This window comes from Scatophagus argus, chromosome 4, assembly GCF_020382885.2.
Source record: "Scatophagus argus isolate fScaArg1 chromosome 4, fScaArg1.pri, whole genome shotgun sequence".
Classification (NCBI taxonomy): Eukaryota; Metazoa; Chordata; class Actinopteri; family Scatophagidae; genus Scatophagus; species Scatophagus argus.
This window is the reverse complement of record NC_058496.1, coordinates 4,783,244-5,279,973: the sequence shown is the minus strand read 5'-3', so window position 1 is coordinate 5,279,973 and position 496,730 is coordinate 4,783,244. Positions and strand designations below refer to the sequence as shown.

General features: G+C 42.1%; 14 protein-coding genes and 1 long non-coding RNA gene across 35 annotated transcripts; 9 read left to right on the top strand and 6 right to left on the bottom strand.

Moving 5' to 3' along the window:
* Window positions 1-10,448: 10,448 nt before the first annotated feature.
* Window positions 10,449-18,771, bottom strand: nr2f1a (nuclear receptor subfamily 2, group F, member 1a). 2 transcript variants are annotated; one of them, XM_046387047.1, is made up of 3 exons: window positions 17,577-18,771; window positions 15,657-16,181; window positions 10,449-11,671 (listed from the first exon to the last, which is right to left on the bottom strand). In XM_046387047.1, exons 1-3 carry the CDS (start codon window positions 18,007-18,009, stop codon window positions 11,397-11,399), a joined length of 1,233 nt encoding a protein of 410 aa, XP_046243003.1. In that variant the 5' UTR covers window positions 18,010-18,771; the 3' UTR covers window positions 10,449-11,396. The 2 variants fall into 2 exon arrangements, with proteins under 2 accessions (XP_046243003.1, XP_046243002.1); XM_046387046.1 differs by having other exon boundaries at window positions 15,657-16,184; window positions 17,577-18,767.
* An 18,212-nt stretch (window positions 18,772-36,983) lies between these two features.
* Window positions 36,984-323,515, bottom strand: LOC124058128 (RCC1 domain-containing protein RUG3, mitochondrial-like). Of its 5 annotated transcripts, none has more exons than XM_046387041.1 (15): window positions 323,376-323,515; window positions 322,525-322,703; window positions 320,526-320,709; window positions 280,723-280,765; window positions 278,717-278,951; window positions 252,823-252,935; window positions 219,162-219,286; window positions 217,512-217,655; window positions 54,927-54,964; window positions 49,870-49,990; window positions 47,133-47,245; window positions 46,451-46,499; window positions 42,124-42,233; window positions 38,640-39,083; window positions 36,984-38,121 (listed from the first exon to the last, which is right to left on the bottom strand). In XM_046387041.1, the coding sequence occupies exons 3-15, from the start codon at window positions 320,686-320,688 to the stop codon at window positions 37,759-37,761; spliced, it is 2,061 nt and encodes a 686-aa protein (XP_046242997.1). In that variant the 5' UTR covers window positions 320,689-320,709; window positions 322,525-322,703; window positions 323,376-323,515; the 3' UTR covers window positions 36,984-37,758. The 5 variants fall into 5 exon arrangements, with proteins under 5 accessions (XP_046242997.1, XP_046242999.1, XP_046242998.1 ...); XM_046387043.1 differs by having other exon boundaries at window positions 47,133-47,242; XM_046387042.1 differs by lacking the exon at window positions 323,376-323,515 and adding an exon at window positions 323,270-323,331.
* LOC124058129 lies at window positions 274,597-277,745 on the bottom strand. The gene is made up of 2 exons (XR_006843217.1): window positions 277,093-277,745; window positions 274,597-276,719 (listed from the first exon to the last, which is right to left on the bottom strand). It is a non-coding gene; the product is annotated as an uncharacterized LOC124058129 (long non-coding RNA).
* Window positions 323,516-324,309: 794 nt separating the features above from the next.
* On the top strand, window positions 324,310-329,538 carry LOC124058125 (arrestin domain-containing protein 3-like). Of its 3 annotated transcripts, none has more exons than XM_046387036.1 (7): window positions 324,310-324,737; window positions 325,163-325,220; window positions 325,379-325,526; window positions 327,370-327,466; window positions 327,854-328,110; window positions 328,306-328,402; window positions 328,472-329,538. In XM_046387036.1, exons 1-7 carry the CDS (start codon window positions 324,482-324,484, stop codon window positions 328,999-329,001), a joined length of 1,443 nt encoding a protein of 480 aa, XP_046242992.1. In that variant the 5' UTR covers window positions 324,310-324,481; the 3' UTR covers window positions 329,002-329,538. The 3 variants fall into 3 exon arrangements, with proteins under 3 accessions (XP_046242992.1, XP_046242994.1, XP_046242991.1); XM_046387038.1 differs by having other exon boundaries at window positions 328,306-328,435; window positions 328,505-329,538; XM_046387035.1 differs by having other exon boundaries at window positions 324,311-324,737; window positions 328,306-329,538.
* Window positions 329,539-329,895: 357 nt separating this feature from the next.
* LOC124058127 (arrestin domain-containing protein 3-like) lies at window positions 329,896-333,806 on the top strand. The gene is made up of 6 exons (XM_046387040.1): window positions 329,896-330,265; window positions 330,480-330,537; window positions 330,628-330,775; window positions 332,106-332,202; window positions 332,379-332,635; window positions 332,834-333,806. The coding sequence occupies exons 1-6, from the start codon at window positions 330,019-330,021 to the stop codon at window positions 333,263-333,265; spliced, it is 1,239 nt and encodes a 412-aa protein (XP_046242996.1). The 5' UTR covers window positions 329,896-330,018; the 3' UTR covers window positions 333,266-333,806.
* Window positions 333,807-334,011: 205 nt separating this feature from the next.
* On the top strand, window positions 334,012-338,936 carry LOC124058126 (arrestin domain-containing protein 3-like). Its single transcript, XM_046387039.1, has 6 exons — window positions 334,012-334,914; window positions 335,473-335,530; window positions 335,665-335,812; window positions 336,330-336,426; window positions 336,660-336,916; window positions 337,721-338,936. Exons 1-6 carry the CDS (start codon window positions 334,659-334,661, stop codon window positions 338,153-338,155), a joined length of 1,251 nt encoding a protein of 416 aa, XP_046242995.1. The 5' UTR covers window positions 334,012-334,658; the 3' UTR covers window positions 338,156-338,936.
* Window positions 338,937-340,227: 1,291 nt separating this feature from the next.
* On the top strand, window positions 340,228-345,798 carry LOC124058123 (arrestin domain-containing protein 3-like). Its single transcript, XM_046387032.1, has 6 exons — window positions 340,228-340,550; window positions 341,119-341,176; window positions 341,271-341,418; window positions 342,688-342,784; window positions 343,779-344,032; window positions 344,850-345,798. Exons 1-6 carry the CDS (start codon window positions 340,298-340,300, stop codon window positions 345,276-345,278), a joined length of 1,239 nt encoding a protein of 412 aa, XP_046242988.1. The 5' UTR covers window positions 340,228-340,297; the 3' UTR covers window positions 345,279-345,798.
* A 198-nt stretch (window positions 345,799-345,996) lies between these two features.
* On the top strand, window positions 345,997-351,443 carry si:dkey-245n4.2. 2 transcript variants are annotated; one of them, XM_046387034.1, is made up of 6 exons: window positions 345,997-346,412; window positions 347,283-347,674; window positions 347,841-347,994; window positions 348,798-348,917; window positions 349,244-349,334; window positions 349,948-351,443. In XM_046387034.1, exons 1-6 carry the CDS (start codon window positions 346,361-346,363, stop codon window positions 350,144-350,146), a joined length of 1,008 nt encoding a protein of 335 aa, XP_046242990.1. In that variant the 5' UTR covers window positions 345,997-346,360; the 3' UTR covers window positions 350,147-351,443. The 2 variants fall into 2 exon arrangements, with proteins under 2 accessions (XP_046242990.1, XP_046242989.1); XM_046387033.1 differs by having other exon boundaries at window positions 347,838-347,994.
* A 5,040-nt stretch (window positions 351,444-356,483) lies between these two features.
* LOC124058122 (aquaporin-3-like) lies at window positions 356,484-362,067 on the bottom strand. Its single transcript, XM_046387031.1, has 6 exons — window positions 361,868-362,067; window positions 358,665-358,791; window positions 358,366-358,503; window positions 358,123-358,238; window positions 357,800-358,017; window positions 356,484-357,686 (listed from the first exon to the last, which is right to left on the bottom strand). The coding sequence occupies exons 1-6, from the start codon at window positions 361,973-361,975 to the stop codon at window positions 357,485-357,487; spliced, it is 909 nt and encodes a 302-aa protein (XP_046242987.1). The 5' UTR covers window positions 361,976-362,067; the 3' UTR covers window positions 356,484-357,484.
* A 4,749-nt stretch (window positions 362,068-366,816) lies between these two features.
* Window positions 366,817-382,364, bottom strand: nol6 (nucleolar protein 6 (RNA-associated)). The gene is made up of 26 exons (XM_046387022.1): window positions 382,204-382,364; window positions 381,726-381,938; window positions 381,510-381,626; window positions 381,219-381,398; window positions 380,917-381,085; window positions 380,646-380,780; window positions 380,333-380,496; window positions 380,107-380,227; window positions 379,903-379,961; window positions 379,702-379,803; window positions 379,489-379,604; window positions 379,049-379,226; window positions 378,746-378,868; window positions 378,338-378,486; window positions 375,207-375,282; window positions 374,702-374,842; window positions 374,399-374,516; window positions 374,058-374,212; window positions 373,708-373,871; window positions 373,340-373,492; window positions 373,120-373,217; window positions 372,806-372,930; window positions 369,658-369,747; window positions 369,331-369,531; window positions 368,485-368,586; window positions 366,817-367,211 (listed from the first exon to the last, which is right to left on the bottom strand). The coding sequence occupies exons 1-26, from the start codon at window positions 382,240-382,242 to the stop codon at window positions 367,062-367,064; spliced, it is 3,438 nt and encodes a 1,145-aa protein (XP_046242978.1). The 5' UTR covers window positions 382,243-382,364; the 3' UTR covers window positions 366,817-367,061.
* LOC124058119 (E3 SUMO-protein ligase ZBED1-like) lies at window positions 375,235-377,839 on the top strand. Its single transcript, XM_046387023.1, has 2 exons — window positions 375,235-377,012; window positions 377,140-377,839. Exons 1-2 carry the CDS (start codon window positions 375,510-375,512, stop codon window positions 377,686-377,688), a joined length of 2,052 nt encoding a protein of 683 aa, XP_046242979.1. The 5' UTR covers window positions 375,235-375,509; the 3' UTR covers window positions 377,689-377,839.
* Window positions 382,365-382,742: 378 nt separating the features above from the next.
* Window positions 382,743-386,074, bottom strand: LOC124058120 (uncharacterized protein C2orf81 homolog). The gene is made up of 4 exons (XM_046387024.1): window positions 385,610-386,074; window positions 384,686-384,939; window positions 383,898-384,104; window positions 382,743-383,789 (listed from the first exon to the last, which is right to left on the bottom strand). Exons 2-4 carry the CDS (start codon window positions 384,923-384,925, stop codon window positions 382,989-382,991), a joined length of 1,248 nt encoding a protein of 415 aa, XP_046242980.1. The 5' UTR covers window positions 384,926-384,939; window positions 385,610-386,074; the 3' UTR covers window positions 382,743-382,988.
* Window positions 385,593-389,239, top strand: wdr54 (WD repeat domain 54). 5 transcript variants are annotated; one of them, XM_046387025.1, is made up of 10 exons: window positions 385,593-385,733; window positions 386,076-386,349; window positions 386,806-386,868; window positions 387,080-387,146; window positions 387,328-387,384; window positions 387,474-387,601; window positions 387,794-387,894; window positions 388,181-388,343; window positions 388,576-388,650; window positions 388,776-389,238. In XM_046387025.1, exons 2-10 carry the CDS (start codon window positions 386,125-386,127, stop codon window positions 388,905-388,907), a joined length of 1,011 nt encoding a protein of 336 aa, XP_046242981.1. In that variant the 5' UTR covers window positions 385,593-385,733; window positions 386,076-386,124; the 3' UTR covers window positions 388,908-389,238. The 5 variants fall into 5 exon arrangements, with proteins under 5 accessions (XP_046242981.1, XP_046242982.1, XP_046242983.1 ...); XM_046387026.1 differs by having other exon boundaries at window positions 385,690-385,820; XM_046387027.1 differs by having other exon boundaries at window positions 385,695-385,789.
* Window positions 389,240-400,496: 11,257 nt separating this feature from the next.
* On the top strand, window positions 400,497-441,646 carry rhobtb4 (Rho related BTB domain containing 4). Of its 8 annotated transcripts, XM_046387018.1 has the most exons (13): window positions 401,061-401,336; window positions 401,407-401,526; window positions 420,657-420,859; window positions 422,918-423,119; window positions 423,304-423,407; window positions 427,957-428,142; window positions 428,410-429,229; window positions 429,426-429,645; window positions 430,716-430,834; window positions 434,714-434,864; window positions 435,076-435,164; window positions 435,382-435,487; window positions 436,073-441,646. In XM_046387018.1, the coding sequence occupies exons 4-13, from the start codon at window positions 422,928-422,930 to the stop codon at window positions 436,249-436,251; spliced, it is 2,166 nt and encodes a 721-aa protein (XP_046242974.1). In that variant the 5' UTR covers window positions 401,061-401,336; window positions 401,407-401,526; window positions 420,657-420,859; window positions 422,918-422,927; the 3' UTR covers window positions 436,252-441,646. The 8 variants fall into 8 exon arrangements, with proteins under 8 accessions (XP_046242977.1, XP_046242970.1, XP_046242974.1 ...); XM_046387021.1 differs by lacking the exons at window positions 401,061-401,336; window positions 420,657-420,859 and adding an exon at window positions 400,497-400,653 and having other exon boundaries at window positions 401,407-401,509; XM_046387014.1 differs by lacking the exons at window positions 401,061-401,336; window positions 420,657-420,859 and adding an exon at window positions 400,497-400,653.
* Window positions 441,647-448,523: 6,877 nt separating this feature from the next.
* On the top strand, window positions 448,524-478,512 carry si:dkey-40c11.2 (drebrin). 2 transcript variants are annotated; one of them, XM_046387012.1, is made up of 16 exons: window positions 448,524-449,031; window positions 465,783-465,838; window positions 465,988-466,100; window positions 466,864-466,938; window positions 471,316-471,459; window positions 471,763-471,840; window positions 471,984-472,135; window positions 472,303-472,357; window positions 473,163-473,237; window positions 473,444-473,552; window positions 473,710-474,249; window positions 474,780-475,754; window positions 475,848-475,973; window positions 476,068-476,147; window positions 477,179-477,230; window positions 477,345-478,512. In XM_046387012.1, the coding sequence occupies exons 1-16, from the start codon at window positions 448,940-448,942 to the stop codon at window positions 477,479-477,481; spliced, it is 2,859 nt and encodes a 952-aa protein (XP_046242968.1). In that variant the 5' UTR covers window positions 448,524-448,939; the 3' UTR covers window positions 477,482-478,512. The 2 variants fall into 2 exon arrangements, with proteins under 2 accessions (XP_046242968.1, XP_046242967.1); XM_046387011.1 differs by having other exon boundaries at window positions 448,526-449,031; window positions 474,780-475,766; window positions 475,851-475,973.
* The last annotated feature ends 18,218 nt before the right edge of the window (window positions 478,513-496,730 follow it).

The following is a 496,730-nucleotide window of genomic DNA, read 5'->3' as shown; positions in this document are numbered from 1 at the left end:
CCATCACAGCGTTTTACTGGAGATGTGTGTGTGTGTGTGTGTAACACAAACAATACATCTTCTGTCGAGTGCATAGCTGATTACACTCATTTTATATATACAGGGGTGTGTGTGTGTGATACTCTACTACTGCTGAGGGGTGTTAAGAGGTGCGTTTTGACCAAATATGAGAAAAAAGTGGAACCATGTGTGTAGAATGATCAGTAATATGCCTCCAACACTTCCATCCTCACGCACTCGCAGCAATCTTCCCTACTCACGGTCACCGCAGCCATTATTTCATGTAGGCTACACAGAACTGTAAGTCGCCTTCCATTTAACGTCAGTGCTTGTAATGATGGTACAATAACAGCAATAGTAGTTATACACACATTCAGTGTAAGCAGTAATAATGATAGCCAGTGGTAAAAGCTGGATCGCGAGCATGAGGGCACAAGCACTATTAGTGCAGCAATCAACGCAGAGCTATACATCTAAAATGTTCGAGCCTCACTGTGTGTCATTCAGCACGAGGGTTCCTCTTATTCCTGTTTATTTTATTTTATTTAAAAAAAAACAGGTTTGTGCATTTTACACATCAAGAGGTGCTGTAAACTGAAAAGCTTTTATAATTCTACATAATTGAATTAGTGCACACGCACAAGCCGAATTAGCAAATGCAAATAATATTTTTTGGGGAATATGGAATTAACATAAATCTAAATCTACAATTCTGACACGTCAATTAAACATGATACTGAAGTGCAATAATACCATGTGAGTGATTAGAAGGCTTTTGCAGTGATATATGAACCGAGGTGTCAGGGGCAAAAATTCTCATATTTGTTATCTTGTCATTCGCCTCCCCGACAACCAGCAATTTGTGACAATTTTCGCTCTGTTAAGGCGTCCAATAACCCCCACACAGCTTCCATGCTGAATGTAAAGTTTACACTGTATGGGCACACTTATATCTAGGCCACTAATATAGTTTTAGAAATAATTATAATGATATTGTGACTCCTTCCACCGCAATGTACCAAGTAATTTTATTATATATACATAATGATGAAGTGATAAATGTGTGTGTGTGTGTGTGTGTGTGTGTGTGTGTGGACGCGCACGATGGATGGTGACTGTGCCCTCGAAGTAAATTGTGGTATATGCATGGCAGGAGAGTGCATTAATTGATTAATTAATTAATGTGAAAATACATTTGCAGTTTTATTACGCGTTGCGCCACTTTATGCTGTTGTTTACATGATCTACTTTTCTGAGGTGGGGAAACTAAACACTAAATGTAATCAGAATCTGGTTATTGTGCATTTATTACTTCCAAAACAATGAAATGTATGTCAAATGAAACTATGAAATATGAAAATATAGGACAAACCTTTTAGATATTAACATGTGCTGGTTTTTTTTCTTTTTTTTTTACTTTCTAATAACACTGCATGGGGTTAAATGTGTCACTGAGCTGAGGTACACAGCACACATACCATTATATTCGTGCTTTTCGGTTTTGTCTTCTTTCCTTATTTTTCCCTCATATTTTTCTCATAAGTAAATCCATGACATTCTGCACTATTACCAAAATTGTAGTTTATAGCCTGTAGTAATCAAAATGATAGTCTTGCTCCATGGAAAAGCCCAATTTTGGTGCTATAAAAAATCCTTTCAGAAAGGTTCTCTATCTCCTCAACATTTTGGTGCAGTAAACAAACCCGCGAGAAGACATCAGCAGCGTAAAATGAACTTTCTGACGACCACACTGGCCTCCTTGTTTGAATTGATCCGGTATTTTATTTGCACAAAGATCAGAGGGGAGCACTATAGGAAAACCCTTCTTTTGTACACCTAAACCTCTGTGATCCACCTTCTTGTCCACAGGTTTTATTTCTGCTGCGTGTTGTGCAGGCCATGACAGCACTGAGACCCCACCTTCCTTATATACCCGCCGCGTGCACGGAAAGGAAAGAGTGAAGATGTGACGGGGCGTATTTGAAGTATGACGAGCTTTGTGGTCCACTCCTTTTCATTCTCTTGCCTCAAATATACGCCTGCTTTCAAATAAGCCTCTTTGGCAATCCCATGCCGACCCCCCCCAACACACACACCCCCTGCCACCTTGACATGAATGGGCGGCTGACCTTTAGGGCCGTGTCCACTCTGCGGTCCAGTTTTATCCAAATAAGCCTTCTTCCCCCACCCTGCCTCATACGGTGCCAGCAATTCTTTACTGATATCATCAGCGGATGCAAATGAATTTAGACGGGGTGGGGGTGCGGGAGTGGAGGGGGGGTGGTGTTGGTGGTGTAGTCATGGACAAAATACCACACTGGCTGCAGAATGCTGCATGTGGAGAGATGGGAATATTGAATACCCCACCACCAGAACCATCCCCGAATTCAATATGGCAGAAAAAAAAATACACATTCCTATTTCAGAAATATTGGCTGTGAAAGACCAAGAAAAAAAATCGCCATTCAAATGAGATGCGTTTATTTCAGCATGGCCTTTGAAGAGAGGAGAGGGGTCGTGTCACTCAAAAGAAGGAAAGGGCCACTCCGTTATACCCCCCCCACCCCCTCCTTTTTTGCTCTCCTTTTCTCCTACCCTTCCCTTCGTCTCGTCTCCAGCTCTAACCGACCCCCACTCACCCCCCCCCCCACACACACGCGCGCGCACACACACAAACACGCACGCACGCACGCACATTTTCACTATAGCGCGCTGGCTTTGGGGGCGACACAGAGGCTAGATTAGAGCTTTGCTCCTTTAACAAGGGAGAGGAGGCACTTCTATAATCACAGCGGCGGTATGTGGGGCCACAAAGAGTTTGCAGCCACAGGGCGACTGGTCTTCTGTAGAGTGGTCCAAGCCGTGGGCAAGCCAGAGAAACTCTCTATCCAACGTATTACCAGGATCAAAACACAGTGGTTATAGTGCGTGAAGAGGTTATTAACCCACAGAGCACAGCAAAAGACCACTTCTAAATCTCCACGCAGCATAAACCCAGCATCGCCTGACTTGAGACAGTTCACCACGTTAACATGACCAGAGCAGTGCGCCAATGCTCGAGTAATTATTTAGTATGTAGAGAGAGAGAGCAATACATCCCTTGTTGACGGTTTAGAGTGCAGTACGACCACCGGTGCCCCCCTTAAGCACAACAGTGTAACGTGGACATACAAATTTGATGGATGGTGCTGAGTATGATGGAAAAAAGACATGTATTTATCAACATGCCGCATGTCCTCTGAGGTGGCTGAGAGAGAGAGAGGGAAGGAGAGAGACAGACACGGAGACTAAAGGGAGTCAATGGGAAACCTCACCGCTGGTTCCCCGTGGCAGGGATGAAAAATACCCTTCAATGCATCGTTTCAGTCAATCATAATAGACATACAGCAGCAGCAGCAGCCTCTGTGAGCAGCCCAGGTAAACACAGAGAGCAACAACAGATGTAACTTTGACAGTAAGACAACCCGTCAGATAGATAGATAGATTGGTAGATAGATTGGTAGATAGATAGATCTTCGTCACGCCTTAGTTCGTGCAAACGGATGTACTAATCACATTTACTTATTATTCAGTTTTTTTTCTCTTATTTTCAGATAACAACTTTATGAAGTATCTGCGCAAACGCACTCAGAAAACGATCATTGTACCGCATACACAGAGACTCTGTCATGTCATAATAAAGCTGATATAGTAATAAAATATAAACGGAATTAGTCTATTAACCAAATCCTTGGCAAATGACATTCACATGTGTTTAGTGGAGAGGTTGGATACCTGCTGAAAAGCTTGCCCATCTATTGTCAGAGGATAATATAGCAAAGGGCTACAGAGGGTATGGGCTCAGTGGATTATATCTTTACAAGCATTATTCTGCCTGAGTGACTGGCTGAAAAAAAAGCGTACAGGCTGCAACAAAGACTGGTCAGGCATGAATGCGGCCTGTGTGTTTTGTCTTCATAACATATTAATCCATCACACCATGAAGTGGTTGAGCCCTATACTTTAATGAGATTCTTTTTCTTTTTTAAAAAAATTATTATTACTTTTTAACTTCAAGTAAACTTCAGAGGATTTGAAAAAAAAAGAAAACAGCAAATAAAGCAGAGCTTACTGTTGGCCAACATTTTTATATTCCTTTTTTATTTCTTTATTTTTTTTTTACATATAATGCAGCAAAATGGGTCAGCAATAAATTGTGTCTCAGCATTGATGTAATTGCAACAAAATGCTGCTGAGTAAAAACTGAGGAGCTCGCTGACTGCGGTGGCACAGTCACACACCATCTGGAGTGTATTAGAAAGAGAAGCCGTAAATATTGCTGAAAAGCCCAGGCGTTATCAGGTATGTAAGCCCGGGCCTTGCTGCGTGGCCTCCCATATGTTGACATAATCAGACTGTTGGGGATGTCTATTAAAACGTATCTGAATTTAATAAATGAACAAAGTAATTAAACTGTTTGTGCGGATCCTCCAACGATTCCCAGTGTTGGTCTGTTTACATTTTTGGAGAGAGTGGATTATTATGGGATGAAATGCTGCAGGGCTCACGGGATGTTATCACAGTATTGAGGCTGCTGTTACGGTTGGACCACAATCAACAGGTTAACCGGCTTCAACTCAAACTTTCCTCCCTACGTTTCGCCAGCTTTACAGCTGACTATTAGATGCGTTATTAAAACCTCGCTTTGTCTTCTGTAACTGCATCACTTTGGCGCTGAGAAACACACACAGACACACACGCACACACATCCTCTCAAACTTGACAGAATGAATTAGGAGTTCCTCTCGAGCTGCAAACGCTCTGTTACATCCGACTCACGCTTTTCCCCTTTAAAAACCAAGCATTTCCTCTCCGACCATCCGGGTTTCCTTTTTTCCTGGTAGGTAGTGTGATGTATCCCACACGGCATTTATAGATGCGCACGAGCGCGCGCGCACACGCAAGTAAACACCTCCATTCATGTGAACACTTCCACTTTGGAGTTTAATGCCACGTGCTGATTAATTTCTTGGTGATGACAAGGACACACACACACATGCATAGATACGGACACACACACAGACACACGTCCATCCTCTTTCACTTTTCACGTATATATCCCTCCTCCCCTTTCTCTCACACTTCTCTCTCTCTTTCTCGCACACTCCCCCTGGCTTTATCCGTTTCAATCTGAGGAACACACAAGAACACTGCAAAAGAGAGACACACACATACATAGAGGAAAGAGAGAGAGAGAGAGAGAGGAGAGATGGAAGGAGAGAGCGTCAAAATGAGCCTTACTTTTCTTCTTTTCCTGTCGTGAATCTTCATCCATCCGTCGCTGACAGAGCTTGACTTGATCCAGCCACTTCTTCCCCAGTGCTAACAAGTCTGTGCGCTTTAATTAATATATTTCTGGGCTGTGTCCCGAACCCAGAAGCTTTAGAGAGGGAAGAGGAGTGCAGATTGAGACATATTGAGCCCGCTTTAAAAGGATCATTTCATCATGTGGGAGGTTGGGACACACAAAGTTTGGACCCGTGACTGGCATTCCGGAGAGACATGCATATTTTAAAACAACAAAGCAAGACAGAGACCGGGGGCCCCGGGGTGGGAGGGGAGAAAACTTGGAAAGAAGTTACTATCAGAAGAACAGCTGTCATTGTTGGGCAAGACTCGAACGCATATTAAGATATAGTCATCTGAAAAAAAGAGTCTGTCCAAATAACGTCACTGGTAGTCCCTACACCGCTCATTCAGATCTTTCAAGTTTTTACATTTATTCACCCAAACAAATGTTGTACTTTTTAAAAATAGTATAATTGCAAAGTTTTAATATGTTAATATAAAAACAGTTTAAACTTGGTTGTTTTTTTTCTTTTTTTGTTTTTAGAGTTTACTATTTTCTGCTGCTTTGTCAAGTCTGTGACTGTCTTCCACAGAGCACGTTGAAGTCGTGAATAACAGTTCCAATAGAGAACTGCTGGACAAGTGTCTTTTAAGACAAAACTCCTTCTGCAACTGTGACACTAAACGGAACCAAGCCCCCAAAATAAAGTGGAAAAATATTGACCTACAATTGAACTGAAGATAAAATGATCATTTACCGTCTCATAATGAAGCACACAGGCTGTAGATGTTTTTCACCTCAGATATGTAAATAATAGCAGTTAAGGTAGCAATTTAAAACGTCTCCCACGTCTATTTTGTCAAGTCACACACAATTGTATCTCTCCCAAGTAAAGCCAGTGTGCTTAGCGCTGTCACTTCTGCACAGCTTTTACAACATCACCCCCCACCCCCTTTTTTTTCCTCCGCTTTACTGGACGGTTTTCTCTCTTGTTCATGGGGTCCATTCGGGCAAAAAAGAGTGGAGAAGGCATAAATAAAAATGTGTTGGCTGTGACGAGAGATCTGTCCGCTGGAAATGAAGGGCCAGGGGGAAGAAGACAAAGGGGGGAAAATGCATGCAGTGGTGTAGAGCTGGATATCTCTGTTAGTTGTCAGCGTTTAGTCCATGGCTGTGGAATGCTAATGAGTGAGGTCTCTCTCCCTTTTTTTCTCCCTCTCTTTCTCAACCCCCCCCCCTCTTCTCCTCCTCATGTCCACCCCCCTTTCCCTCCTCACCCCCCACCCCTCTCTGGGAGAAAAAAGCGGATCGATAGCTGACCCGATGGTTTTGGCCAATGCTTTATTTATCTGGCCAGGCAATGATATTATCAGCCTTGAACGTTATATACAGCAAACGTCTTCCTAAATCAACACAAAGGGATCCGCTTACACAGCGATCCGGGCTTTCTCACAACCACCTCTAGCTCTGTCTCGCTCTCTCTCTCTCTCTTCCTTTCCCTGTCTCTCGACCAGTAGCGCGCGCGCATATACGCGTACGCACGCTGGTAGGTACACGCTTTTACGCGCGGGCATGCAAAGAACGCGCCCGCACACATACATACAGACAGACCTCACACGTACATAAAAATCCTATCATTGCCAACACACAGCTTTGACAATCATTACAAACCTGCGTGCACATACACACACACACACACACACACATAGACACACACGACGTTGGCGTCCCCGGGAGGCGTCCCCTTACGTTAGATTCACAACTAGGGATATTTTATACCCCGTAGAGCTGGATTTGATCCATGGCTTAAAGGTTGCCTATGAGGTCTGCGGACAGATCTCAGAACAGCACACTGTAATCATAAGATACACCTCTCGCCATTGACTGTGTGCAGTCAATACAACAAGAAAATCGGGCTGTTTGCTGAGATGTAGCGCAAACATCTCACGGGAATCCATTTAATTCTGGACATTTGTCCTCACTGCGCCGTGCCCAGGCATTTTGCAAGCTTGTGTGAATGAGGTACGCGGTAGACACGGCGAAGCACTTGTTGTCCTGTGTTGTCATCATTTTTACGCACACGACAATATGAGAAATAAGCCGTGTCATACTTCAGAGGGCCCCCCATTCATACACGGAGCCGCTATTTGGAAATTGTTATTGTCTCAAACAACAGTATTTGTCAAATGTGACCGGGAAAACTAGGCTTCTATAAGTGAAATGAAGTGACGTGTAACGCCAATAGGACATTTCCACTGCTGCATAAAACCATTGGCTTGCATTGAGGGTTTTGTAGAAATAGGTTCGCTGACAACTTAGGATAATAAATGTTTCGCTTTCAGACAGATATCTCAAACGTGAAATCGCACCCAGCTGCTTGTGTAAAGCAAACAAATAGCCCCCCGTGTTAGGAGTCCTCCACTTGTGGTTTGATGAATGAAACCAGACAAAGGTAAATGGTTATTTAACTCATTTCGTAGTAACACTTTGGTAACCGGAGTTTCCGAAATTACAGAGACACAAATGGGGCCCATAGTGTGCCACATATCCATCTCCCTTACCCACCGCAGCTCTAGCACAATCTGACAGTGCGTTTACCTCTCTCTTTGTGCACTTTGGACATTCTCCTTTCTCTTTATTTAATTGAATACTAATAATGCTGTCATCGCAGCAGATGATAAGAAATTTGATGATAAACGTCTGTTTGAAAAATAATGAAAATATAGCTGATATTTGAAGCTCATAATTTCAATATTTGAAGTGTTGCGTAATATACTAATTTGAGCTTCTGTCGAAGTCAGAGTCCAAAATGGTCCACAGCCTAAATGCAAAATATTACTTTTCCTCCAGTCTTCATGTGTTTTGCTTGTATTGCTTATACAGAAACGTTAATTAGGAACACATGCCACCATTTCATCTGTTTCTGAACCATTGTTGTATATAGCCTGTAGTGTAACAATTGTATAACCGAATGCTCTCAGCAAGAGGATAAAAGATAGTTACTCTAAAGGGATTTAGAATACATTATGTTGAGACAACCAGCTGAAAGCTGCGTTTAATAACCCGGCAAACAATTTAGTCCAGAGCTTCATAAGACAAAAACGACCTGGACTGTTGTGATGGCCATGATGAAGAAACATTCATTCTCTTTGAAAAACAAACATTTACTCTCACATGCAACCTTTCCTCTCGGTCCAAGAAACGATCCTCGGGATTATTAATAGAAAAAAAGAAAGAGAGAGAGAGGGGAAAAAAACAGCAGTCAAAGGGGATCGCGCTAAATAATTCCAGTGCTTCAGTAATTAAATTAGTTTTTTAAAGGCTGCGTTTTAGATGTTGGTCGTGTGTGTGTGTCTACTGTTCATTTTTTGGGGCTAAATAAAGTATATTCTGCTTCCAGTATAAAGCAGAAAGGAAAGGCCCCATCAGCTCATTATTCTGCAACTTCCACCTGACCCAAAGCTCCGGGACAATCACGTCCACAATCAGGAAACAACGAGTCAACCTGAAGAAATATCACGTTTATGTTTATACAGCAGCCCGGGCAACAACAACAAGACGTCTGACAACTGACCCAGCGCTACAGACAGGTCGATTGGGAGCTAATAGGTACAATATGCCCGAACAGACATTAATCATGAGAATGAAAACTGTATCCTTGTGAGAGAGCATTTGAGGACAACCTAAAGAGCAACCTATAGCATCAATCCAGCATGAGCACAGACTAATTCATACCTTGATACCGGAGTATTTGATCGAGACAGGCAATACAAAAACAAATAAACCACTGGCACTGATACCCCTCCCCCAGTCCTATAAGGCAGATGACAAATATGGCGATTTGAAATTCAGACACTGCAACGTGCTACATGCAGTTCAGCTCCTGTCCTCCTGTCCCTCATCACTGCCAGTCAGCAGATGAAGATGTGGGCAATATGGCACACAAGCGACACATCTGATGATGAGGAGGAGGGGGCTAACAGGCAAATGTAATAATTGTCACACCAAAACCCCATTTTCTATCTTCACGACGCCTTCCAATTTATCACATTTTATCACTGTAGGTGTGAGTGCAACCCAGTAATGACAGTGAGTGTGGATCTACGTCCATAGCTGGGCTTCCTGTTTGCGGAGAAGACAAAAAAAAAGAGGGAACGCACACACAGATAGAGACCAACGCAAGGACAGAAACTCTATGAACCCATCTAACACATTGAGGACTTATCGATGTACTCATTACATTCTGAATGTATCATGCCAACCAAGGCCACATCTCTTTCTGTCTCCTTCACACACACACACACACACACACACACTTGCCTTCCTTCTCACACGTTTTCCCTCTCATTTGTCTCTGCGGTGGCTCCATAGTCTCTCTACCTCTTTCTCTCTCTCTCTCTCTCTCTCTTTCTTCCTCTGCCTCCCTCTCCTTCGCCTTCTCTATTCCCTCACAATGCATCACACTCGGTGTTCCTATCGACTGGCTTACATGCTGTAAAATACATTTTCCAGATTGATCACGCATATCACAGCAGCTTTGCAGCGGGGCCTAACCCTTTTGCCAAATGACGCCCACATCAATAGCGTGGTACGCACTGGAGTTTTTAAGAACTTGGGGGTGGGATATTGTTTGGTTTGTGAAGAATCACCTTGATTAAGCCACACGAGGCAGGATGGAGGTGGCTCTGTGTGGTGCGCAGGCTTTCCTTGCTGTCTGGGAAAAATATTAAACATTAATGCGCTCACAGGCTGGCAGGGAGCTCACTGCTGTAGTTCCTCACTTATAGCCTCCCTTCCTTTGTGCTCGCGTTGCCAGTTATGTCAGTGGGTCTGTTAAAATGTAAGGAATGCACCCATAGTGTAATTACCACACTTAATCCCGTGTATCACCTCGTTTTCACTGGTAGGTGTCGTATAGGCAGACAGTGTACTCACAATTGTACGTTTCAGTGTAAGGCAATGCAGGATAGTGACTCACAAACTGTAGGCTGCACTGGCGCTTTTTCTTATAGAAACCAGGAGCGCACAGAGACAACAGATCCCCTCGTATGGTTTCAAATAAGCCCGAGCATCTTGACATTTGCTTCCAGGAAAATGCTTGAGAATGAGACATCGTTGCCTATTTCTTTTTTTTTTAATAGTACAGTCACCATCACACAACTTCATCAACCGACCCTTCTGCAAAAAGCTGCATCATGGAGTAAGCAAATTGAAGGCAACAACCAATAAAATTCAAGAAACAATGAAAATTTTTCCAAGACGAAACAAACAAAACGTATTTGAAATGATATATTAAAAGTGCTTTTGATTTTCATGTCTCTCCTCTTTGACTGATGATCGACTCCACACGTACTCATGGCCCGGGGAAAGGCGCCCCAGACGTCCTCTCAGTAAAAATGTCCTGGAGGTCAGTTTGCTGCTGTTGCAGGTCCATCGTATCAATTGGGAAAAAAGTTCAACCATCAGTGGTGATATTGTCATAGCGATTAGACGGTTTCTTATTTGTCTAAATTTCTTTATTTTTCTGTTTTTAAATTCTCACTTCAATTTTAATTCTTGGAGAACATAGCTTCGACAACATATATCGCACTCATTATAAGAAGCAAAAGGTTATATCAAAAATTATTAGTATAGAATCACAGAAACCCTGGTTTAGAACCAGAAAAAATACAAAACAGAGAGGTACATAGACACAGGACAATTCTTATAATTGCTTGGAAACATTATTTTCCCGCTAAGTCTTGATTCTTTTTTTCTTACTGCGCATATGATGTTTTTCATTTTATTTGTATTTTTTACAAAAAAGGAAAATAAAGACTAGTATTTTACAAAATGAAGAGTATTGTTCTTGAAGATGATGGTGGATTTACACAGGTGTAAAGTCCAGTTCCAATATTTTTCTGTACATAATGTATTCCATATCAGTCCCAGAAGACAGAAAAAAAGTAATGTCTTCCAAGTTTCTCAGAAAAGGTCCTATATATAGTCTTCTTGAAGGAGGATGGGGTGAGGGGTGCTGAATTTTGGTCCTTTTTTCCCTCTCTTTTTTTCCACTTTCATATAAGGATCATTGGATGGACATGTAAGGCCAGTTGAAGCTGCTCCCGGATAATAGCATATCCCTGATGAGGGTTTCAATAGGAGTTTTACCTACCAAGCGGACGAAGAACAGCTGCTCGATTACCGACGATGAGACGGTGCGCAGAGAGGGCAGCCGCAGCAGGAGCTTCCCAAAGCGGCTGGGCTGGTTCGGGTACTGGCTCCTCACGTACTCCTCCAGGGCGCACTGGGATTTCTCCTGTAGGCTCTCGATGTGAGCAGCGTCCGACAGGCCGCAAGCGTCTGACAAACACACACCAAACACACTGTGGTTAGCCTCGCCCCGTCTCCAAAACCCCAAGGTACAACACGTTGTGGAAAAGTCGCTGAACCTGAGAGTATTTTGCTGCAAAACTCTGAACATTTCGAGGAGCAAGTGAAACAATATCTTGGGCTAAAAAATGTATTATTAAAATATCAGATTATTAAAACATATCGGGCTTGCAGAGAGGCACACTTACAGAAACGGTGACGTTACATGCAGATATTACAGTTTCATTACAATTATTTGAAATTACACAACTCAGATTACATTGCTGACAAGCACTCTTAGTATTTCCTGTGCAAATTGTCAACACAAAAACCACATGATCAATTTTAGCCTCACGTGGGCTTAGCTTTGGCAAGTGCATACCTTGCCATACCCAATTTGAGTCCTGCAGGAGCACTCTGGTTATCATTCAGCATCAGCCTTTACGTGTTATTGACAAAGTGGAATGAACAAACACACTGGCCAAACATGCTACATCACACTGAGCGAGTGGGACTGTCATAGCGAATAAACAGGGGGGTGGCTTGATGTTGGAGTAGGGGATGCACAACTCAGTGGAGGATATCTGTGCCTGCTCTTACAAACAATCAACAAGAATATTTGGGCTAAATGTCGTGAATACAGCGCAACAATGTGAACGTGTGGAGGAAGAAGTGAGGGGACAGTGGAGCAAAGGCGAAAGGTAGGCTGCAGGCCTAAAGGTCCCTGCTCCTCATGTCCGGACTCTGGGGATTCAAGTATAAGGAAACATAAACGGCACTGATGAATCTGAAATTACACTGGATGTAATGTGACCTAATTACTCTGCTGTAAGCTGTTAAGTCATTTCGCCGCTCTTCTCTCCATAGACCACTCTTGGCCTGTTTTTCGATGGAGCCTATAGGACAGGCCGCTGGAAGCAATCAAATTTATTAGAGGAGGTGAAGTCAATAGTCACGCAGAAGCGAGACAAAATGTCAGAAAATGAGCCCGTGCGACGACGCAGCCGCCTGCAGCCGACGTGTGTTTTGGTGCTCGCTGGTGGCTTGTGCAGCTCTGTGCAGCCACGCTTCAGACATGGACAAAAAGCATGCAAGGCTTGTTAGTGCACTGCGATGTTTTAGCCTGTTGTAAAGAGAACTGTTTTCCACACAACCCAAGCATGCGTGTTCTGCTGCTTATAAACTGCTGTAAAGGCAAGCAGCATAACCGCCGGCGTATATGGTCCCACATGGAGTCTAGACTGTCCTTAAAAGATTCTGTATTGAGCTGTGCTTTTGTAGAAACTACACGAGAAAGACACTTTTAGTTTTCTAGCACTAATGCATTAAACGTCGGCTTTTTTCTCAGCGCTATAACTCACTATGGGCAGACACAATAACCTTATGAACCCGGGGGCATCGCTCAGATCGCGGGGTGATTTACTGTGACCTTAGTCCGGCCGGTCAGAGCCCCATGTATGCAAATCCCTCTGGATTAACGCTGAGTGTCCCTTTTGAAATCTACAGCAATCAATAAGGTTGAAATGAATTACTTTTTCTTTTTCTTTTTTTTTTTTTGGTAAAATACAAATACTTGGCATGAATGTTTCAACGCAGCGATATTGGCTGTTCAATGCCTTGAATGGGCTGCAGTTGAACGTATGCGTCAAGAGAAAGCTGGTCAGAGACATCCCATAGTTCACCGTGAGGCCTGCCTGCCTGCCTGCCTGCAGCCCTGCACCCCACTACCTCAATAGAATGAGACATGGGAGCAGATCGCTTCCAGATTCGCAAACGACTATTTCTGTGGTAGGTTAGCAAAGGCACACACTGCAGCGAGTGCATGTGGATAAGGAGGTAATGTAAGAGAACGATCCCGAAGTGTGGTGAAATAGTTTAGCCCGGCCATCATTATTTATGCACCAAATACTGACAAGTCTGGTGTTATTAAAGGAAGCAAACGATCCACGCTGGTCTTGGCAAAGTGCCACATGATTCTGTTATAGCCAGCACCAGTTGTAGCCTATCAACCTAACTAAATAATCTGTTAGGAAACACGCTGGATGTTAGTGTGTATGAAGTTTCTCTGGGTAATCTAGGTTGATTTAGTGAAACGCCGTGTCATAGGAAAATATGGTCAAATATGCCAGTGCACACAGTGAAGCGAATCTAACAGGATGTCACATTACTTTGGTACGGTGACTGAGGCAGAATACGCATCTATTTGTGCCAAAACATATATTTACCTCTCAGTGTGCCTTCAAAATTTGGCGTGTCAAATTAAACAAGTTGCCAAACCCCAAAACTGAAAAGCAGTTATTATGGCTCCTGAAACTAAAATATATATGTATATATATATATAAAAAGAGAGAGCGAAAGTGAATGTGGTCATGTCGTATCCGCCTAAAAAAAAGGGGAAAAGTGAATGCTGAAGGTGGTTTTGTAGTTTGGAATACAATCTCTGAGTTCTTATTTTACAAGTTTGGAGAGCACTAAAAGTTAAGAGTTTTGATAATTCAGATCCTGATTATATACATCTTATTGTTACTTTACACTCATTGTGTGACATTTTAATAGAGTATCAACAACTGCAGCCAATATAATATAATATAATATAATATAATATAATATAATATAATATAATATAATATAATATAATATAATATAATATAAGAAGTTATCCATCCTTGTGACGTCAAGTAAATAATAAACAATAATTGCTGAAATATGCAAAAAAGCCAAGTGTGACCACTCAATATAAAATGGAGTCATGGTGCTTTCTAGGGATGTTGAAAGTGGGAATTATAAATATAATATAATATAAATCCAAATCTGAAAACCACAATAAAACCGAATATTTTATCACGAACGTGTCCAATTATAGGACGTGTACAACAACGTTACAGAATTTTAGAACGGGCCAAATATGAGACAATGAGGTCAAAACTTTGAGGTAAGTTCAGGAGTAGTTTGGGGCCTGTGAGTGAGTTTAAACTTTCCTTTTCCTGGCTATCATCATCGTCGTCGTCGTCTTCATCATCATCAGACTCCATATAACAGGCCTGATGGCACCAAGTGTACACAACCAACTCCAAAATAGCATCTAGATTAAGCCGAGCGCAAATGAGGACCTTTAGGACTTTGCCCCAGTCAGCCATCAATTAAGCTATCAACAATGTAGGTTACTTTTGAAAATTGCTGCTGATGACTTTTCAAAACGTGTGACTAGAGAAAGGCTCCCCTATATGAAAATTAATAGGTCAGCTAAGATTAATCTACAGACAGCCTATAGAGCCGTGCTGCCCTGTGGCTTACACAGGCGATGATATATCATATGAGTCAACTTCCATCATCTTTTTTGATCTCAGTCTGCTAAGGATTATTTCCTGCACCCCCCCACCCCCACCCCCACCCCAGACATGTGTTTGTACACGCAAAACAAGGATAAAAGCATGCACCGACACTCATAAACACATCAGCTGTCATATATCACCCGGTGATGGACTATTTCATCTTTACGCTCAATTATTTGACACCTGCTCCAAAATTTTATTGACGCGAACCTACGATTTTGGACGCGGCTCTGAAATGTGTTCAAAAGTTTAAACTCAGAAGTTATAAAATATTTACATGTGAGATTGTCAACTACCTCCAGTTTTTTTTTTTTAAATAAAAAATAAAAATCACCTGAACTACGTGTTACACTAACAAACTTGATGCGCTCACTCAATCTGGATTTGTTTACACGACCGATGCTGCGGCTACAACTGACATGGGAATGCATGTAAGCAGATATGTAGCAAGCTCTTGGCAAAATAGCTATTCCACCGGCAACACAAACGTCTCGTAAAGTCAGATTTGTGACCAGCTTACACTTGACAGCCATATTCTTGATGCCACAGTGTTTCGCCCTGCGAGCCTCGCTCGCGTTAACAATACTGCAGCTAGGCCCCATTTGATTACAGACATGTTCCTGTGTGACATGTCGGACACCCACCTGATGTGAAAAGCACGATGGCCTTGAGGCAACTGTACTCTGCCGAGTCTACGTGCAGGGTCTTAAGCTTCTCCACTTGCTCCTGGAAGATCCGGATGTGATCCATGAAAGCCACGACTCGGTCCGCGGACATCGGGGAGGCGTGGAGGCCCGCCGCGGCGAGCAGAGGGGCCACATGCAGAGGCATGGAGCACTGGGCTGCGTTAAGCACAAACAACTCGCTCCACGTCAGCCTGAGAAGGGACACCTGGTCGGTGATCTGCAGGTCGGGAAAGAAAGGGATGTTTCTCGCCCACTCCACGGCGCTGAAGAGCAAACGAGCCGCCAGCTCGCAGATGTTCTCGATGCCCATGATATTGTTGGGCTGCATGCACTGGCTCCCGTACCGGGACGTCGGATAAGGCTCGGCCCGCAGCAATAACGAGATGTATCCGGACAGATAGCAGTGGCCATTCAGAGGGTCCCCGTTCGTCAGCGCGTACTGGCCTGGGTTGGGCTGGGTTGGAGGCATTCGTCCTCGCTGAACCGCTGACAAAAAGAAAGAGAAAAAGAGGAAATGTGCATCCAGGACTGATAAACATTGTTCACGAGTAGCACAACCGTCAAGAAAGTTGCAGCTCTGTGTTTCCTCTGAGTGAATCGGCATGCACTGAAATCTAAATTCAGCACGCTTTTCAAGACATATTGACTAGTGAGTGCTGTTTGTAAGACTATAATATTCCAGAGATTACACTATCGACAACATAAACATCACTTCAAAACAGCTGTGCTGTGTCCCTCAGCCTTCACACTGTTTGTATTTGTATTTAAAGATGTACAATACATAAGCTGGATGTAAAATGGATCACGTTTACACTGCAAAAACACACATTTTCTGTTATACAAAAGTACATTTAACAAATCTACTATTCTGACTATTTCAGGGCTGATTTACACATTACATGGAGTTGCCTACTTTTATTACTTGACCATTATATTTATGTGGGGTTTTAGTTATATGAATAATTATTAATTGTGGCCAAACATATTACAAATGTGATTGATAATTACTGTCAAATGCAATCACATTTCCACATTTTACCCACATCAAAAGGTCAGCTTGGAATAAAAGGAATTCAGCAATTCTTTCACGTTAAAAAAATTAAATATTAATGTAACTCAGTGCTCATCGTACGTGGGCTTGCAGTGTGTGCTTAAAAATAGTGGATTTGAAAAGTGGGATGTTTGCATAAATTGGACTAAAACACTTGACACAGAAAGGAAAGTTACACGGCCTGTAATGCACCAGGCAAAACAATGAGCCATGAACAACTTCAGCGGCATAATTCAGTGTGTCTGAGCTGTCTAGTCAGCATAAGGAGCTGGAGAGAGACGTGGGTTTGTAGTGTGTTCATTCTACATTCACACACACACATCCTGTAAACCACCACTGTACAATTATAAATTAGTAAGCTGCACGTACTTATAGAAGGGACTATTAGCCTTGCACACTGTACACACACACACACACACACACACACACGGACACAGACAGACGTACAGACACACACACACATACACACAGCCCTTCTTCTGCTCTTAAACCTATACGTAAAATGGGCCTGTTGGACCGAATACCTTTGCTTGTTAATACTACAATTTACGCTACAAGAAAAACCAAATAAAAAAAGGTCAGCTAGACGAGCCGCTTTGTTCGGGCGACCTGCATTCACAAGCACAGTTGCTGTGGCTGCACTGGCCTTTTAGCCCTGTCTCACATAGGCAGAAGGGCGAAGCATTCATGCAAACATCCCTAAAAAACATGGATGGAGGCTGCAGTATGCCCAGCCATATAGCCCGTGACCTTAATGCAACATGGAAGCCCTGTTCGCCTGCTACTAGGATGAGTAATAATGAGTGGGCTTTAAAATATATATTCACCTTCCCGCCGCATTCCCACTTTTAAACACTTCTTCAGCCGGCAGTATTGGCATTGATTTCGGTGGTGCTGGTCAATGGGACAGTTCCTATTGGCACGACATGAGTACGTTAAGTTCCTCCGTACACTCCTCTTGAAGAAACTTTTGCATCCCTCGCAGGTGAACTGGCCATAGTGTTTGCCGCTCGATTTGTCTCCGCAAACCACACATTCAATATGCTGCTGACTCTGTCCAGAATTTTGACTCCCCTTGTCTCCGGCGGTCCCCGGTGTGGACGGGGGTCCCGGCTGGCTGGGGGTCTGCGGAGTGTGCGGCGCCGCCGACGCCGCCTGCTGCTGCTCCCTCGCCGGCTGCGCTGCTGGGTTGGGGCCGCTCGGAGGTCCTCCGGCCACGTCTTCCTGCGGATCTCGCCAGACGCTAACTACCATTGCCATATCTCGGCCCCGGAAAGTGCTATAGAGCGAAATGATCGCTGGTGTTTATGAAGCGTAGAGGAGGAAAAATGAGATCTCAAAAGACGGGGCAGTGCAAAGTCAAATCGGAGCACGCAATCTCATATGGGGTAAGAAGGGGAGTACAACGCGATCAATACATTCAAAATACAGGAGGGCGATTGAATAGGCACCCGATCAGGATATGCAAGTATCGGGAGGCCAATTCCAAGGTAAATTGCAGTCAGCCATTCAGGAATCCCTAATCTTGTAGGAAAACCCGAGTCCAGACGTAACAAATTGCAGTTTGATATAAAATAGCCACAAAGGAAAGGCAGGAGCGATTCACATGGACGCAGGAACGAGTAAAAAAACCTTTTGCTGGAAAGACACGCGATCCAAAGTGCTGCGGAGATAAATTCCTTTCTCTTTTCTTCCCCTTGCTCCTTTACACTCCCGTCTTCGCTGTACAGGAGGGGAGGAAAAACTGAAGAGCTGGATTTTTACATCTATATTCTTAAATAAAGCTCATCATCTCGCCCAGCAGCGAAAGGAAACCGCGTCGCCGAATGAAGTGCCCATGTATAGTTTCACCTCTCTCCAGCAGGAGGAATGGAAATACGAAGAGAAAAGATAAAAAAAAGAAGACCAACACCAACAACTAATAGAATATGCAAGAAGAAGGAGAGACCCAAAAATGAATGCGCTTAAACGAGAGGACCAGCAGAGCAATGTTTCCGAAACGGGGGATCTGCGCGAATGTCTGTATATAGTGAACTTTGACACTACTATTGAAACTGACACGTTTCTATGGAGATCGCTGCGCCTTATATGGTGCTCATGTCAAGGAGCCAAGAGAGGGGCTGCTGGAGACTGATAATCAAAGGCGACTGACTGGCCAGAGCCCTGCATAGAGGAGGAGGAGAGGAGGAGAGGGGGGAGAGAGGGAGAGAGAGAAAATGGGAGGCTAAGGTTATAGCCAAGCCCTCTCTTTCTCTCTATTGGTTAGAGTCCCCCTCCGTTCATTCACTGCAAAAAATGTCCATCCCGATAAGTCATTTGGGTCTCGTGTTCAAATCTTAAAATGTTATTTTATTCCGATAACGCCGTAGAAAAAACCTGCAAATGCGGTTTACAGAATTTCACTTGTTTCCAATCTCAGCCCGAGTCGTTTGCAGAATTTTAAGAGCAAATAGCTTGAAATGCGGCAGGTTATTCGGGGAGGTTTCCCGTGGAAATCAACAGTCGATGTAATAAGATATACAGAAAGGGTTCGACTGGTTTTTGAGAACAAGTGGAAACACATCGCCTCGATGCAAGATTTGGTCTCCTGTTTTGGTAAATCCACGATTTTCAGACCCAACCGTGAACTGACTTACATGTGGATATTTTTTGCAGTGTTGCCATCTACGGCTGGAGGGGCTGGGGGGCTCTGACAGGCACAATTTACATTGAGCTCGCCCCGCGCTGCTATTTACTTTGAAACCTGATTAGTATGGGCCGTCTATTGTCACCAAAAAGAGGAAGAAACCTTGAATAGAATAGCAGAAAAAGCGGGGTAAAGGCAAAGGAGGACAAAGCTTTTACGCACGACAAATAAACCAAAAACCGTGCGCAGCGGCGAAAGGGGACTCTGGCTCAGAAATTCCCCAAAGTTTCAAAATGGTTTGTCTCGGACTGGTATCTTTATCATAGAATTAACGGATGTCATTATTGGTTTGAAGCGGATTTGTATGTTCACACGTTGTTTTGTCTTTTGGCATGCGCATTGCGGTACATCCTCGTCTGTGAGCGGCATAGTGTCGCTGATTAAAACTTACAATTTAGTTAAAACGACCTTATAAAGGGAGTAAAATGTCAATGGGAAGAATGATGCATAAAAGACAGTGTGTTACACAAACGGAATGCCGTGCCAGCGGCCGAAAAATCTGTGCAATTACACCGAGCAATAAGCAATATTCAATAATTACCGAGGTCCTATAGTCTCCACAATCACTGAGTTGGTGTCACATTATGTCTTAATAATGACAGTAATTCAAAATCATGTGAAGTTGCTGGGAATTTGCATGGGGATTCCGGCTTTTTTGTATCAGGGTTTCTGCAGGCTTGCCACCTCTCCAACTCAAAAATGTCTGGATCGCGCTGCCATCTAGCGTACATTGTACAATTACAACCTGATATTAATGCATAAGTGCCCAAGCCATCAAACATTATTATTATTATTTTTTTTATTCTTCGACGTTGATTTTTTAAGATAAAGTACGCCGCAATTCGCATATTGTTTTCTCTCGTCTCTTTTGACTCTAAAAAGCACAATGTTGAGTTTGGATACCGAAGGCAAAAAAACAACAAAACAAAAAAACAACTTTCAAAGTACACCAATAAATTCAGGCTGTGTTACAACAAAATATAAATAGTCTAAAAAGTAGACCAGCATTTTGATTGCGTGTGATTTGGATGGAACAAGCAGTCAGAATGATGTGTGCAAATCATCTCCAAAAATATGGTAAAACACCACGTTGGGAAAGCAGAACCTTTCATAATACGTCAATTTATTATTTAATGAAAATAATCAAAGTCGTTTCAGATAGTTCTTCATGCACACGGACATATTAGCAGATATAGTGGAGCGTAAACATGCAAGTGCCCCCTTTGGAAACACATAGGAGGGATGGGTTGTTTTTTAAGTATTCAACAAGAGAGCTCTCTCTCCCGTCCCTGTCTCGGACACTCCACTGAAACTCCCCGGCCATATCTCCAGCTCTTTGAAAAGGTGAAACCAATAAGATTAAATCGGACAAAGAATTTTTTTTTTCTGTAAGTGTATCATTAAGATTTAACTCCACAGATTGGAGAGGGGGCTCCGCGGGAGAAGAGGAGAGCGGAGTGAGAGGGGCAGCGAATGGGAGCGGGGTAGGGGCTCTAATAGAAAGCTGGGAAAACGGCGTGAGAAAAAGGAGAACGTGGACAGCAGGACATTGAAAGAAGAAGCACCAGAGACGGCGGTTAGCAGCACAGAAGCAGCTTTCTACCTGGATAAAAGCAGCCGCCGCTAAAGGCAAGTACAATATTTATTTCTCACTTCTCCTACGCTACACACGCGAGACTAAATCCCGCGTGTCGCGCCACATGACCGTTAACTTCGAACCCTACAGCCGATCCGGGAACAGTCAGAGTCACAACTTTTTAACTCGTGAGCAGTCGTATCTATTCTCCACATCATCACCGATTATCGAGACTCGTCTCGCAGTTTTCCAGCTGTCCTCGCTGATTTGTACATCAGATAGCAGTGATGTTATTACAGGCTGCTTGTAGTACCGCTGGACATGGAAGCCTTTTTTTTTCTACACGTCCCGTGCAGCTCACCTGCAAGGCTATTTGTTGTTTGAACACATAATGAAAAGATCGATAGCAGGCTGTTTGTCTCAGCGATAGTGTCACCGGATTAAAAGGCTGATCAAGGAGACCAGCCGTACGGTGTCCATCTTTTACACTATTTTCCAAGTGCCGGTTCTGCCAGACGCAAATATTACAGACTGGCGCAAAATACATGATGTGTTAGAAAAGGCAGCAGTGAGGAGACGCACGATGTAACACGGTGTGATTTATCAAAGCAGCATTATTGATGTAAAGGGACTCTAATGAAAACTGATCTAAAATAAATTATGTAGCAATGTAGGCCAGGTTAACGGATTTCAGGGCAAACTGCACGTCAGTCAGCCTTTTAAAATAAGCATTCATAATAACATTTAACTTAATCCTCCTACGGGTGCATAAAGTTCGGGCTAATTAATATTTTTTATGAGTCAAGTAATTCATTTCCCATTCTTTCAGTATTCTGAAAGACTGACTTGAACGTCAAAACAAGCACGTCTTTATAATCTATTAAATGATTTGCAGCTGCAACATGTTCAAAATTACACGAGCACAATATTGTCTTTCAGGTAATGTGTGCATTTGCGCATAAGCAGCCGTCTTACGTAATTGTAATCCAAAGCTTTGCAACAGATAATTAATGATCCTGGACTATTTAAATTCAATCAGACTTTTTCCTGTTTTAACCAAACCCAAATAAAGCTCAGATAAATTATTTAGAACGGTTTGAAATCCCCTTGTGTGACAGTTTTGTCCAAAGACATTTATGAGGACAGAAAGCAACAGTTTTGCCCAAACTGTGATGATCAATAACTCATGCCCTTTTTGCACAGATACAGTAGGACGTTGTGAGGCTCACGAAACGCAGCTGAACAACAAGCTGCACAATCAATTGGGAAAACACTGAGGTCAGAAGTGCAAGCCCCCCCATCCCCACCCATAAAACAATAGATGACTACAAGAACCCGTTTAGAGCATTTTAAACGATGCAAACCGATATGGATTTACACATGGCCGTGGGTCTGTTTATTATTGATTGTGTGTGATCACATCAGAGTTATGAGCACAGCAGAAAGCCAAAAAGACGTTGTACCGGGGCTTTAGAGGTTGATTCGCTCTTCCAGGGGGCCCTCTGCTCAAAACGCCTCTTGTGTACACACTGAGTGATGCTTGTGGACGCGGGGCTGCAGGGCCACATACAGCTGATGCTGACCCCTGACACGGAAACGTCTGCCCGCAAAATTTAAAATAATTCACAACAGCCAAAAACAAATAAAGTGACGGACACCTTTCTGCGGGGAGCTACGAGCATCGTTACACATCTCCATGTTTGGGTCCTGGCTGTTCTCTCGCATTACTGACACTGATTCATGGAGCCTGTGGGGCAATAAGATGCAGCTCCAAACCCTGAAAATAACTTTACAGCTGTTGGGCTGCGCAGTATGGAGAAGTTTTTCACTAACGTCATTTTCATCAATAATTAAGCGACTTAAGATTTATTCAGCAAACACGTTTGCTCGGTGTTGATCAAAGCCTAACGTTTCACTGTTATTTAGTGGGAGTAGATAATTCTATATTGTTCAAAATATTTTCTGAAGAAAAAGAGCGTAGGGACATTGAGGCAACGTGTTTCACATTTGGTATAAAAACAGGATGTAGATATATGCTGTGTTACAGCAGAGATGTCACAGTGACAAATGAACACAATAATTAAGCTTAGTGTTCATCTCTCACCGATACGCTTTGAGTTTAGTTTGTTTTTGTAAACGGGCATCCCGGATTATTTGTTTTCTCCAGGTAAGCAGCAGCACTACAGCAAAGTGATTTATGTGGTTTCAGCTGGACAGTAAGGACAAATTCTTATTCCTTTTTTAATTAACCTGAAATCGGCAAATATATAACGACATTAAAAGCATCGACCTATTTGAAACAAAGACGACCTGGCTGACCTGGTTTTATAAGTGAGAAGCTACACGCTGCAGAGGAGTTAGTGGAACTTTCCTCCACACCTCTGTAGCCTATAAAAATGGAATTTGGTGAGGAAAAAAAGAGGAAAAGCGCTGAACACAGAACAAAGTCGAACACGGTCGTCTTTCTGCATGTTCTGATTGCAAAATAAAATTAAACTCGCTCTCATATTTGAATTGGAGGTTTTGCTGCTTTGAGGGGTTGTGTGTTGAAAAGGGAGGAGGGGGTTAGGGGTGTGTGTGTGTGTTTGGGGGCGGGTGGGGGTGGTGGTGGCTTCTTTTTTTGTCCAAATCTGATCCCCAAATTATTCTGGGGGCTCAGATTGGTGTGAAAGGGACGAGAAGGTCACTTGAAATCGCCTTTTATCCGCTGGCTTTTTTCTATGGATCAGCAACTTTCAATAGACATAATCTAATCGCTCTTAATGGAAAGGCCATTCGTGAGAAATAGTGGAAATATCATTGAGCCTATAGGCTGCAGCCATTTCAGACCGAAGCATTAAACAGGCAACAACAGGAGTTCACAAAACAGAATAGCTATTAATTGTTACTGGACACTGAAAAGCGTCCCCTCAATAGTTTGCATATCAGTTTAAGACCCAGAGGGCAGAATTGGGAGTGCAATTTATTCTGTTATTTCATTATATTATTGTGTGTGTATTTTTTTAAGATTTTTTCCCCCTGAAAACAACTTTCAACTGTAAAATTACATTACACCACAGTGTGAGTCAAACTAGTTTGTGTGTAGATGTGACTGTTTATTTCCTCATTATTTTTAATATGGCCTCGCATCTCCAGAGATTTGAGATCCTTCCGTTTTAGATGTGATGAATGAAAGTCTCTTTCCAGGGTTTTTGCATCCCAGACTATAATTGAGGACAATAACTGCAATGACTTTCCCAATTAGGCTTGAGGTTGGAGTTAAGTTAGAGGGGTTGTCAGTTTAAGCTATAGGCAATGGCTTTATTGCTCACTAACCATCATTTCTTTAGAGCCTATGTGCTAATTACTTTGGATGGTCCCAGAGACGGAGATTATAAATCCATTAGCACCCAAACCCTCGTGGTTCCACTGTGCAAACACTGTAATTTTGTAGTGCACCAAAAAACCCAAAGTTTAAGTACCAGAAGTTACATGAAGGGAAACAGATTTTCCAAGTGTGTGTGTGTGTGTGTGTGTGTGCGTGTGTGTTTGTACTTCTTAGGGATCCACTGTGAAAGGAAGCCACAGCGTATATCAATCAGCAGCTAAGCCAAAACACACAGAGCAAACTAAGCATAGCAGAATATTAACAGACAAGCGAAAATGTCTCATCAGAGGGCTTTTGACTATTAATGGCCGGTGGTTAGATTTAAAAACGACCTGTTTATATTATGTCAACTTAATGCGGCACAGGAATCATAGATGATCAGCACAACATGATTTTAATATTGTGGCTTCTGTTTTTATGCAAGTTTGGGAAATCGTTTATTCTTATCCCCCAAGAGGCTGTGAAATATCCAGGGAGCGACGCAGCCTTAAGGCACGAAGTGAATTAGACTTAATACCTGTTTGACTGCGTTTAAAGAAGCCAATCCAAAAAAAAAAAAAATAAAAAAATAAAAAATATCGGGACCCAAGCGGGGGTGCACGAAGGCATCTCACCCCTTAAGTAATTTATTTCAGGGAAACCGGAGGGCAAAGGTGGAATTCTTGAGAAATTCAACAAGGATAAGGGAGCTTTAGGAATTCTGCACGCAGATTACTTTTCATCCCATCCTCACATTATCCGACAACACGCAGGAGAAATATAGCTCAGCGACAAAAGAGCGAGATTACCCTCCGACACTGAAGAGTGCAAAACAATTTTTAAGAAGTATTGCGATTATTAAGGGAACAAACGAGGGGAGAGAGAGAGAGAGAGAGAAAGAGGGAGGAGAGAGGAAGAGGAGGAGGAGGAGGTGAGGGGGAAGGAGGGGGTGATTCACTGTGTACTTTCAGGAGGGTCCGGGGGGTTGGAGGGGGACAAAAAGATGACAGCTCACCGTTCATAATGTCCTGTCACTGTCATAAAGTGGTGTAGTGGCTGATAAACCCATAACACAAGAGTTTACTAACCTTTGCATGCTGACATTAATATATATGGTGTTTAAATTCATATAAAACGCAGAATAAAACTGATCAAAGGTCAAGATTGCTGACGATCAACTCATGAATTCTTTGTCTTTTGGTAACTTTTAACAGGCTGGTGTTGATGCCGTTGCTCATGATGCCTCGCCATGCTGCCTGACACTGGGGCAGAGTCAGCCAGCATGGCCCTTATGGTTTAACTTTTGGTTTCTAACTAAATGAGTGGCATCACATCAGTACTGCATTATTCTCTCCCCCCCAAAAACCAACACACAGCAGGGGCTTAATTAGAAATGTAGTGTAGCTGAACCATCAGCAAGCTGGAGCTGAGAGAGGCTGAGCACATTGCTGCAGTCTAGTTTACATCAGTACGGAGAAAACAGAAAATTATTTCCCCACAAACTCTCAGAAGCAAGTTGCACAGGAATTTATTTACATTTAGCAACCTTGAAAATATTTTGTGCTCTTGAACAACCGAGAAATATTACTGATTAGAATACTAAAATATAGCAGATTAGCCAAGACAACAATTGTGTGAAATATTTTTAAATATATTCAACATTTGTAATTGAAAGAACTATGAAGACACACACACACACACACACACACTAACAAACATGGACAAAACCCTCTTGAGATCGTGTGGATTTTCACTTGGAGAGTGTGCGTCTGGTGTTTGCATGTGTGGGCACATGTGTGTAAAAAGACAGTGAAGTGAAGGTGGCCTGTGTTTAGTGTCCAGACCTGGCAGATTGTGACCTTATCAATGTGAAACTCTTAAGATAAATTATTCATAGCACCTGTTTGATGTCTTCGGCCAAAGAATGACAAAGGTGTAAGATTTGAGATGCATCTCAAAGCCATGAGTATGACTTACTGTGCTGCTTCTCTGTATTAAAGAGCAGAAAAAAGAGGCTTTTTCCTAACAGTGGGGTGCAGAAGATAGCGACTAGGAAACAGCCATAGATAGTTAAGTGTAGGCTAATGCAGATACATTAATATAACCAAAGTGGAAGTGAGTGAACCATTTTCAGTGTGCAAGGAGTGGCTTCTGTCAGCCATTGTCTTAATGCCATGAGACTCACAGGTGTCCAGTGATTATGTCGGTCACTGAAGCAGGCCACCTGCATTGTCACTGCCTGCTTTGTCCTCACCTTAATTTGAAACCTGATGCAGAGGAGTTTGTGTGGGCGATTCAGCGGAGGTAACCTTGCCCTTTGTAACCGAGTTTGTGCTGTGTCTCCTCGCAGGCAGGGAGAGCGACATGGCGGCCGGGCGTTCAGAAACACAGCGGGACGTGTCGGTGTGGTGCAAGGACTGACACTGGGATGAGCTGTAATTTATGGCGAGTGCTGTTTGATTATAGGAGGGTGACGCTGACACCACTACTTAGTACGAGTGTTGGGGATTACTTGACATGACAGCCCTGCACTGACAAGCTTATTGTACTTAATCATACATGTGGTAAATAGAACATTAATGGTAAATTAATAGTCACTCTCAGAATAGATTTGAAGAGGCTGTCCTCTCTGAATTTTATTGCTCATTTCGGATTTAGTTTTTTTTCAGTAAGTACATTACTGGGATGTGTGTTTAACAAGTACTATTCAAAGCTTTTCCACATGAATCCAAGCATCCTGGAACTCAAATTCTTTCTCAATGATTTGTTTTGGAAAAAGACCATAGTATGATTTTTGGGAAACCGGCAGCTGAGCTTTTCAGAGCCAGAGGTCAACATAATGCTCAGTATTAATAAAACAAATAAGACTAGGATGGATATTAATGATGATATGTACAGATGTCCCGTGCATGAGTTTGAATTATGTGTGTGTGCTGAAGGAGAGCAAAGGAGAAACACTCTTACACGTTTGTGTATTTACTTGTGTGTGTGTGTGTGTGTGTGTGTGTGATAGCTGAGTCCGTTTCCCTTAGATGTTCTCTGTGACCTTTGACCCCACAGTTGGGGTCGAGCCCTGACAAATGAGATGGTCGAGTTCTGGCCAGAACTGCAAACATTCCACAACAATCTTCTGTCCTCCTCCTCCTCCCCTCCTCATATCCGTCATTCCTAACCCCTTCACTCCTCTCAGTGTGTCTCTTCCACATCTTCGAGAGAGTCAGAGAAAGTTCTCATTACAAACAAACATGTTTTATTGTATTTGCTGTGGGAATCGCACACACTCTCTCTCACACACACACACACACACACGCACATCCTTCAAATTAAGAATTACAACATCGGTTAGATTTAATATCCCCTGACATGTGCCTTGTTCACAGAAGGAAAGAAAACAAAAGAGTGTGATCTTAGAGAAGAAGCCGTGTTAAAGATTTGGATAATACAAGCCTGCACTCTGAAAGCACATCGTGTGTGTGTGTGTGTGTGTGTGTGTTTGGAAAGCTTGTCAGTGATGTCAAGGATGAGAAATGTTGCAGTGTGGTTTTTACACACGCTGCTGGCTCTAGCATTTCCGGCAACATTTCTCACTCTGCCTCCCTCACACCATCCGCTCTGCTGCAATATCCCCACATTTTTCCATCCTTTCACTTCTTCCCTTCCCTCCCTCCCTCCCTGTTTGCCTTCTCTCCGCTCTCTGACCACTCTTACCCTTCCTCTCTGCTGCACCACCCTGCCCAATCTCAGCCTCTCCCTCCCTCCTCTCTCTCCTCACAGCACATTCAACCCCCCCCCCCACACACACACTCTTTTTCCTCCACCCACTATTTTCTCAGATTTTCTAACATGCCGTTCCACAGAATGCTACCACCTGTGTCTTTACGGAGGAAAGGAGAGCTATTGGTATTCCTCTTCGGGGAAGCTGGTTAAGATAAGTGGCACCCTCTATTACAATGACACGGCAAATAACAGTTCTGCTGGTTGTGTTTCTGTATTACCTTCCTTTTTATTTTTTCTCATGGAATGACCCCAGCTTCCTGAGCACCACCACCCTCCATCAGAGTTCTGGCTACAAGTCGTGCTGTAAAAACACACGCACAGTCACTGTCGCTGAACGTCAACAGAGCAGCCACAGCGCCACAAAAGGAGCCTGGAGACCAACAAAGCCGGCTGATACAGTAACACTGAGCGGATCACGCTCTTGAACTTGCTTTCATAATGATGTAATATTAATAAAATGCAATGCAACACAGTAAAGATCTTAATAAAAACACATCAATCTCAGTGTGTGTATGTGGTTTTTTTTTTTTCTTCTCTTCACTCCCAGTTGAATTTGAAACCATTTGATGTCGGCTGTTATGTGATTCATCCGAGGGTACAGCTGCTTCTCATGGATCTTGGCCTGGACTGGACTGCTTCCTCACAGGGCAACTGATCACGTGACTCAATCACACGGATAGATCTGAACTCTAATTGGCCGCGCACTGGCGCATTACCCTGGTGAATCTGGGTGCACATATACAGCTCTCTGCTTTGGACAGTAAAATGGCGGACTGTGTTTTGCCTTCCTAGCCAAGAGGACATCGAGTTTTGCGTACATCTGTGGGTGGGCGCTCATAGATCACAGGCTGTTGTTATGATGATCTACAGTGCAAAAGAATATGTCATTCCTCGGGCGATGCAAATAGCTCTGCAAATGAAATGAAACAACGCAATGTCACGCAGTGAAGTTGAGTAGCTGAAACAGAAAGAAAAGAGGTTTCAGTATACAATTAGATTACTGCAGGACTCGAGTATCTTCCTGCTCCCTCTCTGTTTCTCCCTCCACCTCCTGGTCCCTTTTTTCCCCCCTTTCATTCACATCCAAGATGTGTCCACGCATTAATGACCAGTTGTATGGTCTGTATATTCAGTGTAAATAAATAATAAAGCTCTCCTATCACTGTCATCACCATCAGCCTTCAACTTGGTGGGGTTAAAGCAGGCAGCAAGGGCAACAGGCAACACGGAAAATATGCGTAGGCGTATGTGTGTAATCACGGCCACGTCCATGGTGCAGTTCAGCCGATTGTGTTTACGTCCGATTCCTCCTCCTCCTCCTGTGTCCACAGGCAGCTCAGGGATGTAAAGGAAGGGCTCAGAGCCATTTGATTCTCTGCCACCACCCACCGTTACCCCAGTGTTACAGAAGCGTGGATGTCTGTCTGTCCCCCAGAGCCACAGTCCCGCTCTCCCCCATCCCTCCTCAACCAGCACGCACCCACCAACCCAGCACCCCCTCCGACCCCCAATCCCTCCACCTCCCTGCCTCGCTCCCTGATTCAGTGTGTAAAAGCGCCCCCTGAATGATGGATTACTGTGTCACAGCAGCCTGCGAAGGATTAATTTGTTTCATTGATTTCTCTTTAGGCAGAATGCCAGCGTCTGCCGCTTCCCACCTTTTCCCCAAGACTCGCAGCTGTAATAGACGGTAATGGCCTAAGACAAATCAACCCGTTTCTTGTAAAAATAGCAGCAAATAACCCTCCCCACCTTCCAGCCTGCACTCTACTCGGGAGCACATCGGGGAGTGGTGGTGGTGGGTTATCGAGGGTGTTCGATTCATCCTCGTGCTCCATCTCTATCAGTCTGTCTGGTTATCCTTCCTTACCAGCATCCCTCCTTATCCTGTGCGGAGCCAGAGAGGACCATCCAGTCACTCTAACAAAGCCATAAGTCTGCCGTACTTACAGCTCCCTCTCAAGCCTCACAATGGATGGGTAATGACAGCGCTGTCTGGAGGGGGCTGTGGGAGTTGGGCCATTCTCTCCAGTAATGGAAGCAGTTACTGCCATTCCCTATACACCTGCAGGAACAGCTAACTGTTAACCGCTGTGATCTATGGCAAGGCCTTACCGCACTGGGCTAAGGTTGAGCAGTTGTACTGACACCACTGAATTAGGACATGTCTGCACAACACATCTTTTTTCCTTCTGTCTTTGCTATGGCGCTACATGGAGAGCTATGGAAAAGCATTGGGGTTATTTATAAACAAATGCGTGCCAATGAATCAGTGTTGGTTCAGCTCTTAGCACTGCAGACTGACAATCCGGCATTCCTGACATTCACTGATTTAATGCAGACATAAGATGCTGCCACATCTTTACTACCCTGTCACTGCTTTGAACGATGGGAAACCCAAACTGCCTGTAACATTAAGCGCACCACTACAGGCTGACTGTCCTCGAACGCTTTCCAATCCCACAGAGATTTACGAGCAGAACCACATCCATTAATCCATTGTTGATTTGCTGTGGCTGCCCTGCTGGGTTTTTAGGATCAGATATCATACAGTGCTGAAATTCACGCCACTGCGCAGCTGGGTAGACTGTAAGACTCTGACCGGTGCTAAACATGCTGCACGAAGAAAATTAAACAAAAGTGAATGTTTTTGAATTTTTAAATTCATAACACATTTGAAATTCCTGCAGGTCCATCATCGGGTCTTATTCACACACAACCTGACAGATAAATGAACTTTTGACAGAAAACGCTGTCACTTGCATTAAAATTTACAACATAAACGAGAGTGACAATCCATGCAGGGCTCAGTACGAGTGACTTAGAGCTGGTACACAATGTGATAATGACCCGGGCTGCAGGGAAATCTCATCAGCTCCCTGCAATCAATTTAACAGTGTTTACAAAGGCAGTGGCTGGGGTTTGTGCTTGGGGACAGAGCACTGGTCACCTGGTGCTCCACTAGATCCTCCTGCTAAGCTGGCCTCTCCTGGGTAAACCTCCACAAAGCCTCCTCATGTCTGACACCACCAGGTCCTTCAAAAACAGACAGCTCTCAGACAGAGGATTAGGTAATCTCACCATGATACTGTCTTTTTCTCTATTTCTATCAACGTTTCATCCTCAATGTCTCCCTTTCTCTACCCCTGCATTCTCATACCACAACCCCCCCACCCCCCCGTGGCCTGTTGAAGTTCTTGTACTACTCAGGGCACAGCTATCCTCAGGGGTCCTTACATTCTTAAGTGCCTCCAGAAAAGGTTAGCTGGCAGGTAATTGTACAGCTGTGGTCGGGCTTATCTTAATTGTGGGTGCTTCAGTGCAAGCTACACTTCCTTTGATGAAGAGACTTACAGTATACAGAATAAAGAGATAGGAGAGAGGGATGAGAAAAGGATTTACCATTCGTTAGTTGCTTGTATTTTGCACCGTAGCAGTATAACATGAAAAATGTCTTTTAATTCATTATAGATTTACCATTTGTAATTTGAAAATCAAAACCTTTTTTTCAGATATGTCATAATGCTATTTTTTTCTTGTCTTTATTGTCCATTTTTCTAAAATGTTCATTGTACGCATCAATGGAAAGCTTCTATTTCCAGCTCAGCACACGTTTTTCTACTTATCTGAGAGTGCACATTTTAGGATCCATGTGCATAGTGGAAAATGCAATGCTGACCTCGTAGTGTTAAAATCCTAATGACTAGGTCTTCAACCATTCCAAATCTATACCTCTATTAGCCATCTGATCATATACATACATATTATAAACATACACACACACATATGTCGATAGGAAGCTTTAGGGGAGTTAGTGTTTGCATTGCCCCAGTCAAAGGTCAAGACTGACCAATAAAATATTTCCAGAGCGCCATCAATAACTCCGACATGCAGACTAATACAGTATGGGATTGTGGGTAGGGGGAGGAAGCCTGCTGTGGTTGCTTCGAGCAGAATGGATGAACAGGAGGCCAAAAGGTTATTGGACAGACTTCAGGCCCCTGCCCCTGTACCCTCTCATATGTGCATTTGATAGTGACAGGGGCAATTATAAAGGTATACTTCAGACAGGTCAAATGGGAGAGGGCAAAGTGCAGAACCTTTAAAGCACTGGTCAGAGTCAAAGGTTAGGACAGACATAGGACATCATACCGAGCCGCTGGGCAAGGGGTAATGGAATCAGAGCTATAAAGACACAGACTGATGAGCAGGATAAAATGGAACATTTCTTCTCTTCATTTATGTTTCATAGACAGAAAATTACACGAGATGCTCATGAACAAAATGTTAAAATTATGGCAATAAATAGTGTTGGCTGGTCTACATTAACTGTTTTGTGTGTGATGTTCAAATACAGTATGATGTCAGAAGAGCTGTAAGGCTTCATGACTATTAAATATGAATAGCCCAAGGTCAGGGAAGGTCGTGGCACGCATTTAGCACCAGTGACCGACGCCAAATGTAAAGGTCAAAGAGGAATTGCCTGAGTCTGGGCAATACAACATTTGCTCGTCCACATTTATGCATCCCATTGGCAGTGATTTATGGAGGGAGATAAGCGTACAGATGGGAAGAAAACACTCTTTTTCTCCTATCCCGTCAGACTCGGTAAATACACTACTCACTCATATCAATCACCGTGTCACAGTGAATCGCCACTGTATGCTTCCTGCTCAGATTAAAAACTGCTTTTGTCTTGCTCTGCCTTCTCCCTCCAGCTCTGGGGAAAACACTGGCAGTATTGTTGCCATTTCACAAGCTCTATATTAGCATTTCAAACAGCTGTGGTACAAAAGTACTGAGTATGTTCATAGTCAGCGGTATGCTTTAGTTACATGCGATCTTCCATGGATAGAATCCATACTGTATCAATCATACACTATAGATGTAAGGTCCCTCAATTGATCTCAAAAATGCTGAGGAGAAAATGGTAAGCTTTTTTTTGTCTTTTAAAATAAAGCTGTTATGTTACAATATGATTTTTTTTTCTAATGTAATGCAATACACTGTCTATTTCTAGGTCCTGAGACTGCTGTTATTTTATTCTCATTCACTGAGCTTCCATGCATTTGGTTTACATTACAAAAAAACAGAAACTTCAACATTAGAGATGCAAGATATTGGATTTTTGCAGATATGCTGATATTTTGATATTTTCCAATTCATTTTGGTTGATTGCTGACCATATTCTTTTCCCACCTAATTGCAGAGATCATCAAGTCTGTCTTGTAATGTAGTCATGGTTGGATGAGTTTGGTGAGGAAGAACTTGACTGGCCCACACAGAGCCCTGACCTCAACTCCATCCAGCACCTTTGGGATGAACTGGAACACAGACTGTGAGCCAGGCCTTTCGGTCCAACATCAGTGTCTGGCCTCACAAATGCTCTACTGCATGAAAGGGGAAAAATTCTCACAGAAACACTCCAAAATCTTGTGGAAAGCCTTCTCAGAAGAGTGAAAGCTGTTACAGCTGCAAAGCTGTCCATGTATTTAGAACGCGATGTCACTGAAGTCCCATTTGCTGCAATGGTCGGGTGTCCCAATACTTTTGGCCATATAGTGTATTATCATGCCTGCTCTTATTTTGATGCTCCACTGCTGACACATTTAAAAACTAAATTGTCAACGGTTTGTGTTGCATGCACATAATTAGAGTGTCTCATCAGCCTGTATTATCGGCAGAAATGTTCATTGCAGGCCAGTGCTGATAATTTAAACCTTTATTTGCTGATACTGATGATGTGCTGATATTATTGTGCATCGCTACTCTACCCTGTTACATTCATCAGAGTACCAGGAATTTAAAATAGTTCATGTTGAAGCAGGTTTTATGCTTATAAAACACATAACTGCTGATTCCAATCAATTCCCCGTCCTCAGGGGGGGACTCTCTAGCCCAGCTTTAAAGAATTTTTTAGGCCTCTTCAATGTATTTGAATGTTCCCCATGTCCCTTTGGCTCCTTAAATGTAAAAACCAGCCTGTTACTGGTGCGCCATAGCTTTGGCAAACTACCCCCAAGTGGTTCAACCTCAAAAAAAACATGTTTTTGAACTGCTGGCCAAAGCGGAAACAAGGTCTAGTGAGTCGCTTTTCAAGCTGAGCCATAAAGACCAAATTTTCTTTTCCTCCAGTAGTAATAAATGTGTTATTTTCCTTTATTAAACATATTATGTTTTTTCATAGCAAGATCAGAAGGTAATAACATGCAACACCATAGGCACTAGTGCATATTAGCTGCCACCTTCTGTTTAGTGCTCTGTCAGTCTGGATTTCAGCCTGTATGCAACGTCAATATGACAAAAACCTCTTTAACATCAGGAAAAATGCAGTAGCCAAAGAATGTTGCTCCTCTGGAAATCATATAAGTTTCATTGCATTGACTGGAGAGGTCAGCTTTGGGGATCGGATTTTTACCATTATAATACCAGCGATGACATTTCCCTGCACGCCAGCCGTTACCCCATCTACTCCCCCACCCTCCCTGTGAGAACAACAGTCCTAAAGGCCGTTTATATATGGGACAAGTTCTGTACGTCCTGTCACATTCATCTCTATTTCCCCATTCACCATGGGGCATTTGAACCACATCAGAATCTATTACCACCATGCAGATTCAGCCCCTGCTGACAATACAAATCATGATAAGATGGAACAGTGACTCCATAAACACCCTCGCTTCGACATTACATCGTATGAGCTGGGCTGGATAGCAGATCCCACTTGTGATCTATGTGATCATCTATTTATACAGATGGACTAAAGATACGGTTATCATCGCATCTCCGTCTGTCTTAAACCTATATGTCTGTTATTACTCCCATTCAGAAGAAACGGTTATAAAAATTTGTGTGTGTGTGTGTGTTTTTAACTGTGGTAGCATCCATCAATCAGCTGAAGGAGTTCCAAATCAGCTGCTTGCGGGGAGAGATTTATGCTGTAATGCATCAAGTCAACAGACCTTTACAGTAAAATATGATTTTATCAATAGGCCTGATCAATAGTGCATGCAAGATGCTGTGTAATTATTACAGAGGTCCGTATCAATAAAACTGTCACGCACGACCTCTTGCCAAAGGCTATGGAGCAGGCAGTTGCAGACAGTTGAAGAAAGGCTTGTGTCGTGGCCCTGAGATGTTTGATTACCTGTACATAAGGTCACGTCTTTGATGCACCATAACTTATCAGGACATCTTAGCGGAGACGAGACTCAGGCTAGGAGATTTTCAACCGCAGTGCCTATGTGTGCTACTGCATCCGACACATTTAAGCCTATATGTATATGATGCATTTTACAGGTCAATTAATTCTGCCAGGTTGGTGAGCTGTGTTTCCTTGCACCTCTGCAGACGTAAGAGATAATAAATGATAGCGACGCGGACGACTGTCTTTACTGGAGTGAGGATCATTTGTCCTGAAGCAAGGCAATCCGAGAGTGGAAGAAAGACTGTCAAAAAGAGCTTTGTGTTACACTGTAACGGGAGGTTTCTGCATTGACACACTCTCATACACACACATACAGCACACCAGAGAGAGAGAGAGAGAGCGCGTGAGGCAGGGACCAATGAGGCAGTTTATATCGGGATTTTGTTTCACAGCCACGGCCTCCTGGGAGAGAGGGGTCTGCCAATAACACTTAAGAGACAGAGCAGGAAAAGTAAGTGCTTTTATTACAGCTCATCACTCATGTAATTTCTGGCAGCATTTGTGATTACAGATCAAGTGATTGACTAACTACACTTTCGGCAGCTGAGTTATGAACCGGGTGCCTACCATTCCAGCCCCGGCAGATTCTCCGTGTCAGCTGTAACTCATCCTCTCCTGGGGTGTTAAATCAAAGAGCACACTGCAGCCGGAAGAGTTAAATAATAACTTCAGCTTTATTGTAAATCTGTCAGAAATTAAACCTGCACGGACGTCGTCTTGGCCCCGATGTTGTACTGCATGGGGTGAAGAGGCTGGATGGAAGGGATCAATAGAGGCCCTGATGGAGGTATTGATGGATGACAGGTGAAGTGGGTGTGTGTGTGTTTGTGTATGGGTGTGTGTCTGTGTGGTGGGAGGGGTGGGATTGAATCACCCTGGGGTTGGGTAGAGAGCACGGCTCAGGGTGTTTAATCGACAGGTCTCACCTTGAATCGATCGGCAGGAGTCTCGCAGGGCAAAGACGTGATACACACAACCAACACTCACTCACACACACCAAAACAAACCATAGGGAGTGGAACAGATGATGGGGTGCGATGCCAGCGCATGTGTCAACGCCATTAGTACCGCATGTCTGTATGTAGTCAGTGCTGGGCTTGGTACTCAGAAGCTAAAACCTAATTTTTAATGTCTTACTCATCACTCTCCTCGTGCAGCACTTCCTTTAAAATACCTTTGCATAGTTTCACAACCCTACAATTACCTTCTTCAAGAAAAAGATAAGGTAATCAAGGTATCAAGGTAATTAGTAGCTTTGATGACCATTTGTATTGTTAGGCGAACTGAAATGACGACTACTGTTTTGAAAGCAAAACACGAATAACAACAAAATCATAATCAAAACAATTAATAACTTACAGGTGGTACAGTAACTGAAAACTTCATGCTATGATTTGTAAATTTAAAAGCAGTTCTGATAAAATATCAGTCATAACCAGATTATTAGTGGTATTATTAAGCAATATTAACATCAGCGAGAAACCATTTTATTGTCATTTAACATTTTGAGTGATGTGTGTCTAACACTGCTAACCTGTGACACAGTTACTGACAAAAGGTCCTTTTTGATAAAGGTAGATAATAGAAAAACATCACATTTATAATGACATCCCGACAAGAGCTATCACGAGGTACAACATCTCACTGAGAAACACAGACAAGTTCAGTTCCCTGTAATGATCCTATTTTAACCCCATCATATAATATTATGTCACACTAAAGGAGCCATAGCATCATGCGCATGTGTGACTCATACTGCAGAGATGGGCTGACACTGAAACTCTCCACTGTGAAATGTCTACAAGAGGCCAAGATCTGATGCGATGTTATGTCTTTAATAAACAACATACTGTAAGTATTACAATGAATGTGTCTCAGTAGTATATATACTAAAAAAAGGGGGAAAAAAGAAGAAGACGTAATGATTCAAGGACTGTACAGCTCCCACACGCAGCTTTGACTGTAAGACCAAAGTCTCTTGCTTTCAGATGAGGTCAAGGTTCATGAGTCTTGTTGACTGAAATGGTTTGTAAGAGGGGCAGATTTGCCAAATCACAGTGTGGGGTAAAGTGAAGGCCATTAATGCTGATCTGGAGTCTGTTTTGGAGAACTCTTGCAGAGCGAAAGAGGCTGTTTGCCAGTCACCTTTGAGCCAAAAAATGTAGTTTTATATGTGGTCTACAGAAAAGCATTATACAGTGGATAACAGAGTGCACATTCTAACTCTGTGGCCAGTCATTTCTGGGGACAGTTGGCTAAGAAACGCTTTGACCCTAATAACTTCTATGTATTGAGTTTAAATCATTCACACAACTAGACACAAAAGGATAAACATACATGTTTTAAACATTAAAACATCAGATAAATCATATACATTTTCTAGCACCACTGATGGAAAGGATCAGATCTGCAGATTCTTACAGATTCTTCCATGAAGCGTCAGAGGCAGAAACCACACTTTTGTGTTTTGGGCAGTACCTGAAGGGCTCAGAAGAGGAAGGAAAAGGAGGAGAGGGTTCAACTCGTGGTTCTGGGCGGAAGGAAGGTGAGGACATCTTAACCTGCTGACCAGGGCTCAGAAGGGGAAAAAGACTGTAGATTGGAGACTTAAGCCCAGTGTGTAGTCCAATTCCTGAGTGATGACAAGAGGATACCCTCTGTCCAGCAAGGCCTGAACTTCTTCCAGGGGGTGTGGGTTTGGGTCTGAGCCTGGGACTCTGCAAAATGCGGCAGTCACTTCCAGGTCTTTGGAACAAATCAGTCAGATGTGTAGACCTTTCCTGAAGAGGCAAAAACATAAGAAAAAACAAGCATAGATATAAAGGCTCTTTAACTTGATTGGTGACTGCTTCCTGTTTGTAAATTACTGTTCTTGCTGTGATCCAGTGCTAAAGTCACACTTCAAGCCCGCCAGCCAGTTGCTCTATACTTGCCCCTTTAATCTCAGCCAAAGTGATTCAATGCTGCCTGCAAGTACAAAACCACTTAGCTCTCTCAATCATGTAGAATGGACATTTATATAAGTATAACAAATAAGGAGTTTAGAGCCAGCAGCCTTTTGACGTCACCAGATCATCCCGATGTTTCCAATAACTCTCACTGTCAACTGAGTAATAAAAGCAAAAATGATGTTTGGTTTGTATGTACTGAGATAAAAGAGGTACAGAGAAAGAAATCAAACTTAATATTGCAAACCCAGATGTTTGTTTCTCTTTGAAGATATATGCACCCTGCTCATGGGAAACATAGTGACAAGCCATTTTGATTTGTTCTTTGTGATAACAACACTGTCACTCACCTTTCCAACCTCAGCTAAAACTGTGCTATGAACTTGTTGCCCTGTCAGCAGCCGGGGCAAAGAGCTGGCAGTGCGCCTGCATTGCTCTCCTGCTGATCTGGGTAAAAGATGCAAAGTGGTGAAGACTACGTCTCTGCTTCCTTTAATTCTGCATGGTTCTTTCCTCAGCCCCCACAGCCCCGCTGTCCAGCAGCCTTCCCTCACATCCCCCTGGTCGGATTTGATTGATGAGCAGCTATTTCCCCTCCTGTCCATTCGCTTTGCGGACCTGGCCACGGCAAATGCTGAATCGTGTAACGCTCCATCTCCCTCATCCTTGTTTGGTCTTTCTTCAAGTCTTTCTTCTTCCTCTGCCCTCTCACTCTCTTCATCTTTCTCCTGCTCCTCAGAGCCCTCTGGTCTCTCCAGTCCCTGAAGCAGCTTGTGATGAACCTGCCTGGAGTCCTGTCAGGAGGATACACAATATGTGTTTAGGTTGTCCCTATTTTAAGGTTTTCAAGGTGTACAGCAACATTTCAAAGTTATGTATTGTTCACTGTGACTTAGTCAGTGTGTATCCTCTGGGCAGAAGTTGCATACTACTGGCAAACATTAAAACTCACTAATAATTTTAAGTTATTTATTCATATTTAACGCTGATATATGATAACTTGGGCAACATGCGTAATTTACTTTAAACAGTGTGCGGAAGCTGAAGCAAAGAATGTCTTTCTAAACCGTCTCTAGCTGAAGCTAGCTATGAAAGCATTGGCCTACTGCAGTCACACAGGAAAATGTACCACTTCAAATGAAGGCCAGCTCACAGAAGTTCAGCCTCCCACACAGTTCAGCACTCATGCTGAGGAAGAATTTATCAGGAAGACGGATGCTTTACTCCAAACAATTTCATTGCATGAGTCTGGACTGTGTGACCTTTACAGAAGAACACAGAACACTAATTAACATTAGATCTTGACCAATCCTGTCAGTGTGTCAGGAGTTTTAAAAGATCAATAAAGTTAAGCTCTTGTGCGTAACTGCACACTTATCGCATGGGGAGACATTAAAGTGGCAGTTCTTTGATTTCCGTATAGCCTAATATTGCTTGTTGCACCTTCTGCATTGTCCATGAGATGTATGACCGTGATCCTCTCAATAGAGGATCAACAAGATAGTCATCTCTGGTAAAGGTAAATTGACCTCAGGATAAAAAAGCCCTGATCTGTGTGAAGTTCTAAGAAATTTGATTCTAAAAAAAAATACTCAAATTCAGGATCACAGTTGAATTTGGTTCCTTGAGTCGTATTTTATCAAGATGAAGACTTTCTTATTTGTAAATGTCAGCCTATCTGTTGGGTTGAGCCAGAGTTGGATAATGGCCACTGTTTTATGCAGAGGCATTATGATATCACAGGAAAGGTGACCTTTGACTTTTTCTGATATGAAATGCCATCACTTCCTCAGTTTACCTTATTAGACATTTGTGTGAAATTTTGCCTTAATTAGAATATGAATTCTTCAGTTATGGACAAAAATGGGTTCTGCGAGGTCACAGTGACCTTTGACCACTAAATTCTAATCAGTTCATGGTTGAGTCCAAGTGGATTTTTGTGCAAAGAGAAATTCTCTCTAAGCGCTTCTGAGATATGACACACGTAAATGGTTATGGATGGATGGAAGGACAACCCAAAAACATAATGTCTCTGGCGGTGGCTATCACCAGTGTCAAATAGGAAAAGACATTTGAGAGTGCAAATCTACTCCTAAAGATGAGATTCCAGCATGGTATAGCAGGTTGGAGAGTGAACAGTAGTTGAATGCACATATGTGTGTACTTGTACATGCATGTGTATGCGTGGAAGTGAGAGAACTGCCCTGGTAAGGTTGTCTTCATCAGTGCACAGTATAATTCTAATTGGCTTTATTAGGAGGCTTAAATCTAATACCAGCTCTGTGTGCTGCCTTAGGCTGTGTGTGTGTGTGTGTTTGTGTGTGTGTGTGTGCGTGCACCTCTGTTTGATGTTTACAAGTCAACAGATCTCTCACAGATTGTTTTTTTATGTAACATACATGAGTAGATGGACTAACACAACCCCATCACAGTAATAAAACTGCATTCCCTCCTGTGCCTCAGTCTGCTGCAGTGCATTTCTCCAGTCTGAGAGCAGAGCCCCAGTCAATGGGCAAGTAAGGCATTTAGAGGTTCAAGTCCAATGAGGCAGGAGCACTGTAGCAGCAGATGTAATGGTGCAGACTTAAGGCAAGAGAAAAGCTGCATGAAACTGCACCGCAACATTTGACCCCATTTAAAAACTTGATACCAATTAGAGAGTTCTGGTTGTAAATAATTTAAGAGATCTCTCTCTCTCTCTCCCTCTCTCTCTCACTGAACGCACACAAATAATTTTATGTATGTATGAATGTGCACGTGCGTCCACACAATCTCACATATTAACCTATGAACATGTATGCGCTTGCCTGTGCACACATGGACACGCACATGCACACACGCATATGCACACACGCATATTCCACCAAGCTCTGGAAACAGACTTCTTAATGAAGCATTCCCCTAGTGAAAGTAGAGCGGAAATACGTACTGGCCCATTTCTGCCTTCAGTTCACCATCCTCTCTCTCTCTCTCTCCCTTACCTTCTGCACATCATTTGTTTTATTCATGTTTCGTTGTCTTTCTCTGTTGTCTCAATGAGCTAAATCACAACCCCTAATTTATGGCTACAGGCAAAGACAATTCTACAAACAAACTGGCTGATGAGAGGGGATGACTGAAAACATACGCGCTGAGCGGCACGTGTAAATCTTAAAATGTCTGTTACCGTCTTTTTATCGATGGTTATTTACATAAGAAATGACAACATGCATAAAAGAATGGCTGTGATGCAAAACGAAAAAAGGCTGTGCACTGGAGGAGAGGGGAAGTGAGAGAGAGATAGAGAGGGGGAAGAGAGAGTAAATCCAGTGACACTGAGTGGGGAGCACTCAGGTGTGGTGAGAGGATTATACAAAACCCTGAGTATGAATGACAGTAAACACCTGAATGACAGAGAGACGGGGAGGGGCGGGAGCTTGTGTGTGTGTGTGTGTGTGTGTGTGTGGCTGTGGGTGACAGTTTGGTAGTTCTCACTGATATTTTGAGAGGTGAGTGAATACATTAACCACTTAATGTTTTGAGGGCTGTGCTGTTTACTTGAGCGCAACTTGTTATACTGTATCATTCATTACTGATGTGTTGTTGCAGCATGTATAAAGAAACTGAAACAATGAATGGAAGAGGATTTGAGAAGCAAACAATGGCTGCGTGGGAACGAGGATGTCAACAAGGCAGGCAGGGAGTGTGGAAGAGGAAGATATCAATCAGGAGTGATCCACTGCAAGAGTTACGAGACCTGTTGAGTTTGCACGACTTGCAGACTGAGCCGTACAGTATACAAGCCAGTCAATAAAAGGGCCATAGAGAAAGAAAGAGGAGGTATATTTATCTTACTTGCACTGTGTTTTCTTTCTCTGTGTGTTCCGTCAGTAGGGGATTGCCGGTGAGGTCTCTGAAGCAAGCTTCAGTTTCTGGGTGAGCACATTCTCTGTTCTCTCTGCTCCCTGAAACACAAACACACCTTTCAGCACCCATAATCAACACTTAAATGTCCTTTCTTGCCTTCTTTAATCTGGAGTTTTGCTCACAGTTCTTTATTTCATGACTTTTCAGTAGCCACGATGTTTTATTCAAACAGTGTCTTGATTTCTATTGCTGAAGGCATGTCAGCCTTCTTATGCAATAATCTTATCAATACGACCCTGTTGTTTTTCTCTTTTTTTTGTATAGTTAAGTTGGATAAAGAGCTCCTCTTTTTGCAAACCATTAGCAGGAGTGCCAACACATTCGCCCCCTCTTGTGGAATGCTCAAATGTCTTTTTAACCTTTGGCTCAAAGCTAAATTCAGAAGAGAGCAACGCATGTCGATTCCTAGATCCGCTCTTAGTGAAATCCCTCACCTCTCGAGCTATATCACTGTACAGCGCTGACTCTACATGAAGCGTGACCCCGTTTCCCCCACGGCGACCCCCTCCTTCCCCTCACAGCCTTGGAAGATAGAGGAGCACAGGGGAAAGGCATGCCAAGGCAGTAGACACTTTTAAGCAAAGATTAAAGGTTTTTCTTTTTAATCAGTCATTTGGCAGCAATGTTAGCATTTCACCCTGGTGCGGCTAAGGATCAATTTTTAATGCTGCTGTGCAGAGAGCAGACAGGGTGATTGGCAAGAAAGAAGCTATTTACAAAGGATCTATTTACAATTTTTTTTACAGAAATATGCAGAGGGCACAATTGACATCTCTTACAGAATTTTAAATGAGCCCTCTCCCTTTCTTCACTTCGTCATGAGGCACGACCCCTGTGAGCCCAATGATCACTGTTCTGAGAATGTGTATGTGTGTGTGTGTGTGTGTATGTGTATGAGTGCATGAGTGTGTGTGTTCACCCATGTGTGTCTCACAAGTAAAAATGATAAAGGAATCTACACCTCTCCCTTGTGCTGCATTGTGTTACAATTTCTCCATGTAGTGCTGCCAGGGGCTGGGTAACTAGGTCGATGAACCCTGGTGTAAACACATCATAAGAATCCACCAAGAACATGCTAATGACAATGACTCTTTTTAAATCTATCTCTCTCCACTGTTTTCCACTCTTCTGTGCCACAGTGTTATAGCTTTATCGTCTGACGCATTGACTAATTTAAGCTTGTGTATATCTAAGGAAAAATGTTAGGTAGCTACCAGCATATTGGATGTTTCTTTGAGTAGGGCAAGCATTAAATGAACTTAAACCTGCAGTAAATCTCAGTGAGTGTTGAACGGCGGTGACTTTTGAGAGGAGTGAGAGACAGACAGGACACAATCCCACATCAGAGAGGACAGACTGAAATATTCAGACCCATACAAGTTCATGTTTGGACTGACCAAACACTGCTGTCACCTCCATGCACCAGTCGTCACACCTGTCCATGAATCAATCCATTTATCCATCCATCCATTATCCAACTGTCCATTCATCTGTTATTCAACCATCCATTCATTCACGCAGTCAACCAGGCTTCCAGCCGACCAACCCACACACCATTGATCCAATGATTGACCCTGCACTGGGTGGATCAATACTCTCTTCAATGGCATCATTGTAAGCGCTTAGGCACAATGGCCAGGCGTTGTTTGTACAGTTCATTTCCAAGGTAGCAAGGCTGTGCAGAGCGCGGGACGTGGGTCAGCGTTCTTTTCTCCTACGCTTACATGATCACAGCACAGAGAAAAGAGGGAGCACTGAAGAAGGCGCTGAGCAGCAACCTGTACACATGCAACAAAAGGGACAGTGTGCCATTTAAAACTACTGGCAATCACTCATGACTGTTGCTTCAGATAAAGATGCCTGTGGGGGCTGCAGGTTTACACACACACAACCGCAGTGTTACACAGGCAAGTGGACAGAGAAGAGTAAGAGCACACATTCAAACATTGCTGTAAGATGTCGTGTGCGATTGTGCAGATCACATGCAAATTGAGAGTAAAGTTTAGCTAAACATATTTCACCTCTACCTCAGATACCTGTAATGTAACTCTGAGTAAGTAATGCAGTATTTTATAGAAAGAATTACTGCAGATGACTGGCTACTTACTTCCTCAGACAATATAAACCTGGAGGAGCAGCAGCAGTATGCAGTAGACTCATGTTCAGTGTACCACTGGGTAGCCTATTGTGGCTTGGTGTGCATACAGAAACCATGCTGGGTTAGCGGTGAGGCCGGGTCTTGGCATTAAATGACTGGGACTCTGACAAGTCTCAGAGTTCTGTCACTGCGGTTCACAGGTCTTGTTAGCCAAGGTGTCGGCATGGGTGGAAATGACTGTGTGTGAGCGTGTGTGTGTGTGTGCATGTGTGCGGGGTGAGCATTAGACAGCGCTCCTACCTCCACCTCCTCACCTGACACCAGCAATAAAACTAAACAGGCCAAGGTGCTATGCTGTGTGTGTGCGTGTGTGTGTGTGTGTGTGTGTGTGTGAATTTGCACAGGGGAAAAAAAAAAGGGGGCATGTGCACTGCAGGGCTGTTGCTGCTGTCACCAATTTGCTGGGGCCTTCAGACGGGAGTAGGAGCAAGGTGACGGAGCTGTGGCTTGATAAACACAGAAGCCCTGCTTCGATTTCCTATCCAGTCCACTTTGGAAACACATGGCTCTTCCTGGGCGTTGTTGGCCCAGGAAAAAAGAAGAAGAAGAAGAAGAAGAAGAAGAAGAAGAAGAAGAAGAAGGAGGAGGAGGAGGAGAGAAGAGGAGAGAAGGGGGGCAAAAGGGGAGGAGGAGAAAGAAGGAGAGCCACAAGAGAGACATAGTGATGAGTGTGCAGTGAGGGGAGATAACAGTCAGGACGGAAGGTTGAGAGAGGGAGCGATAGAGGGAAAACAGAAGAGGGTAGAAATAGGTGACATGCCTAATGGGATCAGGTGAATTGACTTCCAAAGCAATGACAGACTTCCCATATTTCCACAGGCTGACAAGAAAAAGAGAAAAAGGAAACAAGAAAGATTGTTTGGTTCTCTTCACAACTTGCAGTTTTTAAGAAAATGCTTTAAAGTTGAAAAGAGAGATGTACAATTTCTCAGACTCCTCTTCTTACCCCCCCATCTTTCTTTCTCCCACTCCCTCCATCTCCTTCTTTTTTGCTTGGAAACAACTTGCAGTGTTCCGCCTTTCAACTGACATCAAAAGTTTAAAGACCAGCTCCACTTGGAGGAGCAGAGGAGTGTCAGTGAAGGAGGTGAGGCACCAAACTCCCCTCTGCCCCCCTAGAGAGTTAAGGAGATCACATTTTTAACCCCCCCTCACCACCACCACCAAACCCCACCCTGCCATTCCTCTCCTCCATGCCTTAATACCAACATAAGAGGACAAGTGTGGGCTCTAAGCACCAGTGATCAAACACGAGCGGCTGCTGGGTGCGCTCGGCTCAGGACGGTTGGCCTAATAGGATTGGAAGCCCCCAGGTGAGCCAAAGGACACCTCCAATCAGTGTGATTAGCCAAGGGCTAAGCAGCATTTCTTGCTACAGCACTGAGTGATGTACAGTGCTAAAAGGATCACATGGGTTGTGGAGAATGCAAGCAAGCCATGGAGTGCGGTGCCACTGTTGATGGTGCATGTCAAAGTTTTGTGCAGGATTGATGGAGTTTAAAGTTTTAATATGTCAGAGTGATCTTGTTTTGCTAATCATTATTAAGTAAATGGAAGCATATGATGTGTGTATGATGTGTGGAGCTGTGGAATAATCTTGTCTTTCTTGCTGCATGTTGTATACAGCCTTAATGCAAGATAGCACATGCACAGACATTAATGTGAAGATCACATAGTGAAAGTCTCAGCATCCACATGCTCACTCACATGCATGCATGAAGAAACACACACTTATATAACACACTGAGACACACACTTAGACAGGCTTTTATAAACTCATCACATCCAAAAAACAATTACCAGAGACTGAGCTCATCACTGACTAAGCAAAAGTCATCCACCGTGTAAAACACACAATATAATTAGCACACATCAAGCTGCTGTGTCCTACTGTGCATTAATGATGCTTCCCTCTGAAGTGAATTATGGTTTGATGAGTGAGAGAGTGAGTGAGGAGGGGCTTTGAGTAACACATCATTTGGAGGAGGAGAAGGAGAGGAGCCAGTGTGGAGGGGAAACGATAAGATTCAAAACCTGAATTTGACTCACTCTCACTGGCCCAAAAACAGCTGACCGGAGAGATTTCAGATTACTCACTTGTTGTGAGGGCCATCATATGCCAGGTGCCGCAGGCCACATCACACACCTGCAAAAAATGAAAAGTGGTTCTAAGCTTAAAGTATTCTACAGGTAGCATAACAAACATGCCTCTTTTGCATCTTTAATTATTGGAGTGCTGTAATTCCTGTTGAAGGATGTTAGAGTGGTAAACAGCAGAGTGAGGAATCATTCTCAACTAAAAACCAAAAAAATTTGGAATGGAAAGATTGTTTGATTGCTTGAATGGGGCAGAGAGGTTGGATTGCTGAAAATCTGACGTGGGTTTACTGGTTGCTTACAGATTCACTGTTTCTCCAGGAAGTAAAGAAAACACTGCAAGAAGTTTCAATTTTGTGAGATCTTTCTCTCTCTCTTTTTTTTTTATTTCTAGCATATTGCATGGTGGCTAATACCCGATCTGTGACATTTTCATCAGCTGTAAAAGACTAAACACCTGCTGTGGCATCACTGATTGGAGTGTGTACAGGAGTGCTACATACTTTAAACTTTAAACCCACAGAAGGCAGTGCAGACCCAGCTTTGAGCCATATGTGATTCAGTGAGGAACATTTAAGAATTTATGCATATCCAGCTAAAACTCAGAAAATCCTGGGGCTTTCATCTACTCGAGACTTGAAGAGTCTGAAAACGTCATTTGTCCACTTTTTCACATGCACACCTTTCTGCCTGCCAGTGGAACAGGCTGGGGGGTCCAGAGCCTTTTGAGGCCTGGATGATCACTGACCCGGGACACACAAGGGATCTGACCCCAGAGAAGCAGCTCTCCACCTGCTGGAGACATAAACAAAAGTGCGAAATGTTCAGACAGATACAACAGAAGTACAAACAATGTCCCGTTGGCACATATTTTATGTCAAAACTTCACTCCACTATGGAAATGAAAAATGAGATACAAAGGATGCAGATGTGTTTGTGTCTCCTTTCATGTTTCTGACCTTCTACAATGCATCTCCACAATGTGATTGTAGTTCTGTGATCATATTTACATGGAACTTGTTTGGATGTTTAGAACAACTCACACATTTTGTTGAAACGCTGGACAGATAAGTGCCAGAAATGGTTCTCCCCACTCAGTGGCCCTGGGGCCAAGAGGAAGCCAGACCACAGTCTACCACAGATCAGCTTGCACCTGAACTTTACAACCCTGATTTCTGAGAATTACATCCTGTCAGTTTGGTTTAGGTTAAATGAAAGAGTTGATGTAAAGGAACTACAACAGAAATGGCAACCCCACCCACACACTCACCTGTCATCGAAGCGGGACAAGCAGACTGAGCGAATTCTCACTTGGCACTTAACAAAGACACACACCCAGACACGAACACAGTACATACTCACATACAGAAAACACTCAAGCAACCACTCACTCATGCTACCTCAGTCTGCCTATTTAAACCTGCCACTAATAAATTTATATTTACTGCCTGCATTGAGGACTTTTAAATTATGGCGTACAATAAACCTGGCACACACATCTCCAAAGCTCTTTCAGGGGATGTTAAAGCAATACAGCAAGCAATTTTCCAAAGTGGATTACAAATTTCACATCCAGGTTTTATTGCACATTACGATAACTTAACCACATCTAAATGTTCCGCATAAATGGGAAATATGTGCTGCTTAATATGCTATTTTTCATTTTTTAAGAAGCGCTTTGCAAACCCTGCCAAGCGAGGGAGCATGCTGGTTTGTGTGGTGGGGGAGTCAATAATCTTTATGAGGTGGATTTTAATTACAAGGAGATAACTGAGTATCCTCCTCACGGCAAGCCCCCATCAATCTCTATTCTGCATCAAGCTGTATGTAGCCTGGGTGCACGCACACACACACACACACACACACACACACACACACACACACACACACACACACACACAGATGCAGTTACCCTTTCAGAAATGATTGATCAATCAATCAGTAGTGTATTATTTTCATCTCAGTGAAGCAAACCTTCTAAAAGCATATGAGGCAGGCGTTGTTCAGTGTTGTTTTACCACATACACACATCTACACTAGTAACACATGCATGTTTACACACACACAGAGACTGACAGACGACACACACACACACACACACACGCAGAAGCTGGCAGGGTAATCCAGCTAAAAAAGGTTAAGGCTGATGTTTTCCCAAAGAACGACGGTCTGTGAAAGGTCAGATCAATCATGTGCTAAGCATGCCTCGTAAGCAATCCATAAAGAGCTTGTTTTAAATAATAACATTTTATAGATCACCTAAAGACATAAAGGTACCAGCGGCAGGTAGGGCCTCACTCTCCAAACAGTCCTCAGCACGACAAGAATTCAAATGGGACCAAACTTAATATGTTGACTGCAGTTAGTTTAATGAACCAGTGGCATTTCCAGCCAAACCATGCGTGCGGTGCCAGCAGACGTCTCTGTTCAACAATAGGCAATTCTTTTCACAGAATATTGCAGTACAGCAGTAAATGTGCCCTGTTCTTAAAACGAGCACAATGCCTTTTCTCTTTAAGTGGCTGATGTTACATTTGTAGTGTAACCACTTTAATTCCAGCTGTCTGGCAGAAGGCAAGCAGCAATTGAAGGAGAAGTAGCTGCCTCACACTTTCTAATGGTGTAAATGTATTAGAGCGGGTTTTTGTGACAGTTCAATGACTCTCTATGGTGCAGAGGGGAGATGAATCACATCGTGCAAGCTAGAGAATAAAACAAGAAAGGCAAAAATAAAAATAAAATAAAAAGGACTATCTGATTATCTGTTTTTAAATTTAGCGAGTTAAAAAGAGTTCCATGAGTTTGGCTTTTTAGGAATACCAGGAAAGACAGCAGGCCAGTGGAGAAGCTGATGTAAAGAGATGGCGTGCCTCCCTATCTCTCTGTCTTATTAATAACAAATTAGCTACAGGGATCGTCTGAAATCTTAGCAGGGTTTAGGGGATAGCTGGTCGAACAACAAATCAATTCGTTATGTACATCATCTATCACATAACACTACTGGGTGCAGTATTGCACAATTTTGCTTGGTTTAAGAGATATTGAGAGCTAATGAGGTTGAATTTGTGCTCCGAGTGATGTCATTCGAGGACACTGAATCCTTGTAGTGTTAATTAAAACTCAATGAAATGATGTAGATGAAAAATTTGCATGGCTGAAAGCCACAGTGAGGGATACTGCTGGGAAAATGAGGTTTTCAACTTAATAAGTTGTTATTATATTATGTGGAGTGAACACAACTTTTATTTTTTAAATATATAGATATTTATAGATAACTGCAGTGACAATTAGCCATTTGGAGGTTTGAGTTAAGATGTGTTAATTAACTGTACTAAACACTTTTAGGCCAAATTATCACGGCTGAGGGGAGGATGAAACCCGTCCACGGGTCACCACAGCAGGTTGGATGTGTGGCTCACCTGTAATGGCTGCACTGTAGCTTTCCCCTGCTTGAATCTGTGTGACCTCGGCTAGCTGAGAATAGCTCAGAAGACAGGGATTGGAGATGTGAACGCTGTCCTCACCAAGTCCAAGCTGTCCCTGCAAGAGGAATAATAATAACAATACAAACACAGGATTAAATAAATGTTTAATCCCAGCGATTACATTGCTCATACATGTCATGGTTAAATAAAGACACATGCCTAAGTGGTATTTCAGTTTTGGGGAAAAAAAACCCCAATTTTCTCATTTTGTGTGGCACCAGCAAGTGACTCAGATCCGGTCTATCTTTCATCTCATCTTAATTCATACTGTCATTCCTGAATGTAAACACAGATGTAAGGTTTGTCAAATAGGACTTGTATATCATCCCCAGAGTATCATCATTTAAGTGCATCTCTGTAAAGCCCTCTTATAATATCTGCTGTGTAAGGTTATATATGACACCGACAACTGGCAAATTCATCTTGTCCCAAAAGGCTGTCACTGAGAAGGAAATAGTGTTAAAAAAGGCACAATGCATATTTCTTTCAAAAGACAGAAGTCTAGCATGTTTCATGTTTCATTTACCATCACGTACGACTACCTGGCAAAGTAATCCCTCATCGACGAGTGGGTCTGTAAAAACTCACACACAAAGGTGTAATAACTGCAGAGTCTGGCGCAGTACAACAGAATGTGTTGTCCTCAATTTACATCTCTCTTTCTTTGTTTTACAAATGTTGAGGCTGCTCAGTTTGTCTTCTCTCAGCTGTCCTGCTCCCTTCTCTCCTGCTTGCTCCTGCAGAGATAAAGGGCTTTCTGCACTGTGCTCATGTGCACATCGGCATGCCCTGGCATATGTTTCAAAGAGAGCACAATATGTGTGAGTTTACATTTGAATGTGTGTGTGTGTGCTATGCAGTAATCTGGGTCTTTAATTGCTTATTCGTATGTGCGCTACTGTGAGGATTTGTAGATGCGTGGCAGCATATGTTCCTGCTGTGAGTGTGCATGTTTATGTTTTTATAGGTGTGACTGTTTGTGCTTTCATCACTGTGTGTGTGTGTGTAAGTTTACTTGCATTTAGGTACAGGTAAGAGAGCAGATGTGTCCATACCTGAACTGTGCACGTGTTTGTGTGTCTGCATGTGTTTCTACTTGTATATGTGTATTTTTGTGTGTGTCTGAGTGAATGAACACTGTCAGGTGCTGCTCCATGCTGTGCCAGCTGCATCTGGAGCCATCTGTGTTGGGGCTCAGTGGGAGGGGAGTGGATGACTTTAATGTACTTGAACCCCAGACAGACCTTTCCCAGACAGTCGTCAGTATGAAACCAAGACAACTGGGCCCAGTCAAGCTGAACCGGCTGATGTGGGTGGTGAGCAGGAGACAGACGCTTTGGTTACACTGTAACCCCCGGTCAGACTCACTAGGGAACCTCTGGCAGTCAGACACACAAACAACTGGAATCTGTTTGTTTCAATGATAGAAGAGCAGTGTTTTATATCAGAGGACAATCTCACCTTTTCTTAGCTGTCAGGATTCTGCTGCCTCCTTTGTGTGAGTGCAAATGTGTTGCAATAATTCTTTTAGGTGTTGAGAATATATCGTCTGATGACAGCATCAGTTTGTGCTGATTGGTTAGGAGTCTCCAGCTTACTCAGTTTCACACGATATTATAAAATGTAAACTACTAAATATTCTCGTCATGCTTACATTTGAATATAGTGCTCATTTTGATAAAGCATGAATTATGATTTCTTCAGGAACTTGAAATTCATTCTAGATTTTTTTCCTTTACTGACTTTGGTCTTGATTTTCAGGACTTACTTGTGACCTCCCTCCTTCTGTCATCCTCTCATTCTCCTCTCATGCACTATTATAAAATAGCAAGCTATCCTTTCGAAATGACAGCTCAACACTTCGCTCACAAGGCTAAGAACAGCACAGTATATCAACACACAATCCTCCACCACAAAGAGATCACAGAGGCCCAGTAATGATCTTGCAGCAACAATATGATTAGTGAAGCACAAAATCAATTAATGCAGCAGTAGAATCAATAGGTGTCTCTCAGCATATATGTCCTGCAGTTAATTAATAAACAAAAAGGACATTAAGCAGCAGAGCATCAGACTGTGGCAATGACTGTCATCAGTCACAATGTGTGTACTGATGGCATCAGCAGGAAGGAAAAGGGAAAACACAGACAGATATAAATGTGATCATGTCGTAATACTGAACACACCCACAGGCAAAGATGCCTTCACTGTAGCCACATACATTAGAGAGCATGAGCACGCATAGACACACGCTAATGTAAAAGTGTAGTCACGCACGTGCCCTTGCAGACATACGCAAAGACATGTTTTATCTTTCATGTTCTCTTCTTCTTTCACACAAAGGGAATCTCCATGGTGTCAATAATCCTCATTTTACTCTACTGCAGCAGCCCAGACCATATTACCATCAATTTGGAACAGACCCAGGGTTCGATGAGGCCTGAACTGTGTTGGAACTTGGCCCGGGGTTTCCGCCACCAACAGGCCAACTCACTTATTATTTACCATGCCTGATGAGCAACCCTCATCGTTACATTACAGACAGGATTGCAATTGACGGGCCGAATGACCACACGGATCTGAGGCTGTACCTCAGACTTACATAAACACATGCTATAACAATACATTTCACACAAGTGCGAAAAGCAACAATACCGGATATAACAAGGAAGTGTTTGGGTTTTAGCTCCATGTAATCAGCTCTTGATATTCCAAATTGATGTTAAAATGCCTTTTTTTTATGTGGTGTTATTAGACACGTTTGGGTCAACATATATAACAGCAGATCTTCCCTTTGCACTGATTTGTTGCTTTCACACTGCACAGTTTTAAATCTTAATGTTTCCAGGAAGAATTTTGTTTTGCAGTTTTGCAATTGTAATCTTTAACTCATTTCTGTACTACAGTCGTCTGCTTTGTACAAGACAGTAGTTTTCCTTCTTTGCTGTCCAACTCATTACATAGGCTGCTTAGAGCTCACATTAGAAGTCAATTGGATGTTATGTCAATTCAGGTCTCTGGCTGGTTGAACTCCACAACACGGCTTCAGCAGACGGATGACCCTGTTATCACACTGCTGTCATTAAGAATCGAGACATGACTCCAGACTACACATGTGCACTCTTTGTCTGTATTAAGTTTATGACATCAGTGACGCTGGCTTGCTGATTAATTCAATCACCCATGATGTTAAGTAATATTGATGACTACTTAGATATGAACGTTTTACATTCAGTCGTTGTTTACTGAAAAGGGTACATGTGATAAAACCGACTGTTTACTCCATGAAACACTACTTTTAGTTCTCTTGCTCCCTTTCGCACTAGCTACCCCATTATGCAGCTTCTGGATTGATTCTGGCCGAGACACTCGCTCTCTGACATCATTCAAATTCCTTCTCACCTCAATCATGTGATACAGAGCAGGCCGTCCGTCTTTTAGTCTCAAAAGGAGGAAAACAATGAGATTTCTATCTGTAATAGTATTACGAGCTGTAATAGGGTTAGAGCTGCCTGGGTTTACCTTGGTAAGGCAGTGGAAAACTTTATTAGGTTTAAGACCTTTTGCTTTTCTACTTTTTCTGCTGCTACTGATACATAAGAGCCTTTAAGCCCTAGAGAGAGGAAGATATCAGCTTAGTTAAAAAAAAAAAAAAAAGTTCAAGATGGCCCCTCGTCTCACTTCTCCTCCAGCGACAAACAAAGTGTTATCTTTCAGGAGGTGGAACCTTTCTTTATTTTTTTAGGTGTTGACGGGAGCAGTTTCGGTGTGGCACTATGTGGCTGATTACAGGAGGAGTCTTAATCAGGTGGTGCAGTCTGCTCGGGGCCCCTGGGGCCGGGAGCGTGCTACACCCTGTCAGACTGCACAGAGAAACAATCAATCATCAGACCGGCTTCAAGACAGAGGGGAGGGAAAGAGAGAGAGAGAGAGAGAGATAGATAGAGAGAGAGAGAGCAGGAAGATAGGAGAGATGGAGGAAGAGGAGAAAGAGAACATGATGAGGAGAGAGAGGAAAAAGAGACGTGCCCTTGCAGAGACTAACATCGAGTTACGTGGATGCGAGAACACCTATGAAAATCCAATGAGTCTACTTAGACTAGAAGCCACCCTGCGATGTAAGAGCGCAGTGTGGAAGCCAAGGCCACGTCAAAGCTCATAACAACTGATGTCTAACATTTTCATTGCTCCCCCTGTCTCTCTAACCTTCACCTACATGTTTGTTTCACTGCTCTGGCACAGCGTCATCCTCACTGTCACGTTGTAAAAGTGATCACATTTTGGCTGCGGTTTCAAACGACCTCACAGATAAACGCTAGAGATGGGAGGAAAAAGGAATCAGAGAGAGAGAAAGGGGAACAGAGGGATTGAGGCGGGCCTAGGTTTTACACTCTCTGGGCTCTGTCTGAAGGCTGTGTAATGATGCGGCTCTTTAAAGAACATCTTAAATGAAAGGCCAGAACAATCCTCTGTGACAGGTGGGATTCTTTATCTAACAGGAGGAGAGACAGGCCAGGGCCAACAAACACACACACTCACTCACACACAGTCTCACATACATACACTCACTTTTGGTTATACATGTTCAAAGGGCCATGCACTTGCATAAACTACAGTAGATTCTACAAAGAGGATTTCCTGCTCTGTCCATGTGAAGCAGAGGAGTAGAAATGGACAAACAGCAGATCCCATAAAGGTGATTTATAGAATTTAAAAAGATGTGCGTTCTTGGCGCACCATGAAGGATATTAAGTGCTTGAAGGGAGGGCTCGGACACAGATCCCTCCAAAACCTTTTAATCTCCACTCAGGAAGAAAAAAAAACATCTTCTCAAAATGTCTCAAAAATGGAAGAGAGACAGAAATTGAGAGAGAGAGAGAGAGAGAGAGAGAGAGAGAACACTTGTGTGGTAAGAAAAAAGGCTGGAGTCCAGTGTTGTTCTAAGTCTGCCTCTCCTGGCAGGGCCAAAAGTGGAAAAATGTTTGGCTCACCTCTTGCCCCATCCCCCAGGAGAAGACATTCCCACCATCTGAAAAATAGAAAGAAAGAAAGAGAGACAGGGAGAGAGAACACGGTAAACCAACAGTCTGCAAACAATTCAAGAAAGGCAACAAATAGAAGCGTGCGGTTAAAATAGAAAAGAAAAAGGAAAAAAACAAAAGCGGAGGGAGAAAAGGGAAATGTGCAGCTGACAAAAGTGGCTCAAGCATCATACATCAAGCACTTGTTACCTCTCCCAGCGCTTGTGATTGCACATGACTGCAAACAAGTCAGTGATAAAAATCTGAAGAAAGATGAGACCAATCGGGCTGGCTTTAAAGATCATCAATCACAGCCCTGTAAGCTCAGATATTATTAGTTCAAGTAAAGCTGCACTCTTCCATTTTATGGACATCATAAAAGACTTTGGGGGGGTGAAGGTGGAGTGGAGGAGATCCCCCAGTGTTTTAACTACGACTGGGATGGATGTGTTTGGAAAAGCAGACCGGATGGATGGACAGCTCTAATGTAGTAGCGCTAAATGAATCACTCACACTGCACCAGGTTCCCCAGGGGAAGGAATGTGGGATGGGAGTGTAAGGCCCCACTTACAATATGTTAGAGTAAGTCAAAGTGTACAGCGAAAAGGGACGTGCATGTTTGTGTGGTGCCATATGTGTGTGTGAGACCTCTTAGACATTTGGCAACAGTGTGGTCCTTCTGCATCATTAATACATAATCTCAACAGTGCGCGCATTCATAGTCCACTGCACGACTGGAAAATGAGGTGATTGTATGACATGCAACCAGAAAGACACATCCCTCACAAACAATTTGGGATCTCCAAAATCCATCAGCTATTGATCTGTCCCTGGGGAGATAAATCAGCTGGAATAAATATGATTCAAGATGGCAATAACAGGCGTGCACATTGTGCTCAGTTTTACCGTCAAATGTGACACTTTTATTTAACCCCTGAAGACTGCTTCTTTTACGGTAAAGAGTATCCTAACAAGAGTGATGACCAGTGAGAAGTGTGTTAAAATATTCACGTGGTCGTGGTGAAGTTGGTAAAAATATTCACAGGATGAACACACATAAAGAAGACTACAGTGGCATTAGATCCATGGCCATGCATTTTTTTTTTCAGTACATCAGCATCAAGATTTGTTGTCTGTACCAACAGGTTTTTGCCCCAAAACAAAAAAAGAAACCAAACTGGATTTATGACATTAACATGAGTTCCAAAAAGATGGTGAATGAGGATTTTTGCACTTAACACACTACTTCAGTCCATTCTTATGGGTAATGAACACATTGATTGGAAAGGATCTGAATATTACTTGTTTGCTCTGTATATGCTTTAAAATGTGCAAACCCCAACACATGATTTGTCTAAATGACATGTATCGTTTTACCTGACAAAGAGACACTGCCTTTTCCTGAACGCTACTTTTCACAGTCAGCCATAACACGCAATACAACAACGAATATAAAAAAAATACCTCAATCCATGAAACATGTCTAAGAATTCCTGTGGTCACTCTGATCAACTTAATTCCTACTTCTTAATCTAAAATCGTTGTTAGTCCATACCACCACTCCCTGAGCAATCTCTCTGTTTTCTATTTCACTTATTCCTCACAACTTTTTTTCCTTTCTCTCTCCACTTCTCTCGGCCTGCCAGTGAGGACATAAAGGCTAGCGTGAAGTCCATCACTGCCTGCTGAATAGCTGCCCTTTGTGCCTCAGAACTTAATTCACAGGCTGAAAGGACCCCAGCCCTGCCATAGCACCTCTGTGTGCTGCCTGATTTAAAAGGGCTTGCATGTCCACCGTGGTTGGTCTCAAAGCCTTCCGTTAGGTTAAACACGCCAGGCTTATTCAACTTTTGAGGATACTAAAAAATCAAGCAAAAAAATCAAGGAAAACAGCATTCCAGGCTGTAAATTTAGTTTACTTTTAAAATATGAAGCTTGGAATCTAAATAAGCCTGGTGTCAACCCTGATATCACAGTCACTGACGTCTGCCCTGCTGCAAAGAAAACGTGAATGTTTCTTTTCGCGTTTGACTTTACGCAGATACGCAGAGCAACATCATTTGATGATACAGACAGCTGATGGCAAGAATGTAACTTGGGGGCTGTCTGGTCCAAGTAAGTACCAAGAATTTCGAGTAACATAACTTTTCTTTTCTCCTGCCTTGGTTTTTGTGGTGGCAGAGGGGGCATCAATAACACACCAAGCTCCCTCCCTGTCTTTCTCCCTTCTTTCTCAGACACCCTTGCCGGCCTTGTTAGGCCTGACACTGGCACACTGGTGAACAAAAGGACTGCACGGCTTAGGGCTGCCCAGGAATGTCAGCGGGTTCACATTTCACATGCAGATGCGTGACCCCAGAGCCCTTTAGTGGGAAGGTGCGCCTTAACCTCACAGAGAAGCAAGAGGAGGGGAGAAGAGGGGGGGTAAGGGGCACCTTAAGGGGAATCAGGGATGGGGGGAAGGGTAAAAAATGAGAAAGTCTGAATGTTTGCACTGCTTGCATCTGCTCTTACGATGCTATATGTCTCTCTTTGTGTCTGTCTTCTCTCTCTCCCTTTCCCAAACCACTAATGCGCACTGTTAAACTCCACTGATATACCTTATAGAATATTATAATTGTCGATATTCTGAAAACTTGTCAGAGCCGTCTTCTTTATGTGTGATCTGCGATGCGCCCCCACTCTTCCCCCTACTTTGGAACACATGAAAGCATTAACTTTTAAAGTGCATACTTAAGATTTTTCCCCAAATAATTGAAAAAGCACAATGGGAGGGGTTATGTAAGGCAAAAGTACTGTGAGCTCTGCAAAAGAAACCAGAGCTACTGTCATCTGCTCTCTGTAGGCCCAGGCAGGCACAGTTTCAACTCAAGGGCTTCACACTTCTATAACTTGTTCTCCTTCCCTCGCTGCTCTCGCTATCCTAACTCTCTCTGTACCCGTTTGCCTCTCCCCCTCTCCTTTGCTCTCGATACTGGAAACTTCAAAGACAACAAGATCTTCTGCAAAAGCATGAAACTTCAAGCTTGTTGTTTGTTTTGACCCCAGAGCCCCCTGCTACAACCCTCTACCTCCAACTTGCAAGTCCTGCAAAATACATGAGCAAGAGAGACCAAACCACAACTGCTTTTTTTCCTCCTCTGCCTGCCTGCAACCCTCATTCTTCCATGCATTACTGCTGCGTAACTTTTGAAGAAAGCAGCTCTTGCATATGGCACTGCATCTACTACAATGACCTCACAAAACTGATGACAAAATGCAATAAGTTTCTTGTGAAGCAGAGGAGTATAAACTTTTCAAATGCTTTTTATATATTTCACTAAGAAAATGAAAATAAAAATCAATACCATGCACACACACACACACACACACACACAGTGAACACTTGCACACATTTATGCTTCCACCCTCACTCATCTGTCTTGGCCTCTGTAGCTGTCGGAGTTCAGAACTGGAGTTCTGATTTCGTTTTAAGAAGAACAAAAGGGCTTCATCTATTAGCAGGTTGCTGCATCCAGCCAGGCTCAGGTTTGTCAGAAAAGGGAAATAAAGACAATAAAACCTTACAGGCTTGTAATGTAAACAGTTACCTCAGATGACCATAAAAGGAAATCAAAATCATTCAAATGTATAATGATCTTTTGTCTTCTTGCAGAACAATGATGCTTGGATCAGTACAATGTGATTGACCTTGGAAGATGTGTTGCAATGTAAAACATGACCTGCATGCTTTCTCACACACAATTTCTCTCGCTGTCTTATCACTGCATAAAGAATCCAATGCAATGATCCAAGAGTCCAATGCAATGATGCTATTTAAAAACAAAAAAAGAAAAGAAGAAAAAATAAAACATAAAACCGCTCTTACAAATCACCGTAGCTATCTGTTTCATGATAGCCTGTCAATTCCAGTTCTTATCCAAACCAGAGATTCTCTTCTGTAAAAGTAATAATCAATATTCATGTTAGAGTTCTTAATTGTTTATCTGAGTAGTATACTGCATGTGTGTGCTCTGTGTTTAGCAGCTCTGCCCTCTAATAGTTGAGACATCTATAGCATCCACAGCAAGGCCAGAGGAGCAAGGGAGCAATCCATAGGCCTGCGTAGCCATGGCAACTAAACAAGGAATAGGCTAGATGTCAGGCGAGCATGGCTAAATTACCCATTAGAGAAAGCAGGAAAGGGAGAGAGGGAATACTGGTCAGGGCACAAGAGGCTAATGGGGAGATAAGATGGCCAACATATAGACTACACACATACACACACAGGGATGGGAAACAGACAGGGGTTGTCACATAATGGTCCTGGTGCTAGCACATGCTAAAATAAGAAAACACAATTAAATGTGCACAAACACCCACAAACAGACACACAAATGAGCACATGCATAAACACAGTGATACTGCTGATATTCTTGACACAGGCAACTACTGGCACACGCACGCACGTGCGCGCGCGCACACGCACACACACACACACACAGAGGCATACAAAGGGCACAAAGGGAAGACAAAATGGTTTTAATAAAGACGCCCTCTTGGAGAGGTTGCTTGTGAATGTGAGGGAGATGTATTTATAGGAATCCTCCTGTGAGAGATCCTCTCTGCTGAACTGCACATTTGTGTGCATGCTGGAGAGAGAAAGAAAGAGAGAGAGCGAGAGAGAGCGAAAGACAGAGAGGGAGATTGTGTTATTGTCTACGTCTTCATCCTAATCCTTGATGTATGGCCTACTGCTTGAGTCTATACTAATGAATAAAAGAATAAAGAAAGAATCAGTGTAAATATTTGAACCACTGCAGGAATGGAAAGGTTAAAGGGGATTGGCCGAGCGGTTCATCATTCCTGCTATGCACAGATGCATGCATGCACACACACCTTTGAGCATCCAAACAAGCTCACAGTATACAACATGGCCTATGTAATTACACATACACGTGCGCACTAACACACACAAAACACAGTCGCATGCACACGGTGACACAATACCCCTCCACACACACACACGCGCACACACAGTCAGGCAGGCAGGCTTCTCCTGACTTTAATGCTGCACATTCATTTGCATGCGCCATAATTAGCGTCAGGCACACAGAGGCTGGTCCTGGGGGAGCTCTGTGATAACCGCTTCCCCTTCTATTAGGGCTCTCATTCCAAGAGTGTCAGACATTGCACATCTTCATTGTGGGGCCTGCAGCACATTGGCTCAGTGGAACCTCTGCTACTGTAGCTACCGCTGGATCTGCATGCAGGAGGAGAGGCAAGACAGTGGGAGCGAGGGGGTTGGAGAAAAGGTGGAGGATGCTAGACTCGGTGGTGGGTAGAAGGAGAAGACTTAACAAGGACTGAGAAATGTAAAGAAAGAAAGGGAATGAGGTGATAAGTTTGGAAAACAAAGAGTAAGTGAGAAAGGGAGACAAAGAGAGGTAGCCCATGGCAATGGCGGTTGCACATTGTGCAGCAGACAGACAGAGAGACAGGCTGGACAGAGGTAATGAATGCAGTTATTAAATTGTTTCAGCTGCAAAGAGGTCTATTCTTATGCCATTATAAAGGGAACAATTTATCCCCACTGATCGGCCCTGTCTCCTTTCTCCTCGCTCACTTTGATCTGCCAGCATATTGCCTTGATGTGTCCTATTCAATAGCGAATCTGGGGCAATTTTAATGCTTTTGTACCTCGCCACCGCTCCACTTCTCCCTCCCTGTTTAAAAATAGCTGTTAATTATAAGTGCAGTTTAAATGTCTCTAGTGACCCAGAAATGCAGGTTGGAGTGAGAAGAAGGGATTGAGCATCTCCAAGTTTAAAAAGAGCGAGACACTATTTCTTTCCCTCTTTATCACGCTTTCTACAATCTTTTCTTTCTCCTCTCACCCCCCCACACTCCACCCCACACTTCTTTGTCTTCTCCATTCACCTCCCCTCCAATTCTGCTTCTCCATTCCTTTGGTGTTCCTCCACATTTCTTTTTCTCCATCTCTCGCTTTCTCTTTCTCCTCTGTGGTGTTTCTTCAGCTCGGTGGGAGTGAGCAGGGCTTGAGGATAGGGGATTCAGTTCTTTCTTTCCAACACACGAGAGAACTGCAGCGAGACATCGGAGACCATGGCTGTGAAACCGCTTCAGTCTGCAGATTGTATGTGCGTCACACCGAGTCTTTGTATCTCTCTCCTCAACTTCCTCTTCTTATGCAGCCGCAGGAGTGGGATGTTGAAAGGAAAGGCATGTGAAGGTGTGCTAGGTAGCGCAGTATGAGGCAGAGGCGCAGAGTATACCTGTGGGGAAGAGAAGGGGCTGTGCAGGGACCTGAGGTGTGCACCTGGGGGGTGCAGTGTTATAAATAAAGCATTAGCCTCTTGAAGGGAACAGAGATGTGAGGGGCTGTCTCTGCAGCTCTCTTTTCCCCACTAACTCTTACTAACAGTTAACCCGCAGGCATGTACATGTGCTCCTTTCATCGCTGAGGAGGTACATGTTACAGTACAAAAAAAGGACTAAGAGGTAAATTGTGGGACTCCTGTGTCAAAATCTGGACCCCTTTTTATTTAGGAGAGGTCAGGGATGAAGATCAATCACATCAGAAGCGGCTGACATGACTGACAGATGGACTGCTTCTCCTCCATGTACAAAATAAAGTTAAGTTGAAAAACTGACCAACATTAAAAGCTAACACTAAATTGTTTTAATGGTGATTCGTTACACAAACCATAATGTCACTATCATAATCTTAATGTGTGCAGCCAAAGTATCCTATAATTGTGGACTGAGGCATCATTTCTTTTTCCATAAAATATTAATATATCATGTGATAACATGACCAAACACAGCGTAAAAGTCTCAAAGACGTACATGCATGATACCATGTAGATTCTACTTTTAAAGCCATAGTGAGCGGTGAGTGGGGAGGAGATGACACTTCACACGGGCCACATTCAAATCCACAGTTTTGCAAGGATGTGATTTATGCACTTCACACTGAGCCCCACTGACACCGGCTGTTTCACACTGTTTTGAGTTTCATGGTACGTTCCACACTGTACGGCCCTGACACAGTATTCGTTTGTTGGTTTGTTTGGCTCCAACTCAGCAAAGGGTAGGAGCACTTCAGCCACGTAAGGGTCAATGGCAGATTTGTGATTATTGCGTTGTTTAAAGTAAATCAAATTGTGACAGTCAAAATAAATTATCTTGACAACATGCTACTCTGTTAGCATACATGCTGGTTGCAAATTAAAAGTAATGTGGTTCTAATAATCAGAAAATTCAGTTCCTGTTTGGTCTTATGTTGATCTTATGAGATTTATGTTCACTTTATTGTTCACACAAAATCTGGTGCAAACAATAGCAATAAACTGATTAGCAATACTTGGGGAGAGAAGATGAAAATAAAAAGAATATTGTGAAAACAGCTCTAAGCCAATTAAGTATTCTCCTCCTCACTAACACTCTTATCTCCCGTTCTTTTCTTCCCTTTCTCAAGGTGTACGTGCCTCAACCTGTCATTAAACATCTGAAATGCTGCACAGCTGTGCATCCTTTGACTGCAAAAAGTAACAAGGTAACTTCCTCTCTTTTGTATCAGAGGCTAATAGTAAGACCACAAGAACACCTGAGGGCTCCTTCCACTTCATGAGTGTCACTGTACTTTCAGAAAAGGGACAGCAAATTGACAAGTCAAATTGATTAAACACTGTTACCCTCATCAGCTAGTAAAAGTAATACTAGTTGGTTAAACTTATTATAGTATTAATGTAAAGATTTAAATTATATACTAACAATTTTCACTGAAGTGTCTTCTCAGTCATACATTGCTTCACAAAAATGTGCATCCATTACTCTTTCTAACTGTCCTTTTGCGTGTTAGATGCTACACAGCCCACTGCCATCAGGGTACCAGTGGCATTGAAAATATAATTTAGATATTGAAGAATGTTTTAAAATGCTCTTATTAGCAGTGTTTTTTTTTCCAGAAAATGTTTAACCCTAAAATTAATTGTGCTCAATTTTGATTTTTACATTTTGGCTGCTTAATTTTAGACTCATTAAGCAGCCAAAATGTAAACTTTAGGTGCTAGGAACATTACTATTTCAGACTGCTTTGGTTTTGTTTATGCATGCAGCTATTTCAATGGGACATGTGCTAACCAAAACACACTGCAACTCAAACTACTGGCTTTAACTAAATATTAACATGACCTGTGAGCCTCCACTGGCTGCCCAGCCAATGATATAATGTATGCCTCCATCAGTATCCATATTCTGACCTGAACTGGAAACATACACAAGAGATGACCAAGCAGTGCTGAAACAAGCATTCAATGTGGGTCCACTCATTCAAGGCGGGCGAACACTTGATAGATAAATAAAAACAATGTCTAGTTTGGTCCGCAGGCATGGCGACATTGACAGAACTCATAAAACAAAGTGTTAATACTGTCCTTGGTTTGGAAGGCATGACTGTAAATTAAATGTTATCTGGTAGCAGAATGTGATGCATCTTGAAACATTAGCATTGTCTGAGGAGAACACACCAGTGCTAGCTAGTGAAATCTGCTGTTAAATGCTCTTCAGATGATTCAAAGTAACAAGGCTGCCGCTGTAACATGAGCCAAAGGATTCTGTCATGCTGAAATACTAAACTATTAATCTCACAAAAAGTAGTCGCTGTGTTATTCTCATCGAAGACAAATTATAGTCACACAAACAGATGTGTTGTTTTATTTGTCAATAAACATGTCAAGAGTACAGCCCTCGTAACTCACGGGTCACCCGGATGCAAGAGTTTTTGATGATGTTAATTCTTCTATAAATGTCCGTGGAGCTTCAGTTGACAAGATTAACATGTCTGTTTTCCAAAACACAAGGGCAACAGCCAGTATCGGTTCCTAAAGGCTTGCTGCTGCATGGGAAGCTAATGAGTGTGATGTCTAACTAAATAAAGTTTTTATTGTATGTCTGTCATGAAAGCAGTCATTATTTGGATTGATGCTCATTCATTTTGACTGAGTTCATAGGATCATTCAATAATCCAATAACTGAAAGTCCTTACAGGCTAGTCTCACCACTCACAGCAGCAATCTTGGCAATGCTCCGGGGAAGCTGCTTCGGGCTAACCAGACCAGGCCCCTCCCGAAATGAAAGGAGAGAAAGCAACAACTTCACTTTTTAGAGGTCACTGAGACATAAAAACTTTGCTTTGTGATTTTGCCCCAAAATAAACCTCATCCTGAGAATTAGTGTAAAATACTCCTCTTAAATGCTTATTCAAAGTCAGTCTGCACCTGCTCCTGCCACCAAATCAGTTGAAACTGCCGTTAATCTCAGCTGTGCGCTCTCTTTGGTGCAGCAACAGGATTGACTGATGTTTCCTGGTTAGGTTGTTACAAAGCAGATGGCATGAAGGGGTGGGATGCGTGTCATCTCAACTGTCATCTCTCTACGGACTTTTCTTTTCTAAATGCTTTAAGTGGCGCATCTCCTCTCCTATAACATCTCTGGTTGAAATCCCTCTGAAATTACATATCTCCACACAATTTAAGAAACGAGATCCAGTCTTTTACCTCATAAACATTAAAAAAAAAAAAAAAAAAAATCAAGGCAAATAAGGGACAAGGGAAAAAAAAAATTAGATGAGCAAGGATGACAGTGTAGAGATGGGAGTAAGAGATGCGAGTTAATGACCTTGATAAGACCAGGGACACGGAGAGCCCGAGGAGAAGACGTGATGTGCTGCCGTGACAGCAGTGTAGTAATGCTGGTGACAAGAGGAGATGAGGAGGCTGCACTTCTTGGCTGGTGTTGCACATTAGTGTTGTTGTTAGCCAGGGGCATCGGAGGTGATTGCGTGCGCGTGAGTGTGTGCTTACAGAGCGAGGTACGAAGACATCCCGGTCGAGGCCTTGCATGGCGACAGAGGCTGATACCAATCTAATGAGATAAGAAACGTATGCAAATGAACCTGGCCACAGTTCACACTAATCAGCTTAACGCCCCGATAGATATCAGCTATCTGTCGCATCGTGTGCGCACACACGCAGACGTGCACACAGGCTCTCAGACGTTACAACAAACAGTGAGAGGATTTTAAATACGCAGATACGCACAAACAGGCCCAGTCAACACAGAGAGAAAAAGATTGCGAGTCCAAGTGTTTATTACACCTTTAAACTTGAAGGAATCCATAAGTGCACATCTAAAGAGTCGTGCAATTAACAGCTTGAATACACACCACGTGTGATCACAGATATGAAGACACATGCGCACATTGATTTATAACACAGGTACAGCAGAAACCAAATGGGTGAATGGATGCCACTGTGAATGGATCATTTAGATCTTAGGTCAGGTCTTTGACAAGCTAAGGACAAGGGGCCCCAGCAAAGGAATGCAAGATCCAAAATAGCTGAACATTTGACTAGAGCCTAATAGACAGTCTGAAATGACCTGTACATGACAGCTGTTTTAATTTTATGTCCTTGCAGAATTACCTCAGCACCAACAATCAGTCACGAACTAACAAACTTGTGAAATTTGTGAGTTTTTCATCACAGCATTTCAACTGTAAAAAAACACTCATCTTCTCAACCTATTCTATATGATATACCTGTGAAACAACAGCCTGATGCAGAGTGTCATTTTAAATGGTGTGTGTGGTCACCAGACAGAGGAGAAAACCTGTGCCCCAGCTGTACTCTTCAACACATCTCTCTGCAGCTATTATTATCTGTGGGAATCCAGGGCATCCTCCATGGTCTGGGGGCAAAATGGTGACTACCAGTAAAAGACTGACCCTGGAATAACACAGCCGCCTTTCATACAGCCTGTCCGCTGACCTTAGCTTATATATAAGGATACCTATTAGAAATCTGTGCTTTGAAATCTGTGCTAGAAATATGCAATTCTGGCATGCTGTTCATTGTTATTTTTCTCAAGAACACTTGACGCAGAAAGGACATTGGCTCTTACATAAATTGAAGATGTGGCTATCCTGCTAATTATTTAATGTGGACTACAAGGAGCATTATGTGTTTCAAATAGATGGAACTCCAGGTATCTGTTCATGAATGGTTGTTGACTGCAAGTGAATATGATATGGTCATGTCAGAAGCTGCAATTTAGCTCTGAACTTTGAATTTTTCATATTTCTGCACGCCACGTCTACCCACCTTTTCTCCTTTTCTCTCTTTTACTCATTCTGTATCTCTCCATGACTCTCTAGCTCTTGGATCTCTGACATTTACCACTAAGCTACCTATTTCAGTCAACCTATTCATAAGCAAAGCTGGGCCAAGACATCTTTATGGAAATCACTGCTCTGGGTGTGTTGATTTGCAAAGGGCATGGAAGCTGTTCAGGGTAGCCTTACCCTCTTCTCGGGTTATATAGAGAGAGACGGAGAAAGAGAGGCAGACACTGACTTCCATAAAGACAGACTGTGACGTAGAGGAAGTGAAATAGAGAGCACCTTGCTATAACTATATTGGTTGGCTCCGGTATGTTGGCGCCCATCTTATCTGGCTAGATTCCCACACAGCATTCATCTAATGAAAACCTGCCTGGTTGGCTGACTGACTGACTGACTGGCTGGCTGGCTGGCTGGCTGGCCGGCTGTCTGTCTCATCAAGGCCCATTGCCAAAGGTTTCTCTCCCCTGCATCAAAGTCACTCTGCTTTAATGCAGCTTTAATCAATGGCCAAGTAAAAGCAAATAACTTTTCTGAATATTTCAAAGAAACCATAAAAGGAAATCGAAAGCAGAGATGAAGGAAGACTAATAATTCTTTAGGGGCACTCAGGTGGACTTATTGTGGCAACAATCAAATCAGAGAAAGGATGTTTATTATATGTCTGAAATTATGCGTGCCCACATGCAGACATAAATACATGTGCTGTTTTTCACACACACTCAGGGACTCAAAGAAGAGTGAACGTACACTGAAGTGCAGACATACATATAAAAGACATTAACTACTGCATATAGTACATATGGTACAAGTATGCTACATAGCCGTGACGCTTTGAAAAATCCCCGAGTGTCACATTACAGTAGACTGCTAAAACTGTGTTGGCTGGTGATGGCTCAGAGACCACAGCCAGACTACAGTAGCAGCCAGTCCCCCAGTGGATGACTGGGCTCTGAATATGAGCTCAGACACTGTAACAAGTCCCACTTAGTCATTGGCTCTATCACGGGCTCTCTCTCCATAGACCCTCTGTGCAAACAGGCCACTTAAAAACACCATTACCGGGAGAATGGCAATAAGGCTCAAGCCTCAGAAAGCAGTTCTGAAGTGGTGTGTATGAGAGGACAAACACAGGTGTGACAAAATAAGAAAAAGAAAGAAAAATGGAGTAGGGGGATATGAAAGGTTTGCTGAGAAAAATACTGCAGGTTGTACTTCGAATAACTAAATTATTCTGCTGATTTTGCAAAGGTGAAAGGATACTGAGAAACAAAGGTTCCTATTTTGAGTCTTTCTTTGAGGACAGCTTTAAAAAATGAATATTTGGAGGGTATGTCAGTTACGCAACTTCAGCTTTTAGCTTTTGAAAGCTCATGTCTTTTGTTAAAGCATGACGAACAACGTGTTTTAGTTTAAACAATCAGACAACATGTCCCCCAACTCGAAATCCACTTAGAACTTCACTGTTTATGGGTTCATGAGAGAAAGACTAAAGATGAGTCACAAGCTGACCCATAATGTCCTTTCTTCACCCCCCCCTCCCCATCCTACCCTTCACCACCTCCCCCACCCATCTGTCTCTCATCCCTCTCTCACCCTCTCCCCATTTGTCCCATTCCTCTCTCACCCCTTTCCCATCTTTCTCTCATCTCTCTCTCGTCCAGGCTCTCATCACTTGTTCATAACTTCACAGCAGTCGTTAGGCAGTCACAGTTTCCATCAAAGAGACCAAGAATGGATATTTTTAGGCAGGAGCTTGCATTGAGAAGCCTTTCCACAGAGAATAAACCATGTCCAAACATTAATGCCATGTTATACAGAAAAGGGCATGAAGTAAGTCTCTCTCGCTCTCTCTTTCACTCCCTTCCTTTCTCTCTTTTTCTTTCTGGAGGGTTAGCTGCACCGTGACTGCACAGTAACTATATGGGTGTACCCCCCACCCCCCATCACCTTCACTGGCCCCTTGCTGTCCTCTGGATCTGTGTCAAATGAGGGAGCAGATTGGGAGTGGGCATGGGTGTATGCCAACATATTCTGGGAAGGGCTCCAAAGAACATATTTGTTGAGTGGGGAAGAGAGCGGAAATGGCCTGGTGTCTGAAGGGAGACATGGTTGAGAAGGCTGGGTGAAGCAAGGGTGAGAGACACAGAGTAAGGTGGGAAGTCGAGTTTCACTTGATACAACTGAGATGGATGAGAACATTGAGGTGGGGGTGGAGGGTGGATCTCTTGTGTGAGGACTGACTCATCACTTATGAAAGAATTCCGATTCAACTGATCTGAAAAACTTGACTCATCATACTTACGGTTGGGACCTTAACCAGTATGTATTGATGAGAAGAGGCTGATGAAGACTGACATATTGATTATAGATATCATTTACATTAACATTACAAAATCTGTGCTTTATCACCTCTACAACAATCTGGTTTGAACAAGCTGGGTTCAGGTACAAGTTTTAGGTCTGCGCGGAACTCTATGCACAGGCCTGCACGTGGCTTTGATGCTACAGGAAATCATAAAGGAAAAAAATGTACATACACAATTTAGCTATATCCAGTATTTACTACAAAAGATTTACACCAAAAGAGTTTCAACCAAAATGTGAGTGTAAATTTTTTAACCGCGTATAACGGAGAATATACAATGTTTCAGGTTTTCAGTGTGTCTGTGAACGTGACTCTCACACATCATGTGTACTATTCACAGTAGCCACCTGTTGATATGCTGCGAGAATGTGTGTGTGCTGTCCATGTTATAGGGCTGGCCTGTGACATGCCATACTTCAGTGCCAGGGGTTTTGTAGGGTCAGTGCTATTTCACACACCTCGTGGAAAATAAGTGACCCTGGAACAAAACATACCGCCTGTGGCAGTGTGTTATAAAGGGGAGGAAAGGCAGAGGTGGAGGGAGTGTCTTACACAGCCCACACGGTGACCCCTGAAGATGACAGTGAAATGGCTTACCTACTTGACAAATGCCATCATGTGAAAAGAATGTTTCAGGTCCATATTTCCTTACACTGGCTACAGCTAAACTCTGAACAGGATGTGTGTGCACACAACTCACAAGGTCAGAAAAGCAACATCAAACAGATTGTTGAGTCCTTGTGGGATCAGGCTTTCTTTGGCTGTCTTTTGTCTTCCTTTTGTCACATGCACACACTATGAAAGTGCTCAAACAGATGCACAAATATAAGACAGAGACACGCACAGACAAACATAGACAGAGACAGGAGTCATAAACACCCTCACACACAATTGAATGTATTAAAAAGTGGCACATGTACACATGTAATCCCCCCTCCAATCACACATACATAAACCCACATCACACACATGCACATATCATGTGCACTAGCTGGCATGTGGGGGTCATGCATAGCACATAAACTGGAAGCGGCACCTTCATGTAAATTCTTCCGTCTTGACAACTGAGCATTCCCATAAGCTTCGGTAGTCAGCTGTCTACTGCATTCTCCGAGGGGCAGGCATGACATTATGTTAATTTAGGGGGCCTCCTAGGTCTGTGTGAGTGACTTTGTGCAAGTGTGTGCTGGCGCTTAAATGCATTTGTGTCTTAAATGCAATGATGTGTGCCAATAAGCACTAAAAGAATGGTATGGGAAATGTAAAATACGACACACACTACCTGTGTGAATAATGCTGGAATACAATAGTGGACTCATAAGTATGTATCTGCTGTTCTCCTTCTGAAAATGAGGGCGTCTTCATCCATCTGTATCTGTGTAGTACCCACTATGTGGCTACAAATAGAAGCGCAAAGTGGCTCAATCCCTCTTGAATGTTTATCCAGGGAGGTGGATTATAGCAAATGGACATCTCCGTGCCACAGTGCAGGGCCTGATACCCCCATAAGCCTGGCATTTCCTGCCCTATGAGAGCCTTAATTAAGAGGGGTGCTGGACGGTATCAGAGCCTGAATCCCCTAGACCTTTACGTAGCTTTTGTTTAGCCACGACACAAGAGGCTATAGGAGGAGATAACAGTAACAACTCCATGACACTATGAGAAACACTCACACCGATGTGCACGTAGCTCATAAATGGTAGAAATTAAAAGGGAATTCTAGCACGTAACCGGCTTTGGGAATAAGTCGATGGACACGGCCCAGGGCGCACACAGACACACAAATCCTCAGAGTCAGCCTGACACAGCTCTGACCTTCTCTGTCCCTCCAACTCCACTTCTCGCCCTTTGCTTTGAACACTGATTCATACAGCGAGCCATACAGTGCCTTACAAGGAGCAGCACAGGGAGGGCAACAATTAGTCTGTTAGTAAACAAGTCCGTCAATTACAACCCCCCATCCCCGCCTCTGTGCTTAGATTGCCCCGCCCAACCCAGGAGGGGGTGCTTTGTGAGAGAAGGTGGAGAGTGTCAGACCACTTGAGCTCCACTTCAGAGCACAGAGAGAGGGAGAGACAGAGAGAGGGAGAGTAGTGGGAATCTGCTCCCTGAACTTGTAAGTGACCAGCAGTACTTCAGATCACACTGGATGATAAAAGAAAATTATGACATTGCACATTCTCAGATGTTTCACATGGAAAAAAAGCAAAATGTCTATGGCAGCAAAAGAACAGAGCTGATGTAAAATGGCACTGAGTCAACTTGAAGGTTAGATTTATGAGGAACTGAGCAGAAATATGTGTGATTCCTGAGAGTGTATTGCTGCCCTAGTGAAAAGTCGCAGGTGGAGAAGAAGAAGACACTCGGGAAGTGGACCGCTGTGTTTTTTCATTGGTCGTGTGTGCGTGTCTGTTGATGTGCATATATGTCTGTATATATGCGTAAATGTGTGTGTGTATGTGATGTGAGAGCATAGGGCAGTGAGGGCAGGGGGTTCAGGGCAGCGTAAGGTAATCCTTTAAGTGGGAGACTTCAACTCTTTCAGAAAGTAAACAGCCAAGCAGTTGAGGGAGTATTGTTGTTGGGTAGTGTTACAGAACTGCAAGTGCCCTGGGGCACTGTGTGTGAGTGACTTAGGGAAGCTATGTGTGCAGCAGGGAGGGGTAGTGTGTGTGTGTGTGTGTGTGTGTGTGTGTGTGAACCTCTCCAGCCATGTCTCACGCTGGCTGCAGCCTTGAACAGCTCTGCGGCGGGGAAAAAAGAGAGCAGATGCCTCTTCACTGGGGTGCATCGGGCCACCAAATCGGAAATATCAGCGATCATGTCCCAATTCAATTATAGGCCACCAACTGATGCATAACGAGGTCCGTTCGTGTGCGTATGCTTGGGTGTGTCCTTCAGTCTGTTTTTGTGTGTCTGAAAATGCGCGTGTGTTATGCGTGTGCGGGCATGCGTAGCTGGTGTGTTAGTGTTCCGGGGTTAAGGGGGAAGGAGGATGACCCCGCACAGCTGACGGTCAGTCATGCAGGACAGAACAACACAATAACACTCTTGTTAACCAGGAAATGGCATACCTCCCACCTGTTACCCCCAGACCCACACATAGGCAGACACATGCTTGCACATGAGCAGACGTACTTGAAAACACACACACACCCACGCATGAATGCACACACATATTCACTATTTTTTGTAATCATATACACCTTGAGAAAGTGTTTCAAACCCCACACTGTGTGCTTCCCTGCAATGGCTCATTTGAGGCCTCTCCTTCCTTCATTTAGCAGCGCATCCATTTATCTCAGGGCCTGTCGGGGAGGTTCTCATTGCTTAGCCCACTTCCTGTCTGTCTGTCTGCTAAATGGTGTAAACAGGCTTCTCAGACGAACATGTTTAGTCTGGACCTGGCCTGACTGGAGAGGAGAGAACTTGTGGAAAAACACACATACTAACACACTGGTGTATCTTGAGGGAAAAACAAACACAAACAGCAATTTGTTGCCCTGCCTGGCGTACAGAATACTATTACACACACACAAACACACACACACACATACACGCCGTTTTGTTAACATCTCAATCAAAGGTATTCAAAGAATATAAATGAAGTTTGGCTGTTGCTGGAGGCAGCAAATCCTGGGTTTTGTGTATTTCAGATGTGTAAGCACACAAATACCTCAAAATACATTTTTAACAAGGAGCGACAAAGACAGTGGTTTGTGTTTTACATGCATACAGTATAATGTGGCATACATTAATAATATGCTGATATTTAACAGTACTTCACTGCTTCAGGCAATTTTATTGTATTTACTTTTCCATAAACTTTTATGCCAATAAAGCTTATTGAATTTTTTGAAAATTGAATTTGTTTGCAAGCAAGTTAAAAAAAAAGAAGATAAATGGGATTTTTGTATGGAGAGTTTGTGTATTTGCATGTCTTGTTGGTGTTGCACGCTGCTCACCATACACAACATACCATTTGAAGGCTCTCAAGTTGTAACTCAGCAACTTTTGAAAAACAAAAATAAGCCCACTTTTCATGAGGGGCCACTTGTTTGTGCCCTAAGTGCATCACATTCATCATTCCACAATGTTATTACGGTATTTATGTGTTCTGTGTTACAGTATATTTAACTCCTCTCTTTGTTTAGACAGCTCAACCATGGGAAACACTGCAGACTAAATCTATACAAGATGGAGACTTTGGTGTGTGAGTTAGTTAGCAATAGAGTGGATGAGTGAGTCCTCCAGTGTGTCAGACATGGATCCTGATTAAATATGGGTTCAGTGCCTACCAATTAGCAACACAGAAAGAGACAAGAGCAGTCAGAGATGAGCTGAACTGATGAGATGAAGATATGGTCACTATGAGATGTGGGGTGGTGGTTACTGGAAACACTTTCACTGGTGAAGGAGTTAAGGCAACATAAAGTCTGACAGCAATACAATTTACAGAATATCTGCCAACTGCATATTGAACAGTCCTCCATCTACAGTCGCTTTGAAGCCTTTCTCAAAGCTTTGGTACATACAATATATTCTATGCTAAATCAGCCCGAACTTCAGGTTGCTATGGTTTGAAAGCTTTTTTTCCCCCAACAAAGCAATTTTTTGATATTTAACTTTCTTGCACTTGTATTTTGAAAGATTATTTCAGAACATTTGTGTCAATAAATCTCACTGAATTAAAAAAATGGAGCAGAGCAAAGAAATTAAGCTGGGGAGGGAAGCATCTAGGGGGGAGAAGTGTTTGTGTGTGGCGGGCTGGGGCAAAGGGGCGCGAAACGGGGAGCAAGCAGAAAACAAATTCACAATGCCAACCCAACTTCCAAAAGTGTGAAAATCTCTATAAACCCATCAGCTCCAATAACAGGCAAGACTGAATAGATGAGAAACAGAGGAGGCGGAGAGAGAGGCAGAGCAGAGCCACAGAATGAACTGGCCTCCCCCATTCACTTTTAAATTTCCTCCTCCACAGTTCCTTGCACACTGTTAATTACTGGCCAGGCATTCCCCTGCCACCTTTTCACACATAACAAGCGCCCCATCCAGACCCACCGCTGGAATATGCCTGCAGCCTAAGGATCAAGACCAATTATGGCCCTAAGCTGCACCTATTTCTGTTTAGCCCAAGGGGGGCACAGAGGGTGTCAAACGGGGAGGGGAGGGGGAGCAGAGGCTGTCGAGGTGTTATTTTTCCCACAACATAAATGTCTGTTTATTTCTGTGTTATTTCCTGATTTTACTGTGGACTTTAAAATAACAAAAAGTAAAAAATGATAAATTGACATAACTTGAAAAACATGAGAAGGGAAGAAGAAGAATTTCGATACAGCCTGGCTGAAGAGAAGATGGCGGGAGTCACGCGGTATCAGCGGTCATAATTGGTAGCTTTTTTCTTTGCTTTTCGAAAAATTCCAGAAAATATATTTTTTTTCATTTGTTAGCAAACTTTATGAACATAAAACATTTAAAACACAAGAATAAACATACTAACAATGACTGAAGATTTTTTTCTGCATATCCCACCAACTCTGGTTCAGTTTTAATCTTTATCTGAAACAGTAAAAGTAACTTTCTTGTAACACTAAAACCATGAGTTTTACCAAAAGAACACAAAGTATGTGGACCTGCTTTTGGTCAACACAGTGTAATCACACCATAACCAAACACTTTTGTAAGGATTCTGCTTGAACTAAACAAGCATATCTTGATTCTCTGTGGAGTGATGTAAAGATATCCTCATATAATTTTCACAAATCTCTCTCTCTCTTTTAATGTCTTACTCACATCTGCCTTTGTATTTTTAAGCCTCTAATCAGGTGAAGCTCTCGCAGGTCATTTAAAAAAAACACAATGCATTAATTAACACAAAGCCAAATACTTTATAATGTATTTAACATGGTGTACGCATGGTTAATAAGGCCACGCAGTTCATTGTATGAAGAGCTAGTCAGTGTCATCTCAAATCAGTATCGTGATTGTCACATTTACATCAGCGATGATTAATGAACAAGAATCAGAATTTCATGAATTATGACTCTGAGTAACATTTATCTTACATTCAGTCATTTTCAGTTAGTAAAGGACACTTGTCTCTATTTGCTAAATCAGGAAAATGAAAGTAAAACGGGCTCCACTTCAAGTCTCTTGACTATAAAAATAAGTTTGAATAGCATTTAATGACACTCCATCTGCCCACTGTTTAATGGAGTGACAGCATTTTAACATTACAATGACATTATTTTTCAAGCTTCTACAACAGACTGTTATGTCTTAAACAACTTATGTCACTGATCGCATTACCAGCACAGGAGAGCACGCTTTACATCTCCAGGGCATAGCTGTAGCTAGCTTCAGAGCTAACCCCCCATCATACAGGGACTGAGCCTTAGTAAACAAAAACAGTTTCACTCTCCAAAAAGCTGTAGCGTTTATTTGCTGGCCAACTGCATCTCAAACTGAACATTCACGGTCCACACAGACACACAGTCACCGTTTCTCACTCATTGCCACACACACAAAGCCACCACACTGTATGCTCCCACAGGAGCAATTTTACCCCATATTTACATTTAGCTTAGTTTTTTTTTTGTTCAATATAGTGCTGACTGGAGCCAAAGAGTGGCCACGCACGACCTTTCTTTCTGTTCCAGCTCTGTTGAATCTACATGGTTAGTTATATAAACCGTAGGCGCAGATGAACTAATGTTGACTCCACTTACATGCGCAGAGAGTAAATATAATATTTCTTGTACTGAATTTTATTTTCTTTTACTGAGTTCACACACAGACAATGCAAAACATTCCTGATGGCAGCAGTTTAAAGAAGTCATAGAGGACATGTATGGCTTGTCGTCCACCATCTTGTCTGCAGAAAGGTCTTTGTTGGACTGTGCTGACTTTAGCACAGAAAAAAGATATCTGCAAACTAAGACTCACGTTTGGTGTTTATCAAGCCCAGCTTGTAGTAGTGCTATAGTGATGATGGATAATCAATGAGCAACGTAGGTGTGAAAAATTGAGACATGTAGAGAGACAAAATGCAGGGAAAGACGAGTAGAAAGTGAAAAGTGAAGTGGAAGATTATATTGGACAAAAAAACAAGCATGAAAATCTTGATTTTCTGTCTGAAGATGGAGGATAGTACACACATACACACACACAACCACCCACCCAGACACACACAGATGCAAATCCATGGTGGATATACCAACATAAAATATATGGATGGGTGCACACAACACACACACACACACACGCACACACTTTAGAACTACAGCTCTGAGAAGCCATTAGTTTCCTATATAAGCAGACCTGCTGATGAAAGCTCATAAAGGCGGCTATGTAAATAAAACAAATGAAAAGCCAGTGCTCAGAGGTGAGGGGGAGAAGGAGAGAAAGGGACCATGGGGGATTTATTGTTTGTAAAAGGCGGCTCCATTTACTCTCGCCACTGGAGAAGTGAATGGTGCCATCACAGAGACATTACCAAGCATCTTCTAATGGCAGAAAAACACCACACCCAGCATCAGTCACACGGCTAAATGACTCGAAAAACGGTGAGAGGAAAGAAGATACGTGGCAGCCAAGTCGTGACCCTCTCACATGCTATGCACAGATGAGCAATAATACTTCAGCTAATATGTGTTTTATCCTGAGGATTTTCCACATGAGGACAAAAAGCCGAAAGACTGAGGCTTGTCCATGCTGTCCTCACAGTTTGGAGCGGTGGAACCATCACACAGCATTGAAGAGGTTGAGCCTAATACAGGAGAATATTACCTCCTTGTCCCACCGAATGCACAGTTGAAGAGCAGGTGTAACATGTCTTTCATTGTCGCTTTTCATTTAATTTTGCTCTCTCTAACATTCAACAATCTCTCATCCAAGGCAAAGAGCCATTTAAATATAATTTAGACTGTTCTTAGCAGTTGGTGTAATGTTTGGCCACAGATGCAGTGGTATGTTTTTGCTTTCAAGTGTGGGGAAATTGAAAGCCGATGACGAGATGATTTTGTAGGCACAAGGTCACTCAAATAAACTTTTTCTGCTTACCTTTACTGTGTAATGTACATTTTGTAATAGTTTATGGAAGTCATAATAAAGCGCAGGCATAAACAATTCTCAGTAAAGATTGATATGAATAAATTCAACTTCTAGTATTCATTTCCCTTCACATAAAGCTTCCAGCATCTTTCTCAGACATCATTCACAGTGTATGCTGAGTTAAGGGCATATGTCAAATGTGACGTGATCATGATCTAGTGTCCAACAGTGGACTTATTCTCTAAACTGCACTTTCATCATAAAAGGATGTCAGCAACACACACACACACACACACACACACACACACACACACACACACACACAAAACATAACATGAAATAAAGAACTGGACCAGTGTTTTTCTGTTGTTATGATGTTTTAGTGTCTAGTGTTACTGCCTTAAAGTCCATCAGTCACGTCTAAGTGGGTGCTGAGAGACCCAGCACCATGGGCTTCATGATTTCATGTTAGTAAAGGGGCCAAAGCAGGACTTAAACATGCTTTCATCTGTGAGTCAACTCATTTGTGCATACAGGGACTCAGAGTGGCTCAAAAATCACTACCTCAGTCGTACTTTGTACATCAAATGAGAGAAAATAAACAATGGAGTTGCATGTAATTGAATCAGTCAAAATAAAAAACACATGTATCGGTGGGCTAAATTATTGGGTAACTGGATCCACGAGGGTAAGTGAAAAGCAAAGCCAATAATCTGTTGACTATGTCTGACATGTGGATCCTGAGGTCTGACAGGTGAAAAGAACAGCCCCAGCAATTGGTGGGAGCAGCAGACAGTGAGAAAAATGGGTTTCTGTACTTCCTGTGACACGAGCGCGCTTCCCATGGTGTGGCATTTAGCATAAACAGATGAGCTAATCTGAGCTGTGGATAACGCACCTGCCTCATTCCACTAAATAAATAAGCCCTGTACCCCAATCCTCTTCCCCCTGTGCCTCTCTCTCTCTACACTTCCATCCCTCCATCCCCTGCTGCGCCACTGCTCTCCATTTATTTCCCCTCCTCTCCATCAGTCGGGTAGATGGAAAAAGGGAACGAGGGAGAGTAAAAGTGGAAAAAATAGAAAAGGGCTCATATCATCGGTGGGCCAAAGGTGAGTCGCCTGGGGAGGCAGCTGGAATGAAATTCTCCCAGTCCCATTTTACCAGCCATTCAAAGCACATTACTCTGGAGAAGGGGAAACTTATAAAGCCCCTGCACTTGAACACATTTCTGTGTGTTTACGGGAGACAGAGAAGGGCTGCTGTACCCATGCCTCAGTAATAGATTCCCAATTTAGGCTCACTTCTCCTCTCTCTCTCTCTCTCCCCCCCTTTTGTCTTTCTGTCTCTCTCTCTTTTGCTTTATTTCTCACCTCCTTCTATGTATTCCTACTCTCTCTCTCTTTCCATTTCTCGGCAGGCCTGCTGTTGCTGTCCTCCTCTCTAGCTGGGAGAGACCCTTGCAGTCTGACTGCTTGAGAAAGGAATATCAGGAAAACGGTTTGTTTGTGTCTGCCCCTGTAGACACTGCAAATTGTTTCACTGAGGATTGCTGATAGAGTTGATGATATAACTGTCATCTCCATAACTTGATGGCAGTCTATGATATCTGCACTGTAGCTGTAGCCAGTTGCTGGTGGAGCACATACTTTTCTGATGCAATAGTGTGCTGCAAAATGGGGCAGTTCATTAGAGGGGGGAGAATATAAGAAATTGAAATCGACTTCTTTACTTGAGCCTTAAAAAAGAAGACAAATAATGCAAAAGGTTACCTGTATAAGGATATTCTGCACATTTATACACTATTTAGAACTCATTAGTTTAACTGTGAGAGAATAAAGCAATTTTGTAGGTTACTGAATTTGCTGATGACAAAAGGTATGCTAATAACTGCATCACTCTGCAAGCACAACCTCTTGGGCTACAATAGTGTAACCACGTGGGACAATGTTGTCACTACAGTAATTACAGAAATACTGCCAAGGTGGAAGGGCATCCTGCTTATAATGGTTGCTAAATTAGCTTAATCTGTGAGTCATAATGTGATCAAACACCTTGTAGCAAGTAGTAGACCCTCATTATTGCAATGCCTTTTGTGTTCTTTTTTTGTACTAACCGGGACAGCACAGAACATGAATAAAGGATGTTTTGTCTGGTGTGATATATCGGATCAGGCCAAGGCGAGCTCTGTGCATATGCATGGCTGTATTTTTTATTGACACAGATAAGTTTGAGTAAAAGTGAACTAATTACGATATTATGGTTCCATTACATGAAGCTGCTCACAGGCTATGATTAACCTATGCACCTCTCCCAGTTTAACAACTAAACGGTCACTGGGTATTATATCAGCTGCTTTTAATTAGGTTACCATGTTACTCTTTTCTGGATTCCTATTGGGTGCTTGGGGATAAAAGTATACCATAAGTGCCTATTTTATGGCTATACATTACCCTTTGTGCTAATTTATATAATTGAGTTACAGGTGTCATGATGCTTTAGTGCACAGAGAATGAGTGGAAACACAGGTCAGCGTTAACTCTCACTCAGCTGGAGGTAAATGGAACATATGAATGTTCTATTTTGATTTTAATACAATTATTCTCATAGTCACAGTCTGTAATGTCTGCCGCTAGGGGTCTCACAGTTGAAAACAAAAGATGTAGTTTGATGATGTAGTGAAGTGGCATGTGATCATGTGAGTTGATTCATTGTTAAACAACCACCATTACCAGAGAAAATCTATCCAACCTGACTCAGGCAGAAAAGTTCCAAGATGAGGATGTTTTAAAGTTTAATTCATATATGCATATTTTGCATATATTTCCCTCACTCTCAGACTCTCTCCTGGAAGTTAAATAGTGACAGGCTACCAAATAGAATCACTGTTGCCAGGAATAAAATTCTGGATTTATCTGAATTTGAACATTGTTGGAAACATTTAGGATAATCTGTGAGTCTGTACACAACACAACTAAATGCATGATAAAGGCCTATTCATTTTTAGATATTTTAATGTAGAAACGTCACATTTAAAGTCTGAGCCAAATTCTACAACAGACAAAAAGAAGCGTGATCTGAGTGAGGAAATAAACATTTCAACATCTTGTCAGAAGCTGTTTCAGCCACAGGAGAATAGACATCAGCGAATGTCTTTGGAAGCCGGCCGTTTAGGCCGGACGGCAGGCTGCCCATCAGTGACAGGCCTCGGGCCAGTGTACAAACGTAGAGCCCGATAGGAGCTGGCAGGTGAGACCTGGCCTGGAGTCAGATCATACAAGTCCAGCTGGGGCTAACACATCAGCAGACAGCAGCACCTTGCAGGTGGCCTGACACAGACGTAAATGTGACCTGCCACTGATGGACTCTGACTGAATACGGCTCGATTCAAATCAGGTTTCATTTGCATTAAGATTCTTTTTGAAAATGCACAAGGGCCATGAAAGAAACTGCTGGACTTAATATTTGTAACAATAAAATAAAAAAAAAAAATTTTCTTCACTTAAACTGTGTGGTAATCAATTAAAAACTGCTCAGATAAATGAAATGAATATAATGGAAATTGAAATTTTATCTCACTTTTATCTACCAGGCTTTACAGAACACGAGCAGTGGGCCTTTTCCATAATCCCTTCAATCAGCTGATCTTCTATTTATTCCCTCATCTTTTCTCAATTTCCCTACTGTAGAGGGTACAAAAATGTCCCATTTTTTTTCTTGAGACCATAAGGGTGTATTTTAATCAACATCGTGTGCAAATGAAATGTCACGCCCTTTAATGTGAGAGCACTGTGGGAAATGTCGATAGAAATGTCAAGTGGTTGCAGGGATGTGGAACCAGAGGGGTTGATGTCATCCGTGGTACAGTAGAGCGAGGGGCCACTGGGCATTCCCAACCTTAACAGTGAGGACAGCAAAGCGAAATCACAATTGATTTGAGTAGATAAAAAATCAGTCAGTGGCCTCGTTTGCAAATTAACATCATAAACTTTTGTAAACAAATTTTAGGTTTGATGACAACTTACATTGGTGTCAAACTTAGTGGGTTACAAGGACGTTCACAGTTGAGATATTAGATAAAAGTGAGAAGGTAGAGCTACGTTATTATCTTAAAGGTACTGTTTCATTTATTCTACGAATGAGATGATGAACAGTAAAGGAGAAAGTGCTCTGAAACCTGTTCAGGTAGGCTTTCTGGTTTGTCGTCTGTTTTGCCACCTATAAACAACACACAAAAAACAAAAACAAACAAACAAAAAAGATTCTTGTCATACCACTGTTTGCATTGATTTCAAAATCAGGTAGATCTCTACATAATGAATGAATAGTAGTACTGATGCATTTATGCACATACGTATCCATGTGTATCCACAGTCAGGTTTGTCAAAAAGTATCCTCAAAATATTTGAAGGTAAACACTCATACTGTACGTACGCTTTGAAAAAAAGAAATGAGCTTTTAAATAACGTCTTTCATTAACCGATCAGAGCAGATTTAGGTAAGAGGCCTTTCTTCACTGCTCTTCTGCAATCACCAAGCAAAGGGTTCAAATTTGCTGGTTTTAAAGTAGAGAGGGATTATTTTCCCTCACAGATATAATGGTCCACCTGTCAGAGGGAGTTAGAGATGACGCCCTATCACTGACAGGTACACTATCACCCTGCCCAAAATTCAATATTTCTCAGTGGAAAATTAAACTATAGGGAAAATAAGGACATGGAGTGTGCACCTACCCTGAGAGACATGGCTGCTCATATCTTGCTTACGACATAATTCTACTGCCAGAGAGAGAGAGAGAGAGAGAAAGTGAGAGAGACAGAAATGGTGTCTGGGCATGTACCTACGCAGACAGATTGTGCTGTGTATAAGTATGGTGCGCTATAGTGGAAGGGACCTGGGCTCAGACTCAAATTAACTGTGTGGCAGACCGGACTGTCAACTGCAATTACCTGCCTTGCACTTCCTGGACCATACTGGTAATTTATTTCCTCTCCCCCCCACTCCCTCCAAGCCCTCTTCTCCTTCTCCCTGCTCTCTCTACGGTACCCCATTCCAAATATCACCGGCAAATGTAAACAGGCCTTGGCCACCTCCCTGTCAACTTGGAAGGCCTAATAATGGGAGCCTTGCCTTGCACATTTAGAGGCCATTTTCGGTGAGGAGATGGGCCCTGACCCTCTGCTCTCTGGCTCGCTCCCTCTCCCCCTTGCCCTCTCAACCACTTTACAGGACAATTATCTCAGTCTAGTCAGATAGGGCAAAAGGGTTAAGTTGAATAGCCATTGGTTGTGGCTGATTGCTTTTTTAGATTTATTAGATTACAAATTAACTTGGAGGAGCTGGCATGTGGTGCTGGAAGTTGGAAGCTCTTCTGTGTGAGGAAATATGTATGAGAAATAACTCATGTGTGGTTGTATCTATTTGTATCAGTTATTACAGGTGGGTTCACATATGCGTATGCCTGTGTGGTCCACGCTCAACCAGAGACGAGCCAGCTATGACAGACAAACTGAGTTTCTCATTAGACCTTATCAGTTTGTATGTGTGAGTGTGTGTGTGTCAGGAGGCTTAATGAGTTGCGATAAGGCAGAGAGTTGAATGTATAGATGCAGAGAAATACACACTGCTGGTCTTACACATTTTCACTGATATCTCAGGCACATACAGCAGAAGTAAACCTCAGAAATCATATCCGCATATAAAGTCATGTCATTGCACCTTTAGCCTGCATATCACATGGATGCATGCACGTTTGTGAGCACAAGACTGCACTTTCATGGCCATTTACAGTGTTTTACAATACAGTCATGTCTATGAATCCAGTAATGAAATATGTGCACGTATGGTAGGGGCAGTATGTGCATCTGCTGTTTATTCAAGCATATGTGTATGCACCATTGCATATTGTATACGATGCATGCCTGCATATGCATGCATGACCATTCACTGTAAACCTGTTTTGTGTACCGAGGTGATTTTAAGGCAAAGACACCCCTAAAGGCTCAAATCCACCTCGGTAACATAGCTATAGTTATGATCCCTTGATGCTAATGTCCCTGGGGGGAAAACAAACATTTAGCCATGATGAAAAATCATGTAAGAAAAACCCCTGCTTGGCTAAAGTGCATTTATGTGTATTCACACAGCCTTGCTCTGCTCTTTATCCGGTTGCATCATATCATCTCAGGGAGAGTGTGGCAGTCTCGGCAATCCAGCCATGCGGTCACACAGTTATTCAACTATGTGAATTAGCTCTGGGCTAGTGGCCAGATGTAACAGTCAGTCTAATCATCTTCATGTCTCTGCTACCCCTGTTACACTTTAGGTGCAGCAGTTGTGGACACTTGCTGGCACAGGGATGTTGTTTATTCATACAATCCACATATCGACTGTATCTCTTCCCTCCACTAGCACATTAACTTAAATTATAAGCAGATTCACTTATTATACAAGACCTGAGCTACCACTGAGTGGTACAGCATTGACGTTACTGATTCTCTCTGTATATTAACACCTGTCATCTTTATTTCTCATTTATGCATTACTCCCCCTCCCTCTTTGGCTCTCATTGTTTCTTAATCTTTCCTTTTCTGTCTCTCTGTCCCTTATTGAATTTCTATTGGCCTTAATGGATCCAAACCCTGAGAAAGGGTTGCGACGGATTATGTCCTTTCTTCTATGCCATTATGAAAATATAATTTGGGGAAAGCAAACCCGTACCTCGCAGGAAACTCTCTTGGCGATAAAAGTAAGTGAGGTGGGACAGTGGATCCATGGATTGAAGGAGAAAAAACATAGTAAAGAGTGGGGGAAAAGAATGAAAAAGAGACAGGGAGAGGAGAAGAGGGAGGGAGAAGAGGGAGAGAGAGGCACAGATAGGGGCATATTGCCGGTTCCACTCTATTTCCAGCCCGGTGTCAAAATGAATTTCACATCTTAATATGGGAAAAGTGCTTACTCTCTGAAATACCCCCCCAAAAAGTGTTGGTGGTGGCAGCAGTAAAGGAAAGGGAGGAGATGGGCTCAAGAAAGGGGATGAAGAGGGGGATAACAATGTGAGGGGTATAATGCTGACAGTAAAATAAAGAGATGTGAGAACTCAATTAAAGGCAGGGAGTTGACAGGGAGGGGGCTGGCCCTAAGGTGCATAGCAGGAGGGACGGATAGTAGGGGACTCTCCTGCCTTAATGAGCTTAGCCCCGGGGCCTGGCTCACCGGTTGACTGGCTAAAACTGAATGACCGAGTGGCTGCTCAGAAGGCTGTAACTCTGCCGCCGATGTGGCGAGTGGCACGGACCTCAATGAGCTGATAAGTGGAGATTAATTATGGCTGATTCCAACAATGTCATTTGTGAATTTATGCCTTGCCTGTGAAGTGCATCTGTGTGTGTGTGTGTGTGTGTGTGTTGCACATTCTTCTGTGTCTCTAAGGGATATAAAGACTATTCATAGTTTGTGTTTCCAGTAACATTAACGACTGTGCTGCTGCCTGCACTAACAATGACATCAGCACCAAATTACAGTGACCATGGAAAAAATGTCCCAGAATAGCAGGGTTACAGGGGAATAATAACACTACCTGTGCAGTGTGTTCTCAGCACACTTTCTTTTGTCTGTGTTGCTAAAAACAAATACCAAAACATTTCATAAAACTCGTTTTTTGTATTTACATTATTATTATTAATCCCCACTGGCTAGAGAGACTCCAAGTTATTTCCTCCTATTATTTCTACACCTGGATGGGAACCACTTACATATATATTTTTTTCCACAGTTTTTACTTGCCAACTCTGACTGGCTGTCACCCTTTTCCACTGACATTGTTCAGATGGAACATGAAGCACTTGATTTTACAAGTAAGGAAAAGCCTCTCTTCGTGATCCTGTATGTATTTTCTGTTCTCTTTATCACCACTTTAACAGCAGGAATAAAATGAGAGACAAGCAGAAAAAATTTTCCGAGACTGCCAAGTGGCAAAGTTGAGCTAAAGCTGGAGCGTGGAATCACATGAACTAAAGCCCCTCGAGGGAGAGAGTGAGAGTGAAAGAGAAAGGAGAGAAAAGGAGATAGAGGCAGTGTGATGGGCTGCTGCTGTTCAGTGTTGGGGATGATAAAACAGTGGGGGTGAATAAGGGCCTTGAGCTATGATAAACACATGCACACACAAACACACACACACACACACCACTGTGTCTCACCATCTAAAAGCACCTGCCTCTCTGTGGATGAGGTTGATTGCACAGCCCTGACTCATCCTAGGCTACATGTCGAACCCCGGGGAGCCTCCGATTGGCATGGAGATACTAATGGAGTGGAGCAGGAGAGCTGCTGGGAATGGCAAATCTCCGGCTGTGGGGATGCAGCGGAAGTCTATGTGGGATCAGGATCTCGCCCGTCAGCCCTGAGTTTTGATCTACAGTGAGGCACAGCTTTTGATGTCTTAATCATCTCCCTCAATCGGGCTCAGGGAGGTTGGGGAAAGGAGAGCAGAGGGGTGGGGAGAGGAGAGGCAAGAGGGTATGGAGGGAGGCATGAGGGCAAGCCCAAGGATGTGAGCCCTGTGTGGGTAGAGGATCCAAGAGGCAGCTTGTTTGTCTCTGGATGGCTAAGTCTCGGCTGGCTCTGAAGACTCTGAACCCGAGGTAAAGTCTGGTCATGTTGTAAACACATTCATATCAGCTGCCCTAATTTCATGTTCAAGACTGCCTATACTCTAACCCACTTCTGATTTGTGAAACAGCAAACTTTTACAGATAATTGATAAACTCGTCTCCACAGTGTACCTGGAAAGTACAGATGCTTTTCTGACAGATAGCAAAGTTCATACGACATTACAAAGCCGAACTTCACAGGAAGCCTGAGTCAAAGAGTCTCCGAGATGATCATAAGAGATGCAACAGAGAGCCAGAGTTCAGCACAATCCAATTAAATCAGCAACCACTGTCTTGAGCGAGGAGCAGAGGCCAGAAAAAGAGAGAAAGAGGTTCAGAGAGCGAGCAAACGAGAGATGGAGAAAGAAATAGAGAGAGTCGAGATTAAACAGTCAGATAAAAGAGGAGTGAGTCGGAGATGTATTCATTCATCAAAAGTTACAGACCCCCACCCACGGCTTCTCCTCAGGGCTAAGTGATCCACCGAGAAGCCTGATGAACTGATGAGCTGAGGGAGGAGTGTGAAGGAGGAGGAGAGAGAGAGACAGAAGGAGTGAAGAAGAAACTCTCCACCCACTGCAACCACTATCACCCTCTAAAGAGGATATCCCAGCATGCCGTGTCATCTCCACACTACTCAGTTAGAGAGAGACACAAGAAATTAATAAGTCAACAAAACCGGGACTTTTCAAATACCATGTCATGATGGCACACTCCACTGCAGGAGAACAAAAACCTCCACATGCCTTCAGATAAAGAAGAGAACCACTGCAGTATTCACTCTTCATGTCAAAACACAGTGGGGGCGAATGATCTAATAAGATATTTGAAGTTTAAACTAAGGACTCTAATACAACAAAATACTTAATTAAAATGTAACTGCCATGGTGGGGACGGCACCCGGCAGGGGTAATAAGCACCCGCAGGTTAACTAACTGCAACAAGTGATGAGTCTACAGGGAGATACAGTGGAGTGATACGAGCACTGATGTGAAAGCGACAGGATGGTTGCCAATAAAGCCATTTTGTGTGTTTCACATTTCATTTTATTTTTGGCTCAATTTTACACTAACCTGCTTTGACCTTGATTTGACTGATTGAATTCTTACAGTTAGTGTTGCTCTGAGAGGAAGAAGCTGAAAACTCTGAAAGTAAAGCCTATACCACTGCACAAAAAGACACAAGTTTATACAAGGGAGAATGGCTGCAAATAGACATATCATGAAAAGTCTAAGATCTGATAGCTCACAGTGCAAGTTGAGCTGTTTCTGTGTCTTACACCTGATTATATAGATTTATTATCTCTTCAAACAGGGTGAGCAGAGATGACAAACCTTTTCCATCTGTGTTTTTTTCCTACAAGTAGGTCGTCTCGGAAAGTTCTGAAAGTTTATCAGAAATGTTTTTACACAGGTTGGGATAAGAGGGAAAAAAAAACATGAACACACCCTGAAACTTTGTGTGCTGCAGACTACAATGTCCATTTATTGATTGTGATTGTTGAAAAAGACGCATCGGTGCGTCAATACACAGCAGAACAAAAGCATTCACATAGCCAGGCATTTAGGATCCGTGTATTACTAATCAGTGTATTAGACCGATGAATTTTAGTCTAATTTAAGAGAATAATCCGAGAAACAACGATGACATTACAGACCTTCTGATTTCAGGTAACATGCTGTTATGCTCTGATGTGACGGACACAATAGTCTGCAAATATCCTGAAAAAGTTCTACATTTTGATAACAAAAGTGATTTAGAGTAGATGTCTCGTGAATCCCATTTTAGCCTATTTCCTATCCTCCAAAAATGCTAAATGTGAGGTTCAAAGACTTTGAAGACGCTATCATCAAATGTGTGAAACAGGCAGACAATGGCATGTAAGCCATGTAAATGATGGTGACAGACTGAATGAGCACTGGGTGCAGTCATGAATCCACTTTCCTAATCCTGCATTCTGATTGGCTGGCTACCTGATTTATAGAGAGACTTTCAACAGGGAAATATAGTGAATTTCAGTAACTCTATTTGCCTTACAGTGAGAGGAGATCAGCTCCTGGACCTCAGCTATAAGCAGCTAGTGCAGCTCTAGGAAACAGGCATAAAGAATTTGTCTGGTCGGGGCTCAATAAAATAATATTACACTTATACTTATGACTTCAAAGGGGCCATGTGCACAAAAAAAAAAAAAAAAGAGCCGGAGCTCTACCCAGGCTAGCTTACACCCCTCATTTAGTCCTCAAGTAATTCTGCAGTCAATAAACAGATAGATAAACACCAGCAACAGAGACCTCGACTGCCACCCTTGAGACACCTAATACGAGCCCTGAAATGAGGTGTTCAAACATGACAGCGAAACACATTTCCCTGAATAAGGACCAAAAAATTTTATTGAGCTTTCTTTTTCCTAAATTATGGCGCACATTAACTCCAACCCCTTAGCCACTGAATTTAATCCATCAATTACCCAGAGAGCTGTTGCGAATTCGTCTCATCGACTGCAAATTGTGGCTTCTCTCTTGCACGCACACACACACACACACACACACACACACACAGTCTCACGGCAGATTTGCCGCTTGCTATATTTATCTGGTACCGATGCATATTTATTTCTAATTCTTACATGGCTGCAGGCTGTGCCGTGATTCGCCATCCTCAACCGGCATTAGTGGCCCTATAATAGGGCTTAGAATTACATGTGGAACCCTGTTGGAGTCTCATGGCTGGATTTAAGGTGGGATTTATCATGTTCGGAATTATTCACTGCTCAAGCGCCTTTCCAGGCTCTATGAAGAAAAGCGACTGGGTTGTGAGACCCAAAAAAGCCAATATGGAAAACGAGGAGGATGGGAAGGCGATAATAGAATGGGAAGGAATGAGGGGAGGAGTGGAAGTACAGGGAGAAGTAAAGCAGAACCGAGGAATGGCAGGAGAGAGGGGAAAATAAGGATTTTAGGAAAACTTAATTTTAGCTGAGCAGACAAAATATCTCGATGATGAAGAAGAGCCAAAGAGCCAAGAAGTGTGTTTCAAGACTACCTTAATATCACCCATTTCACTCCCTGGTGAAATTATATTCCATGCCCATTTAAATGCCAAGTGAAAAACCTGATTTAAAATTGGTCAAATGTTCTGTACACCTCAAAACTTTACTTCAACTACTGTCTTATAGCCAAACCATGCATTGACATACACTCATGCACACACATGCACACACACAACTGTGTTATTGAAAAACATGATAGAAAAATGAAAAGTCCTGCAGGCTAAAGTCTGTGTGTCTATACTGTTGACACACATCAGTCTTGAGAGTTCTTGGTTCACCTCTCAGGAGAATGAGGGCTGGAGATGAAACACACACACACACACTTCAGCGGTTAAAATAAGGACAATCAAACTGCAGACTGAAAATCAGTATCACAAATAATGTCAGAGACTGTAAAACAACTTGGTAAAACTAACACTCCACCTGTTTTATATAACAATGATCCCGGTCAGGCAAGAGGCAGGGTACACCTAATCAGCCTGTTGCAGCTTTAAACCAACACGGTTTAAAGTTAACATCTAAAAGTAATTTAACTTGGGTGGTTACCCACATTAAAAGAAATAGCTTTCACTGGGAAAACAGCTAAATGCAAAAATGATAAGACAATGATTAATGCAACGAAGGTCTATACCAAATCCTACTGGTAATGTTTTGCTTAAATGTTAAGTGCATAATAAAAGATTTATTAACTTTTATAAGATCTTGTTCTCAATTTAGATATCATGTTGCATTATATACATCACCCAAGAAAGAGTCATGGGACATAAAACGTCCAATCAGCGTGGCTATCTAGTTGGCTACATCACTAAATTTGTCCCAAAGACAACACTTTTCTCCTTCTGACATTAGATATTACCACTCACACAACTATTCTTGATGAAAATAAGCTACCTTATTTGGCATCACAACATAAATACTTTGCAGTCACATGACATGAAGAGCTGAATTAGGTCAAGCCACCGAACACTTTTGTGCTTCTGATCCATCGGGGTGAACATTTATTCTCTCTCTGAAGAAAGCAACTTTGGGGAATTTTTCCTTTGTCTTCTTTTTCCATAAAGTTAATAATTGATGACATACGCCTAATAATATCTTTTTTACTGCTCATTGTTTCACTTGGGACTTTCCTTATGACTAATTAGTTCCCCTAATTTTTAATCAGCAAAGCCATGTTTTGCTTTTCTTTTTTTTTTTCTTTGGCAGCAAACTGATAACGCCTTTATCTGAACACACCTGCTGTAAGGCTCAGTAAAATGATGTTATTTCTGAAAATAGCTATTAAGATTCAATTCAAACAACTTTGCACTGAAGAGAGTAAAGAAAGTATGAGGTTATACAAGCGAAACAAATATAATAAAGCGACTAAAAACAAGCTTAAAAATAGAAATAAACAACCATCTACCAGATGCAACTCACACTGCTGTTCCCACCTCCATCTGTAATAATAAAAGACGGGATTGCAGTGGAGAACAGAATACAACAGTGACTCTGAGGAAACAACAACAAAGAGCACAGAGCAGCTTGACCTTTGCCACCGTTGGCAGCAAACCAATCACTAGCACCCATATCTGAACATGTGCCCCAGGCCAAACTCACTCCTCACGCAGAGCAGGAGAAGAGAGGAGTGAAGGGATTTGGTTCAGCCACATGACGGTAGTGAGAATCAGCCTCCCCACCACTCAAAGCTCTCCTACCTCTCCCAGCCAGAGGGCTCTTTTTAACACCTCCACACTCATTCTCTGCCATCCATCCCTGTCTTTCTTCATCGTTTTGGAGAGAATCTAGACTTACCGCCTCATGGTTGTATGCCTCTGCTTACCAGTCAAGTGGTCTAGACTGATAGAGTAACGAAGACTTTGCGGGAATTTAACAAAAAGTATTAAGTGTATTTTTTTTTCTGTGAAATGGAAGTTATCACTACATCCTTAAATATGATTCCAGTGAGTAATTTCCAAAGAGGACGTCCGATGGATAGTGATAGAGAGCTTTGACAATCACCTGAAGCTCAGTATCAGCAAGGCCAGTGAGCCTGTGGTGGACTGCTGCTGTCTGTTTATTAGTGTGTAAGCTCATTAAGAGAAAACCAAGCTGATAAATCCTGACAGAATACAAAGAACCTACCAACTCAAAAATGTGGATGCTGCACGCACATCTTCAACCCAGCAGCACAGAAGGTTTACACAACCACCACCAGATTCAAGGTGGGCACCCAAGACCAAGTGGACAGACAAACAGACAGATGGACAGACAACCCGAAAACATAATGCAAATGAACACGGTGTCTCAGGAAGACACTGCATCTAACACAAAGGAGATTTTCAACCAAAGTCACTGTGAGCTCACCACACATTTTAGGCCATAACTCAACCATTCAGACCCGAATTCACACAAACGTCTAACAGGATAAAATAATGAACTGACAACATTTTATATCACCTTCACTGTGACATCAAAAACACTTTTCTGTCTGTTATTTAGCACCATAACTCAGGAACAGAAGGGGGAATTGAGACCTTATTTCACATTTGGTCCGATACTGAATTGGCGACACTAACCTACTCTGTACCACTCTGTAAAAACAGTCTTCATGTGCAGACAGTTGTTGCTCGATGGAAACTACTCACTGGAATCACACATGGCAATATAGTGATAACTTCCATCTTGCCAAGAACAACATTTAATACCTCTAATTAAATTCCTTCAAAGTCTTCAGTACATATATGAGTCTGAACAGACATGGATGGCTGTAATTTTTGTTCCTTATTATTGCTTATATCTACAGTAAGTAAGGGGGTATGTGCTTTTGTATGCATGTCTTTAGAAAAAATTTAAATCAGCTATAGTCCTTGGCCGGGACTCTGACTTGGCTGTGAAGTAGTAAGAGGGTAGTCGTGGTCTGGATCATGTTACTGAGCCAGCTGTCTCTCTGAAGTAGGAAACTCCAAGGGACAGATCAGAATAATAAGACCACAGCAAGTGTACTGCAACATGACCCTAATCTCATCCCTAATAAAATCAACTCCATCGTCACTGTGTCTGTTGATTCTCCCAAATGGACAGACATCAACACAATCCCAAGCATGCCTGTACACAGAGACAAGCGTGTACATGCTTAAACACGTGCACGAACAACAAAGCGGGCTGGCAGAAATATAAATACTGGAAGTGAATGTACATGCACTGCCACCACACGCAAGATCCAAAATATTATTTGGCTTTTTTCCACAATTTACTATGTGTGTGTCTAACAGATTGGCCAATTACCCTTGTGGAGAAAAAGGACAAGGGTCAAAGTAAGGTCACCATGGGGGGATGAAACATCATCAGCTTGCACGGACTCTGCCCAAATCATCTCCTACGGCATGTTAGCTTTTCCTGTGTGTGTATGATCCTGTGAGTGTTTTTCTTTGTGTTTTATTATCAGCCCCCTGGTGACAGATGGTGTGTTGGCTTTAAAGAATGGAAAAGGGATTCTCTCTTGGAGTAAAACACTCAGAAAGACATTGTTATCATTTTCATGTTGGGTTGGTGGGGAAGAGATTGACAAGTGGCCACAGACAATTGTGTATGAACGAGAGCCTTGGCTAAGGCAGCATTCAATCTGCACACTTTTTCAGCGGGTTGCAGGATTCAGGCATTGTCTGTGGTCTTTAATCATTTATAGTGCATGAGATGGACTATACATCTCTCTCTGTCTCTCTCTTACCTCTGTCACGGAAGTAATCAGTTTAGCTGTGACATTCTGTTTTTCTGTGGTTTCGCTGGATTCCTTGTCAATATTTAATTAATTTGCTAAACGCAGAGGGTAAAGATTAAAGAAATGTAAATTGGATTATCAAAGGCACAGAGGCAGGCAGACAGAGAGGTTGACTCACTGCAAAAATCCAACCAATTACAGTGGATTACTAGACTTGTTTGGCTCACACTATGATGCTACATCCCATGCAATTATCACATATATTACAGTCTGGTGGCTGTAAAGACACTTATGAAAAATAACATTAGAGAGCCTGGCATTGCCATATCTGGAAAATGTTTAATAGACTATGAGCGATGCTAATCCAACCAAATCCAGTCAAATGTGGAACAAAACAATAAATTCCTAAATAAATGACAGGGGGGAGACAGTGCACAAAAATATGCATAAATATGAAACACATGAAGGAATTGTGAGAAATATTAAATTCTTTTTTTTTTTTTTTTTTTTTTTTTTTACAGAACACACTAAAAGTAGCTTCATGTCCATCCTACTCTTTCTCACATTTTTACAGATTCAAACTTTCTGCAGTTTGCTCCCAACTTTACAGACATTTATTGATTCAGTGCACTTTTAGTTACTTCACACTTTCTTTACGCCCCCTCATTCCACCAATGTTCATTCACCTCTCGTCCACATCCTACTTCATGCTTTATTTCCCACTCACTCTCTGCATTTTTTTTCCCCCACACATGCATGGCAAACATACAGTCCACATGCACACATACACACAAATCTACACATGCAAAAGTACACAAAAGTCCGTCTGACCTAAACGTAATGTCACTGGGTACCCCAAGGTGAACCTGGACAGGATACTAAAACTAGGAGCAGGACTCTGCAAGCAGTGGAGGGGGTGGTGGTGGTGGTTATAGAACCAATTAATCGGACACTTTGACTCCACATCCGTCTCTTCCAATTTACCAAATCTCCCAGACAAACTATTAATGTGCACACTGCCAATGTGAAAACTTCTTTAACCCCCATTAAATTCAACCAAGGTCATAGCAAGTGTACGCTTATGCTGGCGCGGGATCAAACTAGCCCTATTAAATGTGATTTGAGGCAGGGAGGGGGGGCTGAGGCGGCAAGAGTGTGGCTGGTGTGGCAGGGAGCTTGTGTAAACAGCCTGCATAAGGGCATTATTTTCTAAAATCCCACTTACTGAGGGCTTAAAGGTAACATTGAACAGTATTACAGCAAAGCAGTATCGCTGTTTTTATGGGAGGGGTGCAAAAGTTCACAGTGAGGTCCTTCTGGCCAAATCCATGTTATACAGTGACAACACTCAGTAAACACATCAGGAGTCCAATAACCTTCCTTTGCTTGTAATTACAGTAGGAGGGATAGTGAGCAAACCTTAGTGTAGGCATGTGTGTTGCTGGTTTAGTGGATTTGTGTGCATATTTTAATCATGTGTGTGTTCTGTTAAATGGGAGAGTGTGCTTTGAAAGCAAGGAGGATTACTGTGGGATGAGGAAGACCTTGGCTGGGCAGAAAACGCTGGGACACTATCTGTTTCCTTACCTCTGAGGTCAGGGTTTGTTCACACATTCTGAACAAGAATGAACACACACCACACCAATGCACACACACTGGAATTTAGAAACGTGGAAGCGGAACAAGAACATAACTACAAGGAAATTAATAGATGTACACACAAACACAAGGGACAGAACTGACGCTCACGCTGACAACTACACACTGAGGCAATCTTCAGACACATGCAACACACACCAGCCTCTGATTAAAGATGATTAAGTACCACACACCAATCTGTAGCATTAGTGCGGTCTCATTTAGGTGTGACAGAATACTCAGCGAGCAGACATGCAGGATGCTTCATCAGCCATGCTGACTGCTTGAGACAATCAAGACCGGCCAGCAATGAGGGTCACTGGCAACTAATGAAAACACACTTCAAAAGGAAATGTAGTGATGCTCGTCACAGTTAAAACTTGCACATTGTTTCTGGTGATGCAAGAACGAATCTTTTCCTTGGACCTCTATGACTGTGTGAGAGCAAGTACAGTTGACCACAACCACTGAGAAATGATTCAGGCAAGAAAATGTGTGTAGTGGCCCACACGTAACCCCAATATGTCTGCGGTCAAAATAGAAGCAGAAATTAAAAATGTATTGTTAAGTAAATATTGTCTGGAAACATAGAAAGACCTCTGGTTGAGAACAGGGCAAGATATGTAAACTGTTCACTCTCATTGAGATCAGCTCAAGTGGATTATTGAAAGTGCTGTGTTTGGACAGTATCTATATTATACCCTTTTCCAGCTGCTGTGAGGAAAAGGAGGATTTATGCACCTCTCTCTTTTTTTCTGGCTGCTTCCACTCCCAGTTCCAAGCTTTCACTGCTCCAGAGTTGGCACAGCAGGGGCAACCGGAGAATCTAAAATTCCTCACACTCCTCCACCTTCGCTCTGTTTATCTCAACAGGGTTCTTCTATTTGTTTGTCATTGCAAGTTTGCCATCATGCTCAGCTTTATCCAACAGATAGCTGTAGACAGAAATACAGTTGTACATGGATGTTTAACATTCCCAACAAATGGAATCAGGATACTTCTTAATCACGTCATTTGTTAGCTTTCATTTGCAGAGACACAGGGTCAAAGCATGGAAAGAGTAGACAAAAGGGTGAGTGGAAGATACATGAACACATTGAGTCTCGGAAGACAAATTTAATTGCAAACTTCAACAAAAGTGGAAAAGTAAAAGCAAAACACGTTCTGCAATTTGTATGGAATCCACGGAGGGCACATCATTTTCCTGTTCATAGATAAGTGCCCTGACTGTCTGCCAATAAGAGCCAACTGTTAGGAATAAGGGGTCCAGTAACCCGGCACTGCTCTGAGTAGACAAACAACACTAATGGCTTCCCAGAGAAATCAGCAACTCACAACAGCAGCATCATCTGTGACTGCACGCACTCCCCTCCAATGACTGAGGGACAGCAAGAAGCAGTTCAAGAATGCGGCATAAAAAAGGCGCATTTTAAAACTGTGAATTAAAGCAGCTACTATGGAAACATGTTTATCAATTTAACATTTTGTTATTTGTTCACCATGGTTGTCTTTTGCATGTCTGTAGCTCATTTGAACAAATTGAGGAGCCCTGAAGGATGAAGGAATTCATAAGTGCGGATGGTACTGCGGCACAAATCAGGCTGACTTGTACGTAAGACGATTTGGTTTGCGTCCAAGTGGGATCATAGCTTTCTGACTGTGTGTGGGCTTTCTTTCTGGGCCACAGTCCACAGCTGTGGATGAACAATATAACTCTGGTCACAAGGCTACCCCTACACACAGCACAGCACAGCACAGCACCACACACAGTAAGAGAACGCTAACCTAGAAATACAACTAGATGACTGAAAACAGAAAACAGCAAGAAGCAAACCATTAAGGGAATTATAGCCTTAAATTACTATTATTATTATTATTATTTATTTATTTATTTTGTTAGGATGGTTTCAGTTATAGTTTGTAGGTTTTAAAGGTTTTAAATCTTGGTTTAATGCATGTCTGTCAGTGACCATTTAAATTGGTGCAGATTGGCTGCTGAGTTAATTGTACATTTAGGGCACTAAAAAAACATTGCACTGGTTTTTAGTTTGGTCTGGTTTCTGTGCTTAGATGTGATGATTACGGCCATTACTCTGACCCGTTCAGCTCTAGTTAACCAGATTAAGAACAGTGGGTCGTAGCCTCACTTCACTCAGTGACACTCCAGCATGAAATTATCACACACACACACACACTGTGACTCACAAACAAACAAACAAACACACACAGGCCAGATGGGCACCTGAGGACACCCTCTTAATCTCCCTGCTTCTGTCTGTCTCGTTTTCTCTCTGTCTCACACACGCACTCACACGGATAAACACAATCAAAAGCAAAAACCTCAAAAGCACTTTATGTTTCATACGTACTAACATTTTGATGCTGAACAGATGATGTATTGCCCTCCTCCCCTTACTTTAAATCCAAAATGAAAATCGCTTAAAGGAAGTCAAATGTTTAATGTTTATAAAAATATTGGGCTTCTTTGCATTTATGAGGACAGTTGTGTAACCCCAGGGATTTGAGCAGAGTGGCAACAATTGTTTGAGTAATCAACAGAAAATTAATCAGAAACAATTCTGATAATTGAATAATCTTTTAATGCGAAAAAGGCAAAAATTCACTGGTTTCATTTTCTCAACGAAGGATTTCCTGGTTTTTTACTTTTTATTCTCTTGGGTTTTGGAGCGTTAGTTGCACAAAACAACAGCCTGGACTTTAGGAAATTGTGATGGACATTTTCACAGTGTTGTGACATTTTAAAGACTAAATCTATTAATGGATTACTCAAGAAAATCACCAGTAGATTAATCCATAATGAGAATGACCGCTAGTTGCCTTGAGAAATCAAGCATCAAACACATCAACTATACAGAAACGAATGTTATCATGCAGATTACCAATTCATAATTTTACAAGATTACAATTTAATTCATTTTTTTGTTTTATCCGTATCTAAGTGGTTTGAATAGTTTGGATTTTTAGACATTTCCTTCTTGTTATTCTGTCCAAGTGTCAAATGTAATGTTCTGTGCTTTATAGTAGACACTGAAGCTATCACGAAGGCACACGCAGTCACTGGCAAACACATTTAAATCTATGACACACGGCTCTTTGTTTGGATTGTGTGAGCGAGAGAGGAGAACCTCTATTTGTTTCCTTAACCACTGTAACAAGTGAGGGAAGGAAACGCTCTGTTGTACATGCCATCACTTCCCATATTCGTCATACTGCTCAAACTTAGTGAAAGAATCCGATCCCTATGTGGACACATACACACACACACACACTGAGGTGCATAAACATACAGTATACCCACACAGAATGATACACTTGAAATCAATTTCACTTGCCCGTTGTCATGCCTGTCCAAATGATGGCCCGCCTTCTTTTGTGTGAAGAGCCAATCATGTTTATTGTTGTTGCCTTGAGCATGTGGCGAGGCAGTGGGTGAAGTGAGGTAAGTGTGGCAGTGAGAGAGGGAGAGAGGGAGGGAGACTGAGAGAGCTGTCAGCATTGAAAAATCTCAGCATCAGAATTCGATATGGTGTCTCACATTCAGTTTTACCCTATCATTACCACAGTGTATCAAGTCCACTTCAGCTCTGGAGTTATGCCAAAAAGTAGACTGTAGCTGTCTGGCTGTTTGAATGTGATTGTATGAGTTTATGTGGGTGCTTGTGTCCTTTCTGTCCAATGGCATATCTGTTGTTCTGCATTGCTGCATGACTCATGAGGTTCTAGCATTCAACAAAACAAATGCAGTAGGTTGCTGTTTTAATATGTGCACATAACACAAAAATATGTCTTGTTTAGATGAATCAGAAAAATGCAATATATATATGTTGTTTTTCAGCTACTGGAATGAGTCTGACCTGAAACATCAGCACATAAGGGAAGATTATAGAGCAAAGATGAAGAAGGGGGGGGGGAGGAACCCTTGGAAGAAACAAAAGGGAAAAGGAAGAGAATAGACATGATGGGAGAGTTACTCACCCGGCACAGGGAACCTTCTGGTTCAAGCCTGTCAATCAAACATGCCCCCCCCCCCAACACACACACACAAATACACGCACATGTCCTTCTGTATCCGAGTCCAGATGCACCTGGAGGAATCCAAGCAACCCCAAAAAGCACAGAATCCCAAAAGCATGAGTGTGTGTGTGTATGTGCATGTGTGTGTGTGAAAGAGAAAGAGAGAACCCAGATGTTTCCTTGCCCTTGCCTCTCTCTCTATCCCTACTCGCCTGGTGGGGTGTCTGAGGGCCGTGGACGTGTGCACTCTGTTGTGACTAGTACCAGATGTGCTCCATTGACCCAAATCACCTAGGCAGTAGACATGCCGCATAGGCCAGAATCTTCAAGACCCACCGCACAATCACACACACCTGTTTCCATTCATGAGCCATGCTAGGAGAGGTGCATCCTGGGAAACGCTGTCAGCTTTTTTTCATCTGTTGTTCATGTCTTTCTCATTGCTTTTCATTGTCTTGATTTTCTGATATTTTTTTTTTCTTTCTCTTGTCAGGCTCATCACTGAGATGTTTGCTCTGGGGGATAAGTAGGGCCTAGGAGAGATTTCAAGGTTTTGAGAAAACAGGCCTAATGACATGGTGGATAGATATTAATTTAATTTCCAAACACAGGGCTGGTACTTGGTAACCAGATATTCAGAGAGGAGGCCTGTTTGATTTGGGACTTTGTTTCATGTTACTGATTCTGAATTAGCTTAAGTAAATACACCTGCATGACCTCTGAGTACTCTAAAGGTCAAAGTCATTCAAACATTTAAAGAATGGTAATTAAATTACCCTTGGTGCTGAATAACTTTAATTTGGTAGCTACACAAATTGCTTCCAGCTTTTGTTTTCCACAAAGCTCCCCCTTCAGCTGTGCTTTAATATTTTATCAGGCAGGACTTGTGGCAACAAACAGCCACTCATTTTCTAAATCTTAAGTAATCAAAGCTAATTCTGACCATTTAAATGCGCTTCTGGTTTCTGTTGTTTTTGCTGTAGGTGAACAGCGTAGACAGACGTACCGACAGAAGGAACTTTACGACAGGGGTTAAAACTAACATAAGCTCTTCTACGCCAAATGAACTTCCTCGTCCTGCTGGCCTGATTTATGAAGTGAAATAAAAATGGGTCCCTGCGTGGTATTAGTGGGTTTTTCAGAGGGGGCGAAGTGGGACTTAGGGCCCATATTTCAGCAGCCTTGTGGGAAGGTTTTGGCCCAGGTGGGGCCCCATAATATGGTTTGACTAAGGTCCACGTGAAGTGCAGTCACAGCGCTCTACAATAACTCTTCATTTTGATCCTGGCCCGTTGCCAGCATATCTACTACCTGAGTCTCTTTGAAGAGCGACACATTGGCCTGGGTATTTAACCATGCTGTTTGAGGTCCTGGCGCTGGGAGCAGAGAGAAAGAGAGAAGGGGAGAGAGATAGAGAGATAGATGTAAAGAGGAGGGCAGAGAGTGAAAAAGACTGCAGTGGCAGAGGCAATAGAGGCTTGAACTCTGATGAAATAATCCAGTTTGTGAGCTGACAGAACAGACAGACAGAGAGATGAGCAGCAGCAACAGAACAGCAGCCCCCTGGCGACCTGAAGTTGTTTCATAACCGACCCCATCCTCCCCACTCTTTTGATTACAAAGTAAACCTCTCAAGCTCCTCATTTTTCAGCCTTGCCACTGATACTGTATTTTATGTATAAACACATCGTGCTTTGTAATTTTACATGCCTTGCCTAAAACTGCTGGATATTTACAGCCATGCAAATTAACAAATCAATGCTGCGAGACGAATAAACAAACAAAAAGATATGAAACATGATTGTGATTTGGTGCTCCACACAAAGAGAAAGCTTACAAGTTTAAGAATACAGTATTGTTATTATGGCAAAGAATCCCCCCCCCCCCCCAATCCTTATTTAAAAAGAATAAAATAACTTTATCAAGTATCATGTTGGCAGCTTCAGTGTGTTTATGCCAGACAGCTTGCTACAGAAGAGTAGTGAAAGGACCCTGCTGGATGGAGCTCTTGGCTTTGATATAGTTTCTGGGCTGGAACTTTGGCAGCATGTTAAATATTAATAGCGATTAACCCAGTTCAAGCTCTGCAGCAGAGAGTACAGACAGAGTTCAAAGAGCCTTCTGCTCTGTGCGGGCACTCTGTGCTCTCCAGCAGTTTAGCCCTGCTATCAGGAGGCTGCTGCTGCACTGCACCAGACTGGCCTTTCTCACATCAGTTCAAACAGACAGAGAGAGACACATGATAGAATACATACAACATGTGTGAATAGTGTGTACAGTGAAGTTCTCAGAGGCTTTAAATACATAATTAGCCAATAATGAAAAGGCAGCCTGGCTAAACTCTCTCTCTCGTCTCTATCTCTCACAAACTGCTAACCCCCCTTCTCCCCTCTTGTTCTCACTTGCTGAACTCCTGATAAACTCGGCCTTTCAGAGCTACAACATTCCTCAGCCTGGCACATTCCCCACTAAATAGGCCTGGACACCTCAGAGATCAAACACAATCTCCATTGTGCTGCAATTATCCAGACCTCTGTCTCAGTTCCCCTGCCCTTCACCCCCACCTAAGCGCTTGCTTCTCTCTCTGTCTAACTCTTTCCACCCACCCCTACATCTCTCCTCCATATCCCTCTTTCTCTCTGGAGATGATGGGTCTGACGCACTGGGCCTCAACAAAAGCAGGCTTTGTTTACAGAGAGAGTCTTAGGAGAGGAGTCCGGGGTAACCGAGGGCTGTCAGAGGGGAAGTGTTGGCTGGATGCTTCACAGAGCGCTGAGAACCAAGCATGTGTACATTCGTTAACACATGATCCTCTGACCCCTTCTGCTCAATTGCATCAATTTAGAACATGTTAACTATTTGCTGGGTGGGTCAAAGTGTCATACTTGTGTGAATGTCTCTTTTTTTTATATAATGTATTCATGGAGAATGTGCGGTCAACACATTGAGGTCTGGAGGGCTCCATTGTTATTTATATTTGCTAAATCTAAGCTGAATTCAAAACAGGGTCTCTAGATGTGGTTTTTAATTTGTAGCTGAAGACAGGGGATAGTTTTTCTCCTATTGACATTACCACAGTATACTGGCTCACAAAGCTGCTCTCATCCTCTTTGCTTCACAAGCTCATAAATCTTCAATGTTCAGAACAAAGTGTCCTTCAGTACTTTGGGCACTTTGACCATCAGTTACACAAACATTCTGTTTGTTGGTTTAGACAAAAGTGAAAGCATATGCTACAGGAACTATAACTCACTAAGATCCACACAAATCCCTGCAGAATAAACTAATGCTGAATAATGTTTTAGCTGTTCCAGTCCGGTGGGGTGACATCATTCCCAATGGCAGTTCATTACAAGGACCATTAATTGACAGAAAGTTAAAATTTCAAAATCAACAAGAAAAAAGATTAACGAAAATACAAAGACAACCGGCAAACTATGAGCATGTTACAATCAAGCGGACTCTACTGTGAGTAATCCCGGGGCAAAGGAGGGGTAAAATTCCTGGTGTCTGGCTCTTTCCGCCTGATGACTCTCAAGCGGTGAGAGCTGCGGTGGGAACGTGAGGTCACGCTGTCTGCGTTCCGTCCCCCATGATGCATCTGCCAGCAAGTGCGGCCCCACTGTTAGCCATTATGTATCTATTAGCCTTGATTATCTTCTGATAGCCGAGCACCAGTTGGTTTCACTCAGCCTGACAGTCACAGCACATTGTTTAACCTTTCAACTGCTGGGGAGGCCACCCCTCAGCCTCGTCCAACAGAAGAAATAATGAGGGCGAATGAAGCAAAGGACAGGGGTGGGCAATTTGAAAACAAAGACAACATGGAAGTGTTTAAGATCCTCAAGAGTACCACTCTAACCAACACCTTCTCAGTGATGTCAGTGGATGCTGTACTAAGCTTGTTGAAAGATGCAGCGTTCCTTTGCAACACTATCTTACAACAAATGTAAAGAAAAATGTAATTTAAAAAAAAAGAGGCGAGACACAAGCCACAAGTAGGATAATAAACCCCTCTTATCTTCCTCTACACATCCCTTTATGCATGTTGCCTGAGTGACACAACGTGGACACTTACAGTCTGCTTTTTCTCGCTAACATACCCCATGAGTCTTCACAGATCTGCCCGCCAGACATATTCAATTTGCAGCTCTTCCTGGTCCCCAGTCTGCAGACGTGAGGAGATATCTGAGACAGAATGGGAAGTGAGAGTAGAGACAGGGAGCGCGGCTGGGATAACATGGAGCCACGCAGAGCTCAGTTTCTCTGTCCCTGCTTTGTGTTAATCTCTCTGGAGAGACAGAGGTGGCCATGTTGGGTCAAAGCCTCTACATCAAGAGCCGCAGGCCTGGACAGCTGACCTTGGTCTGGGAGATGGGAGGTGACAAGAGAGGTGGGAGTTGGGAGTGTGTATGTTGGGTTACGAAGGGCAAGGGAAAGGGGAAATGTGTGTGTGTTTGTGTTGCAAAAAGATAGGGAAAGAATGTTTGTCAGTGTGCGTGTGTCTGTGTGTGTGTGTGTTCCAGTGTGTTTGTTCCTTGTCTTTTTGTAAACGCACACCGTGACATACTGGACCCCCTGTGGCACAGTCTGTACTTTCGAGCTGAGGAGTTATGCTAAGAAGTGTCCAGCTCGTGGTCACTGTGTGCATAAGGGTGTGTGCCCTTGCAGCACATTGACCTGTGGTAAGCCCAGTGGAGAGGGCTGGACCTCCACTCAGTGACAACCAGAGAGGGCAGGCGGAGGGCGGAGAGGGCCAATTCCACACCACCACTACCTTAACGGGCCCTGAGGTGATGAAGCTGGGGAAGAACAGGTGGACCAGAAGACAGAAACAGATTATTGTAGTGTCTTGATAACAATTTCAGTCAGCTGTATTTTATTCATAATCAAAGGGAAGATGGAAAATGGCAAAGTGTGCTCAAAAACTGTGTCTGGAGGCCAACCAATGTGTGACTGGTTGCTAGTCAACTAGAGAATTTCACAAATACTGAGCATTCATTTTTTTGTGTTTTGTTTTTTCCTACAAAATATCCACTAAATTACTGGATTTTCAGTGAACAGTCGATTGAATAGGACTGTAATTCTGTATAATATGTTTGACCAATATCCAGCCATGGGAAATTGCTGCAGTAGTTAGGTGAACAAGTGAAATTTAAACAATGGCAAAAGGTAAAATGACAGGTTAAAAATGCCTCTGTCTGCACCTTGCTTCAAATTTGGCAGCATAAAAGCCCAACCCATAATTGTACACAACCTCCTCACTTGAAGAGCACAACAGGTGTCAGCGTCACATCAACAACAGGAGGCCAAACAAAAATTGCACAAGGCCATTGTTCTTGGATTTGATTTTCACCGCTGCACCTGTTAACCTTTGTCTACCACTTTGCCCTCCTGAGCTGTACCTTCACCTACGCATCAGGAGCAGTCAGGGTCAGGGAAATAAGCATCTATTTTGGAGGAGAGCGCTGTGTGAGCACAGGTTTCTATTAATACCTCACCATCCGGATAATAGGAATCTCTAAATGGCCAACCAGCTGCTAGTGCTGCCCATCTCTGTTAATCCCTCTCTCTCTCCCTTTTACTCTCAGTTCCCTCATGTCCTCTCTTTAGGTTAAAAGGCAGTAAGTGTGTATGTGTGTTTTGAGATTGTGTGACCTGCAGGGACCTTTTGCTGTGACACAGACTGGGGTCATGAACTCTGGGCTTACTCAGCCCATCCTGCAAAGATTACCGCACCATTTATTTACAAGTTTTAGAACGTGATGTTCTCTCTCAAGCACTCACACACAGACCCAGACACACACACACACACGCATGCGGTAGACACACAAGGACATGAGCACGCACACACATTCACAGACATGCAGAAACACGTACTTGCACCCACCACACAGTCTCTCCAGCCTTTAATCCTTCTCGTTTAGTCAGCGGGGGAGTTTGTGTGCAAGGTCCCTGCCCTTTGTATTGATCACATTGAACATGAGGAGGACTTCCACGCAAGGGCCTGTCCTCTGAGAGGAGACATGTATGAGTGGAATGAAAGGTCAATGGGAGCAGGAAATAGATTGGCAGGACTCAGTGAAACAAGGAGAGGCAACAACAGAAAGCGAGTGGACTGCAGAAGTGCAGGACAATATGAACACAGAAAAATGGCAGCAACCACAGCCAATCCAGTTTCATTGTGTGTAAATGAATCAAACATTGTGGAGGTCAGAGTACTTCCACCTCACTAGGGACCTTGCTGATCTTTTGAATCAAATGAAATTGAGGACAGCCCACATGAACATCAGCATTAATCTGATAATCTATGATCACAAGGTGGCACAGGTGACAAGTGCCCTGACACGGCCTGTGAACTCATCTAGCATCACATTCACCTCATCACACAGTGTCAGGTGTATTAAGGAGAATAAGCCACAGACAGCACGGGCACAGTTCTTTCAAACAGCTTTTCCCTTTCTTTCATGGCACAGACAATGCACCCTTAGATGCTTTGTTTGAACAAAATTCATTATAGTGAACAAATTTGTCTCTGTCTCTCATTAGCTGGGGTTACGTCTCTTAACCCCCATTACAAAATCAAGTCAATTATTCTATTAGTCTTCACAATTACAGCAAACAACAAGATCGACCTGTCTTGTCTCTCAAATGGAAAAACTTGTGCAGTCTAGTGTGATGAGCTGTTACAATAGAGTTATGCTCTTGATTTCTGTTGACCATGTTCGAGATTGTTTTAGGTAATTCTTCCAGTGCACTCGACATGGGGAAGTTACAGCAATGTGGTCTACTGGCTTATACAGTATGAATTACCCCCATGTTAAGCTAAAACTAATAAAAATACAACCAGAGAGGAAACATTTACAATAAAACAAAGCCCAGAAGATTTGCTTGCCAAATAAAGTCTCGGAATTAGTTATTGGGACAGAAAAGATGAAAATTGCAGGACGGCGAAAGAGTCAGGAAGGCACGGAGGGGAAGAAACTCCTTTAGTATAGTTTGTTTTAATTAATCAGATTAAGTAATAAACCCTCAGCAACAACCCACTTTATGCTTTCGAGTGGCGACATCTTATAGGTCCCTGCATTCCGTTAAGCACTTAAGGCTGATCAGTGCCCCAGGAGGCCAATAAGCAGATTAGGCCTGATTAAAGTCGTATCAGTGGAATTTGAGCAGGGGACCTGCCAGGACAGACTCACTCAACAGTGTACCCCCACCACCCTCTCGCCCCCTCAACCCTAAATTCAACCCCCAACTTGTTTATGACTCAACCTGGAACCTACCCAGATGCCGTTAGGAGAACTTAATCACTTACTTCACCACTATACATTACTACACACATATGCACTCTGTGACACATTACTGCAAATGCACACAGCTGTGACATGTGTGCACAGTGAGCGCGTGCTTTGACCTCGAGGATTAGTACAACTCAACTGTTGTCGCTTATGCGTCACCAGTGTAAAACAAAGCAAAACAAGACAGTCAGTTTTCTCAGAAGGGTGCTGTGCCTCAGGGACTTATTACACCCACTCTGTGTATACATGCATTTATTCACATGACAGCCTCTTTCTGAAGACCTAAGACTTTCACTTTTTAGCTAAGAGATCAATAAGAGAGACACAGAGAGAGTGAGTGTGTGCGTATGGAGGGGTGGTAAAAGGGTCTGCGAGAGAGGAGGAACAGCATCCCGAACGACGGCAATAAACCAATTAGTAAATGCTGATTTGTGGATTTGTGCCCTTTTTTGTCCCATTTAGAGTAAAAAGGTGGCTGGCTGAACGAGAGGTGACAGCAGGTTTCTTTTCACTGCACACACGACAGTAAATCACCATCCTCTGACTGACTGATTGCCTGACAGGCTGACTAGCACATGAAAACTGAAGTCTCATTAGCATGTTACACAACCTCAGAGCCGGTAAGACAAAATGTATTAAAGTCCTGACTTAAAAGTAATGAAAAGCTTAAACTGACATTTTGTGAATCTTGTCGTGCAAAATGTACTGTTTAATGTGCATTAGCATCTTCAGCTTCCTCAGCTGGTAGGCTGCGTCCTGTCATAAAAGAGGGCATGCCTAGTTGTCTTGTCTTTTACTAGGGGTGGAGTCATCTCATTGTGCCAGGCCATGAGAGCTCTAGGAGGATGCTGTTCCCATATCTAAACCACATGCTCCTTGTGCTGTGACAGTCCTCCATACAACAGAGCAGTAAAACCCTGGGGGTGAATTCTTAAGTACTGCTGGACCATCTGTGGAGGTGGGCTCAGAGCCGTAGACTGACAGAGTTTGGCCACTGGGGTTGTCACTGACAGCCATATTAGCACAATTCTGCTTTTCTGTGTATCACTGGCTCTGTGTGGGCTGGAAATAGGTTAAGACTAGACCACAACCAAGCCAGATCAGGCTAGAGTGGGCCAGATCTGACAGAAACCACCATAATTTCCTGGAAGTATAAATAGCCCTCCTCTGTGTTTGTGTAACCTCCACAGTCCCCCTCTGACAGGCTAGTCACACACATTATACACACTGAAACATATATTCCAAATGCAGCTAAGCAGACAGCGATGCACTCACACACAGACACACACATACACCACAGTCTCCGGTCCATTTCTCATCCAGTGTGTTAGCCCTGCAGCCTGTTATCCTGACCCCAGGAGAGAACAGGTCAGGTTTGGGGCCAGAGAAGGTGTTTCTGATGAACTGGGTGCTTGGCTTGTACAGACAGTGTGAGTGATGTTCACATGTTGGCCTCAAGAAGGATGATGGTTGGGGAAATTAAGGGGAGGTGAAAAGGAAAAGCTCTCGATAGTTTCTCACTCGCTGCTTGTATTTAATATCTCTTTGTGTCCTTCTTACACCCTAAAGTCAGGCTCTGCCCTCTTTGTTCAGACCTGAAATTCATATATTCAGAAAAATCCAGATTGAGTCTGGATATACAGCCCAGTCAGTTCATACCTGGGATCGGTATTTGGTTTCTCTGCTAGAACTTGATTTTATCCATGCCAAACAGAAAAGCTAGGATTATTACTAAAGTTTTGTGCTAAAGTTGTACACATGTATCCCCCTTTGTAAACCGATCACCCAAGATGTACTTTAGAGCTAAGTGCGTTAAGCCACGGTTTCGGTCGCTCTCCCTCTTCCGGCAGGTTGTCACGAGGGTGCTGCTGTTTGTGCCTTAGCTTGAGCCTAGTAAAAGTGATGGCTGTGCGAGGATTGTTTGACAACTGTTTAGAAGAGTCTGTGGTGCTCATTAGAAGGATAGATAGCCAGCCTGGTGGCTACGACAGGAGAGACAGATGAATGGCAAGAAAGTTAGGATGATAACAGAGATAAAAGAGGCTGAGAGAGAGAGAGAAAGAGAGAGACAGATAAGCATACAGTAGGAGTAAGGACAGTCAGTGGATGTGGTAGACATGTAAACCCACTGTCATCTGTTACGTGCACAGAGGGAAAGGACATACATGTTTCAGACTGTGTGTGCATGTGTCGGAGAGATGTGAGGTAAGAGCACAGTTTGCCAGGTAACCTGTAGGGCTGTTCATTCTGAGTATTAATTAGGGATCAGAGGCTATATCCCCTGTAGCCTTCACACACACACACACACACAAGCTTTACACCCTCCAGCACACCCCTGCACACTAAGCGCCAGCCCCCCCCACCCGTGTTCTGCCAGTGACCTGCAATTGACCGTTTGAACTCGAGTCTTGAGGTCAGGTGGGGTCCCACACTCCAGGGTCAGGGAGTGGTCACTGTGCCCCCTCCCAAACATATCTGTCTCAATACCATTCCTCTTTACTACCCTGATTTATGTAATTATGAGTATACCAATATGCTTGAGAGAATAAATTCTGATTGTCCAGTGAGGTTCCAGAATTCTGGTCCCCTCCCGGTTCATTGTGGAGCCTCCAACATTCATTGGTAATGAATTATTTTAATGACAAGAGACTCTTCCAAAAACAAAGCTCTTAAATCACAATGCTACTTAAGACGTTGTGAAGGGCCGTTTTCATCCTGTCCAATGTACCATTTGGCTCCCATGAACCAAACCGACACAGACAAAAGGAAATAGAAAATCTAATCATTGCAAAAGCTTTTTGTAGAACTGACTGATTTCAAATTTTAAACAGCAGCAAATACAGGTGACAATCTTTATTGGTAAACAACAATTTACACAAACTTAAGACTGTAGCTTTTTTTTTTTTTTGACAGACAGAGGTGCCAGTTCAGCTCCTTTAAATCAGAGGGAAAACATTGAGCACAAATGCTTCCACACAGGACAATCTTAAAATTTTCATAAATAACCCTGTCTGATACAGTCTTGACAAAAAAAATAATCATTATTAAGATTCACAAAGATAGGATTTAACATTGCACCTGCGTTGGCTAGAGTACCAACCAGGTAAATGATCCCCATCCTCTATAAGATGATCAGTCATACTGACTGTAAAAACCCTCAGACACAAAGTCAGTAGTTAATCCAAGTGTTTCTTTGAGAGTTCATATCATTTCCTATGGCAATGACTATAAATGGATTGTTGACAAAGGTGAGACCATCCATTGCTGTGATTAACATTTAAAAATACGTTTATAGAAGGAAGATCCAAAGCTTCTCTGCCACATATGCCCTGATGCATATGTTCACACACACAGACTGTATAAATGTCCACACAGAAGCAGACATGCACATGTTGTTCACAGGAGTGACTGACCCACTAACATCCTCTAATCCATAGGCCACAGACACTCTAGATAGCATCTTCATGCCTGCTGTGGACAGCCCACACTTATTACCTGGGATATAATCATCTCCCATTTCTCTTTGCCTCTCCCTCTGGCTACACACAGGAGCACCTGTCAATCAAAGTGGCCACTAATGTGCTCCATATGAGACCCAACAGTGAGGAATCCTGGAAATCCCATATTCTGCCCTTTTATTTACCCTCTTGATAGGTAGACAAATTTCCTTATTGACATGAGTAATGTGGCGATCAGAGGCAGTGAAGGAATATTCTTGGTTTCTTTTTTTAACAAACTAAATAATGCTTATTTGAAGAAGTAGTGATGGGGCAATAGATAAGGAAGCATGATGTTTTAGATCTGTGAGGTCCAGACCAGCCTTCTTGTTTTGAAATAATTAAATGTGATCTCTCATGCCCTTGATCCTGGGGGGTAAAGGAACGCAAGCAGGTGAAATGAACCACATAATTGAAAAATCCAGAGTGCAATCCAAAACTAAGTGGCCTTCTGAAACCATACCACGGTGGGCACAACAAATTTAATAAATAACTGCTGGGCACCCCAGGGGGTTTTCGAGGGGGGGGGGTGCTCTGCTGTCCTGTCAAAGAGGCCCAATGTTTCCAGGGGTCGCAGAGCGTCCGCCGGGAGCGGAGGTGACACCAAGTGTGTTGTCAAGCGTAAATCCCATTGCAGAAGGCCCTCGCGAGATGGGTGTCCATATATCAAAGGTCTCACTGACTCGGGCTGCCATTTGATCTCCGCTCAGGAAATTCAAAATTCCAGGCAGATGAGGGGTGAAACTGAGAGGCCCTTAAGCCCAGCTTGTGCTAGTGATTAGGGGCAGCTGTTTCGATTCACATTTCGAAGGACTTGAACTCTACAACCTGCTACATTTTTTGCAGGGAAAGGCAGTGGCCATGGCCATGGTAGTGGTAGTCTAAGTCCAAGATGGGATTGCAGGGCAGTCTAAGGAAGAGATGATTTCCGAGATGCTTTCAAATCTATGTAGTGAGTGTTCTAATCACAAAAAAACATTTAAAATGATCAGTCACAAGAACAATCACTGCTTTTATAACAATTTGCAAATTATGTATTTTAATTCTTGTTTTATTCTATAATAAAAAAGGAAAGAAAAGAAATGTTGACAAAGATAACACAGCATTTAAATGTGTTTCATGGCACATCCCCTTCAGACACACACATCACGTTACACAGATAAAACTGACTGAATAGAAAAGTAAAATTCTATGTTTATATATTTTGTAGTTGTGTAAATGAAAAAAACTACAGATACAATAATGTTTAAAATGCAAACGCAAAGCCTGTTTGTCAGTTTTTTTGAATACATGTTAACATGACTGGAGTTGTTTCAACATGTCCACAACATGACACTTTGAAACACCTCTTTCTAGGTTCCACAAGTCATTAGCCATAGGATAACCACAATAATGACAACTGGTCGGTATTTTTGGTGCTAACAGTGAACGAAAGGATCCAAAATCTAAGGGTATGAAATAGATGAAGGAGGTATCGGACAGAAGGGGAATAAAGGAGTGGAGTGATAACGTGCAGGACGTTGAGTTAAAGAGAGAGGGAGAGGTGTGTGACAGACACAGAGAGAATGAGGGAACGGGTGCAGAGTGGTGCAGGCACATAAACGATTAGTCCCAAACATGAGCTGACAGCTGGATGCCTGACCTTGGCTGGATTTGAGCACAACAACCCCCAGCGTTCATTTACATCCTTTCTATGCCAAGTCATTTAGACACAATTCTTATTCCAGTGAAAAGGAGGAGGAAGAGGAGGGAACCTCAGGTCAAGCCTTTCTAAAAGACCTCCTCTAGTCAATCAAGTTCAAAGGCAGGGCTTAAAATGAGGTCGCATCAGCGTTATAGACAACCTTCACACCATCCCTCAGAGTCCTTTTGGTCAGACTGACACATTCACATTCAGAGTCGTATTACTAAGTGTCAATGATGGGATTCTTAGAGGTGTTAGGTCGGAGAGTCTATGCCCTCTATTTTTACTGACATGTAAGTTGGGGAGATGCCCAGCTTATTAGACAATGATCTATCTGCTCCTAAACGGACTTGGAGGTCATGCAACTGTTGTGATCTGGGTCAGGGGTGAGCAGCTGACATGTCAGTTGCCCGATGACACACCAATGGACAGAAGTACAACAACAATGTTAAAGACTTTGCTTATGTCCCATTTAATTTTCAAGAATTCAGTCAACAAGACTCATGAATAAACAGATGCATCAACAAAAAGCATTATTACGACAAGTAGATGTCAATACAAAAGTCTGTCTGACTGACCTTTCACTCCTCTTTAACCTTTTGAACCCTCCATTCTGCACCTACCTGTAGATAATCCTAAACTAATGATTCTCTTATCAGGGAGCAACAAGAAGGACCAGTAACCTCTTGACCTGCCTCAGATACCTAGTAAGTGATTGTTTGAGGACACTTGTCTGAGAATACATTCAAGGATCTAAGGCTCGTCACTCACACGAGATGACACTGGGGTGGATCTACCCTCAGGAATTGTATTTGCCTGACCCAACCACCTTCAGGGCAAAACTACCACAAAATGTTTGCGATTATTCCACTCTTGATTCATCCTTTGTGAAATCCCATTATATTCCACAGTAACAAAACAGTGCTGTTTGTAATTTGAACTTAACACTCTGCCAGAAAGCAACGAATATCAGGAGGCAACACATAATTGGATCAGCCATCCAGGCCCTGTGAACCCCGCTTTGCCATTCACCCAAGTGAGAGGAACTCTCTGCCAGGCCTTTCTGCCACCCTTATGTGCTGTGGGCCGTGCCCTGGATTTATGGCACATTTCACACTCCACCACCATGCAGGGAGCCAGTGATCTGGACCTAGCACTGGGGCGTTAATTGGTCAACCTCTGCCAATAAGCAAGACAAATAACTCACGACTGCCTGGGCTTCCAGAGGTACTGTAGTTGACAGCCCTCATTTTCAAACATTGTATTTACCAGCGTTTGCTTAATACTTGTGTGTGGTTGTATGGGAACACACTTGGGCAGGCAGGTGGTGGAGCGGGGGCGGGTATCCAACCTACCAAGAAATGAGAAGTGGAGTGTTTCAGGTATTACCACCGCCATGCTTCCATCCCTCGGGGCTGCATTAGACTCACATCTGCCTGAGAAGAGTAGAGCTGTGTGTGTGTGCGTGTGTGTGTGTTGGTCTTGGTCAGTCAGCTTGTTCCTGCACCTGTCTCTGTTCCAATTTGAAGTGTACATGTGTGGGATGTGGTTGTATTCAGAGGAGCAGAGGAAAAAGTAGCAGTGGTGTTTAAAGCTCAGCACTGACATGATGAGTGTGTCAGAGTGATACTACAGATATACTGTGGTGCGCAGTGTTCTCGTCACTGAGCAGTGGACTTACTTTGGTTTGTACAAGTGCAAGAGACATTTTCTGTAATAAAACCTGACTTGTTTCCACTTCTTATTTTCCACCTCTCTCAGCTTCACCCTCTCTCTCTCTCTGCTGTGTCCTTTTTCATTATATCGAACATAAACAAGGAGAACTAATTTCACGCCAGGTGAGGAAATGTGACCTTCTTTACTCAACACTGTGTGTGTGTGTGTGGGCATGTTTGTCTATGAGCAAGTAAGTGTATCATGCTAATTTAAAAGTATTTCATCAGCTAATATGTTGCATATTCCCAGTTTTTTTATTTGCTTCCTCAGACACCATAACAACGTGTAATTGCACCACACTGTGTAACAATCCATGTAATACTGTCATATTGTCAATTACCTCAGTATGAGTGGACATTTACTGAGCTTGGTTAACCCCAAATGTTAGCAGCTAACACGGAGCAGCACATCAAGCATGGGACCCACTACACTAACTCAGCCCAGTCTCGTGGCTCCAAAATTCTTCCAACTTTATTGTGTTAGGGCTAATTATTTTTAATGTGCTCTGTTGTAAACTATTACTTTAGGAAGACCCTGTTCTAATCACCCATGTGCTTGTTTGCATAAACTGGTAAATTGGTTAACGACAGTGAGTCTCTTGCTCTCTTATTCATTTTGTGCCGGCCTACTCAAAGAGTGTTTGTGCAGTTGCAGATGGGCAGTAAATCAAACTCACTGTAGCATTAAAGCGCAGCCAAGACTCCGGCTTTTGTTTCCAATTGAGACTATGTATGCGTTTGACCCTGAACGAATGAACCACACTCCATTTCAAAAGAGGCTGCCACTGAAGTTGATTTTACAATCACAAAATGCACATCACTTGATACCTTGGCAAAACTGCAGTCAGACTCAAACAAGCAACACATGTCTAGGTTTTTTATTTTTACGAATGTTTGTGTGTGTTGCGGGTGTGTGTTCACCCTTTTTGATGTTTGCACATGTGTGTGTGTGTGTGTGTGTGTGTGTGTGTGTGTGTGCATGCATCTTTTGAGTACAGGGAGAAACGAGATAAAGTATAACCAAATCTAAAAATGTATCCTTTGTCTTGTCCTGGAAGTCTTGCTGCTTTTCCATTGACACCAAAGTAGCTGTGACAAAAAAGAACCATTGATATAATCTTCGACCATGACAGGCATTAAAGGGCCTAATTCTGCCCGCTTCTGTATTAAGCAACTCTAAAGCTGATTTCAATTGCCAGCTCCTCAGTGGGGGGGCAGCAAGGAAGCAGACAGACAAGGGAGGAAGGAAAGAAGCAAGCAGAATCTAGCTGGCAGGCAGAGTAGAGCACCCACCCTCAGCCCAGAGCCTGTAAACTCAGATTAGGGGGTGGATCAAAGCCTGGATTTAATCTGGGCCACTGGGCAAGGGTGGGGATTATGGCATGGTGGCACTGTGTGGCACTAAGGTTTGCCCTCATCACACACACGTGGATATGTGCATGAAAATGCACACATTGAGCCCATTCATGTGCAAACGGAAATGCATGCACACACACACACACGTGCATATAAAGTAAACCATACTTTGAATCAAAAACCAAGGAGGTGATCTAAGTTTCAGACCTGCTCTATCTCTTAAGAATAGCCACCGGCAAAAGGAAGACACGAGGCAACTGTGACATTGAAGGGAGAGGAAGTGTAAAAGGCGAAGGAGGGCTTAGAAATGAATGTTAAGGGCTGACAAAAGGGAAAAAGCTCCATAACCTCCAGTCTCCACCCACGACTCCATGCAACCTCCCAAAACACTGAATTTGACACACAAACTCTGTCCTACACAATCTTCTGAACATACCATTACAGACACAGTCACACACCCATACAGTTGCATCACACTACTGTTGTGAGAATAAGAATATGAATGCAATGTAGCTCCTCAGAACACCCTTACCCAGTTAACCCCCACCCCATTCAAGACCTGAGCATTAATTTTACTCAGGGTGTAATTCCACCCTCACTGTACTCTCACTGCCAGTAGGCCTTCCTCATAAACAATTAATCCACCGTAAACCATCTATGACATCTTGCCTTTTTTAGACGTTTCTTTGTCAGCCTCACTAATCAGCTTTCGCAATCCATTAACTTGATTTTAACGCTCTGAATTTGATAATTTGCCTTTGTGGGCTTATTGTGATTTACCTGATAGACTGTGTAATTATCACTGGGCTATAGTCACAATGAACATAAGCATGGAAACACACGAAAACACAGTGGGTGCACTTCTTAATTTCACACACAAGTATGAAGAAAAAAAATCTTTGAGACATTTTTGTCTCGCTAAGACCTCCCCTTGTTAGAGGTGAACTTCACAAGTTGTTTTGATCGCTGAGTCAGTTTGTAATGTGCCTTTGGGGTGTATCTGAATTCAGCCTTCCCCCAAATCTACCCACGTACCCCTAAGGCAAAGCTCTGAATGTCTTTAAAGGGGTAATGGGGAGATGTGCCAGTGTAATGTAGTGTGCTGACTTTTCTTCAGTCCTCCCAGACTTCTCCCCCTCCTGTCTCTTCTCTGTCTCCTCTTGTCACACACACACACACACAGTGCTCAGTACTATGTATGCACACACACACACTGAAAGTGATTGACTCTTGCACATAAAAGCAGACCCTTGCTTTGCTGGTATTACTTGATTAAAGTCGGAGCATTGGGGTGTTTGCTATGCTCTGTCTGGGACAAAGAGCAATATTTGTGGGGTCCGTTCTCCCTCAAAGACCCTCTTGTCAGGGGAGGCCCAGAGAGAGCGCCGGGGGAGCACAGACCAGCTAAAGGCCAGGCCATTTATCATAGTCCACCAAATGAAAGAACCTAAATGTCTCTTTCTTCCTTCCATCTCTTTCTCTCTTTCCATCTCTCCCCTTTGGCGTTCTCTCTCTCTTTCTTTCCCCACTCTCCTTCCCCTCATCTTCTTTCTTCCCCTTTGTCCAAATCCAGTGGGAGTAGGGTAATAGCTCGCTGGCGTTGCTTGTAACAGAGCAGAGATTGGAGGAGCTGCTTGGACCCGGGCCCCTCTCACGCTGGGGCCCTGGTGCTTTTTTTTTGTGTGTCGCAGGGTGATTTGTCAGGCTGAGGTGGCAGAAGTCGAGCCCCTGAGGTTGAAAGGCTATGACCCCGGGAGTGCTGTGTGTGTGCCTTTTTGTGTATGTGTGTGTGTATGCATAGAGTGCTGGAGATCCGCCCAGGGCTCAGGCCATAATAGACCTGAGCCCAAAAGAATGGGCATCCAGGCTGGGACAGGAGACCACAAAGGCCTCATCTGCATACTTCAGGTAGACACAGTGTGATAGGAACTGACAGGGGCGTGACAGACTCAATGGCAGTGGGGTACGGTGGAGGGGTGAGACTCTGTGTGAGTGTGCTTCTGAGTGTGTGTGTGTGTGTGTGTATGTGTGTGTGAAGATATGGCAACTGATGGGAACGTTTACCACTTGCCTCCACTCTTCCTGGCCCTGACTGAGAAAAATCAATAACTGCTAATCTCTCCCAACATAATAAAAAACAAAATAGTAAACAATGGCTTTGTTTACCCATCTGCGTGTATGCCCCTCTGTGCCTTTGTGAAGGCCGCTGGCCTGCAAAAACAGGGCAGAGGGCACACACACGCACACACACACGCACACGCACACACAGAAAGGCTGACAGCTGAAACACTGGGCCGTGCTTTCCTCCTTCCCTTCTTTTCTCTCTCAGCCTCTCCCTTTGTCATTAAAGAAGGAAACACTTTCTCACTCGGTTTGTTTGTTTACTGGTTCCCACCTCTCTTTGGGGAGTTAGGAACAAAAACAGAATTCGTTCTCAGCTGGCCGCCTGCCTTGTCCCTGAACACACCCCACTTCTCCTTCTCTTCCTCTGCTCCTCTCGCGCTCAGCATCCTCTCAGCATGGATGAGTAGATTACATATGCTTCCTTTCTGAATGAGTTCACTCGTAAATAATGGATTGATTTATTGTGTGTCTGTAGAACTCTCAAGGATTTTTTTCTTCTGTCGCAGCGTCACAGTGGTGGTTTAGTTTGTCTCTGAGGGAGAGTTAAGTTAGGGCTAGATAAGCGCTCAGAAAAAGGGCACAGGGCTGCTTTAAGTGTGTACATAGTGTGTGTATACATAGATGTGTGATGATGCACATTGTGAAGAAACCTGATGATGATTCATGAATTCAACAAGTTTTCTAACTCCTGAAGCATATTGTATAAACCTTCGTGGAAATGCTTGGTTGAGTCATCAAACTCTTTTTGCTTTTTCGAAAATTCAGCAGCATTGGAAGCAGATGCTGCTTTCTATAAATACAGAACTAGAGGGTGGAGGGCGAAGGCCTCCCTGTACTGTCCTTCAGAATGCTATCTGGAAACATTTATGATCCACCAACACAAGACAGAAACAAAGCAAGTGAGAGAGAAATGAGAGTTAACAAAAAAATAAAAAAAAAGACTCATAAGCAGGAAGAGAAAATGAGAGAGAAAGAACAAAAAGACAAAAGAGTTTACAAGTTGTACAAAAACAGAAGCAGAGAAAAGGGAAAATATATTTTCTCTCCAGCACAGGAATGCTGTAGTGCTGCCAGGCTGGCCAAAGGCTAAGTGACAGCGACCCTCCTGGTCTGTGGTCTAAGGTCACACACTGCTGTGCAGCACAGAGTCCGTGACAGGGCCTGGATGTACTCAGAGAATGGGGCCACAGCCAAGGCTAAAGTCGATGCAATTATGAAGCAATTACTGTAATGATCTCCAATGAAACCTGCTATGGCATTGTTAAGGCAGGAACAAAAGGATGGGCGCTCCCAATTGTTCCACAGAATGTACTCTTTTAAAATCACACAGGATAAGATTGAGGGGGAGGCAGGGGGGGAGATGAGAGAAAGAGAGGGACTGAACAGGGGATGTCAGAGTCAGTGCTGAACTGCGACCTGTTCTTGAATTTCATGCAACATAGTCTAGTGTTCATAGTGTTCGCATATGTGTGTGCGAGTAACTACTAAACAGAGAAAGACTTTGATACAGTGTTTTGTAAAAGGGACAGAAGGATCTAGAAAAAGAGAAGTGGGGGGGGGGGGTTGTGGGGTTATTGGAAGATGAATGGCCTCTAAGATAAATGCACACAGGCCAGAGCGGGCCGACCCCCACTCTATACCGCCCCACTACCATGACATCAGAACAGAAGGGGAAAGCATCTCCTCTTTGTGGAAGAGCCTAATTTAATTTGTACCTTCCAACGAGGGGTAAATATGTTTGAACTGTCTCGCTGAGCCCGTGGTGGCCCGATCAGGTTCTCACGGGAAACTGCTCCAAGCAGGATATCAAGCCCGCTGCATCACAACTTCACTTTCTAAACTAATCTAATTTCTGGGCTCTTCTTTTCTTTCACTCCCCTCCCTCGCTCCATCTGTTCCTATGCTCCTCTCCTCTCGCGAGGCTGTCACTCCCTGCTGTCCATGCTTCGTGTCATTCCGGCTCCCGGCGTTCCCCGGGGATGATCCCTGTGACCTTCTCCCTGTCTTACTGGAATTTGACGTCAAAGGTCTTGTTGCTAAGAATGGAGTTTTGTTTAGTAACAAATATGACCCTTTGCCTTTGCTTCTGCTCAGTCTTGCGCTGACTCTCACTCTGACTTTGTAACTTGCTTGTTCACTCTCACACTCTTTCTCTCTAATTTTTTCTCCCTTTCTCTCTCTCTCCATCGCTTTCTATCACTTCTTCCCTTGCATCGATGGATCTTCCCTTTCTCTGCCTCTCTGCCCCCTGGTCTCGCCTCTCGTCTCTCCCTGGCTATCTCATGTATTATTTCAGTCTACAGGGGCTCAGGGTGGAAATGAAATATGGCGGCCAAGCCTCAACGGGCATGCTCATATTCTGTGTAATTACCTCGAGCTGAGGGCCGGGGCTCGGCTCAGTATCTATAAATCTGTGCCTCTCACTGGCCCCAGCCGCCTTTTGAAACCCTACCCTGCCGACGCATCATGGTGAGACTATGACCCATGACCTTTCACACCGCCAGGGCTGCTGGGAGTGACCTATGACCCTGCGTTTGGCTCTCTCAGAGTCTGCTCAGTCTGACCCCTCCGAGCCTCATGACCTCCCAAGTCACAGCTGTGCCTGATCTGTCCTTAGGGGCCGGAAAGGAACACGTCAAATGGGGGTTTTTTGGTACTAGTGCGTGTGTGTGGGTGTGCATGTATGTGCTTATGTGTAGGGATGGGAGTGGTGTGTGTGTGTGTGTAGTAGGTATGTGACTGTGTTTGTGTATCCTCACATATCTTTGCCTCTCTTACCACTGCAAGGACCCTCACAGGAGAGTGTGTACATAGAGATAGGTGGGTTACCAAAACAACGTGTCTCTTACAGCCAGGGCTGTGACATGTAGACAGGGTCAGACAATCTATCAATCATGCATACAAAGGTCATGGACCCCTAACGGTGCTATGTCTGTAAGCAATGCTAATGTCATCTGTTAAAAACATATAGTCATAGATGATTTATCACATTGTATTGATCTGTAAAGATAGATCCAATCCACAATTATAGAAAAACTCTCAGAAATGTATATGTCTGATGGCACTGACATTTATTCAGACACATGGGTACAGGCCACTTAGTGTCTGCTGTTATTGGCTGCTTTTTCATTAGATGGCATTTCAGCGTCTAACTCCCTTTTCTCATCAGAGATGGAAATCTATTCTCTCTCACCCTTTCCTCCTCTTCTCCATCTCTCTCTTCATACATTTCTTGACCTCTGGAGTAATATATCTGGCCATAGAAACTTCTCACTACCTTTGCACTCCCACCCTCCTCTGCCTCCTTCTTCAAGAGCAGAGGGGCACGTGCTGAAGCAAAGAGGAGTCTCCTGTCCTTTCTGAACATTTCTTCTTTCTCTTCACCGCTCTGCGCCTGACCGAAGAAGAGCCTTTCCGTCTGGTTCCACCTTCCCTTTCCTGCCTTCATGCTCGCTGTACACTCTCTCAACCCTCTAAACCGTTGGCCTTCAGAAACCCGTGTCCGACCAGAGCGGGGCCTTTGTGACCTGCAGCTGTGTTTACTGTCAACACAGACCAGTGTTAGGACAGCTGGGAGAGTACGAGAAGGCCAGACTGTGGAGAGGCATGAGTGCATGCGGGCTGGGTAGCACATGCAAACTCAAAAACCCACACACATGTGAAACACGCACTTGCAAACATGATTAGAAACATGCACAAACATAAAGATGCGCTGGCGAAATTAATAAATAAATGAGCAATTTCGCTTTCATGTATATTCACAGAAACATAAAGGCACTCCATCAGCAGTGTTTAAATGGGCATGTGAAAGCATGGCATCACTGTCACAGTTTCCTGTGTCTGTTTTAGAGTGGTGTTGAGGGCATCATGGCTCTGGTGACACATGCTAAGAAGGTTGTGCCCTGCTCCATTACACTCAACTTAGCAGAATAAGTGTGGGCGCGCATTTACATTTGTTTTTGTAGGGGCTGCGTGGGACTGCCTGTGGGTATGCAAGGTAAAACTGCACCACAGATGCAGAGAAAAACTCACACAAAACAGTGACGAAATGTTGTATACACAAATGACCTCTCGCACTTATTATTTTTCCTCTTTTCCTTTACACCATCTGATTCAGTGGGACAAACGCCGGTTCTCACACACTGTATCCTGTCCAGCACACACACACACACACACACACACACTTCATACCAGTGCTTTAATACATTTCCCTGGGATTTAAGCTTTCATGGGAGCCTGAAAACCCCACCATAGTTGTGGTATGACTCTCCCCATGTGTCCTGTGAGGCCTGGGAGAGCGGAAGCTCCATTAGTTTTCATCACTGGGGAAATTCCCCCTTGCTAGCATCAAATGCCATAACATTTCATCACAAATAATCTTTAACAGGCCACATGGATGATATCATTAATGACCTTACTAATGATGACTAAAAACATTCAAAGATATTCATATCAATACCAATCAGTATTGACTGATTGCAATCAGTTACTGCGTACTGATACAGTACAGAGAGAGTTCAGTGAATTTCTCCTGATAGGACACCTAATCATTCTCATCTACATCATCTATATATCTGACTAACTTTATCAGAGCGAGATCCTGCACCCCTAAAAAGGTATCGACACTTCCTCATTGCTATTGACACAACTTACCAGGTGTCAAGGAGACCATCCTTAGAGGATATCGACATTCTGCTTTCAGTCACATTGATGTGTTCGTCACATATGCTGACGACACCTGCACCATTTCCTCCATTGTTCACTGCAGACATATTGTACATGCAACTGAGCATCAGGCAGCCACAGATAAGTGAACTTATATGCACCCTCATCACCTGTAAACTCCTTTTCTATGCATCTACACTCTCTCCATCTCTTACCATCCTATGGAATGGTTTCCATAGAAACAGAAGTGGTGGGGAAAAAAAGAATACTGTATCAAGAGTGACTGAGTTATTTTTTTTCCTCCAATTTCTCTCTCTCACTCCCCTGTTCTCGCTTTCCGTCTCTCTCCCTCCCTTCCTCCCTCCCTTGTTCACTGAAAGTCAAGCAGTGTGTGGAGCGATCAATATCATTAATCAACACAACTCAACAGCACTCAGCTCTGCGGGGAGAGATGAAGAGGCACGGGGGAATGTCAACATGCCGGCCTGGAGTAGTCTTAACCAATGATACATATCACACATCACATGGATGAGAGCAGGGGCGAGGAAGGAGAGACAGAGTGGGACTGGAGAGGCAGACAGAGAGAGACAGATAACTGAGGAATGGAGGTATGCTTTCTAGGTAGAGGTGGAAAGGAATGAGCAAAAGAAAAGAGAGAGATGGAGGTGGAGAGATAGAGGAGTTATTACTTGGTTGTCACCTACAGTCTAAAATCCCATATGACATCAGCAGTGAAGTGGTGACGGAGGTGGAACGTTCATTTATCTGACTCACTCTGAGGTATGAGTACAGTCAATACGTACAGTCACTATTACACCATCTACTGGAGCTGCTACCAGCTGCTGAAACAAATACCTTTCCATCACTGTCCACTGTCCAAAATACTATTCTGTTCATCGGCCAGGGCTGAACCTGAACACTATGAATAACACAACTGCGGGTTTTATGATGGCCGACATTTTTCAATTTCAGGTCACAATTGTCAAATCTGTCAGTCTGATGCCAAACACTTGAATACCTATTCAACAATTACAGTAGAGATATTATGATGCATATATGAACAAATGGTGGAATTTAAAAAGTTTTAAAAGTGTAATTATGCTTTCTGTCGCAGACTGAGGGGATGTGAAAGAGTTTTAATGTGTAAGCAGAGCAGAATACTGGGAGAAATATGAAGGAAGTGACATGACAAAAGGTAAACTGTTGCTTTCAATAGTAATTAATCTAACAATACTGAGCACAGAAAAGACAAACCCAAGATGACATTTCAATTGCTTGATTTTTATAATAAAAGGTCCAGAACAACAGCATCTATTTGACTAGGAAGGAGCAGTTTGTTATTTTTTAATATTTTATTTCTTTATTTTTCTTATATATATAAAAAAATGCTTTCCTGTCAATTGATTAATTTATTCAGCTATACATTTGAGTTTAATCGCCAAATCAACACGTCTCAACATGCCTCTCCTGTTGGTGACACATACATGTGTTCTTCTACATAAACATTACCAGCAAAAATATAATACAGCACCAACATTCACCAATTTTACATACATGTAAAGATGACCTACTAACAGAACTTAAATCTACAGTAAAGAACAATGGAGGACTTCGAAGTAGCCATCACACAAAACTTCTTTCTAATTCAGAAATGTTTTATTCCCATCTGACAGGCATGTGTAACACCTTTGCATTGTATTTGTCCCTGTAGTATCTTCTAGGAGACACTACTGGGCACACTCTGTCCAGCTTCTTCATCAAACGTCCCCTGATAAAGAGGCACTGCAAGCTGTGGTGGGGGGCAAAAGGAGGCAGCAGAGTGACAATTAGATTTTGCCAGTGGACAGCACAATTTTTATTTATTTATTTATTTTTTTTTTTTTGAGGATTGGTTGGTAGTGAAAAACGAGTATGCTTACTGCTAAATCCTGATGCAGACATAACTTATTATTTATAAGTAAGGAAAACAGGGGAAACATTTAACGTCATTGAGAATTCTTCTATGGTCCTAATGGTTGAAATTTAAATGTTATGGAAATGGTAATGTCTTATTTTCCCAGTCCAGCCTCAAAGAGTCAGCTCATAATGACTGGAGGATTGCAGAGGGAGGCATCTCTGAGCTGGTGAAGAAACAAAGGAGTGCTTTCTTACAGTTAGTCTCACCCAGTCATTCACATCACTTTTTTTCAGCCTTCAACTAACAAGTTCCCTTAATAAACATACTGAGAAGAAAAGCAGTGATATGAGTTACAGTGGTTGGGAGTCAAATGGGATAATGTAAAAATTTACATATTCATACAATTTCCGTTTGTAAATTCAAAATAAAAAAGAGTTGTACTATAGCTCAGTCACCCACTCACTCACTCCCTCATTATCTCACTCTTCCCTCTTTACAGTTGTTTTAGTGACTGAATAACTTATCCCTAGCTGTATCTCTGCCTCTCCTCCCTCTCTGAGTGTGGGAGAGATAACTACCGTGGAGTTGACAGCGGTAGTGGTCCTGTACTGTGGGCCCGGGGTGGGAGGTGAGTGGGAGGCTTGGCGTAGCATGTCAGCCATGCTGTTGGCAGCGGGACTTGCCAGCTCAACTTACTGCTGCCCTAGAATTGCGCTAAACAGCTCCAACAACTTTGAGGTAAAAGTTGATTTTTTCTCTTCAATCATACAACGGCTCCAAGCCAAGGATGACTCCATGCCATTTATTTTTTCTTTTCTGGCTCATCAATTTTTTGGAATATCCATATTGCAATGTGCAGATTAGTGTAAGGAGCATGCTGTAAAGAATTCATTTTTAAATCAATAGCAAAGAGAAAATAAAATATATTAAGTCTTCACTAAACAATAAGAACAAGTAAGCTATGATTTTAAAAAAAGCTTGTAAAACAAATAGTTTGAAATAATTCTTTTTATTCAGATTGTTATTCTGCATTTGTTAGTAACCTCTCAGAAGACAAGGCCCAGAATGTAATGTCAGCATTGCTGTGTGAATCGCTGGCTCTTTAGCTCAAAGCCGAGCGCTGAGATCTGTGGGATTGGGCTGTGCTCGGCGCACGTACTCTGAGGGAGCAGAGCTCACCCAGGCAGATTTAGAGTCTTGTTTGTTTATTTCCTCTAAGTGTGTGAGACAGAATGCTTTCCCGCATTAATATTCAGCATCAACTCATACACAACAAGAGAGCAGGAGAGTGAAAGAAGGAGAGAGGGATGGAGGTATGGAGGCGGACCTCCTTGCGATGCTGCTCCGTGAGGAGGCAGATTATTTAAAGACTGATTGAGACGCCAACGTCAGACGGATTGGGAGCGTGAAGGCAATCAGCGAACAGATAAGGAGCTGTTACCTGAAGACGCAGCACTGTGCTGGCTGGTTGGGTAGTCCTCCCTGCACTGTCTGATAACAGCCTACTTTTAATGACCAGTGAAAGCTGGCAGGAGACGGACACTAAACAGATCAACCTCTCCTCCCCTCCGGCTGCGCCTGGCTCTGCTCACTAGATATACTAACCCCCATCGTCTCATTCCATCCATCCAGTCCTCCCGTCGTCTATCTCCCCATCCTGCCATTCCACCATCCACCTATCCCTCAAGCAAAGCTAAAAGCAATGCTGCCAACATACATTGCAGCCAAGAGCCATAACGTATGTAAATACAAGGACACATATCGATGTGCACAGATATCCACACATGAATTTGAGTCACATGCAAACAATACTCACATATTTTCCTTTCAGATGCCTCTTTTTGTTTGTGTAACCATTAGACATATAGAAATCATAAAACAAGACGCACACACACACGCACTTAATACACACAATAATTCACACAAAAGCATTCTCCTAAATCTCTTCACTTTAAAAGGTAGGCACTTCTTGCGCTTGCGCCGTCTTGGTGGATTACAATTAGCCAGGGATTCTCCTGCAGGGCATAAATGTGTTGCTTTCAGATACAGGGATCCATTTGACTCTAATGTAATTATTGTACAGAAGCTCCTGGTGCCCTCGCCAGCCACAGATTAAGGGCGCTCTCGCCCACCACTTGCTCTCACCTTTGGCTCCTCAGCTGAAACCATGCTAAACAGTCTCACTCATTCTCTATCTCTGCCTCTCCCTTTCTCACTCACTCCATCTCTTTCCAAGCTCTCTTCCAATAACATAACCCTCCTCGACGCCTCTGCCTTTGTCTATTTGCTCTCAGCCTCCAGGCCAAGTAAGCTGATAGGCTGTCAGGGGTCAGCTGGCTGTGAGTGATTGGCTTAATGCGCAAGGCCAGAGCCTCTGCCTGGGAGCCAATGGGGAACAGCAGCCTGCCCTGTACCCCCTTGTTGACCTCCGCTAGCCCACAGCAACGGCGACACGCCTCTGCAAACACAGCCTGAGGTGGGAGCACTGAGTAACTGCCGACAGGGGTCCCTCACACACATCCACACACTGATGTACAACCAATCACGTGCAAACTCACACACACAATTGTTCTCTCTCTCTCTCTCTCTCTCTCTCTCTCTCTCTCACACACACACACACACACACACTCTATGAGATTATACATCTGGCTGCCAAGTGAGGATCCCTCACATCTCTGCCACCTTTTCACTTCCCTTTTCTCTGTGCTTTTATCCCTCTCTTTCTTTCATTTCTTCTGTCTTATCCTTTCTCTGCCCATCGCCCCCTCACCCTAACTCTGTCTTTGTGAAACACAGTTCTTGCATCAAAGTGGCAGAAATATTAATCCTACCAGAAGGATGTGCTCCGAGTGTAGGGATCAAGAACCAGGTCGAGGATAGGTGGAGGGGGAAAGCAGTGGGGTGGGGGGTGGCAGAAAGACAGAAACAGGAAAATGGATGGGATATGTAAAGAAGTAGATTTCGCACCCTGAGTTGGAAGCCCCTACACAACAATTATGGTTCACTAATCTCTTGGTATAATGCAGGTCTCACTCACTATGGCTTTCTGCCTTGGCAATTAGCATAATCACACATCTTACCACCATACAGATGATTTCTGAAATAATGGACCAAACATTACAAACAGACAGCATTTAGACATAAAAAACTGGGGAAAAAAGCTGTAAATGATCAATGATTGTGTTTTTTTTAAATGCCTCGATATTATGAAAGCTTTTGATACAGATTCACAACAGCTTTAATGTTCAATCAGTGCTGTCTTTTCACTTTGTCAGTTCTTATCCCCCTCAGTCTGCCTTCACCTCCCTAACTCATCTCATTGCAAAATACAGGTCAGGAATTCCACAAGAAAAAACAAACAAAAAAAAAAAACAAGAAGCAGGAGCAGCGAGCACATTATTTGCCACCCCTTAATTCTTAACTTGTCTTTGAAAGACTCATCACTGTTTCCCGTCCGTTTGTGTCTCATTGTCTCACACAGCTGGTGGATGGCTACACTTGTGTCTGCACAATCACACATAGCATTTAACCAATGAATAGTATGCTTTAAATGGCTATGACAGACATTGCCAGGCATTCCATATGTTAGGAGTGGGTGTAGGTGTTAATGAGCACAGAGAGACGCAGAATGACACAATGGGTCGACTCATTTTTCCGATGCAGTGCCACACACTATCTGTAAGTGACTGGTGTGATTTCACGTGACATGGCTAAGGTACAAGTATGACCAAATAAGCACTCTGTGAGCACAGGCAAATTCTAACCAACATTCCCACCCATCTGTGATTTGCTTGAGCTGTCAGTTAGCACTGACATTCATTAAACTAAACATCAAGTAATACCACACTTAACCCCAGGGAAAACACATGGTTTGCCAGTGTGTAGAGAAAGGCATTACAGTGAGTGTCAGAATAATATCTGAACCTCCCACTTCTCTCGTCAGGACTGACCTTGTGTAAACACTGGAGGAATGGGTAATGCTCCTCAGATGTGATCTAATTGCAATGTGTTGCTGTGTGCATGCATGCATGTGTGTGTTCCCAGTTTAGAAAGTGGTGGGATGTGCACCATCAGGTACTAATGCACACAAAAGAATGATGCAGAGGTGGTGAGTGCCAAGCAACGCAACGGTATGGATGGGCAGCAGGAAAAAATATTATGAAATATAAATCCAGACTCTGTTGAGCTAGCTGTTAGATTTGCATCAGCCAGTACAAATATTGTTTTATAAAGTAATAAAACGTATTTTTAAAAATGCTTGTCTTTTCATAAATGGCTGTATGGCATCAAACTGTTTGGATCTCAAAAAAATCTCATGTAAATTCAAGATAGATATGTAGTGCAGTAAGATGAAATGTGTCCACAGTATTACGTGACTCTGAACAGAAATTCCAACATTTTTTTTAATAAATTACAAGAAATTTATAGCAACAAGTGGTTAGAAAGTTAAAATAAACTTTACTAATATTTACGAGTGTGTCATAATTTATTCTGTTGTTAATGATCACAACCTTTGTTTGAAATCATCAGCTGGTGTTAGCTTCCTCCTTCCCCGAAACACTTCTTGCAGAACTGTCCCTTTGTCACAAAGCACATCACAACACATTGACATTAACCACCCTCATTCACACGTCTTTATCTGTCTGTGCCCGCTGGGGCAACGACAATGGACTCCACAGTCAAACTGGGAAAAACAGCAAGGATGCAACAGCAAATCGAGAGAACTTTATCCACAAACTCACACACACAACCAGAGGAGTCATAACCCACCCACGGGAGCTCATTTTCCATGATGGACATGTTACCGCTGTACGGCAAAAAAAAAGAAAAAGTAACTAAAAGACAAACGAAATACACATAGATCAAGATCACTGTAATATTAACTATCGTGCCTTCTTTTGTATGTCCAACAAAATGGCTGTGAACTACATATTACATTGCCTCCACTCCACACTGCAGGAAATGCATATATGAGCGTGTTTTATATACACAGTGGAGTCTTTTTTCCCCTTTTTCCCATGCATCAAGTACTCTCTCACCCCTCCAAAACTCCCTCTCTCCTGAAGTGATCCGAACGGGGCCTCTCGTCCACACAAGCATAATTAATAAAACAAATACACCTCGCAGAGTCACAGGGAAGCTAAACACAATTAGCTGTTTTTGTTGGAATTGCTGCGCAAGATTAGTTGGATCCATAATAAGTTTACACATCGTGGTGCCAGCGATGCTGCAATGCATTAAGACCTAAACACAAAACCAAAAGGACAAATAAATCCCTTGTAAGGTAAACAACAAGTGCGAGAGAACGGACCAAACAGACTAAATATTAAACAGGATAAACAGTGCTCAAAGAATATTCAGCTCTGAGTTTTGAAATATTTTAAAATCATGTGTTTTCTATTCCAGATCCGATGTGCTATCACAGGGTATAGTTGTATTTGTTTTGTAAAGCACATGCCTGCTTTGGCATCAGTGTGCTTTGTCTGAGTATGCGTATCACATTATGTTTGCCTGCTGACTGAAGATGTTTCCCATCTGCTCATAAAAAATGATGCTCAGATATATAAAGCACAAAGTAAAGAAGAAACGATGAAATCACAGACATTAAACAAAGGACCTGGTTCATGGGCTTCCGGAGGGTCAGAAATGGTTGCATGTGTTGAGAGCTGAGATGTACACAGAACTAAAATAAGATGTTTTTTGCAGAGCTGTGAAGCTTTCGGGCTGAATAGGGAGATCTCAATATGCTGGAAGGGATGGAGGAGTCAGCAACAAAAAGGAAAGTAGCAGGCCAAGACATGGGATGCTCCTCATGGGACTCAGCAGGCACTACAAGATGAAAACACACTTCAAAAGATTACAGAAAAATGCATGTACACGTACTCACGTCTACAACCTAATAAATTTTGCTGTTTGCATATGACAACACTGATTTGAACTTGGAGGTTTTATCCAAGCCACAGTACAAGAGTCATAAAAAGAGAGGAGGATTAGTCTCTTTTACCCTTCTCAGGGTACAAAGAAGGCAATGACATAAACAATATAAAGGACAACTCTTTGGGGTTTGTGGCACAGTTTATGGCAGGGCTCTTCAAATGGCGGCCCCCGGGCCGGATGCGGCCCGCGAGATGCCCCGCAGTGGCCCTCGAAGTGTAATTTATTACATGAGCAAATCCGGCAGATACGTCTGTAAACAGTCAGCGGGGAAAGTGATAACGAGCGGATAGATTTTTTTCTGTGTTGTACCTACATTTGCCTATAGGTGGCGCCTTTAAATTATGTTCTGTGGATGTTAGGTGTGTACCTTGGTTCGTGCACATCATAACGTTACTGACGTTCGCCAAATCCAGGTTGTTCTAAAACACTGCCGCCTCTTTGGTGCATGAAATGCGAAAATATTCCCCACAAAGAAATGGCACAAAGACACAACTGTGCACCATAAATGTTATCTGTCAACTCATCAATTTTTTCTTTTTGCACAATATAGCCTACTTGCCACTCCAAATGATAGGCCTATTTATCTCATGGACAGTGGAGTCCGTTTAAAAATTTAACCATGGTGGCCAGTAGGCCTACATTACAATTAAATATCTACTCGTAGTCCTAACGTTACCTGTTTTGGTCGGAAATATATTTTGACGGACCGCTCAAACTTGTCACTTTGACACTTTCTAGGCCAGCAACAAGACAAAATGTCTCTATCTACCTTAAAAAAAAGGAAAGTTGACTCAGAGAATAGGCAGTTCAACAAAGAATGGACAGAGAAATATGCGTTTATTGAGGTCAATGTGAAACCTGTGTGCCTAATCTGCAACGAGTGCCTCGCCGTGTCAAAAGAGTTTAATTTGAGAAGGCATTTTAAGACAAAGCATGCTAACTTTGACACTACTTTCCCACCGGGCTCCGTTGCCCGGAGGCAGAGGATATTGGGGCTTACATCTGGTTATGAGCAAAGACGTCGCATACTGTTTCGGGCCTGGACGGATCAAGAGAGGACAACGGCAGCATCTTTGCGAGTGGCATGGATATTGGGCAAAAAGAAAAGGCCGTTTACAGACTCTGAGACAGTCAAGGAGTGTATGCTGGCATCCATTGAGGAGATTGTAGCAGATGAGAAAACCAGAAAAAGCATAGTCGAATTGATCAAGCAAATTCCATTATCTGACACTACAAATATGAGGCGAGTCGAGTGCCTTGCATCGGACGTTTTCGAGACGCTTTTGGACAAACTGAGGAAGGCCGAGGTGATGTCTTTGGCTGTGGATGAGTCGACAGATAACAGCGATATTGCACAGTTGTGCCTCTATGTGCGATTTTTTGATGGTGAATGTTTTCGCGAGGATTTGCTTGGACTAATTCCCATGGAGGGGCACACTACTGGTGAAATTCTATTCACCAAAATTACTTCGTTCTTTGAGGAAAACAACCTGGATTTAGCGCACATCAATATGCTGGTGACAGACGGTGCCCCTTCCATGGCGGGCAGGGATCAGGGGCTCGCTGCGAGGATGGCTGCCGTGGCTCCTCAGTTGAGATCGCTACATTGCCTCATTCACCAAAGCCTCTTGTGTGCCAAGCTCAGTGGTGAGTTAAAACAGACCATGGACTCTGTCATGGCAATTATAAACTTTATCCGGTGCACCTCCAGTTTACAGCACCGCCTTTTCCGTAAGCTTTTGAAGGACACAGCTGCTGAATATAAAGATTTGCTCATTCACAATGACATTAGATGGCTTAGCAAAGGCAACGCATTGAAACGGTTTAGTGAACTAAGAGAGGAGATTGTGCAGTTTCTCAAGGCTTCGAAATTGAAAAAAGCTGGCAAGTTTCTGGCACTAATGGAAAATGATGAGTTTAATGCTACTGTTTGCTTTTTGAGTGACGTTTTCCATCATTTGAACCAACTCAACATGGAGTTGCAGGGCAGAGGTAAAACAGCCGCGGAACTTGTGGAGAAACTTCACGCTTTTCAAAGAAAGCTCTCACTGTTCTCTGCTGATCTTTGTTCTGGAAAGATGCTCCACTTCCCCACACTGAGGCAATCTGGCCTGCAAATTGCTGAGCTGATGCCAAACTTTATTGACTCGTTGAAAAAAAACTTTGCCACCAGGTTTGGTAATTTCAGCATCTCCAGTGAAGTGATGAGATTTGTGAAGGACCCTTTCTGTGTTAATGTTGAGACAGACTTTGCATTGAAAGGAAAGGAGGTGGTATCATCTCTGGATGAGGGGTCTTTGCAGCTAGAACTCATTGACATGCAGTCATCAGATGACTTGCGACAGTCATTTCAGCAGGCAGGTTTTGAAAAATTCTGGACCCATTTAGTCAGCCATGACAAATTTCCACACTTAAGGGGTCTTGCACTTTTTCTTCTGACAATGTTTGGCTCAACATACACATGTGAGTCATCATTCTCACACATGAATGCAATTAAAACTCACAATCGCATATCACTCACTGACCAGCATCTGCATCACTGCATGCGTATTGCCCTGACAACATATACACCTGACTTCACTGCTCTCGCTCAGTCAAAAACATGCCATTTCTCTCATTAAATAGCACACTGTTGGCAAACTACATGCAACAAACTGTTATTTTGTTTAATATAAACAGAGGCATAATATGCCAGTTTGTTTGCTGGTTTTATTGTTCTTTTTGTTGAGGCAGTTTCTCAGTTATAGACTATGGATGTAATTCTAATATTGCTCACCTATGTACAATTTGCAGCATACATGCACTGGTTTTATTTTTTGTTGTTTCATGTCACTGAAATGAGTGCAATCTTAAATGTCCGATATTAGGCCTATTCATTGAAAAAAAAAAACTCTACCATCAGGTTTGGTAATTTCAGCATCTCCAGTGAAGTGATGAGATTTGTGAAGGACCCTTTCTGTGTTATGTTGAGACAGACTTTGAATGAGGGGTCTAGAACTCATTGAAGCAGGCAGTTTTTGAAAAACGACAAAGCCAAGACAAATTTCCACACTCAAGGGGGCTTGCACTTTTTCTTTTTGTTGGGTGTTGAGGCAATTTCTCAGTTATAGCCTATGAATGTAATTGTAATACTGTTCACCTAACCTGAGTGATGTAATTTGCAACATAGGCCTACACATGCACTTTGGTTTTATTTTTTGTTATTTCATGTCACTCAAATGAGTGCAATTTGATAGTGATAGTGATATTGCTGGTGTCTATTAATAAAGACAAATGTGAGAACAGCACTGTGAATTCATGGGGAAGTCTGTTTTATTTATTCGAAGGAAAAAGTTGTATTCAGTTACCAATTGTTGTGTTAATTACTTTATTTGTTACTACGGTTAGTCATATTCTCCGGCCCCTTGTTTTGCTTCAGTTTGATGAACTGGCCCCAGACCCAAATTAATTGAATAGCCCTGGTTTATGGTGTGTCAAAAACAGAGAAGGGAGTACTCTGTGGCTTGTATACATGAGTATCTCATAATGCGGCTCCGTGCTATAAATTTCAGCCAGAGAAAAGTTATGGACTGGGCTTATGAGTGCATGGTTAAATGTGACCGTATCTAATGCATGGGAATACATTCCCTACCAAGAAATGTGACACAACAGGAAATGGCTTAACAGATTTTTCTTCGGGACGAGAGGGGCCAATAACTGTCACTTTAGTTTAGGCCTGCAGCCTCTCAGCTCACTGTGTCTGGTCAGTAATTCGTAGAGGGAGACCTCTGTATTAAAATACAGTTTTGTGATATGGATAAAATCTTCCCAGACCTGGTCCAGTGCTCTAAGTGTGAACAGGTCCCTAAAGAGCCCTGTTTCTGGTCTCTCAGAGGCACCTGTGTGTGTGTGTGTGTGTGTGTGTGTTGGGAGAATGAGATATCCTGAGAGTCATTCTGGGGTTTTGGTGCAAGGTAAAGGGTGGGTTAGGTTTAGGGGGTCTCACGTCCCTCAGCTTTTTCTAGCTCTTTTTACTGGTTTTGGCATTTATTAGGCTTTATGCTGTGCACTTAATCTTTATTGGGATTTACACTGTGAACTGACCCAGACTCAGTATCAGCCCTGGGAAACAAAATACTGCTCCCTTGCTCTTTTACCTCTACTGACAACTCTCTCTACTGTTTATTCAGTGAAATTAATATATGCTTGTGGGGTCTAATGATACACTGTGAAAATAAAACATAAATCCTTTGAGAAACTGTTAAGTAAAATGAATTCAACAGCATGCATTTGTGACTCGACACCAGGAATTTCTTTTTCTTTTCTTTTTTTTTAACAAAACAAACAAATAAAAACACTTACATCCTGGAGCATGTTCTACATGGAGGTCATTTAATTATCTGCATGGCTGAGGGAGGGTACATTTGAGTATACACTGTATAATGGATTAAAGTTTAAGGTGGATTTTTTTCCCAGTGTGTGTGTAGCCACATTGAGAAAATCTCACAATCTTTTTCATTTTTGTTCTGTCATTGTCATTCTGCTCATGTGTAAACGTGTGAAAAGCAATGATATGAAAAAGCAAAGCGAAGGGAAAAACAAACAGCAGGGATGAGAAGCAGGCGGAAGCCCGTAAAGCCTGGTGACCAGGGTCAACTCTCTCAGATACACATCACTAAGAGGAGCTATAAAAGTTCAAGAGGAGGTGTCTCTGTCGATCCAGAGAAAATAAACCCAAGCCTGACTATACAAGGACATCAGCATGGAAACACACGGAGGCCCAGCCTGAGTAACAACAACAAGCAACAAGGACAAAATCTACATCCATCATTCAAGGGCAGATACAGTACACATCTTACATGGAGGAACACAATTTGTCCATATAGGTTTGCATTCATACACATTTTCTAGCATACCCACACACGTAATAACTTTCACTCACTCACCCTCACACACTGAAGAAAGGATGTTTGCACTGGTTTGCATTTCAGGCGCATAAGGTATCCAGATCCTTCTGCATCTCCCTGTGATCTAAACCATAACAAGAGGTCAATCAGACATTACTTCAGTCCGGTCGACTGTGGATGGACCAGTATGCTTCATGCTACACACACCAAAACCCACAGCCATACATACAGGCTAAAAAGTACACACATACATGAACATGAAAACCCATACACCACATCCTTATAGGAAACCGAGGGGACTCCCTCCCATACAGCCAGCATAAATAACCAACAACACAGGCTGTTCATCTTCACTTATTGGTGTATGTACATGCCGGGGGTTTGCTGAAACATGATTGGTTGGTGCATTCATCAATCTGATAGTGATCAGTCCCATATAGGGGAGATTAATCATTAGCTCTGCAGGGGCAAATGCATGGCACGGCAGATAGTGATTATTGATGGGTTAATCCCAACTGCATGGCTTTGCATTCAGGCAACAGCCTCAGGGTCTATCATGCTAAATGTTTTTTTTTTTTTTTTTTATCGCTTTCGTATCAAGGCATTAGGATATGTGGGTAATATGCAGAGTAGTCATGCTGCAGTGGGAAAATTAGGCCCATTATGGTTAATGCACCGTATTCATATCAATATATTAGTGCAGCTACCTGCAGCAGACTATGAATCTGCAGTTTTACATAGAATACAGAAGTGATAACAAATATCCTGGTTGAATATAACATAACAGTGTCACCAATGGAATACTGCAATCCTATCAAATCTTTTCTCTCTCTCCAGCCTTCCCTGCCTTGCTCTCTTTCTCTCCTGGAAGTGATGTTTTGCAGAAGTGCTTTTAAAAGCCCCAGAGGGTAAATAGTGCTCTAAAAGTAAACAGAAATGAGCTGACCTTGCCAGAGTTTTGGCTCTTGACAGCAGAGCTGCTTTAAGACTTCAAGCAGCAAGGGTCACAACTATAAACAAATCCATTCCAATGCCAGCAATACATACACAGAGAGAGAAAGCAAACAAGTTCCTGGCAAAGGAACATAATTAATGAAAACTCCAGAGAGAGAGAATGGGAAAGGAAAAGAGAGACGAATACAGACAGTGGAAAAAAAAATGAAGATAAGGGGGTGGTCTTCACATGGCAAAGTAGTATGACTGGTGGAAAAACGCAGGGGGAGGAGGCGATGAAGCAATAACACTGCAGAGAACAGGGTGAAAAAATCCTCACCAGTGTATTTAAAGCCGGATGTGAGTCACCTCACCTGGCATCTGTTTTTGTTTTAACCCAAAGGTTAAAGGTCACGGCTCTAAGGTCCTGAGCAGCCATGCTTTCACCCAGCACAGCAAGAAACACTATCGGCTTTAATGTTATGTAGTGCAACACTGAGCATCTAACAGCTCACCACAAGGTTTAAATCTTTTTTAATACCTGGCATAGCTTCATTTCATTCAGCCCCAGCCTACACATAGAACATACTCAAAATATACAGACTACACTCAATCTCCATGGTGTTGTGCCAAAGAGGGCTCAAGGAGGAAATCAGCAGATCCAAAATGTAACAGACTAAACTGATTAAACAGTTAAGAAGGCCTGATATTAATTCTACTACTGACCAACACCCTTACGTGCCTAAGAGGTTCCCCTCATCCCTTCTGGCTTGACCTCAACTCCTACCCTTCTCTATCAGCTACTGAGGGAGGGAGATCTGAGAGTCAGCATCTGACTGTGGGGTCGTGAGGCAGAGAAAGCTTCCCGCAGCTCGTCTTTCACCTGCAGCACAGTTTGGCAAGTAAGAAAATGCAAACAATTATAACAGTGAAGGAATATCCTGAAAAGACGTTATTTTCTGTAATGTATACCAGTATTATTTCTTTTGACTTTCAATCTAAGATGTAACCAAGATATAAAGGACGTGACACAAAACTTGCTTGTGGAGACTAAACATAGAAATCACTGTTCAAAACAGAAAAAGAGAGATACTGAATACTGTACCATCATATAATACTACTTCGGCTGCATTTGACTTTTTGTCTTGGGAAAGCTCCAGTATGTTTCATTCCATACAACAGCATCCTCATTTTTTTAGCAGGAAGCGAGGTGTTTGGATATTGTTCCAAAAGAGAGAGTACGGGTCACAAAGTGAGTATGAAAGACAGAAATGTCAGCACCTGGCAAAGGAATTGTAGAAGCACTGACAGTGACAACCAGCCATATCGAAACTTTTGATGATATATTATGCTCCTGTTATACTAGGGGACAGTAAAATGTCATTGCACTTGTAACATTTAGCAGCGTGCGTACTACTTGGCATGTCATCTCATGGCAAGAAAACATGCACCCTGTTCATCCTCAGATGCACCTGTGTTAGAGTCCTGGGAGAATCCTCCAGTTCCAGTCTTGGATGGCCTGGTTTGGGGCAGGCTACAGAGTGAGAGGTGTGTGTGTGTGTGTGTGTGTGTGTGTGTGTGTGTGTGTGAATGTGTGCGTCTCCTCAGGGCAGTGTTTGTCATGTCGGAGAATCTTGTTATATACTCCATGTTCCTCAGCCCTGTGATAAGTCATCGTTATAGCTGGCCAACCTGGCAACCCAGTGATAAGGGAGCCATGTTCAATCACTACGCCAGCTAATATTTCAAATTCCATATTGTTTGCCTGCGGTAGAAGTTTCCTCCCTCCAGCCTACACACACACCATACACACATAAAGGATGGTTTCTCTCCCTGTCTGTCACTCCCAAGAGAGACTGTCAGGATGGCAGTGTCTGTAACCCCGTTAAAAAGGAGGAGGTAATGTTAACACAGTGCAGTGCTGCTGTCATGCCAGCGAGACATAATGTCCTTTCCTAAAGAGGAGGAAGAGGGATGATTCACAAAAGAAAAAAAAAAACCAAAACATTCAGGCTCAACTTTCAAAATGCAAAGACTTACTTTATTTTGATAAACCGTAATATTGAGGAGAATTAAATCATTCATTTCAGTCATTTTTGTGTAATTACGCAGATGTAATTAGTACAAAAAGAGTTCTCCACAATGAATCTGAAGAGTAGAGCCTGCTTCTCTGAACTGAGGATATGTGAGCGTGCTCACAGTTCTTGTGTAAACACTGCTACACACAGGCCCTCCTCTGTTCAGTGGTCTTGAGGCTCCCCTCAAAGCAGCCTACCAACAACCACAGGCTTCAGGTGGGTCTGACCACATCCGACGTGGGGAGTGAGAGGGGCCTCAAGCATCATCCCATCAGTACGGTGTCCTCTAAACTTCTTGTGAGCTCTCTCCCTCTCTCTAACTCTCATATAAAAAAAAGGCTGATGGGTTCGGCTTGGGAAGGCAATGGCTCTCGCGGCAGTGTTTATACAGCTTTAAGAGAAGGCAGTTTAGCAGGTGCATGGCGCTGTAAGTACAACCGCAATCCACCGCTAAGAGGATTAAAAGCTAGGATGATATCTTTCTAGTAAATAACGTTTCTCTGGAAAGAAAATACAGCAATAATGGAGCTCTTCTCATTCCCCTGGCTTCATCCTCTTTGCATTGGAAGACAAAAAGTAAGCGAGAGGGAGGGAGAGAATGAGTTTATACGGGCTGGAAAAAAAAAAAAAAACAGGTGTTAAGCCTCTCCAAACTGGCCTGTGTAATGGGGTTCTGTTTGGAGGGTGTGGAGCCAGCGGATAAACGGCATGCTGGTCGATATATTTACCTCCTTCTACTCTATAATCCCAACAGCGTTACCCAAAGAGTATGCATTATAAGCATCAGAAGCGTCTCAAACATATACTGCACTAACTTCTCTCACAGAGCCCCATTCAGGGACAAGCTAAGCTCCTGTACTATATCGCTTTCCAAACTGGCAGGGATAGGATACTCATAGCTAAGTAAATGGAGATGAATCATTGAGGGCTGAATTTCCATCATCTGAATGGGCCCCAGAATCACCACAGGAGCTTCCCTATCCTGACAAGTGCTGCCAGAGCCAGAAAATGCCATTACTTATCCCTATTTCAGTTGCTGCTTTAAGTTCTGTTGTGTTACAGCAGTTCAGCAAAAAGCAAAGTGATCTCAGACTTAGTGGTCAATGGAGAGGTTATCTGCCTCTCACAGCAGGACTGAGGCAGCTCGTATCATAAGAGCAGAACACCTGGTCTGAGTTGAACGTGTATCCAGCCCTGCCTGTGATCCCTTCAGAGATCTCTGTCGCTTTTCTCTTCACTTAAAATTTCTCGATTCCTCCAGGGCAGCCCTCTGTGACTACCTGGGGGTCCCTCTCCCACTGCCCACTCATAAAGAGAGAAGTACTGGATGTTTACACCTGCTAGGCTCCATTCAAAGCCCAGGGGTGGAGTTAGTGACCTGCCCACTCTCTCCTCCCCGCTCCTCCCTCTCCTAAAGGAAACAATCAGCCTCTTACGAAGGCATCAATGGCTCTCCCAGCTGGAGTTTCCCTTTGGTTATTGAGTGTGGATAGCATGCCAGTGTGTGTGAGAGTGTGTGTGTTGTGTGTGTGTGCAACCAGTGTTCTGATCAGTGCGCGTGCGTGTGTGTGTGTGCAACCAGTGTTGTGATGAGCACTGTTCAAAACACACTCCAAGACCCAAGTGGATGGGTGGGGCAGTGGACTCTTTTCCACCTCATATCACACAATGCAGCCAATTCTGTTGCCTGCTGAAGTGGAGAGAGAAGGAGGGTAAAGTCCTGGCCTTGAGTGTGTATGAACCCCTGGATCAGTGACCTGGCAGGACAATAGACCCTCTCACAAGCTGGCCCCTTCACTAACCCTCCAACACGACTAAGTTAATCCCCTGAGCCGACAGTCTTACCATTAATACTGAAGCACTGAGTTAGCCTAATTGTGTACAAAGAAAAAGGCATGTTTCAAGTAGCCAACCTGTAGTGGAGCAACACTTAAGGACAATGTTGTTACTGCTGTGATTTGTAATTGCAAAGTTACTCCAAGTTCCTCATGGGAAAAACATGTAACCCCTTTTGAAACATGAGCAGCTGTTGTGCATAAGTTATCCAAAACAAAAGTAAAGCTTTTCAAAAATGCACATGTGGGGTAAACTGAGCTAGGAACACTAGCTAAGAACTCTGAACTGACAACGTATTTCCAATCTATAAAACACTAAAGACTCGCTATATTCCACAATATTTTTCTCAGAAGTTTAGCTGCAGTGCTCATATATCTCAAGAATAGAGAAACAGCATCCATAAAGGGAGAAAAGTAAGGGGAAAACATTACAGATAGAAAAACAATAATCTTATCAAATCCATGGAGGGCCATTATGAGGCATCAGAACCTCTGCCAGCAGGGATATGGTTCGTACCAAGAGATCAGAACTCTTTTCTCTAGCCAAAAGGAAATATTCAAAACAGCACTACTGGGTTTTTTTTCACTTTTAAAGAAGCCTGAAATTACTGCAGAAATGTCCTGAAGTGTGGTATGAACTCAGCTACTCTGCAAGGAAAATGATCACAATGAAAAATATAACTTTTGATTCTAGCACCTCCTCCTTCCAAAAACAACTGTGTCACGTTTCTACAGTGTTTTCTTTCCCCTCCTCACATCAGCCACCACTTCAGACTGTCAACGAAACAATACTGAAATGGAAAAGAGGTGGAAATGATTCTGACAGGCTTTTTCTTGGTAGTTTCTAGTTAAACACATTTGAGAAAGTAGAGTCCTGTTCTGTCAGTATAAAATCTCCTGTTCTTTACTTAACTTTATAAACAAGCTTAACAAAAAAAAATCATTTTGTTCTTTTATTCTATATAGCACAGACATGTTTTTTCTTCAGTACCTAGAACCTAATGGACAAAAGGATTGGATGGCCTGTATCTGCAAGACATGACTCGACTGTCTTATATCTGATTGGACAGAGCTCTTAAAACGGTTCAACATCAGTTCAAAGGTCATTAGCAAGTGTAAAACTTTGCCAGTTCTTGTTAACATTTATCAATTATTCCTCCTCATGGAGGTTATTTCTCATTTCAGATTAGCCTTGTGAAATGGCACAACAAAGTGCACCCTCTTCTTCTCTTCTCCTGCACCCTCTTAGCCCTCCTCCCTCCTTCTCCTTTACCTTCCAGACTGACACCGTGCAGCTCTTTTATCCCAAAGGTTTCAAAGGTTCTCTTCTCCCTGAATACAAAACACTACTGCCTCTTGAACTTTTGATGGCGGCTGAAAAGCAAAAGAAAGTCAGAAACACCTCTCTATAAAGACATCACAGACAGGGTTCAGGTGTAGTTCACCTGAACTCCATCCATATTCAAAGGGTATTGCTTCTCTTTCTCCCTCTAGCTAACTCACTGCCTAACTGTTGCTTCTGAGGACAGAAAGCCCTATTCAAAAGTAGAACTTATAAACACATGGCAGAGCTGTACAAGGTCCTGACTGCCTGGAGGATGGGCAGTAAAGCAGGCTTACACTGGGCAAGCTAACCAAAGGCCTGAAGGCTCTGCTGCCCCAAATTAATCAGCACCTTGTCTCCATTCGTTCTTAACTGCAGATCTAAGTGGACAGGAGATAAAAGTAACATAGATGGACCCTTTGGATGGTGTTGTTTCATTCGTCAGTACTTATGAAGCTTAGAGGCAAAGGCCAGAATGAAAAGATATGTTCAAGGGTCTCAGGATAAGCCATTGATTACTGTTTCCCACACACTTTAATCAGCCTGTACTGACACTCTTCCGCTGCCAGAGAAGGACACCCCATTGTCTTGGAGATAGAAAACACAGAGTTTAGGGGGTCCATATGCCACACTAATTGTTTATTGACTGTTCACAGCAAGGAAGAAGATAATTAGGGTCATTAACTAGTGTAACTAAGCAGACACAAGTTGTCAATTCCAGATCCCACCAGGCTCGTTCGCTCTTTTGTAACAAGCTGTGTAGGATAACCGGTGGCTTTCCATGGGAAAACAGCTGGAGAAAGCATGGAAACACTTCTTTTCTGTTTTTATTATTCCTCCGCCTTCTCTGTTCTTCCTCCTCCTCTTCATTCCACTTTTGTTTATTTTTCCTCCTACGAAGCGGCTCATATACATCTCCTCGTCGGCCATCATGTAAAACATGCTCACACACATGCACGTTCCCATTTGAGGGAGATGACACAAAAGACATATAAATAGATATATGTGGATGTGTGGGGTCAAGCCACGCAACTTAAATGTTAAAGGCTGATGTGATTTGCCCATACACGACATGGCAGCAATCACACCTCCATGCAGTAAAACAGACACAGTCGTAAACGTCAAATGTCCTTCCTCACAACTCTCTCAGCAGTTTATGTAACAATATGCAAAAGTTTCGCGAAGGAGGCTCCTGTGAATTTGGAGCAAAGACAAAACTTCACCACGTCAGCCTTGGATAAACATGTTCTCTTCTTAGTTTTATGTTGTTTCTTAGGAATCCCAGGACAGGCTGCTCTAATGCCTTGATAACCTTGAGTCCTTTGGAGGTCAAGGCAAGCATAAAATATCTCAAGAGCAACGGCGTCAAATGTTGTGTTTTAACAGTATCTCACTCCCACTTTCTCATGCTCTTTTATTTTTTTAACAATTGAAAAGCTGAGTTTATTTAATAGCTGGGCATATGATTTAGTTACTGTTTACACAAGTTCTGACTTAACAAATGTGTTGAAATGTCACTGCGTCCCAGAATTACTACCACAAGTCCAAAAATAAAAAAATAAAAACATTGGGGCATTGTGGGCGGCACGGTGGTGCACTGGTTAGCACTGGTGCCTCATAGCAAGAGGGTTCCAGGTTTGAATCCTGGTCTTGGCCCTTCGGTGTGGAGTTTGCATGTTCTCCCAGTGCCTGTGTGGGTTTTCTCCAAGTACTCCGGCTTCGTCCCACAATCCCAAAAACATGCACATTAGGTGAACTGACTACTCTACATTGCCCCTAGGTGTGCGTGTGAGAGTGTGTGATTGTCTGTCTTTGTGTGTCAGCCCTGCGATTGACTGGTGACCAGTCCAGGGTGTACCCCGCCTCTCGCCCGTAGTCAGCTGGGATAGGCTCCAGCTCCCCCGCGACCCTGACAGATAAGCGGTATAGAAAATGGATGGATGGGACAATGTGTGTGTCATTAATAAAAAACGATTGTGACAAAACTGATTGTTCTGCTTATTTTTGATATATGATCAATTAATTTTGTAAATATATGCTTAATCTGGATTTGATGTTAGCAACATGCTGCAAAGAAGTTGGAAAAGGAGCAATGCTCTAACTACAAAAAAAAAACTGCTTAGAACATTGCACAGGTAAACAGGAGAGCATATCAAGCCTGGATATGGATTGTTTTGTATAGGACATTACTACACAAGCTTGGGAACTGTTGTTGTAAAACTTCTGTTGATAAACAGTTTACAAATGATTGCGTTCTGTTTTTATTTAAATTTTACACAGTGTCCCAACTTTACAAATCCTTTAGCTACAGCTGCAAAAACTCTAGTAAGATCTGACTAACTTTTAACACAAGCTCTGATCCCATCTGCAAGTGGCTTGATGAGGGAAGATGCAGATCAAACACATCAACATGGAAAGGCGTCGTCTGAGTTCATTGCTTTTTTAACCTCGGCTCGTCTATCTCTCACACAGTGACAAGAACGTCCACTTCAAAAGACCATGAAAAATAGTCCTAGAGGCATGCTTTTTAATAAAACACAGAGTATGTTTGGATTTTTACTGGTGGAATTTGTATTAAGCGGGTGTCGAGGAGGTGTTGAAAGGGTCCAAGAGAGACGGGCCTTTGCGAGGACGCCTGTGGGGTCCCGAGGCTCCGGAGCATGTGGGCAAAACCATCAGTTACTCCCAGATGTTATCAGGTCACTACAGCAGCTATGCCTGGACTCCCCAGGGACACACAAACACACAGCTGGGGAAGGCATTAGGGCACAAAATATGAACCACAACCAGAAGGAAAAGGCTACAAGGGATTTTCTCCTGCGTGTCAAGTGGGTGCTAGTGAGACTAAATATGTGGGTGAGTGAGAGAGTAGTGCATAGTTGTGCTTATGTTTAGATATGCACACATGCATGTGCTCCATCTCAGTATGCACGGTTGACATTCATTCATTCTGTCCCATGAAGCATTAGAAAGAAGGGAAACAGCTCTGGGAAACACAAATGAAAAAGACAGAAGAAAAGGAAGAAGCAGCACACAGAGATTTGAAGATCGGAGCTCTGGAACTGCAGGGATAGGACTTTTAACTTCTGACGACACAACACAATGTCTGTCAAAAAAAAACCAAACTTTGCTACTCGACGTAACCCCCCCATACCTTCCTACAAGGGTTGGGGAGTAGTGAGACTCTTGAATTTGCATCACAGCAAAGGGCAATCAATGGAAGAGGGGCCCTTTGTTAGGAACTGTCAACGGAGGCAGGGGCCGCAAGCCTGGAGCCCCTGTGTCAAAAGTGCTTATTTGGGGTGCCACTTGGACATGACAGGGCCCCAAGGACAGGGGCGAGGGGTTAAACTGCTGACAACATTAAACGTCACCCCGGCCCTGTTTTACTACGACAGACACGCAAAGTGGCTTATATCAAGCACTGTCACCAAGGTCAACGAAACATATTACACTTCCTTATTCAACTCCTCCCAAAAATTTAGTTTTTAAAGTTATTCCAGTGCATTTGCTTTCAGATGAGGTCAGATTTTCATGATATTTTATGCTTTGCAATTATTTAATATTCACTGTTTCTGACAGAAGATGCTGATTTTATGATATTTCATCCTGACATCCAACTACAGAAGCCAGTATACGTTTAAGTCATATATGACATAGTAATGTAGATTAAACCAGACTTGTGTATCAGCAAGACAGCTGACAAAATGTTGATGTTTACGAGCAGTATTTCTCTCTTTTCTACTGTTCTTCCCTTTCCAAATTCTTTAAGAATGCTGCTCATTCAAAGTTGCCTTTTTCATCCATAATGGATCAATACCATATTTGATTTTGTTTGTTCTGTGCCAAGTGTCAATGTGCACAAGTCAAAGGAAAGCAGCCCTTTGTTTCATCCAGTTAATAAACACTAAAGCATTTAATATTTCATTTCCTCTACCGAAGGGCCTCTGAGACGTCACTGTGTTTAACACCCGGTGTCTGCGAAAACTCCTCGCACTTTCTCTTTCTAGCTCTCCCTCTTCCCTCTCTGTCTTTTGGGTTTGTTTGCAACTCAGACGTCTGCGAAGGACTGTGTTCTGTAACTTATTTAACAAGGGTTCATTCTCTTGAAAGCAGTTCTACCCGCAGGACCAACCGAAGCTTTGACTCGACTTTGTGTACGTCTATTAATAAATTAACTATTCTGTCACAATCTGAAGGAAAGATTCAATTATTCACAAATTGCAATGCATAATTCCATCAACCATGTTTTAAGCAGGGCCATGAATAATTTTTGCCATTTTACTTTGGATAATTAAAGCAGTAAATCTCTTTGTGAGGCACGTAACGGCCTTTACTGACTCTATGGTTCATGTTACAATGAAAAAGAAAACAATACACATTTTCTGTTATGGTGAAGCCAGCATTAATCAACAGCTTCAGGTATGAATATGCATGCAGCGGTTTAGTGAACATCTCTTATCGGAATATAAATCACTCATTTATTGGCAATCTTTCAGCTGTGGAGGATGGGAATGGGTGGGCAAGAATACGGGGGTGAAGGAAAGAAAGAGAAACATATTGAAAGGGTGAGGATTGAAGAGAGATGTTGGAGAGGGTGGGTGTGAGAGAGCTGGAAAGACAAAGGATGTTGAGCATATGTGTGTGTGTGCGTGTGACTGTGTGCACATGTTAGATGGATATACAGATAGGGAGATCAGTTTACCACAGCAAGTGTGTCCTCTGGCTCTTTTTCACTCGATTTGGGGATACCGCATTAATTTGGGGAAACATGTATCTCTCTCTCTCTCCCTCTCCTCCCCCTCTCTCTTTCTCACACCCTCTTCATTCGCTCCCTCCAGATGAAGACTCAGTGTGCTCACAGCCCCTCTGCCATATGTCTCAGCTGAGACAAAAGTGCCTCTTAGGGTTTTTCTCACAGTATTTTTCTCCAGTCTCACGGTTTGCTCCTGGTCTGTGCACTAACCCAATTAACAGGAAGCCCACGGCTCCCCCAGGTCAGATAAAGACCCCCCCATCCCCAAACACACACACACACACAGACATACACACACACACACTGTGCTCTCTGCTGCCCCTGCTGACCTCACTGAAGCTTACAAAGATAACAGCTGCTCACCATCCACTTACATTGATATAGCCAATGACAACAATGGTCTCAGTAAAACAATAGTGAGGGGATCATTGGGTGATAATGGTATATGAAGGTGGACTTTGTGATGTACCTGAGACACAGGTAGAAGGAAAGCCAAGCAATGAATGAATTTTATGACTTAAATATTCTTATGTGACACAACAGAAATTCTTCAAAATTCAAACAACAATGTATAATTCAAAATATTTAAATATTACATTTTACTTAAAAGAGATTTTTAATAAGTGTCCAAAAATCTTTGCTAAGAGCCTTAAAAAAATAATAAATCAAGATTTATTTATTTAATTTTTTTGAGGGCGGGGGGGATAAAAGGTCAGGTATGATCACAGTCCCCTAGTGCCCCTTAAGTCAAACAACCAGGCAATGTGTGACCAATACATCCTGGAGTGGCAAGTGACCGTGAAAGAGAGAGAGAGAGGGAGCAAGTTGAGGAGGGAAAAGGGGGAGGGAGAAAGGGAGAGAGAGAGAGAGAGAGAGGGAGAGAGGGAAAGGGAGGGAGAGAGAGAGAGCAGAGGCCGAGAAAACAGGATGACTTCTGAGGCCACAAACACATCAATCAACCTGCTGCCCATCCTCCCTCCTTCTCCCCCTCTACCACTCTCCCTCTCTGGTCCTCTGTCTCCCTGTGTCACACACACACACATTCACATACACAGACAGACAGACACACACATACACAATTCCACCCCGGCTGTCTCAATTAACCCATGGTTAATCTTGGACCTCCCGTAGCAACTTCTAAAAGGGATCTGGGTAGAACGGGAGATGGTATCTGCCAGGAAGATTACAGTGCGACAGGCAGATCAAAGAGGGCCGGACTTTGGGCCCCAGCGATTAGCAGTAATTAAATAAAGTATGTCTGTTTAAACTTCATTAGCAGCTGGGCGTTTGCTCCACCAGAGTGGGCACAACTCAACCGTCCTTAATTAAAAGATAATCCACAGAATCGCCCCCTAATCTCCTTCCAAAATATGCTCTCCTCTCCCCCCATGACGAGGTTTTCAGTCCGCTGCTACTACAGAGCAGGCCGGTGGGTGGAGGTGAGCGCTAAAGCCGCCAACAGTCTGAATAGCAGCCAGGCAAGTGGGTTGCTCCACTATCCAGTCTCCCAACCCCCCGACCTGGAGAGGAGTAAAGAGGAAAAAACCTGCCCTCGATAACATCAATTTAGCATGCTATTATCTCCAATGGTGGAAAACTACACTCCGGCAAAGTCTGACATAAATCTTGGAGAGCTGGGGGGACATTGAATATGCATGAGCTGAAACAGATATGACACTGCTGGCACATTAATATTCTTGTCACTGGAGGTTTTCAAACTTTCAAGTCGATGACTTGAGCGAATCCAGTCTGGAGTTTCCATAAAACAGGGCAAAAGAATATTATACATAATTAAAGACCTACAAGCTTCTGAACTCTGAGGGCGAATAAGAGAGAGAAAGAGAAAAAGAAAAATGTGTTGCTGTAGATTCCATAGAATTTAGATGAATCCACAGTTTGAATAAGGGTGACGGGATATAACTGTATGGATCAAATAAATTCTCCATCAGTGTCAGTTTCTGGATATTCAGGGCCAAGGAGCACGTTCTCGACACTTAACTGTTTCGTAAAAATAATGTTTGCGTGGGAGAGCTCAGTTTGCTGCCACAAGAGAGGAAGAAAGACAAGCTATTTTAAAAACTGGGCACACATACAGTTTAGTTGTCAAAGTCACTCAGTCACATGCAAGTAAAGGGAGAAAGGAGGACTGATGCTTAGATTGTAGCTTTGTTCTGCAAATGAGCAGATATTGATCCTTAAGTTGTGATAATTACATGGTCATTACTCTTGGGCTAGAAATCTCAAAAGCCCTTATTTACGTCACTCACAAAATGCAAATTAACAGTTGGGCCTTCCATGGCCCAGTTTTTCCTCGCTGTGTTTGGTTTCCCTTGCCCACTGCTAAGTACCCATGTCATATGCCCTTTCCATCAAACTCACCCTCACTCTGTAATCAAGGGTCATCTTGGAATCATTTTGTTTCTTAATCTTGCATTTGGGGGGATTAGTTGTTCCCGCTCTCTGTTTATATTTATGTCTATAAATTGTTGGGCCCCGAGCAATCCAAAACAAACTGGCCGCCCTGTATTTCCCCTAGTTGCTCTTTTGCAAACTGTTTACTCACCCCCTGTCACCCTCCTACTCCCCCACAAACCCCTTCACAACACCACATATAAAACACATAAACACACACATGCACAAATGCGCACACAAACCAGCTGCCCCTGAGCCCTGGTTGTCCCGGATTACCTTCAGTTCACTTGAGGGAAGACACGCAATGTGACCCATCTCAACAACGCCTTATTAAACTCAGATGTGCGACCACTTTTCAAACAACGTGCTGTTATCCTCTTTTGCTCTGGTTGAACCACGGGGTAAAAAAAGGATCCATTTGGTATCTTCAGGCTAATCAGACATGTTTGGGGTTTGACTGGAGCTGTGTGAACACTGAGCTGTCCAACAGGAGGATAGATGGCTTACTGATCCTACTCTGGTTTTCTGACCAAGGAAAGGGCTGCAGGGCCTGGCGGTGCAGCACTGATCCAGGCCACAGTCTGTCTCGCCTGCCAGACAGTCAGAATGAGATGAGACTGAGCAGCAAGCGCAAACACCACAAGCACTGTCTATGGAAAGCATGTCATGCACAGCAAAGATCATATATTGTAGAGTATATTTATAAACTGTACTGACTATATTTAAGTATGGATTAGGCTCCAGCTCAGGGCAGATTTAACATGTATTGGCATTGTGACAGCATGGTGTGGTTATGTTGGTTGTAATGTAAGGTTATCTGAGGACCTGCCAGAGACCGTCAAGAAAGAAAATGTTAAGACTGATGACGCACACAGAAGAAAAGAAAAGAAAAAGCGTCTATTTTCACTGTAAATTCCATAAATAGGGCCGATACACAGTGCAGCACACTGTACACTGGCTAACTGATCTATCCAAACATGAGGGCCCTTTACATATATAAACTGCCATTTGGTTCATGATGTTATTTGAAATTGACTCGAAACCAATGACTTGTCACGCTAAAAGCAAGCAAACAAACAGAGGGCACATAAATTATGTGGAATTATAGATTATGCACATTGTATTTATGCAAGTAGAGTATGCACAGTAACACATTAGTTTAAAAGGTGGTAGTCAATCACAGTGCCCACTATGCTACAGCAATAGAGAAGGAATATAATGGATAAGCCTGTAATGCAGAATAGAAATACAATACACCACTTTGAACTGAGTTACAAAAGAAACGCAACTCTCTTTGTGCTATTAAACAATAAATAACCTTCTGCCTCACAAACACAAACCCTTAAACCCAATGATACTACAATCACAGCTGACTGATCCTCACTTTAAGAGAATTGCATTTGTCACGTTTACTTCTTCAAGGAAATAATATCGTGACCTCTTCATCCTATACTGTTGCAACAGCGGCAACTATAGAGATGAGGTTACCATGGTCACTGCTGGAGTAGTGGCAACAGCAGATGTAGAAATAGTAGAAAACAGAAGGGAGTGTGAAAGAGTGTGTGTGTGTGTGTGTGTGTGTGTGTGTGATATTACATCGGCAGCATTGTTAACAGACATATTTCATAAAGTGATCCAGCTCACATAACAAAGTTGGGGAGCAGACACACAGCCTGACCTTCACCATCTCTTAAGCAGACCCACAATAAATAAATAAAACCGCACCCCTTTGACAGCCACAATCCGTAAGCCTGAGCCAGCAACAGCCAGGCCAGACCCCCTCCCCACTACTCTTCTTTCGCTTCACCTCACCTCTCTTCATCGTTTGTGTGGAGTATCTGTACACCTTCGGGTTATTCATCATTCGCAGTAATATATCCCTTCTCTGCTCTCTCTCTCTCTCTCTGTACCTTCCTCCCTCCCAACAAATTCATTTTGCCCTTGACAGAGCCCAGCCTGTGTTGTGACACTGGACACCCCGTGTGTAGCCGCTTCTACGACACCGGGCGACAGGCATTTAAAGCCTGCCCGTTCCCAACTGGATGGAGCTTTAGATAGAGGACCCAGTCTGGTAGAGAGGGAGGGAAAGAAGAGTAAGGGTAGTAGTGAAGGGGAGGGAGGGGGGAGTCAAGAGGTGTGCAAGGACAGCTCAGCCTTGTCACACCATTACAACTGGCTGTGGCTATATCGCCGTCTCCCTCCTGAAGGTGTTTTTCAGCTCCAGCTGATAAAAAGCCCCTGGGCAAGGTGCTTAGGTCAGGTCTTTAAACACAAGGGGAAATCTATCCCGCCTCACGGGCTCTCCCTGGCCGATGCCACCGCTCTCATTTCCCCACTCGTTGCCTTAATTTGGCGGCAAGGCCAGATCCTGTTGGTGTCAGCGAGCTTGGTGAATGGGCAAATGTCACGGAGTCACAATGGCACAGGGAATTGTCAAGCACCTTGTATCATACATGGCAGCTGCACAGGAAGATAATAGATTAATTTCATGACTGTCTGAGCCCTACAGGACAATATTGCTTTTTCTTTCACCCATACCATTCTCGCTGGATTTTCGTCTCACATTGATACACACATTTACAATACAAACTGCAAACATATTTTCCTGTGGATAGACACAAACACACACCCACACACTCACCCTCTTTTTTTCCAGAACTTATTTAGCTGTACACATTTCTCACTTTTGTACATGGAAGAGGTTAGCATGTGCTGGAGGCAGAGAAAGCCAAGCAGAGTAAGGAAATTCTGAAGTCACGTGTAAGAGGTTTCAAAATAGTCTATCTTGATTTGGACTAGTGCTGGATCTCCAGCCAGACACATACGGTGATTTTCACCATTATTACCATCATTATTGCTTTGGCAGAGAGAGCTGCCTGTCCCTCTCACCATTACAGCTCACAACAAGTTCACCTGCAGAGGAGGACACCACTATAAAAAAATAGCACACAAGATGAAGATGGTAGTCAGCTTAAAGAGCAGTCTGGCTTTCTTTTCCCTTCTAGCTCACAGAGAAATGTGTCTTCTGGTCAAAGAGATGTATGAGATGATTGACTAGTGGGCAATCGCCTGTGCTTTACATGAACATATGCTCTCAACAAGAGTTACTAGAGCAGAGCGTATACTCTCTGGTATGTGTGCATATAGAGAGTAGACAGCAATTAGGCAGACTGACAGCCCCCATGCATGTGCAAGGACATGTGAGGAGAATGAGAATTCATACTTGCTAGATTTGATGCAAATGATTCTGCCCGCAGAAACATGGATGCATTTTCTTTTTTCAAGTAATGAAAAACAGCACATCTATTGCTTGGTCAGAACAACCTCATCTGACCTCAGTAAGACTGAAACCAGCTCATCGTGTGTCTTGTTTTGGAAATGCATGTTCAAGTGGCGTCTCTGCTTTCATGCTTCTCTCTGGGTTGCTATGACGCTGTCTAACCTCAATGAAGAACATCAGTGTGGTGCTGGAATGATGCTGTCCAGCCAGGGCATCTTCGCGGGCACTGAGCTTTTTGGCCTTGCTCCACAATTCGCAGCGGCACACACTCAATCTGCACTTCAATGAAATCTATTCATGCTATTAGAAAAGAAATTAAATCTGAAAGCCTGCTTGCTACTTTTTTTTCCCCTGACTGCATCACAAAGGAGTGCAGGAACAATGGAGGCATTGGGTTGTTGCAAGCCCTCGATTGAGACATACTGCTGAAGCGCACAGCATTATTATGAGGGCATGGCGGCTGTGGTCCCATCTTCTCAGAATGGTCCACATAGTTGGCATTACTCATCCCGCAGCTTCCCGATAGGAGAACATGTCTGGAATTCCGGGCCGCCTACTAAGAGATGCAACGCTAGCCAGCAAATATTATCATCTGTGATGTCAACATGGCGCACAATGCGATGCAGAGAAAGAGTGAACAAGAGAGGCACTCTGGATAGTTATTTGGGTTATTTGAAGGAATCCTGCACATGTCAGAGTCATACAGTCACAAGCAAAGCTAATTCAGTTAGGCATAATTAAGCAATAACTTAAGAGAGGAATCCCTGCATTTTCAACAGTATTAGCTTGGTGCATAAAACACATGACTGTGTTCAGTGCTGTAAAATTAGCACAAATTTACAGTATAAAAGGGTTGTAGTTCCTCCGTGTCATAAAGAAATAATTAAATCCAATTATTATCTGAGTACGCCAATATTTTGTAACAGGTGGGAATGCTTAAGACTTGATTATTTAGTTTTGATGTGTGTCAGACAGGTGAATTAAGAGAGAAAAATGAGTGAGCCTGGGAGACAGAAATAACAAAATATTAAAACTTTGCCCCAACCATCATTCATATGATTAGCTCAAGCCTGTTTGGTTACACTGTTGAAACTTTTCTAAGAAAGCATGGTCTGTACCGGCCCCCATGGCAGACTTGTCTGCCGGAAGCTAACACGGCTGCTCTGAATGCTAACTAGCTCCTAGAGAGCCTTCCTGCGTCTGAAGCTGCGAGGGCCTTCACCAGGGGCACCCTGCAACTGACACAATCAGAACCAGGAAAAATGAGCAAGACAAAAGTCTATTCAGGCCTGGGCCCATGTATAGACCTGCCCATCCCCCCCTTCAGAAGCAAAAAAAAAAAAGAGGGAAAAAGAAGGGGAACGAAATTGAGTGAGTAATGAAATGAATGGAAGAAAAGCAAGAGAGTCTCCACTGCAACAATCGGATGGGACGGTGAATGACAGCTGGCTGTCATGAGTGCTGTGTTGTTGTTCTTCATCTTTTGCTCTAAGGTAGATTTTAATTCTCTGTAGCTGAGTAAAGAGACGTGGGTATGTGTGTGCATGTGTGTGATGGATGTGTGATTGGTGGTGGGGGGTGGTACATTAGTTGTTTGGGGTTGCTTTGCCACAGGGTGCCCTGATAGGCTCTGCACGCAGTATTGATCCTCATCGCAGTGATCCCTGAGCAGTTGTCAGTGTTGTTGTGGTGCCGCTGCAGAGTTAAGGGCAAACTGAGTTTCAAAGAGACAAAAACAGCCCTGAATGTTCAAACTAATCACTTGGCCCACCACTAATATCACACATTTCTTTTTTTCCCTTATGTCAAAAATAAATAAATAAATAAAATAAAATAATTTAAAAAAATCATTCATAGCCCCTGGGCAATTTGTTCACATGAAATAAAATTTTAAAAAAAGCCTTTAAGACATTAACATCATGCCTTAAGTTTTTACTCATTATTATTATTATTGTTATTACTCCTGCATCAGCATACAGGTAGAATGTAAAACAACTCCCTTGTCTCTTGGTCTGTGTTATCTGAAGTGCAGTGAGGTCAAACTCACAAGTGAGACTCCACATCCTGGACATCCGTGTTTGGACTCATTTCCAGTCTCCAGTCACCTGAAGATAGCGGAAAAGTGGCTGCCTTCGGCTCTGGGGTCTGACAGTTATTGTTCTTCAGCAGCCTATAAATCTGCACGACTGGGATGTTTGCTAAAAGGGGGATCTGGGTCAAAGGTCGGTGAGCCCTGTCCTTTGGCCCCCCTCACACCAGATGGCACCCCAAGATTTCTCAGGCTGTCAAAAGCTCTCTCTGTACTTCCCACTACTCCACTTCACGCCCTAACTCAACTTGTGTTGTCACCCCATGTCTCCCCCACTCCCACTCTTAGGCCCCAAGCCCACAAGACTTCACCCCTCCTCATCATCCACTCTCTTTCTCTCTGCAGAGATTCCACTCCTTTTCTGGTCGTAGGAGATTCCATTATAGGGTAAACAGGAAGGGAAACCTGAGAAGACGCCGGGACATGACAGTAGAACCCGAGTCAGATGCCTACAGTGAGTGTTGGGGAAGCACACTGCAAGCACTCGCATTATCTTCCACTAATTACCACATTTTGAAGGATTTTTCACGTTTTCTTTTTTTAACCCCTACTTCATTTCCCCTTCCTCCTTTCCATTTTGTTTAGCAAATAGCTTTTCATAATCCTCATTGAATCAATTTTCTGTGTCAAAATGAATAAATTAGCTTGCTTTATTTTGGAATAAACCATTAATACAGGAATGGCTGGTAATTAATTTCCTGTAATTGCCCCACCGGGATTGGTGTCAGTTACACCCACTCCATGGAAATGCTGTATATTAGCTTAAACATGGTTCTTACTGTGCCTCTGTGTTATCTGGGGAACAGTTTTGGTAAAAGGAGGACTGACATTGGAGCAGGGGGAGGACTATCACTGGGTGAGAACAGAGCTGTCTGAGTGTAAAATACAAATATACTACCGTCAGTCATCTCATGCAAGTCAAAACTCAGTCTAGAAATTATGTTATATACATTTCTGAGGACTAGCAGCCTAGGTATGTTTTTGTGTGTTATCAATTCCTCTTGAGCATATTAGACGTAGTTAATACTTGAACTTAAGCCTAAGCCTGGGCTTATAGCAGGGCTGCTTGTAGTAATAGCTCTTTGTACATAACTCTGCCCAAAATTCTTCTTTAGTTGTAATACCCACACCAGGCTGTTTAACATCTCTAATTTGTCATTTCCAAGGGACGGCTGGGAGAGCAGACAGAACTGCCTTCTCTGGGCTAAGCTCCTTATGTTCACTTGTACATATTGGGAGGATTTGTGTGAGCGAACTCAGTGGGTCCAGGTAAAGTAGTCCCACTCCACTGGCTGTGTAAACAAAGGATATGAGCAGCTGCCTTGTAGCCTCACTCAGCAAGAGTCTGTGGCTCCAACTCTGTATTTTAAGATTTCGAGACAGCACATTAACATCTGTCTCCCCAGCAGCCTGATTTAGGAGTCTTCTCCAACAGGTTCCCTCTGCACCCAGTGCCCCCATTCAGAGGCACAACGTGGTTCTCCTGCGGCGTCAGGGCAAGGTGGCAGAATGTTGGCTGTAAGTGTGTCACCCTGGCTGAGGTTGGGGCACAGTGGCACAACGGGAGTTTTTCTATTCCCCTCCTCCATCTTTCTCTTGCACTCCTCTCTCTCTCTGTACATTACTGCCGCCACAACACTACAGATGAAACCAGGGCATGCCCCCAGTGAACAGCGGAATAGGCGGCTGCCACAAGTTGGCCTGGAAGGGCCCGACTTAAAAAGAAATTTGGGGAAATAGCTGTAACCCAAAAACAGCTTCAGTGAGCCACAAGCCTCCACTGGTGCCCCTATTTTCCTATTTGAGATGAAGTGATGATAACTGCAGTGAGGGAGGGCAGCGGTTATGGAGCCTGCCAAAAGACAGACAGATCCTTCCCCCAGGTCAGAAACCATGGGGAATGGGCAGGATACTGAATCATGGGGCTACTCAAGGTTCCATTGTCAGTCTTTTTTGATGTGAAAAACACACATTTTCATACACATGTTCTGTGTTTATGCACATACTCAGCATGGCCAAGTTCCCTCAAACAGACAGACAGACAGACACACATTTATGGGATAGAATTTCCAGACATCTTAGGTTGTAGTCGATTGTTGTGCAGCTGATGCAGCATCAGGTTTTCTGCCTCTGACAGAAACAGTTCTCTAATTTGTACCGTTTGTTCCACATTCACTGTACATTGTGAAAATATCTTTCAAAAGAAAACAAACAGTGGTATCCTCTAAAGAAGTAGACAGGGAATGTATCAAGGAAATAAGACATGAGGTAAGCTCCACCAGGGGAAGTAGTAGAAGTGTAGAAGGTTTTAAAAAAAATGCCCCTGTGAAATCCAACGCATTTCGGCAAGCTCTTTTTTCTCTCCATGGCTTTGTGGGAGGATTATTCACAGCTGTAAAACTAGCATATAGCCATCTGCTTTTCTGTGTCGTTACATCCAAAATGATGGGTGCTGCTCAGTAACACGGTTGAAATAGAGGACAATGTTCCTGCCCAAAGCTGGGGAAATATTATAAACCAGAAATACCAAAATGCTAAGTGAAACCAGAGTTATCAGAGTGAGAGAAAGGGAGTTGTTGACTACACAGCATTTTTTTTTTTTTTTTACATGGGTCTGTGTCTGGAAAGAGAAAAAAACTACTGAAAGACGGCTTTGTTCAAATTTCTTTCTCCCTCCTGGTGATATATCGGTCACACAAAGGCTGCGCAATTGTGGTGTGCGGGACAGTTGAGGCTCACGCGGTAAATTTCATGTATATTACAGCCAAACAAAGAGAGGTGGCAAACCTGTTCTTTCTAATTGTGCACTTTGCAAACAGACACGAAGATCGATGAGGAGATAATCCATGTAAGATGTGTCTTGTTGGAAGTCTACCCTCGAACACTTAAAGAGAGACACTCCATCAGGATTTGAAGTTGAGGAATAAGGTGAGGTCTAAAGTGAATCAATACCTTGGCTGTGGAGTGGTGGCCACCTGCCAAAGAGACTGGCATATCCAATGTGTCTTCTTCTGGACATCAAGGATGAGTAGTGAGTTCCTTTTAAAGCAGGGGATTCCTCAGAGTACGTACCCTCCACATCAGGGTCACGTTACCCTGTCCTTTATTTTTGTATGTATAGAACATGTATTTTTCTATTACTCTCCTCCAACGGATCAATCTAAACAAAAGCAACCACATTGAATTTGAAATTTGAAATTTGCATGTCTTATCTTTGCCAAAAGTATACAGATGTAATTTGGCTAGACTGGAATGTAAGGTTTTTCGGGGGGGGGTCTCATTTCATATCATTAGTTCTCAATGACCTCAGAACAATCTTGAGAACTCTGCTGAGACAAATAAATCCACCATGGCGGAAATCGAGATAAGGAAACAGAGAGCGATAGCAAGAGCAGGAGTGTGAGATCTCTAAGCCATGTTAAAGCGGCGGGGTAGGGCACTGTCATGGCTGTGTGTCTGAGAGGGCTTCAGCCTTTGGCTCTCTGTGCATTTTAACACGCCATAAATCACTCTGCGAGCCCAGCCCTGCATTACGTGAATGATATATTTTATTTACACTATAGAGGAAAACACACATGGTCCTTATTAATCATCTCCCACCTTTAATAATGAGTCAACTTCGACTCATTCATCACCACTTCCAAAGCCATGCCTGCAGAGAAATACAGCGGGAGACGAAGAAGGAAAAACAAACATAGTTGGTTAACAAGGTGGCGGTTTAAGAAAGGATATGTAAAATGCTTCAAAATGCGATTGTCACATTTTTAAGGCATTAAAAGCCAATACTGTAATATGGAGTGTGGAGATTTCAGCCCAGGGGATTTTAGCTATTTAGTTTGTCACTCTTTTGAGAGTAAAATACCTAGATGACATGAGAACTTTTCTGCTCCCTGACATGTTTATACAAGCTCGCTTCAGCACCATTACTCATTCTCACTTGTCTCTCTCAGAAGTCTCCTCTAATGATCGAGCAGAAGCATAACCACAGCCCTATGACATGGGTGTCATAGAAATCTGCTACATTTGCCAATGTGGCTGCATTACTGTCAAAGCTCATCAAAATGAGGCATTTAAAACCTCAACCTTTCTCCACCCCCCTCACCCACTAGAAAAGATGTGCACTAAACGATAGCCGATTTCCCGTCTTTGTGCTTAAAATAGATTTTGCTCCGCTATTAGAACTCCAGTCGGATACAGCGAAAAATTTTAGAGTGATTCCTCATGTTTGAAATGATTTAGAAAGCAATCCGTCTTAACAGCAGCCTCAGAAAGTTGCACTTTACTATGTTAAGAGTCTTTGGAATCATTCCAAATCACACAAGAGAGGGCAAGAAAGCTGTTGAACACATCTCCACTGGTTTCCACTGTGGGAAATATAATATGACACTGGGATATGAAACGACAGCAGACAACTGTAACTAAATTCTTATATGAAGGAACATAAAAGCTTTGCCATGTGAGCAGTTAAATAAAAGCTGGTGACAACACATAGCGGTAGTAGCTACTGCACAGTCACTGATGCTTAAGGATTGCTGGCATGCTACAATTCTGGAAGTAAAAACAGAACCAGACATCAGCTAACTTCCGTAACAGACAGTCAAAGTGCGTGAACTAAAAACAAAATGGAACAATAGTACACGCTGGGACTAACAGCTTGTGCCCACCTCCCGGTTCATAGGGTACATTCTGCTGCAATGTAAACCCACACTTGAAACCACACAACACACAGATACTTTGTAAATGTGTGTGGGCTTTCTTTCTCTCCGACATATTGTTTATTTAAGTGTATCTCTTTATGATAACAATTTATACTATACCTATTAATATTCTTCTTCATTAGATACACCTAAATTTTCTCGTTTCCTGTAAACCCTGTGGTGATAATCACTAATATTATTTGTTTTTTTTGTCTTATTTAGTTTAATCATTTCTCTCAGAAGGCAAAAATGGAAATACTGTACTGTAAATGTGCAGGCAGTAGCTATGAAATTGTGTAAATATGAGTAGGAAATAATTGAAAAGAAAGAAATAGCTGCCTTTGCATTGTTTTGTAGTCAAGTCTTTCATCGCTTAGATCTTCTCAACACTGAAGCTGTGTTTGTGCTTAATGAACCGAGAAAAAGGTCATTACAAAATAGCAATATCAATTTTTTGAGAGTCCTATAGCTATCATGAAGTGAGTTGGGAAGTAATAGAAATAAGATTTAACACTGGGCCCTGCTAATGTGTGTGAAAGAGGTTAACTGCTGTGTTTAGTAACAAGCAAATGCTGCTCCTCCCATTAAAGGTGGCGGCCTCTTTTATTGTCTAGCTTTAGTGAATCGTCCCAGCTTGGCACTGGCTATATAGCATCAATAAACATCATTTTATGAAGTAGCATTTAACAATTACAGGTTTAGCGATTAAAGTAACTTTGTCTATGACATAAAACCACAAAATAACTAATAAATTTTAGATAAAAAAACATTTTGGAGTATATTTACATGGATGAAATGCCAAGTTTAATGATGTGTTGTGGTTACCATCCTGTCTTCCTGGACATCTTTTCTCAAAACTTTCTTGCCTTAAAACAACCCAGTTCTGCCACAGGAAAACTTATCTTTTTGGCCAAATCACATCCTCACCTCCTAGTGATACTGATTCAATAAATTACTGTTAACAAATTCTTGCTCTCCTCTCTCCTTCTTTTCTGTATTCCCTGACATTTTCACTCCCTTTTCAAACCAGTGATATATCGAAGTCTATGAGCCCATAATCCTATTAATAAAGCTCTCTTGTCCGTGTTACATTTATTTTCCCCCTAATCTCCTTCTTTCCCACTTTCTCTCTCATTCTCCCTCTGTAACAATTGGTATCTCCCTCTTTGTCCCTTGGCTGACCCCTGTGAACATTTTCCTCTTGCAAGGCTCAGAGAAATTCAGATTGATACCAAATATAATGACCGTTGTGGGTTTCACACGTAACAAGGTGGTTGATGGCATGATCAAGGGTGGTTTAGGCTGACTGACCAAGCTGGCCGTCTTCACCGGGTGTAGGAAGTAACTCTGTAGTGTGTAGCATGCTGATAACGTGCCATGCATTGCCGCAGCCATCATGGTATAATGCAACTGCTTCTGAAATCTTTCAAAAAAGCACAGTGGCTTAGTTATAACATAAATATAATAATGTTTTTGACATTATAAACTGTCACAATAAAGCAGACACATAGAAATGGTAACATAACAATGACATATTTATCTGGGTGTCCAGCTCAGTGTCTGTATCTTCTTTCAGCAGATTAAGCATGGTGGCACCACACACACATAATCCTGATGAAAATCCTTGTCATGCATGTGGCCCTGACCATGAGTGGCACAGCACTGCTATCCTCATGGGCTGACCAATCCAGTGGGCACAGGAGATGCTGATACTCTGCAGTCAGACCTACATCCCCTAGTCAGTATTAAATCCATCAGTTCCACAGCAAAATCCAAATGATCCAGTCCCAAACTTGGAGACTCCTTGCAACTCGTTCTTGCCATCCTCTCCATTCCTCCCATAAACAGAATGCGGAACAATGGGGATCTAACTGCTCCTTGGTTATATCGTCAACAAGCTTTCACTTCAACATCAAATCAGTCTTTGGCCAATGGATGGACTGATTAGACATGCAGAAAAAAGTAGCTTGAGTCACCATTCAGCTTTTGAAACTACAAGCTAGATAGAAAAACAGTAGCTTCTCATAAGCCTGTAAAGGATGGAGAGAGGGATGCAGGGAGGAAAGGAGGAACAGGAGAGAGATGTTTACATAATCATAAAGGGAGATATACTAAAGCAAATCAGAATATAAGTAACAACTGATTAATCCTTCCCACACTGTGCCAAAATAAAAAAAAAAGCTAAAGACTTTTTTATTAGTCAAAACTTTTTTTTTTGCATTTCTGAGCATATTTTCCAGTCAAATGTCAGTTGACATTAACTGGCTGTAAAAATATCAATCAAATCAGTACAACACAGTGTTGAATGAGCATATTGTCTGAATTGGTGGCCTCATGTTTCAAATCAATCAGGTATTTGTTGTTTCTCATCAAATGCAATGAGGGGTAACAGGCCCAGAGGCTGCCTAAACTTCCCATGTATGTTTTTTACCACAGAAACACAGCAACATTTATTTTCATATTTCAAAGACCTGAGGAATTACATTAATTGGAGGAAACATTCTGAGTTGTTAAACTCTCCAGTGGACCCTGGGTTGCCGATTTGTCAGCAGGCGTGCTGGACAATAAAAGTGAAGCAATGAGGGAGTAAGTGAAAGTTTAATGTGGCTCTCACTCGGCTGCATAATGTGTCGTGACCGATGAAACATTTCCCAATGGTTCACACGGCTTTCTGTCAGCGCTGATGTAAAAGCCCCGGAGGCAGGGACCTGGGTCTGCCCTTTAAACTGGCGCCTCGCTCTTTCAATTTGGTCCTCACCACAAAAGAAAAAAGAAAAAAAGAAGGACAGAGAGAACAAGGGGGAGTATAGAACAAACACAAAAATGTATTCCTAAGCTGAGTTGCCATGATAAATGAGGATCAAAAGGTGAAACGAGCAATAAGTATGTTAAGAGACTGCATCATGGTAATTACAATTTATATAATTTATATATGTGAGCTTAGAAAAACAACATCGGTTAGAATCAGTGAACTGTGTGGGCTGTTTAATAATAATAATAAAAAAAACTTAAAGAAAAGGATTCTTAAAGAACTTCAATAATGGAATTAGATATACAGCAGAGAAAACAAGAACAACTACTACACTCAGCTTATTTGACTACAACATAAATAAGACAGGGTTAATAGCCATGTTTTGAAATACATGTTTTAATATGCTAAATATACTGCCTAGTGATTTCTTCTAATCACGAGATGTGCGTCTTTATCAATACATGGCATATGTTTTAACTGATTTGGGAGGCAGTCTTCATCCTTCACCGATCCATATACCTCAAGTGAACAACTAATTTTAGAAAATTAGTACATTTGCTCCATTGCACATAACTGACTCATTGTTAAATTCATGAAAAGTGAGCAGGCGTCGTCCAATTGCAGCCACAAAGGAGGATAGAGATGCTTTACATAAAAATCTAATAGGCAATTTACATTTAAATTTCTACTGTCTCTGTTACGGGTGGATTTAAAAGAGCAAGGGCCTGCTTTTAATGCCTTCCTGCTGTCTCCATACACCTCTTCATCTCCTCCCCTTTTACATCACCCTTTTTCAACCCCCTGTGTCTCCCACAAGGGCTTTCATCCTCACCTTTAAGGGTACCCAATCAACCAAGGGCTCGGCATAGCTTCTATGGTGAGCGCACAGAGGAAACCTGAACCCCAAACAAAGGCCGTTCATTAAAATATCTCCAGCAGAAAGCTCAGGGGTTCAAACTACTACATTAGCCTCTCTGCTAACACACGGCAGAGATCAAACCGCAGGCATACAACAGAGAGATGCCTTATTCTAAAAACCTGAGGACACCAGCAAGGAGACTGTCAAGGCTCACGGGGCTTCTGCATTCAGTGGCGAGACAGACTGGTCTTTTGGGTCAGAACACTAATGAAGATGTTGGGTAAAGTGGATGAACATCTGTTCAGAACAATGAGTGGGAGGCCAGACGTGGCCTTTGATGGTTGCCTGTGTCACAGCCCAATCAAACAATTCCCAGTCCGTTTTATTAATATGACTGCTAATGATAGCAAACTCACCTCAGCCTGTAGCCTTTCAAATGAACGCTGGGGTATTGCAGAGTACCAGCATGTTGAAAGGACAGTGTGCAGTGTAAAGGTATGGCTGTCATCATAGGGATATACGATGATGATGAGATGTCAAGATGCCAAAAATAGTTGTAGCAGATGACAGTGTGGCTAACTAGCTTGTCCAAATAGTAGAGTTTTAATAGTGAGTTCATGTAAAGGTCAACAGAAATACATTTCAAACCTTTGGTTCTTTGGTGCATTGTAAAACTGAAGACTGAAGCACCGTAACACAAGTAACCTCCATGGAATTAATGATGATAACAGCTAGTTATAGTGTTTTTTCTTTTATCTTATTTCATCACACTTTGTCTGATCTGCTAAACAAATGTTACTTCTGAATAAAAGGGGCCATACTTCTACAACACTAAAAATATCCGAATAAGCAAGGATTAGCAGCTCAGCTTAATGCTACAACAACAGTTTGGGATTATTTTCTTTCTCTGTGGATTGAAAAAGGTAAGGAAGAGTGGAGGGTGAAAAGCTACAGCTCCATAAAAATTCAACTTTACTGCATATAGAATTACACCTTATGTGCATCATAAATGGTGGGTAATTCATCCATAGAAGTAATAAACCATGGAATATGGATGACATATATTCTACCTAACAATATACTTCAGCAGGGAGGAAGTAAATATGGTAGTGTGATTTACAGTACAAAGTACACTCATAAATTATCGGAATATTTAACGAGTTAAACATTGCGTGGTGTGATGCACTGGAGCTGTAGTCTGCTGCTGTTGTCATTTGAAAGGATAATAGCAACTACGGTGTGGCATTATGAAGGTCTGACGCCTTGTGGACAGACTCTGCCATGTGGAGTCATTGTTCACTGTATCATCCCCATTCTTAATAAAAAGCGATGGTGCCTTCTGAGCATAAGGAAAGTTATGGAAAATATCTCTCACCCAAGGACACAGCGCCAGATGTGCTAAGACTTATGGGAGCAATCATAGGTGGCCAAGGCTCTGGTGTGGGCCTTATTAAGTTAGGCTGCAACCCAGCACCTTCAACTTATTAAGCTGTCAAGAGTTGCGATGATTAAAACCAAAGAAAGGTCAGTCGCAGACCTTCAGCATTGTGCAGACCCTGATATTTGCTTTTAGGCCCCAGACCTAATGAAGACGTTTTACTTGATACATGCAAGAAAGGACTAAAAGAAATAGTTCTTTTGTGGCCCCTTTTTTCTGCAAGTTCCCTTATTCATCCTAGATGGCTTGTAAAAATGTCCAGTGCTAGTATTTTCTCTTTCCCTACAACCCTACATCCTTCTCCTCTTCTTCCTCCCTATTCTATCCTCGCAGACTCCTTTGAAATTAATTTAATCCATGACAAAGAGGCAGATAAATAGGGAGAGATAGAGAGTAAAAGAAGAGGAGAATAAGTGAGGAAATCAGAACCATGGGTAACAGCGTGCTGTTTTGCACTATCCTAGTCTCTCTATTCAGCAGTTTTGCATAATATCAGCACGTGTGGGGATCAAAGGGAGTAGGTTAATGGGAAAGGGGCTTGGGGATAATTACAGGGAGGGGACAGGTCGGGGAGCGGTGGGTCCAGGTGGGGCCAGCCCTGCTAATATGCCCCTGTTATGCTGACAGCAGGATTCCAACGTCTGCCGTTGGAGATTAAAAAAAGGAAGGAGGGGAAAGAAGAAAAAACAATCTTGGGGAGTTTATTGAGAGCTGTCACGGGCGTCCCTCAGATGCTCGGCGACGGTGGCCACACACAGATTTATTCCCTTGTCATAGCTCATGATGCCATCCAGAGAGTGGGGAAAGTGGCAGATGCAGGGGGAAGAAGACAGGGTCCAGTAGAGGTTCAGGGATTACAGCCTCTGGGCGGCAAATCAATCACAGTGGAGCGAGATGGCATGATTTGGTGATGGTGGTATCCGGTGGGGATGGGGATTCGGGAATGATGTTGTCTTCAACGAGCGCCACTCAGTCACACCATTTCAATTTTAGCCCTCATGGTGAGACTCAGTGTGTCAGCTCTGTCATTCTCATCTCTTCCATGTCTGGACGTCTCCCTGTCTCTTTCTATATACAGCATACATGGCTACAACAGCTGTATCCACCTGTCCAGGTAGATATAAATGAAGCGTGCCAGCGGCAAAACTATTAGTGCGAAGGGCTAATTTTGACATGCCTTTGACACCCTGTGAAATCTCTATCATTAGCAGGATACAAGGATGAGACTCTAGATGATGAAGAGAGGGCAGTGGGAGAGAAATAAATGGAAAAAGGACGATAAGGGCAGAAAAAAGTGAATCTGTTTGAGTTCAAAGCATGCCCTTGACTTCAGAGGGAAGAAGAGGAGGAGGGAATGAGAGAGAGAGAAATCTGTCTGTTTTGGCAGCACACTTCAGGACAACCTGTGAGTGGCAAATTGTAAATGACATATGTAAAACTGAGGGGTCAGATAGAGTTAAAGGAAGCAAGTGAACTAATTGACACCACAAAGATGATGGAGTTTGAGAATTTTACATCACCAGCCGTAGTGGTGGATACTTTATTTCACAGGCGGGCAAAATGCAGAGCTGCGCATTCGTTTACACTAAGACAAACTTTCTTGCTACTTAAGTGCATCATTGCTGGTGAATAAGTTCATGTTAATGTTAATGTTGAAAGAGCATTTGAATACAAACTTTACAAGTACTCCTTATTAAAGAGATAGTTCATTATCTTTTCTTTCGAATGATGTACAAATCATCTGATGTTAAAAGAATTTTCACATGTTTAAAAGTTCGTTAACTTTGTCACCATTTCTCAATGTGATAAAACTTCAAGGACATTCTAGTGACACGAGGCTATCGGCAGAGCCACAGGTCTGAGATCAGCCTTTCCTACAGATACCATAACCATGGCCGTAATTACCTCAATGACAGACCTCGCCTCAGATCAGCTCCTGGGACCAACATCCTGATCTATTCCTACCATGACTGCTGGCAAAGTCTGTTTTAAACCTGCCCTCCTGTCCGAGCTGTAGGCCCCCCAACGGTTTTAGTCACATGTCAGTCAGTCTAAACTCATTATCATATGTCCTCTAAACCTGAGACATCAGTGCATGATGACTGTCTCAGTCGACCAGAAGACTGGAGGCTAAATGAGAACTGTCTGCATTAGAAAAACATGTTCCAACCTCTTGTCTCTCGGATGCCCTCCGTGGAATCCATGCCCTAAATAGGGATGTTTTACCTGGGGCCTCGTCCTCCCTCTTCTACCAGCGTACCGGTATCCCAAAAGGCAACAGAAAGTGTTTAAAATACCTAGGTGAGGGGGGTGATCATGAAGAACTTGCCAATGAGAAAAACAAGTTCTCTCTAAAGCAGTCAAATTGAACCAATTTAAAACGCAGACAATGAACATACACGTGTGCGTAGTCAGAAACTTGTCGACACAGTTTCAAGAGGATCCTTACAAAACTGAATGTTTAGCTGTTCTTGCTCCGAGCTTACAGTATGCTGACTGTGCAGTGATTCAATTCAATTCAAAGATTTCTGGCAGAAAAAAAAGACTTATACAGCCTGTAGCCATCCCAACAGGAGCAGTAAGTGAATAACAATGTGCTACTGAGAGCCTCTTTAGCATCACATCTATACTGCTGGCTAGCATTGTGTTGGGCTGCTTTCCCTCCTGCGTCGCACAACACTGTTCCTAAGGAAAAAAAAAATCTTATCTGTCTATCTTTGTGATCAGTTACATGCTCATTATGTTAGATCCATCAACATTTTGAAAAGCTTGAACGCTCTCTTTTCCCCCTAATAGTTCCCAGGATACACTCAACTGCAGTTGAAAGCTCCAGTTACCTGAAACAAATTGCCTCAAGAAATCTGAACCGCTGCTAGTCTGCAAACGTAAAGAGAGAGACATACAAGAGCTTCAAAACATTAAAGCACACAATACTCCTGTGTTTTCAGTCTTTTTTGAATTGTCCGCCTAAAAAAAGAAATAAATAAAGAATAAAAAAAGGAACCTTGTAGTCTGTGTGTGCATTCACGTAGAGTTTGTGCTTTGGGCAAAACGTTGTGTTTCACCACTTCCCCCCCACATTCCCGCAGTATAAAAAGAGCTTTGACACAGCGGTAAGATAGAGTTTCACAGTGTGTTTGAGTGAATGTAATATGTTAAGATGTTACCAACATGGTTTCCATTACAGTAGAATAACAGATTCACATTTTGTAGAGATAAGCACTGAGGGGGCGTTAGGAGCACAGCCTGCTGTGACATACTGAGTATTTATGTCGACTGATGATGGGGGACAAAGAAAAAAAATCAACATGGGTAAGCAAGGCCTAGTGTATGACATATGAGGGAGCCAGAAACAAAGTATTGACAGAAAAAAGAGGAGCTTTATAGCGCATGTACATTAGCACAAAAGAACCTCTGAATGGCCTAAATCCCATTTCTGGATCCTGAGGCAACAACAAAACACACGAGCACAAGCAGACCACCCTGTTATCCCGTACCAGTGTGATATTTTTATCTCTGCTGCTTCTCACCCTCTCTGTGTCTTTCTCTCTCTCTCCCTCTCTCTTTTTACTGGCCCTTTGGCCTGTGCCATTTGAGGGCTTATCGAAGGCTGTGAAGCCCAGGTTGGGTTTGGCTGCCGACTGCTCCCCGCTGGGATAAGAAGATGGAGGGCTTCTGCCAAGACCATTGGTTACATCGACCCAGAGAGCCTGTGCACTCAAAGATGTCTTAATCAGAGAGAGGCCAATACACACAATGGGACAAGCAGAAACACATTTTCTGTAACATGAAAGAATGATGTGTACATCAAATCCAAACAATATGTTCAGCAAAACCTAAGCAAACCAATACCATGGTTCATTCAAGGTTTGGGGTTTTCTTCAGGTAACAATGGGAAACTACTCAATTTTTACACTACTCTGTGTGCCAAGTCCTGTTCATTTTGGCCGCCCAGCCTTGAATATTTGTCAGGAAACTCAAAATGTATTATCATATTTTTCCCATGAACATATTCTTTTGTGATGCATCACATTCAGTTTGTTGAAGAGTTGGTCAAATGGTATTTGCCAAGGTTGTTGCAAAAGTTTGGCAGATGCAGCCTCTGCTGGAGAGAATTGCATAGCAGAAGTAAAAAGAAAAAATACAGAAGATGAAAATACATTGCAGTCTGTAAGTATTTGGACACTGACACATTTGTTGTTGTTTTGGCTGGGTGCTCTACCACACTGGTTTTGAAATGAAGCAATGACTTTGAGGTTAAAGTGCTGACTTTCAGCTTAAATTTGAGGATGTGTGTCTCAAAATCAGATGAACTGTGTGGTCACTAGCTGTGTTTAACTGTCTAACTGTCAAGCAAATTTGAAGCAAACATTTAAAAAAGGAAAAAGTCAGAAGTTGGCAGTACAGGCTACGCTGCATGGCTGTAATAAGGAGAGCAGATGAAGTAGAAGCCATAAAGAAGAAACAAAACCAGTCATCTTGGCCATCTATGAGGGAATGTGGGAATTAATCTAGGAACTGGATTCTTATGAGAATATTCAAGCAAGCACCAACAGCAGAAACAGCTTCTTCTTCTTCTCCGTTCATAGTGGAAACAGCTCATCAGTCATCTGAGTTAAATGTTAAGGTGGGAACCCTTTCACAAAATGAGTGTAAAATCATTTTTCACAAAGACTTTTTTTTTACTTTTCCCAATTTTTCATCAACCTTCCTAATGAAATACTTTAGAATGCACATAAATATCAGTGATGGAAACACAAATACAGACTTCCAAAAATCTATGAAACACAGAAACCACCAATTCCTACGCAATTCTCCTAATATGAATATAAACATCACAAAGTAAAACATGAAAGTTGGCAATCTAACCTCACTGTCATTGTTTCTGAGCATATCTAATACACTGGACTAAAGAGCCAAAGCAGCAAAAGGAATGTGTCACTGTCCAAATAAACTGCATTGTACAGTATATTCAGGGAAAACCTTCAGCTGAAGTGAATAAACGTAAAATATCTCTGAGTTCATCTTAAGTTCAGCAGGATAACTCCAGCAGAAAGATCTTTTTCTCCACCTCTCTCTTTCCTCACACCTTCTTCCATCACAGACTCATTCTCTTATTCCATCTTCCCCTGAACTTCCTTGCTACTAGGTACTGCTAAAAATGATTAGCTGCCAGCAATCAGCCCCTGGCCAAATCAGCTTTGAACTGGTCAGGGCAAACTTATCACATGACGGCCAGTCCCCCGGCTGGCCCTGCGCTGTGCGTTGGCAGGTGAGACCTGCATTACAGCTTGCATAATTCCCCAGATGGGTGCGATGAGTTCACAGCAGCTTTAGCAGGAACCAAATTGTGGGAATTGCTGACATATAATCGTTTTAGAGGGGTGAGAGTGTGTGTGTGTGTGCGCGTATGTGTGTGTGTGTGTGTGTGTGTGTGTGTGTGAAAGAGAGCGAAAGAGATGGGAGGCAGCGTCAACACAAATTGTGCAGTTCTTTGAATCCCCCCCGCCCCCTCGGACACACACACTCCAACATGTACTGCATACACATACACTGCAATAAAGTGCATGATCTACTCGTGAACCACACATGCATACACACACACACATACACTCACGCGTACACAGAGGTGAGGAAGACAGAACGAGGTCAAACACAGAGGCAATAAAAGCTGTGGTGTCCGACTGTTGATCTCATCCCGGGTTCATCACTTTAAACAGGCTGAAACAGCAGGAGAAAGATCTGCTGCTGAGCAGAGACCTTCCCAATTAGGATGAGTCATGCACAGTGGCAGGGCTCTACACACACACACACACACACACACACACACACACCTTGGCCCTCACTCTGGGAGACAGCCTGTCCTCTCAGAGGTGAGCACGGCCCGCAGCAGCTCAGAGTTTGGTGATAAGGAGGGGATGTTTGAGGGGTGGTTTCCTGCAGAAATGCAGAGTTCGATGGAAGAAGTTGTACAATGTGCTCCCCCCTCCCCAACCCTCCTTTCTTTTTTTCACCTTTATTTTAGCGCATAGCTGTTTCTGTGGTCTAACACACAAGGCTTCGACCGCAGACACCCACTCCCAGTGAGACCGCTGAACTGAGCACCAACCTCACAGCCTGGTCTGATGTGTCAAGAAGCAGAATCACCACTAACTATGAACCTTCTCGTGCTCTGTCGCTCACCCCCCGCACACACACCCTTCTGCCCACCTCAGCTCTGCACCCCGCACACCCCTAGAGCAGCAGTCGACCGTGCTATGCTCCCGCTTTCATGTGTGCCTTTTCCTTCCTTTTCCACATTCCCTGACAGCTCCTCTACAGTAGGCAACATAAACTGGAGGGAATGTGGAGAGAAAAGAGGAAAGACGGGGATAGTTGAATCTGACAGTGCAAAAAAAAAAGAAGAAAAAAAGGAAGATAACATCACTCATGTAACTATAGACAGTTTCCACTGTTGTGACCTGAAATTTAACACTTTATCCTTAATTAGGTATTTCCCTACATCAAAGCTTGTAATATGTCAAGGAAATATTTCAAACTCCATCCAGTCTCTACTTAGATTTTGCCTTTCCAGCTCCTAATGCCCAGTGTCACATCAGCCTCTGAGTATATGAGTCTTGTTTTGGCCCGCTGTCAGAACGAGTCTCCAGTTAAACAGACATATTCATAGTGGCATATTGTTTGGCCTGGGGGGTCTTAGAGTAGAGGAAGTCCCTTTCAGTATTTAACCACCATTTTCACATCAAATGTACTCTCCCCACTATGTCCTCCTCCTCTTTCTTGTGCACATACACACACACAATCATGTGTACATGCTTGCATGAATGCACACACCTTCACAAACATGCACGCACACCTGATCCTGACAATCATCATGCCACTACTGATCTGCAGTTCGTTGAGGTCACGGCAGAATGACAGCTGTCACAGAGTCCCCATTACCCCCACGCAGCAGGGAATTAAAGACAAACAAACCTGCAGCCATAGGAAGAGGAGGTGAAATTCTGTGTGTGTGTGTGTGTGTGTGTGTGTGTGCGTTCGTTGTGTATGCCCTTGTGTCCCTGCAGTAGAGTTACAGTGTGAGCAGGGAGGGATGCCATCATTCTCTTGTGTTTGAGAGGAGTAATAAGGGCAGAACTCTGCTGTTATTCTATTTCCTCTCATGTCCTTCTTTGCTAACATGATTGGTACTGTAAAATTACTCCCAAAAAGTCTCAAGTGACTTTTCTCTGTGTATAATTTAAAGTAAAGAGGGTTGGCAAAAGACTTTTTTAATGCATTTTATTGAGCTATCATAATACTACACGTGGAGCAATCGTAAAAAACACTTAAGAGGAAAAAGAATTTACTTCAGTTTTAGCTCTACTATTAATACAGCCACCAGTGGACGGCAACAAGCTTTGTCCCATTTCTTTATTACGTGCATCTTAAAATCTGCCAATTCCTCTGGCATTTACACTAGAAGTTCAATACATGGCCACTCCTTCTATGCGACCTCACCTTGAGTTTGTTTGACTTAATGCTGACGGTGAAGCCGCTCTGTAGTTTACATGTGTTCCACATCGTTTAGCATGCAGCCCAAGCAGAGCGCCACCATGACTTTTAACCCCTGCAAGGAGGTTTGGTTGGTCCGTGGCCCCCTCAAGGGAGGCCGCCGCTCTAATGGTAATTTAAGTGTAAAATCTGGTCTCTGGGAAAAAGGTCACTGAATCTGCATAAGCCCCTTGAGCCAGGCTTAAGGACCTTGTCGGGTTGGCCTTCAAGAGGAAGGAGGCAGAGACTAGCTGCTCAGTCCCGCTTTCCTTACATTTCTCCCTCCTTCAGTAGGAAAACCCCCACTTCCCTTTTCAGCACCACCACATCCAAGTCCCTCGGCTCTGCAGTTCCACTTGGTGCTTGATCTGTGTCTGTGAACAATACTTAGAGATGCAATGTAAGTGGCGCCAGGGGGAGATGGGATGAGAGCTTTAGTTGTTCTTCCCTGACTGCCCTCTGCATCCTAAGAGGGGACGAAATACTGAAAAGATTGAAACTTTGGCCAGGAAAACCTGACATCCACATCCATGTCCACTACACATGTGTAGAGATAAAAAACTAACACATACAAGCACACACACACTGACTGGATTGTCTTGTCCTCATGTAATGAATCCAGCCTATTTGCTGGCAGATGGGAAAAGTGCAGCTGGAACAAAACAATGTCACTCATCTGTGGCACCACATATTAGAGAGGAACTTCTGCTAAATTGTAAGAGTATAAGCATATGCTGTTTTGCCTATTTGATTAGGGTTAGTCTTCTTTCACTGTGTTGCTCTACTTCAGCTGCTGTGAGACTCTGAGGGGGAGCTTTCCTGTCAACAGATGGCAAATTTAGCTAAGGGCAAATCACTTTGTGGTTCTGATCTACTAGTAAATATAAAGCCATGTAGAATGAAACACAGTATCTGTAAATTAAACAACATACACTAAAACAGCTTGTATAGAAACACAAATATGCTCATGTAATTATCCACTTGTGGCTCTAAGCAGAGAAAGCACAAACAAACTCAAACAAGCAATACATTTTAACATTGCTTAGGCTGCAATATTTACCAATCACTTTTACTTAAGTCGAGTAGAATCACATGATAACAAAATGCTTTTTAATTATAAAGAAAGTCTCTTTTTTAGAAAGCCAGAGAACCAGAGACAGACACGACTAAAGAGGCAAAGGGCGAACAGGAGGAAAGCAGTAAACTTGAACCTTGAGTATGAACTTTCATCTGTCTTATCTCTGAGTTTCTGGCCATGCATGGAACACTTTTAAGAACTATGATAATCGTTAGGGCAGGCCGAGTCCGGATGGTGTTTTCAGAATCAAAATACTGTCAGGCTTCATTTCCTCCTGCGCTGCCACTTAACAAAGAGCCATTTTGAAGCCATACAGGTGGCACCCATGACAGTCCATCCCTGGAGCATTTTCCTCATATTTAAAAACATGTGGGAATGCTTTCTCTCAAACATAAAAGGACTGAGACTCCCTGTATTCTAAAGGGAAACAGAGTTGCCTTGGCACAGTGTTAATTTTAACAACTTCTCCCTTTATTTGAAAGGGCATTAACCTTGAGGCTGGTGGACCTCTTTTGAAGTGGTCGCAGCCTAGAATGAGAGGATCCAGAGTGAGGTCAGTCAGACTGTTATTAAGAGTTATTAATGCATAGTGGGCTCTGACTTTGAGTTATGATCCTAACGTTTTTAGCAGAACTCAGTTCAATATACAGTGTACAAGCGTGGCTAAGCATGACAGAGCACTAACTTGTGAGCAATAAAAGGCTATTACTGGTCAGCACAATTGATTCAGTAAATATTGGTTTTGAGGATAGATTTAAACACAGAGACAGGGCCAGAAGAACTAATCCTAACTGGAAGACTGTTCCAGAGCCTGTTGCCAGGACAGCCAAACTGGCCAATGAATTTCAATCTGAATTTAACTTGGTTTGAACTCTGACTGAGAGACAGCCAAAAAACTTAAACTGACAAACCTGAGAGGTCTCTGAGCCACAGTAAGAAGTTAAAAGTTAAGAGTTCAGGTTAGCCACATATTACATTTTTTCCAGTGCAGATCAAATAACATACAAAGAGTTCTACGTAGTATAATACAGCCTAAAGGAAACTAAGGTCACTGGTGGTTTGCTATTAAAGATTTGCTGCAAAAATATCTGCAAAGTATGTCACAATTACCACACCTTTTTTCACATACTCTTTGAAAATAAATAGAGTTTGAGACAGAACTGCAGTACACAGAGATAAAACATTCTCCACCACCCAGAACCTGAGGGAAAAGTCAATATGGGTGAGATCAATGCGACATTTGTAATGGATGACGATGGATCACTAGTTTAATATTACATCGTGGCGGTGCTGGCCTTACGATATCTCTAACGAATAAATGTTAACTTGTAATCTGTTCCTTAAAGAACACAGCTATTGTTTGTCTTCTCTCCCTCCAGCCCAACCCCACAATTGATTTGGCCTTTATTGAATGCTCAAACACTGCGTGCAACGATTGATCACTCCCAATTAAATGTGCACTGGATGTTTCCTTTCATACCTACCATCCCTCAATACCTCATGCTCATGGATACCTTTTCTGACAGAATAATTGCTAGATCCCAGCACAAAATGTGGTGATGTTAAAACTAAAAGCAAAACCCAAGCTTTAAATTTAATTTCATTTAGGTGTCATTTTCCTCCTCTCCCTCCCTCTCTCTTCTGACTTTCTCTCTTATTCTGTGCTGCTGTTGGCTTGACCCCTCTTCTCGACCCCTGACCCTTGACTCTGAGACATCTGACCAGTCACCACTCTGGGGGAAACCAAATTAATAGAAGCGTTGCTCGTTAATTGCGTAAGGGGCCAGCTAAGAGATTCATCACCTCAGTCATTGCCATTGCTTTACTTTGACCCCTCCCCACTCGCTCCTCTTCTTTGGTTTCCCAGAGGGCAGGCCCAGCTGTGCTTTTCCTATAACCCTCCTTGTGTTTGCTGTGTAATTATTCAGCATCAGCCCTTATTAATCAAGTCGATGCCCTTACGTTTTAAATGGAAATTGCGGGGATTAATACAAGCATTCATTTTGTCCAGGAAATCTTGATGGCTTTAGCCCACTAATCGAATTGGAATAAAGAGGCCATGGCAATGGGAGGGACTTGATTGAATTAAGGGAGAAGCAAAAGCCCACATTATACTGTATCCGCCAGCAGGGTCCTGAACCCAACGCTGACACACACAAACAAACACAAAGGTCGCGGAGCATGGCCCACCATGACACTTTGATGAGTCATAAGTGCATCATGCATAAAAGTATAATTTGGCCTCATTAGATCTGAAGACTCTGAAGATAAATGGATCTATTATTTTATTCCATGACTTAAAAGTAAAATTTGGGCATTTGCCTATGCTCATAATTACACGTTAACTTTTGTTCTTGCAGTACAACAAGTGCACATGTGCACGCACGCTCTGGTCTGAGTGACGGAGCAACACTAGCCGTATATTCCCATGAACGCACAACACTCACCTCCACTCACGTACACATCACCATATTCATATTCCCACTCATAGACTCCTAAATAAATAAATAAGTCTCCTGTTCCTGTATTATATATGTACTCAGTCTTTCTGTCATTAGGTTACACTCAGTCCCTCAGTCTCTCTCTCTCACTTTGTTGCAGCTCTCGGGTCAGCTCAGACTGCTGAGAGTCTGACCATGATGCCAATTATCTACCGGCTTCACTGCTGGATCTGGATACATGACACCCAGCCTGCACACTGCAATACAGCTCCTAAACAAATACGCACACACACGCGCAAACATATAGAGGCACTCCACCAACACATGCACATGTGTACAAATGTGAATGTAATAAAGTGGCACTGAAAGCAGAGCAAAGCACACTAGGAAACCTTTAAAGCACTTAAACATGGGGCATGCATCTCCGTAAAGCAGTCAATTATCTGAAAAACATTTGCTCAGCTTTATATACACATGTATGGAGCAGAAAACAGCAAAAACCATCTGCCACAGCTTTAGTATCAAATCCTCTGCCCAATACAACAAATCCACCTTTTCTCTCCCTCTTTACACCTCTCCATCATCCCTCCTTTAACCATGTCCTCACTCCCTGCAACCCAGATTGACAGACAGATTAGATTGGACACAGTTGACAGCAGTGGAAGCAATCGCATCCGGTGTTTGGCAGAGGTTTTGTTTGTGTAAAATGACACACAGGCCTTGCTCTCTCTCCCCACCCCTCTCTCCATAAGAGATGCCATTGGCACAATCTCACAGGGCGATTACTATCAGGTCTGGTGGAGGTGTTCCAACAAGTCATTTGTCTGTCATTTGTTTGTCAGCTGACAACCGCTCCATGTCTCTCCGGTGTATTTGTGTAGGTGCATGTTTGTGTGCATGTGTGCACTGGTGAAAATGCACATTGTTGTATATTTTTCCATCCCTCCAGCACCTCTCCTTCAGGTATCGTCTTCCCTATTTGATATGGCAGTGACATTTTTTGACAGCATGTAGATAGATAAGATTTGCTGCGCCTATGAGCCATCTAGGGATTAGAAATGCACACTCCTTTTGGCAGGCACTGTCTAGATAGCTTTCTCTTGGCAATGTGAGATTCAACCAAACAGCTCTTGTGATTGCGATCTATGTACTGCTCCTTAGTTTTGCATTGACTGTGACAGGAAAAAAGCCACACACTAGTTATTGTGCTGCTCTACAAAGCTGTAAGCATTTCCAATTAGAAGGATAAGAGAGAGGATCTTTTTTATTCTTTTCTTTTTACTCGAGTGGTTTTCATTGAGCAATAATTCCATTTTTAACAACCTCCTCATTAGTAAATTACATGTTCAGGACATATTCAAGCTCTGTAAATATCTGTATTTGCCATAAATGCCAAGAGATATTATAAGCACCTGACAACAGTAACAAATTAAGTGCAACAGCTCTTCTTCAGCCTCCCACAGCATACTTCAGTTCCAGTGCGGTGTCATATCTTAACGATTTCTGCATGTGAAAGTTCATTCTGACCCAAAACAGAACATCTAAATGCCTGAAACCCAAGCTAATTGAGGTAGAATTACACTAAATGACCTTTAGAAATACTAAACATCTGTTCAGCCTTTCCCCTCATTTCAAACATACAAATGGGCAGCAGTGTTTTCTTGACCAGGCCCTACTGTATGAAGATTTCAGGACCTTTCTATTCATAGCGTATTGGCCAATGAACAGTTATCTCACAGCCTCTGTCAAATCAATCATGTCAGATTTGTTTAGACCCTGGCCCAGAGAGGGCTTGTGTGTTTATGTGAGCAGACTATCACATCGAGAGATGAGGGATGTGCAGCAGAGAATCATGGCATTCACATATCCACAGAGAGCAGCTTATCAGTCGTGTTTGGCCCAAGTCTGATGCTGCTGAAGTGCAAATGTTACCATTTGGTTGCCAAGTACAGAGAAAGAAAAGGATTGTATGCTAAAAATCAGCTGAATTGCCACTATTACTTTAAAAAAAAAGTGTCAATGTTATTTTTCTCCGTTGTTTCTTTCTGTTTACATTCACAAAGCATTCTGGACATAATACGATCATGCAGCTCTTGTCTCGAACATATTATCTCATGCATATTAAAAACAGCCAAGCTTTGGATCTCTTGGCTCTGGCTCAGCTCAGCTTCAGACCTTATTTTTTTTCCCCTCTCTTGAGGGGCGAGTTAACCCCCACATAATCTGGCATTCCAACAGACTCTTCCCTCTCCTCCTCATCCTCCTCAATGACCGCCATCTCTGTAACGGCCCTGAAACATTACCAAAAACTCCAGCGTCACTTGGCCTGATTTATGGTGTCATTAATGTCAGGCTATCAGTGGACATGAGCACATGAGACAACAGACGAGCCGCCCCAAAAACAAATAGTTTTGATTAAAGTCAAGGACATTCCGTGCAGCTTTTCCGTAGAAAAGCATTCATCACATGTAATGTTGACCCTCCCTCCCTCCCTGCTTTCCTCTCTCCCTCTGACTGTCTGGTGGTGGTGGTGGAGGTGATGCTAAAGGGTGCAAAAAAACAGGCTGAGCTAACATAGATACAGACAGCTTATGTGAGAGGGGTTATACAAATCGGTGCATAATGCAAAGTTGGAACAGCAGTGAGTGGATTAATTGAACACTAAAGGGATTACGGTGTAGAGGTTTAGGCGGACAAACAGTGGGTCACAGATAGAGGGATTTTTTTTTTTTTTTTTAACATACCTCTTTGGAGTCAGGTAGTCAACCACATAGTTTGTGTTCACTATGTCTGCCAACACGGTGTGACGACAAAACCACTCCCGAGGTCAGCATGTGCTGTGCCGTCTGTTGTGCACACTAAAAAGTTTTGTGTTCGGCTTCTCAGGAGACATACATCCCACGCCAAGTGTTTAATTTCTTTAATATGACACTCAGAGAGTAACAGTAATAAGATGATAACAGAAATTGAAATGCAGACATCGTTTACAGTTTCCTAACCCAAACATCTGTTAAAGTGACAGGAGAAGGGTCCATGTGAGGAGGATTCCAGAAACGATGGGAAAAGCACTTCAGTACTGTTACTAACTTTTATCTCCCACCAAAAAGCTTCCCGTTTGTGTAAACAGATCCCAGAGAGTCAGCGTAGCTTTTCCTCTTTCCTGCCTCCACTGGCCCGGCCACCCAGCCTGCACTCCAGCCCACAGGACTCGACAATAACTCAGGAGGTCAAGGTTTAAGAGGAAAGTTTAAGATGAAATTATGAGAATCGAGAAAGTCCACAAACAAATTAGCTAAAGAGGGGAGAAGAAAACAGAATATGCTTAGTTACTGAGGTGGTGTGTAACGCGCAAGCTAAACAGACATTTCAGCCTTGGCTGAACCTGAGTTGAGTTATATCTGTACTTACCCTTATCTAATAAAAGAGAGACTTAAGTTCTATTATTCTAATATGTGATTGTGTTATTCTAAGGCTGGCTCTTTTAAGTGTCATTTTGTCACAGCTCAGGAGGAAAAGTGTGATTTTAATCAGGGTAGCTTTAGGTGTTTTCCTGCACTCCAGATGTTCTGGCCCCCGCCTGCACTAGCTGCTTTTTTTTTTTTTTCACTTATTTTTTCCCTCCAGTGGAGACATAAGTGGAGGGTTATTGTGCTCCTCTCAAGGTCTCTCTTAAATGTCTCTCCCACTCAAATATTTGGACAGCCACAAGAGGAGAGAAATGTATCAGGTGCAACTTTGAGGGGGAAAAAAAGGATGCTGGTTGGAGGTGGGCGTGCAAATTTACAGGGAAATTTTGGACGTTCACATGTTGCATGTGTTGTCAGTTGCAATGTGTCTCACACATTCACAGACAGACAGAGATTAGGCTGTTTTACGCCTAGGGTACATACAATATATAGACAAAAGTAGTGGGACATCTGACCATTACACCAACAAGGACTTAATGACATCAGTTCTAAATATACAAACAGCTTTGCAGCTGTAACAGCTTCCACTCTTGGGAACTCTACAAGATCTGGGAGTGTTTCTGTGGGAATTCTTACCCATTCATGCAGTAGAGCATTTGTGAGATCAGGAACTGATGTTGGACCAAAAGGCCTGACTCACAATCTCCGTTCCAGTTCACCCCAAAGGTGTTGGATGGGGTTGAGGTCAGGGCTCTGTGTGGGCCAGTCAAGTTCTTCCACACCAAACTCATCCAACCATGTCTTTATGGAGCTTTGCTTTGTGCACTGGGCCACAGTCATGCTGGAATAGAAAATGGCCTTCAACAAACTGTTGCCACAAAGTTGGAAGCATAGCATTGTCCAAAATGTCTTGGTATGCCGAAGCATTAAGAATTCCCTTCACAAGAAGTCAGGGGCCGAGCCCAAACCCTGAAAAATAGCCCCGTCCCAATACTTTTGACCGTATTTTGTATGTTGCTACATTTAGACAGTAAATGATTGATTCCCTGATCTCTCACTGTAAACTAATAGCATCATGACATCATTACTACAGTGTTGAGTATTTCCAGAGCATATTTCTCATTATTTCCATCATGCACTAATAATGGAAGTATTGGAAGGTTGATATGAGGTTATATAAAATGACAGCACTGCTCAGAGCCCCCCCGACCCCCATATGAAAAACTGTGAGCGTGTGTGCATTCATTCGTGCATGCGTGTGTACGTTTAGGCCTGCCCTCGGTTTAACCAGGCCCACATGTGACACGCAGAGAGGGGCTGATCCCCTCACCCCTGCTGGGACCCATACACCCCTGGTTCTCATTGACTTCGGTTTCATGCTCGCAGGGCAAACGCACAATGGCAATAGAAAAGAGAAGAGAGGAAAAAGAAACAGAGAACAAGAAAATAAACATAAAACAGAGGATAATACAGAAAAATTCAAGCCATGTGGTTCTCTTGCCAGTAAACAAGCCGAGTGGCCCTGGTTGGGGGAAAAAAGAGGCATCACAGGGTTTTAATCCTGCTAGTAATGTGTGTTTGTAAATGTCGTTACCTCTATGAGGGGCTGGAGACAAGTGCAGTTAAGTTTGCTTCAAGAGAAAATAATGAGTCCCGGTGGTTCATCACATGCCCATAGAGTTAAAAATATTGTGGCAAAGCTTCTTCTTGTTTCTTGGTCAAAAACATCATGATTCAGACTCATATTTACAATAAGCATGAAGAGCAACGTTATATTCCCCTGGACATCATCCATGTCTATTAGATTTGGCCGGTTGTTCTCAGATCCTGAGTGAAAGACTTGGCTGAGATTCAGTCAGAAATGTGTACCAGGCACCAGGCACCAGCCACCAGTGCAGCAGCATAAATCTTGAGATCAGCCAGTATTGATAGGGCCTTGGCTACTGATTTGGTAACACGTGTGCATATCCATTTCCCTGACAGAGACTGATTGCACATGGCTGTGGAGGTAATAGAATTGTCTTTAAGGGGCCGGACGTCATTTATTACAAGCAGAAGGTAGCCTACACCTGTGGTGCGTCCCATTACTCCAACTATCATTCCTCCTTTTGTCAAGCACATCCTCCTTTATTTCATGACTTGTGGCAATCCTGAAGGAGAGGTCAAACGTGTTGCCATAGCTGATCAAAACTGTTGTACTAAAAGAACATTTCATTGTAAGAGAAGAACAATGCATTTAATTTTAACACTTGGATATAACAGATTGACCTACTCACTGTATCATCTGACCAATATAAGCCACATTTTGGGGGGAATTATTAGAGAATTTTACAAACTTACTGGCCTCCAACTTTAAAGTACTCAGCTGTTTTCAACACTTCGTACAATCAGTTCACAGCCTTGAAACTGAAGTCTCAGTTGCTGTTTATTCTATTGTCTGATGGCAGAGGAGACTACAGAAGCTGCATAAAACAGATGTTGAAGCGAATTTTCAACAAGGAATAAATTATGTTATTGTTTGGAACGTGTTCTGTGAGACTCCAACAACTGCCCTGCTGAGATAAGCCAAATACCTGAAATTTAATGACAACTTATTGAATAAAAGCTCCTTTTATTTCATTTACTTGAAATTCTTCATCCACTGAGCTCTCATCATTAATACTGACATGCAGCGTGTCCCAGTTTCCCCCCTCTCTCATCATCCTCTGTTTCCCTCTCCTCTGCTCTTTCCTTTCCTTATCTCCTCAAAGTTTCTCACTGGGAGGAAAGCAGCAGTAATAAAGTCTCGGGATGTACCCCGGGGAACTTATTATGTTGAGAGAACTAACAGCACAATGTTTCCTGCATTCTGTCTACCTGTTGGACTGTCTGTCATTGATCTGGGAGGCAGGTGTCAATATAAGGAAAGAAGGCAAAAAAAAAAATCATTATTGTCTTGAAGCTACTGTTGCAACACGTTCATGCAGAGTACAAGTTTGACATCTGTTGTGCTGTGAATTTGATTTTTGACGGTCTTTTTCATGACTTTTTGGATGAAGGATAAAAGAAATGATATTAGAAATTACAAGACAGAAAACTGTTGAGAACAACAACTGCTTACCAAAATGAACAGAATGGTGTGTCCAAAATCTAAATATGCAGCTGATGTGGGAAATTAGAAATCATAATACTGAGGAAAGTTGAATACTTTGTGCTGAGAGGCAGAGAGACAAAAAAAAGCAAGTTATCAACCTAAAATAGGAAAAATTATCATTAATTTGATGCCATAGGAAAAAAATCTGTTAATCTCATGTTTGTTGTTTATTGTGCAGTTAAGTCTGCAAAGTCTGTTATTTGCCATACCAATTCAAAAGAAGCCATTTATGTAAAATTTTCCTATAATATAAACATAATAATACGAGGATTTGGGGAAATCTGTCTCCCTATAAGTGTAAAAGGAATACATACTGTATAAAGGTATAAACTGAAGAGTCGTGTGCAACAAAATAACTCACAGGAGACATTATTAGTGAGTGCAGTGTATGCATGTTCTGCAGTGCCCTTAAAATTACCTCCAATGCTTGATAAGCTTGATAAGTTATCAACATTAGAAATGCAAATCCAGGTAACATGTCTTCTTTTATTTCTTGTTCCACATGGTGCACCCCCATTATTACACTGCTGACATTCCCTTCTTGTCCTTAAATCAACATCTTAGAGCCTATTAGCCAAAGCTGTGGGGGACAATAGCGCCAGTTGGCAATCTTTGCATTTTACAAGGCATACACGACTCTGTGAATATCAGCTGCAGCTCTTTCAGAGTGGAGACAGAGGAATGCTTGGAAAAACTTGGACGTAATTTGAACCTGGATTCTCTTTGAGTCAGATTTTCTTTTGATTTCTGTGATGATTTCCAAGTTTAACAAAGCAAATGTAAGGCAAGTGCTAAAAGCAGTGAAATCATTAGCATTTGTATTAATCGGATACTCTCTCGATGTGTGTGGTGACTGTCTGCTGTAAATGAACTCATTAAAGCCTTTCTATCTGCTATCTCTATCAGTATTTTAGCCATAGTGAGTATCAACTTCCTCTTAGAGGTTTTTATGCAAAACAGGTAAACCTGCAGTTTGAATTTCAAGCCCAACAATTAAAACATCACCAATCATCTGTATACTGTTCAGCTTGTTTACACGACATTCAATCTGTTCTCTCCAGCACTGCAGCTGGGAAAAGCACAATACCCTTGTGAAGCCACTAGGGGTGTTTTGAGATAGCTGCAGTATTACAGCAGTCAAAGCACAAATGTGTACATGTGCGTGCGCACGCAAACACACACACACAATGCCATAGCAATCGCTCTCAGGCCTTTTTCCTTCTTAATGAGGCTTTGTCTTTGAGTGGGCTTGGAGGACAGGAGGTCATTCAGGGTCAGGCTGAGACAAGGTCAGCCTACTCATCAGAGTTGTGTAAGGAAGTCTGGAGCCAATGTCAGCCCAAATCATATCTTTTAGACGCAGACAGGAAAGAAAAAATGTGTATGTGCACACAGATCTGTGTGTAATAGTCTGCACTGTATGTATTATCCGAGCAGCCACATGCACTGTGACTCTCCTCTGCTTCTCATATTTTACTTCTACCTGTCTGTCTCTTCTGCACCATGACAGTCACATGTTAATTCTTTAATCCAGCAGCTCATGACGTGTTAAAAACACGAAAAGAGACGGCGGCCTAATCGCCCACTAATAGTAACGACAAATACCTGTCTCTGTCACCCAGCGGTGAGGGGGTGGTGATGGCACGCAGTTGCTGGGACTGGTAGTCAAACACACGGTTGAACACACAAATACGCCCACACACACACACACACACACACACATTCTCCTAATTACCCAGGTCACTGGCTCAGACACCAACCTGCCTTTTTCTCTTCTCTGTGCTGACACTGAGCCTCCTGGCAGTGCCCTGAAAATACACTAACTTTGTGTTCCTGTCCTGTCTCGTTTGGCTACCGGGTACCTACACCAATCTCTATTCTGGGAGTGTCATTCAGCAAGGGTAAAAAGGGGAGTGAGGCTTATTTGGAGAACTTCTCCATGCTGTGCCCTGCTATGCCGTGCGGTCAGACCAGTCAGTGTCTCCAGCTTCAATAATTGTGATTTATGCCCCAGCAATTCAGTAGCGTGAGTGTGAGTCTTTGTGCTACATCGACGAGTGACATATTCTGTTTGCTCTGACTGACCTGACCTGTCCGAGACACGATGACATTGCGGTCCCTCCCCATTCATCTGCAGCTGTATGACACGTACACACTAACTCAACGAACACACAGATATATGTCTCTGCATTTGCCAGTGGGTAAGGCAAAGTCAGATATCAAACACACTTCTGAGAGCAAGAAGGAACAGATGAAAGCTTATATCAACTTGAATGTAGAAGTACACCTTAAAAGAGAAACTAGGGCATCAGATGCCCCTGTTCTTTGATACAAGCAGTGGTGGCACTAATGCTTTTTTTTTTTCCATGTGTTGATTTTGTCCTTGCTGCAGGATGCCTTGGATAAGAGTGCTGTATTCTCGGAGGAGAACAGTTTTAGCGAGTCTAAAGCTATTGGGCCTCAAGTAGAACAATGAGTCCAATGACCAGGAGGATGGAAATACAGCAGTGACCTGAACAAATAGCAGAATATATTTGGAAGTTTTTAAAACCCATCTTTGGTTTGCTCACAGGTTTGAGCAAAAGTGACGACTGGACAAACTGGACACAGTAATATTGAGAACAAGTGCTAATTTAGATTATTATTATAAATATCATATAGTATTATTATTATTATTTTATATGAAATCATTAGATTGGGAGATTTCAAAGTGGGATCCCTGAGGGGGTCACAAGTGGTTTTCAGCAAAAAGGGGAATCATTTATTTTCAGCTTTAATCCCATCCAGTAACACAATGACATATACTTCCTTTAATAAATCATGTAAAATCTAAATTCTTATCAGATGGGAACCCTGGAACAAAATGTTGGGGTCTGCGGTGTAATTTGAGTGTAGTTTTTAACCACTGGATTAAATCAAGTTAAAAAGGACAGTGTTGGCTGTATAATAATGCCTATGAACTACGATGCTGTGCTACGTTCTTGATTTAAATTTTACTCAGACATGTTCAATTATTATTGACTTGGCATAATATCAGTTAAGTATTGAATTTTGGATCTATTTTACTCCAACTGTGCTTTCTAACCTTAAACAACATCAAAAAAAACATTCATCACTCAGGTTATACTGTCATTCAGTCTTTCAATGGCAAATGAAAACCATTTAAAGTCGTTTTTTTCCCCTTTGCTTTTTAATGAGGGATAACATAAGATACTGTACACAGGGAAAGTGCAATTTCTGTAATCTAATTATCTGTAAAGAAGACAAAGAGAGGTATACTACAAAATTCACAAATTCAAACAATGCCTGCCCTACAGCTGAGTTTATTCAGGGCATAATGTGTACACTTGGGAAACTCAGATGTTGAGAGACACCGCTTTCATCCACGTGCTAGCATGACAAAACATGCACCTGAATCTAATGAGGGGGATTATGCATTTTATCTACCTGCAAGCACATAAGAACGACAGGCCAAAAGACACATGACACATATGGCAGGTGAGGAGGGTAAGGCTGATTGATCCCGTCTTCATCTCTAAAAGACTGTTTTCCTCTGACAACACTCGAAGGAGACAACGTTGAAACTTGTACAAAGCTCTGTCTCCTCAGCTTGCATAAACAGCTTTAGGAGTAAAGAAGGGACACGAAAAGGTGTTAGGATTGTGACACAAACTATGTATGCAAGTGCACACACAGACACGCGCAAACACACACGCCGTACCCCCGCAAACCCCTTTGTAGATCTGATTGAATACAGAATCAAAACAAGACGTTTTTTAAAACGGTGTCTCTCAGACGGTACTTTCTACATCACAAACAGGGAGGCAACACAAAAAGAAAGGAAAAGCTAAATTGAGTTTGAGTCCAAGGTCAGTGTGAAGCTGTCTGAACAAAAGTCGGAGATCTCCCAAAAAATATCTATCAACTTAGGGAGAAGGCGCCCTTGTCCCGACCCCTGCAGAGTTGCTGGAAAGATGGTTTCCTGTAAAAAGTTTATCCGAGGGTATGGAAGATTAACGAGGGTGTTTTCATTGGCTGCTCTCTAGTTGTCTTGCAGTACTTAGAGGTGATAAGATCAGAATATTTATCGAGCCTCTTCTTCAGGTCATTTGCTATGTTAATTTTATGAGCTTGATGTTGCCTTTGTTCCGCGGTCATGTGTTATTCTTCCTGAACCCTGGAGCAGGGGAAAGAAAAGGGGATTTGTATACTTAGCATGCAGTGTCTTCAAATTAGTCATCCATGCATAATTATTTATGCTGCGCAGGGCGGGAGCAGTGGAACAACTAATTCTACTTACTCCCTGTGAAAATTAAAATCTATTATTTCTCAATCAGATCAGCGTCTTTTTCTTCACACCTTGCTTTTTTTTTTGTTTGGGATAATGTATCATTATGAGACAAAAATGTTACTGATTTCTCAGGGCAAAGGGAGGCTATGGGTTGTTGTTTTCTTTTTTAAATTGAGACAAAATCTGCTTTCAAACTGGATTAACATTGGCCATTGATGAGATTAACCACGCATTCATCGCAGTTATCACTATTCAAATAAGCAACAATATGAAGAATTTTCTGCTTAGATTTTGTTTTCTATGTAATAGACCTATAGACGCTGCAGTAAATGGCTCCAATCAGACAGAAAGATTACGAAGTTGACTGAATATTTATGGGCAAAGCTGCATCTCTCCACTTGTTCAGTCGACCACTGTCAAGTTCATTAAGTGATTGAGCTGAATGGATTGAAGCCCATCAGGCTTTGGCACACTCCCGTGATCGTAAATCAAACAGGGAGGGTCAGGACATCAGGACAGTTCCAGCGGAATAAGCCAGAGCATCGCAACTATGACCTCATCTCAGCTCCCCATGAAACATCCATAAAAAGCAAACATTTGGCCAAAGATAAGATGATATGATGATGTGAACTCGTACGTATGTGGCTAACTATTACGCTGATGAAGCCGCCTGTGCAAGACAGAGAATCCCCTACTATGACATCTGTGGGTTATTCATGTGAAATTACATAAATCTTTCAAAGTATTTTAAATCTCACCCTCCCTTCGCCGCCCCCCCTCCCCTCTCTCTCTATTCGGGAGTACTCACCATTAAAGCCTATATCAACCGCAGGAGCCAACTGTTAAAGAGAGGTTCTAAGTGCGCAGCCCGATCGATATTGATAATGTCGAAAATGTGGTAGGAAAGCGAGCAAGAGAGGGGGAGAAAGAGGGAAAAAAACAGAAAGGGAGACATAAATCTGCAGTCAGTGAATAGGGGAGAGCAGCTGTGGTGGCCTCTGAGTTGTCCCCTTCACCTCTTTGGAAACATCATCAGCACTAATCAGGGCCCTGCGAAAGAAAATGGGCTGGCTTGATTTACACTGGCTACCCTCTGCTGTGTGACTGGGAGAGACAGAAAGAGAGAAGAAAAAACAGTGAGAGAAAGAGGACGCATGCAAAAGCGACTATAAAGGACAAGTGGGAAAATGGTGGTGGTGAGGGGGGGAGTTGGAGGGCACTAATAATAGCAGACATATAAATGTGGTGAGCCACATTCCTTCAAGGTCAACCTCAGGTGAAGCAAAAGGTTGTATAAAGGTCATACCGGATGAGGGTCATGCAGGCCTCAATGAGAGTCAATAACACCTCCCAGACTGCTGTAGACGTGTGGGGGTCGCCCGTGCTCTCACATCAATTCACTAGGCATGAACCACGGCAATAAAAGAGATGGAGAGAGACTTAGTCAGAGAGAAGGGGTGAAGAAAAAGAAAATGTACAGGCAGATTGTGAAACAGCTCGCCTTTCAACTACTAACTGCTTTTCATGTAAATGTCTTGGACTGACACTTCTTACACATCCCAGCCCTTACCCCCCCCTCACACACACACACACACACACTCCCTCCATGCACACACACACACACCCTCTCTCTCCATCTCTTTTACTCCAGTATGCTCTCTGTCAGCAGAAGAATAAAAGAGAGGGGAAGGCAAGGGAAGGGGCAGGAGGAGAGAGTGAGAAGGGAGTGAAGAAGGAGGGAGAAAAAAACAGAGAAACGGGAGAAATCAGACTCTCGCCGGGGTTGGCGAAAGGTCAGTCCTGACAGGCTCGGAGGTTAAACTGCCGAGTTAAAATACTGTTCATTATCCTCTGCAGCCTCTTCCCAAATTCCCCTCTTTTGTGTCACAGTCAGTGCCCAGCATCAATGTTCCCCACCCCAGGATTTATTAGACATTGTTGAGCAGTGAGAAAGGGAACCTTTTCTGTACAATAGTAGCAGTGATCCTATGGCAAGCACAATACTGCTGCCAACACAATTACAGAGCCTGGCTTGAGTTATAAGTGTTGTAGGCCTGACACTCTTGGTGTGTGTATGTGCGTGTCTTCTAGCGTGCAAGTACAGTACGATGATAAATACAACCGGCGTGTGGTTTATTAAAACTTCAGTTTGTTTATGTTGACCCCATCTGCAAAAAGTATGCAAAAAATGAATACAAAAAAATATACATTAATTTCTGCATATTTAAAGCAGCCTTATTCCAGTGCACTAAATTTAATTAGTGCACAAGAAGAGAACAAACCCGGGGAATAGTCCCTAACATGAATTAGGCTGAATCACATCATTCATTACTCACCAGAGAGCGATGAGATGTGACACGTGGCAACAGACCCCTGCCTGAACCGGACAAATTAAAAACACTAGTAATTAGGGCTATGCAAAACATGTTGTAAGTTTATTACCTGATTTATGTGGCTTCCTGTTTATAGGGGCACAGTGAGCTGGTTATTCTTCTTCCACCTAGCATGCTTAAGATTCAGAATGAGTTTAAATGATTTATTAAATGAATAAACAAATAAATCACCTCACACCTAATTTCCCTAATGATATTAGAAATGACTAACTGTACAAATTGTGCAAAATATAAGCTACTATTAACCTGGAGCACCTTTCATTTCAGGGGTTCAAAACGTCCATCCATTTTCATTTGTGCAAAAACAAAAACATGATTAAAAGATTTGACTCCTGACATGGATTCCACAAATAAAACACTCGACTTTCTCTTTGCTTAATAAAAGAGGGTCATACACCCAGTGCTGTCAGCAATATGTCAAAGCAGGCCTATAGAACAAGCACTTCCACGTGAACCTAAGAAAAGTTTACCCGAGCAAAACAAACCACCCAAACCCTGCATGCTTCCCTCAACTCCAGACTTTCTTCTTATTCACTTTCGCTTGCAACACTCATTCTGAATCACCCCGACCACCATCTAAATTGTATAGTTCTATTTAAAGAGACATACTGTTTTCATCTTTTGCCCCTCTGCTCCCCAGGGGAACGAGTGAAATATAAAAATATAAAAAGCTAGACTTTAAATAACAAGAGACTGCCATCAGTTCCCCTGCTAGTCCGCACATTAGCCTCGTCTGTGAGTGAGCATCTGACACCTACTAAAATGTTTCAGCTCTACGTGCGTATAAGAGCATAAATAATTCAAAATTAATCCCCGCTGAGGGGGACTATGGGAATCATAAATTATCAGAGTGTAGTCCCTAATGCAGTCCCGGGATTGGAACACCTATGGTAACAATCGAGCAGAGGTGCTCATTACACCTCGTGAAGAGATATCTTAACCTTTGAATATTAATTTCTTTGAACACATGGGGATGGTTGCTTGTATTAGTCGTTCACTATGTGACTGAATATTTATTACATAGAACTGTATGTATATACAGTATAGAGAAATATATTCTCAATTGTAAACAGATGCACAGTAAACCATAAAATTACTATCATACACCGTGCATCAGCTCAAACTATGAATGGGAGACAGCTAAAAGACTAAATGCACTTCATGTGGGTGAGGAATCACAGATTGATGGAGCCATCAGCTCATGTAAATCTTTCCGAATATCGAGAGCTAAAACATAAATGTCTTCATAAAGAACACAAGTGCGAAAACAAAGAGAAGCCTGGACACCCATGGTGATGTTTTGTTGACATTTACAACAAGTTCCTCAAAAGGTTTGCCCATCACTCTGCTGCGACTGCAGGCTGCCCAGGAGGCAGTGATGGATGGCAGCCAGACAACACAGTTAATCAACCCCCACCAGGGATGGAAATATTAATGCCAGGTAATTGAGAACACAATGGCGGGCACTATGATATAAAGGAGGTACATTTAGACCCGCTGACATCTGGACAGAAGTGAAAAGAAAGAGTTTAAAGTTGAACTGTGGATACCTTGATAGCGATGAAAACTAGACATAGGACCTTCAGTGACTGATTATAGGGGGGAATAAAGTCAACTTTTAGACAGATGCAGCCAAGGAGAGAGCCATCATTTTTGAGATTAAAAAAAAAAAAAAAAAAAAAAACAAGCTGGTAGTGCATGTTCTGAGTAACCTGGCAATGAATCGCCTTGTATATGTTTATAATATGAAAGACGAACACAACCACAAGTAGAGATGAAAATGCCAGTCTGATGAAAATGCCAGTCTAAAGCATATCAAAGCTACTCTCCTGTAGAAGGAAGATGTGAAAACACAAACTGATCCTCAGTAAAAAAGGACTACTGTAGCGGGTAAAAGAGAGTGGCATTTGGCGAAGGGAGGGGAAAAATATCCGATTTAGAAAGTGGTTGGAAATATACATATCAAAGGAAAGACATGGAGATTTCCTTTGCCTGTGCATCCTATCCATGTACCCCCCCTACCCCACCCCCACCCCCACCCCCCCGACTTGGTGAGTGAGCTGAGAGGGGTCTGTTGCAAATTCTCAGGTAAGAGAGCCAGAAACCTACTTATGAGGCTGTGCTGTTCATAATCCATAGGTTCTATCAGCAGATTACTAGAAATAAAGTGTTGGGAGAGACGTAAAGCAGGACTCAGTATGCCAGATGAGACAATACTGGTTTCAGTCTGCACTTCACTCCAATGTACATAATTAAGAGCTTGTGTTCGGCTACAGCAAAGACAAAAATGCGGAAGGAGAACAGTTTTAATCTCTCCAGCAGGATAACATAATAAGTCATTTATGTTGCAGTATGTCATAAATATCCCTTGCATCCTGTATGGAGCCGACATAAAAACCAACATTTTAAATATATGATTACAGAATAAATCTAAGAGAGTTTTCATTAAAGTATATCAGCACACGTGATAGCTTGATCTCTCTCTTATTCTCCCAGTCTGTCTCTAATTTCCTTTCACTATGTTTTCTTGACTTTCCGCCCTCTTTAGCACACCACTGGATGTGTGTAGGGCAATTCATTCGTCACACAGCTTTACCCATTAGAGGCGGACTGCTAAATGCTTCACCTTTTGATTTTGAGGAGGAGTACAGGATTTGTCAGGGGGAATGGGAAGGTGCTTTATTGCTCCAAATTTCATCACAATAAAGGCTTATAGGGAAGGTGGCACAATCGTTGCCCTATAAATGTCTCTGTAAAGATTACATGCTTTTTGCCCAGCTAATCCTGGTAATTGATGAACTTCTATGCTGACGAGTTTTTTTTTTTTTTTTATATTATTTTGTAATTTGTTTATTAATTAAGATAACACTTATTTTGGGACCTCAACCAAGTAAACACGATTATGTGCTCTGCGGGGTGAGTGTTCTGTGCGCTGATGTTCCCAAAGCAGCGAGCTGGCTGGCTGGCAGGCTGCTGCTGCCAGGGAATGTCTAATAGTCTTCCACTGAGAAGTTTAATTCATTTGCCATAAAGCTAAAAATAAACACAGTCACACTTAATTGGGCTCTGAATGTGAGCATTATTGAGTTGTTAGAAAAAAAAAAAGCAGGACCACAAATTAGAACCAAGGACCAACAATTTAAACAGCTGTAAGACTGTTTTGAGCGCATGGATTTCAATTTTGTGAGCATTATTATTTATTATAAAAAGGAGAGATAGAGCTATAAATACCGCACAGAAACAATAATGAGGCTTTAAACGTTGTCATTAATTTCCAATATTTATGGGAACGCAATAACTAGTCACTTATTAACAGTTGATCATACAGATAAAAATTTCTAGTACAGCATACTGAATATATTGTGTTCAGTTACAAACATCAGATAAATTATGACAGTGTAACCATTAACAATGTTCATATCTGCTGAATATTTGTCATGAGGAAAGACCAAAATGTCATTGTGAAATTTACTTTATGAGACAATTCAAAAGGTTTTCTCTCTTGGAAGTATCCTATCACGGGTTACAGTCCGAGGATGAGACATTTGTGTATCATTCAAGTTTATGATGCAGAGAGACTTTGAGGCAGGACGGGGGAGGGTTAGGATCAGAGATAGAGAGAGAGCGAGAAAGAAATCAAAAAGATTTCCATAAAAAAGTGGAATAAATAAGTGCCTGAGATACAACAATTTGGATTTACATATATTATCCTGCTCTATCTCTTTGGGATATTTTACAGTCTTGATATGCGAGGGGGAGCTGAGAGATAAACTAAATATGACCTATGCTCTGCAGGCTCAGCCAGAAAGAGCAGACGCCTGTAAGAATACTCAAGGAGCAGAGGAAAGGTTGGAAGGATGAGGACAAAAAGCCAGGGGAAGGAAGAAAAATGACACTAAAAGGCAGTCACGAACTGATTGATGCTCTGCTGTATTTGAAGATCAGTGGCAGCCTTGTGGTGGCAAGCGCAGAGGTCAGTGGGTGCATTCGTTCGGGTGTGTGTGTGTGTGTGTGTGTGTGTGCAGGGGCTTGCTTATTAGGGTGGGTGGCTTTCTTTGTCAGTTTGTCTGGACTGTGTACATGTGGGTGTGTGTGCAGGAACGTGTGTCCAGATTTGCGCTCTCTCTCTCTCTCTCTCTCTCCATTGTAGGAGATGAGAATCCTCAGTCACTGGGTGGCTGGGGGAAATCAGATGTGAGCAGAGAATAACATGCTCGATTTGGCCTGGGAGTGGAACCGGGGCTGGAGGAGAGGAGAGCACCATGATGCATCGAGCCGTTTGCCAGCCGGATGGGGCGCACGGCGGCGGCCCTCTCTCTGCCTGTCAGCAAACACTTATTTTTCACCCAGCGGGAGTAGCAGGTGTCCTGTGTATGTCTGCAGGAGTGAAGTGGAATGCGTGGATGTTTTTGTACACGAAGAAGAGTATTTTATTGCGGAATATACAAGTAACATTTAGTTTGCATTTGGTGTGCTTGTATAATATGAATGTCCATGCATGGAGAGTGTGTGTGTTAACTGAGCAGTCCATGGCAGGCACAGCTGTTGCATCACATGGATGCATGTTAGCAGGGCGTTTCATCTCGTCACGGCTAACGCCTAAGCTTCTGCCTCGAACAAACAAATCCACACCAGGAACAAATTGCACTAACGAGAATCATTACTCCAGGTTTGCACGTGCGTGTGGCCCGAGTGTGTGCCAACGTATGCGTTTTTGTGAGGCGCTGTGTGTGTCCTGAAACACTTTGGTGCACAGGTTCAGCTTGCTGTGCATGTGACCCATACAGCTCAGATTTACCTCCACTCACTGTAAGACAGGGGAAACACAGCTGTGACCAGTAAGAGAGAAATATGGAGCACTAACCTCTAGACTTGTACTGACTGGAGATCAGATCATGAATCAACAACTGACTGACTGACAGCTGTTTTTTCCCACTCTGATATCAAGGCAATTTCAACTGCTTTGAGAGCTACTGTTAGAAAAATAATCTCTTAGTGCCTACATCCTACTGAGCATTTAGAAATGGTTGTGTTGGAGCAACATGTCCACCAGCTGAGCCCTGCTGATCAGCATGGGTGACACCCTTAATTTCAAACCAGTTTGTCATCTCTTTTCCACGGCCTCGACAGCCAACATCTCCGTTCTCCATGCCCCTGCACCAAAATATTGCTCTGTACTCCATGAGATTAGTTAACACTGTGAATAGATTTTGGCTAATGTTATCAGAGATGATAATGTTAAATGGAACATGCTGCTTTCTGCACCAAAGCTGCTGCTATAATGGCCCTCTTCACCCGTCATGCTGTGCTGAATTGAGTAGTTTGTTAAGTTTGCCATTTTATTTTCCAAAATGCAAATGTTCTGTTTTGGTAGTGTTTGTGATGTCTCTGTTCCCGTCCAACTTGAGGTGCATATCAGCCATCTTGAATAACCACGATTGGACTACATAAAAATAAAACTGATCATCCATCTGCAACTAAAGTGTACTTATTTCCCAGTGCCATTTTTAAAAAACCTATCATTTTAATTGCTAATATTGAAACATAAGTAGAGAAATAAATAGGAGGAAAAATACACAACTGAAAAGGCATATTTCTGAACGAAAATGCACAAAATATTATTACCCTCTCCGCTTATTTGGTAAGCGCAGAGGGTTTCAGTTGAAGCCCCAGAACCTGGTATCGTCATCTAGTACCACATATTGGCAGCATACAAGGCAGCCTGAAGGTTGAAACACATTCACACACCACATGCATATACACACACAAGCCTCCACACTAAAGACCTCTTTTCAGCTCGCGCCGAGGGAAGTGGGCTGGGGAGGCCCTTTGATGTGGGAACACCGAGGTCAGAGAGAACAGTCTGTGCAGCGCTAAATTCCATCCCCCACAACAGTTCCTTTTTCACTTTGCTACTGGCTTCGGTTTGTGAAGCCTGTCTTCAAAACAAGTTTGTTTTCTTTTTTGTTTTTTTTTTAATTTTTTTAGAACAGTCTGAATATGTGGGAGTGCAGAATGGATAAATGCCATGTTTCAGGCTGTAGCCACCACATTCGCCTTGAAAGTCTGCAGTCGGCATTGCTTTTAAGGTTCCCCCCATACACTTAGTGGCCTTTTGTTTCTGGAACCAAGGGAAAAAGGCAAAAGGTCTAACCAGCACATAAACTAATCTCAAATGTCATGTCTTATTAGAAGCAAATGGAAGGAAACGTTTGGCTCACTCAGCCTGTCGAGTGAATGAATTTGTCAAAATTTTATGATAATTCATTCAATTACTCTTTAGACATTTAAATGATGTGGGGAGTGAGGGAGGAGGTGACGAGGGTCAGCTGAAGAGAAAAGAGAAGGAGAAGAAGAGGGCAAGTGAAGGAGGGGGAGGAGAAGAGGGATTGGGGAATAATCCTGCTCTTGATATTACACTCCCTCCAGAGGCCTTTTAAGGGCTCCATATCACAGTGTGAGGCCTGCTAAACTTCTCCCCCCCTACTTACAAACTCAGCAGCCAGTCCACCTCCCTCACCGCAAACACCCCTGATCACAACTTATACGACTTACACATACTGCACAAACACATGTATTCCTGAACCCGTGTGCAGGGTAATTAGAACATATGCATATTTAATCAGAATTATATTCTTGTTCTGACACAAAAAAAAATTCAAAAGTGATTTGAGTCTATGAAGTAAATCAAAAAATATAAATAAATACATTTTATTATAGTTTAGTTTTACAGCATATGTATATAGTTTTATTATATTAGAGCTTTTTGAGTCTGATACACACACTTGCACGCTTCCTTGTGCACAAACTCATGTGCGTGCGCAGACACACAAACACTTCTCCTTTCGTTTCTGGGAGAATGACAATAAAAAGGCCCGCCGCTCCTCTCGACCCTTGACCTCTGATCCCTGGAGGTCTCCCTCTGAGGTGGAGGAGGGAGAGATGGAGGTATGGGGGGGTGACAAAGGCCATGGATGTGGTGGGGCCCTGAGAACAGCTCCCTCTGTCAGACCAGCTCAGGCTGCACCATGGGTAAGCTCCCCCTCTAGTGTTCACTGGTCTCTCTCTCGTGAGTTTTTGTACTCACACCAAAAGACAAGTTTTTCGTTCTTTGTCTGAGCGTGTAATTTCAATACAGAAACTCATGGTAAGTTTAAATGGAGAACATCTGCTTTTATTCAAATGTCAAGTGCTACAGGTGCCTACAAGATATTTTCTCCATAGATTACATAATCTTTCAAAGTATTTTATAAAATTGTTACATCACATTTTTCTATCAAATTTTCATTGTCAGTGTCCTAAATCAAATGTCCTCCTCCTCCATTTTGATATTCCTGTAACCAAAGTTAATATATGTGATCATAATATACTATTATGTAACCTCAGAATAAAATACAGGCATAACAAAAGCACTGATGAATTAATTAGTGACATTTGACACCACACTCTCAGCATAAAATTAGCATCCAGTTACAATTATATTTGCCTGTGTGGTGACGTTGCCGTGGCAGCTTCTTTCTCACACAGGATTGGCTTTTGCAGTGAGCACAGTCACAGCATCTGGTCACTATTGCCTCAAAACCAAGCATGGTGTTTCCCATTCACGTCTAAGGAATACAGTGCCTCCTATTCTAGCATAGCCACGCCCGAGGGCATGCTAATTACCTTCTCTCTCACTCTAAATTAACCAACTTTCACTGGGACTCTGTCGCCACTTTCAATCCAGCATTGATAGCAGACGGAGAGGAGGGAGTGGGTGGGTGGCTGGGTGGGGGGAGGCAAAGGGTGAAAATAGAAACAAACCAATAATCTTCTACACTGCCTCCTAAACGAGAGCCACTCCGTCCCTAATGTAGACAAGTCATTTTGTACAAGCCGTTAAAGCCCACTGGGCCAGGCGAGCATGCCGTGCACAACCGCCTGTTTCAAAGATCTTTTGCAATGAGTTACACAATGGACCCCCTCATTTTATGCTGCTACATCATAAAAGTGCTCCTTTTGTTACATTTCCATCCTTAAAAGGGTCTTAATCCCCAGCCTTTCAGGCTGGTCTATGGCAAATTCCTAAGGGACATCCCATTCGCTGCAAGGGCTGGAGTGACCCACTCAGAAACCAGCATGCAGGGCTTTGAGCTTTTCTTCTGCTGCCACTCTCCAGAGAACATTAAATCGTACTTTTCATCCCCCTCACCATAGGGGGAAGCCCCTTAATGATGACAGAGAAAGAGAAATTCCTCCACTCTGTCCTATGACACCATTCTGCTGTCAAGCAGGCGTCTCGGCGGACAGAGAATCAAACATGGCTTCCTGCAGGTGGAACGCCAATGAAGGTCACAGTACAGTCAAAAGAGGAGAGAAGGAGAGAAGAAGGGAGGGAGGGAGAAAAAGAAAGAGAGAAGGAGGGAGGTAGGCCTTCAGAGGGAGCCCAGCTTTTCCTGTGCAAATTAAGTCATCTTCTGAAAAGAGAAGGTAAAAAAAAAAAACACTTGCAGCTTTTCATTCCATCATACTTCATTTGTTATTCAGCTGTTTGATTTTTACAGCAGACACTTATAGATTTCAACCTTTCTGACTCTTTGCCAGTGCTCCATTTAATGTTGATTTCTCTAATCCAGCACCTTGAGATACATATACAGTCTTATATGGTGGTGCATGTCCTCACTATCTCTATTTTATCTAAGACTATTTCGGTTTGTTTTAAGTCTTGCTCCTTTTGTATCCCCGCTTCTAACTGTTGGAGTTTGTCTGTGCCTGCCTTTGTCAAACCATCTCTCAGAGTGGGGGCATTTAATAAGGTTGAAATCCCTGCCGCCCAACCCCCCCAGCCCTGCTTCACACCGTACCCCTCAATGAGAACATTGTACCAAAATAAAACAGGTGTCAATCAAGAGCCAAATATTCACGTCAGCCAGTCAGCATTCAGCTGCAGTGCCTGTTACGCCCCTACACATTGTCCAAATGTTAACACAGTCCGATAAGTATTTCAGTCTGTTTCCAGTAGTTAAATCTGAGTGCTCAGCATGGAGTATGGAAATCATGCACTGCTGTGCAATAATGACCCCTGTGTGGGCAAAAGCTACCTGTTGTGCATTATTGAGACCAGCTTTTTGAAAACCAAGGTAAATAATTATATAACATAATGAATATTATTAATAATAATACCAAAATATCAAACAATGCAATCTGATCAAAAATAAAGCTCTTCGGTTGGTTGTGAAGCATTCTGTAATCTTTGGCTCTGTGGCATCCGCGTCTGAGTTAGTGCCCTTATTCTACGGGCAGGTCAGTCAGCTGAGGGACTAAAGCAGTGGGATTTGACCGGGTGAAGATGTCACTGATAGTTCCAGCATGAGACGGACATAGACTTCAAGACTCCATAATCCTCCAGCTACAAGCCTTACCCCTCTGTAATGGCTTTTCTGACCACTCGGCTTAGGCCAACACAAAAGTCATGGAAATGTGTACACGGAGGTACAAAGACACCTCTAATACTATCTCAAGTACTATCATGTGGCTCTTTGTGCTGTATTTTTACCTCAGGCCTAGAAAGAATTCCTCACTGTGTCATATTTTCATTATCTTTCATTACCAGAAATAATAATAATAATAAGAAAAGGTTTAGAATACATGTGCACAGTCTGCTTCCCAGTTTGCACTGGTGTAAATGGAGCATATCGTCTGGCTGGACTCAAAGAAAACAGCAAAACAAGGGAGAAGCCATCAAAAGCAATAATTGCATGCAGAGTCAGGGAGGGGCTAGTATGAACCAATAATCACAACCAGCACTGCCGCTAGAATCTGATTAAACTGCTAATGATCTGTCACTCAAGAGCGGGGCAGATGTTTATAGATGCCCAGCACCAACCGCACAGCTCATCAGTCAGAGTCACAGCCTTGGCAGCCATGTCACCTACCACACCCACTCACTTAGCATTGCCACCACACAGCGCTGGGGAAAACTCGAGTGCAGCAGTTCCTTTCAGGTTGCTGATGGAGGATGTTGAGCGGTCACCATGTGCTTTCACACAATCAGAGGACAGGGCAGCAGTGTGTTTATTTATTTATTAGTTTTTTTTCCACCCCTCATTCTCACCATCTTGCTTTCGGCATGGTACATCACTGACCCTGCTCTTCTCCCATTTGTGATGTGGAAGCAGCCATTTTCTTGTGGTGACTTCCTCAGCTTTCACCCTGACGCGTGACACTCATGACAAATTGGGTGTGGAAGTGAAGGTGATGGGCTGTGAAAGCAATGCCCCTGCCCCCACTATATACACACTGTGGACATATACACGAAGGCAGCCAGACACACAGATACACAGGATATCATTCTCACACTCAATACTCTTAGCCACTCAGCCCTGCCCTGCTGAGACAAAGCAAGAGGTTGTGTTGCAAACAGGGTGATGACCTGGATGTAAAACACACAAAGAAAAGAAAACAGGAAATGTAAATCTTGACATCTTTCAGCTCAAACTTTGACTCCAACATGTGTTTTTCCACAGCCTCATCTATTCAAACCGCAGTACTATTCAGTCATCTGCCGCACGGCTCTTTGAGACAAGCACATATGATGCTCATCATTCTGTTTTCTTCTCTCTTTGAAAAAGAAGATCCAGAAAATAGATTTTTTCCACATTTGAGGTTTGCTACACTTAATGTGGAACAGATAGATTTTTACCATTTCCAATATGATACACCAACAACCTCCCTTTGACTACTTATACTGTTTTCAAATAATTCATAAACCAATTAAAGTCCTTGCATTACCCACCTTTACGGTTAACAATTGAGTCATTCCAACTAGGGGAGAAATTATTACACCGAATGGTATAGCAATTGTCATAACATTACACTAATTCCCATAGAAGTATTTAAATTATATGGTTGGTTGATTGCATGATGAATTAAAGGGACATTTTTTTTCTTACTAAGAACCTCATCCAACAGTGATCAGGATGGGGGCTCTAAGGCGCATTCAAGACCAGACAGGCCGGAACAAGTCTACCCTATTATAGAAGTCACATTATTACTATCATCATCACCTCCAGGGACTTAATCCCACTTGTAACCTCAGTCTGATCAGCAAGTGCTTAGAGAACATATCATTAAATTTACACCATAATAACACAAGCCAAAAAATGTTACAACATGATGTTATATCTACCTACTTATATCCTAAGTTGTCCGGTCAAATGTGACACCTTCAGCTAACAGCCGGGGATGACTTTAAAGGCTTTCACTTGATCAAATATGCACACAGCTTCCAGGTTTGAAAAGTAAAGTCGATACAGAAATACTCTACTTTTCACATGATTTATGACCTCAGTAAACATTTTCCTAATGAGTTTATGAATGAGTTTATCAATCGCTAGTTTCAAGTCTTAAAACATGATGTTCGTTTTGTAAATTATGGTCCCATTTAGAGTAAGATAGATAATAAAGCAGGTATGCTTTAAGGCAGGCCTACCTTGCCAATGACATGTCACCTCAGCAAAAATTAAGCCAAAAAATCTTGCTTGCGTAGTTGTGGCAGTCACATGTTAGGCAATGGGACAACACAACAACTAAATTTCTCCCAAACATTGTTTTTTCTCATTTTGGGCAGCTAACCATGATAAATATTTGCTTAGATGTGGTTTAAATGGCGAGAGCCACAGAACAGATGAGATACTAAACACAGAAACACATTCTGAAAACTTTTCAGTAAATGTCTCACACACACACACACACACACACACAGAGCATGTTGAACAAGGGTAAGTACTATCAGGCAAACTAAAATGGGTGAGAAACAGTTAATTTTCAGACCTGAGCTTGTGAGACAATATCCAAACTATTGTCATGTGTGGGACAATAGAGTATAGACAATAGAGTCTGGAGTCCAAGCCACATGTTAAAAAATGAATAAAAGTTCAAAGTAATCAAACATACACCTGCACATATGTGGGTCTGATTATCCAGAATATTAAAGTCCCCAAGTGAAAAGGCCATTCATAATGTGATTAAAACACATGCTGAGCTCAACAGAATTTAATCTCCTGAACTATATGACAATTTTACAGTTACAGTACTTTTTACATTGTAACAAGCCCATCACCTGGCACAGACTTCAATACATACTAATGAGAGGGATGAAGTTATTATTAGATTAGCAAGGTGAATGTGATTAGCAAGAACTATAGCTTTGCTTCTTGAAAACATAATTGTACTGCGCATTAAGCTGGAGGCTCACATTATCAAAGTTGTATCAGGCAATTGACAAGGCTTTTATAATTAGGCGTGCTGTTCTTTGAGAGACAAAGACGAAATCTCTGCCACACAATGCACAGCAGGCTATATATTCACTTACAACCCCTACAGGCTGCAGAGAACAGCTTTGCTGCCTTTGATCCTTCCACCCAATTGTTTATAGAGGTTGTAGAGGTCCCCAAACCCTTTCGGGGGCAGACACATTTTCAAATGATGAGCTGAGATGCTGTTGAAGGAAAGTGGAGGAAAAATATCCAGGATGTCTGGCACCAAAGATAAAACAATATAGTAGGTGTAAATTTGTTCTACTATACAATACATACCGAACATGTCTGTATGTGTAGTACATGTACAGATTAGAAGTGTAAATACGTTTATTTTCATGATCTGGTTTTCTTCATCCATCCATAAATCAATCAATCTCTATACCCGCTTCTTCTGTTCAGGGACACGGAGAGCTGTACCTTACTGCAGAATATATTAATGATGGTCAACAGGCTGGCATGGGACGACGTTTTACTTAATTTATCTTTATTTCACATTGCCAATTTGTTCTTATTTCACTTTGGACTATTTCCATTCAAGCATACCAATGAACTTATTATTTTATTTGATCTAAGTGGGTTTACTCCCCACTATATCACTGTTTGGACTAAATTACAGTCAAATGTCCAAAACTCATGTCAAATAAACAGTTAATTTAATAAAATCAACCAGTGTACAAAAAGAAGGTGTAATCCACATTGTGCATGCTTTAATTAATAATAACCAAATCTTAAGCAGTCCTGTGAAGAAACTTCTTTCAATCAATATCATCTCCTCTATATCATCAATACTGCCAATACTGAAGTGCTTCTGTTCCATGTTTGCACATACATTTTTTCTAAGACACTGGGCATCACAAAGCTATAGGCTCTGTCTGTGCACGGTGGCCATTGTGCGCACGTCAGGCGAGGGCTTTTTTGTGCCATTGTGTTCAGTGACAGGCTGAATGAGAGGGAGTGTTTCTCAGTACCAGGATGTGTGGGAGACACCTGCTGGGCCGGGCTGCACCGGCCTGCTCTGCTCCGCCATTAAAACGTGTAGCACTGGGGGCTCTTTTGTTAGGCAGGAGCTGTTGGTGGTGACATGTTTGAAGTGTCACAAGTGTCAGTCTTTATTAGATTCAGAATGATATTAAGGGATGAAGGAGTATGGTTAGTCAAGGAAGGGGGAATATGGATAGACAGACAGACACAGAGCATCCCTCCTAAGACACTTTCTCTGAAAACTGAATAATCTGGTAAATTCTGAAATCTTTGCAATGGCTACCTGGTACTCTGCTGGGGTCTGTCACACTATGTTATGTTCAACTTTTCAGCTAAATTTCTGCTCAGTTTTTTTAGATGCTAACTAGACTTAGCAAAAGATCATCACAATTGGTTTGACTATTTTGAGTTAGTTTATATAAATCAGTGGCCAATGAATATTCAAAAAAATAGGTGAAATAGTACATTATACATTGCACAAACTGTGTGTTTCTGGCAGAAGAATTCATCACATAATCTTCTGAGGTAATGAAGCATCTCCCTACTGTTGTTTTCATTAGCATGCTTTTCGCCACACAGTCACTGTGTACGTGTGCGCACGCCCTCGTCTGCGTGCATTTCCAAAACAACTATAATGCAGGAGAGATAATTTAAGGGGTTGCTGCAGTACAAATATGGAGGTTGCGAGAAGCACACATCGATTGACATCTGCTCAAATGTTCATCGACAAAAGGAGAAACACTGAGAAAAGTATACGAGGGAGAGAGAGAGAGAGAGGGGTCCTGAGAGGGGGAGAAAAATCCATAATTGCTCTCATCGCCATATGATTTTCTGCAGGCAATTTTCAGGGTGCACACACTGACCTTTGCCTACTTAATTCCTGTGCAGTAAAGAAACAGAGAGATGATCACTGAGGCACATAATTACACCCTCATCGATACATGGATCTATGGGATGGGCAATGAATGCAACCCAGGGATGAAGGGACAATACACATTACCCCCCCACACACACCCCATGTGCACACACACAAGCATGTACTCTGACCTACATGCACACACTTGGAAGAAAACACATGCCCACACACATCATCACAGCAGTGGCATATATTTCTATCTGGATACAAAGTCAATGTGAAATGCATGGTGGGTAATGATGATGTGAAGGTTTGAGGCTGCGAGCTGGATGGAGGAGCCCCATATGGCTCTCTCCGTCCGTGTCATTACCTTGTTACGCCTCTGACTTCCATTCAGAGAGAGTGAGAGTGAGAGAGAAAGACAGAGAGGGAGGGAGAGAGAGAGAGAGAGGGGATCACCCAAGACCACGCTACAACTGAAATTGTCTGGGGTCAACAGTGCCATAATTACTTTAAAATGTCAGCCTGCAATAAAATACAACAGTTCATCTGGCAGAAAGCAAATTAGCTTTGACCATGCCGTAATTACCCTTTCCTGCAGAACCATTAGAAGAGATCAAATCTTCACATTCTCTGTTTGAGGAAAGGCCATCAGAGTACACTCCACCTGACAAGGATGCACATTTGCCATTTTGCAGGGGTAATTAATTGTCCTTATAATAGAAATTTTATATTGGACTTTGAAATGGAAAAAAGTGTAATAACCTGCCAGTTTTATCTTAACCATTTGCTGACACCCCTTGCCTCTTGCTCTCTCGCCATTTCTTCCTTCTTTTATTTGACTTCAGCGGTTGACTGATGTGTATGTTGAAATCCAGTGATGGAGGATTTCCTGCTGCAGCATCTTTGGCTAATGATGAGATATTTAATGCAAAGACACTGACCCCCAGCAAGAGTTGCATTTTAAAAACTTTAAAGACAGGACATCAAAATCAAGCTTTATTTTTTTGGCTAATATTTTAATGACAGACTTTTTTTAAAAAACATCCTCTCAGACTGTATGTCATTGCAGATTTACATACAAGCCCTGACTGTACTCCCCATGTAATGAAATAAATCAAAACATAGAAAGTCTGGTCATCTTCATTACTAAGTAGAAATACTCCAATGTAAATTAACCAGTGTGTTGCTCACCCCCTAACATGCCCATTGGTCAACTCGATTAACATTTTAACAAGTCTTGAGAGTGCAAAAGCCCTGCTCGATACCCCTAGAGGCCACGTCATTCCTCAGACCCGATCGGACCAAAGCGATTTAATCTGCTCGAGCAACCGACATTGCCCTCATTATGGCTCCTCCGTGGCCTCTTGCTGGTGCAACACACACAAAGCAACAGAAATAAGGAATCTCATGGAGAATTTCAGGTTTAGTCACCAGCATCAACTGCTCAATTTAACTCAAAATACACAAACTTTAATTAACATAACACACTGCCGGGAATGGCAAAAACTGTTCATTAAAGCAGGCGTCTAGCTTATTATCTCACATTTCTCTCGCAACTTTTAGCAGATTTACAACATATATGAAATCTAATTTTACACCTTTGTCTGCTTTACAGATATCACATTCACCAACACGGTAAGAACAACACCGACATCCGAGTAGTAAAGAGCGACTTCTTTACCACCACAAATGGAAGCAACGCACCACCAAGCTCTGTGTTAAGCCGATCAATGCCATTGTGATCAATTTTGTTGAGTCCGTGTATGTTTCATAAGGCACAGATATTGTTATCAAATTAAATTCCATTCCTCTTTTGAGCCCCCCCGGTTTTGTTTTTAACACTGTTAGCGATTAGCGTCTAAGACAGAGGGAGATGTTTCCTTTGCCGTAAAGCTAACTGAATAGGGATTAGGTGTGGAATAACTTGCCATGGACGGAAGCCCAGTGTTGTCAATCGGGATTGTATCTCAGGTAGTGCGCGAGATTCTGTACTACTGCTCTTGCACTGCTACTGCTGCTGAATCTGAATCCCAGCTCAAGAGCATTGTAACCTTATCAAATTAGCTTTGGGCCCAGTCTGTCAGCCAGTGCTGCTGGGTTGGCAGCCACCACCGTGATTAGTCATATCGAATTATACATTCAGAGCATGTACGACACCTTCCACAGCAACACAATACATCACACACACACACACAAACACACATGTATGGAGCCACAGAGCTACTGTAGTCAGAAAGAAACACAAACTCACAGTGATGAAAACAAGTGTGTGTGCGCACACACACACACACACACACAGGCACACAGACAAAAAAACACACACTTAGGTTTCTGTTTTGGAACAGGGTGATGCGGATGTGCGTAAACAGGATTAGGAGAGACGGTTCCACTGTCACACAGACCTCCAGATTGTAATTCTCATGCCTCTCTGACAGCTTGGCACAGCACTAAGTCACCTAACGTTTGCCTTGACATGAAATCCAGACCTGGGCACAGATGAGGTTATCGGTGGGGGGAGAGGAGTGGGAGGAAACGCGTCTAGTCCTATTGGAAGAACTGTTTGGTACTAATAACTGGGCTCACTTGACTGAAGAGACTGAGGGGGCAGGAGGAGAATGGCGCAGGGTACGAAAAATAGCCAATATAAGTGCCTTTGGCGTAGTTAATCTGACGGCTGAGATTTAGATTGTGCTCTCCTAATACACGTGTGAAACCTATCTAAAAGTAGCTGAAAGATTACAATCCTCTTCATTAAATTTATCTCCTGCGACATAAACTTTTAATATGCACACCAGCAGTGTGTATGGGACTTCCAGGGCAGCTTAAATGACTGCAACCTGTAATTACTGTTCCAGCACTTGATTAGAATAATCTGATTGCAATTATTCAGTGACTTTAAAATACAAGCCTCGAGCTACAGAACAATAATTCAAGGGCAGTGATTGGGAACGTGTTTCTTTTTTGGCTGTAAAATGACGTTTTAATCGACACAGAGCGAAAGAGGTTCCCTGCTAAGGAGCCAGCTCCCTCAATTAAAGCCCATTTATGAAGTGAGGGGGAAGACGTTGTGCTGTGATGTGGAGTTAATCACCAGGCAGACACTTACAGAGTTCTCACGGATCAGGAAACTAACCCCTTTAACGGGTAAACAGGCAGGCAGAGTCTAGCACCCCGGCAAGGCCACCAAGAACATGCACATACATATCAAGGTTCATGTAACCAGTTACTCTATTATATTGTTTCTTTTCCCGAATAAATATTTTTCTTCTATATTTACTTTCACCTTTAAAGTCCACACCTGCAGTCAAATGTTGATTAAAAGACACAAACTTAAATATCAAAAGTCAAGGCAAAACACGAGATAGACATGTTAATTATCTCCCATATTCTTTAGCAGGAAAGCCAGATAAGTGATTGCATTTAACAGACAACTCTAATGTATCTCATCACTCTAAGGAGTCTGTGGTAGATTAATTAAAAAAGTAATACAACATGAGGGAGACGTACTGCCCAGCTGGCACTGATTGCATGGTCAAAGTGAAGGACAAACATGGCGACTATAATCTTTTTCTAGGCCTCTAATTTGTAGGACTTTATTTCCTCGCTCTGATTTACCTGAGGACAGGCTGGTTTTGTCCGTGCCTTACAGGCTGGCACACCCTTGGTGATTAACAGAGCTGATTAGTCCTTCAATGAACGAACATACACATGCACACTCTCTTACATACTTGTCCTTCAGCGATCATACACTGTATGGGTACAGTGTGCCCGCACTTAAAGCACATGAGCATATGCTGATGGTCAAAAGGACGGTGGATGCTTACGCTTTGTCTTAAAACAAAATCTAAATTGATGCCCATTGTGTTTTTGAAAGCTTAACTGTAACCATCTTCAATTATTCTATTTCATAAGTGACTGTACATTATTAACAAAATGCGCCACCAGGAACGTATTAATCAGTATTACTCTGCTTTAACCTCAGTAAGTGGCACAATAAGAGACATGCCCTCTCTAATCAGCTTCATTGTGTTATATCACCTCGGCTCTAACTATATCACAGAGAGTTCAAAGACCTCGCACTACATGTTATTGCTGAAACCATCTTTAATCAGCCGCATTGGTCTTTGTTAGATCATGGAGGTCTACGTTGTAATGAAAACGCCAGCTAGCTCTGATAGCAGCCTAATTGGGAGATAATGAGCCAATAACATCAATGGCTAATGACACACCGAGTCTAAGTCACACCCCCCTCAGGCCACACAGTAGCTCATTCGCCACTGATGGAGTGCATAGCTGGGAAGTCTGACAGAGCCAGACTATGCTCTGTACAAACAGCCTGTCTTGATGGCTTCATTAGTTTAATGAAAAGCAGTTCTTGACGTTTAAAGATGGTTATGGTGGACTTTAGCTAAGGGGAACACCTGATCGCTAGTGTCTCGCAGTATCCTTCAGATGAAAAATAGGTCCTCTCATCACATTAAGAGTCTAGATCATTATGTATGCATGTATATGTTTATAAAAGAAAAATTGTACTGCCTTTCAAAAGAAAACAGCACTGAAAAATTTGGGGCCATCGCTATACTTTGTCAGTGTGAAGATTATGTGTAGTTTGTTTGTTCATGTGTCAGAGTATGAGCGGAGGGGCTGACAGCTTAAGCGCTGTATGACTGTGTGGGCGTGGGCACCAGTAAGTGGGTTGAAAGGGGCTGAACTTTTGTCAGGTCTCAACAATGAACAAGCTAACAGTAAACAAGCCTGATGATGCATAATCACATTAAGAGAGGCACCAAGCATGGAGGAGCGACCCTGCTAATCCACACACTGCGCTAGAAGGAGCGAGGCCGAGAGGAGGAGAAAAGGGGAGAGGAGGACCAGTAGGGGCTTTGGAATTGAATTACTGTATGTACAAGCTTTAGGCCAATTAAGCAGATATTTCAAGTCTCTGTCCTGCTGTAGTTTGCATTTATATGATAGGGTCAGGGTGTTTTGCATCTCCACTGTAAGACTCAATGATGTAGGCAGTTTAATGAAGCGCCATATGACATGTGAGTAAGAAAACACTACAGTGATGCTAGGAAAATACCCATAGCTAATACACACCCATCAGCCATATTTCAAGCACTGACATGTGAATCAAATAACATTGATCATTGCATTGTGTTGCTGGAAAGCCTTGGGTCCTGGCATCCATGTGGATGATATTTTGACAGGTATCACTCATGTCTCTGATGGCATCCTGAAAGGTCAAGATTTACCCTCTAGATCGTATAGTGATCACAGTAGCCAAGTAAAGGACTATATGCACTATATAGACCCTTTAATATTGCATTCAGGTGTGGTATGAGGCTGTGTTCAGGGGTTGGGCTCCACCCCTTACTTCATGTGAAGGGAAATCTTAATACTTCAGCATACCAAGACATTTTGGACAATGCTATGCTTTCAACTTTGTGGTTTGTTGAAGGCCCTTTTCTATTCCAGCATGACTGTGCCCCAGTGCACAAAGCAAAGCTCCATAAAGACATGGTTGGATGAGTTTGGTGTGGAAGAACTTGACTGGCCCACACAGAGCCCTGACCTCAACCCCATCCAACACCTTTGGGATGAACTGGAACGGAGATTGTGAGCCAGACCTTTTGGTCCAACATCAGCGTCTGACCTCACAAATGCTCTACTGCATGAATGGACACAAATTCCCACAGAAACACTCCAAAATCTTATGGAAAGCCTTCTCAGAAGAGTGGAAGCTGTTATGGCTGCAAAGCTGTCTGTGTATTTAAAATGCAATGTCATTAAAGTCCCTGGTTGGTGTAATAGTGAGGTGTCCCAATACTTTTGTCTATAAAGTGTATCTCAACTGATGTCTGGCCTACATGAAGAAGCTTGAGTAGACACTATATTCTCAGTGCTGAGTATGTAAGACTTAATTGCAGGTCGTCCTGGGTTTACACATAACTACACATAATAACTCAAAGCTTTGTATCTAATGAGGCTTAGATTGTAAGGTTTATTACCATATTATCTTTATTATCTCCACTGGTGACAAGGTTAAAACCTAAATGCTAAAAATGTTGTTTTTCTAATGTGTATAGAGTGTGCACAGTAACCAAACCAAGGTGTGCTGATGCCACAGTGAGCAGGTACTTACACAGTCTCCAGTGTTACTCCTGGTGATTGTGTGTAAAATGATTATTTTCATGTTCTTTAATGAATCACAGAGTATTACCAATTTAGAAACATCTAATCAAGGTATCCTAAAACATCATCAGTGTGATTTATGTATTTTTTATATCACTTTAACCTGAAGATGTTTCGTTTCTGCTGACTTTGGGATAAGCAGGCGACCTTTCAATTAAAACAACCTTGGCCTAAATCATAACCGCAAAGCCAGCAAATGTGAAATTGCCTATGGATTACCAGGAATAGCACAGTGAGGGAAAAAATACCAACAAGGTATTTAAAATAGAACTTAAATGAGGAAAAATGACTTAAAAATGTCTTACAGAGCATCATGTTGAACTTGCACTAATATCATAAAGCCACACTCACTGTGCTTTACTTTTAAAACTTTGCTGAGCAAACTTTTTCTGCCAACTCCTGTACAGTTGAGGGAAATTCATCATTGTCAGCCAGTGGATCAAAAATGGAGAGGGGGTGAAAATGACAGATACAGCAAAAGTAAAGAAGAGGAAGGTGGGTGGAGATGATGTGGGGAGTGAGGATACAGGAGAACTGGAGCCAGGCAATGAGCAATGGTGGATGGTGTGTTTATGTACCGTATGTGTGTGGTAGGGTGAGTGTAGTAGGTGTGTGTGTGTGTGGATGAGAGAGGAACAGGGAGAGAGAGAGAGAGAGAGAGAGAGAAAGAGAGAGAGAGTGGTCCTTGATGTAGACCCTGGGAGCTGAGGACCAACTGGACTTTGAGCACTGCCTGCTGATTCTGCCTGCCCTCCCAATCCCTCAATCCCTTACCCCCCTTCTGAAAAACTTCTCCCCTCCTCCTCATCCTGACACTCTCCTTTTCCTCTTTCCCTCTATCCCTACCTTTCAACTTTCATTGCACCCTCAAGTGTATTAATCTCCTGAATCGCTTGAAATTAACCATCTAAGACCACTTTAATAAAGCAACTACAGGAAAATGCCTTACACTTCTGGATCCATCATCTTCCCACATGAAATGATGCCAGCTTGTTTCCATTGCAGCTACTGAAGGAAAACATCTGTCCAGAATACCAACAGCCCGTGTCTTAAAAGCTCAGTTCCTGACTTTCTGCGTTGAAGTGATGTCTCTTAAAGATTATATTTGGTCAGTTACAGACATCCCCAGTATTTAAGTAGCTACTCGAATACTGAGCTGTTGAAAGAAAAAAAATTGGAGAAAATGAGTGACTATAAGGCAGATGTGGATGTAGCAGGTGTAGTGAAGGGTGTGTAAATAATAACATTTAACAAATCACAAACTCTACAGTCAACTTTAAATTATTTTTCTTTCAATTTTATGTCAGTCAAGAAAACCCATTATGTTTACTTTTGGGTTACTGCTCATCACACACAGTGGTATATGGAATAATCTCCCCACTTTCAATGCTGACCCTTTCTGGTTTACTTTTCAGCCACACTCCATCTCTGAAGCCTCCCATCTCTTTATCCAACAGAAGTCCACACACACAGCTGGTTTCCCATCCAGGCCTGAGAACTGTGAACTGGCTGTACACCCTGTCACTGGTCTCTGGTCTGTTGTTTAGCCTGTATAGAGCCATGCAGCACAGTGCAGCCACACAGAGCACATAAACCTGCAAACACATCTAGCTAACACAGCTGAGTTTGACCTCCCTGTGGCAGCAGCTAATGTGCTACAACAGTCATCTGGCCTATGGCCCCAATTTGCACACTGGCTAGAAACTACTGTACTATGGCCATACAGTGTTGTGGTTCATACAAGGCTAACAACAGCAAAGAAATCATGAAGTACGTCATGTTGACCTACTGTACTGCAGGCTTTGGTTTGTCACATTGCTGTCTCACGAGCTGCAGAGGCACACAACTCTTTGTTATTTATTAAGCCATGTAAATATCACACTGTTTCAAAATGAATTCATTTACGATAACTGTGTACCACTGAATTATATTAAACACCTACACACTTAAAGAAATTATCTGTAAAAAGTCAACAAAAGCTCTGAGATTCCATCCTGTTATTGACTTGCATTTTATGTGAATATTTTTTTTTTCTTTAAAGATGTTTATGTAAAAATAAAATGTATATTAATATCAGGTTTTATAATAAGATATGTATGTGTGTATCTCCATGTCCACTTGTGTTTTCTGCACAAATGAAAAGCAACAAACAACACAACCAGTTAACATTTGCAGTCAAGAAATGTCTTATTGTCTTTTATTGCACTTAGAGTAGCTTCAAATACTTTGCATGAAGTGTTTTACCTACAACAATGCTTTGTTTGAAATCCCCGGTTTGCAGAAATACATGAACCAGTTGAATTATTGAATATTGTGTTTGTATCAGTCATGGATCAACATTTAGCTTGTCTTGGTGTTTATAGGATGTTTATATAACCCTGCCTGAAGGCAACCAGTGTGTCAAGCAGCCTCGCTTCCTTAAGCATCACACATGTCAAGGAGAGTGCAGAGGAGGCACAGAGGTATACTCCTCAATAAAATTTTGTATCCCCAAAATGCAAACAACCACACAAATCTATGAATAAAATGAATTCTAAAAGCCTTTGAATGGAGTCTATCTGCAGGGAAGACATTATTCCACTCACTGCCAAATGTGAATTCAATTCAAGCCTGTTGTGCACATGTATAGCATTGTCTGTTCAAGAGAGTGTGGAATTCATGGAGTTATATATATTCCAGTTATGTAATTTTATGATGGAGACAAGTCCAATATAGAATTCAAACAAACACGTAGCAAGATTTTTCAAGTCATTTTGTTTTCCAAAAGTTGTTGATTAGAAAGAGAAATAAAAATAGAAAAACAACACAAAAAAATCCCAAAAAAACCATGTGTTTGTATGTTAAAGTTAAGAAACAGAGAGGTGAAAAGTGTCACGCTCAATGAAATAGGAAGAACAATACTGTGAAAAGCAGGAGGAAAATAAGAGAAAAGGGAAAAGAAGAAAACAAGGTCTTGAGTCAAAGCCAATCACTTCAAGAGCCTGAACTTGGCCACTGAATTCTTTGAAAAATGTTCTTATACACACAGGGAGGAGAAAAGAGTGTTGGTTAAAAAAAAGAGGAGGGGAGGTAAAGAAACAGACTCAGAGGTGGGGGGAAGTAAAACTGATGAAGCAATAAATGTGAAGTTATGAGCAAAAAAAAAAAAAAAAAAAAACCTGCTGGGTGGAGTTAGAGCCTCCACACCCAAATGACCTGTTTCCAAATATTCATCAAGAAAAAAAAAGATTAAGTCCCTGAGAACAAACGCAGTTTTCACACTCTAGCACACAAAGAGAAGGACCGGCTTTGAGATGAGAGGGTTGGCCGCATTGTACTGCCCCACTTAAATCTTACTTTCAATTCACTAAATGTGTTATTTGACTTGGCAAAGGAGCCGGTATGTCCCATGGAGCAGCAGGGAGTCTTACCAGGACTTTGCCAAGTTTGCTGCAGCCCTGCTGAACAGCCTTCGCCTCGGCTAGCTAGTGACCTTAGACTTAGTGGGTGGTTCGACTCAGTGGTGAAGAAAGAAGGAGAGAGAAGGGGGTGGGGAGGAGGGGAGGCTTGAAGAAAAGAACAAATAAAGAATAAGCATAACCTCTAGTGGTTGAAGTTCAGCTTTTAATCTTAAACTCTGTTCATGAGCCCTTACCAAGGAAGAGAAATAGAAAAGGAGAGAAAAGGTTTGAAGGGGAAAAAAAGCACACGAAACAATTCACAACACAGACTAAAGAGTAACAAGAGAAACTGACACTCAAAAGTCCAAGCTGTACAGTAGTTAACCCTGGCCCAGCGATCCGTCGGTGTAATATGACTAGCAGGGATGGAAAATGTTTTTGTTTGCCTTGTGAATGATGGAAATGAAGACTATGAGAGCAACTTAGTAGTATATACAGTTATGTGAAACCAAAATAATGCAAAAAAGTTCTTAGAGATGTGGAAAAATCCAATAAAACCTCTCAGCGATTGGCCTGAGACAGAAAACCTATTATTTCACTTTTCTAAAACAATAAATCAGTGGTTATTATGGGTACTTTTCAGCTGAAATGACTTTCTAAACTCATAAGCTATATATTCAACACAAGCAATTAAAGTTGGATACAGCTGATCCCACAGTTGGCTTTAAGATATGCAAACAATAAACTGCTTCAGCTAAATAAAACACGGCTTTATATTTTTGAGATATGTGCCAATGCCATTGAAGACACAATATATTACTTTCCTTTTTATACAGTGCAGCTTACAAAACTGTTGTGTTCTCTGTTAGCACAAATTTCATTTTCCATTAAATAAAAGATGATGTGATCATGTGTTGTTTCATTTACAGCTTAGTTCAGTATGAGGTCAGAAGTACATAAAAACACTCACTATAAGTCGCACAATTAAGCTTGACATTCTATGTTAATAGCTCTATTTGCATGCAGTGTTTGCCAAGGATCCATGCCACTATGTTTGAGAGGTCCAGACTCAGGGGAGGACAACTCACAACAACCTTAAAAAAAAAAGGAGCAGACCGTGATAAACCGGTAGGGAGGAGCTCCAGACACTCAGCTCCATGAAACACTCATCCTCAAAAAACAAGTCTTGCCATCTTAAACTCACAGGAATTTGAAAGATGAGGCACCCCACGCCAACCTCCCCTTGGCCCACATTGGGAAAATAAAAGAGACGTGAAAACACTGACACAGACAGAGAGGGAGAGAGACAGGAGGAGGACATGAAGACAGGATGAGGAATTATGCCAGGGTCTGAAGATCCATTTTGAGGTTGGACTTGGAGAAATGGTGTCTGGCAGCATGCGCAGGGTCAAGCCCTGCAGGCCTGGAGCTCAAGCAGCCATCTTGGCATTGACTCCCTTCGGTGCAGCAAGAGGGAGGCGAGGGGAGTGTTGCTTTACAAGGTACATCAGTCTGCTGGGACCCACCATTTCCTCTTTCCCACTAATGCAGCTTCTATTTTTTCTTCTAACAGTTTATCTTTGATCAGAAATTTATTTCTCAGTCGACGAGCAATGTAAACATCCACATAATTTGGAGCAGAAATCATTACTTCCTGTAGTTATATTTACTATTAGGATGACGATACTCAGAAGGGACTTGGCAGTCAAGGCATCAGATGGTGTATGGTGTCCCCAGTCAAGGACGGAGAGCACCCTTCCTTTCCCTCCCGTCCTTGTGAACATTTTTGGAATGTAAAAGATCAACCTTGGACTCGGTCATTTTCAATAAACAAGGGAATTCAAATAATCATAGTGACTTTTTTTGCCCACTCCCTCTATTTCTTTGTCTCTTTTTCTCGCTCACACATTCGCAGTGCACTCCCCTGCCACAGGGCCTCCTGCATGGGAAAAGCAGACAGGCCACGAAAGTCATACAGTGTTGATCCAGCCGATAAGCCAACCAATTGGGTTCATTTATCAAGGCAATCCTTTGCTCAAATGTGATCCCTGTGTGTGATGGAAAGCCTTCTGACAACTCTATCCCATCCACGTCTCTGTGGTTCTTGGCATGGACGCCTTGCAGAAACCCTAGCAGTGTTATTACAGATCTTTAGTGGCCTACAACAGGACATTAGTTAAAACAAATATGTAAATCTGGGTAAGAGAGAGACTAGGAGGAGAGTCTGAATGATGCATGCCAGATAAAACTGCGTCAAGGAGGATGGAGGACTGACCTTAGCTTTCTTCACCCAGAAAAAAGTTAGATGTGATAAAATTAAGAAAAGTGGCTGATCAGAGAAACACAGAGACAGTAAATAAAACCCATCTGCAGTGGGTTTCTGTGTCTCTTCTGTACAAGCTGAAACCCAATACTCATATCAGATCTGAATTCTGTGCAGCGATAATAGCTGAATATTCATTTTGGTGCAAGCGGAAGACAAACATTCCCGTCCTTAATGACATCTCCTGGGAGGAAGTTCATTACAGAGGGTTGTTACGCAACAAAACCCTGTCACTTTAAGAGGTCAGAGGAGGTTCACACTGCTAACATTAGCGCAAAACCCAATGGCAACTGGGTTAGTGACACTTCCTGCAAGAATTAACAACTAGAAAAGAACTGGGATACAAGTAGCATCAGTTCTGCAGGTAGACATGATAAGACTTCAATATAGTGGCCTAATTTATGCCAGGCAGCAAAACAGCATCATGAAAACATAAGACTTTATGTAGCTTCAAGCTGAGATATGTGAGTATATCAATCACTATAGACAATTGATCATGTCTTACTGTTTGGTTCAGTGCATGGAGATAGTTAGATAGATAAATATTAGACTATTTCAACAATATGGAAAAAAGACAGAAAGTGTCCTTATCTTTAGTGGTAATTCAAGGGTTGTGAATTCATCAGCCAATTGTATATTCTTTATTCTGAAAATGAAGTTGAAATTGGCAGTGGTGTTTCTGTCTGGTTCTTCAGACTGTAAACTCACAGCTTTTCCTTTATTTTTTCTAGACACTGTGCCAATGCAACAAATTACATCACTTCCTGGATGCTGGATGAAGCAATGAAACAGTTTTTTCCCAGCAGAACATGACTTCCCAGCAGAAAAAATAAATGCTTTCATGAATTGGCTTTATGTTAAGTCACTATTATGTGACAGCAATCAGACGGACACGATGAGGACTGTAACTTTACTGAGCACCGGAGCCGGAAAACTTTGAAAATTTTACAAAAATATTTGAAATTTGTGAGTCATTCCTCTAGGATTTAACAAAAGCTTCTGAGTAATTGCTGTCATATTTTTCAGTAGGTTTTGTTTTGTTTATGTTTATGTATGCAAAAATCTGCATTTGTGCATGCTGCTGGATTTCATGGAGAACACATTGGATGTCAAAAACACAGTTGGTCTGTAAGGGGAAAAAATGAGCAAAAAATTCTAATAAGGCTTGTCAAAGCACCTCACACAGTAACAGGCATGTGTACTGTATGTTTTACTGATGGAAGGTGTGTGTGTGTGTGTGTGTGTGTGTGTGTCTGGGAAAACACTGTACCTGTAGTTGCACAGTGTTGTGTGCATTGATTGATGGTTGCTGTCCATGCAAGCCCACATTTTTGAGTGGATTGGAGTCACAGCACATGAAGCAAACACAAGATGGAAGACTGTGGAACTCTCCACTACAAAGAATAGCAAGACTCTCTGCACCACATACACACACACACCACACCCACAGATCCACTTCCCCACCTCCAGTGCTTGAAGATCTACCTGCCAGCTGCTGCCAGTCGCAGGGAAAGATGGGCTTTGTTGGTTTTGTGAAGCCCACCGACAAGACCCCCCTGGAGACTGCAGGTCTCCAGCAACACAAGCCTCAGCCTTATCCACTCCGCCGCACAGGCAATCTGTTTTCTATATTGCCAGTCTGTATCACTGTACTATGCACTATAGAACAGCAATTGAGCAGGAAATTAAGTTAGGGGATCGGTATTTGGCGGAGGAGAACGAGCCGGTGTGGTCTTCCCTCTCCACATACAAGGATCATTAAATATCACACGAGTTTCTTGATAAATTTCCTCTTCTCCTCTTTCTGCTGTTCCCATCAACTAACTCCCCTCTTCATCCTCTCCTCTCTCTCGTTCTGTCTCTTTTCTTTCTTCCTCAATTTCCCTCTCATAATCTGCCCGCTTCACTCTCGCCTTGCTGTATTTGTAGAGTGTATAAAACAAAACATCCTAATGGATGTTTGAACAGCTTGAGATGTGTCGGCCTGGGAACCACCTCCCTGTGACAGGGAGCTCTGGCAGGGAATTGAGACCACTACAAGGGGAAAAATAGGGGACATATATCTTTCTTTTCCTCTTTATTTATTTTCCTTTCTCTCTAGTTCCCCTCCCTTATCTGTCTATTTTCTCTTGTTATTTCCCTGTACATACAAACAGAGCACAGAGTTTTAGGATTAGCAGATGTACATGTGGAGGATCCTTTTTATTTTTTTTGCCCTGTTGTCTTTCCTCCTTCTCCTCTTTCTCTCTGTCCTCTTCAGTCTTTCAGCTACGCTTCTTACCCTTAGCTGTTTTCAATGAGTAACTGTGAGAGTGTAGGAAGTTGGTGAGTGAGTAAAGGAAAAGGAAAGTGTGCGAGCTGGGTCACGCCAGCACCTACAGAACCTTTATATTTGACTTTCAGCAGACAAGTGGCAGTTCTGGTGAGGCAAATGAACATCAGTGAGCACATTCACTCTCTCTCACACACACACACACACACACACACACACCAGTTTCTTTTTTTCTTTTTTTTAACTCCTGTGTGAATTCTCGGTTTTATTTTCTCGCACAAAAGTGGACTTTTTGTTTCTTTTATTAACTTCTTAATCATAAACCTCATTATGAAACTAATAATTAACTTATATTTCAAATTACTTTTAGGTTAATTTTGGGTATTCAAATGCCCCAGATCTCAACTTATTAATGAAATGTATATTCATAGAGGACATTGATTCCATTGCCTCCTCTTTTTACACTATCAGTGTCTGAGTGGACTTTGGTGGACAGCAGCACATTTTGTACAGGACAAATTGATATGATTTTGAGTGTCAATGTTAATGTCAAAATCCTATTCCCAAATTACCTCAAATACATATGTTTGAATCTCCACATATCTAATAATATTTTTTTTTTTCATGTAAAGATGTGACTCGTGTGAACAGTTATTGTCTGAGATTTTGATTTTTCTCACTGAGAACAATGTTGTTGCACAAACCTGACAGCAGACACTGGCTTTCCCGTATCCATCCAGAAAGACAGCAGCACACACAGAACAACACTCACCGGGACAAAGAGCTCTCACCGCTCCAATCTAAGGTCAATCACTAGTGCTGACAGCTAAATTAACAAGTGCTACAAGCACCATTACATTTGGCTCCTGATTGTGTAACAATGGACAGATGTACTAAAACACTGTCAGAGAGATAATCAAATAAATCAATATCTATAAATAAGCAGACAGAAAAGGAAAAATATATGTTGCACTGGAGGTAGATTTATGACAGTCATTGGCCACATGGAACACACACACACACAGAGCAGTCAAGGCTTGTGCAGGTCAGGTTAGTGGGAGGCAGTCAGAGAGATAAGGTGGCAAACAGGTCTAAATCCCTCCTGAAGCGGTCTTGATGGACAGACAGGCCACCATTAACAATGCGGTGGCTTGTGAGAGCAGCAGCTGATGGAGAGATACCCTGGCATTTGCTGTGTTAAGAAGTGGCCCTTAAAGATTTCACACTTCCAATTTCTTTGAATTATCTGCCATCTCCAGGCTGTCACTCAGTCTGACAATCTCAGATTCATGCTTACTGAGGCACCAGGCTGGTTCTTCACAAAACGATCCGCCGTGATACAACAGAGCCTGATGAAACATTAGTCTAACAACACGACTTACCACGCCAGACCCGCCTCACACAGGTTCACCCTCTTCTTTTTCCTTCTCCTTCCTCTTAAAATAAAATTTTATTTGTGTAAAATGTACTGTAAAATGTACTGAACACAATATATTGAGTACAGTTTTACTGCAGTAAAATGGTGCTCTGAGGATTATCAATCTTGGCATCGGACTCAGGCGTACCTTCGTCTTTAATGATTTGGAGCGAGTTAAAACTTTGATCTCTGTCATGTATCACCATTTGCTAGATTGTAGCACAGAGAGCAGAATAGATTTGTTAAGGTCCACCTAAGGCAGCGATGACAGCCAATGCTGTTATGACACTGAGCAGACTGCTTATCAGATCTTTAAAGGTTTGATTTGCTTGCTGCTCCAGACAGGCCATGATAGAAATATCACAACATCCCCATTACCCTCAGCGTTCAGTACATAGCGCACAGCCCGTGCTTTCTATGAATTATTAAAAGCAGACAGATTACGCTGCAAGGCTGAAAGTCTAGAGGCATGCTACAGATGCTGCTGAGCAAAATGGTAACATCAGAAGTGTGTGTTTGTTCTTTCTTTCTTTCTTTTCAGAGAAGGGGCTTTTTTGTTTTATAAGAAGTCTGCATCAGATTAGTGAGGGTGGCCGTTAGGTGCATGGGTACGTGGATAAGAAAAAGGCAACAGCAGGTGGGGGTTTGGACATGTGTGCATGTCTCTGCACATGTGTGAGTGTGTGTCTGTTGCAAAAAGCTGATGGGGGTGAAGGGCATAGTGTCAGGGCTTGTCTGACATGTGGCCTGGTGGGTTGGCTGGATGGTCGGTTTGCTGTCTAGATGGCTGGTTGGGTGCAGCCCAACTCAAGCCTGGCAACTCTCTCTCTCTCTCTTTATTTCTCTCTGTCTCTCCCTCTCTCTCCCTGGAGTGACGGGCTGAGACATTAAGACAGGCGTTTTAATTAACTGTGCCACTCTTCCACCTGCTGCCCTCAATATGCTCCGGCCCAGGCAAGCTGTCTCTCATACCACTGACTCTCTTACTCTCTTTCAGCTCCATCGTTCCCATCTCTACATCGTTTTGCCGACGTTGCCCCCCCCCCCCGTTCTTTCTCTCCTTTTCTTTCCAATTTTCAAATCTCGCCCTCCATCACTGCAACTTGCTCTCCTTAACCTCTCTTTTCTATCCCTTGTGCATCCCTGTGCAATTTGACCCTAATAAATGAAGACTCATACCAACAGATAAGGCGATTCCATAAGGCTCATATGACAGAATTAGCCAATTTCTTTTTTGAACTTGGAGGGAATTAATTTCTACATGTGTCCTGTTCTACTGGCCGTCTAACTACCCCCCGCTCATCCCACACACACACACACACACACACACACACTCACTCTCACGCTCTTCAAATCTATCTGGTAATTCAGTTCTGCCCGACACTCATCAGGCTATTCATTAAGGCCTGATTGAAGATGGATATTTCTGTTCCCTCATGACAGAATGGAGCTAGGGATCAAACTGGGGACATTACAGGATTTAGAAGAGCAAATGAAACACACAGCAGCTTGCTTAGTGTGTGTGTGTGTGTGTGTGTATACTTGGACAAGTCTGTGTGAATGCTTGCTCGTAAATGTTTGTATTAATATGTATAAATGTATGTCTGGCCGTTTAAGAATCTCATTTAGTGCTGTGACTCCGATAGTTTAATCATTTAGATCATAAATTGAGAATTAATTCAAACAGAACGGAGCAACAAATGATCCACTTTTAGCACTCTACTTAAATTGTATTACACTTTTAATGGGGTTAATAATAGACAGCATTAGCAACACAGGAAAACGACTCTACAAAGTGTTGTATTAAAAGGATTAATGTCCTCCCTTCAGAATTAAAGCCAGGTCTTGGAGATACAGCTAAAACTAACAAATGGCCCAGCTCTGGCTCCATGATGGGGCCTCAGTCGGAGCCATACTACAGTAAGAAGACAGCAACTGGGGCCAATATATCAGCCAGGCAGACAGGGAGCATTCATCTGCTCTGTGAAGAGAAGTGACTTTGAAGTTCTCCGCAGTGAGGTGAAAGAGCAGCAGCGGCCTCAACCTCTTTGTTTACGTAGCCGCACTGGCCCTGGAAGAGCTCCTAATGAATGATGAGGATAGATAGACATCACAGCTAAACGCACACACTCGCACGTCTGTGTGAGGGCCAAGACACACACCGAGGATTTACACATACTTTATATGGAGGTCGCGGACATGTCGGCATGTACAGCACATGTAAGCATGTGCTGTATGTCTGCATGTTCAGTGAACAGAACAAAGCAAGTAACAGCAGGCAGAAGGTGCGGCTGGATTTAGGAAACGCAAAAATAAAAAAAGAAAGCCTGTATAACACAGAGTTACATTAAACATAAGCAGAGACTAACCTGTGAGAAGCAGGCTATGCCAGCATCCTCCAGCAATGTCTCTCACTGGTGAGCTTGGTAGCATCACTTCCTCTGGGAACAGGATGTTCCTCTTTATGTTCCCACATGCTCGTCCACAGCCCCACTGAAACAACCTGCCGTCACCTGCATGTCATCAATGAGCAAATTAATAATACTCTTTTCCCAAAAAGCAAAGTAAAGTAATATAGAAAATTAGGGTATAATAAATAAGGGTAAGAAATCGAACAATTTAAAACAGTGCAATAAAAGGGCAATTAAAGGATAGTAAAAAGATGATTTCATGTAAAAGTCTGATTATAAAAGTGAGTTTTAAGAAGTGATTTAAAAAAACTCACTGATCTTGATCATACACATCTTACACACATCTTACACACATCATACACATCGACTTATAGCTATATGGACATGAACTTGGACATTGAAAAATGGCAAAAACAGGACATGCAGTACATTACCTGCTAAGAATGGACAACACCCCGTTTAATTTTTAAAAAGTGCTACTTTTGTTAACAGTTTTGTTAATAGTGGCGGTGCAACTTTGTTTAATTTATTTCCAGGATTTAAGTATTTTTTTCACATTGCAATTCCAATATCATTAAGAATTAAAAAGTAATTTGTTCTTTGAAAGGGCGTAGTTGTATTAATATACAACATCAAAAGTTAGTGTGACTGGCCTATGTCATACTCAAAGCCATCACCGACCATGACAGGTATATGATAAAATCCTCTGACTTAAGATTTTCTAGCTGTTGTGCAGTTCTTCCATTAATTCCAAAGCCTGTAAACCACTGCAGCTCATCTTGCACCTCAGAATGCACACTTCTAGGAGCATGTTGTCCTTGTTGTGCTGCCACTGCTGCATGGGGCCTCCGGTGATAAATTATGGATGCAACGCAAAAGCTGTAAAATTTGTTGTATCTTCCATTATCTTCATGTTAAAGGCCACAAAAGCTCTTCAGTGAAGTCAGCCATTAAGAAATGACAGGTATTGCTATCAGGCTTCTTTATAGCCTATTACCTGCAATGACAGCAGCTGCTGCTGCACCACTGTGCGGCCTATCACATTATTTGCAGCTAAAGTCAGCTACTGTGTCATTTCGCCTCATTTTCTTGACAGTGCTATCATAAATCCATTGGGCTGCAGGGGAAACTGTCGACTACCTCGATTATCTTCATAGCCTGAATGAATTCTGAAATGTATGTAACAGGCAATGACTGTTATGGATCAGAAGCCAGGGCCATATTCTCGCTAACTCTGTCTCTCTCTCTCTCTCTCAGGTGATGTGCGATCGAGGACTCGAGGGCTCTGATATTCACATAAAATTGAGTAAAAGAGGTGAGCTTTGACGTACACAGTGACAGCTCATGCTGACTAGTGACGTCAGCTCCATTTCTTAAAGATATTGTCCAGCTGATTTGTGCTAGTGGGTTTTACGGAATATAAAACCTGGCATAATAGATGAAGGGTCAATGAGAGCAACTGCTCCTTATTTGTTGGGACATATCATAGAAAAAGAGGTAACTGCATAAAGGATCTATATAATGTACCATACATGTAACCATCATCTATTTAATGATGTTGATTGAATGTTGTGTATCATAGCAGGCCAACTCAGTGCATTACTGTACCTGTCAGTGCGAGACTGTGGTTTGCCCCACAGGTGACCTTCGACACGTGGTCCACAAACTCCACAAAGCGAGGGATGACCGCATTTTCATTAGAACCACTGCCAACTTGTCCATAATCATTCTGTCTGTGGGGAGAAGCGTATAAACACATAATTAAAAACATAATTAATTACCTGAGGGCATTGTCTTCATACTGCTTTATCACATTTTAAACTACATACAACACCACTCCAAAGCATGAAAATATTGCAGATCTTTTCCATTTCTATAGGGTAAAATAAATAATCAAGTCAGTTGAACCACTGCAGTGAGCGGCTTCCACTGGGGACTGTGGAACATATGCATTTCCTCCCATTTCTATGAATCCTCTTTGTGACAATAACGAGACACAGCCCTATCAGAAGTGAAACACCTCACTAACTAATTAGACTCTCAGGCTGCAGTCTGACAAAATAAAAAGAGAAAAGTGCTTGAAGGAAGACTTGCTCTCCCGCAATTTGCATCTGCCACTTGTTACTGCATCTGTTCCAAGTGCCATTCAATGTTCTCTTCCTCCTTTTGTTGGGAAGTGTTGAGCCCCACTTATTTAAGCTCACCTCCTACCTACCCAGAGCTTTGTTCCTGCTCCTCTGCAGCCCAGTAATGAGCCAACCGCCACAAAACCGCTAGGAAATTAATGACTCATTACGGACGAGGCCTAGACCACTCCACAGCCTCCTCCTCCTCCCCCGCTCCACCCCACATGCCCACATGTAATCCTCTGCCTCTCTGTCTCTTGCTCTCATCCCTTCAGCCCATACAGAAAGACCCCAACACCTCCCTATCAATTAGAGCCTATTACAGGACTCCCATGCTAGCATGGCAAAGAAAGAAGGCCTTCGCGGCTCAAGAGTGTGTGCAGGAGAGATTGGGAGAGTTGAATGAGGAGCCTTAAGGTGCTCCTTTCACACCCTTGCCCTTATCCATTATGCCAGTCTGCGGAGCCCCCTAGGAGAAACGTGCAGTCCCCAAAAGCCTTAGGGATGAAAATAAGTCAAGGGCGGGATTCTTGGTCACACCTTTTCCTTCTACTACAGCGTCAAATTATATCATAACTAGTCCTTAAGTGACATGGTCACCGTGCTCCTGCTTTAAGTGGAGTGTATTGTTAGGAAAATGATGGCAAGACCTGAATAGTATGTATTAATCATACCATTTCAGTCTGTATTCAGACCAAGACTGATATTAACAACATAAAGCAAACGATGGACAAACATCTACACATTAAAATTCATGGAATAGAATTCAATTCATGGAACTGTTGGTCTTTGTTCAGAGCAAAAAATGCTGTTTTACATTGCTAGCATTTTAGAATATCTCTTCTTTTTTCCCCTCTGATAGGATATGTATCAGCTTTTTATTCAAGCACGCTATGCTCATTGGCTTTTCAAGCTATGGTGCATTTCAAGGCAATCCCTCTGAGAGTGAATGGGTGAGATCACATGGGTTTGAGGTGGTTTAGAATGGCAAATCCTGCTGAAAGTGTCATTTCCAGCCGGAGACATCAATTTGGTGTGTGAAACAGGGCCCCAGGAGAGCCCGATAGTCTCGGAGATTCCCGACAAGAGCAAAGGGCCTGGGGATCAGCTCATACTCACCTGGATAAGACAGGAATTTCACAAAGCGCTTCGAATACATGGTGCAAGGTGAGAAAAAAAGGAAGAAGAGGAAGAGACATGATAGACAAAAGTGCAGAGAAATTCAAAAAGGGAGGACCCTCTTTAAAATTGCTGCCACGGTAAATGACTGGTCTGTTTATAGCAAAAAACAAATAAATAAATAAAACAAACAAATCATTAAGTAGACTAAAAATAAAAATTCCAGATGAAGACTCTTACATGCACCACTAAAGCAAATCAGAAGGAGGCACCTGCAAAAAAAAAAAAAAAAAAAAAAATACACAAAACAAGAGTTGATCAATGGCCCCCATCTGGTGAGCGCTGTCAAAGCTCATAAGTACGGTTAATAGGAAGATATTAAAACACTGACATGTAAAATTAAAAATCTAAATTATTGGCAGCACTATTTGTGGACAAACATTTTGGTAACTGTAAAAGAGTGCACATAGGCAGTGGTATTAACTCTAAAATAAAGCCTCAATTAGCTAAAGTGAGAGCAAAACGGCTGATAATTATTGTGCCAGCTCATTAGACTTGTTTTGACACTAAAACCACTTAAATCACTACACAGGCACATCCACAAGCACAGATGCAAACACACATGTGCAGATGTTAAGTGTTTATTCCCATCATAATGTGGCGGATACTGTACAGGTTGGGTTTTAAAAACTAAAAACTTCAAACTAGATTTAATAGGGTCTTATGGTTACATGAGCAATTTATAAATCTGTCTAGGGATGATAAATTTAATGAACTGATACCTTGTGCAAAAACAAATAAAGGATTAGTGAAAGACATGCGGCTACATATGTTTTCAGTTTTTTTTTCCCTCCCAAGGGCAAAACGCAGCACAAAAAGATCATGTAATTTTGACAGTTAAGACGGCCTCAGTGTAACAGCTGATAATACAGAAGTTTATCACAAAGGCGTTCAACTTTAGAAGACACAGTCTGAGTCTGACTAACACAAAAAGGATAGCACTGTTGACCCTATTGATTTTGTGAAAATATCATCTATGAAACGGTGAGAAGCGCAAGCCGATTGCCTGCTGTACCTGCTGTACATCCTGGCTAATAATGATACAGACTCCTTAGAAATAAAATCCTTGGGGCCGGCCATGAAAGTTTAAGATTCAATGCGGTAAAATACAATGTGCTGTAAAATATTAATGTGTGTGGTAAAATTATGCTGGTGGTAATATTTTAGATTGCTGCTGTCTGTAAAAGAGGCATATCTGTATTTATTTACAAGCAGGGATAGTGGATGGGGGGCTTTGTTTGAAGCCCCATTTATGAATATCGACTCAGGCTTCTAGGTAAGTGGCTATAAATCTGTGAGGGGATCTTTGTAAAGTTCCCTTGGAGGACATAACTTCAGGTCTAACCGACTCCTTCCTTCACTTGACTTTTAAACATTTAGACTTGGGCCGGCCAGTTGCATTTAGAGCAGCTTCTAAATTAAGAAGGGTCCTATTCTGAGAGTCCAAGTGTTAACCAATCCAAGTTGATAAATTGTGGCAATAGATTTCTTCAGGAGGTGTGCTGGGCCCTTGATCTGGAGTGTTTATGAGTCTGGGGAATACCGAAATGGTTCTCTGCACAACCTGCTATATTCCAGATGTTGACTTGGATGTACATGGTGGAAGATGCCCCTAAACCTTTGAGATCCACACCGCACACCCACACTCCTTTAAATATCCTTACACTACATACTGTGCTACACTGCTCATTATTCTGTGCGTTTAGCATTTATCTCTCCGGCCCCATCTTCCCATGCTAGTCTCTTTGGGTAAGATGATGAAAAGTGTGAACTTCTTGAAGCTGAGAGCATGACCTGTGCTAATGAGAGGGGCATTACTTGTTGTATGATCAAAATGATCACGTATCACACAGCTCCTATCACCTTAGGCTATCAAGACCAGCTGGAAGAGTTCTATAGGTCCACACTGGATGAACCCTTTGTGGATGACTCATTCACACCTTCTTTTTCTTTTGCCCCTGCGCCATATCTTTGACATGTTTATTTATTTTTGGTTCAAGGTTCTGAAGTTCAGATCAGAGGGGCGATTGCATTAGTAATGGAGCTGCAGTTGGCTGACCGTGAGATGATGGACACAGAGGTCTGTATCCTCTGGCTACGATGATCACATCGGAGCCGGGATTAAGAGAGCTGATTTCTTTCCTGGTTGAGTTCAAAGGGCTCAGTCAAAGTGTTTCACTGCTGAACTCTTGCCCCACACTTTCAATGCATAATTAACTGACAAGTGGTGAGAAGGTCGAGCCCTGTGAAAATAGTGTTTTTGTTTTCTCTGCCTGGTGATGAATGCGGCAACAGTTTAGGTCCCCACACACTAATAAATGACTGGAAAGCTGCATTGATCCGACCATCTAATACCAAGAAAATGGCTTCCTCCTGAGCTAAATTGGAGAAAATTGACATCCCCCTCCATTAACGCCGCAACTCTCTCATTCACTCTCCTCTTTTTCTTTCGTCATGTCTTCCTATTTCCATTTCTTTCTCCCCGGTGTGCCTCGTGCTTTCCCAGGGCTAATCCTCCCAGCTTCTTCATTTATGCACACCTCAGCTATCCCTCCTTCTGTCTCGCCATTCTGTCCCTGATGCTACAGCTGACACTAGGTATCAGTTCACACCCTGAACACACAGAGAGAGGTGCTAAACAAGGATTTCAGGACATGTCACAGCACACTTAAGGGGCTTCACGATGATACAGAAGGAATTCAGACATGAACAAATCCAGAGTGAATAGAGCATGTTCATTCGGTAACACACACTTACTTTTCTCGACTTCAAAAAAAAAAATTGTACAGAAGAACAGAACAGAACAGAAACACTGTCAATCAAAAAAGATAACAACACCTACAACTTTTACTCTGATAACTTGCAAAGACTAGCAAAGATTTTGTGGCATTACATTGGGATTGTGTCTTTCAGATGTTCAGAATCATAAGCCTCTCTGTACAGAAGAGGAAAATACTTCCTCTTCTGAAAACTTAACCTCTGTTTTGCTCAGAGACCATGTGTGTTTGCAGTTACGACGGTTATAGCGTGCTTCTCAGATCTAATGCAATTAAGCTATGCTCAGCGCTTAATCAGTCTTGATTACCTGTTGAACGTCGCAGATATGCAGCCCCCCTGGCTCTCGGAGACACGAAGGTTGAGCTGCACTAATTAAAAGTGATGCGGAAATGAGAGAGAAAGTTGCCAACCAAAATACATGATTAAAAAGCAGAATGTGGTCTCATATCCAAACAGACCCACCCTGCGACCTTTTTCTTTGGAATGACGTCAACTTTAAGATTAATCCTCGTGTCAGGCCATGGTGAGCAACTGTAGCTTCAGTCTCAAACCACACAGAGCACTCATCTCCCATCTGATGGATTTTCAAACAGCACCCTGGCAGTTAAACCCACCTGAACATACTACAGTACTCTCTCAAAATGAACCATGGGTAGACGCTCAGATAGAGTCTGTGAGAACATGTGCCAATAAGAAAACTGTTTTTTTGGGGCAAATGTATTGAAAATATTGCCCCATCTATAGCTGCTTAAAGAGCGCCCATGTCCCCAAAGTTAGTGCAGTCACACAGTGTAAATATTTTCCCCTCCTCTCACTTCCTGTTTTCTGACTAAAATCATGCAGAGCCCACTCCACTTTAAGCCAGTATTTACAGTTACGATCTGGCTGTTGTTTTCCGAGGAGCAGAGCTGCGCTTTGCCTTTTTTTTTTTTTTTTTTAATTCATTTAGCTGTAAGGCAGAGTGTGATAAGACAGAACGAAGACTTCCCTCATAACGAGACACATGCCAAGTCTGACATAATCCAATCTGGTCCATTTTCATCAGCTTTTGTCTTGTGTTTTTTGCTTCTCTTTTGGACTTTCCTTTGGTTCCAACGATGGCTCAAAAAACTGAAATGACACAATTCGGTCGCACTTGTATGGCGGTGAGGCTGCAATCCAAACGGCTTTTCTGCAGAGAAATCCTTGAAGACCCACACACATTTAAATCTGGCCCTGGGGGCAACAGGCTCTAAACCACTGAGATAAAAAACCATCCAGGCCAAAAGCAGAAATATATATTTTAAGGGAGGGCTTACCATGGCAACAAAAAGGCATGTCAAACTTGTGGAAAGGAGGCATTCTGACTGAGGAGTAAACACAGACCAGTGTGCCCGTAGGAGAGCCTAGGAAAAGCTCTCCGCATATTAAAGGGCCCAGCCTCACACATGTATACAACAGAAAGAGAGACAATGGCGGTAATAACAGGCGAGGCGTCAGGGTGCGGAAAAGACGGTTAAACGGTCATTTGTGAGAAGAAACGTAACAGGGCCTAATAGAGGCTGTGCCACAGGCAGGGTCTTGCAAGGAGAGACAAACAAGCTCCTCTTAAGTGACTTATTGGGCCTCAACAAGAAACATTTCCTCCAGTGCAATGGTCTGCAGCGAGCTAAAACATTAACTATTTACAAGGACAGCTTATTTGCAATGTCAACACCTGGTTCAACAAAGATGCCAGATGTTTGTGTGTAATGTCAGATAACAGAGACACCATCGCAGCAAAATATTTAGCCGACAATGAGCACAGGAAGTCAAAAGTGGTGGTAGAATCTTTAAGCAAGAAATGGAGGGAAAAGTGACCACAAACAGACATGACAGAACAACACCACAAAAGTACAAGGACATTTTGTGAAACTGCCCACATGTAACCCCAAATGGAAATACTTTCTGGTGAATCCCAAACTCCTTCACCTCAAATTAAAGACGGGTAAGAGAAACGCAGCATCCCGCTGCTCTGTGCCATGCAGTGCCATCCTCATGGCAAGCTGTCGACATGCCGCGTGGAAACTTTCAATCCTCACCATCTGACGACAGCAAAACAGATTCGACAGAGAAGTAAAAGAAGGAAGAAAAAATAAAAAGTTGGATTCTCACAAATAAAAACCTTTCTATATTCTCTTCTCTCTCTCTATGCACACTAGTGCTATTAATGCTTACATTTCCAGTGTAAACACAATCAGCGCTGTGAAAGAATGATGAAAAGCTGTTACTTTTATTATAGGAGAAAATAACAAGCTCTCATGAAGGGATTGATTGTTTTCAAATCGTAGATCTTTGTAAGAGGAGTGTAAAGTAGAGCTAAGTCTCCATTATAGGACGCTGCTGCTACATTGCTTTTGATTTTCTGTCAACATCCCTCTTACCAACCAGGCACTGTATTTACTAAATGCATCGGGGCCAAGAAATGGATTGAATATATTGTTCGTCTTCTGCAATCCAAACTGTGTCAACCAGTCGGAGGTATTGCAGGTCTTTTATTCCGAGTGTCCCACTCTGCCAATGTTTATAGATACTGTAGGACTCTCCTGAATAGTTGACTGCACAATATGGGTGTAGTTTCCGCAACAAAACCGAACATAAATTAACCGTGAACCATGCAAGCAGGCAAGTCTCTCCTGCAAAGCTGTTTCTCTCTGATGTGGGGATTATACACAAAAAAAAAAAGAGTCCCGAACCAAGTGAAAACTGTTCCCTGTGCAGACATGTCCCTACACAAATCAATGCCTGTTTAATAAACATGTTTTTGCTGTTTCTGTTTGAAAGCCTTGTGTTTCACTGGTTTTACACCCAAACAGTGGTTTACGATGGCAATAATTACTGAAATGTCTTCAACATATCCCCAGTGCAGAAAATACAAATTTAAAAAGCAGACAGGTGCGGTGTATCATTTTATTATAGTGTTTATAATAAAACTTAAGGTGGTATTCTATCCAAATGGCTTGTTCTTGATACTGTATGGTCTATTGCAAGAACGCAACAACTGAAAATTCAGAACACAAGGCTAAGTATAGTCCATGCACACAGCTGTATGTGAGCACACACACATATACATAGTGAATTTCCCCACTGCGGGATCAATGAAGTTCATCTGATCTTATACCGCTTTATAAACACACAAAACTTGCATCCTTCTCTGGTTGCAGTATACATCGTCGGTCACTGAGTCGTCCTACCCGACTGTCTATTATAAGTCCTTCATCGACATCCTTCCCCTCTGCCTCAGAGTCATGGCCCCTCTGTCCCCTCTAAGTACCCCAATAAATTCAAATCTAATGCTTCTAAATGAGATCACTTACATGTGCCATTTCTCTTCAACCATATTTATCATCTAACACTTTGGCCTTCATTAACAAATGACACTCAAGGGGTTGGTGGTGGTGGTGGTTGGTGATTCCTCATCCCTACCACGGGACAGAGAGAGGGAGGGAGAAGGCTGTCACCTAATGACACAAACTGAACCGGGTGGGGGCTAACACTTTGTCTGTGACGTAAGTCTTAGCACAAAGTTGCTAAAGGTTAATAATACTAGCAACAGTAACAAAATCCATCAGTTGTGTTACATCTTACTGTACTATTTCATATGCCGACATTCAAATAATTGTGTTTGCAAAATTTAAATACAACATGTAAAAAAACTGTTGCTACCACCCAGGACGCCAAAAGCATACAGAGATGATTCATCTACGTTCACCAACACAGTTCAGATTCATAGTTTCAACCTGGAGCAACACACACACACTCGCACACACACCCTCTTGTCATTATCAGACACTAAATGTAAAAATCCAGAGGCCACCCACTGTCCAATGAGCATCAGCCAACTAGTTTGGCATTTACATCGATGGATTTAATTGGCTGTCGACTCCAGCATTGTGTAAGGCAGCGGGGTGCATTTGCATGGGACTACTCCTGTAATATTACATACTGTTCTTCACTTAAGGTTAAGCCTACCTATTGTTAAATTTATAGTCCAGCTATTTTTCTCTCTCTGGCACTCTCTCCTCATCTGCATTGGCAAAGAAAATGCTCAGTTTAGCTATTAATTATCACGACAATGGAAGGATGCACAAAGCAAGGGTAACCCTTTTTTTATTTCCTTTAATAAACATTTTAAAACAGCTTCATTATAATAATGTATTTTGATTAACGATGTTTACCACAGCGCTGGTAGTGAAAATTGCTTTCCCATAAATTAAACCAATAAATGTTAGTTGATGAATTATTGTCTAAATGTAAAATGTTAAGAGTCTAATTCATTCAAAGCAACTCTACTCTGTACAGTAACTACAAAATCTACATATTCATATAATAATAAAAATAATTAATTAATTTGATTTACCAACAGCTACATATAAAGCATTTTGTTTTGTTTTCTTTCATTTTCTAATATTCACTGTTTCAGTGAGGAATGAACACAAATACTCAGATTGAGCAATCCTGTAACTTTGCATGACCATATTGCACAGTAATTGATTTTAGAAAATGTTAAAAATGTCTTAATGACATACTTCATGCTCACCTTCAGCCAGTATTTTCAAAATTAAATTCACCAGAGCATCTTGAGGTATTACAAAAATAATCTGAGGAATCTCATTGCAGTTTATTTAACTTCTGGAATACACAAACCATTGTGATATATACAGTACACAGTATATACATGCAGATATTTATAGTTATTAATTTATTGATTAATTTATTGATGATTCTTTCAACTTTTTTGAATTGTTTAGTATGTGTTGCATTGTGTTTTGTTTTTCTTTTCAGAAGCAACAACTCACACGCAACCTAATAATTAAGATATAAATACACATTCTATATTGAAATGTATTTAAATCAGAATTGTATTAAAAGATTAAGCACGATATTAAAGAATAAGTAAGAACAAGTCATTTGCACTGTTTTCATTGAAGAACAACAACAGAATGACATGCTGAGCAGTTAAAGATGTGGACACTGGTTGATTATAACAAACTACTTTTCAGAATGATAATTCACAACAAGCCACACATCTTAGTTGGAGTGTTTGACATAAAACATGTCAGGTAAAACCAAACAGACACAATTCAATTTCACATGCGGATATCAATTTGTACTCCTGACTTTGGCTTACTTGTTTTTATTTTTTTTCCATCTGAATTACATTAAAAGAGAATTTTTAAAAAAATCATGGACACTTTCAACTCTTCTCTGATAGCTACTTGTTCATACTGATTTCAGATAATGCTTTGCAAGTCTCTTGTATTTAGCAGAGCAAAGGGCTGTGTACCCTCGAGGTAAATTTACCAGCCCTCTCAAAAAAAAAAAAGTAGAAAAAACAGCACGAAAAAGGGAAAGCGTTGGGGGCAAGTCTAACATTTTAACATCTCCGTGTTTCATCTAAATCACTGACAACAAAATAGCCTCTAGCGTGATTCTCTCTGCCTCTCCCTCAAAGTTAACTATGACATCTGGCATGGGCTCTGAACACCATGACAACAGACACCACGATTACAGACACCACGGCAGCATACAACTGTAGTGCAAGAAAAGAGACACTGAGGAAGAGAGGGGGAGGCACACAGCTTGTTAATGGAAGGGGGGGATGCAATGTAAAGAGATCAGTAATTACCATTATTTAAACAACTCCCAATAACAAGTGGATTATAGAGCCTAGCTATTGTGAAGACAACCAGTGTTCTAATGTTTCTGATGCAAATCCTTTTTCCCCCTAACAAGTTTCAAAATCTAGCATTGATTTGACAAGGAACATATGGTGGTGATGGCAAATGTACAGTAAAATACATAATTTGTGTTAAGCTAATAACTGAGGACACACACTTGTTTTACAGTGAATATGTGTATGCATTATTCATTTAAGCATTAAGGATCCAGAGGAGATTGTACATGAGCCCCTCTGTGTGCCCTGGGGCTATTGTCATGGTGGGCATAATGGGAGGGGATTGTAGTGCAAATTTTGTCATCTGTACATTCTAACGCTGCAATTTGGGATGGGACTCCGTGAGAATCACGACGAGAGGTCCGAAATGTGCAGATGAAGACAGAAGGAGAGAGATGGCAGAGAGACAGAGAGAGAGAGAAAGAGAGAAAGGAGGGAGAGGGTCCTGTCTTTAGTGAAGTGAGAAACGCTGTGGCAGGTAATACTCTGGACACTGCCACTCACTTTGCCAATCAGGCAGAAATTATAATTTTAATAGACATTCAATTAGATTCATTATTTCACATTTCTTACTTGTGTCGGTCAAGACCCCTCTCCATTCAGATTTATCTCTGAAACACATTTTTGTTCAGGCAAAACGATGGATTGACAATGCAAGGGAAGAGTGAAGTCAATTTTGGTTGATGTCGCTGACGGCTTAGCATGTAATTACTGTCACACATGCACAATAGCAGTACTTAGAGAAGTGCAGGGACAATCAATTTAGTTTTCAGGATTGCAACTTAAGTATAAGTACATAACTTTGCTTGAAAGAGTAAAAGTGGAGCTTGTTTAAATGTGAATATATATAAATATATCTGGTGTTTTGGAAGTTTTTCCCCCTCTTCCAGTTTGAAAATCTGGGATGGATTGTCCAGCAGCACCCTCTTGTGGAGCCCAAATAAAATACAACCTGTGTTCAACACTGCAGCCTCTCTCTGCTCCCTTCTCTATGTATCCTGCTGCAGCACTCCTCTGGCTGGATCTTCCCTCCAGCTTCTTCCTGTCGGAGGTGCCCAGCCACTTCCCTTTTCTCTCACGTTGCACCTCGGCCTGTATGTCTCGCACGGTCCTGGCCCGATCTCAGTGACCTCTTAGTCAAATATTTAGATGGTCGATTTCAACCCCTTTAAAGAACTACCTCACAACCTCTCTCCATAAGGAAATCAATGGGATGAGTTCAAATGCCAGTGAAAATGTTCAAACATAAACAGGTTCATTGGAAGGCTATGGGGGGGGAGTGTTGGCAGAGGTAGGAGTATTGGTAGAAGGAAGTGGGGGCCTGAGGGGGGGAGGCAGCAAAAAGGGGGGTTGGAGGGTGTTTGGGGGTGATGCAAATGTATGCACAACCATCGAGCAGCTATGCATATGCATATGGGTAGAGAGGGATTACACAGAGGGATGAGCAGAGATACTGAGAGGGTTTAAAAAAAAAAAAAAGGGGGTGAACGCTCAGGACACAATGAAGCAAGGCGGGGCGTTTATGTTTACCAACGCAGGAGACGAGACAAGAGCAGAATAGAGAGGAACGCATTTGGTCCATCATGGCAAAAATGGGCTTCGTCTCTTGTGCTAAACAGAGTGACCTCTAGTCGGGGCCTTGGGGGAAGAGGGTGTGGAGGGGGCAGAGTAGTTAGAGCAGCCTACTCTCACAGTTCCCTTCAGGGAGCGTCACTGCACCAAGTAGCATGGACAAACCAGGGCATTAATATCCTCATACTAACCCCCTGACAATACCCCATTATGTATGTACGCCTCTGTGCATTACACACCTTGAACTAGAAACAATCGTGCCCTTTTTCTTTCTCTCCCCTTAGCACTTGAACCACAGCCAAGAAATGCAGCAAGCACATTTTATTATATATTTTTTATTTCATAGGCAAACAAGGGGTGCACACACACACACACACACACACACAATGAACACCTTCACTGTGTTCTTTACATAATCAGTTACCTTGTGACATCTACCTTTGCTGCAAATGACTGTTTGCCTTTTATTCTGCTCTGTGTTTTCTCTCTATCTCTCCCTTCCAGCCATGTGTATCATCTATAATTACAATTCACACAGATTCCAGCCCGCCATGCTAAAACCCAGCCTACAGTATTGAATAAGAAAGCAGCTTGTATGGTGCAAAGGGGAAACATGACAACCCAGACACAAGGGAGGGAAGTAAAGAGAAAGAAAAAATCTAAACACAAGCTCTGGCTGTGGGGTAACAACATCAGCACAGTATTATGATGTTTCTAAATGGGGAGCCTGTCTCGTGACATGGGTCCCTGTCCAGATATCGATTGCTCCTGTGGCTGCAACACTAACAGCAGTGGAGAGCAGTTGAACTTTAAAGCAAATAGTCCTTCTCCCCCACTCAGCGTCCTTTCACGGGCGATCAATACAGGTCGGCCCAGCTCGGCTAACACCTCTATCTGGAATAATGGCCTTCCTCCTATGCTTACTGACCAGGAAGATATATACACAGAGGTTGGAACGGGTGGGGAAAGGGGTTTCAAAAATGGAGAAAAATATGCATGAAGGGTGAGGTTCAAACATACAAAGCTACTCATATCAAATGACACAACAGTCAATCTTGAACAATATCTACCCAGTACTACCTGCTAAACTAAAATGGAGGGGACAAGCAAGCGGTTTGTCAGCATGTTGAGGTTATTACCAAATTAGGGATTAAAACTCCCATTTATCTATAAATGTCACAATATTAATTTTATTTTATTTTAATTATCTTATTTTATTTTGTTTTACCTTATTCTATTCTATTTTATTTTATTCTACTATTATATGTTACTCGTTCTTACATTCTATGTATGCACCATTCACCAAGACAAATTCCTAGTAATGTGAAACCTCTTCACTTACATGGCAATAAAGACGATTCTGATTCTGACTGATGCTGATTCTTTGCAATATAAAGAGACAAAAAGAGAAAGCACAGAACAATCTTATAAGAGGCTCAGATAGCAGGAAAACCTCTGGTGCTTGGACCTCATTGTTCTTTAACAATCTTCCATTTGCTTGCGTGCTTCATAGGTAGAGGTGGGCTGGGCATCTGTTTGAGCCACATTAGCCCTGTATTAGCCACTAAGACCCTGATGTTCCCCACTCCATTACTCGGCTGCATGGAGAAATGTGGAGACGATGGCCCCGAGAAGAGAGGAAGGCTGAGGGGTTCAGCATGGCTGGGCAGAGATCAAGTGTGAACTGGGAGAAACGCCCCTCGCTCATTCTGGATCACCCTGAAACCTCTCGGGAGCCCCAAAGGGATACACCCTGCATTCACCTCAGCCATGTCCAACATACTGCAAAACATGATATGAACTACCCTCATCATGTACAACACGTTTTCATAATAGAGCCATCAATGGCATGTATGTGCAATTCAAAAGAAACACAGTGAAGTCCGAACTGTCAGCAAGTAAATACCAGACATCTGCAATTATTCACAGTAAGTAAAACGAGGATCTTATAAGTAAAGAAATTTTGTTCGGTTTGTAGTGATGACAATACCAAGGAAAACGGTTGATTTTTCCTTTTTATCTTTTTTTCTTTTCTGGACATCAACTCATCTTTGTACAGAGACGTTTTGAAATGAACTACTGTTGGACCAGACACAGACTGCGCAAATGTTTCTCCATCCTTGTCTTTCTGTTTAAGAGTATTACTGTAAAACAGGCAACTGGATAATAGCAGGGTTCAAAGCAATGTGCAAAAAGAATGCAGTTTTTCCAGCTGAAATCATCTGATCCCTTCCATGCCTGAATCAGCTTCAGCTGTAAGCCAGATCGCTGAAGAGGAACACAAAGGGGGAAAGCAAGTGAGAGAGAGAGAGAGAGAGCGCAAAAGCGAGAATGTGAGAGAAACGACAGAGACAGGAAAAGAGAAATTTGAGAGAATGCAGCACAGTGCAAAGTGCTTAAAGATGGCTGATGTCAGAAGAAGACAGTTCTTGGCATCGGGAGTTGGGAGGGTGGTGAATCATGTGGCCAAGGCAGAGGCCAGTCTGAACATGGAATGTGACAGAAGCCTCAAATATGGCGGCACTGGAACTCAAAAATCTCTTGGCTCGTGGATTTCTACAGCAGCAAGCTACTGTGTAGGGAACTGCTGACTGCTGACTGCAGGAATTTCACTCCTCGCTGAGGATCAGAAGGAGATCCATCGTGACAAAAAGTCCCTCATTAAAGACTCAGGCAGACTGTGACCAAGATTACAGCAAACTTGTTTGTTAGCAAGTGCATGCATTCATCTAGGCATGCAAAATAATTTCTGAACTTTGCAAACTTTCCATAGTATTACACTGTATACAGTATAATACAACATGTTCAGAATTTCCAGGATGTCTGCACACGAGCACACACGAGGCTCACAATCCCTCAGAGCATACAAAGTGTGACTGAGTGATGTGTCACCCACAAAAATGAAGAGCATATTTGAATTTCAAAAGGACAGCTCCCAAGGTTCAGCCTTCCCAGTTCTTAATTGTGTCTTAACTGCTCTAGCCTATTTTATGGATAGAGGTGGGCTGGTCCTCTATCTGAACTCCATTAGCCCAGTATTAGCCGTAGTGACCGTAATGGTTCCCACTTCATTACTCTGTTGCTGGGAGAGGCGAGATGATGGCCTAGGGGACAGATGAAGGCCGGGGGGTTCAGCATGGCTGGGCAGAGCTCAAGTGTGAACGGAGGAAACGCCCTTTGCCCATTCTCAGTCCCAAATTCTGTCTGAAACCCCGAAACTGGGTACCAGCCTGCATTCAATGCGCCCCTGTCCAACACAGATCCCTCACACAAAAGACTCAGCAGTTATGAATAAGTCTTTAGCTACAAACCACTCCCCCTCTCACGCATCAGGACACTTTAAGAGCAAATGAAACACACCAACAGATAAAACTACAATAGCCCATAATCCCATGTAATATTCATTTATTTACATTCACATCATTCATTCATTGTAAAAGATTTCAAAGGATGTCTACCTAAATACTCCAACATGTGCTAGGTACGCCAGAAGTTTTGTTACTGAACCCTTCACTCCTGTTTTTCTAGTAATTCCCAAAGTTATTAGGTCAAATTGCATTAATTGCTGCGAGCAGAGGCCATAAGGCATCTGCAACAGGCTGCCTTTGACAGCAGTGAACTGTGCATGTGTGGAGAATCCAGAAACAAGTGGCACTGTCCTATGGCTGAACCCAGGAACTGCTCTTACACATGTCTCACCTTTCATCCCATGACCCCATTATTTCTCCTTCCATAGAAACATCACCAAACAGAACATGTTTGATTGCCCTGGCCCTCCGATCCCTCTCCCTCTCATAATGTTATCTTAAGAAATGTGGAAACGATTGAACCTCCATTTGATTTTGGCGGCCAAAATGACTACCACATTGGCCATGAATGTGTGTGTGTGTGTGAGAGAGAGAAAGAGAGAGAGGAGTTCCCCCGAGAGATTGCACTGAGGGATTCCAGGAGTTGTGTGATCCACTTCCTCTCATCATGGCAAATTGACCATGTGCACTTGACGGCCAGCTGAGTAATCTCCTGACACGTCGGATTTAACACACCACTCTGCAATCACAGAAAGAAAAATAACTTTGGGGAAGAAAAGTCATAAATAACCTGGCAGAGAGGGAGCTTCACTCTCTACTTGCCCTCTGAACCTGGTTGAGAAAACAGTCAATAAAGGAGGAGGCACATGATTTTCGCTGAAGATATGTGGATGTAATCATTAGGAGAACCATTATATGACCGGGAGCGCAATACTAACCTTGTACACTGAAAACAGTCAAAAGTTATTTTTGATAATAATGGCAACAGGGAACATTTTAGGTCTGAGGACAGGATTTGGTATTGATAACTAATCTTACAAAAGATCAATGGATGCAAATTTATGACAACTCAAACAAATTGCTGAAACAAGGAAAAATGTAGAAAGCTACAGAAAAGTTCTATCCCGGACATAATGAAAATGCAAATCCTAGAAGCTGCAAAGAAGAGTAGCACATAACAGTTATGCATTTGGCATTAACTGCTGCTGCCCCAGTGGCATTTGCTAAAGGAAACTGTTTAAAGTCGGAGAGAGTTAGAGGGACACAGTGAGATGCCATCAGAGCATCAAGAAAACAGAGAATGAAGAAAACAGTGAAGAAAGAGAGACATTGCCAGAGACTGTCATTCCTCACTGGAGGTGTGAGCAGAAAGCAGTTTGAATCCAGGAGGATGTAGGCCGTGTTCGTTAGAAGCGAGGATTACATTTGGTTCTTGCACGACTGCCGACTTTTCATCACACAGTCACACTGAGCCACCGCTGGCCTCCCAAATCTGTTACCAGACGCCACTGAAAGTGGCCCACCAAACAGAAAAAGTCTGCTGCCATCTGAGGAACATAAAGGCTGATAGGTAGGAGTGGGTAGACAGAGGCTGAAATTGTTTGTACATTTACACAGCCACAGACCTGTCTAGGAGTGCATTTGTCTTTGAGTAACAGTGTGAAGTCAGAAGAGTGGTTGGGAGAAACAGAGAGGAGGGGAAGGAGAGAGTGAGTGAGGGAGGGAGGGCAGTTGAAGGGTTTAGGGGAAAAAAATGTGGTCATCAATTGCTGGCAGCAGATCCAGGGAGAAGATTATTGGACTGTAACCCAGCGGCAGATGTCTGATGAGTGTCTATTAACCTGCTTCCTACATCTCGTAGGCCGTGTCACTGATGAATTCAGACCAGGAGGCCTTGTCCCGCCCAATAGGAGGGGTCGGTAATCCCTCTCCAGGAAATAGCTGCCAGAGACCTCAAGCCCTGATTGGCTGTATTTGTGCTGCTCTGGCACAACTAACAGGAGAGGGATGCTATTGAGGAGACGGGAGTCAACTCCTGCTGCTTTCCCCTCCATTGCTCCACCATCATCGTTTCACCTCACTCTTTCATTCTTCTTTTTGTTTCTCTTCATCTGGTTCCTGTGTGTTTGTCTAACAGCTTGTTTATTCTGTCCTTACTTCTGTCCATGTGCAAATGCCTCTGTCGATAAGTCCCATCGCTGCTTTTACCCAAATCGACCTGAATAAGTCAACAGATCAAACATGCCTAGTCTTGTCTTGTCCACACTATGAAACACAGAAGCGTATTAGCTCAATGGCACAGCAGCTGGAGGTACAACATCACACAATTACCAGGGCCTTGGCCATAGCTCATCTAAATCCCACATATGAGGCTTGGATATGGGGTTACTTGACTGGGTTCCTGAGTCGCCACTGGTTCAGGTCCAGCAAATTACTACACGGACACGGCAAAGCCTCTCCCACCTGCTCCCCAACTCTGACTGCTACTTAGTTGTGCCCATACAGGAGAGTGGCTGAGACCATTAATAATCCTCTAAAGGCTGTTCTGTCACGGTTGTTGATAGGCAGCATCCATTAGGCCAATATAGTTTTATTTAGGATATGATTATCATTGTGGTCTGTAAAAAAAAAAGTAAATTTTACATATATATATATATATACCAAAAAAAGTTGAAAAACGATGAGAAACTGACACATTTTTATAAACCTTTTGTGGTCCATTTGGTGTGTTTGTAAAGGAAAGCATGTCCCAAATGACTGGGTGATATATGAGTTTGGTATCATCTGCCAACAATTCATATTTCTGTCATCACCTCTTGGACTTTTGCTTCCCTTCCCTTTTCTCTGTGCAGAACAAAACAGACAGTTTTGGAGGGTGGCCATCTGAAAGAAAACTCATCTCCACCCAACCATCTGAGTGTGCCAGTTAGTTTCCACTGAACCTGTTTAACTAGCGGCCCAGTAAGCATGGCCTAGGACAACATGGCTGGCTTGAGGCAGTGTGGAGGGCAGAGAGAGGGAATAAGGGGAGTGAGAGCTCAGGGTCTTCACATCTGTTCCTGTATTAAAGGCATATGGGCCGGGCCGAGCCATCCGCTCATGAGCATGCAAAGACCCCGTCCTGAGTCCAATCAGTGTTGATGGGGGTGATGTAATGGACCTGTGTTGGCCTCCCTTGTCCTCTCAAGCACAGTGCAACCACACAATGCCGCATAGTAGGCCTGACAACATGCCAGCTTGCTGTCAACACCTGCCCCTCAAACACTGCTGGGATGAAGGGACACATGCAGGGGGAGTGAAAGGATGGAGAGGGGTGTGGACTGAGGTAGGGAGAAAAAAGAGGGGGGCAGCCTGTAGGAGCACTAGATTCGCAGAGGGCTGAAGAGAGAAAAAAATAAATGGAGCAGAAAAGGACATAGGAATGGGTAAAAACAATAAATTATTGTTTTCAAGAACCTTGCATCAATTTAGCCATTTTTAACAGATAATGACCACATACCAACATGTTCATCTTGATATCAAATAAACATACTAAATATAATTTTAATGTAGCTGTGTTTTAAATAAGTTATATGCAGCTCAACAAAAATATGTTTTATTGCATGTTAGATACAAAAAAGGAAGGTTTGGGTTGTTTGTGTAGTCAGTAATAATTCTATAACCACTATCTAGCTCTCCTGCCAGATTCCAATTTGTGTTTTTCTGACAATATCCAAGACCAGAGAGAGAAGGGGAGATACAGTACAGTACACACACAGCAGTAGAGTGTGGTGTGTGTTGTCTATGTGTAAATGTGTGGCTGTATGGTAATCAGGAAGAGGCCTGCTGCGCTAACCTCCCTCTGTCAGAAAATTAGGAGCCTGTGGAACATGTCCCTTCCGCATTTATCAGTGACACCGCCATGCCTGGACCCACACAATTGTGTTTTTATCTGGCCCCACAAAACAACCATTCATCTTGGTGGTGTAACGGAGGAGAAGTTAAGGGAAGGGAACAGGATCAAGGGATACTACGCTTTGGTGATCAGGTATGCCGGTGAGGAAAGGGTGGCCTGGATGCCTGACTTGGCTGACTGAGTGTCATTTCGGGGTGGGGGGGCTTGTGTGCAGCTTGGCTTCTCAGAAGGATAAGGTGTAGTCGCTCTGTGGTGACCCAGCAGCTTGTTACAGGAGATGTAATGAGGTCAGATTACAGGCTAGTCCACAAACTGGCTGCAAAAGGTTGGCCCATAATCCCACAGTCATTAAAGGGATGCTTTGTTAAAAGTGGATGGAAGAGAGCGGGGAAAAAAGAGATGGAGTGAACGAAGAAGAGGGGAGAATATAAGAGGTGTGTGGGGGAACTCAATAACACTTGATTCGATATGAAAAGCCTCTTGTTGCCACCCAGGAGAAGCCCGGCTAGGAAGGATGTGAGGGAAGCCAGCCGAGAGACTCCTACAACCAGGAAACAAGACATGCCTTGTTCCGGGTTTAAGGAGCAAACAGATTAAGATGAATTGATGCAAGCTTAGTGACTTTGGAGAATGGGGGAGAAAAAACGCCCACAGATCAATAAGGCTTAGGAAGCAAGCAACCAAAGGCAGAATCTCCACTCACATTCTGGGGGATAACACTCATTGAAGGAAAGGGTCTTAGATCTCATATATCCTTACTTTGTGTGGTTTAGATGGGGAAAAAAAGGCATTCTGGTGTATAATAAAAGAATTAACAAATCTAAAGAAACAGGAAAAACAAGATTTTAAACAATGAGGTTTTCAGGGAAAAAAATGGAATTTAAAATTTTCTCCGGCACGCTGTAAAACATGGTGGAGAACATCGCTGAAAGTATGCAGGGCGTAGTAAATTTTGAAACAGGAACAATGAATCAAGGTTTCTACAATTCATATGAATATCTGCATATTTTTTTTAGAATTTACATTTCTGGGGTTTGAAAATGTAAGCGCCTGTACTAACTGCGTGCACTAAAACACACAAGGGTTTTAAAATAAAGCATATGCAGATCACACCAAAAGTCCTATTACTAGCAAGCTAACATACATCCAGTGTCCCACAGTGCACTGTGACAGATCCGTGCCTAAGCCGGTCTGGCGGGGCCTGCGCCCTCGTGTTTGCAGAGATCAGAGAGAATCATCTGGGTTAACATGGTAATTATACAGCAAAGCTTTGCTATCTCAGGCTAGATCTGATACTGTTTTTTCTCCTCTCTACTCAGGGATCTCAGGCCTCCAGTCAGGAGGAGCGACAGCCGTCTTCCAGAGCTAATCCCTCAAGAGGTGTTCTACCACTGTCAACTTAATGAAAATGAGCATGCTGTGAGTGCAGGCATTTGATTACAAGAATAAAAAAAAGACATGGCCCCATCTACTGTATCAATATTGACAGGCCTGAATGAAAGTCAAATTTCCTTTCCTATGTCCAGAATTCTCAGAAAGAAAATCAGCAGAAAATCTGCTCCTGGACTGTAGGCCAACACTACTCAGAAGCTATAAATTACTCTACCATAAAGTATTAAGGCTGGCCAACAACACTGTCTCTGATCCTAACCATGTCTTCAACAGTGAATACAAACTGTTACCATCAAATTGGAGGTACAGGATTTAATTAAGTTAGACTGAAGTACTCACCAGTCAATCCTAGAATTAAATACGCAGCTTAAGCCCAGATCGAATGTCCGCTGAAGGGCTTTGAATACAGTCCTCTGTGATTGTGATTATTCTAAATGTATGTATCTTTGTTTGTTGTCTTGTTATGCAAATAACGCTGCTGTGATGCAAGAAGTATTCCAGACATTCTCTGACAATAAAGTAACAGCATCAAATTACTAATAATATTTTTATTTCTGTATTAATATGGTTATGTTAATAATTGTTTGAATTAAATGTCAAACTGAAGACTGAATTGAAGCTGCATACGCGTGTGAGTCTGAAAAATGCATGTCTTGTGTTCAGTTCTTTAATTGCCTGTAAAGTTATTCATGCTCCTTCTTTTCCCTCTGACCTGTTAGCTTTGCTATTATGGGAGTATCTGAACACACGCATGCAGAATACCACAGTGGTTGGTGACCTCGACATCTGTTGAGACTGACTTGGTGGGCGTTCCTGGGCCTGGATCACGTGCTTTGGACTGACCCTGTATGGTGATTGAATTACAATTTAAAAAAAATAAAAATAGGTAAGCTGACCTCTAGCTAGACAGACTATTGCCTGACAAAATTATGAAAAGGGCACCAAGAGTAACATTTAGCTGCTTTACATAACATGACCAACTATAAGAACAATGTCACGTTGTTTTGTAGAAGTAGAACATTTTAAATAAAATATAGCTGACCTCTGACAGCACTGAAATTAGTATTTTCTTTGCCTCTCGTGTGGTGTTAAAAACTCAACCTACGAATGACCTTCAATCAATTTCAATTTGGAAAAATAAGCTGAAATGATATTGCTTGACCTATAATACAAAAAAAAATAATCAAATCTTGCAATATTATCACTGTATTAATCACAGTTTCAGTTAACCAAAAAAAAAACCCTGTGTGGGGGGGAAGGAGCACTGTACACCTACAACTGTTATTTCCCAGTATGTTTGTTTATATTTTTCTGTATTTATTGTATTGTGCATTGTTGCTGTGACCGCAGGTGTGCCCTTTAACCCCAAAGTCATTAGCCTTTGCAGTCTGGGTCTCTAAACTGCACCACGCTGGTGCAAAACACGTGCAGAGAAAGAGACAGAGAGAGAGAGAAACAGAGAGAGCGGGGAAGGGGAAGAAGGCTCTAGGGCCAATTACGGCCCAGAGAAAACAAAGGGCTATATTTCAATGATTCCTCCAGCTGTGCTGTTTATGAGCTGTGTGCTTAGTCTCTCTGTGACCTTCACCTCCACACTTGCCCTCTCTGAGGGAAAACAAGCTAAAATGCCCTGATGCTCAATCTTTCATTTCCCCTTGTTTTTCCAGTATTTCCACAATATTTTTTTTCTTCAGACGGTTGCCGAAAACATATTGTTTATTTGATTCAGAGTTCTGTTAATATTTGTTATTTCACAGTTTTTCATGCCGCAGCACTTTTAGTGCCACCTTGACATCTTGTTGTGCCATGTATGAAATAGCCTTAGAAATGAAAGTAAGAAAAAAATATGGACTAATCTAAGGCTTAATGGCAGGGCGTGTGTCATATGTAACCTTTATAACTTTGCTTGTCAGTCAGCACCCCACCACCATCACACATACACACGTGCACACCCATTACGGACCTCATAAGCAGGGTCTGGGTATCAGTCACTGTGGCCCTTTGACAGGTCTAACCTTCCCAAGCGGCGGGATACACCATCTTCACTGCAGTCCTATTGACCAAAGCAATAAGCCATTCTATATGGTGTATTAAAGTCATTTTCCACATGCTACCTCAGCACGACCCATTGTTCATGCAAGCTCCTGCTGACCATGAAGAGAGGTGGAAAGGGAAAAAAAAAGAAACCTTTCCAGAGCTCCCGGACCAAATTGCAACACTTTGCACAGTTCACATGATTTAAGGAATAAGTCCTCTACTGGAAATGTTTTTTTTTCCTTCCTAACTTAAAAGGTGCAGCCATTATCATGGTTACTTGTGAGGCAATTTTGGACTGCAGACTCTGTACCAGAAACAGCTCCACACTTGGAGGTCTATGTCCTGACAACCCAGAGAGCATGTTCCATTTATGTTCTCAATCCAGTCTCCCATTTCATTTCCCTTAAATTTGCAAGCAAAAAAGGGGAAGAGGAGGGGCTCTTTTGTTGGCAAGCAGTGGCTGTGTAATATGTTGAGGCCATCTGCGTAGTCCGGTGGCTGCTCTCTGCTGCTCCCTGTGTCAGAGGTGGTGTTGGAACCGCTGTGTACCTCACCCTGGCCTCTGCTGAAATCAGCTCCAGTCTGGGACCATGTGACAAATGATTCCAATCTAGGCTGAGCGCCCTTGACTTGACCCTGACCGCTGTAGACAATAAGGGCAAGCTCAGTCACTGGAAAAGATGTTCTGCGCTAATAAACCCGAGTGCGGACCAGGGGTAGCAGCGAGCGGAGGCACGACTGAGGGGTTGGGGGTGGGCTGAACAGGAGAAAGGGAGGGGGAGAGTTCAGGTTTTGACCTCTCAGGTGCAGGTTGATAATGAGTCTCCCTGTTTGCTCTGTGAAAATGACCTCAGAGAGATGAAAGGATCCAGAGCACAACAAAGAGCCTCATTCTCCGCTCCCCTGAAATGGGATCATTCTTGAGGATTGGCTTATGAATGCACTTTCTATTTCGCTGCTTTTAAAGGGCACTTAAGCCAAAATACAAACATGTAGAAGCAGTTGGGCTAGATGCCGCCGCACAGCCACTGAAACCAGGCACGCCTTCTCTCAGACCCCACACATGCAAACAAAACAGCCGAACGCACACATAAAAGCAGACGCTCACTTGCACACACATGCATGCAAGCACAAACATGTAAACACACACACACACACAGACAATATCCCAAATCCTGCTTGTGCCTCCCCTTGTCTCCTTAATAAACCCTATAAAATGAGTGTGCTCTTGCCAAGCTTGGTGCCGTAAACATGCCACTCCAGAAAGGTTCTGGGCATCCCGCTAGTTATGCTAATGAAACCCCCACCCTCCTCTGTTTTTCACTCTCTCTTATCCTGCTGGCACAGCCTTCAGTCTTCCGCAATACACCACTCCATTGTCATCCCCTGCCCCTGTTCTGCTGGCATCAGACTAGATAATACACAGCAAAACGAAGATCCAAGAACCCTTGTAAAAAAACATGGCAAGAGAATAATATGGTTATTATTTCTTTGAACTCAAAACCAGGCCATTGTTCTTCATTTTTGTGCCCCAATTTGTAGCAAAATATGGTACAAAATATGATTATCTTAACAATGCGTATGCATGGACGGCTAATTATAATGATATAAACAATGTCTCCGAGGTAAGCGATAGAAAAGACACAACAGGAGGTCATAATGTATTGAACAAAACAAAACTGACTGTTGAGCGTCGAGCAGTCAAAGTTGTTCACAGCCAGGAAGTAGAGGCAGGACTTCTTGTAGTGCCGATTCTGGCAAAGAACAGGGTATCAGCAGGTTCTTTGTCATGGGGACTTTGAGGAACTTAGTGTTGAGAGGGGAAAGTGCTGGGCACGACAGGAACCACTGAAGTCTGCTGAACTCTGCTGAGTGTCAATGTGGCAGCCTGGATTATATTCTCCCTCCTTTGGCTCCAAAACACGAAACCCACTTGACACTGCAGCCCAAACTTTTGTTTGTGTAAATCTAAGTGTGGGTAGGTGTGTGAGAATGCACATTTGTGTCTCTGTGTGTGTGTGTGTGTGTGTGTGAGCCTTCATGCAGCTTCGAGGCCGAGGTCTGTGCGTGTGGCTTTCTCAGAGTTGTTCGGTAAGCCAGGGCACTGACGTGGATTTGTGGCTTGACTGCAGAGGAGTTTATCGCAGATAATTACATAAGAATGTGCTGGAAAAGGAACAAACCACGGACAGTCTGGGCTGGCAGATGCTGAGCCTCGGCCTACACAGTGCCCCGTGCTCCCTGCACTCCAGCCTCACACACTCCAGCCCCCACTGGGCCTCTCTAAGCTTGAAAGGGCAGCAGAGAAAACACTGAAACACCAGGGAGCCCAAATCAGCTTCTCTTTTATAGCTCACCCTGCAGCCCCCTTACCTCTCTTTCATCCAGCGTACACAGAGGACAGTTCACTGCATACACAACTCAAAATATTCTATTTTTCAGCCTGTAGTTATACACAAGTTACTTTAAATGGGATAACTGTGAATTCAAGATTCACAATGGGTAAATAACATGGAATTATCTGTAACAAACACTACTGAATAATAGCAAAGAAAAAAACCAATAAAATTGATGATGATGATGGATGATTTATTTCTATATCAGCATTGTGTGAAACGTTTGCAAATCCAATTCTGGATTGTTTTTAATTCTCAGCCTCTTATAGTGTGTATTTAACTGGCCTATTTACATTTCTAATAGACAACAATGTGATATTTTTTGGCAACAGATGATGACTTGGATGTGTGGACTGTGATGCCACTGAAACGCGAACTGTAGTGTGACAGGGGACCAACTATGGTAGATGGACCTTCATAAGCCTACACAGTGTGGGAAATGTGTTACGACAACGAAATCTTTTGTTGCAGTGGACTAACGGTTACCTGCGGAGAGTCATCTTTAAGTGTTGACATGTCTGCTCAGTAGCTAGAAGGAAAAAAACTCATCTCCAACAAACAGAAATGTTTGCCAACAGTACAATAGAGAGAGAAAAAGGTGCAGTACTGCCATAAACACATGATCTGTCACCATGATAAAAAGCACAAGATAAACTCACTCACCCTGCGTTGTCAGTGACACACTCACTCATACAAAAAGACTAACAGATGTGTGCGCTACAGCAGCAGGTATAGAAAACAGTTGCGGGTTTAATGGTTTATTCTGTATTATGAAGGAAACCAAGAGCTCAGGGACCACTGAGATGCTTTTTGTAAGGTTCCTTCGCTTCTACTCAGCCATTAGATGGAAATTATTTCTGATCACTACCGAGCAGCACCTGAATCGAATGAGTGACCCCAAGGTGAACACGGTACTATATAGCCCTACTGCAGGCTCATTCAGCCATTCATCCACTGTAGACATCATTACTTCCATATTTTACAGGTGTCCAAAGTGATATGGTTGTACTGTGTGTGTGTGTGTGTGTGTGACAGAAAGATGTAAACGTAAGACTGGGAGACAGAGATTAAAGAGGGAGATGAGCTGTAAAACAAGGCATATCTCGAGTGAAACCTGGAAATCAGTCATCTTACATTCATCTGAAACATAGATTGTTATTTTAAAAAAAAACAAAAAACAAAAGCATATATATGTATGGTTGCAGAGGCTCCCAATACTCTGTATGTGTAATAAATCGCTTTGTCCAGGTTCCTTGTGTTCACTACAACATAAGTTTTGTTTTTACCAGGAAATAAAGTAATTCTCTCTTATAGAGCTCAAAAAAACTGTTGACACTGACAGTCGAGATTGATTGGAGGCTGAAATGCAGTGTCCATGTTTCTCCAAAGCACAAAATGGTCACTTATAGCATGTTATGGAGATTGCCTTCAGTATAACTATGTGTTTATGTGTGGTGAGAGGGGGAAATGTCTCTATTGCAGATGGTGTGTGTGTGTGTGTGTGTGTGTGTGTGTGTGTGTGGCAGGGGGTATCTATGTGCTGGTGTACCAAATTGGAAATTGAAGTTTATAAGGTCGCTGGCAAAAAGCTCTCCTCTGCCCTCTTAAGATAATGAAAACAGCAAAGCGGGAACTAAAATCTGACCACTGCAAAACTGAAACCGCACCAAGGTAAGAAGATGAATAACCTTGTGCACCAGCCCACTGAATTCTGGGTATCAATGCCTTTTCAATTCACTTACTTTTTCGCAATCATCAAGGTCAAAAGGCAGTTTCTGCTACCACAGAAATAAATAAAACAGGTTGGCAGCAAATTAAATAGAGAGGGGAACAAAGCCATGCCTCCAGCAAGTAACAGAAAAGAAAAAAAAAAAAAAACAAGAGTAGAAAATCTCACATGAAAGCTAATTTCAGATAACATCAAGCATTGCCATTTGACTAATTGGAATACACTTTACTCTTCATACAAAAATGCCATTAGCACTTAAATTATTTTGTGTTAAAGACTGCTATTGTTCAAAGCTTTATTTTCCCACCCATGACAGCATTTAAAAGAAGTCGATGGTGAAAATGGCAGATTAATCCAATTGTCTGTCATGATTACAATACCTTAAAAGAACACTGCATTAGCATTATTTTCTTGAGCAGAGATTTCACTTTGTCTATGAAACGTTCAAGTGTATTCCCTGTTTCCAGTATTCTGTCAGCGGTCCGTCTATCCCCACTTCCCCTCACCTACTTTTGAACAAGGTACGCTTGAGCTGAGCAGCTCTCACAAGTCCGCTAATGTTTGAATGTTCGTCATGTATCAGTTACAGCTGGCTAATGTCCAATGTTGCACTTAAGAGTATGCGTACAATCTATGAATCTAATTGCCTGTTTTTATGTCTCGTTTACAGCATTTCCCTTTATGTCAATCCCGTACGTGTTATTTAATGTTAAAGAACACGTTAGGTGTTTTCGATTCAGACTGCAATATGTCTTCATTTAGGATTGTGTACAACAGAGAAAAGTAACCAGGTCGCTCCAGTTCCTCACCGTAAACACAATTCAAAGGACCAGTGCTCACACAAACTGTGGTCTCAAAACCAAAAATCCAGACTCAGCGTAAAATTTTCAACTGCACACACTCAGGGAGAAGCTTGCTGACACTGAGGCCAGATAACGGATAACAAATAAATAAATTAATGAATAAATGAACTATAAATAAATACAGGTTATTTTCTATTGATAAACTACAGTCTACACAAAACACATAATAAAAAAAATTCTGGCTAAGTCGTGGTATCAATGGAGCGTTTAACAGACAAAAAAATCGACTGAGAATTTATCCTTGCTCTGCTTTTCCTTCATTTACTCCTATACAGGGCTCCCCCTGTTCTCAGCTGCTGTTTTCACAGGGTTTCTTTCCACAGAACAAGCCAGCAGAATTTAATAATCTTGTGATCATGTGATACTGAGGAGTGTCAGCCACCGCTCAAGGTTATTGTCTGCACCTGTTTCAGCATACAGTACACTTTTTGTTACAGGATCTGGTGCAGTTTGGCGAAAAATAGAAGACGGGTGAGAACAGTTTATTACTGTTTAGAAGCCTCCTTATGAGAGCAACACAAGCACATAAGAGAAAGAGAGTAATGATATGCTTTAGGTCAATATTTTACCCAATGATGCATTTTGGGAGGCACACCTCTGCAGGGCATGTGTGAAACAATGGGTGTCATAACTGGTCTGTGCAGCTTATTAATCTTCCCTCGCCCTCTAATCAATCTGTTTCTCCGCTCGCAAACACTGGTTACATTCCGGCGTTAAACGAGAGACCATCTTTCACTGTGGCACAAAAGGGTGGCTCCAGGATGGTGATGTCTCTCTCACAGGAGGCAGCCGGGAGTAACAGCACAAAGCGACTTCCTCAGGATGTTTTCAAATCAATGACAGCAAGATTAAGCAGGGGAAATGTTACCGAGAGCTGATGTGTTGTCAAGCTTGTGTAGCAGCAGAGGACATCAAGTTTTTCTTTCCATGGTTGATTCAGCTGTGTATGAATCAGCTAGGATAAGAGAAGTCATTTATTTCTAAGAGTTTGGCCTTCATTGTTTTTATCTTGAAGCCAAAAGAAAAATAGCGAGTGATTACATGCTGTCTAAATAACAGTTTTCAATGACAAAGCAAAGTCAGAGAGATTTCCGAAGTTGTGACATCATGTTATGTTGTGTCATTATCGAATTTAGGTTGGATTTTATTAGGCATATCCAGTGAAACAAGTGGTGTCATGCTTACAACTGGGAACCATTTGAGAAGTATGTTGTGAAGTCATATTGTAGTATTCAGCTAAAATTACCCCACAGATGACAGCAAGGGGAAGTAGCCACTATTCTTCTTATTCCCCACTGTACAGTCATACTGCAGCAATTATTCACAATCTTTGATTATCCTCAGAGAGGGGTGGGGGGGGGGGGATAATCATGGCTGAAAATCAATTTCAGGGACATCAGGAAAAATCAAAAAGCTAGTAGAGTGCCAACAGGGCCAAAGGCTTGTGCGAGAGAAGAGAAGGGATTTTTTTCTCATCATCGCTTCGGTTTTCCCTTTGCTAAGGGTAATCAGCCAGCAGCACCAGAGAGCTTGCTGTTAGTCAGAGCCAGATCCTGATCCTGTTCAGAGCTGCTAGTGATGTAGAGCCAGGTAGCATCCAATTAGTGCTTAGTGCAACTTAATGCAAAGTGCTGGCACTCAGCACACCGAATCCAACTAGTTGTCATAGAATTTCCACGCTTCTGCTGTCAAATTCATGAACATTTGCTGATTTGCTTTGCCTTCTCAAGGCACCATGAAGTTGAAATGAGACATTTGCATCAATGTTGTGCCGTGTATGGCCATTTTCTGCTAAAACAGATTGGCCTGATTACTGATGAGACAGCAGGCACGTCAGTGGCAGCTGCTTGATGCTTATTGACAACTGTGTTGCTTTAGAACCACATTTACTCTTTTTACATATAGAGCAATTTGCAATGGCACAGGTTCCAAAGCTCCGTAATGGAAGTAAATCCAATGAAAAAAAAACTCATTATTCATGATAAACCAAGAGCATGTACCATTTTTAATAAACAAAGCTGGAAGCTAAATTTCACACTTTGTTTATGTTCAATCGAGGCATGCCTCTTCATTTTCAATCTTTCTGGACTTGTCCAGATTGCTGGACTTATCTCGAGCAGCTGAGAGCAGATCACGTCTGATAATAACATATTTAAAGACAGCAGAAAAAAGCAACCCCACCCGGAGCTGGGTTATTCATAGCAGACTGATCTGGTAGATGAGACACTGAATGATGTGCCAGAGACATCACAAAAGGATAATATCTTATTTATCCACATTTCATGTATCTCAGCCCCCTGCACCTTTATTTGCAATCTTCTTTTCTTTCCTTTTCCTTTCCTCTGCCTGAATATAGACAGCTGCGAGGACCATCTCCACAGATTGTGGTCTTTGGCAGGAGGCAGACAATTGAGTTTTGCAAGTGGCATGGAACGAGACAAAGGGAACATGAGGTGGCTTCCTCCCTCTGTCTTCCTCCCTGTCAGGGCTCCACGGGCGGACTGCCCACTCTTTCATAACAGCATTAGCAGAAACTACACAGCAAAACAGGGGAAAATCCAGTCCACCATGTTTCCTCATCAGCGATGTCTTCTCTCTGACCTCCACCTTTGTTTCAGTGACTCACATGAATATGGAAGATGAATATGGGCCAACTTCTGAGGTTATGCCAAATTCAACAAGAGACAGGCTTGTCAACCATGAAATCGTCTTTGCAGACGGAGTATGGACAAATTTGGATTGGTGAGAGGCACTTTCATCCCTGGGAAATTTCCTGACCTTTATTTTATCTTCTAGACCATAAAGACCAGGTAAAATGCTATCATAACAACCAATATAAAGGAAAATGGTGGTCTATTATCCTCCATAATTCGTCTCTGGACATCCATCATCATTCACACTCTACTCAGTGTACCCTGCAGTCATCACAGGACACCCTCATAGTTGTGCAATGTGTAGCTTTCCCCTTTGCCCTTTCTTGGTAACACCCCCTGTGACAAACTTGGCTCAGCACCTACACACACACGCATGCACGCACACGCATGCACACGCACACACACACACACACACACACACACACACACACACACACACACTTCTGTTTGACCTCTGAGGTTCAGCGAGAGCATTAAATACCAATTAGGGTTGGGACGGGCCAAGCGGGGTCTGAGGATGTAGCAAGGCCTTGAGGAGGCCTGCGGGATGCAACTTATTGGTCCCTGGGCATAAAAATTTCTTTGTGTGTGTGTGTGTGTGTGTGTTGGTGAGCGAGAGAGATACTGTGTTTGTGAAGGATAAGAACATCAATAGCATTGACGACCTCTCTAGGGACGTATCCCAGCTTTATACACATATGAACAAAAACCACATCTGGATATTTTATTTAATGCAATGTCCGTGTTCCCTCCAGTAACATCCCTCTGTGAAGCCCGGGTTTCAGCTCAACTTATTTTCTATTACATCATAGCATAGGACTGAGCTTCGGTTCAGCTTGAAACTATAAGTACAGTTTGCTGCTGTTTATACAATATGTCTTAATAAATAACCAAATGACTCCACTGTAAGACTTCAATAGCTGTATGGTGGAAATTGGAGAGGTGCGATAAGATGCCTGCTGCTGGAAATTTGCCCCAGTTTAAGTCGGCTTTCATATTTTTGCAAAGCAAAAATGTCTGTTTTTCAAGTTCAGCATGTTCAACATAAACATCAACTTCAACAGCATTTTTTTCCCTCTGTCTTTCTCTTACTAAATAACGGGATCCTTTAAATTAAAAATGATCTGGTAATAAGCCTGGCGTTCAACAAGAACCATACAGCAAAATGCCCAACATAAAGTACGTAAGTGTCCTGCCTCTGAAACGTCCCTTTAATATTGGTCCTATGTAGACTTTTCCACTAAGCACACTGCTGCATTTTATTTATTTTATTTTTTAAGTTATTTATATTTCTCTCTTTTCTTCCTTTCTCCATGATAACTCTCGTTTTAGTCACATGGGTATATATGCTGTAATAACTCGGTTTTATGTCCAAAATAAAACAGCAATACAAGAGAAAGAATATTAGCAAATGGTCTGAAGGCAGCCCTCTGAGAAATATCCGTTTTCAGCAGTGAATCTTGAGACTGTGCGTGATGATCTGCTGTGGTTATCTGGTGGTTTCAGAGTCATGCCCTTTACTGTCCCTCTGCTATTTACCCACCAGACACACACAGCTTGATAAATGTTTTGTCTGACCTTCTAAATTTGTTTTCCTTCCTCTTAACTGTGATTTTATTTCCCTTGGACAGACCAGACAGTGTGTGTATGAGTGTGTGTGGATGTGTGTCTGTGTGCAAGCGTGTCTGTTTATTTTTTCGGTTTGCAAAGAATAAAAAAAACAAGGTCCACATCCAGAAAGATAAAATCTATCCTCTCCTTACTGAAAATCACTTCCCTCAGTTCCTCATTTCAATAAATGAACCATTGAACAAGCAAAGGAATTGGAACAACTGCTGATAGCCGAGTTCTAACAGCCACTGACCATCCATCTAGTGTGTGTCTGCATCAGTCCGGAAAGGGTTAAAGTCGCCACAGGCCAGAGTAGAGTCAACATCGGCCACGGCTTGGCTGGCCTACCCCGCCAGATCAATATCTGCAAATAATAAATTAGCTCCCCAGAGGGGTCGAACTAAACCTTCAGCAACACTGCCCTGGAAAAGTCCACAATTGGTGTGTGCGAGACTCAATAAGCCAGGTGAATGACTGTGCAGGGGCACATCTTTAGCACTCCATAATAGAAAATTAATGGTGCTCAAATCAGTGCTGAGGGCACCCTGAGGGTTACCTAATAGGCCTAGTTAGAACTGTCATCCCTCCCAGAGTCGCCTAAAATATCACATGCAAACACAGGGAGCCAAGAAGAGAGGGAGGAATGGGGAAGAAATATAAGTAAGCATGCAAGCCTTTGTGTGTGTGTGTGTGTGTGTGTGTGTGTGTGTGTGTTAACTGGGAGTAAATTTGATGAAGAGATTGTAAATAACAGGTAACTGTGATTACCTCCTGGTATTGATTACTTTAGTGACAATATCAGTAGGTGTTATTTTGAACTTGGAAGAGTGAACAGAAACTAAAGCTGTCAGAACAAACTTAGTAAAATCAAACAAGTGAATTTACTGCTAAACACAATCACTGTGTCTTTAGGTTGTGACTCGTCTTGTCTTGGTTTGTATTAGCCTATAGGTTCACATGACTCAGCACGCCATCAACTCACCTTTCAGGAAATAATGAAAAGATTGCACAAAGTCAATCAACACTAAACTATCTCTATACATTTAGAGTGCATGATCCCTTATTATTAGTACTAAAAACATTAATGTTAATTAATTGTCTAACTTTATTATAAGGAATAATTCACAGCGCCATGCGCGCACACACGGCTACTGGTATTCATTTTCATTATGATGACTGACGTTTCCTATCAGAATTAATATGTTTTAAATATAACAAAAAAGAGACTGGAAGAAATGAGAGATAACAGTGTAACAAAATATCATTCAAATTTCCCTCAATCCATTTTTCTTAATTTTCAGCCTTTAAAACAAAAACCCTAAAGACAAAAAAATAAAAAAAGCTAATTTCATTACCACATCACCATTTATGCAGTTAAATAAAAACACAAGTTCCAAATGAAGTCATTTAAAGTTTGTGGAGGAAAAAAGTAAATCCTAGAAATGCTAAGTAGATAATCAAGCACAATGCAGAAATGTGCCAGTATATCATGTTGGCTGTTTTCAAGCATAAACTTGTCCAATCCAGAGAGCTGTTTAAAAGCAGATCTATATGCCCAACAGGCTGGTAATGAGCCTTAAAAGCACATCTGATCACTTATTTCAGCTGGGTTATTCGCCTTCTCCACAAACTCAACTATTGGATTCAATAAACATACTCCATATTGATCCTGAGCCACCCGGCAGCACATGAAGCTCTTTTACCCACACTGAACAAGATTTATTACAACTTTGCATGCTGAACATGAATGAGGAGACACGCTTACACAAGCATGTGTGCACACTCGTGCAAACACACACCCACACACGCACACATACAGAAAAGGCAAAGTTTAAATACCCAAATGATTTCTAGTCAGTGGGCCCCGCACACATGCACACAACCTTTCGATCTTTTCTCTGACCCTAATTTGCTTATGCATTAATATCCCAGGGATTGGGGCACATGGGGAGGGGTTTGCCTTCTCATCTCTCCTCCTATTCCCCTCAGGTCTGGACTTCGGCAAACTGTCTGCTGCGTTGACACTGAACTTACCCACATGCCGCCACGCTGCCGTCCCCCAGCGCAAACAGAGTGTGTCGCTCTCCGCAGGCCACTTGAGATATTTTCAGAGATGATGGAAGATTCTGGAACAAACGCGGTGCCAGCTGGAAAAAAATAAATAAATAAAGTTCCCAGTGAGGTGAAGAAACACACTGTACCTCTGAGTTACTCTGTAGATAAGTTGGTACACTCCAGCAAGATGGCAAACATCCCAAAGACAGGCGCAGCTACAGCAGATCCTCTCGGTGTAGATGAAGACAGAACAACGTGAACAACAGAGGGAACAAGAAAGAAAGAGCATACTCCTTTATGACGCTGAGCTGTGCAGATCTGATGTTTTTAAGTCCCTGTGTGTATGTCGGTCTGTCTGTGTGTGTTCATGCCAGTGTCACAAAGAAAAAATGAAACAGCCCGTGAGAAGAAAAGAAAGCCTGGTTCCTCATCATGCGCTTGTTAGCTTGTCCAATCTATGGCAATCAGCACAGTCCCAGGGGTTGAAAGACACGAGATGCTGGGGAAAGGGAAGCCGAGGCTGAGGAAAAGATCAATACTGCACTGTGAAACAAGAAGTGTGGGCTATTTACTCTCCATTGATCTGATGATGCTGGAGAAACACCTCACTCGGCTATTAAATTGAGGGTATAAGTCTACTGTGAAGGGCTTTTTTTCCCTTCCTCTCTTTTTCTTTCTCTCTTTCTTCACCTCAAGGTCAAGAAAAAGCTAAAAACATCCACAAACAAACAAAAATGGATTGCTTGGGCCAGGGAAAGTAATTAATCTGCATTAAAATGCCAAGGGAACTTGCACTAACTACCCATCTTAAGTGAAGTTTTGCTCAGAGCGACAACAGACCCAGGACGGGATGGACTACTAGAGGACACAGTGATTAATACAAATAGACTGCTAGCATCCAGCAGAGCTTCACTGGTGCTACTTTGAGGCTATAGTTTCCACATGCACAACAATGTGAAGGATTTAAAAAAAAAAAAAAAGACTGAGCAGAAAAGGTCAGACAGGCCATTATGAAAGCAGGTTCAAGATCAAATCTGTTTTCATTTGGATTTTACTTCCGTAATTCAAATAATGTCTGTGACAATTTAGTTGTTTCACAGTTTCATATCATTTCCAAGAAATCAATAATCAACAATCTTGTATCTTGGAATTGCTTTCAATAAATGTGTGTCATTAAAGTCTAGAATGGCATTTAATAGGCTGAGAGCTTCTGCGTTTGGGTAGGTCATCCCTGAACCACAGCACATTTAACTAACATCCAGGAACTGTTTGACATTTTGGGTCACTGAAAGGATCGTTAGATGTTAAACGTTAAAGCTGTGCTAAAACATCCAGTGTGAGACTGAAGTGATTTTCTGACAAATGTGACCTGATTTGATTTCATGTCTGTCTTTGATTTTAAACGTGTGTATTGCCAATTATTGACAAGATGCACAACTCATGCTGAGTCATATTCAGCTGATGCTACTGTGCAAAAAATATTTCAGTTTCTGTCCTTCAAGATGTTTCAAGACTTGTTCAGTACCTTTAAAAAACAGCGCAAGCATGGTCACAATTAACATTTTACCAAGTTTAGACATAATACATTATATTATAAGTACTGCCAAAATTGTTCTTCATGTCAGGGTCAAACATGTTAACATCATATACTCTGTAATGTCACAGGACGCTATTAAAATTCTATTAAAGGTGCTTTTCAGTCAGCGTGTCGAGGCCTATACACGTGTTTAAGATGTTCATATGTGTTTAGACTTGGCTGTGAAAAGAAAATCACAACCACATGAAGATACAGCATGAAATCAGTGTCATTTCACACCCAGTTTGATGTAACAGTGCAGTTTATCACCAGAGTCTGTGCTAACAGGAAGGCACACTGCATGATGCTACAATAAATGCAACTGCACCGAAAAGGAAAAAAAAAGATTGTCTTGATAATTTGAGACTAGTTGTAAAAAGGAAAAAAAATGTTCAAGTCCCAAAGTAAGTACATAGTATATTATGAAAAAGTGGTGATAGTGTGTTATGTGAAGTATAATTCCATGGATATTTGATTCAGTTTTGGTACAAGACAGAAGATAAAAATAAAGCCATAAAATCCGTGTTGGTTTTCCCAACATGTACTCAGTGGCAGAGCTACTGACATCCAGATATTTTTCATGGTGTGAAACCTTTTCCCTCCATGTCTATCTTTGCCTTTCTTGTGCTCCTCGGAGGAGTAGCCTTATTGACTGTGTGGCTGTATTACAACAAGCAGTCTCTAATGACTCCCTGAAGACCTCTCTATCCCTACTGCCAGCCCTCCTTCTCTCTCTCTCTCTCTCTCTGCCTCGCTCCGTGTCTCTCCTTCTCTGCCTGCTCTTCAGGCTCCAGTTCAGCAGCTAATTAACCCTCTCTAATAGCGTAGATTACATTAGCTTTGAGCGGCTCGCACCCTCCACCGGACTCGCACTGCCACACAATGAACCCAGCCTTGCTTTACAAATCTCCCCCTTCACAAGAGCACAATTATGAATTCAAACAACTTCTTATCCACACTCACTCATCCAGGGACAGAAGCCCTCCTCTGCAACCTCCCCACTCCTACACTGCCACCCACCTCCCGGGCCTTCACGAGGGGAGTAATGAGAGAAAAGAAGACCACACAACAAGACGGCAATAACGGGGAGAGGGATATCAGGAGGGGGGTGGTGGAGGGAGGGACCCCTATTGGGTAAATCAGAGAGGTCACTATAGGTGTTTCATTGGATGAGCCTACAGAAGCCCAGCGATAACCCTCCATCTTAACATTCCTATTCAGAGCAGAATGGAATCTTAATTACTGTGGGCGGATAGAGCGAGAATGGGGAATACCGGGACCAAATGGAGGTTTGTGCTTTAAGTGGTCAAAGAGAGGGAATTAGGCGCAAGAATGAATGACTTAAGCCTGTGGAAGCTGTTTTCCCCACACACCGACAAAATGGGCGGGGAACATGAAAGCACGATGAAGACTTAAGGAATGTGTTTTCTTTATGTATTATTATAAATTTGCAGGTGATTTTGTGATGTATCTGACTGCTTTATCATTGAATCCAACTGATCAGCCAAAATCCATCATGTCTAAAAACATATTTCTCTTGCTAGAATAGGAGACTATCTATCACACAGTATTAAGCAGCCCACTTTGAGAATGTAAGAAGGTACTGTGGTTGGTTAGTCATCTTTGATGTGGTGGAGCTGACAGTGCTGCTGCTATTAAACTGCAGGAGTCTCGCCACACTATGAGTGTTTAAACCAATGGAGCATTTTTTGAATTGGAGGGGTTTTTTCTCTCTTATAGCACTTACAGCACTTAGTGGTGTTTTATGAATGACAATGAGAGAAAAAAAAAAGAAATAAAGTATGGAAGTAATGGATGTAATCTGCTCCGTCTTAATGTAAATTGGTACATTTGTAATGAAAGGACATTCTCATGTTTCTTTGTCCGAACAAGTAATTTTCCCTCCGTCCCTCTTCTGTAAGGCTTGCCATAGCAGCATTTTCTGCAGCACAGAGCACTCTCCTTTCTATTTCAATAGGACAGCTCATTTGCTAGACTCCTAGCCCAAACTGCTGACTGGGTTTTTCAAGGCTGTGTACTTTGAGTGCATGTGTGGACTAGCAAGTGCGTGCACGAGCGGGTGCTAAAAGAGAGAGAGAATGGGGGAGAAAGGCACGAAAGGACAGGCAAAATGGAGGGAAAGAGTGGGAGAGAGAACACATTGTATCATTAAGGTACTCAGAGATCATTAGATATAAAAGGGCAGCGCTATGCAAGGTCAGGGCTGCTGTGTTTTTCTAGGTCGGCAGAGGAGCAGTAAAACCAGTCTAATCAGCTGCTTCCCTCTCCTCCCCTCTCCCCCATATCGCTCCCTTCCTCTTCCATCTAGAGGTAGTGTGGATTACAGCCCAGTTTATCCATGCCCCTGTATGTATTTACTAACATTATCAAGGCTTATGAGCCAAGGACACAGTAAACCACACAAAAGGAACAGAAAGGCTTTGAGTTAGATATTGGCCTCATTACGGGGTAAAGTTGTTGGCTCCCTGTCTTGCTCCCAGGATGTACAAGGCCGCTTTAACAGGTGCAGCACATCGCTTGACTATCCAGTATTTTTCATTAAGACCACCCTTTAAAGTAGAGTTTAGCAACTGGCAGTCTGCCCCAGTAAAATGCATGTATCAGTGTGTGTCCCAAACAAAAACAACAACACACATCAGCGACACATCTTTGTCAGCTGTAGGAGAAGAACACAGATTTTATTAAGAGGTAAATCCACTTTGTATAAAAGTAACTCTTTCCACACACCCAGACTGGGACTAGATATTCAAACGTTATCAACCAAACTGTACCTGTGGCACCAAGTACCACTACTCCTAATTCTGTCTACAAATGCTCTGGTATAGTTTCTATTTTGGATTCTTATTGTTTTTCTCTTACTTGCTCTACTTATCAGTACTTATTTCTGCCACTGTGCTACTGAAACAACCAAATTCCCTGCAGGGGATCAAGGTTTAGCTTTTATCTTATCTCAGGCTGTCTTTTCTTTTCCTTTTTTTTAATACTTAACTAACTGAAATATTCCCAAAAAGAAATTGTCCTGATGCAGATCAAACTGAGATTATGTATCACTATTAGAAATCAAAACATTTCAGATAATACCGAGCCACAATTCCATCCCTTCACTCCTCATGCCGAAATTCTCACATGTCCAGCGAAGGACAAATCGCCACTGGCCTTGAGTGGCAGGGAGGCGATGTCGTTGGTTAGGTGGCATGTTCATCAAGATAATGACGAATGGCCTTAACACGCACCCTCTGCTTTATAGAAATGAATGTCCTGCTTGGCTTTCTTACTCAGCACTTTCACACTCTTTTTTTCCACCAAGCCTAAAACTGGACAGATTAGCCAAGCCTGTCTGGGAAAATGAACCCATCTAAAGCTTATCAATCAAACTGACTCCAGGCTTACCGAGAGAGGAAAACACACATCCAAAAAAGCATCACTGTACACCATTTTCCAGTGTGAATTTTTAGTGTTAAGTAGTTAGAGTAACAGAATAGGGTAGCGATCGAAGGCATTTGTGTGCCTGCACGGGATGAGAAGATGAAAGAGTGCGAGGGAGAGAAACAATGTGTAGAAGAATTCCTCTCCTGCTCTCGACTGTCTCATTAGGCTAATGTTTTTTTATAAGGCACTTCAAATGTCAAGGCATTGGTGGATTTAGTGTAAACTTAAATTCCATTACCTGGCAAGCATTAATTGCTAACTGAGCCCCGGGATCTCTCCCTTGGGGCCTCTATGTTTCCTCTCTGTCATCTGGCTAACTATTCTGTCTAGACTAACTTAGAGCACCATAATCCACCATGGGGATCAATAAACTGCACATAATTCAGCTCCAATAATGAGCTTTCACTTCAACACAAGCGCCTGCCCACTTCCCAAGGAACTGGCAGGGGCGTAAAATGATAATGTAATTATTAAAAGGACAGACAAAATGAGTAAGCACTTTCACACAGAGAGGGAGGGCGAGCCCGGCCTCAATTAGACACACTTAGAGCTATCATTGTTATTCGAGACAAAGCTAATCAAGGAGGAGATACAGGGGCATCCATTTCAGCAGGTAATGGAATGACGCTCTCCGGCTCTCCCATTTCCCCAGGCTCATGATGTTATAAAGGCTGCCCTGCAGTCATGCGTGAGTGGGCACTCTTTAATAGAGTGCAATGGATGTGGTTTCATCCACCAATCAGGGATAATCAGAGGAGGGGACTTGGAATGGAGAAGTTTAAGATTCACTCTCCCTAATAGCATCACATAAAACCTAAGTGTGAGGGAGGGATTACTTTACACCTGTAGTTTCCATTAGTAGTTCAGGAATAGAGAAGTCACATTTTGTTTGTGCTGCAGCCCTTGAAACAACTTTTATTCAACATGAAATATTGAAATCGCTACAACGTCAGCACATATTATTCATGCATCTTTGCCGTGACATCCACAGATCAAATTAACAGCTGCCTTTTAGACCAGCATGAGCGATCTGGTGTGTGACCAACTGAGGATTAACCTGGAGCCTTATCTGCTAACTACTGTTTCTCCAATTATCTGCATCCTTGAACTCTGGTGAAATCAAGAGGAGCTAGTTTGTTTTTTTTTACACCCAAGTGCTCCTAATTCATCTGCAGGCTACAGGAGGTCCAGGGTGGATAAATCAGGCCTTTACGGAAGGGTTGCTCCTACTGTTTATCTGCTGGTGACATTTGCTGCGTGGCCCCAACCGCACCATAATTACCCCACTTATTCACTAAACAGGAATCATGCCTGGCAGGAACCCCCTGCCACAAAGGTTGCAGTACTTAAGGCTATATTCTGTCTCCAGAGTTCAATAGCCATGGCTTCATGAAAGGACTCCATTCATTTGGCCATCAGCATGGGTTCACTTTAGCCTGGTCGAATAGAAGACAGGGGGCTAAACTGACTCGCCTTGATAGCCAGAACAAAGAGCATCATGGTTGATGACGATGACGAATTTACAGCTGACTGCACATGCTTTCCCAACACACGGCACACCTTGGCACGCTTCGAATGTCACAGTTCCCATAGAGGACTGGCATTTGGAGTGGATTCTCCTGCCCCTGGAGCCAGCACACTAGGAGTGGATAGCTATCCATATCCCAATAAGGTAGACTGTCAAAACAACACATGGAAATCTCAATGGTTTAATTCACTGTCATTATTCAGCTTGTAGTGTGTACTCATTGTATGATAACTAGCCTGTATTAGGGTGTTATCCTCTTTTTTCCTCCTCTATCTCCCAATCAGTGCCACTGTAGATAACTTACTGCCTCGAGAACACAGCCAAATTCAGCTTAACCAGGGAACTGCCAATTAAAACAATGGATAGTGTTTCTCTGTCTGTTGTGCAACTCTTTAGCTGCCTCAAGTTCTGCATAGTCTTATCTGTCAGAGACAGTCAGCACAGATGGATGACGAGTGACAAAGGGATATTTGGTTGAGGTTGCGCGGTAATGAGTGTCACGTGACACCCACATTCAAATTTCAAAATGCCTCTCCTGATCCTAAAGCTGCAATCAACACTGGGCCATCTGCAACACAGCAAATTAACATAATTGGTGTACATTACATGCTTATAGAGAGTACATTTTTATCCACTATTCTTCGCCCTTAACAAGATGAGCTGTGGAGACACTGGGAGAGCAACACTGTTGATTAGACACGCATAGTGGGAGCAGACAGCGAGACTTGTTGTCTTGGTGAAAATGGATGACATGACAATCAGAGTTTGGGGAACAGCCAGGTGTGAGGGCCAGAGTGCAAGTAGGCCAGTGTGCATCTGACACAAGCGTCTTCACTACACCTGGAATGCAGGCTGAGGTGATCGACAGCCCGGCCATCTTGTCAGACAGCTCACAAACAGAATGAAGGCAACACTTAGTCCTCTTCCAGATGCTCCACCAGAATAAATTGAACTTGATTAGAATTAATCACACTCAACCATGTGCAAATATCAGGGAAAATATTCAAGGAAATTTGCTTAGGAGATTGTAGCACTGAACCAAGGAGAAAAACTCAACTGAACTGCTGCACCTTGGTCTTGTACATGTGGCATTTTCAGAAGACAGATGTAGACATTTGGATGTGTAACTCAGGAGCCATCATTTTCATACAGAGCACATTTCAGATGTGGACTATGATGGATTGCATGAACTGCAATAATCCCAGAAAGTTTCAAGATTGGTCAAGGGTAAACTGCTTGGACATCAGTGGAAGTTATCTTTTAGTTGCTTATACTGTACAAAACATTACAATCTCAACTGCCCACTCAGCCAAAGCATTTACAGCCAACAAATTACCAGTTGCAATCGCACAGAATGAACACACATGAGCCACACGATTGAGTTTGCCACTGTACTGAAGCTGTGCGTCAGTCTTTGAGAAGGTGTAAGATAAAATCGTCATGATAGTCGCACCACTCACATTAATAGAATTCATTCAGGATGAAGAGGGGAAGTAAGTCACCGTAAGTTAGCTGTCTCCTTTCCTGTGTACACCATGAAAAGATGAAGTATGCAAACTGCCTGATTTTAAACTTGTATCTAATTGTCTCACGTCATGGGTCTGGGCCAGGGCATTGTTGCTTGAAGAATAAATTGGGTAATTCAATTAAAGTGCTTTCCAAAGACACATCATAAGTGATGGAGAATGACTCTAACCTAGGCCTGAACTCCGCGTCCCCCCCCTCCCATCGCTCCGCTTGCCTGACAAATGGATGGCAGTGTATAATTGAAACACATTGCTGCCAGCGTAGGTCAATAACATCACTCTTTCTGCTCACCAGCACCAGATTAACAGACTCTATTTTATCTTCCCTCAGCCTGTCCCAGCTTGACAGAGCGGGAGCGTCAGCTGCTTATCCATAAAAGAGGCCCCTTATCTTGAAAATAAACAAATACATAAAGTGCAATAGCCTGATGTCTGTCCAAGCAGTTAAGGGCTACTTAGTTTAAGGCAAACATGTGGGCAGTGTTTTGTTTAACACATCATCATATGAGAGGAAGCACAGCTGTCGCTTCAGAAAACCTGGACAGAGATTCTTTTCAGTAAAGAAATCCAAGACATTGTGATTTTCCACTGGTTACATTCATTCATTATATAATCCAATGTTTCAACACTACTCTCATGGAATTTTGTTTTATTTTTCAGATTTGCCTTATTTTTACTGTACTACTGTAACCCAAAGATGTGCTATCATTAAGACCAATGTCGTTCAATGTCATTCACCAGTGTTTGTCTAAAAACAAAGACAAGATGTGCCTTTTGACAATGAGTAAATTGTGATGCACTAAATAATTAACATTTTTGATAACAATTAAAAGACCCTCACTTCTGTTGATGTATAATGCAAAGCCACCAGTGTTTATCATGCATAAACACTGAAGATTAATTAGCTTAAGCACGAGTGTAATATGAAGTTAAAATGGGTGATTATATGTATTTAAGCTCAAGCAAACAAATCTACTGGCTTCAATTAATTTGATAAACAAATTGGGGAAAAGTAGGGTTAAGGTTCAAGGGTAAAAAAAAAAAAAAAAGTCCATTATCTCCCACTCCTCACTCTGTGCTTTCATGTAATTATATGTTAGGTTAGACAGAGTTAATTGAATCTGGTCCATTCAATCTGTTTACAGTTTAGCCATAATGATTGGAAGCAATAATACCCGACTTTCAACATCAGACTAAGTAGCCTCAAAATAAATTCCTATAGGGGGATATGTGCACACAGCTTTGTGTATGTTTGTGCGCACCTGCATGTGCTTAACTGTCTGGAGCGTCCGGATGTATTTTTGTATGGCTTCTGTTTACGCATGTTCCCACATGGAACACACACAAATTAGCCATGGACGGATATTCAATTAAGTCCTTTGTCAGTGGTCTATGTAGGGGCGGGACAGGATGCACAGTACAGTAATCCGTGATGAACAACAAGGTGGCAGCTCCATTGTCTGTCTGATGGATAGAAATTATTTGCAGGCGTCCTCGACCAACAGATTAGACCACTGCTGGGTTGGGGGGGTGAGATAAGATGGCAGCCGGCAGTATGGAAGGTACCTCCTCTTCCAGCCCAAACAATGCCTTTAATCCATTCTCGTCTCACAATCAGGTTGTTTGACATTACTTTTCAGCTTCCCACACACTCATTCTCTCCCTCTTTCACTCTTTCTACATTTCTTCAAGGGAAAGGCTTAAAGCAGAAGAGACGACATCATGTAAATTAATTTGCTCATTATATTAAAAGTCCTAAAGCCAATGTCAAATAGACTTTCACTGCACCTTTATAAAATGTATTACAATTGTACCTTTTTCTCTTTGGGTCCTACTTGGCTCTGAGTCTGAGCAACTCCCGCCCAGATGAGTTATATGGCAAAGTACAATTTTGCGTTTAATTCATTGCTCACTGACTGCTTGTCTGCCAGCTGCAAGGTTCTGTCCTTCCTGCCAGTAAAGTACTTCTTCATAGTATTATTGAATCATGACCTTGGTGGGGCTGCTTTCAGTTGAATGAGATCACAATTGTATAAATTCACACAGAGGTCTGACCTTAAAAGCTGTCAAAACAGGATTCACCAAGTATGTTAAAAATAATAAGGCTGGAAAGTCCTCAAAATCATAGAGAAATGGTCGTACAAATGTAAAACTGTCTCCTTTCAACCGTAGTTTAAAAACTTCCTCTAAGACACACTCTTCTCTTTAGTCAAAGTTCCACTTTTGTACATTGGTCTGACGTATTCTTAATTCACTGTGTTCAGTGCTCACAGCACAAGATTACTTCCTCTGAATTACCAAGAAAACTGGGCCAACAGATCGCCAGTGTCACCAGGGTGATGCAAGAACAACTTGTACAGTATTTGCTTTGTTTGACTGAATGGCAGCAAAGACAATTTGGATTATAAAGCACTACTTAATGAGAGGAGCCAACTAAGGAAACTATGATCCAACACAGTTTAATTCAAGTACAGCTTGTGGTAACAAATAAGTGCATTTGATTTATGCATCAAATGCACCCGTAGGTAACCTACAGTAAATGCTCCAGCTTTCTGATGGATTTTTGGTAGAAAAGCTTGCACAAGTGTGTGCCAACAGTTGTATATAAGTATTTAAGTGCTCATGTATGGACCACCTCCTGTAAGCACTGATCAACCACATCCTCAGACATCCACACTATGTTGCCAGAAGGTTTTACCAACAGCTGTTTGTTCCAGGGGCAACTGCCTATTTTAAATTTGCTTAAGTAAAAATGATTATTGCCAATTAGATGCCCATTAATTGTGCAAGCATGGGATGCTGCCAGCTGTTTACATAGGGGAGAAAAATAGCCCTTCTTATTTAATTTTTCCCTCACAGCCAACAGCGCAGTCACTCTCTGCCAGCCGCAAAACATACAATCATTATACATAAACACATACAGTATTGCAAATTCAACTATGACTGAAGAGAGAGCAGTTGCTGTACAATCAAACGCAGGTGAGCGTGTGAGCAGTGGTATCCAAGGTTGCTTTCAAGAAAAAAAAATAAGAATTGGTCCACAGCAGCTGAAATAAACACAGCGAAACAAACACTACATAAGGCAAGGCCCAAAACAGTGACCAAATGAATGCGTTGAACGAGACCACATTTATCAGACATATCTGAAATCAGGTAATTCAGGGAAAAAAATGCTGTCTGTTTTCTTTTTTTTTTTTTTGTTAAAAAAATGTTAAAACACTAATGTGACAAAAAAAAAAGGAATGATGACTACTACTGAAGACTACTGTGATTGATGCACCAGGCCAAATTAGTGCCTGCCACAGTACCTGCCTCAGTGTCTCACCGCACTAAAAACAGACACAAAGATGAGCCGTCTTTAATGTTCTTAACAATAAATTCAAACCAGAATCACAATTAAAATACATGCAGAACTGTGGAAACTGACAACTCTAAGTTTTGAACAAAGAACTTTACAGATATACAGTGCTGGACTGATGCTGAATTTGTGATGAATGGTTGTCAGCTGCTCTGGCAATCTGGATGCCATTAACTTGACCCCACAACAATAGCCCAGGACCCTCAGCCTGTGCCCCAGACCAGCAGAAAGAGCTGAATTTAGTCTTTTCAGTGGTTAGTGTCTGACCCGAACGCAGCCTGCTGAGTCTTAAAGCAGCACACTTTAATTCCCAAAAGCTCAGCCCCAGACCAGCCTTAGCTTAGGCTTCCAGGAAGAAGCATCTATTCCAGGTGTCATTAGTTTACCTCTGACCCTTTTCTGAGCTGACCCTATTAGAGGAGTAGAGACTGGAAGCAACCTGTCTTACCTCTAAAGATGGGAGCTGAGCTAGCTGATGCTGCAATTGTGAGAGGACTAGAGGGATAAACAGCATTCAGGCTACCATGCAAAGCCCTGCAAAAGACTGCAGAAAAGATAAATGAATGTTGAAATCGAGGAAAATTATTCAACCATTTACAACCCCTGCTAGCACATCACTGTTATTCTATTTGTCTTTCACCACTTAAACTGTAAAATCATACAGAGTGCTGCGACCATTTCTCTCTCCGGTTTGTTGCCTCACTTCCACAAAATAACACATCATTGGACAGATAGCATCAATTCTGCCCACGGTAATCCCAGCACCTCTGGTTGTATCACTCATTCAATTTCAGCCGCCGGCTACAGCAAACATTACACACTGCATCAAGATTACCGGAGAGAGGCAGAACGGGGGAGAGAAGAGGGAAAAAAAGGGCTATATCCATCATGTCATGATGCCCCTGTTATTGTGACAGATCAAATTCAGTGCAGTGTGTGTGCATGTGTACAAGTTTGTGTGTGTGTGTGTGTGTGTGTGTGTGTGCATGTGTCTCCTGTCTCTGTCTGTGAGGGATGCAAACTGTGGTCCTCCTAGACCTATGTGATCAGTGTCCGTGTAACTGTAGATATGCGTGGATTTGTGAGGGTTGCCTGACTTAGGTGACCTCCTTCTTTTTACAGTAAGCTGGGGCCCTGGCCGCCATGCTTGTTTTAGCTGCTGCAATTAACCTTGTGTGTTTATAACTCTGCAACCCCACCCACTTAGCTGAAGGGCAGAGAGGAAAAAAATGGCAGGGAAGGTGATTGAAGAACAGAGGTAGGAGACAGATGAGAAACAGGTGACTATATAGGGCAAAAATGTGGGGCAGAAATAGGTGAGAAAAAGAAAGGCCTAACAACAAAAGGAGTACAGGAAGAGCTTAAGAATTTTAAGGATGTGGGAGCCAGAATATGGAGGGGTTTGGTGTTTTAGTTCCTTTCCTGCCCGCCTGACAGACTGGCTGCTTGGCTGGCTGCCTGGTTGGTTGGTTGGTTTGCCGTACTGTCTCTCTCCTCTGGGGGACAAGGGTCTGCAGCCTTTGAAAGCAGGGGGGGAAGATGAAGAGGTAGTGTCAGGCTGCCTTTTAATGGTCAGGAGTGTGGTTAGTTCCACTGACTCAGGCCTCTCCCCCGTGACACCAGGTCCACTCCACATAACTGGCCATAATTCAACTCATTTGGCAGTTTGAGGTCTCAGAGGTCTAGGGATAAAAAGTGTGGAGAGGCCTAATGGCAGACGGAGGGACCAGCTGAGGGCACTTCTTACGAGATCTCCACAGGAGAACATTTCTGGAGCAGACCCTAGAAACCACAGCGATCCATTAGCTGGTGAAGAGGAGCAGCAGGCAGGGTGAGTGGACAGAGGAGGAAAGGGGGACAGAGACTCTTGTTGATCTACAGGTATGGTATGTTGAATGTACAAGTCCTCTGCCTTCATAGCAGTTCAGGCTTCTTAAAATTCCAAGCTACCAACACACTAATAACTACATTTCATATATCGAGTTGATGATAGATGATCTGCATTGAAATAAAATAATTACAATCACAAATACATTTTTTTGAACATATATGCCCATTAAATCATTTGCAAATAATAAAGTGAGATATAGGCATTATGTATGACATATATGCACCTGACTGTGGCATATATGTGTGTATATACACACATATATATCAGTCATATATGACACATTATTTCCTATATATCCACATACATGCACATATATGACCCTAAATATGACATACATGCAATATATATTCTGCATATATTTGGATATATGTTCATATATCTCCTTTCCATGTGGGACGCCATCAACACAAGTTACAAGACTGTTTACTTAGTCAACATAGTGTGTTTTCTGAAGTGTTTGCAAACCTATGAAACCTATGTACTGTACGTCCCTGGAGTATCATGATGAGGAAGAACCGGACTAACTTTAAAGTGCAAAAACACAGGCACACACATGCACATGATACCTGACAACTGCTCATGAATCAATGTGTTTAATCTGTTGGTGTTGATTGGGACAGAGATGGTGTTAAGTTGTGGTTTAGTCATGTGGGCAATAAGAGAAAGCAATACAACAGTCTGTTGGTGAACATTTACAGGGAGAATCCACTGACACCACCATCACCAACAGCACAGTGAGTTCCCATGTCCATGCAGGGTGCTATGCCTCCTAAGGGGTATTAATTGAGATGTTGAAGGAATAAGTGGGATGGGACCGCACTGGGGCACAGTGTGTGTTTGATAGGAGAAAGGATATTTTGGCTAATTCCAGTCCGGGCATGTTTTTGGGGGGCCCTTTGAGAAGCCATAGAGAGAGCATCTGTGAAGAGAGAAAGGAAAAAGAGATTTCTGACTTTGTGTGTGTGTGTGTGTGTGTGTGTGCACGTGCGCACGTGTCTTTGTGTAAATGAGAGTGAGCCCTGCTGACCCCAAGTTGGAGTGTTCTGGCTACACAATTAAATGGTGTTGAAGCATGAGAATGAATAATCAATCTACTTTATTATCATTGATGTGAAAATTATAATACTGGTGAAGAATGGCAGAGAAGGTTAAAATATTTTCTTATTCTCACAAAAGGCAATAACAGAACTAACCAGAAATGTGTGTGTGTTTTACTTGTATTTTGTGAATGCTTTTTTACAAAGCTTGCACAAAAAGATTATACTGTCTGACTGAGATATGTCAGTTGAGTATGTACAAATGCAGGCATACCTCAGTTTGCTCACAGGCAGGAAGCAGGCATCATCATCATCATCATTGTATCATATCAAGATGGGAGGATGAGGGAGGAAAATGTTTAAATTTGACAAAGGGAGGGGTTTTCCAGTCCAAGTGTGTGTGTAATTTTGGGATTAGAGTTCACTGTGTGCCGGTTAGGGAACATGTATATGATGTGAAGGTTAATCACAGGCTGCAGTTTTGTAATGCTAGTCGTCACTGCATTGCAGTGCAATCAGTACTGTGAGAAAATAAGTGGGTCACAATGCGAGACCTTGATTAAAATCGCGGTGATTATAGTGCGGCTTCGGCTCTGATTTTGTGGGTTTCTCAACATCTGTCCTCGCGAGGAGGAGCCCATATGAATGAAAATAGACACACTGTATAGAGGTGCAAGCACGTCTGCCGAGATGCTTCATGGGTGCACACACGTGTCTGCTCCCACTTCATAACGCACAGATGTGCATATCTACACAAAAAACAACCACAAAGTCGCATATAGATCTATCTACATACTGCACATTCTATGGTTTCTTTGTTTGTTTTGACAAACCGCACAATTTCTTGCTGAATAACTTCGAGTGATTATTTCTCTATATTAGTGAGATATTGGAAATTATACTTGTAATACTGACATTCGAGATCTCTGTCCATTTTCTATGCTAATCATAATCAGATTTACTTAACTGAAATTAACACTAACTGTATGTTGTGGTGGGACTCTGAGAGTCATGTCACGGCTAAAAAGCATATACAAACACATGAGTACATACTGTATGACCAGTGTAAAAGACTAGACAAAAAAACAAAAAACAAAACAAAAAGACACAGAAGCAGCCACAGATCTGACCCCTACTCTCACCGAGAAAAGAAAATGTGATATCTGCTATCATAAGGAACACAGCATTCAATATGATGAATTGAATTTTCTATTTAGTGATTGTGCACAAGTAGAACAAGTGCGTGATCAATACAGTTTGTCCCTTTTATCTCCTGTTCCTGCCAAGTTCACTGGGAGTCTATGTGGAAAAACAAAGTACAGGGTGAGGGGAAACAGTGCTCGTGTCATTTAACAGCAATGTGAAATCAATATATATTCTGAAATGGCAGGAAAAAACAACATTGTAAACTAGTTATTGACGTGTTAAAGTAATTTACACTTGCTAGTACAAGACAGATCGTGGCAATATTTATTTAGCTGGCAAGCTGGCAGTGGGAAAACGATACGGCAGATGCAGCTATCACCAGATGCTGGTGTTACAATGTCCGTCCATCAAACTGTCCCCCTCTACTCCCCCTCTTCGTACTCTATACAATCCCTCCTTCACTTTCCCAAATGGCTGGCTCCCTTTTCGCTGCAACCTGACAGTCTTAAAACAACTGTATAATTAGAGCTGCATCTGTCACACAGGTTTATTCTGGTTTTCAGTTTGGGAGTCGTGGGCTGCGGGAGACACTCGAGGACACACCAGTGTTAAGAAAGGGAGGAACGGGCAACAGCATGTTGGCCCACAAACACTGTTCACTTATATAAATGCCGGAAACGAAGATTTTAAATCAATGAGGAAAGGATTCTTTTAAAGGTTTTTGTTAAATTTATAGATTTTGTTCATAATTAAGTTAAATGGTATAGCATGGAGAAACATCCACTGGCACACCTCACATCAACATGTGAGCAATGCAATTAGACAAAACCAGTGCTCCACTCCATGTTATAGTTACTTCAAGAAAAAAAAAAAGACGGAAAAAGCCAAAGGGTGGGAAAAAAAAAGAAGAAATATGCAGCTGTATGGCGAGCTATCCCACTATCAGCTGCTGCAATTAGGGAGCACAATGTAAAATGTCACAGCGGATCTGTATCATCGGCAGCCCTGTCACAGGAAAAGGCCAGCAGGAGAGGAGGACGGGGGGAAGCGCAGAGCACAGCGAATCCCATCGGCGAAGCCTGTTTTAGTAACGTGAGAGAGAATATCATGTAGCGTTATGGCAAGACAACTCTGGGAGTCGAGTTCAGATGCTGTCAAGTCACCACACCGCTATTGGGGAGGGACAGACAGAAAAAATATGATTAACTGGCAACATGCATTAGTCTTCTGCAGGCTGATGAAACGCAAAGGTGCACATGCTAAATGAGCACGTGTATCTATAAGGTGTGCATAAATCCAGAGAGAAAAAAAAGCTATTTTTGTCATAAGCACACACATATTAACACATCAAATACATAATATGTGTTATTTTTTAGAATGATTTTGAAGAATGATCTAGAAATAAAGATTTAGCAATAGCTCGTATTCAAATTACTTTTATCACTGTTTAATACAGAGTCATTTTCGAGATAAAAAATCTGAATAAAAAGCATACAGATGAAATGAGATCAAATATTCTAAACTGAACCAGATAAAACAATTTTCCTCTACTGTCTCAATTGAGACTCAATTGCTTTACCGCTCCCACTTTCAGTCTATATTACGAAAATAATGGTGACAAAAGACGCCTTTTAATTTTCAGCTCAGCATCATTTTGACATGTGTAACTGATGAATCTCCACAGGATATAATAAATCATTTGCAGATTTCCTCCAGTTTTTGATCAAGTTGAGATGTCCAGACTTCTGCCCAGACTCATTACATTTGGGGAGCGAACTGAAAGCACGCCTAGGCATGTTCTCTGCTATTGTCATTACACACCCTGCTCAAGCATCTGAGCAACTGCAGAATTATCACCTCTGCACAAGCACAAATACACTCACACTCACAGATATCTGAGTTAACACACAAGACAAACACATGTGCTGCAATTATTGAATTAGTTTGAAGGAAAACACACTCACACACTTGATACCAATTTATGTTTTTGTCTCTTGTCTATGTTACAGACGACGATCTTTATATTGTCTAAAACATGAAGAGCACCTGATGTTATTTGGGGACAGAATGGGGAACATTCGAAAGATGGTGCCTCCTTGCTGGAACAATACTATAAAACAGATTCCTGACAGGAGGGACCACAGCATAATATAAGCTCCCTCTAGTGGCTTTACAGTAGATTGCGAGCAGCGGTGATAGTAAGGAAAAGAGTCCTGACCCTTTTCGGTATTGCTGTGCCAAGTGAAACTTTATTTTTGCTTGGAATTCTCAGATTCAAGATCCAACAAGAGCCATAGCTGATCCATTTTGACCCGGACACGTATGTAAATGTGGATGAAAAGAAGAACAGGAATATGTGAACACAACATCAGCAGAATATGCAAGGGAGGCCAAGTTCAGTACAGTGCGAGTGTGTTTGTGCGCTGTGCAGGGACAGCTGCCTGCCGAAGGAGACGGCGAAGGTTCACTCACAGTACCACAGAAACCCCCCAGCTGGGCCTGCCACTAAGGAACGGAGATGCCCAGGGAGAAAGATAAAGAGAGGGAGATGTGGAGAGAGTTTGAAAGAGGGAGCAAAAGAAAGAGGGAGGAAAAGAGGAAGTATAAGAGAAAGAGGAAAAGTGGAGAGCGTGTGTGTGCATTCATATTCCGCCTATTTTGCCACAAGCTCTTTAAAGTCTACATCTCCGACAACACGTCTGGGAATGAGAGTGAAAGTTGAAGAGTTCCTTCTGCTCTACTCTCTTCTCAATACCCCCCCACCCATTTCGCTGATTCCTCTTTTCCCCTTCCTTTCTCATCTCTCTTCTTCCTTTGCCTTCTTGCACACAAAACCTGGCAGCTGTTGTCCAGCTAACCTCTCCTTGACATCCATTTCACTAGGAGTTGCTTTTTGTTTTGTTTTACTTTGACTGAAATAAAATATTACACCCTTTCTGTTTCCATCATTCTAATAATTCACCTTAAATGCAAGAACAACATCAGCCACACCATTGACACCAAACAAGAAACAGTGAAACTAAAGTAGGACAATGTCTAACAGCGGTATGAGTCATTTGGAAATCACCTGCACCAGTTGTATAAATATGAGACTGTCTACGGCAAGAGACATCAGCGGATCTGGGCTTTTCCTATAAACACAGAACACAGCAGAGTGTTCAGAGAGTGAATACTGATATGGAGCGCTGTGATTTTTCTGAAGAGGCGTCGGCAGGTTAAGAGGATACCTTTTCTCTCTATATATTTCTACTGTTTTAGTCACGGCTGTGTCTTCTTTCCAATTTCACTTTTTTCCCCCCCGCTCTATCTTCCTTTCTTGCCAAGGTTTATCCCTGAGGTGTCCTCTGGGGCTACCTACTGGATAAGCCATTTGAAATGCATTTTCTAAAGAACCTTCCATTCCATTTTTGAACTGCTGCTATCTCTCAAAATGTCCTTAAGAAAAAGTGTGAGAGAAAGAACGGTGGCAAATGTTTTAAAGTACTCTCGCTGTACTTTTGTGTGTAGTTTACTCACACAGAAAGAAGCCCGTAGTTACCCAGCAGCAGTATGATGCACACTTCTGGGACTGTGATCTATGCTGGTGGGTACTGCAGAATGTGACCTGCTCTGGGAGAAACCTCCACTGTGCCAGTATTGTGCAGCTCAACGGGGGCTGATGGAAAGGCCAAGCACATAGGGCAGAGCAGGAATTCTGGGTGAGATCATCCACTGACAAAACTGGATGATGTTTCTCCTTAAAGCTGTACACAGGATGATGATTATAGCCACAAGGTAGTGAAACAAGGAAGCAGTTAGATTTGATTTTAAATAAGCATTATCCTATGACTGCAAAGCTGATCTGAATTAAGTACTGACTCAAGCTCACTATGATTTGGAGGACTTAATGACATAAGGAACTATACAGTATGACCCAATTATGATCTGTTGACTCACATTAGTTTACAACATACCAGCGGACCCTACAATGTCTGTTCTTTGCATATTAAGTAATGCACTTTTTGCCCAGTATCTGAAAGGGCAATCTGTAGACCTGAAGCCATGATCATTAAGTGCATCACTGTGCCACATCATGGACTGCAGCCTGCTCTGTCAACCAATTATGCCAATTATAGCCAGAAACCCCTGTGGTGTTTTGATAAGACCTTCCACAATTTCTTCCAATGAAGCAATTTGTTCCAGTATTTGTTTACAGAGAGAGGCTGTGACTTGCAGCAAAAATAATATTTGTTATCTCCATTTGCCATCAGAGCAGAGTGAAACCACCACTGGCTAATCTTAACCTGACTTTCTCATTGAGGTTTAATCTGGTCATGGCAATTTAGCATCTAGTATGGAGTGTGTGTATGTGTTGAGGTGCGATTATGTCTGTGTGCACATATGTGTGTTTGCATTTGAGGAGGGAGCAGAGGAGAGAGATAGACAAGCCAGTCATTCTCCTCCTGCCCCCTCCCTTTCCCCATCCATGTCAAGAACCAATCACGTGTGAAAACTTGCCTTAACTTCCCTTGCCTGTGTGACTACAGCGTCAGAGAGGGTTTGACAGATCTGTGCGCCACGGAGGCGTCTCCCCGCCATTTGGCATGCCATGCGCGTCTGGTGCGCTGGAGACTGCCTGTCAAACGCCTGTGAGTCGGTGGCGCAGCCAGGGACCCTACGGAGCGCCAGATGGGCCATTAAGGTAGTATTAATGTAGATGCCATCGCTTTTCTCCTCTGACTGGGACATGCTCTCTCGAACTGCGAGCAGCTGCTGCCATTTACTAGGACAGCTTCCTGCTAACTTTGGCCAACTGGCATCACCACTGACTGGCTCTCGATGTAATGATATACTTATTCTTAGTACTATACCTGTGCCTTTTGTCTTTCTTTGCCCCCTGCTCTCCCTTTCCAGAGGTTTTAACAGGATGGAACTGATAAACTTCCTGCTTTCTCTGCCACACACACTTGTGCACATGCAGGCAATTATTCTCTCTCCCTTTCTCTTGCAGACACGCACATAAAAACACCAACAGTCTAATAGGAGTACAGAAACTGGATCCATCTGTACACCCACTCTTAAGCTCATAATCAAGGCATGATATTCAGTAGTGTACGGTTATTTCTGTTTATGCCCTACTGAGTGCTAATATCATGCTTTAATTGAGAGAAAATTGGCTGTTGGCAAGAAACAGAAAAGAAGGTTACCAAAACCCCAACCATGGATAAGTGTTGCAATCAGTAATATTCTATTTAGTTAAGTAGCCTAAAATGGGATGTTTTGAGATCATTATTCAAATCACATTGACAAAATCCTATTATGAGAATTAGTTTTCCAGAAGGAAATGTACAGAATTATTGATGTGAAATAAATGTGCTTTCAGCATTACATACACTTGGGGCATATTAGGAAACAGTGGGGCATATGATTCGCACTGAAACAAGGTCACAAACACCATATTCTCTCATTCACACTGAGAAAATAATGCACATTTCAAGTGCAAACTTTCCATAACATCAATAGTAAACAATGAAGAGTGCCTATGGTGCTGCAAAAGTCATCATATGCTGAACTACTTCAACACCGTGGCCTTAAACAAGTCAGAGGAGGGAGCGAGTAGTCACAGAGATGAGTCTGTCTTGGTACTTCTGAAAAGATGCAGGATCTCCAGAGGCACAGGTTAGCCTTCCTACACAGCTGAGACTGCCTCCCTCTGTTCCCTCTGTTGCCTGTCTCTCACTTGCCTTGCCTCTCATTTTTCAGCAGAGCCCAAGCATCCTTTGAGGTGCCCCTAGGGGAGATGGGTATACTAGTTTAGGTCGCTGTACACCCACACTGAGTTCCCACATACTGCATAGGCTTGTAACTGCAGTGTAACAACAGACAAGTGATAGAAGTATAGTATATACTATAGTGACTTTGTTTGCCAGCCTCTCACTTACTTACTTTCTCTTTTTCTTTACAGCAGCATCAGTCAAAGTGTGTGTGTGTGTGTGTGTGTGTGTTGGGGGGGGGGTTCACATCTCAAGAGGCAGCTTGGATGAGGACAAGAGGGTTTAGCATCACCGGTGGTCAGTGTTGAAATCAAACGCACCGTCACCGAAGCGCAGCGAACACTTATGCTCCTGCACAGCGGTTAGTGTACTTGTGGTATCAAACTGACACCTTCTCCCTTGGCTGCTCCTGACAAGGAATTTCCTCGTCGAAAAATTAGCTGCACCTTGCCAACAGCACAGCGGCAATTTGTACAGTTGTGAATTGATTTGATTCTGAGCAGATGAGATAAACATTTATTGTGTAGAATAACAATAAACAGGCCCAGAGGGTACAAACCCGTGGCACCCATGCAGTATGAACTATCACAAACAAATAAAAACATTCTTTATTGCTGACCTCACCCTGTAAAATGAATATTGAGCCAACTGTCTGTCAACTCAGCCTGCTTTGAGAGTAATTTTAAGAGCTTCTCCAAAAAGTCACTAATCAACATCTTCCAACAATGCAAACCAATTTCTTCATAGTTGATTGAGAACAGCAATTGCTATTTTGGTACTTGGACTCAATGAATAGGGCCAGCTTCCTATCTGGGTATCTACATACTGAAAAAGAGGCAAACTGGCACTAATCAGCGTGTGTGCCAAGTAACCACTGCGGCAGACAGAATCGCATACATTTTTGTGCGTCTGCCTGACAGACAAGATTAAGAAGCAGACAGTTACTGCAAAGTAAACTTGAGGATGAGGAAGCGGGGTCTGTATTTCAAAGTGAGATGGTGGAGGGATCCATTTCCCACAGCTTTATCCAGGAAATCCAACCTGCGATGAACAGGATCAATTCCTTTATTTCCAAGGTGCATGTTATTGCTTTGCCATGCAAATGCTTTCAAAAGCACAGTAATGCCATCCCGCTATTGTGAGGGGAATGATCACTGCACCAGGACAAGCAAGCCAGGCTTTGATGGGTGCAGAATACCGGTGTTACAGAGCTAAGCAGTGTGTGTGTGTATGTGTGTGTGGGTGTGCAGCAAATAGGTTATTTTGGAGGGGTTTTTTTTTTTAGAAGAAAGGAGGCATTACTGAGGCCTATTGGTGCACCGAGGTATACTTCCAACCAAGGCGATTAACATGAAAGGAAATATCTAATGTTATTTTCCACTGCTGTGAAGAGAGAAGCAGAGAAAAGCCTGTAATCACATTATTATTTGTGTCGGAGATCAAGATCAATCAGGGTTAAAGCATGTCACAATGTTTAACAATAACAATGGATGGTTGCTTGTGTAGGAGATGTACACAACACAACTGGATGTGTGATACTGGGACTGGGGGGAGGAGTAGGGTGGGGGCCTAACGAAGACTACATTTCCATCTTTTTTTGTTTCTCTTTGACCAAAGTTGTGTCTTACCGGTCTGCATTCTAACTCCATGAAAACACACACACATACACACACACACACACATGCACGCAATAACGTAGTAATGTTTCACAAATGTAAATATGAGTAGCAGAATTTCCTAATAACATGCAGACAGAAGGAGGAGGAGACATCACCATCAGAAAAAAAACACAAGTGTAGAAAAGGCTTCACTCCCCTCAGAGGCCTGTACTGGAAACAAGGCAGCATCTGAGAGCAAGGGGAGAAACTCAAACGCAGACTACATTAGCGAAATTCACAGACCTGAGCAAACGTTCAAAGAGCAACACTTATTTTACAGTATGTACACAATGCCTTAAAAATGAATGAACAGCAGGAGAGGTTTAGAGATGGAATCACACCATTCAAACAAGCGTGCACTTTTATGATCCCTCTAGCAAACAGGTGCAACAAGCCACTGCGCTCCTGCAGAAAGGGTGACTGCTAAGATTCTGTCACGCAATGTAGCGAGCTGGTGAGCAAGCGAGTGGTGGGGAGATTCAAACTTAATGAGTGCTTTGGCAGCTTGTGGGGAAAAGGCAGGGAGGCAGGCAGTGATTAACGGAACACTTCAGAGTACAAGGCACAGCGGTGCTCAAAGAAAACAGTGATGATCTCCACTTAATCGCGGAGAAGCCCGGAGCATCTGCCGCCAGAGCAGGGCAGCGGCACCGGCGAGCTCCCGCTCCGCTAGGCTGTCATCTCCAGAGAGCTGCGGCCATATGCTCGGCTCTGCCGCAAACTCACAGGAAGTTAATTTTCTGACAAAACACAGGGATAAATATGACATTCAAACAAGTTGTGCTCAGCCAGGCTGAACACGGATGCCGTGCCAAGCTCAAGCTGCACACGTGTCACACTTACAAACAGAGTTTATTTTCATGCTCCCACAGTTGCTTTTCCTCTTCTTTTGTAGAGATGCAGACAATGGGTGGTTCTTCAGCTAGGAGGTGTTAACCCACTTAGAGACTGAGCTATGGTATGTATAAAGGGAAAGAAAATCATGCACACAAAAACAAACAGAGCAGTGGTATGATACTGCCTTGATAATACAAAAGTTGCCACAAAAACACAGTTAGTTGCCGCTAATTCATATCAAAATGTTTATATAAGGCAGTAACGGGAGAGCCAGAAGGGGACTGTCCTAGCTGCATACAAACACATCCCTCAAAAGTCTGAAAAAAATGACAATGTCATTGTCCTAATGAGGGGAGGGAGAAAGGGCAGAGACATGAGAGGGGGGGAAAAATAAGATTAACTTTCATTTCTGTTCACAGACATATAGCACTCCGCAGTGTGTCATTAAAATAATGTCAATCAAACCATTAAAGAGGAGCTCTGTCTAACCTTGTCTGTTGCAGGTGAAATGCCATAGCGGCCCTGAACAATAGGCTCACAGGTGTGAGCAGAATCCCAACACCTTATCACTGGCCCAATAAAGAACGGTATATAGTGTTTCTCAGATCTCAGCAGTCTGCTACCACTCCATTTCAGATGGTAAAGAGAAACTGAGCCTTAGGGGTGAAGCTGGCTGTTCCAACCTACAGATTCTTTACAACAATACCCAGTATCATATAGTACAGAGTCTGGGGGATCGCTGGAGGTGGAGCAGCTTTTCTCATCCAACTGGAGAAAAAAAAAAAAAACACACCCAGGGAGGCAATAGGGATGAAAGAAGACGGAGTTTGGTCGTATACAAGAGAGAGGGCAAGATCTGGGCCTCCACTTGGGGCAATCAGAGGCCTCTGGTATGGCTAGAATGAGAGCAAAGGGTGACTCTGTGATACACATACCACCAGCTCCCATTCCCTGTCACTGCTGCTGCAATTCTCCGCTTTAGTATTCTTTGCTTTAGCAGAAAGAGGCGAGGGCTGGGTGCACTCATGCAGATCCCGGTGGCCTTTATCAGGGAGGAGAGGTGAGAGCTTTGGCCCCTGGGCCTGCTCACTGCTGCCAGGTGGCTGGATACTTTCTGCCTCCCGTCCCACCCGGTGTGAGGCCACTCTCATCTGAACCCTGAGGCCTCTCTTGTGGGAATATGTCTTATGTTACTGCTGGAAGAAGGCCAGAGGAACGACAGATAACATAAGAAAAACATATCCTGATTATGAAACATTAACTATACACCTTCTACTGTATTCACAGCAGTCACCTGCAGTACATGTAGTGGTAAGGTAGGCAAACGTCAGTGTTAAGACTTCAAAAGGAAGACACAAGCAGAGGAGAAAAGGATAAAAAATATTCTGTATTTTTTCAATTCATCCATTTTAATACGTGGATGTAAAGACAACTGAAAGATGCACACAAAAAAGATGAACAACAGTTCACTAATGTAAGTGCAAGAGACTGGGAAAATCTGTCGGAAATAATATATCCAGTACACATGCGCACAGAAGCACATACCCATATATCAAGTGTTGAGTGGCAATCATTCACCTAGACACTGTCACGCTGCGGTAAATGGGCTTATTTTGCATGAGAAGGAAGAAGGAGTGATGGGCTGCAGCGAGCAAAAGAGGGACTGAGGGACTGAATCAAATGATATGAGTAGGCAAAATTAAGCTCCAATGCAAGTGGAACACTTCACAAGAGAGCCAATTTCAATTCCACAACACTTAATTTAGGATTTGTATGGTTCAGCAGCATGCTACTGTATAGTAAGCCATGTAAGGACAGAGATAGAGAGAGGCCCATCCAGGCCCTTGAGGTATCCATCACACAGGCCTGCCTCCATCAGTCTCTTTCTCTCTCTCAGTTACAACAATGAATTAAAAACTAATGATATTATACTGTAGAGATTTCAATGGGACATTAGAAAATCACATTGATTTTAATGTACAAGAGAGTTTTGTTTTATTTGTGTGTCGTGCTTGTGCTGACCTTGAAGGGTGTTAATCCAAACTCAATGTGTTTCAGGAGGTACCAGAATTAATCGTGTATTACCACTGTAATCGTGCCAGTATCTTCATACCTGGTGCTCTTTGAAGTCAGCCCTCTGGAAGTCATAGCCCAGCTGGGCGTAAAAGTTGTTCCCAAAACCGTAGGCTTGTCCAGTTTCAGTCCATATGAAGGAATGTCTGCTTCCACAGGCCACACCAACTATATTGACGACATCCACATCTGCACCACTTCCTTTCATGTTCAGTTTCTGTGGCAACTTAATCTCGACTGGCCGGTCCTTTACTGCCCTCTCTCCGTCACCAAGCCTTGAAAAAGCAGAGAGAAAACAGTCTGTCATTTTCTTCTCTATCAGATGAACTATATATACCATATATAACATTTGTGGGGAAGGTTTAAAAGAAAGTTGTTTCTTCAAGAAAATTACAGTGAAAAATTACTCACTGAAATTCTCAAATATTCTCAACTTTCAGTGGACTCATGTAATGGACATAAATACCTTTTTTTCTTTTTCTTTTTTACAAACTAGTTTAAATTGATAATTCAAAGCAAACAAATACTTTTTTCTTTTAAAACACGAAAATTCAATTCAATTCAATCACTTATTTTATGTTCAAACCAAACAAGTAACAAGTCATTTGAATTTAAAGTAAATATCAGATGAGATGCTGGTAGATTAATCATCAGTACACATCCAAGTAATACATTTTCCTTTCTGATATGTTTTCTCTATACAGACAAGAGTCATATATAGGGTGTCTAACAGCCATATTTCAGTAAGGTCAGTTTCACGTTCCTGGGGAAGAAGTAATAACTGAACCTAACTCAATTTGTAGCTGTACAAATGACTTTACATAGGCCTCGGCTGACAGCTGAGTTTCTGTCTCCGGATCCCTCGTGTGAGTGCACAAAGAACATCCAAGACCCCTTTTCAAGATGAGCTGGTCAAACGCAGCCCCAGCACCCCTGTGACCCGTGAGCTCCCAGCAGCTTCAAACACAGCTCTGCTGTTTGCTTCTTGATAAAATGCTCCTCTTTGTATTTGTTTCCCTGAGCCAGCGTCATAACCTGCAATGCCCCGGCCATATCTGCTAGTTTGCGGCATGTCTGGGAAAAATAACAAACAGTCTTCTCCATTATTTCCACAAACGGGGAACGAAAGGTCCTCGCCCGCCATCCCCACGAGAGCCTGTATTGATTACAACAATGCTTCAACTCAAGACAAGACCACTCTGGGGTCACTGCTATTTCCATCAGAAAGTTTGCCAGTTTAAATTTACACAGCTCTCTCGTACTCTTCTCCTCTCTTGCCTCCAGTGAGACACACAGGAGAGCTGAGGAGTTTTCAGATATCAGAGTGCTAGTTGTATAACGGAGATGCTCACCCTTTGCTCTGCAAGTGGGTGTTGTGGAGCTCCAACTATAGGCTCCTCCAACTATAAGTTCCCCACTAGAGAGCCTCGACCTGCTTAGAGGGGTCAAAGCATCATGAGAGAAGAGGGAGGGAGAGAGAGAGAGAGAGAGAGATAGATAGAGAGAGAGAGAACAAGACAGACAGAGATGGAGGGCATAAGAAAGAGAATAAGGGACAATGGGAGATGATGAGAGACTGAGAAGTGATGCCTTTGTTTCTTTTATGTATTTCTCTGAGGTCTGCTGTGCTGCTGTTTGAGTACTTGAGGGCCACTGAATCACTGCAGCCCCCAGGCCCTTAGATGTCATTACAGCCAGACTGGCTCCTGGCTAGAGAAGTTTTAACAAGGAAGGTCATCAGGAGGAAAACAACTTATCTTTGTGTCTAACTATGTCTGTCTGTCAAGAGTGTCTGTCTGCAGTTTAATATACAGCTTTACAGTACACTGTCAGACGACAGCGAGGCATTTGAATGACAATTGGGCAGAACAAAACTAAACCAAGAAAAGTTGAACTTTTATGGACAACAGAGTAGTCCCCTTATATCTCACATACTGTCAAAATGAAGGCGATAAAACTCTGAGCAGTTCTGAAATACCAAAAACTGAGGGAATAAACACCACTGACAAACTTATTTGTATGGTTTTACTTGTGAATTTCACTTACTGTCCACTGGTGCCATTTCCCCATGCAAAGATTTTGTTGTCCACTGTGGAGAAAAGGCAGAGGAGGACAACGTTAACCACACATTGACTGAAACGGATGAGCAATGCTGTAAAATAATTGGTAAGCATGGCGTATCTTCGAGACAATCTTTGAAAAAGGTGTGGGGTTATTGCCGAATAAAGATAATTAAAACCGGTGATCTGCAAAAGCTGTGCAGCTGCTTCACAGTAGCAACTTGGGTTGTGTGTTTTTCCTTTTGTCCTCAAGTGTAGAGTGAGTGGTGCTGTGTCAGTGGGTGGACCCTGTCCCGCTGTGTGAAGTTTGATTAATACAGCCTCGACAGAGAGTTCAGAGACTGGGGCCACCTCTCACACACCCTGCTGTAAAATAATGAGCCTTCAGCGGGAAGGAATAATATACATGGGAGGGGAGAGACACTTCCCTAGTCTGCGTCTAGGCTGAATATATTCAAATGAAATGAGGAGAGGAGGCCATCCTAACTGATTAGACTTGTCTCAAAGAGAGGGAGAAGCCTATATATTTCTCCTTCTATGTACATGTATTTAACTGTCACCTCTCTGCTCTAACAATCCAACATGGCACTCGTCCATTTGCATATGGTTTCTATAAATACCTGGATCTCTACCTGTTCCTGCAGTGGTTCCAGTCATGCTGGAACACAGACAAGCCTTATTGGTCTTATGGGAACTCAAACACCACAGGGGTAACAGCCAATAGCAACAGACTTTACTCATCAAGCTCACCGAGTCCTCATACATTATAGAGTAGGCTATATGATTTACCTAAGCTTGTCAAAAGAGAAAAATTATCAGGCAAATGTGGGGTAATAAATTGTAATCCGTGCTGCATATGTTTGACTCATGACCCTTGGCATTTCCAGGGTTCGGATGTATGAAAGAGTTGTAGCAAAATGTGTGAAAGGAAATAACATGAAAGGTGAAATACCGCTAGGAAACTTTAGGGAAAATGTGTAAAACATGTCTGCGACTGCGTTTTTGAGAATTTCATTCTAGGTGTTGCTGTTATCATGGGAACAAGAATGAAACACGCAACAGATTTTCGTGGGATGTGCTTATACTACTACTGCTGCTGTTGGCAGCACATTTTTTGGCAATTCGTACCCTAGATGTTACAGTACTGATAGTCAGTTAACTTCTGCAAAAGTTGACAACTACAAGAAGCTGGTTTTAAAAAAATGCTTTTGTAGAATGGCACTACAGCCATCACACCTCTGTCAACACTTTTCTCCAGGTGTGAGCTCCCCCATTAACATTGCTGTAATTTGAAACAGTAGCATCCCTAAACAACACACTCTTAAATGAAGCAACTTTAATCAATCAACATCCTATTATATTATTACAATGGCAGGTGGATTTACTTTTATTTGCAGTATATTCTGAGGGATGTCATTGAGACACAGGTATGGTTGCTTATACTCAATCACTATTTATGTAATTGGAATATGTATGTGTATAGTTATGGTATTGTAACTCACATGACACCGTGCAGACCAGAACATGTAGAACATTTTTCTCTGCGTGTTGCAATGGATGAACAACCGTATGTAAAATACGATGTAGCAATATTTAATTCGTCTACTATAGAACCAGAAATACATGAGTGTGCAACCTCAGCTCCAGCTTGGGCACCGGAAAGAAACACCATTTCTAACATACGGACGCATTAGAAGCTTTTGAGTGCTCATGGAGAAATGCGTATGGTAATAATTCATATGAAATTATATCCTTGAGCTCAGCTCAGAACACACAGCTCACTGGACCAACCACATTCATTATGAACTACTGCTGATTACCTACGAACAGGAATAAAAAGACAGAAAAACACTTTAATGAAAGGATATCCATTATAGGAATATGCGTTTAAACACTCCTTAAATACTTCAGCAGAGCACAGAGCATTGCTGCAAAAATCATCGTAGCTCTGCAGCTGTCTGTGGAGTCGTGGTTGCTGTAGAGCTGTTACTATCAGGCATAGAGAATACAAAAGCAGCACAGGAGTCCAAGATTTAAGTTTACTTTTACAAGCCTAAGAACCCTCACTGGAATAATGAAATAAAGATGAGAATGAAAATGCAATGGGAATAAAGACTGTGACTGTTCCAGAGTTTTATTTTCTGGTTTTGTATTTTTTTTTTGTTTTCTTTTGTTCTTGCACTTTTTGTTTTCTTGTTTTTGTTTTCTTTTGCTCCCTTAACTCCTGAGAATTGTTACGTGGGAGTATGATAAATAGCGGTGCTTAGAGTGTGTCGAACCAAAACACAAAAATATTGGCAGCCGTAGGTCTGCAGCAACACTCCGCACACAGGCACATTATTAACGATATCTGTGTTAGCACCAGGCATGGGTCAGACAGTCCAAAATAATAAATAGCATTTAGAGTTTTAGAAGATGCTTGGATTTGAATTACAAAAGTGAAAAACAGGAGGGATATAAAACGACGGTCGCCTGCTGGAAACTTTACTGCAGCTGGTGAAAGTTAAGTAGTTTCTGTCAGTTGAGCAGTCTTACCTTCCTGACACATGCAAACTGCTTTCTCCAATCAGGTTCAAACAAACTCTGATAATGACTTTGCAAGTATTATATGATCCAGGTCTTGGCAGGCTATATCTGTGGCCACATGTATTAATCAGAGAATCCAAATACAGCACTTCACTGTGATACCCGCCCCTCACTTTGTATCTTTGAGTCCTCTGTTATCCTCAGAGTGGCAGATGTTTTCTGCCCCCTCCCTTCAACCCACTCATCCACCCACTCACCCAGTTCTCTCTCTGTCTCTGCGGCAAGGGCAGTGTCTGGTGCAGGGGGCAGAGGCCGACAGCGGTGCATCAGGCTGACGTACAAAACTGATGGGCAGGGCTGAGAGCTGGCAGTGTGGCAGGTTGAGTGTTCGCCCTCCTTTGCCCCCCACTAGCCCCCCGCTAGCCCCTGCTGCTCTGCACCATACCCAAGCACCAGCATCCCAGCGGCTGGTGGCCCATTGCTTTGCTCCCCCATAAAAATAGCCCATCCCATTATTCTTCTGCCTCCCCGGGGGCCACAAGGTCTCCAGCATCATTACCAGGACTAAGGATCTGACTCTGCCGCCACCACTTGGCACCCCCCCTCCTCTCTCCTCACTCCTCTAATTATAGGTCAAGCACTCTTTTTGTAAATTATAAAACCTTTGTTCTTATCAATAAAATGGGACGTAAAGGAAAGATACCATGGAAGGAAGAAGAGAAAAAGTAGATAAAAAAAGGAGGGAAATGGTCTAAAAATTAGAAAGGGGGGGAAATTTTTCAATTATAAAACCAAGCTAATTTGGTATGACCAGCGACTGTCATGCATGGTGACGGAGCTCCATTATGCAGTCATTTGAGCTCTTTCAAATTAGTTATGTTAATGTCCTGCGTGTGAATGTAACACTTGGATGGGACAAGATTTCAGCAATTAATTTCTACAGTCAGCGGAGAGACAAGCAAATTTATTTTCCCCCTCTCAGGGAATTGGTGGTGGAGGGAGTGAGGAGGGGAGAGAGCATTCTGGAGCAGGGAACAAGCTAAACACAAGACCTAAATAAAGCCTGAACAATGGGAGCCAATGCCTCCTCATTCATTCAATTGACAATGTTTTGCAGCTTAAACCTGTTTTATTAATTATGTTTGACATTTCCTTAATTAGTTTCATTTACACCAAATCAATCCCTGCTGCTGTACAGCGTCATTTATCATTTTAAAAAATTTGCATAGCCAGTGCTGACTTTTTCTACTTAATTATACATTAAAAGTGTCAGCCGCGCTTGCTGCCTGGCATTATCTGAGGCAGAAAGGTTTGTGGCTGGACGGGGGTGGCATTAATCATCAGGGCGGGTGCGGGCAAGGGGTGCTCCTGGTCGCCAGCGGGAGAGCCGAGCGGGGTTTCTCATTTTCGAAGCTTGATGCTTCCGGGGCCATGGTGACCTCAATGACCTACGGGGAGACGCAGACAATTCAACGACCTCGAGCCCCATAAACAACTACAGCTTGTTTATAAACTGCGGCGAGAGGAAGGAGGGAGCATAACCAGGAAAAGAAAAAACTGAAAGATATGTAAACAAATGTAAAGGAATGGGTTTGGGCCACACAGATTTCTTTTTAGCATTAACAGTAATATGATCAGTAAACACAGGCTGATCAGCATGTGCAAGTACTGTTTTTCAGGAAAAAAATTAAGGAAAGGAAACATAAGAGGGGTTCATGAGATAATACCAGGTTTTATTGCTGCAAGTCACAAGTACATATGGTAACGACTGTATGTATTCCACTATTACTCCAAAAGCAGCTCAGTTGGCCGAGAGTGATCTCTCTGAGTATGGCTATTACTTTCCCTTCAGCAAGTTTGTGAACACAGAGCAAACTGACAGCTCAAACACCTGGCAAGCTCACTCCTGAGTAAATCTTCTGAGTGTTGAGGTGAACATGGCTTTACAAATCACCCATTCAGGAACCGAGACAGAAATTGGCAGGTAGGCAGAGCCGTGGTGTCAGGAGTGAAAATTACTCTGAAATGCGGAGCACAGTGAGAAGCTGAGTGAGTGAGTCCCTGAATGGCGAAAGCTATGGGTGTCACTGTGTACTATGTTCACATGGGAAATCAAACAAGTAATATTTTGGAGGTGAGTCAACACTTTTGTCCTTTGGAAAATGAAAATATTTGATGTCAATTTAAATTCTGAACGGCCTTGGGTATTGCCACACACTAAGTGCGGTGCATATGAGGATATGGTACCATGCACAAGTGACAATATTCCTGTGGATGTAAAATACCAGTATTTACACTGTAATAGTTCTCATACCTAAATCAATCTTGTAAAAGAAGTCTTTCTTTAATTAAACAGATGCCATAAATCATGCAGTGATAAAACCACTTATTGTCAACACGAGGTGAGCTGCTTGAGCTGAAATCACTGAGAGGGAAAGACTTCCTGAACCTGGAGCTTGAAAAAAAAAAAAAGGCTGTCCCAAGCCACTGATTCCCCAAAAGGTCCCCTGAATAAGCTGTATGAAGATGTAAAGAAGAGGCTGTAGCCATGGCTTTGCTTGCAAAGTCCTTCAAGGGCAACACAAAAGAGAGGGGGGCAACAAAGAACCTGATGAAGTGGCTAATGCCCTGGCATGCCCCAACAGGAGCGGCAGGGGGGCGGCCAGAGGCGGCTACATGTGCACGCCTCACTGCCCCGTCTGGCCCCAGCTAAAGTACTAACTATCCTCCCAGGGTCATTAGATTAAGAAATTCAAAATCATGAACAACATCTGTAACTGTGACAGGCCAGACCAACATTGAAAAAGAAAAGGAAGAAAAGGAAAAAGTTACTTGCTAAGAGACAGGGGACTGCTTAGGATTTAGTTCTTAAGGATGTGGTGGATGGAGAGTGTCAAACATCATTATTGTAGAAAGTTCCTAATCAGCATATTAATGGTGGCACATTGACTGCAGAAGTTTGCGTTATTTCAAAGTAGTTGAAAATAAGCCACAGACTCTTTTGGCTCATAAAAATATAATAATTCATATAAGTGATCACTAAAAACTAGAACTTTCCTTTTTCTACAGTCGCCCCACCCGCCCAAAACATCACTATCAATTCCCCAACCAAAAGTACCCCTTTAAATGCAAAACATTTCCACTATCAAGGATTATGCTTCCTTTCAGGATATATGAAAAACCCTTTGTGAAAATATGATGATGAATTCATGGGCCTAAAACTCTGGGGTAGTTTTTACATCGGCAAAAAATGGAGGGAGGGGAGGAGAAAAATCACCTATTTGGATGGCATACATTACCATTACTCTTGTATTGTGTCTCCACTTTTCATAATGACGGGGATAAGTGTCCTGCTTCGAATGCGTATCCGCTGACAATGGAGGCAGACATTACTTGGTTAAAAGCTCAGGGTCCTGTGGGTAAAGAGGCCCAGAGAATAAAGAGTATCCGTCATGGCTAACGAGCTATAAGGATAGCACATTGCCTTTATAAATCACTAGATCTTGCTGTTTATTTAAATTCATTGGTGCCTCATTATAACTGAGCTATGCACCTTTAGGTCCGAGTTGATTAGGAGTGCCATAGCTCAAAATGGCTTTTAATTCAGTGAAACGTAGCTCTGACCTTGGTGCCGTAACCCTGACTAAAAAACGCAGCGACTCCCACATTAATAATGATGCTACCTTTACTGGGCCGCGGAGCTGTGCCGCTGCTACTTAAAATATGTATTATTAGTTACCAGCGACGGCACATTTATCACACCAAATTACCCTTCGGTGTAAAACTGCTTAATTCTGGGTCCCTGTACCCCTCTGCACTATTACCTGCTCTTTAGAAAGGCCTGGAATTAAATGTGGGGATGAAATGTCAGGGTAATGGGGAAGAGGATGCAGGTCGATGGGATGCACACTTGATCATTCCCTAGTGGCCTTCTCCACATCGAGACGATATACTGAATGAGTCTTCCTCATAAAGGAAGTTCCACTCCACTGTGGCTTGCTTTGTAGACCTTTAAAGATGTAAATGAAGGGTACTTTTTTGAAATATACTTTACACTGTTCATTAAAATTACATGCACAAAGATTATCCACTCCTTGTGAGCTTAAATAAGAACTTTATACTCTGGGTATCAAGATTTCATCAAAAATGGATCTCACAAACAGACAAACTTTGAATGAACAAAGAAAACTGAAACATCCATAAACTTTGGATTCACTAAGGCACACCAGGGGAGCTGAGTGCATGCATAGTACATAAACAGTCATGCACGCACAAATGCGTACGCACACACATACACACACACACATACACAGCCCTGTAGCCCCAGTCAGGCCTATTGTAGTTAGACACACGAACCTAGCCTGCAGCCCCAAAACTTGTCATTGTCCATCCCATGTGTGCCCACCAGAAACTGATTACTTTGTCCAATCGGCTAAATGATTAGATCAATTAGGTACTTTGAAGTGGGCATCAACAGTGGACTGCTGCAGCTTCAAGACCTGTGGGCCCATCAGAACTGCCTCATTAGGTCTCTGGACTCTACCCAAAACCACACCACAAAGACAAAGACAGAGGACCAGAGGAGAGGAAGACAGTGGGGAGAGGAAAGACAGATAAGACTAAAGACGACGAAACTTCAATAGGTGAATTAGATGAGTTCCTACAATAAAGCACCCCCGGGATCAATTGTGTTTATGTGGTGCAACATCTCAAAAACATGTAAAAACAATACAAAGCGATCTAACAGATACATAAGTGGGAGTATTTTGAGTGTTAGCCATATAATCCATTGTTATGAGACCAAGGGGAATGCACTGGTACACAGACTTTCTTTTCTCCGAGGATAACATCAAACAGTCCAGTAATAATTTAGATTACCAGGGACAACACTACGTGAGGTTTACAGAGGAACACAGATAGCGCCGGCACAAACACATTGCTCGAATCAAACACAGCCGTACAGTACATAAATATATGCACAATACATTAATGGTTCCTGCTCATCTGAGCAAGTGGCAAGGCTAGAACAGCAGGGGGAAAAGAGACGTTACACACATTCCATCAGATGTCGAATCAATTAGTCACGACCATCTTCCAGAGTCAGAAATAACCACTCGTCCTCAAGTCTCCAGGGAGCCGGGGATAGGCCCGGGCAACAGAGGAGAGATGGGAAAGTATCCAGAGACCCAAAGGGGGGTAAAAAGGAAGAAAATGAGAGAAAAGGAGAAAGGGGGATAAATAATGCTGTCTGTTCTGTACTGCACAGACTAGCATCTCTATCTTCTCTGGATTTCCATACATACAGACAATTCTACACTCGGAGCATGAGTGCTTTGCATATCAGAGGGCACTCATTTTGCACACTGCAAACACTCCAGTCATTAACATGTGATGACATTATCGTCCTAATCGTGCTACACAGGGCCTCCTCTATAATGTATACCACACAACTGTGGCACCAACTCGAACCCTTTTTGACAGCATCATGCTTTTCATTGGCCTGCTGTTTGTGTTTTTTTCCTCATCACAAAGCCTTTAATCTTTTAATCTGAAGCATAAGGCAAGTGTATACAGTACATTGATCATGTGACCACTTTGCTAAAAAGGTAAAAAGACATGATTATTCCATGTAAAGGGAAACACAATGGAGATCCTTTCCCCGCAGGCTAAAAATAATTAAATCTGTCATGTAGGTGCAAAAATAACAGACTTACACCTGAATAGCATCATTACTGGGCTTCTGAAGTTGGTAGCAGATAATTCTGTTTCTCTTCATCTGTTCACTGGTATACAGAGGACGAGCTATTGTATCTGCTCAGATTTCCTTCTTGCTTCGGTAATCTTTCTGAACCACCAGATTAGAGCAATTCAGGTTGAATGGAAGAGAACAGAGTACAGACTGAACAAAATAACCAAAAATGTTTTTTATTAAAATCTATGTTCTAAACAGAACTACAAAAATGTATTCTCTGCAATGTTTAAACCATAGCTGTACCATTATAGTTTAGTTTTAGGATTATAGTTGACAAACATCACAGTTCTGCTGCATAAAACAAGTGCTCTGCAAACAGCTACTATAAATAAACGCTTCACAATGAAACACTGATAGTCTGGTTAGAGATCCTACCTCTCCTGCACTACTAGTCAAATGCCTTGCTTTCTTTTGTTTTGTTCTTGGTTGGGGATTTTTAAAATATGGCACAAAGACTCCATATTTTCACTGAAAGTGCTGCAGGTAACATTATTCACAGTCCCTCTCTTTTTAAAGTTCCAACTATGAACTATGTCTAATAAGGCAAAGACAGGTGGTCCCCACTGTATTCAACACAAACCAATCCTCCGGGTTTAAGTGTTGTTGTTTGTACATGGCCTCAAACCCTAGGGGCAGCAAGGAAAAAGACGAGGAGAAACTAGCAAGAGAGACAGAGACGGAGAGGGGCATCCCGCAAGCTCCTCTCATTCCGCCTGTTATTTTCCCAGGTTGCGGTGAACGCTCATTGTTGGTAGGGGTTGGCAAGGGGCGTCAGAAAGCTCTGGTCCCCGCTCTTATTCCGCCACATTAGATGGTGTGTGTTTGTGCCCTAGGGATCGCAGCGCCTCAGCCTGTGTTTGGGGTACTTTGTCAGATGACTCAGTGTGTGTGATTTATGAGCTCTGGAAAGGTTGCATTTCCAGCACGCGTGGACGTCCGCATGGTAAATGGAGAAATTCTGAATTTATTAACATACAATGAATGATGATTAATGTTTTGGTATAGATCATGCTCTCTTTTCAGATGTCTCAGTGTGGGGGTGATATATGCAGCAATAAAATGATATGTATGTACTCAAAAGCACATTGTATGAGTGTTGAGTCCATGACTCTTTCAGACATGTTCACTGTGTGATAACATGTTGGAAGATTTTGTAATGTTGTCTGAAGTACCTCCACGGACATTCATATCTACGTACCACAACAGCAGTTGTTCTGCATGCATTATCCTCCACATAAAGTGAACTGTTCTCTTCTATGGCACAAGCACCTTGCATAGTCAATGAGAGAATGTTTAAATTAAAAACACAAAAAGCTGAGAGAAAAGAATGCAATTTAGACCGATATCAGGATACATTTAGAGATCCATTCGTCAAAATCCCCGCCATTATTAACTTTTGTATTCTACAACACATCTTGTGTCTCCCTCATCAGCTTTTTCAATATCTTCTCAAATACATTACTGCCAGTGTCGAGCGGGTACGTTCACCCTAGGCCAATTACAGCAGTGAACCATAAAGGTAAGCAGTGCCGAAGAGGGTTTTGTCATGTATTTGCCTTTGTGTCCTAGCCAGACCCCCACAGTGGTAGGTGAGAAACGCAGGGAATGTCAGACATCTTTCTAATCACATTGACAACAGAGGAATCAATATGCAGAGGCATGTTTCTGACAGCTTTTTGGGAGTAGGTTTACATGGGTGAATGCGAGTCTGCCCACATGTTTGCATCTCGAAATGGTGAATCAAGGCCGACTTCTGCTTATGCAATGACTTTACCATTTCACCCTTGGAATGAGGTTGAATTTTGCTCAACGCTTGCATGTGAGAAAAGCTAGAGAGAAGAGCTAGCTGGGTGAACCGATCACTCCATTGTGTCGCTAAAATGTGTGTGTACGCATATCTTGATGTTGGCTATAAATATGTACACTTAGACGTGACTGTCTGAGGTGTGGTGTGTGTGTGTGTGTGCACGTTCTGTGTTTACTGCATATGTATGAAGGCAAGTAAAGATACAGTATGCATGGGTCTGAGTGTATATGCATGTGCACATGCTTGTGGGCTAACTTCATATGTATGTGGTTGCTGTCAGAAGAAGCTGACTGGTGATGAGGGATGAAGAGAATCAGAAACACATTGGACTGCGAATGGGGTGTGAGCCGCAGGGTCGCCCTGGCACAAAACACAACTGCCTCGCACATCATTACCCTCATCATCCTAATGCGCACAACACTTAGAGCTACAAACAGGCTTGACTCCTGAACACACACGTAGACCCACAAACATAAAGACCCACATACTCACAGGATAACCCGCATGGATGCATAAACTCACATGAGCCTACACATGCACAAATCAACACACAATATGCTGTTGCTTAACTAAAACTCTGCCTTACATGTAAAAGCAACTGAGACTGAAACTCATAACTGGAGTAAAATAATACTGCAATGTTACTAATTCCAGAGTTTTGACACCAAACTACACAACAGGCTGCTGACGGGAGGTTGCTGTAGTGTTTAGTGACTAAGTCTAAACCACTTCTTAACAAAATAAGAAAAAAAAGGTCCTTCTGCACACCCTCAGATCCTTCCCCATTCTGAAAAAACATTCAGTGCATTTTCAGAGGAAAAAAAGAGAAGAGCCATTTCAAACAGAATTGAGCTCCACTGGGAAAAGTATACCTATTCAACTGCAGGACCTCCATAAAAACAGGAAAAAAAAAAAGAAATCACAGTAGTTTCACACTGTAACGGATGCCTTCCTCCCTTCTTGCTGCATGAGAGGTTTTAAGAATGGTGGGATTGGGGGAACTGTAAGGTAGAGCAAAAAAGGGGGGGAAGGAAGAGAAGAGGAAGAGAAGGGAGCAAAGATACGATGCAGAAGAGTGGAAGAGAGAGTTAAGCCAAGCATAAAATAACTTCAATCTAACATCCTCTCAGCGGGGCGGTAGGAGGCAAATAGCAATCCCACCAATGCCGTGTACTCAAGGGTGTTACCCCCACCTCTCACTGACCCATAGAGAAGAGGATCATGGGAGAGCAGGGATGAGACAAACCCACTTCAATTAAGGCACGGCGACGTCTCGTCAGCACGGCAGATGAGGTGTCAGAGAGTTCAGCCATGGATAGATCACAGGCAAAAAAAAAAAAAAAACAGTTCCTGGCTCAGCACAGTCAGGGTCTTGCATGCCTTGGACCTGTTTTCTGTTGCCCCTTTGGTCCCAGTTCCTTTTCTCTGTCTTTCTTTAAGTGGTCCGCAATGCCATATATCAAGATTTTTTTCCCTGCAGGGCCAGTTTAGTCAGGATGTCAGCACACCCACCAGTGTCCCTTCTCAAAGGCCTCTTGGATTCTGGAATAGATAAACTTCTCATCAAATTTGTGCATTAGGAGCAAGCCGCCTCAACACACCTGCAAATGACATTTAAAGGTCAAAACAACATGTACGGGTTGGGAGTCTCCGGGTACATTATGCAGCATCAAGATTGCTGCAGAAAACAGCGAGTCAAATCAGACAAATTTTTGGGAGAGCAAGAAAGACTGAGAAACACAGAGATGACTAAAGTGAGCTGTTTGAAGGGGATAGTCATAAAGCACTACACAGAGGAGTGCCAAGTTGCCAGGTTGCCTCAGCCACCGAGGGAAATCAACTCATTGTGCTAATAAAAAAAAAAACATGCTATTTTCGCAATGCATCACACCATTCCAGATCTACCACTGCAATGGGAGAAATGTGCCATTCTCTACAGAGGAATAGAGGATGAGACTTAGGAGAGGCCTGGGGGGGGGGGGGGGCACCAATAGAGGCACACACTGAGAGACCCTGAGATATTCACCAGGCCACTCCTCTGCCAAGGATTTCCAGGAGATATCTCTCTCTGTGATTAGATTGACATTACCATAATATCGGCTTTGTCACCTCGCAGGCCAAGTGTTAACAAAAAGTGCCATCCTTTCCTCTTTTCCCATGGAGGCACCAAGCAGGCAGGAATCCCAAGGTATACAAGCCGCTTTTTGCTCTCTCCTCACCCAGCATCCCATCCCACCCCAACCCCCTCATATGAAGCTCTGCTTTGGAGATACAAGCTGGATTTGGCTCACATCCTTGCCTCTTCCCCAACACTCTGCGTGGCTGCCTGGTGTCAGAGCGCCAACTCTCCCGGCCCAGCTGCACTGATTAGCACAGGCAGATTATTAGCCAGGCATCTCCTGGAAGCACAGCATACTTTTTTTTTTAACCCTTTGTTGTTTCACTTTCAAATCATGCAGTTTAAAAAGTAAAGGGCAGTAAAAAAAAAAGAAATAAACAATTGGCCCCATGGTTACAGAGGCAATGTGGGCAGTTAGAAGATGCAAATTTGTTAGTCCTGCTTGTGGATACATCAGCAAAAAGTGATTCATCAGCACTGTGAAAAGAGCCCTCTCATCTTTCATGCCTTGTCTCTCTTTATCCCCCCCTTCCACCTCCTCCTCCACAGTCTAGCACCTGTCCTGCTGCCAAGATTTCACCTCCCAAAGCCCAGGACGTGGGCATCTTGCTCTCAAACTTGTGCAATTCCTTATCTGTACCCCACACACTAACATCCACCATCTGAGGCATCCTTCTCTCCCTCTGCCAGAAATATGCCGGCATCTCCCTCTCTCACCCCATTCTCCATCATGTTCCCTTCTCTCTCACTCGCTCTTTCTTTCTCCCTCTCTCTCTCTCTCTCTCCAGAGCTTTGCATTTGAAATTGAACAGACATACAGCCAATTTATCATAGGCTGACACGTGTCATGTCCAAGGCCTAACCACAGGGACTTACAGTAGGCACTGCATTTATCCCCTTTGTTGTCAGCAAGGACCAAGACAATACCAGGAGCTATTAAAAAGGGGGTAGAGAAGGAGAGAGGAGAAATGAAAGAGGTGAGAATATACCACTAAACATCAGCCAGGAGTGCATACCTCTGATGTTTACCCCTATGAAAGGTTACTGACCCCTGCAGGGTTGAAGCCAGCACATTTTCTTAACCAACAATCAAATGTGTGGTGATGCAAGGCATCTGCGTATGACCCCGATACAAAGCCAAGACAGGTATGAGATGGATTGGGTGGAGAGTTAGCACAATATGGGATCAGACCTTTGTGCTGAGGTTCATACCATAATTTGAATTTTAATATCACCATACAATACTCAACTCATGCGACTAACAAACCCAACAAAAAAAAAGTAAGGATAAAAAGAAAGTTCTATCTAGATGCATAACAAAACGGCTGACTGAAAAATACCTCAGGGAAAACATTTGAGAATAAAATACATAAAGAAGCCTCGAAAGTTCACTCCCAGTCGCGAAGATGCCATTTAGGTGCTTTCATAAGCTGCAATAAAGAGCAAGAGAGATACTCAACGGTAATCATTCCTGAGACATGAAAGGGGACAAAACTGTTAATGTGCATCATATAAAACCCTTTCTGTTTAATCACTTTATCACCGTATTATCGCTCCTCTCTTTGAACAGGTTCTTTAAAATAACACAAGTCTTTATCGTTATACTGCGTGAAAGAGGCACGAAAGATGACCCTGCCTGATAATACTGTCACTACAAAGAATGTATATATTCTTCTTATGCAGACTAGTTGGAAAAGATAAAGAGAATGGGGACAGAGGCTAATGAGGTGAGGGAGGGGTGCGTCTGCGTCTGTGTGTGTGTATGTGTGAAGTGAAGTTATGAACCACAAGGTTATTAATTGGCATCTTGCACATCCATAGGCTTGCATTCAATCCACTTTAACGCGATGGAATTTGGCATGAATGCTGAATTAGCCGTCTGCAGGAAATTTATATTCAACCCAATGACTCTAACTTTAACTGGCAGACAATCCTCACAACGGTCAAAGAAACTTGAAAGACAAAGTACCATCTTCCATTTCCTTTTACTCAAAGGCAGCATCTACATTACAACCTCATACGTCTTTAGCCTGTGATGGTCTACTAGACCAGGAGACCAGCAAACTTGAGAGCCACTGAGACTGTTCATTACCCAGTGCTAAGTGACCTTTTACAAACTAGCTTTGGAAGCCATTTTGGCTCTTCCAGTAATTAACAAGTGGTTATGCATGGGAGACAATTAATGGAAGGTCAAGTGCTCACCTGCTAGCCTTTTCTAGATGCCATTAGGCCCCTGACACCAAATTTGAAGTTCAGAGCACATCAGCTCCTGTCTGGTTTTCAGAACAGTGCTTCACATATGGGGAAAAAAGTCACCTCTGTGGTCTGTAGAGTGAGGTAGACACAGCCTTTGGTTTCTGTCTAGACTTTGAGAGAAAACAGCACGATGTGGCTCTATGGCTAAATATCAGATATGAATCTAATAAAAGAAAAGAGAGTCGATGAGACAATGAGGAGATACCCTGGAGTCTCCTTGTTTAATGACGAGTGCCCTTACTGTGTGTACACCAAGGCTTTCATATGTAGACTCAGGCTGAATGATAACTGAAATAAAGCGTACGAATAGCTGGGTCCTTTTGGCTTAAGAGGGCGAGCGATACACTCACACAACCTGAGCTAGGCCAGAACATTGTTGAATTATTCTGCTCTCACAGTCTTGTATATTTACCCTATTTTTTACTTTCATAGCGTAACGGCTGATGTTGACTGCTATTAAATTTCCCTCGAGGGCACACTCCTTCACTCACATGCTCCTTTCAAATGAGCCAACAAAGCATATCAGGGTGTCGTGTCTGTGAAACACTGCATAACCTTTGTTCACCCTTCATCAACCCTCCGCCCCCATGCTATTACCTCAGGACTATTCCCTATTCCCTGCTTAACCCTTGTCTACAAGACTGGTGTCACATAGAGCACCACTCTACTGCTCTCCATATTCCACAGTCCCTCACCTCGACTGACACCTAACGCTTGCTTGTCACCTCTGACATGCGCGTATGCATACAAACACACTTGAATGCACAGCCAGAAACACTAACTGCAAGAATGCACAAATGTAGACACATATACTTTAAATTAGCAATGTACAAATGCACACACGGATGATTACCCTGTGGAGGGGTTTGATGTCTCCAGATCTTTGCTCCTCACAACAGTAGTAGCACTTGTCATTCCCAGTGAACTCTGGCCTCTACAGTCCTCCCAACACACACAAGCAATGGCACACCGATGAGTGATTTAACAGCAGAGCAACGAGTGGCAGGAGAGAGTGGCATTGGGAACGGGAACGTCTGTGCCAGTTGCCTGCCGATGGCACCTTTGGGATTGGTAAAGTTTGATTTGATGGCTTTCCCTGTTAATTAGGGTTTGGAGGTGACTCTTGAAATGGAAATGGGCAAAATGTTCAAAAAAAGATGCGCCAATTCCCACACACCCCTCCATCTCCACCCTCCAAAACATATGACCCATATACTGGAGTACCTAGTGAAGAAAGTAGAACAATCAAGTCATTTGAAGTTATAGGCCACTCTGTGCATTTCTGCCAACGTAGGCAGGGCAGTTCACTCAAAGTAATCATGTGAAATAGGCTAAAACTCGTAGGTGAACAAAGTCAACAACAAATAAGGGAACAAAGGAGACAATGTTTGTTCTTTAATTTATTGTGCATGCACATTTATTCAATTTACATGTCAAGTAACGCTGCCCCCTGCTGGTCTGGAAAAGTGCTACATGTGCAAAAGAAAAGCTTCAGTCATTACACAGTTCAGCCTTATCCACTTTAATGCAGTGCTCTGTAGTAATGTATGATATGAGGCGAAAAAAGTGAGAAAGAAAGAGAACAAGGAAAAGAAAGCAAGGAGCATCTCATTTTCAAACTTGTCAACAATGATATTTGATCGCAGTGAGGAAGAGGGTCGGGAGATGCTGCATATCTCTTACACACGATGGTTCACCCTGCCTCACACCCCTGTTGCAAGGTCCTTTTACTGCAGTGTGGGACTCTTAAACACATACAGTGCACAGCGGCCCAGCTATTTCTGATTTACTGTGTGCGTGTGCCGTCCTCCATTTTATTTTACAGCTGGCTGGGATGCTGCTGCAGGAGGATACTGCAAAAAGCCCAAGGTCAGGCCACAGCAGCTGAGATGACACACACAGTGATATTAACACGTACACATCATGTTCTTTCGTTACGCTGCCTGTGCAATGTTTGTGGTAATTTTACTCTGTTCTTCTCAGTGCGCAAGTTGCAACTATTCTCTGACTTTTCATTGAAAAGTTTGCTTTGAGGTTTGTTTGTTTTTTCAACCCTTGCTTTTATTGTCATTTCCGCATTCTGTAAAGTTTTGCTTTCCTATAAATTTTGCAGTCTTTGCTAGACTACATTCTTGCGTCAATCCAGAATAGCAAGGAGGGTGTCAATGATGTGAAATCATAACATGTTAGCAGGAGAGAAAAAGGTGTTTATTAAACTTTATGAGATGATCTGTACCTATACAGGAAAATTACGGCATGCGTGGACAGGATCGGGTGAGAGGTGAAGAAAGTGGAGGATTACTACAGGGGGGAGAGTCTAGGAGATGACATACATGAGGTGAGTGGAAGAGAGAGGAGGGGTGCGTTGGGGGTGGGGGAACACTAACAGTGTGCTGACAGCATGTAGAACAGTCACCAGATATCTTTAATCAGTGAAATGTATTTCCCTCCTCCTCTGCCCAGGAATTGTTCAGCGGTCAGACCTGCTGGGGCGACACAAATGAATCTTGGCGGAGGTGTGGACAAAGGCGGCCGTAAGGTTATGGCATGTAGATGATTGGAACTCTGCCGGTTTCTAAGGGAGCTGCCACATCCCACAGAGCGGGTGTCACAACCAGATGATGGGGACAGGGTACCCGCTCCCCAGCTAACAATGGCATGGGCAGGGCTGTTGTATTGCAGATGCAGAAGTGTGGGTACAGACGCACACACAGAGACGCACAATTTAACATGCATACATACGCAAGAGTGTATACACAAACCTAACCAGATTCAAACAACAACCAAACTGAATCTTTCTAGAAAGATGCTCTTGACCCTATAGTCACTCAGAGAAAACAGCAGTAGGGCAAATGAAAAAAAAAAGGATGACTTCAAAATTCAAACATAAAAAAGCAGTCTGTTCATTCTTCAGTTCAGTCTTCACTCTTTTGGTATTTTTAAAAATTCGTTATTCCAGTAAATGCAAAGCAAACAACATTGTTTCCACAGCAACTACTGCACTTTCATTGTACTTTAAAGTAAAAACTCTACAGAGGAAGAAATTTGTATTTCACAAAAATTCTCTTTTTTCTGTTCCAAACTGTTTTTTTAATACAACGCAGGTAGTGCTTCTTCTGACCTCATCTCAATGGGTTTTGTTGTGTTTATTTGGAAAGCCATACAATTTGATAAAATGTAATATTGTGTTGTCTGCTCAGCCACATAAAGCCTGATCATCATAATTCATGCCCAAGGATACAAAGAATGCTCTGCCTCAATACTGATTTTGTAATTATGTTACTTTCATAACTTCTGTGGTCTGCTTATTTGGCTTATTATTTCAAGTTCTCTGCTCAAGAGACAGTGAGGGAAAGCCAATTTAGGCCTAGTTTCACACTGTTAACCAATCAAAATCCAGTGGGTGTGGCTTAGAATGCCCCATGACCCGAGCCCCTGAGGGAACCTCACTCCCACAGATGTCTTGTCTGCAGTGCACTCTCCTCCTTACAAATCTACCACTATTTGTTATCAATTAGGAAAACTGTATGATGGGGAAAATGCAGAATGGCCTAGAAAGGTGTTGTAGCGCAGTGATTCTCAAGGTCTTCCCAATAGATGAAAAACAAAAAAACACAAAGGGCAGTTCCAAACCATAGGTCAAAAAAAATGGCAGTACACTAGCTGTGGAACTGTGGGGTACAAATTGTGGAAAGGAGAGGAGGATGGGTGAGTGGAGAGGAGGATAAAGAGTGTGTGTGTGTGCGCGCGTGTGTGTGTGTATGAGATTTGGTATGTGCATGATTGTGTGCTGAGGTGAGAATTCTCTTAATGGGATACAGGTGACAGCATGCTGGCCAGAGCCACTGAACAATGATTACTCAGGGAACTGGATGTGTGTGCATTAATGTGTGTGCCCCAAAGAGAAGGGGAAAAAAAGTGAATTTTTAAAGCTTAAAAAGGAGGAGTATTAGGGGTATTTTCCCCTTGTCTTCTTCAGAAAGAACAGAATCCTCAGGAGTAAAAAGAAAACGGCGATGAGACAAAGCTTTGAGATGACGCTGAAAAAAAAGGGAAGAAACAGACACAGTCGAAAGCTGAAAACTATGAAAACAGTTTTCTGACATTTATTATATCATATGGTGATTTATGTGTGTATAATATATGTAATTTATATGATTTTATCGGTTTGTAAAAATTTAAATTAAAAAACAAAACTTAATCATTTAAATTTGGTGTTTGTATGTGTTCTTTTCTTTAATCATGCCAATTCTCCATTGAGAAAATAATTTAAAATGAAACATATAAATCTGTTTTTTTCTGCAAAAAACAATAATACATGAATAATATGGATCATAATAAAAAAGATAAATTAATTTGAAAGTCTTACTTCTTTTACTTTACTAATATATTTAAAAAAGAAATTTAACTGATTTAGTACAAAAGAAAGAAACTGAAAAATTAGGTTTAAAATTTTGATTTATTGCAGAATTATGAAACAAATTAAACTTTGAACTATTAATTATGTAGCTATTTTGTGAGATATTCAAAAACTTGGAGAATAAGGTTAATTAATTCTACACTGATGGCAACAAATTAAAGGACTTCTATTGACTACAAACTGATGATCTGTTGCCACATTGGCAGAAAATAAAATTATTTTCTTTTTTGCACAGTAAAAATGTGCTATGTTAAAAACAAATAATTAAAGAAAAAACAAAAATGAACTTAATACTTGACACTTGAAAAATGAAATGGTCCTCAAAAAAAAAAAATCTATATATATATATATATATATATATATATATATATATATATATTTGTTTCTTTTGTTTCCTAAAATTGCATTAACAAGCAAAAATCAATTTTTGTTCTAGATGACCTATAGACCACCACATGAGATGAAAGAAACCCATTTTCAAGCTGAAGTTAAATTTGATTGGTAAATTGTTCACTTTGATTTCTCAGTAGCTGATGAAAATACAAACTGTATTAACCACTGATAACAGGTGATTATTCCATTAGTGTTTCTTTGTGTTTAACTTGACCCCAGCTCTTCCCTCAGTCTTTCCACCTGAAACGAAAATTATGAAGTTGTTGTACTGTCAAAACACATTTATGTGGTATGTCAGAGTGACATACCGAGTTTTAAATTAATACAAAAGGCTCGTCAAAATTAATTGAAATATTTGTAAGGTAACTTTGTAATTCCACTTGCGAGTGAACATGCACTGTGGTGCCAAAAGCACATCATTTATCAGAGCATAATTTCCTTCCCAGTGGTGTCGCCACAATGGAAATACAACATTGTGTGGAACACTGGTGCCCCCTAGTGTTAATTATATGACCTTTTGATTGGATCAACAATGACTGAAATTATGTCCAATCAATACTGGCTGGCAGGAAATACATTTTCTTTTACAGAGGCCTCGACATGTTTCACTTTTAGTTTTAACTCACTGTGTGTGGATAACACTGGATTTGATAGCATTTTTATTTTTTCAACATATTTGTGCTGAAACTATTCTTTAAGTTAAGACCACCTGACTTGAAACCTTCACTTAGAGTGTTTTAAAAATCTTTGTTATTTAAATCACCTTTTCCAATATCTGATTCTTTTTGTAAAAATATACCTTGACTTTAACACTAATACACATCCCTTGCTGGCATCAACAGTCAATCATGCATATTTAAAAAACATTTAAAACCGTGTCTAAATTGTCACTGTTGATATGACAGTGAATCTATATTGTCTATATTTGGCTGTGGGTGCTGGATGTTCTCCTCTCACAGTATCCAAGTTCAGTGAACTTTAGCCAGTGCAGTTCTCTGACATGACCTGTAAGTCTGTGGTCACAAATGTGAAAACGAGAGACAGCATCAGGTGACAGTAAAAAACAAATTAAAGAGTTCTGAATACACAACAATAATTTTATGGGAGAATCCTGAGAGTCTTTTCACATGGTATCTTAAATTGTTTCTGCCATTAGTCCTAAATTACTAAAAAAAAAAAACAAAATGTGGAGTCTTAGAAAATATGAGCGGGGTACTGATGTTGACAACTGTGACCATTTGGCACACATACTTTGACTTCTAGTCTTGCAAAAACAGTCTCCCATCTCTTTGTCATATAAACGTATTGACTAACACACATAGAATCATACGCACAGACACTGTAGATAGTTTTTCCTTCACTCTTGCCGGAGTGAAACTGCAACATGAACTTATACCACCAACTTCTCTCTCTCATCTTGGAGCTTTGGAAATTAAGTTATTCTCATCTGGCAACCCTCCCTCCCCTCAATCCCCTTGATCACAAAGAAGCCGTCAAGCTGAAGATATGAAAGCACCCCACAACAACCCCAAAGCCCCTCCAATAAGCATGCCATGTTTCTTATGCAAATGCCAAAGAGAAGCACTTACAAGAGGACTTTAAAAAGTACGGAGACCCCGTCAATGCAGCTGGGTTTTATAACGCTTACTTGCTAATTTCTATGGGTCAGCTGTGGAGGAATAGAGCTGCCAATCATTTCCACATGTAGCAGAATTTGTCTGTCTACAAACAGGGATACTTTGCCGTTGCTATGGATACTAATCCGAGTCTGTAACTCCCCCCCTCAACCCCCTGTCCACATTCTGCGTGTTGACACCATCAGGCAGTTTTTGAAACTACCTGATCACACATTTAGCTGGAGGCTGGTGGAGCCACCGGGAAGCTCTCAAATGGAGTTCACTGTACTCGAGGTCAGCAAGAGGGCTCTGTCACTCTCTCTAACTTACAATCTCTGTCTCACACACACACTCTCTCTCTCACACACACACACAGAAAATTTCTAAATCCATGTTTTTTATGTTGAAGCTGACTATTTGTCATCTGTTGGAAAAAAAAGAAACACAAGAAAGGCTTTTTTTTCTTTTTGTCAACGAAGTTTAAAACTGTGACTGCACTGGTCCAGAAAAAAAGTAAATATTTAAACACAAACCTTAATATCATGTCGCACAGTGACAGACAACTCCCGAAAACTTAAGTTATATTCTAATTTTAGAACAAAATCCTGTGGAAATAAACAGCATCGTCTCTTCAAAATGTACAGTATAATGTGCTCCTGTGTTTATGTTTTCAAAATAGTCTCAACACAGACAATTAAAAAAACACATACAGGAAACCTGAGTGTATAGATTTCGAAGAGGAATATTCTAGGCTGTCTGTTTAAAATGCTGTGCATAGATCCTATACCTTCTCCCTGCAAATCAAATATTCATGCACTACCTTGTTGTCTCTAGTCCTGAGGGTAGAGCTGGAATTACATATGCCTCACACGCATCTTCATGAATCATATATCACTGTATACCTACACACACTCATAGTGGCCATTATAGAGTCCACACACAAACACACACACACACACATAACAAGACAAAGATATGTATGAAGGCATATTTACATGTGAAAACAACTGTCCAGCTCTTAAGGTTTATTTAGAGCGTATGGACAAGGATTATGGCTCTCCGCTCAACAGGCTGGTTAGATGAAACCTCAGCATCACTGTAGCACTTGAGTGTGAATGAGAGTCTGGTGAGGGAAAGGAGAATGATTGGGGAAAGAGGAAGAGAAGTAACCTGAGGCAGGGAGTATGAGTGTGGAGGGGTGTTTTCACATTTTCGGGGCAGTGGCCTTTCGTGGTGCCAAGATAGGCTCTGCAGCCCCCTTCAATTAAGCAGGAAAATTGATGTGTATCATTAATTATGCCAGTAATATCATAAATCATCACTGGGTGCTGTAATTAATTATTTTCTACTCGTGAGAAGAACATGACAGAGTAGAGATAAATAAGGGGAGCGAAAGCTAGAGTGGAATAGTGTGAGAGGCGGGGGGACCTGGATAAAGGGAGGACGGAGAGGAGAGGAGGGGAGGGTTGTGTGTGGGAGGGGGGCTATTCGTCCGTCAGTAACTGGGGGGAGGGTGGGGGGTGTACACTCACACGCTCTATTTACCGGACCATTGGGATGTGACGGGAACGTGACAGCCCCCCTCCTGCTCTCACTTACCAGCCTTCTCATGGAGGAACGACAATTAGACCTGAGCGAGACGGGCACTTCCTGGAACAGATGCTGGCATTCCCTGTGAAAAGCGACCCTGTCCTGCCTCTGAGGTTAAGGTGTGTGTAGCAGAGTTACCATTGCCTCTAAATGAACTAACAGCCCTGTGATGGACCATTTATAATCAAAGGGCAGCCTCAGAGAAAGTATGCCTGTAAGGCCAGTGAAGCTTGTCTGAGGAGCTGAATGCATTTCATTGTTCAAGTCCTGCCCACCATTATGGGAAATGTTTTTGTGGTTTATATGCTATAGATGTGAGATTTTCTACTTTATAGCTAACTTATATGACTAGTATGACTTTTAAATTTAAAATAAATAAGACCAAATGTTGTTAAATGATTGTTCAAATATTAAGTACTGACAAATGTACAGACTTTCACATGGTAGAATACAAAATCACAATTCACTCATTATCTGTTTAGCAGGTCATATGCACTCAGTAGCTTCATTATGTTTTGGTATCTGCAGTCATTAAAAAATATATCAGAATTAAAAAAAATAATCATTGTTATGACAACAGTCAATTTATTGTAATTTCTGGGATATATTTTTTCCATTTCTGGACAGGTTACAGGACACCGGCAGCACAAGAACCGTCTGCTGCTTTAGTTTTTTTTAATCTTATCTGATTAAATGACCACTTGAATGAAAAGCATTTCAGATGATTAAAAGAATACAAGAGCAAATGAAGAGCTCTCTCTGAAAGGTTATCCAAGCAGAACTCACTGTTCCGTCTGCACACTCTGGACTCATTTAAAAGGCTTAAAATGTTCTGTTCCATCATTTTACTTAAATTGTGTGTAGTATATTCCAAATGTTTGCCTTAAAAATGTATAATCAATGAAAAACTTTTATTGTAATTCATTGATAGCTTTCTATACCAGATGAAAATATCGTGTTGTTTTCATGTAGCTTATTGTTAAGTAATTCAAGTAGTCTGCACAGCATTCAGCCAAACACCTACAGTGTACGCACTCGAAATCTCCCTGTGCAGAAAGTCTGAAAAGTGGGAGAAAAGGTGATAGAACCCTGACTGCAGCCTGGGAGATTTCAAACTCCATTGCCTTTAGCTCAGTAAGTGTTGACTGACTCACATGCTCGTATGCCTTCTCCCAGACCTTTGTGGATGCAGAGTATTGATCCGGAAGATGGGGAGGAGATGAAGGGAGGAGAACCGGTGCTGAGAAAAAGTAAACACCGCTCCAGATGACAAAACACTGATCACCCCGGAGACCTCGACCTTCCCTGCTCTCTCTTTCTCCATCATTCTTCGTGACCTTTGGCACCCCGGCCTAAAGCCACGATCAGCCCTACAGTTTTTGCAAACAGTGGTCCATTCAGGCGTGTAAGCATCGTGACAGACAACTGACGTATGTATTTTGAGACATTTTTTTATGTTTGCACTAGTGAGGTACGACAGTAGCAGCCTTGAGCAAGAGGGGTTTAGGGGAACACAGGCATCTAAGCCAGTGTTTAATATCAAGTGCGCGCGGCAGAGTTTAATCAATACCAGGCCTCTTTTGTTCCCAGCCTGCTGAGGAGAACAGCGGCCATTCACTCCAAAAAGGTTAATGCTGAGGGTCAAGTGATTTCACACCCACACCAGGATCCTCCATGTCACCACAGCTACCACGCCTCCAGCCGCCATGACACCAGCATCCTGATTTATGGGTTGTGAGAGGGTGATGGGATGGAGGTGGTGATGGGGGGCAGTGTTATTTTATGATAATGCTGTCCCTCTGTACTCCCACAAATGAAGGCAGTGAGAGACCAGAAGCAAATCAGAGGAGAGAGAGCAGACTCAACCTCCCTTGCACCCACGTGGGTGTATTTTTTTTTCTTTCCTCTGTCTTCTCTGTGACATGGTCCTTTTGTTTCAGTCAACTGGCTGTACACGCAGTCAGAATGGTAATCTTTATTGTAATAATTGCTCTAAATTTGTGTGTCCACTTGTGAAAGGGCAACAACACTCAGCTCAACCACAGTGAGTCATGATAGATTAGAATATCAATAATACCACTGGCCGAATATTACAAATCTGTGAGAACTGTTTATGATGCCTATTAACAAATCAGACAACATATTTTTGCCTTTTGCCTTTAAATTAAGAAGTGAAAAGTGAAGCTATAAATATCCCATGTAAAATCTCACTGTCTGTGTGGATAAATCGATATAATGGGGGTGGCATGGTTAAGAGGGTGCCAGGGAAGGAAGACGCGCAAGAGGAATTAACATGAGGACTTACCCAGCACGGGCCATTATTTAAACCCTCACTATTCTAAACACACCACCCCTCCAATGAGAAAGACAATAAATAATCCTTCCAAATAAAATCTATTCCCTGCAAATTCTCCAGGATACAGCCCATCATTATCAGTAGGAGGGGACAGACAGCAATTAATAACACAGCCACCCGTCTCTCAGAGAGCATCCATCTTATTTTCATTAGGTCTATTGCTGCGTGTATAAGTGTGCCGGCTTGTGTGTAAGTGTGTGCTTGGACATTCGTGTGTGTGTATGTATGAGAGACTGCCTTACTGCATGCATATTTATGTGTTGTTTAATCATTCCACTCAGCCACATTGCCACATTCCCTTAAAGTCCAGCCTTTGCTCTGTGGGCCTGGATGTGCGCCTTTTGAGGTAATTTTTTGTGATCTTGCCTCTAATTTTTCTAATGCCTTATTAATGCTCTAGCAGAACCACCTTTGATTTGCTTCTCTGCATTTCCTACGTTTTTTTTAATCTCATGTTTGGAGGCAGTATTCTCTCTCCAAAAGGGCAACTGCACTAGCATTAGCATCCTCTAGGTCTCTGGGGTTGACAATAGCAATTAGCTTCAATGACGGAGCGATATGAGAGGCTGCTGATTGACAGTTGCCCCCAGAGAAGGGGCTGACTGAGGTGACAGCTGGGCTCTCCATTCTCCCTGGCTGCCCCAGGCTCTGGCCCTGTGTCATCCCATGCGCCAGCCAAACCCTTCCACAGCAAACAGTCACATGTCTAGTTACATCCTGTGCAGTGGCCAAACCCTTCCCCATCACTCAAGCTCATGTCTTGTTATATCCTGTGTGTCAGTTAAACCCTTCCCCCTCAGTGTGTGCCTCTTTCTTGTTATTCCAACACAGCACAATATGACACACAACACTGACCTTCCATTTCCCTTTCCCTCATCACATTGCCTGCGTGCATGCTCATCCAAAGTGAGTGCATCTGTGTGCATGGAGAATGTGCGTATGTTGCCATCTTTTCTCATGCAGTACAGCCTTATGGTTTGGTATCTCCTCTGTGTCAAAGCAACAACTCCAGCAGCCCTGACACATCAGTGAGTGTTTCTTCAGTAGAAGCCTGAGGAAATGAAGCGCTCCACGTCTATTGATCCCCCTACACTCCACTGTGCATCAGGGAGACTTTGTTTTCACTGCCTAACAGAAACACAGCTCCATCAATACTGTACAGTACTCCTCGGCACCAGCTCTTCTCCTCACACAGTAGTGTCCCAGGAGGCCTGTGATAGACTCCACTAACTGTACACAAACTGTACAGAGAGAGAATACAATATGTTTGTGTGTGTTGTGATGTGTTTGTCAAAGCGCAGAGGGGGCCCTGGGATGGCAACGGCAATTTAAGGAGTATAAAAGACATATTGGCAACAATGCTTTGTGAATGATGTATTATGTAATCTGCCCCGGGAGTATATCTCCTCTACTCCATCTCCCTCACTTTTTCTCCCCTTCCATCTTTCTAGCCCTGTTTTTTCCCATCTTTATCTTCCTCACTCTCATTCTCTGTATGTGACTGTGGTAGGGCTTTTAAGGCTCACTTCCACATGCATCAAAATAAGTGCCAATAAACAAATCACTGCACTAAACGGCATCAAGGTCACATCAATCTGAGAACAACAATGCTGACTGGTTTCACCAGTCTATTAGTTGACGGGGGAAACAAGCAGGCACCGGGCCAGGCTCTTTGTGTGAGTGTGTGTGCGTGTGTGTGTGTGTGTGTGTGTGTAGAGGGAAAGAGACCTCTGTCAGCACTGATAGAGCCCAACCACTCTTATTTATGGCCTCCTGTACTCCATGTTCAGCATTCAGCCTTCAGCCTGTAAATAGGACAATGGTACAGAGGTCTGACTGTGTGTGTGTGTGTGTGTGTGTGTGTGTGTGTGTGTCCTGTATAAAATACATACCATATGCTTGTCTGGTTCCCAACCTCTTGCTATTTCTTATATGTCATCTTGACAAATAACATGACTTTCAGGTGAACATTAAAAACCCCAGGTGATGCAGGTATGTGTATTCTTCTTCTAATGATATTCTTTTTCTGGTAGTGTGTAACCACATTGTCAGTTCTTTAACAAGCAATAGATTCTGAGAGATTCTTTCACATGTCTGCACTGCATTCATCTGTGACAATAATTCTGGCGACAAATGACTGACTAATAATATAGAAAAATCAACTAACTGATTACTTGAATAAACTATTAGAGGTCTACGAAATTATGCAATACTAGTGGTTAGTATTTGAAATCTACAAAAATATACACAGAAAATAAATACAAGCGGAATGCAAACATGTACTTCTTCATGTATTCTTTTATCATTTTTACCTATTGACTTTTAAAATGGCTATTGTTGTTCTGTATATAAAATTGGAACATATATTTAACATTCAAAACAGTGCTAGGATTTTTTTAAAGAATTCTTACAACAGCATTATTTAAGTTATGTCAACAGCTAATTTTAGAATAAAACTAATAAATAGACATAAGTAACGTAAAGTATTTAAAGTAAGTAAAGTATTTACTGAAGGATTAATGTCAGTTTTCATAGAACACGTAAACATACTCGGGTAGCACTCCATTTCAGTTTTTCCTGAGAATTACCTATTTTTTTAGTGGAAATACTTCAATAAGAAGGCAGTTTTGAGTTGCTCTTACAGTAAAAGACCACATTGCCAAAGTGTGCTATATAACTGTTGGTGGTATAAGTTCAGTTCCTTGCAAGAGACAGTGAGGAGATATAAATAATACACATAAGCACACAAAAGCACCCGGACAGACGCCCACAAACATAGGCACTTGAAGATTTTTCTAAGTCTGCCTTTTAACCTACATTAAATCTATCCTCCAATCACAGTTATTGATTGAATGAAATCATCAGCAAGTGGCACATTTGTACTATATTCAGCCAACCCAGAGGGAGCTCTCAAACTCTGACGCCACAGAAAATATCCAACCCACAGCATTCATTTAGCCAGACGTACATTAAATGGTATTAATAGCACACCACTTAATGGATCAATTCCTTCTGTTTATGTAAAGTGGAGTGCAAGAGAGACGGAGCAGAAGACAGAAAGAGCAAGAGAGAGACAGACAGAGACAAAAAAGGAAGGGGGGGGGGGCGCATTAAGGGAGGGTATGAGATATGGTAAGATGGGGAGAGATATTTCTGTGTGTGGGAGAGGTGTGAGTAGAAAAAAAGCACCTTATTAAATGACAAGCTTTTCCTGGTTTGCGCTAATTAATTGTGCACTGCCACTGACTGCTAATTTGCTGGGAAAAATGCATCCCAAAAGCAAAGGAGGCTCCTGCTTGAACTCTGCCTCAGAGGCACCTAATTCACCTGTGACTGCAGCTGTGTCGCTCTCCTGGACTGCAACACTATTAAATTAGAGCGCCTGGGCCATCAATTTAATAAGCGCTGGAGCAGATCATTTGAATAAGGACAGTATTAGTATTCTAGCTGAGCACAACTAAGAGCAGCTGACCTTTTTCACCGCTGAGAAGATCCTTGAACACATCCAGCTGAATCAGAGAACACGGTAATAAGCCCGTCAATGTTTAACAGTGTCAAAAGGTAGGACTTTTTTTTTTTTTTTTCGCTCTCTCTTCTTCAGCCCATCACCCCCACTTCCCATGGTTGTGCCAGTTATTGTGGTCTATCAAGCCAACTAGGATCTCAGCAATTTAAAACAGAGGGATAGACAAGGGGGAAAAGGTATGACAGGAAGAGGGGGCGATGAAAAACACATTCACATAATGCTGAGATTTATGATTAATTGCACTACAGTCTGCACAAGTCTATCTGTGTGTGTGTGTGTGTATGTGTGCATGTGCACGTCCACATGTGCACTCATAAACCATGTGCACCTATGTATATGTTCTTTCCAGATGTAGAATTGATTTATGTGCATGTTGGGGTGTGGAATTGATCAGTGCACATCAAAATTCCCTGTGAACTCCCACATAACAAATCAGATCCTGACCTTTGGCTCCAACATCTTTAGCTACTGATGCACACCTGGGGTACAGCCTATTAAGTACTGTTTTGACACATACTGTAGCTGTTTTGAACAGTACCAGGGTGAATTGGCAGGATAGTGAAACATTAGTGGTAGTAATGCATTGGGCTGTGAAATAGATCATCTGCAGTGACAGTTATGGTGCCTGTCAGACCGCAGAGAAAGAGATTTAACTAGCCTTTTGTCTGCATGAAATAAACATTGCATGGGAGGTTAAATGCTCCAACATATGACTGCTTGGCGACAAATCAAACACTTTCAATATCTTCTGTAGAAATGAGCATTTTGTAAATAATATAGAAAACTCCAGTCATCTTAAGTAGAAACAGAGCAGACTTTGTTAATTTTAGGCATTCATTTCAGGCTAAATCTCTCCAAAACCTGTGAAACTGTCAGATGTGAACTGTCAAAGTATTTTTGGTGCCCCATTCTTTACAAGCTAACTAAGCAGGCGTGGATTTACAAAAAACACTTCAAGGCAATTCTGCTATGACAAGTGACACAGTAATCAATAGGGCAGCAAGCACAACCAGGCTCCAAGGGTAACATGGAAAACAAGGTCTGTGACTGGTCATATGATCGCCACTGCTTGGGCTTTATCCAGGGATATAATAAATAAACAAGATGGCGTTTCATTCACTCACCATGCAGCACTTAAATGCTAAGGACAAGAAAGATCCATAAATAATGGGGACTAAGATGGTAGATATATATTTGGCCTGAGAAACGGCCGGCTCAGTGTTTTATGGGGCTGGTTGCAATGTTGATGAATATTTGCCGGTTCGGAATCATAGCTTAATGTCAGCCCACAATTTGTTGCAATTAGTTGGGTGATTTATAGGAATGCCGGGGCTGAATGCATGGTAACAATTAACACAGCTTTCTCTAGGCTTTTTATTAATGGGGTGTCTCACCAGAAGAAGGTTTCAACCAAAGCTAGTACATCTGCAGGCCTCTTGGTGTGTGGCACCATCCAGCAACAAACATGGAGGACAGACTAACCCAGTTCAGCAACAGCTACACGGGCTGCGCAAAAAACACTCACTCTCTTTTACTGTGTGTGTATGTGTGGGTGTGTGTGTGCGTGTGTTCAGCTGTGTATTCATACACAGTATGGTGCATACATGTATTTAACCTTTTCAATTAAAATAAATTATTTTTAGATTATGACTATGTATTACGTATTTACACAATACACAATAGTTGTCTTAGTACATCCAGTTGAGGTTTGCAGTGACAAAAACGTTACTCAAATTAGATCTAATATTTGTGGGCAACTGTTTATTCTGATAATAATTAAATTGAAAAACATACTTTCTCATCAAATGGAATCAATGTTAAAACAGTACATCAAAAAAAAGGTGTGCGTGTGTGTGTGTGTTTTCTTATTCTGAAATCTAATTCCTATCACATTTGGCATTTAAGTGTGTACTTTCTCAAAACTAGGAACTAGGCAATGAGACAAACAGTTAAAAAGGAACCAAACAGCTGTTCTGTCTGGCAATAACAGGGTTCAAGTGGAGCGATGTGCCCCTAAACGGCTAATAAACGGCACAAAATGAGCCTGCAATTAAATTTATACACTTGATTGCACTGCTGTCATGTCCACTACAGGCTTATCGAACACCTGGGATCTATTTCCTAATAGAACCTTGGGGAGAGTGGGAAAGAGAGAAAGAGAGAAGGGGGGGGATGAACAAAGCAATCTTTTCTCCCTTGTATTTTTGGCTGCTTTCTCAGACGTTTGTAGAGGATCCTCTTCACTCATGCAGAGGGTTTGGGGTTTTAAAGAGGAAAGACAAAAATGAGGGGGTTTTCATTGGACAACGTTGTATAGCTGAAGCAAATGAGTATTTTATATTATTTAAATTGTTTTGTTCATTTGTAGTCATTAGTAAGCAGCGTTATGACACACCATAACCAAAGGTTTGCATTTATGGATTTAATCAAAGTGAGTATTAAAAAATAAAAAAGAATCTGTAGAGGTGTGCTGCATCTCGTAATCTTAAATGTCATACCTTTCTAATTTTCCAGTGTTTTGAACAATTGTGCATGCAAAGCATTGAGAAGCATAAATGCCTATATATATTATTTGTGACCTGTCTCACCAAGTTACATGCGTCAATACATGATAATGAATAATGTGTTGCAAATCTAATGAAATGACAGATTCTCTTCTGACTGAGTCCATAAGCGCTGACACTGCATTGCAATACCTCTCAGCCCGGCCTCAACACTCCATTTCATCACGAAAAAAGGTGTCAGCACGGCAAATTATAATCGTTAATAAACCTTTATTTTATGGTGTCTGACAAAACTGTGATGTTACTGTGAAAATGCTCATCTTTCCCCTCATGTCTAGTTAGACTTTCATCTCTAACTCACTTTGAACAGCAAGTAAGCATTTTATGTACTTCTCAAGGAAGTATAATGACCTTTGTAGATTGAAAGTACTGGCTATGATGAAGCAAACAATTTTTTTTTCCAATTTCACCAGAGCCAGAAATTCAACAATAAGTCACATTGTAACCAACACAATAAGCAAAAATCTAAAAGAAAATAAATGGACACATGATCCTCTGTATCAATAATAAAAAAAAATGCAAGCAAAGGTTCACACTTAAGAATCATATGCTCAATCTGTGTTATGTTTCCTCTCCTACAGCATGACTTCTTCTGCCCTTGGTTTCCTTCAATTTGCTAATTACACCAGGCAATTTCAGAGAGCTGGGTTGATAGAAAAAGTCACGTTTTGGGGTCTCTGGGCTCACAATCTGTCTCTGACTAGTGCTAAGTCACATTAAGTACGTGGCACGAGGCCAACAATAATTTTGCTAACCCTTTTTTAATTGTGGGAGGGTCATTCAAAATGCCCAGTAGAAAGCATTAGCCACTGAACTGCAACTGACAAGGGCAGATTTCCCACCAGCAAGCAGCACCTTGCAGGCAGGCAAAAAATTTCACAGAAACATAGAAAAACATAAAGAAAGGTTTACGTTATTTTGAAAGTGATGTTTTGGTCCAAGCTGGCTGTATAATTGTAAAATAATGAGTATCTAATTTGTTATTTGTTATCTCACTTATACTGACTGTAAAATCCAAACTTAGAGATTCAGTGGGAACTTAAATGTGACATTTCTCTGCTGGGAACCAAAACCATAAATAATCCAGTCAGCTCCTTATTTGATTATGTTTGCTAATTTTGTGACCTTGTCAAGCAATTATTTGGCAATCTCTACCATTTTCTCTACTTACCTGGTTCACTGGTTCACTGAGCGGCTAATGGTATTTTAACTTGGCCAAATTATGAGCGCCTTTCTGAAGTAGCCGCAGCACAATTGGTTCAATATGTTACCTACTTAAAAATTTAACAGATCGACTTATCCAGGAATTTCCTAATTTTTCTAAAGGATTCCTCATCTGAAGATGTGGAAATGAAGAAATATACATTTTATTTTCGTTCTTACTCTTGCCTTAAATTATCCTTTTTGACAGCTGACTAACAATCATCATTACAGCTCAAACAGTTACTTGCGAGAACGGCCATAAATCTTGTTAAAATAACCAAAACCGTCTCTTGCATTTTTTTTTCCTGCAAGAAGCAACCTGTCTGTAAGCACACACCATCTGTACATAGTTAGAGCCGTATGCACACAGATGGCAGCCAAACACTCCCAAAGTTGCTCCGTCCGCACGTCTAACCTTACAAAGCAAACTAATTAACAGTAGAAAGCAGAGAGGAGGAAGGAGCAGTTTGAAAGAGTTTGCAATGACTCTAATGAGGGGAGAGAGAGAGAGAGAGAAAGAGAGAGGGGTCATCTATATAGTAATGCCAGAGGGAAGGAGGGACTTCTACTGGCTCTAGGTTTACTGCCCTCTTTAAGATCCATATTAAATGAGGGTTACTTATCGTCAAGCCTCTGTCCCAGCACACAAGCCTTTAACAGCATGGTGTGGTGCATGGGGCAAGCATCTGAAAGGAGAGAGAAATGAGTGGTGGTGGAGCTGGGAAAAAGAGGGAAGCACGTTGATTTGCCAAATAGGATCTAGCTGGAAGCACTTCCTTTATTGTAAGAAGCAAGTCCGTAACATGTTATCTGGGGGTTCACTGGTCGGTAATCTGACTGTTAGTTCTACATTATTTTATGGCAAACAGACAGTTTAGCGAAATGTGTTTTTTTGTTTTTGGTTTTTTTGGATGAGTGGGTGAAGCTTTACCGGTGCTATATTTGAATACACCTGTCAGGACAAAAAAAAACAAAAAACGAAATAACTGCTTGCCAGCTGCATGCAACTCACTTAAAAAACGCGCTATTCAATTCATTTCCTTTAAATGACAAGCAACCAGTGAAGGACTTGTGCTTTGTTTTGGTTACTGTTTTTTCACGGGACTGTGTACCCACACGTTCAGTGGTCTACCATACTGATGAAATTCATTTTTGTGAAAAGGAGGACAACTCCTTGGAAAGTTAATTAGTAGGAAACAAGCAGAGGAAAAAGCAGGAACAAGAAATGACCCAGCTGCCAAAAGTAATAACGTTTTCATTATTTATTTCATTATTCATTTGTGGATGTGTTCAGACAGAATTAATAATAGAAATCCCTGAGAGAAAAATGTTTGCGCTGGAACCCTATTACGAGCAGGCCAAGTCCAGTGGCACAGTTAGTTAACATGCACAAATGTACTGCCCCTGACAAATAACATATCAAGTGGAGTCCTGCATTATTTTGTGCTCTCAAACCGCTCTCTTTCAATTCTCCGCTTTTCATTTAATTGTTTCAGTCAGGGTTAAGGTTGCATTCACACTGCTACTCCCTCCTACCTTCATGGAAAAATAATAAAATTTAAGAAAAAGCTAAAGCTATAAAGCAATCATCTTCTGCCAAAATCTGTGAGAACTGCATTGCAATAATCACCATGGCATCCACTTAAATGTGTATTGCTCTGTTTTCATAATAAAGTGAGTCGTCCATTTCTCTCTGAGAAAACTAGTAATGAAGCACAGAATCAATTAGGAGTCCCTTTGGAGGGTGGAATTTGTGCTGTTCCATTACACAGTTCTTCTTTTTAGTCCAAACATTAGTCTGCATGATATTCCCTGATCTGGCCTGTGTTTGCTTTTTCTCACTGTTTACTGCAACACTTCCAGGCCAACTCACATTTGATTTTCCCCACTGAGATTCCAAACACACTCCCAATACACGCTCTGGAGAAAATGAGGCCGGAAAGGAGTAGTGGTGAATCATCCAAGGCTGTCCAAAGATCTCTATTACAAAAGCAGATTTTATTTTCGCTTCCAACACCGACATCTCTGATAAAAAGCATGTCAAAGGCAACTGGGATGACTGGTTTTTCTCTTGTCATATTATTTTTCACTCATCAAATGTGTTTCCCTTACCAGTATCCCAACCACAACTTACCCACTCAGTTCCTAGCTTTGCTATATTAAGGAAAATTGGGAACGGATGGTGAGGGGCAGAGCACCTCATTGGATCAATCTATCTATCTATAGAAGATGAGGTAAAGTTGTGTGTGTGTGTGTGTGTGTGTGTGTACGTGTGTGTGTGTGTGGAGGGAGGGGGGGCTTTTTACATTAGCCATACGTAAGGCATTTCTTTCTTCCTCTACTATTCGCCGTTCAAAGTACTAGGGCCATGGCCATGTGTGAATAATCACACAGAGGGCCTCAGAGGTGCCCTCTCTGCCTCATAAGAGGCTGGGTGCAAGGGCAGATGGGGGGGGCACAGGTTGAGGGAGTCGAGAGATGGGGGGGTGTCTTAAACGTTAGCACGTTGAGGATTTGGATATCCTCACAAGCTTGTCTCATTAGTTGCTAATTGGCAAGACTTCCCTCCATCTTTTGTTCTGCATAACATGTGCCTTTTTTCTTTTTTTCTTTTTTTTGAAGGATGAGATGGTGATGGTGAACTACATATTTCAAGCACTCCATGCTTCGCTGAGAGAGACAGAAAGCCCATATTACAGCAACATAAACACTTCTGTCCTACGATTAACCTTAAAAAGCAAGCCTTAACGCTCAACTTGCTCAGCCAAATTAGCACAGAGATCAAGGGGGAGAGTGAGAAAGGAAGAAAGAGAGAAGAAACAGTGAGTGAGAGAAAGAAGTAAGGACAGGGCTTATTTTTCCCCTTTCCCTCCGTTTTCCACTCCTTCACCTTTCTCAACTGGGAAATCATAGAAAAACATCAACACAGCTAAACAGCAAATTATTACCAAAGCTCCCCTCAGTGCTGTGTCCAAAGCAGACATATTGGAGTTGTCATGCAGGGGTATGGCCAATACTTTCCTCAAATTATTCTGAGTATTGCGCTCTTTGACAAACATTAAACAAGACAATAAAATACATAGGTAAAGGTATATTTGCCTACAGGCATAGATGCTTGAAAGAAAGAAAGAGAAAATGAGAAAATAGGTCCCCACATTAGCAACAGTTTTCTGACAGTCCAAGCGAATTATACATTTACAGAAGTAGCCACTCGAGTCTGCAAGAACCTTTTCCACAAGGCAGAACCCTGACCATGACTGGTTATTTGAAAGCAAGAGTCATGTGTGCACCTTAAGGATTTTCTTTTCTGCCACTGTGACTGTTTGTCTGTCCGTGTCTCCATCCGTATCTCTCGCTGCCTGTATCTTTTTCTAGCCCTTTGATACTACAGAGATGTAACTGTGCCCTGAATGCCAATAAGATCGGGTAGATGGAAGGTCAATTGTCCATTCCTGTTATGTTTATTTTTTTCTGAAAAGGTATTGGATTTCAGGACCAAGTAATTCATAGCAAACTGTGTCCACTGTAATCTATTTTAATGGACATCATTAAATTGAACAGACAAAGCCATGCATCTTTCAGTGTTTGCAGAAGGATTTTTATGATGAGTCGAAGAGTAGAGGATGCTTGCTTTTACTGACAAGTGGTATAATATTATGCACTTCAAAAAATCCAGACTGTGTACTTTATTACTAACAGGTGCATAATGTCACTACAGTCCTACAATTTATTTTTCAAGTTGTTATAGGTTGAAGGAGGAGCTATGTGTTCACAGCTAAGGAATGAGGGTAGCAGGAAAGGAAAGCTTAATTAATGAATGAGACAGAGTTGGGCGATACAACGATATGCACCGTGCAACAGTAGAAAAATGTCCATTTGGAAAGATATAGCAATATCGTTTCCTACATGGGAGATATCCTTCAGTGTCTCTGCTTTATGTCCGGGGCGAGCTATGCAGCAAATCAGGTCTTGCTTCTCGTGTATCCACCTGCCTCTCAAAGTAATATGACTTAGGTTGCTCCTAGGTTTACTCCTTACCGAGTTCTCACATGACACAAGAGCAACAGTCATATCTAATCTGCGTGATTTTTGTGCACTGACTGAAGTCCGGCTGACATTTATTTACACTTTTGAAATTATTGTTCTGATTTGAAACCTTAATAAAGCTTCCATTTTTGGTAAATGTTTGTAAATGAAATCTTTTTGATATGGAAACATGCAGGTTCCAAATAAAAGAAAAGAAATAATCAAATGTGATGTACAATACAGTATGGTTATTTTTAAACCATTTCCTAAGATTTTGCACATATCTCCCACTACTAAAATGGCACAATACTTACCAACAGCTCACAGAGCAAAACGCTGGAAAACAGCGCAAAAGTAACATGATGGTTACAATTACAGTTAGCGCAAGGGCAATGTTTTATGTTAACAGAGATGTCAGAGAGGAAAGAAGGTTAGGAAGCTGGGTCACAGCTCTCATATGCTGTTTAACACCTGACACCAAGGCCTCACCCAAGGTTCATAACTCACATGGAAAGAAAGGTGAAGAAAAAACAAAGAGAGTGGAGAGTTTAAAAAAAAAAAAAAAAAAAAAAATAGGGATAACCTAAAAAGGAATAACCTAATTCCCAAGCTCAGTCCTCCTTCACTCTTTTTTGGAATAACATACCCACTTTTTGTCAAACAGAAAGTGGCTATGCTGTAAAAGCTTTAATAAATAATTATCAAAGATCATTTCTTTGCTTACATCATTCTAAGAGCAAAATCAAAGTAACTACTTCTGACCAAAGACATCTGACTTCTAACACAATGCATGGGACTCACAAGAGCGTAGCCTCCTGCAGAAAATTAGGCTAGGTCACAAACGGCCAGCACATGAGTCCTTGGCTTCACCCAACATCCAACAGATCAAGGGCCTCGAACTAAAGTAATACTGACACTGACCTCACTGAGACCCAGCAAATGAAACAGCCCTAACAAGGTATTAGCAAGCACCTCTGTACACCCTCCAACTCTCAGACCGGGTCTAAAGAAACACAGCTGCACGGGGTGTTTTCCAGGGCGGAGGGCAAACTTGCAAGCAACGTGGTGCCGCTGGCTAAGCTCAAGGGTGCAGCTGGAAGTTCAAGAAATCAAAGCAATGGGGGCAAAGTTTACGGAGATTTTTTAACAGCATTTTTCTCTCTAGAAACATAACTTATTTCACTTAATTTTTGGATATCAATATTTAGAAGTAAGTAAGCATTAGAAGTAAGCATTTTTTCACCCCTTGATCTGTAGATAGCGCCATTAAATGTATTTCCTTTTGTCATGGATATGAGTTTAGTTTGCCCTCTAAGAATATGGTATAGCTGTGTGCGTTTTAGTGTGTATGCATGCACAAGCACGTATGGCGTTCATCTCTGTGTGACTGTGGGCGTCTGGAGGAGAGAGATGCCTCATCTGTTACCAGCCCAGCCCGGCCGGCCCGCCACATGAAGTAGAACGACAGGGTGTCACCGCCGACGACAGTGATGGATGCCCTAAATTCTGTAGGCAACTTGGGCAATTGGACACATTAACAACAGGCACCTGCTTTTCCCCCATACAAATCTATTAAAAGATAACAGCAACAGCGGCTCCCACACTATTAGTAAATTATAGCTCTGTCTGAGTGTGAGGTAAGTGTGGGCCTCCCCTCTCCCTCCTACCCTCACCCACTCTGCTACACTCTCTTATTGGCAGTCTCAGAGTGCCTCCCAGTGGCTGCAAAACATAATGCTTTTCTAAAATGAAGGAGCAATATTTAAACATGGACAAAAAAAAAAGTCAACAGAAGAGAGAGTTTACACAAAGGTAATTAGTCCACCCTTATCTAAGGACAAGATCCATGTGTTACAAAATAAATAACAATTTACTGTCTGTAATTTGCACTGAGTCAACAATTATTTTTTTTATTAGATTTATGAAAATTGGTTCTGTGATAGCCAAATTATTATAAAATTTCAAAATGTGTATTAAATTACTCCAGCAATTAATCATTGTCTGAATACAAATACAAAACCCACACCAAAAATACTAGCCAGCTACTCAGCCACAGTGCAAGTTTCCCATGAAAATAAACCTCAGCCAGTCTCATTTACAGATGGTCGCTGCATGTTGTTTGGTGATAATCGCTGGGGTGACAGCCCTTAAAGGTTTAATGGTTTGTCTATAGTCTGTGAATGTTGAATGTGATTGTGTGAGTGTGTGTTTAATGGGTTACACAAATATAGATGTTCATCACCCTTTAGTGTATCTTATGGAATTTTCTTGCAAGCCATTTTTCCATAAACAAGCCTTTACTTGGGCTGGCTGGGCCAAATGGCCAGAGATCTGAGACAAAGTTGCCAACATAAAACCATTATGACCTACTCAAGACTTCCCCTATTAAAACATTAACAGGAGACCACCAGTACTCTCAACATGACACCATTATGACATATCTTGTGCTAGAGCTCAGGTACGCCACATAAACTTGTATCACATAAATTTGGTTTGGGTAAATATTTCTGTGTCTATGAAGGGGGTACGTGTTTGTGAGCTGGTCAAGAATAAAAGGAGGACAAGACCAGTAAATACTTTTACAGCAGGCAATTTGTCAGGATGTGTAAATGTCTCCAATTCCCAACAGCACTGGAGCAAAATTTACAGTCACTCTGGAAGTGACAATGCACAAAAAAGGAGCACTTTTTACTCTCTCTCATCTCCCTCAGACCACTAAAACCTTCCCATAAATCTCCTCTAGTTCCCCCAGATGTCTGCTGTTGTCAGATATCATGCCTTGACAATGCCTTCCACCATCATTGTCTTGACAGAAATATGATATGTGAAACTGCAATGTCACATCACTTAACATGATTTAGCCTAAGCTAGCCTGTACCATTTTAATCAATCAAAAATGTCACCTTTTTCCCTGTAATGATAGTAGAGGTATAGGATCTCTGTGTTGGGGTGATCTATAAGGCTTATCTGGGCTACTGATTTATGACTACTGCAAGCTAATGTACTAAAGGAGACTCCTCCGTTGCTGTCAGCAGGGTTTCTATCAAATTGGCAAATAAGTAGTCCAGTATTACCTCACTGGCAGGGAGAAAGACACTTCATGCCATGTGTAAACCTTACATATGTGACATTACGTGTGTTTGAACCCTGTACAGAATATCACTTCACCACGAGGTAATCCGTTTTCCGGGTCCTGTGTATGCATTCATGGAAAGCTAGTCTGGACAAACCAGTCCAACAAATGTCAGACAGTATGCATGGTGTTTGCTAACGGATTCTATGGGCTTGGTCAAGTACACGTCTCTTGATCAAATGTCTGCCCAAGTTAATTACTGGCTAAAAGTGGTTTTCATCAAATCAGCATCACACTATTAACAGTATATAAGATTGGTTATTGTAGCTTGTCCCAACAACGTCCAAACACTGCAAGACCTAGCAGACACTGCAACACTTTTACCAACACATAACACAGCTCTGTGTTTGAACACACCACAGACCACAACTAACACACTAAAAAAACACACTAGAGTTGCAATCTAATGCATTAACTCATATCAAAATGATGAAAGACACTTAGACATCTACAGTGTGCAATAAAAAAAGCAAACAACACAAAAGAGAACTGAGACCTGTACCTGTAATTACCATGGAGTGACTGGATCCACATGCCAGCAGCTTCACCCTTCCCAGCCTCCCCACTGTGAACTCTCTCAGATGGGCTTCATCTGGACCAGTGTCCCCTGGCCTACTATGTCCAGTCTGGCCGAGCTCACCACTACCCCAGCAAAGCAGATTCATATCCAACTCACACTGTAGGTCCTGGAAACACAGACAAGAGGAATATGTTTCAGGGACAGGGGAAGATTTTTAGTTATTTTAAGTTAGCGCTTTTTATATATATATATATATATACAACTTTATCAGTGAAAATATTTCTATTTAAAATAACCATTTTTAAAATACTGATTGAGTTTGCATAAAACCCATCTGAAGTTCCAAGCGTTATTTGCAACGAACGGCTGATGCAGATCTCCAATATTCTCCTCAATATGTTTATTTATAATTTGCCCTCTGTGCTAATTAGAATGTGACCCTGAACGCATGCAAACACACATGGAAGTTGGGTGTATGAGCAGGCTTACACACACACCACAGCAATATCACCAGCACAATTCCATCCGCCTGATATTGGAATTTTCCGAAAGAGCAAACCAATAGATAACCTATTACAAAACTATAAGAGATCAATAGCTAATTTCTTTGCATTGATTACCACTTGGACATTTAACATGCGCCCTGTGGCCACAATGTGCGTTCCACAAGCTTAGATCCCCATTGGCCCTCATGAGTATTAAAATTATCGATTCAGACAGAGGACTAAAAATGTCAAGCTGTTCATTAATCTTAATAAAGACTGGACTTGACCAAGGCACCCTTTTTCCCAGTGCAGGGATACAACCTATCCAACTAGAAGCACATACACAGCATAGATTAATGAGCTTCTACTGAGGGCTGTGATTTAAGTCTTTGCCATTAATAGATCAATTACAGAAGAACAAGTCTTTTATAATAATGCCTATTTTTACCAAGTGTGTAGATCAACACAACATTTTAAAATTACTGTTAACTGATAAGTAGTTATGTGTTGATAAATTTCAAGAGAAACTTCAAAAAAAACACAGCGCTGCACTAATGAGGTCTACGTGTGATATGAAGCCACATCTGTTGTTATGCTACAGATGGCCCTCCGCAGTCCATAATGGACAAATGTTATCAGCCACTGCCTAACAGCCAGTTTCATCTCTGTTTTATGCTGATGAGTTTCAAAGCACACAGGGCTGTCCTAAGCTTAATGAGGGCCCTAAGCAGGATTTGATTTTCTCACATTTCTTACTATTAATTACTTTAATTTTTCTGCCACACTGTCTTATATTTTTCCCATTTGCAAGTGATTGGCAGTTATGCTGCTGCCTCGATTTCCTACCTGCCTGTTCCTTTCTCAGGTAGACAGATAGCAGACAAAGAGAAATTGTCTCTTACACATTTCAGTAAACAAAAAACACCCCTTTGACCAAATTATGTGCATGGGAAAAATAACTCAAAGCTTTACAATGTATGCCATATTTGGAAGAACTAAAGAGCTTTTGAAATGTTTCAACAAATAAACTGATTTCTGGAATTCATGACATATAATTAACTTTCAAGCAGACATAACAACAGTATAAAACCAAGCTGGCAAAAACATTTCAGAGAAATTCTTATTCAGAGAAAAGGAAAAGTACATCTAGACATATGTGTTTAACAAAGAGAGCTCTTAAAGCCAATAACGAAGAGGAATATTAACAAGTTGAATTTTAACAAAAAGAAATTCAATATGCACAAGCATGCGGTTGCTTTAGGCTAAAAAAACCAGATCATTTTATCACAACATATTTTCTGGTCAAAAATTATTTCTCTCTGTCCGCTAAAGAATGCAATGAAGAATCTTACATGTTGTAATTACAAATATCATTTTAAAAAAATCTTAAATGCAGACCATTAAGACAAGTGGTCTTTGGTATGTAACTCTGCCTGCCATAAAAACACAACATCAAAAACAAGACACACAACAGCTCAGAGCTGCCAGGGACTAACCTGTGCCAACGTCAAAGGTTCACTTCACCGTCTTCTTATAATCACACTTCCTTTTCTTGCTTTATACTTGTGTTGTTGGTCACATTTGGTTGTCTTGTAGCCATGACTTCATTGCCCCCCACCTTCTTCCCCTCATGGCACTCGCAGCATTGGCAGGGCAACAGTCTCCATAGCGCCTTCTGTTGACATCATACCAGATGACTGAGATTAGGTTTATATCTTAACTGGGTCAAACTTTCAAAGCGACAAGAGGTATTTTAGAAAGACGCTACCACACACAACACTGGGCTGGTAATTTCACTATCGAGTTGCATTCAAAATAATCACAGAGAGTGAACATGGGACTGAGTTTCCGGACCCATATAATGGTGCATTTTTACTTTCCACCGTGTTTGAAAGGTTTCTTGAGCGGTCTAAAGGTTGTGTGTTACTGTAATCACAAGTTCAAAGATTAATTATATAGCACCTCAAAATTAAATGCAAATCAAAGTGCCTGACAACAAAGAGGAAGTTAAACTTCTGCTTTGAGGAGAAAACAAACAAATGTGTTTGTCACTAATTTGAAAATAATAATAATAATAATCGGCTTTGAGCTACTTGTGGCTACACTGTGAGTGTCGCCTAAGCAATTTTGACCACCAGTACTACAAAACCTAATGGGAAACTGTTCAAATTAAGTTCAAACTCAGTAAGGTAAAGAGTCGATTAGCAACTCTCAACAACTTTTTTCAAAGTTCAAGTTAACCTTAACTAGTTAGGCAAAACAAGACAGTGCCGGAACTTGTGACGGAAAACAGGCACGTCGAATTACACTACTTCCTTAATGAAACAAGTTAATAATAATCACAAACTTTCAGAGAGGATTAGTAAGGAGACGTAAATTGTTTGTTCCAATCAAGTGCGGCGCGAGGATGCCCGCCATCTTGACAGCGGCTTCTGACATGCGCATTAGGTGTTACCCGTACACGTTTTTACTATTAACGCGCAAACAAATTCAATTCATGCTATTATATATAAAATGTCCAATGAAAAATTTATTAATAATATGAGTCAACATAATCCTCCACGAATCAGGAAAAGAATAATTCTAAAAAAGTCTTTTCAAAGTCCAAAGTTGTAAAGACAAGCTATCTCTGTTAATATTTCAACATAATGGACAAAGTATGAATGATCAATGCTTACTATAACTGCCTTCTCTATTTTTAGTTTCAATCAACACTTCCGGAATACGCGGAAATCCTTCAGAATAAAAGCATTAAATTGCAGTTACGTTTTTTTATTTGCGAATACTGATGCAGTATTATTTTCCACTTGTCCAATAGCTATTGTGGAAAAAAATGTTATAATAGCGCGTTATGACTAACATACTAGAATGACAATAAGTCACTCACATTAGTGCCCTTCCTATTTTTTGTTTTTATTTTTTACCAAACAAATGATATAATATCAAGTTTGTATTCCCCAATTTGTACATGTCTAACACTAAAATAGGACTTGCATTGTGTCTTAATATCTATAGATAAGCACAACTGATTTAATTTGAATTTAATCTGAATTTATTATTTTCTAAGAAAAACTTTCTATGCCTGTGAACTGAATGGTTTGCCTGAATAACTCTGTATATATATTAAAATTTTTTTATTGTTCTCTGCTCTTTCTTATTGTCCTTTCTTGGTTCCTGACGGCTTTTAGGAGGCTCCGTAATATTATTATTGGAACGATTACAGTGCGTGCACGCAGCGTTCTAGTGATGACCCCACAGATTACGCTTGCGTACATTGGATGGCAGTAGAGGTCTCTGAACAGACCCTCACAGGGCGTGTCCTGTCCCACAGGCCAGGCGTTATCTGTGCTATTTTAGCAAAACACCCAGCAGTGGGACCGTTTGGAAGTTAGCGGTTAGAGCGATCTTATGTTTTCTTTACTAATTTGACCGACATAGACTTCGTCTACGACGATGCCTTCCATTACAAGCTTTACGGTGACTTACGACGCGTTGAATGACTGCGGGACGTTGTCGGAGGGGGATAAGCTAACTGGCAAAGTGACGCTGTCCGTATCAAAGGAGATCACAGTTGAAAGCCTGTTTGTTAAAGTTAAAGGAGACGCCAATGTGCATTGGACGAAAAGGATGAACGATCGCACCTATTCATATACTGCCCACCGTAGATACTTCAAACTGAAGCAGTTTCTAATTCCGGAGGGCGTTAAGGGTAGGCGATAGACGTCTTATTAGTTTTGCATGCCTTAACCCATTCAATCGAAAGTCACATGTTGTTTTGTGCTGGTTTCTTTTTGTCCAGTTATGATCCTAGCACGACCAGTTAATAATGTTAATATAGTCATAGCAAGTTAAATCCCACTTTGAAAGAAAAGCACATTAGTCTTAGTCTCTATCATAGTGCATAACATTGCAACTTGAGTGCATTAATGTAGTGGAGAGAATGTACGATATTGATGTGCTGAGAAGTAGAAGCTGCTAATACTTAAAGTCTCTTTCTCTTCAAATTGTTAATTACGTTGCTTGATTACAAGTATTTTGTTACTTTCCACCAGAGTGTTCATCTATTTATGGTAGCCTAACAGTTGCTAACGAAAATAGTACAATACCATCAGTATGAAATCCTTTCCTTTTCAGACACTGTAATTCCCCCTGGAACCCATGTATATGGTTTCAGCATGAACATACCAAGAGAGTAAGTACAGTCAGGACAGTTTACCAAACTATTGTTCGACTTCTCACAGTTTTTTGTTTTTGTTTGTTTTGTTTTTTTACAAGCAGGCCCAAATAGCTTGCTCCTGCACAATCTGTAGACTGATATTAACTCAATAATATGCTGGTTCTTTATTACAGAAACATGCCCTCATCCTTCAGGGGGAGTCACGGAAAGATTGTCTACATGCTGGAAGCGAAACTGTCCCGGAGTTGGAGGATGGACCGTACAGTAGAAAAGGAGTTAAATTTTGTCTCCAAGTCCATTGCGAACCCTCAGACTCTGATGGTGTGTACAATGTTTGAAGCACAGTTACACAATGTGTCACTTCACAGGGGCAATATCCACTTATTCCACTGTATTGTTGTATGGGGGGGGTTATAATGTCATGTTATAGTGTTATAGTAGCTCTTTTCTTGGATGCAGCACTTTTCATGGCAAAGAAGAGAAACAAACTATAGAAAGTGAAAAATGTACATATTACACAGTTCACCCAAACCACATTCTGATTTATCTTTTGTTGAATGTAGTCACGCACATAGTTTTGCCTCTGTTTTCAGAGGTTTTGAGACATCTAGCTCTGAAACCTACCTCACCACTGCAACTTAGTGATAAGCCATTTTCACAGCAGACGTTTTAACATTGCATAGTAGAGCCTAAGAGTTATAATTGATAATCACAACTGCATTCCATTTAGAGGTTTGCAGTTTGCAGTTCCAGGTTCATGTTATGGCTGATAAGAGTAAAGCCACAGTGGTTGGACACAAATGCAGATTACAGCAGGTGCAAGGCTGGTTTGTAGCAATGATTTACTTTACAAAATAATGTTAAAGGCTCGCAGGAATTTAAAGTAAGTAAGAGTCAAAGTCAGAGGCAGTCCAAAACAGGCAAATGAAGTCTCAGGGGTCACATTCAGCCAATGGAAACCTCATACAAAAGCAAAAACCAACAAAGCAGGTTGCCAGGAAAAGTCAGGTGACTGGGACTGGAAGGAGAGTCAGAGGGCACCTGGTGGACAGAATAAGGGTTGCAAACAAGAAAGGAAGAGTGAAGGTGGATGAGTTTGCAAATGAAAGAGAAATCCACTTTACCACCAAAATTTACTAGAAATTATGTTTCATACTGGCTCAGATTTCATGCCTGACAGAGTAATTTTAAGATCAAATCTGTTGTCCAGTAAGACCTTTTGTTCTAAAGACACTGTTGGAAATTTGGATGTATGATTTGGGGGATATGTGGTAAATGTGGAGATGAGATGTGCAGCAGACTAAACTGTGGAAAGTGTAATCAGTGTGGTAATCATGAGCTGTGCCAAACAGACTGACCACAGTGAAAGAAGTTGTGAGGATCCGGTCTAAGAGAAGGCTAAGTTGTGAGGATTAGCAGAGAAAGAAAAGATTCAAGAAGTAAGAACAAACTTTGGTAGAAAGCATGATATCTATTGTTTTCTGAAGGACAAGACTAAGTTCATGGCATTTCTGGGCATGTGATTCATTGTTGACAGAGGCTTTCAGGTCTTCCCAGAGCCTAGATTGAGAAGGACTGCTTTTATTATAGTTTATAGTTTATTGGGGAATGGGATGAGGGGAGAACTTTTCTCTTTTATTTTGTTTGTTTCTATTGTTTTTGTATTTTTTAAAGTCGATAGGATATTTAGTATCATTTTCAATCCTGTAGTAGGCAGTAATGCAGTATTTCGGATGCAAACTGCCTCTAAAAACCAAAGGAGAAAAAGAATGGACAGAATGTGGATGGTGTAGGGATGTAACTAAGAAGTGTATTGCGACAATTCCAGCTATGATGGATGGATGAGGATGACAGGATGGATGACAGGATCAAAATGTCTGCTGTGATAAAGGCATATCAGAATTTCAAACCTCACTGTGGACACCTTTCATGGAAACCATTTGTTCTGTAGAAAGTAGTTCCAGTGAAAACTGGATTGACAATGATATACTGCATGGTACATACAGTAATATTCAAAAGGTGGTGCAAGGACACTCGCTCCTGGTCCTGGGAAGCAGGGTATCTTGCCCTACCCTATAATTGTAATATCTAACTCATGCACTGTATTGTCTTAACAATGGCATTGTTTAAAAAGTAAATATTATTCCTGTTTATTGTATTTTAGTCATGCCAGACTGGTTCAACAAACAAAGAGATGGGGGTTTTCTCAAAAGGAAATGCACACATGAATGTCATCGTTGACAGGAGAGCTTATGCCCCAGGTAGTACAATTTTTCAAACATGATAGGATCGAGTCATGGATGAAATAATGCTACCAATGTTATAGCCTATGAATTGTCTTATCTGGCTTATTACTTTTCTGGACAAGAAAGAAACTGAATGTGCACATCACAGGAGGTTGTTCTCCTGTGATGTGTAACTAACAGTAATGGTTCTATTTAATTTCAGTGTCTTTTATACCATAAACCCAGATTTGATCAAATACAGTGATATTTTCAAATGACATGCACAGAGTAATACTTGGGTGGGGTTTAGCATTTTATAATTGTATATACTGTGTAGTTTGTGTAAAATTAAATTGTCATATGTGGTACTTTAATTAGAATTAGTGAAAATCAATTCTCAATTTAATGCTTTTCTCCTAATAGGTGATTCTGTGGTGATTGATGCAAAAATCAACAATTCCTCTTCCAGTGAGATGACACCCAAATTTAGTTTAATTCGGGATGTGGTCTTCCGTGCCCAAGGCAATACAAAACATGAGGAAAGTGTTGTCAACAAAGTGGCTGACAAGTGCATCAAACCCCAGACAGAGAAGACGGTTAAGTGTGTCATGAAGATTCCTCGTGATCTGGTTCTGACTATCCAGAATTGTGAAATTATCTCAGTGGAATACCATTTAAAGGTATTTAACAGTCCAACAGTGTATCTTAGTGGTAGAGCATTTATTGACAGTTATTTCTGAACTGATTTTATAAAACTTGTGACCCATAAAGTTTGATTAAGATATTCCAAATATGTTGTGACTCTCGGATGCTCTGCTATTTTATTTCAAAAGTAAAGCATCATGTGCTTATGAAACTGTCATATTTTTTCTCAGGTGTACTTGGACATCAGCTTTGCTTTCGATCCAAAGATCCTGTTTCCCGTGCTTATCATCCCCCCTGACTTAGTTTCTGGCCATGGGGTGGCTATGGGTCCCTATCCAGCAGGAGCTATTGGGGGACCAGGTACCAGTGACTTCCCTCCCCCTTCAGTGGCTATGGGTCCCTATCCAGCAGGAGCTATTGGGGGACCAGGTACCAGTGACTTCCCTCCCCCTTCAGTGGCTATGGGTCCCTATCCAGCAGGAGCTATTGGGGGACCAAGTACCAGTGACTTCCCTCCCCCTTCAGTTGCTATGGGTCCCTATCCAGCGAGAGCAATTGGGGGCCACAACAGCTTCACTCCTCCTGTGGTGGCTGTGGGTCCCAATTCTTATCAACATCCAGGAGCCCAAAGTTATTCAGCACCACCACCCCAGTACCCAGGGCCACAGCAGGCTTCTCCATATGGAGACCCATTTACGTCTTCGTCTTCTGTGCTTCACCCTCCACCTACTGCCCCCATATTTCCTCCACCCCTTTCTGCCCCTTTTTCTCTACCATCTAGCACATCCGCAGCCACCTCTACATACCTCACGCTGCCATCTGCACCAGAGATGACAACAGACTTCCTGTCTCAGTCGGATGAACCTCCTCCAGCATATTCACTCCTTTTTCCCTCTTCTGCTCCTGAAACATCTGGTGCAAAATAATGGAATCTTACCTTTGACTCTTTATTAGTGTTGTAAAATTAGTTAACATTAAATTGGAAATGAAAAAGCCATTATGTGCCATATTTACTCTTTGCATGTAAACAGCCAGAAATGAAATAGGCCTTGTGCATGGTGGTAGTTGCTTCCTATGTAGTTCAGGTTGCTATCTGCCTTTGTCCTGCCAATAACATAAATATTTATACCTCGGCCATCAGGATACACTGTGTATTTTACGTGCCTTGTTCAACTCAGGTGTCCTAGGCTGATCATTTCTTCAGCATAATTGTTTATATTTACTCTTTCTACCTCTTTCTTCTGTTTGACAGTGAGTAGAAGTAAAGTTTATCATGGGTCAAGAAAAACTTTGTATTATATATATGTATGTTCTGACATTTTTTTCTGTTTTCAGGTCTGTTGAGTTTAATGAGACTTCTGTCTTGTTCATTACACGGTACTTTGCATACTGGATTTCTTATATTCTCAGATGGCCAGTGTTTTTCTGAAGTGTTAATTTAAATAAAGAACTGTAAGGTAAAATGACTGAGTGAATCTTTCAGTGGGAATAAGAACACCTGATTCTGCTGACTGTTTACATTTCTAGGCAACCAGGTGGAACAGTATCGCATCTCATATTTCTTTCCATCAAAGATACACCTGTTTCTTTCCTTTCACTTCATAAATGAATAATTAGAATTTCACTTATATCCGTTAAATAGCCTAATATTTAACACATTATGCATACGAAAGCGTATTCAATTCGTGATATTCGTTACAGCCTCACCTTTCATTGCGTAAGCCTACACTGCTGCCATGGATTTCGCTGTTATGATACGAGGGTTACTTAAGTGCTTGTTGTAATGTTGCAACTGCTGACCTGTGACAGTACGCTTGGAAACAGGCTTATGCTTTTTTTTCCTGCTCTTTGGGCGGAGCCGGACACTGTCATCGACTACCTGACGACAGGTGAGGTAGTCGTAGTCGCAAGTGGGAAAACACGGAGCGCGTCGTCCAGCTAAAATGTCTCCGATAAAGAACTTCAGAGTGATTTATGAAGCTCTCAACAATGAGCACACGTTCACTGCGGGAGATGTTGTTGTGGGCGCAGTCACCTTCACTTTAACAGAAGAGACCAAACTGAAGAAACTTAAGGTGAAAGTCAAGGGGGAAGCGCGCGTCCACTGGTCGGAGGGGACTGGAGAAAGGAAGAGATCTCACAGTGCGCACACCAGCTACTTCAAAGCCAAGGAATACTTAGCAGAAGAAGGTAAACTGAGGAAATGGGCTGGACTTTCACTTGTACTAGTGTATTTCCACACTGTAGTATTAGTAAAAGATCTTTGTGCTTCTCCCAACACTGCTGCACATATAACTGCTGAATTACACGTAAACCTCCCACAAGCGCATGACTCTCAATTCACCGTGCACACAATACAGGATAGTAAATAAAGGTGTGCTAATGACTCTCACCTCCTCTTCAGGCACTGTGCTTCCCCAAGGAGCCCACTCTTTTAACTTCAAGCTTAAAATTCCAGAGGGGTAGGTCTGAATTGCAACATCTGGCATAAGTAGTGATCCATTGTGTGCTTTCACAAAGAACTGCATTAATGGAGCAGCTCTTTCTTACAGGGATATGCCGTCATCCTTCAAGGGTTTACATGGAAAGATTGTCTACACACTTGAGGCCAAATTGTCCAGGAGCTGGAAGCTATCTTCTTTTGAACAAACAGAGCTAAAGTTTGTGTCAAAGTCTCTAACACACCATGGCCAACTAATGGTACGTGGTACATTACAATCATGCATGAATTTGATGCACTATTTCCCTTTTCCACATGAAGCACTGCAGCACTTCAGCGAGCTTCTGGCTGCTGCAAAGGAAAATATTTAAGATAAGAAGTTAAATGAATGAAACAGAATAGGTTGAAAGAACGGCAACATTAAAGCATCGAGTGTGACAGCAGTTTTATACAAAATGTTTCTCAACTTGAATTTGGACATAGGGAAAACGCTGACATAAATTCTTGATAATGAGGACACAGGCAGCAGGAGTAGCTACAGCAGTGCTTCTCAAATAGTGGGGCGCGCCCCCCCAGGGGGGCGCGGTGCGATGCCAGGGGGGGCGCGTGTGACCCTGGGGAACATGCTTTTTTTGCCGTACTAGAATAAAGTGTAATTGCACATCCACTACAGTAGTTGGCAGTGGCGCTCTCATTGTCAGAGTGTGCGCAGGGAGTATTAGCTCTATGGTGTAGCGGTTTTTTTGCACCGAGCAGGCGATATGAAGTGCAGTAAGCGAACCCTTAAGAGACAACATGAAGAATTTTTTAACAGGGATGAGAAGAAAGGCGGAGAGAGACGAAGATAATGAGACAAAAGTAACTCACCCGAAAGCTAAGACGAGGAAATATGACGAAGCATATGTAGCGCTTGGCTTCACTGTGACTACAGTGGGAGACGACAGACCGGTGTGTTTACTGTCTAAAAATGTTGGCAGCGGACAGCATGAAGCCAAATAAATTAAGGCCCCACTTGAAGACATTACATCCCAATCATGCTGATAAGCCGCTGGAGATTTTTCAGCCAAAACGTGCCGAATATTGCCAACAATCATCCCGCTTTGTGAATGCTACTTCAGTAAACCAGCGAGAATTGTTAGCATCCTATTATTACATATTATTAAATATTATTACATATTATTATTACTATTATTTATAGTCGCGGGGGGGGGGGCGCGAATTGTTTTCTACTTGCTGGGGGGGGGGGCGCAACAGAAAATAATTGAGAAGCACTGAGCTACAGTAACCTGAGAACTTGCTCAATATGACGTGTAATATGCTAAGTAATGGGAGATAGATAGTAGATTTTTAAAGGCTGATATAATAACAGTAGCTTGGTGAAGGAAAGCTCTGACATCACTGACTTCATTAGAAATATAAGTAAATCTGGATCACCGGACAGCAAACTCAAAGTAATTTAAAAATCTGGGACCAATCAAGCGTACCAAAGATTAAAAGCAGGACAACAGTATTTTCTCCTGCAGTTTGATTTCAGCCATATAAGCCAGTGAGCTGATGTGAAATGTTGTTTGTTTGTATGATTTGGTCTAGTGTCCTCAAACTGGTTCAGTGGATAAAGAAGTTGGGGTTTTCTCCAAAGGACAGGTCCACATGTCTGTTACCGTTGACAGGAAGGTTTGCTCTCCAGGTAAAGTTACTCCAGCTTACAAGCAACACAACCAAGTCTCAATGCAAGACAGAAAGTTTTCTTTAAGTATTCTGTATGCTTTATTTACTTACATACAGCACGTTTAATGTCTATTTTTTATTATGAGTGGTTACATTATTATCCATCCTGAAAAAACTATGATTTGCTCTACACAGGTGACACTTTATCTATTGTTGCCAAAATCTGCAACTCTTCCTCCAAAGAAATGACGCCCAAATTCAGCTTAGAGCAGAAGATCGTGTACCGTGCCCATGCCTCCACTACATCCAGTGGCCTACGTATGTGCAAAATGGCTGGAGACACAATAAAAAGCCACTCAGAGCAAACTGCCTCCTGCCAACTGAAGATTCCTGTCGATGCCATCTTCAGTCTGCATAACTGTGATATCATCTCAGTTGAGTATTACCTCAAGGTATGTGATAATGCAGTTATTAATGACATTAGATGATTAATTAACTAATTTTGTTTGCAAATATTCATAGTTAATTAATTGTATCACAGACAATTCTTGTCTTAATTTGCACACTTCAGTGATTAGAAATAAATGCACAATCACCTTAATCAAATCATTTCTTATAGGGTTCACTTCTTAATATATTTCTTTTTCCAGGTGTATCTGGACATCAGTTTTAAAATTGACCCAGAGGTGAGGCTTCCTCTGCTCATTGTTCCTTCTAGCTTTGTTCTCCGTCAGCCTGGTGAGGCAGCAGGGCCTTACCCAGCTGGGGCTGTTGGGGCTCCGAGTTACAGCGACTTCCCTCCCCCTGCCTTCCCTGGTGGACCTTATCCAGTACCTGCAGGTCCAAGTGCTTATGGATACCCAGCACCAGATCCCACTCAGTATGCGAACGCAGCAAGTGGCTATAACAGTCAGTGGCCACAACAGGTTGCTCCATTTGGTTTTTCAGCTGCAGCTTTTCCACCACCCTCAATGCAACATCAAGCCCCCACTGCACCACCTGCATTTCAACAGGGAGAACTTCCAACCTATTCGTCCCTTTTTCCTGCTTCTCACGACACAGAGTCAGATAAAAAATGCTGAGTTTCCAAAAAACACAAATATCCTGGGAAGAAGATGAGAGCTTTTACACTCTACTATAATTTTGTTTTTTCACTTGGTTCTTTTCTTTTAATACTGGTTATTCATTCATAGCAATGTGCAACAAATTATTTTATGCTCTTTATTTCAAGCGGGTCTTATCCTACATCAAGCTCAAAGCTGGAGTTGGTAGCATTGGAGAAACCAGTGAGATTTTGAGCATCAACCCAAAAAAGTTCCACCTCCTCCTCTCACAACTTCCTCCAAAACACATAAACATACACTGCCTGACTAGACTGACTGCTCTGTAGGTCCACCTGGTAAACTTGTATGAGTGGCCAGTTCACTGTGTTCCACAAGCTCTATTAGCAATAACAAACAGGAGATATTGGCGGCACTGAAGCATTACACAAACTGACTGATTAATAACAGGGCATGCATTACATTTTCCCCAACCTCGTATGTTCTGTTGAAGAATCAATGTTGTGTGGATTGTATATTGAAAATGTTAATACCCAATAAATAAGTCACCAAAAAAGCCACTGTATAAAGTCAAGTCAGTTTTATTTGTATGGCCCAATCACAAGTCACAAGGGGTTTTACAGTCAGCACACCCTCTGTTCCTAGTCCCTTGATTCAAATGAGGAAATAAATAAAGGAGGAGCAAAAGAAGCACAGTTCTTTCTCCCAGGAGGGACAGATATACAATTGATGTTGCATGCAAACGACATAAGAAGATGCTATCAAACCAGCCATCACTCTATCAGGGCTGTAGTGGAGCTAGAGAGATAAATGGTCCAGGTTGATATGTTGACCAGTTGCAAATATATTGGCAATGTGGTGTGTATCAAATCTTAAGGGTCTTTGTCAAATTTGTTTATGTCCACTGGAAAAAAAAATTATTAGATTTTTTGAAAAAGTTGATATATCAATAGAGTGTTCTTTCTCCCACATATTGATAGCTTTACAAAAAAATAGTGATTTGTGCATGGTTTCTAAAAATTAATTTATTCCTCAGTTTTTGTTTCATTAAACATATATTTCTCCTACATTTTTCTGAATGACAAATATGGGAGGTGCTGATCCATTAAGTATTTCAAACAAGTGCTGGGAAACTTGGTAGTGCAATAGCCTTTGGCTGACACATTGAACAGAGTACAGTTCTTATGCGCTTAAAAATATGTCTTAGACTTTAAGCTAGTTAAACGTGGGTAGCCTGTTAGTTGCTAGATGTTTTAACTGCTTGCCTGAAGGAAAGAGTGTAGATTTCATTTGTCATCATTCCTGGACGGGGCGTACTCTCCGTTGTGAGCAGCCTGCAGATTTAGGCATCCAACGCCTGCTGCGTATAGTCACAAGTGCGAAAACCACAGCGCGTTTGGCTGATGCACGTAAAATGTCTCCGATAAAGGATTTAAGTGTAATTTACGAAGCTCTAAACGGAGAGTACGTCTTTTCTGAGGGAGACACTGTTGCAGGCGCAGTCACGTTCACTCTGTTAAAAGAAACGAAGGTGACGAGTATAGTCGCTAAAGTCAAGGGGGACGCGCGCGTCTCCTGGACGGAGGAACATGACGAGGGCACGAGTTGTTTCAGTGAGCACAAGAGAGTCCTCAAAGTCAAGGAACACTTAGTGGCACGAAGTCCCAAAGGTAGGACAAAAATATGTTTGGATCCTTTGATTTTTCTTGAGTTATTTCAAAATTATGGGCTTTAGTTTGATGGATGGATGAGCCTGTTTCTGACACATTTATATTGTAGTGTATCATGTAAATGATATGCAGCGACGCGACACCCATAGCTTTAAAAATGGTGCCTAAGATTTTGAACATTATTTGCAAAGTATGGTTATACATAGTCAAAGTTGATTATTTATCCAGAAAGATGCTCACTATTAAAGATAATTCCTGTGTTGATGGCAGTCCCCAAATATGCGTAAAATGCCAATAAAATGCATCCCAAATGAATTTTATCTGCTTATATGTATACTTTAGGCTTACATAATGAGTACTGTTTTTCTTATATACTGTATCTCGCAACAAGTGAAGTAAACCTACTGCACACACAAAGGCTGATGATTTACGCATATAAAGTACCACATGAATCTCATAATATCATAATACATTCATGAAGCTCAATAAATAAAGGTGCTGCATTGGTTTTTTAGATTCTCTAGGAAGAATCAACGACCTTTACTTGTTCTTCTTCAGGTGTTGTACTTGCCCCAGGAGCCCATTGTTTTAACTTCAGGGTTAAAATTCCACAGGGGTAGGTGTGAATTACAGCATATTGTATTGTATCCTATCCCATCTGTTGTATCTTATTGTATCATCTGGCATAAGCAGTGTGTGATTGTTGGCTTTCATTAAGAAATGGATTTATGGGCTGGCTCTGTCTTTCAGGGACTTACCGTCATCCTTCTACGGGTTATATGGAAACATCATTTATGTGCTTGAAGCAAAGGTGTCCAGGAACTGGCGGTGGCCTTCTGCAGTACAAAGAGAGCTCAAATTTGTTTCAAAGTTTTTATCACACCATGGCCAAGTAAAGGTATATGGGACATTACAATTATGAAATCGATGTACTATTTCCACTTTCCAAAAGACCTTTTGCAGTATACTCTAACTTGCAGGAAGGAAGGAATTTAAGGCTAAACTGAAGAGACAGTTGGCTAAAATTGAAAGAATAGAATAGATGGAGCTGAATGAAAGGCAACAAAGAGAGAAGTGTGAAGACAATTTATGTAGAATGTATCTGAACATGTTTGTCATGGAGAAAACACCAATATCAACAATGTACTATACTTAAATATAATGAGGAAGAGGCGGGCTGCAGGAGTTACAGTAATCTTAGACTTTGTATGACGATATATGTCATATGTAGAACAAGAGAAACCACATACCGGTTGTCTGACCAAACAGGAATATGTTCTGCTGAAAGGAATGGAGTTTGAATTGAAGGGCGCTGATCTGTTTACAAGGCTCATGAGAGAGCATCTGCTATGGCTCAACCCCATCTAAACCCCATTTCAACCCCAAAATAATGTTTGATGTGTGATTTGTTCTAGTGTCGCCGCTGTGCTTCAAAGGGTAAGGAGGTTGCAGTTTTCTCCAAAGGAAAGGTCAAAATGTCTGCTACCATTGACAGGAAGGTTTGCTCTCCAGGTCAGTCATTGACATAGAACATAACCAAGTGCCCATAAAATACAGCGTATTGTGAGATGATATCAAATGTCTACAGCTTTGCACATAGTTTTGTTACTAAGTCACATGAAGATTTTTCCGGTGTAAATGTGAGCATTGTCAGATATATGTATATACAGCATGTATATGTTTTATTAGCAATTTTACTGTGTGTAAACAGGGCATATTCAGATATTATAATTTGTTTTTGACAGGTGATACTTTATCTATTGTCGTCAAAATCTGCAACTTGTCCTCCAAACAAATGAGGCCCAAGTTCAGCTTACAGCAAGAAATAAAGTACAGTACAGAAGGATCCACTAACATCACTGATACAACTCTGCGCACAAAAGTGGGAGAAACGCTCAAATTTAACTCAGAGGAAACCATCTCCTGCATAATGGACATTCCTGTCAAAGTCATCCACACTATGCACAGTTGTAAAATCATCTCAGTTGACCATTACCTCAAGGTATGTAATAAATAATAGTGATGTTACATTAACTCAGTAGATATAGACTGTTGGTATGAACCTGCTAGTCACTGCTGATTTCAGGTGCTCTAAAAAACTCTAAGGCCTGTGGTTCCATCTGTGTTGCAGAGGTCCACCAAGCTGGTTTCTAAATGTGTGTATTTGATATGCAAATACATGTCCTCCCTTCCACTATGTGCATGTCAAGTCTGTGTAGATTCTCAGTTGTCCGGTCATCTTGCATAGAAGAGCTTAAGTTGGGGCAACTGGACTTCAGTTTAAAAGTGAAGATATTTCACCTCTCATCCAAAAGGCTTCTTCAGTTCTGATTAAATGGTTGGGCATTGCAAGCCTTAATACCTGGGAGTCCAGTTGCCCCAGCTTTAGGTCTTCTATGCATGTACATTTTTAAAATCCCTGCCACTATAGGAAACAATAACAACAATTTCCAAGCTAGCTTTCCAAACTACATGTTGAAAATGACAGGTTACCTTGATCCTAACCCAGTCACTAATGGTACAAACACAGACGTCTGCCCATATGTAAAACAAGTTCCTCCCTACACTATTCTGTAGGTTGTACAGTCACTACATCCTGAGCTTGGTGCTGCCCAAGACTATTGAGGTTGGTTTGAAGAAATACGAACGAAGTAAAGTAATTGTAAAACATCCAATTCTTGTCTTAAATAATGTGCTTCAACAATCAATATGAATATAACACAACAAACAGCACAACAGCTATTTTCATAAATCACAGTTTAATTCAAATCATGAGTTAACCTCTTAATATATTTCTGTTTTCCAGGTGTATCTGGACATCAGTTTAAAACATGACCCAGAGCTGCGCTTCCCACTGGTTATTGTTCCTTCTAATGTTGCTACCCATCAGCCTGGTGAGGCAGCAGGGCCTTACCCAGCTGGGGCTGTTGGGGCCCCGAGTTACAGCGACTCCCTTCCACCTGCCTTCCCTGGTGGACCTTATCCAGTACCTGCAGGTCCAAGTGCTTATGGATACCCAGCACCAGATCCCACTCAGCGTGCGAATGCAGCAAGTGGCTACAACAATCAGTTGCCACAACAGGTTGCTCCATCTGCATTTTTGGCTGCAGCTTTTCCACCACCCTCAGTGCAACGTCAAACCCCTACTGCTTCAACTGCGTTTCAACAGGGAGAACCTCCAACCTATTCATCCCTTTTCCCTGCTTCTCATGGCACTTATGGTAGCAAAAAACACAAATAAGCAGGGCAGAAGATGAGGGCATTTGGACTATACTATACTGTTAATGTTTTTAAATTCCACCTCCTTCTTTCATGTGTTCCTCCGAAGCTGCCATCTCAAAACACATAAACATACACTGCCTGACTAGACTGACTGCTCCATATCTCTATTTGGGAGATTTGTACGAGTGGCCATTTCGAGATGATCTATAAGCTGTCTTAGCTTTCTAATAAATAAATACATACATAAAACGTAAATATTTAATACAGAAATAAATAACTTTCTGCTTACCACTGAGGGTGTGCCTTGTGCTATGGAGTTAGCTTCTGAACAAGTCAGTCATTGCTTTTTTCCTGGCCTAATTAAATAATTTAATGGGATTATTACTTTACAAGATACTACATACTTATTATTATTAACTTTAAAAATGTTGATAATCAAAAACAATAAGTTATCAAAAAAAAAAACAACTGAATATTGTCAGGTCAGTTTTATTTATATTGCCTGATCGTAAATCACAAGGGGTTTTACAATCAGCACACCCTCTGTCCTTAGACCCTTGATTCAAATGAGGGGGAAAAGCATCCTGCCTAAAAACCCTTTTACCAGGGGACAAAATAGGCGGAGGACTCAGGAGAAGCAACAGAGGTGTGATTCTTTGTTCCAGACTGGACAGATGTACCACTGATATTGCATGCAAAGGAGATATTCTCAACCCCCCACCATCGCTGTACCAGGGCCGCACTGTAAGTGGCGCACTCATTTGATTTTTGTTACCGATCATCCAAATCAATCAGTTCTGTGAGCTCGCGCATCACCGGGTAAAAGACCAATATCTGAGCAGATAAACTCCGGTTTACTGACTCTACTATTGTGTGGTGATAGTGTGAGACTCAAAAGAACTGAAGTGGTGATCTTTACTGGGTTCTTAATTCTTTAAGTTCCTCTTCTATCTTTACCTCTCTCTCACATTTTTACATGGGCATGAGTCCGAGCACGCGATCACGACTCTCCTGGCGAGACACGTGATGCTCGAGGATCTTTGCCTTTTTAGTTTTTTTTTTTTGCCACATCAGCCACATTATGTGGGCAATCGCCATCTTGGCTCTGAGCTGCACGTCTTGTGTGCCACTCTGCTGCCATCTTGGTCTTGCTGACATCACTCACGCAACGACCTTCTATCTTGGCTTCGAGGGACACGCCCCCCGCGTCATCCCTCTGCCGTCTTGGTCTCCATCGCCATCTCTCTCTCTCTCTCTCTCTCTCACACACACGCACACACACACACACACACTCCTGTATATATGGATCTATACATGGGTATATGGACACCCATGTATAGATATACTCCTGCTGCTGTACCTGTGTTATCTTAGTTAATAGTTAATGTGTGTTGATAAAACTTGGATTAGTGTTTATTGCAAAGCGATACTTATCTCTGGATGGTTGTTGCTGTTTAATAAATCCTGTTATAGTTTAACCTGTCGTTGTCTGTGGTTGTTGTGAATGTACTTGTAATAACAGCTGGATTCATGACAGTCAGTGCTCGGATTCATCCTTCACAATTTTAAGAGACTGTTATTTCCTATTTATTAATTTGGCTATTGGTCCCTGGTGACAGGGTGGTGCCCCGATTTTTATGTGTATAAAGCATACACTGATTTTTGCTTTAATGACTGAATCACTGACAGAATCACTGACTCTTTTGCCAATAACTAAATTGCTCCTACTAGTGCACAACAACTGTAAGTGCCTGTACAATAATAATAATAATAATTTAAAAAGTGATGGTTGTAAGTCCATTATTTTAACACCTCTGACTTGTGTGTGGTTATGTAAGACATCTAAACCATCAAAATTACATTATTCTTCATTTTTTGTCTTAATAAAAACCAACCTTTGTAAGAACCAAAACGAAAAAAAACCATAGCCTTTGGTTGACACACTGAACACAATACAGTTCCTATGTGCTTATATAAACGCGGACAGCTTGTTAGAAGCAGATTGCTTAAGTTTTAACTGTTTGCCATGAGGCAATACTGGAGATTTGACTTGCCAACATTCCTGGGCGCGGCGTAAACTGTGCTGTGAGTATTCAGCTGATTTATTCATTTATTGGTCACGAGTGCGAAAACCACAGCGCGTTTGGCTGTTGTACGTAAAATGTCTCCGATAAAGGATTTAAATGTGATTTATGAAGCTCTCCACACGGAGAACACCTTTTCTGAGGGAGATATTGTTCTGGGCACAGTTACTTTCACTTTGACAAAAGAAAAGAAAGTGAGCCTTTTCGTGAAACTCAAGGGGGACGCGCGAGTCAGTTGGACGGAAGGGAGTGGAGATGATGACAGATCTTACAGTGCGCACAAGAGATACTTCAAAGTCAAGGAATACTTAGTGGCAGGAGGTCCCAAAGGTAGGTCAAAAAATGCTGCACCTTTTTATTTTTGTTGCTATTTTAAAATTATGGGCGTTAATTTGATAAGATGGATGAGCCTGCAGCAACGGGAAGGTGCATTGTTTGCTTGCAAAGTATGGCTGACAAATTCGATTATTTCTTCACACAGACCTACACGACAACTAATAAATTAATGATTGAATACAAATTTATCAATTTTTTTCTTCCTGGCTGCGTTGACAACGGTCATTACGTATGCTCAGATTAATGTTATCTATTTGTATGCATTTGTGACAAGGTGAGCACACCCCTTCTCACTGTCTCCGCGTTTTTGGCCTGCGAGGCAGCGTAGGAAAATAAAAAAGACTTTTCGGACTTTGTGGCGCATGTGCACACACACACACACACACACACACACGTACGTGCTTGGTGAAATGTTTGGCGTGGCCTACGCCATGGACGCTTCGGCGTAAGAATCTCACAATTTTATAATACAATACATAATGCAGCTCAGTAAATAAAAGTGCTGCCAATAATCTTTCGCCTTCTCTAGTGGAAGTATTGATGACTCTCACTTCTTCTTCAGGCACTGTACTTCCCCAAGGAGCCCATTGTTTTAACTTCAGCCTTAAAATCCCACATGGGTAGGTTTGAATTATATTAAGTATCTGGCATAAGTAGTATGTCATGGCTTGCTTTCACTACGAAATGGATTTATGGGCTGGTTCTGTCTTTCAGGAACATGCCGTCGTCCTTCAACGGGTCACATGGAAAAATCATCTACATGCTTGAAGCAAAGGTGTCCAGGAACTGGCGGTGGCCTTCTGCAGTACACAAAGAGCTCAATTTTGTGTCAAAGTCTTTATCACAACATGGCCAAGTAAAGGTAAGAGGGACATTACGATTGTACATGCATTTGATTCACTATTTCCGCTTTTCAAATGAACTTTTTGAACAAGCATTGGCAAACTTAGCAGTGAAATAGCCTTAGGTTAACGCATTGTACAGAGTAGTTTGCTTTTGTGTGATAGACTTTTTCACTTCTTGCCATGAGGCAATATCTGAGATTTCATTTGTCATCATGCTTGGGCAGGGCATACACTATGTTATGAGTAGCCGGCTGATTTGTTGATCGGACGCCTGTAGTTCATGAAAATCTCACAAAGAGGACACATTTTCTGAGGGAACTGTAGTGTACTCTAATTGGCTTTTGGATGCTGAGAGGGAATTTAAGAAGTCATGTGACTAAAGAGAAAGTTGCCTAAATTGAAAGAATAGCATAGGTGGTGATGAGAGAAAGGCAACAATAAAGAGAGCAGTGTGAAAACAGTTCATACAGAATGTGTCTGAACATCTTTTTCATGCAGAAAATACTAGCATATCAACAATGTCTTCAAATATAATGAGGAAGGTAGCAGGAGTTGCAGTAATCTGAAACTTTATACGATAATATACATCATATGTAGGAAGAGTAAGAAGAGAATCTTGAATTTCCCTTGGGATCAATAAAGTAACTATCTATCTATCTAAACCACATGTTAGTTGTTTGACTTAACAGGAAATGGAGTGTGTTCTGCTGAAAGGAACGGAGTTTGGAGTGAAGTGAGATGATTCGATTGTAGGGTTCATTAGAGAACATCTGCTATGGCTCAACCCCATCTTAAACCTAGTTAGAGAGGACCTAAACAAGCCAGGCTTAATCCAAAGACTAACAACAAGGTGACTGGATTTCCTCCTGGACTTTTGATTTCTGCCATATGAGACACTGAGTTGCAATTAAATTATTTTGTTTGTATGATTTTATGTTTTATTATATGTTTTGCGCAATTAACCTGTACTTTATGACTCATTTCTGGGTAGCAATCCGTTTACATCTGTTTACAGTGTAGCTTTTAGTCTCTTGTTTTATACACACAGTCAATCTGGTCAACCTGCTTTCTTTGCATTCTACTGTACTTTATGTAGCATAAGTTAGTTTATTTAGTATATGTTTAGTCTGTTTTTTCTACTAACAGTTAGGTCTTGTTTGTTTGTTTGTTTGCTTACTTTTTGACTAACCTACACTGCTGTAATGGGCTACTGGATGATTGTTTCTATCTGTCTATCTATCCATCTATCTATCTATCTATCTATCTACCCATCTGATTTGTTCTAGTGTCCCCACTCTAGTTCAGTGGATAAAAAGGTTGGGGTATTTTCCAAAGAACAGGTCCAAATGTCTGCTACCATTGACAGAACGGTTTGCTCTCCAGGTAAAGTCATTTACAAGGAACACAATCAACTGTTCATGCAGGACATACAATACATTGTATTGTCACATGATATCAAATGTTTACAGCTTTGTACATGGTTTCTTTACTAAGTGAGATAGAAGTTTTTCAGGTGTAAATGTAAATGTGATCATTGTGACTTGACAAATGTGTTTCTATATATATAGTGCTTATAAAAAGTATTCACCCCATTGGATGTTTTCACCTTTTATTGTTTTTATAATTGGAATCATTGTCAATATAATTTGGCCAAAATTTAAAAAACTCAAAGCGTAAACTTATTTGTATAAACTAATGTCAATTAATTGAAAATATATTATGTAAAATAAGCGATTGGTGGCCTCCCTCACTACTCTAGCTCCTTCCTTTTCTTAATGCTGGATTTAACTGAACTCCAGGTGATATTCAGTGACTTGGACATTTTTTATCCATCCCCGACTTATAGTTTTCAATAAGGTTTTCTTGGAGTTGATTGTAGCATTGTTTTGTCTTCATGGTGTAATTGTAGCCAGCAATAGTGATTAACCAGTGACCGGACCTTCCAGACACAGTATCTTTATACTACAATCTTTTGAAACACATTCACTGCACTCAGGTGATCTCTATTTCACTAACTGTAAAACTACTAGAACCAGTTGGCTGGACCTCTACTGAATCAGGTCAGTCACTTTAAAGTGGGTGAATATTTATGCAGTCATTGATTTGATGTGATATATTTTTAATTAATTGACATTACTATGTAAAACTCTGTTTACATTTTTGACATTATATGTTTACGTATATATGTTTTGGGGGTTTTTTTTTGTAAATCTTTGTTTAAAAAAAAGCCAAATTATATTGACCATATACCCATTTGGAAAATATCCAAGTGGGTATATACTTTTCATAGGCACTGTATGTATGTACTTTATTGTTATTAGCAATATTGCAGTATGTAAATAGTGCATATTCAGATATAATGATTTGTTTTTGACAGGTGACACTTTATCTATTGTCGTCAAAATCTGCAACTCCTCCTCCAAAAAAATGAGGCCCAAGTTCAGCTTACAGCAGAATGTAGAGTACCGTGCCAGTGGTGCCACTAAAACCAGTGTCAAAACTCTGTGCAAAATGGTTGGAGAGATGCTCAAAAACTCAGAGGAAACTGTCTCCTGCGAAATGAAGATTCCTGTCAATACCATCTACACCATGCAGAATTGCGAAATCATCTCAGTTCACTATTGTCTCAAGGTATGTAGTAAATAATGGATGGAGACTGTTGGTATGAGCCTGCTAACGGCTACCTATTTCAGGTGCTCTAAAAAGCTCTAAGGCCTGTGGTATCATCTGTGTTGCAGAGGTCCACCAAACTGGTGGAACTGTCCAAAGTGCCTGGGGTCTTTTCTGAATGTCTGTATTTGACATGCAAATACATGTCTCCCTATCCTCCCTTCCACTGTCTGCATGTTAACCTTTTTAAAATCCCCTTTGCCACAGAAAACAACAACATTCTCTGAGCCAGCAAACTACATGTTGAAAATGGCAAGTTACCTTCATCCTAACGCAGTTATGCCGCAGTTGGCAGCTGGCAGTTGCCTTTTCTTTTGCAGGGATTGTGTTCAGTTTTATGCGTAGAACGAATTCCGCCTTACACTATTCTGCAGGTTGTACTCTCACTACATCCTGAGCTTAGTGCTGCCCAAGACTATTGAGTTTGGTTTGAAGAAATACAAACAAGCCATAGGGTTCTTTTTTTATATGAGAATGACAGTTGGTGCAGCCAGAGTAGAGGTCTGACTATGTGAGAATTAACTCAGAAATTAATTAATTGATTTTTCGCAAATGTTGGCAGTTAAGTAATCACAGAAAATCCTATTCTTTTTTTTTTTGTTACAAATGTGCTTCAGCAACTATTGTAAATATAGCACAACAAAGAGCACAACAGCTGAATATATTGTACTCTTAGAGAGCACAATCAACTGAATTAATATTTTCATAAATGGCAGTTTGATTCAAATCATTTCTGATGGAAACGGAGTTGACTTATTAGTATATTTCTGTTTTCCAGGTGTATCTGGACATCAGTTTTGCCATTGACCCAGAGCTGCGCTTCCCATTGGTCATTGTTCCTTCTCGCTTTGCTCTCCGTCAGCCTGGTGAGGCAGCAGGGCCTTACTCAGCTCTTGGGGCCCCGAGTTACAGCGACTTCCCTCCACCTGCCTACCCTGGTGGACCTTATCCAGTACCCGCAGGTCCAAGTGCTTATGGATACCCAGCACCAGATCCCACTCAGCATGCGAACGCAACATGTGGCTTTGACAGTCAGTGGCCACAACAGGTTGCTCCATCTGGTTTTTCGGATGCAGCTTTTCCACCACCCTCAGTGCAACATCAAGCCCCCACTGCACCACCTGGGTTTCAACAGGGAGAACCTCCAACCTGCTCTTCCCCTTTCCCCCTTACTCACGTTAATACAGTGTCACAACATAAATTTTGAAATATGGCAGATGATTAGAGAATTTGAGGCATTTTCAAAGGTCTTCATTTGATTCTTTACTTTTGGTACAGATGGTACAGATCTCTGCTTTTCATTCTTCACTTGGAAGAAATTAATTAATTTCCTGCTGCCGCAATTGTTAGACTAAGTTTAACACAAGCTTACTTTTAATACAGATATTTATTCACTGATAGGAATGCAATATACTTTTTTAAACAAATATAGAGGACTGAAGGTTTTTATTTTGGCTTTTTGTTGTCTGTGAAGTATTTAATTTATTGAAATTGAAAAATACATTTTGCTGAAGAATGTAATTTATATCTGTTTATTTTGATCCAAATTTTTCACATACTTTGTGGTGCATCATTCTAGAGAAAAACATCATGTGACCATGCAGGCCCCAAAAGCTGTCCCATTCCTCACAGTAACGAGTGGGCAAACCTATTCATCTGGGAACACTGTTTTCTCCTCTCTCCAGATTTACACTCTTTAAATCTAATTGGTAGTCCACGGAGTTGCAGCGCACTGGTTGTAAACACATTTTCTTGCCTGCCATAGTGATAAACAAAGAATGTATCTTGTATATATATATAAATATATATCTTGTATATATATATGGATCTTGTAGATATATATATAGTTGTAGGAAAAACCACATGTGCCACAGTAATAAGACAGTAACAGAATATGCAAAACAATGAAAAATTGAACACATCATAAACAACAGCCCACGAGGATTGAATTTGTTATATAAAAGGGAATAATGACCGCGTACTGAGGTTAGAGATGTAGAGAAGAAACAGCAACGGGCAATAGTGAAACCATTCAAAACAACCAAAGTCCCTCTTAAAAGTGTTTTGGTTTGATGCCTTGACCGTAAGCGCGCACTTGGAGGCCTGAGCAGTTACGAGGAGGAATGCATGGATGTTCCACCAACCATTTGTGCAAGTGATGGATGCGTAGAGGAAGGCTGCATGGAGTTTTGTTCCCGCCCACTTGCACTTGCTCTTGCTGCTGAAAACACTCGGACTGTATTGTCACGGTGAGAGCCTGAACTATCTGTGCCTTCAATCGCCATCGCCATGGGAGGAAGCCTGCGGTGCGTCTGTTTGTTTGCTCTCCTCGTTTTCAAAGGTAGGACAAATAGGAAAATATGTTGCACTTTGCTGAGTCTCTTTGCAAACATAACTGTAACCTTTAAGGCAGCTGGCCGATTGGTTCTCGGATGGCTAAACACAAAGAACACAACGAGAACGACTACTTATTTGATATAACGTTAACGTAAGCTGTAAATTAACGCTAGTTTTGCACTCTTCGTCACATCTTGGGTAACTTTAGCAGAAGTACGCTGACGTTGGTTAAGTTAGTGACATGAATTGTTAAGGTTAACTGAAACACTTTAGTAATAACTTGGAGTTTGGGTAGTTCTAAGCACAGTATGTTACAAACTTTACGTGTTCATGTCTCCTCTTGCAGCTTTCACTAGAATAATTTAGCTAGCTATTGACATTTAAGCTAGCTCAACGTGGGTTTAACGCTAACTACTTAAACCCGCAGAGTAAAAAAAAAAGTTTGAATTGTCTTGAAGTAAAGAGAAATTGAGCTTTGCTGTTTCAGTTGTGTGCCGATTAGAGCTAGGTATCACAAGACACGAACTTTTAAAAACGTTTCAAGTAATATTTTATGACACTTTTGCCCAGGAGCAAATTAAGATTAAATTGTCGTCTTTTTAGTGGAATTTGGCTTGACCAGTATTAGACAGCTGGAACAACAACACTGTAAACTTACAATATTTGACCCCAGTGATGTTATGTCAGGCTCCAAAATGTATTTTGCATAATATAATAACATGCAAACGTTGCATTGTAAATGAGGTTACACTCTCTTGACAAGCATAAATTTGTTGTTGAGTAATAAAATTTAAAATCCTTCACATATAGCAACAGCAGCTTGACTGAGAGGTTTCCAATAATGACCGAAAATTTTTTTGTGTCCCCCACACAGAGGTGTCTGGCTTAAAGATTCAGAACAAGCTGCTGGGTAAATGTCTTCAGGTTCAGGACAGTAGGGTGTCACTGGCTGATTGCACCCCCTTTTCGGCCGCACAGGAATGGCGCTGGCTCCCAGAGAGCCAGGCTCTCGCAAGCCAACACACTGGGGAGTGTCTGACTGCATCAGGAGAGCAGTATGAAGGTGTCCATCTGAAGCCCTGTGTCTTTCAGGCTGATAGTGATGTGACTGGTCCCGGAGAGGCAGCAGTGGATATGGGCAAAGAGGCAAGCAGCCAGACATGGTCCTGTTCCAAGAAAGGACACCTCACTTTGTTACGGAGGGGGCTGCACCTTAGCGCCACACAAGAATCCACTTTAGTCTTCCTTTCAAGGGAACATAAGCAGGTATGAATATTTTGGAGAAGGAGCAGAAGATCCTATGAGACAAAGGATCTGATTGTAAAAAAAACTAGGGAGGAAATTGTCATATTTTTTAATTCTAATATGATTAATTCTATACAATGTCTAATGCTAGCTGGGTGTTCTTTGGGTCCACTTTCTTTACTAACAGGGCAGCAGGTGGCGGGCACTTGACAACCAGACATTGTGCAATGGGAAAGACAACAGAAATAACCAACACCAAACCCTCCACCATCTGGGGAATTCATTGGAACCTGGGATCTTTACAAGCCCCATCTCTGATATACACAGACAAGCTAAACCATGTAGGACCTTAAAGTATCTCTCTAGTAGTAGTTTATTGATTTTTGTCTTCCTACAGGGTATAATTGTAATAAAAGTATCACAAATTTCTTTTATGCTAGCCAGTGACTTTGCAAGCTTAAACCACCCTTAGTTACTAAACAGTAACAGAGTAAATCGTATGGACGTGCTGTCATCTGAGCATTGATGCTAGAAAGCATAACTCTGGCAAGCTATGTTGTCAGAAAATCAAAATCAAATTAAAAATAAAAATATTTCCCGTGCTATATCCAACATCAGCTGCATGATCTGTTCTGCTGTGGCCTGCAGATTAGATTACATGTCCGCTTTTAGGCTGAGGATTTCATTTAGTTGATTGCACTTTTGACCAATCAGAATTTTCCTCATTTTGGAGGTTGGCCAACCACTCCATGAAATGGCTTTGCTGTGTGTCATGGTAATGCTGATTCATGTTGTCTCTACATCAGGCTGACCCGGCATCAGCTGATTTACTTTCTTACTTAAGACGGATACACACAACTGTAGAGACCGTTGTATCCATTTGTATTCAAAATATTCAAAATTAGGGATATTTGTTTATTTGCTCCTTGTTTGTGCAATGGCCACATAAAGAAAATTAAGATATAGACTTAAAGACATTACTGCTAGACTATTATGGTAAACAAACTAAAACCGTTAATAAACACACACAACATACACAATACAAAATAGCCAATACAAATTAACAAGTCGAAATAACTACACAGAAAACATAGTTTTGATAATTGCTTCTAGTTCACTTGTCTCTTTTTTTCTTCACTTCCAGTTGGAGGTGTAATGGAAAATGAGGTCACAGAATCATATCTTGCAATTGATCAGACTCTTTTGTCCATGAGCACCAAATCCCCTGCAGATCCCACCATGATTTTCTTCAGTATGGACTATGGTAAGTTTGCTAAATTGTAATCTGTGGAAGTGTTTAATTCCACAGTATTGTATGCAAGCTGGTACAGAAGCATGAAAAACAAGTTATCTGATTCACTTTTAATGTACTTACTTTTCCACCACTAGGTGGAGTTAAATGAATGAGAAATAGAGTGAAGTTCATGCTAGATGTGTTGTAGTGTTTGTAAAGGAGTTCAATAGGCTTATATTTGACAAGTACATGAGCAAGAATCATAGCTTGGAAAGGAAGATAAATATAGCTTGTGTAATATGTGGGTTATGTAAAATGATTAATGTTTTGTTTGGTCTGTAAATATATGTGCATAGGAATGGGCTGGAAGATAACCATGCTGGTACTAAGCTCTTTGGCTTTGGTCCTGGGGACTGTGATCCTTATCCTCAATGTTTACTCCAATAGGTCAGTTCCTAAACACACACATACACACAAGTGTTCATTTATTATAGAATTATTGTTGTATTTTTATTTTGATTATCAATTAATCATCCATATGATAGCTAGATAGATAGATCAGACTTTATTGTCATTGTAGTTATACAAGGAAACTGGAAGTTTTGGAAGCTGTCAAAGACCAGCAGCAATAAAAAAAGTAAAAATAGAAGACATGAATAAAGAAGAAAGAGATAAAAGTATACAAGCAATTACTGTTGGTCTGCCAATAGCTACTGTATAGCAGACATTTTTTTTGTTTCATTTTTCTGTTTTGTGTCTTTGTAAATTGGATAAATTTGAGTTTTATCTTTTGGTCAGATGTAAGTCATGTTAGGAGAGCACCTTGGGCTGGTCTGGCACCATAACTGATAAAAATCTATTAAGATTAGAAAAATTGGTTTATTCAGAAAAGAGCATAGTTGGATGAAGAGCCAGCAGTGCATCGCAATACCTCAGATTTTCCTACTTTAAGGCAGAAGCTGGAAGAAATATTTGGCAAGAAATTTCAAAAAGGTCTTGTTAAAATCAAAAAAGTTGGACATCCATCCACTTTCTGGCTTTTTCTGTCTTGCTGTGCCAGGAGGAAGAAGGTGGTGTGTGTTCTGAAGTCATACACACCAAGGCCAGAGGTGAACATTCCTGGGTCTCCGGTGCACAGTGAAAGAGCCCCGCTGACAGAGCATGCCATGCGTCTCCCACACTCCTCCCCCACTTTACAGCGAGGAGAAATCCTGATTGAGTGGAAGGATGGCACAGTTACTCCTCTGTACGAGGCCTGAAGGTTGTCCCATTCATGTAGATTCAGATGTGGGTGTGTTTGTGCAGGCATGCTTAGTTTCTTGTGCCAGGCACAAGAAACTAAGACATCTAATTAGGCATATAATCCTCTCAATTTGTCTGAAGTCTGGATTCTGTTGTGAAGAGAAAAGATGAGAAAAACAAAAAGGTTTTTTTACAGACTTTTATATCAAAATGATACTAAGCAAGCTGTTGATGGTAACAAGTTAGTGTGTAATTGAGTGCGAGTTGTTTTCCAAAATGTGAGTCGTGAGCTCTAGTATGAGAGGTTGGAGTGGTAACTTGGATGAAAGTACTGTCAAACTAATGTTTGAGCATCCACACATTGTTTGCAGACTTACTATAAGCACCATGGGCTCCAGGTAGGCTCAACAAAGCAACCAGGAGGTCTTAAGTTGGATAAACACTTAGGAAACTAACCTTTGTTTGTCTAGGCCTGAGCTTAAACTTCTTAAAGCAGACATTGTGATGCTGCTGCTGTAAACTCAGCTCAGGTGTCTCTTTACATTTTTGCTTAATTTTGAAGAAATTAAAATGCCTATGGGCAATTTTAGACTTAGTTAATTTGTCAGTTGTTTAACACTGTGCGTTATACAATATCAAAAACGTGTCTTGGCCCCCGAGACTCACTTCCTTAGTAGACTATTTTAGGAAAATGTAATTACTTTTGTAGCAGCACTCTTCACATAACACAGTTCAGCATTATTTAGCCTGTACTCCATATCCTAACTACATAGAGTAGTTAAGATGTTTCAGGGGAAAATTCTTACCTAGTATTAATAGTCTGACAGTATATTTCACTGCCGTTCATTTTGTAATGTACTTAGGTTTGATACTGACATGACTTCATTGTTCATTAATTTAAATTGTCAATAGAATGTGCTTACAACATTGACTTGAGCTCGACACTTTCTCAACCTTGGAAACATCAGTTGAAAAAAACACCTCCTCTCAAGGTCTCTTTAGTGGCTTTTTCCGGGGCTTTCACTTGTACCACACAGTGGTTATGAGCAGATGAAGTTAACTCAGCTGTCATGGAACAGGAGATGTTTGAACTTAACCATTATTCTGAGCACTTTTGGGACTTCTCTCCCTTAAAGGTTCACTGTGAAGATTGTTTGATGTGGCTGAAAGCTCAAGTGCAGAGTGTTTTGTCTTTGAGTTTTTGCATGTTTATGTGGCAACCTGATAGACACCCAATTAATGTATTAGTTTTTTTAACTAAATATAAGATTTTTTTTAAAGCCTTGAAGTAGCTAATAAAATGAGCTATGTACAGTTGACTTGTCCTGTATTTATGATTGGTGATCCGATGCATTATGTAAAGCTTATGTTCTTCAGTGTTTACAGCAGGTGCTTTTCCATACTTTAATATTAAGAAAATGATTACTGACAAAAGCGTCATTTATCGCAATTACTTAAGACACTTTGCAAAGCTGCAGTAATCCCAGATACATGAAGTTGATGATGAAAGTGATGACGAGGCTTCCAGACAACATGGCATTTCCTTGTGGCATGGAAACTTCCCAACAGGAGGAGTCTGTTTACAACAGCAAACGAGAGGCTGTTTTACTGTTTTCTGAGAGAGGCTTGGTTGTTGTTGGGCAGGTTCATTTGATCTCTCCCCCATTTCAGCACCAATTATCAGGTCTGTGTTTGTACAAAATGCTGCCAGAAGGAAAAGACATACTCTTATATGTAAAACTTTGTCAAAAGTGCATTTGCAACCAGTACTTCTGCCTCTGTTGATGTGCTTTTAATGGATGTTTTTATTCCAGAGAATGCGACACCATACTGAGAGCTGACACCCTGTCTCCTCTGCCGTTAGTGTTTATACTAATGAGAGGGTTTAGTGCAACCTGAAAATGGCATGGCATCCCACACCAATCCAAAACACATCCACATGTCTGGACAGAAGAAGGCAGGTTATTTTGTTTCATTTCTTTCTTTCCTTCTTTTTTTTTTTGTTACAGGAATCATTTAGCTTCCACAATAATTGTTCAGTATTTATATTTAATTAGCCTTTGACCTGTGTGTGAGTCATGTCACTAAGACAATACTATCATCTATTTAACTTTTACTGTAATTTGAAAGTATTTACATATACATTGTGTGAATAGTGTAGGAACTGTCACCCTATCATTGTCCTCTCGCACTACATTATTACTCCTTCAATATGGAACATGGGAACATCGCCACACACCCTTTAAGTCAGCATTTTGACTGCGTTGTCATGGTGTTGTTTGAAATCCAGTATTGGTGGAGCACTGAGCCAAAACAGTAGAAAATATGTCACTGTCCAAATACTGACAGGCTTCTTCGTATGTGCACAGACGTGTCTTCTCGTAGGTGAGGCGTAAGAGGGTGGGGGTGACATCTGTATGAATAAGAGGTGTGTGAGAGAGGACTGACTCAGCACACTCAATACCTGGCAGATCACATATCTGGTTTCACGGTTTCATTTGCAAACAATCTTACAAAGCTGTTTTTATGATTTTCCTGTTTTATTAGCCTCGATGAAGTGATCTGCGAAGAACTCTGTTGTCCATTGCCTGAATTTCTTATGGAGACAAAAAAAATGAAACATGAAACAAATAATTTAGAGCAGGTCTTGCCAATCATTTTGAAACCTTACGATGAGAGGAAAAGAGGAAGCACATGTTTGCTGTGGATAAGCTGCTTTCTCCTTGTCCTCCTAAAATATCTCTGCTCTCCTGTTTTGTTGTGGGACCTGAGAAAAGACCACATTCGCCAGTATGGGAAAACAGTAATTTCTCAGAGAGTCTGAATGCTGTACAAGAAACCACAGTTGCATCCTGCTCATCCCCAAGCTCCACAGTTATATTACCAGATGAGGCAGAATTCTTGAGACTGCCTTGACCCTCACGGGGCCTTTCAGATAAGTATTTTGTCATTTTAGCATGAGACCTGGATGAAAGGGGAAAGACAACAGTAAACAGATGTGTTCTAAGGACCCCAGATTTATGAACATCCTCCATTTCCTTCTCAGCCATGCACAATGGCCACTCTTCAATTTAGTTCCAAACTCCAGGAAGAAACATGCTAACATCTTGTGAGCATGTGTTTGTTGTTTTTGTTAGACCTGCCTTCATCACAATCATAGATTGGTGCAAGACAGATTCTGATCTCCTCAGATTTCTGGCAGATACGTGTTTTCACTTGATATATTGAACGGGCTGTTATCAGGAACACTTAATTGCCTAGAGAGTCTTACACACACTTAGCACAGTAGATGTTGGTTGCTGCACTTCTTCTCCATGCTGAGGATGGGACATAGCTTTAAAAAAGCTCTTTTTGGAACTTTGCAATGAATTCAACATTTCGAGACACCCAATTCTGCAGCTACATTTTACAGGCTTGCTTGCCATCTTCTACTAAGACAAAGCTGGTCCATGTAAGTTGGTCTGTTAGTGCTGCGCTGTGGAATTTTCCAAGAATTATTACAAAGAGAACAGGAATCGTCAAGTCTGTCAAATATGGCGCACTGAACTTATTGATGTAGCTTTCGCTTGTTTGGATTCACTGTATCTTCACAGCAAATACTGCTGTTGTCACACATGGCCTGCACATGGTACTAACTCTCGCCTCAGGTGTTTTATACTGTGAATAACAAAACAGACCATTGGTGTCTGTGTCTGAACCAGACGCTCCATACAACTGTGTGAGATACATTTTATTGCGCTGTAAAATATAGGGTGAAAGTTGTTTGAACTTAGCAGGGCAACACACCTCTTCTACAAAATCTTTCTTTCTTTCTGACATAAAGGTGAAGAAAGCTGGTGTTTCCCGAATATCCACTGGCTTGTTTTTTCCTGTGAAAGTGCGTTATACAATACTGACATCCAGCCAGGTGCAAATGCTTTGATGAGACTGGCATGAACAACCCAGCTTAGGGGATATAATGGAGATTTTACAGGTATACTCACTCCCAGACCCAATGAAAAGAAATATACTTGGCATGTGAGACGCTATATTGAGGGTATAATACAGTTTTAGCATGAAAGCATTCTGTTTGGCCAGAAGGGGTCTTTTTTTTTTCCACCCCGAGCTTTTTGCAGGATATAGGTAGGCCTATGTTTCTGCTTCAAGATGTAATGTCAGAAGCTTATGTGTGTTCCCTCTGTGATTAATGTAAACTTTCATTTCTTTGTTTTTCCCGTAAAGCTAAGGATCTGTTGAAACATGCAGTCTTTTGTGTTTTTCTGTGGCCAGTTACAACTGGTTGGCTTTTGTTTGGCAATTTTTTTGGCGTCATTGGATATGATATTTTCAGACACTTCTCCACCTAAATGTAGCAGAAATAAGCAAAATTCCCACATGCCAATGATCAATTCCCTTTTATGCTGTTAAATAAGATTTGATTAATGTGATTTGTTTAAAGACTGGGTGCTACATTTGAATCAAAGTGAATCCTACAAATTTCCAAGAAATGTTCCCAGAATGTAAAGGGCAAAATACATTAAACCTGATCAAACTCTGGAATTCCATCAGAGCCTTGGGCAGCATACTCTTACAAGACTGCTTAAGATAGAAAACACATGTCCTCTGCCATAAGGTATGTGAGTGCTGCGTGGGTCAACTGTCTAAAGGATCGTACTGGCGGTTTTGCATGTCTTAGTCCGTTGACTGCAGATTGTGTATACCTTATTTTACTGCTGACAAGCTTCCAGGGGCAATCAAATGTTACTTTGGCCTGCTTAGATGCCGTAGTGATCCTCGTTCTTACTGTTACCAACACACTGCCTGTCCTCTTCTCAGCTGGCACTCTGGCAGCCTGCTGTCAATCAAACACAGACAGGGACGCCATGCCCCTCCAGCCAGCTGAGGTGAAAGGAAGCATTTCAGATATTTCTCTGTACCCTTGTTTTTCTTTTATTAAAACAAAATTATTAAGAATATTTAGAAACACGTTGACATTTTGACTACAAGATTTTCTAAATATGACTTAAGCTGGACTTCAATTAATTTGTGAAATTATTAAGTGAACCGAAAACCTGTAATAAAGTTATAATTTTTTTATCCACTTGGGGGCAAAAGAAACAAACTATAAACACAACATAATATCACCTTTAGAAGTTGATTTTTACAAATGTTTCAGCAAACAGCAGAACAACAACATCACTGGCAGCCATTTGGAGTCACGTTTTGGCCACCTGGCAAATTTAAGTCCCAATATTTACTTTCTTCAAGCTCAGTTTTTGGTCCAAACTAACTTCTAAAGGAAAAATATCAGACTCTCCAGCTAACAGTTGCTTTGAGTTTAGAGCAACTGTGAATGAAGTGGAATTCATTGGTGCTTCCACGTGCCAGTAGCCACAGTGTGTGGACCTTTTTTCATATTATTATTGCTGTTTTCCCTTGGTCAAGAATTGTTTTTAAAGGTTGTATAAACTTGTCTGTTTTGACAACAATGTTGTGTGAACGTTTTGCATGGACTACAGTCTGTAATCTCAGCCACACATGCAAGGTGACCTGCTAAGACCTGTTGGAAATAATTGTTCCAAACTGCTGATTCATATTGGCCTCCCAGAATACAAACTCTGCCCGAGATTTTCTCTTTGTGTGTTACTCATGATATTCTCTGTCCAAAAATCAAAGACTGAGTGGGTGTATTAATCTGGATAAAGATCAAGTACATTTCCATGCCTCCATGTTGTGTTTCAAATGGCAATAGGCTGCAGTTCCCACTGAAAGGAACTCCTGGCATGGAGGACCAGGCCTGATTTGATTGATGCACTGAAGGACAGTGGCCCAGTTCTGGTCTGTGGATACCGAGGTATGCTTGAAAATAAAATCTAGCTTGAAATAGCACTGTAAAATACTGCTGTGCACTGCATAATGATGGAGCAGGTTTCCATTTGAGAACTTAAAAACATTATTAAAGAGCACGAGCTGAGTGAATGAAGAGATCACTTGTTTCCTGTTTGGACACTGCTGGTACATTTTTGACTTGAACAAAACCACACAACAGATGCTTTAGTATTTTTGATTTTTAGTGTTTTGATCCATTTTTCTCTTAAAAAAAGAAATGAATTTGAAGACTAATTGTAATCAAAATGATTGCTTCACTCTGAAGAAAATTAGCACACACCTTGCTAGCCCTACCTCATCTGACACGATATTGTCCCACCACACACACCGCAAACTGTTCTGAACACTTGTTTACAGAGAGGTGTAACTAAAATATCCGGTTCCATTGTGCTCTGGTGTGATCTGATTACATTCACCTCAGATGAGAAGCATTTGTGACAAACAAGAATGAACAGGAACAGGAGAGTAATATGATCCACACTCATGTTATGATAAAAAAACAGAACTTTATTGTATATCAGTACAAAAGCATTTCCCCTCAACATACATACAAACACATCAACAGGCAAAATGCAACACAACAAGGCAGTCAAGGCAGTTTTATAGGTTAACATGGTGCTGTACATACAAGTGGACAATTGCCATTTGTTAACACATATCTGATATTTTCAGGGAGGCACCTTGAAGGCTCAAGCAGCCTCTCATAAAAAAATTAGTTCATACAAAAGATAAATGACCAAGTTTGCTAGTGAAATATCACAATAATTGTCAGGTTGCTTAAGATTTGCTGGTTGGGACTTTAACAGGGCAAATAGAGTGTGCATAAAAAGACAAAGGCTTTAATATAGCTGCTTTGCACTAGCAGTGGCAAAAGTGAAGAATGTTGTGGGAAGGATGAAGCTTCACTGCCGTCTGTCAGCTTTGAAAAACAGAGTTGATTCTCCTCAAACAGACATTCCCTTTATATTTGGGCTTTTAGTTTCAACTTTTAGGCTGTAGTTTGAAATTTTACTTTCCCAATTTCCTGACAGTTTCCCTGAATTTAAATATTAACAGTAAAACAGCTATATGGACTGACAAAGTTAAAAGAAATGCCTTAGGAAATATGTACACCTGTCTAACATAGCCACTGTAAAACTGTATATAAAACTATATTGGTATGAAGTATACAATACTGTTCAAACTGGAGAGTAATAGACACTATGATGTTCATCATGTTTGTTAAAAGAATTAATGTAATTCTGTGTTTCTTTCCTTGTGTTTCTCCCCTCTACATTTATATACAACTGTTCCTCTACAGTATAATACAAAGACATAATATTGAAAGAGAGGCCAGAGAGGGGCCCGTTTTCAGAAACACAGCTTTCATCAGAGAAACCCCAACAGCTGTCAAAATGGAAAACCAGTCGTGGCTGGAAAAAAATGCTTGTGTGTGTCTTAGTATTTACAGATTGTGAAAGCGTGTAGCTGAAAGTCTCATAACACACTTAGTGCATGTCTTTGGTAGCTTCTTTGGGATTGTCGTTGGCGGTGACATTGGTGAGACGGACATTCTCCTCCTCTCTGGCCTTCTGGTCACGTGCTTCTCCCTCCACGTGGAAGCCAACCATCACTTGGTAGATCATCACACCAATGATGGCGCCCAGGAATGGGGCAAAAATGGGCACCAGGAACCATCCATCTCTAGCCCTGCAGGAGTGACAAGAAAGAGGTTTATTATTACAGAATTTGTTTTCATTTTGCTTTCAAGAAAGTTCACTCAGTCAAATAATGAGGAAAATGCTTAAAATCTTTGCACTTACGTGAAAACTTCACTGCCCCACCCAGCCAAAGCAGTGAAAAGACGTGGACCAAGGTCTCTGGCAGGGTTGACGGCATAGCCAGAGTTAAAGCCCATAGACAATCCGATGACCAGAACCACAAATCCCACAGTGAAGGCCTCCAGCCCTTGGGGGATGGGGTTGTTGTATGGATCCACAATAGCCAGAATACACACTATGAGCGCTGCAGTGCCAATTATCTGTGTTGGAGAGAGGTACACATAAGAGGAAATTGTTGGATGTCTGAGCTGTAGCACCATATTTGTAAAATTAAAATTTTGTGTATGGTATCTGCTTCCACATGCCTGATCAAAGAAGCCATTGACAATGGTGAGATGTTTTCCAGGATAGGTAGCAAAGATGCCAGCTGTGGCGTCAGGCCCAGTCACATTGAAACATCCAGGATGGTCCCACAGGGCATCTAAAGACAAAAATAGCATAGAAGATTTTTTATTCGGATTGGTTATGTAAATGAAGCAGTTCAACTTGAGATGAAACCTAATGCTTGTAACAACATCATTTCTACAATTTCACTTTGCATTTCTTACCATAGTACATGCCGAAAATGAAAGCAGCACCAAAAAAAGCACCAATTGTCTGAAAGAGGAAATACATGGGGAACTTTCTCCAGCGTTCTCTTCCAAGCAGGCACAAGGCAAAGGTCACTGCAGGGTTCAGATGGCCACCTGCAGATAGAGACACTATATCAGCACATATCAAACAACATTACCTAATTACAAAAAGCTCTAAATGCAGATTCAGACAGGAATTTGCCTTGGAAACTTTAATAAATCCAAACAAGAAATCTAACTGGTCAATGTAGTTTTCAACAAAAGACTTTGTTTACCTGATACCTGGCCACACACCAGGATACCCAATGTGGCAGCGAAGCCAAAGGCAAAGTTGACAGTCAGAAACATGCCATGGGAGCCACCGCTCAGCACCAGCTGTGCCACAGCACCACAGCCAAACATCTGGAGACAGAGTAACTAAACAAGTTAATACTGGATCCCAGTGACATAACAGCAATGTGTACTGTTGAAGTTGCTTGCTCCATGTGTTTTAAGAAAAGACTAAAAATGCATATTTTTCACCTGAAGAGGTCCTGAGATTGCACTCAGCACATCAGGGCTTTACAATATTCCAGTAAAAAGTTTTGTGTCCCACACAGCAACCATATTCAATATCCCCCTGTTGCATAAAAAAACATGAATGCTGTACATTTAGAGCTTTGTCAGCCTATCCAGGTCAAGCCAAAGGGTGGAATGAGGCAATGTGATCATTATCAGTGAAACCAGAAAAACAAAAGACCCATTAAATGAGCTCTTCTCAGAATTAAATGAGCTCTATTGTGCTCCTGATGGCACACAGGAGTACAGTATACCATACGTACACAAAGGTCACTGTGGTGACCTTGACTGGAGCAGGGTGGTACCTGCTGCCCCCAGCTGTTAATAAATAAGACCGTTTCCACTTTGAAACATAACTGATCCTGTCAAAAGAAGATTTTTGTTGCCTTTAGATGTAACAGCAATCCTGCCAAGCAGGTGCTGTAACTGCTACTTCTGCATACTGTGTGATTATGTGTTTGCACATCCCCGTGTCCTTTTTGTATCTGTTGGGAAAACAGAAATAAGTGTGGTCCATGCTTAGGCCACTGCTCTTTCAGCCTCCTGATGAGGATGCTTTTCAGTCAGACCACAGGACTCAGATGTTGAGGTCAGCTTGAGGGAGCCACACTGGGATACAAAGACATAATTCATCATCACTGGGCAGTCTAAACTCTTTTCTACCACTGAGCTTTTACTGGAAAAATACTACATATATCAGTGCCAGGACAGAATTGGGCATTGTTGTTTTTTCTGCCTTCCTTGCTATAATGGTCTCATGTGATGTGATGATAAAACATTCAAAAACCCAAGACTTTTCACTTCACAGTGTTTTTCCTTAATGTCAGAGGTATCAGGTTACAAATGATGGGCCATTAAACTTGCAAGTGCCAAATTCTTTACTTAGATCACATTCCACCAGAAAGGTTTCATTTAAATCCCACACTGAATTCTGTGTTATTCCTGACTATGCAGTGCTCATATTCACCAGTGACTGTGTGTGTGTGTGTGTGTGTGTGTGCTCTGTTGTTGAAGAACAGCAGCACCTTGTTATGTTGCTGTCATAATGTTGTAGTTAGTTAACCATGCTCCACCACTTCCTCAGCCAACTGAATGTTGGCTGATTCAGCTGGTCATGCATCCATGCAGCTTTTAACACAGTCGGGAGGCTCATATAAAAAAAAGTATAAAACACACACTCTCTCTCTCACACACACACATACACACAGCAGTCTGCCTACTGTAATGCACATTTGGCAATTGTTTAGGAATTGGAAGCGAATAATCCGCTGGCCTGGAACCAGTCTTTAAAGTACTACTTCTGTGGTCTTTTCAACTTAGGATGAAGACACACACACACACACACACACACACACAGCACCCCCCACGGCTAATCTCCAGGTCACATTTTGAAAGTGCAATGAAGGGTTAACAAAACAGTTACGGTGGGATGACCGATGACAATATCTGTCCATAGGTGCTCTTCAAGTACATCCCTTTCTGTAGATGTCTACAGCATGAACTGAATTCACCAAGATCCTGTTGAGCCTAGTGAGTTGCCAGGAGCTAATCACATCAAACGTCAAAATCAATAGATACAAAGAGGTGTACATGCCCACACACACCCTCTTACACATTACCAGTCTCTCCAAGTCAGGCCACAGTAGTAAAGCAGTTTGCTTTGTTGAATTTGTCACCAGTAGGGAATGTGTATCGACCCGCTTATAGAAACAAAATACAGCAAACAAAAACAGTAGCAGACCTCTGTAATCTTTAATAAGGAAGTAAAATTGTCAGCTATGTCTGCAACGCGCTAATTATTGTTGTGCCACTAACCCTCCCAGTGCTGCCATGGACATGTGTCACCTATTGTGTGAATGCACCACACCTGTCCACCCCATCAGTCGTCAAGGCACATGTGAAATAGATAGATAGATACTTTACTGATCCTGAGGGAAATTCAATAAAAAAAAAACTACTGGCGCCAAAGAGCTCCACAAGCTGAAACATCTCTCGACATTCTGCTGAAGTCGAATAATATATCAGAATAAAATGTAAAGCTTCTGTATCTTAACAACCAGATTTGTTACCCACTGAGGGATTAACAAGAAGTCTCTCTTCATGCTATGCAGTCAGATTTCTTTTCTATGTTTCTATCAACCTGTCATAAAGGTGGCTAACTTAAGATGTTTGAAAGTGCATTATGTGGTTTAATTCCTGTGATACTGAGTTACTATTCAGCATTGACATCAACATGTTCTTGTTCCCGCCGTCTCTCTCTCTGTCTCTCTCTCTCTCTCTCACTCACTCACTCACTCTCGCTCTCTCTCTTTCTCTCTTGCACACACACACACACACACACCTGACCTATTGTTAAGTGATTAAAGGATGTCAAAAGGTTTATGGCTCCAGGATCCTGGATCCCAGCTCAAAGCAAAATGTTATTGGGTAATTGTAAATACACTCCTGTCCACAGTGCATACGCAGGCTGTTACTTACCTGTTTGCTCTGTACTCAGTTTGCCAGTGTGAGTGACCTTACATGTACACACTTGAGTACTCGCTGTCTAATACAAAGAGTGTCATTTTGCTCTCTTTGAAGTCAGTGTACTGCTTATAAATTACGTGCAGTTTCTGTTGCAATCGTTCATCACTCAAACATAGCAATACAAAAATGATATGAACACAATTAGAGATTAATTGATCATGTTGCAACATCAAAAGCAAAATACGACAATTGCATAGTGAGGGTACTTAGAGAAAGGAAAACACTCCAAGAGGGGCAGAGTTCAACTGTAATCAAAATACAGTACATTTCAAGGATTTTTCATTTAAAGTTTGGCAGGTTTTTTTTTCTTTTTTTTTTGGTTTTAAACTTCTATTTCTGTATGATAATGCAATGAAAGTTCCATGCATACACACACTTACACACAAACACTTACCACAAGGATGAGGGTGCCGAGACATTCAGCCAGGGCCTGTCGAAGCAGGAGGTTACGGATCTGGAAGAACCGAGACATTTTTTCCAAATACACCTTCTGTCTGCCCATGATTTCTTTCTGGAGGCTGCTGAGACTGTGAGAAGACAGGCGCAGTGGGTTGATAGGGTCTCCTGAATGCTTGTGTAGCTGGGAGGACCGGGCTCCTCTTATAGAGTCAAGATGGGCTTGTACTGGGCTGGTGCCAAGCCTGAGCTCTGACCCACCCTCTGCACCACGCCTCCCTGCTCGTCACAGTGTGATTCACACTCGTCGTTCCTGTCCTCACTGGTCCTCTCTCCCTGACTTTCTCTCACACACATAAACATGTGTACACGCTTCACTCTGCTGTACCTGTGAGCCCCCTCCACTGACCTCATTTACTACATATCTGGAACCTGACCCTTTAGCCTCTTCAACACACTCATAACTACAGCTTATCTGAATATAATCCACTTATCGCTTTTGTTCAGATTTGTATCTACAAGTTTGAATTTAGAAATATGTCAGCCTTATTCTTGGTCCTTACTTGTGTGATTTGGGAATGAGCTACTGGAACACAAAAGCAGTGAAGCGATTCTCAAAAACGCCTCCTTTCCCCCTCAGAACCAAGTTTAGAGAACTTTGTAATGTGCGATAACATCTGTATTTTATCTTTTTGATCTTGACTATATTCAATTTAGAGCTGCGCTCACAGATTTACAGTGTGGCTTTCAGTGTTGCCTGACCTGACCGTAACCTTAAACCAAATGCGTGTTGTTTACCTGTTAGAAAATTGGTTCCTTAACATCAGCAGAGGCCATTTTCCATTTCTGAATTCTTTCTCCTTTTTTATGATATTGCAGTCCGCACATTTTCTTACGTTGTGCAAATGAATCGCATATGGAACAACATACCTCAGATAAAAAGGAGAAGCATCTGTACTGCAACACCCTGTATACATAAACCTAACAACCATATGTTAAACACCCCCCCGTCCAGTTCAGATGCTCCATATCCTTGTGAAGACATTTTGCTCCTCATGAAAGACACATACACGTAACTGTAATGTACACCTGTTTGCAGTCCTTACTGGTTCATTCCCACCTGTTCACACACATCTCTCTCTTTTCCCTTTCTGTCCCTCACCTCACGTTCCCTGACCTGTTCTTTTGTCCTCCGTCTGAAACTTCATCACCACATATTATACCTGCTTTGTCTGGTTTCAATAGAGGTGTGAGAACATTTTCAGTTTTAAAAGCCCACAGCCATGCCTCTATCAGAGGACATCAGTGTACCATTTCTTTATTCTGTTTGGACTTCTTTTGTTCTGTTTGGGCTATATGCCCGTGTTGTTGTGACAGCAGGGTACATTATCAACTAGGATCACCTCGAGTTGAAACTACAAAAAGATTTTGTACTCGTCTGTATAGATTACACTACATGAATAAAAGTATTGGGATACATGACCGTTAAACCAACAGGGACACATGACATTCCATTTTAAATACACAGACAGCTTTGCAGCCATAACAGCTTCCACTCTTCTGAGAAGGCTTTCCATAAGATTTTGGAGTGTTTCTGTGGAAATTTGTGTCCATTCATGCAGCAGAGCATTTGTGAGGTCACACACTGATGTTGGACCATAAGGTCTGGCTCACAATCTCAGTTCCAGTTCATCCCAAAGGCGTTGGATGGGGTTGAGGTCAGGACTCTGTGTGGGCCAGTCAAGTTCTTCCACACCAAACTCATCTAACCATGTCTTTATGGAGCTTTGCTTTGTGCACTGGGGCACAGTCATGCTGGAATAGAAAAGGGCCTTCAACAAACTGTTGGCCACAAAGTTGGAAGCATAGCATTGTCCATAATGTCTTGGTATGCTGAAGCATTAAAATTTTTCTTCGCTGGAAGTAAGGGACCGAGCCTAACCTCTGAAAACGGCCCCATGCCACACCTGAATTGCATAGTAAAGAGGTTTGTCCCAACACTTTTGTCAATACAGCGTACTTGCTGCAAACCTGAACAGGTTTTGCATATTTTTGAAGTATGTCATTGTTACCTGTAAAAGTTGCTGAATCAGATTAAAAACATCCCTATTGTGAAAATCTTCCACTTTACTGGCATGCAGAACGTATCTCAGTGAGAACAAGGGCTAAATGATATCTCATCAAATGATACATACGTGACTTTCGTCACTGAATCGCCTCAAGGCAGTCTGAGTCACGTCAGTCGCTGCACCGCCGTAGAACCTGCATGCATCGTGAATGTTGCGCAACTCCATGCTTATGGGAGAGACAGACTAATATGGGAGTGCTGTTTTTTTACATAAAGGATGTTTATTGGAATTTGTGCTGACACAAGTTATGTGAATATGATAGATGGTGAAAACTATGTGCCATGTTGTGTTGGGTTTTATTCAATATCGAGCAACGGGGGGCAGGTATGATCTCTACGTATCTCTCATTTCCCACAGGTATGAGTGTGAGTGCAAGGTATTGTCAGGTCACTTCCCTGCTTTCTACCCTGCAGATGCCTGGATAAGCTAGTAAATATCCTTTGTGAGGCATAATATAGAAGCATTATTTTTTCAGTTATATTGGATTCCCATCCCCTTATCTTGTGGTGCTTATTCATTCCAAATCTTGGTAGGCTGCTCCAAAATCATAATTCTCATTTGACAGCTGCTGCTGTAGCAGAATTTTAACCCAACTGGAGCTGCCATCTACTGGAAAGATAGATTGAAACTTGTGTTTGCATGTTTTCGTACTTTGTTTTTGTTATTCTGATTCAGTTTAATTTCTTTGGGCTACCAGAATCTCATCTAGAAAGCCAGAGGAGCTGCATTTTTGGGACACATGGATTTAAACCACGTTCATGAAACAGATGGGAAAGGGAAAAGATTGGTGGCAGCCGCAGACATGAAGGGAAAAACGTTGAACCCACATGAACTTCTATTTTTCTGCAATGACAAGTCCTGACAATTAAGCCCTGTTGCTTGATACATTTTCACAATCATGAGGAAACGGCACTGATGACTGTTTTTAATGTTGGTGATTGATGCCCAAGGGTACCATGTGTCTTCCAGATGTTCCTCCAGTGGGAGTGCCAGTGTGGCAGTTTCATCAGGTGCTGGGGGATGGAGCAGGCAAAGAAAGACTGATATCTGTCAGCACAGGCTTGCACGCTGGCTCAGACCAGACAGCAGCACTTCACCCACCAAACCTCTTTCAAACCTCTGGTCAGGTAGCAGCAGTCCTTATCTTTCAGCCTCTTTTAAGCCACGGCCGTCCAATAGTTCAAATGATTTCGAATAGAACAATGAGCCACATGTAATGACTGCATGTGTTGTGTTGCAGAGGGAAGTAGTGTGAAAAAGAGATCTGCAATCGCTTCATGTCTTGACATCACTGACTAATACACACTGATTGCAGCGTAGGCCTGATGTTTTCTGAGGTCAAGCGTTATCTCCTACCCAATATCAAGTTCCTGACAAAATAAATGTGAACTGCTGAGTGACTCATATGGAGGGGGTGGGTTGAATGTGCAATGTCATACACACATACCATACCATAGAGACCTCCCTGTCTAGTACATTTCCATGTTCTCTATAGTTATGCTGGGAAGTAATTTAAAAAAAAACAAAACATTTATCTGTCATTAGCAGACACACAAACACGTACACATCCTGTGGCACAACTGAATACGTCAGCTTGTCAAGAGATTTTTTATAGCCGTGTTGAGCAATTCATCATCGTCTAACAGTGACCATTGGTTATTTTTAGTAATCTGTGAATTTAAAATGTATAGAAACAAACCATGTGTTAAAATATTTACTCTAGACAGCATTAATATCTTGCATTTTGATTTGTCCAAACTTAAAAAAACATACGTTTCTACTAGCAGATTACACCATTGTGTTCAGAGCATAATGTAAAGTACTGCATCCCCCTTCAACTACATTTTATGTGTGCAGTAATCACAACCTTCACGTGCATCTCAGATTTTATTGTCCTTTCATTAACAGGTGGAAGCTGTTCAACTGAAATCTTAGACGAACCTTACAGAGTGAGAAGGAGTTTGTCACGCAACAAGCAGCCGCAAACCACCAGCCAGGAAAAGTACTACTTTCAGTATAACACACAGTTAAACTGTATTTCAATTAAAATTACTCACTTTTAGAAGTGTATATGAAACTGTTTTCTTTCTGCAGTATTTGCATACCGCGAAAAACCAGAGAAAGCTTGTTGCATTACCTGTTAATTGATGATGTTATGCAAGTGCATATCCGCATTGTATGTGAGTTTAATAAACAGAAACAAGTCTAGACTGGAGAACATAAATTCTAAAAGAAATTCCAAGCACCTTGGGTTCTTGGTAATCAGGTGTGTGGCAGTTCTAGAGTAGGGTGTAGGACTCTGTACTCTGTTTTGCACCAGCCGGCAGATTTTATCCATCCATTCATCCACCCATCCATTTTATGCATTGTTGTGGGGCTGGAGCCTATCCCATCTGACAACAGGTGAGAGGTGGGGTTCACCCTGGACTGGTTGCCAGACAATCACATGCAATTGTTACACTAATTTGTAATGTGTTTGTAATCATCACTAAGAAGAATCCACTTTTTACAATTGTGTGCGTGGTGCAACACGTCACCTGCAGTTCCATATCAGGAAGACCAAAGAGCTGGTGTGGTGGACTACCAGCTAAACAAGGCTTCATGTAAAATAGACATTACCCCCCCCAACAAAAAAAAACCCTCTTCAGACCCAGATGTTTCATCAGTCTATAGACTCGTGAGCGCTCTGTTCTTTGGGGCTGGCATCAAGGCAACATTATTCTAGTTTTGCAGAACTCTCATTTATTTTTCAGTATTTTTTTTCCCCATTCCCCTTTTTCGGACTGGTAAGTAGTCGGGCAAAAGAATGAAATATGGCTCAAAAGAATAGATATGCCTTTATTAGACATGATACCGCTTCACCAAAACAAACATGTGGTTGATCTTTAACAGAAACATAATTAAAACAAATATGGTTATCGAGACAATTCACATTTCTATTGTTCTGTTTAAAAATCAGAGAGACACAAACAACAAAGGTATTAATGTAGGTTTTCTGGTGAAAATGTCAGATGCTACAGTCTGATACATTTGGTGAATGTGGTGTGTGGACACGTGTGTTGACTAAAGTGACCATTTTTCAGTCCTGGCTTCCACTGATTTGACCAAGCCCATTCCCATCACCTGGAAGTCTTCCAGTATTGCTTCGACATTGGGAAAGGTATTAGCTTCATCCCCAGTCACCGCCACGCTCCGTGCAGACGCCTGCGACGTCTGTGATGTGTAATGAAAGAAGAAGTCAGGTCACATCAGGTTAGAGCGGTGGATGTTGACACGTGAGTGAAGTGAGGAGGGTGGAGGTGAAGCAGACGCATGATAGAACACAGCAAACAGTGCGGGGGCAGGTTTCAGAAAGCAGGTTTACCAGACTCTGAGGTTAAACCTGAACTTGAGATGGAAAACCTTTCAGATCCAGAACAGCTGATCAGAAATAGTTCTGTCAAGTCTGAGTATGTTCAAGCCATCGATCATCAAAAAAGCCATCCAGTGGAGTGAGAAGCATGAATGCATGCCAGTGCAGACCCTGACATTTAGCTTAAAACGCAGGAGCAGAGAAAGGACTCAGTAAGTTAACACCATTACATTTTAATTCAGCATAGCCAACTCAATCATCACTTCACTGACTTGAATTTCCATAATGGACGATTAAGTGCTGGAAGCCTATTGTACGTTACATACTCAGCTGAAACCTGACAGGGACAAAACGCAGGTGGCAACACCTGAAGATGAAAATATGGATCAAAACAGCTGAGATTATTTATGAACCTATGATTGTAAAGTCTGATTCTGCCCATTTGCAGTTGAAAAAGTGTCTGGTTTCAGACTGACTATAAATTTTTAGACATCTGTTTTACATTTAAAAATCAACAACAAGTAAATCTAAAGACTAGAAGAATCCTGAAATCTTTTCAGCTGTACCACAACCATCCCCTCTCTGAAGTATTCACATAATCTTCAACATGATATACTACCTACAAAAGGAATGTTGAATCAGTGCGGCCAGTCACAAGCCGATAGAAGAATGTTCACTGATCAGTATCTTGTGTCTTGAAAGTTTCATACAGATTGTTTTATTTAAGCAGCGATTGCTACAGTAACGCACTGTAAATGTTTCAGTACAGATGCACTGGTTAACACCCTGACAGCTGCCTTAACGTCCCCACAGTCACACAGCTATAAAGGATAATGTAACAGTGCTATTCAGACTGGTGTGCCACACAGCCCCTTCAAGCTCAGCAGGAGGAGAGGAGTCAGCGAGACAGTTTTGGAGTTAGCAGACCATCGAGCAGGTTTACGCTCACAGAGTACGTTACTGCAATAACTGCCCCAGAGTTGAAGTTTCTTCTCTCCTTTTGGAATGAAACATCCCTTATCTCAAGGTTAACAACAAAGTTTTCACTAAACCTGCTTTCTGAATCAGAGCCCAGGAGACTTTCCTTCTGTACTGATGGTTTTGAACAGAGAACATAAGAGACTTACGGCCTACCTTAAAGGGAACTGGAGTGAAGGCCTTTGGCTTCCATAAAACTGCAATCACTGTTCCACCATAGGGATCACAGAAGAAGAGTGCCAGGTCTCCAAAAGCATCCTGAAAATATATGGGATTAGGCAGGTTCAGGACAGAATCCTCCGTATTGCCCATTAAAACCTGTTAAATTTCATGCTAAAATGTAATATTTAATTACATTTCAAAGCAAAACTACACATCAGGGAACCTTTGCTTTCTCCACAACTTGTTTGATCAGCTTAGTCTTCTAATCAGCTTTGATCCATAATTAAAGACTAGAGGTGTAGACTTGCTCATACAACGCACAACAGACACGTATTGGCTGCATAACGCAATCCAGGTTTCATCATGTTATTGGGAAACTATGAGAAAGAACAGCGAAATAATAACAAGTAATAATAACAAGGCAAAACCCTGTCTGATAAAACACCCCGTAACGTATGAGTTATGTGCAGGAGAGTGTGCGGAGAAGGTGAAAAACATGTGCAATACACGGTTAACTCCTGAAGGAGAGGAGTTCTGAGAATTCATCATCATTGTTTCTAAGAAATCTACATTACTAAAGTTCAAACTGGGCCTGTTGTTGCTTTGTGAACAATGCGGGTACAGCCTATGTTTCACTAAGTGTTTATATTCTCCAGTATGAATTTTTATTTCCAGGAAGCAGCTGGATATCACAAAGAATATGCCACTGGCCTCAACGGCTTAAGCTGAGACTTGCGTGAATGGGTAAATCCTGCCTCACGGCTTTCCTTTCGTCCTGTGTCAACAAGACGCTATTAACGCCACACCTTCCTTTCGACAACCCTAACAGGCAAGACTTACTCTGAGTTCTGCCAGGTAGAGCGACACGGGGCTGTAGTCGATGACAGGCAGGGCCCCTCCAGACTGGGCCACGCTGCCTGTCATGATGCCCCTGCTGAAGGTGACAGCGGGGGGGTCTACTGCCTGGCTGAGCAGGGGAACCTGCTTGGGGTTCAGGTGAATCAACACATCGTAAGCATCCAGAGGCGGGCGCATGACCACCTGCACAAACACAGAGGAGTGCGTCACATGGCTTACATTTTAAAATCATAATTCATTCAGACAGGGGTCCAGACATTGGAGGGGAGAGTAAATGAGAGCTTTCAAACATTTTTTTTATTTACTCACCCTCACATCTTGTATCTGGCCACCATCCATCAGCTGCTGCTCCAATACCTTAAGACTCTCTGCAGCCAGCATGACGGCACGCTGCAGCATCTGAAAACACAATCAAAACATGTTTCCAATTGACATAATCTGACATAGCATACAATATACGGTTTCTGTTGTAAGGCTATTAATTATCTCCTCCAGGCACCAAGCTTTCGGTCATGTGCATGCAAGTCCATCCACAGATGATCTCACGTAGTACGGGGAATAAAATATTTTTGGTGCACATTTATGACTGAGTGCTCAAGAACTTCTCATGATTGAACTGACTCACAATTTTTGGACAATCTATTTTATGTACTGCCGTTTCATACCGTCACTGTATTTGTCATTTTACGATATGCATTACAACATAGCAAGACTCTTTCAGCAGTCGGCAGAACTAAAAACTGCTGCAGGCAAAACCTTGTCGCGGCTCAAAAACTGGCAACCAAAGAAAAGTTTCGTCTCATCATGAACCAAAGCATCTGCAGGCTAATTCCATAGCCGGCATGTTGCTATCCACTAAATGTAAGCATGATACGAGAAATAAATCCCTGTTGTTGTTATAACTCAGTTTAAAGATTGAAGTCTTTTGATGGTAAAATGTTCTAAATAAGTAACTTTTAAACTGAAAATGTATTGGGTTTATTTTCCCATTTATTGTTCCCATATCAAGTTACAATATAATTACATTTTATGCAAAACTGAGACTACACTATGCGAAAATGCTTATAACTTTGTGTACATTTATATCAGAAAACATACTATTGCATACGAAAAGAATTCATTTGAAACTGTGCATTTCTCGTGACAGCTGTTCATCTGTTACCTCTGATATGTCACCCTCCTCCCACCAGACTACAGGTGATGATTTATGCTCTATTGAGTGCACTTTCCTTTTTAACACTAAAGGATAAGCAATTTCCAGGAGCACATAAATGTGAGCAGCAAGTGCAGACAAGAACACGAATCACATTATATAGAGTGATATCCAGCAATTGTTTAAAGAGCGTTACTAGGAGCCGCCTAAAACGTTTGTTGCAGCCCATCTGATTAAAGCACACCCTGATGTTCGTTTGCACGAGTTCAAGGGGTCACGAAGACACACAGCTGGATCGAGACACACAGTATGAAGGATTATGTCAGGAATTATGGCTTGAAGTAACTGAAGGTCCTGTCAACCCCACACACGGCATCCCTTTCAATGGCATTAAATTACATAACAGCTAGAAAGCGTGATTATTTCATAATGGTGAGAGAACTTTTTTCTTGCCCCACACATGTACATGTACTGTAATGATCCCAGGTGTACCACTATGTGCCAACTCTTTTGTCACCTTTCTGTTTAATGCACTTAAATAGTTAAAGTGAGTTTCTTCCTACTGAAAACAAATTCTCCTCAAACTCATTTCAGCGTTCAGGACAAATTAAGAATTCGCTTTCCTTCCAGTACAACAGTCATGTTTTTTGACCACTATCAGACCAATGATCCAGATGATAATCAATGTTCATTAATCAAATATCTTGTAATTCCAACAAACTCGAGCTTTCTTTGGTGTTCCAGTTAAAACTCATGGTACTTACAAGGTTAATTAACATGTCTGTGGAAAATTTATGAACGTCAAATGGTTCAAAATAACTTTTGGCTCTCTGCCTTCCTTACACATTTTCCAACAAGTCTCACTGACAAAGGAAGACTGGTATCATTATGTGGAAGTCGAGCATGTCGATGCCCAGGCCTGTCAAGCCTACCCAGAGTACTGCATCTGGGTGGCGTAGGAACTTTGGCAATGGAAAGCACCTTGAACAGTTTGCAAATTTCCCCACTGCGGGTTTAAAGAATGTTTATTTTAACTCAAATGTTCATTTTGTTAGCTGACTGACTTCATCATGGGCTGCCCCCTTGTGGCCATTCAGAGGCACTGAGACAACTGAAAACACACTCAACCAGGAACATTCACTCGCGACAGCTGTTTGTTTTGTAACTCCCTTTCACTTCCTGAAGTCGGTGAATGTGAGCAAAAGAATTCAACAATTAACTCATATGTGCAACTCCAGCTACAAGACCAGGTTCAATGTAAAAGAGTGCTGACCACTTGAACATGAAAGAAGCCCACGATGACGTCTCTGTCGGGACGTCACAGGGCACAAAGTTCCTGCTCTCGGCCACCATATAAAGCAGGATGCTGGGAGAGGCTCGTGTTGTTGGGGGAGTGAGGTGGGCAAGCACAGGAAGCTTATCTGGGTCAGCTACACACCATGAGAAGTTGGTGTGTGTACCTTTTCTGTACACTACTGTGTACCACTGGACTCTTTTACAGCTATGGTCACGTCCAGACAGAGGAATACAAAACTAAATACTTTCCTTATTTCACTACGACAGAAGACGGCAATGAAAAGCAACTGGTGAGCTACCCCTGATGGTGCTTTCAAGGATGTTTGGAAAGTTGTTGACATAATTACTGATGTAAACATTCATGACAGATGGAAATTCTTCAGAATGCTGTTTATTTTTTTTGATATTGGGATTTTATTTTAATGTTCAGTCAACTAATACAGGAGAATTGTGCATTTTCAGATCAATGACTTACATGAAGTTTTGGAAAGACTTCAGAACAATGAATTTCCAGTTCTAAGAAAAAAGCACGGCTATCTGCCTGTGGTATGTAACCCATCCGGAATTATCTCAGTTTCTAAGAATCACTCTAGTCAACCTGTTCAGAGACATTTACTGCTCACTTACAAAGAGTAAATATGTAACCACTGTCTTACTTTGGTTTCACCTCTTTTCAGTGTGATCCAGGAGACCAGTGTGCGCTAAGGAGAGGCTCCAGAATTGGGAAACTATGTGACTGCTCTCCACCGAGAACATGCAACTCTTTTCTACATCGTTGTTTGTGATTCTCTCTGTTTGTTACAAATCTGACAAAGGAGATAGTAATTTTTACTATGTTTCTGTCCATCTTTTTGATGGTGCAGTTCTCAAACATTCCTTTTTTTATTTTATTTTTTCTTTCTACTGACCAATTGTAATATTTTATCATTTTTAAATTCAGTATTGAGTGCTAATCTATTAAATGTGTTGTTGTGTGGGTTGTCTACTCGTATTTGTGTGTCTACTGACCTGTACACTAGGTGCTCTCTTGGTCCACATAGATTGTTTTTTGTCTTTAGGTGTTGCTATAAACATGACAGGCAGAGACTCCCTGGAGGCCATGAAATCATTCTTGATCTCTGTGTAGTCCACAGCTACACGTGACAAAGAGGAGAACAACAATTCAGTTTGGCGTTGAGGCAGCGATGCACATGAGCAGGATGTTAAAGCATGTTGAGTGCGTGTATAAAAAGAGGTCAGAGGGAATTTGTTTGTGTGACACAGCAGGAAAAGGGGTGTGTGTGTGTGTGTGTGTGTGTGTGCATGTGTGTGAGAGCGCTTGCCTGTGAGCTGGTTGTTGAGGTTTACTACCAGCGGGTTGTTCCTCCAGTCAAAGGAGGAGAGCAGATGAAGGAAACGAAGGAAGCCCACCTGAGGAGAACTGGGAAAGACGAAGAAATTCATTCACATGACCTACTGAACGAACAAAGGGAAGTTTTAAAAAAAATAAGACTGAGGAGGTGGACAGACTAAATAAAAGAAAAAGTGGGAGGCAGTAGTTACCCTGGAGGAGTAAAGGGTGCAGGCTGCAGGAAAAGCGACGCCACCAGCAGGTCTGCTGTGTCCTCTGTAATGTCATCACTGAAGAGCTGAGCGCCCAGCCAGCGTTTGGCCAGGCGACACACTGTCCCGAAACATGGGTGCTGCTGCTGGAGCCTATAAGCAAGATGAAGTAAAAAATAAAAATAAAAATGAGGAATGGTGCGTGGAAGGCAAGCAAAATAACAAAAAACAAAACAAGTTGAAAGTAGGACAGAAGTTAAAAAACTAAAAAAAACTGTTCAGAGTTAAAAAAGAGAGGAACCAATAGGAACCCACCAACTGTAAGGCCCTCACACAGGTACTACTTTGTGTTACGGTTTGAATTTTACCCATGCAATGTGCTAGTGAGTAGAGGCTTGTGAATGGTGGCCATCTCCAGAGACTGAGCCTCCTCGTTGTCCCTCACAATCAGCAGCCCCTCGGGGTTCATGCTCTCTCTCAGCACCTGAGGCTCCCGATGGTACGCCACCTGGATGCGAAACACGAAGCCATCCTGGATACACAAAGGGAGGGAAACAACACTACATAGATTACCAAAACACTGTGAACTGGGATTTTTTTTTAATAAATGTTGCCAAAACTTGTCTGGACGTACCACAAAATAATAATTAGATTCTAAAAAAAATGTTTTATCTTTAACATAGATGTGTGGGTAACATACATAAACTCAAAAACATACCTTCCACACATCGAGATGTGTGGGGCAGGGCCTGCATGTATAGTTATGGTGTTTCTTGAGTAACTCTCCCAAGCGGATATGGAAGGCAGTTCGGATATGGCGGATGGCGAGGCGGTCGTGAGGCCACTTTCCACTCCCCTCCATGTGACAGATCACTGCAAGAACCAGGTTACCAGATCGTCATCAGAGGCTGCACAGCTAAATGTCTGTGGTTAAGAGGCTGTCATTTTCCTGCTTGGAATACATGAGCTGTAATTCAATTATTTCACAAATTCATAAAACATTTTCCATGGCAGAGTTGCAGAACTTCTCACTTTGTTGCTGGTGGATGAAACACTAACCTGTGATAGGTGTGATATAAGCAGGACAGGGTTTGCCTTCCTTTGGCACCAACGATCTGGACGTCTTTTCTCGGTCAAAGAAGGAATAGTCCAGCTTCACTGGCACAGGGGGAAAGACCTGCAAGACACAGCTGAAATGTCAGAACAATCATACAGCCAAATTCAGTTTATAATTAACAATACCTGTAAATAACCTAACAAAATGAGTTGCATTGTGGTGGTTAAGCAGAAATACTTTCACGTTACTACTGCTTGCCATTGCGTTAATGACAGCAGGTCCCTATTAGGACTAAGAGGTTTCACCTGTGTGTATCTGAGTGCAGGGTGGGATCCTTGCACTGCTGTAATGGAGAGAGGCAGACCTTCCAGCCTCCACAGTTTTCTACTCAGGTCATCATAGGACTGAACCACCAGTAAACTCTCCTCCTCACCAGTGCTTGGTACCTGAAGAACATAAAGCATGTCAAACAGATGCTCTATATACAGAGTCAGCCAAAATAATAATGCATGTTTATTTTTTTCCTGATGCGTGTATACATTATTTTGGCTGACCCTGTACATATTAATACATAGAATATTTATGTAGTGACAAAACCGCAGGTCTAAACAACTTTTTATCAAACAACAAGCAATAATATAACAATTATGGTAGTAAAGGACAAAATATAGATTCATCACACCCTTAATTACACGACCTTAATAAAACAGAAACAATTTACTCAACAAAAAAACAAAAAAGTTCAAAGAATATTAAACACACAGCACATTAAATTAATCTCACAGATTTCGTTTTAAACTTGGCCGTTACCTCACTTCCCGTTTTGATGACGTCATCCACCATCGCCCCCACGTATCGCACGCAGGATTCGGGAACATCTGCATGCCTGGTGGATAATAAACATTATTTTCTTTTTAAATACAGCGAAATTGTACCTACATGTAGCCCTCTGTCATATTCTCTTAGTGCATATACCGAAGTGAAATAGGTCACAAACTGGCCTTTTATTGCCCCCAAATGCCCATGTTGCGTTAACAGTCGGCGCTAACCTTAGCTAGCTTGCTAGCGTCAAAAAAAGATTTTCGGGTCCGTCATTAGCCAGCTGCACAAAACATGAAGCGCACGGGGAGGAGACGGAGCTCTGTTTGGGACTGCTTTGAGCAGGTGGGGAGCTTCGTCCGCTGCACGAAATGTCACGCTACGCTGAAGTACTGCGGCGGAGCCACCAGCTCCATGATCAACCACATGAGCCGGCACCATCAGTCAACGACGCCGCTAGACGAAGACGAGAAACCGGTGATTTGTACCGTCCAGTGCATCGAGGAGGACACCGCGAATTCGGACATCATGCAGGTTGCTATCATGTCTCCCAACATGAGCATTAGCAACGTTAGCACCCCCGCTGAGCGTGACTACGGAGAGAGGAAGCGCCTGAAGCGGAGCTCTGTTTGGGACATTTTCGTCAAAGTGGACGACGAGGTTCACTGCACGATGTGCGACACGAAGCTGAAGTACAGGAGCAGCACCACCAGCATGATGTACCACATTAAAAACAAACACCCGGACACCATGCCGAATGACGGCGTGTCACTGGCGACGCATGCAGAGGTCACTGAGCTTATCTCCAGAATGATAGAGAAGGACATGCTTCCCATCAGCATGGTCAGTGGGGAAGGTTTTCGCGAGCTCCTTGCATACACTGTGCACAATTATAAAATGCCATCTGCTGGAGATATTACACGTCTAATTGAGAGCCATTTCCACGAGAAGACGGAGGAGCTTGTGGGGCAGCTCGGTAAAGTGGAGAAAGTGGCTCTCACTGCTGATTTCTGGACAGCCCTCCCATATCAGAGGTACATGACAGTTTTCTGTTCATTCATAACAGAGGACTGGCAGGGGAGGTCGGCTGTGCTACAGACACACAAGCTATCAACAGACAGCCACCTAACCACAGCCACTATCACAGAGAGGCTTCTTAACACTGTTCAGGCCTGGGGCATTGCTGGGAAAGTGACGGCGTGTGTTCATAACAACACACACAACATTCCGCCAGCTCATGCGCGCACCCACGTCACCTGGGACTACGCCACCTGCTTCGCCACCACGCTGCAGCTCGCTGTCACTGATGGGCTGAGTGAGGATCTGGTCCGCATCATTGCTGCCGCAGGGAAACTAGTCAAGCACTTCAATCACAGCATGCTGGCAAGCGAGGCCCTGGAGCAGAAGCAAGTTCAGATGTGCCTGCCACAGCACAAGCTTATCCAGTCGAGCAAAGCCAGATGGGACACGATCTGCGATATGTTTGAGCGGCTACTTGAGCAACGGTGGGCAATTAAAGCCGTCCTTTCTGATCGCACAATCACCAACAGGCAGGAAGCCCAGACACTTGAAATTGAAGATGACTGCTGGCAAATAATTGAGAATTTCACACCTGTGCTGGCGACGCTGAAATGGGCAACAACAGTCATATCTGCTGAAACAGAAGTGTCCATTTCAAACATCTACCCAATCACGTTCAGCCTCATTCAGACCCATCTTGTGCCCAAAGAGAATGATGTTGAACAGGTCTCTGAGTTCAAGCTGAAAGTTCAGAAGTCACTCAGAATTCACATGGAGGTAGGTGTAAACCATTTTGCTTTGACTGGAGTATACTGCATTTGGCAGTGATGATTAGGGTTGATGCTGTTAAACAATCTGCATATTATTACATTTCTTTATCAACGTTTTATATTACTGTTTGCAGGTTGACTCAAACGACCTCGCCTCCAAACCAGCTCTTATTGCCTCGATGCTGGACCCGCGTCACAAGCATCTCAGCTTCCTGACACCAACGGGGAGACTAGCTGCAAAAGTTAAACTGCACGAACTGGTTTCAAAATTAGATGCGATAACTGCTACTGTGGGCCCAAAGGATGAACAGCAGGAGACCCTGATCACACCTGATATTAGCCAAGTGGCTCTGCCCTCACAAATGAGAAGTGACACCAAAAACACCATGATGTTGCTCCTGGGAGACAACTACAGTTCCTCGTATGCCACGGACTCTGAAGCTCAGGTAGACTACTACTTGAGAGACATCGCTCCCTCGTTGGACATAAACCCTTTAGATTGGTGGAAGGTAAACGGACCAAGATTCCCCAAACTGGCCACTCTGGCGAGACACTTTTTATGTGTGCCTGGGGTGTCACTGCCGTCTTTGTTGTCAGAAGCTGGACAAACATTTGCCACAATGCGAACGCGACTGAGCTCAGAGCATGTTGACATGATGATCTTTGTAAACAGAAATACATAACACGTATTAGATGATGCGAAATGTGCACTAGAGAACAGGTTACTCTAGGTCAGTGTAGGTCAGGCTAGGTATACACCGAGATGCCACTGAAGTCTGATATGTTGTATATGCTGCTACTAATAAATGCTACAGTCTTTTTCTGTGAACAAAAGTTTTCCCCTTCTGCAGATGCTGTGAGCTGAGCTGCAGTCAAATACTTCACTGTACCCATAAAAACAATCATTTGTCTCATTGCCTCTCTTGACTTGAGGGCTGACACTCCCGGCTGAAAGCAGCAGGCAGTAAGCCAGCTGTAAAATTATGTCAGCAGTGTCTGAGTAAACACCTGGTGGGCACAAATCCTTTCATTCAACAAAACACATTGGGCAAGTGTCACGTGGAGGCTGCTAAAAGTGTGTCATAATGCCTGTGTTCCATAAGACAGGCATTACATTTCGTGTATTTTCAGCAGACTTCTTACATTAGTCTAGAATTCAAGAAAAAAACTATGAGAGGGGGGAAAATAACTATCAGCGGTTTGTTCCTTTCTGATACCACACTGAATATTTGTATTATCAGTACGGCTAAAACTGACTGACTATACTAATCACTACATTATCAGTATTACTGTGATGTCTGTCTGTATGCTATGTCAAGATAAAACACGTACAGTTGAAGCAAGTGTGTGATGATCTGTCTGGGGACCAGCTGTTTTTGGCACATGCTCTCTCCGTCCCACAGCACAGCCTCAGTGATGGCACCATCCTGGAAGCGACGCAGCTCTGAGCGGGAACCCCACAGCTGACGAAACTCGGCAGCCTGGCAGGAGACCACCGTGTTGTTAATAATGAATCCTTGCACGAGCATGCTAACACATAAATGATCAAGGAACATGTCTATGAAACAAACTGTTTTGCACCATTATGTGACCAAATATTAACCATATAGCAAATGACAATCTGTTGTGTTCATAAATGCGATATGAAGTACTCATTAAGTGAAATGACCCTTGAACCCCAGTGGAGAAAAAAGGAAAGAAAACACTCTACACACAGAAAAGAGAGGCAGGTGAGGCTACCTTGGGGCTGTCTGCAGGTGGGCCTCGTTCAAGGACAGACGTCGCCAGCTCCGGCCTCAAGAGCAAACCAAAGGAGAGAGGAGGTTGGGCTTTGTGTTTTGGAGCTTCACTCTCTACAGACCACTAAAAAAAAAAAAGAAATGATGCAAGTTTAGCAAATTCAGTGTTCTTGACTCATTCCTTTGTGAAACACTTTGAAACCAGTGAGTTGAAAACATATACTGATATAGCAATACTATTAATAACTTTGTTGACAGTAGCTGAGGCTAATTATGAAATTAACTGAATGTGAACCTTTCCCACCTCTGGGTCAGGAGAGAGGGAGTGAGTGAGAAGGTGGATCCTTTGGCCCAGTCCTCGCTGAAGCAGAGACAGAATGTAAGGAAGAACAGTGTGGACATAATTCCCACTGTGGTCCATCAGCTCACTGAGCAGATTCAGTTTCTTACAGCTGGACTGAAGTTTCACCAGCTCACATAACCTGTGTTTGTGGGTGGGAGATGAAAAGCACAAATCAGAAGAGCTGACAGATGGGTAAGGATATTAAGTGACATTAAGGGCCCTGACGATAACGACGTGTTTGAGAAGGAAACATTAATGGAAACTAGCTGGGATCTGCCATCAACAATGAAAACTGATATGTGTTTTCAGAGGGGGTGTAAAATTAAGCTGCTGATGTGCTACACAGTAATAAGAACTGTGCAACTGGTTTTGGTTGCATTAGCTGATAATCGGAGCCATACTGGAATATGTGGTCGCTTGTCCTTATCATGGGTTTGGGTGTCATGAGGAGGCTGTGGAACCCATCCACCGTCGGGTTGTCCCAGAACTGCATCGACACAGACGCCTCGTGCTGCAGCTGAGAACCGGTTTTAAAATGGTCAAAAACTGTTGCTTAATCTCACCATGGAAAAACTGATACTGTTGGAACTCCCGTTTGTTTTTACAGTATTTACCTGTTTGTAGGTACAAGCAGTCATGTCAGCGCACATGTTGAGGTGTCCTGAAGGGTCGACAAACACAACCTGGAAAGCATTGTGGAAGTCGGCCAGAGATGGCTGCAGAGAAACAATAATGGTTAATTTTGGAGATCAACCAAGATGTGAATACTCTACAGAGATGGATTTACTGTTTTAAACTGGAACTAGACCACTCACAGCTGTAGAGTCAGGATCTTTGGCCAAGCTGATTCCATTCACTGTGAGGTCTGTGGATGCTACAATTTTAGGACGAGAGGTGAGTACGGTAGGTTGCAAGATATTCAAAACAACTTTAAGCACATTTCCCATATTGTTACACTATGTACCATATCATTCATTAAACTACTAAAATGTGGTTTAGTAGATTTTACATTTCATTACCCAGGAAGTTCAAGCTGTTTCGAAGCAGATGATAGGCTGTCATGGTGTTACTGATTCTGTGAGTGCTCAGAAGATAAGCCAACAGCATTGAAGTCAGGAATCCACTGAAACAACCAGTACCCTATAGGACATTGAGAGAGCAATACAGACGTTAGTGAAATGAACACTGTCACAAGACTGACGAATAAATACTACTAATAATAAAGAGTAATTGCAAGCCTCCTACCTGGTCGAGCTCTCTTTGACGAAGCCAGACTTTGAGTAAAGCCACCCCGTCAGCAAACGCTGGGCACTGGGAGCTGACGGCAGAAAGAAACTGGAAGTGAGCCCTGGGAAGTAAATCTCCCAGAACAGAGCTATTGTAGTGTGGAGTGGGAGGTTCGCTGCTCTCTGTAACAAGAAAAAGAAAGGAAAAAAATTGGTCTTGATTAAAGTGATTTTTCAGTTGAATGCTCATTGTCTGAGAAAAAGAGACTGAAGGTTACAAGCTAATTGTGATGAAGACTATTTCAAGAACTGTCTGTTATGATTACTCTTACCAGACAGGGAGTTCTGCAGTCCAGTGTACCACTGTGTCCGAATATTATTCTTCTGGGGGTGGAAACGACTGGGCTTGAAGAATCCAGGCGGCAGACAGGCATGAACACGAACAGTGAAGCTGCAAGAGTCTTTACCTGAAAAATGGGAAAAAAATCCTCAACCTTTCTGTCTCACAATCATAACCCCACAAAAGTCTGTGATAAATAAATTCAGTGCTCTTGCAGATTGTTAGTATTTTGCAGAACATGCAGGAAATTACAATTTAAATACCTGGAGGGGTCAGCAGCAGAACGGGGCGGAGACGATTCCCATGGAGACAAGAAAAACGCACAGTCCCAATGTCAGAGCAGGACATGAGATGCTGGGCCAGACCTGCCAGGTAGAGAGCCCTTTTCCTTGGATACCTCTGGTTCATGACATCCTTCGGGTGGAGGACATCCTAATAACAGAGAGATGAGCAGAAAGAATTCTTTTATAAGCTGATGTGTGTATTGAGATGTTACACTGACAGCTGCACGACGCTCCTAATGGCTTGGGACAACATACTGAGGAAAAAAGCAAGGGTGACTTACAGGTGGGATTGTAACAGCCAGGTCCACCATGATGCGTGGTTTGGTGCATGTGCCCAGCGGGTAGCTGCCAATCAGATCGACCAAAGCAGGAGGTGCCATATGGAACTTGCCCTTTGTTGTTTTGGGCACCAGGAGGAAAGGCACCTTAACTGCGCCAGACAGCCATGACAGGTCACTTACCTGAATTCAGAGATTGAGTGAAAGATGTAGTTACAGGTTTCTGTGAGATGAATGGAGCTGAGCCTCTATGCCCAACCGTGAAGGTTTTCTTACAGTTAGGCTAAGACTTACCTCAACCTCTGGTGACTCTGGCACAGTCTGGAGCAGCTTGGTGACAGTCTGAATGAAGAAGTCTATTTGCTGTTTCCTGCGCTCACTCAGGGCGACCTCTTTCAGCAGCTCTTCCATCTGTTATTGGTGACAGATTACAGACATTTACGAGGGGTGTGTGAAAGCTTGTGTCGTTACTGTTTAAATGCGATCATGTCAGAAAATCAGAGGTCTCACCTGCATTTTGAGCAGGCTGCAGTGAAACAGGCTTTCCGCCTCCTTCAGCTGGTTCAGCTCCTCTGCTGAAGGAGGTCTGTACAGATCACTTCGTGACAGCTTCACCGGGCGATAGACCACCTCATCCGCTCCAGCCTCCTCAGGTTTGCTCCTTTTGGCTTTAACGGGACCCTCATCTTCCTCCGTCTTATCAACGGGATCTGAGAAAATCATCTGTGAAATAACAACGGCCATGTTAAACGTTTAATCTGAATTCTATTACTTGTAAGGACTCAGACTTATCATGCTGATAAAAGCTGACGCTACTTGAATTTAACTTTTGCAATTCGGTTAGACACAGCACATTAATCAAGTCATACCGATGTAACGTACTATTCAAAATTGTGGGAAAAGCACGCAAGCAGCACCCGTGAACCACGGAGCAAACATGTCTCGCGTATTAAGCAGCTAAAATTACGAAAAATGTCGCTCGTCTTACCTCTCCTGGATCCTCCGCAACTGCCTGTTTCTTCTTCATGTCGGGTCTGCTTTTGATGATTTAACAGATTAGATATTTTCAACACTTTGAGAATTACTGCTTTACCTTCATAGCGCTCTCACATGTGCAATGGGTTAGCTAAACTTGCTACCATGCAAAATATTTCTCTGATTGGGGTAGAAGCGGAGAGAATCAAAGGTGATTGGTCCGCTGCTCGCCGGCTTCAGCAAGATAGGTTGCACGAGCAGTCTCTCGTATGGTGACTGTGATTGGTGCTCTAGAGGCACAGGGGCGTTGCACTTTGATACATTCAGTCCGGGCTGTAGATATTCTTCTTTTATTGCCATTTTTCATTCATATCACTACACATATGTGGCATATAGTTTGGCTGACAGTTGCTTTTAGGTACACTTAGCTAAAATGAAAACAGTTTACCCCCGTTGCTATTCATTGGCTGGCCAAAATAATAGGAACACCTCAGTGTAACGTAACCAATAAGAACCGTACGTTAAAACCTTCATGAAGGTAAGACTTATTGCAAGACCGTTGTATTTATTATTATAAACTAATATCAAAGCAATGGCAATGCATACATTGTATTCACAGTTCAGGCACTATTTTTATAACATGTACAGTGGATCTCACTGTTGTATTGCCAATATAGAATAGCAAAAAAAAAACACAAAAATGAATTGAGTCATGTTTTTTACATGTCCAGTATCCTCACAGCTCATCTTGTAGCTGACATATAAAGCTCATTCTCCTCTAAATACAGATACAAACATTTATTTATCAATCAACGGGGTGACTTGAGGTGGTGGACCGGCGGTAACCTGTTCAACTGAATACAGTGGCACAGCTGTTTCACTTTGTATCGTCCTCAGCTTGGTAGACCAAACAGGAGAGTTAAATTTGAAAGAGTTATTGTCAGCTGTCTGGGGATCCAGGAGCGAAACACCCTTGGCCAACTCCATTGTGTCCAGTCTCAGAGGCCCAGAATATGATATTCCTTGCTTTGTATGTCTAGAAGGAGACATCTGTGGCTGGTCTGTGGAGTTGGTTAGTGGCTTCAAGGAGGTTACTGTCCACTCAGTTTGCTGCTTTTTATATCTTTGCTCTAGTTTGGATAATCCACTTAGTTTCTTGGTGTTGGATTTTGAGTGGTTGTTATCTAAAATCTCATATTGCGGCAAGACGCTGTGTCGGGGCAGGCGGGAGGGATCAAGCCTTGGTATATGGCGGTAGTCCTTTTTGTGAAATGATGGTCCAGCTGTACTGTTACAAACAGAATGTGTCTCACGTTTATTCACTATCTTCACATTCTTTTTTTCTGCTGAATGGGACATGGGTGGCAGCAATTTGCCTGGAACAGGCTTGGGAGGTAAAATAATCTGTTGTTTTCTCTTTTGATCAACTTGTGGTGAGAGTCGAGGACTGGGTATTTTATAGCGCTTGTCCAGGACAGGCCTCCAGGGACTTGTTTCCTTTTCAGATTGCTTTGGAGATCTGTTTGTTTGTTCCACAGCATTACATTGCTGGTTGACTGTTGGCTCTGTTTGTGCTGGGATCCGGCCAATGTCAATTTCCTGTCAGAAACAAATACAGAGATATATATATACTGTAGACATGGGTACACATAACCACTTGCTTTAAGTTTACGGAGGAGATTTGCAGAAGACACATATCAAGAGTACCTGCTGTGAGGCGGGTTGAGGTTTAGGGACAACATTTACAACAGGCACACATCCTTGAGCCCAAGCATCTGAAGTTGCTGGCATAGGCTCTGTGTCTTCTGTTTTAGATGCTTCCTCTGGTCCTTCCCCTTCATCTAGACACACAATTTGCTGCTCAAGAATCTGTGTGAAGTAACTCTCGGCCCAGGATGCAGAAAAAGGTGCTATCTTGAGGGCAAAGCCGGGAAACATTATGGGTATTATATTTATTATATTTGTGTGGTTAAAATGAATAAAAGCAAGATACACTATGTAAACAGAAGTATTGGGATACCTGACCATTAGACCAACAGGGGCTTCAATAACATTGTATTCTAAATATATAGACAGCTTAGCAGCTGTAATGGTTTCGACTCTCCTGGGAAGGTTTGTTTTTGCCCAGTTATGCAGTAGAGCATTTGTGAGGTCAGACACTGATGTTGGATCAAAAGGTCTGGCTCACAATCTCCGTTCCAGTTCATCCCAAAGGTGTTGGATGGGATTGAGGTCAGGGCCTCAACAAACTGTTGCCACACAGTTGGAAGCATAGCATTGTCAAAAATGTCTTGGTATGCTGAAGCATTAAGATTTCCCTTCACTGGAAATAAGGGGCCGAGCCCAACCCTTGAAAAACAGCCGCATCCCAATACTTTTGTTTATATAGTGATAATTTTAATTTTACTGGTCCTTCTAAAAGTCTGAGCCAGTCAGATGATGTTCACATTGAAGTGAAGTCATTATAAAATGCACATATGCCTTTTAAGTATTACCTGTCTTTCAATGTACACCTTCAAGCAGCCTTCCATGACTTTGCTCAGCAGTTCCTCCATGATCTCCCCCACGGTCTCATCTGCATCCTCCTTAATCAACATATCTGTCCACTGGGCCTGAGTTATGTGACCATGGATAATATTGTTAACTTCCAGGTCCTGCACCAGAGGAGCGGTCACCTGGATAGATGACTTAGACCTACGCTTGTCAGCTTGGTTCTTGGATGCAGAGCGGGGCATCTTTGGCTCGGAGACTGGTGTGACATATGAAACACAAAATGATTGAAAAACAATAAGAATAATAAAATAAAAAAACAAGGGTCTTTAAAACGATGAAGTATTTGATATATTCACTGGGCAATATATAAAAAAATAAGTTCCCATCAGTAAGCATGTTACTGTGAAGAGGTCATATAGTAAACATTAGCACACTCTGGTGGTTATGATCGGACATAACACTTTCATTTGTCCATGGGAACTTTATTTTTACATGAAAATAATCATGTTTGGTTTGCATTTAGTTCTTGCAGACTTTAAAGACTTTAAACAGTAAATACATGGTAAATAAAGATTTTTCTGTGTGAGTGACACAAACTCCTGCTACAGTCAGTCAGTGTCACACACATATTAATTTTGAAAAGAACAGTTTTTACACAGTATGTGATTTGTTGGAAACACCACGTGTATTTACATCACAAAACAACGAGAATCTATGAGACTGTGTGTAAGGAAATTATTTAGTGTGGAGTTCGTCTTTACTTACTTCACCATGTTGTTTAGAAACCAAAGAACAATCATATGCCTACCATTTCATTTAAGATAATTATACTGAATTAAAATGGCTACACAGATCAGCATTCGGCCGCTACGGTTAACCCATAATGATTCTCATAACATGAGAATCTCAAATGTTTAAAATCTTACCTTTACCCTCGTCTTTGTATGTCTTACTGTTCCATTTAGTCTACCGTTTCCCAGCAACTGAGCACGCAACGATGACGTAATACGTAGAGGTGGCGTGGTCTCTATGGCTGCGGAGGACGCGGAGGTAATCCTGTTGCTAACAAGAGCGGTGAAAATGCCTCGTTCCCGTCAACTTTAAATGTAATGATCGATTACGACAGCACCGATAGAGGTCAAACCAACTGTTATATGATCTAAAGCGTGAAAGTGTCTGCAGTTTGTCACACAAAAGTAATGGTGTCCTCTTTTTTGCACTGCGTTATTGCAGTTGCGTTCTCGCTAATAGTTAGCTTGCTGCTAATGTTAAGTACTTAAGGTTATCATTTGTTACCAAAATAACAGTATGCGTTTTAACGAAACTGCTAATTTAACCTAACCAGACTCTAATTGTGTTAACCTTTCTTTTGTTCTCTTTGACTGACATCAGACTATCCACTGCCATTTAATAAAGTGCGCTGTTAAGGGAGGACTGCGCGATGTATCACAAAGAAAAGAGCATCCAGATCAAAAACAGCGCATCGGCGCTGTACAACAACCTCGGCGTGCTGCGCATCGCCCCGCGGCGCCTCACATACTTCACGGTGGTCCATGCTAACGTGGTCAACATGGTCAGTGCCTCCTGGGACGGTCTCGACTATTCCCACCGGCAGCTGCAGTCGAAGGAGCCCAATGTCGCCACAAGCACATCGCTCATCATGCAGGTCAGGGCCACAGTGCAGCGTTTCGCAGTGTGTCCTTAACGTCCTCAGGCAGGTGAAAGCAGGTGGAACAAGATATGACTGTGGTCCCTGGGGAACTTTCACTGGTCTCCAGAAAAGTTCCACTTCATGTTCCTTCTGTACGCACGGCCTGTGTGCAGACGCGTTGTGTTAGGCCAAGGGACCATTTTTGTGTACTGTGTACTGACTTTGACATGAAACAATGAGAACTATAATGACTCTTAATAACGTGAAGGTGTGTGTATTAATCAGAGGAACAGCATAGGAATTACAGCCCCATTTATAAATAAAGCTAAAATCTATAAAATAAATCTGTCCCCTGTATTACTGAATGGGTTCTTGGCAAATATAAAAGTGTGAATTTAAACTTTGTTTTTGCTAGTCTTTTCCTTTGGCTGTATCATAAAAATGAAGAAGACTTCTGTTTTTTTGTAACAGGCTGCATTTTGTGTTCTGCCCTCTCGTGATCTGCTGGTGGTGACCTCTCAGAAAGGCATCCAGGTGAGTTTGTTCTCAGTCATTTGCATTCACTGCATTTGGAGGAGGCTGCCACTCCTGCTTCTTCTAAATTGAAAGTGAATGTGATCTTATAATTGGCACAGGGGTCCAGACTGAAGTGTGTTGAGTATATTTTTTTTAATGTAAAGCTAAACAAAAGTATCAGTGAATGCGTTTGTGCAACCTTTTACTTACATTAAATCCATTGTTTTAGATGTATGAGTCTGATGGCTCCATCATGGTGTACTGGCATGCACTGGACACTCCAGAAACACCAACAGGTAAACATACATTTAAACCATCAAATGCTGTCCTGTCTCAATTGTTTGTATAAAAGCTTTGAACTTCTGGTTTTTCTCACCCTCACTTTTGTACACATGTTCATTTATGTATGTTGTGTTTGAGAGACTCCAGAGCTTCGTACCAAGCCTGGTGCACTCACAGGACTTATTTGTGTCCCAGCTCAGGCCGTGTTTGCTCGAGGGATATCGGCGGTGTGGGACAATTTCATATGTGTGGGTAAGTACTGAGTGATGTTATTTATAGGTAAATTCAAAATAGATGGCATAACTCTTCCGTGTACCGTCCCTTTCTCTCTTTCTCTCTAGGTGTTTCATCTGGTGCAATTCTAGTATTTGATGTTCCCAGTAAAGGCAGTAATATCACCCTGTCTGAGGTCCTGGAGGAGCATAAGGAGTCAATCACTGACATGGCCTCAGAGTGCTCAGGCAGCCAGGTGCGGCGTGTGTGTGTGTTCGTTCAGTGTATGCATTGTCTGTAGTCTGTCTGTCTGAACCTTTGTTGATATTTTGCCATGAATGACAGACTACCTACATAAGCCACTGCTTTACACAATACTTCTAGGAACTGCAACCGTTTTATGATTTGCGTAATCCCTTCTGCTCTGTTGTTGTCTCCCTCCCCTCAGGAGTGCATAGCTGATCTGGTCAGTGCAGATGATGGGGGCAGCCTTTGTGTGTGGAAGGCTGGGGAGGAATTTCAGCTGCTCAACAAGATCTCTGGCTTTGAGTAAGAAGTAAATCGCATTGTAGTTTTGTGCCTTTGGTGTAAAATGTAAAAATGTTGCAATGACAGCCAACTGTGACACAGTGCGATCTCACCTAACCTTAAACCCCTCTCCTCCAACCTTAACACCCCTCTTTCTATTTCTGCTTCTTCATTCATTCATATATTTATCTACATTATGATCTTTTCCACTGTCTTAATTTCCCCTCCTCCCTCGGTTCTAATATCCATTATCTTTTCCCTTTGTTTCATGATGGCAATGATCATCCATCTTCCCCACTGCTCTCAGTATGAGCTGCTCATCTGTCAAGCTGTGGAAAGGTACAGTGGTGGCAGGTTACGGCACAGGCCAGATTCGTCTCTACGAAGCAGTGACGGGAATTCTGCATGCTGAGGTCAACGCTCACGCTCGCTGGATATACTCTCTGGATATTGCTCCTTTTTCTGGGCTGGTGAGTTGTATAAACTAAACAGATAACAAAGTTGTTTTTGTTTACACTGACAGTTCAGTTGTTGGAATTCATCATTTGAAATGACAAATACAGCTTAAAATAAGACAGGATTTCTATTTTTTTAGTCAAAGATGGTAATTGTGTAATTAAAATTATTAACAGATAAGATTATTTATACTGTGTCATTCCACTGATTTTTTTTGAGTGATTTTTTTTTTCTTCCGTGCTTTAGCTTCTGTCTGCTGCTGAGGACTCTCTAGTCAGGGTGTGGCACTTGACAATGACCCCGGAGACCAACAGTGTGGAGGTAACTGGTCTTAGATCAGAATAACACAGTTTATGGTAGTTTCCCATGTGTTTAACTTATATCAGGTTATTTCTCTCTTACTTGTAATGAAACCCTGGTTGTGAGTTTTCCTCATTTCCTCTCAGGTTGCCCATTTGCACAATGAGTGTGTGACGGACACCCAAATCTGTGGCGCCAAGTTCTGTGACGGGGATGGTTATGCCTTTGCAGTGACGGGCTATGACCTGAGCGAGATCATCCGCTACACGCAGTCGTAGGACTTTGCTTTCATTGAGACTTAGTGTAATGGCTGTGAATTTGGCTTATTGTCTCTGGAAAGATACGAAGTCCCATAGAATGAAAAGTGTATTTAACATGAAGCATTTTTTTCTTGGCATTCCTGCCTCTGTATTGACAAAGGACATTAGTATATAACAAAATAATGGGGAAAGTAATATGTTAAAGTTTCTATAAATATTTTAGGTACAAATGTTTATATGTATGTGAATGTGTAACTTGAAGAAGTAATAAAATATTCTATTATTCTGTATGACATAATGTTTTTATTTTTTCTGACATATTAACTGTACCAATAAACACTTTTTATAAAAAAAGCTGTTGTGTTTGAGTCTTAACTTTTGCACTTCACAAATGTACCAATAGATGGGGATGTGGGCTGATTATGTGTGAGCAGGGTGCTTACAGTGTAGTGCGAACAGAGTTCATTAGAGGGCAGGGTGGAGATGCCTAAAATGGACTGAGGTGAATGAACCTTTGGAGGAAGTCCACTTTATGCCTGGACCACTTACTGTATGTCAGCCAGTAAATATGGGCACAGAGGAGGGTCATAAACATTTTCTTTTCACTGTGTTAACGGATTTCTGACATCACCTCGCATCACCTCATCTCATCCAGCCATGTCTTTATAACTTGAATTTTACTTTTATTATTTTTTATTTTATTACTTTGGGGGTTTTTTTCACTATAATTTTAAGACACCTTCATTTGAGCCAGGTGTATTTTTTCCACATGATGTATTTGCTCCCCCTGCTTTTCTGGCCTTATTTATTTTGTTTTTGAGAAAATGGTTAACAGACAAAGTTCATAGTGTGCTTCACTGTAGTAAATGATAGTCTTACTTTTTCAAGAAAATGACATAAAAGTCTAGAGAGGTCTTACTGTAAACAAATGCAGCCGACTCAAACCCTCAAAACCATTAACCGTTTTTTAAAGATTACTGTGAAAATAGACAGTGTGTCAAAGTAGATTTGTTGAGACAATCTGAAAATGGCTTTACTGAATACAAATCTTACTGAGCTGTAAAAAGCTGGTCTTGTTTATCACAAGGTTTTTTTTTTGTTTGTTTTTTTTAAGTTCACGTCAGGCAACCAGGTATCCTTGTAATCCCACCCACCTTATCGAGACAAGATAAGCAGATTCAGGTCAGTGAGGAATTGTGTGTGCTGCTTGTCAGTTTAGGGCTCAGCGTGTATTAAATCCCAGAGCTCTCGTCTTTCCTGGTTTGCAGTCAACACTGATCATATAACATCATCATCTGACAAGATTGTTTTGAACCCACACACATGGCGTGTTATGTAACTTAAATTTGGCACTTGGCCATCAGAATTAACTCAACTGAGAGTTGAGTTAATGATGACCACATCGAATGTAAAGAACAAAAATGCATGACAGTGACATGAACACACACACAGCCTTTGTGGAATCAGTAATTCTCAGTATGTTAAGTTGTGTCACTCTTTGAATTTCCCTGGTGGGGGTGGCTAACTTTTCAGGATGGGGAGGGTCAGCGGAGGACTGAGCTGTCAATATGAGGTCCCAAATGACACGAACATTGAGATTACATAACTAACTGGAACAGCGCGGAGAGAGGGAAAGGTTGGTCAAAAGTGATACATGAAATAAGTGAAGAATTGAAAGAGCGGAGGAGGTGCAGAACCGAATAAAGGAGCTTGTTAAAGAGAGGACTTAAGAGTAGGGCAGGGGAATATGACATCACCTTTCTCAGAAAAACATGTGGAGACAAACAACAGCGGCCATTTATTCCTTGTTAAGTAAGTCAATAGTTCTGTGAGACAGTCTAGTCCCGTACACAGCCCTGGGGCCACTCATGCTGTGTACTGCTACAATACTTGTCAATAGTTGGCTTTTAGGTGTTACACACAGCTGAGCACACAGTGTTGGGAGGATGGGGGGAAAGACATCATCAGACCTTAACACGAAGTGCTCTGGACGGATATGAAACTATGGTTACTGTGTATGTGCATATCAAATAATACTGCTATTAGAGCCACATTATCCTATTCATATTTCCCAGTCCACACTTTGAAGTCTTTTATTAATCAAAGTGGAAAGACAAAAAAAAAAAGATCCTGTAGGGCCTGCCGTGGTCAGATGTGTCACTTTAATAAAATCACACAAAAACACAGAGCATAACATGAATAAGACAGTCCCCTCAGAGAGGCCATTATGGCCTGATTGAGACAAAAGTCTTTCGCAGAGCTGTCCAACTATTAAGGCATGTGACACAGTCTCACATTTTTATTATTTAAAGTGAATAACCGACAGGACAAGTCTGTTCAGTGCACAACCCAAGTTGTGCATCGGTATCGACCAAGCCCTGACTGTCAAATACCGTGCCACAATAGTGAAAAGTTCATCCATCACTTATGACCTTCTGTGTTAGCGGGTGTGGTGTGTAGCTGTAACTGTGTGTGCTTGTGAGTACAACAACATGGATATCTTTAAAGTTGTTTGTTTGCGTGTGTCTTCATTATTCCATCGAGGAAAGAGCAATTTACCCCATGCCCATCCACCCTTGTGGCAGCTGCCTAGGCCTGTGTCACTAAGCCTGCTGGGGCAGAGCCTCACCAGGGGGGATGAGGAGCCTAAAGCCCCTCCAGCCTGCTGCCACAGACAGACCAGCTCTCTGACGAAGCAACCAGGAAACCAGCTCCCTCACACATGCTGTATAAATAGATCTTCCATTTTAAACTCACTGAGATGGGATTGGGGTGGAGGTTCGGGGGTGGGGGTGGTTCACACTACAAACTGACAGACCTGAAAACCTGCCACTACTGAATGACAGACCCACAAATATGGCATTAAGGCAGACAAACACAGAGGTACAAACCAGAAGTAGGTCGAAAACATTTCCAAATGATATCAGCAAATTTCATTTGTCAGTTTGTTTTTGTATACTGTATATTAGTTTTGCGTAGTGATGTTAGGGTGTTAGGGTAATGGGCTAACCTGCCAAACCACTGCAGCTTATAAATGATGATGCTAAAAAATACAGATTTTAATAAGATGTGCAATCCTGATAAAAATACTTTTTTGTTACATGCATAACTAGGGCTGGTTGTTTTCGTATTTTTGCAATAGCCGAAATGTTTATGTAGCATTGAAAAGCTGGAACTTTCTATTGTTTCCTTGTGTAAATCAGAATCAGCTTAACTGCTCTCAGTGTTGTATAAACAAACCTGCATTTTCAACTGTAAAAATATGGTCTATAATGGAAGTAAGTGGATGCTTTGATGTTTGAGGGTTATTGACACTGTATGACTGATTTAACTGTTCATTAGTGGTTCTAGTGGTTCGAGCAGATTGTGTCTGGGGAGTGATGGGTCTGCAGTGATGTTTCCTGTCCATTTTCTCCACTTTGGAGATGTGTGTAAGTCCCGAATGGAGGGCAACTTGGCACAAGTGATTCTCTCCTCAGTCCTGACTGTCTGTTGTAGGTCCAGATTGTTCCTGTTTGGTGACCAGTGGAAACCAGACATTGATGGATGTGCAGAGTACAGACTGTATTATCCCAAAGAAGAACTGAATCAGCAACTACTGAGGAAGGTTAAATTTCCTGAGCTGGCACAGGAAGTAGATGCTCTGCCCAGCAGTCACTGTGTTGTTGAGTATGCTGATGGAACGAAGTGTTGCGAGGCTGATGGTCAACAGAACAGATACAGTTTAAAAGAGAAATGTGTGTAAATAAATACGATTTCACTGTAGTGGTTATGATTTTGAACTTTGAGTGGCTGAAGTGGCCTGACAAACTCTCTAATGACAAAAATGGGTGGATAGCAGTGTTCCTTTTTACTACTACAGACTAAGTTGCATATTTAAGCCGTGGCAACCCACCCAGGCACCAGGCTGTACCACGGAAAGACACACCCATGTGACACATGTCATGCCAGGATAGTCTACACCGCTTGTGTGGGCCTCTAATTTGAGTTAAATTTCTCAACATAAGGGTACAGTACCGACTGACTCACTCTATGCCAAATCTTCTCTGGAAACCATGACACACAAGAAGTCAAGTCGAGGCTTCACTACCGGAAGAAATATAAGGCTATGACTACCACGTGGTCAGATTCAGATGAAATTATTCTGAAAGAAAAGGCTGTTGAAAGAGCATTTCATTCATTTTTTATTTTATGTTTTCAACGAGTTTCGGTATGTATGTATGTATGTAACACCTTGCTTTTGATGACCTGTTTTCTTTGATTTTAACACACACACTATTCAGTAACATTCAAGAACTGCAGATGTTTTTTTATGTCCTGATCTTTCAGAGTTGATTAGAGATTTGCTGTTTGGTGGCCTATAAATAAAACAAAACAAAACTTAAATGAGTCCTCGTCTGAATGGAAACAGAACGCAGAACAGTGGAACATCTTTGATCATGTGTTTAAGATGATAAATGATTTTGTTGTTCACACACATTCCCAGTCACAAAGGGCTGCACACTGTAACCTTTGTGCTCTAAGCACAAACAGAGCACTGTAACACACTCTAATTTACAGTAACTACTACCTCAGCCCTTAAAAAGGGAAAATGCTTTGTGGATCCTTTTCAATCCCTTAAAAATACAAACATACAAATCCATTGATATCCAGTCCTTAACTCCATCGATCATGCTGACAGCAAAGAGGTGGGAGGCCGACTTCTTTTACAGGTCCAACTGTACTGCTCAGTCTGAAGTATTATCACAAGACAAAAGGTCCTTTGCCTTGACTAACCATTTTAGTAATGTTCCTGTTATGTCAAGGGCGACTATACAGAAAAGTGGACAGCAGTGGAAGAGCAGGATAGAGCCTTACTTCCAAACTGTATGTTGACATGCTCAGATAAGAGCTGCAGAAAAAGCAGCAAAGACAGATGTGGAGGCACAGCACCATAGATGGCACACTCTCCTCCCAAGTGGGTATTGGAGGGGAGGTAGAAATACATTGTTGCTGTCAGGCATTTTAAGTAGAGCAACTCTGAATCAAAAGAGATGACATGAGACTTCAGGATCTGATATTTGCCATTAAAGGTGCTGAAAAACAGGAAGTGAATACACGTTACGACACTGACCATTAAGGCACAGTCCATTGCAATTAATCTCTCTCTCTCTCTCTGTCTCTCTCTCTCTCTAAGACAAACACACATAACTTGCACATCCTCAACGTCATTCACAAGGCATGGGGAGGCAACAGGACTTAAGTGCATTAGATTAGAATAAAATAAACATGATCAGACCCTGCCATCTGCACTGGGATGGCACGGTTGCCTAGCACTGGGTTCTGTTTGGATGGTCTGACGTTGATGTGCTGACGTTAGAATGTGTGCTACTGTGTGTGTGCTGTATGTATGTGTTTATGTGGCCGTTTGTACAGATGGCACCATTCAAATGATGATGGATTCATTTTCCAGACAGTCTTCCAAACAAAGTCAGTCTTATCTCTGATTTGAGTCAGTGTATTTGTGTCTGATTGTTTGTGTGTGGGTCTGGGATAACATGTTTTTAACATCTCACATCCTTCTTTCTGAAAAGAACATTCTCAGAAAGGATCATTTTTGTGTATGCTTTATGAGACTGATCCAGAACACCCCTCTCATTACCTCTGGTGTGTGAGTGAGAGACTTATTGAGTCTCAAAATGGATACACAGCAATGATAACAGCAATATCCTGGCAACCCATGTCGTTGTGCTGTCAGTGAGACTGCTAATAGGGTTAATATGAAAGGGATGAATGGGCATCTTCAGGGCACAACCACAGTTCAGATTGCATAAACATTTCCATCAAACATTGGGTTGTGTCTGTTATTTGTTTAGATGTGTGTGTGTGTGTGTGTGTGTGTGTGTGTGTGTGTGTGTGTGTTTCAGTGAAAGACAGAGAAATGCAGGCTCTATGAGTGGACCAACTTGGCATTCACCTCAGTGCGCGCACGCACACACACACACGCCATTCTTAATTGGCAGTCCTGGAGAAAGTCCAGGCAAACTAACACTGCATAGATGTCATACAAAGGTTATCTGGTGCCCCAATGGGAAACAGATCTGCTACAAGCAGTGATTTTAATCATCTCAGTGTCAAGAGCCAAAAAGCAAGACTGCATTTTGCATTTTAAAAGGTCTGTTGCAAAGAAAAAAATGTGCGTGATGACTTCATGACCGTATTTCTTTTCTATGGTTACTTTTTAATGTAAATGAAACAAAAATAAAATTGGATAATTTTTAAAGTTACACTAACAGTGCCAGCACATTGAGTTTTATACTGCACCTGCTGTGTTTCAACAGAGGGTCTTCAGTTCAGCTCTGCCAGTGTGTGCCTGTGTGTGTGTGTGTGTGTGTGTGTGTGTGGTAGCTGAATTGGAGTTCATTAGTCAAGGCAATGTTTGTTCTGTCAAAAGTTAAGCAAAGCTCAGCAGATGAAGGTACAGCATAGAGACGAGACTTTGCAGTGAAACAAAATTTATCTCAAGTTCAAGTGCATGCACACACACACACACACACTCACACACACACACACTCACCTGGCAGTGTTTGAGTATGAGTGCGGTTTGGTCTTTCACTGTGCGACATTTTCACATTCAGTTTAGTATTTTTTGCACATAAAAATTGCATAACTCTACATTTTCCCTGCATCATGATGCTTTCTTTTCCCATATGTTTCTACTTAGACAATGATAGTCATATAATATTAAGAATTTATTAGTATTTTGCATTGCAAATATGAAAAAAAACTTTCTGGTTACAGTATTTCAAATAAAGATTCAGTTATTACCTTCTTTATTAGATAGATAGATAGATAGATACTTTATCGATCCTGAGGGAAATTCAAAATTATTGGAAATCTACATCATCTATTGAATCCAAGAATAAAGGTTAATGAAGATAACATACATTTAGTTCATAAGCTGAATAGCTGAATTGGGCTCGTGCTCTTCTGACCTCCTTTACCCAAAATGTTCTCCAGCTGTTCTGTCACTCAAGATTAATGTGCATGCAACGCAAATATGCACACATTAAATCTGCGCCCACTTGTACCCGCACCCATGCATGTACTCATAACTTTATAAAGACGAATACCCACAAAAGTAGTGCTCGAGACGTTTGAGCTTTAATGACTGGCTCTGACTAAATGATTGCCAGTTAACTGTTTTTTTCTTGGTAAACTTCTTGGCAGTGAACTTGAGCCTTCCATGACTGAGATATAAATGACTCACTTGAAAAGTGTGCATCATCTTATCGTGCATCAGTATTCAAACATGGTGTCTGAGAGAGCAAGGCTGAAAAAGAGACAGTGTGACTCTTGCCCATGCAGGTTCACACTGTTACATTGAACTTTTGTACTCCACTTCATCTATTTACAGGACAACATGCCTGAAGAGGAGAATTATGATGAGCTCTGAAAGCAGGTATTTGTGTCATACACACTCTCTCTGAAGATGCAAAACTGCAATACTGGGCAGAGGATGCAGCTGCTGTGTACTTCCTGTGTTTTAGTTTTGGTTTATTAACTTAGTACCTGTCCTATCAACCCATCTGGCCTCCTGCCTGCCTGCCAGGACTCAGTATGTGATTAAACACAATGAGTAAATGGAGCAGAAGTACAAACACTGCAGTCTGCACATTTATCCTGAGAAAGCTGTTGGACCTCCATGAAAAAATGCAGCGACCCACACACCCCTCCATTAAGGCCAGTCACTCCCACACCGCATGCCTGTGTGGATGGAGGGAGAGGAGGAAAGAGAGAAATTTGGCTAGGGGAGAAAGTTAGAGGAGAAGAGAGACGTGACAGTCCACATGTGTTTGGAAGACCTTAAGAAGTTCCCCTTTTGGCTGTTGACTCACCGGTGAGGAAACCAGTTTAAACACATATGCATTTACAAAGTATCAAGGGTAACTTGAGGGTTCAGACCTTTCATCAGTACACATTTGGTCAGGTCAAGGCTGCAGACCTTATTTTTCATTAGAGACAGGAGAATAACAATGACAAGATTTGAACAGTCCACGAATACAACGCCCTATAGATCCAGTCTCGAAGCTCCAGTTCACTGCTGCATGTCCTATGTCGTGCAAACAAGAGATAGCAAGAAGTAAAGAAAGAAAGAAAGAAAGAAAGAAAGAAAGAAAGAAAGAAAGAAAGATATGACTGGGAGAGAGATGGGGAAAGAAACACAGGAAAAAAAACTGAGAGATCAGAGTTTGTCTGGAAAACACAACCAGAGGATGTCAGGGCAGAGGTAGCTTTGCTCGTCCCTGTTTCCATGACAACGTGAATGTGCTGTCAGCGCAGTGACGCCAGTTGGGAGCATTACGCTGCGGCCGTGCTGACATGAGCCACACGTGCCAATGCCCAGCTGACAGCTCTGAGCATACGCCAGCGTCTATTCATAGCACCTAAGTGACACCCGGGAGGGACACAGGCAGCCCGGAGTGTGGGCCAAGGAGGCCAGGGATCTGAACCTGGGCGGCCGCTAACCCAGGACTGGATGGCACCCCTTGATGGACTTAGATGGATGCATGGAGGGTTTATGTCATCTTCTTTCTGATCTTGTTCCACACTGACAAAAAGTGACACCTGGTCCCTCAGTCATCACAAAGAATTACACAAATACCATCTTTTTTTGAGGTCCCGAAACATATGCGCATGCATAACGTGTGCATATGTTTGTGGAAAACGTCCACAAATAGGAAAGCAGTCCGCACAAACCTAGTCTCTTCAGTATCTGAGTTTAGTAGGTACTAACACAGGTAAGGAGGATATTGACAAGTTTTGAGGGAGCACCCCCCCCACCTCCCAGCCAATCAGATTAGGGACCAGTAGTTGAGTAATATGTAGAAAAGTAGTGACCCACCACTTCCTGCTTTCTCTGTTTCTGACTCATTCAGTCATTACAACATAATTTTAGTCATATTTCCTCTTTTATAGTGTAGTCTTTAATGGAAAAACAATGTCTTCTACCTTTTGTCTTCAAAGTCACATCAAAGCAAACCATCTGTATGCAAGAACATGTAAGAACTGTTCTACTTAACACCTACTGATGGCAAATGCTACAACCACTCAGAAAATTAACAGAAAGAATTTGTTGAAATCCTCTGGAATCTGCTTTTTCTGACATGCCTAAGTAAAATTTCATTTAAAACTGAATATCAAAATAAAATCTAATAAAATAATTGCTTATGAATTACACAAAGTGTCACAAAGTCAAGGATTAATCATTTTTCTGAGTATGGCTTCATGTGAGACCGATTCACTTTCACACCACACAGCCCAGAAAGTGGTACAGTTGGTAAGAGGGCTGGAAACACCAAGTCAGTGCCTCCTTTGTTAGCGATTGTTCAAGCTCAATTGGTGCTTCTGTAACACTGCTTTGTCTGAGAGATCAGGCTGAAGAATAGCAGAGACTCGAGGCCCATTGTGGTCGGTCAGCACCCAATGTTAGATGACATTGTGGTCATTCGATGGCTGGTGTCAAAGGCCATTGTGGCTCCTGACATGTCACGGTGGAGGTACAGAGTTGCTGAGTGAAATTGATCTGAGTGGGACAAAGATTTTTTTGTGTGCGTGTTGGTTTTGTATTGTTTGTTTATGTGCGCACATGTGCTTGTATGCGTTTGTGTGTATGTGTGTGTCTGTCTGTCTGTCTGTCTGTGCTGCGTGCTGTGTTTGTTTGTCGAAATTCAGCCGACGCAGGCCTTTCACACCCCTGAGATCAGCAGTTTGACCCCTCAGAAGAGAGACCGACAGAGAGCGGGGAGAACACGGTGTGGACGCCCCCATTATGCCCCTATTGTGCCCATGTGGCAGCATCAACAGTGCTATAGCAGAGGCCACTGGCAATCAAAAAGTGCTGTACAAGACACTTTAAAATAAAGGTTCAGTACACCTGTGTGCCATGAAGCAGACACTGGACAAAGAGCTCATGCTGCATACACACAGTCATATGACTCTCAGTGTATGTCAGCAAAACTCGCAGTAAAAGTTCTTCCCAAGGATCTTTACTATAGCATCACCTGTTTTTGTGAATGTGTGATGTTTCTCATGCCTGTTGGCCACAGCCTGAGGACTGTTGCCTAGGAGTCGCATGCACGCTGAGTTGGGAGCAAACCCGGGCTGGTTGCTTCGTTCCCCTCACACAACAATGGCTGTTTCAGATGCTTGGCTGAGCAGGAGTCTCAGAGAATTTGTGTGTGTGTGTTGGAGGGGGGGGGGGGCTCACAGGCCCTCAGTTGTCTGACATTTACTCTTTTGCCAAGTTCAACATGCGCACAAAAAGAAAGATATTTTTACCCAAATCCTGAAGATGAGACTGATGCTGAAATGCTTTTCTGGCAGCTCAGGCAAACACATCAAGACTGAAAACTGAATGACAGGGCATTTTGTTCTTGTTATGTCATTTTGTACATTGCCATCCTGCCACTGCTTGTTTACAAGTGGAAGTTTAAGGCTTTGTAATATAACTGAGTACAACAAAACCTTGAAAACACCAACAGTCTCTACGCTTCACATGGGCTGTCAGGCTGTGTGAAGCTGTGTTGCCAAGTGTTGCCAAGATAAGCTGAAATCTGACTGGAAGGTTATTATTTTAGAAAACTAGAGTGACTGAAGAAGAGATGCAATAACACATCTCTATATGCTCCTATTACTGCTGTCATGATGCCAGTGAGTAATTTGTTCCAGAGGAGATGCTGTGCTTTTACCAGGCATCTCCGGGGTGTCAGCAGTTTGGCCACTTAAGAATGTGTTCAAAACAATGAACCTTCATTGTTTATGTCTACATATTAACACCAGTAAGACTCAAGTTGGGCAAATAAACAGACACATGGCAGATGATTGACAGTGTGATTAATAGTTTCCACAGTCTCTGCACTGAACAGTGGCTGTGGGCATCATCCTCCCTGAGGGTGGCGACCTGCTGTACTGCATAACAGTGTTTTACAAGACTTGAACATCCACCCAAATAGTTTTGAGATGAACTGGGTGGGTAGCTGTAAGGATAAAAACAAAGGTGTGAAACATAAATGCAAAGTGAATTGTGTAACGTTATGCACCATTGCACAAACAGGCAGACTCAGCAGGTGGACTTGAAGGATGTCAGCAGTGTGGCCGACAGAGCGGAGAGGAACCGCTTTAACACATCCTCCTGTGAACTTTCACATCATGTGAATATGAGTATTGTTGTTTTTATAGCACCTGATGTGTCACACTGGACTGGGGATCAGGTGGCAACAGACAAGTTATTTTCATTATTGATTAATCTGACAACTTTTCTTCAAAAATATTCTTAAAAAATCTCAATGCATCTAAAAAAAAGGTTTCTGAAAAGCTGCTCATCGCAACAATCATATCATAACCATTTCCCCAGTGCCTACAGGTATAATACAGGTTTTCCTCCGGCTCCTCGCCGTACGCACCGTTCGGCACGGAGGCTGGCACTCTCTCCTCTTTATGAATGGATGGGTGTGGCACTGCTGACTAGCAATGAGGCTGTCGTCACTGCGCTCGCTGATAGACGCTGGCGTGCTGTGGGTGAAGGCTGGTCTAGAGTGAAACATAACTGGGCTCTGCCGCCGTTTGGGAGAGGCAACAAGAGAAGGAAAAGGGGAGGAGAGGAGAAAGAGGGACAGAGAGAGAGAGAGAGAGAGAGAGAGGGGAGAGACAGAGAGAGAAAGAGACAGAGACGGCGGCGTCAGCCCACTCCCAAGCGAGGACTGAACTTCTGGCGAGAAATTTGGTGAGATAGGGGGCTTGGATAAAAACAAGGGCGCGGTAGAACCAAAGGCAAACGGACTTTTATTTTACTATTGCATTTATGGTATGTCAATTTTAACATGGGAAGTAAACATATCACATAAATCGGAATCATTAGAGATGAGATCAGACGAATGTGAAGAAAATGAAATGCATGGTAGCAGATTTAAAAAAAAAAAGTGGAAAAATCGCTCGTGCGTCTGTGATGCAAAGTCAGTGTCGAATCATTATTTAAGAAAAGGTTCACTCTGCCATGACGGCCAGCGCTGCCGTGCACAAGCAAACAAACAGACAGACAAAAGAAAGTCGAGGCAAGGGTCTCCTCCTCCATGTGCTCCCTCCTTGGAGGTGTGACAGAAACAACAAAGGGACGCGGAAAAAAAAAACTCGCATCAGGACCACAGGCGGACAACAGCCCAGACAGATCGGAGAGCACAATAGCGAGAGGGTGGGGGGCTGCAAACAAGAGCATGTCTGCAGGTTTTGCAATATGCAGCAGTCTTCATGTAATTACATTCCTCCTGGCGTCTCTCGGCTGCAACAGTCGGGACTGTTTTTCTTCTGTCAGTTCTGGCAGATCTTCACCAAACACGCGCATTTAGAAACGAAGCCGATAATTTGAGGACGATAAAAGTCCGGGCTGAAACGGAGCAAGTGTTAAAACATGTGAGTTATGATTAGATGTTGTCATCCAGAGGAATGCTGTGAAGTGATCGCATGTGTTTGTGCCTTGCAGTTTAATGGGGAGAAGCAAGAGACGAGCGCTGCCCAGAATAAACTGAGAGGTGCGAGCTGAAAAGTGGACGTCGAGGCGAAAGAGACCCGAACTGATTCCCGAGGTGAATGTCTTTCAAAGGTAGGAGCCATGGGGATTATTACACACGGGCTGCGCCGCGTTTTAACTTGTGATGTAAACTGTATACGCCCGCAATAAAACGGTCAGACCGCGTGTGGACCGATCACACGGGTCGAACGGCCGCTCTGTTCGGAGTTTGGGTCTTTCAACTGTTTTAATTATCGACAACGTTGTCTGGTTCTGGTTAACATCGTTTATTAAGCTTATATCAGCTAAGACGACTTAGTTCTATTTCTGCCTATATTTGAAAAATCTTATAAAGTGATGAAAAGCCACTTATCTTTTTAACGCAGAGAACGGGGTAAAAATGAAAGTTTATAAAACCAATGTGGGGGTGTGACCTTAAGTCAACCCCCAGACAAAATTTGCACAACACTGATAAAAGTCATGTGGTTTCTGACCTAAAAGGTCAGTTTTGGCAAACCGACTTACAACTTCTTTTTTTTCTTGCCACAAAATGATATTCAAGAGGTATCATGCAATGTTACAATGAGGAAAGAGACAATACAAATGACTTTCTCAGGGTTGCTTAAATTTCAGAAATCAATATAATAACCTATGCAGTCAATATCGTAGGTCCATTTTGAGAAATTCTGCCATAATACTTAAATGTTGACACTGTCCGTATCATCTCACCAGAAGCGTCTCACACGTTATTTTCACGTGGGAATATTTAATAAAAAGGCTGCTTTAGGTAACCGTCTTTGGCTCTGCTCAGGTCTGTCTTACAGAACTTTAAGCATGCTTTCTCTGGGGTGACCGTAATCAATCACTTTGCACATTTCAGCAGTTTAGATTGCCTGTCTTAGCTCTCCAACACCTGCAGCCTGGACGAGAGAGTCCAGCTTGAGGGCACAGCTGACTCACTCAGTGTCTACAGAGTCAAACAAAGTCCACTAAAGCACACAAAGGCCAAAATGTGGAAGGAAAATGACCACTAGAGTTTAATATTTCCATTTTTTGTTCCTTTTGCGATTATAATTTTTCCTATGCTGTCAGCAGAGCACAGAAGGTGGGCGTGTAGAAGTGTGTGTGTGTGTGTGTGTGACTGATAGAGTTGACATCAGTTTCTCTGCTCTGTCCCACTCCTCCTATGTTTTTCTATCAGCTGTGGAATTTGAACCATTCTTCCTTTGGGGCGAGGCCTGTCCTTCCTAGGTTGAATACAGTGTAGACTGCAAGTGTGTGTGTGTGTGTGTGTGTGTGTGTGTGTGGGTAACTGGGGCTTTCCAGAAGGGTTGCACACCAAACATTCCTGGCTGCTGGATGACCGACTAGTGGGCCAAGTCCGCACAGCTGGGAGTAATATAAGAAGCTGTGTCTTTGTGTGAGTTGTGCAATATTGCACACACATCGATGGTCACACGCACACACACACACACACTGATGCACAGAAACACACACACAACAGAGTCTGCTTTGAGCCCACACCTCTCCTCAGCTGGATCCAGCATGACTGGAATGACAGCTTGTATGGAGATGCATGTACGTCTGCGTGTGTGTACGCAAAGCTGGAAAGTTGTAATTATTAAAGTTCCTCATAGATCCTCATTGTGCGATGCTTAAATGCATGCATGCATACACACACACACACACATCCTTGGACACCAACACAGACATTCATGCATAGAAAAGGAAAAACAAAAACAGACTCTCACAGTCACCATACAACAGTGTCTTCTTCTCTTACCAGCACCACATGATGTTTGTCCTCTTAAGTAAGTTTTGGAGGGAGCGAAAGCGTGGCGGTGGGGAGCAAGAGGGCGGGAGAAGCAAGCGATTGTACTGGCGATGGCAACTGTACAGTTTGTTTCTGTCTTACTGGCTGCCTCTTTGGTCGTCTTTTAAACAGGGTGTCAGTGAGCAAAGAATATGTATGCAAGAGCAGAAAGCAGAGCCTGCAGGCGAGGGGAAAGTTAAAGAACATAGGCCTTGTGTGCTGAGAGAAGAGAAAAGAAGGGAAGAGAAGAGAAAAGAAGAGAAGAGAAGAAATTAATGAATAAAAGAGCAATTGCGCTGAGCAGAGTAGAAAGCATGGAGGAAAAAGGAGTTCAGATTCAGATTCTGAGGAAGAGGGACACGAAGGGGTTTTGGCTGAGGGGAAACTGGAGCAGAGAGCAGGCTGGGGGAGTGAGAAAGAGAAATCAAGAGGAAGTGAGAGAGTGTGTCAGGCACTGGATTGCATTTGACTGTAAACATGATGAATCAAAGGACAAAACGCATTGCTTGAACCCCTTTTAACCTTGCATCTTTCTGGCAAAGTTTTAAATTGACGAAATGGATTAGAAGCAGTTAACCGTCCTCCTGCTTCCCTCCAGGGTGCAGAAAAGGCTCAAGGCTTTCCCAACTCAACTTGTTCAGAACCGATTCCACATGTAAAACTTCTTTGAACATCTGTCTTAGCTTCCTCTAATGTGGTTATCCGCCGTGCTGTGTCGATAGCACTCCCACTCCCACTCCCACTCATTCTGTTTAAACTGTATGTGTGTGTGTGATTAGCTTTTTGGGCCTGTGCAGCTGCTCTGAATTACAGTGAGCAAACAAATGTCCAGTCCACTAAACAGTACAAATGCTACTGCTATAAAATCAAGCACATATGCCTGCAACTGGCTTTAGTACGTATTCCTAACACTCTGTGTGTCTGTTTAACCTGATTTCATGTAGACTTGCAGGAGGTAAAGCACACCTTGTGAGGCCAGACAACTGATGTGTGAGGGAATGATATGTTTTTGGTGTTGAGGCTTTGATAAGAAGGTGTTGCATCCCCAGCGAGGACAGGACGGGGCAGTTCCAGACAAGGATGGTGAGAAGAGATAAGAGTGCACGTTCACATTCGAGGAGGGTGTCTTCATCCGTTCAGACAGCTCCAGGATGGTCTGAGGCCAGGGTCTGTCAGGGGCCTGTGTACAGAGATACAGGACGGCTGCACTGATAGCTGATAGGGCGCGTGCTTGTCAACAGAATATGGGGAAAGAGTTCTGGGCCAAAGGTTTTACTCAGCAAGAATTCTTTCAATGTTGGTATAGTCAAAGTTTTTGGAATTAATTAACAAAATTTACACACAATATTCGGTGTGTATGTCAAAATCCACGTGAACAAAACTCAACTTTAGTGGTAGTTTCTTGCCTTTAGGAAACTTTGCCTGGCAGCGTGTTCTACACTGCCTGGCTTCAGAATGACAGATCACCACAGGGCTACACGGGGTCAGGGTTGCCTCGTGCTCCCGCCATGGAGGAATGAGACGGTTCTTTGACAGAAAATGGTTGATGGATTGATATTATAGTCAAAACAGCATCTGACAAGAGGTTCTGAGGTTTGAGTCTTGAGTACAGACGATTACTGCTGCTATATTTCTAGTACATGAAACACACACAGTGATTATTTCTGCCTCTGAGCTCTGTTTCATTCCACCAAATCTATGTTATTTACTGAGTTCCCATTTGCGGGTACTTGCATGTGTGTGCGTTTGCATGTGTGCTCGGAAAGAGACGGTGTGTTGAGCCATAGATACCACGAGGCGCAGCTTGGTTGCTTGGCTGTAGCTCCTCTCTGTTTATGCTCTTGTTTGTGTTTATGTGTGTGTGCGTGTGCTTCTGCATATCATGGTGTTGAGGTAGTGATGTATCACTGCAACAAATATATCTTCCTGCCTATCTGCATGTGATTATGCATGCATATTTTTGTATGTGTGCAACTCTGTATGCAATTTGATCCCTGGGTGTCTCTTTCTTTAGCATCTGCTCCTCTCATTTGTGGCGGAAAGCCGATCCCCTTGGGTGAATTGGCTCCAAAGTCATATGACTAAGAATATGCCAACTAGGTATTCAAGTCTGTGTGTGTGCTGCAATCACAGACTGCATTTCACGCTATAGGAGGTCGCCTGAGGACTTTAAAAAGATAGTTATGTATGTAATGTGCTGCTCATTTGAGGTTGGATGGGTGTGGTTGTGCTTGCATCCCCTACAGGACTCAGGAGTCTGACCCACACACTAACTACTTCCCATGTCTGTATGGGACCAAACAGCCCCATATGTCTGGCTTCTGTGTTGTTCACACGCAGCGGTAATCTCTAGCGGGTCTCATTTTCAGCGCCTGCGAGCCTTGGCTGTCTCTTTATCTTCCTGTTTGTTTTCCCGTTTCTCGTCTGCCCGTCTATCCACCTGTCTTCCTGTAATGACGGCAACTCACATCCCATCGCACACACACTGTTCAGCGGCTTCGGCTTTCATTAATTGAGATTTAAGAAACCCCAGTCAGCACCCTCAGAAAGAACAGCGATTGGCTGTGATTGTGCTGAGCGAGAGTGAGGCACACAGAGGGAGAGTTTGTTCACAGTTCCATATTCTTCTTCGTCCATGAGACAGACAGAGACAGAGAGTGTGTGAACATGGGCCACAACATGTGTCTCTGTCTCACTTCTCTAGTATGAGCTGGAGGCTCTGAACTAAGCTGTAGTGAGAGAAACACCCAAGGGTGCCATTCCTGCCAATCAGGGTCAGACCAGTTTCTTGACCAATTTGGCCAAGCCACTCATGAAACCACAAGTTTTGAATCTGTAATTGTGTTAGAACATGTACTCATATCATTGTGCATGCCCACATGTCAAGGTGTTTCCCTTCACATCTATTTTTGTACGTACGCGCTGTTTGTCTTCATGCTCGTAATCGCCCACACGCCATTTGATCGAGGGCTGCCTGATTTTTGCAGTTTCAGGAGGCTGATGCAACCAGGCCGACACTCTTGTCTCTCCCTCACAGTCAGTGTTTGTCTGACTCCAGTCTCTGTGGTTTGCTCCTCCATGAAAATCTGAAATTGACTCACAAGTGTTGTGTGGTTTGGTTAGCCAGTTTCAGCTTGGTTCTAATTTTAGTTATTGCATACTTAGGGACCTTTCCCTTAATTTAAGCAAATTGACTGAATAAAACTTCAAAGTCATGTTTCTTCTCTGCTTTCATTGAGGGATTTTTTTCAGTAAACCAGACTCCATTAGAAATGAAATTCAGAGTAAGCGTGATGAAATGTAAACTAACCATATTTGTAATTGTAAACGAGTACAGTTAAAGGGAAACACACTGAAAGCTGGTAAAATTTTGTGAGTTATAGTTTGTACATCCATGTGGATATTAAATCACTTTGGAAACCAGACAGTTTTTAAATTGTCCTGCAGTCTGGCAATGAACTAATCTCCCTCTTTGTTTCACTCTCTGCCTCTCACTGGAATACATCTCTCTCATTTCAACATTAATATTTAATCAGTATCATCAGTATCTTTCTATTTAATATCATGTGTATCTTAATGCGGATGCACTTCTCAACAGAGCTTGTGTTATGCAAAAATATTGACTTTCTGTATGCTCCATTGTGGATGTTAGGGCTTACTGTTAAATTGCCTTTTACTTCCCCCTCGATGCGATGATCAATAATACAATGGGGACATTCTGTATATCTAAACTGGATGGTTAAAAGCCATAAAGAATTACGCAGGACATTTTGAGAATTTACACTTTGTGTTTAAATTGCCAGAGTATCCCAGGGTGTTTCATCTGAACTTTTTCCCTGGTCCGAATGACCTCTGTTCACAAGTGGTGAGGATTAGCTGGGATCAACTGTAATGCACCATCCAAAAGAGCTTCTACCCCACTGCCCCTTGCCCTTATTTAAATGATTAAAGACGGTGTGGCAGCGCTGCAGTTTGGCAAGCAAGTGACATGTGGTCACAGTGTGCGGTGACTATTGTACGCCGGTTGTGTCACTGGCCCATGACACAGCAGAGCGGAAATAACTGGACACCAGTATAGATTTTTCCATCACACTATTTTAGGATGTCTGCTGTGCGTAGTGTCAGTCAGTTATGCATGTGTGCAGTGTGCATGCATGTTCAGTATTGTTTAACAATAGCCCCACAGTTTGAGATACAGTCCTAGCTCCATTTCAACAGACTGAAACAGTGTGTGAGGGTGTTGAATTCCACTGCTGTCAGGTGAAAATCATCTCTCTGCTTTTGGTGATTTTTTTTGTGTGTTTTCAGAGCAGCTGAGGGATTACATGGCTCCTGAGAAAATCCTTTGACCTACCAGGGTTCTAAAACCACCCCAGAGTCCTATTGGATAACATCAAAACTGCACTGCCATTGAAACAAATGATTTTTGCTCTGTCTGTGAGATGCAAGGTTTTCACCTCACAACAGGTTTGTTTTTGTTTGTGCAAGTGCAATACAATATGAGGAACTCTTACTAACGGAGCAGCACAAATGGATAAACAACATGCAGGCTATTTGAAGTAAACACAACAAAGGACTTTCCTGTTATGCCTCAGCTCTCTGTAATGTGGTTTATTCTTCTGTCTGTGTCTCAGTCTGTCTGTGATTTTTGCTTTTTACACTCCTGTTCTTTCCCTCCCCTCCGTTTCCTCCTCTATTTCTGTATCTGTTTTAAATAGAGGCAGACTGATACTGGAGTTTGTAGCCTGATATAAATCTAGATATTTAGGATTAGTCGTGTTGAAAATGGACAACACATTGGTAGATGTTATTGTTTCATATTAATACAAAAAGCTAGCTATAGAGTTCTAGACTACAGTTTCATTTTCCACATCTGGCAACATATGCAGCAATACTTATGTGTTGTATCTTTGATTAAAGCAGCATGCAGACTGTAGTTTTCAAGGCCTACAGAGCAGCTCCCCAATAGAATTGTTGTCCTTAAATTATTCAAATAAAATAATGATTCATCACTGGTGACATTTATGCAACCTGTGATTAAGGATCCCAGGCAGACTTTGCTTCATTTCAAGGGTTCACAAAGGGTTGGGAACCTCGGCTGTACAGTGCTTTGCAGAGTGTCCTGGGTTGATGTACTGATTGTGTGCAGTGTGATCTCGGCAGGGCTGCAGCTCTGCTTCTCTGTGCCAGATTGAAGTCCAGAGGTGTTTGACTTGGCTTCACTCTCTGTTTGATCAGGCTGTTTCTGGGATACTGACTGACCTATGCTGAGGCCAAATGCATCTCTCTGCTCACAATGCTTAGCATTTTCTCTTTGCTCCTGGCCAACCTCCAGGTTACTGTCACTTTGGTCTGAACTTTGCACAATTTCATTCTGTTACATTCTGTTATACATTATTAAAGAGTTATCGAGCGATGTGACTGTCCCTTTATGTAACTTAAATGACATTTTCTCTTCCTGTCCTATACTTGAGAGGAATGAGAGCTCGGTTTTCCCTCACTCACCTTTTTCCCGTTTGTGGTCTGATCTCAAGTCCAGTCCAAAGTTCAGAGCCTCACCAGAGTGTGAGAGGCTGCCGATCTGTCTGAGGTTCAGCGAGGTCACCAACATTTCTCAACATCACCACAGGTAGCAATGAGGTGTCAATGCCTGCATCACTGGAAAGACATTCTGGCAAATTACAAATTACAGTACTTTGTTGTTTGCTGCTCATTGATCTGCCATTAGTGGTGCGGTCAATAATGCTCCTAAAGGTACCTTGCAGTGCTTTAGAGCATGATAATGGTAATCTTACTGAAGTGAAACAGAACGAATGTATCTGCTTGGTCAGCTGAGGGCTTTCACAGAGGAAATTCTCCCCCATAAACACTATTGCAGTCTGTTAAACACATCACAACAAACAACAATTTGAAATGTAGCTTGTATTTTTATTGTTTGGTGGCATGTTATCTTTTTCCTGTAAATATATGACCAAAGTGATGTGGCGACTTTCATACCAGGAGTATTAATAAGCCAGCCACAGTGAGGTTTAATAGCTTTTCAGGCGCCCAACAGGTCATCAGCAAACACAAGCCTCAGTCCCTGGTATTAAAAAGAGACAGCAGACAACACTAAAGTAAAAACTAGAAGAAGGCCAAATGCAAAAAGTCTGACACCTACAGTTTCTTTTTTTCTTTTTTTTTTTTTTACACAGGCTAAAAAGTAATTTTAATATCCTATCCAATACCCTTTCCTTGTCATCATCATGTTAATCCAGGAACAAATTATCCCATTTAAGACACTTTGCAGGTAGTCCATGATAAGCTCACCTCTTATCCCTGCTGATGGATTTTCAAAAGGACATATTAAAAAGTTACTAGGGAATATATCTGGCGGATTAAATCAATTTCAAACTGTTGCTGAACCCACGATGTATCTGGGTAGGTGTTACACATCTAATCAGGTGCGGCACAGGGAACATGTTCAGTGGATTACACTTGTTAAACTTGTTCAAAGCATGATATAGCAGAGATGTTTGACATTGTTATGACCTCAGTGAGTCAGAATCCCACAATTAACCAGGATTTATTCTCTGTTCTCCAGTGTGTTCTTTTGTCTCTACTTTGGTGTCAGTCTCAAAAGCAGCTGTGAGGAGTTTTGCAGTTTTTTTGTTTGTTTGTTTTTTGTTTTTCTCACCACAGATAACACTGGACCACATGAATACTGATGCACTGCTTAATACAGACCCAGATAGCGTCCATATTCTCCGTAGGGATTTTAGATTGGGCCCACAGGTCCACCTACAAGATCACACCAGACTTTCAGTCTCTCCATTTTCCTTTCACAGTGGTAGTCTTTGGCTGCTTCTGCAGTCCTTATAAGCCAAGACCTGCTGACGTCGTTTCCCTCGCTAACCTTTCCCCAGCTTCCTAACTTTATCCTACCTCTGGCCTTATATTAATTTCCTTCCTGATCTCCATCCCCATTTCCGTATCTGTCTCAATCCTCAGCCTGATTCTCACACCCCACTTTGACGTCATCTCCTACCAGGCCATTGACCTAAGCACCTACCTCATCTTCATCCCTTTAATGCCCTTAGACCTGCATAGCCAATGAATGCATCAAGCCCCTAACTGGTTCCAGTACTCACTTCCCAAGGTAATTAAAGTGATCTTTTCACTTTGCTGGAGCTTTAATTGCCTGTATCTAGATCGTGTATCTCTTTATGAGTCAGCCAGCCACTGTGATTTACACAGAATCTTTGCATTTTAATGTGTAATTTAAAGTGCAAATATATATTGTTGCTCTCCTGTTGCTTTTAAATTAGGTAAACCCCTACATCTAATATATGTAGCAGAATATGAACTGTGCTTGAAGAGGACATTACTTCTCTCAACAAAAGGAAACACTTCAGATTTTAAATATCTGCTTAGATTCAAAGGTGCTAATTTTCCAGCAACGTGAACTATCACTTTAAGAGTTTGCAGCTGAAGAGAGCCTTAATAAGATTAGCCCTGCCACTTGACAGCCATGGCTTAAGAGGCACCTCTACTGACCTGTGTGTCTCCATCCAGCAGAGAGTGTGCATTTGTTTGTGTGTGTTTATGTGATTTTTAAATTGTGTTTGTTCGTGGTAGAGCTTGTTAACTTGTGTCTGTTTGTTTGATTTGATGCAAAAACCTGAAATCTTATTTCGGTGCCAGTCCATGTCTTTATATGTCTGTTTGTGAACTTGGGCATAGCAGGACAAGCCTGACGTGTCCATGCAACTTCATTCCCCTCAAGTCAGAAAGCAGATGGTGTATCATGACTTCAGGCTGCCTCTGCTATGCACCGTTTATCTTTATCGTGGAAGATTTGTGCCACTCAAGAATTTAGAGCATCCACTCAAACCTTCAGCCTCTGGAAACCCCCCGTGTACCTTGTCCAACTCCAGACAGTCCCCTTTCTAGGCTGTGGTTTTAGATAAAAAATACAGGCAATGATTTTAAACTAACAAGAAAAAAATTCGTAAAACAAAAAGCTCATGGAATCACTGGAATGTCTCATGAAAGTATGTCCTGCTAGATATTTTAACTTCTACCACCAAAGAAGCCATGGCCACAAGAAAACTGGGCTAGTATGGGTGTGGGCTCATGGTGGTGGCAGATGTGTTGTTGGTGGTGCAGGCTAAGTGTGCCAGATGACTCTAAATGGGCAGTTTTGGCAGTCTGAGGGGAGCTACTTAGGGCCAGTGAGGAATATGCAGCGCTGTGTTCTTGCTCATGCAGGCACTGCTTTGAGAGAAGCAGGCACCTCGCTGTGAAACATTTAAGTTGGCATTAATATCACAATCAGAGGTCTGTTTATTTTCAGGCAGCAGGCCTGAGAATAAACACTAAGTGCCCCTCCAACCCTAACCCCACCGTACACCCTCGCCAGCGCTGCCTTTTGTATTGTGCCACCCTGCATCCTTCCCTTCTGTTCAGATATTTCCACTTCCGTCCAGCCTTTGCTCCAGGACCTCAAGCCACTTTACATTCCTGACATATTTCACCAACAGGACCCATCATCACCAGCACAAACTTGACCTGATCATATATCTGTATTGCAGCCAGCAAGCACTTATCTGTGAGTCAGACTCACAAACTGTCATCAGACATTCTGAGGCAATGAGAGAATAATACGTAATGACAAACATGTCAACAGAATGTGTTTCAACTCTTCTGTTTGGGATGCTGGAGAGCTCGGACACAGTTTAATAGCTCATATATCTCAATCTTACCTTATTCTGATTTCTAAGTCTATGACAGCAGCTTATAAGTATGATTTGTACTAAACGACTGATGTTTTGAAAGTTGATTTCCTTTTCAAAAAACGCTGGAATCAAAAATGGAATAACACTTTTGGCTTAATATCATCATTAGAAGTAGCAGTACATGAGGTTATAGTTACCTGCTGAAGTTGTAAAAATCGTGTGCCACAGAGTTTTTGCGAAAGAAATTCAATTTCCATAAAAAGATTAACAAAATGGGTTTGTTTTTAGAAGGCAGAAAACATAAGGATGCATGTCTTTTCTAGCACAAAATAAGAAATAGTGCGTTCAGTTTCTAACTAATGCTCTGTAGCCTTTTGCAAAGTTGGAGTGTTTTTCTTTTTCTGGTGTGAGCAATGGAGTGATGTGCCTTCATTAGGATATAATGAGGTAACAACAGCTGGTCACACACATGGAGTTTTCCAACAGACTGTAGATAAGACAATCTACTGATAATTTAGCGAGTAAACAATATCCCCGGCCTCGTTCTCTCTCGCACTCTGTCTGTCTGTCTCTTTCTGTACTTTCTCTCAGGCCTTATCTGCTGTTGAATGTTTTTCACTTAAACTCACACTCTGCTAACATCCGTCACCCATCACCAAATAGGTGTTGTTACAAGACGCTTGTGTGTGTGTGTGTGTGTGTGTGTGTGAAAGAGAGAGAGAGATGTCAGAAATAAACATAGATATATGTTTATATGTGTGTTTATTTCTGTGCATTTGTCAGTTTTTCACTGATCATTTAGGGATGCCAGTTTCCTACACCCTGTTTTTACTTTAGACTCCACCCGCACCCTTGATGTCTGACATTTGAATTTTTTTAATTTTTTTTTCCAGGGGAACAAATTTAAATTCTTGCATTGTAGCATTTTTTTCTTGTCTCCATCAAAACGAAATGCATGCCAAAATCAACCAACCATGCCGAACAAACAGGCTAATGATTTCATACCGTTGATCTACATGCGTACATGGGGTATGTAATGTTGCTTCATTTGTGTGTATTTGTGTGTGTGTGTGTGTGTGTGCGCGTGCGTCAGGGCCGAAGGTAGAATTTAATCTTTGATACTGTTATCAGTTCCGTGGTGCTCGAGGACTGTTTAGAAGACCCACTGCAGCTCTGACCTACTTGTGTCAGTGTATGTATGTGTTGCATGTGTGTGTTCAACTAAGGATGGGTCAAATGCAGAAGACGAATTCAGTGTGTGTATGTAAAAATATATATACTGCCAATAAAGTTGATTCTTCTTCTTCTTCTTCTTCTGTATGGGGATGCATGTAGACTGTTTTTCATTCAATGTGTGTTGCATGTGTGTGTTTATTGGCGCTTGGGACGGTGTGTGTTTGAGGCAAACTCTCTGTGGACGCAGGGAGTGTGAGAAGCTGGGTGTTTTGACAGCTTTAGAGCAGTTCCAGTACAGGGCTGGGGCAGGGGGTGTGCGGGCCTGTTGGACACTCGGGCGAGCTGGAGAGGTGAGAATAGGGTCAGTGGAGGATTGGACAGGAGGGGATGAGATGAGGGGAAGAGTTTCATTCCAAAATGCTCCATGGCCATAAAAGTGATACCTGATAGCCGTTGCTTAATATTAAAATAAACTTATGATGTCATCTGACATCAGTCCAAGCCAAATGGAATTTGCTTGCGCCATAACCTAAAAGAGAATTTTACCACAACACCAGCATTCACTTCATAAGAACAGGTGTCATCTCTTTTTACACAGTGGATCTTTGATTTCAAATGAAGTCCTTCCTCAGTGTGTGATGGAAAGTGAGATGAATGCATTTGCAGAGGAAAGAAGAAAGTATTATGAAAGGGTACCAGCTGACACTCAAATCGTCGGATTTTTTTTCCTTTGTTTTACAAACACTTTACTAGCATCTAAATGAAATGTAGGAACTGGACGGGAATTGTGATTATGATTTTCTCAACTTGAAAAGTGCTTTCATCTAAATAAAAAAAAAAATTTCAACAAGACATGTCTTCAGTAAAAGGTTGGATGGCGTTGAATACACTTCAGACTAAAGTGAGCGTTTGTCCAAACAGCAGGACACTACTTGTTGAAGTAGTCATGCCAAAGAGTGATCTCAGCTCATTCTAACAAACTTAAATCTCACCAAAGTGTAAAAGCTACGGGAGTAGACTTCCCACACAGTTAATAAAAGAACGATAAAGCTCGTAAACAAAGCCACACAGTTCTTTTTGTACTACTGTAGCTGAAAAGGCCAGGCATCACCTCAGCCTGTGCTGCTTGAGAGTTCTCTCACAAGTGCACCTCTCCAAAAAGGGGCCGCCTCTCCACATTTCTAAGCCCACTCAGTGCCTGCGCTGTTGAACCCCTGCTTTCTCCAGCAGCATTCCAGCCCATCTTTCATGCTGTTTCATTCTGGCCATGCCAGCCGGGTCAGGGGGCAGAGTTTTCTCAGGGCTTCAAGACAACACTGGACAAATGGGTATAAGACACACATCTCCAGTAGTTGCAAATTGAACTCGAGCTTGTTAATTGTGGTGTTGGTGCTGTGCAATTAGACATGTGCTTTTGCATGTTGCGTGCAGGAAATGCATGCAAACATGTGGCTTTTACGAGTTTGTAGGATAGACCGAAGAGTACATTGGTGCAGATTATGGATGCTTTAGAGTGATTCATTAAACACTTTCACACTTGGTATATAGTTTGACAGGCACTGCTGATCTACGCTCAGATCAGATGTTAGCTTTCTGTGCAAGAGACAGCACTGACATCGTGTAGCAGAGAGACTTAAGACTAAACCTCCTTTGTTTCAGAGAGGTCAGTACTAAGTTCTGCCAGTAGATGTCTGTCTTCAGTCTTCCACAGCCATGAAAGAAAGTTGGTCGATCAGACTGTCTGTGGTCCCCACATGGCCAAACACTGCAGAAAGTCTTAAATGAACTGTTAAATAAAATGAAAACCTATTGCAAGTCCTTCTCTCACTTCTCTCACCTCTTATCTCAAGTTGCAGGCATGACTATAATGAAAGACTGAAGGACTCAAAAGGTTTGTGTCTGAAAAACAAGTCGGGGTAAAGTTTTGGGTTGGTTAACATCACATTTACAAAGCAATTTAAGTTAAATTAAAAATAGTTTTCCTGGCAGAATAGTGCCTCTCGGCGATATGGCAGCACTTTCTTCTTCCCGGGTACAGCTTAACATTCCAGCAATGAATTCCCAGACGCTAAGATCTTGGAAAAATATGAGGGTAAAAGGCTGGGTATTTTCCACAGCAATCCAAGATCTGCCTTTTTTTTCCTTGGCTCATGTATTGGCTTTTGTAATACACAAGTGTTGCTATGTGGTGGCTAGTTGCTATGCCTGAACTCCCAGAATAACCATAGAAGAAAAATTCTCTTCATTGCCCATGAGTAATAACCACACTATTGCATCATTTATCTGGTTGTTACTTTTGATTGGAGATGACTTATGTGTATGAGCAAAGATTAAAAATAAATTCGGCATAAACTAGACACATTTAACCATTTGCATTAATTTTGAAAAATATTTGCATGCTTTTAAAATAATGGGCCCTATCCCCTCCGTTTATGATGCTAATAAAGACAGCTGAGAGTCGTAATGACAGCGTCCAGCCGGGGCAGTGGTGGATGTGAGGGCTCCGCAGTCTGAAGGCAGCGTGCTCTGCGGGATGTGGTGAGTTAACAGGATGGGAAGTGCACAGGAACAGGGCGGGGATACTACAAACTCTGCGGGACAGGATTGGCTCTTGCGTTTTTATCTCTGATGACTCCTTAAAGTGCTCCTCCTCAGCTCCAACATCTCACAGACGAGGTCTCAAAAGCGCTTGCTTAGAATGCACCTGAGCTTTCGCTGGGTAATATTTATTCCATCGTCAGTCATTTGACTTTGACTGTTCATAATTAATAAGTCACACAGCGCAAACGAAACTGGAAAGTGAAAACGCCGTGGGTTTAACATGATGTTTTAAATCCACAATGAAAATGTAGTATGATATCACTTTTTCTCAACAGTAGCCTAACTTCCTCTATGCATACGAGTCTATCCTCAGATATGTCGCGACCGTCCAGGTTATGGGACGGTGGCGGTTCAGGTGCGGCGCTGTAAAACAAACCTCTATTTTTCCGACGGCACTTGAATGCAGCGCAAATCGAGACGAGCGACTTGTGTCGTGACGCGCAGACGTGGAGGCGTGCCTCTGATGAAATCAGCTGGGGAAACAACAACACAAAGGGGGGTGGCCCAGACCAGGAAAATCTTTATGCCACTTATGTTTAGATTTCATTCTAACAAGCGTCCGTTTAGAATCGCAGCAGCGTCACATCAGGTCTGCAGCAGCGAGTCGCTATTTGTTGAGGACCGTGAGAAGCCGGATTAGGGAGGCAGCGGGGGGGAAGAAGAGCGGGAGGATGTGACAGGGCAGAGGTCCTGTGCGACGTCCGTAGTTCTGCTGTATGTGCTCTCTGACAAACACAAAGGGACCCCTGCGACCACGTCTTCCTTCTCGTCTTTGTCCGGTTTGGGTGACCGGCTGAACCACCAGCAGAGTGGCATGTGGGTCAATTCCGGAACCGTCGGAAGGTAGGGACCCCTCCTGTAGGGATACTGGGTCACATGCTTCCAGCGCAATGGTTGTTGGACTCAAAGCAATCCACACACCACTAGTGATGTCCTTTACTCTAAAGATACTCGTCAGCTTTATTCCTTCCGTGTTATCATGACTGAGGAGCGCTTAATGGGTTTTTAATCTGCTTTTATATCTATACAATGTCCCTGTAATAATCCCAAAAGCTCTCATATTTCACATGTATTAAATTGTTTAAACATGATATGTTACAGTGGATGATTATTGTTATTTTTTTTTTTAAATCTCACACGTGATTCCCAGACTGCAGTTATAAGAGCGTTTTTGATTCAGTGTTGTAGTGCAGCCGATGGGCACATTACGCAAGACTTATCAACGCATCATTTGGGATGTGGGCTGATATCCACCTGCCTTTTATATCATCGATATGTGACAGACTTCTTGTCACCGCGCTGATGTGTATGCGGGATTTTATCTCCCCATATAAGCATGACGATAAAAAAGATTGTCTGATTTGTTGAATCGGTTTCCCAAAAAAAAAAAAAAAAAAAAATATGAATGAGCCAGGTGGTTATGAATGGCTGCGGGGAGAGGGAGCACACGAGGTGCTTTTCATTGATGAGTGTAGTGATGTTACACCACCGCGCGACAGCATGCGGATTAAAACTGTGACAATAGATAACACGGGGAATCTCACTCCATGAAACTGCACACACACGCGCGCGCGCACGCTGAGCCCGTGTAATGCTGAGCCCGTGGCTGTGACGTCACCAAAGGGCTTGTGTTACGCAGCAGGTGAAGAAGACTCTGCTGGCTGGAAATGAACAGAGAGAGAGGAGTTTTAAGCTGCCTTGATTTCCAGTCATCAGCAATTGATCAGGCTTGCAGGATGTGATTGCGTAAATCATTTTGCGTACTTGTCTTCCACATTGTGCAATCCTTTGGCCAGTGTCCTTTTTCTCCTGAGAAGACATCTATTAATGGCCACCCTATGAGTGCAGCTTCTGTGATTTGTGGAAACACCACCTGTTTAAAATCCACTTGATTATATTCTGTCCATGCATTTCTCTTTGTACATCTTGGTAAAAACTTTTTTTTTCTTTATTTCTCCTGTCACTGCTACTGTTAATGAATCATTGACTGGGGCTTCCATTATGTATAGTGTCAGATGGACCTGGAACAGAGCTCCTTGTTGTCCTGGTTCAGCACTATGCCCAACACTTTGACTGTGTCAACAGCTCTGAGGTAATGTGCAGTGCAGCATTGACAGACTCACATGGAACAGTCAGCCAGCATTATAAGGCTTGCTTGAATGATCCGACCCCTGTGTTATACTGTGTGTATGTCTTTTACGCTTTATGTGCCTGAACCGTGTTAACATGGACTGGAGAGCTTCGATGAGAAAAAGCATTTTGTTCAGTCCTGGTATTGTTAGTGCTAAGGACAGGTCTGATTTATATTCTGGGCCATTTTTAAAGGTATTTTCCATTATGTTTAAATCCCCTGTTGCATTCCCAAAGGAGATATGTGGCCTGGAATATCGTCTTCTGGAAAAAACAGAATTCACCTCCCCATCGACAACTTTACAGTAATATTTGGGTCACTGATTGAGTCCTTTGGCTCAGTGTTACAGAAATTCAGGAGCTAAGGGCGGCTGTCCACAGCTCACAGGGTTGGTTTGTTTGGCTGAGACACTGAACCCTAAATTTCACCCTGCATGGGAGCTCATTGCCATCTGCCATCTGTGAGTGTATGGGTGAGTGACACACTGAATGTTGCTTTGGATGAAAGTACTGTATACATGTAGCCATTTACCAATTGACAGCTCATCTGTTTATTTTTTCAAAAAAGTCCTGGTAAGAAAATAATGAAAATGTCTGAGAAAGTGGGAGAAGTGATGGAAGCTGAGTGAATGACACACCTGCTGGGGGATGTTGTAGAGGAAAATATTCTGTTTTGGAGTGCGGTGTGGACTAGAAACGAGTCAAACAGACATGAGTTAAGACAGCAAGACAGATGGAGTAAAGAGTAGGTGGAAAATATGGATGGGGAGGAGAAGGAGGAGGAGGAGGAGGAAGATGAGGAGGGATAAAGGAAATGAGGGCATCAAGAGAAGCCTTCCTGTGTTTGCAAAGCATTAGTGCAGCACACAGAGGAGAGGAGAAAGACTTTCTCACACAGACGGACATGCTGCTCCCAAAGACCCTCTCCTTCATTAGGACAGAGGCGTACATACCACCGTCTGCCACAGGCCGTGCAGTAATGCCACCATCTGCAGTGGATGAGGCAAGTACGTTCTGGGATGCATGTGCATATATGCATGTCTGTGCTAGTGTTTACTGTCAGCCATCTAGGGAGCCAAGCAGAGGCCACAGACCAAGTTATGTAACTAGTCTGTGCCAGCTGCGCCTGTGGCAGTCACTGTCAAACACCCACATGACACACACACACACTTCTGCCACATACACAAAAGCACACACACCTGAAAAGTAGACACAAGTACGAGTGAGTAGGCGTTTTTGTTGCAAAACTTTTGACAAAAATTAGTTATACAGGAATGAGGTTGCATACATGATTGCACGTGTAACTGCTATTTTCTTCCCCACCAGTTACACATGGACACTTTGACTAAGCAGCCACGCCTGTGATAGCATAAACCCCATAGATCTACGTGAGTGTGAAAGTGTATAAAGTGGGAGGGTATTGGGGTCATTTTTTTGCCAGGCTGGGTGGGAATGGCAGGTAGGAGGCAGCCGGCTTTGTCATGACATTGGGGTGAACTCTAGCCCCAAGGAAGAGGACAAAAAAGAAGCAGATGGGGTCTGTGGAGGGTTTTTGGGATGAGTGGTTGCTGCCAGTTGATCGCAAAAGGTGTTACGTAACAGAGAGATGGAGACAGAGGGGGAAGAGCAAAACGGGTGTGGGAGGGCTGTCTGCTTAATGCTGCTTCTTGATTGCTATCCAGAAAAGCATAAGGCCATTGATAGATAGATAGATAGATAGATAGATGCATAATGTTGAATTTGAAAGAAATAACTGGGAGAGGACAAGGATGAGGGGTGATAAAAGAGAGAGAAAAGAGAGAGAGAAAGAGAGTCGTTACTACAAGACAATGAGTGAAATGAAGGAGGGAATAGCTGTGAGCTGGAGCATTACTTTGGAAGAATAAATGCAGAATGGGAAAGAGAGTGAAGGGGGTTTGTCATCGGGTCAGAAGGATTGGTTGAGTGGGCACAGCTGGGGATAAAGCAGACAGGCCTAGACAGACTGAAGGATAAATGGAAGGATTTTGAGAGGAAGTGATGGGTGAGTATAAAAAAACCAAGATGTCATGAGCTCTGCCATAAGATAGAGCTGTAATCCATCTCCTTATGAACCCCCCCTCCACCACCACCACCCCCTATGGCCTTAAAGCGAAGCCATACTGAGACACAGACTGTCCAAATTATACATGAGCTTCTTTGTCTGTCTGGTCCTCCTGCACTGAACACACACACACACACACACTGACTCAGTCCATGACATTCCAGAGTAAACCAGAGGGTTGGTGTTTGTGTGTCGAGTGGGCGTTTGAGTTGCCGTCACACTGTGCCTATCACTGTGGTCTTGCATGCACCCATCAATATGCCACTATAAGAGTCAGAAATACATGCACAGAGACTGTGACTGAATCTCATTCTCTCTCTCTCACACACACACACACACACACATTTTATTTTTACATTCCAACACTTCTTTGGCCTTGCAACCTCCTATGCTGCCTCATTGGAAAGATGACGCTGGCCAGTGGATGAAGTCTAGACGTCTGTGCACAGTTCACTATAGGTCGTTGGCTAAAAATGAAACTTGAGCTTTACGGCTTCTGTTTCCGCTCCCGTGAGCTGCACCTCTCTGCTCTCACCGTCTCCGGCTTCTGCTCATCCTTCAGTCATGCAATTAAAAATAATGGTTGTGTGAAAGCTCATGAGATACAAAGCATGAGAGCAGGTGCATATCTATCAAGTGCAGTGATGTGTGAGTTAAACAGTTGTGTTATGTGTGTTGTATGTGTGTACCGACGCATGACCAGACTCTCTGCTCGGAGCCCCATGCAGAGCCTCAGATGGAGGATGATATCTGGGAGCCAGCTGGGTACTCGTGATCCCCCTGAGAAACTGTCCACACCACCACCGATGCTAGCTCCTGGATACATCACTGTTCGCCTCACAGAACGGCCCTAAGCTCATTACCACATGCATGCTCATACACGCACTGACTTCCAGACTCCCATGGGTCAGTAGTTGTTGAGGATCTTAAACTTCACTCTCCTCTGCTGCCTTTTTCTCTATCTGTCTTTCTCTCTTAGAGAAGCACACATTTGACAGTAGATAGAAGCATCAGCAGGAAAAGCTGCCATTTGTTCCCCTGAGCAGCCTCGGTTGTTGTTGGTCTTGCCCTTTTGATCCCTGTGGCATGACTGACTGATTCTAATACTGGGCTGACAGTCCCTCTTTTTCTCTCTAAGACTCTAATAATCCTCTCCCTGCCTTGTCTCTCTTGAAATCCCTTTTGCTTATCTACTGTTGCATTGGAAATGGTGGGAATTAACAATACTAAGCATCCTCTCTCCCTCTCCCTCTGCCTGTCAATGCCTATTTCATTTTTGTTTTGTTCTTCTCATACGTCCTTTGTTACACATTGCGGATGCTACGGAGCCATTTGTTTGGTATGTCAGGCGTCACATTTGGTCTCTCATCTCTTCTTTCCTTATGCAGCACTAAGAAGACCCCTGCTTTGACTGCTGTCATAACCATTAGGCAGATAACTAGATAGATAAGTGCAAATGTTTGATTGCCTGTTTATCTCTTTCTCCTAACTGTAGTTTGTGCTTCTGAAGGTGTTTCAGCCACACAGGTGGCAAGGAAATAAAGGATATTTATATCTCAGAAAGTTCTATGTGTTCCATATGAAGCACTGAGGGAAAAAGCTCTTTGACAGACATTTTTTGTGAGTTTCAGACAGACAGGCGTAGGCTGTCAGAGGGCTGACAGAGGTAGGCTCTCTGTGCTGTACTTCCTGGCTGACGTAACTGGGACTCTGTTTGAAAATATGTTTTTGTTGTTGTTGATGAGGGAAATCAATGAGGTCTCAGGGGGAGAAATAAGTTCTTTATAGCAGCAGTGGCATTATGAGAAGGTTTGTGAGTACATGAAGAGCGGGTCATGGCTGAATAGTAGGGTGCACACATGGCTCATGTGTCTGATGAATAGATGCCATTTTTAGCTGCTGGTGTCTGTCAGTGCTGGACTGAAGTGTTGCACTGGCATCCACGTCAATGGAATAACAAGTGAAGGCCTTTATGAATGTTTCAGATGCTCTATTTATGGGGCCTAGGGGTGGGTCTTTGAACTAGTTGCAAGGACGGATGGACTGATTAGCTGAATACAGCGTCTAACAGTGTGTGTGTGTGTTTGTGTTGGGTGGAGGGGTTTGTTATGCAATAGAGCAGATTCTTCCAGGAATGTTTTAAAAAATTGGTATCAACATGGTATTTTTACATGTCAGAAATGTTTGTAAGCAGTTTATGGAAAGGGGATTTTGATAAGCTTTTCACAGTGATGTTTGTTTTTAAAAGAGGAAGTCAGTTGAGCCGTGCACATAACCACTCTGTCTTGTGATAAGGTTAAGTCCAGAGTTGAAAGGTGGTCCAAGACACTTTTGTTTGTTTCTTTCCTTTGCACAAACCTAAAATAAACATGCTTGACCCCAAAAGAGGAATCAACGCTGCCCCTGGGCTCCTAAATGACCTAAAAAAATAATTGCCAATTCCTTTGTGGAGGATTTATTGTCTGCATTTTGAGCTCCTTTTGATTGTTTGTTTGTTTTTGTTTCTTCACTTTCCATTATGTGAAGCAAAGATGCTATCAATGCAATAAAAGGGGAACAGATACAGAGGAAAGACAGAAGGGGAGAAAAGGAGCTCAAGGGAAGTCTCTTTTTGTCTTTTTCTCTGTGTGTGTGCTGTTACAGAAATAGCTCTGCAGTCCTTCTATTCCTCAGCCTGCGAACCAAGTGTTCTGTTGAGGAGTTTGGCTGAAGCCTCTGTGCGCTGGTCAGTACAGCTACAGGAGCTTAGAGCCTCAACAAAGCTTACCTAAGCTGTACCGCGCGAGCGTTATAAGCTACTGTGCCTGATGCCAGTTGCTTTAATTGTCAAAATGCAGTGTCATTCCCACTGGGATTTGTTATCAATGTGATTTTAATTTTCCATGAATATTGAATTAACCTCTGTTATTTTTCTCCCCTCTCTCTCTCTCTCTCTCTCTCTTTCTCCTGTTACCTATTCTGCAGGGCCCTCTCCATGGATATAGACACAGACTATGAACGGCCCAATGTGGAAACCATTAAATGTGTGGTGGTAGGGGATAATGCAGTAGGCAAGACCAGGCTAATCTGTGCCCGGGCCTGCAATGCCACCCTCACACAGTATCAGCTGCTTGCCACCCACGTGCCAACCGTCTGGGCCATCGACCAGTACCGTGTATGCCAGGAGGTGGGCACACACACACATAGTGAAAGAGCCCTATATAGACTATAACTTTAGTGCTACTGAGGCTCATTTTTGTGCATTTGTATCCTGGCGATTGCATATTCTTTCAATTTCACTAAAAACACTAACATCACAAGGAAGTTAAGACCTTTCGACCTGATTACAGGTGTGTGTGTCTGTGTTGCAGGTGCTAGAGAGATCTCGTGATGTAGTGGATGAGGTCAGTGTGTCCCTGAGGCTATGGGACACGTTCGGAGATCATCACAAAGACAGACGATTTGCCTATGGCAGGTGAGCAGATACACACAGGGAAATGGTTTCAGACTTTACTGTAGCCAGAGCCTACTTACTGACCCAATAACACAATTTCTGACTGACCACAAGATTAACCACCTTACACCAGTGGTGGACCGTCAGGGCCAGCAAGGCCTTCTCTGCTGGCCTAAACGCTATCAGAAGCACTGAACTCCATTTACAACCTGAATTCTAATATTTGTTCCATGAAATTGTATTAATTTATTCCCAAAAGTTTATTCTCTTTATTTCGTAGCATGTCTCTTGGCTGTACCGCTTCCAGTACGTGTATGTGGATGTTCGATTTCTCTCCAATCAGATTTCAGCCTCTATGTGTTGCCATGTCAGTCTAACCTGCCCAGGGCCTTCAGAATCAGTAGTGCTGGCCCACGCAATTTAGACTATATTAGCCGTTGACTGTTTCTTTAGCCACTCAGATTTCAGAATCCTCGCTGTGACGCTTGGAAGCATCAGCATTCTTCCATCCTCTGATTGGTCGGTCAGAGCAAAAGTCACAGCCAAGTGCGCCTAGCACATTCTGAACTGCTCCGGATGATGTACATGGCACAGTTGTGGTTGTAGTGTAGAGGTATGGAGTTGTCTTAATAGTTAATGTCTAATAATATTAATGATCCTCAACAAGTGAAATTCCTCTCTCTCTAATGCCACGACTTGTCATATTGCGTTTTTGGATAGTATCATTTTTTTTTTATAATTACAACATGATAGTGGTTGTATTAAGAGGTAGACTAAGTCAGGTATGTCCCCACTGAAGGCCCAGGTACCAAATGCACGGCCCGCCACTGCCTTACACTGTGTTCCATTTTTACAGCCGGTTCAGCCACGAGATTGCTTTGTCTTGGCTGTAGAAAGTCTAAGGCACTGAAGCAGTTTCTTTGGGCTAAAATGTAACCAAGAGCTGTTGATGACTTGTTCAGGCAAATGGATCTTACAATGAGGACTAATCTGTCACATCCACATAAACCTGCCCACGTGACATTTACTTACCCAAAAGTTGTTTTCTGTGTAATGCCACTCTTTTTAGTCGAACTCTGCACTCAAGCTGTTACATCCTTCCTCCACCAGGCATGATTGGATCATCGCTCTATCCTCTTACTCCCCATCCGTCCATCAAAGCTGCTTTATTGGCGTGAAATTCAAAAGTACTTATTGCCGAATCAACAAATAGCAATTCTAATGACAGTGGCCAAACTTGACCACAGGGAAGTAACACAGAAAGTCTAAGTCTAAGATGAAGTGGAATTATGTGTATCTTATGCTCCTTTATTTGTGTTGGCATTTTAGCTATTTTATTTGAATTGTGCATTATTTAATCTGTCTTGTAGCGTCATAAACCATGAGCAAGCTCTTCACAAACATCCACACACACACATGCACGTATACATCACACTGGGCTAACTTTGAGTGATCTCAAGGGTGGATGCCCTTGCGTAACATGTCTGTCACCCTGTTGTCTCTTTAAGCATATCTATGTGGCCGCGCATTGAGTTTGAGGCTCACACTTCCTCCCCTCTGCTGTGGTCTCCCACTCTCTCATTGTCAGTCTGTTTTCACAGTGATCTGCCTCTGTTTGTGCGTTTTGGTGTGTGTGTGTGTGTGTGTGTGTGCGTATGCGTGCCTCTCTGCATGTCCTGTATGCTTTGTCAGCCTGCAATCAGCTGATAACAACACAGTGCCAGCTCAGCTGTTTTCTGCCTGCTTGCCTCCCTGGTGTCTGCAGCTCCAGGCATCAACCTCCTTACCTCTCCTCACCTCCAGCCCAACCCCCCCCCAGCCACCTTGCACGTCTCCTTCGTTACCCATTACTCAACCCCCATCATTAGCCTCCTCTTTTCCCTTGAAACTTTGCTGCACCTTCACCCTCTCCACACCTTCCTGCACCCTCTCCTCTTGCCTTTTGTTGATATCAAAACTCAAAACATCACATTGTCAGGCAATACCCAGACTGTCACATGCTTTGTCAGGAGACAGACATTCCGGATGGGAAAACAATCTCAACCTGAAAGTAGGCTAAGCCAAACTTAACCTGAGACAAACTTAACAGATTTTTCCAGTCAGCAGAAATTCATTTAAAAATAAGCTAAACAATTTCATTTTACACTTGTAAGCATTATTCTCGTAAGCAGTTTTTCTAACATGTCAGCCACTTTAATGGTACTGCTGTGACACTTGATGACTGATGAGGGGTGTCATGCCAGGCTGTGTGATTGCAGCGTGATATACCTGCATGAGACCTGTTAATTTCTTTATTGCATCAGAAAGTCTGATTATTCAGGACATGTCTGTTCTGCTGTTTGTCTGTGTGAACGCCTGCGTGCATTATGTGTGTCTCTTCTTACATAATCTGATGACCTTTGTCGTTTGGATCCACCACATAGACACAACTGCACACAATGAAAGCAGCGAATAACAACTCACGAGTGGAGCAATTCGTTGCACATTAGTCCTGGTGGTAAATGATTGGTAATAGCTCAGTGGACTTGATCTTCGAAGAATATGCCATCCACTCCCCTCTGACACAGTTGTCCACCAACTTTACCTCACAATTTAGGTTGTGTACATGATTCCTCCTTGTCACTAGTGTCCCATTGGTAATAGAAAAACAGCATATACATGATTATAATATGTAGGTCATCTGGGTTCATCTCCAGGTTGAACCAGGAAATAGCTCTGCTGTGCAATGCAGCAGCACTAATGAATTGTTTTGGTACTAATTTTAATGTTCACGTCTACTTTCACAGTTTAAAGTAGCTGATTTTGAAAAATAGGTTCAAATTGGACAGGTTCAAAAGCCCTCTGGGGTTCATATTTACTTGTACCTGTTGGAAGCCTTTGTAAAGCTGTTTCCAGCAAGGTGCATCCACTCAGTCCCTACAATGTCATTGGCAAGTACAGTGTTATGCAACATAAAGGTATACTGATCCGAGCTATCGCAGTGAGGCTTAGGTCGTTAAAAAAAGAGCGTTTTCTTTTGACCACGAGAGCGAATGCACGTACACATAACATGACCTCAAACAGACTAAGCCATGGTAATGATCCCTTGACAAAGTGCTAATGGGAATTCCTATGCATTTATGTGTTTGAGCTGTGATGTAATACTTTGGTAGTGTATATTATGTCCAGGGGCTTAGGAGCTTTTCAGAGATTACATTAGTGAAAGTAAAGATGGACTTTGGAACTTGTGTTTACACTGCATAAAATATCCTTTGCAGGAATTCATTTGCTTCAGTGCTTGTGCCTTCACAAGTAATTCAACTTGTCACTCCGAAAACGTTTTCAAGATTACTTTCTTTTTTGAAAAATTTCAAACACAAAAACAGTTGAATGTCCTTTCAGAACCAATGGAGTTGTATCTTTATTTGATTTGAGTGAAGTCAGACTTTAAAGTTAAATAAAAGATAAAGCACGTAGATAAGATAGTGCAGCTTTTGTCTGATGGGTCATGTTTGCTGTTGCACAGGTATTTTACCCCAAGGACATAAGAGAAGTGGTGTGTAATGCTTCGCTCACGTGCAGGAAGTGGTTTGCCTCTTCACTACTTCCAGTAAATACTATACGCTTTAAAGTCAGCAGCGTGAATATGTATATTTCAATATCTCAAGGATATCAGTGATGGTTAATGTGGCACTCAAGTCACATAATAGTAGTAGCAGTAATAATGATCTTTATTTTTGTAGCACCGTTCTTAACAAGATTACAAGGTGCTTGAATAAGTGCTGCTAAAGCACAGTAAGTCTGGTCTTGTGCTGCTGGGGCTGAAATCCCTGTGCTGTTGTGTTGTTTTAAGAGGTAGATCATTTAAGAATTGTAGCTTCTTGCCCTGTCAGCGTCTTACTGATACTAAATGATCTGTCTCACTGAACACAGAGCTTGATTTACCATTACCTAGAAACAGACACGCATGCACAAACATGACACGGAAATATCAGCACCAGAGAACAGCTTCGAGGGCTGCTGTCTGCTTGCTCAAACACATCGGTTGAGGAAATGAATTTGTGTGTGTGTCTGTCGCGATCTATTCTTAGCCTTCTCTTTGTGGTCCATGTAGCCTTGGAGGGCTTAGGGAGATTTACGTAAGGGAGAGAGACAGAGAGAGAGAGAGAGAGAGAGAGAGAGATGGGCCACACAGATCACCAGCCCAGAGGCCCAGACTCATACACAGAGACACACACAGACTCGCCCACACATGCACACATCTTGTGACCCCAGCTTTCTGGATGGTACTGTCCATGCTCCCACAGTACTTTGCATCAGTTGAGCAAGATTTTTTCCATGCACATCTCACACGTTTTAACATAAACTGACAAGATGCTCGGTGACTCAGCAGTGACCCCTTTTTCTTTCTCTTTTTTCTGTCCTCTTCATTCCATCAAAGCCCGTGTGTCTACTCTCTGTTGACATCTCTTCCTTATGACAGCTCAGATCAGTTCTCCTTTGCCATCTTTTCCCCATCTTATGTGTGATCTCGTTCTAATGTTTTAAGTACACGAAATGAAGAGTTTTTCTCTCCCTCCTTTCCCTGTAGGTCTGATGTAGTGGTGCTTTGCTTCTCTCTGGCTAATCCCAATTCCCTGCGCCACGTACGCACCATGTGGTTCCCGGAGATCAAGCATTTTTGTCCCCGGACGCCCATCATTCTGGTTGGCTGCCAGCTGGATCTGCGCTATGCTGACCTGGATGCAGTTAACCGTGCACGGCGACCCCTGGCCAAGTGAGCTGCCTTCTTCATCAGGGCATTAACAGACAAATTAGCAGATAGAACATGCACCATGGTGGCTTTTGGTGATAGTTGCATGTAGAATTAGTCAATGATTGGTAATGTAATGTAAGGGTAACTGAATCACTGTGAATAAGACATTGACGATTGCTCTACGTATCACTGAAATACTTTTAAAATGTTTGGAGACATTTTTGGCTACTATACATTTAGTACATTAACTGTAAGTTTTTATCAGTCATATCTGTTCCTGTCTGGCAGACCCATCAAACCTACAGACATCCTTCCCCCGGAGAGAGGCCACGAGGTGGCAAAGGAACTTGGGATTCCCTACTATGAGACCAGCATTGTTGCCCAGTTCGGAGTCAAAGATGTTTTTGACAATGCGATCCGAGCTGCCCTCATCTCCCGTCGTCATCTGCAGTTTTGGAAGTCCCACCTGAAAAAGGTCCAGAGACCCCTCCTCCAGGCGCCCTTCCTGCCTCCTCGCCCGCCTCGCCCCATAGTGGGAATCCCAGACCCCCCTCCCACAGAGGGTGAGGGCCCTGATTCCCTTTTCTGCGAGCCACTGTGTGCAGATGTTCTTTTTCTTCTGCAGGGTGGTGCCATTCACGTCTTTGCACACAAAGTCTATTTGGCTACTTCCTGCTCCAAGTTCTATGACCTCTTCACCCTTGATCTTGGTGGGTCTTGTATGGGGCAACAGGGGGATGACCAGGAGAGTAAGGAAAACTTGGAGAGCGCGGAGGAAGATGAACAGAGCAGGAGAGGAGCGAAGGAGCAAGCTGGGCGCACTAAGAGCCTGGACATTGATAAAGACGGGGTCGATGGAGGCGTGCGCGGCCTGAATCGACCCCAGCTGCTCCAGCAGGGCTCTTTGAGGACTTCCCAGAGTGATAACGCACTCCCCTCTCGAGCTCTGTACTCCATGGGTGCATTAGGGACCGGTCGAGCACTTTCAGGATGGGGACGGGGCTTCCTGAGTGTGTGTCTGGAGCATGTTGATGATCCCATGACTGGACGACCAAGGCTCATGACTGTTGTAGCCATGGATGCACTTATACAGGAAGAACCATTCAAGGTGATGGACTTACAAAAATAAAAACAACAAAAAACGCATTTATACATGATAGAGGAAAATAACTTAATTTTGTTGTCGTGCATGTTAAAAATGTCCTTTGTTGACACTGCAGGTTACAAGCATCGTTTGAAAAAGAACATTCTGGTGTCCTTAACCGTTGTTTGCTGTCTGACTTCTTGATTTGCTTTGGTTTCAGGCGGTGCTTCAGTACCTGTACACAGGCAGCCTGGATGAGGGCCGTGGCGATCTGATGCAGGTCGCTACCATCGCAGAGCTACTGGAGGTGTTTGACCTGCGGATGATGGTGGCCAATGTTCTCAACAGAGAGAGCTTCATGAATCAGGAGATCACCAAGGCCTTCCATGTCCGCAGAGCCAACCGCATCAAGGAGTGCCTCAATAAAGGGACCTTTGCTGGTAAACCACTGTGCCAATCATTCAGTGCCGTTCAGTACTTTCAATAGCACTGGTGTCGTTGTAGATGTTTTCCATGTATGCATCAGTAGGTGTTTGTTTGTGTGCTTGTCTGTAAGTGTGTGCATGTGTGTGTGGGTGTATGTGTGTGTGTGTTTGTGAGAGTGGGAGTAGTAGACGCTTGTGAAAAGTTGAACAGAAGAATGTGTGAGAAAGTAAAGAAGACAGAAAAGATTTTGCTAATTTACAGCATTCTCTTTCAGTCTCTGGAAATGTACACTATGTGTGTACATTTGATCACATATTATTTTCCATTGACTATTTGCTGTAAAATATGCATTTTGTATATTTCTGGTTTATCTGTTCTCTGAAGTCCTTAAAGTCATCAAGTCATTTGATGACCCTCTTCAGTTTCCTTGGTTGTCACTTGTGGTCGGTCTTGTGTGCTTCCCGTGTCTTGTGTTTGTGTCGTGTTGTCCGCCCCCTAAGCTGTTCTGTATGCATGGTGTCACAGTATTTGCAGCCAGTGTCAGACATCTGCTGTCTCTGAACAAAGTCTGTCTCACATTCACTTCTTTCTATACTTCCTCTGTTGTCTTCATGATTATAACAATAGCAATCATTAAAGTGCTTATAAAAGATTCTATTGATAAACAAAGCTATTGGATCGATTGTATAAACAGTTCCACCTTATCCTATTTGTTATTCAAGCACTGAATTGAAAGTAGATGAAATCCCTTGTTTTCAGATGTAGCCCATTGCAACATTATTACACTCTATCAACACTTTCTCTACCAAAGCTCTAGTCCAGGGTCCACGCAGGATTTACTCCATAACCTACTACCCTGCGTCTGCTCTCCTTCCCTTACTCTGTGTCAAAAGCTGTTCTGTCCTTCTGTCAATTTATCTCTCTGTGTGTCTACCTGTGTCTATGTCTCTGTGTGTGTCTGTCTGGCCTTCTGTCTGCCTGTGTGTATGTCTGGACGTCTGCCTTGTCTGTCTTTCCCCCCTCTGTAGCTTGGGCTTCTGTGGCACTCCACGAGATGAATGCTCTTTTCCCACCCCGGTTTTAGATGTGGTGTTTCGTCTGGACGACGGCTGCCTACCGGCCCACAAGCCCTTGCTCATCTCCAGCTGCAACTGGATGGCTGCCATGTTCCGTGGCTCATTCATGGAAAGCTACATTGAGGAGGTGAGTTCAGACATTCAGGGAAGAGCTTGAGGATGCAGTTACCCTTATGTTTTAAGGAGGGATAAAGTTCCTGTGTGCTGAATCCCTGGAAATCTGCAACAGTTGACTCAGATCACCCTTAGGGGCAACCTAATCACAGACGTGTGCTCAGTGCTTATGTTAGCAACAGCAGTAATGTCTGATAAAAGAATCAGTAAATGAGGTAAAGGTAAATGGGTTACTTGGATAAGGTTTATCACTTTAGAGTTGTGTTACCTTTGTGATGTTGTACAACCTGCACATTTGTGACTGACAACTTCTGTGTGAAGGTTTATAGCTTAGGATGCTTGGGGCCTCTTATCAGATTGATCTACAAGTGGTTGTTTGTCAAACCATGTGCAAATGTGAATGAAGAATATACAGTCTGTGATAGAGGAAGGAGGATGTTTCACTAACCTGTCTCTTTTGCGGTCAGTGTTCCACAAGTAGTGGTCTGGTTGCTTCAGGTGGGCTCTCACCCGAGGTTCAGCTTCTGGTTGCTTGACCCGAGGAAGGGCCCGTGCACCATACCTGACCAAACCAGAGGAAGTTCATGGCTCTGGCTGTCTTTAAGTCAGCACTCCTCAGACAGTGCTGCAGAACCAGATCCCCAGGGGTATGGTTACTTTCAAGGTCAGCCGAGTTAGGTTACCTGGATTCAGTCCTTCAGAAGGATTGGAAGTAATCTTTAGAAAAGAACAGAGAGAGAAACACGAGGAATAAAATGTTGTTTATTCACTTTAGATGTAAAGCTCAAAGTTATGAAAGACATGTTAGAAGAAAAACATGAAAGAAAAAACGTTTTGTTTTTGTTGTTCCACCTGGATAGGCTGGACTTTATTCCAAAACACACCATACAAGTGGATTTGAAAAAAGCCATTGTAGCTATTCTGGACGTTAGTGAAAACAAGACATCAGCATCACTGAGGGGACACAGTGTTTGCTGCTGGTGGGCTGCCGGTGTCTATGGTTACTCTAAATGGCTCATGTTGTGGCATTGTTTATGGCATGAAGCTGGCATAGTATAGAGGACAGGTGCCCTGGAGACAAAGACCCAAAGACTGAATACACAATGAAGCTGTCAGCATTTAGGTTTTATGTGCAATTGCATGTTTATGTTTGCATATAAAAGTGTAAAAGTGAGTTAGATTTTATATTTTAACTCCAAGGTATAGTTATGGGATTCATTTGCTTGCTTTAAAAGTTAATTCTTTTCTTCTTGTGCAGGCTAAGAAACAGCCAATGAAGCAATATACAGGTTACATTTTCAAAGTTGCTGTCATTGTCTGATTCTATAATATATCTTATTCACATTGAGGCACATATGGACAAATGCCAGTTTAAGAGGCAGTTTTAGTAGACATGTGAGCAGAAATGCTTGCTTAAACATTAAACACAGGTCTTTCAAAAGAAGCAGTTTTTAGAGCACGACACAACAGAGTTACACAACCTTACACAACACGGCAGATGGTCTTGTTATATACACTTAAGAGATGTTGGTATTAGAGATTTCCAAAACAGAAGTGAAAATCTAACAAAGGCAAATTCGTATCCAGTCATTCTGGGTGATGATTAAGTAATACTGTTCAGCAACTTCCAGGAGGTTAAATGTTTAAGTCACCTAACTGAGTAAATAAGCTGAAACTGGGCTTTACTCAGTCTGTTCTGAAGTCAAATTAAGGATTTTGGCGAATATGCATAAATAAGCAAAAAATTTAACTGAATGGGTTTGGATCATTGCAGGACACAACAACATGAGCAGTGAAGAAATAGTACATGTTTTATTTTATTTTATTTTGCATGTAGCATGAAGGGACTACACCTTACATTTCACTGTGCAGCTCTCTGTGGTGAAATGGCAAGTGAAGGTTGACCTTGAACGGGCTGTACTACATATCGTATTACTACAGTTCCCATGTGTTTGGGATGAACATCATAGAAATATCATATCATATCATAGAAATCCATGATATGAAGTTTCGTATCATGGATTTTCAGTTGCAGAACTGTAACCAAAACTGTGAGCAGAGCATCAGCCAGTGCTATTTTCATGCTCGTGTCACACTTCCTTCTCAGTATTTTTAAACTCACACATTTCAGTGTACATGCTGTTGTGTGATAACATGACTATTCTTAGTTTTGTGCTGAACAATATTAAAATATGTTTCATGTTAACTGATATGTTATCTTTATTATTAGTAGTTCTGTTTGTATTCGCAACATTATAGAAATTCCATACAGTAAATGTGAATCCATGGACCATCAAAAAACATTATTCAAAAAAGCCCACCCACACATTATTCTGAGTTTTGACTGTAAAGTAGTTTATACGTTACATCTTTAAATGGTCAGTTTCCTTGAGGTGAGGTTTTATTTTTAAGCCCTTTGGTTACTTACTTACATATTGTATCATATCTCATTTCCACCCTTTAGTCATTGCAGCTATTTTTTCTTTTCCTTCTTACCATTACAGATCAATGATCATTGTTTTTCACTCTGAGACTGAGCTTTATGGGTTTCCAAATAAAATAAACTTGCACTGAAGTCTTAATAAGCTTCTGGGACGGCAGACCAAGGGGGCCTAAGGACACCTGTCAGCACAGCTGGTCTTATCCCTAAATGTCCTGCCACTGTGAATGCGTCCATTCATTTATGCTTCCCGGCCCCAGCTGGGGCTTAAGCTCTAGAGTCTTGGTGTTGTGACATTTTCCTCATAACGAGACGTTACGCCAAGATGACATTCTCCTAATTGGTTATGAGAGTGGAGGTTGAAGAGCGCCCCAGTGGGTACACTCCTGTAGGGGTCAGGTCATCGCTCTCATCATCAACTACCTTCCTTCCGTCCTTCATGGGCTTGGACTGCATTACCTGCTGCTGGTTTGCTGTTGGCGTGACTTACAGTAATTAGGCCAGTAAAAAGGTCTTGCTCATTTGTATGTGTAACCCTATTTATTTTACTACCAAACTTGGAGTGCTGAGCTTCACTGAAAAGCAGACTAATCAATCATGCCTTTGGTATAGCCAAGGTCTAAGTGAGGGTATTGTGACATCTAGGGGTCAATCCAGGTTATTATTATTATTATTCAGAATCAGAATCAGAATTCCTTTATTTATCCCTGGAGGGAAATTCTTATTTATTATTATTATTATTATTATTATTATTATTATTATTATTATTATTATAGTGGATTTACACTGCTAATGTTAAACATGTTTAACTGTACATATCTGGAATGGTCCAGCCACCACTAATCACCCTAATTTTTTACATAGTTTTCACATTTTTACATATCCTGTGTTCATATATTATATGACCATAATGTGTACATTCTATGCACTGTAAAATCCTTAAGACAGTGATCATCGATAGTTTGTCTGAAAATGGTCTGAATCTGATAGTGGCTTTGATGCACATTAAGGCTGGGCTTGCATTTCACTGTGCTCAGCATGGCAGAGTCGCCTGTGTGGTCTTTGGGCTCTTTAGCGTTAGCCATATTGCTCACATCACTAGCCCACAGACAGCGCTTTCATCTGAGCCTAGATCAAGGAGAATGCGACCAGAGCAGCAGCTCTGCCCTTTACCTCCAAATGCCCAGTGCAGTGCTTTCAGTGATATTAACTGCCTGTTTTTTTTTTTTTTGACTCCACCCATATCTATCCAATGCACTTCGTATAGCATATAGCATCATATTTCTAGATTACTTTGTATTTCAACAGAAGTGTACAAGTGCAGGCGAAGATACAGGCATGTGATGGTTACTGACTTATGTATGAACTCATGTAGACACTTCATGAACCCTTCATTTCTAATGTTTATTTTATTTTATTTTTTGTTTCCCCTTGATCTGGTTCATTTTCCAGGTACCCATTCCTAACACCAGTACAGCCTGTATGCATGGGGTGTTGGAGTTCCTGTACTGTGGTATGTTGACACCCTGTCCGGGTCTGGAGCCCATGGAACTAATTGTTCTGGCCAACCGTCTCTGTTTGCCACGCCTTGTCGCCCTCACAGGTAAAAATTGTAGTATTAGAGACATCTTGTAGTGGCTGTATGTGTCAGAACATGGTTCTGATAGTATTTTGTCTGCTCACAGACTGCCTTCAAGCTCAGTAACTGATGCAGACTTGCAGGCAGACAAAGAATTTATGACATAGAAAAGCAGGCCCATGTCAGTGTTGCATGTAAATATTGACATGATTATGTACATTTTGTGTATCTTCAGAGCAGCACGCTGTGGATGAGCTCCTCCACTTGGCAGTGAAAGGTGGTGACATTGATGGACAAGTGTTGGCTTACCTCGAGCTTGCACAGGTCTGTCCTTGCAAAATTGTCTCTGTCCTTTTGTAATTTATTGATGAGTCATTCTAAGTTGTGTTTTTGGAGTAATAAATAGTAATTCAACATAGAATCATCTGGTTATAGTTTATCTTAATCTGTTCAAATTCTGTCTCAACTTTCGGCTTTTACCTCGACTCTTTTTCACAGCTGTGATAACACGTCATTTCTCCTCTGATCTTTTCCTTTGCAGTTCCACAATGCCAAGCAACTATCAGCTTGGTGTCTCCATCACATCTGCACTAATTATAATAGCATCTGCCGCAAGTTTCCCAAAGACATGAAGGCCATGTCTCCAGGTACAGGCACCTCACCTCTCTTTGCCCTGATAATCAGCCTCTACCCAACATCTTTCATGCGTGCAGCTTCCCCCTCACTAAACGTTTTGCTTTGCAGTACCGCTTTGAACAATTGTTGGATTTTTTGTACTGGTGCAAATCGTGGTGGGGTCAAATTTTTTTTTATCACAGTCTAAAATTGTCAGATCGCCCATCTCGAGGTGCAAGTTAGCTATAAATATAAGTAATAGTAGGGCCCCCCATTGGCTGTTTTTCTAAAAATAAGCAAAGAAAATCAGGAACATAAAAGGCAACATCCATCTTTACTTTCATGAAGATTTTGGATTTGCATAAACTCTTCAAATTTAATTCAATATTGAAATGAAACTGAAATGAAACAGTTCCACTGTTATATTTGTACCTTGTCTGCTGGCATCAAAACTAGAAATTAACCATAATCCAGTCATACAAAGTGACAATGATTGCTGATACTAATGATTGCTGCTAAAAACTTCCATGGCCTGGAAATGATTGGTTTAGGTACTTTGAAAATGCTTGAATGCTTGGACTAGAAGGTTGCACATATCTTTGTCTTCATCTCTTCAGAAAACCAGAGGCACTTTGAGAAGCACCGCTGGCCTCCTGTGTGGTTCCTGAAGGAGGAGGACCGCTATCTGCGTTCTCAGAAGGAACGTGAGCGTGAGGAGGAGATCTTGCGCAAGCAACACACCAAACGTGGCTGGTGTTTCTGGAGACATCCGTCCTCCTCTCCACACGTCTCTTAAAGGGTTTCCTCCACTGACTTCTTCATCTTCACTTGGGTCATCCTACCCAGGATAATCACCCCCCCATCACCACTTAAACACATATAGAGGAGGTCGACTTTGAACCTTTAATCAGTGGAGAAATGACTGTCAGTGCTACTATGCCTGAATGTCAGCATGTTTGGGGGAATGTATGTGCCTCTTTATAATTGTGGGTGACTTCGTGAGTGCATTTTGGAATGCTTGTGTGACAGGTGTAGACTTAACTGAAGGGTATGTGCGTGGATGTGTGGGTGTATGTTTGCGATTATTATGATTGAGTGATGCTTTCCAGTTGAGTGCTTCCCAGACGCCATGATCTAAAAGGGCCTGCAACATTGCAGTGCAGCCCCTTGTCCCCTCCACAAGAGCTCTGTCCCTCCACCAGCACTCACAGTGTCTCAGCCTTTGAGTGATTGAACTGCGTGCAAGGGCTCTCTGTCTCTCTCAGTCTCCATCCTTCACATTGACCTTAATGACTATTACACGTTGACCACTGCAGCTCCTCTTGTGGAGCTTACCTCTGCCTTCACTTCTACTCAGACTGTTAGCTTGCACACACAGACCTGTGTGAAAGATCCACCCCTTTGAAACCAGCACTGGATTCCCAGGAACTGACACTTACAGTGTAATTATTATTATTATTATTTTGATTATTTGACCTTTTTATAGATTTTTTTTGCACCTTTTTTTTCCAACACTCTTAATAAGACTGATGGTGTACTCTATTCCCAGAAAGTCTTGGAAAATCTTAATTGCCATTGGAACTGCAAAGATGGGAACCGTTATTCCCAGGTTTGAGTGTAAGGGCAACCTTAAGATCGTCAGAAATTTAGGATGCTCCAGTCAGGAGGTTTGATCATAGCTATCAGCCTTCAGTCTAATACTAATGTGCTCATTTGTATCCGTCATCCACCCCTGCACTTTCCACCCCCACCTCCTGCACACCACATGTGCAAAAAAAAGCAAAATGAGTTGGATTCACCAAACTGCACTTCAGAGACATTCAAAGTGACCACTCTATAGCAATGATGGGGCTAAAGAGGGCTAACCTTACTTGATACCTCTGACACGGAGGAGTGATGGATACAGTATTAAACAAATCTGCTTGTAACGTCCGTGACCACTAGGCTGCGCTGAAGCATCTCGGCCAGCCTGCCTTTACACCCCTACACAACTAGGGGCGGCACTGCTCAGGGCCCCGCTACCATCCTTCACGTTAACTGGCAAGAGTTTTTAATGCCTGTGATTTCCTCACTGTAGTTTCGATTATAAAGCTCATCAGTATAACTTAAATCCTTACCGTGTTAGAAGAAATCTAAAGCACATCTGCAGTGTTATTTGTTCATTTAAAAGCTGACTATTGATTTTCACCCAAATCAGAATACCAAAGCTGTGATTCTTTTGAAAACTTTCTTCCTCACTTTCTTCGTTCCTGGTTCCCTACGTCCTTTAGTGGCAAGAGGGGGATGCAGGAGAAAAGAGAAAGTCGCTTTTAGAAGAAGGAGGCCGTATGATATAATTGAATCCTCCTTGTGGTGGTGTGTTAAGCCTGTGGTGTCAGGAGAAAAGTGTCACTGTTGGCCATTGCCTTCCATTCCTCTTGCTGGAATTGAAAATGGTGCTTAAGACACAGTAAGACAGTGTCCACATGAACACACAGACACACATACGACTTCATGTTCACAGTTTAAGTGTCTGTCTAGTGGTTTAGTGTTTACCTGTGTCATTACCTGTAATGAACGTGTAGAAGTGTCACAATGGTATTCAAATTTAACACAAGCCTTTTTTAAACCTTAATTTTTCTTCTCAGTATGCTAACAGTCTGAGGTCATAGTAGGTCAGTGCTTTTAGAATGTGTAGATTTCTTATTTTACATACAATAGTTACAACCTTGTAGTGTCTTTTCCTGCTTTTTTATTAAAAACAGTGTGATCTGTTTTGCTTCCTAGATAAACAGGAAAAATATTACTTTAGATTGAATTTGCGGTCATGAGTGTTGTCTCAAATGGCAAACCGATTGATGTATAGCTGGGTATGACAGCGGATTCTTGTTAAGGGTGCTAATTTCTTCAGGCTTTAGGACTGAAATGTGAAAATGAGACTTTGTGGTGATGAGTTTCTATTAACACATTGTTCTATTTGTGGGTTTGCGCCCCTCAGCTTTACCCAGGAAACTGTAGGAGATAGATTGTGTGAAACATGTGGTGCGTTCTGCCGTTGTCCACGGGAGGCGTGTTAAAGTCAGCCACTGAAATAGAAGTCAGACAGGATCTCACGAGACCCAAGTGAGAATTGAGCTGATTTTTCCTCAGAAAAGAGTGAAAGTGGAGTAAAAATGAACAACTCTCAGTCAGCATTAGATCCTACATTTTGGATATTTAAACTGATCCCAGTGCAGGGCTCTGAGAATTTAGAAACGAGACCTAAAGAGGAGAGAATTGGGGGACAGTTTTTGATGGACTTCCATGGCCTCTTTTAGTTCCCCATAGACGGGATAGCTATTAGGTTTGTCTTATTAATGGTTGGTTTGTCCCATTAAGCCTCTTCACTTGGTCCATGTGCCTTATAGTCAGACAAAACTAAAAACCAGTTTGTGATTTTAGCAACACCTTAGCTTAAATCTGCAGACAGGCTCTGCAGTGATGGAGACATGATGGATAGAGTAGACGATGACCAGGATAGTGTTATAATATTAAAATGGATTATGGTGTTGCTTTATGCATTTTCAGCCATTATCCCTCTGGAGGGGATTTTTGAACCAACTGGAAAATCTTTAGGCCTGCTGCTTGTTTTTAAAGCAGGCCTTGAATTAAACTTTCCCTAGAATGTAGTACACAAGATCGCTCTAATCACATGGCCATGGATTACAAATGTTTTCTAGATTAGCAGTTATTTTAATGTAAAAGAACTCGCATTGTGGTTTAAAATCTCCACTGGTGAGATGACTGAGAGGTAGGGATAAAACTGAGCTTGATTCCTGTAGCGTAATTTCAAAACCACTGACTTTGTTAAAGCAAAGCTTTTTAATGAGCACTGGCTGGCCTGTGTGCTGGGGTGGGTGCAACCACTTTTGGAATGTGGTTAATTTGCATGGCGGCCTAACTTTGTCATCATGCTTGGTGTTAGAATGCACTTTCTTCTTTTTCAATTTCTGTGCTTAGCATGAATTGTTCCTTTTGTAAGATTGTTGCTAAACATGATGATTGTAGCATGATATCTCCACTTATGTCTTTCAAAGCTTCCCACAAGTAGCTCTGCGAGGAGCCGAAAAAACATGACTTGTCCAGCTTCTTGTTTTAAAGGTCCAGTAGGCACTGAACCCCACAGTAGCTCTCTTTTTGTTATGTGACTTTATGCACAATTTACCGATTTACTAAATTAGCTCAGCACAGCTTAAGGTAGCATCACTATACAACTTAAACAATATGCCAAGACATTCTGCAGACATTTGTTTGGATAACTAATGTAGAGGATCTGTTGCTGCTGTGCAGTATTACAGCTTTCCCTTTGATGCTGTTACTTAGTTAATACAATCAATCATACTTATTCTTGTGAGTTTTAAGATATCTGGTGGAGGGTATAGAATTGAAAAGCATAAGGTAATTGTAATGCACATATTTTAAGAATGTTCTAAATGGCTCAAAGCCAAGTGCAGCTTTTGGGTTTAGCCTGCATGTAATGGAGGAATTGGGTAAAGCATGATGCATGTTTCTGGAGTTAGAGATAGGCTCGTGTACATACAGCAAAGTTTATTAACCTTGTGGTCGGGACTCTATCTGGGGCCGCTTGGTATCAATATGAGGTTATGGAAAATAAGCTAAAATAATGATATAAATTATACTGTCCATTTGAAATATGCGTCATAATCTTAATAATATTCATTTGGATATTTGGATACCTTGACTTCATGACAGCTTGAGTATTTCCTAATCATTGGATTGACAGTTGAGAATTACAGGAAACAGAAATGGAGTCATGGGCCAGAAAAGATTGGGAAACCCTGACATACTTCCTTAGAATTTGGTCCACAAAAGGCCAAAGGTACATCCATTAGGATTGTCTTGTTCTATTTTATCCTTTTCACTGTCACATTCATGTTTGGCTTTGGTGGGGCTTTTCCTCCTTCTGAGCAGGCCTGACACTCCTTTACTAATGTGAGGCCTAGTGACAGAGAGAACACCTTGATTTGGTAGTCTTTGGTGTCTCCTCTCTTGTGCCTTCAGTGAAATCTCACTCTTTCAGCTCAGTACAGGCTGATGGCACCTCACCTGAAGCCGTCTGGGCTGGAAAAAAAAGTTGATAGAGCCAAGAAATACAAACATGTGAGCACAGAGAGAAAAGTAGGCAGCTTTCCTTAATGCACAGTATTTTAGCGCACTTATTGGTTCATCATGATAACTTCCAGTGATAACACAGATGCGGCGCTTTACAACTTCAGTATGTAATATCATCTATGCTAAAGCGACGTGACACGTAATTAAGAAGTGACCAAGAAACCCAGCAAACCAGCAGTTTTAAAATGTTTTCGCACTCCTTCAGGTGCCTGCACTTTCTATTATGTAGCCTAATTCAGCTTTTTTTGATAAGTACCAGTATGCTAAGCCTTTATATTTACCAGTTTTCTCGATCAAAATTAAAATATCTTACTGCTTTTCTGTTTCTCTCGAATTTAATAGTGTGCGCCACTGCTTCCACTATTTAGCTGCAATTTACTATGTTGCAATTATGCACAAAGTCAGCATATTCTAAGTTGGGGAACAGCATCTGTGAATTTCTGGTTGGATTAAAGTCAGATATTAGCTGTGACAACTATGTATACAGTGTATTATGCTTTAATGAAGTCCAGTACAGTGTTGTATATTTGAGTCCCAGATGGAATTAACCTCTCACCCGCTTACCACACTGTTTATATTAACTAAGCTGGTGTATACACGCGATTGTATGCACGGACAGGCCCAGGACAGGAAGTGTTCATATAGACCGACATGGTGTGAGTAACCACTGCTCCATGCTGTCATTTTTAAGTGGATCGTATATACTATATAATATTGTTATGCACTTTTGTTTCCATTGACTCATATGAGTTTTATTAACATTTAGCGCTCATGTTATTGTGTTTATTACAATAAAAGGCAAAAGAAAGAGCACACCATACTCACAAACTATTAAGGGCTTTCAAGAAAATATACAACAATCAGAATGTTTTGCTGCTGTTGCAAAAAATGTTTTAAAACTAAAAATTTGTAATATTTTTTGAACCACTGTGATTTGTATAAAATCTAAAAACCGAAAAAAGTAGATTTTGTTTCTTTTTTTGCCATTTCAGTATTTTGATGTTTGACATGGATTTTATTAAAGTTGTTAATCTTTTGAACTTGGCTCATGTGCTTATTGTTGTGTATTTTTCTGTGTAATTTATCAATTTTTCTGATATCGGAGTGTCTTCTTCATTGATGTTACTCACTTTTAAAGTTCAACACCTGGTAACGTGGATTTCCAGGAATAGCCATCATGTAAAAGGATGAGTGCAAGAAAAAAGAGTGCAGACAACAAACAGGACTCAGATGCAGATGTAGTAGCACAACCGCTGACTTTATTAGTATTCTCTGTCTTGAGATTCTCACACAGAGTGATAAAACAATAGGCTATCAAATTCCCTGTGGAAGTCTTCCTTAGAAGAAGCGCGGCTATAAAATCTACTAGAGAGAAAACAAAAGAGCTATTAAGATTACAGAGAGAAATTTCTATTCTATCTACAACTGAAAACGCTCCCATAGGAGGAAAGAATAACTAGGAACAATAAACTAACTGGAAAACCAAAAATCACTGAAGACAAAACTAAAAGCTGAGGACAAAACTACTATCTACAAAGAGGAATACTAAAGAACTAAAAATCACTCCTAAGGAGGAAAACAAAAGCAAAGCACAAAAACCTGACACTATTCTATAGGAAAAAAAGATCTAAACTATGAAAATTACAACAGAAAATCACTCTATAACAGAGGCAAGAACAGAAAGGGGATCGAAGACTAATTTCGTGGCTGTGGCGAGAATAGGACTGGTGTGTACGCACAAGGACGAAGCACACTGACACAAGACAAGGGAAACGCAGACTATTTGAATACAAGGGATAATGGGGAACAGGTGGACACAATCAGGTAATCGGGAAGACAATCATACTGAAGACACATGAGGAAGGGCAAGTGACCTGAAATGAGAGGAGAGTTACTTTTCAAAATAAAACAGGAAATGACGAGACATAAACCCAAAACAGGACAATACCTCACCGCTGTGTGACACACAAGAATTACCAACGCTCTAAAATCGAACATGGTAGTTAATTGGGAAAGTCCTAAATACAACCTCTGGCAATACAAAAACATACAACTGGAAGTAGTGATGATTTAAACTGCCTTTAACACACAAATGCACTTCACAATATTTTAAATTGACTTTTCCTTAAATTGATTTCTTCAACTTGTTAGAATCAACACATTTCAGATGCATTAACTCATGATGCTGACCAGGATCAAGTAATCTGACTGCATTACTGTGCATGAGATTTGTTAAGGGGTTAAATGTTTAAATCAAACTGCTCTCATGTTACTGTCTTTGAAATGCAGAGAGATGGTCCTCTAGTTGTAAATCAGTGCCCACTGACAGATATGCATGAAAAAAGTAACTAAATAGGGTTTGAAAAAATGTTTTCCGTACATGAATGTAATTTGCTGTGAATATACAGTATAAGAGATCAGCTACAACAGACCACATTCCTCTAATGACAGATTTGGTACAGCAGATGACCCACTATGCTGTAGAGAGTCCGAAAATGTTACGTTACAAAAAAAGAACGCAGCAGATTCTGTTCTTTCTATCTTTTACTTTTGTCTTTCTCATTTATTGCACGCAAACGCACACTCTGTAAGTTTGATGCAGCTGTGCCACCTAGTGGAAAAAAAAACAACTGCACAATTTGCTCTGTGAAAAAGAGAGAAAATCTCTTTGGATGGAATAGGCTGAACACATATTTTGTAGTTGTCGTTATGTACATGGCAAGTGGTATGTCTCAGCTATGCCACGCTGGTTTCCCAGTTTGAACCAAACCCTTCTTTGAATTATGGCAGAGGAGGCCCTACAACATGCAAAGAATCACAGATATTTACTGTTTCAGGGCCACAACTGAGCTGCTGTCAGGAGGTCCCTGCAGCTGGACTGAAATTTGCATGTCTCCCTTATATCAGCTGGGATGACCCCATAGCAAACCCTGAACTCAATACAAAGACACATAATGCTGAGCTGAAACAGAATTGATGCCTCTGTCACACCGTGTCAAAACTTTATAGCACGGCTACAGTAGTGGAAGGAATTAGGTGCGTACTGTAAGTGCTGTTGTCATCAGCAGCAATAGAAAATGCACTCTACACTTAGGTTTTCATGTGTTTCTCACTCATATTTTGTCTTGATTAGAATCCCACTGAAAATGAGACAAAAGCTCAGATACTGTGACAACTTTTACTAAACACAAAATCTTTAATTGCTCACTTTCAGTATTAAAAGCTGTCTATCAAATCACCGAGCAGCAGCTCTCTTACATGCTTACGTTCTTTTAATAGGTTCTTGAAACTTTTGTTGAAAGACAGCCTGGATGAGCCGAGTGGCTCCCTGAGCACATGCATCATCATCATCATCATCAACATTCTGTGAGCCTTTTAATAGAGTAAGTCTGGTGAGGGATCACAGAAAGCCACAGAAATATGGTGGTGTGTATGTGTATGTGTGTGTGTGGGGGGGGGGCATAGTGATATTTAGTGATGTGGCTAATGATGGGTAACTTTAGAACAGTGATGAAGAGAGGTGGAAGTGGCTGGTGGTGGAACATATGTGTCTCAATGTGATCTTGACGTATATATGTGTGTGTGTGTGTGTGTGTGAGACACTCAGACACCAGGACAACAGCCGATCAATAAAATCTTAATAGCCTGTGACAAACATCAGTTTTTCTTCCATCCTTTAGAAAATGGAGGAATTTACAAGTGTGGGTTTTTCAGCAGCGACCTCAATGTCATATATGGTCCCGAGCTTTGGTTTGAACGCTGATTACAGACCTTTATGCTGAGTCAGCCACTTGATCCGTGGGCAAACTTCAAACTTCCCACCAACCCTTGCCTCGTACAGCACAGCTTGAGAGTCACAGATGCGCTGACATCACCACATCTGGATCTCATTTTCCAGGCTTCCCTTGAATGCTGTTAAGAAGACCTGACTATGAGAGTAAAAGACAAAACGCTGTCTTACAGCTGAGAACAGCACACAGTGAGCGCACTGGGGCTCTTCGTGGACTATTTGACAATGGACTATTGGATAGTTTGCTCAAGTAATGTCGCTAATGCTTTGAGAAAATGATGGAGGCAGTGGGAAGAGGCTTTAAGTCGCAGAGAGGATGCATGACTTGATCAAACAAGTATGTATTTTCAGTGCTTCAAAGCTTTTGGGGATTCAGCAACACATTCTCTCTCTCTCACACACACACACACACACACACAAGCAAGCACATGCCATGAACCAACCGGTAATACCAAACGTACAAAAGAGGCTGATTGAGGAGCGATAGCACATTCTTTTGTATATGTTGCCCTCTTCTCGGTGTGGCTCATCTACATGTTGTTTGTCCAAACCTCCCCAAGGTCTGCTCCATACACAAACCTGTCTGCCCCTCCACACACACACATGCATACACCTCTAAATCAGGGCCTCTCAAAGCAATGTTTATGAATACTTTATCATCCTGACACCGTGATCTAATTTAAGGCTATTTTATTTGGGAAAGCGGCCATGGAGTTTCTGTTTGAAACAGAGATTTATGGTCTGTTTTTATTTCTGCGTGACTCTGCCATGTGTTTATCTTTGTCATATTTCACTGAAGCGCTGAGGAAGTCAGAAGCTTATGTTTGCTCAGTTTGTTGTTCAGAGGTGTTCACAGAGGTAAGAATGTGACTTAAAATTTCACACACAGCACACAGATGCTCTCTCTCTCTCTCTCTCTCTCACACACACACACACACACACAGTCGTGTACACACAGAGGCTCAAGGGGAAGATTTCTCAGGGCTTGTGAAGCCGCATAGCTGAGTAGTGACCTCACCTGGAAGCCTGATGAGAAGACACCCAGAGTCAAATGAATGTGTAAACCTCTCACTCTCACACCCTCCCACACACACACACACACGCCCACACACACAGAGGCAAAAAGTGTATTTGACTAAAATGTGTGCACTCTGTCTCTCTTTTTCTTTCGAACCGGTGTGTTTCATTTTCCAGCTCTGCCACATATCTCTGATGTTTCCTTTTCTCATCACGCCTGTCTGACCTTGACTGTCTTTCAAGGCTAAGCCATGAAAAACCAGCTGCTCGTATGTTTCGTGAGTCCAAGCTATCAAATAAATGTGCGTACACCACCGGCGTATCACTTGTGACTAACTTCCACTGAGTTGTATCATCGCCACTGGTGTGACTCGCCCACATCCACCTCATTATCTACCTCCAGGAAAGCGATAAGACGACTCCTCCACTGTGCTCAGCACTATCATGACAGGAGGAAGTGAGGCAGAAATGCCAAAGTGTTTTCAGTCTGAAGTAAAAAAAAAAAATGCATGCTGAAAACAAACAAGTAATGTGGCCATTTGACTTAAGACATTTGCTAAAGCTAACAAAGAGCAAAGCCCACATGGACTTACAAGGTACCAAAAATACAGCTGAGGTTGTGAAACATTTGTCAGATGATATAACTTCTTACATACAGTATAACATTACATTGCAAACATGTCCCAAGCTTGACACTGAAAATCTGCCAAAAAAACATTTTCCCGTCCTAAAATACATTCTTAAAAGCATTCGCACAGCAAAAAATAAGAATGGACAGTTAAAGTGAAACCTTAAAATAAACATATAATCTCATCTCAATCGCCCAACAGAGAGACCATTAAACATGTTGCTAAACATTTAGCTACAAGTCTTTGACTTTTGGTTCAATTCTATAACTTTATCTGCTATAACTGACAAATAATCACTGCTTGCTGTTGGCTCACGCAAGCCACAGTGCGTGATAATTTCCAGAACAAACAGTCCTACGTACAGCACAGTACGATTAAGACACATGCCAGCAGCACACTGACAGTGCCTTGGAATAATGTCTTTGGAAAGGTTATATTTAAAGAGAACTTGAACAGAAGGTTGCAACCATTGCAACTGTTCATACACACGCAAATGTGAGAGCACACGCTCACACATAAGAAGGAAGGTATGTCTGGGCCTGTCAAAGTGTGCAGAGAGGAGCTGTGGAAAACATATCATTAGTGAGGTGCAGGACATCAGGAGGACGAAGCTCAGGCTGCGACCCCTGAACCTAAACACATCTCATCAACCCATCTGAGCACACATAAACCTGCCAAGCAAGCCTCGAGATGCACCAGGAAAACAGGATTTGGACTAATCCATATCTACAAGGAAGTGGTTTGTTTGGTGGCAGAGGTTTATGTTGTCAATTCAGTGTGAGAGTATACTGGATGTTACGCGATGCCACACATTCGTAGGTGGTGCTCAAAAATTGTTAAAAATCAATGGATTGTCTAAAAGACACAATTTAAGAGTGCCTGAAGGCCTACAGGAGGATGTTGTCTGTGACCGGATCACTCATCAGCCTGTCACCCACACTCTTGGTAGTTTAGACTATGTCAGGAAGGCAGGAAGCTGAACAAAAAGCCTGTGACAATTAGAGAAGGAGTTTCAGTAAATGAGGAGAAAATCCCCATTTACACACACACACACATACTAATGCACACATCCAAATCCCCACTGGACATGCAATCATTCCCACATTTAGACCCCATCCCCAACAACAGCTGCCACCGCACCCCAAGCAGAGGAAATGCCGAAGTCCACTGAAGTGGAGCATAACAGCACTGCCGTTCACATCCACAGTGAAGGGCTGAGAAGGGAGGGCAAGAGAGCCTCTAATAGCAGGAAGTCGTAAGAATAATAGCAGCATGGGGATGTCATGCCCCCTTGTCCCTCTGGCATGTAAGCTTTGACCAAAGCAGCAGAGACTGTCGGTACTACATGCTCACTTATATAACTAAGGCTACGTTTTTCACACAACTTACAGTAAGGGTTCACCAGATGTGGGCTTTCTGGGGAGAAATGTACACTTTTCCATACAAAATGTTATTGAAAGCATTAAATTGCTAAACAACTGCATTACAGTTACAGTATTAGGAAGGAGGAATACAAAGATCAAAACGGAAACTCTTCGCCTTAAAAGGACGTAATCTTATTCACGAGTGATTGCATCGCGTGACTGTGTCAATCCAATGTTCACCAGAGGATTACTCAGCCACTGTGTGCTCTTTCCACATCAAATCTTAGCAGTGAAAAGCATGGAGTTGTGCAGAGAATATTAGCAAAAGTGTTGTAAAATCAAATTTCATGAGGTTGAACCCAACCTAAGCCTGACACATCAGGAAACCAAAACCTTTGACTTTTATTCTCTACATCTGTCCTGGATTATCTAAGAATGGCTGCTAAGTAAATTACAGAGCTCAGGAACGTTCCCATAATCCAAGATCTTAAACCCCCATGCCACTGACCCTCTGTCAAACACCAGTGAGTGTGTGTGTGTGTGTGTGTGTGTGTGCGCACAGAGTTTGTCCAGAGTTCACAGCTTACGTGATTGTCTTATGCATGTGTGAGCCTATGCATCAGTGCATGGCAGTGTGTGCGAGCGGGTGTCACTGTTGGGCAACCACTGAACAGACCCCCAGTTGCTCTAAAAGTGTCCTCTGCCCATTGTTTTAATGTGCTGCCTGCTTCAGACTCAGTTCCCATGAAATTGGCCCTGCACTGTAAATGGCTTCTCTGGAGTCTGCCAAGGGCCAGTGGGGGCCAATTCAAAGACAAAAAGAGACAAAGAGAGACTGACAGATCCAAAGCTGGTGCCCTACCCATGTAGCCCCTCTAAAACACATCAAAAATTGCTATTGTGGAGTTTTACGCAAAAAGAAAACTTGACCATGACAATTATTTAAAAAAAAATACAGTAACTTATTCAAATAAAGAATCTTATTGGATTGTTCCCCTCAGCCATCATTCATTTGCCAGGAATGTTATGTAAATAATGGTGATGTTGTGCAACCACTCATCAAAATGCCTGTCATATATCGATGTAACGCAAGGGAAGGGCAGGGGAGTTGGAGAAAAGGAGGGAATATCGGAATAAGAAGGATACGTGAGACATGTAAGTCTCGTCCCTACGCGTTGCTCACTGGCTGCGTTTCTTCCAAGTGACCCAACTAGTGAAGTCATTATGCTTTCCACTCTCTCAACGGGAGGTGGGGCTTTTTAGTGAAAACTTACTCTACCCCGCTGCACAAAGACCAGTGTGCAGTCGCAGTCTCCTCCAAGCTGTGAACGCGCAGCGCCTGCACAGATCGCTCCAGTTTGGAACTTAAGGCCACATTTGCATGATCCTGCATACTTTTACTGCTGCTTTCTCGGCCGTGAAAGACACTCCGTGTTCCGCTGTGGCTGTTTTCCAGCAGATATTCCGACCCCGAAAACCGTCGGGACCAGTGAAGACAGAAGCTGCGGGAGTGGTGTGGAAACTTTTGCCGTCATGAGCACGCAAACGGTCAACCTTGATACCTACAGCCTGTCGCTGCTCACGGCCAAAGAGGACATCCTCAACCCCCGTTCCTCCACAAACTGGTAACACACAGTGCTCTGGACAACATCGCATATCTACCACAGCAGAATCCTGTTTGTCTGCCTTATAATGTGAAAGATTAACTTTAAACTTTAAATACTTATTACAATGAGAGAATTATCAGGACATTAGTACCTTTCACGTTATTAAGTTTGAAGTTCTCCATCTTGTTTTACGGAGTGGGTCGTAGCCCTTAACGCATAACCAGGTTGGCTGTTGCGTAAGCCGCGGCTTGATTTCAATTAATCCAATGAGGGATACGGAGGTGGCCAGGACAGGGACAACACGCAAGCTGGAACAGCAGTAACACACGCATGCTGGCTGATTTAGTAGCACAGGGATGTATTGTCTGTCTCCCGTTCCCTTTCCGTCCATTACGCACACCAGGCGGCTGGTGTGGGTCAGGGCGCAGCACCTGGCCGGCGGCCCGCTGCCCTCACCTGGACCTAGCGCTCCGTTACTTTGTTATTCTCCCACAGGAGCTGTGAGGCTTCATTCTTTGCGCCGAGGATCGTGTTTCTGCTGATGTACTGATCTCTGACAGGAGTTGTCTTTCAGGCAAAAGCTCTATAGCAGCATGCATGCAACCACAGGCCTAATCATAATCAATAATAATAAACTGTTAAGCAATAACTAAGATCGGACTACACCAAATACATTTACAACATCTGTCCTGAGGGATTCATTTATGATAAATAAATTAATATCTAATTTAATATTTTTTCACTTCCATTAGCTGAGCTTCCCCTGAAACTGTTTGGATCCGCCTTGCGAGGCCCACCTCCCACTTTGAAAACCTCTGGTGTACAATAAATACAAGGTCTTGCCATGATGTAACTTGACCACCTGAGACTTGGCTCACTCTTGGTCTTTTGTTACGGGGTTTGGCTGGTTTGTCACCATGGTGACCTATCCATCTTTTCCAAACAATACCAGTCTCTGTCCTTTCTCATCCTCTTTCTCCAATTTCTTCTTTTATCCTCTGTGTGTGTGTGTGTGTGTGTGTGGTGTTGCTACAGACATGTCGTCACTGGCTGTTCTCAGCTCACGGAGGAAGAATTAGATATACTATGATCCTACTATTTCCATGTATACACACACTTTGATGAAGGTATAGTTTAGAGAAGTTGACCCAAAACCATGTCTGTCCTCATGTGGATGTAGAGGAAAGATTCTCTGTCTGTTTAATTTTTTTCTGCCTCACATCTCTCTTGTGTTTCACTGTTCGCTTTCTTCCTCCCTTCTTCTTGGCTTTTCGTGATGCCAGCCAGACTTGAGGATATGAGAATTTAGAACATTATGAGTTAACACTGACAAGCTGAACTCAAAAGTTCCCCATCCAGGCAGGACATGCTCACTTTCCACTTTTTCTTGGAAAATTTCTTAGAAGGTTCAATGCTCGTTCTCAATATGTAGGTTTTATCCCATGACAGATCCATATCGACACAGCAGCTTTCTCTACACATCTGGATTGCCAACCTAATCGAACAAGGACACAAACTCACACGTGCACATGCATGTATCCACAACATGCACATGTTTGGTTGTACTTAGAAGAAAAAAAAAGAAAGAAAGAGAGCAAGGGAGAAATCCCCCAGCATTCATTGAGCTCACTTTAGAAAGCCAAATAACTCTGCTTTGACTGAGCAGAGAGGTGGGAGGCGTGCACGATGACATCATGATTCCCACTGTCAAACCACTGAAATGGAGCACGTTTATGAGCGTGCATGTGCGTTTGCATGTGAATGTATTTGTTTCTGCATGTGCATGTACATCCTGCAGAGACTTTTAAAGTTGGTCTGGGGTGTTGAGAAGAGGGTTAGGAGCTTGGTTTTGTTGAGCAGTCCCGCCCCCACTGTGTGGCCTTGAGGTCCTTGTGTGCATTATCTAATGACCTTGTGTTCTGAATGGGAAACAGACCCTTTGTGGGTGAGAATCTGAAGAAAAGGAGAGCAGTTTCAATGCATCCTTCATTCAGACTTCTCTGCTCAACATACAGCATTGGAGGTCTCTCCTCTGTCTCCCAGACCACTGAGGACAAAGTGTCCCACTCCTAGGCTGGAAACCTACACTGTCTGCATGTGTTTTGTGTTTGCGTATGCTTTGAGAGACAGAAACAAAGAGAAACAGTGAAATTACATGTTCCCAAGGACATTGTCTAATCATCTGAAGAGGAAATGCTTCTAATTCTTAGCAGAAATCCTGATTTTTGTCTAGTTTACAGTAAAATAAAGGCTTCAAACTGGCACTTTAGGTGAGGTCAGTGTTGCTGCTGTGGCCATGCACAAATGGATGTTGGTAAGCAGCTATGCTGAGCATTTGCTTTTCATTCTAGCACAAAATTGTTTGTATTTTTTATTTTACAATTTGAGTCAGTGGTTTGTTCTGCATGTTTTACACATTTTCAGCTTAGCCAAGAAGGCGGTGTAAATAAGAGCAATTTTCCAAAGCAGTATGCTTGCACATGTGTCAAACCGGTCCACAGGAGGGCCGGTGTGGCTGCAGGTTTTTGTGCCAACCAACCAAGAGCACACCGTTTGACCAATCAACTGTCTGAAGACGGAGATCAGTTGATTAAATGAGTCAAGTCTGGTGTGCTGCTACTTGGTTGGAAAGAAAACCTGCAGCCACGCAGATTTGTCTCCCTGCTAAGTATTCAAGTGTGGCAAGCATGTAAAAGAGGGAAGAAATCAGTTCAGAAAAATGTTTACAACATTGTTTCAGCTTTGCAAAGCATATCAGATGGAAATTCCTATTGCACTGTGGAGCAGTTTAACCTCTATTCATCAGAATTGGGTGTGGGCTTTATCTAGACATCTGTGAGCCCTGGTGGCTTTGTACATGCCGTCTTGGTAGCTGTCTTTCTTGCAGTCCACGCTTTGATACTGCGTGTTGCGCTTTTGTTAAGTGTTTCACTATGTTCTCATGCGGGGATTATTACAGTCAGCAGGCACTGACACATAAAGTAAATATCTGATTTCATTGTCTTAACAGAGTGACTCAGTTTACACAGAGTATTCAAAGACCAATCAATCTTCTCTTCATTCATTCAGGGTTGAAAGTCTAGTTCTAGATGTAGGTCCATTGTCTTGTAAAGTTAGAGTGACTTTACAGATTATATTATTATTATATTGTTAAGGTTGCATGTAACTGTAATACAATTATTCCTAGATCGCTGAAAGAGCTTGACCTGTTTTAGGGCGTCTTGTTTTTACTAGTCCAGACTTTGCTTTACCAGGTAAAGCCAGTTCCTCACTGATATGAATGTGTAAGAATTTTCCGAGAAGTTAAAAAGAACTTATTGTTGAATGGTATACATCACTTGTGACTCATGAGCAGTAGCTGCAAAGTGATCTGCCATCAAATGGTGATTCAGTCATAGAATTACAGATATTAAGTTTTGGGTTTGAAATAGAAATTCACTTCTGTCAACATATATATTTTCATATATTTTGTCTTCATTTATCTGTTCTTTGGCTTTGACAATCTGTGGGAAGAACGTCAAGTAATCAATCTTACCCCTTTTCATTTAGGAAGCGCCACACCACCCTCTCCTCTCCATACCTCTGATGTGTTGAGAAGGGACTCTCCTGTTGATGAAAAATGGAGGAGTCTTTATTTCAGCATAGGCCCGAGGTGTTTGTGTTGCTGCTACTTGCCTGAATTTCTACAGGCTCATGCATGATTAACCTAAAGATACCTAAAGAGTTCCTGGGTCTAAAGTTACGCGCTACATGGAATACACCTGTGGGTCAGGGTGGGGGTGGTGGAGGTGGTGGTGGTGGTGGGGTATTGTGTGTGGACATGCATGCTTAAGTGTTTCTCGGTGTACAGTATTTACTGACTCCAGGGAGATTATATGTGCAAGTACAGCAAGTCAGTTATCTTGTTTGTAAAGATAAACAGCCATCATAGTCGTAATCATCACACTGTCGTCAAGACTCACTGCCTGAACTTCCTTGCACAGGTTCTGCTTTTTGTTCAGTTCCTATTCACAACTATTCATAAAGACCCAGCTGTCAAATGGCGTAGTAATGCTAGCTGTTGTGTAGCTTTGTACTTTGAAAAGAAATCCTTCTAGTCACCTGACTGGAATCCCACAGAGGGGAAAACAGGCAGTCTGGTAGGTTTCCTCTGGCTGTTTAGAACAAAGCTTCAAAGGCTGCACACAGTGTTGCTATCAGGTTGAATGACAACAGGACATGTTTGATCAATTCCTGATATAAATAGTGGTATATTGTGAATGGGAAGTCAAAAGACAGTTACACCGGACCAATGCCCAGGCGCACTGCCTATTGTTTCTGTCTCTGCAATAGCTATCTGTGTGACATGGATCTGCACTGGTTTCCAAACAGCCATACATCCTATCTCTTATCACACCAGTACTGCTCTGTCACCGTAAAATGCTAATCCTTTTAAAAGAGCAATAAACTTTTAATTCTAAAGATTACTCACACATAGAAATTGAAAATAAAATATCCTAAATAAACAAAAGATAAATAATATAAAACCACACAACCGCAGCAATAAATAAAATGGGCTCTGTTTTTGAATTGCATGTAAACACAACAGGCAATACTGAGGTCAGCAAAAATGATTGTTCATGAACAAATATCAATAAGTTGATAGGACATGTGCAATAAGTATTGTCATGATGACAGGTCTACTAGTGCTGGTACTGTGTTGATGTATCTCAGTTCTGAAATAATAAGATTCAAAATCAAGAATCAGGACTGACTTTCATGTCATATGGACACTTTAAGGAGAGGCAGTGAAAATGATGCAGGATTTAGGATTAGGAGTAATTTTACCTAAATTTGTCACACAAGAGTTGCAAGAGTTAGCAAGACAATAACTTGGTCCACCAGAGGTGTTTTAATTCTTGGCTGGACACTGGGGCACTTGAGTGCTACGAGAAGAGAAGGCACTTGGATGTTTTGAGTGTTTCTGGTGTGGCATTAGGCCAAAAATTAAGCATGCAAGTGTCCCATATTCTTAAAAAGCCATAAATCCCATTAGAGCAGACATCAGGAGCGTGTTGACTGTGCCTTCTGCAAAAGCAAGTGCATAGCCTACTGTGTCGCTCCCGTGTCTGTGGGTGGCATGTTGGAAGATGACAATAATGGCTGTAAGGGCAGTTATATGTATCTTTGTTTAAATGAACTGAGAGAGTGATTCCAACGGTAATCACTAAACAACTGCTTACTACTCCCTTAAACATTGTTTAGATTCATCTGGAGTCTAAGATAAGGCTGTAGTGTAATAGCAGGTCTCGGGCATGATGAGACATGACTGCAGAAGGAAACTGTTGGGTGCGAGACCACAAATTGGCACCGTGTTGAAGTGTGACTTGTAATTGGCCCACAGAAGATGCAAAAGGCTGGTACTTAATGTTTCATGACTAGGTGGCCCTGCAGTGCTGTTATTCTTTTCAGTGTCAATGTTCTATCAAGAACAAATGATTATTAACACTGAAGAGCTGCTACGGTTTAACAAGACATTGTATTCAGCAGTTGTGGTATATCTGTTTTTATTGTAGTGAAAGTTTTATATATAGATTGTCATGAACAATAATAGTATTTTGTCAGCCCTCACACCTGACCTTTCTGTCAAGTCCTCCCTTTGTTCATTGAAGTCCCTCAGCGCAGTTGACCTTAATCCAGATGCCCTCTGCGCATTGTTTCCGCTGGAAATCTGCCCTTTTTATGCCTACAGAAGTGAACACAACAAATACGTTATTGTTTCCCTTGGCAGTTCAAGTTCATGGCTGAGACTCTCTGCTGGAAACCTTGGCCAATATCTCTGTGAAACCAGACCATTTTATTTTCTGGAAAGTGCTATGAAAAATAGGATCTGGACTGAGTTGAATTGTTTATTTAATCTAACTAATGACCCTTGAGTATACTGGGATTTGGGTGTGTCAGATAGCTGTCTGAAAACATCTGTATTTTGGTGTTTCTTGAATACTTGTGTTTCTTTCTTGAATGTGTGTGTGTGCGCGCACATGTGTGTCTCCTAAGCCCAGCTGAGCAACAATATGATACCACAGAACTAGATTCTTCTGGAAGGTTTGCCAAAGATATAATCTGTGAAACCAATCCTTTGTCATTCACAGACATTGAAACTCATATGCTAGTATTGCAGATATGAGAGTGACCTACCTCATTTTGTTGCCATGCTTGGACTGCAAAGTGCTGAAGCAGGAGATTGTGAGACACAATGTTCCCTTGTGCTGCTTCCACGTCTTCCAAAGTAGATCTCATGCAGCTGTCTGATTGCTAAAGAGATATCTCATAGGAACGATGGTTTTAGAAACTCTTCAAATCTCTCCAACAATCCTGGTTGGTGCGATAACAGGTGGTTTGCTTTGCCATATTTCCAGAAATAAACCAAATATGTGAGATCTAGAAATAGATAAGTTCTTAAAAAATGTTTGGATGTGTTCTTAGGTTCTTCTTTCTGGCATATTTAAATTAACCAGAGTCTGAATGGATGTTATGAAAGGAGTAAACCAAGCGGTTGAAACGTCGCGTCATGTTCTGTGTTGCTGTGGCTCGTTTTTTAAGTGAATGTGCCAACACCAGCAGTATCTGGCAGCCACAAATCTTTTGACAGATGACAACTTATCTATTGTTATTATCCTCTTACTTACAGATAAGAGATCATCAGGGACAGGCACAGACACTTTCATACATATTTTGTACAAGTGTGCAGTGACCCATGCAAATCTATAAACATGCAGTGACAGACATTGGGCTGATTCACTGATTCCCCCACCTCCTCCACCACCTGTTCCCATAGCGTCTTCACTGTGGTTACAAAGGAGCATCGTGGTTGTAATTATGGCAGTCTGAGGGTTAAGTCTCTTGCACACTGGGTGTTAGGGGCTCGACTGGGTGCTCCACTTTCCTTTCTCGTGTCCTGTTTGTTCGCTTGCTGGTGGTCGGCTATGGGTGGCGGGTGGGTGAAGAGTCTGGGGGCTCCCGTTGTCCTGACGACCCTGGTGGGAAAGCTCGGTTGTTTGTTAAGACAAACTGAATGAAACAGGGGAGATGAGTAGAGAGTGACCAAGGAGGCTGGGAAAGAGAGGGTGCAAATGAATGGGAAAAGACTCTCAGTGAGAAATATAGCAGAATAAAAAGATTAGAAAGAACAACATGTGGGAGGAAAGAGAAATAACTGCAGCAGGCAAAGATGAGTTCAGCAGGGTGGCCTTGATGAGAAGTTGCGGAAAAGCAGAATTGTTGAGCGACTGAACTTGGGGGAGTGACAGCTAACAAAATGGAAAGATGAGAGGATAGGTGACAGGTTGAAAAGGAATGAGAGACAGATCAAGAGGTAACCAAATTAAGTCAAACTGGATGTGTGATACTTGAGAAAGTTTGGTTTGTTTAGTTGTAGGAAATGGCTGAAGATAAGATTCCATCATGTTTATAATGGTCCCATAATTACTGTGATATAGAGACAGGAGGCTGTTCTGTGTGTGTGTGTGTGTGTATAGCACTGTGGGACAGCATGCACAGGAAATGCCAGAATGATCCCACTGGATCAGAATTTTAGAGGGTTTATCATCTCTCCTCTCGTCTCCTGTCCTGTCCTCTCGTCTCCTGTCCTCTCCTCTCCTCTCCTCTCCTCTCCTCTCCTCTCCTCTCCTCTCCTCTCCTCTCCTCTCCTCTCCTCCTATGGGAAAATAAATTCTGTTCTCCTTCCACTCCTCTATAGTTTTCTGACCCTGCAAGAGTCATAACAATTTACCCCATAGAAAGGCACGACAATTCCCTCCATAAGGCTCTCTTCAAGACACTTGCCCCCAATAACCACATACTCTCCTTCCCCCTTGGAAACCTCCTATACACCCTGGCTGTTTCCCATTGTGTGCCATTGTTAAATCTCTTAGGCTACCCGTTTATACCTATCCTATACCTATCTGCATCCTCTGGTGCTTTTTCATCGTTTTCCCCAGTGTGAACCCCACCTTTGAGTGACTTTTCTCAGACTTGAGTACATCCCCACTAAATGTGCCCCATCACTCCCAAGCACACACCCTAATGACGTGGAACTTCGTGCACAAAATCATGTATTTCACCATCTTGCTTGTTTGGCTGTTATTGAAAATGCTTTAGTTTGCTTTAAGCTGCGTGTTTGAGTAAAAACATATGCACTTGAAGTGACACCTGCACACCGAAAAGAATGTCAGTTCTACACTCAAAGGGCTAAAAATACAATTATGCACGTCAGTTTTTATAGTAAGTGTACAGAGCTATACAGTGTATTTAATCTCCTGTTGTTACACACTGAATTTATTTCTGAGTTGAGTAAGAGCTGAGTTGAGTTTAGCCTTTTGGTGTGAACATACCTGCCTGCTCTCTGTTATCAGTTACTTGTAACACACAACAGGGAAAGCCTGTTTGTAACTCTCTCCTCTCTTGAAATGATATATGTCATGAAGCTTTGAAAATTAAGGATTCAGTTTCCACAAATCTCTTTAAAACCAACCCTCAAGACTGAGCTGCTCCAAACTCAGTATAAAAAACTGTTCCGACTGTCACGTTACGGTAATAAATATTGATCTCACATTCTGCCTTGAGAAAAAGTATGCTGAAACTTTCCTGATGCTGTAGATTATATTACACAGAGAGACAAGTGGCGGCTAGTAATTAGTACGTGTGCAGCTCTATTTACACAGTAACTGGCTAATACAATGAGTGGATTAGTTCATGGGTGCAACACGAGACCGACTGCCGTCTACGCGGTCCGCAGCTGCACGCACAGCCTCACAGTTCAGCACCTGACAACACAGTGATCAGTACTGATCAGCTGGACCATAACCGAGTTATGTGTTGGAAGTGTTTTGTTTGTATTTGTTGCAAGTTTGTTATTTCAGGATATTTTGAATTGACGTCTACAATGCAGCAGCACACTTTCTGTCTGTCCTTGTGTCTTTGTCCGTCCCCCGCTCTTTTCCATCTGCCTCAGCACAGAGAGGGCTGTTTTCCCTCACTGGTCCTTGGCAGTGATTTAATTACTTATTTGTTTAGTTTGTCGTATTCTAAACTTCTTTGGCTCCATGTTTTGCTGAGAACTGAAATTTTCCTCCCTCCCCTCCTCCCATCAGCATTCCATCCAGGCTCTCCCTCCACCCCTCACTGCTTCACCTCCTACTGACTAATATTGTGGTGTGTGTAGTCGGTTGATTTTTTTTTTCTTTACCCTAGTTTTCCTACATTAAATTTTGATACACCTTATATTCTTTCTAATAATTTTGCTCACCTCTGTCATTTCTGCCATTATTTACCTTCCTCCCCAGGCCAAATAGCTTAAGTGGTCTGTAATAGTCTCTAGGGGAGTCTGCTGTGTCCTCCACCCAGTCAAATACTACACAGATCAGTCAGTGTTACTCATTGGGTGGATCTTAGTACTCTAATAGGTCAAATTGGCAGCCATCTTATAATTCAACTTGACTTGCACAGCTGCTGTTAAAAGAAAAGCTGTTTAGTCCTTTAAGAAATTTATAATTTTCACTTGCTTTTGCATGAATATCCAAAACAAGATGAGAAAGGACACAAGAAACTGATTGTGACTTTGGACTAGTCAGAGGTCACATTTCATGTCTCAACATCCTGTAGCAAGACTGTTAAAGAGTAGAGCAAAAGTATGCAAAGCAAGCAGTGGTTGTTGCTTTACTTTGTTTGCTCTGGAATCACCAGAGCCCTGAATGTTTACTGGTAGTTATTAATTTTTGATTGATACAGTTAGATTTCATTCTAAACTTTCTAAAAAAATGAAAAATGATATTGACAATACACAATACTATGAGTAATAGTCTCATTGTTTTAGAAGCACATAAACAGTACCTCAGCTCAATGGCACAGCGTCAGATGGGACAAGTTCTCTGCATTCAGTAGTATTAATCTGGATTCGTGTTTGATCCAACCACTTTGTGTTAGTCTGAGTTGTCAGAGCGCAGGGTGAAGCTTTTCAACAAGGTTTCTGTGTGTTGACAACATGGTAGCTGCATTAAACATGAGCTGAGGATCTTTCTTGTGGTGGGATTCATTGTAAAATACATGCATTGTCCCTTATTTTGTATTATTTTCATTGTTAAAATGTGTGTTTATTCTCAGAGAAGGTACGCCTTTTATCTACAGTAACACTGCTAACCTAATTCTGGGCTTGTGTATGTGTGTGTGTGTCCTGCAGGATATCCTGGCAGTCTGTTTGGCTAGTGTAAATGCTGTAGATTGGGACTTGGCACGGTTTGGTAATTAGATCAAGGTTTCTGTGCTGGGCACTAGCGTCACATCATAACACAAACGTAGAGCCTCTGCCAGAGGTTTGCATGAGGCCTCTTCCCAAGGCAGCTTCACTTCTGACACAGTAATACATATGGAAGAGTCCAGACGTGATACAGTAGACTGAAGTTACACAGTGTACATTTTATGATAAAACTGTGCTCCTGCTTATTATTCCTGCACAAATAGTGATTTTGTTTTCATGGGTCAACACTCAGATCTCATTTCATTGGGAGACGGGTGAGTTGGGTATAGTCTTCAGCAGAAATGAAAGAAAAGGGATATTACACCTGATGATGTTTGGCTTGTTTATATGTGACTTCACCTACAATCATCCCTTTCAACTATTGCCTTTAGTCTTGGTTAGGCTTGTGACTTCATCAGCACGCCAGCATTGTTTTCAAATCCGCAACACGTTCAAATGGAAATTAAATATCTTTATTCAGTTAATAACCAATGCATTTCATTTGTGGCACGTTGCTTCACTAATTTGAAGTCGCGCTCTTGGAGGGTTTGGTGCCGTGCCGTGTTTTTATCCCGTCTTGTCAGTAGCTCTTATTAAGCAGCCCTGTTGTTTGGTCTGTGGTGATTACATTGGTTATATCCCACTCCCCCTGCAGGCCACCTGACTGAATCCTCTGCACCAATCACACACATCACATTGTTTCTCACTCTCTGTTGTTCTTTCTTCGAATTGGTCCGGATCAACTCTGTTGTGGTACGCTTAATAAGTACAGACAGGTGTTCACATAATCACCATCCCTCAGCAGTTGTTTTGACATTCATGTTTCATCACTTGATGAGCCAAAGACAGAAAGGATCACTTTTTTAAGGACTGGGGATTGTGGGTCATGTTGGACAGTCTGACGCATACAATGATGCAGGACCATAAAATGCATTGCACCACCCCACAAGGCAGACAAATGTAGTGCCATTCTCTCTTTTTTCCTATTCTTTAGCTCTAATTCTCCATCAGGCTGTAATGCCGTCACTTCCCCTCTCTAACTCACATTTCTCAATAAACCTCCATATGTCTCTGCCGTCCAGACGGATGGAGGAATGCGTGTAGCACTGGGGTCGCCACATGGACACTATATGAGTAACATGCCGGACAGTGGGGGGGGGTAGGGTGGAGAAGTCTGGCTGGACTTTTTTTTTTTTTCCCATGTTTGGAGAGAGGAAATGAGCTTTGTGCGCTGTGGGGACGTCTCTTGAGCTCCCCACTCCAACACAGAAAGAGAGGTAGACAGAGAGACAGGCTAAAAATAGCACTGGGAGCCCAGGTCAGCTTTGAGCCAAGAGTAAGAAGTTGGGGGCCTGAGGGGGGGAGTGGAGAAAAAAACATTCTTATGTAAAACGGCATGAAAACGAGGAAGCTTGTGGAAATGTGTTTTTAATGAAAAGACAAATATCACCATTCAAAAGACGGCCCTGCTAAAATCTCAGGTCTTTACAAGCATTTTATGAGAGTCAGCGGGACCGCTGGGGAGGTGTGTGCAATATGTGGAAGAGGAAGAGCAAGCGAAGAAGGAGCGGAAGAACGATCTGATGGAGAGCTTATTCCGGGCAGTGAAATCTGGTGGGAGCTTCCAGCCTCTCATCCATTTTCTCATATCTTTCTCTTCATGTGCAGTTTATCATATCGCAACAGCACGCATAGCTGCAAATCTCTCATATCTCCCCCACTGGCAAAGATGGAATGAATAAATGACCTTTGAGCCCACAAGCTCTTCCTGTCAGAGAGAGACACAGAGGGTAGGAAGTGTGGAGTCGAGGGGGGGGAAAGATGAGGATGAGATATTGCTTCGATTTGTGAAAGAGGTATGTTGTGCTACAGGGTTTAAAGTAGGAGGGAAAGAAATATGTGTTGTAGGAGACAGGGGTCAGAATAATGAATAAGTAATGATGAGGAGATATCAGCAGAATATATGGAGAGAGAAAAGATGGTGAAGTGAACAAGGAATATGAGAAATGGTTATTGGTTCTTGGGAGCAAAATATATTGTCATGAGTTCATTTTGCTCTTTCGTATTGAATTACAGTGCACAAGTACAATGAAATGCATCCCCTGTGAGCATTGAGACAAAACTGCAAAAGTCTCTTCAGAAATTAGAATACAAGAGAAGTGTGTACATTGTGCTTAAGTATTTCCCGCTTACTTACTTCAGCCTGGTGTGGTGGAACGCCAGGATAAGTGAAAACAAGGCCTTCTCCAGCAGCACAGCTCACCATCTGCCTCTGTTATGCTCATCTTGAAATGGTAGAACTCTGCATGTTTGGCAGTAACACAGTGGCTCTGGTAGTCCAAAATAAACAATTTCAATTGTTACTGGCTCGAGCTTATAGTATACTGTCTGTGCATGTGTGGGTGTGGGTGTCATCATTGTTTGAGTGCATGTCTGTGTATATGTACTGTATGCTCTGAGGTGAATGACTGTTAATTACTTTAAAGAAGTTGATCATATTTTGCCATCATTGTTTTTTCTTCTCTTTGCCTCACCCTCTCCCCTGTTCATGCTCCTCACTCCCCTTAATGGTGGCCTCTTCCCCTACATTTATAAATGTCTCGTCCCTTTCTCTTTCTCTTTCTTTTCTCTTCTCTTCTCCACCCTCTCAGAGCTGAGGTCATAGCTGGCTGAGTTTGAAGGTGGGCTGGAGTACAGACACAAGAGCGTCTGTTTTTCTCATCAGTCAGTGTAGCTCTCAGGAAGCCTACATGTATGAAGGAATGGGGGTCGAGCTGCTCTGTAAGGAAAGTTTTTTCTACTACTAATTTAAAATTAAGAGGAATTAAGAATCACTTTATTGGCAGTATATATTTTTACATACACACACTGAATTTGTCTTCTGCAGTTGACCCATCCTGAGTTGAACACACATGCAACACCCACCAAATTACATGCAGTGTAATTACACACACAGGAGCAGTGGGCTGCATCAAGTGCCCGTGGGGTTAAGCCTTACTCAAGGGCACATCAGCTGGCTAATGGAGGGGGGGAGAATTTTTTGCATTAATCACTCGTGGGGGAATTGAACCAGCGACCCTCCGATCACAAGCCGCTTCTCCAACCTCTAGGCCACGGCTGCCCCCTGCTGCTACTACAACGACAAAGAAAGAGCATGAGGGGAATTCAATTGGCTGACTCGGATGTGGAACACCATGGATCAGCTAACCATTAGAGTGCTTTTGGATGAATTGTCTTGCTCAGGAAACTTCAGCGGCATATACACTTGTAATGTGAACTTTAGAAGGAGAACTGTCCCTCCACACTCACTGCACTGCACTACTGGCACATCCAGAGTATCAGTCCGTGGTTTACCGCAGGCTTTGACGTTAGGCTCTGTCACAGTACATTACACAGTTTAAAAAGCATGTAATACCCAAAACTGTGAAATCTTGCATGTATTGTATTGTGTATTGCATGCATTTTATTTTATTGTATTTTTATTATTTGACCTTTGTTTAACCAGGCAGGACACTAAGAACAAATTCTTGTTTATGACAGTGGCAAAAAATGATCCATTCTGTTCATGTCACCAACAAGGATTTCTTGCATTGGCATAGAACAGGCACAGGCAGGAATAGTCCTTAAAGTGAGACTTTCTGAAAAAGTGGACAAAGATTCGCGATAACTCGATCTGCTCAATAAAATTTATTGTGCCAGACGTTTTCTCAAGGCAGAAAAGAGGAGAGAGATGACTCTTCCAAACGCTTTCTCTTAAGTTTATTAAAGGAATTGCATCCTGATAGTATTTGTTGTTTTTCTGAAACAGATTCTATTGACCATTTCTTATCTTCTGCCTGTCATTGCATGTGCAAACCCTTAAGCCTCGTTAACATCAACGATCGAGTAAAGTCCTGAGGAGAAAGATGCCTGAAAAGAGGATCTTTGTGAACTCCACCGAAGTGAAAGCCTAGGCAGAACAAAGAATGTCCCACAGCACTACGTATCCTGATGTGCAAGCCTGTGCCTTGTGGGTGGAGAATTTGCGCATGCAATTAAGACTCCTTCAGAGGCGCCGTGACCTTTGACCTTGACTGCTTGTAAATGCTGACCTTTAGGAATGTCATGAGGACCAAGGGTAAATATGGATTCGTGTCTAAGCTCTGGATGCTGATAAGGCTAACGACGGAGTGGACTGAGCTGTTTCTGTTGTTGTTGTTATTGTTCTTGGGCTAATTCCTCAAGAGATATGTGAATGATCCAGGCGACACAAGGCTCACGTAAAGCCGGGGAGCGCTGAGAGAATGTTTCCATGAACTGCATTATAGTCTAGTGAAATCTTATTTAACCAGAAGGCTACTTGAATGCACATGTCTACGATATGCAAATGGGCAAGTGCAGCCACTAGGTACTATATATTTTCAAAACTATAGCGAAGCCTAAGCCTCATCTCAGCAAAGTTTGAAGATTTTTCCTTAATGTCTCTTGAGTCTTTTGCTCACATTTTGCATTTTCAGCAAAGTGTTGTTGCAGTTGTGGTGATGTAACCACTGTCCCCAAGTGCTAGATGTGAAGGCTACATGAGACGATTCCTGCCATCAGTTAGAGTTGGGGGATGTGTTAACATTTTTCAACTGGCTATCGTCAACCCAACAACCAGCAATTGCTGATACGTTTGTGCTGTGTGAGTGCATTTAAAAATACTTAATTCAAACTGTCCTCCGCTCATCACACTGTTATTCCTTTCTGCCTCTCTGCCGTTGCAGCTGGCGCTTTTAATCTTTCGTTGGATCATTTGTTGTGTATTGTACTACTGGATTAGCTCCCTGATGGAGAGCAGTCGAGCAGCTGCTGAGGCCAAAGTGTCTATCTTTCAATGTTGCTGAAAGAAAAAAAATCATTTTTGTATCTGCTTCATCAGTTGAAACAGATTTAAAGGGTTTTTCCTGCGTATATGCTACGTGCTCAGAACAGTAGTGTTTCCCCTTTATCCCGATGACAAACAGATCAAACCAAAAGATCTTGGCAGAAACACCTGTCATCAATATAAACATTAAAATAAATCTGAAATCAGCATCAGCCTGCCTCCTCACATACAGCGCCAACATTCAGCATGCTCAGTTGGGTGCACAATATGGTCATTGTGTCCTTAGCACACACACACTCTCTCTTACACACACACACATGCACGCACACATACTGACTGACTTTTGTCGCTCTTTGTTCTTTGGAAAGACAGAGACTTGTTGTGATGAGGAAAAAATAACAGAGTGATTCAGAAATGCTAACTGAGTTAGCTGGCCTGCTGTCAGCCTGTGTGCCAAACTGCTGTTGTTTTCACTAGAGATCTTGTAAAGTAGGTCAAAACATTTTTTGACTAATACTTTCTTTCTTTCTCTCCCTCTCTTTGTCTCATTCCATCCACCCCTCACTCACTCCCTCCTCCCGACAGACACACACACACACACACACACACACAGACCATTCACCTTTGGCCCATTGTAATAGCTGTTCATGGCCTTATGCTCTCGCTAGCCAGCTCCAGATGTTATTGACACAACCTCAAGAGTCCTACAGACACAGAACTACACAGACGTGCTGTCAGACACACACATACACACACACACACACAGTCCTATAAAACTTTGACAGTTCTTCTCTCTGCAGGCCACCTGATAAAGTCACTTACACTCACACACACGTTTACCCCTAGCTGTCCTTCAAAACACAAATAAATCAGAATTACGTTAGATACATGTCATGTCAAATAGCTTATTGGGATCATTTTGAAATAGAGGAATAAATAACAGCACAGAAAATGCATAGAATAATAAGTACCAAACTAAGAATCTTATTGGTCTTTTGGCCTCATTTTGCTCAAGCATGAAGTCACACATTTCTGCCTTGAGGATTCGACCCCAAAGCTAAAACTGCATTGATGTTTACTGCCATCTCGAGACAGTAACTTTGCACTTAGTTTGTTCGGTACTGGAGTTGTATCGCAGTGGTCTCGTGGAAACACATCCTGAGTTGTTGGGTTGCCACAGTGACCTGCAGTTTGACTGACTGAAGGGTGCGGTGGGACAGGTTTTCACCTGCAAAATGTCATAAACCCTGTGGCTGTGAGCAGCACCCATTGCATTTGTATCACATTCAAAATGAGACAGGCACTATGAATGGACATTATTGTGCTGCCAAGTGCCTTCCTGTTTTACACATGTACTGTCAAGGCCTGTGTGAAACAAGAGCATGACAGGAGGAAGGAATAAAAGTGAACATGAGTCACAGTTAAAGAGAATTGATTTTTGTTGGTGCATTGTAGAGATGCTTTGCACTGTAGGGGATGTTTTTACAGTTTAGACAAAGCATGTGCATTAAAACATCTGGCTATGCATGTGTGTGTGCCTGTGTTATGTCTTCTTGTGCACATTTTCTGGAACATTCAGCATTACAAGAGTGTCTGTCATGTCTCACATTTCTCATCGGCTGACCTCTGTGTGTGTCTGTGTGTCCACAGGGCAATATTCGCATATGATGGGTTCAGCAACAAGCTCAAACTGGCTGACTCAGGAGGTAAGCCAAACTCTCATATGCCTCTTGCATTTAGAGAATATTCAAACATTCTTACAAATTTGCTGTTTTGTCGTCAAACTCTTCTGTCATTTTTCCTCTTCTTCCCTTGTTCCCTCGATCTTCTCCCGATGTCTGTCTCTTTCTGACAGCGGGTGGTGTCGCAGAGCTGGCAGGGAAATTTCACATCTCCAAGCCTCAATATGGACTGTGCAAAGTGGGAAGTATGGAGACAGGTGGCCCCCGGATTGCTATGATCAGCTGGGTGAGTGGCAGACAGGCTCATGGATCTTAGCTCTGTAAGCCTGTAAGCACGAGCCTAAAATATTAAAGAAACAGCAACACAAATTACCCAAAGACACATGCTTTGCTTATACATGTGACACTAGCAGGTATGCAAATAAAGGCCCACAGACTTGCATTCACACAGCAAAGTCACAGGGCAGTTCTGAGATAACGGGTTTAACATCTTAAGTGGTCACATACAGAATAATCTACTCGTTAATCTGTGAAATGCTGTTGAGAAAAACCTAAGGTACTGGTGTTATTCACATTGTATGGTCCTGTTTTGACACAGACATATTTGGCATCTGACACGTGGGAAAATGGTGTGAGAATGTTTGAGGCGTTATGTCACTGTAACACAAAAGCTCATGAATCACAGGGCAGGCAGACAGTGCAGTACCCCTCATTTGAGTTTAATGTCTGATATTTGTCAGATAGTTATGTGACAGACTGTTGTTTTGTTTTTTACACAGAGTTGTTATAAACAAGCAGATTGCCGCTAGACAGCTCGATAAGGCCGCATTCTACGTCGATATGCTGTTAAACGCACTCCGAAATGAGATTTGCCTCTTTATGTTATCAGTGAGTCTGAGTGGTCATTTTTGTGAAATGCAGATTAGACTCAGCTACAGCAATGTGAATCCTTTTGTTCCTCAGTCTCACTTCCTCTTACTGCTTTTTTAGTCTCCTCTGAGAGAGGTATGATCTGAATGTAAGTGTCTACATCCTGTTTTTGTCCGCAGGTCGGCCAAAATGTGGAGGACTACCGAAGGAAGGAATGTGCCAGCCACATCCCAGCCATCAAAACCTTCTTCAAGGTGCAGTAGATTGAGCTGTGCTTAATCACTTGTCACTAAACTTTGGACCTGATGTGCTAATGTGCACTCCATTCAATAGTTTATCTGCTCTATTTATTTTCTCTGCTAAACTGTGGTAAAGATGACCTTGGCTGGCACATTTTTGGCATTGAGGATGGGCAGAAGCAGTATATGAAAACACTGTAAACATTATACTTGTTATATTTTTTATTTTCCAAAATCCCTGAAATGGAGAAGAAAAATGGTGTCCTGTTTTGTTTTCTTTACCCCTGGACTCCAGACTTTGTCCTCACAAACTCTATATTTACTCATGTTCGTTTACTTTGTATTGTTTTGAGAATTTCCTGTCCTCAGTCCACTTCCTGTTCTATTGCAGCCTTGGTCCTGTGTTAAATTGGCGTATCTGCCTTACACGGGTTGGGGGTGGCAGCTGAGTTTTTGGGTTGAAAGCTCCATTGTTTGCAGTGCAATCTGAAGTCACATCACAAACTCAAGCGGTGATATTAGAGGAAGTGGAAGAAATAGAGAATCGAGAAACGTTTGGATATTTTTGAGATTCAGGTGCACGTGAAAAACTCCTTCCATCACCCTGTTGGTGGTAACTTCTCCTCTCCATCTGTGCCCTCAAACTGTGTTTATTTAGTGTCAGTCTTACTAGTAGAGGTGCAGCTGACCCCCAGGTTTACTAGTTTCCATATAAAGGCATCACCCAGGCAACTGCAGAAGCATCTGTGGAATGTTTGCTGTTTTTTGTCGCTTATTTTTTAAACAGTGAATGTTGATGGTGGGATTTTGTGAGTCACTGTATGAAAGCCTCTGACCCCTGTGTGCATGTGTGCGATCACCCTTGGGCCTCTGTACGTTTTCATGTGGGATTTCAAAATTTTAGAAAAATGATTACATGGTCAATATGGCATAGAGTGAAGAAAATTGTCTGTTGTGGGAGAATTGTGAACTTTAACCTTAGCAAACATGCACACACACACAAATACACACTGACGGTCAGACAGGGCGATGAAATTCACCTGTGGCCACTGCTGTGACTCCTGATCCACTTCTCTGTGAACACGACAGAACAAGGAAGAGACACGATCTATTTTAAATCAAGACCCAACTGTTGTTCTCTTTCAGAAAAAGAATGTTTGTTTTTCCATTGCTCAACACTTCATGCTTAAGATAAGATAAGATAAGATAAGATAAGATAATCCTTCATTAGACCCATAACTGGGAAATTACAGTGTTACAGCAGCAAACAGTATATAGAGGGTGCAAAGCATGCAAGGATAAGGGAAGGATGTGCATTCGAAAAGAATAAATACACAGGAAACTATTCACACTAGAGTCCCTCAATGATTAGTGGATGGATTGATTATTGTACCGATTTGTTTCAGGAACTAAGTATGTAGGTACTGATCCTAATAGTAGTGTTACATGAGTCCTTACGGTATCCAAATCAAATCAGCGTGGGCCTTCTTCTTTTGATGTTTTTTCACAATTAAAAGTAAAGAATAAGAAAACTTTTTCCACTAATGTCACACATCTTAACCACAGTCACAGAACCGGCATCACTCAGTGCTCATATGGAGCTCATGTGCTCCCACTTTACCTTTGCAGGTTAGGGTTTTATTTTACAGCTAGCACAAAACAAACAAGATGCGGAAGTCTTAAACAGTCCTCATTTTTAGCTAAATTCTTACTTGACCGTACAATGACCGGCAAACAGATCTACTTAGATAACCTACATACATACTGATGATAATAATTGGAGGCTGAATTTACTTGTTTTCTTGTAAGACTGGCTTTCATTGCCTTGGATGGCGTTAGTTAGAATTTCCCTTGGCACTTTGTTAGTTTTTTTTGTCTTTCTGGCTTGCTATGCTGCATGTCCCAGCTGGCAGTGAGGGGGTTTTGTCAAGGCGAGTCTGCAGCAGATTTGGATATGTTACATACTGTACTCCAGTGTGGTGTTATGTTTTGAAAGTTATGAAAGCTAAAATATGAATAGGGTGCAGATGTTTCCATTGTTCTAAATTTCCACTGGAATAAGACCAGAATAATGTTGAGTCAGAAGGGCTGTGTGTGCGTGTGTGTGTGTGCGTGTGTGTGTGTGTGTGTGTGTGTGTGTGTGTGTGTGTGTGTGTGTGTGTTTTGGGGCATTATATGTTGAAACTGTGAGCATTACACTGGAGGAGATGAGAAGGCAGTTATATGAGTAGGCCAGTAGTCAGACGTGACAAAGGGTAGTAAAATATGGGCGTTTCTTTTGTAACTTTTAAATTTAGAAAAGCCACCTAACAATTAATCCAGTGTATTATAAGCATAATCATATTTGGCCACATGGAAGACTGATGACTTTTAAGGTGGAGCAGGAGATTTGGATTGCAACAGAACAGCGCTTCTGTTATAAATAAGGAATTATATGAGATGTTCACATGACTTAGAACCCTTAAGCACAAGGTCATTCAAATCTGTCATCTTGCCCTGATGCTCACCTGAGAGCTGACACTAATATCATTCAGCATTGTCCTCTGTAGCCCCTTCAGTCTGATTTAAGCTGAGGAGCTTTACAATTTACAAATGCCATAATACGCTGTTAATGCAACGAGAATGGTCTTAATGTTCATGAATCATCTTATACTACACCTAAAATGAAATGAAATGTTTTCAAAATAGTAACTATTTAGCTGAGAATGTAACAAAATCTAAATTCAGAAGATTTAATTTCAAGATGTATCATAAGTGACCCACACTTGAGTATCCCCACATCCACCTACTTGCTTCTCCAGTCTGAGAAACTCCTGAGTAGGAGAGCGAGAGAGACTGTGTGAAGAAGTAAGCTTCCAGAGCAGACAGTTGAGCTCAATTATGTTGAGCTGGTAACTCTCAACCTGTCACATCACCTTGGGCTCTTTTTCCTCCCAGAGAGGTTATTTTCCCCCATAGCCATAGCAGGTTTTCACTGTCAAGGTCATCACTGCCACATAAAAGATGATTCACACACAACATCCCACTTGGCCATTATGACAATATCCAGGGCGTAGATGGGGCTGATAATGACACATGTGAACTCACATGGAAAGAGTCAATTCTTAAAGCTTTCTTCAAGTTATTTCTTGTGTAGCAAAACACGTTATGGGGCTAAAACAGGAGGAAAGAAGAAGGAAAAGAGCAATGAGGTGAAGGTGAGAGACAGACAGGACGGGAGGGGCTTGATTTAATCTCAAATGAAACATGGTGTTGTTTTGTTGAATGACTTCCGGCCGTGTTGTCTTATGAAAAGAGGTGTGACGTGAGGGCAAGTTGTTGTGTTGCTTGTTTCAGTGAGGTTGTTGGTCTGTGTGTTTAATAATATCCATTTGCCCTGCTTCATATGAAGTGAGCACATTTCTTATATGAATGATAGCAGCACTAACCCTGGCAGTATTTTTTACCTTCTATAATTAAATATAATAATGAATACCACGACATGAGGATGCAGGGTTGGTGTCAGCATTGGGCAACACAGAAACAAACAGTGCACTATGCTCCTGAGAGCTTTTTCTGTACTTTGTGGTTCTGTCTGTTTCCATTATTTTCCCAGCATCTATGGCAGCACTGTGGACTCCTTGTCCGGTCTGTGTGTGTGCAGTTGGCAGTGACAGCTAGAGTGATATGGATTATACACTGTACTGACATGTATTATAGGGTGCATTGAACTCTCTGTTCAGTGTCAGTGTCAGTGTTGTCACTCAGATAAAGCCGTGGATTCCTGTCAGGGACTCACAGACCTTGCCCTCCATCAACAAGCTTGGACTTAGTCTCCATGGAAATCATGCTGAGGTCCTGGCCACATACAGATGTTTGTACAGTATCTATGTACGTGCATATACTCAGTTCCACAGAAATAGCAGCTGTGGAAGACTATGTTTTGGTATATGGATATTGAATATGGTCTGTCTTTTTTCATATTTTGAAATTTCCCTCAAGTTCAACTTTCAGGTATTGAGCAATACTTTTCTACCTTTTTGCTTAGTCACATGCTTTCACACCCTTTTTCCCCACGAATCATCCAAACCCATGCATTCCTGTCCTCACACTAAAGCCAGGGAGTATTTTTGTTCTCTTGTTTGTACAATCCTTATAAGTGAAACAGTTGCACAACTGTTTGGCTCCAGCTTTGCATAGCTCCAATTCAGACCAAGAGAAAACCACCGAGGGACTGTGTGTACTAGTGTATGGATTTTTGGACTTTTTGTGTGGCTGTGTGTGTATGTGTGTGTGTGTGTGTGTGTGTGTGTGTGTGTGTGGCTACAGTAAAGCATGTATGGGTGGATTAAATTCACATCTGTTTTACTTGACTTGCCGTCTCTTTTTCATCCCCTGCCCTCCATGTTTCAGGAAGCACACGTGTTCATCAGTGCAGAGAACGTGGAGGATGTGACAGAGGAGAAGATAAGGGCAGAGCTCAGCAAGGCTCAGGCCCACACTCCTGCTCAGTGGGTGAGAAGGAGCTCCAGGAGTGCTGACAAGGAGGAATTGGTGGTGAGTCGCTTGCAATACCTGATCTGACCATCAGATGGAGACAGAGACTAATGCACACGCATTGTGACACAGTTCACAGGATATATTTCTTTTGTAGGTTTTCCACAGTTTCTTCAGTGTTTTATTTTTGCTTCGAGTATGTTTATTTAGTCATGCTCATGAAACTAGTATAATAATGTGGCATTTGAGGTTTAAGTTACTGAAAATGTTATAGTATAATACAGTGGCATAAAAATGCTTGCATATGAGACACTGGAAAGTTTAAGAATTTTTCCTCCAATTATTCCTTTGTTTTTCTTATAGGGTACAAACTACAGAAAAACTAATGCTGCAATGGAGATGAGATTTATAAACAGAGAATCCTTCTGGGCACGTGCAGAGGTATGAGAAAGTAGCTTCTAAAATGGAGTTTGGATGTTTACTGCAATCCATATTTGTAAAGCTATTGAAGAGAGATATTTTTGATTTGAAAGTAAAACTTACATTAATAAAATCTCCCCTTGTTTTCCCTTTGTGTATGTCAGCGTGAAGAGGAAGAGAGGAAAGAAGAGGAGAGGAGACGGGCATTAGAGGAGAGACGGCGGCTTGAGAGAGAAAGAATTTTAAAGGAACGGAGGGATGCAGAAGAGAGAGACAGAAAGATGAATGAGAAGCTACAGATGATTGAAGAGCAGAGGTGAGAACAATGTCTGTTTGCTGTCCATAGTGCACTCCAGCGGCTGTATCTTTAATGAACTGAAAGAACAACGAGCGTGCATTGTGTTTTGGATAATGTTTTTTGGGTTTTTTTTTTTTGGATAACAATGATTAGTAGTGTTGTTTTATTTGTTTTCTGTCTCACAGAAGAAAACAAGCAGAGCAGGAAGAAGAGCTGCGCAGGAGGGAGAAATCAAGATGGGTGAGTCAAAAGATGTCTTTATCCTGCAAGGATTTCATAGTTTTTCACTGTGAAAAATGTCCCTTTGCCTAGTGGCAACATGGACCCTTTGGTTTGTAATTGTTTCTGAAGACATTCTCTTAATCTATCTTATCACTATCATAAGTGACCTGTTGAACACAGTTGTCAGCTACAGCATCTGCTGATGTGCTGATTTTAATTGATTCCTTAAATTGATGGATTTTTTATGATGAGATATTTAAAGAATTATGTGATTAATAACTTTGTCATTTTATACCCGAAGACCAAAAAAATGAACTTTTCATGAACTTTTTATGTGAATGGTTGCTCAAAATAGGGCACATATACCAGATGTTATTGTAGATGAGAATAAAAACAAAATCTCCTGTCTGGATGTGGGCTTTGCATATGACCATGTTTTGTCAGGCCTTCCTCACCAGGGTTACAGAGTTACCCCTGGCTTTAACTTGAGTCTGTCTCAGAGCTGGGTTATGAGTACAGACTGCTTACAGCATGTTTATATTTGTGACAGGTTAGGGTATGTGTGTGTGTAGTGCAGGGTTTGCATTAACTTGCAAGGTATTGCTTTGTGTCAGCAGTTGCCGGTGGCTGTCATATTCAGAGTGGGCACAGATTTCTGTATCTTTAATTACAGCTAAATGTCAAAACAGTGACGTTCCACAAGTCTCAAGCGTTGTGTCACCTACCTTTTCAAATAGTTCTATTTTAAATGAAGAGATCAGAAGCATTAAAATGTGTGTGTGAATATGTAAATATGATTGCTGCCTTGTTTCTGCACTGACAGGAGCAGCAGCAGAGGGAACACGAGGAAGACATGAGGGCTCGTCTTAGAAGGAGTGAGTCCATAGAGAAAGCAGCAGTAAGTTACTCTATATGTCTACTAAAAACCGATACAGTTAACGTGACTTAATACTGCTTTGAATTAGCACTTTGTTAAATACCTAAATGGGCCACACGTGTCATTGTATTATTGATTTTCATGAAACCTGCTCTAAAAACTCAACAAGATAAGTTTGTTTAATCATTTCAATTACTTGCACCTTCTCTATGTTACTTGATCTGTAGGAAGCAGCAGCATTAGTGTCCCAACGCTCCATGAACCCCAGGGAGTTCTTCAGGCAGCTGTCATCATCATCATCGCTAAGTCCCACCAGCCCTGGATCCTCCCGCACTGGTGCGTACGCTGGGTGTGAGCATGAACAGAGTGATGCTACCGTGCATTCACTTGAAGGTCCAGACGAGCTTGTTGAAACAAATAATCAGCCCTGGTTTTCAGTGCATGCAGTCTGACATTTTCATTCTTCTCACAAACTTTTTTTCTTCCTCTCCAGGCAAACCGTTCAGACGATACCAGCGCAGCCTGACAGACACAGCCTTCATCTTCTCTAAAGCAGAAGAAAGCACAGCATCCTCCCCTCACAGTTCGCCCCTGGTTTCCCCCTTCTCACGGGTTCCTCCCTCTCCTCTCTACCGGGCCATGTCTCCCCCCATGAGCCCTGATTTCCACCCTGTCACCTCTTCTGAAAGGCCCAGAGCCCCCATGTCACCCCCCACTTCACCTTTTCGGCCTTCCCCTCCAGTCTCAGCCCTGCCCAGTGTTCAGCAAACTAACGATCAAGTTCAGGCTTTTGTCGAGCACAAACTCCCATCACCCACAGAACCTTCCGCACCTCCCGCCTCCCCTAGTCTCTTGGCTTCCTTGTCCTCCGCTTTAGTAAAAAACAACCCCTCTCAGTCACATGCAGAGGCTCTGCCTGCCTCCCCCCCAAACACCCCAATCCAGTCAGAGCACTCAAACTTCTGCTTTGAGTCTGTTCTAGCTCCACAGCCTCCAACAGCTCCTCTTCCAGAAAGACCACAACCAAACACAGGTAGGGAGAAACAGCACAGCCGAGGATACGGTGTCATTAAATTAGAAGGTCTCGTTCTCTCAAAGACAAAACTAAAATATGCCCATTCCAAGTGCCGATGCAATAAGAGTGCATTACTCTGCTTATTACTCATTTGTTTGCCAAAGACATGAATTGTTTGACATTAAATGTTGGTTGCTAAAAATTTTATTACAGGCTAAAGTGACTTAGATACTTTTGCCAAAAACTACCTCTCATACTCCAGACTGTGTAAAGCAGGCCAGGCACTATGAATCAGTGACTTGTTGAAATGACAGAGCTCAGAATATTTTTACAGTCCAGTCACAATTAAATATTCCTATAGCAACCACATGTACCACATATGTTAGTCATGCCAAGTTCAACAGTAATGTGTACAGAGAGAATGGGGCTTTTGCATTCTTTATAGTTCAGTTTTTCTGCCACAGAAATGCACAGCCTTCATTTTACTACATGTGAGCTTATCAAATAATCAACTGTGTTTTTAAACAATATTAATTTCCAATCAACAGACCTCATTGCAGCAACTCATGTGCATGCTGAGCTGGTCTCAGACATTGGCTACAAAGTACAGACCGTACTGGTGGAGGAGGATGAGGAAGAGGATGAAGAGGAGCATGAGCAAAATATGGCCGTGACACAACCACAGCCTTGTGCAGTTACTACAGAACCGGTCCAGATTGAGGCAGAGGAGCAGGAGCAAGAGGAGGAAGAAAAGAAGGAGGAGCAGGAGAAGGGCAACAAGGAAGAAGGATTAAAGCAGGAAGCTGAGCCTTCGTCAACGCAGGAGCCAGTGATGGAGGAGGAAGTGGGATTAAAACCGGAAGCTGAACCTCCATTGCTAGAGGAGCCAGTGACGGAAGAGGAGGAGGAATTAAAACCGGAAGCTGAACCTCCATTGCTGGAGGAGCCAGTGACGGAAGAGGAGGAGGGATTAAAACAGGAAGTTGAACCTCCATTGCTGGAGGAGCCAGTGACGGAAGAGGAGGAGGGATTAAAACCGGAAGCTGAACCTCCATTGCTGGAGGAGCCAGTGACGGAAGAGGAGGAGGGATTAAAACCGGAAGCTGAACCTCCATTGCTGGAGGAGCCAGTGACGGAAGAGGAGGAGGGATTAAAACAGGAAGCTGAACCTCCATTGCTGGAGGAGCCAGTGACGGAAGAGGAGGAGGGATTAAAACAGGAAGCTGAACCTCAATTGCTGGAGGATCCAGTGACGGAAGAGGAGGAGGGATTAAAACAGGAAGCTGAACCTCCATTGCTGGAGGAGCCAGTGACGGAAGAGGAGGAGGGATTAAAACAGGAAGTTGAACCTCCATTGCTGGAGGACCCAACAACAGAAGAAGAGGAGGGATTAAAACAGGAAGATGAGCAGCTGTCATTGGGGGAGCAGGTGGAGGAGGTTCAAGAGGAAGAGGAGACAAAGGAGCACAGAGAGGAGAATGTCCAATCAGAAGAGAGTCAGGCCCCTGCTGAGCCTGCTGGGTCAGCAGTCACAGGTAAGCCCTTTGGTTCTTGTGACCTGTAATTTGGACACCCTCAAAATGTCATGAGTTAAAATTACATTTTATAATCTGTTACAGATTACAATCAAGTCAGTGTTTCAGATGCTGAACAGCTATGTCAAGAAATCAAACAAGAGACTGTCATTGTGTCAACCAATTGGATCACAAATGGGGACGACACACAGGAACAGAATGGCATAGGTTTGGCAACAAATCAGGTTAAACAAAAGTAGGTAATGTTGAATTATTCAGTGATTATATTGTAATACATTTATTCTGCTTTTCACTTTGTCAGAGCGATCTTTGAGTCCTTTTGACACAGATCTCAGCTCAGTGGAGCTAGCGGAGCAGGAGATCTCAGAAAATGGACAAGAGGTGATGTATCTGCAGAAATGTGCTTGTATTCTATTGTCTCACACAAAGCCTGTTCAAATATGGAAGTCTGTTCTTAATTAAAATCTGTTCTTAATTAAAACACTTACCAGAACAAACAATGTGTTCCGTCTTTCTAAATCTCAATACTCTTCCTGACTTCCTGACCCCGTCTGTGGTGCTCAGCCCCAAGCTCTCTTAATGAAAATGAAAATCTTAAAAAAAGGGACACATCAATAAAAGGCAGAGTAATTTTCCAAATCATAAATATAAAATTTTGTTGTTATTCTTTATTTTGATGTATATTTGGATATTTATGTTTTTCTGTTTGTTGGCTTGCTTATATGATTGCCACTTGGTGGAAGGGTGTAGCACAGGTCATGGAGGAAGTCTTTAGATTTAGGCGAGGATCCAAATCACAGCGTGGAAACACAAATTCTTTTTCATTTTAGTTAGTGTTTCCAGTTTGGCGTTGGTGGAAATACGATGGCTCCACATCACAACTGACATTCATAGGTAGCAGCAAACCCTCTGGATTAGCCGACACATGTTGTGGCTCAAAGTTCATGCAGAAAGCAGTCATTATGGAGCACTTAGGGACAGTGGTTTTCATGGGAGAACTGGTAAATTTCTACGTTTTTTTGTCCTTCTCAAGCTTAGGCGTGGCGATACAAACATAAATGTAGACATACTTGTAGCTCAGCATATTTTTTCATATTTGTACACCACATGACAGATACAGCAGTTATTTTGCTGTGTGTTAAGTTGATAAATCATACTGGTTTGTTTAATAAAGTTTTTTATATCCGCAAATTTAAATTTTACTAAAGTAAAAAAAATTTACCCTTGTGAAACGTGGTTGCTTGAGCAAGCTGCTCAATAGTATTAGCTATTACCAGCCTTGTCTTTTAAAATGAATGTTCATACATAGAAAGTTTATATGAGAGCGAATTGAATTTCTGTGAAGTTAATTAAACATGCACGTGTTTGATGATTGCAGCCTTTCTCTGACTCCGTTTTCCTCCCCACTTCAGGTTTCAGCCGAGCGGCAAATGTGCGTCCGAGCTCTGTATGACTACCAAGCAGGTAAGCTGCCACTTAGAGGATAATCGCCATGCATGTGCACATAAAGTGCCTCCACTTACAGTAATTGCGCTGTGATTTGTGGGTCTTCACCATGTTATCTTGCGGTTCCCACAGAGGACGAAACGGAGATCTCGTTTGAACCCGGTGACATCATCAGGGACGTGGAAACGGTGGACAAAGCCTGGTGGAGGGGGTGGAGCAAAGACGGCCGTCAAGGCTTGTTCCCTGCCAATTATGTGGAGACTATATAGGCAGTCAGAGACATATTAGCACACACACACACACACACACTCAGGGATACCATCACCCCTCACATGTGTTCATGTTTTTACCTTTATCCTCCCACTGAAACTTTGTACTGTTTTGTGGGGAAAGATAAAGAAAAGATGTGACTCCCTGTTTTGTAAAAAGCATAGGAAAAAGTGTGAATCTCTATTTTGATGTTTTTTTGCAAAAAAACTAAATATTCTCACAAGTATGCAGAAATTACCCAGCCTCATTTTCTTGGATAAAACAGCAGAGACCTTTTCCTGGACCAAAATAACTTATTTCCTTTTGAGATACAGCAGGAATGTTGGTGGGAGGGATCAGATCACTGTGACAAATGATCACAAACTTGCTTTTCTTGTAGGAAACACAAACAGACTTTCATAGTGTATAGCTGTGTTTTTGATCCACACATATAACAAGCATTCCATTCTGCTTACCATTTGCTTTGTGTGTTACATTGCTAAAAAATAATTTACTGCTCGTGACTGGTATATATAATCAAGATACATGTATCAGACATCATCTTATAATCAGCCTCCTGTATTTCCTGAGTTATTTTGTAGCACTGTATTTGTTTCTGACAGTCTCACAGCACAATTTAATTACCCAAACCAGAACAGCAGCATAACAAAAGTTACACAAGCAAAGGAAAAACGCCCTGTACTGACACCTGTATTTCTCTACCACTCTTTCAGACGGGCTCGTTCCTGCTTATATGGTGATGTCCTTACATAACTTTTTGTGATTATGTCTCATTTTAAATTTTCTTAGATCTTAAGAGATTGAAGGGTTGTGTTGACATGCAGATGATTTGAAAAAAATCTTCCAATTTTAATATTCTGTAAAATCTTAATACCCTATAGTGTATATAAGAATGTATAAAAAAAAGTCAAAGGCATTCTCTTTTTCTATACCTTTCTTGTATGTTTATATGTTGTTTGCTTGCTTGATGGTATGTATGTTCTTTGTATTTACTCTAGACTCACAAATATATAACATCTACAAACTCTGATTGCTTTGAAATGTTTGTCTCCTGTTTTTCCTTCATAGTTATACACAAAATGGATTTTTGTCAGCAGTTTTCTGAGTGTCAGCCTTCTTTCATAGCGTCTTTAGTAATATTTTGTCACGTTAATGGCTGGAGTCTTGTACTTGCTTTAAATCTCAAGAGAAATGTAGTAATGTAATTTCTTCCTTTCAAGGGAAGCGTTTCTAAATAACGATAAATGTCCCTTTGGGAGAATCAATAAAAAAAGTCTTGTACTGATTTTCTAATTTTAAACAAAGCAATTGAAAAGTAATAATAGCACACTTCAGGTAGTATTGCTACAGCCACACAAAGGTTAACTCATAACTGTAACAACAAAGTGATCATTGGGTGATTAGTGGTCTTAAAAAAATAATTGCACAAATTTGATTTTGTCTCATCTAAGAAGACAGGTCTAAATAGCTTATTTTTTTCTTCACGACAGTGGAACATCATTAGATTTTCACCAAAAGTTCTGTTTTCATTGACAGTGTTCACTTTTAGTTTTTCACTTAGAGTAAAAGTAATAAAAGATCTCTTAACTTTATGTGCTGGTTCAGAAATGCACCGGTTGGAAGGGGAAAAAAAAGTTGTGACTTGTAGTTCTTCGTTTGCACATGTAGGTGGAGACATCGCCTTTTCTGATCTGCCACTGACAGCATCACTGCGAGAGAGCTCACTGAAATGAACAGATTCCTCAGGACAAAAGGCAAAATATTTTGACAAGCTGAGAGGAGGCTCATTGTTACACACATTTTAGAAGTGAAATATCCAGACATTTCCAAAGCTAAAAATTGCTAATGCTGCTACACCTCAAACAGGATTTTCCCCTAGGGTAATAATGATTGATTGAATATGACATTAATATTTTTTAGCCATACACCTTTAATATTTATGGGGGGAGGTGGAGTGGGGGCTAGGTTACGCTCTTGTAGTGCCAGTTCAATAACAGCGTTTGGCAGATGTGCCTCGGCTCTGAAATAGAGAGGTAATGTTTGACATGGGTCTCATCCTCCCTGAACTGATGCCTGTTGACAGACTGACTAAATCTATCCAGGAGACTATTCTGTTGAGGTTATCCTAGAAGGCTAATCATCAGTGATATGTGTGAAAAGGTGATGAGCCTCTTATGAAATACTAATTGGGTTGCAAGAAGAAGACCGTGAAAGCTGAAATGAGCAAGATTGAGAGATAGAAAAAAAAAGGACTTAATTTAAGTTAAACAGGCATTAAAAAAGGAAAACTTAACATTAATCTTATAACACCAATTTGTATAATTTTACATTGGTGTGCATGAGGAAGATAAACAGCCACAGAGTGAGAAATAAACAGAGAGAGAGGACATCTGTGCTCAGAGAATGTGAAGGCAAATTAGTCTCGACAGTTGTGCCCCCCCACTTCTCTTATTTTGCCTCATACGGGTTCTCATGGTCATCCCCACAACTCAAGAGATCCCTTGTCTCTTCAGATTAACCAGACTGAGAGGGAGACACCGGCTAATGTGCCAGTCAACTTTCCCTTCCCCTTTGTCTTTAGGCTGTTCCTTCCTTCTTTGACCCTCATCAGTAACAAAAACCCTTTGACTAAGGTGTTAATCTAACAGAGAAGAACCCCCCCCCCTTCCCTCCTCCTTCCCTCCTCCTTTATCTCTTATTTAACTGACAGACTCTATCTGAGTGGTGGAGGACTGACAAGTGTGGGACGGCCAAGGTGAAGTGGCGGTAGGGAAGTGCCACTCATTGTAGCGTTATCAGCGCAAAGGCCAACGACAGACACCCAATCTGACCTGGCTGCTGATGGCTCGTGGCTTACTGGCTGAATTTCTGCTCAGAAGCAGATTCTGCCAAACCCTGAGATACATGGTGGGGAGGATAAGTCCTGACACACACAAACACATGCGCACGGACACGGATACATACATGAAACAGACGTACAAGTGCAGACAACCGCAGACGCCCACTACTCTAAGGCCCCATTTCACAAGCAGCCTCCTTCTCCTTGCCACTCCTCAACCCCCGAGCCTGTCATCATCTAACTAATAGTTTGTTGCAACTTTATGTGATTAATTACGTGTTTGAGAGAGGTGTCAGTTTGCAGGAGACAAAAAAATCTTACCACAGCAGTCTCATAACTCAGCCTGTTCAGCCTCCCTTCTTTACTGCACTGCTGCAAGCACCTGCATGTGCGTGCATGTGGGACTTGTTTTCTTTTTGGCTCATTGTTCTGTAGGAGGAAACATGAAGGTCAAGGTCACCCTGTCTGTCCTCAAGGCTCCAGGTTACCTTACCAATATTTGTGCCAGAGGACTGCCCGGTTGGATCTTCCTCACTCCAAAGTGCTATAAAACTTATAGTAGTCACAGTGGTCTGCTTATGTAAAGGTTTGGCAGCGATGAGGCATTCAGTGTTATTCTTAAAATACTTAAGAAGCTTCTGTTTTCCTCTTCCCTTGCTGAAATAAAGATCAGTGTTTGTAAGCACCTGTCTGTAAGAGCACTCGCAGAGAAAACAGATCTCATTTTCTTTTTGGCTCTTTGCTCCGCAGGGGCAACAGTTACCACAGGCAACATTTCATCCACTGGATCAAACATCTCCCACCAGCAACACAAACTCCATTGCGACCCTCGTTGGTGTATCAAAATGTGAACCCACCACTGATGCGGTCTGCTTGCACGACAATCTCAAGGCTACAACTGTTATCTGGGAAGAATTTCTCTAAACTATTATGCTTCCTCAACATAAATCAGCTTTAGCTTGGCGATAATTCCATCTGGTGTAAGTCTTGATTAAACCTTTGCTTTTAGACATCTCCCTTGTTCTTGACATTGTCATTTTCTGTTTTCCCTTTAAAGATAATCTTCAAAACCGCTAAAGAAGATAATGCCTCGGAAGCTCCTGATGGCTCCAGCCAAGATTTTACTGTCAGCATAGAAACCGGCCCATTAACTTCTGAAGCCCTCTTTGGCAAAGCTCCCTTTCCCCTCCATTGCCATCAAAAAGCTATTTCCCTCGGCCAGTCCCACACAACCCTAACAATGAACAGAGGATTAGAACATCTCTCTGTCTTGAAGCGAAAAAAAAAAAAAGTAAAAATGGATGTCAAAAAAAAAAAAAAAAAAAACTCTTTACCAGTCATTGGTGAAGACTAGTTGGCAGCATTTCCTGCCCAGGATTTTTCCTGACACCATTCCCAAGAGGCGGTTTTTGCTTTTACGATACAATTGCTGTGTTTGCAATCAGCCAACATGTGGCATTGTGATCCAATCACAGAGATTTTTTTTCCTCCCTTCAGTTCATAAATGGTTAAGTCTCTCCATCTATTGTGAAGGAATCTTCAAAGGGTTTGGAAACCACAGGGGAACATTGGTAGTTGTTAATTAATGCAACAAACTCTGGACAAATGCTTTATTTTCACAATTCTTAAGATGAACAAAAAAAAATCTTGCTTTTAATCTAGCAACAGGCGCATCCAAATCTGTTACCTCATCTTCAAGCTGTTATCCTGGACAAAGAAACTTTGTTGTTTCTCTGAAAACCATACGTGATTTTTATTAACTCTGTTGTGGTTCCAGAAGAAATCGCTCTCTCTACTTTAGGTTTATTGGATTTTTGTTCATACCGATCATTTAGGTTTCCATTCAGTGAAACAACGTTTTGCTAGAATGATCTTTTCTGGTCTTTATGACTATCATTGAATTTGAAAGAAATGGGACACATGACAAAGGCTGTGGTAACCGCTGAAAGACAACTAAAGTGAAATTAGCCAAGATAAATGATGGATAATAAGGTTTAATCTTAATTTTTTTTTAAATTGCTTTCAATCCAGTAAATTACTTTAAATGTTTTGGATTGCTTGTGATTGTACACATTTTCATACTTCTTAACAAACAGTAAAAACTATATGAAGAATATAGTAATATTGTCAAAGTACATTATGACCTTAAACTGAAGACTAAATTGTTTTTAGAAGCCAACATGTAAACATATTGTAACTAAGGTCCTCATGGCAAATATTAGGGTTAGCTGTCTACTAGCAGAGGTGAAAGCCCCTGTCCTCCAACGTGACACTCACACACACGCACACACACACACACACACACGCGCGCGCACACACACAAGCACCCGCTCAGGGTTTTACACACACTGCCTGTGGCACTACAATCACTGCCAGATGCTGTGACTTTCTCTCAGACAATTCATTTCACAAGTAGCTCTGAAGGAGCAATGCCGATGGTGGCATTTGAGGGAGACAAATGTACATGAGTGTGAGTGTGTGTGTGTGTGTGTGTGTGTGTGTGTGTGTGTATTAATGAGTGATTGGGATATGCCAGTGGCAGTGCGTGAAAAGGACACACATGAGATCAGATAGAGTTGAGACTAATTCACAGCCTGGCCTGAGGACATTAAGCAGGATAAAGTGAGACTTCTTTCCTCACACCATTTAGGCTAAGCCCATGGGGACACATTGTTTATTTCTTGGCTGAACTAAATGATTTCAGGCTATGAGTGTGGCTTCAAAGCACTGAATAGAAAACCAAAACAAAACAAAACATGGTATCATTCTATTTAAAAAAAATCACAGGAATAATAGAAAGAAAGCCAATAATGTTTGTTTTATGCAAATGAAAACTGCGCTAACTAAAATTTCATTTTTACACACATGTACAAAAACTTGGTCCTTTGCACTGCTGTTCCAGTGGTTGAGATGTTAACTGTGCAGATTTATAGTGGATGAGACACCCAGAGCCAGCCCTTGGCAGCCCAGGCACTATGCCCGCCTCGGGGGAGGGGGATGATGGAGAGCAAACAGCTAATAATTAATACCATGATTACACAGGCTGCAACAACACAGGGAGACAAACCTTAACACACCCAGGCGGGGACCTGACCAAGACTGATAGCACAGGAGCATGCAAGTACACACACAGATGCACAAATATACAGACACAGGAATGCACAAACTATATCTGACACACACACACACACACATACTAACAGCAACAAGGGACAGCACTCAGACAATGAATATCCCAGCATCTAACATCTCTTTGTTCACACAGATCAATGACAGAATGTGAAAGCTACACTGGAGCACAGAGGAATCAAAAAAAATTATACATCTGTTTGCATTTTACAAGGCCTGTGCCACTGAAATTCTATTCTATTCTATTCTATTCTATTCTATTCTATTCTATTCTCCTTCCACTGGTGTTTGCTGTCTGACTATAAACAGAGCACCAGTCCTTCTGTGTCAGTTTGGCAGCTTGGAGACCTTTTAAGTAAATAAATCCAGCTTGCTAACCAACCACTCAACCCTACCTGCCTGGTAGAGCTGATACTATAATTCAAAGACTAAAAAGACCATAAAAATGTGTTTAGGCTGTAACAATACCACTCGGACCCCCCTGTGCATGTGTGGATGAAACCTCCCATCTTAGACAGCCATTACCTAAGCCACACAGTGGGATAACAACATAAAAACGTCATGGTCACCCTCATTAGCAGCTGGGCTGGAGTTCCTTTGATTTGTATGTGCTTGCACAAAGTCTGCGATGGCTTCCATATGGACACCCCTTCATTTTTTAATATAACCCGCATCACGTTACTGCAAGATGAGGTGATCCCAATTTCTCCGAAACCTCAAGTATTTTTCTAAATGTGCTCGACATGTCCAGGATTTCCTACCATTTGAAGGGATGCAGGGGCCGTGTGTGTTTTCACTACAGTGCGGCTTTCCAAACTCCCTTGTAAAGGTGCACACGTGTGTGTGTGTGTGTCTGTGTGTGTATGATGTGTCAAAGCCAGAGAGGGAGAGAAATGCAGGTTGTGTGCAGTAATGTGTATGTGTGAATGAATGTGAGTAAAGAGATGCCAACCATGGAGGGGCCGTGCAGGGCCCAGGGCCCACAGCCCTTGGCCACCACTTCCTCCCCCTCCTTGCCACATTGACTCTGTTTCCATTACCACAGTGGAAGGAACAATAAAGGGCTGATGTGTGGATGTGTGGTCTACTAGCGCAGCGGAGGCCTGGACAGCCCAGGACAGACTGACTAAGCTTGTGAGTCCTGGATGGCTTTGTGTGTGTTTGTGGGCCCTACCTGACGACAGCTTGTCAGACACAGGAGAGTGGAGGATCACTGCACCAATTTTAGGAGGTTTTTGTGTCACTTCCATTTTAACATGTCAGCCTACTTAGATCATATAATAATCAAGGTTAAGTTGTTAGCATTGACCCAATGATCTCTTTTTAAGACCTTGAAACTGTGCCACATAATTTTGACACAACATTCACAAAGATGGAGAGTTTACAAATATTTATTTTGAATGTCTCAGCTCTGTAGGGTTCATTGTGTTTTGCTCTGTTTATGTCTTTGGCAAAACCGCGTCTATTTGGAATCCAAACAAGACAAAAAAAAAAAGCAAAAAAAAAAAAAAAAAGCATCGGCTCCCCTGCAGGCGCCTAAAGGTTACTAAAGCTAAATCATCCTTGAAACTGAACAAATTAAATTAAAAGAACAACTTAAACATGTCTGTGATAATACTGACAAAAATTAGCTTATGCCACGGAAAAGAGTTTCTTATCTCTTTGTTTCCTTGTTTGAGGAGATGATGACACATTTGATCCTGTCTCACGGTGTCACATGTCAACCTCCTCATGCCCTGTCACTCTGACAGCTCAAAGCCCGCGAGGCAAAGGATCATGGGTGCTGTGTCAGACACAGCAGGGAGGTTGGAGGAAGGCAAGCTAAATGCACGATGTGCGTTTGTCTGTGTGAGTATGCACATATGTGTTTGTGTATGTGTGTGTGTGTGCGTGCGTGCGTGTGCATGTGTGTTAGTCTGAAGGGATGGATACATGCCAAAGGCGAGAGCAACACCATGTCAGAGTGCTAGCAGACGATGCCCATTTCAGATACACTAATTCAAACAGTCAGCTCAGCCATGAAACCATTTCCTCCCATGATTCCCCCACTCCTCTCCTGTCTGCTTTGTGTGCTTCGGCAGGGTATCGCAAGGTGTAGCAACAGTCGTACCTCAGTCTAAGTGGGTGTAAATTTTAGATTATCAGGTTATAGCTGCCTTCAGCTGCCTTTTGAGTTTTCACCATCCTTGATAAAATTAAGTTGTTTACACAGAGGAACGGTTTCTTCTAAACTGTATGCATCTCTGCATAAATGTTTGATGACCCATAATTTGTTAAATAACAATTTCTGCGACACAGTGTCCTCAGAAATGTAGTCAACATGAGTATTTTTTGAAGTTCTGATGTCATTTAATTTTACTAGCGTAGTTTTGGGGCCTGGTATATCTCTGTCTCTGAAGCTCCCCAGGCTTATCAGTAATGTGCGAGCCCCCTCAGTGGATAACCTATCAAAGCTCCTGGTCATGACACTCTGAAGCTGATAGGGTGAGTGTGGGGGCATTGAAATTTCTTGGCTGCATTTGTATATGTACTCTGCATAAGGCATTTCACTTACATCAAACAGGGCTCTCTGAAGATAGTATTTCCTCACATAATAACTGATGGGTGGATTTATCAAATGACTGCCTGCAGTGCATAGATCTACCAGATGTACTGTGTATACAGTAAGCTAGATTTTTTGCAAATGTGATGTATTTATTTCCAGATTTTTCTTCCAGGTCTCTTTCACTTTCTGTATAAGGAACTCCAGTCTGTAAACCTGGTATCATATAGTGATGAACAATTCTAAATGCCGTTTCTTATTCTTTAAGTCAGTTTTTCTGTCATGAGGTATCTACCGTAGTTCCAAATTTGTGCAGTTTTTCCATTGCTTCGTTTGCTGTCTTTCTGTGTACATGTTTGCTGCTGTTCTTCAGCGTCATCTGGCTCAGGAGGTAGAGCAGTTGTGCACTAATAAGAAAGTCAGTGGTTCAATCCCTGGCCCCTGTTTAAGTGTACCTGGGCAAGATGCTGAACCCCCAATTGCTCCGATCAGTGTATGAGTGTGTCGTTATCGCTCTTCTTCTGCCACCAGCGTATGAAGGTGCGTGTGAATGGGTGAATGCTGGCTTGTGTTACAAAGTGCTTTGAGTGATCGGTCAGACCAGAAAAGCGCACACATGAGCGTCAGCCTTTCTTCCTCACTGACAAAATGTATTCCCTAGCTCTTATACCTAATTCTAACCTTTACCTTAAAACCAAGTCTTGACTTTCAAACTGTTTGAAACTGTCAGCGCAGACAAAACTGTCCTCATAAAGGATTAACAAAGACAAAAAGGTATTAAAAAAATTTTCCAACTTGGTGGAGCTCGTATGTGGAAAAGTGTCTTTTTTTGTTGACATGATGATGCCTTACTCACTGCAGTAGTAACAAACGTCTGTCTGCAAATGTGGACATTTGGGGAGAAGATGAAATACTAAATGACAGCATGTTAACATGAATGAGACATTGCCATGGCAGCAACAGTATTAAATAAATAAATGACCGGGTCTACAGTATAATTGCCCATCAGAGCCTGGAACATTGCATGATTGCGAGATCTGTCCAACAAAGACCATTCTGTAGTTTAAACCAGAGAGCATTCATATTACATACAGAGCTAGTATGGAAATTGTGATGGCCTCATGCAAAGATATGAATAGTAGGCCCATAATCGCTGTGGCTTTGCCTGAATGATCACTTTTGAACCAACAGTTGGTTATAGCATTGCCTTCAAATCGCTTTAGCTGTCCGCTACTGTGAGACAAAAAGAGAACCACCTACTTTCAGTGTTTTGGTCAAGATGTAATGTGTTTCACAGGTGTGGGAGTCTTGGGGTAATTGGTAGCGGGCAGCGGCAACTGGGGCCCCTGTGTGCCACCTGGAGAATCACACTGCCACAGCCAACCACCATCCATTTACTCCCCCAACACCCCCACACACACGTACACACAGTCGTCGCAGAGGGATGTTCCTTGAAAGCAGAAAGAGAAAGAACTGGCTTTCAGTGTGGATATATAAATAGTCAGCACACTGCACAACATGTTCTGTTTTGATGTAATTATGGTGCAGGAAGGGCCTGGTTTAGCACTTTTGGGCAACGGTTGTTGGGTTTTTAACAAGGGATTTGGTAAGGAAAACGGTTGCACCTGGCTGTGCTTGGTATGTTTTGGAATAGGGAGGAAAAGGAAAGAAATGACAGGAACCTTAGGAGGAAGAGAGAGTGAGACAGGCATAAAGTGAGAGAAGGTGAGAGACTGGGGCACTCTTTCCAACAAACACACACACACACACACACAGTTACTGACACATACACTTGCAGGAACACCTGGACTTGATGAGTTAAACCTGCTGTAAAATGGAAAACAAAAAGAACTGAGGACTTACACGAGCTGTGGCAGGAAGCAAACACTTCATAATCTCATTCAAATGGATCATATAGGCCCCCCACGCCAAACATGTTGGTTTAATTCAGTTTATAGAAATCCCCTGAGAAGAATCGGCTCGTTAACAGAAGTTTAGGAGACAGACATTTCACTGGCAGGCTTTGCCTCGTTTTCAAACAGGCAAATGGAGGACAAAATGAGGTAATGCTCACTGAGAAGAAAGAAAGAGGCTGAAATGATGTGCAAAACTTTGTACAGGTATCCATAGTGACAGAGTGTAATGTCATTATAATGTGACCTACAGTTAAACTGTCTTACAGAGCATGATCATAGTTTATGAAGCCAGATGTAGACAGGATTAGAAGCAGAAGTATGTGTGCTGAACACAAGGGGGAGCACTTATCCTTTCCCTGTGTTTCCCAGGCCGCACAGCCTGCCATCACTTCAGAGCGAGGCAATCTTTTCCAGTCCATTGTTCCCTCTTATAAATCATGAAGTCCTGAATGTGTGTGAAAATATACTAAACACAACCTATCATTCCTAATCAACTGCTCTCGCTCACACACACACACACACACACACACACACAAACAGACACAAACACACACTGTGTAAATATGGAATATTAAAAAAAAAAAAATTATACCTTCTCAAACTGAAACTTTCTCAAAAACTGAGCACTAAACCTGAATACTGAAAACATGTACATACAAAAAACAAACCCAACTCAAACACCAAAATGAAAGCTGTAACCTTTTTAGGACATGTAAGGCAACTGTAATAATTCCAAAACACAATGGAGCTCAACACGCTCTCTCTTAACACTTGTTCAGGCCTGTGGCACTGAATGATTTGAATTCCTACTCTGGTGAGTTTCCCCCCTCCGCGAATTAATTAGTCTTTGCCAAAGCGGGCCACATTTGTCATTCGAATTTATGCTAATGAGTGCCGAGGTCTCGTGGAAGAGCTGATAGGCCGGAGCAGCTGCTCTGTCCTTGCGGGGCCTAACTGTCTCTCCCTTTTTAACTGCTCCATCTCTCTGTCTACTCCTCTGTCTGGCTCCTTATCCCATTTCTCTCGTTCAGGTTTTGTCTGTCTCTCTGCCCCCTCCCCCCTCCCCTATTCTTTCTATCCCTTCAGCTCCTTCTCCCTCTCTCTTTCCTCCTTGTCTCTCCTCCTGTGGCCTTATCATTCCAACTCCTCCTTTTCTTCAACCTCCCGCTGGTCCTGGGCTCCATGACCTGTCAGTGGAGAGGAGACTGCCTGTGTCCCAGGCTGATAAGGCAGCTAATTATCCAACACTTCACACACCAGGGGAAGTGGATCGGCAAACAGACAGCCACACACATACAGAGCTATATGGGCTGCAAAAACACCATCAGACATATGCGTATATCACAATACAAGAGAGATACATTTATCCAGATTAACATCAATTAATGAGAACTTTTACTTTTTCTTTTGTTTTCTTTCATGTCTGGCATGAGACTTGTTTCACATAGACACAAAAATAAATTCTGATCAAAAACAAAAGAGTAAAATACATGAAGTTGGTCAAAGCTTAAAAAAAAAAAATAAAAGGGGGAAAACAGGGTACAAATTGAAATACTCTGGTCATAAATGCCCCTACAAAGAGCGACAGAACAGAGAGGCCCCTCCTCTCCACTCTTGTATTATACTGTTGTAAGTGAAAGCTGGTTGAAAAGTCAGTGGCATATCTTGGCAGCAATTTTAGAAGCTGAGCACTCCAATCCAGCCTCCCAGGCTCCCCATTTGATGGAGTAGAAATAAGCACTTTGGTGCGCTTTCAGCAATGTTCAAATGCCCCATTGGTGGAGGGAGAGGTCCACATTCTGTAATGCTCTATTTTGAAGTTTGCTTCAGTAGTGGCCAAGTGGTTCAGACAGCATGTTAGAGGACAATCCCACCAGTCAATATTATGCATTTTCCTTCTTTGTCCCTCTAGCAAATAAAACACTATTTTCTGTGGTATTCCACTACTGTTGTTTCAGTTGGTGGGATCTACTGTAGAAAACAACATATGGGACTTTGACAGTGTCCTGATCCAGTGCAATCAATTACTTTAACTAAAGCTAGTGCATGCAATTTTTCTCTTTTAATAACCTATTTCATGCTGGTGTGGCTTTAATGCTTCTTCTTAAAAAATTAAAGTGACCAACAGATGAAGAGTTTAACATAATAAATATTCTTTATTTGATAAGACACCTTTTCACAGCTAAGGAACTCAAGTAAAACTACCACATCGACCAAAATTCATTTACTGTAGAGCTTCTAATTGGCTTAGCATGGAATGCTGAGCAGGCACCATATTTATACTTTTTAGACTTAATCAAATTACATTGGGAACTTTATGTGTTTATCACATCGTTCCCAACACCCTAGAGTGTCTTCAGTAATTTGGCTCAGATACATTCCACCTACTCAAAGAGGAGAGTGAGGACTAATGTCATTTCGAGGGGATTATTGTGATCTTTCAACACATCTTTGGGGGGTTAAGCATGTTGTTAAAGAGAGGAAGGGAAGAGCAAGAAAAGTGATAAAACCCCACCATAGAGCCTGTGTTTTAACTTTCACATTTTCTCCACTCTCTTCCCTCCAATCTCTCTCATTTTCCCCCTCACAGCACCAAAAGCCATATTATGTGCTTGTCAAGATGGATAAACCCCTCAGCCAAACATTCAGATGAAAACAAATAAGTAGGAGACGTTCATGTAATCGCTTCTGCCAGAGAAAGGCTTTAAGAAGAACATAAACACTTTCTGGAAATGTGCCTCGCATGTACTAATTCCCTCACGCTTTTGTTTGAGTCTCATTCAACTTCAGGAGCATTTCATACTGTGCCGTGATGAGATGTCACCATTGGAGACACGCCTAAAACTACTTTGCAACACGGTTAGCAGCACCGAAGAAATATATGAGATCATATTACTGTGCTGCTTGTAAAACTGTCATGATTATATTATGGGGAATTAAGAAAAGAATTCTTTAATTAACCTGGCTACGATTACGAATGCAGCGACGGCAAAATAAATAAATAAATAAATGAAGCAGGAAAACTGGGGGGCTGCCACTACCTTTTAAAATGATCAAACTCTGAGTGAGTCATTATCAGGTCACGGATGCTCTTTGTTGTGATGGTGTGTTTTTCTATTGGACAGCACGGTCCTTTCACATGAGAAAAGTCCCCCAACTGTCACTGCACTCCCACAGTCTTTCCAGCCAACTCCTGTAGCAAAGTTCCCATGGTGGTCCTTGCAGCACACAGATGAACGCTCCAACTGCTTTAGTTAGGCAAGGAGTTTGATTAGGTTTTCGCACTATAGCGTGGCTTCAAATTGGAAATTAGTTTTGACCCACTGTATGTGGGCTATTACATTTAAGAAAAATGGCAAAACATGTTTTTCCTGTTTGTGTCTTTAACTATGAATAATAAATATTAGTAAGGTCAAGGGTGAGTGACAATATTTGGTCTCAATTAGAAAAAGCTGGTCTATTGAAGAAATATCTTATCTGTATGACCGGCTAGGGGTTCGGTATCTTATTTAAGTAGAACACCTTTTCTCTTTTACCCTGTGGATGATGCAAAGATTGTCTTTTGCTGCTGAGGTAACACAAAAATAGCAGTGATGAGAAAGAGAAAGAGAAATAGCAGAAGAGAGAGAGAGAGAGAGAGAGAGAGAAGATGGCTTGGTGAGATGAGTGAAAAAAAAAACAGAGTGACCAAAGGAATGCTGAAAAGTTTAAGAGAAAAAGCTCTCCTCTTGTTAAATATTAAAGTGATAGGACACGCAACTTTCCTAACAACTTCCCTGAGTTTCTTAAACTCACTCAGAGTATGTGCAGTACATAGAGTCAATTTCTCTTCTGAATCCCAGCCTGAAACTAAAAGGTCTATATCTTTGCCTTGCATCAGTGCTCACAATGAAAGCTTTAAAGCAATGTCTGTTTCAGCTAAATGTCACATCTATATCAACAAATCAAGAAAACCTTACATGACTTTTAACGCTAAATCTACAATCATTTTCTGTTTTTATAGTGAAATGGAGCAGCTTGAGAATCGATTTCTCCTCAGCAGTCAAAAAGAAAAATAAGTCTGTGTGATGTGGTTGGAATTTGAAGGAAAACCGTAAAGCCTTGCAATGGGTAAATCCAAAAAACTAACACTCGACTGGTTTAAAGGGAGCATTGAGAAGCCGATGCTTTACCCTGATTTTAAAGTGATGTAATACACACAGAGCACAAATAGCAACTGGATGAAGGGCTGCGGCCATGACCTCTGTGTCTAGGGAACTCATTTTCATAGTAACTAAACACCAATGAAATGTCTTCCCTGGAATGAGCCAAGCCAGAGCACCGACCATGCAATAAAAAGGATAGGGATACGTAAATATGCTGAACAGGAAATAATATTGGGGAAGTAAAATGAAACTGCACAAACCTGTACCAATGACCTCTTTAATTTCCTCTGAACTATTCTTCATCTGCCACTTATTCATGTATTGAAAATATTCTGGAGCAAAAATAAAATAAAAAAAAATATATACATATATGTGAATCATATTTATAGAGTTGGTGAAAAGCTTTTATTTGAGCATTAATCATATTACAGAGAAACTGTATTTAACCTACTGAATCTCACATTTCCTGTGGTTAATAAGACAATATACTCTTCTTTTCCAACAAAATGACATTATCGTGAATAATAAGCATATCGCAATGTGAAAATTTACTGATATAATTCAGCTCAATTACTCGTCAATAGGACAACCAGAAGAATTGAGCTGTAGACAGCCATGTAAGCCTAATTTTAGGCCTGTGGCGTGTTAACTAAAAAGCAGACAGAGCATGTCAAGCCTGTGGGCCAGCTGGCAGGGCTCTAGTGTTTGTGTTGTGCTAGTTGGGATGTCAGGGCTAGAGTGGGCTGAAAGGGGCTGGAGGGGCTACAGGAGGACCAGGCCTCCTCCAGACTTGGCTGCTCTGACTAAATGGACCAGATCAATCACATTGGACGGCCCTGTGACAGTGAGTTAAGGTTCCGTGGCACGGCACAGCGTTTTGGACACAACGGCCCTCGGCAAGGCTAGCTGGTTGGCTGGCAGACGAACGCAAACCGTTTCCTCTCGCTTTCCTTGGGCTCACCAAGCAGATGGCGATGGCAAGGACGGAGGCGACAAGCCTGCGTCAATCCCAAGCCCCCATCCATCCAGAGACAAGTGATAAGAGATATTATGGTGTAGGAGATGTGAAGAAGGATGGAGTGGGTGGTGTGGATGGAGGGTGGACTTGTGTAAGTCAGGGCTGGGCAGGGCTGGATCACACACAGCTGGGCAGGGCTGGCCTGGCCTGAGGCTGGATCTATGAGGCGTGGTGCTGGATAGTGGTTTGGGGATAGAGCGGCAATGGAGGTCCCAGACAGTGGTGCAGTATGGTAACATGTCTGAGGTCTGCCTGGCACCATTTCTGTCGGAATGTGTGTGTGTGCGTGGGTCCCCAGAGGCAGCGCCAGCTCTGTGTTTGGTGGCATCCAGAGATGGGGCAGGGCTAGCATCATGCTGAGACACTCAAGAGGCAGAGCTGGATGAAAATATGACCTACATTGCCATAAGGGATGGAGAATGCTTAGTTTTCACAATATACACAGAAACAATCTCAATATTTCATCTATAAAAGTTATAGAACATGTACAGTTTTACTAGAAAGACATATTTTATATATAATCCAGAGAGGTCGGCATTTTGTTATAAAATTTATTCTAAATATTGCTTTTTGCAGACGATACATTTCAAGGTTGACAATATTGCTTTCATTAGTTTCATTAGTACCACCAGCTCCTAGACCTGATAAAAAAATATGTTACGGAGTATGACCTTATTTTCAATAAGTGTCGGGAGAAAAGATCCGTTGAGCCTCATGGTTTACATACAGTCAATAACCATATAGAAGAATACAGTTATACCAGCTAGTGTCCCTTGGTACATATCATAGTGAAGCTTGAAATCTACGGTCGGAAGGAGAACGTAAAATGCCACAGGCATTTTATTCTTAATCCAGATTTGATCTGATTTCATTGTGTTACAAAAACCTTGTGTATGTGTGTACAAGGTGGTGGGAGGGGTGCTGGCTTGTCACACTGCTTTGTTTACTTGCTGACAATGAATCCTCCCACTTGTTTCTTTGCAAGTGGAAAAGAGTGTTTTAATGCCTCCGCGTCGGCGATGGCCATAGCCTGAGACATTATTTTGTCATCCTTCTATTCGTCCCATTCTTGTGAATCTCAGGAAAGCCTGGAAGGAATTTCTTCTTTCTTCTTTGGCCCAAATGTCAACTTGGACTCATGGATGAACTGACTAGAATTTGGTGGATTTTGGTGTCAAGGCCACTGTGACCTCGCAAATCCCATTTTCAGCCATAACTCAATTCACATGATAATTATGACAATTTAAAAAAGTCTAATTGGATAAAATGAGGATATTTTATATCCAAACATCAAAGGTCAATGTCACTGTTACATCATAATTAACATAACATTTTCAGACCATCAGTCAGCTGTAACCATGTTTCACATTTGGTGAGATTGGTGTAGACATGTACGAGTCCTGAGTCACTTGTTTAATTCACTCAGCTCCTAAAAATAACAAAGATTCACGAGTTCCCCTCTTTATTAACCTAGATCTGTTCAGTCCTTGGCTAAACGTGCTGCTAACAACTCATAGAAATACAAAATTATAAATTGCGCCATTCATAATCTCTTTATTATGTACCCCATTCGTTCTAAGTAGTTGTTAGAAAGAAACTTGTGCAACAAATAGCATAAATTTTATTGACTAGTAGCGGCTGCTGTCTTATTTGTCATCAGGGGACTCAGGGAGCAGGTTAGAATACAGGTTAGAGAAACCTCCTGCATGGCCAGAAACATAGCTGCCTCCGGATCAGTCGCATCAGGCTGTAACCGACCGAGCTGAGTGAGTGTGTGGGGCTCACAGCGTCAAACAGATCTGAATCCACTGGACTCATGACTGTAACCAAGATTTTACTGGCTCTCGTTTATGAATAAGGGAGGAATCACTGCTGTAATTTATGCTATTTGTTGCACAAGTTTCTTTCTAACAACTACTTAGATCGAATGAGAGCAATGAAAGGCATAATTTTAAATTCGAATTTACGAGGGTTGTCAGCAGTAATGTTACATTATACTGCATTTATTTAATAGCCCTATTAACTTTATTTATCCCAAAGACATGACACCACATCACCACAGCAATCTAACGTGTATCTAATATCTTTTGGTTTTTTTGTTTGAAGCAAACATTCTGTAGTATTATGCTCTGCTCCAGTCTTTAGTTGGAAGTGAAACACTGTTTGTTATATGTTTTATAGTGGTGGGGATATTTCTTGCACCCTTAACTGTGTGGACTCAGACTTGTATGAGTCAAGAGGACTTTGGAATTGGGTTTCATAGATTTTCTTGGTAATACTGACTCAAGTGACTCAAGTAACTCAGTTCAATATATCGAGTGATTAGGAATGACTCAAGCCTGTACATGGAACCGGATTTGCCATGACTAGACTAGTGACATTATCTTTTGAAGATGTGTGTGAAGCTTCCACATTTTAGAATTTGTAGCTTCATTTCTTGCATTTACAGCCTTATCAATTGACACCCCAGTGTCCACTCCCAAGGATTCTTGGGAACATGAGCTTGGAATCGCACTGCCTGATGATTATTGGCAACAAGTTTTAAAGTTGGTTCACTGTCCTTCAATCTGTGCGAGGCACGGCCTCCTACAGTACAGAGTTGTACACAAAGTTCACTACACTAATTTGAAGCTATCTCGGATCTACCCCAGTGTGACTGACTGATGTAACAGGTGCAAACAATATCCAGCCAACCACTCCCATATGTTTTAGTTCTGTCCCAGGCTTGTCACATTCTGGATTGATTTCTTCAAAACACGACTATCTCTCCTGAACCTCTCTTGGCTTTGTTTGGTACTCCCTGCAGCCTTGTACCTCTAAAATCATGCAAACTGTTCTTGCCTTCACCACACTGTTGGCGAGGTGACTCATACTCTTCAATTGAAAACACTCTCAACCTCCATCTTATAACAGGTGGGTGAAAGAGGTGTTACTGTCCATTAGGCTTGAAAAGCTCAGATTTTCCCTTGATGGCTCCTTGAACTCATTTGAAAGGACTTGGGGGCCTCTCTTAAATTATATTGAATCTTTGACATTTCTGCCTGATTGCGATGACTAGCCCCCTTTATTTATTTTATTTTATTTATTTATTTATTTGTTCACTTTTTTTTCCTCCCTTATTTATGTGTTTGTTGTATGTATTGGGTACTGTTTACATGCTGATATCGGATGTACAGTGGTAACTGTTCACTTTTGGGATGGGTTTGTGGGAGGGATAAAAATACTAGGAAAAATGGTAGGGAAGGAAGGAAGGAAAATTTTCTTTGTCACATTGAAATGTCATGTTGTTGGCTGTGAAAGTGCTTCCAATAAAATAATCAATTAAAAAAAGTTAATAAAAAAAAGAATTTGTAGCTTCTTTGCAACAACATTAATATCCATTGCTGCCTTACAAGCTCATTGGTTTTGCTGATATTGAACTTCAAGTGATTGTTGTTGCACCATGTGGCAAAGCTCTCTGTCAGTCTCTACATATTTTAAATGACTCTGGACAGACATGGATGTAAACTACAACTTGACTGGTGTGCAGACCCATACAACCGCAAGGCGGTATTTACAGTGTTCTTGCCCTGAAAGACCAAATTTCAAAGCTCCAAAATCTGCAATATACTAAGCAAGAGGCTTTGCTGTATTCATTCATTCTTTCTTTTTTATAATAA

Coding starts and splice junctions, on each gene's coding strand:
- nr2f1a (XM_046387046.1), bottom strand. CDS start 18,009: ATGGCAATGGTAGTTAGCGTCTGGCGAGATCCGCAGGAAGACGTGGCC. Junction 16,185..17,576: donor AGTGGGAATGCGGCGGGAAG/GTGAATATATAT, acceptor TCTTTTTGTCAG/CGGTTCAGCGAGGACGAATG. Junction 11,672..15,656: donor CATCGTGCTTTTCACATCAG/GTGGGTGTCCGA, acceptor TGTGTTTGTCAG/ACGCTTGCGGCCTGTCGGAC.
- LOC124058128 (XM_046387041.1), bottom strand. CDS start 320,688: ATGAATCTGCTTTGCTGGGGTAGTGGTGAGCTCGGCCAGACTGGACAT. Junction 280,766..320,525: donor TCACTCCATGGTAATTACAG/GTACAGGTCTCA, acceptor TTTTCTCCACAG/TGGACAACAAAATCTTTGCA. Junction 278,952..280,722: donor GGAAATGGCACCAGTGGACA/GTAAGTGAAATT, acceptor TGCTTTTTCAAG/GCTTGGTGACGGAGAGAGGG.
- LOC124058125 (XM_046387035.1), top strand. CDS start 324,482: ATGCCTTCCATTACAAGCTTTACGGTGACTTACGACGCGTTGAATGAC. Junction 327,467..327,853: donor CAGGAGAGCTTATGCCCCAG/GTAGTACAATTT, acceptor TTCTCCTAATAG/GTGATTCTGTGGTGATTGAT. Junction 328,111..328,305: donor CAGTGGAATACCATTTAAAG/GTATTTAACAGT, acceptor ATTTTTTCTCAG/GTGTACTTGGACATCAGCTT.
- LOC124058127 (XM_046387040.1), top strand. CDS start 330,019: ATGTCTCCGATAAAGAACTTCAGAGTGATTTATGAAGCTCTCAACAAT. Junction 330,538..330,627: donor AAGCTTAAAATTCCAGAGGG/GTAGGTCTGAAT, acceptor TCTTTCTTACAG/GGATATGCCGTCATCCTTCA. Junction 332,203..332,378: donor CAGGAAGGTTTGCTCTCCAG/GTAAAGTTACTC, acceptor TGCTCTACACAG/GTGACACTTTATCTATTGTT.
- LOC124058126 (XM_046387039.1), top strand. CDS start 334,659: ATGTCTCCGATAAAGGATTTAAGTGTAATTTACGAAGCTCTAAACGGA. Junction 334,915..335,472: donor AGTGGCACGAAGTCCCAAAG/GTAGGACAAAAA, acceptor GTTCTTCTTCAG/GTGTTGTACTTGCCCCAGGA. Junction 336,427..336,659: donor CAGGAAGGTTTGCTCTCCAG/GTCAGTCATTGA, acceptor TGTTTTTGACAG/GTGATACTTTATCTATTGTC.
- LOC124058123 (XM_046387032.1), top strand. CDS start 340,298: ATGTCTCCGATAAAGGATTTAAATGTGATTTATGAAGCTCTCCACACG. Junction 341,419..342,687: donor CACAACATGGCCAAGTAAAG/GTAAGAGGGACA, acceptor GATTTGTTCTAG/TGTCCCCACTCTAGTTCAGT. Junction 344,033..344,849: donor CAGTTCACTATTGTCTCAAG/GTATGTAGTAAA, acceptor TCTGTTTTCCAG/GTGTATCTGGACATCAGTTT.
- si:dkey-245n4.2 (XM_046387033.1), top strand. CDS start 346,361: ATGGGAGGAAGCCTGCGGTGCGTCTGTTTGTTTGCTCTCCTCGTTTTC. Junction 347,675..347,837: donor TTTCAAGGGAACATAAGCAG/GTATGAATATTT, acceptor TTTCTTTACTAA/CAGGGCAGCAGGTGGCGGGC. Junction 349,335..349,947: donor CTCAATGTTTACTCCAATAG/GTCAGTTCCTAA, acceptor TTGCTGTGCCAG/GAGGAAGAAGGTGGTGTGTG.
- LOC124058122 (XM_046387031.1), bottom strand. CDS start 361,975: ATGGGCAGACAGAAGGTGTATTTGGAAAAAATGTCTCGGTTCTTCCAG. Junction 358,018..358,122: donor TCAATGGCTTCTTTGATCAG/GCATGTGGAAGC, acceptor TCTCCAACACAG/ATAATTGGCACTGCAGCGCT. Junction 357,687..357,799: donor TGGGGCAGTGAAGTTTTCAC/GTAAGTGCAAAG, acceptor TCACTCCTGCAG/GGCTAGAGATGGATGGTTCC.
- LOC124058119 (XM_046387023.1), top strand. CDS start 375,510: ATGAAGCGCACGGGGAGGAGACGGAGCTCTGTTTGGGACTGCTTTGAG. Junction 377,013..377,139: donor CACTCAGAATTCACATGGAG/GTAGGTGTAAAC, acceptor TACTGTTTGCAG/GTTGACTCAAACGACCTCGC.
- nol6 (XM_046387022.1), bottom strand. CDS start 382,242: ATGAAGAAGAAACAGGCAGTTGCGGAGGATCCAGGAGAG. Junction 373,218..373,339: donor GCACCCTTTACTCCTCCAGG/GTAACTACTGCC, acceptor CGTCTTTCCCAG/TTCTCCTCAGGTGGGCTTCC. Junction 372,931..373,119: donor CCTCAACAACCAGCTCACAG/GCAAGCGCTCTC, acceptor TGTCACGTGTAG/CTGTGGACTACACAGAGATC.
- LOC124058120 (XM_046387024.1), bottom strand. CDS start 384,925: ATGCCCCGCTCTGCATCCAAGAACCAAGCTGACAAGCGTAGGTCTAAG. Junction 384,105..384,685: donor AGGTGTACATTGAAAGACAG/GTAATACTTAAA, acceptor TTTGCCCTCAAG/ATAGCACCTTTTTCTGCATC. Junction 383,790..383,897: donor CTCAACCCGCCTCACAGCAG/GTACTCTTGATA, acceptor TGTTTCTGACAG/GAAATTGACATTGGCCGGAT.
- wdr54 (XM_046387030.1), top strand. CDS start 386,125: ATGTATCACAAAGAAAAGAGCATCCAGATCAAAAACAGCGCATCGGCG. Junction 387,385..387,473: donor GGACAATTTCATATGTGTGG/GTAAGTACTGAG, acceptor CTTTCTCTCTAG/GTGTTTCATCTGGTGCAATT. Junction 388,344..388,575: donor TTGCTCCTTTTTCTGGGCTG/GTGAGTTGTATA, acceptor TCCGTGCTTTAG/CTTCTGTCTGCTGCTGAGGA.
- rhobtb4 (XM_046387013.1), top strand. CDS start 416,555: ATGTGGGTCAATTCCGGAACCGTCGGAAG. Junction 423,408..427,956: donor AGACGATTTGCCTATGGCAG/GTGAGCAGATAC, acceptor CTTTCCCTGTAG/GTCTGATGTAGTGGTGCTTT. Junction 429,230..429,425: donor TACAGGAAGAACCATTCAAG/GTGATGGACTTA, acceptor CTTTGGTTTCAG/GCGGTGCTTCAGTACCTGTA.
- si:dkey-40c11.2 (XM_046387011.1), top strand. CDS start 448,940: ATGAGCACGCAAACGGTCAACCTTGATACCTACAGCCTGTCGCTGCTC. Junction 474,250..474,779: donor AAGACCACAACCAAACACAG/GTAGGGAGAAAC, acceptor TCCAATCAACAG/ACCTCATTGCAGCAACTCAT. Junction 475,974..476,067: donor ACAGGAACAGAATGGCATAG/GTTTGGCAACAA, acceptor TCACTTTGTCAG/AGCGATCTTTGAGTCCTTTT.